Genomic DNA, 576,716 nt, shown 5'->3' with positions numbered 1-576,716 from the left:
CTGCTGATAAGTCGACAAACACCACGCCAGTTTTTTCTCCCTTCTCAAAACCGTCCTCTATGTATTGTGTTAGGCAGAGGACCTGGCCAGTGCAAGATTTACCTGGTCTGAATCCTGCTTGTTGTGGAATAATTTGCCTTTCTAGTTGTGGTGCTATTTTATTGAAGATAAGACGTTCATATAGCTTGAAAGGACAGCACAGCAGCGATATTGGACGATAGTTCTTAGCATCATCTCTTGGTTTACCTGGCTTTGGGATAGCTATTATCTTGGCCTTCAACCATAGCTTAGGTATCGTCTTGTTTGACCAGCAGAGATTATAGAGTTCTAAAAGCCGTTACTTAGCTATGGGCCATAGGTTCTGTATAAATTCATTAATGACGTCATCGGGACCCGCGACCTTCCTGGGTTTCAAGGAACTGATAGCAGCTTCCAGTTCTGTTGAAGTGAAGTATGGCTGAGCTGGTATTTCAGTCACTGGTGGCCTCTTATATGAGGTGGCAGTCTTGCTGTTCCTGGTTTGTTTACCATTCAAAAGAAGCTGATGTGCGATTTGATTAGCTGTATCGGAAACCTGATCCTTGGGGGCTGCCGGGTCGCTGGACAATCGCTTTATGAGGTTCCAACCTCTTCTGCTACTGTGCTTCATGTCAAGACTCTCCAACGTATGTTTCCAGGACTCTTGTCTGTTTTGCTTATAGTTTCAAGTAGCTGATCCCCAAGTTTTATGGTTTCTTCACTGAAAGGGTCCATGCTGTACTGCTCCAGGTATTCGTTATATATTTGTTTCATGTCGTTGGAAACTCCAGGAATGTAGAGTGTTCTGCAGCCTCTAGGTATGCTGACTCTTGCTGATCTTTTAACAGCTTGAACGAACTTTCCGTAGTTTTCAGTGTTTGATGGTAAATTTACGATTTCCATGTCTAAGGTGTCCGCAAATTTTTTCCAGTTGGCCCTTTTGAAGTTAAAAAGCCTTTTAAAGGGTACTTTTTGTGGCAGTATTACTGGTCTAAACTTTAGCGTGATTGGTCTGTGTTGGGTCTTTGGGATAGGGTTGAGAACGAATTTGTTGCATGACCCGGACAAGATTTTGGAAACAAATATGAGGTCTGGGTTATACCCCCTATTCTATCTTGCACTGTTGAATGACGCAGGCTGTTTCTGATCATGGATGAGATTCAGCTCGTGTTCTTCTGCCCAGCTTTCCAGTAGCTCTCCATCCTCATTTGTGTCTTGATAGCCCCACACTCTATTGTGGCAGTTAAAGTCTCCCATTATTAACTGTGGGTGACAGACATGTTGGCTGTAAGCAAACTTTTCCCCTGGTGGTTTATATATTGATGACACCGTAATGCTTCCGATAGTAACAGAAATGATTTCCGTGTTGTTAACGGTGTAAACTTGAATGTTGGATACTTTGATTCCAGGCCGAATAAACAGAGCACTTCCATATTGGTCGTGAGGGCACTCCTTCACCAAGGTCATCCCAGGAATATTTGGACGGCGTTGTGATGGCCCTCTATGTGTCTCCTGGAGGCACGGGACGTCGCAGGAATGAAGTTTACATGTGTTGGATATCAGTTCTTCTTTTTCAGATGATATGCCATCGATGTTGTGAGATATGACAGTGAAACATGGCTCTGAAAAGGGCCTTTTCTTCGTTTTAGATTCTGAATACGTGTCGTTTTAGACGTAGCTCAGTGTGTGGAAGGATCTGCCGGTATTTACCGTTGCCCAGGGGACGCCCGTCTGTACATGTACAATCTTCTGGGAGGCTCCTTCCTTGTCCCCCAAGTAAAGCTTTGAGTTTTGCCGATGACACTGTAATTCTGTCAGAGACAGCAAAAGACTTGGAAAAGTATTTGAACGAAATGAACAGTGTACTGAGATGAGGATATATGACGACCATCAACAAAGCCAAAACAAGTATAATGGAGAGTAGACAAATTAAATCAGACGATGCTCAGGGAATGAGATTATGAGACGAGACGCTTAAAGTAATAGATGAGTTTACTATTCGTGCAAGAACGTAACTAACAATGTCCGAAGTAGAGAGGATACAAAAGATAGACTGGTAATAGCAAGAAGAGCGTTTCTGAAGTAGAGACATTTGTTAACACTAAATATAGATTTAAGTGTGACTCGAACTTTTTCTGAAGGCCTTTGTCTTGAGTTTAGCCATGCATGGAAGTGAAACATGGACGGTTAACAGTTTAGACAAGAAGGGGATAGAAACTTTTCACTTGTGGTACTACAGAAGAATGCTGAAGATTAGATGGTAGATCACATTGTAAGGGGTTCATTATGTAAGAGGTTTACTGTTCACTACGCTATTGGAGCAAATGTAATTCTGAAGTATTGCTAACGCGTTGGCTGCGATATAAAACATCTCTGCTGCAATAGAATCACAGGTCAGAGCAGTGTCGGCAACAGTAATAATCGCTCGCTCCTACAGAGCAGTCCCTGTAGTTCGTTGTTGTGGAGCAGTCGTAATAGCTCGCTGTTACGGAGAAGTCGTAGTAGCTCACCGCTGCAGTACAGTTGCTAGCCGTGTGAGAACAATAGCGGTCGCCGCTGGTGCAGCTCAGTTCATTGCCATGTAGTGTAAGGTAAACTATATTGTTCCTCATCGCCATGCGAGTACTTAAATTTGTTGTCTCCGATGTTAATATGAATTTGTTACAATCTTTTTGTGATTTGTGAGCACTAATTAAGTCAGACTTGTAATGTTCAATTTTTTATGTAATGGTTTGCAGAAATGTTTTCAATAATAAGGTTTTTCGGAACATAATTTACTTGAATTTAAATACTTTACAAATTTTACCAGATAATAGTCATGTGTTCTTTAATAATCAGAGGACCAGCTATGCAGCTGTGTCAACAAGCAAAGTCAGTTTTTTTGCTAATAATTCAAATCTCAGACAAATGCTGTTGAGTAATAGTAGATAGGACAGCACTGCACTAAGCTGCGCCATTTAGGAGCAGATATGTAGACAGTGTTATCCGGCGACACCATTATGAGGTAAGAATTTTTCAGTTTATTCAGGATGATTTCACAGGGCCATGACGTAAGCGCAGCTTACGTCCAAAATTTGTCAGTTTCGATTCTCAGTCAATTTTGTACCAAAAATTTTTAAATGTGGGCAGGTTACAACGTAACTAAAGAGGAGGTACTGATTAGACCTGAGGAGAAAAGAACTTAGTGGCACAATCTACCTGACACATTATGAGAGATCAAGGGATCGCCAACTTAGTGAGTTTTGGCAAAAGTAACAGGACACCTCCAAAAACATATGTTTTCATATCAGGTGCATTGTGCTGCCACCTACTGCCATGTTCTCCTTATCAGCAACCTCAGTAATCATTAGACAACGTGAGAGAGCAGAATGGGGAGCCCTGCGGAATTCACGGATGTCGAACGTGGTCAGGTGACTGGGTGTCACTTGCGTCATACGTCTGTACGTGAGATTTCCACACTCCTAAACATCCCTAGGTCCACTGTTTGTGCTGTGATAGTGAAGTGGAAACGAGAAGGGACACGCACAGCACAAAAGAATACAGGTCTACCTCGTCTGTTGACTGAAAGAGACCGCCGGGTGCTGAAGAGGGTCATAACGAGTAATAGGCAGACATCTATCCAGAATCCACTGCGAATACTATGACAGTTATGCAGGGGGTGAGAACACTTGGATTTCATGGTCGAGCGGCTGTTCATAAACTACACATCACATCAGTAAATGCCTCACTTGGTACAGGAAACGTAAACATTGGACGATTGAACAGTGGAAAAATTTTGTGTGGAGGGACGAATCACAGTACAGAGTGTGGCGATCCGATGGCAGGGTGTGGTTATGGAAATTTCCCTGTGAACGTCACCTTCCAGCGTGTGTAGTGCCAACAACAAAATTCGGAGGTGGTGGTGTTATGGTGTGGTCGTGTTTCTCTTGGAAGGGGCTTGTACCCTTGTTGTTTTGCATGGCACCATCACAGCATAGGCCTACATTGATGTCTTAAGCAAATCCTTACTTCCCACTGTTGAAGAGCAATTTGGGGATGGCGAATGCATCTTTCAACAGGATCGAGCACCTGCTCAGAATGCACGACCGTTGGCGGAGTGGTTGCTCGACAATGACATCCTTGTAATGGACTGGCCTCCACAGAGTCCTGACCTGAATCCTATAAAACAGGCTTGGAATGTTTTGTAACGCCGACTTCGTGCCAGGCCTCACTGACCGACGTCGATACCTCTCATCACCGCAGCACTCCGTTAAGAATGGTCTGCCGTTCCCCACGAAACCGTCCAGTACCTGACTTAACATATGCCTGCGAGAGTGGAGCTGTCTTCAAGGAAAACTGTGGGCCAATACCTTACTGAAGTCCAGCATTACCGATGTAGGGCGCCACGAACTTGTAAGTCATTTTCATCCAAGTGTCCGGATACTTTTCATCAAACAGTGTTGGTTGTAGTAGTTATTTTGAGATGAAGGCAGAGTAGGTTGGAGAGCTGCTACAAAAACATTCATAAAGCCATTTTTGTAAACCGTCTTCTCTTGAAAGAATTAGTGTAAGATAGGCAGCACATAGGAGCGGTTTTAGCTTTACCAGATTGTTTAGTTATATCCTAGTGAGTACCCTTAAATTCCAACTGAGAGCTGATTCGCCAGCGTAAATATCATACAGCGTAGGAGACGCACTACAGCGTTGTCTCAACCCTTGCCATTAAAAGTGCTACACCAAGAAGAAATGCTGATGATAAACGGGTATTCATTCGATAAATATATCATACCAGAACTAACATGTGATTACATTTTCACGCAATTTGGGTGCTTAGATCCTGATATATCAGTAGCCAGAACAACCACCTCTGGCCGTAATAACGGCCTTGATACTCCTGGGCATTGAGTCAAACAGAGCTCGGATGGCGTCTACAGGTACAGCTGCCCATGCAGCTTCAACACGATACCACAGTTTATCAGGAGTAGTGACTGGCGTATTGTGACGAGCCAGTTGCTCAGGCACCATTGACCAGACGTTTTCAATTGGTGAGAGATCTGGAGAATGTGCTGGCCAGGACAGCAGTCGAACATTTTCTGTATCCAGAATGGCTCGTGCAGGACCTTCAACATGCAGTCGTGCATTATCCTGCTGAAATGTAGGGTTTCGCAGGGATCGAATGAAGGGTAGAGGCACGGGTCGTAACACATCTTAAATGTAACGTCCACTGTTCAAAGTACCGTCAGTGTGAACAAGAGGTGACCGAGACGTGTAACCAGTGGCACCCCATACCATTAAGCCTGGTGATACTCCAATATGACGATGACGAATACACGCTTCCAATGTACGTTCACCGCGATGTCGCCAAACACAGATGCGACCATCGTAATGCTGTAAACAGAACCTGGATTCATCCGAAAAAATGACGTTTTGCCATTCGTGCACCCAGGTTTGTCGTTGAGTACACCATCTCAGGCGCTCTTGTCTGTGATACAGCGTCAAGGGTAACCACAGCCATGGTCTCCGTGCTAATACTCCGTGCTGCTGCAAACGTCGTCGAACTGTTCGTGCAGATGGTTGTTGTATTGCAAACGTCCCCACCTGTTGACTCAGGGATCGAGACGTGACTGCACGATCCGTTACAGCCGTGCGGATAAGATGGCTGTCATCTCGACTGCTAGTAATACGAGGCCGTTGGGATCCAGCACGGCGTTCCGTATTACCCTCCTGATCCCACCGATTCCATATTCTGCTAACAGTCATTTGATCTCGAACAACGCGAGCAGCAATGTCGCAATGCGATAAACCACAATCGCTATAGACTACAGTCCGACCTTTATCAAAGTCGGAAACGTGATGGTACGCATTTCTCCTCCTTAACGAGGCATTGCAACATCGTTTCACCACGCAACGCCGGTCAGCTGCTGTTTGTGTATGAGAAATCGGTTGGAAACATTCCTGATGTCGTCAGCACGTTGTAGGTGTCGCCACTGGCGCCAACCTTTAGTGAATGCTCTTTAAAGTTAATCATTTGCATATCACAGCAGCTTCCTGTCGGTTAAATTTCGCGTCTGTAGCACGTCACCTTCGTGGTGTAGCAATTATATATATTGTAAGGTGGCTATAATTTCGCACGTTAGATGCACTCATCCACATACTTTGCTGTGATCTGCAAACACAATTAGGTATCATGGTTGTACATCATATATATGAATATATAAAGGAGACTGACATTGTCACGTACGTCTTGTAAATAATTGTTAACGGTTATTGCATGAAAGGTGACAGATTGTCTTTATTATAAAAATGGCGTAATGAATAATTGCTTATACTAGTAGAGTTTGGAACACCAGTGGAAATGAAACGGCTGGCGGAACGGAAGCCTTGAGTGGAAGGCCGATACAGGTGTGTTGGTCCTGCTTAAACACAGCAAATAGTCAGACAGACGTCGTAGTACCTAAGCGCTGGAGCACAAGAGAGTCGTGGCCCTCTTGTGTGGTAGCCGAACCAGAAGGATTATACTTCGGAAATGCTCAAAATCTTGGATGCAGGTGAGAAGAACGAAGAAGCAGCTCCTCGGAAACTACGCAGTCTGGGTTACTTCCAAGGATTTTTACTCAGAAGCGTACCATTGTACGAGTATAGGTTTTTCCTCGCAAACTTTAAGCGCTGGACGACAAAAGACTAAAATATGGCTGGTCGGCGTTTGGAAGAATCTGTAGAGAGGGAGAATCTTCCGTAGTTTCGGGAATACGATTCGTTTTTAGAATTACAAGGGTGGAGAGCCGAGCCTTTCTGGGAAGGCAGTGCTGGAGGGACGTGGTCCTCCATTGTGAGCGCCCGTGTGTGACGGTCGCCCAATATCAGCTTTATTGGTGCAAACGGACGTGTTGTCTTTGCTCTCAGTATAGTTTATAGTTAGAACAGTTAGGAACTGTACTGTTGCAAACCTATACGATTCTGGAATTCACCTCCGGGATGGAAGTGGTCGTTGAGTACGCAGCGTTCAGTAATTGAGAGCACTTCCTCTGCCGATACTTACGTTGAGATGTTATCTGAACTGCGTCCTTGTGGTTGGGAGTTCGCGTTTCTCGTCTGTAGAACACAGAGAGGAGAAAACAGTATTAGAGTATATTAGTCACAGGACCGCCTTCTGCCATCCTAATGTTGAAAGCGTTTATTTGTAGCTGGAGTTCTTCCATCGTCGCAGACGAGTGCGAGAACCATCATTTCGACGCACCGGACATACTACATAAGGTGATATTGGAAATTGCTTCGGCAATTAGAGCTATAAAAGTTAAACCGCTGTGATCACGTTAGTTTATTTCCACTGAGGTTCCACACCACTGTACATCATCTTTGAAAGTAGTGTCTTCTTGTGTTTGGTACGTAGAAGATGTCAGTCATTTTGTGTTATTGATATTAGACTAAGCAATCACAATGAGGGAAAGAGTTGGGCAACTGATTGATATTTTTACCTAAGAAATGTAAACTCTGTAATATAAAGGTTTCTATCTACAATAAAAATATAAGTAGGAGCAACGTTTGTCATTTAATAGGGTTAGTTGGCTTCATCATTCATTTATGTTTAGATTGTAATTTATAGAAGTAAGAGACCCGAAGATCTGCTTCAGGCGTTAGTCAGACAGGGCCAAATCTTCATTTTAGCGTTTATTATTTTCCGGTGCGCACCTTCATTTTACGCCCCCCAGGAGTAGCATCTTGGAATATATATATATATAAGGTTAGTGATGGAGTTTTGATAGCTGATGTAAGTTGTGAAGGTTAACCTCTGTGCTCCGTTATTCTCCATAATGTTCCTCTAACCACGTTATCAAAAACTTTCTCAAAATCTATAAGCACAATATATCTTTTTGCTAATGTCTTTGTGGTTTTCAACAAGTTGTCGTAAAATAAGAACTACATCATATTGTATGTCTTTAAAAAATAATGTGTAGCTAATATATTTTACAGGAAACACTCTCCTAGTAAATTTGCTAGTCCTTTGACTTATCGTGATATGTTACTGGTTTTTAGTGAAGTTAGTTTTCACGTTTAGCTTTCAAAAAAATACAAAAGAGATATAATAAGCAAAATAATGAATTTCGTGGGTTGCCAGTTACGTATTATACCGGGTATTATCGAGCGCCTTCAGTCCGGAACTGCGAGACTGCTACGGTCGCAGGTTCGAATCCTGCCTCGGGCATGGATGTGTGTGTTGTCCTTAGGCTAGTAAGGTTTAAGTAGTTCTAAGTTATTGTGGCGGAGGTGGTGTAGTTCTTAGCCCCACAGCTAGTTGCGCCACTCACACAACTCTTTAACGAATGCCTCAGGCAGGCAAATTTCCAAAAGTATGGAAAACCGCAAACGTGGTAATCATTAAGAAAGGCCCTGAGAAGGACCCTGCCGAGGCCAAATCCTACAGGACCATCTGCCTACTGGATGGCTTTGGCAAACTTCTCGAAAAGTTACTAGCTGACAGACTGACTGCTGAGAGGGTGAGCGACAGGCAATTCGGTTCAGGCCGGGGCGATCGGCATCTGATGCAATCGCGCTGGCGGCAGAGGTCTGCGGCTCATCCCCGTGTAAGTATGTTGTTGGCACCATGGTTGATATCAGTGGCGCCTTTGACAACCTGTGGTGGCCTTCGCTCTTCTCCTGCCTTCGGGAGAAGAAATGCCCAAGGCTACTATATGGCGGTTTGAGGAACAATTGTGAAGATCAGGAGGTATGGCTATCATCACCTAGCGAGAAAGTCCGGAAAACTATCACCAAGGGATGCCCCCAGGGCTCCGTGTTGGGTCCCCTTTTCTGGGACATCCTCATGGAGCCTCTTCTGGACAGCCTGCAACAGAGCGAAGAGGTGCTAGAGGTGATAGCCTACGCTGATGACCTCCTCCTGCTGGTCGGTGGCCGAAGTCGCGAGGTCATAGAACCGGAAATAGAGAGAGCTATTGACAAACTACAACTATGGTGCCGCAACACGAAGATGACTATCTGACCAACCAAGTGGACTTACCTACTACTCAAAGGACAGTTAATGAGGAACCCGAGCGTGAGAATTGACGGTACGCCGGTTCTTCGGAGACGAGAAACGCGCTACTTCGGAATCATCATCGATGAAAGGTGGAACTTTGCAAGGCACATTGAAACCGTAACCCAGAAAGCACTACAACTACGAAATAACCTGATTTCCACCGGACACAAGAGATTCCACCTTCCGCCTCATCTGATTAAGCTCTATCGTAATAGTATACTGACATCAATAGTGGGTTACGGTTCGGGAGTCAGGGCTCACAGGCTCACGAGGGTGGTGCATGCCGTGACGATGTGAAGAGTACAAAGGAACATGATACTAAGGTCCGTGGGAGCATACAGAACATCTCCGAGATGTGCCCTGTTAATTATAATGGGGCTCTGTCCCCTGGATATAAAGATAAGGGAACAGGCTGTATGGTACTGGGCCAAAAAAGATAACAACACCGAAGTAGAGGAAATTATGGGGGCACCAGTCAGGGAGAAAGGGGAGACACGGGGAAGGGGTGAAGATCTATGGCAGGAGATATGGGAGTCAGATTAAACTGGTAGAGGAACCTTTCAGCTCCTACCAGATGTTAAGGAAAGATTGAAAATGGAATACTTCGACCCAGCTCGGGGATTGTTCCACTGTCTCACAGGTCACGGCCCCTATCCGACTTATCTATGTCGGTTTGGGAAAAGGGCAACGCCTGCGTGCGACTGTGGCGCACCGGAGGGTACTCCTGACCATGTGGTTTACGAGAACCCCCTTTTCGATGATGTAGCCGAAACATTGAGACGACAATTAGCAAGTACAAATACCTATGACCTTCTAAGACAAGAGGAGACCTTTCAGAGACTGAAAACGCTAGCCAACGAGGTATCTCAAAAAGTATTAAAAACCTTTTCGAGAGACCTTCATGACTAGATAAATAAAAATCACCGATTGCGACCACTGCCCCAATCCCGTACCGCCTGTTCGTGGACAGGTCGACTACACAGTTGGAATCCGCCACGTGCAGCACCAGGGGGACAGGGGTGACCCTCATCACGATCTGAGACAACGCGCCGGTTATGACGTAGAATGGGAAGTGGAGTTTAGTCAATTAGAACAGGATAGTAAGTTAGGAACCTGCAGCGATAAAAAACTTTTCGCCTGCCCTGTGCCAGGAGCATGCTCATAGGGATTAGCTCTATGAGCGAGGCGCCCAAGTAGGTTCATATTATTAACACTGGCACTACAGTAACGCTGCAGGCAGTTAATACTAACCTTTCGTAGAAGCTGGAAATAATGCTAACACTAGTAAAATTAGAAGTAGTCTGCCTAGTAATAAATGTAGCACTGTCTGTAGTCAAGTAGAATGTAGAAGCTGCAAATATAAAACTAGAAACATAGGGCCCACTAATCATTAAGGTGGTGGGTCATTTTGTATAATTATTATGTTATGAAAAAAAAGTTCTAGGGGACTGATGACCTCTGATGTTAAGTCCCATAGTGCTCAGAGCCATTTGAACCATTTATCGAGCGCCAGGCTCCCTACAAATTACTGTAAATGCAATAGCGTAGTATTACTCAGCTCCAGTTCACTGATCTGAAATGATTTGTATCAGAGAAAGTAGACAAGTTTTAATAAAATTATTTCACTGGATTCCTTCAATTAATCTCACTGAATTTTTTACATAATTTTTCCGCTCCGGCTATCAGACATTGTGCTGTGAAAAAATATTTTTAAATGTACCGCGTAATGGCGGCTAATTGTTAACAGTCAGAGATCACTGTTACTCGCTCCGCAGCAGCTGGAAACATGCTAAATAGTTTTCATTAAATATTCTTTTCATAAGATAAAAGTGCCATAGGTTCTTGAAATAACACACGGATATCACCTTATACTAATATATTCTTAGTAGGACACAGTTTACACCATCAAATATTTGCAATTACGTTACGACAGAAACAAATACTAGCGCAGCACAAAAGCTTGGGTACCTTAATCCAGCTAACACCAGAACGAACAGAAAAAAACAGACTAGACAGTAGAATGAGCATTGCATTTTGTTTTATACTCATACAAATATAGCAATACTTCTTTTAATTACTTACACATTATAATCTCATACAATAAAAATAATGTCTTTTCTGCATCTATCGATCTATATTGTATATTTTTACAGTTAGTGTTGTTACCTTTCGCAGATAAATCGATGTTTGCAGTTCATTTTGAGTCATATACAGTCGTTTTTATTTATGTTTCACCTCGATAATGGTGAATATTGCAAAAGGGACAGTAGAAACAGTCGTTGATCGACGATTAACGGTCAGCGACACCCATATTGACGCCTATTAATAGGTGTCGGATGCCCTTGATCGGACAGTGCGCTCGGTGTACCAGAGGTCGCCAGTGGTGGACGCTTCTCTCGCAGAGCGACGGCAGCCGTGGTCGCCCTCCAGCTCGGCAGACAGACACTGCCCCCTGGGCGGCCGCTACCGGCCGCGACTGTGCACGTCACAAAAGCTGACGACGCCCCCAGGCAGCAGGCAGGGGCTGGCAGTTATCCGGGCCCTCGCGGCCCATCCGCCTCCCAACTGCAGGGCAGACTGCTTCCGCTTGCTGCCGGCGCTGGTCTTCCAGCGAACGAGCACATTCGTGAGGAAGCTGCGACTGCCGTCAGCAGTTCTTTCTGCTCGACGTCTTCTCCCCAGGATTACTTGGAATCGTAAGATTAGTACCTTCTTCTTGACATGTAAGCATGCCCCTAATGAAGCCAACACCTTCGTGGATACAGGGTGTCTCATACCTTTCGGGACAAACTGGAAGTGATCATAATGGGCCTACAACCGCTTACAATGAGATGTTGTTGTTGTTGTGGTCTTCAGTCCTGAGACTGATTTGATGCAGCTCTCCATGATACTCTATCCTGTGCAAGCGTCTTCATCTTCCAGTACCAACTGCAGCCTACATCCTTCTGAATCTGCATAGTGTACTCATCTCTTGGTCTCCCTCTACGATTTTTACCCTCCAGTACCAAATTGGTGATCCCCTGACACCTCAGAACGTATCCTACGAACCGGTCCCTTCTTCTCGTCAAGTTGTGCCACAAACTTCTCTTTTCCCCAGTTCTATTCAATACCTCCTCATTAGTTATGTCATCTACCCATCTAATCTTCAGCATTCTTCTGTAGCACCACATTTCTAAAGCTTCTATTCTCTTCTTGTCCAAACTATTTATCATCCATGTTTCACTTCCATACATGGTTACACTCCATACAAATACTTTCAGAAACGACTTCCTGACACTTAACTCAATACTCGATGTTAACAAATTTCTCTTCTTCAGAAACGCTTTCCTTGCCGTTGCCAGTCTACATTTTATATCCTCTCTACTTTGACCACCATAAGTTATTTTGCTCCCAAAATAGCAAAGCTCCTTTACTGCTTCATATGTCTCATTTCCTAATCTAATTCTCTCAGCATCACCCGACTTAATTCGACTACATTCCATTACCCATGTTTTGCTTTTGTTCATGTTCATCTCATATCCCCCTTTCAAGACACTGACCGTTCCGTTCAACTGCTCTTCCAAGTCCCTTGCTGTTTCTGACAGAATTACAATGTCATCGGCGAACCTCAAAGTTTTTATTTCTTCTCCATGAATTTTAATACCTACTCCGAACATTACTTTTGTTTCCTTTACTGCTTGCTCAATATACAGATTCAATAGCATCGGGGAGAGGCTGCAACCCTGTCTCACTCCCTTCCTAATCACTGCTCCCCTTTCATGTCCCTCGACTCTTATTACTGCCATCTGGTTTCTGTAAAAATTGCAAATAGCCTTTCGCTTCCTGTATTTTACCCCTGCCACCTTCGGAATTTGAAAGAGAGTATTCCAGTCAACATTGCCAAAAGCTTTCTCTAAGTCTATGAATGCTAGAAACGTGGGTTTGCCTTTCCTTAATCTTTCTTCTAAGGTAAGTCGTAGGGTCAGTATTGCCTCACATTCCCCAACATTTCCACAGAATCCAAAATAATCATCCCCGAGGTCGGCTTCTACCAGTTTTTACATTCGTCTGTAAAGAATTCGCGTTAGTATTTTGCAGCCGTGACTTATTAAACTGATAGTTCAGTAATTTTCACATCTGTCAACACCTGCTTTCTTTCTGATTGCAATTATTATATTCTTCTTGAAGTCTTAGGGTATGTCGCCTGTCTCATACATCTTGCTCACCAGATGGTAGCGTTTTGTCAGGACTGGCTCTCCCAAGGTTGTCAGTAGTTCTAATGGAATGTTGTCTACTTCCGGGGCCTTGTTTCGACTTAGGTCTTTCAGTGCTCTGTCAAACTCTTCACGCAGTATCTTATCTCCCATTTCATCTTCAACTACATCCTCTTGCATTTCCATGATATTGTCCTCAAGAACATCGCCTTTTATAGACCCTCTGTATACTCCTTCCACCTTTCTGCTTTCCCTTCTTTGCTTAGAACTGGGTTTCTATCTGAGCTCTTGATATTCTTATATTGAGGTATGGAAACAATACTCGGAAATGCATGATTATTGTGTTGCAGACATACACAGCATACACTGCAAAACGACAACGTAGCTCGTAGTAACTGTTTAAAGCGACGGCCACCGGTCTCAAGGCATGTACTACAACAGTGCATGCAGTTCTGCCACCTCTTGAAAGGACTCCACGTGTCTGTTGTACACTATAAGAGGCAGCAGTTTACAAACAGCGTACACCCCTGACCACCAGACAGACATACTGTACACAACTTACCTCACAGCACAATCGCACACATCGCACCGCCACGTTAACCTGTGCTACACACACACACACACACACACACACACACACACACACACATATACACACACACCGCTACCCCTGGCGCCAGTGGTCCACTGCATCGGACAGCTGGTGATTAGTCCATGTCGAGGTGTGTTAATCTGTACAGTCCGGAGCTCGTCGTCGTGCAGTAGCGTTCTCGCTTCCCACGCCCGGGTTCCCGGGTTCGATTCCCGGCGGGGTCAGGGATTTTCTCTGCCTCGTGATGACTGGGTGTTGTGTGATGTCCTTAGGTTAATTAGGTTTAAGTAGTTCTAAGTTCTAGGGGACTGATGACCTCAGTCCCATAGTGCTCAGAGCCATCTGATTAAGCCAACTAGCCTGTAGCATGCACGCATGTTGAGACTACTTTGTGGAACAGCTGTTAAACCAGTATCTTCAATAACGTGTGCAAGTGCTGCGATCGATGCATTATAAGCCTCACACTCTCTTCTGTCTACGGATTACCCACGATAGTGCTATAGTGCCGACTTTGTACAATTTGAATCATTTACGAATGAGGCCTCATTCACCAGTGATGGTGTTTTCAATAGCTGCAACAGTCATGTCTGGAGTGAGGAAAATCCTTTCGTCACCCACACTGATGGTCATCAGTAAAGATCCTCTGTCAACGTATGGGCGGGCATTATCCAAGGTCACCTAATAGTCTATTTGTAGAGACCGGATTATATGCATTTGCATGTTGCATACTCATTTCCGTATTTGGCTCCTTTTCACCGGTTATTGCATATTTTAACTAAAAACTAGTGACAATGCATATTTTCGCTCTATGTTTATAACATTTTACAAAGTTAGATGGGCTGACTCTACGTCGATCTTGTTTTGAAGTCTCACAGATTGAGAGCGGCTTAAAACTGCGTGCAATCGGTATACGAGAGGGCGCTGCCCAGTGAAATCATTACAGAGGAGGAACAGGAAACGGCAGAGAGAATCAATGTTCCTGCGCCCTCGCCACTGGAGAATCCCCGCAGTCATACCGTACGCGTCGGCAACAATTAAACTATGAAAACTTTTAGAGACGCGTCCATTGTTTCAGTTTAGCTGTCTATTTACTTGTACACAGTTGAAAGTATGAACGACGAGTAGTGTGTAACGTGTTGTGCGCCATGCCGCCCTAAAAAATGAACGTCGTTTCGTGGATAGCTGATCAGCCTGGCACATTTGCATATGACGGGATTGTTTTATATCGTCAAGATTGCGAGAAAATCGTTTCGTTCAAAAAGAAAGTTTCAAATATACCAATACGTCAAGAAAAGCCTTCAAATCGCAGGAGTACAGAAGAAAGGACCCCGACAACAACTTCTGACAACAGCAAGTTGCAGTAGCAGGAATTTGTCCCAAGGTAACCAAAAAAGTCGGTTTAACGCGGATCTATATGAAGCATTCACTGCAAGCAATATTCATCTTCACAAACTTACAAACCTTATAATCAATGGCTTTCTGCGCAATTATTGCTTAACTCAAAATTATCAAAGAAATCAACATTGCGTAAAAATTACATACTGACAATTAACGTAAATATTCTGGAAGAAATATGCAATGAACTCAAGGATATCATTGTCTGGTTTTCAGCTGACGAAACTACAGACATTTGTGGTCGTTACATTACAAATTTAATTGCTGGTTCTTTAAAAGAAGAGCCTTCTTCTTCCTATTCAGTGGCCTGTAAGGAACTTGAAAAGGTAAATCATTTTTCGATAGCCAGACTTGTGAATGAGGGTATTAGAAAAATATTTCCAGAATCTTTTGCAGATAACAGGGTGTTTGTGTTTATTTCAGATGCTGCTCCCTGTATGATCAAAGCAGGAAAAGCCCTCTGAATATTTTATCCCAGTTTGATTCATGTGATGTGCTTTCCTCGTGGAGTACATTGCCTTGCTGAAGAAGGATGTTCCACATTCGTGAATGTGAATAAACTGATTTCATCCACAACGAAAGTGTTTCTAAAGGCTCCTGCCCTCATCAAGACCTACAAAGAAAAACTACCAAATATACCTTTACCTCCCGAATCAGTGGTAACTCGTTGGGATATGTGGGACGAAGCAGTGTTGTTTTACAATGAACATTTAGAGACCATTAGAGGGGCACAAAACGACTCGATGCTGCAGAGGCTTTGCCCGTATGCCAGTGCAAGGAAGCTTTTAATAATCCTGGTATTAAAAAAGACACTACTGTGAGTAGCACTAATTTTTCCCACATACATGCAAGTCTTAAGAAAGCTTGAAACTCAAGGTTTGGCGTTGCATGAATCTATTCAGTTAATGAATAAAATTATTCTAATTATCGTCTCATTGCCGGAGATATTCCCAAGAAAACTTAAAGAAAAGTTTGAAAATATTTTAAACAGTAACCCAGGCTTTGAACATTTGTGGCAAATTGTGGCGACAGGTGAACTTTTACCAGGAACAATAGGCACCAAGACAGCAAACAAATTCAAATACTGCCCAGTTCCCTCAGTTAATCTAGAACGATCCTTTTCTGCTTATAAAAATGGTTTGAGTAATCGGAGACACAATCGTACGACCGAACATTTGGAACAGTACTTGTTCGTTTATGTCTACAATAGTAGAAAATGTAAAATAAATTGTAAATGATGCTTTGCTCCAATAGTATTAATTCATGGTTGTATGTTGTTTTTCAAATAAAATATTACGGACTTTTTCAGCGTACTTTTCAGCGTGCGATATATTTCGAAGTTGGACTTCTTCTTCTTCTCCTTCTTCTTCTTGCGTTGCGACCTCTGTAGGACCACGGGTATCCCCTTCGTGGACTGCATTTTCCTCTTCTTCTCCCAGAACCTCTTCATTCTTTCTCTTCGTCTCTCCCGCTCTTCTTCCGAAATCTTTACTTTCCGTTTCTCCTGTCGGCTCCACTGCTGACACTCTAATCATTTCCTGTATTCTTCTCTGTCACTGATCTCCGGCATATTGGTCGGTGTATATTTGTTCCTCCAATTTTTCTATCCTTCGACCTTGATCCCCAATTCCAACCAGTCCTTCCGAAGTTCAACCACCCAATTGGTTCCTGTCTTTCCCCTTGTCCTCCCTGTTGTTTCCCACACTCTCTTCGTCATTCTGTCCATACTCATCCTAACTACATGTCCCGTAAAACCTTGCCCTTTTGAGTCTGTTTTCCCCGGATATTGTTCTCATGTTCTGGTACAATTCTTCCCCAGGTTTTCACATCCACCTCTCTCCACCTCTTGTTGGTCCTGTACATATCGATTGTTTCGCTGTGACTCATTCGCATCGCATCCTCTTATTACCGACAACAATAGCAAAGAAGGAACAATTCTTAAAACACGTTATGCGTCCCCATTTTGTAAATTTTTAAAAAAGAATCCCAGAAAGGCCCACTTCATAACCTCTACCAGAAAGTATTCAGAAAATGATATCAGCGTTCTAAATGTGCCGATTTTTTGCGTTGCCGGCGCTTTTCCTTGTAACCGATACGCACAGGTTCGACTGTGAGATGTAATGCATGCAATAACTACCATGCTTTTTAATTATTTGATCTTGCATATTTCGAAACTTTTTATGAGTTTTTAAGCATTTTTCATCCAAATTTGCATGTATATTTTAAGGTTTTTTATGATGCATATAATCGGGTCTCTCGTTATTAGGTTAATTGTTGGTTCCCTGTTTGACTGGTCCACGTCACGTGGTGTTCATGCGAGATATGTTGCCACAGTAGCTGCAAACCGAATCCCTTGTTGTCCATGAATGGTGTTAATGTCTGGGAGCATCTGAAAAACACCTATCATCATTGTTGGATTTGAAGGTGAGGTCCTGTCCCATGGCTAAAACAATCTCCAGATCTCACACTACTGGAGATTCTCCTCTAGCACTACATCAAGACATTGGTGTGTGGAACCCTCGTACAAACGGATGAAGACCTGCTTGCTAGGGTCGAAGCTGTCTGTCTCATCGTAAAACAGACACGAGGGAGTTTTGGGAGATCGTGGCAGAATTTCATGCACCATTGCAGTGCATGCATTGAGAGTGGTGTTCAACACTCTGAACAGTCACTACGAGCTACATTGCTTTTAAGCAGTGTATTGCTGACCATTGGTTTCTTATCTCCATATAATCGGTTGGTGGCTCACTATCAGTATTTCAGTTTGGTGCAAAAGGTTTTGAAACACCCTGGATATGCTCACTGTACAAAATGTTAGTGGAAACCTTATTGGCATTCGTTTAGAATGACCAGAGAGGTATGAAAATGTCGAGATTTACTTTTGTATCAGGTTCATAATTTTAGAATCATCTGGTATGCTACCGCTGCTTCTCGGTGATAACGTGCGTCGAGATTTATAGTTTAGTATAAGCCCAATTGAGCCAGCATATAGCAGTTAGCGAGAGATTGTCATGGCACTCAATCTGAGGAGTGGATTTTCATTCTAATCCCTTATTAGTATGATTCATTTGTAACTAAATAGTGACCATGATCCATGGACAGTGCAATCCTTGCTTAGTTACCGATTTCACCACGCGTGTGTGGGTAGGCAGACGATGTTGGTTCATCTTCGTCCCTGGCGTCATGAATGCTTATGGCACTCGACGTTTTAAAGTCTTTTTAACTTTCTTTTGATATAATGATTTCTGAGCTCTGTGCTCGATACATTGTAATCATGACCACAAAGACGTGCATTTGAGACCATCGGTGGTATCCTTGACAAGAATACGCGTTCACGTAGTGCAGCTAACTGTTCGGTGTACGCCATGTGATCTCACCACCGCCGCGCGGAGTGGCCGCGCGGTTTGAGGCGTCATGTCACGGATCGCGCTGCTCCTCCCGCCGGAGGTTCGAGTCCTCCCTCGGGCATGGGTGTGTGTGTGTTGTTCTTAGCATTAATTAGTTTAAGTAGGGTGTAAGTCTAGGGCTCGATGATCTCAGCAGTTTGGTCCCTTAGGAATTCAGACACATTTAAACACAAATCTTTTTAACAACATACCACCCCTACAAACAGCAAAAAAATTGTCTTTATACAATAAAACCTCGACTTCATCGTAAAATAAATTTAATTTCAGGTACAGAGAACAGCGGATTTACTATTGCGCGAAAGTTTCAAAATGATATAAATGGCTCTGAGCACTATAGGACTTAACATCTGAAGTCATCAGTCCCCTAGAACTTAGAACTACTTAAACCCAACTAACTAACCTAACGACATCACACACATCCATGCCCGAGGCAGGATTCGAAACTGCGACAGTAGCGGTCGCGCGGTTCCAGACTGAAGCGCCTAGAACCGCTGGGTCACACCGGCAGGCTGCGCGTAAGTTTCCTTTACGTATTGCAAGGCTATGAAAATTCTATTCAGGCGCACATAAACACCATCTGATCAAAGGTGTTTGTTGTTAAGGGACTGTTTTTCCCAAACCGTCCCATAACTGATGCATAACCCGAAATAAAAAGACAAATGAAATTGTTGTAAGGTAATTCCCACTGGAACATTACATATGACTCAGTATCGGTGATCGCCGGTACTTAACTATGTAGATTAAAATTGCGTATACGGAATTGCAAGCACACGTAAATAAGAAGCCTGTATGAAAGAGTCTTGCACTTGACTGTAGGCAAGGGAAGGCGCCATTAGTCATAAATTGGGATGGGAACGATCCCTGGCAGAACTGACAGAAGGCCCACAATGCATCAGGGGTCCCGTGCGGGTGGTAATCAGACTGGACCGTTTGGTACCGGACTCAATAAAAGTTACAATGCAGATTGTATCTCTAAACTGTATGGGGACAGCGGAGACTTTTTAGCGAGTTGCATGTTTTGGGGAGAAGGGCTGATTTGAGACAGTCTCAGAAGACGGGCTGTTGTGGACACCGAGCTGTTCTAGGCGCTTCAGTCCGGAACCGCGCGACCGCTACGGTCGCAGGTTCGAATCCTGCCTCGGGCGAAATACAGGAAAAGTCAAATCGTCTTCTACGGTGTTCAGTAATTTCAATATCCACTCTGAATACTTGCTGGCTGTTAGAGATTCAACATGCCTTAGACTCTGGTAGTAGATACAAATGCATACTCTTCTTTATACACTAACCTTCGGCAAGAACAGCGCGACTTACGCGAATACAATTGTTTCATTCGCGTTCCACATCCCTTGTACTGGTTAACTTTCAGTGGTTGTCAACGGTAGTTAAACGATTTCTTTTGCATTTTCGTGTAATAAATTGAGTTAATATGATGATCCTCGTCTAATTTCCTACATAACGAATACCACAAAAAATAACGAAATTTTTAACAGTGCAAGATCACAGATTAATATAAGTCCGAGATAAACCATAGCAATTGAGAATTGGTGGTAGGTTAATAACTTGTGTAACCGCCAGGATGTTGAATACAAACACGCAATCGTACATGCATTGCTCTACACAGGTGCCGGATGTCAGTGTGTGAGATGGAGTTCGATGCCTGTTGCACCTGGGCGGCCAACACTGGGTCGGTTAATGCTGGCTGTGGATCACGCTGGAACTATCGTTGGGCCGTTGTGTTGCGCCCGGACGTTAGGCCTGGGACTGCGGCAACGTGCGCCAAACCGCTGCTTCTTCTCGGTGTTGCTGAGAGTGAACGGTAGGCAGTTGAAGATGGGACGAGGTGCAGTCTGGACGCGTTGGAGGCGCTATTGCCGTACCACGAGGCGATGACGGCGTGACGCAACGCAGCCGCTTGCTGGCGTCCTGTTAGTTCGGTCCTGACGACAACTTGTTAGTAGACACAACTATGTGTATCAGACTCGTAACGCCGGAAATGCATATCCTCCTATTTACATCTATTGCACCATAATTTTTTTCCCTTATTTTGTTATCTGAAGATATGACATTTCTGTGTCTTCATATATTGTAATTGTTTTACTATTTGTATATATATATATATGCATTTATATCGATGCATAATTGGTTTGTTTTGTGAGCCGGCCGCGGTGGTCTCGCTGTTCTAGGCATGCAGTCCGAAACCACGCGACTGCTAAGGTCGCAGGTTCGAATCCTGCCTCGAGCACGGATGTGTGTGATCTCCTTAGGTTAGTTAGGTTTAAGTAGTTCTGAGTTCTAGGGGACTGATGACCATAGATATTAAGTCCCATAGTGCTCAGAGCCATTTGAACCATTTTTTTTTTGTTTTGTGAATATTATTTGTATTTATACGCTGGGTCTGGCCTATGGAAAACTGTCCTATCGAACGAATACATCGATAGATCGTGTGGAGAACCACAGTGTTTAGGATCTTTGGTAGTGTTAACTCTGTCACGCGGAGCGCGGGCAGAGAGAGAGTCTGGCTGGAGTAGGGCGGTGGAGCAGGTGTGTTGTGTGACGCTCCCGCGAGTTGCCCCGCTTTCGGGGTTTGGCAGCATGTAATTACGCTCCACTTGCTATGTTAGTTTCTGACATGGTGCCGCGGACGGGAAGCGTTGGCTGGCGCACATCAAGAGCCCGTTTCGCCTGGTGACCGTGTCGAGAAGAAGGCACGCCAACATCCAGCTTCTGCAACAGCGACGGGCGACAATAAGTGATTGTTGCCACCTCCTCGATCGACGACTTCAAACCTTCAATCAACCAACCGGGAATACTAATAGCACGTATAGTTTTAGAGCTGTATGGCAGACCTCAGCTTTTCAAACTGATACATCACAAAAATACAGCAACTTAGCATGAACCTTTGTTGCTAATTGTCCCAATTGCATTACCAAGCAGGGTCCCTTCCTTTTCTGGAATGAACTCGAGTGTCGTTGAAATTCATACGCCAGCATTAAAGTAACATCATTCCATTTCACTACTTTAATTTCAAAGGTATGAATATAGCTGGCTACAATATTTAGATTACACAAGCACAAATTAAGAATGCGAGTTTTGTAACTACATTTTAGCTTACCTGTGACTGCAGCTCAGCTTGGTACGTACTAAATTTTACTATTGTTAATTGTCCAGAAGCATTTAATTCAAGTTCAAAGTTAAATCTCTTATTTCTAAATAGCGTAGATTCAAGTAGCTTTTGAAATGATTGTTGAGGTAGCTTAAGATTAACCTTATTTTACCGAATTTCGTAGTGCTTCAGAAACAAATCTCACTATTAAATTCAGTCACTAAATTAACTTTCAATTTTCCGGTTTTATTAATTCTTTTGCCAAATTAAGTCAGAGTGTAGCGAAATTTATTACTTCTGACAAACTTTCAGTTTTCATATAACACGTACCAACCTTCATTTGCCACGCTTTTAGTGCTAATTATATGTGCAGTAACCTTTCTTTTTCAGTTATTATAGTAGATGTCCATAGGACTGGCGTCCGTAATTCTCCCCAAGTCTCAAATATCTAATTAACGGCAGTTAATTGTTAACGTGACGACCGTACATTTACTTTCTTTATTAACTTTACCGTTTTCTCAAAATTAATTTCCACGAATTTCATTTGCATTTTTCCTTTCATTTAGATATAATCCTTTCATCCCTCTTTACCGACAGATTAACTTCGGTGACGATGCTTTTCCCAAATTTCCATTAGGTACACGCGGTTTAATTTTTCACTGTCATTAAGGTCGATAAGTGAGGAGGAGGTTACAGACTCTTCCCGAATTACTTAAATCTTTTTCGAGTGTGTCGTAAGACAAATACCTTACACTGGCCTGTATTAGGCTGAACAGCGTGTTCGTTCTCTTGCTTCAGTAACTGTAACTACACTCCTGGAAATGGAAAAAAGAACACATTGACACCGGTGTGTCAGACCCACCATACTTGCTCCGGAGACTGCGAGAGGGCTGTAGAAGCAATGATCACACGCACGGCACAGCGGACACACCAAGAACCGCGGTGTTGGCCGTCGAATGGCGCTAGCTGCGCAGCATTTGTGCACCGCCGCCGTCAGTGTCAGCCAGTTTGCCGTGGCATACGGAGCTCCATCGCAGTCTTTAACACTGGTAGCATGCCGCGACAGCGTGGACGTGAACCGTATGTGCAGTTGACGGACTTTGAGCGAGGGCGTATAGTGGGCATGCCGGAGGCCGGGTGGACGTACCGCCGAATTGCTCAACACGTGGGGCGTGAGGTCTCCACAGTACATTGATGTTGTCGCCAGTGGTCGGCGGAAGGTGCACGGGCCCGTCGACCTGGGACCGGACCGCAGCGACGCACGGATGCACGCCAAGACCGTAGGATCCTACGCAATGCCGTAGGGGACCGCACCGCCACTTCCCAGCAAATTAGGGACACTGTTTCTCCTGGGGTATCGGCGAGGACCATTCGCAACCGTCTCCATGAAGCTGGGCTACGGTCCCGCACACCGTTAGGCCGTCTTCCGCTCACGCCGCAACATCGTGCAGCCCGCCTCCAGTGGTGTTGCGACAGGCGTGAATGGAGGAACGAATGGAGACGTGTCGTCTTCAGCGATGAGAGTCGCTTCTGCCTTGGTGCCAATGATGGTCGTATGCGTGTTTGGCGCCGTGCAGGTGAGCGCCACAATCAGGACTGCATACGACCGAGGCACACAGGGCCAACACCCGGCATCATGGTGTGGGGAGCGATCTCCTACACTGGCCGTACACCTCTGGTGATCGTCGAGGGGACACTGAATAGTGTACGGTACATCCAAACCGTCATCGAAACCATCGTTCTACCATTCCTAGACCGGCAAGGGAACTTGCTGTTCCAACAGGACAATGCACGTCCGCATGTATCCCGTGCCACCCAACGTGCTCTAGAAGGTGTAAGTCAACTACCCTGGCCAGCAAGATCTCCGGATCTGTCCCCCATTGAGCATGTTTGGGACTGGATGAAGCGTCGTCTCACGCGGTCTGCACGTCCAGCACGAACGCTGGTCCAACTGAGGCGCCAGGTGGAAATGGCATGGCAAGCCGTTCCACAGGACTACATCCAGCATCTCTACGATCGTCTCCATGGGATAATAGCAGCCTGCATTGCTGCGAAAGGTGGATATACAGTGTACTAGTGCCGACATTGTGCATGCTCTGTTGCCTGTGTCTATGTGCCTGTGGTTCTGTCAGTGTGATCATGTGATGTATCTGACCCCAGGTATGTGTCAATAAAGTTTCCCCTTCCTGGGACAATGAGTTCACGGTGTTCTTATTTCAATTTCCAGGAGTGTAACATCAATTTCTCTCTCTATTTCTGCTCTTGTCCCGTGCAAATCGGTTAACGAAAATGAAATTTTATCAGTACGAAAATCTCTTTGAATGATTATTGCAACTTTCTCTCTTGTTCTTTTCCCTCAGCAATGTCTATCTCTGTTGAAGCCTGTTAGATTACACACAAGCTTATTAAATATTTTCCCTTGTTCCCACAGAGGTACACCCCGTGCTCGTCACCTTCTCTGCTAACTTTTTGCTAAGTCTGCATTTCCTAATGAAGAGTAGGATTTAAGAACATTGTTTTATATAAGTTTAAATTTCCTTTACGTAAAAATTACTATTGATGAGTCACATATTTCCAATCAGTCTTTTGCTTCATGCGCCATAGGTCATTTTCAGATGTATCTAACAATAGCATAAGAAATATATGAGGCATGACTAAACATTGTGTTTGTCTCCGTAAGGTCATACTCTGCTCCTTGTGTTCGCTGCGTTAGGTTAAAGATATTGTTTTATTTGTTTTCAGGGCAGAAATGCGTCCTATTTTAGTTAACCACATTGGGGCCGTTTCGCTTACGGTGTACGACACCATCATCAGTGCATGTGTGCAAAGGACTGTAGGAATTAACGATTAAATGTATAGCTGTTATATTTTTGCCCGTTTTCAACCAAAAATACAGATTAAAATCGCTAGTTTACTGTAAGATTACTCCATACTATCAAACAATAAATCATAGCCCGCACCTAATACATTGAATACTTTTTTTTAAATCGTATGTTGAAGACCATCCTGTCTCATCAATGCAGGTCTCGCCACAATGACGATAGGATATTTTATAAAACCCGGGGTTTTGCATATTGTTCTTCCTTTCGTGGTAGATTTTTGTGTACAGCGTCTAACACTTTGCCAGTGAATTTTTTCAAAGTTTTGGAGGTAAGAGATTTTTTTTTCAAGCAAGCCATGACGTCACCATACTCTTCATACTTTTTTACTATTTCTCCGCCGTTTCATTATGTAGGTTGTTTCTCTTCCGTTTACCTTCCGCTCCTAGCTGTGCCCTCGTTAACGCACACGGCGAGTTCTCTGCAGCTGTCTTTGTACGGTTGATGATGTCTACCATTTGGAATTCCTTTTCCCGAGCAAATAATAAATTCGGTCGTTACAGCCTTCTACAGCACTGGTGGTAGGATTGCGCCGTATCTAGCAGCTCCAAGGACTGGCCAGCACTTCATCATTTTCCAGCCATTTATCTACAAAAAAATCGAAAAACTGAGAAATCCTGGCGATATATAGTGCTTCTGAATGTATCTTGACACGCCATCGCAGAAATCTTTAGGTCGAATGAACGGCAGAGTAGAACTCATGCGAATTTGCAGTATTACATCTTAATTATCTTTGCATTCCCAAGTAAATCCAAAAAAATTTCACGTTTCCTCAGAAAGATTACTTCATGTGCAAATAGCAGCCACGCACGTCAGCCGATTGGAGCACAACTCTTAGCGCAAAAATTGCAACTGTTCCGATATCAACGTTGACATTTTTAATATTACATCCTCGTACATCATCTATAACATTGCCAAAAGACGAATATATGCCTCTTTTCTTTTGTTTGCTAAGAATGCAAAGACCACCGGATAGATGTTTGTTTCATACTTTGAAACTACAAAGTCAATATGAATATTTTATAAGTGAGAAAATTGTTTGTTTGCTGCATTTGAAGGTTCCATCGACATAAAATTCTTGTGTACACAGTTAGTCTTCCTGCTTTTCCACTAAAAACTATGATTCTATGTCCAAAGTCGTCGTCACGTAACAGAAAAGAAAAACCGTTATTCATAGTTAGTACTCCTGCTTCAAGGTCAACTTATTTTAGTGCTTCTGGTTCTTTCTGATTTAAGCGTGCTTTGGTGTAGTGATTTATAACATCCTTTTCCTTGCTTTCTGTTCTGGCATTTCAATAACGAAGTCACATCCTCACGTGTGCAGGTCCCCTAACTGTCCGGTATATGTTTTAGAAATCAGTGTCCCGTCTTCCACTGATTTGTTCTTCGCCTGAATCACAGTCTATTGTGTTTATAAGCGAGCGTTATCCGGTGCTCCATATTGATTCTCATATGAACTAAGCACCTTATATTCTTTGGTTTTCAGAATTTCTCAGCAGTATGTGGGTCTGTGTTTTGAACAGCACCAAATCACAGAGGCGTCTGCTTTGATTCTCTTCATGATATGTGAGTAACGTCCATCGTGGCCAAGTGACTTACTGCAGATAGTCGTTGACACTTCCATGTGGAAACTACAAGCACACAAACACACAGGACGCCCGAATTGAACACTACGAGAGTTAGAGGCGTACTGACAATAATTGTCGAGGCTGTCATCCACTGCAGTGCATCAGGACCTGCGGAGTGCAGGTAAATTTGGCTCACAGAGTCTTCCAGTGAAAAAATACTCGGGGTGTACGTGGACCATGCGTTTGAACAGGTACTTCCAGGAACAGCAAGTGCGACTTACACACATTTCTGTTTGTGCATAAATTTCACTGTGTGCAGCTTTCATATACCTCTTAAACACAACAAGTGTTTTGTGTACCGATTTCATTAATAATTTGAATATATTTATCATTCTGGGGATATAAACAGGGAAATTAGGTACGAAAAATGTTACTGATATAACACAGTGACTGGCAGTATGGTGCCTGTGTAACTTGCATGTCTCTCGTCGTTATCTGAGTGATGGTTTTGAATACATTATGAAAGCATGGGGTGTGTGCGAATGTGCAGAGAACTGGAGTCGAGACAAAGCATACATACATACATGAATACTTGTTCCATAGATCATGAATACAACATTTCGTAATGATGTGGAACGTCTCAACAGGGAATACCTCTCTGTAGCGTTCCTCTGGATCGCAGGACATGTTGGCATCTGTGGAAATGAGGAGGCCGATGTAGCGGCCAAGGCTGCAGTCTCTCTTTTTCGGACCGCTATTCACATGGTTCCCTTCGCCGATCTACGGAATGTTTTATGTCGTCGTGTTGCTTTTTTGTGGCACGCACATTGGCCGACACTTCCCAATAAGAAATTGCGGGACGTGAAAGCTCTTCCCTGCTCTTGGACTTATTCCTCCCGAACTCGTCGTCAGGAGGAGGTAATTTTAACTAGACTCCGGATAGGGAACTGTCTTTTTAGCCATCGACATCTATTAAGCGGCGATCCTCCCACACTCTGCCCCACTGCTCTCAGCTGTGGACGGCGAGACACTTTTTACTCGAGTGCCCCTATTTTACTCCGTTACGCGCCCGTCTACAGCTGTCGCCTCATATCTCTTCCATTTTAGCAGATGACAGGCGCTCAGCCGATCGCGTTCTCGAGTTCATTAGTGCCAGTGAGATGACGTCAGTCATTTGAAGCTCTTTTTGGGGACAAACAATCTCCATTTCCTTCAGATTTTGGTTTTCCCACATTTTGAGTTTTGCTCCCTTTGCTGCTGGTTTCCAGTTTCGTTTTTTGTGGCTTTTCGTAAGTGACAGACTGGGTGCTAATGACCGTAGCAGTTTTGCGCCCAAAGAACCATAACAAAAAAAAGAGAAAAGGGAATACCTCAGCGAGCAGGTCGGTGACAGGTGGATGAGACTGCAACCTGCTGACGTGAGATTCCAGGAAGTGATGCCGGGTCAAAATCCCCATGAGGCGCCAAGCATTGTTGTCACGATGTCGGCTAAGGTCCAGCCATGGGTGGTACTGTGTCACGTGCAGGAGTTAGGAGAGCTTTCGCGTGTTTTCTGACTTCTTCGAGGATTAGCACATGTCGCCTGTAGAAAGCCAAGGCCACCAGAAACAAACGCTAGCCTGTTAGCGGTCCTCTCTGAATTCCTCGAATCCTGTTGCGAGGCTATGGACATTGACGGGACAACATGAGGTTCGCGTAAAGAAGTGTGACGTCAGATCGCAGCACTGAAATAAATACTTTTTGGTGGTAGGGGAGAGTTCTCATGTTGTCTTCGGAGACTGAAAAGGACACACTATTTCTGCCGAGACTCTCTTCTGGAGAGACCGCAGTGGTTCGTAATTTTGCGGTTGGCGACTGGCACCACTTTGGTGGCAGGGAACACACAGGGCGTATCTGGGCGCCGCGTGAGGAGGAATGGCCGGCAGGAGGCGACAGTGCAAGCATCGCAGAAGCTCTCGCCAGCAGGACGCGGGAGTGTTCGGATCGATTTGGCGTAGCAGTGCAGTAGAGGGTGCCGCATCTTGGAGTGCTGTTGAGGTGCTGGCGATGCCGGCTTCTGCGCATCTGCACTGCGCAGCTCGCCACAACACAGTTTTACTTACAGTGAGAGTAACTGGCAGCACCGGCGCACTAGTTAAATTGATTTAACAGTTCTGTAATCCAGGACGATCGCCCGTCTCATCTCTTGGTAATGAATGGGTGGTCATCGTCATTCGAGTCTCCTACCTCTAGCCACTTTTCGGATCAAGGAAAGAGGTAATAACTGACAGGGGAGCGACACTAATTTCTATTTAGTCTATATATAAATCTGAATAGAGCTAATTATCACAGGTGATGATAGTTCATTAATACGTTGGCATACTAGAAGTGCTTATGAATAACTGTGAATGTCGAGTTTCATAATTGAAATTTCATCATTGAAGTTTCATCATTGAAGTTTCATCATTGATTCTGTTTAGCCATTTCACTTACATGAAGTTGTAGGATTCTAATCCGTATTCTGCAAGACATTAGCAGTCAGCTTAAAATCGTCACCAACCTATTAGTCCAGTCAACAGCGGTCGTCAGAATGAGATATTAGTTTTGTAAATTCCCCACTTTAAGAGCTAATCCTAGGGCCGTGATTCCGTCCACAAGTACTAAGAGGTTAGTTGTTAAAGGCGTGGCCCGTCCACAATTTTGGAGGGTGAAGTGAAATTTATCACCGCTGGGTTTTGTAATCTTTTGAGCATGTAGTCTAGAAGTAATAGTGAGAGGCACCCACATGCCTTGCTCACACTGTGGCAGCAAGCAGCCAGGCCTGCAAGATGAGTGGTCTGCCAAGCGAGTGGACTCATTCTTATTTATCGAGTAACATCAATGACTGATTATGAGCTCTAGTACTCACAATTAAGCTACAAATTATTCTCCTGTTTGAATATTACGCAACGGAAACGGATAACGCACATCTGACTATTAGTAATTTACACAACTCTGATTGTTCACTACTCACTGGCAATAGCACATTTTCTTTCTTATCCAACGGCTTTGATCAACACGTGGCCTTCGCACTGAATATGACTGGTGCACACATTATAAATCCTGGATATCATGACTACACTCTATTCGAATAACAAGGCCACCAATCTTTTTCTTTTCACTATCTTTTTTATTCCGATAAATTCTATTATGATTCAACGATAAACTAAACACACCATTACATTTCATGCAACAATTACACATGAGAAACTCCGCCCAGTGGGCATGGCTTTACATTGGTGATTCTCTATCTTATGGTCTCGTAATTATCTAACGCTACAGTGCACTTTCTGGATAGGATGGTGGATCTTTTGTTATATCTCACACTTCGACTCTCACACCCATCACCACGAAATTTTCCTCCAGACCGAGCGGTACAAAAAGGAACATGCATATCCCACTGCCCCTGAACCTATCTTGCTACTCCCCCATGAAAACCACACATACTTAAATTACATGAAATACATCACACTGGCAATATACATCACAAAGAATAGTCACAATGTTAGAATCACTTCACTTTCAGCTTTCCCGCTTCAATTAGTATTCATCCCAGTTTCACACGACACTATCCCACTTCGTAACTTTTCTTTCCTACTACGAACTGTGGAGGATATATGCACGTCTTCCTGTGCAAATGAAGCCACGTGGCGTTGTTGGGTAGACGGCTGGCTCACCTTCCTTCTCTCTCAGAGTATTAGAGTTTGAATCCAGCGTCACACGGAAACATAACACGCAATGTAATATTAAAAACGCATTCGTCACACACGCGAGCCTGAAACTGATGCCATGGACGAGTACTTCTCTTTATCCTTTGTCTCATACACAGATTGAAACTCACACAGAACTCACCACGTGGAAGTACTCGTCTCTAATTTCAAGTCCTGCACACGCCATTTATTAAATATTTCCAACTTATAGTACACATGCCAGTAATTCAGCTTGACTTTAGCACTCGGAAGTATTTAAACTGCTACACGTGGTTTGATTGTGACCGTTGGTCACTTCCATAGATTACTACGATCCCCTTAATATTACCTGCCTGTCATTTAATTCTCCCCACAAAAGTTCCTGAAATAGAGAAATAATTATTCCAAACTACTCTTAAGTATTTCACGTGCATACCATCTCTCCACTCTTTTGTCTTTACGGAGCACACATAAGACAGGTCTTACCAACACAAGAGCCTACGCCAGAGTGCTGAAACATGGCCGTTCTTCAGGTCATCTCGCACCTCCGACAAGGTGGGGGAGCACCATGCTACCGTATTGGTCAGCCACATTCCAGGCGCTCAAAGCTCAGGTAAATTTCATCTCTTTGGTTCCACCAAAGGTGACCAAAGGACCGTCTCAAAGATGATCATATATTGCACATTCACTATCTGCGGTTAGCAGACGACCATACATTCATTCGTTTCACAGATCTCAGCAAACGGAATGTAGGGATATATTTTGTGGGAGTGCACATGCGATCAATAAAATAAATAAATTGTTCTTCTTTCCTACAATGGTATCCGGCTTCTGTGTATTAAGTGAAATGGAGTTATTATTACAAAAATATGTTGTTCTGACAAGTACAACGAAGAATGTTGTACCTATTTTCATTGTCGGGCGGTACTGTACCCTTTCTATAGAAGTGGAAGCATCAGCCGTAACCTCACACATATTAAATGTTGCATTCATTATAGTTTCACAACTACTTTCGGAATCATAGTTTCTTACTTAAGAGATTTTCGAACGTTAGCCCTTTCGCTGCTGTGGAGAAGTACGACGTGTACACACACGTGCGCCTCTTCCGTTTTCCCACAGTGCTGTGGATATCTGAATGTGTCCTGAGCCGCCGACATCTCACTGCTGCAGACGAGTTACTTTCACACATCGACGAATAAAAAAGTTTCTTTTATTTATCCTAGAACTTATGTGCCTCGTTGCGTGCTGTTATTTGCAGGAAATCTCCTTTTGTTGACTTGAATCTTCCATGAGATATGACGATTGTTATGACCACATGGTTCTCGATGTGCAAGTACGTCGCTCACGACAGCCCTTCGAATGGAAAACTCGATAACTCGAGAACGGAATAGCTTACTGCTTTCAGTTTTAATTAAAATTGCGATATGTCATCTACATTTCGTTTCCTGAAACGTATGAGCCTAGGTCAACTGTATACAAAATTTACTCAATGAATTTTTACCTCTGCAAATTCTTTAGAATTTCTCGCACTGTTTCACTTAATTCGATGCAGCACAGTAACTATGGCGTATAAGGGAAAGAAATTCAGTCATTTATCAAGTGAAGATGACAGACTGTAAGATGCACAAATATAATTTTTTTCACGTAATAGTTTCCTTAAAAACGGATGATAAGAAGTTCCACATGGACGCAACTGAGCGCTTCGCGCCCTACCGTTCGTCATATATAAAACCCAGTAATAACTTGTCATCGGTTCCACTGTATTAGGGAAAGATGGGGGTACGAAGTTGGCTGTACCCTTTCGAAGGAACCATCCTGCGGGCATTTCAATTAATAACAAATGAAATGATATGGTGTGATGAATGAAATGAGGTGGCTCTTAATTACGTACCCTTAATTTCAGAGTTGAAATATTAAAAGTTTTGCGGCATTACAAGCCAAATAATGCTGATTCTACATTATAAAATATGAACAGACACATGAATCGAATGGCCGAACGTTCCTATCACTCGGCAATTGCGAACGTAACGTAGAAATTTATAAATGAATAATTGCAATTAAATAAAATCTGCAGGTACTACCTTAACGATTTTAAATGATGAGTACGATAGTAGAAGTACTTTTAAGAATGCGGTATATTTCTGCAAAACACTTGCTTTTGTCGATGGTCCAACAATTAAATAAAATAGAAGTTGAATAACAGGGAAACTATAGATTCCTACTGCACGTAATTAGTTATGAACGACAACATAGCTCGCGAGATAATCACTTCAAAACGCACATTACGTCTTCACTGTAGAAGCCACGGAAATCTCACCAGTTTACAAGTCGGCACTCCGAAGTACTGTATTTCTGTCTCTCGCGACCACGCGCAGACCGCTACACACTCTCCAAGTCTCTCTCGCGACCGTGCGACCGTGGCGCTGTCACGTCCAGCACTTTCAGTGTCCTGTCCCATACTGTCCAGGACTCCCTCGTGTCCTCTCCGGGAACGATGCTCCTCCCCAACCACCATACGTCTCTCTTATTAACGAGCGCTGTGTTTGGCTAGAGCGCTCCCACCATGTCTCCAAGCCAACGTGCGCTCACAAACATATTGAAACACATACGAAATACTGGATTTACATTTAAATAACGGCTGGACCATTAACACGCTATAACACACATTATTAAATACACAAACAAATTAAATAAACATATATCGAAGGAATAGCAACGAAAGGTAGGCCAGTAGCCTAATGTCTCTGTGCTTTCTACAACACAATAAATATTTCACCAATTTCTTCATGAATATTATACATCGGATATAAACAAAGACATAGATGAACAAATATATTTATAAGCATGCTGCTACCGTTTCTTCGTGTAACTGTGGAGTACTTACGGCTGGACGCGATCGATAGCAATTGGCCACTTTGACCTCCAATAAGTCATGTACTATTTAAATTACATGTCTGTAATCAATTTAGGTTTGCACTGATAGATTTCTAATGACACGTAGATCGACGAAATATGATGAGCCGTTTAGATTTTGGAAATTCGTTGCTGGATGTTACTTGTATAATTTATCATCAGATACTGAACTTTGAAGTAGTAAATATATTGAAAATCTGATTACACCATCAGAACCGCCGTGCAAATAACGGTAATGTAAGTTTTCATCTGGCTACTATTAATTTCAATACGAAGTGTGAAATGTCTGCCGTTAAGGTTTCACAAAGTCCGCCATCTTTGGCACTTCCAGCGTGTCTCCCTCATCGGCACAGCGCCCCCATGGAATTCCCGGCCACGCAGCTGGACCATGTGCTGGAGCTACGCCTCTCACCCCGCTAACGTTCGGCTCCGCCTGTTTGCTGCCTGGTCCTGACTGGCCTAGCGGCCTGTGAGGCCATGCCAACTCCAAACTTAGAACATTTCCAGGGCGCCACAACTCGCCCGTTACCTCACAATCCCGGCGTTTTGTCGGAAGCGATTTAGGCAAGTCACGGAAAACGTGCAATCCGAAATCGGCATTGAGGGACGCAGGTTTGAACTGTCGTCCTCCCGAATGCGAGTCCAGTGTGCTAACCACTCTGCCACCTCCCACGCTAAAACCCAGCAACTCGAGAACGAAATGACATATCCTTCTGTTCTAAATTTAAAATAAAATTTCCATGTCTTATCTTACAATTTATTTACTGCAATGATGAGCTAAAATCAACCACAAGCGAAGTTTATACAGTGGGTTTTATGTCGACGAAGTCTTTAAAATTTGGTGCAGTGTCTTAAGTAATTTGGTGCAGCGCAGCAAGTATTATCATAACGAAAAGAAATTCAGTACTCTTTCGAGTGAAGATATAAGACTGTAACATGTACAGAAAGCAAGTTTTCGAAAAATCGAGTGGCAAGTATTTCACATCGCTCGGAACGCTGTCTCTCTGCACAGGCACTGGGATTCAGCGAGCGGTACAGCCATAACAAAAGTCTCTCAGCACTCAATTCAAAGAGCACATCTGTAACAGCGGAAGAGCAACTGTTGAAGATCAATCGAGGATCATCCACTGATTAGCCAGAACATTATGAACGCCCACCTAATAGCCGGTAAGTTCACCTCTGACACGGATAACAGCGGCGACGCGTCTTGGTAAGGAAACAAAAAATGGTTCAAATGGCTCTGAGCACTATGGGACTTAACTGCTGAGGTCATTATGTAACCTCTCCCTCACTTATCGACCTTAATGACAGTGAAAAATTAAACCGCGTGCACCAAATGGAAATTTGGGGAAAGCAATCGTCACCAAAGTTAATTTGTCGGTAAAGAGGAAGGAAAGGGTTACATCTAAATGAAAGGAAAAATGCAAATGAAATGGGTGAAAATTAATTTTGAGAAAAGGGTAAAATTAATAAAGAAAGTAAATGTGCGGTCGTTACGTTAACAATTAATTGGTGTTAATTAGATATTGGAGATTTGTGGAAAATTACGGTCGCCATTCCTATGGACAACTACTATAATAACTGAAAATGAAAGGTTATTACACATGTAATTAGCACTAGAAGCGTGGCAACTGAACGCTGACATGTGCTGTGTGAAAACTGAAAGTTTGTCAGAAGTAATAAGTTTCGCTACACTCTGACTTAATTTAGCAAAAGAATTAATAAAACCGGAAAATTGAAAGTTGATTTAGTGACTGAATTTAATAGTGAGATTTGTTTCTAAGGTTAATCTTGGGCTACCTCAACAATCATTTCAAAAGCTACTTGAATCTACGCTATTTAGAAATAAGAGATTTAACTTTGAACTTGAATTAAATGATTCTGAACAATTAACAATAGTAAAATTTAGTACGTACCAAGCTGAGCTGCAGTCACAGGTAAGCTGAACTATGCTAACAAAACTCGCACTCTTAATTTGTGCCTGTGTAATCTAAATACTGTAGCCAGCTATATTCATAGCTTTGAAATTAAAGCAGTGAAGTGGAATGATGTTACTTTAATGCTGGCGTATGAATTTCAACGACACTCGAGTTCATTCCAGAAAAGGAAGCGACCCTGCTTGGTAATGCAGTTGGGACAATGAGCAACAAAGGTTCATGCTAAGTTGTTGTATTTTTGTGATGTATCAGTTTGAAAAGCTGAGGTCTGCCATACAGTTCTAAAACTAAACGTGCTATTAGTATTCCTGGTTGGTTGATTGAAGGTTTGAAGTCGTCGATCCAGGAGGTGGCGACAATCATTTATTGTCGCCCGTCGCTGTGGCAGAAGCTGGATGTTGGCGTGCCTTCTTCTCGACACGGTCACCAGGCGAAACGGGCGCTTAATGTGCGCCAGCTAACGCTTCCCGTCCGCGGCACCATGTCAGAAACTAACATAGCAAGTCGAGCTAATTACATGCTGCCAAACCCTGAAAGCGCGGCAACTCGGGGGAACGACACTCAACACACCTGCTCCACCGCCCTACTCCAGCCAGACCCCCTGTGGCCGCGCTCCACGCGGCAGAGTTAACACTACCAAAGATCCTAAACACTTCGGTTCTCCACACAGCCTATCGATTCGATGTAATCGTTCGATAGGATAGTTTTCCCTAGGCCAGTCTCAGCGTAAAAATACAAATAATAGTTACAAAACAAACCAATTATACATCGACGTAAGTGTATATATATATATATATATATATATATATATATATATATATATATATATATATATATATATATGTAAAACAATATATAAAGACACAGAAATGTCATATCTTCAGATAACAAAATAAGGAAAAAGTTTATAGTACAATAGATGGAAATAGGAGGATATGCATTTCCAGCGTTACAATCAGTCCCCTAAAACTTAGAACTACTTAAACCTAACTAACCTACGGACATCAGACACATCCCAAGGCAGGATTCGAACCTACGACCGCACCGGTCGCGCGGTTCCAGAGTGTAGCGCCTAGAACCGCTCGGCCACTCCGGCTTGCCAATGAGTCCATTGTAGATTGCTGTTGGGAGTTGGTACTACATCTGCACATAAGTCACCTAACTATCGTTAATTTCGGGACGGGGGACCATGACTTCCGATGTCACATTCAATCACATCCCAGATGTGTTCAATCAGGTTCAGATCTGGAGAGTTGGAAGCCAGCACATCAACTCGAACTCTCTACTGTGTTCTTGGAATTACTGCATTACACTGCTGGTCTTGTGACATAGAGCGTTTATCTTGCTGAAAAGTGCCACTGCCTCCAGGAAACATGATCGTCATGATTGGGTGTACGTGGCCTGTAACCAGCGTCCGAAACTCATGGCGCATTGCACGAGCTCAACTGGGCAACCAGCTTGTCTCCGTCCCGCAGTATAGGTGTCGATGAGATATTCCCCCAGAAGTCGACGGATACGCGCCCTGCCATCGGCATGATGAAGACACTGCGCCAACATCGAATGCCGATGGTCACGTGCCTCTTCTGGTCGTAAATTCGGTGTCGGTATCAAACATTGGCGCATGCGTGAGCTGCTGGCTGCGGAGGCACATCGTTAGGAGTGTTCGACGCACAGTGTGTTGGGGCACACTTGTGCTCTGGCCAGCAGCAGAGGCCGACGTCGGTCCCGCCGCCTGTCCTGTTCTACCGGTCTGCCCAGCCTGCAACGTACGACATCTGGAACGAGGGATGGCCACCCAACCCTACGACGTGTCGTCGTGTTTCACCTGGACAATTAATAAAATCTTCCGCGCTATTATGCCGCGGTCGAATGGATTTCATCTTAAATTAAACAACAATTTTTCTGTTACGAGTCACCGTTTTATTTATTTCCACGACGCGTTTCGAAGGTTTAAACCTCCATAATCGGGAGGATTTACATTAGTTAGTAATGCATTTGTGTGTATGTTGTGTGACGATTTTTGGAGGAACTTGTGGCACTGCCTAGTGGAGAAACAAGACACTATTTCAGAATATGGTTTAGGATTACTTTTGACAAAAAATTAAACTGATATCTAATGTGGCAGTATACATGTGTTGTATTACGATAGCAAAAGGAACCTGTGACCACTGGAGGTACTCTAGTTTACTTATTTAATGTTTACCATTAGATATCAGTTTAATTTTTTGTCAAAAGTAATCGTAAACCATATTCTAAAATAGTGTCTTGTTTCTCCACTAGGCAGTGCCACAAGTTCCTCCAAAAATCGTAACACAACACACACACAAATGCAATACTAACTAATATAAATCCACCCGATGATGGAGGTTTAAACCTTCGAAACGCGTCGTGGAAATAAATTAAACGGTGACTGATAACAGAAAACTTGTTGTTTCATTTAATGTCAGTAACAGTCACGGTAAAGCCTTAACCTAAAAATGTTCGCATTTAAAGGATTTCACCTTGATATCCGACGTTTGTTCCCACCTGCGAAGGACATTTTCATGGGGGATTGTAGCTTCGTTGAATGTCCGAATAAACATACCCTGGCTCTCTGCTGAGCAGAACGCAATTCCCCTTTCGCGAGCATCCGCGTAGTGGTATGACGTCACATGTTTTGAATACGCCACCTCAATTGGTCGTTGTCGACTGCCGTCGTCTGCTGTTGCTGTCATCCCATGCTTTCACCACGTGTTGAGTACACTCACCACAACACTCCTCGAACACTTGACGTCTCGTGCAGTTTCCGAAATGCTTATGCCGAGAACCTGGGCCTTAACAGTGTGCTCTTGGTCAAAGTCAGACAGATAGCGCGTCTTTCACAGTGCGCCTTTCCCATTCAACACACGGCAGCACGCTCACTAGTGCTACACTAAAGAGTCAGAGACACTGCGGTACACCTACCTAGTGTCGTGTAGGGCCCCCGCGAGCACGCAGAAGGGCTGCAACGTGGCGTGGCATGGACTCGACTAATGTCTGAAGTAGTGCCGGAGGGAATTAACACCACGAATACTGCAGGGCTAGTACTAGGGGGTGGAGATCTCTTCTGAATAACATGTTTCAAGACATCCCAGATATGCTCAATAATGTTCATGTCTGGAGAGTTTGGTTGGCCAGCAGAAGTGTTGAAGCTCAGAAGAGTGTTCCTGGAACCGCTCTGTAGCAATTGTGGACTTGTGGGGTGTCGCATTGTTCTGCTAGAATTGCCCAAGTCCGTCGGAATGCACAATGGACATGAACTGATGCAATTGATGAAACAAGATGCTTACGTGCATGTCACCTGTCAGAGTCATATCTAGAGGTATCAGAGTCCCCATATCTTTCCATCTGCTCATACCCCACACCATTACAGAGCCTCCACCGTCTTGAGCAGTCTCCTGATGACATGCAGTGTCCATGAATTCATGAGATTGTCTCCATACTCGTACACGTAGAACTGCTCGGTACAATTTGAATCGAGACTCGTCCGAACAGGCAACATGTTTCCTGTCATCAAAAGTCTAATGTTTATGTTTAATGGCCCCGGCGAGACGTAAAGGTTTATGTCGTGCAGTCATCAATTGTACACGAGTGGACCTTCGGCTCTGAAAGCCCCTATCGCTGATGTTTCGTTGAGCGGTTCGCACACTGACACTTGGTGGCGGCATAGCACTGAAATCTGCAACATCTGACATTTTCCCGGCGTATTTCTTCCGGTTACGCAGCCGGAACCCGTCGACATTCTGCCACGATGTTTCGGCCGAGAGACGTCCGGCCATCGTCGGGTCATCAGCGTCGTCAGAGAGTTGCTTCTTGTTATGACAGTTGTGCATGGCCTTCCTTATTTGGCGTGAAGTGTAGAGATTCTCTTTCAAAACCTTCTCCAAGTGTTCTAATTCTGCGTGTAGGTTTTCATCATCCGATATTACATGCGCTCGATGTATTAAGGTACTGAGAACACCGGCTGTTTGTGCTGGGTGGTGGCAGCTTGACGCCTGGAGATACAGATCTGTGTGAGTCCGTTTCTTGTGCACAGAATGTCCTAATCACCCGGCATTTTTACGGCGTACTAGCACGTCTAGGAATGGTAAAGTGCCATCTTTTTCAGTCTCCACCCAGCACAAACAGCCGTTGTTCTCAGTACCTTAATACATCGAGCGCATGTAATATCGGATGATGAAAACTTACACGCAGAATTAGAACACTTGGAGAAGGTTTTTAAAGAGAATGGCTACAATTCACGCCAAATAAGGAAGGCCATTCGCAACTGTAATAACAAGAAGCAACGCACTGAGGACGCTGATGACGACTTTAAATCAACTGCACCCCTTCCATATACCGGGATTGTGTCGTCGAAAATAGGCAGATTACTGAAGAAAAATAAAATCAAGGTTACCTTCTGTCCACCAGGACAGAACCGGGCCCTGGTTGGCTCCGTTAAAGACGATTTACAACTGAAGAAAGCAGGCGTCTACATAATTCCCTGTGAATGTGGCTCTGCATATATTGGCCAGACGACAGTAACTGTCCATGAACGATGTACAGAACATGAAAGACACACCCGTCTGCGGCAACCGTCAAAATCAGCAGTAGTAAAGTACTTTATTTCTTTGGGACATTCAATGGAATACAATGGAACAAAAATTGTAGCTCCGGTTTCCGGATTTTGGGATTCTGTAATCATAGAATCAGTGAAAATACGTCTTCCCGATAATCTTAAAAATCGTGACAATGGCTTTCAGGTGGATAAAAATTGGAATCCCCTGTTATTAAAATTATACAATCACAGCGGAATGGACGGTGTCAGTCGATACTCAGTCACAAGATGATCTTTTACTTTCACCACCGAGGGCAGCACGTACAACTCGGCTATACCGCGCATGTCAACACCTGACGCATGCGCTGTAGGATGCCAGTACATTTCGCATGCGCGAGATTCGGCATAAATAGCGAAACTGCAACTGGGTTCTTCAGTAGTTGTGTACTCACCCGATGATGGCCGGCCGTCTTTGGGCCGAAATATCGTCGCAGAATGTCGACGGGATCCGTCTGCATGCCCGAAAATTATTAGAATAGATCTTCAGCGACTTGCGGAAGGCTGCACTTCCGTCACGCTGAAGATTCCTTTCAGTCGTCGTCGGTCCCGTTCTCGTTGGGTCTTCGGCGATGTCGGAGATTTGCTGTTTTATCGGATTCCAGATATTCACGGTACAATCGTTTATTGTTTGTTCGGAAAAATCCCCGCTTCATCGCTACCTCGGAGATGCTGTGTTCCATAACTCGTGCGCCCACTATAACATCAGGTTCAAAGTCATTTAAATCTTGATAACCTTCTATTGTAGCAGTAGTAACAGATCTGACAACTGCGCCAGACACTTGTCTTATACAAGGTGTTACAAAAATGTACATCTAAACTTACAGGAAACATTCCTCACACACAAAGAAAGAAAAGATGTTATGTGGACATGTGTCCGGAAACGCTTACTTTCCATGTTAGAGCTTATTTTATTACTTCTCTTGAAATCACATTAATCATGGAATGGAAACACACAGCAACAGGACGTACCAGCGTAACTTCAAACACTTTGTTACAGGAAATGTTCAAAATGTCCTCCGTTAGCGAGGATACATGCATCCACCCTCCGTCGCATGGAATCCCTGATGTGCTGATGCAGCCCTGGAGAATTGCGTATTGTATCACTGCCGTCCACAATACGAGCACGAAGAGTCTCTACATTTGCTACCGGGGTTGCGTAGACAAGAGCTTTCAAATGCCCCCATAAATGAAAATCAAGAGGGTTGAGGTCAGGAGAGCGTGGAGGCCATGGAATTGGTCCGCCTCTACCAATCCATCGGTCACCGAATCTGTTGTTGAGAAGCGTACGAACACTTCGACTGAAATGTGCAGGAGCTCCATCGTGCATGAACCACATGTTGTGTCGTACTTGTAAAGGCACAGGTTCTAGCAGCACAGGTAGAGTATCCCGTATGAAATCATGATAACATGCTCCATTGAGCGTAGGTGGAAGAACATGGGCCCCAATCAAGACATCACCAACAATGCCTGCCGAAACGTTCACAGAAAATCTGTGTTGATGACGTGATTGCACAATTGCGTGGCGATTCTCGTCAGGCCACACATGCTGATTGCGAAAATTTGCAATTTGATCACGTTGGAATGAAGTCTCATCCGTAAAGAGAATATTTTCACTGAAATGTGGAGTGACACATTGTTGGATGAACCATTCGCAGAAGTGTACCCGTGGAGGCCAATCAGCTGGTTATAGTGTCCGCACACGCTGTACATGGTACGGAGACAACTGGTTCTCCCGTAGCACTCTCCATACAGTGACATGGTGAACGTTACCTTGTACAGCAGCAACTTCTCTGACGCTGACATTAGGGTTATCGTCAACTGCACGAAGAAGTGCCTCGTCCATTGCAGGTGTCCTCGTCGTTCTAGGTCTTCCCCAGTCATAGGCTGGAATGTTCCGTGCTCTCTAGGACGCCGATCAATTGCTTCCTGTCGGGACACCTTCGTTCTGGAAATCTGTCTCGATACAAACGTACCGCGCCACAGCTATTGCCCCGTGCTAATCCATACGTCAAATGTTCATCTGCCAACTCCGCATTTGTAAACATTGCCACTGATTGCAAAATCGCGTTTGTGATGAACACTAAACTGTTGATGCTACCTTCTGATGTGCTTGATGCTAGTACTGTAGAGCAATGAGTCGTATGTCAACACAAGCACCGAAGTCAACATTACCTTCCTTCAATTGGGCCAACTGGCGGTGAGTCGAGGAAGTACAGTACATACTTACGAAACTAAAATGAGCTCTAACATGGAAATTAAGCGTTTCCGGACACATGTCCACATAATATCTTTTTTTTTTTAAATTTGTGTGTGAGGAATGTTTCCTGAAAGTTTGGTCGTACCTTTTTGTAACACCCTGTACAGGTGTTGCCGACCGCAGCGGCGTATTGCCCCTGTTTACATATGTCTGTAGTTGAATACGCATGCCTATACCAGTTTCTTTGGCGCTCGGGTACCTATGCACGGTGCATATGTCTGACTAGCAGTCATTCCTCGCCAGGCGGCGCCGCTGTCACCTGGACGGCTTTATATCGGTAGTAGGTTGGTAGTCACAATGTTCTGGCTGCGCTACGGTCGCAGGTTCGAATCCTGCCTCTGGCACGGATGTGTGTGATGTCCTTAGGTTAGTTATGTTTGAGTAGTTCTAAGTTCTAGGGGACTGATGACCTCAGAAGTTAAGTCCCATAGTGCTTAGAGCCATTTGAACCATTTGAACATAATTTCCCACAAGATAGGTCTAAGTGCGTTTTTCGTCAGACCAGGCATAAGGCGTGTAGCGTTTGTTGATACTACCGTAATTTCTGGAGCCGCCACCAAAACGTAACCTCTCATCTCTCAGTACGCTATTGTGTTCGTTCCAACGGCAAAATGACAGTTTTTATCACTCCTACAGTTGAATGGTTTCCAATAACCTAGACAAACAACGTAGTAACTACGGTTTCAAAAAAATGGCTCTGGGCACTATGGGACTCAACTGCTGTGGTCATCAGTCCCCTACACTTCGAACTACTTAAACCCAACTAACCTAAGGACATGACACATATCCATGCCTGAGGCAGGATTCGAACCTGCGACAGTAGCAGTCCCGCGGTTCCGGACTGATGCGCCTAGAACCGCTCGGTCACCGCGGCCGGCAATTGTGCTTTAATTGGCATTTGGTACTAGTAATAATTATTATTATAATTTTATGTCATTAAAATAACAATGTTAACGAAATTTCGAAGACGTTTCCCTGCTTCGCTCTTCCTGGGTATATTACACATAAGAATGACAACATATTAATTTCAGTTCATAACAGACGATAAATAACTTGAGTTGAAACCCGTGTACAGTGTTTGTTTCAATAACGACTTCATGAGAATACGCAAGGGTAATTGTAACAAAAACAACGTGAAACATGGCCAACCTCCGTCTGAAGCAGTCCTCGCTCTTTTCTCCTGTTACCAATACACTTGCAAGACAACATTTTCTAACTCTTGTGACTCCAGATGGCTGACGTTCTCGCATATTCGTAGAATAGTTGATGCAGAGCTTAGAGCAGTGGAGGGCTGATATTAGGCACCTACAACAGTAGCCACGGCACTCAGGTCATAATAACATTGGGTGCTGCCGGTTGAAGCATCTTGGTCTGAAGAAAGCTACCCTTGGACCTCGTCCAACCCCACTCCTCTGGATTTTTGTTTTTGCCCAGCCACTGTTGTGCCTGAAGGTACAGTCGGAGAACACGCTGGCCAGCAGCGTCCTCAGTTACTGCGTCTGAACCAGTCTCGTCGTGGCTGGTCAGTGTACACGCGTCACGGACCTCCGCGAGGCGCGCACAGCCTCGTCGCCGCCAGCCGCTCGGTGCCTCGCCAGGCCGGCGACCGCCGCGTCGCCGCCACTACTACCAGCAGGTCCTGCGACGCGCCGCGCTGGCCACCTCGCCTCGGCTGGCCACGGCTACTCGGCCTGATTGGGCGTCCCCCGGCCGTGGCCGGCTATTAAAGTTGCACGCGCCGCCGGCTGTAAAGTCGGCCCTTGCAGGCCTCATTACCCGACACGGGGGCAGCGCGCCTCAGAAATTCCATTAGGCGGCGGCGGCGGCAGCGGCGGCGGTGACCCTGCGACGTGCGCAGCAGAGGTGGCCAGGTGCGCTGGACCGCGACCCCCACGTCAGATTGCACAAGTCTCGAGCTCGCAATCTGAAGCCGAGTCGCTGGTCGACACTTCAACGGAAACAATCCGCACTGTGTCTCGGTAGCCCCGTGTCTCTTGGAAAACGATTCTTCGGGTGCGCAAGCATTCTGTTGTCATGTAATTGTAGAGGACACACACCGAGGTGGCAAAAGTCACTGCGTAACTGTAACACGCCCGGGAGTACGAATGGGTGAGTGGGGGGGGGGGGGGGGGTACCTTTACTGACTGTCTCCTCGTTTCGTGACCGTTGCTTTTCTTGACCGTGCGCCCTGTCCACACCACGTACCTGGTAATGCCTCGGCGGTCGCACTGTTCTGCTCCACGCTACTGCTGGCTTGCCTGAAATTATTTATCGAAATATGCAAGCGGGTTTAGGGGAGCCACTCAACGTTAAAACACAACACTGTCCTATGTCTGGTATGAACAACTATATGCTGAGACGATTAAAGGAAAATCGCAGGTTGTACTGTTGACATTCTAATTCAGAAGTGTTATCCCAATTAATGGATATTATTTACACGAGCGTACGCGTAACCGACACGACGCGAGTGATTGTTGATGACGCGGAAGGTGAATGATCGCCCGAAAGTTCTTCCGCTCGCCACACACACAGATATCTGGTAGTAGTCCTCCTTGTCTCTAGTAATGACATAACACTGTTCGAAAAGTTAATTTTTCAGTTCTCAGTTCTCAGTTGTACGAGCGTGCGCGTAACCGTCGCGGAGTGGCTGATTGTTGATAATGCGGAAACGCGATGATCGAAAGCACGTCCTCACGCTCGCTACAAGACACTGGCACTTAGCTGCACTCTTTTGTGGTAACTAATTTCTACTGATTCACATCAGATCATTCTTGGAGACCGAACACGGCGTGGATGACAGATGCTATGCGACACGCAACGAGAGGATACATAAATACGTTATTAACGCCGCTGCTCACTTTCAATTACTTCTTGACGCACTTCCCTCTGAACCATTTCCATATGTCATCACTTTACTGTAGTAGCACTTGTAGCAACACTTCAACCTGAATGCCAAACAATCCTCTCACATGCAGAGCTACACACTACACAACATAACAGTACCGTGTCCCGCACTCGACGCTCTGACGCGGCTGCCAGCAAAGATACTCCACAACTAAGCCAGCGATATGACAATACGCTTACATAGCGATACGCACATATGCAGTAGTAGTCCGTACACATGTCATAAAAGGCCAGAACACTGGTGGAGCTGTTATTTGTACTCAGGTGATCAATGTGAAAATGTTTCCGAACAGGTTATGCACGGACGACGGGAATGGGAACGCGGAATGGCAGTTCGAGGTAAGAAGCGTATGACATTCCATTTTGGAAATCGTTAGGGAATTCAGTATTCCTAGACCCAGAGTATCAAAAGCGTGCCGAGAATATCACATTTCAGTCATTACCATTCACCAAGGACAATGCAATGGCCGACAGCCTTCATTTAACGACCGAGTGCTCAAATCAAATGGTTCAAATGGCTCTAAGCACTATGGGACTGCCGGCCGATGTGGCCGAGAGGTTGTAGGCGCTTCAGTCTGGAACCGCGTGACCGCTAAGGTCGCAGGTTCGAATCCTGCCTCGGGTATGGATGTGTGTAATGTCCTTAGGTTAGTTAGGTTTAACTAGTTATAAGTTCTACGCGAGTGATGACCTGAGATGTTAAGTCCCATACTACTCAGAGTCATTTGAACCATTTTTTTTTAACTTTGGGACATAACTTCTGAGGTCATCAGTCCCCTAGAACTTAGAACTTCTTAAACCTAACTAACCTAAGGACATCACACACATCCATGGCCGAGGCAGGATTCGAACTTGCGACCGTACCAGCAGCGCCTAGAACAGGTCGGCCACAGCAGCATGCTAACGACCGAGAGCAATGCCGTTTCCGTAAAGCTATCAGCGATGACGGACAAGCATCACTGTTTGAAATAACCCCAGAAATCAATGTGTGACCTACAAAGAACTTACCCGCTCGGAGAGTGTGCCGAAATTTGGCCTTAATGGGCTATTACAGCAGACAACCGACTCGAGTAACTTTGCTCACAGCACTGCATCGTCAGCAGCGCACCTCCTGGGCTCATTACGATATCGGTTGGTCTCCAGACAGTTGGAAAATAGTAGTTTGGTCAGAAGAATCCCGGTTTCATTTGGTAACAGCTGATGGTGAGGTTCGAGTCTGGTGCAGACCCCACGAAGCCATTGACCCAAGTTGTGAACAAGGCACTGTGGAAGCTGATGGCTCCATAATGGTGTGGACTGTGTTTATATAGAATGGATTGGGTCCTCTGGTACAGCTGAACCGATCATTGACTGAAAATGGTTATCTTTGGCTACCTCTGCAGCCATTCGTCGACTTCATGTTCCCACACAGCTATGGAATTTTTATGGAACACAATGAGCCATGTCACCGGAATCGAACTGTTCACTATTGGTCTGAAGAACATTCTGGACATTTTTAACTGGATGGTTTGGCCACCCGGATAGCCCACTTGCAACCCGTCGAACATTTATGGAACATAATCGAGTGCTGAGTTGGTGCACAAAATTCTGCATCGGCAATACTTCCGCAATTATGGACGACTATAGAGGCACCGTGGCTCAGTATTTCCTGCACGGGACTTTCAAAGACTTGTTGGGTCCATGCTACGTAGAGTTGTTCCAGTATGCCGGGCAACAGGAGGTCAAACATGATATTAGGAGATAGGCCTATCCCATGACTTGTGCCACCTTAGTGTAAGTGACGGAAAGTCAAAACGTTCCTGACATCATGTGCTTAAAAAATGCACTGTTGTAAATTAAAAAAGCGACAACAAGAAGACACAACGAAACAAACGTCAAATTGGCAGGAAATGCACTACTTCCTTCGATATGGAAATTATTATGAGTTTCAGACAAACCGTACCAGGCCCCACCTAAACTGGTGTGCAAAAGTGAAGGACGAAAGTAATTTTTCCATGATATGTCGCTGCCAAGTAACATAGCTCGATGAAAGTTGTACCATACACAGAAAGAGGCATTACAGTATAGTACAGATGGCACCTGAAGGAAATAGGCAATGAGACGAACAGATGCTGATGATGAGTGACTGTTTTAAGGAGACCAGACATCGAAGAACATCAATGTCCTATTCACCCCCAATCGCCCCCCCCCCCCCCTCCCTAACTGTTTGCGTATCGTGTACTACAGGCATAACATGGGAATCAGCCCAGTATAGAGCTAGAGGAGCCTAGAAACCACATCCACTATGTCTGGTACATCGACTCCTCGTCGTGTTAATCCGCCGGAATGATTCGATCCAGAGCCGGTATGGCTCCACGTCCCGCATGCGGCCGCGTTAACACGTGGTCAGGATGGCAGCCAGTCAAGGAATATTTTAGAGAATTGGTTTAAGGAATTTATTCCAAAGGCCCAGTGGAATCTTTACAAATTTTCTCCCAATGTAATTCACGCCGTGTCTACGTTACAAAAGTCACTTGTCTTTCAAAACCGAGTCAGTTCTGTCCAGTTAAAGCTGCTGACAGGAGACGCCCAGAGACCTCTGCTGAAACTGCTGGTGAATTCACGCCATTGATTTTAGCCAATAGCGTGCACGGGATACCAATAACGTGTGTGGTCGCTGGAGTCTTCTGCGGTGCCGAACACGGGCGCTGCGCTCTGTTGTAGTCCACACCTCGAGCAGAACGGACGTCTGCTTGGAAGGCACAGCCTCTGGCTGTGCTTTTCACCACCGGCCACCAACGTAAGTTAACACGAACCGCTACCGCTTGCGTTGTCCATTTTAATTACACTGCTGGCCATTAAAACTGCTACACCAAGAAGAGATGCACATGATAAACGAGTATTCATTTGACAAATATATTATACTACAACTGACAAGCGATTACATCTTCACACAAGTTCAGTGCATAGATCCTGAGAAATCAGAACCCAGAACAACCACCTGTGGCCGTAATAACGGCCTTGATACGCCTGGGCATTGAGCCAAACAGAGCTTGGATGGCGTGTACAGGTACAGCTGACAACTGCTCATGCAGCTTCAACACGATACCACAGTTCATCAAGAGTAGTGACTGGCGTATTGTGACGAGCCAGTTGCTCGGCCACCATTGACCAGACGTCTTCAATTGGTGAGAAATCTTGAGAATGTGCTGGCCAGAGCAGTAGTCGAACATTTTCTGTATGCGGAAAGGCCTGTACAGGACCTGCAGCATGCAGTCATGCATTATCCTGCTGAAATGTAGGGTTTCGCAGGGATCGAATGAAGGGTAGAGCCACGGGTCTTAACACGTCTGAAATGTTCAAAGTGCCGTCAATGCGAACAACAGGTGACCGAGTCGTGTAACCAATGGCACCCCATACCATCACGCCGGGTGATACGCCAGTGTGCGTTCACCGCGATGTCGCCAAACAAGGATGCGACCATCACGATGCTGTAAACAGAACCTAGATTCATTCGAAAAAATGACGTTTTGCCATTCGTGCACCCAGGATCCTCGTTAAGTACACCGTCGCTAGCGCGCCCGTCTGTAATGCAGCGTCAAGGGTAACCACAGCCACGGTCTCCGAGCTGATAGTCCATGCTGCTGCAAACGTCGTCGAACTGTTCGTGCAGATGGTTGTTGTCTTGCAATCGTCCCCATCTGTTGACTCAGGGGTCCAGACGTGGCTGCACGATCCGTTACAGCCATACGGATAAGATGCCTGTCATCTCAACTGCTAGTGATACGAGGCCGTTGGGATCCAGAAAAGCGTTCCGCATTACCCTCCTGTACACACTGATTCCATTTTCCGCTAACTCATTCCATCTCGACCAACGGGAGCAGCAATCTCTTGATACGATAAACAGCAATCGCGATAGGCTACAATCCGACCATTATCAAAGTCGGAAACGTGATGGTACGCATTTATCCTCCTTACACGAGGCATCACAACAACGTTTCACCAGGCAACGCTGGTCAACTGCTGTTTGTGTATTATAAATCGGTTGGAAACATGGCACTAAGTTGTAGGTGTCGCCACCGGCGCCAGACTTGTGTGAATGCTCTGAAAAGCTAATCATTTGCATAACACAGCATCTTCTTGCTGTCGATTAAATGTCGTGTCTGTAGGACGTCATCTTCGTGGTGTAGCAATTTTAATGGCCAGTAGTGTAATGGTTCGACCTCTTAGACTGGCCTAAACCTGCGACCTTCCGACCCTCGGCGCGCCCTTTGTACTCCGCATATTGAAGTACATCCTCTTTGCTGTACTTAATTCCCTGTTCCGTCATTCAACGACCGCCCTGGATGCCCGCTACCAAGTCCTGACCGCTCCACCTCCTGCACACTGCCGCCACGGGGCACATGTAACAGCCGTCTTCCCCCTCCGCTGCCAAGCTGTACATTAACATTGGCGTCACAAGTTCCTCTCCCCATCCGCAAACCACGTACTCTTTTACAGTTGGTGTCAGATGTGGGATGTGCTCTTTCACACACGCGCCCCTATCCGGGCGTGTCACACGATCGGAAATTACCCTGTTATTCAAAGACAACAATTACACAAAAGCCACCGCGTTTCCTGATGCTAGCCTGGACATTACAAAAAGTGGGACATGGTTCTTACTGCACGTACTCCCATGCCTCCCATGCTGGCCACAACATTAATACGCATCTCATGTGACAGGACGTTACATTCCTCCACCGGAGCGGTTGACAAATTTTGAAATGTCGTTGGTATACGTGGTCGCACCGCAATACGGATTCCCAACGCATTTCACACTTACGTCGTTTTTGACCCATAAGCAGTTATCACAATTTGATATCACTGTCATCTGTTTCCAGACACTAACAGTTTCTGTGAGTGTTACGATATAATTCACAGATGTTGGAGTACATTACGACAGTTTAGAACACAAATAACCTGAAATGCGAAGGATTCAGAGGTCGCACGATGCTTTATATCAACGAGGCTTTCTGTTTCCTACGGACTGGAGACATCCAGGACGGTGAAGTGACACAGGTAAGCCCGTCCTAGACCACTGAATCGGACTCTGCTGACGTTCACCTTAGAAGGCAGCAGGCGTCAGGCGAGTCGCCCTTACGAAGGTTTCCTGTCTCTATATCTTTGTCTGTGGTCAAGCCAAGTTGGCTGAGGCAGTCCAAATAGCAGCAGTAAGGCTTAGGTGCGGGGGTGGGCGCTTCTCCTATGAATACGTTATTCTATGACTTCGCCACGTCACTTCCTGGAGAGAAAGCGGATAGTTCCGATGGCACTGCGTGGATTCAGACTGAGCCATACAACACAGCGTGTAGGCACGGCGTCCGGAATGTGTTACGCGAGACACCTGTGCCGGTGGGATATGCGAAACTACAAAAGGGAGACAAAACATCAGGCCTATGTTTCAAGTGCAACAAGTGTGTGCAAAAACTGCCAACCCGAAAGTATTGTCATATGTCTGAACTGTGAGTCCATCCCACCTTGGACAGTTCTGTCATCTCCTTTGTTCTTAAATACTTCCAAACATTTATAATGCTAGAGTGAAATTGTTTCTTCTAATATTTCTATTCCTTCATTGCAATAAGCATGAAAACCCGTAGATTATTTTAGTGTCATTTTGCATTTTAAAATCTTTTAGAAATACTCAGTACTTACATTATCTGTCCGTAAAAGTACAAATACTTTGGTACTCATAATAACTGTAGGTTTAGTCTATGTTATATCATTTTACAAAGAAAAACCGTATAACATTGTTTTACGTACTTGTTTTAATGATATTGGATGAAAGACGGAGGAATTACCTCTGTAAAATTTAAAAGAAAGAAATGTTTATGTCTGAAATTTTATTTTTGATTGTGTACTACTCATTTTAGAGACTAATTGTCCTTTGGTTACAGTTCAGAGTCTTCCTGAAGGTGTTGTTAACATGGTCACAGCCATAACGCCACCCAAATACCAATTTTTCGGCTGAGGCTCAGAAATGACGAACCCGGTACTTCCAGGGGTACGGTGAAGTCTGCTGTTGCTGGTGAGAAGTTGGACGAACGCTCAGGAGAGTTCGTTCGCCGGATATCCTCGGCCTGCGATCTTCCATGCGGTCGCGTGTTGTCATTCATAGAAATGAAGGCAGGGCCGATGCATCCTTGAAAAACCGCACTTGGGGAAGGCGTACAGTGTCACGACGACGTTGATCACTAAGGGTACTATGATCAAAGATTTGGAGGTCGGATCGTCCATCATATCTCCGCACGCTCCAGCACCAGTATCACCAAAACCGTCATGTTGGACAATATTCCTATGCGCATTACTTACATATGCTGTGAGCAATGACAAACTCCTGCGTTACACTCGTCACCCTTCGTCCTTCTTCCAGTTCCCAAACCATTCTTCCACATGTGCGGTCATCCAAATGTTGCTTCCGGAACACATTGTAGTGAAGAACACACCAATTGCTCGCTGACTGATATACCACATCTTTTCTCATTCCTTCAGTTGTCTCGTGTTGTTGCTATTCGTCGCTATAATCCCTCTGACCTCATTCCATGAGACGCCCAATTTTCTGTGCATGACTGGTGCACCTCTGGCATTATGATCCAGCACTTTTATTCATTTCCACAGAGTAGTTAATGTTACTTCATCCAGCTCCTCCTTAACTTGGCCAAATAACGTATATTCTGTATAAAAGGAAATACTGCGCGTTGAGTTTCTCATTCATAATTCATATTTCAATGTGGTTTTCTTGTGAGACAGTTGTTTTACGAGTCGTCAAAACAGCGGAAAAGCGTACCTACACTTTCTGGATTCCGACAGCGGCAGGCACGTAAGTTATCGAGAGAGCAGTTTACCGTTTCGCAGTGTTGCTGCTGGTGCACATCGGAATCGGACGAATGTGGAATCAGTTGCTTCTGTCTGGCCACACTCAGCGGCATGTGGAATTCTAACGTGATTAGCGCCCGAGAGGACACACTTCGAAACGGCCAGTCAGCTTGGTGCTTGGGGAGTGGTAGCGCAAGACCGTCTACTAAACATCACTCGCACGATAACAGTTTTATTAAAATAAATCAGTACTGTAATCATTAAGTAATAAAATAATAAGTCCGAGCAGGAATTAAACCCGGCGCCAGTTTACAGTACTGGACGCGCGGTTCTACATGACGCTCGCTGAATAGCGTAGTTCCACAGCGTTACAGACTGCATTAGAAATAACCTTTCACAAAACTAATAAAAGGTTTTAACCTCCACAAATAAGAATATCTTAAAACAATATTGCTTGCATCTAACTCCGGTAGCTATTAACTTCTGAATAATAAACCAACAAGTCCTGGGAAACCTGACGTGAGCGTAATATATGAACTTGGAAATAAAAAAGAATGTAAACAGTGCTGACGGCAGTAGCCTAATCGAACAGAATCAAGGAAAAGGTACAGCATCGAATACCAGAATGGCGTACACGAAAGAACTGTTTGGATCCCTCAGCCACCATGAATCAAGACATTAGCTGCCAGTAAACAATGATTGAATCAGCGCGCAAGTTGAAAATTTGTGCCGTATCGACATTCGAACCCAGCTCTTCCGCTCGACAGGCAGGTGCGCTGTCCACAGTGCCGAGCGGACACAGTGCACGGGCCACCCGAGTACACCTCTCACCAGGCCCCATTCTCAGCTCACCCGCAAACTACCTATATATCGCCCCTTGCCCATTATCCTCATCACTCACGACATTTCGCCAGCACCCTGGGGAGTTCGAGCGTGACCAGCACTGTAATCATCATTGGACATCCTCGCCTCAATTATACGTATTGAAACGTCCCCTTAGAAAAATTGTACAGGACTGTGCTTAAACTGACACACAATATTTTTAGCGCAAAGCAATCTGACTTTCAAAAATCCCTACAAAGGAATGGCCCTGACTAACATTAACCTATACCTTTCACAATTCACTTAACTCACAAAAATCTTCGTTACTCGAACTACTGCAATACAGCGAGCGCCACTACTGCCAGCTAAATAAAAGATTCAAACTACGGAAGTCACTAACTACTGATAGGCATAGTTAGCAAATGAAAGATTTTGATAGAGAACAAACAACTTATTTACCTTAATAGTGTTCAAAAGTCATAATATATATAGCAGTTCATGACATCCAGTCTTACAAATTTCAAAACTCCGCCATTTCTCTCCCCACACACACCACTGCTGGCGGCTCACCTCCAACTGCGCAACGCTACGCGCTGTTTACAGCCAACTGCCCAACGCTACAATGGCGAATATTGCAACAATGCCGACCAGCCTCAGACTACACACAGCACACCTAGTGATTTTCATACAGAGCGCTACCTGGTGGCGGCGTTACCAATATAAGAACCTAAACATCTTACTTACATAGCCTCCATGCTCCCCAAATGCTCCTATTTTACAAATACTTTTGGGCAGTGGCCAATGCAGATTTGAAGAAAAATTTTCATAATTATAATTACAATAACAAAGAAAGCAAATGCACACACTTATTGATACAATGTTGGTCAAAAGCTACAATTTTCTCACAGCCCATAAAGAGAGTCCTGATCGTTCATTACAGTAAAATAGCAGTGTTTTGCTCAAAGTCTGAGCAGTAAAAGAAAATGCAAACAGAAGTAATAGATTTCCATGCAGTCTTGAAGACGTAGTGTTGTCCTTCCAACAGAAAGACAGTGCTGACTCTTGGCATGCAGACAGGTAACGGGCCACCACAGAGCAAACCCACAGCAGAGTCAGTCGATGTTTTGAAGAATATTGGTAGGTAGGTCATCACAGAACAGACCACTGTAGTCTTGGTAGAGATTACGGTATTGGTGGGCCACCAGAGATGCAGATCCACCGCAGTCCTTGTAGAAATAATGGTGTTGGTGAGTCATCAAAGGTGTAGACCCACTGTAGTCCTTGTAGAGATGGCTAGCAGCCATCCATTGTGACTGTGCAGGTGCACAATCACCATCGAAGAGTCTTTCTTGTACTATATAGCAAGTCCATAAACCACCACTTGTGCACTCACAAAACTTTTTTTTGAAATGTCCTTAGAACCAGCGGTGCTGTTATCCAGTCCCTTGTTGAATTGTCAACACACGTGCAAGCACTAACAGTCCCAACTTCTCACATACTGTGCATATATTATGACCAACAGAAACGTGTGCAGTGAAGTGATACTTAATTTGAAGAACTGGTGTCTATACAATTATAAATTTACAGTATAAGAATACAATTACAAAGGTACAAATTACATCATTAAAGAACATAACAGTACAGATAACATTTGTAGTAACACAGGCTTTACAAAAGAATAGAAATAAACATATACATCAGTGTTGCAAGAATTATGACATAAGTACATACATAAAGATCAAAATAACTTTTGAAACATCAACTTAACACGTGAGCATTAAAACAAAACAGAACAAATAATGTCTAAACTTCTTTACAAAGTAAATAATATAGTATTAGAAAAATTCTACAACATAACTTGTATCGGCTAAACACATAAAGACAGGAAAAATACAAATACACAAGGGTACACAAACACAAAGAGGGATTACACAAAAGGAAAGGACAGGGTTAGTTTTACTGCAGTATTTTGCATAGAGATCTCCCTTCGTTCATCATTATTGCCAAAAAGTCCTATCTAAGCCTGCTTTCTGTATTCTGTTCACATCCTCTTTCAAAAATAGTTTTTCTCCACTGTATACTACTTTTTTGGCCAAACCATTTTCTTATAGCTTCTCAATGCATTTCTTCTAATTCATCACAACTCGTTCTCTTATATAGCCTACCCCATCTTAAGCTAACTTAAATCAACTGAGATCAGATGCTAAACTAAGGGACAAGGTAGTGCAGCAGTACAAAACAATTAACACAAACAGCAATGATGAAAAATGCAAATTGGCAAAGCAAGCAGCATAAATTAGCAAAGCAAATGCTATATTACAACTAATATAAGGCAATGCACAGCAAACAAGAAAAATAATTCTTTTAATTTAAAATGAATGATAGGAAACAACAGAGCACGATGTGAGATAGTAGATGGTTTCGCCTTTTGACAAAGTTTACAAATAGACAAGACTCTTCGAATTCTCTTTTCCATATTGTTAAAATAACAAGTAGTCCGAAGAATAATTAACATTTTCGTGGGCCAAAATGTGCATAGCTGAAATGAATGTACCAAATGAGCTTATTAACAAAATCGTCCGGATTGCAAAGTACCCATAGCTTGTCATCAACAGTGCAGCGTTTGAACAGTATGTTGTTTCTAACCAGATAACAATGCCGAATCTGTGTGTGTGTCTGTGTCTTTTCATGCAATTTGCTTTTGATGTCTTTCCAAATCGGATCTTTATCTTGTTCATAAGCAATGTCCTTTTAAAGATGTGGAGATGAAGTTTTCAAAGGCGACTTTCTGAATGTAAAGAATACTGAAATTTTTCTCGAGGTTGCCTTCTGTGTTACTTTTCTCAAGCCCAGCCGGTGTGCGTGACAGTGTGTCCGCAACAATGTTCTCCTTGCCGGGAATGTAGGCTGTTGTGAAGTGGAATTCTTGCAGAAACAATGCCCAACGTTTTAACCTGTCATGATTTAATTTTGAAGACACAAGAAATTGTAATGCACGATGATCACTGTATACTTTTGCGTGCTTACCAGAAAGAAAGAAACGGCATTTGTGAAATGCCCGAACGATAGCTAAAGCTTCTAATTCAGTAACGGAATAATTTTTTTCAGATTTTGTTAGCACTCGGCTAGCAAAAGCAATGGTTTTCTGATCAGTAGTGTCATTTTCTGTGGCTTCTTGAAATAAATGGGCACCAAGACCGACTTTAGAAGCGAACTGCAGGTTCAATAATGCCCTCGACAAGCATAGATTGTTTTTGTGTTCTAACACGTTCCCTATAATGCGCCGGAATTACGTATGGTCTAATACAAAATTTAGGACGCTCACGAACACGAAATTGGTTTTGAAATCCCTTGATTGTTCCTGTTTTGTGAGTAAAAACTGTGGAACTTGCTTGTAAAATCTCAAAAAGATCTTGCCTATCAGTGCCATTACAATTGTCACTTGTTTAAATTTTATTCTGAATTATGTCATTAGTATCAAAAGCGCCGTCGATATCATCCCTGTCAGTACTTGCAGAGTGATCGTTAGTGTCAAGTTCCGTCGAAAATTCCGAACTGTTGTTTAACAGGAGGTAAAGCCGATAAATTTATTTGTCATGGTTTGAGAGCCAATCTTCAAATTTCAAAGCTATTGACTTACCTTCCTTCTCTAAACTTATTTCAGCATCATGAAAGTTTAAGATTGCTTTGTATTCATTAAAAAATTCTACTCCCAATATAATTTCCGTCGACAGTAATGGAACAATAAGAATGTTCATGGAGAAGCTGTGGCTTTCACAAAAGAATTCTAAGTTGGTTTGTTGGCGTACATCTACACTTTTCCCAACGATTGCACCTTGTAATTTAATCTTACGTAACGGAAGTGTGGGGCAATCGTTCGATTTGTTGCATTTGCTAAAAGCTGTTTCACTAATTACTGAAATGGGACTGCCAGAGTCAAGTACTGCAGTAAATTTTACGTCACTTACTGTAATGTGAATCACAGGATATGCAATGTTGTTATTTTTTACGTCGTGTTCCTGGAGTAAGATGTCCCTAATGACTTCCATTTTTACGTAATTACTAGCTACGGCAGCTGCGTCGTCAGTTTCATACGTACGCTTTGTGGCTGCCAGCGGTATGAGTCCTTGCCTATTGTCTCTTTGTTGGCGCTCGTCGTTATTTGGAATTGGAGACGTAACTTCTACAAATTCACCTTAACGAGAGCGCCCTGCCCTGTTTGAATCCCGCCAGTTCTGCGCAATTCAGGTCTGTCGTTACGATCATATAGTCTGACGTCATTTCGGTAGATTCCATACTTTCTTTCTTGTCGGTCGCGTGGTGGAGCATTTCTCCCTGAATCGTAACTGCGCTCTGGACTGTTGCGTCTAAAGTTATTCTGTCTCCCTTGATAATAATTATTTTGGTTCCCATATTGTCTGTTTCTCTGATTGTCTCTGTGATAGTCACTACCGCGGAGAGGTGACCTTTCCCTGTAATTATTACTACTCTGCCATCGGTTGCCATACGGGTGGTGTCTGTTTTGGTCACGATTTGTGTTGTAAGAATAGCCTTGTCGTGTCCAGTTATTATTTCTTTCATCGCGGAATTGTGACGAATGTCACCTGTAATTGTTGTGTTCCTCTTTCCGCGTTCCACGATTGTCAGTGTCAATTTCCAATTCTTGTAACAGTCTCTCAAAAGCTTCAATGTCATCTTTGCAACGTCCTGCCAAAATAAAATGTCGTAAATGTTCAGGTAGGTTGATTAAGCAAATGCGGATGAGTTCTGAGGGGCTGTATGGGTTTGACAGGTACTGATTCTTGTGCAACATGTCATCAAAATATTTCACAAGACTGTAAAATTCAGATTGTTCGAAATGTTTCATCATTATGATGGTATTTTTTAATCGGTCTTGTGTAGCTTGAGACCAATATGCTGAGAGGAAGGAATGATAAAATTCTCCTACACTGTGACAATCGTGAATGATCGATCGCATTCTTACAGCTGGTTCATTCTCTAAGTAGCCACACATAAATTCTAATCTGTGCTCCAATGACCAGTTGGGAGGAAAACAATGAGAGAATTGATGAAGCCACGCTTGTGGATGAATGTCGTTGCCGGAATTCTTAAATGCTTTGAATTTACGTGTAGTAATGAACAGCTTATAGTTAAAGTCATCGTGTCGGCGAGTCGCATATCGGTCATTGTACGTCATGTCGGCGGTTCCATCTCAAAATTCGGTGCACCTTGCCAATTTCTTTCGTAATTTCCGAAATGCCCTGTGTTATTATTTTGTGGCTTTTCCGTATTTCTATGTCCCTCTTCCTGTGTTGGTGTGCGAGTGTCCTCTGAAATATGTAATTCTTGTGTTACTTGTGACAACTGATCTTGTACTTCTCGGATTTCTCTTTCGTGTTGCGTATTAATTTGATTCTGATTTTGTTTGAATTTCCTAATTTGTTCGTATTCTTCCATATCATTAAAGACTACCAGTCTTGTGTCATTCAGATTATCATCTACCTTCGTAGACAAATTATTTACCTGATCCGAAAGCTCGACTACTTTCTCTGATAACGAACTAATTTCCTCCATGTGTCTTTCTGAACTAATTTTCAGAGTATCTACTGTGTCCTTTAAGTTTTCCTGAGTTTTTGAAGTTGCTAAACCGAATCGGTAGCTGCATCTTAGTCAATTTTAGCCCGTAAGGTCTGGTGATTATTATGAACAGTAGTTTTCAGTTCTTTTATGGCTGCTTCGTGATTCTGCAATGCATTTTCATGACGCGAAAAAAGGGTTGAAAATGCTCACAAATTTGTATTTTTACGTCATTACAGACTTTTTGACATTTCTATTCAATGTTATGTGACGCAGTAGTTAAATTTTCACGTGTTTGTTCAAGCGTGGTGTCTATTGTCTGAAGATTTTGTTCCATTGTGTCTAACTTTTGAAGCTTTTGCTGTGTTTGTCACTGATTTTGTTCCACTGTGTCTAACGTTTGAAGATTTTGTTCCACTGTGTCAAACTTTTCAAGCTTTCAGTGCTTTTCGGCAGTGAATTTGCACCGGCAACATTCACATTTTGTCAAGCAGAAAATGTATCTTCACTTATTTGAGGAAACGGCGAGGACGCAAAACCTGAATCTACAGTATTTGCAAGATTGCTCCCTGTCATCTCGGATTCCTGAGGCGAGCTGTTGCCAACCGATCGATCGATAATGCTTCCCTGTTCACTATTTATTTCATTCTCTACGCCATTATCTGCTGCCCTCTCCATTTCCCTATGCACAATTACCAAATTACCACTTTGAATGTCTGTTAATTCATTACAAAGTGATGCTGATAAGCTACGCTCGTCGTCAATATTATTTCTCAGTTTACTTTGGAGCTTGGTGTTACGTTTTTCACACGCCATAATTATCACGTATTTCACACAATAACATAGAAAAACGCAATTTGAAGATCAAAATAAGAAAACACATTAACATAACACTGAAAATAATATCTAGTTAATTGCAAGTGCAGCTGCGAAATACTTGGTGCAAATCTACATGCATGCCACAACTGTTTTACTGTACAACAGTGAAAGACTGCAACTACAAAGTAGATTCTCTCTACAATTATGAGCTAGCAGTAAACAAAAGCTACACTAATTACACAAACTACAAGGAAAAAAATCAGTAGATTCCAGTGAGGTATCCTGGCACAGTCGCCATATGAAACGTCCCCTTAGAAAAATTGTACATAACTGTGCTTAAACTCACACACAATATTTTTAGCGCAACGCAATCTGACTTTCAACAATCCCTACAAAAGAATGTCCCTGACTAACATTAACCTATACCTTTCACAGATCAGTTACCTCACCAAAAATCTTCGTTACTCGAACTACTGCAATACAGCGAGCGCCACTACTGCCAGCTAAATGAAAGATTTAAACTATGGAAGGCACTAACTACTGATAGGCATAGTTAGCGAATGAAAGATTTTAATAGAAAACAAATAATGTTTTTACCTTATTAGTCATAATATATATAGCAGTTCATGACATCCAGTCTTACAAATTTCAAAACTTCGCCATTTCTCTCCTCACATCCACCACTGCTGGCGGCTCACCTCCAACTGTGCAACGCTACGCGCTGTTAAAAGCTAACTGCCCAACGCTACAATGGCGAATATTGCAACAATGCCGACCAGCCTCAGACTGCACACAGCACAGCCAGTGATTTTCATACAGATATAAGAACCTAAACAGTAAGTCGGCTCCTACCTTCCAAACCTCACAGGCGTTCTCCTGTGAACCTTGCTAGAGTAGCACTCCCAGAAGAAAGTCGTGCTTGGGTAGCTCAGTTGCTAGAGCACTTGCGTGCAGAAGGCAACTGTCCCGAGTTCGAGTCTCGGTCAGGCACACAGTTGTAAACTTTGTAATCTGCCACTTAGTTTCACACATATCCAGTGTCTGTTCTTTCGGACTTCAGTGCGCATGCTTCGTAATCGGCGAAATGCCTAGCGTAATGAGGATAATAGGCAAGGGGCACTATAGTGTGTGGATAAGTAGGGAATTCTGATGTGATGGGAAGTGTGCTCGGGTAGTCCGTGCAGTTGAGACGACCACTGTGTCAAGGGGTAGTGGTCGGCGCTTCTGCCTATTGTGTAGGAGAGCCGGGTTCGAAACCCGATCCGGCACAAATTCTGAACTTTCCTGTTGATTTAATCAGTGCCCGTGGCAGCTAATGTAATTAAATCCTTTGAGTCTTGAAAACTTTAAAAATGGACGCACTCACTAAGCACGCACAGACCAGCTGTACCACTCAAATCTACTCAAATCTATTCTCCCCGTGCAACTCGGTAATCAAGCGAATTATGGCCAGTTTAGGCCTAAGGCAAATAACATTTAATTGCGCCACGTTGTAACAGGAACAAATTAACGGGCGGAATCAACAGAATACAGTAAATAAAAAAAACTCTTTTTAAGTCTGTCGGTACTAAAAACGAATACCAAGAGAGAACAGACAATTTTAAAACTGGCGAAACGAGAGTTGAAATAGTCATCTTGATTAACTGACAGTAAACAGTTTTTTAAATGCAGGTTTTAGGACTATTAAATATAAAACTGAATGAAAAGACGAGTAATCCGTTGCAAATGTATTTATTCGAGTCGGTTACATACCCACACAAACGGTTTCGCAACTTCCAAGTTTCATTTCCTGGTGTATATAAACGCTGTGTTATATGGTGTGGGCAGCAGTTACAGGAGGCCGCACCGAAAACGTCAGTATGGCTAGGTGAAGTTCTCAGCTCTTCTCAATTGACGAAAACCATCATCAGTTGATAAAAAAAACCGTCAAAGATGGGTGTCAAGTCTGTGTTAAAATCGCTGTCTTCACTTTACCAATTAAAATATGTTATTGTCGGCCTATGTAAAGCAACCGACAATGGACCTCGTATATGTTATCCAGGGAAGTACTGGGCCCTAAAGCCAACACGCTCATGTGTGTTTGTCACCAGCACAGCAGCTAACTACGTAAGCTACGAGCGACCAGTGTGTTGTCGAACCGTGTGCTGTGACGGAAACTGAACTAAGCTGTCTCTTTCGTGTATTTCATTCAGCATCGTTCGGTTTGTTGATTTGAGGGATGGGGCCAAACAGCGAGGTCACCGGACCAATCGGATTAGGGAGGGATGGGAGGAAGTCGGTCGTTCCCTTACGAACAAACCATCCCGCCATTTGGCTGAAGCGATTTAGGGAAATCGCTGGAAACCTAAATCAGGATGGCCGGAAGCGGGTTCGAACCGTCGTCCTACCGAATGCGAGTCCAATGTGTTAGCCACTGAGCATCTCTCTCGATTTCAGTGCAGACAGAATTTGACAGGTGCACATGTAGTGTCGTGAAATTGTCAGTTTTGAATCTGACGCTGGAAATAAAATCAGTCAGAAGTAGGATCCCTCCAAGGAGTATGTTCACTCGCACACTACTCGGCGACCTACAACTATATCGCGACGTTAATAACATATCTGCCTGGGGCACTCAAAAACGCTGTCAAAGGCCTTATACTAATCGTTTGTCTTTGGATAATTTAGAGGAACGCCTACCTCTTAACGGTGAGCAAACTTAATGGCCATGAGCGAGAAACGGGATGAAGTTGTTGTGATTGTGGGGTGGGGGCGGTAAGGTGTCAGTCCGCAGTGTGTGCAGACTGTGCTCTGGCTGGACTATGGCAGCCCCCTCTCCTGGCGGCAGAGCCTCGCATCCGCCCACCGTCAGAGCCACAGAGCCGCCCTGCCTTCCCTCTGACCCTGCCGCGGACACGCCGAGCACGTGGCTGTGGCCGGGTTCTCTCCACCTGCGCTGCCAACAGCACCAACCCGTTCACCTCTGACCGCAGCTGCCGCCACGCAAAGTTCCTGCACTGCGGAAAACTTGTTTCCACCGTCACAATTCATTCTTTTGCTGATTTTCGCTTGTGTCGCTACCGTTTATCTAAAATCCAATACTTTCTGGCTTTTATTCACGATATGCACACACACAAAAAGTTTTCCGTCACCTCAGTTCCGAGAGTTCTGGAACCTGTACAGAAAATTGGAATAGAGATCAACATAAACATCATTTCCGCCCTTTTCATTGCTCATGAAAGCCACACATTGCATGTTGTGCCATCATACAGCGAGACCCTCAGAGGTGGTGGTCCAGACTGCTGTACACACCGGTACCTCTGATATATAGTAGCACGTCCTCTGGCATTGATGCATGCCTGTAATCGTCGTGGCAAACTATCCACAAGTTCATCAAGACACTGTCCCACTCGTCAACGGTGATTCGGCGAAGGTGCCACAGAGTGGTTGGTGAGTCACGTCGTCAATAAACAGCCCTTTTCAATCTATCCCAGGCATGTTCGATAGGGTTCATGTCTGGAGAACGTGCTGGCTACTCTAGTCGAGTGATGTTGATGTCATGAAGGAAGTCATTCACAAGAAGTGCACGGTGGGGGCAGGAATTGTCGTCCATGAAGACGAGTGCCTCGCCACTTTGCTGCCCATATGGTTGAACTATCGGTCGGAGGATGGCATTCACGTATCGTACAGCCGTTACGGCACCACCAGCGGCGTACGTCGTCTCCACATAATGCCACCCCAGAACAGCAGGGAACCTCCACCTTGCTGCACTAGCTGGACAGTGCGTCTAAGGCGTTCAGCCTGACCGGGTTGCCTCCAAACACGTCTCCGTTTCTTTTCACATTCATAAGCAATCATCACCGTCACTTCACAGCTCAATAAAATTGATCTAAGGCACCACTCTGACCAAAGAAACATGTTGTAGTCATCGAACAAATATGGATGCAGCTGTAAGTCGATTTCTTGCTTTTGAAGCAAACTTATACACGGTTCTATACGTACCTGCTAGTAGCTGCTCTCAGACATAAATAGTTCTAACACCTCATTAGCTTCATTTCGAAGTATTTTCAGATACACGTTTACTTTACCTTACTTAATAGCAAAATAGCAAATCCGGAGCGACCTTATGTGGAATGACCAATAGCAGGCACCGCAGATGTCAGGCTGAGAGTCATGGGACGATTGTTGAGGAAATGGAGCTCATCCACGAACAAAGTGGCTCACACAACACTTTTTCTGCCAATTTTTGAATATTGATCGTCACGCTGGGAACCTTACGAGGTAGGACTAATGGAAGAGATGTAGAAGATCCAACCAAGAATGGCGCGCTTGATGAAGGGATCGTTAAGACAGCGCGAGAGCGTTAGACAGATGCTGAAGAAACTCCAGTGGCAGACGTTAGAGGAGAACTGTGCATCGGGTAGAGGTTTACCACTGACATTCCGGGGGAGGACTTTCCGAGAAAATGGAATATTACATTTCATTACGGAAATAGCTTTGTCAGATACTGTGCTGTTTGTAGGAACCAAACGAGTCCTGACGTCAGATAAGTAGTTAGATGAGACTCGAACGTAAATACTACTCTTTCTCGTCGTTCTAATTACTGTAGAAAGTTCAGCTACGCTACGACAACGTCAACGCTGGACAGGTTAGCGAAACAACACGCAAATACACGCAACGACGTTCAACGGACTCGAGAGCACGCAACAAGAAACTTCTTTACCAACAGATTACCACACGACAAAACACACACAAGGCGAGTTTAGTTTCAATGGACATTTCAATACACCATTTGAAAACAAAGAATAGACGATAATCTTGTCTATAAAACCACAAAACACTACAATAGTAACAATGTAAAGAGTTGGATAACGCACTCACTTCCTCCCATACGCGTCTCATGAAAAGCCCACAACTGGAAAATTCGAGGAATTAGTGATAACAGAGGGTTACCGTCAATCATTCTGCCCACACGCCTTTCGCGAATGGAACAGGGGCAGGGAAATCAAAAAATGGTTCAAATGGCTCTGAGCACTATGAGACTCAACTGTTGTGGTCATCAGTCCCCTAGAACTTAGAACTACTTAAACCTAACTAACCTAAGGACATCACACACATCCATGGCCGAGGCAGGATTCGAATCTGCGACCGTAGCGGTCGCGCGGTTCCAGACTGAAGCCCCTAGAACGGCTCGGCCACCCCAGCCGGCCGGGGAAATCAGTTAGTGGTACAAGACATGCCCTCCGCCACACAACATCAGGTGCCTTGCGGAGTATTGATATAGATGTAGGACACAAACACAACGTGTTAAAATAGTAAATACTTACGCTACAGAATAAGTGCAAACCCAGTATGTGTGGTAGAATGGGGCATGCTGGGTGAGATTTTCGAGGGGGAGGGGTTAGGCAACTCACGTTATTTTTGCTGTGAATGCTGAAATAAGCATAGTGCGTTCACGGTATGTACCACTAGTCCATACGTATGTCGTGCCCTGCTTTAATTCAGATAGAATTTTTCCGTCTGTCTGAATGGTAAGAGAGAATTTTGTTTGTGGAGATAATTTCTTTATAGGGAGGCAAAACGCTCCCCCCCCCCAACCCCGCCCCCTCCCCGCCCCCTATCTTCATGTCGAAGGGTACGCCAATGTCACGGATCCAAAGAAAGGAATCTGAATACAGATTTCTGCAGATAGCGTGTCACATATTGACATGTTCTTTACGACTGAAATTACAAGAGAATATTTTGCAATGCTTTAACACGAGATAAGTGAGTTCCGTTGTCTGCTCATACGAGAGAACTGGACAGGTAATGAGGAGGTGTATAGCCCATCTGTAAAGTGAAAAGCGAGCAGCGCTGATGGGGGAAGTTGACCATCCCGGGGAGGCGCTAAAACTACCCCATACGTCGGCTGAGAATCAGTTTCCCCTCTAGCAGTACTGAACGGTGTGCAGAGAGTTACGTAGAATCACTCCATATCAGTGTCTTCGGCTAGTATCTTTAGTAACTCATACGTGTACTCCATGTAGCGTTAAACCACTTTATAGAAAACAACTCAACTTCTCCCTCCCTGGGCGTGCCTGGACACACTCCGTCGCTATTGATCCATAAGGAGAGGTGCGGAAAAGTCGGTGTAATTTCCTGAAATGTAATGTAGATATCTCTCGTGAGATAGTAGGGTGGACAAAAAGTGAGGAACGGCGCGCTGGCTCATCACTTTGCAGACATTCTAAGGAGGGCAGTAGTTGAGCACAGGCCGGTGGCCTGCCCTGTGTTCCCTCACTCGTGTACCACCCATTCGCCGTCCTCTGCTTGGCCCTCTTACAGGCACAGAAGACAACTGAGCCACTAACACCTTTGTGCTGTATCTATTTGTTGTTGTTGTTGTGGTCTTCAGTCCTGAGACTGGTTTGATGCAGCTCTCTATGCTACTCTATCCTGTGCAAGCTTCTTCATCTCCCAGTACCTACTGCAACCTACATCCTTCTGAATCTGCTTCGTGTATTCATCTCTTGGTCTCCCTCTACGATTTTTACCCTCCACGCTGCCGTCCAGTATTAAATTGGTGATCCCTTGATGCCTCAGAACATGTCCTACCAACTGATCCCTTCTTCTGGTCAAGTTGTGCCACAAACTTCTCTTCTCCCCAATCCTATTCAATACTTCCTCATTAGTTATGTGATCTACCCATCTAACCTTCAGCATTCTTCTGTAGCACCACATTTCGAAAGCTTCTATTCTCTTCTTGTCCAAACTATTTATCGTCCATGTTTCACTTCCATACATGGCTACACTCCATTCAAATACTTTCAGAAAAGACTTCCTGACACTTAAATCTATACTCGATGTTAACAAATTTCTCTTCTTCAGAAACGCTTTCCTTGACGTTGCCAGTCTACATTTTTTACTCTCTCTACTTCGACCATCATCAGTTATTTTGCTCCCCAAATAGCAAAACTCGTTTACTACTTTAAGTGTCTCATTTCCTAATCTAATTCCCTCAGCATCACCCGACTTAATTCTACTACATTCCATTACCCTCGTTTTGCTTTTGTTGATGTTCATCTTATATACTCCTCTCAAGACACTGTCCTTTCCATTCAACTGCTCTTCCAAGTCCTTTGCTGTCTCTGACAGAATTACAATGTCATCGGCGAACCTAAAAGTTTTTATTTCTTCTCCACGGATTTTAATACCTACTCCGAATTTTTCTTTTGATTTCTTTACTGCTTGCTCAATATACAGATTGAATAACATCGGGGAGAGGCTACAACCATGTCTGACTCCCTTCCCAACCACTGCTTCCCTTTCATGTCCCTCGACTCTTATAACTGCCATCTGGTTTCTGTACAAATTGTAAATAGCCTTTCGCTCCCTGTATTTTACCCCTGCCACCTTTAGAATTTGAAAGAGAGTATTCGAGTCAACATTGTGAAAAGCTTTCTCTACGTCTACAAATGCTAGAAACGTAGGTTTGCGTTTCCTTAATCTTTCTTCTAAGAGAAGTCATAAGGTCAGTATTGCCTCACGTGTTCCAGTATTTCTACGGAATCGAAACTGATCTTCCCCGAGTTCGGCTTCTACTAGTTTTTCCATTCGTCTGTAAAGAATATCTATTTAATATTTCTAATTAATCCACTTCACTTAACAATAAACATTAATCTTACGCCACAAAACACTATTTTTTAGTAGTCAACTTTCTTCCTTCCTCTGGAAGGCTAAGGAGACAAATGAATACCACCATTCTGGTAAGAAACTTAATGTAGCTTAACTGTGTACTGGGAGGCATTTTTGCTCGAGTCGCGGTTTCCTAGTTATTTAAGAAAAACAAGACTTTTTTTTCAACCCCCCCCCCCCCCTCCAGCACAAGTCTCAGAACCTTGTAATCTACTCAACATGTACAACGTAACGTGATATAACTCGGTAGTAACACGGAAAATAATGTCGGCGCACAGCCAGTAAACCCTCATGATAATGGGAACAAAGAAACTATTGTAATTAATAGAAGGCTAAGAATACGCACAACAGGGTACGACGAAAAATATGTCTCGACGATTTTGTAAGGCGACTCTAATAAATTGCTCACCAACTGGGATCACTGGAAATTATCCTTTTCGGTAAAATGTAGCTAGTACGATTAAACGTGTAAATAATAGCAAGAGACGTTAGTGTGGGTGTGATATGACCGAGAGAAGATGTTGGCTTGTTACTTACGGTTCCGTAGAGCGTCCCAACAAACGCTGGCTTTGTAAGTTCTTATATCTGAAGACGATTCTCGACAAATAGTTCACATATTTAATTGACAATTTTCGCTCGACTAGAAGTAGAACTATAGCGTAAATAATAGCTCAGAGAAAACCATGTATGCACAGACAATATGCTTACGTAACATGATTCGCAATCGCAATGTTGCTACGCAACAGCCCGCATCATATCGTGCGGTACTTCATTGTAGACAGATTGGCCTGGGACCGAAGCTAAAAAGCGACGGACGCCTCTAACTGTACCACAATGCCTTACCATCTATACGTAACAAGTTACTGGTCTGTTACGATACTAACTGTCCAGAATAACTGTATACAAACGTACAAATGCCATTAAGAAAGGAATTTGTATTTACAACAATGAACACGCTAGCATCGAATTTAAAAGTTCACCCTCAGATTTATTATTTTCCTATCAAGTATCGTAAAGGAACTAACTCTTTTTGAAAAGTCTCAAAGCAGGTGCAAGAAATGAACCGATTTCAAATATCAGCATCCTCTGAAGTTGGGACAGCACTGAACTTTTAGTTGGACGAAATACGTTTGCATCATACATTTACCACGAAAATTTTGAGATTTGTAGGCCTAGGCATTAACTGGATCAGTAATTCGCGCTGATGTTTCTATCAGATCATGAAAAATTTAGGATAGAGTGCGAGTTATTCGAACGTCAGTAGAAACTAAAACAGAGATGCGATGGTCTGACGGAACCACTATAGTTCCCAATGACGACACTTGCAATACGATGGCCATTTAACTGTGAAGTTACTAATGCAGGAGGTGGAGTTCCGGTTCAAAACAGGTTCAAAATTCGTATGTTGTAGCAATTACTAGGTCCCCCTAGCGAATTAACCACCCTAGTAAAGAACGTGTGCACACATGTTTGAACGCTTAGAACGCGAAACATGTGGTGATGTCAGACGTGAGACTTTACGCACGCTACCTGTTTCAGTGCTGTCTGTGAAATTTGCAGAGAACAGGATATGAATGAGATAATTTCACAAATGATGAGGGTACGGAAACATATGTTTGGCGAAAGTTAGTGGAAAATTACACTAGCTCTCGGTTACTACATGTATACCAAAAAGTGGGAGATAGTGAAGGCTCCCTCTCCCCACAGATTATTCTGTTCCAGTTGTAAAGTCTATGCCAAATATCGGTTCAGAGGGACAATTGGTGACACTGACTATATCCGTTAAAAAGTGATGTGCTTTTTATCTCACCCATTTCACTGCAAGAAATATTTAAGCGTGGTCCACCCTTAACACGTGAAAAATGTAGAAGTCTATGTTTTCCTTAATAATGAAAAAAAGTCTATAACAGAAAAACGTGTCTATATACAAATTCTAGTGATACAAAACGTAGTGTGAGCGAACACAAATAGAACGGTTTTTTCAAGGGCAGCTTGTTTTGTATTACCGCGATATAGGGGAAAGAGGGGTGCGCATATGATATGCGACGTACGGTGGCAGTTATCAGAACAAAGGTGTTCTTCGTTGCCGTGAAATCTCCTCATGAAATTTCAAATCACTGACTATCTCCTCCCAATGCGGCAATAGGAAGAAATCATCATCTTAAAAATTAAGAAAAAACATAACTCGCACAGAAAGATGTAACTATTCCTTTTATCAATATGCTGTTTTAGAGTGGAGTGATAGAAAAATAGCTTGAGGATGGTTCGATGAATACTTTGCCACGCACGTAACAGTGAGTTGCAGAGTAATCACGAAGATGAAGATGTAGTAGCAACTGCGTGTTTTTTTCCCTTCTCCAGCAACGAACTGTGAAACAAATTGTTCTGCAGTTTCATATTTTGGGAGAACATTCTTGGAATCGTGGATGAGTTTGTGATCTCTTTATGCACCTAACTGTTTCCTTATTTTTTCCAATTCCACTTTTGTAACCAGGAAAACCTTAGGGCAAACAGGGCGAATAGGGCCGGACAAATAAAGGTCCATGCTAATTAAATTAATGAATATTGATAATAATATCCACTCTTAGTGTCAACAAGTCATTTCAATGCCATTACTAAAACGATTATCTGAAAAATGATTTTGGGGAACGCTTGCAGTTGTTTGATAGAGCTAAGATTTGCACTGATAGTTCTTTGTTTCTTATTGAATCAAAATAAAGGGGATAGGAAATGGACTATTGGACAGTTAAAAAGTAAGGGCCACCACAACTATTCCTCCCAGATGCGGTATCAATTTTTCAGGGACGTGGCGAGCTGTCTACGAGGTAGCTCAAGAGCACTGCTCGCAGTAGATGGCATTCTGCGTTCTGGTCTACAGCTACATCGTCGCCTTGTAAGTCAGGTTTCAGTTGTGTGGTGCAGAGAGTCTACGGTTTGCCAAAATTTCTATTCCTGGCAAAGAGTTGGCTGGAAGTTCGAAAAAGTAGATGGTGGAAGCCTGCTTCATAAAAGGTGGACCATTATAATCCATAGTGGCGAATAATTCGGGACATAAATGTAATTCAGAAAAATATTTCAGTTACGTGCCAAAGAGGGCAATTCATTACTACTAAAGGCAGTAACCTTGAACGTGATTTTCAAGCTGATTTGAAAATTACAGCTATTTTTTAATATGCGAGCCCTAATATTTGGTTTATGATCTGAAAAGAGTGACCAAAATGTTACGTATAAAATGATACATTACTTAAGGTCATGGCAAGGTTCAATGAAGGTCGAGTAAGCATATATGTTTTTCATTCTAGTTGGAATTAACTCGGAACTGTGGAGGTAAACAGCAAAATGCAATGTTAGATACAAATTGGAAGGTGCATAAAGGGTCATTTCCGGATACCAAAATCCATGATCTTAAAAGGTAATTATCGAAGTTGATTCGAAGGTTGAGCTTTATTTGATGGAAACCCTATTTGTGACGTCGGATTTGGAAAGGGCGAAGAGAAATTTGAAATTTAGTTATAATTAGCATGTTTACTGGCAAAAGTAAATACATCAAAAAGTATTAACTTTATTTTGACAGTTGAAAGAAACAACGAACATAAATGAAACGTAGAGCATTGATGTGAAGTCGATGAGTGAGTCCCCTCGCTTCATATTCCTCAATATGACCCTTCCAGATTGTATATAACATTGGATTTTGCTGTATGCTTCCCATGTTCTGAATTTTTCCATAACACAACTAAAAACATTTTTATTTATTTGACCTTCACTAAACATTGCCATAACCTTAAATAATGTATAATTCTATAGGTAAAATTTTTTCAGCTCTTTTCGAATCTTAAATCAATTGTAGCGTTCCAATTTAAAAAATTACTTTAATCTCCAAATTTCCTTAAAAATTACGTTCAAGGTCATGGCTGTCAGTAGCAATGCATGTTGCTCTTTGCCGCCTACAACTGTTATCTAAGACTTTTTCTGTATCTCATCTCTATCCCGATTTATTCCCCAGTATGAATGAAAATTGTGCACCTTGTGTAAAAATTAGTCACTCTCTCCAGATACCACGTAAACTTGTGAACCTCGCCCCAGGCATGATAGTCGTCGAAATTCGGCGAGAAGCAGTCAGTAAAATTCAGGAGGTACGACGCTTAACCATCTGGCGCCACTCACTGACTACAAGTTCCCATAAAGTTACTAAATTTGCGGAATCGTTGGAACATTGTCTCTTACATTACATTCACTATTCCAAATAGTGCCAGGCACTACATGTGTTTAATATCGAATGATTTAGCAGGCTCGTCAGGCTACGATACGGTGCCCGAGTGTTCGCCAAACAAGACAGGTGTGTATGCAGTCCTCTGAACACGGCTGTTGCGATCTCGAAAGATACCAGTCTCCACAGCACACTCATCACGAATATGTGAAAAAATGCGCAACACGTGGTCACCGAGAAAGTTTAAATGAACATGTTGCTTCAGGTTCACGGAAACCGGACCTGGCGGGCACACGTTGTGCTGCGAATAACACGCCCAAAACATTACAGAGTCACCTGCAACCTGAACCACAGCCTTGACAAGTTAAACGCACCATTAAGCCGTCGGTGTACTTCACGCATTGCGTCATTTGAAAAGATACGAAACCGCGTCTCGTCTGAACAGACCTTCCCTGCAGTTCCTGTTGTAAGATGGCTGTTTAGGTTCTTATGTTGGTAACGCCAGGTAGCGCCCTGTGTGAAAATCACTGACTGACTGTGCTGTGTGCAGTCTGTAGCTGGTTGGCATTGTTGTAATATTCGCTATTGTAGTGTTGCGCAGTTGTATGTGAACAGAACGTAGCGTTGCGCAGTTGGAGGTGAGCCGTCAGCAGTGGTGGATGTGGGGAGTGAGATGGCGGAGTTTTGAGAGCGGATGATCTGGACATGTGTCCATCAGAGACAGTAAATTTGTAAGACTGGATGTCATGAACTGATATATATATTATGACTTTTGAACATTATAAAGGTAAATACATTGTTTGTTTTCTATCAAAATCTTTCATTTGCTAACTATGCCTATCAGTAGGTAGTACATTCAGTAGTTAGAATCTTTTATTTAGTTGGCGGTATTGGCGCTCGCTGTATCGCAGTTGTTCGAGTAACGAAGATTTTTGTGAGGTAAGTGATTCATGAAAGGTATAGGTTATCGTTAGTCAGGGTCATTCTTTTGTGGAGATTATTGAAAATCAGATTGTGTTGCCCTAAAAATATTGTGTGTCAGTTTAGTGTTGATCAGAATAAGTAAAGTGAGTAATGTCTGAGTACGTTCAGTTTTGCTCAGCTGCTTGAAAATCAAATAAAGTAAGGGGTTTACCAGCACAGTAATTAATTAATTTTTCTGAGGGGACGTTTCATATGTCGACCTTAGCCGAGGATACCGCACTGGAATCTCCTTATTTTTTCTTGCAGTTTGTGTAATTAGTGTAGCTATTGTTTCTTGCTAGCGCGTAATTGTAGAGAGAATCTTCTTTGTAGCTGTAGTTTTTCATTGTTGTACAGTAAAACATACGTGTCACGCACGTAGATTTGCACCAAGTATTTCGCTGTGCTTGCAATTAATTATATATTACTTTCAATGCTATGTTAATGTTTTTTCTTATTTTGCTCTTCAAATTGTGCTTTTCTGTGTTATCGTGTGAAATATTGTGACAATAATGGAGTGTGAAAAAAGTAATGCTAGGTTCCAAAGTAAATTGAGAAAGGACAGTGAAGACGAAAGCAGTGTGTTGGCGCCACCGTGTAATGAATTAACTAATGTTCAACATAGTAATATGGTAATTGTGCATAGGGGAATGGATCAGGCAATAAATAATGCTGTAGACAGTGAAACAGCTCGTGAAGAGGGTAGTATTTTCGATCGGTCGGTCGGAAAAAGCTCGCCACAGGGATCCGAAACGACAGGACACAGTTGTGCAAATACTTTAGATTCAGGTTTTGCGTCATTACCCGTTTCTCAATCAAGTCAAGATACATTTTCTGCTTTTCCAAATGTGAATATTGGCTTTTCAAATGCTCTGCGGAATAGCACTGAGAAACTTGTTTCAGACACCAGTGCATTGTTATTACAATTAATGCAACAAATAGGACAAAAGCTAAAACGTTAGACACAAAGGAACAAAACTTTCAAACGTTAGACACAACAATGGATAAACACAGCAACAACTTCAGAAATTAGACTCAATGGAACAAACGCTTGAACAAACACGTGAAGGTTAAACTGCTGAGTTACTTAAAATCGATTCGAAATATTAAAAGTCTGTAATGACGTAAAAACACAAATTTGTGAGCATTTTCCACCTTTTTTTCGCGTCATGAAAATGCATTGCAGAATCACGAAGCAGCCATAAAAGAACTGCAAACTACTGTTCATAATAATCACCAGACCTTACGGGCTAAAATTGACTAAGTTGCAGCTACCGATTCGGTTAAGCAACTTCAAAAACTCAGGAAAACTTAAAGGACGCAGTAGATACTCTGAAAATTAGTTCAGAAAGACACATGGAGGAAATTAGTTCGTTATCAGAGAAAGTAGTCGAGCTTTCGGATCAGGTAAATAATTTGTCTACGAAGGTAGATGATAATCTGAATGACACAAGACTGGTAGTCTTTAATGACATGGAAGAATACGAACAGATTATGATCTTCAAACAAAATCAGAATCAAATTAATACGCAACACGAAAGAGAAATCCGAGAAGTACAAGATCAGTCGGCACAAGTAATACAAGAATTACATATTTCAGAGGACACTCGCGCTCCAATACAGGAAGAGGGACATATAAATACGGAAAAGCCACAAAATAATAACACAGGGCATTTCGGAAATTACGAAAGAAATTGGCAAGGTGCACCGAATTTTGAGATGGAACCACCGAAACGACGTAACAATGACTGATATGCGACTCGCTGACCCGATGACTTTAACTATAAGCTGTTCATTACTACACGTAAATTCAAAGTATTGAAGATTCCGGCAACGACATTCATCTACAAGCGTGGCTTCATCAATTCTCTCATTGTTTTCCTCCCAACTGGTCATTGGAGTACAGATTAGAATTTATGTGTGGCTACTTAGAGAATGAACCAGCTGTAAGAATGCGATCGATCATTCACGATTGTCACAGTGTAGGAGAATTTTATCATTCCTTCCTCTCAGCATATTGGTCTCAAGCTACACAAGACCGATTAAAAAATACCATCATAATGATGAAACATTTCGAACAATCTGAATTTTACAGTCTTGTGAAATATTTTGATGACATGTTGCACAAGAATCGGTACCTGTCAAACCCATACAGCCCCTCAGAACTCATCCGCATTTGCTTAATCAAACTACCTGAACATTTACGACATTTTATTTTGACAGGACGTTGCAAAGATGACATTGAAGCTTTTGAGAGACTGTTACAAGAATTGGAAATTGACACTGACAATCGTGGAACGCGGAAAGAGGAGCACAACAATTACAGGTCACATCCGTCACAATTCCGCGATGAAAGAAATAATAAGTGGACACGACAAGGCTATTCTTACAACATAAATCGTGACCAAAACAGACACCACCCGTATGGCAACCGTTGGCAGAGTAGTAATAATTACAGGGAAAGGTCACCTCTCTGCGGTAGTGACTATCACAGAGACAATCAGAGAAACAGACAATATGGCAACCAGAACTATTATTATCACGGCAGACAGAATAACTTCAGACGCAACGGTCCACCGTGCAGTTACGACTCATGGAGAAATTCTCCACCACATGACCGACAAGAAAACAATTACAGCAATTACCGACATGACGACAGACGATATAACCGTAACATTACAACAGAATTCAATCAGAACTGGCGGGATTCAAACAGAGCAGGGCACTCTCAGCAAGGTGACTTTGTAGAAGTTAGGTCTCCTAATCCCAATAACGACGCTCCACAACAAAGAGACAGACCATGACTCACACCGCAGGCAGCCACGTGTGCCGGCTGGCTCACAGAAAAAAATAGCGTAGAAGTTAACCTTGAGAAAAAATTTAGCATTCCTTATCGACGTATACCACATAATATTTACGTTGAAGTTGAAACTCTGCGTACCAGGAAGAGTAAAGGTTTACACCACATTTCACATGTAAAACCGTTTATTGAAATATAATCTGCTTTTTAACTTTGTCTTTGCTATAAAATTTTTCACTTCACGTTACTAGTACTCTTTGTCACACTTAGTAACTGTTAACATGCAACTATGTTTTAAAGTTAACTATCCAGTCAAGCAACTAGGCAAGTTATTTAGACAGTAAGTACAAATGCATTGTTATAGTGAACAGAGGACACAGTGTTATTGTGTGTGTACATTCGTGCATGTGAGTTGCACAATTATGTAACGACTATAAGCCTTACATACTTAGAACATAAATCGGTACTGCTAATGAGATTTTAAAGCAACATTTTGGTTTACTTGAGAATACATTCTGGATTTAAAGTACTTTGTGAGAGATACCAGATGACATAGTGGTAAGTTTATTTGACAGCTACACGATTATTTCACGACGCTACGAATGAGTGACACAATTTACATTGTTGATTTTGCGGTGCATCTTTTTTATATCTGCATATTATTTATGAATTATTCTGAAAAGTTAAACACGTTTCAGTAGTAACTTTTCTTGTATACCTACAAAGGGACAGCATTTTTTGTAGCACAATACGTTACAGTATAGTACTTTCTTCATCATGGTAATATACACTCCTGGAAACTGAAATAAGAACACCGTGAATTCATTGTCCCAGGAAGGGGAAACTTTATTGACATATTCCTGGGGTCAGATACATCACATGATCACACTGACAGAACCACAGGCACATAGACACAAGCAACAGAGCATGCACAATGTCGGCACTAGTACAGTGTATATCCACCTTTCGCAGCAATGCAGGCTGCTATTCTCCCATGGAGACGATCGTAGAGATGCTGGATGTAGTCCTGTGGAACGGCTTGCCATGCCATTTCCACCTGGCGCCTCAGTTGGACCAGCGTTCGTGCTGGACGTGCAGACTGCTTGAGACGACGCTTCATCCAGTCCCAAACATGTTCAATGGGGGACAGATCCGGAGATCTTTCTGGCCAGGGTAGTTGACTTACACCTTCTAGAGCACGTTGGGTGGCACGGGATACATGCGGACGTGCATTGTCCTGTAGGAACAGCGAGTTCCCTTGCCGGTCTAGGAATGGTAGAACGATGGGTTCGATGACGGTTTGGATGTACCGTGTACTATTCAGTGTCCTCTCGACGATCACCAGAGGTGTACGGCCAGTGTAGGAGATCGCTCCCCACACCATGATGCCGGGTGTTGGCCCTGTGTGCCTCGGTCGTATGCAGTCCTGATTGTGGCGCTCACCTGCACGGCGCCAAACACGCATACGACCATCATTGGAACCAAGGCAGAAGCGACTCTCATCGCTGAAGACGACACATCTCCATTCGTCCCTCCATTCACGCCTGTCGCGACACCACTGGAGGCGGGCTGCACGATGTTGGAGCGTGAGCGGAAGACGGCCTAACGGTGTGCGGGACCGTAGCCCAGCTTCATGGAGACGGTTGCGAATGGTCCTTGCCGATACCCCAGGAGCAACAGTGTCCCTAATTTGCTGGGAAGTGGCGGTGCGGTCCCCTACGGCACTGCGTAGGATCCTACGGTCTTGGCGTGCATCCGTGCGTCGCTGGGGTCCGGTCCCAGGTCGACGGTCACGTGCACCTTCCGCCGACCACTGGCGACAACATCGATGTACTGTGGAGACCTCACGCCCCACGTGTTGAGCAGTTCGGCGGTACGTCCACCTGGCCTCCCGCATGCCCACTATACGCCCTCGCTCAAAGTCCGTCAACTGCACATACGGTTCACGTCCACGCTGTCGCGGCATGCTAGCAGTGTTAAAGACTGCGATGGAGCTCCGTATGCCACGGCAAACTGGCTGACACTGACGGCGGCGGTGCACAAATGCTGCGCAGCTAGCGCCATTCGACGGCCAACACCGCGGTTCCTGGTGTGTCCGCTGTGCCGTGCGTGTGATCATTGCTTGTACAGCCCTCTCGCAGTGTCCGGAGCAAGTATGGTGGGTCTGACTCACCGGTGTCAATGTGTTCTTTGTTCCATTTCCAGGAGTGTATGTAATAACTACGATATCTATACGCATAGCATTTCTCTTTGTTTGTTACAAGGTAAGTACATTGACTTCTACAGATGTTTGCTTACGGACGACGACAATTACGACACTTAGCACATTTTTTTACCCTTAAGTAATGACAGAGATTATCTTACAACAAGACGAACATTTTAGCTCTACAGTACACGTATTTGAGTGATTAATTTTGTACTTAAAACATTTATTTTTAAAGATTTTTGAAATACAAAGATACAAAGGTTTTCCGTGATACATTTCATTCCACTTCTGTAATCGGTAACACCTGAGGGTATAATTACATTAATCCTCAGCGGGGTACACGCGTACTTTGTGTACCATGTGATTAGTAAGCACAAGGAGCCCTAGGTAATATGGTATTTGCTTATACAACTTTACACTCTACAACTTTACACATCAGTACCATATTTCTCTAACGCAGAATTACTCAGCTATCTGATTATTTAACAGAGAAACAAACATTTTTTCACTATGTCAGTGACACATGTTTACGCAATTACACAGTAGGATAACTTCACACGTATAAAATTGTATTTTGTCTGTACTTTGTGAACTGTTCATATTTTTTCAAAACCATTGTGACACTATGAGAGATTTGAATGATGTATTTAGTATGGGATCATGATTGTTAATGAACGTTTGAGGTAGATGACACTATTGAAATGAGCAGAGAATTGTTTTTAGGTTTTGAAATTATTGCAGAAAGCTACGTTTTTTAGATTTGACTGAGGTGTTATCATGTTATTATTATGACAACGATGTGTATAATGCTGTTGAGGTATGTTTATGATCAAGAAGGGGATGCTATATAAGGAATTTGATTATGCTACATATTTATTATGATGAAATATTGAAGAAGTGTCGACGAATATGTATATGTGTAATAATGTAAGGAATAATGAGTAGTGGTTAGGGACTCTGATTTGTGAAAAAGTATGTTCGAAACCAAGAATCGTACTTTAAGAGTTATGAAATGTGTATAAATGCGTGAATGTATCACAATGCCGCCGATAATTTTTGGGACACTGTTATATTTATAGGAATTTGTTCCTACACATTTGTAAGGCAAATTCTTGACCTGTGAAATTTTTTATATGAGACTGTCACTGTTGTCGTAATTATTTCGCTAAGAAAGGTAAGTGACCTTGACGTAATGCGCCGTGGGCTTCCAGCTGGGCGACAGGCACCTGGAAAAATAAAATCCATTAGTGTGTACCTTTCAGAGTGACAGCTGGAGAAAAACTAGGCCATTAACCTCGATATTGACTTTCCTTTGTAGAAAACATCACAAATACGATATGCTCATATTTGAAAACATATGACTGCAGTTTGGAGCTTGTACTTTCTGATATTTACTGAAATGACTAACGAAATGATGAGACACATTTTACGACTAGTGTCTTTCTAGTTGAAAGATACTTTACCACATTATGAAACGCCATATGGCTAGTGATTGACGTTTCACACCTTCTTTTATGTATATATTTGCCTATTTTGTTTAATATTTAGTTTCTAGTAGCACTGTAGCATTGGTTAAAATAATATTTAATAGATGTACTAATGTAAATATATTTTGTCTACAGATCCATTAAACAATAATTTTATGATCTACTTTCTTTTTTTTAAAAAAAAAAAAAAAGGGAACACGAACAGATACTTCCCTCAACAGAAACTGCATAAATAATTTTTAACGATCTGGTAACTTGTCTGCTAGTGATGCATTACTCTAGTGTTAAGATGTGATGTAGGTGTTAGACATGGTCATCTTTACTGTAATATTTTTTCTGCTTGAGCTTTGTCATGTTTTGATATAAGTTATAGCATTTGCTGCTGCTGTTTGCCAGGCATAGTGCTACTGAATTTCACTTTGTATTACTCTGTTAAGCCAGTTTTACTACTGATTTGTATTTCTTGTTGCTCCACATTGGCTCATATTAGTTGTAATGTAGCATTTGCTTTGCTAATTTATGTTTATTACTGCTAGCCTTGCCAATTTGCATTTTTGTCATTGCTGTTTGTGTTACTTGTTTTGTGCTGTTGCATTGCCTCGTCCCTTAGTTTATGCATCTGAGCTCAGTAGATTTATGTTAGCTTAAGAGGGGGTAGGCTCTATAAGAGAATGAGTTGTGATGAATTGGAAGAAATCCAATGAGAAGTAACGTGAAAATTTTTTGGGTCAAAATGAGTAGTGTACAATGAAGAATAAATATTTTGAAAGAGAAACAATAGGGTTTAGGGACATCAGGTATAGATAGGACTTTTTGAGAATAATGAATGAAAAGAAAGTTTTGTTTGCAAAATACTGCAGTAAAACAAACCTTGTCCTTTCCTTTTGTGTTAGTCCGCTATGTGTTTGTGTACCCTTGTGTGTTCTTCCTGTCTTTATGTGTTTATCTGATAAGAGTTATGTTGTAGAATTTTTCTAATACTATGTTATTTACATTGTAAAGATGTTTAGACATTATTAATTCTGTTCTGTTTCAATGCTCATGTGTGAAATTAAAGTTTCGAAACTATTCTCATTATTTTATTTATTTACTTATGTGACAATTCCTGCAACAGTGATGTACATATTTATTTCAATTCTTTTGTAAAGCCTGTATTAGTACAAATGTTATCTGTATTATTATGTTTTTAATGATGGTTTGTGTACCATTGTGATTCTATTCTCATGTTGTAAAATTGTAATTGACAACGGTTCATCAAATTAAATAACTTGTAAGCACTCATTTCACTGTACACATTTATGTTGGTCATACTATATGGACAATATGTGAGAAGTTGGGAGTACTATTCTTTGCACGTGTGTTAATAATTCAGCAAGGGACTGGAAACAGCATTGCTGGTTCTAAGGACAATTCCAAAAACTTTGTCAGTGCACAAGTAGTGGTTATGGACTTGCTATATTGTCCGCAAGACTCTTCGATGGTGATTGTGCACCTCCACCGTCGCAACAGATGGCTGCTGGCCGTCTCTGCAAGGACTGCAGTGGGTCTGCTCTGTGATGACCTACCTACCAATATTCTTCAATTTCGACTGACTCTCAAGTGGGTTTGCTCTGTTGTGGCCCATTACTTGTCTGCATGTCAGGAGTTAGCACTGTCTTTCTGTTTGAAGGACTACACTACTTCTTCAAGACTGCATGGAAATCTACTATTTCCATGTGCATTTTCTTCTACTGCTCAGACTTTGAGAACAACACTGCATTTCTACTGTGATAAAGGACCATGACTGTCTTTATGGACTGTGGGAAAATCTTTGCTTTTGCCCAACAGTATATCAATAATTGTGTGCATTTGATTTCTTTGTCTCAGTACAACACATCTAGCTGTACGGTAATGAATCACTAAGAATTCTCTCTTACAGTTCATTTTCCAATTATTTACATTCTTATTTAAGCATAATGCAGACTTTTCCTATATCCACGAATTGTTAAATCTGAATATGGAGAGTGGACAAAAATATGGAAAACCGAGATACACATTACTATTCCTAATGTTTGTTGTTGTTGTTGTTGTCTTCAGTCCTGAGACTGGTCTGATGCGGCTCTCCATGCTACTCTATCTTGTGCAAGATGCTTCATCTCCCAGTATCTACCGCAACCTACATTCTTCTGTATCTGCTTAGTGTATTCATCTCTTAGTCTCCCTCTACGATTTCTTCCCTCCATGCTGCTCTCCAATGCTAAATTCGTGATCCCTTGATGCCTCAGAACATGTCCTACCAACCGATCCCTTCTTCTAGTCAAGTTGTGCCACAAACTTTTCTGCTCCCAATCCTGTTCAATACCTCCTCATTAGTTATACGATATACCCATCTAATCTTCAGCATTCTTGTATAGCACCACATTACGAAAGCTTCTATTCTCTTCCTGTCCAAACTAGTTATCGTCTATGTTTCACTTCCATACATGGCTACACTCCATACAAATACTTTCAGAAACGACTTCCTGACACTTAAATCTATACTCGATGTTAACAAATTTCTCTTCTTCAGAAACGCTTTCCTTGACATTGCCAGTATACATTTTATATCCTCTCTACTTCGACCATCACAGTTATTTTGCTCCCCAAATAGCAAAACTCCTTTACTACTTTAAGCATTTCATTTCTTAATCTAATTCCCTCAGCATCACCCGACTTAACTTGACTACAGTCCATTATCCTCGTTTTGCTTTTGTTGATGTTCATCTTATATCCCTCTTTTAAGACACTATCCATTGCGTTCAACTGGTCTTCTAAATCCTTTGCTGTCTCTGAGAGAATTACAATGTTATCGGCGAACCTTAAAGTTTTTATTTCTTTTCCATGGATTTTAATACCTACTCCAGATTTTTCTCTTGTTTCCTTTACTGCTTGCTCAATATACAGATTGAACAACATCGGGGAGAGGCTACAACCCTGTCTCACTCCTTTCCCAACCACTGCTTCCCTTTCATGTCCCTCGACTCTTATAACTGCCATCTGGTTTCTGTACAAATTGTAAATAGCCTTTTGCTCCCTGTATTTAACCCTCTCACCTTCAGAATTTGAAAGATAGTGTTCCAGTCAACATTGTGAATAGCTTTCTCTACGTCTACAAATGCTAGAAACGTAGGTTTGCCTTTTCTTAATCTTTCTTCTGAGATAAGTCGTAAGGTTAGTAATGCCTCACGTATTCCGATATTTCTACGGAATCCAAACTGATCGTCCCCGAGTTCGGCTTCTACTAGTTTTTCCATCCGCCTGTAAAGAATTCGCGATAGTATCTCTCAGCCGTGACTTATTAAACTGATAGTTCGGTAATTTTCACATCTGTCAACACCAGCTATCTTTGAGATTGGAATTATTATATTCTTCTTGAAATGTGAGGGTATTTCGCCTGTCTCATACATCTTGCTCACCATATGGTAGAGTTTTGTCAGGACTGGCGCTCCCAAGGCTGTCAGTAATTCTAAAGGGATGTTGTCTACTCCTGGGGCCTTGTTTCGACTTAGGTCTTTCATTCCTCTGTCAAACTATACACGCAGTATCGTGCCTCCCATTTCATCTGCATTTACATCCTGTTGCATTTCTATAATATTGTCCTCAAATACATCGCTCTTGTATAGACCCTCTATATACTCCTTCCACCTTTCTTCTTTCCCTTTTTTGCTTAGAACTGGGTTCCCATCTGTGCTCTTGATATTCATACAAGTTGTTCTCTCTTCTCCAAAGGTCTCTTTAATTTTCCTGCAGGCAGTATCTATGTTACCCCTAGTGAGATAAGCGTCTACATCCTTACATTTGTCCTCTAGCCATCACTGCTTTGCCATTTTGCACTTCCTGTCGATCTCATTTTTGAGACGTTTGTATTCCATTTTTGCCTGCTTCATTTACTGCATTTTTGTATTTTCTCCTTTCATCAATTAAATTCAATATTTCTTCTGTTACCCAAGGATATCTACTGGCCCTCGTCTTTTTATCTACTCGATCCTCTGCTGCCTTCACCACTTGATCCCTCAAAGCTACCCATTCTTATTCTACTGTTTTTCTTTTTCCCATTTTTGTCAACTGATCCCTTATACTCTTCCTGAAACTCTGTACAACCTCTGGTTTAGTCAGTTTATCCAAGTCCCATCTCCTTAAATTACCACCTTTTTGCAGTTTCTTCAGTTTTACTCTACAGTTCATAACCAATAGATTGTGGTCAGAGTCCACATCTGCCCCTGGAAATGTCTTACAATTTAAAAACTGGTTCCTAAATCTCTGTCTTACGATTATATAATCTATCTGAAACCTGTCAGTATCTCCAGGCTTCTTCCTTGTATACAACCTTCTTTTATGATTCCTGTACCAAGTGTTAGTTATGATTAAGTTGTGCTCTGTGCAACATTCAACCAGACAGCTTCTTCTTTCACTTCTTACCCCCAATCCATATTCACCTACTACGTTTCCTTCTCTCCCTTTTCCTACTGACGAACTCCAAACACTCATGACTATTAAATTTTCGTCTACCTCCACTATCTGAATAATTTCTTTTATTTCATCATACATCTCTTCAATCGCTTCGTCGTCTGCAGAGCTAATTGGCATATAAGCTTGTACTACTGTAGTAGGTGTGGGCTTCGTATCTATCTTGGCCACAATAATGCGTTCACTATCTTGTTTGTAGTAGCTTACCAGCATTCCTATTTTCCTGTTCATTACTAAACCTACTCCTGCATTACCCCTATTTGATTTTCTGTTTATAGCCCTTTAGTCACCTGACGAGAAGTCTTGTTCCTCGTGCCACCGAACTTCACTAATTCCCACTATATCTAACTTTAGCCTATCCATTTCCCTTTTTAAATTTTCTAACCTACCTGCCCGATTAAGGGATCTGACATTCCACACACCGATCCGTAGAACGCCAGTTTTCTTTCTCCTGATAACGACATCCTCTTGAGTAGTCCCCACCCAGAGATCCGAATGGGGGACTATTTTACCTCCGCAATAATTTACCCAAGCGGACGCCATCATCATTTAACCAAACAGTAAAGTGGCATGCCCTCGGGAAAAATTCCTAATATGGTGCAGGAAAGCCACTGGCTTTTCAACCAACTTCTAGTCATCTTGGAATGATTCATTGCGAGTACTGTAAGTTTTCAATGGAATCTTGCAGTCCTCTTGCTGCAGAATTGCGGTAAGATCCGGTAAGGTCGATGGAAGTGAACAGCGGTCACACTCTCTTCAAAAAATGGTTCTTGTGTGTCTGAGCACTGTGGGACTTAACTTCCGAAGTCATCAGTCCCCTAGAACTTAGACCTACTTAAACTTAACTAACCTAAGAACATCACACACATCCATGCCCGAGGCAGGATTCGGACCTGCGGTCGCGCGGCTTGTAACGTGCGCGTGGGGCACACAATACTCGTTAGAGCTTGTACTATGAGACGTGAGCGGGGTTCACCTTACGAGACAGGATTTTCGTATAGATATGGACCGCGTGTGCCTGAATGGTGGCAAATCAGACTTACGCCCACTATGTAATAACAAAGAACCGTCAAGTGAGTTCGAAATGCAATTACACGTCAGTATGGACCAAAAGCAACACTGGAGATGCTACCAATTTAATAATAATAATACGGACGCCAGCCTAGTTAGGCATTAACTGAGTTTCTTCCCTGTACAAGTTGGTGTATATTCATGCAAAACAACCTGTAGTAACACGGCATAATACAGTAAAATTTTAGAGCCAGAAAATTTAGTGAACTGATAGTTTCACGTTCTGTGCTGATATGAAAAACCATGAATACATAACACCACACTATAATGTATACTACAAAACTTTATACTGTCTATTAATCTGATTAAAATCGGGCATAGGTTACCCTAGAAACAGCACTTTCGAGCCACACACAAAATGTCAATTTTCATAAAGTTTAAACACTGATAAATTTTGGCTTTTATATTGACTTTTGCTGGTCAAACCAATTTAGAACACTTCAGAACTCAAATGAATAAAAGGGGGGGGGGGACCCGAAACTGTTATGATCACTATATTAAAAAATTGATTACTGAAATTATCTGATTGTTGCCAGCAGGTAGACAGAGAAAGTTATGTTGAAGAAAGAAACAAAGCCAAACAGATAATTGCAGCATCCAAGAAGAAATCTTGGGAAGACTTTGGAAACAGGTTAGAGACTATGGGTCAAGCTGCTGGAAAACTATTCTGGAGTGTAATTAGCAGTCTTCGAAAGGGAGGTAAGAAGGAAATGACAAGTATTTTGGACAGGTCAGAAAACTGCTGGTGAATCCTGTGGATGCCTTGGGCAGATGGAGGGAATATTTTGAAGAGTTGCTCAATGTAGGTGAAAATACAATCAGTAATGTTTCAGATTTCGAGGTAAAATGGGATAGGAATGTTGATGGAAATAGGATCACATTTGAGGAAGTGGAGAAAATGGTCAGTAGATTGCAGTGCAATAAAGCAGCTGGGGTGGATGAAATTAAGTCGGAACTCATCAAATACAGTGGAATGTCGGGTCTTAAATGGCTACACTGGATAACTGAAATGGCCTGGGAGTCGGGACAGGTTCCATCAGACTGGACAAAAGCAGTAATCACACCAATCTTTAAACATGGAAAAAGAAAAGATTGTAACAACTACAGAGGTATCTCTTTAATCAGCGTTGTGGGTAAAATCTTCTCAGGTATTGTTGAAAGGAAAGTGCGAGTATTAGTTGAGGACCAATTGGATGAAAATCAGTGTGGGTTTAGGCCTCTTAAAGGTTGTCAGGACCAGATCTTTAGCTTACGGCAAATAATGGAGAAGTGTTATGAGTGGAACAGGAAATTGTACCTATGCTTTGTAGATGTAGAAAAGGCATATGACCGGGTTCCTAGGAGGAAGTTATTGTCTGTTATACGAGATTATGGAATAGGAGGCAAACTTTTGCAAGCAATTAAAGGGCTTTACATGGATAATCAGGCATCAGTTAGAGTTGACGGTAAATTGAGTTCATGGTTCAGAGTAGTTTAAGGGATAAGACAAGGCTGCAACCTGTCGCCACTGTTGTTCATATTATTTATGGATCATATGTTGAAAACAATAGACTGGCTGGGTGAGATTAAAATATGTGACTCAAAATAAGCAGCCTTGCATATGCGGATGACTTAGCTGTGATGGCAGATTCGATTGAAAGTTTGCAAAGTAATATTTCAGAGCTAGATCAGAAATGTAAGGACTATGGTATGAAGATTAGTATCTCCAAAACGGAAGTAATGTCAGTGGGAAAGAAATATAAACGGATTGAGTGCCAAATAGGAGGAACAAAGTTAAAACAGGTGGACGATTTCAAGTACTTAGGATGTATGTTCTCACAGGATGGCAACATAGTGAAAGAACTGGAAGCGAGGTGTAGAAAAGCTAATGCAGTGAGCGCTCAGCTACGATCTACTCTCTTCTGCAAGAAGGAAGTCAGTACCAAGACTAAACTATCTGTGCACCGTTCAATCTTTCGGCCAACTTTGTTATGTGGGAGCGAAAGCTGGGTGGATTCAGGTTACCTTGTCAACAAGGTTGAGGTTACGGATATGAAAGTAGCTAGGATGATTGCAGGTACTAGTAGATGGGAACAATGGCAGGAGGGTGTCCACAATGGGGAAATAAAAAAAAAAACTGGGAATGAACTCTATAGATGTAGCAGTCAGGGCGAACAGGCTTAGATGGTGGGGTCATGTTACACGCATGGGAGAAGCAAGGTTACCCAAGAGACTCATGGGTTCAGCAGTAGAGGGCAGGAGGAGTCGGGGCAGACCAAGGGGAAGATACCTGGATTCGGTTAAGAATGATTTTGAAGTAATAGGTTTAACACCAGAAGAGGCACCAATGTTAGCACCGAATAGGGGATCGTGGAGGAATTTTATAAGAGGGCTATTCTCCAGACTGAACGCTGAAAGGCATAATCAGTCTTAAATGATGATGATGATGGTGACTGAAATTATCATGCGTTCAAGATTTCCAGTATATGTGTTACTACTCTTTTTATCTTATTTACTTCTCATTTAAATACATTGATACCTGTCTCGGAATAATTAAACTTCATTACTATATCAATATTAAAGTTATCTTTCAACTTCGTTAGATTTCGTTATTCATTTACTGGTTCATTAACAAAACAGTTCTTTAAACACCATTCTAACATAACTAGGTCTGCAAGTAATTATTATTAACACAGAATTTAGTTTTTCATTTCGGGACACTCGGATTGCACAACATTTGGAAAGGACCCTGTCTAGGTTACTTCTGAGGATAATTAAATGAGGGGAAAGTTCTGGTAAAATTTAGATTATTATTGAACAGTTCACTCTCTGGTCCATACGAATACAGTACTAAAAGTCTCAACCTACTAATATCGATGCGGCGGTTGGCGGGCGGTGAGATGGCGAGGCACAGAGCACACATACAACCACAGCTATGGCTCTTGACGTATCGGCACTTTAACTCTTCTTAGTGTCGCAATACTTTTCCATTTAGTACCTATGGAATTTTGCCATGCTGTGTGGGTGTTGGAACAGCATACCCGAGGCTCAGTGATGCTGCGTCTTCCAGGAGAGCGTCCTCGCTCCAGAAGGTGTTGCTCAGACCAGTGCCAGACTCCAACTACTGCTCCTGCTGAGCCCGTTGTGCCGTGCAGCGCCCGCGTGCGTTTTCCCGCGCTCGCCTGCCATCCACCTTTTACCGCTCCCTGACAGACAGGGTATTCGCCCGAGGTATTGCATTCTACATGTCCTAACACATTACCTACGTATGGACCAGACGCACAGTTACAATTTTTAAACATCTTACAACAGTTCCAACATTTGTTACATTTCACTTCTATCACAATATTACTTGACATTTTACATAAACATTAATATGCACATTGAAACTTGTTTACAGTTTTCTTAACACAATGGCGTGAAAAAAAAAGAAATGAAATCAGAATATCAATTACACTAGTTTATCTAAAAATCAGATGGAAAACAAATTTACTTATATGTACAATAGTACAGCGTTGTTGTTGTTACAGGTTCCAGACTGTAGCTCCTAGAACCGCTCGGCCACCCCGGCCGGCTCACGCTCTCTTCTCTCCAACGTAGACAACAAGGGCCAAATAACATCTACATCTACATCATACTCCGCAAATGACCTAATGGTGTGTGGTTCAGGGTACTTTGGCACCACTATCTGATCTCTCCAACCCTGTTCCACCAGCGAACGTTGCGTGGGATGAAAGATAGTAAGCAAGCATCTGTATTGGGTCTAATTTCTCGGATATCCTCCACGTGGTCAATATGCGAGATGTATGTGGGGGGGGGGGGGGGGAGGGGGGGGGAAGTAATATGTTTTCCGACTCCTCCTGAAAACTGCTGTCCCAGAACTTCAATAGTAAATCTCTCCGTGAAGCACAACGCCTCTCTTGTAAGGTTTGTCAGTGGAGTTTCTTTAGCATCTCCGTAACGCTCTCTCGCCAGCTAAACGATCCTGTGACGAAACGCGCCGCTCTTCGTTGGATTTTCTTTATCTCCTCTAGCACTCCTACCTGATAGGGATCCCTGCTGGATGAACGGTACTCAAGAATCGGGCGAACAAGTGCCTTATAAGCCCATTCCTTCGTAGATGAGTTACATTTCCTAAATATTCTTCCAATAAATCTGAGTCGTGTGTCTGCTTTTCCCACTATCTGCTTTATGTGGCCGTTCCAGTTCAGGTTGCTCTGCATAGTTACTCCTATATACTTTACGACAGTCGCTGTCTCCAGCTGTTTGTCATCAGTAGTGTAGCTGCACAGTAGTGGATTTATTTTCCTATGTATGCGCAATATGTTACATTTATTTACGTTCAGGGTCAACTGCCAGAGTCTGCACCATTCATCAATTCTCTGCATGTCGTTTGCAAATTCTTACTATCTTCTGGCGTTGCTGCTTTGGTATGGACAACTGCATCATCTGCGCATAGCCTTAAACAGCACCCGACACTTTCTACTGGATCGTGTATATACATATTGTAAACAGCAACGGTCCTATCACACTTCACTGTGGTACTCTGAATATTGCCTTTACATCTATCAATTTAGTTCCGTTAAGAGCAGCGTGTTGAGATCTATCTGCAAGAAATCTTGAATCCAATACCAACTCTGCTCCAATTCTCCGTAAGCTCGTATTTGTTTGATTAAACGGCAATGCCAGATGGTGTCAAATGTCTTACTGAAATCAAGGACCACGGCATCAACCTGAGCGCTTTTATCCACTGCGCTGTGCATCTCATGGAGGAACTGAGCTTCGCAGGATCTCTGTTTGCGGAATCCATCTTGATTTTTATAGAAGTGATGTTCATTTTTCAAAAACGTCATAAGTCTTGGGCATAAAACATGTTCCATATTTGTACAACAGACTGACGTCAACGATATACGTCTATTATTGTGTGGATCTGTCTTATTGCCTTTCTTAAAAACGGGAATAAACTGCACTTTTTTCCAGTCGTTAGGTACCTTTCGTTGCTTTAAGAGATCTACGATAGATTACTGCTAGCGAGGGAGCAAGCTCTTTCGCATAGTTTTTATAGAACCTTATAGGTCTCTCATTTGGTGCTATTTTGTCCAAAACTGACATGGTGAGACCGTGGCTGTGTACAATTAATATAGGTTGATTCTTACAAAGAAGAAGACAGCAACCAGCCACTGTTAATATTGCTATTTATTTAAGTAAATAGCGCTGTAACCGCTTTCGAACTGACAAGTTCGTCATCAGACGGCTGATGATAAACTTGTCAGTTCGAAACCAGTTACGGCACTATTTACTTAAATAAATAGCAGTATTAATAGTGGATGGTTGCTGTCTTCTTCTCTGTAAGAATCGACCTACATCTATGCCATCTGGTGTTGAAGCCTTTACACTACTAAGCTATTATAGCTGTTTTTCAGTTCAGCGATCTGTTATCTCAATATCTGCCATTTCGACGTTCGTGCAGCGATTGGGAGGGACAGTGTTACGATCTTCCACGGTGAAAGAACTTCGGAAAACCGAATTCAGTATTTCGGCCTCCTCTATGTTATCTTTCGTTTCTGTGCCTGTGTGGCCGCTGAGTGAATGAATAAATGATTTTTACATACGACCAAAATCTCTTAGGGTTTTTACTCAGGTCGACGGCCAACGCCTTACTTTCAAAATCATTGAACGCTTCTGTCATTGCTCTCCTTACGCACATTTTCATTTTGTTCAGCTTTTGTTTGTTAGCTAGGCTCTTACTTCTCTTGACTCTGAGAGGTAGTGCTCTTTGTTTACCTAGCGCTTTTCTCACACGACTATTAACCCATGGTGGATCTTTCCCATCGCTTAAAACCGAACTCGAAACGTACCTGTCTAGGGCATGTTGAACGACGGAAAAATAATTAGTCGGTCTAGTGACTGTGCTGGGCAAGGGAGGTTGTAACATGTCTGAGTGTGGTTCTGATCGCTCTTCCTACCACATTTGCCTTAGGACGCACTGTGAGTGTTTTAGGAATTTGGTGTTAAACCCACGACCTGCAAGGTAGCACGGTACCATCTCACGTATGCAGAGTTCAGAAGAGTGCAACACTATGGATAGTGATGTAATCAGATAATGATCTCAACGTCAATTCCTCTACACTCCCTGCGAAGGAATCATTATTGCTAAGCGACATTAGTGTTCGGGATCAGGTATGTTATATGTTAGCAAAAATTGAAAATCTTAGATTTTCGTTATTAAGATTTATTTTTTCTTTAAGTGTGACTTCATAACATAGCTATGTTAGCAAAATTACGTACAGGATGGTAAAGTGTTGATATTTGGTGTTCACAATTGAGAAACGAAGTTCCTAACTATTACACGGTTCTTTAATGGTAAGATGGTTGATGACCACGTCTGGCACTCGATAAAAACACAAACAAATTGCCGGCTGGAGTGGCCGAGCGGTTCTAGGCGCTACAGTCTGGAACCGCGAGACCGCTACGGTCGCAGGTTCCAATCTTGCCTCAGGCGTGGATGTGTGTGATGTCCTTAGGTTAGTTAGGTTTAAATAGTTCTAAGTTCTAGGGGACTGATGACCTCAGATAGTAAGTCCCATAATGCTCAGAGCCATTGGAACCATTTTTCAAGGAGTATGGTGGTGTATGCAGAGAATCTCAGAACCACGTCAGATGCAAAAGCCACATCAAATCAGCAATCAGAACAACAGCCAACATTGTTTCTCTACTAGTCATTGAAGATGCTGCTTGCCAGCATATTCTCCGATTGTACCTTCAGGCACAACAGCGGTTGGGCAAAAACAAAAATCCAGAGGAGTGCGGTTGGACGAGGTCCAAGGGTAGCTTTGTTCCGACCAAGATGCTTCAACCGGCAGCATCCAATGTTATTATGACCTTAGTGCCGTGGCTACTGTCGCAGCTGCCGAATGTCAGACCTCCACTGCTCTAAACTCCACATCAATTGCTATACGATTAGCGAGAACTTCAGCCATTATCACGGTACTTTACGGGCAGGCGTGTCAGTTAGCATCATATTAATTAAAATCGGGGATAAATAGACTTTATTTTGGAAGAATAAAAAAGGAGAAAGTAATACGAAACTTTAATAACTGCACAATATTACTAAGAAGCAATATAATGAAAAGTAAAAAAAAAGCAAAGTAGTAAAGATCAGGCGGGACAGAAAGATATACGGACACGTTTGTTTTTTAACACATATAAGAGAACATGTAACACATCATTGAGCTCTCTAAGTTCAGTTATCGCGTTCGGTCTAGTCGATGAAAAAGTGGTATGCGGCTACGAAATTCGTTAAGGAGATTATTTACAGACTCTTCAAGCACGTTTACAATACGTTACGTGTGATGAAGTGATCAGAGACGTTTATTGTCGGGTGAAGTGAAAATGATTCCGTCAACATAATTCGAACTTTGTGTTAGCTGGGAAAAATCCTCTTGGAAAACTATTATGATTGTGGAACCCACGAAAGTTTTTCGCAACGGAAAGCTATAGTTTACGTAATTCTGCATTTTATGAAATTGTGAAACGCTTGTGCTTGGAACATTAAGAGAATCTTATCCTCGGACGGTTGCGGGGGTAACTGATACAAACAAAACGCCAGCTTAAAAATAGTTCGCTTATTAACCACCAGATATTAATTAACGGGGACCTAACATACTAAAAACAGTGCATACACCGTTAACTTGAACCCTGTGTGTTAAAGACAATCACATCGAACATTTCTAGAGCAAAGAATAGACATTTAAGTGCCGAATTGATAGCCTGGGTCATGTCGATATTTGGACATTATATGACACGCGTTATTCAGAACACGATATCGACCATTTTAATACTGAAAAGAAAAATAGTATCATCACACCCAATCCTAATTCATATTTCATATTTAGTTAGTGAAAAGAAATGTGTTAATAAACAAGCTACATTTCAATTTTATCCATGATTTTGGCTTCATTACGTAGTCTTGACTACTTGATAAACAATATCTGTGGAAGTTGTATGCAACGTATCGTCATAATATTTCGCCAACCAATTTTGTGTGACACCAAAAATGTAAATGCATGAAGTTGTTCTTACAGCGGATGTATAATGTGAGAGTGCGAGGAACTATATTGAGAAACTGAACATCCATTACGTACTGGCATGTTTATCTGCGAAAATGGTCCTTGTCGGTACATCAGCGTAGAGTTCGAATAGAATCGCTGGAAGATTGATAACCATTCAGATTAATCGAACATCTAAATACGCATAATGCTGGTATCACCAGGATGTGTTCTTTCTCCTCACCCCTCCCCCCCCCCCCCCCCCCCCCCCCCCCCGAGGCGAGGCGAGTGACACCACGAGTGCTAACGTCGTCGATCGAAGCGTGTCGTCGTGATCGTACTGAATGGCATTGAGCGTTCACACCTTCTAGAGTCATAAGACTTAGAAAATGTTGTCTTAGAAGTGTATGTGGAACAGGAGACTAGAGCGAGGACTGCTTCAGACGGAGGTTGGCCATGTTACACGTTGTTTTTGTTACAATTAGCCTCGCGTATTCTCATGAAGTCGTTATTGTAACGACCACCGTACACTGGTTTCAACTCCAGTTATTTATCATCTGTTATGAACTGAAATTAACCTATTGTCATTCTTAAGTGTAACATACCCATATACATTTTCATTTTTCAGACGAATCCAATAAAGACGATGGCTGTTGTGCAGGAAGAGAGAAGCGGGCAAACTTCTTCCAAATTTCGTTAACATTGTTATGTTAATAACATAAAATTATAATAATTATTATTACTAGTACCAAGTGTCAATTAAAGCACAATTATTACATTGTTTGCTTAGGTTATTCGAAACCTTTCAACTGTAGGAGTGATAAAAACTTTCATTTTGCCGTTGGAACGAACATAATAGCGTACTGAGAGATGAGAGGTTAGGTTTTGGTGATGGCGCCAGAAATTACGGTAGTATCAATAAACGCTACACGCCTTACGGGTGCTCTGACGAAAAAACGCACTTACACCTATCTTGTGGGAAATTATGTCCTCTTTATTATCATAAGTAGTCATATTTGCCGAAAATTGCGTCGCCTGCGACTTATAACCAAAAAACCCAAAGAACACCCAATTTTCGTAGTTCTTCCAATTTTTAGTCATTTCTAGGCCGCCATTTAGTGGGACTTGGAAAATTACGATTTACCAGCGTCGAAAATGTATAGAAAGCTTATTGAAAACTTATGCAAAACTTTCCACTGAAAATGACTATTTGACTGGACAACTAGGGCGTTGTTGATACAGACAAGAAAACCGCTTGTGGCAAACGGGCTACAGGGTTGCACGAGTGACATTAAGTCTTATCACCTCGAAAAAAAGTAAGGATTCATTACCAGTTTTTCTTTGTGTCTGCTCGTTTATGGCTAGAATCACTCTACGCATTGAAATTCCCACCCAGTAGCAACGTAGCACACCGCAATGAGGAGATAAAACAAAATGGCCGCTTCCATTGATGATGTGGGGCACCTAGCGGCAATGCGTTTTCTGCATCTAATATGAAAGAATGATGCGACATCCTTGCAAAGTTGGTGTAAGCGTTCACCAATAGTCTACTGTCATATGAGGCGCAGATCTTTCCAACGTGTTCAAATGAGGTTGAATGACGAAAAATGAAATGGTACACAACCTCTCTGTGACGTAGAAGAATCGGAAGAGAGAAGGAAAATCAGATGGTCGAAGACCGACATGTAACAATCGAGGTGATTGCAGATAAGGTGAAAACCAGTCAATGATTGGTTTTCAGGGTTTTGTAAGATACAGAAGGTAGAATTAGCGCAGACTTTATTTCCAAACCTGGCCGAAAAGCCAAAAACATTTTGGTCGTATGTTGCGTATACTAGCGGCAGGATAGAATAAATGCATCCCCTGTGGGACAGCAATGGAAATACCATCGATGACAGGGCTGCTAAAGCATTGTTACTAAACACAGCTTTCTGAAATTCTTTCACCAACGAAGGCAATGTAAATACTCCGGTATTCGAATCGAGAACAGCTTCAAACATGAATAACTTAGAAGTAGATATACACGGAGTACTGAAGCAACTCAAATCACTTAATGAAAGCAACTCTTCCTGTCTAGATTGTAACGAATGAGGTTCCGCTCGCTAGACAAAAGATCCTTACTCAAAGACTGGAAAACTGCACAGGTCAAACCAACATTCACGAAAGTCAGTAGGAGTAATCCATAAAATTAAAGGCCCCTATCATTAACGCAGATATGAAGCAGGATTTTGGAATAGACACTGTGTTCGAAAATTATGGATTAACTCGAAGAGAACGCTCAATTGACACATAGTCAACATGGATCTAGAAAAAATCGTTATTGTGAAATACAAATAGCTCTTTACTGACACGAAGTGACGTGTTCTATCGACTAAGGATTTCAAGCTGATTTTGGATTTCTATATTTTCAGAAGGCTTTTGACATAAAATCTCACAAGCGGCTTGTAAGCAAATTAATCGCATCCTTATGGACTACCGTCTCAGTTATGCGGCTGGACCGGTGATTTCCTGTCAGAGCGGTGACAGTTCTCGGTGACTGATGGAAAGTCATCGAGTAAAATAGAAGTGATTTCCAGCTGTCTGGAAGGTGGTGTTGTAAGCGATCTGTTGGTCCTCATCTATTGTTGTTGTTTTTGTTGTTGTTGTTGTGGTCTTCAGTCTGAAGACCTGTTTGATGCAACTCTCCATTCTTCTGTATCCTGTACGAGCCTCTTTATCTCCGAATAACTGTTGCAACCTACATCTTTCTGAATCTGCTTATTGTATTCACCTCTTGGTCTCCCTCTACGATTTTTACCCACCACACTTTCTCCGATACTAAACTGATGATACCTTCATCTTTCAGATTGCCTCCTGTCAACCGATCCCTTCTTTTGATGAAGCTGTGCCACAAATTTCTTGTTTCCCAATTTCTGTTCAGTACCTCCTCATTAATTACATGACGTACGCATCTAATCTTCAGCATTCTTCTGTAGCGCCACATTTCGCTTCCATACATGCCTATACTCCAGACAAAAACTTTCAGAAGACTTCCTAACATTTACATCTATATTCTCTGTTAAAACATCATTTTTTCTCATTGCCGGTTTACATTTTATATCCTCTCTACTTCGGCCATCATCAGACATTTTGCTGCCCAAACAGCAAAACTCACCTACTACTTTCAGTTCCACGTTTTCTAATCTAATTCCCTCAACATCACCAGATGTATTCCGACTACATTCCATTATCATTGTTTTGCTTTTGTTGGTGTTCATTTGTATCCTCCTTTCAAGATACTGACCAATCTCTTCAGCCACTTTTACAAGTCCTTTTCTATCTCTAACAGGATTACAATGTCTTCGGACAACATCAAGGTTTTTATTTCTTGTCCCCGAACTCTAATTCCTACTGCAAATTTTTCTTTAGTTTCCTTGTTAAATATGCAGATTGAATAACATCAGGAATAGGCTGCAACCCTTTCTCACTCCCTGCTCAACCCCTGCTTCCCTTTCATGCCCCTCGACTCTTATTACTGCTGTCTGGTTTCTGTACAAGTTGTAAATAGATTTTCACTTCCTGTATTTTGCCCCTACTACCTTTGAAATTAGTACTTCAAGCAACATTGTCAAAATATTTCTCAAAAATGCTATAAACATAGCTTCGTCTTTCTTTAACCTAATTTCTCAGACCAGTCGGAGGGATAGTATTGTCTTGCATGTTCCTACATTTCCCGGAATCCAAACTGATCTTCCCTAAAGTCAGCTTCTACCAGTTTTTCCATTCTTCTGTAAGTAATTCGTGTTAGTATTTTGGAACCATGACTTATTAAATTGATAGTTCGGTAATTTTCTGACCTGTTGGGAACCACTTTCTTTGGAAATGCATTATTGCATGCTTTTTTAAATCTGAGGGCACTTGGCCAGTTGCATGCATTTTGCATACCAGATGATAGAGTTTTTTCATGGCTGGCTAACCCAAGGCTATCTGTAATTCTGACAGAATATCGTGTGCTCCTAGGCCCTTGTTTCGACTAAGGTCTTTCAAAGGTCTGTCAAATTCTTCTGTAGTAACATATCTCTCATCACATCTTCATAAACGTCCCCTTCCCTGCCTTCAAGTTCATCTCCCTTGCATAACACTCTATACACTCCTTCATCCTTTCAGCTTTTCCTTCCTTTCCTAGGACTGATTTCCGATCTCTTGATATTCATTGAGCTGCTCGTCTTTTTTTCCAAAGGCTTCTTCAACTTTCCTGTAGGCGGTATCTACCTTCCCCCTAATGAAAAATGTCTTAAATCCTTACATTTGTCATCTAGCCATTTCTGCTTAGCAATTTTTCACTTCGTGTCAATCTGAGATTTTAAACGTTTACATTCTCTTTCTCCTGCTTCATTTGTTGCACTCTTATATTTTCTCCTTCCATCACTGAAATTCAATATCTCTTGTGTTATGGAAGGATTCCTATTACGCCATGTCTTTTGACCTATTTGATCTTCTGCTTGTCTTCACTATTTCATCTCTTAAAGCTACCCGTTTGTTTTCTGCTTTAATCCTTTCCCCTGTTCTAGTCAACCGCTGCCCAATGCTCCATCTGAAACTCTCAGCAACCTCTGGTTATTCAACTTATTTTGTTATCACCTCCTTGATTTCCTATCTTTTCCAGTTTCTTCACTTTTAATCTACAGTTCATGAGCAAGAAATTGTGGTCAGAAGCCACTCCTGGCCCTGGAAAAGCTTTACAATTTAAAACTTAGTTTCTAAATTTCTGTGTTTCCATTCTATAACCAATAGAAAACTTTCCGAAGTGTCCAGGTCTTTTCCACGTATATAGCCTTCTACATCTACATCTACATCCATACTCCGCAACCCACCTGACAGTGTGTGGCGGAGCGTACCCTGAGTACCTCTATCGGTTCTCCCTTCTATTCCAGTCTCGTATTGTACGTGGAAAAAAGGATTGTCGGTATGCTTCTGTGTGGGCTCTAATCTCTCTGATTTTATCCTCATGGTCTCTTCGCGAGATATACGTAGGAGGGAGCAATATACTGCTTGATTCTTCGGTGAAGGTATGTTCTCGAAACTTTAACAAAAGCCCGTACCGAGCTACTGAGCGTCTCTCCTGCAGAGTCTTCCACTGGAGTTTATCTATCATCTCCGTAACGCTTTCGCGATTACTAAATGACCCTGTAACGAAGCGCGCTGCTCTCCGTTGGATCTTCTCTATCTCTTCTATCAACCCTATCTGGTGCGGATCCCACACTGCTGAGCAGTATTCAAGCAGTGGGCGCACAAGCGTAGTGTAACCTACTTCCTTTGTTGTCGGATTGCATTTCCTTAGGATTCTTCCAATGAATCTCAGTCTGGCATCTGCTTTACCGACGATCAACTTTATATGTTCATTCTATTTTAAATCACTCCTAATGCGTACTCCCAGATAATTTATGGAATTAACTGCTTCCAGTTGCTTACCTGCTATTTTGTAGCTAAATGATAAGGGACCTATCTTTCTATGTATTCGCATCACATTACACTTGTCTACATTGGGATTCAATTGCCATTCCGTGCACCATGCGTCAATTCGCTGCAGATCCACCTGTATATCAGTACAATTTTCCATTGTTGCAACCTCTCGATACACCACAGCATCATCTACAAAAAGCCTCAGTGAACTTCCGATGTCATCCACCAGGTCATTTATGTATATTGTGAATAGCAACAGTCCTATGACACTCCCCTGCGGCACACCTGAGATCACTCTTACTTCGGAAGACTTCTCTCCATTGAGAATGACATGCTGCGTTCTGTTATCTAGGAACTCTTCAATCCAATCACACAATTGATCTGATAGTCCGTATGCTCTTACTTTGTTCATTAAACGACTGTGGGGAACTGTGTCAAACGCCTTGCGGAAGTCAAGAAACACGGCATCTACCTGTGAACCCGTGTCTAAGGCCCTCTGAGTCTCGTGGACGAACAGCGCGAGCTGGGTTTCACACGACCGTCTTTTTCGAAACCCATGCTGATTCCTACAGAGTAGATTTCTAGTCTCCAGAAAAGACATTATACTCGAACATAATACGTGTTCCAAAATTCTACAACTGATCGATCTTAGAGATATAGGTCTATAGTTCTGCACATCTGTTCGACGTCCCTTCTTGAAAACGGGGATGACCTGTGCCCTTTTCCAATCCTTTGGAACGCTACGCTCTTCTAGAGACCTACGGTACACCGCTGCAAGAAAGGGGGCAAGTTCCTTCGCGTACTCTGTGTAAAATCGAACTGGTATCCCATCAGGACCAGCGGCCTTTCCTCTTTTGAGCGATTTTAATTGTTTCTCTATCCCTCTGTCGTCTATTTCGATATCTACCATTTTGTCAACTGTGCGACAATCTAGAGAAGGAAGCACACTGCAGTCTTCCTCTGTGAAACAGCTTTGGAAGAAGACATTTAGTATTTCGGCCTTTAGTCTCTCATCCTCTGTTTCAGTACCATTATGGTCACAGAGTGTCTGGACATTTTCTTTTGATCCACCTACCGCTTTGAGATAGGACCAAAATCTCTTAGGATCTTCTGCCAAGTCAGTACATAGAACTTTACTTTCGAATTCATTGAAAGCCTCTCGCATAGCCCTCCGCACACTACATTTCGCTTCGCGTATTTTTTGTTTGTCTGCAAGGCTTTGGCTATGTTTATGTTTGCTGTGAAGTTCCCTTTGCTTCCGCAGCAGTTTTCTAACTCGGTTGTTGTACCACGGTGGCTCTTTCCCATCTCTTACGATCTTGCTTGGCACACACTCATCTAACGCATATTGTACGATGGGTTTGAACTTTGTCCACTGATCCTCAACACTATCTGTGCTTGAGACAAAACTTTTGTGTTGAGTCGTCAGGTACTCTGTAATCTGCTTTTCGTCACTTTTGCTAAACAGAAAAATCTTACTACTTTCTTAATATTTCTATTTACGTCTGAAATCATCGATGCAGTAACCGCTTTATGATCGCTGATTCCCTGTTCTGCATTAACTGATTCAAATAGTTCGGGTCTGTTTGTCACCAGAAGGTCTAATATGTTATCGCCACGAGTCGGTTCTCTGTTTAACTGCTCAAGGAATTTTCAGATAAAGCACTTAAAAATATTTCACTGGATTCTTTGTCCCTGCCACCCGTTATGAACGTTTGAGTCTCCCAGTCTATATCCGGCAAATTAAAATCTCCACCCAGAACTATAACATGGTGGGGAAATCTACTCGAAATATTTTCCAAATTATTCTTCAGGTGCTGAGCCACAACAGCTGCTGAGCCCGGGGGCCTATAGATACATCCAATTACCATGTCTGAGCCTGCTTTAACCGTGACCTTCACCCAAATCATTTCACAATTCGAATCTCCGTCAATTTCCTTCGATACTATTGCACTTCTTATCGCTATAAACACGCCTCCCCCTTCACTGTCCAGCCTGTCTCTGCGGTATACATTCCAATCTGAGTTTAGGATTTCATTGCTGTTTACATTTGGTTTCAGCCAACTTTCTGTCCCTAGTACTATATGGGCGTTGTGACCGTTTATTAATGAGAGCAGTTCTGGGACCTTTCTATAGACGCTCCTGCAGTTTACTATTAGCACATTAATATTGTTATTCCCTGTTGCATTTTGCCTGTTCCTGCCTTGCTGCGTCTCAGGAGGCGTCTTGTCGGGCCTAGGGAGGGAAATCTCTAAATAAAAAACCCCATGTGCACTCCACACGTACTCCGCTACCCTCGTAGCCGCTTCCGGCGTGTACTGCACGCCTGACCTATTCAGGGGGACCCTACATTTCTCCACCCGATAGCGGAGGTCGAGAAATTTGCACCCCAGCTCTCCGCAGAATCGTCTGAGCCTCTGGTTTAAGCCTTCCACTCGGCTCCAAACCAGAGGACCGCGATCGGTTCTGGGAACGATACTACAAATAGTTAGCTCTGATTCCACCCCGCGAGCGAGGCTTTCCGCCTTCACCAACTCTGCCAACCGCCTGTACGATCTGAGGATGACCTCTGAACCCAGACGGCAGGAGTCATTGGTGCCGACATGAGCAACAATTTGCTTCTTGTATGTTTTTTAAACCGTGTGTTAGCGATGATCAAATTATGCTCTGTGCAGAAGTCTATCAGGCGGTTTACTCTTTCGTTTGTTTCTCCAGGTCCATATTCACCAGCTGTTTTTTATTTTCATCCTTTTCCTACTAACAAATTATAATACCACGTCACTGTTAAATTTTCGTCTCCCTTAACTATCTGAACTATTTCTTTTATCTCGTCATACATTTTTCCAATTTCTTTGTCATCCGCTGAGATAGTTGGCATATAAACTTGTACTACTGTGGTGGGTTTCGGTTTCGTGTCTATCTTGGTTACAATAGTGCGTTCACTATGCTGTTCATTGTAACTTACTCGCATTTCTATTTTCTTATTCGTTATTAAACCTGCTCCTGCATTATCCCTATTGGATTTTATATTTATAACCCTGTATCCACCTGACCATATGCCCTGTACCTCCTGTCACCGAACTAAACTAACGCCCACTATATCTAACTTCAACCTGTGCATTTCCCTTTGTAAACTTTCTAACCTACCCGCCACAGTAAGAGACCTAACATTACACGCTCCGATCCATAGAATGGCAGTTTCATTTCTCCTGATGACGACATAATCCTGAGCAGTCCCCACCGTGAGATACGAAAGGGAGCTATTTCACCCCCAGAGTATTTTACTTAAGGCTATACACAGTAGAGCTCCATTCCCCAAGGAAAAATTACGACTGCACTTTCCCCTTGCTTTTAGCCGTTCGCAGTACCAGCACAGCAAGGTCGTTTTCGTGATGTTACAAGGCCACATCTGTCAATCATCCAGAACTCATCGGGAGCCATACGTTTGTCTGGCCTCTCAACAGGTGCCTCACCATCATGGCTGCGCCTGTACCAGGTTTGTGAAACAATCTGAGCTGCCGTCTTAGTTCGTCTGCAGGTGATGCGTCTCGTTCATCGTCCAGTAGAGTTACCAGAAGATCGAAAGAAATTGCAAAACGATTTAGAAAAGATATCTGTATGGAGACAAAATTGGCAGTTGACTCTAAATAATGGAAAGTGTGAATTCATCCTCACGAGTGCTAAAGAGAACCCGTTAAACTTCGGCTATCTAAAGGCCGTAAATTCAGCTTAATACCTAGGAATTACAATTACGAACAACTTAATTTGCAAAGAGCACAAAGGAAACGCTGTGGGGATGGCTAACCAAAAACTGCGTTTTATTGGCAGAATACTAAGAAGATGCAGCAGATCAACTAAAGAGACTGTCTAAACTTCGCTTGTTAGTCATCTTTTGGAGTACTGCTGCGCAGTGTGGGATCCTTATCAGATAGGATTAACGGAGTACATCGAGAAAGTTCAAAGAAGGGCTGTATGTTTTGTACCATCCAGAAATAGAGGCGAGTATGTCACGGACATGATACAAGATTTGGTGTAGACTCCATTAAAACAAATGCATTCCTCGCTGTGTCGGGATCTTTTCAAGAAATTTCAATGCGCACATATTTTGTTACCGCTGACCTACATAGGGAGAAACGATCACCAAAATAAAATAATGGAAATCAGAGCTTGCACGGAAAGATATAGGCTTTTGTTTTTTCCTGCTCATTGTTCAAGAGTGGAATGACAGAATTATTGTGAAGGTGGTTCGATGAACTCTCTGCGAGGCATTTGAATGTGATTTGCAAAGTAGCCGAGTATATCTAGAAGCAGATGTGGATGTAGACGTTCTGAACATGACCCAGGTCGATGATCACAGAAGTTGGGCGATTGCTCACACCTGTTCTGAAAGCCCACAAACCGAGGGAGCAGTGGAACAGTTGAGCATGTCAGGCGAACCCTGAACAGTCCACTGGTTGGTGGCGATTTCTGGGTGTAGCGGTGTACCTCGAGAGAAACGAGCAAAGCAGGGAGCAGAAACATGTCTATCTACTAAGGCCCGAAAAGGCAATGACCCAAAAATCATTCAGCAAGTTGGTGACGAGGTCTTTTAGGGACTACAATGGCACGACGTTAACCTGATTGCAACCATAAGAGTCTGCTGACCAGATTTCAGGAAGCTGTCAAGACGAAGAGTAGCTGTGAGGTACCAAGCGGGGCCCCACGACAATGCTCCATTTCATTCTCCACAGGGCACTGTCATACACTATGGTATTCTGGGCTATCAAATTTAGTTCCCCCCCCCCCCATATTTTCTTGACATGGCAGGTGAATTAACGACTGCATGAGAGGTATGTCTAGAATAACGACAAGATGGAAAAACGAAAACGACCAAGATATTAGCAATGCGTAGCATTACTAATGCTGTAGCAGTGGAGGGTGAGTATGTAGTGAAGGAAGTATGTCATCCCATCTTCATCTACAACAGTGCTCTGCAAATCACTGTCAAGTGGATGGCAGAGGGTATTTTCAACTTTAGGCATAAGAATTATAATGCCTTCATGCTTTTATATTCACGTATTGGAGTGCTGGAAAAATAACTGTTCAGCTGCCTCTTTGCACGACGTAATTGCCCATTTAGAATCAGACAGACGTAACTACATTTTTGCCACTTTTGAGTTGTTAGTACCGTAAAGTACACGAAACCAAGACCTACGTTACAATCAAACAAACGTAACTCTATCTTATGTGTTTCCGTTTTAGTTGTCAACATATCTACATTTTACGAAAAACAGTAAGAATCAGAGAGACGGAAGGGATAGTCCGTTATTAGACCACTGGACGCAGTGTTACTTTGTGAAACGGAACAGCTCCTGCGTTTCTCTGATCCTCACAGAACTGTTAGAAGTTGCTTTTCCAGCTGCTTCTCTTTAGAAGCATTGTCGACGTCGCTCTGTGACCACAATGAAATGCTACTTCCTAGCAAGGAAGATAATTTTTATTTGAGTTGTGAATGGATTTACAACCAAGTAGGAGCGCTATGGAGTCCTGACGAAGAAGGATAGTTTAAATGTGTCTGGAGAAGGAACAGAATTTAATGGAATCTTGTAAGTATTAGAACCAGTTTCAGAGTGTATATATTTCGGTAGTAATTACTATAATAATAATTATTATTATTGTTATTATTGTATTACGGCTGTTGTCATTATTATTATTATTATTATTATTGTTGTTTATATTCATAGCTCAGGAAGAGCGTCATGGTCAGGACATTCATTGGTTCAGATACAGATGACGATCCTTCCTATGAACCCGACAACACTACAGATTTTGGTGAGTAGCTAAACAATTAATAGACACAATAGCAGTTACAGATAATTTTCTTTTCCCTTCCTCTTAGTACCTGTCCTGTTTCTGTTAGAGACAGCAGTACTGAACATGGAACGTTCCTTGTAAAGAATGTCACAAAAACTGCTGAGGATGCAACTGGTGTACAAGGAAATCCTCACCATCAGGAAGGGGAAATTGCAGATGACAATGCTGGTACTAAGAATAGTAACAAAACAAGAAAATGGGTAGCGGTTAAAGAGGAATGGAAAGGAAATCAAACAAAAATCAATCGACAGCATGGTAGGGCATATATTTCTACGAAGAATTGCGAAGTTCCTGCAAGAAATTCGAAGCCAAAAGATTGCTCTAAACGTCCATGACAGTGCACCAGTAAGTTTACTGAGAAAGACATACAAAATACCCATGGAGCCTACAGGGATCTTGGGTCAGTTGAGCTACAAAGGCAGTACCTAAATAAGTTAGTAGAAGAAGAAGAGAAACGAAGTGTGCGGACAAAATCGGATAACTCACGAAGGAAGAGGCCCAAGAAATTCTACCTAATAAAGGTATCTGATAAGATTCAAGTGTGTATGCAGTTTTTTCTCAAGGCATTTGACATTTCTGAAACCTTTGTAACAAATACTATTAAAAAAGGGATGAACACCATGTAATTGAGAAAGAGTGAAGAGGATGTCATGAGCCAGGCATAAAGAGACCCAAAAAAGTAAAGAGGCTATAAGGAAACAGATTAAGAGTTTTCCCACTCTTCCTTCTCATTGCAAAAATGGTTCAAATGGCTCTGAGCAGTATGGGACTTAACATCTGAGGTCATCGGTTGGCTGGCTCTGAGCACTATGGGACTTAACATCTGTGGTCATCAGTCCCCTAGGACTTAGAACTACTTGAACCTAACTAACCTAAGGACATCACACACATCCATGCCCGAAGAAGGATTCGAACCTGCAACCGTAGCGGTCGCGTGGTTCCAGACTGAAGCGCCTTCTCATTACAAGAGGAAAGAGTGTACAGGAGATTATTTCCCTACTGATATTAGTATTAAGGTAACGTATAAGTTATATCGGCAACAACACTATGGGGAAGGAAAGATAGTCGAGAAGTTATGACTGTATAGGGAGACATCCACAAGGGAATTTAATCCGAAATTCCATAGGCCACGAAAAGATATGTGTGATAAATGTTTAAAGTTTTGACACCTTTCGACTGAGGGAAAGGAAGACAAACATTTTAAAAGGGAACAGGAAGAGTATCTGAAAGGGAAAGAAAAGGCAAGGGAATTTAACAACATTAAGAGAGAAAGTGCAAGAAAAGGCGAATCTTTGCTAGTTGAATTTGACTTACAAGCTGTGCTTTACTGCCCTAAAGTAAATGCGAAGGCAGTATTCCATAAACGAAGGCTCTCCGTTAAATTTAATTTTAATAAATCATGATTCAGAATATTGTTGCAGCTGCATCTGCAGAGCACGCTACTGTGGTGACAGTGTGTAAACTCCTCTGAATTTTGGCAAAAGAAGCACATATTAAAATGGCAAGAAGTGAAATGTAGGTTTTACTCAAAGTTCGCCGCGCTTCTCTGAAAGCTATGACTCGTTAAAAAGCCAGGAGAAAATCGCTGTTCTAGGTGCATTATCAGCGGAATTTGTTCTAGGTACTAACCAAAGCAGAGACGACAGTAGATCTTTTTGAATTGTCACCAGGGAAGTGTAGGTGTGGAGGGCCTTCAGCTAAGACTTACAAAAATGTAAGAGTGGTCTTCAGTTCAGGACGGAACTTCCCCAGCAGTGCCAGGCATTTCGCCTGCCTGCAACCCCCACCACTACCACCCACCCCATGCGTGCCATGTCGACTGCACAGCTAGCAGGCACGTTACTTCGCGCACATTCTGCAGCGTTTGTTGCACAATGGTGGCGCTGCGTTCCAAGAGCACAGGGCCCCAGTTCACTGTCTTCCTTTGGAGAGAACTTCATCGCCGTATCCTGGACTTCTCACTATTCTGCATGAAAAATGGCATAAAATTCCCTTGAAAACGAGACTTGACTTATATTTACCCATTCCGAGACTGTTGGACACTGTTTTGACTGTCATCTGTATTCCTACACCCTGTTAGAGATGTGTATAATGTTTTTGTGGAGTTCCTGTGCTCTCGTAAGCACAAGAGGCAGCACCACAGGCTTCGATGGGTCGAGAACCCACTACAGAGATGGCGTATAGCTCAGCGATTGGAACACCAAGATGTGGCGCCCCCAGAGAAGTGACATGAGCCTGGGCCACACCTAAGCGGGCAGTTGCAAGTCACTTCGACTACCTAGAACATGGCCTTCTACTTGTTTACTTCGCGCCACATCGTCTGCTTCTAGCAAGTCCACACCAACCCGTCTTCAGTGAACATTCTAGTGAGACAAGAACTGTTTACTATGCAGCCTTACCTTCTGGAATAGTAGTTGGATTTCAGGATGTGCTGCCTGAACCTGTTTGTACAAAGTTGAGTATTCGTGAATAAATGTGTTCTTGCCACTAATCACTATCAGTGTTTCAGAGCTCCCCTCGTTCTTCTTGAATGTTGGAAGTTAGGATTTCTTTGGAAACTGGCTCACTGATTCTGCTGTAGTGTGCATACACAAACTCTGAGCCTGAGACATTATTACCGCTAGTGGTAGCGAGCGAACGGTTGTGGAGGGGAGTCGAAAGTGGTCGGGCGCAGCCTGTGGTGGAGAGAAGACGCGCGACGTGAGAGGTCCCATCCTGCCGTGAGAGTGCTGGTAGCGCCGGAAGAGGCTCTGGTGTCAGTTGAGAACTTTTGGTAATTTGTTTTTTTGCTGAACGTATCTGTCGGTTGTTTGCGCTCTGGAGGGATTTTCTCAGATATGTGTATGCATGTATCGAGAGGGATATTCGTATCTTTATTGTGACCAGATACGAGTACGTGATTGTTTTTTACAGACATTTTGAAGTAATTAAAGTTGTTGCTAATCATACAGTTGAACGAAAGGAAAGGTTAGTCAGTGTTTATATCATTAGTTTTCTGACTATAGTAAATGAAAAGTTTTTAGTTGCTTCTATCATTTTTTTTTACATCGCTTAAGGCTTTTTGATCGAACTTCTCCGGGTCATTCAGTTTCTGTATTAAAAATGGCAGTAGTTGTTTCAGTAGTTGTGACCATGTATTGCACTCTCTACGGGTCGCAGTATTTCTTTTGAACTATTTTAGAATATTATTGGTCGTGCAGTGACAGCGGCAAGACAAGGTAAGTTGTCCGTTGCGTACCAGGGTCATTGCAGTATAGTGTTAAGAGACGTTAGAGAATATTTTAAAACTGGCAGTCAGATACATGAAACTGATTTTTTCACGAATTATAGGAAGAGTAATTAATTTCTGTGGAACTTCACACATTTCCGTACGTCTTTCAGCAGAACAACTAATAATTAAAAATATATTGAAATTTAGTTAAAATATACAAGTTCCATCCTCTTACAGTGTTTTCCTCAGCGCACTATAAATAACTGAGGGAGGCAATGAGTAAAATCTCCTTCTGTGGCTGAACGTTTATAGATCCCAGTACGTTGTCCTCGATGGTGAGTGTTCATCGGAGGTGAGGGTATCATATGGAGTGCCCCAGGGAAGTGTGGTAGGTCCGCTGTAGTTTACTATCTACATCAATGATCTTTTGGATAGGGTGGATAGCAATGTGCGGCTGTTTGCTGATGATGCTGTGGTGTACGTGAAGGTAGTCGTTGAGTGACTGTAGGAGGATACAAGATAACTTGGACAGGATTTGTGATTGGTGTAAAGAATGGCAACTAACTCTTAATATAGATAAATGTAAATTAATTCAAGTGAATAGGAAAAAGAATCCTGTAATGTTTGAATTCTCCATTAGCAGTGTAGCGCTTGACACAGACACGTCGATTAAATATTTGTGCGTAACATTGCAGAGCGATATGAAGTGGGACAAGCATGTAATGGCAGTTGTGGGGAAGGCGGATAGTCGTCTTCGGGTCATTGGTAGAATTTTGGGAAGATGTGGTTCATCTGTAAAGGAGACCGCTTATAAAACACTAATACGACCTATTCTTGAGTGCTGGTCGAACGTTTGGGACCCCTATCAGGTCGGATTGGGGGAGGACATAGAAGCAATTCAGAGGCGGGGTGCTAGATTTGTTGCTGGTAGGTTAGATCATTACGCGAGTGTTATAGAAATGCTTCAGGGACTCGGGTGGGAGTCTCTAGAGGAAAGGGGGCGTTCTTTCCGTGAATCGCTACTGAGGAAATTTAGAGAACCAGCATTTGAGGCTGACTGCAGTACAATTCTACTGTCGCCAACTTACATTTCCCGGAAAGACCACGAAGATAAGATAAGAGAGATTAGGGCTCGTACAGAGGCACATAGGCAGTCATTTTTGCCTCGTTCTGTTTGGGAGTGGAAAAGAGGGAGAAGATGCTAGTTGTGGTACAAGGTATCCTCCGCCACGCACCGTATGGTGGATTGCGGAGTATGTATGTAGATGCAGTAGATGTAGATGTAGTAGATGTAGATGTAGATGTATGAAACGTACAGTACAACAGTTTCCATATTTTTGTCCATCCCTGAGTATTACTCATCTCAGCACAAAGTCTCATAGTCGCAGCTGGATGGTTCTGAGGTGGTAATTAAAACTTTGTGACTTTCCCCGCGTTTCGCTTTCCTCGTTTTACCTGGCGGGTCGCTGTGTTTACACACAACAACAAACACCTGTCAGCGTTCGGCGCGCGGGCTGCAGCCGCGACCGGGCCTCATTAAGGCGTGCGGCGTTCCGCGAGTATCGGGTTCGGCGGCTGCGCAGTAACCGGCGCACTTCTTCGTTGCCGCTGCCGCTGCCGTCGCCTGCTGTTGCCGTTGCCTGCCGCTGCCGCTGGCTCGCGCACCTTGTTGCTCGGCCACTTTGATACGGCGCGCGGGCGCGAGCGGAGCGCGGCCGGCATAGCTGGCATATTTCACATCCGCGGCGGGACGCTGCCAGCCAGGAATCCGCGGAATGTAATTAATTTAATCTTCCAGCTCTCGTTGCAGCTGTTCGCCTGCCGCCTTGCCTCGCGCCGCGCCGCCAGGTGGGCCCGTATGCCGCCCGCGCGGAACGCTTTGCCGCTCCCGCCTTAAACAGCCGGCGGGCCGCGTCCTCTCTGCCACCAGCATTCTCACAACTCGTTCGCACGGTCCCATCCTGGATGAAGAATTTCCCTGTCGACAAGTAATCTGGTGGCACCTCATGGCGTTACGTTCGTGTCTATTAATAAGTCGGTATGTGATCAAAGGTATCCGGCCACCCCCAAAAGAACATGTCATCCCATAGCAGGATGCTTGAGGCAAACCCCAGTAAACAAGATGTACTTAATCATGGGGATCGCACCGCCCAACACACGACGTGACATCGCTGCCGAAGCCGAAAAAACCAAGCAAGAAAAGGACATGCGTCAGCCGTTATATGGACACCAGCCTGCTGACCGACGGCTTTGTTCGAGGAAGAGTTTCCTGCCACGTAGCCGAGCCCTGGAAGGGTCGGCTGCAGAGAATCGTTTGAAGAGGTGGGAAATCGACCCGAGAAACCCCCACAAAGATGTAAAAGAAGAGCTGGCTCCTGGTGGAGACCTACGGTACACAGTCTGGAGAACGCTAAACCGTATGAGGGTAGAAGTGCTAAAGTGCAAGACAAACCTGCAGGTATGGGATCTCCTGAAAGAGAATGAGAACACTCTCTGTCTGTTTCGCTCTGTTCAGGATCCTCAACACCTGCTTTTCTGTCGATATTTAGACCAGCCCTGCACAATGAATTACTTATGGGAGGCAAATGACAAGGCCCTATTGGCTGCTGATTTTTGGAAGTCTGAAGTCTAGTCCCGGACATGGAAAGTAAGTACCCCCCCCCCCCCCCCCAAAGCATAAGTTTTTCATATTACGTCCATTGTGCTGCCACCTACTGCCAGGTACTCCATATCAGCGTCCTCATTGGTCGGTCTCCTCATCGCTGAGTGTCATGACCTCATCTGTTCTTTGGTTTCCTAAGTAACTAAAGTTTCGACTAGACATCTACATCTACATACATACTCCGCAATCCACCATATGGTGCGTGGCAATGGGTACCTCCTACCACAACTAGCATCTTCTCTCCCTGTTCCACTCGCGAACAGAACGAAGGAAAAATGACTGCCTATATGCCTCTGTACGAGCCCTAATCTCTATTACCTTACCTTTGTGGTCTTTCAGCGAAATGTAAGTTGTACTGCAGTCAGCCTCAAATGCTGGTTCTCTAAATTTCCTCAGTAGCGATTCATGAAAAGAACGCCCCCTTTCCTCTAGAGACTCCCACCCGAGTCCCTGAAGCATTTCCGTAACACTCGCGTAATGATCTAACCTACCAGTAACAAATCTAGCACCCCGCCTCTGAATTGCTTCTATGTCCTCCCCCAAATCCGACCTGATAGGGGTCCCAAACGTTCGACCAGCACTCAAGAATAGGTCGTATTAGTGTTTTATAGGCGTTCTCCTTTACAGATGAACCACATCTTCCCAAAATTCTACCAATGACCCGAAGACGACTATCCGCCTTCCCCACAACTGCCATTACATGCTTGTTCCACTTCATATTGCTCTGCAATGTTACGCAAAAATATTTAATCGACGTGACTGTGTCAAGCGCTACACTGCTAATGGAGTATTGAAACATTACAGGAGTCTTTTTCCTATTCATCTTCATTAATTTACGTTTATCTACATTTAGAGTTAGTTGCCATTCTTTGCACCAATCACAAATCCTGTCCAATTCATCTTGTATCCTCTTACAGTTACTCAACGACCACACCTTCTCGTACACCACAGAATCATCAGCAGACAGCCGCACAATGCTATCCACCCTATCCAAAAGATCATTGATGTAGATAGAAAACAACAGCGGACTTACCACACTTTCCTGGAGCATTTCAGATGATATCCTCACCTCCGATGAACACACACCATCGAAGACAACGTAGTGGGTTCTATCACTTAAGAAGTCTTCGAGCCACTCACATACTTGTGAACCAATCCCACATGCTCGTACCTTAGTTAGGAGTCTGCAGTGGGGCACCGAATCAAGCGCTTTCCGGAAGTCAAGAAATATGGCACCCGTCTGGTACCCTTCATCCATGGTTCGCAAGATATCATGTGAAAAACGGGCGAGTTGCGTTTCGCAGGAGCGATGCTTTCTAAAGCCGTGTTGATGCATGAACAGCAACTTCTCTGTCTCAAGGAAATTCATTATATTCATCATATTCGAACGTCTCCAACCACTGTGATCCTCAGCTCTTCCCAATGTAACGTGAAGACAACGACCGGCAATACTGTGTACTTGATCCAACCACATGCCTGCTGCTCTTCCTTGTGCTGCCTGCGATTTTGGTTTTCAGCTCGGATGTTTTCCAAATTTCTCCATTTCTTCTCAAAATGAACTGTAACTGACTGACACAGTAAGATAGCTTCTTTCCAGCTTAATTTCTTCTGTAGGGTGTCCCAGGAAGAATGATCAATATTCATGAATATGACGGGAAGGCTCCCTTAAAGTAACAAACTTGGTATAGACATGTACTGAGATAACAAGAGTCATGGAATGCCTGCTAATATTGTGGTGGACCTCACTTTACCAGGGGTAGTGCTAGTCGACGTGGCGTGAACTCGCTGGAAGTCCCTGCAGAAATATTTAGCCGTGCTGCCGTAACTGCGAAAGTGCTGGCGGTGCACGATTTTCTGAACGAACTGTCCTCTTAATTATGTTCCACGAATTAGCCTGGGATTCATGATCAAAATTCCATCGTCGTTTGAAAATATGGAGCCACGAATGGCCGAAAATGGTGATCGGTTTAGTGAGGCCAGAGGACACAGTCCATTCCATATAAAGACGCCATACAGCCTTAAAGAGCCGCCAGCTTCGTGGGGTCTCCGCCACACTCGAAACCTACAGTCAGATCTTACCAACTGAAATGTCCGCCCCCGGTAGGTAAGTGGTCAGCGAGACAGACTGTCAATCCTAAGGGCTTTAACAAATAAAAATAAAATAGTAATATATAATTATAATAATTTGTAATAATAATAATGAATTGTAATAATTATTATTGTTTGTTTGTGTGGATACGTAATTGAGGGATTAAAATTTACGCCGTGAATTTATCGAGCTTCGCACGTCCGAAGATGTACGGAACATAGAACATAGGCGGGGTTCATTACATATTTCTTGTAGACAAAGTCTGATATCTGACCACCGCTTCAATCATGAAAATGGAGTGACTAAAATCAGAGAAAAGCATACGATTAAATAAAACATATATTCATTTCGACATATACATTACTATATGAATGACACTTACCTAAAATTCGATGTAAATAATGGCAGGTAATTCACAAATGAGAGCGACTTATTAATTCTGCGCCTCTTTTCTGCAAATAAGTATCAATATGGCTAACTGTGGAGCCACTTAAAATATTACGTCCTTCTAGGACGACGAATGACATAAGAGTGTAGATGCCTACTAGCTGCGACAGGAGAGCGGTGTTCTGCTTTCTCTTGTCTTAAAAAATCGATAGATATAATCTAAGTTCAATAAATTAAATATCGTCTGTGCTCTAGTGCATACGGTTCCTTAAAGGGCCCAGGTTCGATTCCCAGCTGGGTCGGAGATTTTCTCCGCTCAGGGACTGGGTGTTGTGTTGTCCTAATCATCATCTTTTCATCCCCATCGACGAGCAAGTCGCCGAAGTGGCGTCAAAACGAAACACTTGCACGCGGCGAACGGTCTACCCCACGGGAGGCCGTCGTCGCACGACACTTACCTACGAACTGAAATCTGGAATCACCTGGCCAGGCCACGGTCGTCGTCTTCTAGGGTCCAACAGATGCGGTCGCGGGCCGGGCCCAGGTGGGCCACCGCGGGCTACGTCGCGCTGTTAGGAAATGCCCCCCCCCCCCCCCCCTCGTCTGCTGCCTTAGCCCAGTAACGCGCAGTTTTGAGGCACTGTCCTAACGGGTACGTTCGTCGTACGTCCCACATTGGTTTCTGCTGATATTTCACCCAGCGACAAATCTACGCAAACGCTGCTGCACTTGGTACTTAAGTAAAGGCCGTAGACCACTGTGACGTCAGTGGTGAGAGGTAATGCCTGAAATTTAGTATTATGGACACACTTTGGACACTGTGCGTTACGGAATATCGAATGCCATATATTTTTTCCGAAATGGAATGTCCCATGCATCTAATTGCCATTCCGCGATCAATGTTAATCCCAGTTGTACGGCCATAATCACGTCGTATACATTTTTACGTGAATCAACTGAGTACAAATGACAGACAGCTGCGCCAATCCACTGCTCTTTTACACCTTACCCAACTGTATACGTGCATATCGCTACCGCATGACTTTTGTCACCTCAGTATACGCCCTATTTGGAATCGTTTCCGAGATAGAACACGTTTATTTTTAGGCTACAGGGTTCAGGACTAACACATGAAGAGGTTACACATAGCAAGAATCAATACTACAGTTCTATACTTAATTGCGTTGTGAAAGAACCAGAGCTCTAAGCACTAATAGAAAGCTCCGAAGCTGAAATCGTTATAGGCACCGAAAGTTGGGTAAAACTGGACCTAAGTACAACCGCTTAGAAATACAGGGTGCGTCAAAAAAATGTATACACACTCTGGAGCGTCATAGAAAATTTGTTTCCCGTTCTACAATGTTAAATTTCTGGAAATGGAAACCTTAAAGTCCAATTGGAAAAATAAATGTACTTTGCAAATGTGATTAATGTTCAAACTGGTGGCCTTCAGCACTGATTCCGTACATCGTACCAAAGTGTCCAATGAGATTTCTGCGCACACCGCCTGAATCTCATTCCAAAGTGTGTCCAGGTTACGTGGTTCACGTTTGTACACCTCATCTTTTACTGTGCCCCATAAGAAGAAATCCAGCGGCTTGAGGTCTGGAGAGCGTGCAGGAAACTCGATTGGTCTCCTGCGTCCTATCCACGGGCCTGGCTCATTGTGATCCAGGTGTGCTCGTACGTCCCTATGATAGTGCGCCGGGGCGTCATCTTGTTGGAAATAAAACTCATCATTACCCTATAATGCACGAATGGCGGTGAATATAAAGTGAGCAAGCATTGTTAGGTACGTTTCTCCAGTAACAGTACCTTCAAAGCGGAAAGGCCCAGTGAGTCCCCTTGCAGACAAACCACACCACACATTTAGACCAGGCAAATTCACAGTCTTTTCAACTGTAATGTGAGGATTATTTTCAGCCCAGTACACACAATTGTGCCTATTGACAGTTCCATTGAGTTTCAATTGGGCTTCATCTCGGTAGCTGAAGTACCTTCACACACATTTAGACCAGGCAAATTCACAGCCTTTTGAACTGTAATGTGAGGATTATTTTCAGCCCAGTACACACAATTGTACCTATTGACAGTTCCATTGATTATGAATTGGGCTTCATCCGATCAAATTATGCTACCCATAAATCCCGGTTCACGTCTCACCATCTCCTGAACCCGTTCACAAAATTCTAACCTTCGATCTGGATCGTCGTCACTTAGCTGTTGCACCAGCCTTGGAATGTACACACGAGACTTGCCTTTCTTCAGAATGCGTAGCACACTACTAGCACTTACATTACTCTCACGTGCCGCTTGCCTCGAAGAGTTTTGAGGCGAACGCTGAAACAGTTCCAAGACCGCAGTTGTGGAATCATCACTTGTAGCTGTACGAGGCCGCCCTGATCGACCTTTATGCACATCACACACTGTTCAGTGTGAATTCCGAATTTGTCTCTTAGACGTGTAATTGTTAACCTTGAAGGTGGTTCTGTACCACACTCACTTCTCCACTGTCTTCGAACCGCAGCTACATTCTCAACCTTCCAGTGCCACATAATTATCTGCTTCCGCGCTTCAATGCTCAAACGCACGTCCGCCACGTTGACGTACTTCCTTCCCACTGCTGCCACCTGTTGAAGAATTATAACATTACTTTCTCACAGATACTTAACCTTGTAGAACGGGAAATAAATTGTCTATGGCAGTTCAAAGTGTGTATACATTTTTTTGACGCACCCTGTAGTTCAGCTTGTAGCGAATTTGAAGTAGATAGCTCCGTTGAGTTAGTACGGGTGGAGATCATACACCTAATGACAAATCTAAGATAGAGATATGCAGACATACAGATGGCGGCAGTCTCACGTACGCAAGGTAGGAATGGGCAGCGCACAGGGGCAGCTGCGATTTCACTCATGTGATTCACGAGAAAAGGTTTCAGAGTGATTATGGCCGCACGAATGGAATTAACAGAATTTGAAAGCGAAATGGTAGTTTCAGCTAGATACATGGGACATTCCAGTTTGCAAATCGTTAAGGAATTCAATATTCCGCGGTCCACAGCATTAAGAGTGTGCCGAAAATACAAAGTTTGAGGCATTACCTTTCATCACGGTCAACGGCCTTCACTTAATGACCGAGAGCAGCGGTGTTTGCGTTGAAGTGTCAGCGCTAACTAAAAAGCGACACTGCGTGAAATAACCGTAGAAATCAGTGTGGGAAGTACGACGGCCCAATCCGTTAGGACAGTGCGTCGAGATTTGGCGATACCGGCTGACGCGGCTGCCCCGGCTAACATCACGACGTCACCGGCAGCGCCTCTCCTGCTCTCCTGAACGTATTGGTTGGATCCTAGATGATTGGAAAACAGTGGCCTAGTCAGATGCGTCCCGATTTCAGTTGGTAAGAGCTCATGGTTGGGTTCCAGTGTGGCGCAGACGGCATGCTGTCAACAAACACAGTCCGAAAGTGTGGTAGCTACATAATGGCGTGGGCTGTGTTTACGTGGAATGGAGTGGGTTCTCTGGTAGGAATGGTTATGTTTGGATACTTGGAGACAGTTTGCAGCTATTCATGACTTCTTGTTCCCAAAGAACGATGGAATTTTTGTGGATGACAGTGCGCTGTGACAGTGGGACACAGTTGTTTGCCATTGGTTGGGAGAACATTCTGGACAATTCTGGACAATTCGAACGAATGATCTGGCCACCCAGATCGCCTGACATGAATCGCATCTAACATTTATGGGACATAATAGAGAGGTCATCGTGCACAAAATCCTAGACCTGCAACACTTTCGCAATTATGGAAGGCTGTTGTGGCAGCATTGCTCCGTATTTCTCTGCAGAACTTCCAAACACCAAATCTACCAATAGTACATACAATAGGAACATTCGGTGAAATAACTTTAAACGAAAATGCAAAGACATTCAGAGATTTTCCTATGTTTAATAAGAAAAAAATTACAAATACCTTCTTCAGCAAGAGAAACATAAATAAATACACCTGGAACACAAAAAGTTCACGCTCAATAAATGACTGTGTAATCGCTAATAAAAAATAAGCTTTCAGATTCGAGATACTCATGTCTTTAGAGGTACTGACACAGGCACCAGATCACTTCCTGGTTATTTCGAAAACTGAAATATGAGCAAATGTAAAAAAAAGCCAAAGCTCTACAGGAAGAAAGCATAAGGAACCTATGTCAACAAAGACTGTCACAAAAATTTACAATGGTTGAAACTAAATACAAAATGGAACAATAGTGTGGAAGATTAAAAACTGCAATGCTCAAAATAGCAAATGAGCTACATGGAAAGAATAACATAATAATCTAGATAAGGGATCTGAACATACGGAATACAGGCGTAGCTAACAATATGAAAGAAATACAAAATGTTACAACGCTTAGTTACAAGCACAAACAAATGAAGTCTGAGAAATGTACAAAAAAATTTTTAAAATAATTTACTAGGAAGATACCGTATGAATCCCAGTAAAGCCTCATTGATAAGATCCACAGAATACAGAATATAACGTTTATATCTATGAATCACATGAATAAAACGGAGAAATATGCTGCAAACATTATTATAATAACAGAAAATCAATGGCTACACCATCGTAGATATTTCTGGTATGAATGCAGTGAAGAAAGTTATTCTATAAAAATTGATAGTAACTCTATGGATCAAATATAGACAAAAGATTCAAAAGCAGCCTTAAATGTAACAAAAATCAGGAAAGCTACTATCCTAGATGGCATTAAACTTGAATTAATCAAATATGGAGCAACACATTAGAATCTTGCTTGCTCCATTATTTAAATATGTGTTGTAAGAACCGTTCTTTTCCTGAATAATGGAACACAGCTAAAATAATTTCTATATTTAAAAAAGGCAACAGGAAAGACTTAGGAAACTATACATGAATAAGCTTACGAAATGCAGGATATAAAACTTATTGGGAAAATTCTTAATCAAAGGCTACAAACTCTCACCAAGACAATAATCTTAGAAGGAGAATCAGGCTTCAGAAAGGGACGTTTGCATAATGATAATGTATTTACAATAATACAAATTATTGAAAATGTCAGGAATTTGGCTTTGAAACATATTTAGTATTCATTGATTTCGATAAAGCCTTTGATAAGGTAAAAATTCCACTTTTGAGGAAAATATTGGAAACAAAATGTTTTCCTAAAACAACTTTTTAACACAATAAAGAATCTATATGTATACAAAAATAGTTATAACTTCAGGTTCATAAATGTTATATGAAGTTTTAATAGAGGTGTTCGATAAGGGTGCGATCTATCAACCAGTTTACTTAATTCCTATACAATAAACCACCTGGTTATGACGTGTAAAGATGAAATACGCTTAGGAGTTAATATAGAAACTAGCGTAACATTAAATATACTTCAAAAGCTGATGATCAGATAATGATATAGGAAACATAAGATAATTTACAAAGAGCGATGTACAGATAGAGCCTAACGCAATGTATTACAACTGAACTCTATCTGCAAATAAGATAAAGATAATGACTTTCAAAAGAAAACCAGTCAGATCGAAAATAACAATAAATGAGAAAATTTTAGAGCAAGTATCCTACTTCAGTTGCCTAGGATGTGGTATTAGTTATAACTATGACGAAGACAATGAGAAGAAGAGAAGACAATGAGAACTTGGCGAAGAAAAACAAGAAAAGAGAAACAAATGAAATTCTATAAAGTTATGGCTTTACCTACTCTTGTATATAGCTCTGAATCATGGACAGTAAAAAAATAAAAGATATGTCACTAATACAAGCAGCAGAGATAAAGTTCGTACGATATGTAAAAGGCTGTAATAAAATGGATAAAATAAGGAATGATATAAAAAAGTCTCGCTTTTGCGAGAAAAATGTATAATGCATACTTTGATGTTGAAATTGATGTTGAGGTCAAGCCCTTTGCAACACATAATGCTGCAAAACAATTGGTAAAAACCGGAGGTATTGCTGCAAAAAGCAGCAGAAATGTCTCGGTTCTATTGTATCTTCGATTTTTAGGGAAGGAAGAAATCATGTTACCGACTATTACATCTGAACACGAATTGACAGAGTAAGTGAATGAATTTTACTTCCATGAACTTAATGTCTCATTGTTAGTGCCTTTTACATTAATCAGAACAAGTGTCTTCTATGAATTAATTTAATGAATACATAGCCTGTACATTTAGGTATAAATCAGAAACCAAAGGGAGCGTAAACTATTCAGATACGTTCTCTGCCATAAGACCAGTACCTCATGGTCTAGGGCATACGATTCCAACACCACAACAACGAGAGTGACTTTTGTGGCCCAGATAGTGGTAGGTGTGATGAGGATTTTGGAGCACTGGTGACACATATCAGACCCCCCGGTTCCACGCCAACCAAAACCTTAAACGCAAGGTGAACTGGATAGTTTGACACGAGATTTGTACAGATCCAAAGAATCTGTCCTGTTACTAGAATCAAGCCCTTGTGAAAAAAGATTGTTAGCTCCTGGAACTAATTTCTATTGGTAACTCAGTCATGATGAAGAATTTAGATAGTGTTTTAGAAAGGATGAAAATTTTCTCTGGTGTACTGTTGTAACATTGGTGGTCTCACCGAAGATTTGAATATGACATATATCTCTACTAAATGGCGGTTTGTAATAGATTCATCAAGTACAAATATAAAAGTTGTACTACTGGACATTCGTAACGTGACTGTCTCTGTTCCAGTGGGTTATTCAGTACGAATGAGTGAAACCTGTAGTAATATGGAATGTTTGTTAACTGGTCTACAATACGAACATCATAGCTAGAAGGTATGTGGAGATTTAAAGGAATATTTTTGAGCTTAATGCACTGTACGCTTAATATTCTAATTTTATAAGTATGTCGTACTATACATAGATACACATAAACACTATTTGTTCCAGGTATTGGCCACACAGTTGGGTCTACTAGGGGGATACCTGAAATATTCATTCTTCCTATGCCTACTGAACAGTCGGACAGATAAGAAGCACTACGAAGAAAGCATCTTGGGAAGCAAGACTTATCCTCACTCATGGAACACACAATGTTTAGTTACAAGCTCTCAAGGATCCTTATAAAATTCTACTTCCACCTTTGCACATTGCACTATGTTTAATGAGATCCTGACGGCCTCGGTGGTCTCATGGTTAAGGCGCTCAGTCCGGAGCCGCGTGACTGGTACGGTCGCAGTTTCGAATCCTGCCTTGGGCATGGATGTGTGTGATGTCCTTAGGTCAGTTAGGTTAAAGTAGTTCTAAGTTCTAGGGGACTGATGGCCACAGATGTTCAGTCCCATAGTGCTCTGAGCCATTTTAATGAGATCCTATATAAATCAAGTAAATAAATAAAGTATTGCTTTTACTTTCTTAAAACACAGATTTCCAGATGTGAGTGAGGCTAAACTTACTACAAATATTTTTGATGTACTTGGATCAGGGAGCCCATGAAAGATTTACATTTCAGAGACTATAGAGGATACAGAGAATACAGCCTAGCTATCATTGTAATCATTAATAAAAAAAACTTTCTTGGTAACTACATGACCTGCAGGCATGAATTTGATTTCGAGGAACTCCTGAAAAACTTCAAGGTTGCTTGCTCTCATGTGTCAATACAAATGTACTTTACATTTAGATTACATCCCTGACAAGTATGGTGGTTATAGCTAGGCGCAAGGTGAGCATTTTCATACATATATTAGAGTGATAGAGAAGATATTCCAGGGTTGCTGGGATGTGAACATGCTTGCAAACTACTGTTGGTGCCTCAAAAGAAACGTTCTATATGTCAAACTCATACGAAAGTCGTCGAAAGGATCTTTTCTTTACTAAAATGATATTAAAGTATGATATCGTGTAAATAATTTAGACTTCATCCAAATGCAAGACTGTTTTCAAACATTAATAAGCGTATATACCGTATTTTAAAAAATTTCTTATATGCCATATTTAAAAAAAAGTTAAATACCTATAAATTCTCATATGACTCAACAAAATAAGTGGCACTTGCACTTCAAAAATGATGCAGACCAGTGTAATGGAAGATTTGGTTCTTGCTTCTGTCCCTGGTATGAATAACATCTTCCGCTGACACCATATTTCGGAGGAATCAGTTTGTGTCACAGTTGTATAATGACACAGGAAACACCAATTATCACTGAACAAAAATTTCAAGTGAAAGTGTGTAAATTGCATGATTTTTAGTTAATTATGTTTATTTCATTATAAAATAATACAAAATCATCATCTTCATAAATATTTAGCTCCAGTTTTTTTAAAGTCATTATGTTTTGCTTAAATAACTCATTTGCTTAGTTTGCTTTCATGTTCCAAGATTCATCATAACAAATTTTAAGTGAATAATTACTTGAATTATGTCATGTGTTATGCACTGATAAATATCAGTGCCATTCTGGAAATACAAAAGTAAAGTATTAGGAAAAAATGAAGATAACATTACATGAATGAAAATACTTTGTAAGTCTACTTTGAACCAGAATTATGTAAAGCTTTAAAGAGATAAATTCAAAACACAGCTGTTTTCGCTTGGCTTGACATTTATACACGTACTCTGCCAAAATAGTAGGGCTCCTATTTCCGGCATATATCTTTTCAAATGTGGCAATATCTCCAAAATCTTTCGGGAAGAAGTCAAGATGGCTATGTAAGAAATGCATTTTAATGTTGTGTTGCAGTCAAGTTTTTCATAACGTAACTATATATTATCTACAATCTCCTTGTAATCCTTAGCTTGTTTGTTCCCTAAGAACTGTAAACAGAGTGTCTTAAAACATTCCCATACATGCTTCTCATCACCTTGTATGATTCCATCAAACGTATGGTCTCTAAAAAGCTCTCAAATATGTGGGCCTACAAAGATGCTCTCCTTTACTTTGGCTTCACTTAAGTAAGGGAATTCTTGCCTTAAGCACTTAAATATGTCACCATCTTTGTTCATTCCATTAACAAAGTTTTTTATGAGACCCAACTTGATGTGAAATGGTGGTAGCAGAATCTTTTTAGGGACTACTAGAGATTCACTCTTAATGTTCTTTATACCTGGTTGAAGAGATTTTCTGATGGGCCCTTCATGTTAACTGTAATGAGATGTATGAGCTCGCCCATCCTATTCACAGAGAAAGCAGCAATATTTAGTATATCCTAAATGTATACCTAATACCAGTGCAACCACTTTCAAGTCACCACAAATCTGCCATTGAGAGTCATTGTACTTGGTGGCTTCTAGTAAAATTTTCAAATTTTGGTATGACTCTTTCATATGCCCAACTGGAATAGAGGGAAGATCATTATCAATATGTAAAAACACTGCTTTTAAGCTCATCTTAATAAAGAGGCTCCACTCATCAGGCTTGTAATTAATTCTGAGAGCCTTCATTAGACCATTCACGTCTACACATGGAGCAATACTATCTTGCTTGTTAGAAAGTGCAGCGAATTGTTGCTCTATTCTTCAGTAGTATGAAACATTTACATTGCTTTCCTGAAATTGCGCTGCTGCAACCTTGATGCTAAAATCTCAGATTTAGCTGTAGAGAGCTGCAATTCTCTAATGAAATCACTTAACTCATTCTGAGACAATTTTTGTGGATCATCAGTTGATGATATATTTGGAAGAAACTCTAGATCTTGTGATGTACATGGTTCAGGACATTCATAATCCCCATGTGAAGTAATCTCGTACTCTGTCAGTGGTTCAGGTATTTTCAATCCTTCCCTATGTAGAACTGGATGTACCGCAGATGGACTGTTAGGATAGATCTCTGTCTGCTTCTTCTTCTTAGAGATTCCCTTCTTAAAAGGAAGAACCATACAAAATTAGCAGTCACTGACATGGTTAGTAGGCTCAAGCCAGATCATGGGCATTGCAAAGGCTATTGAACGTCCTTTCTCCTGCTTCAAACTCCTGAGGTTGCTGACTCAAGTGTTGCAGATCACATGTGGAACCCAGTGTTAATCCTGATCACCTATTTTGTATTTTGCACCGAAAGTAGCAACTGTAAGCTTTTTTAGTCAATGGAGTTATTTGCTGTTTTTGTGAAGCAAATGTCACTTCTCCACACACATAACAAAATGTGTCAGCACCGTTCACACAAACTCATGGCATTTTCACTTCAATAGCAGTCAACTTGAACGACTGGTAGTTAATCTGGAAACAAATGTGCAAACATTATTACATGTGTTAATAAAGTAAATGAAGTTCAAGAGGAGGGAGACAAAAAGATTCATAAAATTGGTATCAAAATGTTCATGTCCAAAATGTTGCACACAAGTAAGACAGGGACAATAATATAATCCATTGTTACTGGTTATTATGACTTTGACAAACCATTATAATATTTTATTTTAAAGTTAACATAAAAATCCATATATAATTATCTACCATAATAAAACAGTGTAAAAAGAAACTAGAGCTAATTTTGAATTGCCTTTGTGATATTCACTATCAGCACACTAGAACTGATAGTAATTGTTAATTTTCATTCTATTTACGTTTTCATTGTTGCACTGTGTTATCCCTCCAAGTGCATCTTCGTTATTTTCGCTATAGCACGGTTCTGCCATATCTTGATAAGTTTATTAATAGAAGCTCGCCCAATGATGCTTCGTCGATTTACGTCTTTACCACACTTTTGCGTGCCATTGTCCAGAGACCATAGACATGCACAACCATTCACGCCGACATCCTTTAAACGAACTGTGTTTATCGAAACCTTGTCCTTTAATAAAAATTAGCTTGTTTTTCATGTTTATGTCTAGATATAAATTTAAACTAATGGCTTGTTCCTCCTACATTAGTACACAATAAATTCAACTTGTGAATTTTAACAACGAAATATGGGGAGTTTGCTGCCAGCAATTGATTCCAGGTCTCTGCTCCAAAAGGTCACTTGTACTTCCAGTTTTTATAGTTTTGTAGATAGTCAGTATCAATAATTGACACATGTCTTCATAGTTCAGAATCGATTTTATAAACAGCTATACGAAGTCACATATGAGTGTTATCTGACACGTTTATACACTGTTGCAAAATTAAATTTGGTTGGATTTCACAACAATAAAAGCAGCGTAGGTGTATGTGACCAAGACCAACAATGACTTACACTGGGCTTCTTCACAACATGTATTGAAAGAAATCTTTCTTCCACCAGTTTAAGAGACGTTATGGCAGCAAACTAATGTGCTAATAACATTATGCTGACTGAAAATAGCTCATTTTAGTTTTATATTAGAAGAACTTTTCTGTTGAAAGTGAAATCTGTTTGAATAAATATCAATGTAGTGGCAATCATACGTTGGTTCACTATTATATCCTCAAACATGTTTATCATCTTAGCAAAGTAAAACAGCAAAACTTTCGCGAAACTGGAAGGAACTGAGAATATATGTATAAAGTGTCTCATCGTAAGGGAATTTTGGTGTTGATTCCAAAACAGAAACTGGGGACGTGAACTATGGCGGCGTTATCACAAAATGCGTCCAAGTAGGACCAACTCTGTTGTTCTTTTCTTGGCCGCCAGAGGACAAACACCGGTAGATGTTCATCGGAGAACGAGGAATGTGTACGGTGCAGCATGTCTGTGGAATGCCAGCGTTGTGGAATGTTGTGCCAAGTTCCATGTGACAACTCACATCCTTACACCACATATATATAATTCTAGTGGGAGACTCTCGAGCACCAATCCTATAGACCTTATTCTTCCCAAGCGGTTATCACCCGTTCTGTCCACAGAAAAGGCAAAAAAAGAGTCGATGATTCCTGCCCGACGAGGGTGTGCAACAGGCAGTTACGGACTTGTCCACGCAACAGGACGCGGAGTTCTACTAAACGATTGTCTTCAGCCTCATGCGTCCGTGGGACGATTGCCTCAACACTTAAAGCGATGTGCCTGATTGGCATACCGATTCTGGTCTGTACGACCTTCGTAAGGAAATTTGTTCACCACCGTTTATACGTCCTTTACAGGGTGCGGATAATAAAATGAGTATTTTATGATAACGGTGAAGTTAACAGTTCATGTGATCTGGAGTCACTAGAAGCGTGACTGTCGTCTACAGAGGGTTGATAGAAATATGTAAACACCAAAAAGAAAATCCATTATCACGCTTAATACAGTGTAGTAAATCCGTTGGCACTCAAACAGCTTCCAGGCATCTCGGAACGTATGAATACAGACTCTGTACGATTTTAGAGGGAATGTTGTACCATTCTTCCTGCAAAATAATGAAGGGTTCATCTAAAGATGATAGGGGTGGATAACCATCACGGACACTTCTCTTTAAAATAGACCGCAAAGGCTAAATAACACTGAAATCTGGTGAATTTGATGGGCGGGGAAGGTGCGGCAATTCGTCTTCGCCCTTACAAAACCAGTTATGAACGATGCGAGCTGTCAGAAGAGTGGCCCAATCGTCTTGAATCATAGCATCACCATTATGAAACAAACATTTCACTATTGGAAGCGAAACTAGACCAGAAGTTGGACATAACGTGAAACTAGACACATCCGATCAAATGACTTTCTTCTATTGCTCCAAAGTCCAAGTTTCTTGGCCTCGGCACTACGTTTTCCTGTGACATGCAATGTCATCATTGATGAGTGGTTTTGGAATCCGTGTTCGCTCTGCAAATCCCTGCGTTTGGAGTTCCCTTTGTGTTGTTTTGGTACTGAAACAGTTTGCGAGTGCGACATTCAGTTCTACAATGAGTTTTGCGGATGTCATTCTCTTGAATGACCGTCCATCAGGATCACCCTAGACACACCTCCGTCCACCTTGTGACTTAGTGAGTTGTCTTTTCATGCTTTCAGTGCACGAGTTACAAATATTCGATTCGGAGCCCCCTTGAAACACCAGACACTCCGGTTATCTTGGTTAAGCATGCACCCGCCATATGACCACAAACAATTTGCCCACGTTCAGATACACTTATATCCGTCAAAATGCACTCACAGCCTAACTGAACACTGTCCTGAATGCGATTGACACTTGTAACGCATTGAGGAAATCGCACGCTGCCGTTCGGCGTCACTTATGACAGTGCAACCAGCTGACCTGGCCAGCACTTGCACTTACGTTTAAGCATCCATTTATTACTATGTTTCCGTATTTATGTCCAACCTATGGATGTCTTCTGTATAAAAATATGGAATTTACATGACGTCATTTCTTTCGAAAATCGAGTATGAAATTATACTGAAACTTCTACATGGTTTTGCAAACATTCACGGCCAGAATTTGCAAACTATGGATGTTAAACTAGTTTTTTGGAGGTAATATAAAGTAAATATGTCATGCGTTACTGAGTCTCGAAGGAGCAACGTTACTGGCTTTTATTTATAATACTTTAGACTTCATATCCCCCTCTTAAATAAGTCTTATTTTCGCTGTTCAGTCTGTCATGGTTTTGCCTGTTAGTGTCCGACAAATTTTTTGTAGTTATAGAGTAGGAATATCTGTGGGATGAGCATCTCGAACAGCGCATGTCGTCAACGTCAAACGTTAAATGTCTAATGACTTTTGATAACGCTCTTTGTATATGTTTTGGACTAAGATCAAAAATTTAATATCACAAGTATTTAAACAGGTTTCGAGCGTCAGTTTATTATTAAGACTAATGGAGCATAATTGTGTCTGCTTCGGATGGAAACTGAAATACTTGAAAAGAGGAAGAGATGTACTTCAATGGTATGTGGCCCTACAACAAATGTAATTGATTTTTGGTGTCAATGTGTATTAACGGCTATACGTCCTCAGTGAGTGAGCTCATTAATTTCGCAGCCGGTGTAATATTAAGGTAGCTCAGGAAGAAGTAGATAGAGAAAATAGACTGGTTTTATTCGCTTATATGAACACAATGAGTTTGGGTGACTGTGTGGCTGATTCTTTGTATTTGGAACGCTAAATGGGTGTCACTGTAATGCGGGGACGTGATGGAATAAACCAGGCGATATTTGAATTCTGCTTATGTAGTTCATGTTTCATTTCTATCGTCAGTTTTAGTCTCGTTGAGTCATTGCAGTTGCAGCTGAGTCTGATTAACTTGGGACAAAAGAAATTGACATCGTTCCATCGATACTCTTAAAAAAAGAGTACGATAAAGAAGGGAAGATGTTATAAGCTTCAGAAAACTTCCTGCTTCACCATTGTTGGAAATGCTGCCTTAAAAAGTCTCAATACAAAATTAAATTTCAGTCTAATTTCACAAAATGTTGCCAATTGTTGCTCTTGTCAGTGGTATGATCCGTTTGAAGACACATCTGACGATGTCAGATTCTTTGTGATGTGTGTTTCGGGACTAGCCATACTCCGCAAGGACAATATTAGCAGATCGGAATGAAGAGGACTCACACCTTTGAGGAACGATGACCATTTAATTGTGCTGACGGTCAGTAGTGGAAATGTGATAAATGTTCTTAATTTTACAGGCTCAAGGCCTGTTTAAAGCTCAAGGAACCCAACGGGCTGATTGTGGCTCCAAGATAAGGGAAGTGCGAGAGACAACTGCACTCGTATTCAGAGGCAGTATACAATCTTAATCAGTAGCGAAAACTGACACAGGTGAAAATATGCGATAATAGGAGAAAAAGGTTGCTCTGAACATGGGTACAAAAACGAAATGTTTGTGAGATAATTGCGAATTTGTGGTTAGGTGCCTCCGCTGATTTCAGTACCCAATATTGTCCTAGTATAAGTGTATCACAAATGTGAACTTTTCGATTAACCCCTCATCGAAGTGGGTACAAATTTTACTCGGTGCTTACCTCAATAACAAATACAAAACTACTTCACCACGTCATATGTTACGGTCTACTGTACAATTATACCTGTTAATTAACATACAGTCCTCAGCTCGTGGTCTTGCGGTAGCGTTCTCGCTCCCACGCCCGGGTTCCCGGATTCGATTCCCGGCGGGGTCAGGGATTTTCTCTGCCACGTGATGACTGGGTGTGGTGTGCTGTCCTTAGGTTAGTTAGGTTTAAGTAGTTCTAAGTTTTAGGGGACTGATGACCATAGATATTAAGTCCCATAGCGCTCAGAGCCAATTAACGTACACAATGTGATCAAAGGTATGCTGACACCCCTAAAAACAAACGTTTTTCGTATTAGGTGCATTGTGCTGCCACCTACTGCCAGGTACTCCGTATCAGAGAGTAGTCGTTAGACACCGTGAGAGAGCAGAACGGGGCACTTCGCGGAAGTCGCGGACGTCGAACGTGGTCAGGTGATTTAGTGCCACTTGTGTCATACGTCCGTACGCGAGATTTCCACACTGCAAAACATACTCACGTCCACTGTTTCCGATGTGATAGTGAAGGGGCCACAGCTGGACGCTGGAGGTCACCTGCAGGCTGTCACCCTCGCTGACGGCTGCTGAGCTCTGAAGCCAAGCAGCGAGTGACCACTCAGCACTGGTTCGTGGACATCGTGCCTGGCAGCGAAGCAGATCAACGAAGCGTAGCTGTGCAGCGCCAACACTAGGATTTTCCCCCTAATATTCTGTTCTGTACACCGTATATTTCGCTGGATATGACGACCTTTAGATAAGACGAGGTGCAATTTTCGTCAAAGATACACAGTTTTATCGTATGCCCGTCCTATAAGACCATCCCTAAAGTATCAGCGGCTCCTAAATGTAGTTTGGAGAGGTTATTATCTGGATGACAATACGTGGACTGATCCGGGTAATGACCTTGAGTAATTATAAAAGCGTGGTACTGACTATTCAGTTTTGCGAACATACCCGCTCCGTACTCCTAAGCAATTGGTATGGTTGCACAACTCACAAAGCATAAGCCTACTTCAACATTGTTGCTGTTTTGCCTGTAGAGGCACGTGCCGAATAACGAACTCATATGCAGAGCTAACAAGTGTTGTTGTAGGTTGTGTTGTGTGTTCAAACACATTGTACTGTAAGTGTAAACGGCGTAAAATTTGTAAAGTGTGCGCCAAATGATGGAAACAACAACAAAAAAGGAAATAGAAGCAATATTCAAGTTAAAGGTAATAAAATAGGCTAAAGAATCTAACAAATGGTTCAAATGGCGCTGAGCACTATGGTACTTAACTTCTGAGGTCATCAGTCCCCTCGAACATAGAGCTACCTAAACCTAACTAACCTCAGGACATCACACACATCCATGCCCGAGGCAGGATTCGAACCTGCGACAGTAGCGGTCACGCGGTTCCAGACTGAAGCGCCTAGAACCGCTCAGCCACACTGGCCGGCAATAATGCAACAATTGCTCTGCAGCAAGAGCTTAGATATAACAGAGAAGATGATATGAGAGTGACGGCAGAAGCTGGCCGCGGTGCTCTCGCGGTTCTAGGCGCGCAGTCCGGAACTGTGCGACTGCTACGGTCGCAGGTTCGAATCCTGCCTCGGGCATGGATGTGTGTGATGTCCTTAGGTTAGTTAGGTTTAAGTAGTTCTAAGTTCTAGGGGACTAATGACCACAGTAGTTGAGACCCATAGTGCTCAGAGCCATTTGAACATTTTTTTTTTTGACGGCAGAATAAAGATGCTGTTTAAATAAAAATGCCAATGAAAAACTGTCCTATGAGGAGAAGAATAGCTTGGTGGCCACATTTAGAAAATAGCGTTGCAGAATAGGTAGAAAAACAGAAGGAGAATTATTATGTCGTTACACGAAATATGATTAGGATCTATGCACTGAAGTGGACACGAGCACATCCGGAGCTCGGCAAAGAATTAAAGCAGATACAAACTGGTGCAGTCGTCCACGAACACAAAAAATATGGTATAAGGGAGAAATCAAAAAGTGAGCAGAAATTACAGAAAGAGCTTGACGCCAAGAGTTGCGGGTTTTCTTAAGTTTTTTATTGTTACGAGGCTAAAATACAACTTGTCACTATCTCATATTGAAAATGTGCATGAAACACCGACTAACGTCGATATGATAAACAATAGAACTGTGGAAATAAAAGGCCTAAACGCTAAACAGGCTATGAAAATACCATCATTAGAGTAGTAGTGACGTCATTTTCAAGCCGAAAACCATTCCTAAAATAAAACTTACAGAACTCTTTTTTACAAAAATGGGTGTATGGACGAGAATGGTGTGAAATTGTGGATGTAAAATGCGCCGCAGATGCAATCAAGTGTTCTACATAATCAACTATGTTTGTTGAAATCGGTTATGTTTCGTAGTCACATAGCACGGAACAGTAAAAAGGCAGCTGTTATACCGGGTAATTTCACTTCGAAACCTTTAAAAGTGTCTCTGAATAAACCATTCAGAGGTGATTTGAGTGAACAATGGGTCACTTGGATGATGAGTGGCGAAAAGTCGTATACGAAGGGGCTCCATCATTTGTTTTGTGTGATTCCGTGATCACACTACGGATCAGATACTTCAAGGAGTGTGCGTTTCCAAAGCTATGGGTGACACTGAGGACGATTTGTTATGGAATGCAGATGACGAAGCGGAAATCGATTCGCAAGGTGAATGACGGGCTCCTCAACAACGGAAGTGAGGATGTACTTGAGGAGCTGCTTTCTTGATGACTGTGAGAATTTTGCACCGTTTTAAACTCATTGGTCAGCATTTTATTTTATTTTATAATAATTGTAATTTGTATACATTTCAGTCTGTGTTTTATATATGCCTTATAAGACGACCTCGATTTTGGGTGCCTTTTTCATGCCTCAACTATCGTCTTATCTGTCGAAATAGACGGTAGCTTATTCAAATATGTGAGTAGTCGGGCTGGGTGCTTTGTCTGACGAATGGAATTATTCGACAGCAATGTTCGTAGCTGTTCTCTAATGACCTATTTTCCTACAATAAAATCATCTCTGTATTGAGCACACTGGCAAATATCTTTTTCTCTTTGTCCGTTATACGCCATTTACACATACTAACACACTAAGTGCGTCTCCATTTCGTTTGGTCACATAGCAGCTCTAGGACGATGATTTCTCCCCTTGTGGCCCGCAGACGTTTCTCTGGCATGTCTGCCCGTATCAGGTTTATTATAAAATTGAATTTAGGAGGCAGGATACATGATTATTTCTATTACTATCGATCACCATTAAAGTTATTCATTCTCGGTATCAAGTACACTGCATGACATGCCCTGCTGAACCATTAGTGCTCGATAAAGTTCAGAGTAAATAACCATGTTGATGAGAAGTTGCGAATGAAAGGGACAGGAGCTATCAAAAAGTTCTATTGAAGTATTACCTCCATAGATAACACAAATACGCGATTCTGAAAAGTAGAAAAAATGGTTGAAATGGCTCTGAGCACTATGGAACTTAACATCTGAGATGATCAGTCCCATAGAACATAGAAATAGTGAAACCTAACTAACCTAAGGACATCACACACATCCATGCGCGAGGCAGGATTCGGACCTGCGACCGTAGCCGTCGCGCTGTTCGAGACTGTAACGCCTAGAACCGCTCGGCCACTCCGGCACGCTGAAAAGTAGAAGTAGAAGCATTGATGCATGAGGAGAGGGGGGCAACATACTAGACCCTACACTATCCTGGCATCATACGAATGTGCCTTAATTGACACGGGAGTGAAAAATTTTTGACACCTACTGTACAGTTTTCCGCAACTGCCCGACACATTTTATTCTCGTATATCGTCTACTGCTGTTGGTGCCACATGCCATCTGGTTACTGAACGGCGACATCGAACACAGGCGGCAGTCACGTTAAAGTGACTGGACCGTGCATCTGCGTCGCTGTATCAGGCCAACTCCATGCCCTTGATAGGCATGTAGCTCTTCGAGTCAGACAACAGCACCTGGATGTTATCTTGGAAGGACGTATCCGGTCTTATGTGCAGGCTGCAGATGCTAGAGGGTTCCTCGGTTAAGATATAATACCGTCTTATTGTCAAGTCGATAATTATTCATGTCGTGCCACCCTACAGATTTTTTTCCTACTTTTATGCTCTCATAGCACACTCCAGGTCTATTAACATAGTGGATGGGTAACTGAGATATTCTCATCATAATTCGTATTACTACTTGCAAAGTAAATGTGTAATTCCTCATACTTCCTGCAGTCGAGCTCGCCTCTGTTAGGGAGAAGCTATATTTCTACGTTTATTTGGCGCATCGGCCTAGCAGAGCGGTCGCGGAGAGGAGCAAACCACCGAACTTCAGCACGGCCATAAATGCGTACCTGAACTTGGGCTTCAGGGTCGAAACTGCCTGCTCCCCTGCGCTGTTTCCCCTGACTCATGGCTGGCCGTGTTAGCTCTACTGGAGGTAAGGCGTCAGGAGGCAATCAAGCGCTCACGCAAAGACACGATGGGTACGTGACCGAACAGCTCCTTCACTTTAAAAACGCAGTGCTTGGAGTCTTTCGCGGGAACTGAAAGACACAGCTACTCAACGGCCGCCTTGAAACTTGTCTAGAAAGACGGTTAGCTTGTGTCTTCTTGTCATTTAATAAACTAAAACAAAAGGTTAAGAAAGCGATGGTTGAAATGTTCCGTGGGAACTGAAAGACACAACGTCTCAACGGCTGCTTTGGAACGTGGCTAGAAGGACGCTTACCTTCTGTCCTTGCCCCATCTGAAAAAGTTAAAATAAAATAAAAAGTCTCTCCCTTGTAGATGCTCTGTCGAAATCTTGAAATTTCATTGGGGCTGTGGACACAATCCCGACAAAACTTGGCTAAAGATTGGAAGGTGCTCGGAATCGTTACAAAAAATGGTGGATGTCTTGGGGCTTTCCCAAAAATAGAGAGGCTATACTTTTAGTTACAAGACTCTGTCTTCTCCTCGAAACGACGGCAGTGTTGCTGCATCCTATTGGATCTCACATGAATGTGGATCCCGAACGCTGTCAACTACCATACCTTGGGGGCGGGGGGCGGGGGGGGGGGGGGGGGGGCATGCAGCCACGAGTACTGGAAGCTAACTGGTGAGATTCGGACAGCAACGTTTGTCCGTGGTATAATTCAGGAGGTCTGGTCTTTGTTATCTTTACGGAGTTAATCGTTTAGGGAACTGATAACCGCAGTACATTGTTTGAATTCCACGATGCACTGTGCATCTCTGAACGATGTTTGCTCTTCCGGCTTTAGTTTTCGTTACCATTTTCTGATGTGCTTTTGCTTTAACCACTGGCAATGTTCATTGTGCGTTCCGAAAATTGCTACCAAGATTGGGATTAGACATGACTGCACGTTTAACTTCGCAGTCATTGTTACTTTGTTGAAGGTTTTCCCACTCGAATACACATTAAGGGATATAAATACGATGTTTTATAAGCGCGCATCTTCATTCAATGTTTAGATTTCTCCCTTAACTCGTATGTCCTCTTCGTGTGATGGACGATCTCTGTACTTCATGCATGGCTATTAATTTTAAATGTGGGCCGACCCCTGTTAACTCTCGAGCGCGCGTGCCTATGTATAAAGGGCGCCAACTACAAATAACATTGTCTTGTAGCGTTTTATTGTTCTACAATTGCGATCCTGTACTTGTTCCTTCATTATTGCTGGAGATAACACTGTGATAAGCTGTGTTGTCGTAAGTGAGCAATAGTAGTATAAAATAAATAGAGAGCTAAAAGAGAAAAAAAATACGGTCCGTGCCAGATAACGACCCAGATTCCGAACTAGCAGTGGAATCCCACAATGAGGTAGTTGTCTACTAGATAATTAGTAACGGAAAAGGCGACTGGCAGGGAGATGATGCAGATGTGCTGATCAATGTTTCGAGCGGGTCATTACTGTGTTGTAACACTTGTAGGCAGCAACAGAGTGATATAATTAATCCCTTACTCAATACTGTTTAACGAAGTAGTCCGTAAATTTAGACAACAGTGTCTATGGAGCGCAGCGATCTGGTGCTAACTCTGGCTAGGACAACAGTCGAGATCGCAGTGACATTTGTTTATTATTACCAGTTTCGCTTCATGCTAAAGCCATCCTCAGACTTTTTATGCCCGCCATGGCTGGTGCCGACGGCATAGCACGCTTGTACAAGTGCACGATCGCGGTGTCATGTGAAACACCGAGGTGAAACCGGTAATAATAAACAAATGTTATTGCGATTTCGGATGTTGTTTTAATCATTAATGAAACATTGATTTTGCACGTATAATGTAAGTTTATTTTATCGTTGTTTAATTAAACTAAGATTATACTGTGATTTCGCTCACACATTTTCACCTTGGTAACAAAAAGCAGCTATTCTTTATGTGTGTAGACAGAACTCCAAGCGGCCACTCGTGGCACAGTAAACGGCGCACCCACTGGTCTACGCCTACGTCCACGCGATTACTGTGCTATTAACAATAAAGTGCATGGCCGAGGGTTCAACGAACCACCTTCAACCTGTCTCTCTACAGTTCCACTCTCGAACGGCGCGCGGGAAAAACGAGCACTTAAAGTTTTTCTAGGAGATCCCCGATTTCTATTATTTTATCGTGATGATCATTTCTCCCCATCAAGGTGGGTGCGAACAGAATGTTCTCGCAATCGGAGGAGAAAACTAGTGACTGAAATTTCATGAGAAGATCCCGTCGTAACGATAAACGCCTATGTTTTAATGATTGCCACTGCAATTCACGTACCATGTCTGTAGTGCTATGTCCCCTATTTCGCCGTAATACAAAAGGAACTGCCCTTTGAACTTTTTCCACATCATCCGTCAGTCCAACTCGATGCGGATCCCACACCGCACAGCAGTGCTCCAGAACAGGGCGGACAAGCGTGGTGTAAGCGGTCTCTCTGGTAGACCTGTTGCACCTTCTAAGTGTTTTGCCAATGAATCGCAGTCTTTGGTTTGCTCTACCCACAACATGTTCTGTGTGATCGTTCCAATTTTCGCTTCCCGCGCCCGAGTTCCCGGGTTCGATTCCCGGCGGGGTCTGGGATTTTCTCTGCCTCGTGATGTCTGGGTGTTGTGTGATGTCCTTAGGTTAGTTAGGTTTAACTAGTTCTGAGTTCTAGGGGACTGGTGACCATAGATGTTAAGTGCCATAGCGCTCAGAGCCATTTGAACCCTTTCGTTCCAATTTAGGTTATTTGTAATTTTAAACCCTAAGTATTTAGTTGAATTTAAAGCCTCAAGATTTGTGTGATTTATGGCATAGTCGAAATTTATCTGATTTCTTTTAGCGCTCGTGTGAATAACTTCACACTGTTCTTTATCCGAGGTCACTTGCCACTTATCTCACCATACATATATCTTATATAAATCATTTTACAATTCATTTTGGTCATCTGACGACTTTTCAAGGCGGTAACTGACAGCAACATTTGCATACAATATAAGACGGCTACTCAGATGGTCTCCTATGTCTTTAATATAGATCAGGAACAATAGAGCTCCTTCAACACTTCATTGGAGAACGCTGGATATTACTTCTGTTTTACTCGTTGACTTTCCGTCTATTACTAAGAACTGTGGCATTCCTGTCAGGAAATCACTAATCCAGTCGCACAACTGAGACAATATTCCATACGCAGACAGTTTGGTTAGAAGACGCTTGTGAGGAACGGTGTCCAAAGCCTTCTGAAAATCTAATAATGTGGAATTAATTTGACATCCCCTGTCGACAGCACTCATTACCTCATAGCACTTAACTCGATGGTTAAATTCGAATTTGTCTGTCGTTCTGTTTCACTGCGATGCGGTGCAGGAATTCTTCGTTCGTTCTGCCGCCAGTTATATTAGTTCATTTAGCGTCACCCAGGGTGCACTTGGCTTGGTGCATCCAGTGGCAGAATACTGTGCCCCAGTGTGGCTCAACATCAAACACACACACACGGTAGACAGCCAACTTAATGCGACAATGCGTATTGTACCAGGCACAGTCAGGCCAACTCCTACAGGGTGACTGACCGTTCTCAGTAACGTAGCCCCTCCTAACCTGCGCCGAGGACACGCCCTGCTCTGGTTAAAGAATTTCAAAAAATCGTGACCAACCCTTAATTACAAATCCATGAAGGTACTCACGACATCCGAGGAAACCGACTCCGGTCCAGGCATCCTCCACTAAAGACCGCACTGGCGCTGCACCAAACCAACTTTAAAATAAATGACCGATGGAGAGAGGAAAGGGAGAGCAGAACAGCAGTAAACTGCCACAGTATGCCGTGCATCTTTAGTAAACGAAAAGGATTTGATTTCCCTCGCAAAGTTTGGTCAACTCTTAACCGCATCAGAAGCAACTGTGGGAGATGCGCCGACTCCTTACCCAGATGGGGTAAACTTCTTTCGGCCGCTTGCGACTGTGGCGCCGAGTGACAGGCGGTCAAACACTTCGTACAGGAGTGCCCACTAAGGGCATACGAGGGTGACCCACAGCATTTCCTAATGGTGACGCAAGAGGCAATCGACTATACAGGGTGAGTCACCCAACATTACCACTGGATATATTTCGTAAACCACATCAAATACTGACGAATCGATTCCACAGACCGAACGTGAGGAGAGGGGCTAGTGTAGTTGGTTAATACAAGCCATAAAAAAATGCACGGTAGTATGTTTTTTAACACAAACCTAGGTTTTTTTAAAAATAGAACCCCGTTAGTTTTGTTAGCACATGTGAACATATAAACAAATGCGTAATCAGTGCCATCTGTTGCACTGTAAAATGTTAATTACATCCGGAGATATTGTAACCTAAAGTTGACGCTTGAGTATCACTCCTCCGCTGTTCGATCGTGTGTATCGGAGAGCACCGAATTTAATAGGGACCAAAGGGAACGGTGATGGACCTTAGGCACAGAAGGGACTGAACACCACATTACGTCCACATGCTAACACCCTTTTATTGGTCTTTTTCACTGACGCACATCTACATTACCATGAGGGGTAAGGTACAAGTACACACGTCGTTTCCGTTTTCAATTACGGAGTGGAATATTGTGTGTTCCGATATGTCAGGCCAATAGATGTTCAATGTGGTGGCCAGGCCATCATTTACTGCACACAACTGCAATCTCTGGCGTAATGAATGTCGTACACGCCGCAGTACATCTGGTGTAAAGTCGCCGCAGGCTGCCACAATACGTTGTTTCATATCCTCTGGGGTTGTAGGCACATCACGGTACACATTCTCCTTTAACGTACCCCACAGAAAGAAGTCCAGAGGTGTAATATCAGGAGAACGGGCTGGTCAATTGATGCGTCCTCCACGTCCTATGAAACGCCCGTCGAACATCCTGTCAAGGGTCAGCCTAGTGTTAATTGCGGAATGTGCAGGTGCATCATCATGCTGATACCACATACGTCGACACGTTTCCAGTGGGACATTTTCGAGCAACGTTGGCAGACCATTCTGTAGAAACGCGATGTATGTTGCAGCTGTTTGGGCCTCTGCAATGAAGTGAGGACCAATGAGGTGGTCGCCAATGATTCCGCACCATACATTTACAGTCCACGGCCGCTGTCGCTCTACCTGTCTCAGCCAGCGAGGATTGTCCACGGACCAGTAATGCATGTTCCGTACATTCACTGCCCCGTGGTTTGTGAAAACCGCTTCATCGGTAAACAGCTAGAACTGCAACGCATTCTCTGTTAATGCCCATTGACAGAATTGCACTCGATGATTTAAGTCATCACCATGTAATTGATGATGTAGCGACACATGAAACGGGTGAAAGCGGTGACGATGCAGTATGCGCATGACACTACTTTGACGCAATCCACCGGCTCTCGCAATGTCCCGTGTACTCATGTGTGGGTTCATGGCAACAGCTGCTAACACACCAACTGCACCCGATTCTCCTGTGACGGGCCTGTTACGGACCCGTTTGCGTGCTACGACCATACCTGCTTCATACAGTTGGCGGTAGATGTTTTGCAATGTGCGGCACGTTGGATGCTCTCTGTCCGGGTACCGTTCTGCATACACCCTGCAGGCTTCAGCTGCATTTCGTCGACACTCGCCATAGATGAGTATCATCTCCGCCTTTTCAGAGTTCGAATACACCATGGTCACAGTTCCTACAACACTACACTGTTACAGACGTCTGGTAACACAGTGTACTACAGTTGGTCTGCGTGCGGAGACGAATGCAGAATAACAATAGCAGGAAGCTCTACATGCGGAAACTGCGACAGCTAGAACAAACCACAACAGTGCACTACAGCCACACTCGTAAACACGGTCGTCATCGTAAACATGTCCCTGCAGATGCTGCTTGCCGACCGTGGCCCGTGTTTGTTACAACACGCAACTGAACGTCAGAGGTTTCAAGCGTCAACTTTAGGTTACAATATCTCCGGATGTAATTAACATTTTACAATGCAACAAACGGCACTGATTACGTATTTCTTTATATGTTCAGATGTGCTAACAAAACTAACGTGGTTCCATTTACAGAAATCGTAGGTTTGTGTTAAAAAACATACTTCCGTGCATTTTTGTATGGTTTGGTTCAAATGGCTCCGAGCACTATGGGACTTAACATCTTAGGTCATCAGTCCCCTAGAACTAAGGACTACTTAAACCTAACTAACCTAAGGACATCACACACATCCATGCCCGAGGCAGGATTCGAACCTGCGACCGTAGCAGTCCCACGGTTCCGGACTGTAGCGCCTAGAACCGCACGGCCACCGCGGCCGACTTTGTATGGTTTGTATTAAACAATTACACTAGCCCCTCTCCTCACATTCGGTCTGTGGAATCGGTTTGTCAGTATTTGATGTGGTACACGAAATATATCCAGCGGTAACGTGAGGTGACTCACCCTGTATATTATCTAAACTGGACATTTGCTTGTGATTGCTCTTCTGTGAGTGTCAATTGACAGGTGGTGGTGTCCTTATACAGGGTGTTACAAAAAGGTACGGCCAAACGTTCAGGAAACATTCCTCATACACAAAGAAAGAAAATATGTTTTGTGGACATGTTTCCGGAAACGCTTACTTTCCATGTTAGAGCTCATTTTATTACGTCTGTTCAAGTCACATTAATCATGGAATGGAAACGCTCAGCAACAGAACGTACCAGCGTGACTTCAAACACTTTGTTGCAGGAAATGTTCAAAATGTCCTAAGTTAGCGAGGATACATGCATCCACCGTCCGTCGCATGGAATTCCTGATGCGCTGATGCAGCCCTGGAGAATTGCATATTGTATCACAGCCGTCCACAATACGAGCATGAAGAGTCTCTACATTTGGTACCGTGGTTGCATAGACAAGACCTTTCAAATGCCCCCATAAATGAAAGTGAAGAGGGTTGAGGTCAGGAGAGCGTGGAGGCCATGGAATTGGTCCGCCTCTACCAATCCATTGGTCACCGAATCTGTTGTTAAGCGTACGAACACTTCGACTGAAATGTGCAGGAGCTCCATCGTGCATGAACCACATGTTGTGTCGTACTTGTAAAGGCATATTGTCTCGCAGCACAGGTAGAGAATCCTGTGTGAAATCTTGATAACGTGCTCCATTGAGCGTAGGTGGAAGAACATGGGGCCCAATCAAGACGTCACCAAACGTTCACAGAAAATCTTTGTGGAATACGTGATTGCGTAATTGCGCGCGGATTCTCGTCAGCCCACACATGTTGATTGTGAAAATTTACGATTTCATCACGTTGGATTGAAGCCTCATCCGTAAAGAGAACATTTGGACTGAAATGAGGAATGATTAACCATTCGCAGAAGTGTACCCGTGGAGGCCAATTAGCTGCTGATTAGTGCCTGCACACGCTGTACATGGTACAGAAACAACTGGTTCTCTCGTAACACTCTCCAAACAGTGACGTGGTCAACGTTACCTTCTACAGCCGCAAATTCTCTGACGCTGACATTACGATTATCGTTAACTGCACGAAGAATTGCCTCGTCCATTGCAGTTGTCCTCGTCGTTTTAGGTCTTCCCCAGTCGCGAGTCATAGGCTGGAATGTTCCGTGCTCCCTAAGACGCCGATCAATTGCTGTTTCTGTCGGGACACCTTCGTTCTGGAAATCTGTCTCGATACAAAAGTACCGCGCCACGGCTATTGCCCCGTGATAATCCATACATCAAATGGGCATCTGCCAACTCCGCATTTGTAAACATTGCATTGACTGCCAAACCACGTTCGTGATGAACACCAACCTGTTGATGCTACGTACTGATGTAGTACTGTAGAGCAATGAGTCGCATGTCAACAGACGCACCGAAGTCAACATTACCTTCCTTCAACTGGGCCAACTGGTAGTGAATCGAAGAAGTACAGTACATACTGACGACACTAAAATGAGCTCTAACACGGAAATTAAGCGTTTTCGGACACATGTCCACATAACACCTTTTCTTTATTTGTGTGTGAGGAATGTTTCCTGAAAGTTTGGCCGTACCTTTTTGAAACACTCTGTATGCAAAATGTTATTTCAAAAATAGTTCAAATGCCTCTGAGCACTATGGGACTTAACATATATGGTCATCTGTCGCCTAGAAATTGGAATTGCTTAAACCTAACTAACCTAAGGACATCACACAACAGCCAGCCATCACGAAGCAGAGAAAATCCCTGACCCATCCGGGAATCGAACCCGGGAACCCGGGCGTGGGAAGCGAGAACGCTACCGGACGACCACGAGATGTGGGCAACTGTTATTTGTTGTTCTCTTTATACACATTTGATTTTTTTAATCGTGTTGTTTCTGTAATTTTTACTGTGATGTTATGAGCCATACGCTGAATAAATAAATAAATAATTCGGATTGAATTAGACGTTATCCACTGCACGTCTGGTTTCATTACGTTTTAAAAGGAACACCGTCTTCCGATCACGAGGACAAATTGTTTGCATCTCAGGGGTATCCACTAATACGACTACAAACCCCCCCCCCCCCCCCACCTGTGCTCCTTGTACAGTAGTAACTGCATAACACTGGACTGCACTTAAAGCGCAAGCATCGTGCTGCTTGCAGCTTGTGTCTGACGATTCGGCTGCCTTTAACCACGAGAAGCAGCAGCCGATGTTTTGAAGGCGGCGCGTGGCATGCAGCCGTGTCTGAGCTGCGGCCCCGCAAGTCGGCCGCTCGCGGAGAAGCCATCGGAGGCAGCCGGCGAGCGCACCCGCCCCCCGCCAGCCAGCCGGCTAATATCAGCCGGCGAAATTAGGGCGGGGTGGCGGAGCCGCGCCGGGCCGCGCGGCGACCCCGGCGCTAATTGCATATCGATCAGGCCCGGCCGCCGGCTTTGCCGTGTTGCAAGAAACGGCGGCGGCGGCCTCAGAGATCGAGGCACTCGTCAGCTGGCGCCGCGCGTTTCCGAGTCGGCCGCGGCAAAGTTTCGCCGGCTGCGAGATTAGGCGCTTTGATCTCTGCGCCGGCTCCGAGGTAAGAAGCCGATTACGGGCTTCTTAATTAGAAAGCCGCTCCGGCGTGGCCGCAGCGTCGGGCCCCGGCGCTCCGTCTCCTCCGTTCCGCCGAGTCCTGTGCGCAGTCCGACCGCCGCGCCCGCGTAATTACCGCTCGGCGTCGGAGGTCTGCGTCGCGGCGGCCGCAATCACACAGGTACAGGGGTTGTACACTGTCGCGATAAAAGGCACGAGGTGTACAGATGGCAGCAGAATCGCGCACACAGAGTATAAGTCGACAGTACATCGAGTTGTTGTTGTGGTTTTCAGTCCTGAGACTGGTTTCATCCAGCTCTCCCTCCATGCTACTCTATTCTGTGCAAGCTTATTCATCTCCCAGTACTTACTGCAACCTGCATCTTTCTGAATCTGCTTACTTTATTCATCTCTTGCTCTCCCTCTACGATTTTTACCCTCCACGCTGCCCTCCAATACCGAATAGTGATCCCTTGATGCCACAGAACATGTCCTGCCAACCGGTCCCTTCTTCTAGTCAAGTTTTGCCACAAACTCCTCTTCTTCCCAGTTCTATTCAATACCTCCTCATTAGTTATGTGATCTACCCATCTAATCTTCAGCATTCTTCTGTAGCACCACATTTCGAAAGCTTCTATTCGCCTCTTGTCTAAGCTATTTATCGTCCATGTTTCACTTCCATACATGGCTACACTCCATACAAATACTTTCAGAAACGACTTTCTGACACTTAAATCTATACTCTATGTTGACAAATTTCTCTTCTTTGCCATTGCCAGTCTACATTTTATATCCTTTCTATTTCGACCATCATCAGTTATTTTGCTCCCCAAATAGCAAAACTCCTTTACTACTTTAAGTGTCTCATTTCCTAATTTCATTCCCTCAGCATCACCCAACTTAATTCGACTACATTCCATTACCCTCTTTTTGCTTTTGTTGATGTTCATCTTATACCATCCTTTCGAGACACTGTCCATTCCGTTCAACTGCTCCTCCAAGTCCTTTGCTGTCTCTGACAGAATTACAATGTCATCGGCGAACTTCAAAGTTTTTATTTCTTCTCCATGGATTTTAATACCTACTCTGAATTTTTCTTATGTTTCCTTTACTGCTTGCTCAATATACTGATTAAATAACATCGATGAGAGGCTACAATCCTGTCTCACTCCCTTCCCAACCACTGCTTCCCTTTCATGTCCCTCGACTCTTATAACTGCCATCTGGTTTCTGTATAAATTGTAAATATCCCTTCGCTCCCTGTATTTTACTCGTGCCACCTTTAGGTTTTGAAAGAGAGTATTCGAGTCAACATTGTCAAAAGCTTTCTCTAAGTCTACAAATGCTAGAAACGTAGGTTTGTTTTTCCTTAATGTTTCTTCTAAGATAAGTCGTAAGGTCAGTATTGCCTCACGTGTACCAACATTTCTACGGAATCCAAACTGATCTTCTCCAGTTGTTCCATTCGTCTGTAAAGAATTCGCGTTAGTATTTTGCAGCTGTGACTTATTAAACTGGTATTTCGGTAATTTTCACATCTGTCAACGCCTGCTTTCTTTGGGATTGTAATTATTACATTCTCCTTGAAATCTGAGGGTATTTCCCATGTCTCATACGTCCTGCTCACCAGATGGTAGTGTTTTATCATGAGTCGCTCTCCCAAGGCCGTCAGTAGTTCTAATGGAACTGTACTCGAGTGATTGATGCGAAAGGGTGTCCCACATGACCACGGTCGCAAGACGGGGGTTAACAGAATTCGAACGCCGAATGGTTGTAGGAGCTAGACGCGTGGGACAATCCAGTTCGGGAATCGTTAGAGATATCGACAGTCCGACATCCACATTGCCAAGAGTGCGCCGAGGGCACAAAATTTCAGCCGCTGCCTCTCGGCAGGGCAACGCTGTGGCCGACGCCCTTCACTTTAACGACCGAGAGCACCGGCTTTTGCTAGGAGTCGTCAGTGCTGACAAACAAGCGACACTGCGAGAAATAAACCGCAGAAAGAGACGAGACACGTACGACGAATGCATCCGTTAGGGTAATGTGGAAAAATCTGGCGTTAATAGGCTATGGGAGCAGACGACCGGAGCGAGTACCTCTGCAAACAGCACGACAGTCCTTGGCCCGCTACCGTACCGGTTGGATCCTAGACGGTTGGAAAACCGTGTCCTGGCCAGGTGAGACCCGATTTCACCTGGGAAGAGTGGACCGTAGGTTTAGAGTATGGCGCAGACCCCACAAAGTCGTGGACGTAAGTTGTCGACAAGGCACTGTGCAAGCTGGTGGTGCCTCCATAATGCTGTGGGCTGTGTTTACATGCAATTCTTCATTCAAATCCGTTTAATGTGGACATGTTTTTTGTATAACGTGAAACGGATTTCTGGCGCAAATTATTTACTTTCTTGTGTGGCTCTTTTAAGTGTGTATCTGGTTCGACAATCAGGCATACTGTGTCATCGGACATAGGGGTGCTCATACATCTACATCTACATGCGTACTCCGCAAGCCACATGACGGTGTGTGGCGTAGGGTACCTTGAGTACCTCTATCGGTTCTCTCATCTATTCCAATCTCTTATTGTTCATGGAAAGAATCATTGTCGGTATGCCTCTGTGTGGGCACTAATCTCTCTGATTTTATCCTCAAGGTCTCTTCGCGAGATATACGTAGGAGGGAGCAATATACTGCTTGACTCTTCGGTGAAGATTTGTTCTCGAAACTTCAACAAAAGCCCATAACGAGCTACTGAGCGTCTCTCCTGTAAAGTCTTCCACTGGACTTTATCTATCATCCCCCTTGGATCTTCTCTATCTCTTCTATCAACCCTATCTGGTACGGATCCCACAGTGCTGAGCAGTATTCAAGCAGTGGGCGAAAAAGCGTACTGTAACCTACTTCCTTTGTTTTCGGATTGCATTTCCTTAGGTTTCTTCCAATGAATCTCAGTGTGGCATCTGCTTTACCGACGATCAATTTTATATGATCATTCCATTTTAAATCACACTTAATGCCTACTCCCAGATAATTTATGGAATTAACTGCATCCAGTTGGTGACCTGCTCCATTGTAGCTAAATGATAAGGGATCTTTCTTTCTATGTATTCGCAGCACATTACACTTGTCTACATTGAGATTCAGTTGGCATTCCCTGCACCATGCGTTATTTCGTTGCAGATCCTGCTGCATTTCAGTACAATTTTCCAGTGTTACAACCTCTCGATATACCACAGCATCATCTGCAAAAAGCCTCAGTGAACTTCCAATGTCATCCACAAGCTCATTTATGTATATTGTGAATAGCAACGGTCCTACGACACTCCCCTGCGGCACACCTAAATCACTCTTACTTCGGAAGACTTCTCTCCATTGAGAATGAAATGCTGCGTTCTGTTATCTAGGAACTCTTCAGGCCAATAACACAATTGGTCTGATAGTCCATATGCTCTTACTTTGTTCATTAAACGACGGTGGGGTACTGTATCGAACGGTTTGCGGAAGTCAAAAAACACGGCATGTACCTGCGAACCCATGTCTATGGCCTTCTGAGTCTCGTGGACGAACAGCGCGAGCTGGGTTTCACACTCTAAACCCATGCTGATTCCTACAGAGTAGATTTCTAGTCTCCAGAAAAGACATTATACTCGAACATAATACGTGTTCCAAAATTCTACAACTGATCGACCTTAGAGATATAGGTCTATAGTTCTGCACATCTGTTCGACGTCCCTTCTTGAAAACGGGGATGACCTGTGCCCTTTTCCAATCCTTTGGAACGCTACGCTCTTCTAGAGACCTACGGTACACCGCTGCAAGAAGGGGGGCAAGTTCCTTCGCGTACTCTGTGTAAAATCGAACTGGTATCCCATCAGATCCAGCGGCCTTTCCTTTTTGAGCTATTTTAGTTGTTTCTCTATCCCTCTATCGTCTATTTCGATATCTACCATTTTGTCATCTGTGCGACAATCTAGAGAAAGAACTACAGTGCAGTCTTCCTCTGTGAAACGGCTTTGGAAAAAGAAAATTAGTATTTCGGCCTTTAGTCTGTCATCCTCTGTTTCAGTACCATTTTGGTCACAGAGTGTCTGTACATTTTACATAATAACAGATAGAGGAAAGCCACACATAGAGAGAGAAGTGAAAGAATAACATGAGCACAAAGCAAAAACCTCAACAAACAGCATAAGTATATATCCACTACAGTCAGTCATCATAATCAGACATGTAATTTCCATGACAGAGTCCTCATCCTTATTTACATAAATTACACCAAAGAGAAAAGTGCCCAAAGAGCTATAGGAATTAATAGACAGAATCAGAATTACTGATATCCTACTTATAACGAATAATTATATTCACATTATGAAACGTCCCATTGGAAAAATTATACACTACTGTGCTTAAACTGACACACAATATTTTTACCGCAACGCAACCTGACTTTCAATAATCCCTACAAAAGAATGGCCCTGACTAAATTAACCTATACGTTTCACAAATCACTTATCTCACAAAAATCTTCGTTACTCGAACTACTGCAATACAGCGAGCGCCACTACTCCTAGCTAAATAAAAGAATCAAACTGCGGAAGGCACTAACTACTCATAGGCACAGTTAGCAAATGAAAGATTTTAATAGAGAACAAACAATGTACTTACCTTAATAGTCATAATATATATATATATCAGTTCATGACATCAATTCTTACAAATTTCAAAACTCCGCCATCTCTCTCCCCACGTTCACCACTGCTAGCGGCTCACCTCCAACTGCGCAACGCTACGCGCTGTTAACATCCAGTTGCCCAACGCTACAATGGCGAGTATTACAACAATGCCAACCAGCCACTGACTGCGCACAGCACAGCCAGTGATTTTTCATACAGAGCGCTATGTGGCGGCGGCGTTACCAATAAAACAAACTAAAAAGCCTACTTACATAGCTTCCATGCTCCCCACAAAAAAATTTACAAATTGTTTTGGGCACTGGCCAATACAGATTTGAATTTTTTTTTTATAATTTCAATAACAAAGAAATGAAATGCACACACTTATCGATACAATGTTGGTCAAAAGATAAAATTTTCTCACAGTCCATAAAGACAGTCCTGATCATTCATCAAAGTAAAATTGCAGTGTCTTTCTCAAAGTCTGAGCAATAAAAGAAATTACACTAGGAAGTAGTGGATTTCTAAGCAGTCTTGAAGAAGTAGTGTTGTCCTTCCAACGGAAAGACAGTGCTTACTCTTGACATGCAGACAGGTAATGGGCCACAGCAGAGTCAGTCGACGTTGAAGACTATCGGTAGGTAGGTCATCACAGAGCAGACCCACTGTAGTCCTGGTAGAGATTACTATTGGTGGGCCACCAGAGTTGCAGACCCACTGCAGTACTTGTAGAAATAATGGTGTTGGTGGGTCATCAAAGGTGCTGACCCACTGCAGTCCTTGTAGAAATAATGGTATTGGTGGTTCATCAAAGGTGCAGACCCACTGTAGTCCTTGTAGAGACGGCCAGCAGCCATCTGTTGCAACTGTGCAGGTGCACAATCACCATTGAAGAGTCTTGCAGAGAGTACAGCAAGTCAATGAACCACCACTTGTCCACTCACAAAGAATTTTTTTGAAATGTCCTTAGAGCCAGCAATGCTGTTATCCAGTCCCTTGCTGAATTATTAAGACACGTGCAAACACTATCAGTCCCTGCTTCTCACATATTGTCCATATACTATGGCCAACAGAAACGTGTGCAGTGAAATGTAACATACAAGTTACTTAATTTGATGAACTGCTGTCAATTACAATTTTATAACACAAGAATACAATAACAAAGGTACAAAATACATCATTAAAAACATAATAATACAGATAACATTTGTAGTAAGACAGGCTTTACAAAAGAATAGAAATAAACATGCACATCAGTGTTACAAAAATTATGACATAAGTACATACATGAAGATCAGAATAACTTTTGAAACATCAACTTCACATATGAGCAACAAAACAGAACAGATAAATAATGTCTAAACATGTTTATAAAGTAAATAACATATTATCAGAAAAATTCTACAACGTAACTCGTATTAGCTAAACACACAAAGACAGGAAAAAAACAAATTCACATAGCGTAATAACACAAAATACGGGACAGGGTTTGTTTTCAGTGTGACATTTGGTACTGCAGTCCAACCCAAAACTTCATTCTGTTGAACTTTCGTCGTATCTCAACATTTGTTTCCACCAAAAATATCCTATCCAAGCATGATTTCTGTATTTTGTTCATATCCTCTTTCAAAAATAGTTTTTCTCCACTGTACACTACTTTTTTGGCCAAATCAGTTCTGGGACCTGGGGTGATGCAGAACTTTTCTCGAAGTGTATATTACTGCAAATGGTGCAAGTAATGGATAATTTCTCGTCCCAGACAGGAGAAGTGTAATGTTTCAGCTCCGAGTAACATCGTGAGCAAAACCGAGGACTGAAGCCGATGACTGCTAGGATGCGGAGAGAAACGGCGTTTTAAATTCTGACAACAGCAGACGCGGCAGCTGGGCCTAATGGCCCATTCAAAAAGGCTGCTCCCTCTCGGGCGGGCAGCTGCGTGGGACCGAGCAGCCGGTGGCGGCGCCGGTGGGGACCCCAGAGTGAGCCGACGGCTGGCTGCGAGGGCGGCCGCTGCGCGACGCCGGCGGGGCGACTCCCAGGCCCGCCGACATTCCGGGCCGCGGCGGCAGGCGGATAATTGCGGGCTGCGCAGGCCGGGCGTTCTCTGCTCGCTAACTCTGAGCGATGTTTATTGAGTTAACGTGACGCTAATGGCTGCCGGCACATAGTTGCCCGCCGCGTCCATTTGCGGCACAAAACGCGGCGGCGGCGGCGGCGGCGGCGCGCGGCGTGCGTCTGCAACCGACAGCGATCCACTCAATCTCGCCCGCCGCCGCCGCCGCCGCCGCCGCTGCCTACCTGCAGCGCCGCGCACCGCACCACAGCACTGATTGCGTCGTTTACGAGATTAACTCTGCCAGCGCAGTTCCCATGGCGCGGTCGGCGCAACAATAAATCGAAGCGACAGCCGAGCCGGCTCCACTTTTCTCCGAAATTAATGCCGCTGTCATCAGCTGTAACTCTCTCTCGCTTTGCTGGACCGGTGACACCACATGACACTGGGTGTGCGCGCAAAGCTACACGGCCTCACAGTTCTTCCTGTCGGCGGTTCCTCTACGTTTTTCGATTTCCATCCCAAATCCCATAGCACTGACAGCTGTAGGTAGTGAAACAATTCGGACAATTTTTCAATATTTGACAATTTCAAAGTAACGATTTAAGTCAAGTAGCCATCTCTTCTTCGTTCTTCTCCTTTATCTTGTGCCTCTGTCCCGCATCTGCGCAGGGTCAGAATGGTTATGTTGTGAACGTTGTTCCGCGTAGTCAGGGCGTACACAACTTTCCCACTAGAGCGCGCCCCGCTAAGCACAACAGAGCAGGCGCAGCGCTCGTCCGTCTCCGCACTACGAGATGGACCAAATTCTGCTTCCGCCGATCCGCGTATTAACGCGTAACGAAGCCAATGAGATTGCTGCCTACGTAGAACCTTTTCTCCTCGCGGATCACATTCGTGCAGTGATACATGAACGCGCGAGTTATTATAACGAGTGTACAGACCTCCAATTAGTCAGTCTGCATTAGCCTGCGTCAGTAGGTACCCGTCTGCATTAGTCTGTACCAGTCTGTTCGAGTTCTACATTTGTCTCTACCAGTCTATAGTCAAGTTTCAGTCTGTGCCTAATACGATTACCATATTTCTGTACATAGCCATGAAGATAAATGTGTAGACACTTCTCTCATGTATCAGAGATATCTGTGAGAATAAGATTAACGTACCAATACCAATGAAACTTAAGATTGTTAATTGTAAATAGCATCCAGAGCCAAGTTAACTAATTTTTATGCTTGTTCTTATTTTAATAAATGTGTGTGAAAATTAATCAACTTCTGTTTAAAGTTCGTCACCGTAAATCTGCTACTCTAAGCGTGCAAGTAGCATTTCTATCGTCTGATCCAACGGCAGAAGATAAACACGCCATTATAAGACCACGAGACATAGTTTTATTCGGGATTCCAATACACCATACTACTTCCCACTCGTTTGGATACAAAACCCTATTTCCTAACATAGTCTCCACTCAAAGCGGCGATCTTACGCCACCTTACTGGATGGACCTGTGTTCCCGTATGGTACCACTCCACTGCTGGACGTCGAAGCCGGCCTCTTGAGACGTCAGTAGCCTCCCCATCATCCACGTAATGCTTCCCGCAGAGTCCATCCTTCATTGAGCCAAATAGATGCATGTGGAAGATGTCAGACACTGGATGTACGGTGGTTTTGGGAGCTCATCTCGGATGTGCAGACTCGTGTGACGCCTTGCGTTTCCATGCAGAAAGAGAATTTCGTTTGCATTTTTGGGGTGACGGACACTGTTCAAGCGTTTCTTCAATTTCGTAATGGCAGCGGAATACTCCAGATTTGTGCGTTACACCATAAGGAAGGACATCAAACAGAATAACCTCTTCAGAACCGAAGACGACTGTCACCCGACTTTACCAGCTTAGGGTGTGGCTTTGAAATTTTTCTTTGAAAGGGAGATGGATTGATGCCACTCCATGGGTTGCCGTTTTGTTTCTGGTTTGAAGCAACGAAACCATGTTTCATCACCTGTGATCATGTTCGACAAAAAAATTGTCTGCACAACCCTAGTAGTCGCTCTTTATGGTCTTCTTTTACGCCACGAGGAACACGGGGGACACAAGCCTTTGAGTACCCCAAGTGGTGAATGAGTGTGTCAGCATTACCAACCGAGACGTTCTAACAACCCTACCACAACAAAGGTCAAAATTTAATGATTGTGGTGTTGCTCACGCCGCTAAATACTGCATTTTCGGGCAGCAACAAAGTTATTATGTGTCAGGTGTCGTTAGAGCACAGTTAATAAAGTCATTTCATGTAATAATGAAAAAACTAGACACTCATCTTTTTGTGTTTCCAACGCTGGTCTCATTCTAACATCATGGCTCAATCATCGAAAATCTAGGTGGTTATGATTCCAAGCTCGGATGCAAAGAGGCCTAGGTTTTATTGTGCTATATTCAAAAGTTTTGTAGATGCGCTTCACAAACCATTCTTCAAGATTACATTGCTATTGAAAACATCTTCCTCACAGTCACTGTTAAAGTTCGCATTTTATAAGCTGACTACGTTATGCCTCTTTCTAACAATACGTCCAAGACTTGACTCTCTAAAGGTCCGACTCTCTAACTACACTCCTGGAAATTGAAATAAGAACACCGTCAATTCATTGTCCCAGGAAGGGGAAACTTTATTGACACATTCCTGGGGTCAGATACATCACATGATCACACTGACAGAACCACTGGCACATAGACACAGGCTACAGAGCATGCACAATGTCAGCACTAGTACAGCGTATATCCACCTTTCGCAGAAATGCAGGCTGCTATTCTCCCATGGAGACGATCGTAGAGATGCTGGATGTAGTCCTGTGGAACGGCTTGCCATGCCATTTCCACCTGGCGCCTCAGTTGGACCAGCGTTCGTGCTGGACGTGCAGACCGCGTGAGACGACGCTTCATCCAGTCCCAAACATGCTCAATGGGGGACAGATCCGGAGATCTTGCTGGCCAGGCTAGTTGACTTACACCTTCTAGAGCACGTTGGGTGGCACGGGATACATGCGGACTTGCATTGTCCTGTTGGAGCAGCAAGTTCCCTTGCCGGTCTAGGAATGGTAGAACGATGGGTTCGATGACGGTTTGGATGTACCGTGTACTATTCAGTGTCCCCTCGGCGGACACCAGAGGTGTACGGCCAGTGTAGGAGATCGCTCCCCACACCATGATGCCGGATGCTGGCCCTGTGTGCCTCGGTCGTATGCAGTCCTGATTGTGGCGCTCGCCTGCACGGCGCCAAACACGCATACGACCATCATTGGCACCAAGGCAGAAGTGACTCTCATCGCTGAGGACGACACGTCTCCATTCGTCCCTCCATTCACGCCTGTCGTGACACCACTGGAGGCGGGCTGCACGATGTTGGGGCGTGAGCGGAAGACGGCCTAACGGTGTGCGGGACTGTAGCCCAGCTTCATGGAGACGGTTGCGAATGGTCCTCGCCGATACCCCAGGAGCAACAGTGTCCCTAATTTGCTGGGAAGTGGCGGTGCGGTCCCCTACGGCACTGCGTAGGATCCTACGGTCTTGGCGTGCATCCGTGCGTCGCTGGGGTCCGGTCCCAGGTCGACGGGCGCGTGCACCTTCCGCCGACCACTGGCGACAACATCGATGTACTGTGGAGACCTCACGCCCCACGTGTTGAGCAGTTCGACGGTACGTCCACCCGGCCTCCCGCATGGCCACTATACGCCCTCGCTCAAAGTCCGTCAACTGCACATACGGTTCACGTCCACGCTGTCGCGGCATGCTACCGGTGTTAAAGACTGCGATGGAGCTCCGTATGCCACGGAAAACTAGCTGACACTGACGGCGGCGGTGCACAAATGCCGCGCAGCTAGCGCCATTCGACGGCCAACACCGCGGTTCCTGGTGTGTCCACTGTGCCGTGCGTGTAATCATTGCTTGTACAGCCCTCTCGCAGTGTCCGGAGCAAGTATGGTGGGTCTGACACACCGGTGTCAATGTGTTCTTTTTTCCATTTCCAGGAGTGTAGTTAACAACTAACTAATAATCGCTTACGCACCCAAAAATCAGAGTTACAAGTACGTCAAAGACCATAGTGACAAAAGAAAGAATAATATCATCGCAATATAAACATATCGATGAATCACAAATGAAATCAAATCTGAATGTTGTCTGAGAAATATGTTAAGTAGTTAACAGAAACACAGTAGAATATTACTGGTATCGATAAGTGCCGTAATGGTTGTGTAATTCAAGTACCATTACAACGTCCAGTTCTACAGTAAGGTGTTCGATTGTGATTCGTCGATCACCTAGAATGAGAGTGTCCACACGTTCTAACATTGCAAGAATCACAGCTGTGTGCCGTCATCCAGAGTTCGGGAGATCAGACACGTTTGCACGACCTTCTGGTGATAATAGACGCTTCGCCCATCGACTCACCCTGCTTTTGTTTACTGTCCAGTCTCAGTAGAAATGCTGCAGGCGCCTATGACTATCTGCGATGCTCTGGTCTGCCGCCAAAAGCTCTCTGCTTCGAACGCACCTCCATTACAGACGCCAGTTTAAAAGCTACGTACAGCGCCGCCACCTAGCGGAGTTTCGTGAAACAATAGGGAATATTCCACGATGTCTCACAACAACTCCGCATCTCTTCAACCGAAATTTGTTGCATCATTTACTGAACGTCACCCGTACTAAGGCTGGCCTACGCCCTTCCTGTCGCCAACTCGAAGACCCTCTCCACAGAATATGTGAATCCGTAACATGGGTAGACCAGTATTCATCTATCGGAATGTAGGAAACTGTCTAAGAACCACACTCAGGCTAGCCTGCAAGCCGGCCCTCGTCGCCAATCCGCCAGGCGGTTTCGGTCAGTGACCGTGGTAGCTTCCTGTCCCGGAAACGCCGCCTTAACGCGGTCTGCTATAAGGGCGGGTTAAGTAAAGTAGCCCAATTGCAGAGTACGCCTAGTGCCTGGCGACTCGGCACACCCGCCACACAGCATTGATCTACAGGTTGCCGTCCAGCCAGACTACTGCAGCTCATGCTGCTCGGCTTCAGAACAGGCATATTCCCACCCGTGAAGCCACGTGACACCGGCCACTTCTTTGTATCCATATGCCGGGTAGCATCTATAGAAACGTCGCCTGCAGCTCTCCAGCAGTCTAACGCTGAGTTTGATTTCGATTAAACGACGAGTCTGCTATCCAACGCTACGAGCCCAGCGCCAGTGTGTCACCGATTGCGATCGCGAATGATTCCCACCTTGCAGAGTAACGTATGGTGACCGACAATGTCTGCTTTCTCTCGCACCATCGTAGAATAGTGTTTATAAGTGACAGTTATTCTTATTAGATCAGGACGATCTCTTATACTCTTTCAAAGAGAATCAGTATTTTATGGTTCAAGCTTTCTGGTGTTTTCTTGTAGAAATAAATTTTTATTGTTCAGTGCTACCTTGGAACCTACTTCTTTTCTGTATGCGCAATCTCGTGGCGGGACACTTTACAGATATAAACTAAAAACTTTCTCCTTGCTATAATGGATGCAAGCCGTACAGCACATTTACAGTCTTGAATTTGGATTTCTTAATACTTCTAGGATCATATTCGCGAGAACTCGCCATGATATGGAGCACGTCAGTAGGTTTAAAAATAAAACGGATTTTACCAGTGGAAACGTGGCTGCGTAATTCATTTTAATATTAAGCAAGAACAACATCTGATAAATCTAATGAAAAAATATGCAGATATCTAATCAATTCGTATCGAGTTGTCGAAAAGTAATAAATTCAATTTGTTTTTAAAAGTTACATTATCTGCCCTTATTTCACAAGGGAGATTGTATAATACTTTTATGGTTGTATAATTTGCTCCTTTCTGTCCTAGAATAAAGTGAAGTTCACGATAATGGAGGCTATTTTTGTTGATAGTGTTATATTTATTCTAGTTTGATGCTGTGTTTTTAACTTCCACGAACATATCAAAATCTTTCAGTCTCTACGTAACAGCTTCACCATGATCCATGATAAGCTCTTTTCCATAGACTTGATTTGGTCCTTCCCTGCAATTATTCGCCTGTGTTATTCGTTCCCGCATTATGTTCATAGAACAAGTTAGCATATGTCGCACTAATGTGTCTTCTGTTCTAGTGAGAGCCTCTCATACACTTGATATGTTTATTCTTCCTAACACCTCTCCCATTCATATTTCAACTGTCATCTTTCACCCTCAAGAGTGCCACAGTGCAAACGATTCGACTTATTTATCCGGTACGTTTCCTAAGGTCCACATTTCATGAAATTACTCGTACCTTACTCTGTCGAGCCATATACCTTAGAAGCTTCTTCCTGAATTCCCAGTCCATGTTAGTGCTCAAGCCAAAACCAATGTTTATTACCAACAGAGTTCATTCCTCAAAGTCAATCCCCTTCTAACAACTTTCGTACTTTACTGTAACGTTATATACCTTCTAATAATATTATGTTCACGATATCAAATGTATTTATTCTGTAATTTAAGTACACTGGTGTATAAAATTAAAGCAAAAAACGGAAATTTTCCAAGGCTGCTTTTATTTTGTCTCAAAACGGTATAAAAAGGTTATAGTAAAGTAGAAAGAACGTAAAAAATACAGAATGTAAACAACTGCAACATGCATACAAGTAGACGACACGTTATACGTTTTTTACAACTTAAATGATTTGGAGAGACATTCTGAAAACTGGTTAATTTGCTCACTACGGGATCTGACCACCTCTGGCAGTAATACAGGCCTGACAACGACGGAGCATGCTGTGGGTAACGTCGTCATCAGTGTCATGTTGAGGCAACAAGGACGTTCTTCCTGCGGAGCTGCTCGCAAGTCTTGGAGCTCTCCAAGACTTGGATGCATGCTGACGTGATGCAACCCATCTGCGTAGTGTATCGCAGACATGCTCTTTGGAATCCATGTCGGGTGAGCGAGCAGGCCACGCCATCACCCAGTATCATCCGTTTTCAAGAAAACATCAAACACTCGTGTTCCGTGAGTTCGAGCACTGTGGTCCATCAACGCCAAGTTTGGGCGCACATCACGTGCAACAGCCGTGCATGAGGTCACAAGAGCTCGTCACGTTACCTGACACCAGTTAAGCCTTTCTGATTCACTCGTACAATTTCATGAAGAGGTGTTAGAGTGGTCAACATAAACCCCATCCACGCCATTAGCGTTCCCCCTCGACTTCGGCCTCTTTCCACAGTGTTCGGGTCTCCAAATCGTATTCCACATTCCCTTCGAGAATCATTCTGGACACCACTCAGGACTGCTCTGTGAAAAGAACATTGGCCCAGGTGACATGTTGACGCTTCCACTCCAGGTGTTCCCTCTGAGAAGACGCGTCAGACGCACACACACACACACACACACACACACACACAGCAATAAAGGCCACTCTGTCGAAGCCTTCTCTAAACCGTTTTCCTCGATACAACACTTTGACAAGCGTTGCAAAAGTATTGGCATAACAGTAACGGAGTAGGTATAGTTTATGTCATTTATTTGTTTGCCTGTTACAAGCCTTACTAGGTGACACCACTTGCCCTTCCAGTGGGACAAGTGGGATACCAGCAACAAGGTGAGAGCCTTGTAGCACAGTAACTGACTCGTTACGTACCGTACAAGCTTCTTCACTAACTGGAAACTGTGATATACATGACGACTTAACCAGGATACAGACGAGGGCGCTGGGATCTGAATGAACTCAAGGTACTTTTCTAGCAATCAACAAGTCTCACAATGTTTGATTTCTCAAAGCGATTATCTGTTAAACTGTGGTAATTTGTTATGAAAAGCGAGCCAACGTTCTTGAAATATGTATATTCGAATGTTTAAAAAAAATGTTTCATATTAAAATTCAGCACAATTATTAGTTTCGTAGAGATTGCAAGCGGACGGAGGCTAGGGATTCGCCATCCTTTCACTCTAAACTTTTTACTTGCTTACAGCTAATTGGGGAAGTGTGTGTTACGGTTCACCCCATTTACTAGATGACTGGTAAATGTTAGTTAAATATGTGACTAGTGCTTAGTGAACACCTTCATCTAACACCATGGCCGTTCGTAGATTCTTGAATATCCACTCTGCATACAGTATCTGCGATTTTAAAAAAAATCTGTAAGAAGCAACTATTTTACGTATGATAAAAAGAATACAGTTCTTAAAGTAAAATGAGTGTTAGGTTCTCATACAAAATCTTGTTTTTTCTTTAAGCAGGTTTTTGCAAGTGGGTGGCGATGTTCACAATCAGTGACTAAGCTCGCAACTGATTTCCCATGGGAGTACTAATTCTTCACAATGTTCACTAAGCACCGTAAAACTGGTGATACGATCCGCTCAGTAACAGTTGACTAACTTGTAATATTAATAATACAGTGACACGGGTTCCCAAAGGGCTCTGTACTTGTACCAATTCTTTTCACCTTATATTCTGAAGGTATTGCTCATACTGACGGCAGCACTTCCTCTAATGCAGATGACCAAGGCACTGGAATCCATAGAAACTCCAGACAGGAAACTGAAAGGATAGTGACAGGCGATCATTGCGTCGTGTGGGATGCAGTGCTACTAGATTTCTCACTCCGATTCTGGCGATGTATCTAGCTTTGCGTTGTGATTGAATGTTATCCTGTTTTCTACTCGGTTTCCGGATTTGGTGTCTGATTCCTGTATTCGCCGTTTCCTGACATCCGCAGTTTCCATTCCGTTCCAAGCGTTTTTATTTTTGACCTTACGTTATGGCCCATCCTCATTTCACTGTGCATCTGCTACCTGAACTCAGTCTGCAAATTCAACTTTCTCACAACCTCTGCAGACTAACTGCTGCAGACAGAAGACGCCGGGTAAGCATCGGTAAATATCAAATGGCTGCTGTGACTAGAACAACAGAGCAGCCCTGACTACCGTAGCTGGAGGTTTAGCTGCACAATACTAAGCAGGGAGCAATGGACAAGTTCAGTTAACCTGCTCTGAGCGTCCCTTGTAAAGGCACTGTTAAAAAAGAGCTGCAGGGCTCATGGCCGCTAGCTCTTAATGAAGACACATGCGACTGCCGCCTTCTATCTGAGGGATAATTACAGCGCACCGACAATGCGCTAACTGCCTACGTCCCCAAACACTACCGCTTTTATCATGTCTTTAGGCAAAAGGATTAATCCCCCCTGCTTGATAAATTATGGAGTCGTGTTTATGCACGGTTAGATCGACTCATATGTTATAAGCAAGAAAACAAAAGTAATTATCGTTGATCGACACCGCTGTTCTCATTCAACTTAATACACCATCATTTACGCTGCAAGTTGTGGCGGACTACATCGGAATCAACGGTAGCAAAGTCCTGCTTCCCTGCATGAGGGCTGGTGTACAGCACAGCGTTATACTGATCTCAGGTGAGGGCGACAAGCAGCCTCACCGCTCACCTTCACACCAGACGCAGTGTAACAGCTCCCAGTATTAGAGGATGTCGAACACTACCTGAGCTCTAAGCCATATCTCTCCAACTAAACTCAGGCGGCATTAAGCTTTCTTACTAAAGTATAAAACGGAACTGAACAGCACAAAGTTGCAAGTATTTTATCTGACGGGCTAAAATACTGAAACCAACTACACTACTGGCTATTAAAATTCCTACACCATGAAGATGACACGCTACAGACGCGAAATTTAACTGACAGGAAGAAGATGCTGTGATCTACAAATGATTAGCTTTTCAGAGCATTCACACAAGGTTGGCGCTGGTGGCGACACCTACAACGTGCTGACATGAGGAAAGTTTCCAACCGATTTCTCATACACAAACAGCAGTTGACCGGCGTTGCCTGGTGAAGCGTTTTCTAATGCCTCGTGTAAGGAGGAGAAATGCGTACCATCACGTTTCCGACTTTGATAAGCGTCGGATTGTAGCCTATTGCGATTGCGGTTCATCGTATCGCGACATTGCTACTCGCGTTGCTCGAGATCCAATGAGTGTTAGCAGAATATGAAATCGGTGGGTTCTGGAGGGTAATACGGAACGCCGTGCTGGATCCCAACAGCCTCGTATCACTAGCAGTCGAGATGACAGGCATCTTATCCGCATGGCTGTAATGGGTCGCGCAGCCACGTCTCGATCCCTGAGTCAACAGATGGGGACGTTTGCAATACAACAACCATGTTCACGAACAGTTCGACGACGTTTGCAGCAGCATGGACCATAAACTCGGAGACCATGGCTGCGGTTACCCTTGATGCTGCATCACAGACAGGAGCGCCTGCGATGGTGTACTCAACGACGAACCTGGGTGCACGAATGACAAAACGTCATTTTTTCGGATGAATCTAGGTTCTGTTTACAGCATCATGATGGTCGCATCCGTGTTTGGCAACATCGCAGTGAACGCACATTGGAAGCGTCTATTCGTCATTGCCATACTGGCGTATCACCCGGCGTGATGGTATGGGGTGCCATTGGTTACACGTCTCGGTCACCTCTTGTTCGTATTGACGGCACTTTGAACAGTGGACGTTACATTTCAGATGTGTTACGACCCGTGGCTCTACCCTTCATTCGATCCCTGCGAAACCCTACATTTCAGCAGGATAATGCACGACCGCGTGTTGCAGGTCCTGTACGGGCCTTTCTGCATACAGAAAATGTTCGACTGCTGCCCTGGTCAGCACATTCTCCAGATCTTTCACCAATTGAAAACGTCTGGTCAATGGTGACCGAGCAACTGGCTCGTCGCAATACATCAGTCAGTACTCTTGATGAACTGTGGTATCATGTTGAAGCTGCATGGGCAGCTGTACCTGTACACGTCATCCAAGCTGTGTTTGACTCAATGCCCAGGGGTATCAAGGCCGTTATTACGGCCAGAGGTGGTTGTTATTGGTACTGATTTCTCAGGATCTATGCACCCAAATTGCGTAAAAATGTAATCACATGTTAGTTGTAGTATAATATAATTGTCCAATGAATACCCGTTTATCGTCTGCATTTCTTCTTGTTGTAGCAATTTTAATAGCCAGTAGTGTATAAAAACTACTGTAAAATATCTAGATGAAGCTGTGCAAAAACAGACATAATGTCTTATGGGATATCAGCAATCAGTGATTTTATAATGTTACTTAAAAACCGTCTTGATTGCAATTTATTTTCTTCATATGAGCAGTTTCGGTTCATCAGAACCATCTTCAGATCTGTAAAAATAATGGTACTAATTTACTATTTCACGTAAGCAAATCTTTTTCATCCTATCTAATCAACATCAAATGTACCAGAGCGTACCTGATATTTCAGTTCCAGGAGTAACCCGTCCAAATCCAGCAATTTTCACATGCTATGTCACATAAAATTGGTTGGCAGAGTGCACGTCATTTATATTAATTATAACACTATTACCGACAGGTGGCCTCTGGTACATTTGTTACATTCCATTTGCACATACTATATTCAGTAGATCTTTTTTATTAATTAAAAATACTTAATTAAATATGTAGATGTCAAGGTTAAAATCTGTACTTGTCAGCATTAATAAAAAAACAGTAAAATTATCATTTTTATACGATCTAAGAAACATAGGGCGATTTATATATCTATGGTGATGGTGTGAACTTGTTTTCCTCTACGGTCTGCTTCCGTATTTCCCGCCATTTCGGTGTTGTGCCGCGGTCCGCTCAGTCGTCTGATGTCCATCGCCGCGATGTTGATTAGATAGGATGAAAAAGATTTGCTTCCGTGAAATAGTAAATTAGTATCATTATTCTTACAGATCTGAAGATGGTTCTGAATGAACCGAAACCGGTCATATGAACAAAAAGTTTGCAATCAAGACGGTTTTTAAGTAACATTATCTAGATGAAGCATTTGAAATAAATCGTAAACGGTAGTAAATACAGAACCTCCATGCACCACCATGAGTAGAAACTGACCTAAACCATCGCCCTAAAGCAACGGCTCCTGATTTTCCTCATCATAGGAGCAAGACAGCGAATAGAATCCATGCGAACCATGAAGTATGGAAAAACTTTGTTTTCAAATGGATCGTGCAGTTGTGGTGAAACACCCTAAAGTATTCAGCACATCGTGCAGGAGCTCCTACAACATAATATCCAGGCAGTACAGGGGACATAATCACACTGACCACAGATTGTTTTGACCGGATACAGAAGTTAAAGTACATATTAATTAACACTTTACCACATATGATATTTATACTCTTTTATCTATTTTTCAACAGTTCAATCGTTTGTATGTGTGAAGTAATGGATGATGATGCCATGTTTTCTGCTATTGATATATTCCGTATACTGATGTTAAAAGCAATCTACAGCGCAAGCAAATTACATGTTTTTTACTACCAGAGCCGGAAGCTTTAAGTTGTAAGAAGTATTTTACTTAACACAAACCGAATGGTTAGAGTGAACTGCGCTAGCACTTGGCTAAAGTACCATTACTACTGTGAAATAAACTGTGGTTTTTCTGATAAAATTTATGTGATGTGCATCATTTGAAACATGCCAATAACACTTAATACATATCGTATATCTTTTTACAGCTCTTCGCATTTTTGCTATTATTTTTAAAGAATTACATACGTGTATAAAGGAAACACTGTTTACCTAAAAAATTCGTAGTAATCATTTTTGTGCAATTTAAAACTACCAGTGAAGACCATATTCCTTTTCACTTCACTCAGTGTGAGCTGTTACGCAGTAACCAATAATCATATATATTTGAGTCATGAGCATATTTTCCAGGAGCACGAGTAATCTAATGTGTAGTGTTTAACAGAAATATATGACCCTTTTTTTCAAATGGACTAGGCTATCAATACGAAATCAAAGAGGATAACGGAGGAGTAGGTCTAAAATGAACAAATAAATAGGATCGGGAAAGCTGATAGGAAGTGCACAGTGAACAGATCATAGCCACACTAAGACACGACCTACTACAGTAGTTTACATACTACTAACTTCGTATATAGTGAAGAGCTTGACAGAAGCTATGTTCCAATAAAACTATTATTCAGTACATCAGGTAAACCAAGAATATCAATGCGATCGTGAGAGAAACACTGAAATGAGATAGTGAAAATGAAAGCTGATTGGTAAAATTTCTCCCAGAATACGATTTTAACCATTCCTAACGGTTTCATAATGGTGAAATAAAATTGTGTACATGAAAAAGACAAGGAGATATTGGCTTTAGAGAAGTAGGTTTTGAATAGATTATATAATGGTAAGATATAAATTTAGAAATCACATTTCAGACTGCAGAACGATTGCAGGATCAAATGAGGATGCTGCGAAAAACTCATTAGTTAATTAATGCAGATTGAAGTTGAAGAACAGTGGAAATGGGGAAAAACGGTTTACGGAACCTCGATAAGTTAAAAGAACTAGAGGTAATGGACTGTACAGGCTAAACTAGCATGCAGAACTACATCAAAACAGGCTTAGAACTGAAGACCACAATAACAAAAAAATTTGGTATCAGTTTCATTGGGTGGTAGTCATACTTCAATGGAAATATGTCCCGAGGATAGCATGTTCCGTTTGAACTGTGCTTCAGAGAAATATACATTCACTTCTTCGAGCGATGATAGAATTTTTACTTTAATTTCTTTAGCAGCTGATCATATTTGTTATGTAAAGAATACTGTACTATCATTATTCCATTATCTGACATCATTCAAGCTTCTTTATCAATCATCTTGAAATATATGTCACATAAAGTAATTTCATACGTTTCATTGGGAAAAAATGGAGTTATGGAATACTCTCTTTTCTCTGGTCCTCACAAATCCGGATTTCAGTTTTATTCGAATTGAAATTTTTGTTTCCTCCTCCTTTTTTTGAAAGCGATATTGTAGGGTATACAGTTATATACGTACAGCTGTAAAGTTGGTACTGCAGGTGGCGTAGAGATTACCTGTCGCCCGCATCTCGTGGTCGTGCGGTAGCGTTCACGCCCGGGTTCCCGCGTTCGATTCCCGGCGGGGTCAGGGATTTTCTCTGCCTCGTGATGGCTGGGTATTGTGTGATGTCGTTAGGTTAGTTAGGTTTAAGCAGTTCTAAGTTCTAGGGGACTGATGACCATAGATGTTAAGTCCCACAGTGCTCAGAGCCATTTTTTTATTACCTGTCCCCTACTCCCACGCTAGACAATGTGATGCTAATAAAGCGTGATGACCAATGAAGAAATGTGTCGCTGCCTTTTGTACTAAAGAGGACTGACAGTGGTGGTGAAGTGGGCAATGAACGTAGCGTTTTAGAGAAATAATGCGTAAAGCGGGGGCAATGGCACATCTGGAAAAACTAGTGGTTTACCTTGAACGTCAGCCAGAAACAACTGCAGCCACGCAGATTTTAGTGAAACGTCTATGCGACCATGCTGCACTCGCATGCCACACTAGTTTGAAACGAAAGAAACTGGCATACAATTTCAGTCAATAAATGTAACTGCGATAAATACAGACGTCAGATATGAGGGTTGGGTTGGGTTGGGTTGTTTGGTGGAGGAGACCAGACAGCGAGGTCATCGGTCTCATTGGATTAGGGAAGGATGGGGAAGGAAGTCGGCCGTGCCCTTTCAAAGGATCCATCCCGGCATTTGCCTGAAGAAATTAGGGAAATCACGGAAAACCTAAATCAGGATCGCTGGACAGGGGATTGAACCGTCGTCCTCCCGTCAGGAGTGAAAAATGTGTTTCTTGTTAGTGCCAAAATTAAAAATCTGTACTTTGTAGTATATTTCTTCATTTAGTACTACGTTTCCAGACTGTCTGAATTTTCTACAATCCTTGGTACATCCAGTCCCACATAATGAAATTTTCAATGTGCAGCAGAGTGTGCGCTGGTATGAAACTTCCTGGCAGATTAAAACTGTGTGCCAGACTGAGAATCAAACTCGGGCCTTTGCCTTTCAGGGACGAATACTCTACCATCAGTTAGTTGTGAAATGATGTCTCTTACACCCATACTGGACGCAACTGTGGAGTCGCTTGGATTTGAGAACGCAGACAAGGTCACAGTTCACTGTTGTCTCTAAGTTCTTAGCTATGTAACAAATGAGGGCAGTACCGTCACGGCTGTCCATCCAAGTGCAGCTCCTTCCAGGTTTGCGGAGCTTGATTAGGATGGCATATCTGTACTAGTATGGGAATAGTTGTGTCTCCCCTGACGAGGAGGATTTATTTCATTACCTTGGGAAGGTGGCGCTCCACAAGCAGCATGTGAGCCTAGTCCAGCACATACATGGAGAAGGAGCTGTAGTAAGTAGTGTCATCGTTGGTAATAAAGTCCCAGCCGCTCCTTTCAGCGATGCTTCTGCGCTGCTAGAAAACAGGGTGGTAGCCACTTTGGAGAAGTATTCCCCCGCTTTCTGCATAAGATCCCTTCGGTTCGTCTAAAAACTGAAGTTTCGCGTTACACAGTTATCTGTGTAGCTCCTGTAGTACCAAGTTCTCAACAGCTAGCTGAAGTCTGAACTTGTACAGAACAATGCACCTGCCTACGACTGCAAAGCGACACTGCTCAAACACTTAGGAAAAGATGTAACAGCGGTTTGGTGGTTTATTAATAAGATCCAACCGTTTCTGGAAGCATTTTATATAACAGAGACATCATACCTTGTACTGGCTGTTGGTTTCACGGTCAAGGCGATATCACTTCAACTGATCGTAGCTAGATTTTACGTGTCATTGTTTGAAGGGTGACATATGAGTACCTCAATTTGAGGAAAACCACTTCGACCAGAGACAACTGCTGCGAGCAACAAAGTGTCCAAGTCAGGCTTTCACATCGACCAGTGCTGATTTGAACAGAGGATGGGTATGTCACAGTACTTGAAATCGCTCTCCAATTTAATGTTGTATAACACTGACTGGTGAACAACCATTACTACCCAAAATCTTGCTGTTTGGTAGAGAAGTCATCTCTTGTTCAGTCCACATTACTGACCACATGTCACTGTTCACAGAGGCAGAGGGACTCCACCACTGAACACTCGGAGGATGTAAAAATGTCGCCTGGACTGATACTTCATGGTACAGGTAGGTAAATGGAACAAGTACGGTAAAAACTTCATGAAATGGCGATTCCTTTTGTTAACAGAGTGCGGTTCAGGCATGTGTAATCATATGGAGGGTAAGAGTCTCGCGCATTTAATTGGTATATTGGTACGTTTTTATTATATTTTGTCATGTTGTTATACCTGTGCACGGCGCATTACGAAATCAGAATTGCGTGGTACATTTGCATATTCAGTAATGTCCAGCCAGAGAACAACACAGTTTCCATCGGACACTCGCCTTTAGACGGTATTTAAGACCACGAACACCCACTTTCATGGGGCAGCAGGCCGTACCTGAAGGTGATAACAACATAGGTAGCAGGGCGAGTTATGAATAAAGTAGCACAGACTTGAAAATACATTCTTGTATATTCTGCAAATATTTCAAAAAAAATTACCAATTGCACTTTACATTTGATAACTGTTAATCGTATTTTTCTAGTCAGAGCTAATTATTGATTGTTCATTATTGTTGAAGTAACTTCAGAATATGTTTGCGACGTATAGGTATCGACGTCGCACTGTCCATAAACCCGTTTATAGACAAAGAGCATAGTTCATTTCACTAAACTTACTAAGCTTTCTCAGTGACAGCGGCACAAATGTGTTGGCAATTACCTATGTTTGCCTGTACATAAACACTATGGATATTATCATTTTCCATTTGTCGTAAAATACAATACACTAATATCGCCAAAATCTTCGCAATATAAAAACTGTGCTGCAGTTAAGTATTAGCGGAAACATTACCACTTTCAGCAAAACGCGATTTACTTTACGATACAGCAGTTTACTTGCTCATGTAGTTTCCAAAACATGCTGACTGCCTCTTATTCGTCCTGGCGACAATGACCAACTCAAACCACAATTTCTCAAATGAAACTACGTGGGCCTTAGCGCTAATTAAATCACGTTCATCCATTTGTATGTCCACAGAAAGTGGTATGAGACCATCTGGAACAAAGTGAACTATCCACTCGCTTCCAAAGTGGGGCAGAATCGCTTGGGGAAGTCTCCAAGGCCACTAGAGTTCTCCTGTGATCCGCCCAGGTTACTTGGGCGAAATTCCATTGAGCACATGCATGATCTTTCATCGAACTTGGTGTTAGCATATGGGACGGAACTCCAAGACGTCTGTACTGGCGAATGCTGTCCGCTCTGCGAAGACACTGCGAGAAGATCGATCGTAGACGCCGGTGCACGCGAGCCTATCAGCAGAGAGCCCAAAGAGAGACTCGCAGGAAACGCGACGCCAACGCCCTCTTGGCCGGCAGTATTTAGCTCACCGCCGCAGACCGGAGTTAGGCAGTCAGTCATCCAGTAACAGTCCAGTCGAAGACAATTGCAGACAGCACATAACGACCAGAGTTGTGTACATGTTTTCCTAATTTTTAATGTTTTAGCAACGAGCCATGTTCCTTGCAATTCTCCTGTTTAGGTCCACTCGTGGTAAGAAATTCACCTGCTGCTGCTGCTGCATATTGCGCAGGCTGTCTGTTACAGCTCCCCATAGTCGTTGCGTCTCTACACAGTCCTACGTGGTAGATCAGCACAGTTTCTTTGTGAGTTCTGCTGAAATTCTCTCAACAGTAGCTAAACGCAGGAGATATCCATTGTCAAATACACTACAACTCTCTGATCGCTACCTGTACGCTACAATACCGTAGTACAGTACTATCACCAGTGGAAACGTATCACGTTTGAGAATTTTAGTTTCACTTTGGTCTCTGCTGGAATATGGATTTATGCATGTCCTTCCAGCTGTGAAACAAGATGAAAGTTTTGTAAAAACGAAGGGGGCCAGCTTGGTGCACAAGGTTTCAAGCTTTATATCACGACTTTTACGCTACTACATCAGGAAAACAGCTGAAAAAATATAACTATGGGAAGTAAAGAGATGCAACAAAATGAGCAGAAACATAGAGAACATTGAAATGGATTACTTAACCGAAATGACTACAAAAGACCAAGATAGAAAGATACTTAGATAATAAAAGACGTTGGAGGCAGTGGGTTCGAATACCCAGACCGCGGAAAAGTTCCGCCTGCCTTCAGCTCTTTTCGATGTGAGGAGTTGTCAGGAATCACTTGTGATTCAGATTCCACGTTAAACTGTGGGTCAGCTTTCGCCAGTTGCATGTCGAATAAGGATACGAAACTAGCCTGAAGTGTCCTGCAATGAAAATACTTGTATCCGACCACTGGAGCACAATAAATAAATTAAAAGAGTGGAGAGAAGTATACGTCATGTGCATGCTAGTCCACAAATAGAAAGAAAAGAAGTTTTGAACAAAGACAAAAGTTTTAATAGAATATTTAGTCGAAGCGATACGGGAACTCAGTCTGCCGATAATCTACGAATAATACTGGAAGCAATATGACACGCAATGAATAGCCTACAAATAAGAAAGTCCCTGCTCCAGATGTTTTTTCCTTTTTTTTTTCATTTGTCGTATCTCCCTATGGGACCAAGCTTTGGCCATCGGTTCCTAGGCTTACACACAACTTAATCTAACGACACTCTCTCTCTCTCTCTCTCTCTCTCTCTCACACACACACACACACACACACACACACACACACACACACACACACACACGCACACAAACACATGCCCGAGGAAGCACTCAAACCTCCGACGGGGGGAGCCGCGTGAATCGCGGCAAGACGCCCTTGACCGCGTGGGTACACAGATGTGATTAAAGCGCAGCTCAAAGTAATGTGTTCTAAACTAAAAATTTCGAAAAAAGGCGTGAGGACTAAGACACTATTTTCTCTTACATGATTCGTCTGTACAATGAATGGATATAAATATTAGCACTCAATCAGTCTGTTCTGAAAAATGTTTACATTATTAGGAGCCACTGCGATTTAGAATTGTCTAAATGGGAACACATCTACCATTTGACTGTGACAGGTCTCCAAATCAGCCGTCTTATAATGTTTTCATCAAGTTAACTTTATTTTCCAAATACTTAGCACCTCACACTTTCGGTGCGTTTAGTAAACCATGTTGGAATAAAGAGCGAGCGGCTGAGTGTGCCTTTGTCAGCCACAGTTTCACACATTTCTGCAACTACGTCTGGTTTGCAGCTGGTTTACACCTTAAGTATATGTGATTCCTCCTCCTTCCACGCGCTTCTTTATGATATTTTAAAAAATGATGTACCCCTACGTTACTTTCGAATTCCTCCTTTCTTTGAGTGACAGAGTGAGCGAATGCGTCCGTGTATTGCGTTTTAAAGGTGTCTCGCTGGGGGCGTAGTTTGCGCCTGCTGTTGTAGCAGTTTAGCTAACTCTTGTGTAGGCTTGGTCAAAGCGCTATTGTGTTCAAATTGGATGGTACAGAAGGATTTTCTATGTCCACTTCTCCTACTTGTGTAGAAATCAGTTTCGTTAGCAAGCTAGGCACTCGTCCATGCGGTCTTGTTAAGCTAGATTGGTCGTGAGAACTTGCCTATAGTACCTTTAGTTTGGTGATTAGGATAATGCAAGTTTCAGTCGAGCTATAGTATTAATCCATTTCTTTTACAGCCTTAGATCTTGGTAATCATATGGAAAAGTTTAAGCTATTACTCGATTTTTGTAAGTAGTTGCTTTGTTCAGCCAACTTAGGAAGCTGAATGTGTGATGGACGAACTGTATTTGCGTTTGTGGCTTTACAATTCTTCCTTTTTCATTAGTTTCACTTCATTTCGTTATTTCTGTCTATTTTGTATATGTGCTTTCGTCTGTCACATTCCATGTGTACGTGTAAGGTGTAGAGAGTCCTCATTTCTCTGACTCTGTTTTCTATTGTTGTTACATTCTTGTAATTTTGTTATGTGGATCCTTTTCCTCGCCTGTGAGCTTCGTGTGATTGTATCACTACATGTGGCTAGTCCATGCTTAAGGACATGATTATCTTAGTATTACAGTAGTTTTTTTTTACGTTTGCAGATTCTTGCGTTACTTTTATTACTTCAAAAATTATGGGATTTTTCACGGTTTATTCTGTATGTTAACCTGTTCCACTACACGTACAATTTATTTTCTAGACATCTAGATAAAACCGACCTTGTGTTCATTACTGCTGCATTAGGCCAGTGGGTGCATACCGTTTTGTGAGCTATTTGTGATTATGATTTATGTTTTTATTATTGAGTTTTATTTTATTTTCTCTGCGTGATTCTAGTCAAAAAATGAAAGTGTGTGTGTGATACCTGTCAACGAAAGTATTCCTTTTTTACAAATTATAAAATGTTCAGCAGCTTCTGAGAGAAAGTATTTTGTTAATTACTGTACTCACCTGCTCAGTAAATCGGGCGCCAAAAGCCCATTATTCTCTGATGAAGCTGTTCCGTACTTTGTCTCTAAAATTTTCGAGTTAGGAAATATTCAACCCAATTTTAACTGAGTTTCTGGTTTACTCCTCGTAAATCATACGACACATTCCAATCTGTGTTTCCTAGAGTTCATCCAACGCCGTTTTCCTTGGCATGAATGAGTATACGACCATTCATTTCTTGTGTTAAGTAGAAGACTGTTTCTCTTGCCGATCATAGAGGCAGATTGTTTATCTGATTAGTAATACCATTAAGATGTTAGTCACCTAGTTTGAGCCTTCCATAGGTCCAAAAGAAACAAAGAAACAGTTCTTTTACGTTTGCACTGTCCCTTGCTGAAGGCGTACTACTGGCTCAGTACTGTGATACCTCTTCCGGGAGCCTCCCACAGCGCCAGCGGGCGAGGACGAGTGCGAACGTGCCGGGGGTAGGCTGGTGGATGCCCTCGCCGCACTTAAGAATGGACACCTTGCGAAGAACCTGGAGGACATTGAGAGGCTGTGGAGGTGACTGGGAACTCCTGCCGGGACTGTGAAAATGCATTGACACCAAAGTGTCAATAACGCTCACGTCGAGGCGTGTGAATCTTGTAGCTTGCAGCAGCCTTTATCACCTGCTTGAAACAAGCGGGAACGTGTCAAGAATTCAAGCACCCCGCAGGCACTGGCATGGAGCGTAGAAACAAACTTCCGAGAATTCGCACAGCAGGGTGTGCGAAACTAAGATCGGTGGAAGGAGTCAGCCTGCTTAAAGGTATGTTTCTGGAGAAAAAGGAGGTTGCTCATGAATCACGAACGCCAGCAGATTCTGAGACGAAGCACAAACATGAACCTGTCCAGGTCTCACGCATATATAACCGTTACAAAGAAGGATTGTGTAGCTGCTTTCACGGCCACTAAGGAATGCAGAAAAACATCGGAACAATTTGCGGCCAAAGCTGGGAACAGCCTTCATCTTGTAAACGTTAGAAAGACCCAAATTCCAGAATCACACACCAGCCCACATAAGATAACTATATAAACTAAGTGCATTAAGATCCAGTTCGTACCTTGTGTGTCGTAACCTTTCTCTGACGATCGCACGGCTCCTCTTCTGTAACATATTCTTCATTCCAAGCGACTTGATATGGTGTCTAACCACAGCAAACTTAGGCACAATCTCCTTATCGCGACAGCGTTGCTGGAATGCCAAATTACTCCACAATTGTGCACATTTCACGCGCAGGTTCGCCAGTTGACAAAACTGGCGTGCTATGTCCTCCCCGTAAAGTAATATGGGAACGAAGTTTTTCGCGACGGCACTTATATGTAAAGACAAGCTGGGCGATCGTCAGCGAAAGGTTACGACACAAAAGGTACGAACTGGATCTTAATGCACGGAGTTTATATAGTTGCCATCTTTTATTTACAGTTCTCTCGCCGTTTGACTGAGAGTGAGTCGATATGACAACACCTGCTCATCAAAGAGTTCATCACAGCAATACATCGGCTAGACAAGTAAAGAAATTTTAGCGTCTTGTAGCTGTGCAAAGATCGGAGTCATCGTACGAAACAGCACGCATTGTCGTGAGTCGATATGACAACACCTGCTCATCAAAGAGTTCATCACAGCAATACATCGGCTAGACAAGTAAAGAAATTTTAGCGTCTTGCAGCTGTGCAAAGATCGGAGTCATCGTACGAAACAGCACGCATTGTCGTCAACCTGTCGGGCAAGAGCTTGGACAAAGGAGCCACCTCGGCCCTTAATAAATGTTTGAATTTTGCTCCTACACCACGTACTATACCCAACGTGGATCTCATCAGTGGGGTAGAACAGGCGGTAAGGCATCTTGCACAGGACGACGCCGACGAAGTGACACTTGTTACCAGTCGCTTTTTGGCCTCAGATAAGCCTTCCAGTGCAACAACAAATCAGGGGTATCTGTTGAGAGACCAGACAAAGTGTGGTTCCTGAGGAGGGGCAGCAGCCTTTTCAGTAGTTGCAGGGGCAACAGACTGGATGATTGACTGATCTCGTCTTGTAACACTAACCAAAACGGCCTTCCTGTGCTGGTACTGCGAACGGCTGAAAGCAAGGGGAAACTACAGCCATAATTTTTCCCGAGGGCATGCAGCTTTACTGCATGATTAAATGATGATGGCGTCCTCTTGGATAAAATATTCCGGAGGTAAAATAGTTTCCCATTCGGATCTCCGGGCGGGGACTACTCAAGAGGATGTCGTTATCAGGAGATAGAAAACTGGCATTCTACGGATCGGAGCGTGGAATGTCAGATCCCTTAATCGGGCAGGTAGGTTAGAAAATTTAAAAAGGGAAATGGATAGTTTAAAGTTAGATATAGTGGGAATTAGAGAAGTTCGGTGTCAGGAAGAACAAGACTTCTGGTCAGGTGACTACAGGGTTATAAGCACAAAATCAAATAGGGCTAATGCAGCAGTAGGTTTAATAATGAATAGGAAAATAGGAATGTGGGTAAGCTACTACAAACAGCATAGTGAACGCATTATTGTGGAAAAGATAGATACGAAGCCCACTCCTACTACAGTAGTCCAAATTTATATGCCAACTAGCTCTGCAGATGACGAAGAAATTGAAGAAATGTATGATGAAATAAAAGAAATTATTCAGATAGTGAAGGGAGACGAAAATTTAATAGTCATGGGTGACTGGAATTAGGTAGTAGGAAAAGGGAGAGAAGGAAACGTAGTAGGTGAATATGGATTGGGGCTATGAAATGAAAGAGGAAGCTGCATGGTAGAATTTTGCACAGATCATAACTTAATCATAGCTAACACTTGGCTCAAGAATCATGAAAGAAGGTTGTATACATGGAAGAGCCCTGGAGATACTAAAAGGTATCAGATAGATTATATAATTGTAAGACAGAGATTTAGGAACCAGTTTTTAAATTGTAAGACATTTCCAAGGGCAGATGTGGACTCTGACCACAATCTATTGGTTATGAACTGTAGATTAAAACTGAAGAAACTGGAGAAAGGTGGGAATTAAAGGAGGTGGGACCTGGATAAACTGACTAAACCAGAGGTTGTCAAGAGTTTCAAGGAGAGTATAAAGGAGCAATTGACAGGAATGGGGGAAAGAAATACAGCAGAAGAAGAATGGGTAGCTCTGAGGGATGAAGTAGTGAAGGCAGCAGAGCGTCAAGTAGGTAAAAAGACGAGGGCTACTAGAAATCCTAGGGTAACAGAAGATATATTGAATTTAATTGACGAAAGGAGAAAATATAAAAATGCAGTGAATGAAGCATGCAAAAAGGAATACAAACGTCTCAAAAATGAGATCGACAGGAAGTACAAAATGGCTAAGCAGGGATGGAAAGAGGACAAATGTAAGGATGTAGAGGCTTATCTCACTAGGGTAAGATAGATACTGCCTACAGGAAAATTAAAGAGACCTTTGGAGAAAAGAGAACCACTTGCATGAATATCAAGAGCTCATATGGAAACCCAGTTCTAAGCCAAGAAGGGAAAGCAGAAAGATGGAAGGAGTATATAGAGGGTCTAGACAAGGGCGATGTACTTGAGGACAATATTATGGAAATGGAAGAGGATGTAGATGAAGCTGAAATGGGAGATACGATACTGCGTGAAGAGTTTGACAGAGCACTGAAAGACTTTTGTCGAAACAAGGCCCCCGGAGTAGACAACATTCCATTGGAACTACTAACAGTCTTGGGAGAGCCAGTCCTGACAAAACTCTACCATCTGGTGAGCAAGATGTATGAAAGAGGCGAAATACCCTCAGACTTCTGGAAGAATATATTAATTCCAACCCAAAGAAAGCAGATGTTGACAGATGTGAAAATTACCGAACTATCAGTTTAATAAGTCATAGCTGCAAAATACTAACGCGAATTCCTTACAGAAGAATGGAAAAACTGGTAGAAGCCGACCTCGGGGAAGATCAGTTTGGATTCCGTAGAGACGTTGGAACACGTGAGGCAATACTGAGCCTACGACTTATCTTAGAAGCTAGATTAAGGAAGGGCAAACCTACGTTTCTAGCATTTGTAGACTTAGAGAAAGCTTTTGACAATGTTGACTGGAATACTCTCTTTCAAATTCTGAAGATGGCAGGGGTAAAATACAGGGAGCGAAAGCATATTTCCAATTTGTACAGAAACCAGATGGCTGTTATAAGAGTAGAGGGACATGAAAGGGAAGCAGTGGTTGGGAAGGGAGTGCGACAGGGTTGTAGTCTGGAGCCGATGTTATTCAATCTGTATATTGAACAAGCAATGAAGGAAACAAAAGAAAAATTTGGGGTAGGTATTAAAAGTCAGAGAGAAGAAATAAAAACTTTGAGGTTAGCCGATGACATTGTAATTCTGTCAGAGACAGCAAAGGACTTGGAAGAGCAGTTGAACGGAATGGACAGTGTCTTGAAAGGAGGATATAAGATGAACATCAACAAAAGCAAAACGAGGATAATGGAATGTAGTCGAATTAAGTCGGGTGATGCTGATGGAATTAGATTAGGAAATGAGACACTTAAAGTAGTAAAGGAGTTCTGCTATTTGGGAACAAAATAAGTGATGATGGTCGAAGTAGAGAGGATATGAATTGTAGACTGGAAAAGGCAAGGATAGCGTTTCTGAGGAAGGGAAATTTGTTGACATGGAGTGTAGATTTAAGTGTCAGGAAGTCATTTCTGAAAATATTTGTATGGAGTGTAGCCATGTATGGAAGTGAAACATGGGTGTTAAATAGTTTAGACGATAAGAGAATAGGAGCTTTGGAAATGTGGTGCTACAGAAGAATGCTGAAGATTAGATGGGTATATCACATAACTAATGAGGAAGTATTGAATAGGATTGGGGAGAGGAGGAGCTCCCAGATGTTCATTGAGAAAATCAAACAAATTAGACTTGGTCCAAATGACATTTTAGTCAGTCTGGATGTGGTATTGCTGTTCACAAAAGTTCCTGTGGAGGACACTTTCAAAATGCTGGCGGATCTTTATTCTCCTGAAACTATGAAGTTGTTCCGGCACGTGATGAGGACCACCTACTTCTTATATGGTAACAAATTTTAATGAAATGACAGACGGTATGGCGGTGGGCTCTCCGTTGTCTCCATCACTGGCTAACTTTTTTATGGAGAATTTTGTAGAACGTGCATTAAAGTTGGCTCCCCTCCGTCCATGCTTATTTTATCGTTACGTTGACGATACATTTATGATCTGGCAACAGGGCGCAGAAGCTCTCGAACAATTCATGGAACACGTGAACAGCACACATTCGAACATCCAGTTCACTGTCTAGATGGAAGAGAGACTGCCTTTCTCAGACGTTTTAGTACAACGACAGGCGGGCGGGCGTCTTGCCCGCTCTGTGCACCGTAAGCCGACGCACACGGGTTTATACCTGAATGCACAGAGTTTCCATCATCCTGCTCAGAAGGGAGCCGGTTTGAACACGTTGGTATATAGAGCAAAAACTTTTTCTGGCGAGGACCACTTAAGATCCGAGATTAACCATCTGAAGAACGTGTTCCGAAAGAATGGCTATGGTGCACGCGATATAAAGGCAGCGTTCTCCAAAAGAACGAAACGTGAAAATGCTGCACAATCACAGGATGAAACACAGATTGCCGTTCTTCCTTTTTGTGGCGCAATTTTCAGCAAAACAGGAATAGTCCTGCGTAGACGAGGTTTAGAACCGATTTTTCGTCCTCCTAAGAAAATTAAGGAGATGATGCGCCCTGTTAAAAGGACAATCTCGGTCTCAGGATCCCTGGAGTTTATAATATACCCTGTGAGTTTGGAAGTAATTATATAGGTCAGACGATTCGTACCGTTTCCGACCGCTGTGCAGAACACCAAAGCCATATTAAAAATAGAGAACTGGAGAAATCAGCAATTGCGGAGCACAGCCTCACGAACAAGCATAAAATATTGTTCGATGAAACTAAAATTCTGTCCCATGCCCCCACGTACTGGGATTCTGTTATTAAGAAGGCTGTTGAAATAAGAATGAGCCAAAAGAACTTTAACCGCGATAGTGGATACCATCTGCGCTGTGCGTGGAAACGAGCGCTTGATGCAGAGAAGCAACAGAGACGTTCCTTCCACGATTTAGGTTCCAGCGGAAGCGGTGGAGCCCCCGGCGCACACAGTGACACCGTCTGCGACAGGAGCACGTAATCGCCGACCAATCGTAAGCCGACCAATCAGAAGCAGTCCACGGGCTATAAAAAGGCTACCACAGCAGCAGTGAAGTCAGTCAGTTGCTCCTGACGATGAGATGGAGGTAATCGTCGAAAGCTCGAGATTTTATCCAGAACTGACGCGGCAAGAATACCGAGAATGTTTTATAAATATACGCTAATATTTCATATTTCAATCATCTAAGGAATCTGTTCCACTCTCTTAATCCCATAACCGTTTTCGGTTTAATTTAACTTTATTATTGATGTCACTTAATCATTACCGCCCAAAGTTGGGGCAATATAATTAGTAATCTATGGGCCATTTTATGCCAGATAACAAAGAATCTTCAATTCTCTACATATTGGCGCCTAAGATGGGGCTTCACTTTGATTTATCACGTTTTCGCTAATGGGACACTTCTAAATTTTAAGAGACAACTCAGGAAGAATAAGCTTCCCATTTCTTTATTAGAATATGTTAACTTCTCTGTGTGTGACGTAAGACGCACGGACAGTGTGTTTGTGTGCGTTGAATGCGGTGCAGATACAGTATGAAGCAACAAGCGATAGCGTGTGTATTTTGTTTCGGTTTCCACAGCCTTCCCCGTATTTTGTGAAGTAGTTTTGGAACGTGTAGTTCGTTTTTGTGAATATTCTGTTCCACGTTTTCAATGATGTGCGTTGTCATCAGCGACGTATTGTCTGTGTCAGTTCGTTCTGTGGAGTGCCTTAGGTGTGTGGTCACTTTCTTCTACACAACTGAGGTGTGGGAGCTGATAAATACACGAAGAGGCAAGTCAGTGAAGGAGAGTTCGGTGGCGAGTGACGGAATACAAGGCATGTCTGTGCGGATTTCGCAAAATCAGAGTACCCAGGAAACTGTCAGGCCAATTGAGGAAATTTGTGGGAGAAAGCGGAAACCCCAGGCATGTTTGTGGGGGGTGTTCGATTTCAGACGACACCGCAAACCGACAGGCCAAGTGAGGAAAGTTTGAAAGGATGAGCGAGGAAACACAAGGCTCGTCTGACGCGGATACGCAAGGTCAATTTCCACTGGAGGGAATTCTCACGAGATTAGAGAACCACGCATTCCAGTTAACCACCACAATTTGAAAGATCGGAAACCGATCCAAAATTTTGTAATCAGAAGACTGATGAGCAAATCGCTCAGCTTAGGCGTGAATTAGGAAAGGAAACCAAAAATATAAAAACGGAGATCACCAATAGCCCTGGAGAAGTGAGAAATGCGAGTGAAGTGAAGATTTAGTACCTAGAAATGCGGGTTACCACGAAGATGACTGACATTTCCGTTCGAATCCTGCCTCGGGCATGGATGTTGGTGATGTCCCTAGTTTAGTTAGGTTTAAGTAGTTCTAAGTTCTAGGGGACTGATGACTTCAGATGTTAAGTCCTATAGTGCTCAGAGCCATTTGAACCATTTCTTGACATCTTCGTACGCTTAGATGAGGAAAGCAAATAGTCTACGGAAACGCAAAGTAGAGTGTCAGTCGTCAACCAAGACGTGTCTGCAGTACTACGAGATATGTTCTCGCAACGGAGGTCACGCCAACAAATTTACAGACCGCCATTACGATACACGGGGTGGACATGCCACTGTGTAAGTCCAGTGGAATGCGCAGCACCCACCAGAAGTCATACCTAAAGAATTTAGACCCGGATCTGCAGGCGAAAAGAGTGGCGGAGTGTAATGCTTTACTTGTTGCCGGCAAACGCTCGACCAGGACGACGCTGCCTGGTTTGACGTAACAATCGGGGATAACAGTGTCGCCACGTATGGGAGCCTGGCCACTGAGGTGCATATGCAAAGTGCAAGTGCAGAAGATGAGCACATATCGGGGACAGTATGTCCCACAGTGACGGCAGTCCATGGCAACCTAGGCTGGGAACCAGAATGAGATTTCCACTCTGCAGCGGAGTGTGCGCTGATATGAAACTTCCTGGCAGATTAAAACTGTGTGCCGGGCCGAGGCTCGAACTCGGGACCTTTGCCTTTCGCGGGCAAGTGCTCTACCAACTTTTTTTTTTTAAACTTGCGCCTAGAAACGCACGGCCACTCTTTTTTCTTTTTTTTTCCTAAAAACCATCAACAGACTGGCCTGCTCACCGGACCTCGACACAAATCCGCCGGGCGGATTCGTGCCGGGGACCAGGCGCTCCTTCCCGGCCGGAAAGCCGTGCGTTTTTTTTTTTTTTTTTTTTTTTTTTTGAAATTAAACAATTAAACTTTTCACTTTAGGGAAGACTTGAACCAAGGACCTCTCATTCTTTTTTTATTTTTTTACCCTATTTTTTTTATAAATAAAGAAAGAAAATTACCTCTTCCACTTCAGGCGTTGGCCCCTATCACCCATACTACCCCCAGAAACCTATCTAGCCTCAAAACAAAAACAAAGCTAGTGCCACCGCCACTTTCATCCTAAAGCTAACTAGGACGGCCGTTCGCCACCACTTCAGGTTTCGCCAACGCAACAAAAATTAAATACGCCTCTGAACTTTTTATAAAAAAATAGTAATAAAAGGAGAAAGGAAAACGGTATAATACTTTATTATATTTTATTTGTTGTCCATTTTGTTCTTAGTTTGTTCTCGTGTATTTATTTGGATTGGAAACGCAGGTCTCCAGCCCACTTTTTTTTTAAATCTTTTTTTTATTTATATAGGTATCAATGTGCGAACAGTCATAATTAATCAAGCCTGGAAAACCTAAACCAGAATGAAGACACCATCGAAGATATTAAACGTAAATAACATGAAAAGAAAGCTACCACGTCGTAGTTAGGCTTCCCAGCGACTGCGCCCACTGATAAAGATTGTTCAATATATGCTCGTTTGCAGGTCGTTCTGACCTCATCGGCCGCTGCCTGGAACATTCCAGCTGCGCGGTGGGCTGTGAAAGGCACTCCATAGGTAGTTTGCAAAGCATTGTCGATATCTGGTATGCCCGGAAATAGCATGATGTCTTTCTTGCAAATAGAGCCAGAAGTCAAGGAAATTCTAGTGTCCGTCACGACAGAGGTAATGGACAGCATGTCCACGTATCCAGGTGACGGAGTTGCTTCGAGTCTTGGGGTAAAATGTCTCATCCGGAAATAATAACGTGCGTGCAGATATATGCTCCGGCCTAACTAGCAAGAGATAAGCCAGCATCTGCCGCACTAGGTGCCAAACCGGTTCCGCCTCTCCACAGCTGAGGCGGTGCTCGTCAGAATCTACTGTGTTACAACCCACACAATTGGGAGATTCTGCCATGTGGATATTGTAGAGACGTTCTTGAGTCACCAGCTTCCCATTAACTACTACGTACCATTGGGAAACAACGTCGGAATCAAGCATGGCATCGTGTACAGTCTTCCACACCACGCGCCACCGTACGTCAGGATATTTTAGTTCGACCACATTTAGGGGGCGGCGTTGCAGCATGTCGTGATATAGGCGTCGAGTCGTGGCCATTTGTGGTGTCGTGAGCGCTACACTGCAATAACTTTGTTCTAAATAGAAACGTCCTATATAAAAGAGGGGTGCTGGGATGTCCTGTAGTGGCACGGGCGCTCTTAGTGAAGCAGGTCGTAGCGCCGTCAGAAGCAGACTCGTTAGGCTCGTAGGAAAACGGCGCAGCAGACATAAATGTGAACTAACATAGAGTGCAATGGCCCTATCATGGACGTTGACTAGGCCGAGACCACCTTTTCCCTTGGGGAGGGTAAGAGATACGTATCTGATCTTCAGTAACATACCAGCGGTGACGAAGTATCCCAGCGCCGCCATAATGCTACGACCCAAGGGTTTCGGAATGGGTAGCGTTTGGGCGCCATGCGGTATGCGGGATGTAAGGTATAAATTGGCATAATACGCCCGCTGAACAATGTTCAGGGATCGCAGGCGCTGATTTGCAATTCCGGCCCTAATTTGGTGAAGAAGGCGTCGATAATTGAGGGTCGTCGCGCGTCGCATGTCGTTCATGAACTCTAAGCCCAAGAAGCGGACAGTATCACTGAAGCGTAAGGGAGCAATGTGTTCCTGCGGTAGCCCAATCCCGATGCACAAGGCGACAGACTTGTCAACGTTGATTTGGCTACCAGAAGCTGTACCGTAGGTTGCAATCCAGGCCAACGCCGCGGCCATATCGTCAGCTCCTCGTATGACGATGATCAAATCATCCGCATATACGGTGCATCGATAGATGGAGCCGCCGAACTGTATCCCAGTGAGCCTGTCTCGGAGACCACACAACAAAGGTTCTAAGGTCAACCCAAATAACAACGTTGATAATAGACATCCCTGTCGTACTGATCGTCGGATCGGCATGGGTGCCGTCAGTCTTCCATTAACAAGAACTCGGGAAGTAGCCCCATGCAGAAGGCGTGTCAACACTGTGATAAAGGGGTCGGGATATTCCATGCGCCGTAGAACGGCCGTGAGGAAAGTGTGGCCCACACGGTCAAAAGCCTGGCTAAAGTCGATAGACGCCAGGGTTGCCGGCTAACGTCTAACCCGTGCAAGGGAGATGAGATCTCTGTAACGACATAACGCAGTTCTGATGTTGTTGGGTCCTCCTAAGGACATATGATCGCTGGACAGGACGTGAAATAGTGTGCCCCGAAGACGTCCTGATAGCAGCCTCGAAAAGATCTTGAAGTCGCTGTTCAATAACGTTAAGGGGCGATAATCGCGGACATGATTCCGTCCCTTCGGCTTATGGATGGGAACAATCAGTCCTTCCAAGAACGATGCAGGCAACGGTATACCCGGGGACATCAATTCCTGACAAATTGCAACCCCAGCACGGTACCAACAGTTGTTTAAATACTCGATAGAACTCTAATGGTAATCCATCGATTCCTGGTGATTTATGGGGAGTACGTTTACCAATGGCGTCGAGCACTTCCTCTTCTGTCACTTCTCCCAGTAAAGTCGGTACCATGTCTGGTCGAACTGTACCGTGGACATGTGCTGTAACGGTGTCTACCGTCGCCATATCAGAGAGCACTGCTGAATAAATTTGAGCGTAATGCCCATAGAAGGGTTCTGCTATATCTGCTTGTTCTGCCACGTGTCGTCCGTCGTCCGTTATCATGTCGATTACCAGTGCCCTACGGCGCCTCCTGCGTTCTAGGAGCACGTGGTGCATAGATGGCCTTTCTGATTGTATCGTGTCTGGCTCATTTTCAGCAAAACAGGAATAGTCCTGCGTAGACGAGGTTTAGAACCGATTTTTCGTCCTCCTAAGAAAATTAAGGAGATGATGCGCCCTGTTAAAAGGACAATCTCGGTCTCAGGATCCCTGGAGTTTATAATATACCCTGTGAGTTTGGAAGTAATTATATAGGTCAGACGATTCGTACCGTTTCCGACCGCTGTGCAGAACAACAAAGCCATATTAAAAATAGAGAACTGGAGAAATCAGCAATTGCGGAGCACAGCCTCACGAACAAGCATAAAATATTGTTCGATGAAACTAAAATTCTGTCCCATGCCTCCACGTACTGGGATTCTGTTATTAAGAAGGCTGTTGAAATAAGAATGAGCCTCCGATCACCATATCGTCTAGGCGGCCCATAAATAGACGCGTAATATCTTCCGAAAAAAAGCGGGCCCGATCTCTCCTTCTCCCTGATCCTGACGGGGCATATACATTAATGAGTCGTACACCGTTGACAGTTACCGCCATGGCTCTTGCACTCGGTAAGTACAGTACGTCCGTAGCCGTCAGACCGTCTCGTAGCAGAACAGCCACACCACAATCGGTAGAAGAGGCGTGGGAGATGTGGGCGGTATATCCGTAGAAGTCAGGGAAACTAGCGACACATACTTCCTGTAAGAGGGCCACGTCGACGTCCGCCGCATCAAGCATGCGTTGTAGCATTGTCAGTTTGTGTGGTGCCCTTATCGCGTTGATATTGATTGTGGCAAGGCGAAAGGTGTGCTGCCTAGCCTCTTCACCTAGGGTAGACGCCATAGCAATCAAAGCTAACCGCGAGAGATGCCGGCCCCGCCAAACCAGTTACAAATTAAGAGTCTTTCATGCTAGGAGTGGCATCCCCAATGCCACCCCCTCCCCTGTCACCCGTGCCCTCTTCAGGAAGTTCTTCAACATCGTCTCGACCACAGTGGCTGCAACACCATGCTGTGTAGCTGATCGGCACCTAAATCTCCCTCACGTACGTCGTCTTTGGTAGAGGTAGACGCAGCGCCATCCATCGACGCGACCTGCTGCATCTGTGGTGCAAGAAGTAACTTGGCACTCGTGGTATGGGAAAGTGCCGTCTGATGAGATGTCACCTTCTTGACCGGCCGTGTGTAGGAGGCAATCGTCAGAAGGGGTCCGTCGACGTCGCTTCCGTCGTCGAGGTGAACGTTGCTTTCGAACGTGGACATCCGTATCCGAATGTGGGAGGCAATCCAGAGTCGTATCACCTTCCGCTAGGAAAGCCGCGGTTGGGACAATGTTCGAGTCCACGTCCATCGCGTTCTGAATGTTACGTTGCGTCTTGAGTCCGTGGGACTGTTGCTGCTGTTGTTGCTGTGGAGGGGTCGACATATGGGTTGGAATCGGGGGTCCTTCCTCTTCCTCCCTTGGTACTTCTGGCGTCGATGGGTGTGGCTGATCGCCCGTTTCGTCCTCAACTATGGTGCGCATCGTCGTCTGAGCGTACGTGAGGGGCAGGATTGTCGTCCCTGTCGGGGAAACGGAGGCTCCCACTGGTATCTGCGCAATTCGACGTTGTAAGCAGCTCGATCGAACATGGCCTTCCTGCCCACATCCGGAGCAGGTACGCGGCTGACCGTCGTACATGATGATTGCACGACAGCCACCGATGTTCAAATAGGACGGCACATGTTTCTTGAGCTCAAGTTTAATTTGGTGCACACCATTGTAGACCTTATACGTTTTGCCACTTTTCTGCAACGTGGTTGATAACATTGCCGTATGGTCGGAAGGCGTCCTTGACAACTTCCTCTGGAACCTCGAAGGGCAGCTCAAAAACCCTCACAGTCCTTAGGCCCATGCCTGCATGATCCACCGTCACTGCACCGATATGCCCGTCAGAATGTTTGAATCTGAGAGAGTTCGAGTATTTAGACACCACTGTCGCGCAGACCTCTGCACTGGTCATTTTAACGTAAACCACGCTCGCCGTTATAGAAAAATGTATTCCGACGACAGTCGCCGGATCTAAACGTAGATCGTCGCGTATGAACTGATCTATTTCATAGGCTCGAGGACGCGCGTGATCTGGTTGGAAAGTAATTCTGATCGTATCGTGGCGCCATGTGTGTGCCATAGTCGCACTGAACTTGGAACTAATACAACTCGCGCTCACGGTCGCGCACGGCGGGACGCAGCGGACGTCCTCGCCCCACCGCAGCCGAAAGCAGACTAACTGAGCTACCCAAGCACGATTCACGCCCCGTCCTCAGAGCTTTACTTCTGCCAGTATCTCGTCTCCAACCTTCCAAACTTTACGGAAGCTCTCCTGCGAACCTTGCAGAACTAGCACTCCTAAAAGAAAGGATATTGCGGAGACATGGCGTAGCCAAAGTCATGGGGATGTTTCCAGAAATGAGATTTCCACTCTGCAGCTTCACTGCTGCGAACGATAGAAGTCATCAGAATAAACCAACCCAATAACCTCTTGACATGGAAGTCAGGAGATGCTGGATGATCATGAAACTATAGCAAGTTAGTAGAATTTAGAATCCATTAATTCTCTATTAAAACAAAGCATTGGTTTGCTACTCTAGAATGCTCAAAACAAACTACACTTCCTACAGATACGAAGACAATTATCAGATGGTCAGTATCTCTGCGACATACCACCTACATCGCAACAGAAATCTGTAAGCGTACTGTCATATCGCTGGCTTGGTTGTGGAGTATCTTTGCGGGCAGCCGCGTCTGTTGAGGGTCGAGCGCGGGACACGGAACTGTTATGTTGTGTTGAGGGTAGCCCTGCATGCGAGAGGCATTGTTAGTATGAAATTTGAAGTGTTGCTTCAGGTGTTATTACAGTAAAGTGCTAAAATTTGCAAATGATTCAGAGGAAAGTGCGTTAAAAAGTAATTTAAAAATGAGCAGTGCCGCTGATAACGTATTTGTGTTTCCTCTCGTTGCGTGTCGTACCGTACTGTATCAGTCATCAGCGCCGTGTTAGTCTCCCAGAATGAACTGATGTGAATCAGTACAAATTAGTTACCACAAAAGTGTGCAAGCAAGTGCCAGTGTCTTGTAGCGAGCGTGAGGACGTACGTTCGGTCATCGTGTTTCCGCATCATCAACAATCAGTAACACCGCGACGGTTACGCGCACGCTCGTTCAGTTGAGTGTAAATTAAACTTTGTGAACGGTGTTAAAATTTGTTACGAATGTCAAGGAGGACTGGTACCAAAAGAAATCTGTGTATGCGTGGCGAGCCTAAGAACTTTCGTTCGATTATTCGGCTTTCGCATCACCAACAATGATCCGCGCCGTGTTCGGTTATGCGTACGCTCATCCAAGTGATATGGTGGACAGACAATCACCTGAGATTTCTTATCGTCTCAGAATATAGATAGATGTTCATACCAGATGTAGGACGTTTAACGTTGAGTGGCTCCCCTAAGCCCCCTTGCATATTTCGATAGATAATTTCAGGCAAGCCAGCAACAGTGTGGAGCAGAACAATACGACCGCCGCGGAATTATCAGGTATGTGGTATGGATAGGGCGTGTAATATTAGTAATTTTCGCCTCACAAACATTAATATACGCTCAATAGTAAATGCCTGATGGCCTACAGTTATCGAACAATTTTAAAGTAAAAGAAATGAACCATCGCATAGCAGCGACAGAGTCTATTATTCTTTATCTTTGCCGTTCTTGTGTTGTGCCTGTAAATCTCTATGTACATGTATAGATTAATGGTAAAAAAAAGAATTCTGTTGTTTCAAGACAAATGAGGCTTTCGACGCCTCACCTTATACTGTTTGTATTCTATGAAAGGCGGACGTGGACTTGCTTCGTTCCGCAACTGTATTTTATATTTTATGTGAAAATTTTAAGTGAATATGCTAATTGTTATTTTTGACAATCAGAAAACATGTAGTTTCTAGTAACTGATTACAAAAAGACAGCATCAAGAGGACATTTTGACAGTTATGTATAAAGTATTTAACCACAATGGTCATCTATTGTAATTTAATTTGAAAACGTACGCAGCATTTAAAAAACGCGTGTTAAAGATACGTGTGCTTATTTTAGTAAATTAGCCTTGATGATTTCCTTCTCCTCATTTACCTGAAGGATAATTATTTTGTGTTACTTCATCACCAAAAATTACGATCACGCTGATGGGCCGAACGCAGCATGAGGCAGAAGGAACATTATCGTTTTCCTATTATTTCTGAACCAACTTTTTTGTGTAGTGTTGCATTTCTTTTAAAGCCTATAAATCTTCTGGTGCCTTAGTGTTGATCCGGGTATGACTACATCGCGACTATAAAATGCACAGAAATGATAATATTTCTTCCAAACGATCTCAAATATATATATCAATATGCTGCTCTTATTCAGGTATTTAATGCTCAACGCATGTTATTATAGTAGTGTAATCAATCCCTGATTCTGTTGCCAAATGGCCCACCAAAATATTCACTTTTTCGACATTAAAAAAACTAACAATTCATTTTATTTTCGTCCCCCAACAGCAACGCTACACTTGGCGCCCGAACAGGGACTTGATCAAAAATCATTTGATGTATGTGTTTAAAAATGTTTCAGTGCTTGTTCTAGTAATTGTTTCATTTTCTCCTGTGGATGCAATTCAACCGAGAAAGAGAAGTGGGAAAACCTTTTTTATTAATTTAGAAGAACGATTGCTGAAATTACCAAAAAACGCGAGTATCCAGGCGTATGACCATCAAGACAGCCATAGTAAGTGAAATTTTTATACGCAGTAGCCAAGCTTTCATAGTGACGTTGCATCTTTGGAGTTGATCAGAACGAAAATCTGTCTTTCCTTGCCTTGAAACAGCTTTATTTCAATTTGTCCATAGTCCATTCTTGTGTAGTTAAATTCAGTGAAAGTGTACCATTGTTGTCAGTGCATAAAAAAATTACGATATGGCGGATAATTACGCTCAAGACTGGTAAAACGTGTGATATTTCATTTGTTTGTAATTAGTAGGAACCATCTTTCTTCTTGGCGTACATGAACGTCAGTTGTTACCCTGAGTTAAAATTTCATCTTGGGTCCCAGTAAGCCATAGCACTACGTCACAGACAAATGACTGACGGCAATGACAAACAATATCTCTAGCATTTTGACGTTTGACAAATAATTCATGAACATGGCTGACGGTAAACAGCGGACACAAACAAAAGCAGACGACAGCGGTGATGCGAATGGACCTCACTATCCATTACGATCACGCGCGATAGGTACACGAGCGGAGGCAGAAGCAGCCTCGACCGACGTTTTAGAAGCTGGTCCTAGTGTGCAAACTGTTGCGGTTGGCAGGAGAGCCAACCGTATTGCTAAAGGAGGCTGAAATGCACGCGTCTCAGCTCACGCAGGCTGGCGTGAGGCCTGGAACATGACAAGGGAATTAGAATTGAGAAAAACGGACGTAGCTGGTGGAATACTTAACTTTAATCCATTAATGGAGAACGTCGCTCTTGACATTACATGATTCTCTGTACCAATAGCAACAGATAATGGCGCCTTGCTAGGTCGTAGCATATAACGTAGCTGAAGGCTATGCTAAGTATCGTCTCGGCAAATGAGAACGTAGAAGTCAGTGAACCATCGCTAGCAAAGTCGGCTGTACAACGGGGGCGAGTGCTAGGAAGTCTCTCTAGACCTGCCGTGTGGCGACGCTCGGTCTGCAATCATTGATAGTGGCGACACGCGGGTCCGACGTATAATACCGGACCGCGGACGATTTAAAGGCTACCACCTAGCAAGTGTGGTGTCTGGCGGTGACACCACACAAACTATTGAAAAAAATGACTTGGCCGCAATGATCGAAGCAATAATGGAACGCAAGTTCGAAAGTCAAAGACAGAGAGAAGCGCAAAGACAGGAACGTGAAAAGCAGGAAAAATTAGATGAAAAGGCCCGTGAAGAAAAAGAGAAGGCCGAAAGACGGCATAATAAAAATCAGGTCATTACAAATCTGTGCAACTCAGTAAAAGCAGACATAAATTCAGTAAAAACAGAAATAAATTCAGTAAAAACAGACATAAATTCAGTAAAAACAGATCTGCAAACGGAGATAAATGACCTAAATACACGGTTAAATTCGGTAAAGGACGAACTAAAGGCAGACATAACAGCTGATTTAAATACCCTGTTGGGAAATGTCCAAAGCCAAATCAGTAGTCAGATCACGACCATGAGGCTAGAAATTAACACACAAGTAGAGTCAAAAAAATAGAGGATATTTCAAAACGGTTAGGTGAAAAAATCGAAGCAGCCAAGTAAGAGATAAATTCAAAAGTGATGGAATATTAAAAACAAGCTGCGACCTTAAAAGAAGACTATACTGCAATCTCTGATAAGGTCAAAGGAGTTAAAACCGCATTAGACACGATCGAGAATGTTGTTGATGATCTTTCCAAACAGATTGAGACTCTTAATGTAGAGGATCAAATAAAGAATACTGTTAAGGCACATGCTGAAGCATTGTCTGACCACTACCAAGAGTGGATTAAAAACAAAGACGGATTCATAGAAAACAAGGTGAAGAACGAACTCAGGTTAACTATCAAAAACGTGACCTTTGAAATATTGGCAGCCCCTGGTAAAACAGGAGACACGGTGATGTCAGAATTAGGCCAGATAAGACGAACGTGAACTCAAGATTTACCTGAACGGCGTCAACAGATAGTTGATGAAGTTAGTACACTAAAATGTCAAGTTGAAATTCCCCACCTCCCGTGTCAGGAGAGCGGAATAATTCACCACGATGTAATGAACAAGAGCTGGTACATTACCGTTCACCATTTGATAACGCTCAAACTCATAGTTCTATAGAAGCACAATTTAACCAGAGTACCAGTCCACCCACTTTTGTCAGTTTGATGCAAGAGGTAAGCGTGATCAAACATCGTGTTTTTCCGACTTTTCACCCATAGAAAAGAGAAATTCATCCTATAGTGTGCCTCCGAAATTTTTCAGGAATATTCCCGAATAGCTGGAGTGACCGCCAGCGAATTCATTTCGTTACTGGATTTATCGTAGGCGATGCTGCCTTATGGGCAACCGAAATGGTCCGCTCTTGTAAAAGTTACAAAGAGTTTGAACACATGTTTTTAGCTAAATTCTGGAGTTCTGGTGTGCAGCAGAGCCTGAGAAAAGAGGTTTACGACGCCGAAGTGTTTAACAGTAAGCGCGGTAGTTTGAGAAGATATTTTGAAAAGTATTTAGCGAAAATCAAGTTCTGGGATTCGCCGATCACCACCAAAGACGTTATTATGATTCTAAAAACTAAGTTACTATTGCGATCAGAGAAAAGTTAGTAAACGTGTCTGAGGACGATACGGACACCTTCCTACCTGTGTTAGACTCCTTAGATCTGATTTACGAGGACGCTAGAGTTGATGTTGGCAACGCCCACTTCAGTGCAAGCGGCCAGCACAATACAGAATACGCAGGCAACAATGGTGGCAGAGCGAATGCGCGTCACAGCGAAGGCCAGTACCAACCCCACATCGGATTCAAAAATAAACACACTACGTACTCTAACAGTAAATACAAAAATAAGTACAATAACATCCAGAGATACAATCCAATATATAATTCGTCACCACCTCAGTACGGAAATGCACTTTATGACACACAGCCTCAGCAACCGATCAACGGTAATTATCAAAACGATCAGTGTTACGATTCAAATCGTCAGTGAAAAGGAAATAAGTGGCATAATCAAGGTGGAGACCAACGTACACCTTTCAGCAACGGTTACAATCAACACAAGCCAGAGCAAAGTACCTTTCAGCCACAGAATATACACTTCACGCAACAAGCGAACGGACCTTCGGGAAGTCTGAAGCCTAAACGCCCGCATAATACGCAAATTTATTATGCGCAAGCGAATACGCCAGGACAACAAGATCCATTTCCAACCGAATTCGTACCACAAAACCAACTCCAGTTCCCGACGGAAGAAACTTTAAGTAATATAAATCAGCAGGAAACTAAGCGTCGAGCGGAAAATTAAAAGCAGCACCTTTGAGCCTCCTAGAGGATGCTGAGGTTCATGGGGGCACCCTATCCCGTAGCCCACACGAAATTAAAGCAATTAGGTATCACAAAGAGACAAACTTACGGAATGATCTAGGAGCAGACACTGAGACGAAAGACAATGATGACGTATGAAACGAACAAGTTCAAGCTTCCATAAGAGTATCAATTGCCAACATACCAGTAACAGCCATTGTAGATACAGGAGCTAATATAAATGTCTTATCTTTATGTTTATTTAAGCAAATATCCTCTGTATGCAAAGTTTTATCACTTCCAATTCAAGGTTGCACCGTTTCGAGAGCAATTAGTCCACTAACACGTGTAAATCTTCAGATTCAGCTTCAAATCCAAATAGAGCCTATTTCAGTAACGTGCATTTTTTTCTTTTTGTTAAAAACCTATCAGTGCCATGTATCCTGAGTATGGAATTCTTGGGGCAGACGAAAGCTAAAATTGACATCGAGTGTTGAATCTGTACTCTAGTGGCGAGCCAGCAACAAGTAACTGTAAATTTGTTATGAAGTAAGGTGAAGACAAACTTTGGGGTGCTTCAATTAGCAGTACGGTCATGGACTAAAAGACAACAGTACAGTCAGACAGAAGACATGGCAGATCTTGAAAGTGTTAATGACGATGAGTATAAAGACCTAATTCCCGGTCAGATGAATTATACGGTAGAACTAGTGAGTCCACTGAATTATCCAAACAGTAGAAGAATGAGCTTTAAAATTTGTTAACAGATTACGTTCAAGTATATTCTAAGAAACCTGGACTATTAAAAGGCTTTGAATATGAACTGGATGTCCTGCCCCATTCAACCTACTGTAGAACAAGCTATTCCATTCTATATGCGGGACGCGAAGCTGTCAAGTGCGAGATCAGGAAAATGTTACGCTGGAATGTGATAGAAGTATCTCATTCACCTTATTCGAGTCCTTTATTGTCTGTACTAAAATCAGATGGTAGCGTAAGGCTAGTCCTAGATGCAAGATTAATCAATAAAATTATAGTACCCATAAGAACGAGACCAGAAGCTCTTGAAGAGCATCTTCAGAAGTTTCATGGAGTTAAGTATTTGAGCACCCTGGATTTGAAAAGCAGTTACTGGCAAGTAAAACTTGCGCAGGAGTCTGGGAAGTACACTGCGTTTATATTTGCAGGTAGATCTTACCATTTCAAAGTTGTATCGTTTGGACTGAATGTGAGTTCCGGAATTTTTATTTCTGCCCTTGACTATGTACTAGGTCCTGAACTTTCAGATGAGGTAACGGTCTATGTGGATGACGTTCTTGCAGCATTGAAAAATTGGGAAGATCATGTGGCCCTTCTGTAAAAGGTGTTTCAACGATTCAGAGAGTATGGTGTTACAGCAAATCTTATGAAATCCAAGTTTGGAAAAAGTGAAATTAAATTTTTAGGACACATCATCTACCCTGAAGGAATTAAACCTGACCCGGAAAAATTGTCTGCTATAAAAAACTTTCCAACCCCTGTTACAAAAAGGCAACTGAAAGGATTTATCGGTCTTACGTCATTTTTCAGACGTTTTGTTCCCAATCAGGTATTGAACAATCCCGCTCTTCACAGCCTTTTAAAAAAGAATTCACATTGGAATTGGACGCCGGAATGCCAAGACGGATTTCAGAAAATTAAAGACAGTCTGGTTAATAGTAACATTCTCTATCATCCTCAGATGGATAAGGAATTTTGTATACGCCGGAATGCCAAGACGGATTTCAGAAAATTAAAGACAGTCTGGTTAACAGTAACATTCTCCGTCATCCTCAGATGGATAAGGAATTTTGTATTGCTGCAGACGCTTCCTTTGTGGGTATCGGCGCTTGTCTTTTCCAGATTCAATTAATAAATGGAGGCGAGCAAATCCAAGTGATCAGCTTTGCGAGTCGAGTGTTATCTGAGTGTGAAAAGTCTTATTCGATTACGGAGTTTAAGGCACTCGCCGTTGTATGGGCTTTTAGGCGATTTCACTATTATATCTATGGAAGAAAAATTAAAGTCTATTTAAACCATCAAGCCTTATCATTCCTCCTTTCATGCAAGTTGCAACATCCCCGTCTTACTCGATGGTGCTTATTCCTGCAGGAATATGACTTTGACATTATATATATATATATATAAAAGGTAAAGATAATGTTATACCAGACGCACTTTCTCGCTCACCTGAGGACTTACCAGAAACCAGCGAACTGGTGGAACAAATGTCTGATTATAAAGTTTCGTTAATGAAAGATCCAATTCACAGAAAATATTTTCTTCAGTTTCTTCAAAATACAGATCCAAAATGGAAAAAGGTTAGACAAATTCTTCACGAAAATCCAGTCCACAAGTTGTCTAAGTTTTATAAAGTTCATAACCAAGTGCTATTTCATAAGACGTCTGAGTCATCTGAGAGGTGGTGTGTTTGCATCCCTCGAAATTTCATTGAACATCTTCTGTGGTACATTCACATTTCATGGGGTCACTGCGGACCAGAAAAATGTAAAAGGAAAATCTCGACTTACTGTTATGTTCCGAATCTGCATCAGAGAATCCATAAATTATTGAGAAACTGTCATCTGTCAAAAGGAAAAATCCTTAAACATTTCCACTTCAATCCCACTAAATCCAATAATTGCTGAAAGGCAATACCAGCTTCTTAGTATTGATTTGGCAGATCCACTACACACCGGTAGGGGAGACGCTAAATACTTACTAGCAATTCTGGACAATTTTCCTAAGCAAATAAGACTGTACGCAGTGAAATCTTCTTGTGAAAATCCGATAATTCGTCGCTATGAAAATGATTATTTCCCACGATTCGGGGTTCCGGAGTCAATCTTGTCCGATAATGCTTCAAATTTCACATCACGCCCATGGCGTGCATTTCTTGCTCGCCATGGAATCAACAAAATTTTGATATCCCTGTTTCGACCGCAATCGAATCCGACAGAAAGAATCTTCAAAGAATTTAACAGATTTATAAGAACATACATTCCGAATAAGCAATCTAAGTGGGTAGACTTCGTAACAGATTGTAAACCACCTTCCTAATCTGTCGACCGGATTCACGCCACATGAGTTAATGTCAATATCAAAAGAAAGGAATGAATGGATAGGCCCCCTTCCAAAATTACAAGACAACGAATTGGACCTAGACGCCAATTCAGCAAGCTCTCATATCATTGACAACGTATGCTAACCTCCGAAAAATGGCATTTGATAAGAAGGTAAACAGAGTTATAGATTTCAAAGAAGGAGAAAAGGTATTAGTCAGGACTCACTTTAAACCATCCCTGTTCTTAAAGAAGAATCGTAAGGGGCAACACATTTATGAAGGTCCCTTTGTGATATTGAGGAAACCACACATTGGTAGCTATTTGTTATCTGACCCTGCCGCGAATAAAATCAAAGGATTGTTCCACCATCATGATTTAAGAAAATTTTATAACGCCAGAAATTAAGTTAATTTAAGCTGTAAGAAAATTCTAAGGTATTGGAGATCAGGATTAACCAATGAGTGACAAGAACTGAACTCAACTGACTACGGACGTGACTGGTGCTAAAAGGAAACCTCATGTATTAAAACAACGCGTCTGGAAAATATACAGAATAATTTGTAGACAAGTATTTATATGAATAATCTTTATGTAAACAGGAGGACATGTCCTAGAGGCGATTTTCAATTTTAGTTATAAGTTAGTATGTAAGAAAAATGATGTACTCCAGAGGTATTAATTAGCCCCGAGGTACTAAAATGAGAAAAGAGGAAGGAGCGAATAATGCACTTCTCTCGGTATTTAGTAATATGAAAATGATGATTACATGTGCGTAGTATTAGAAAGTGAGATTTAATCGATGACAAATTAATGACTTGTTTTGAAAGAAAATACTTAACGTCCTGACAAAAGAGGAAAGTAGTGTGAAAAGGTTCGATTCCATGAGGTTATTCCCTATTTTCAAATGTGACGTAAATAAGACGCCACCTGTTAGCGCAAAACAGTCAGTAGATTTAACTTGTAAGTTCCAGCACAGTGCCGTGCCAGAGATAAAATAACATATCTTTGAAGTAAACAGATACCTAGGATTAAGCATGAACAGACTGATAACGCAGTGCAACTGTTCTAAAAAGGCCTGACGTTAACCTTAAGTAAAAGCGTGATGGAATAAAAAGGAAGTAAGATGAGTCCAGACTATAAACAAGCTGAGTAAAAGAACATATGAGTAACATGGTTTATTATGGCAACTTCACGGTACTATCGAGTGGTTTAATATGGCAACTTCACGGTACTATCGAGTGGTTTAATATGGCAACTTCACGGTACTATTGAGTATTAGCGATACTGCAAATTCACAGGCTAGCAGCAAATAGAATAAGAATCTTGCCCAAGCCTCACATGTAGCGACAGCAGCAAACAACAACACTCTAGTGAGAGGCTTATATATACAAATGGTAATTAATACCCAAATGCGTAATGCATAATCTTGACTTAGTCTAAGAAATGAGCAAAGAGTAGTAAGCAAGCTGCAGCAAGATACATATTAGATATACATGCTTGAAGTGATAGATTTTATTTTAAGTGCGTGCAGCAATATTTATTGTTTTCTCTGTGATTATGTGATTATTGAACCCCTTTCCTAAATGCAAATCCTTTAAGATCCTTGATCCTATCCACTCCCCAGGATCAACTTGTAAAGATGCACATGTGCTTGGGAAGTGAGGCACTACGTATAAAAATGAGTAGGTTCGCAACGAGGGAATTGCTTTTGTAATGTGTTGAGGAGTAATTTAAATTCTGTCGACGATCCGCGAGTAGGCCCGCTTTGCCCACTTTCCTTTTTCGACTGTTTGTATTTCTACACGAAATCCAGAGGCGGAATTGCTATTTTCAAATCTGCCCTCGAACCTTCTTTAAAGACAAGCACATACGAGCGAAACTTTGACATAAATGAAGCTTCCCTCACAAGTCACTAAATAAGATGAGCATTAAAGAAAATGTATTGAGCCTACAAAATGAATAAGCAAGCGTGATAAAGATTACTATGAATGAAATTAATTAGTAAAGGAGATTGGAATGAATTTGGTCAAAGAAAAATGACTTATAATATCTTACCTGTGACCGTAGGAATAAATAGTAAAAAGAACAACCAATTAAGAAACAATTGTTCTGATTCAAAGTTGTCAATTAGATTATTTCTCGATTTAAATGAACTCTTGTAAATATTAGTATGTAAATCAATTTGTAAACACCGTGTGATGTTATGAAGCGAGAATTTCTTTTAATGCACCGTTCACGCAGACGCTCACCACAGTTCAAGTGAAGTTTTAAAGTTCGACGATTTTCAATGGCAGTATTCTACTGCACCATATGTGTAAAAAAATTCATTGATGTGTGCAGTGTGTAATAATCAGTGTCATTCCACACATGCAGTTGGAGCGGTAGCTATCACTTACCTGTGAAGCCGCAATTGAATAGTGGACAGGAAGTGATCTGAGGCAGTTTCGGTGGCAGAAGCTCCCTCCAGCAATCTAAAAAGCACAAAGCCACGATCCGCCGAACAAAAGCGACGCACGGCTCCTCAAACGCGAAATCAACGCTCTGCAAGAAAGCTCCGGTCACGTGCGCGCGCACAGACTGAATTTCAAGATTGCTCGCAACAGTGGAGGCGGACAGCCACCATGTGACGAAATAATGTAAACATTCAACCGCCAACAGCAGTTGCTGTGCGCTACATTCTGTAGCAAAAACATTCACACCCAGTACTGAAAACATTTTTGTACGTATCATAAACCTTCTGAGAGACTCTAAGATAGAGAAGTTAGAGTAAGTTGTATAATGACTGATTTTACACAGAGATAAGTACCAAGGTCACCTCTGAACATTGTTGAAATGTAAACTTTAACGAGAGGTCACGATACGAATGAAAATAAGCACACTAAAATAGTCAAAGGATCCGTTCCTTCCTATATCCCATCCCACATTTATATAAAATTAGTTTTGTAAGCTATTCAAATATAAGATATTTTATCTGTTTCATATGTGAAATAAATCGGAGAGCCACATTGGAGTCCTGAAAGTGAAAGATATGGACTTTCTTGTCGAAGCCATCACCAGTGGCTGCTCTACAATCCAAGTGTATTCCTTCCCACCTCATGGTAGGCAGTGTAATATTAATAATTTTCGCCTCACAAACATTAATATACGCTCAATAGTAAATGCCTGATAGCCTTAAGTTATCGAACAATTGTAAAGTAAAAGAAATGAACCAACGCATAGCAGCAACAGAGTCTATTATTCTATATCTTTGCCATTCTTGCGCGGTGCCTGTAAATCTCTATGTACATGTAGCGATTAATGGTATAAAACAGAATTCTGTTGTTTCAAGACAAATGAGGCTTTCGACGCCTCACCTTTTAGTGTTTGTATTCTATGAAAGCGGACGTCGACTTGCTTCGTTCCGCAACTGTATTTTATATTTTATGTGAAAATATTAAGTGAATATGCTAACTGTTATTTTTCCAATCAGAAAACATGTAGTTTCTTGTAAGTGATTACAAAAAGACAGCATCAAGAGGACATTTTGACAGTTATGTATAAAGTATTTACCACAATTGTCATCTATTGTAATTTAATTTGAAAACGTACGCAGCATTTAAAAAACGCTTGTTAAAGATAAGGGTGCTTATTTTAGTAAATTTACCTTGATGATTTCCATCTCCTTATTCACCTGAAGGATAATGTTTTTGTGTTACTTCATCACCAGAAATAACGATCACGCTGATGGGCCGAACGCAGCATGAGGCAGAAGGAACATTATCGTTTTCCTATTATTTCTGAACCAACTTTTTTGTGTAGTGTTGCGTTTCTATTAAAGTCTATAATTCTTCTGGTCCCTTAGTTTTGATCCGGGTATGACTACATCGCGACTATAGAAATGCACAGAAATGATAATGTTTCTTCCGAACGATCTCAAATGTATATATCAATATGCTGCTCTCATTCAGGTATTTAATGCTCAACGTATGTTATTATAGTAGTGTAATCAATCCCTGATTCTGTTACCAAGTGGCCCACCAAAATATTCACTTTTTGACATTAAAAAAAAGTAACAATTCTTTTTATTTTCGTCCTCCAAGATCAAAGAGCAACGCTACAGGCGCACGGTCCGAAGTGAGAAAAACACCCCCCCCCCCCCCCCCGCTATTTATTCCCCGATAAAAGAATCTGGTAACCTCACTTAAAGCAAGAGGATCCAAACGCCCATCAACATCTACTGGTAACAATCGTAAGGCACATAAAGTCTCAAACGAGCTTGAAAAGAGATAGGAGCCTCAAACTACTGACTCCAATGATGCAGACATAATAGAGTTGCAAGACTCCACTGATGAGTAGGTGATCAGAACGCATCCTTAACTGTCATACCATAACTCCCACCTTTCCTCTAAGTTCTAGTATGGCTGTTTATTAACGCCGAAATGCAAGCTCTGATCTACGCAGACTCTTGATGCTATTTGCTCATATTGTTTTGTTTACTAAGAAATATCCATGGATATGCAGTCAGGGCACATTTTCCAGACTTATTATGGTACCTTTCACCAGTTTTCACTTCAAAGTATCTGGAGAAGGATGTATAAAGTCATTAATTAACATTACTCATATCTTTTTCCAAATAAATATTTGGTTCCGTCAACTTCTTGGACAATGATTTTGTTTTGAAGCTTGCGTTTCTTTGTAACATCTTTGAAAAACTCAACTTACAGAATGTATCCCTTCAAAGTAATAGGGTCAATGATTTTCAGTTGAATGCAGGATTTAAATCTATTTCTGGATCATATAAATGAACTCTGAAACACTTTCCAGAATAAGTTCATCAACACCCCTGGGTCAAAGCTCTTCTAACATTCGGTGTGGTGTCTGTTTGTTCTATATCGAGTCTCCGTACCACTTTCGCGCAACGACGCTACGAGCGTATTTTTTAGGGAATTCCTGATCTGTTATTATATAGTCTATGTCAGATCTGGTTCCCCCTGCCTTCCCAAGTATACTGGTGAATGTTATTATGTTTAAAAAAGGTGTTTTTGATTACTAAGCCCATACTGGCACAGAAATCCAAGAGTTGTTCCCCGTTCCTGTTGGCCTCCAAATCCTCTCCAAATTTACCCATAACTTTATCATACCCATCTGTTCGATTTCCAATCCTGGCGTTAAAATCACCCATGAGCAGAACACTGTCCTGGTCTTTTACTCTGACAACTACATCACTGAGTGCCTCATAAAAATTATCCATCTTATCTTGATCTATCCCTTCACAATGCGAATATACTGACACAATCCTAATTTTCTTGGTAGGCACTGTCAAATCGATCCACATCAGTCGTTCGTTTACATACCTTATTGCAACTACGCTGGGTTCCATTTCGTTCCTGATGTAAAGCCCTACACCCAATTGTGCTATTCCTGATTTGACTCCTGACAGGTAGACCTTACCCGAATGTCACTAACAGATAAAACGTCCAGCCCCATCTTACTTGCAGCCTCTGCCAGCTCTACCTTCTTCCCAGAGTAGCCCCCATTGACATTAATAGCTCCCCATCTCATTACCATTTGTTTGCCAAGTCGTATCTTAGGAGTCCCTGGTATGTCAGTTAGAGGTGGGACTCCGTCACCTCCAAAGGTCCGAAGCATTTTGCTCTGATTGTTGCCAGCATCATATTTAAAGTACCAGGGAAGCAGGTTGCTAGCCTTACTTGGCCCGAGTCCCATTGGGTTTTACCCCTAACGGTTGAGGGACTAACCGGTGGATTTGGTAGTCTTTGCCGTATGAGCACAAAGGTGACCATGACTCAGAATATGTCCGAGATGCCCAGCCTTATTCCAAAGTAACTGGTATCCCGACTGTCGGGACCACTTACTTGGCCACTCATACGGTGCCCATGGTTCATGAACTAGGACATGACTACAGCAACCCACACCATGAACCACTCAAAAACTATATAACTCAATAACGATATAACAGAAAAATCATCGCGTTTTAGATTTTATCTTCAAGTGGCAAATGTGAACACCTTGAGCTTTAATTGACGATCGACACTAGTATTACGCAAAAAGGGGGTGCAACAGATGAGATTTCTACAGTTCTCAGTGAAGCTTTATGTTCTGTTATGCGGCATCGCGGGCGTTCATTACCTAGTCGGTGTTCGTCAGGGGGTGGCAGGCAGCACAGCTCTGCTCACCTCGCCATCTCCGAAGCAATTACCTCCTAACTTCTCCTTACTACACTGTACCGACGTTGGTTTAAAAAATAACTATCTGGCTGTGTTTTCATCTGACCAATCAGGGTCACAATGTTAACCTTAAGCTCTGCCTACAAAAATTCTGTCTATCCAATGAGAAACGTTATACTTTTCGTGGTGGGGCAATGTTTTTAAAGTTTGCAGAGACGCGAAAAAGACTCACGCCAAAACTTGCAGCTGGTGTGGTCCTTTTAGCGTTATCGTAAGATCTATACTGTTCTTCTGGAGGGCTCTATCTTTTAACATGGACTGGGGGTGGTCCTAACATAACAGAGTCGCGAAATGTCTCACGCTAAAACTTGTGGATGGTGTGGCCTTTTTTGTGTTATCGTAAGATCTATACTGTTTTTCTGGAGGGCTCTAGCTTTTAACATGGGCTGGGGGGTGGTCTGGACGTAACAGAGACGCGAAAAATTCTCATGCCTAAACTTCCAGCTGGGGTGGTCCTAGAGGTTATCTGGAGACGTGGGTGTCCAGGCCGTCCCTTATCGTAGGGCCTTCTAGCTTAACACGATTCTGCTCTCGGCTTTTGTTCTCGTTTCTCCCCTCGGAACTGCGTCTGTCTCACGGTGGAAAGGTATGACATGCATTTAGGCATTCTTGTGTTAGTCTGTGGTATTCCATTTGCTCACTCTTTACTCACATTACTTTGGTTAATTTAATGTCACGATTTATACAAAGCTATGTGACAAACTACTGGATTTGCTTATCATGTCAGGGTTTTCATGGAGGGTGTTGGATTTGCCTGACACGTTACATATCACCACTCTTCGAACTTAATTTTTGCATTAAAGTTAGGCAATGTTTGAATCGTTGTCTAAGTCAGTCAAAAATTATTCCGGTGTCTAAATTTTGTTGCCTACGGTTCAGCCACATTATTCTGTTCTATGCTAGTTTGTATTACTGATTTCTGTTTTTATATTCTTCCACATTGTAGTTAAAATGACAAGAGAAGAATATTTTTATGCTATTACTAATTTTTAATTATTTTCTTTCTTTATTTAAGTGTGAAGTTTGTTTTTTAAGAAGTTTGTTATCGAAAGTGAGTAGTCTTTCACATAGATATTCTTAGAAATATTGTATTTATAAATGTAGTAATTAAGTAAAATCTATTTCTAAAACATTTTCTAAATGTCATGTACATGTAAATTGTTTTTGGTTCTAGACACTCATTTCAACATTGTTAGAGTAACAAATAATAATTATTTCCAAGAATAGCTTTGACAAAGAAATATATATACACAAGTATTGAGATATTATCCTAATAAATGGTAAAAATGTTAAAAAAAGGGAAAACATCCAACAAGATAATTTTTTTATTCTTTTTTTTTATAAGGAGAAAATAAGTATAATATAGTTCTTCTTTTATTTTTATGAGGATAAAATAAGTGATATATAGTTTTAGTGTTTATTATGCCTTACTTTTGTTATTTATATACTGTCCATTTCAGAACTAATGACTTATTTTTATCGATAGTCTATTTTTTACTTAAGTCCATAGTCAATGACTGTTATTTTTTAGTTTATTAGCTGTCTGGTGTGCTTAACTTATTTAGTTTTTCACACGTTTATTTTGTACAATTCCTACATCACATAATTTGATTTCACACATTCACACAATCCTATGAATGTTTAAGCATGAGGCTGACAAATGTTTTTGCACGAAGGTGATGGACTTGAGCGAGATGGATGTGGGCAAGTATTTGATGTACACCTTCGTTCGTCATTCCTTGTTGGCTATGGAAGTGTGTGTTGGTGTTGTGGAGGTGCCGTAAGGGAATAGAGCTGTGAGTGCAGAATCTCGTGGTTTACTGGCTGTCGTTTTTCGTTGTAATACTTTGCAGACGACTAGTTTACAATAGGATAGGGATTTAGGAAGGTATGTCGTCTATTCTTCACCCATCTTCTTCCTTGGTCTCAATCTTGCGAATATTCAACTTCTATTCTTCCTGCTTTTTCTCTGCTTCTTACTTGTTTCTTGGTTCTTCACTGGGCACAATATGGAAATATTTATTGATAACTAGTCGCTTTGAAGTTCTCCTCCTAGTAACAGTTTGATAAATTGTTTGGGCATGTCATTTTTACTTTGTGGAAGCTTTCTTCAGTTTCGTGCATCAGCATGCTGTTTAATAACAGTAGTGTGACTTTTACACATATTTTTTGCCAGTGGTGGCTTGCCCAAGCGGTCTTCTCATTGGGCCGTTTTTTGCTCGCTCCGTTTATTCAGGGCACTCGGAGACCCTTTCGGCGTTCTGCATCCTGTCGCGTCTCTGTAGGGCTGCGGCACTCACTGGTTCCGCTTGGCAGATATACAGCCCACTTCAGCTACAAGAAGGGCCCTCTGTTGGTCTCCCTGTTCTTTCCCTTCTCTTGACGCTTCTGCCTTGTAGGAATCATGTCTTGCTAATTACGTCCTTATCATTCTTGATACCTCTCGCGTTGCAACTTGTGGGTCGTTGCATCTGATCTTTGTTGGAGTTTTTACAATGGTTCTTACAAAAAGTTTTACTTATAATCATCTAACATATGTCTAGTATCTACATTGTTTTACGACTTTTTAAAACCTGTACAAATTTCGGCGCCCTTTCCATGCTACAATTGTAAGATATTTTGAGTCTTAATGTCTACTCAAGAATCCTAAAATTCGGTTTTTATTTTTGTGTAGTGTCGTGGTGTATAGCATTTTAATATTTCATGCTGTTAGACTATCTACGCTTTATCCCTTCACCTTAATCTCTGGTACTTTTGGTGTTATTATTGAAACTACTTTCTTTTTCCCACCTTCCTCTCTCTTCATTCTTCTTTCTCCTGACAACCTTATGTGCAACATTATCTTGCAATATTTTGCTGATTATTTACCAGTAAAAAAATTAATCTTCAAACTTGTACTGAAAGTGTTTAATACTGCCAGTCTTAGGTAAAAATACCTCTGCTTTATCTCGTAAAGTACCCTCTAATTCTCTTTTACTGTGTTCCGAAATACCTTGAACTTCTTGCAATTTTTCGTCGATTTCTTTATGGACTTCTAACATGAGTTGAGGCGATTCCCCCTTTTATGCATACCATTCTAACTCTTCATCCTCTTTATCTCGCGTCATTCTTCACTGTTTGCTTATAACTGGTATTTCTTCTAATTTTAGCTTTTGCTCAAAGAGAAGTGTGACATTCCCGAAGGTTCACTACCTTTCCAGATATCTATTATCGCAAGTCTCTCATTTTAAGAAATCTGCACCTATAATCAAATCTACAGTTAGCTTAGGTATAATCACGAAGTTGGCTTCGATCTTTCGATCTTGGCACGAAAGAGTTAACCTTGTTTGTCTCGTAACTTCCGCAGCATTGTTTATAATATGACCTCTTACTTTAATCTTACGTGTTTTCAGAACTGGCATGCCTCATTGGCATTACACTGCATGAATAAATTTTCTGAGATCGCAGTCAGTTCACTTCCGCTATCAGTTACAATATTGACTGGGATATGCATTACCGTGGCCTTCACAATTGGTTGAATTGGAAAGAGTTGGTTCTGTTCTTCTTCTTCTTGCATCAACAAATACTCCATTGAATCTTAAATGAGTCTTTTTAGGAATTTCCCTTGTGAATTCGAACTGTGTGTAGGATAATCTTCGACTGCTACTTCTCTCTATTTTATTTCCTCTTCTCTATTTCTTCCTTCATTTATGCTTTCTTCAACATCCTCTACTTTTTCCTCATCCTCGTCTATCTTCTCCTTCTTCGTCGCTACTTCCACATAATCGCATCTAAATGCGCTAATTATCGTTCATAACTTCCTTCATTATATACGTTGGGTTGCGTGCCCACTCGTAACTTATTTTCAACTTCTGTCAACTGCGCATTATCCTCACTGAATTCGCTTTCCCTGGTTTCCATCTCAAATAGCTCTGCAATACTCATTACTTCCTCCTTTCCTCCTACATTCGTTGTGCATGCCTCTGGTAATTCATCTTCCTCGTCAGTATTCTCTAAATTAATTTCATCCCAACACGACATTGTTATTTTCTAGTCTCCGTTTTCATCTAGTCCATGCGGTTTTGTTTTTTCCTTGTTCTCTTCTCGTGATAAGATTTTTACTTCTCTGTTGAAGGTGCTGCAATTGTCCTGGGTCGGTGCGTCATTCTCTTTGGCATGTGCACTTAGCTGTCAATTCGCACGTTTATCGATGTTTGGTGATCTTACCTCCAACTCTTCTATCTGTATTCACTTTTCTTGTTCAGCTTGTTGATAGTGGTTCAAAAAAATGGCTCTGAGCACCATGGGACTTAATCTTAGGTCATCAGTCCCCTAGAACTTAGAACTACTTAAACATAACTAACCTAAGGACATCACACACATCCATGCCCGAGGCAAGATTCGAACCTGCGACCCTAGCAGTCCCGCAGTTCCGGACTGAAGCGCCTAGAACCGCATGGCCACCGCGGCAGGCTGTTGATAGTGGTTTCTTTGTTGATAATTTGTCGGTCTATTGGTTCTCCAGTACCCGTTCCAGTTGTCGTTATTTCCTCTGTAATAGATGTTGCCGTTCCTGGGTAAATTATAGTTATTGTCATATTCTCTTCTAAATCCATAAGCGGTTCTTTGTTGAAATCTATTGCCGTTTCTTGGTGCGAAGTTATCACGCGGTTCGTAATTATTGTTTCCTCGTACTGTGTCTTCTGGATTCCACTGCTTTTTGTTTTCGTTTTCACTTGCGCTTTGTCTTTTTCTTGCGTCATCTTCCGAAAATATGAACTCTAGTTCCGTTAGAATACCTTTAAATGCTTCGACGTCATTGCCTCCGCGACCTACTAACGATTGCTGGTATTTCAATGGTAGCTTCATCGCGCATAATTTAATCAACTCTCCGTCACTGTATGGTACATCTAAGCATTGATTTTTGTTTGCCATTACTTCGAAAAGTTTCACGGGACTCTTCTCTCCTGAATTTTCAAAATATGGGTTCTGTAATAATTCGTACTTCACTCTGTCCTGTGCTTCGCTGCACCAATATCGTGAGAGAAACTTCTCTCTGAAATCTTCGTACGATCGGCATGTCGCTGCAACATTCTGCATGGTTTCTGCGACTGTTCCTGACATGTGTGCACATATAAAGTCTAATTTGTGTGCTAGCGTCCAGTGTTCTTGTAATCCTACTCGGAATTGATCAATAAAAGCTCGTGGATGTAATGAGTTTCCTTCTCGAAAGTGTTGAAATTTTCTGACTGTGAGGAAATAATCGTTGTCGTAATTCGTCATGGTTCCATATGAAATTCACGATTCTTCGCCACTTTTGTTTCTGATCATTTCTCCCGTCGTTCTTTCTGGTTGTGGTAGATCCATTGGATATTGTCCACTGTAAATGTCGTCTACCCTTGCGTAGTATCGTTGGAGTGGTACGCAATAATTTTCATCCATCGGTTGTGAACGTGTAGCTGAATGCATTGCACTGTACTCTTCGCAACCTGGCTTTCCATTGTCACGTATTGGTTGGGTATCTTGTGTGGCTAACCTTGCCACTTCATTGCACGATCCAAACTGTCTTGAAACATACATGTGTGGATCCGCATGTGTTTGTGATGACGTTTGTTCATTCAGAATTTCGAAACGTGTTTGTTGCTGTGCACGCTGTCTGATTTCACGTATGTGACTTTCCGCCTGTGATTGGAATCGCAAATGCGTAATATCTTCGTTAACTGCTTGTTTATCCGGTGCTGTTACAGATACGGATGTGGTTGCAGACTCTGTGCTTGTTCGATCTTGTTCATTACGCTCTTCAGTTGTTTGCAACAACTCTGTTCGCAATTTCTGAAATTGTCGCTTCGCTTGCGCTCTATTTTGACTATGCGGTTATCATATCTTTTCAGCGCTGATTTTGTGATACGTTTGTGTAACACACTGTTTTCAACAATTTCACGCGTTGTACCTGCTGCTTGTCTAGTAATTTCATTTATCTGTTTCTCTAGTTTCTTGTCTTCTTCCTGGGTGTTATTACGTAATGTTTTGATCTCGTCCTGAGTGTCATTACGCAATGTTTGTACGTCCACTTGTACCTTGTCAGTGTCTGCTCTCAATTGATTGTAACCATTTATTAAGTTTCCTATCACTTCTCGAGATTCTTTTGCCTCGGCTTCAGTATGACTTAGGTGTAACTGAATTTTTTTTGTTTTATTCTTAAATCGCACGCATTTGTCTCGTGGTTTCTGCACTTTGTTTCGTCATTTCTGCATCCCGAATTTTAATTTGGTTCGCAATTTCTTTATTTTGTCTTGTAATGGTTTCCGTCATTAATTGTAACAATTCTGCCAGATTGGTGGGTCTTAGTGCGTTTTCTTCCGACGTCCTACACTCTGTGTTTTCGCCCAAGTGTTGGTTCGCAACCGATTGCATTGAACTGTGCTGTGACAACGTTTCTGCTCGCATTCCTTGTACTCTGTGGTGAGGCAGCACAGATTACTTGTACTACGTATTCAAGACGCAAGTTAGAATCCTCATCGACTGTCTCACTACTTTCCTGCTCCTCTGTCGTATGCTGACCTAGGTTTTCTGTGCCTTGACGTACATTATCCTCGTTATGTCCTACACTATTGTAAATGGAAAAAAGAACACATTGACACCGGTGTGTCAGACCCACCATACTTGCTCCGGACACTGCGAGAGGGCTGTACAAGCAATGATCACACGCACGGCACAGCGGACACACCAGGAACCGCGGTGTTGGCCGCCGAATGGCGCTAGCTGCGCAGCATTTGTGCACCGCCGTCGTCAGTGTCAGCCAGTTTGCCGTGGCATACGGAGCTCCATCGCAGTCTTTAACACTGGTAGCATGCCGCGACAGCGTGAACGTGAACCGTATGTGCAGTTGACAGACTTTGAGCGAGGGCGTATAGTGGGCATGCGGGAGGCCGGGTGGACGTACCGCCGAATTGCTCAACACGTGGGGCGTGAGGTCTGCACAGTACATCGATGTTGTCGCCAGTGGTCGGCGGAAGGTGGACGTGCCCGTCGACCTGGGACCGGACCGCAGTGACGCACGGATGCACGCCAAGACCGTAGGATCATACGCAGTGCCGTAGGGGACCGCACCGCCACTTCCCAGCAAATTAGGGACACTTGCTCCTGGGGTATCGGCGAGGACCATTCGCAACCGTCTCCATGAAGCTGGGCTACGGTCCCGCACACCGTTAGGCCGTCTTCCGCTCACGCCTCAACATCGTGCAGCCCGCCTCCAGTGGTGTCGGGACAGGCGTGAATGGAAGGACGAATGGAGACGTGTCGTCTTCAGCGATGAGAGTCGCTTCTGCCTTGGTGCCACTGATGGTCGTATGCGTGTGTGGTGCCGTGCACGTGAGCGCCACAATCAGGACTGCATACGACCGAGTCACACAGAGCCAACACCAGACATCATGGTCTGGGGAGCGATCTCCTACACTGGCCGTACACCTCTGGTGATCGTCGAGGGGACACTGAATAGTGTACGGTACATCCAAACCGTCATCGAACCCATCGTTCTACCATTCCTAGACCGGCAAGGGAATTTGCTGTTCCAACAGGACAATGCACGTCCGCATGTATCCCGTGCCACCCAACGTGCTCTAGAAGGTGTAAGTCATCTACCCTGGCCAGCAAGATCTCCGGATCTGTCCACCATTGAGCATGTTTGGGACTGGATGAAGCGTCGTCTCACGCGGTCTGCACGTCCAGCACGAACGCTGGTCCAACTGAGGCGCCAGGTGTAAATGGCATGGCAAGCCGTTCCACAGGACTACATCCAGCATCTCTACGATCGTCTCCATGGGAGAATAGCAGCACGCATTGCTGCGAAAGGTGGATATACGCTGTACTGGTGCCTACATTGTGCATGCTCTGTTGCCTGTGTCTATGTGCCTGTGGTTCTGTCAGTGTGATCATGTGATGTATCTGACCCCAGGAATGTGTCAATAAAGTTTCCCCTTCCTGGGACAATGAATTCACGGCGTTCTTATTTCAATTTCCAGGAGTGTATTTCTCGCGATACAACATCGTCTGTTGTACTTCCTCTATTCTCTGTCCATTTTCATGATGGGTCTCTACCTAAATTCGGTCAAGTTCTCGATCTGCCATTGCTAAACTTTCCGAATGCCTTATTTTCTGTTTTAAAAGCAATTCACGCGCCCTACTTCGAGTCAACATGCGCTCATACGATCTCACTCGTTTTATAAACTTTTTGTTCACATGACTCGACAAACCATTCACTTACTTGTTGGGTCAGAACCAACTTGTCAACGATGTATCCGCCACCTGTGCGCTTCCATTGGAGAGAAAACTTAGTTCTAACAATATTAAAATTCACAACTTAATTATGCTATTGTTTCTGCTAGACTCACTTTCTATTGAATACTTTTGCTATCTATTCCTGCAGCTACTGTTTTCGACTGTTTATCACTTTATGAAAAAAATTTTCCTAAGATACTTTTTTAACAGGATATTTTTCTGACCTAGTTAGACATGTGGTCGACCTTCAATCATGGTATTTTACCATCCTGGCAGGGTCGCCATTTTCTAACATTCTGTGTGGTGTCTGTTTGTTCTATATCGTGTCTCCCTACCACTTTTGCGCAACGACGCTCTGAGCATATTTTTTAGGGAATTAACTAGTCTGAACTTGGGACCTGTTGCTGGTAAGGAGACGCCAGACCACACATGACATGTAGAATCCAGAAGGGTTCAGTGAGACTAGCGACGATATAACCAAATACTAAATAATTTCAGCATCAGCTCCACTGCACTCCTTGTAAAAGAATGTTAATACCAACTAAGTATAGTGAAAGGGGTTCAAGGCTTTCCTATTTTTAGTTAGCTCGTAAAATAACGTCGAAAAAGCAGTTATGTTTACCACTAGAAATTTTATTCTACTCACAAAACATCGTTTATAAATTCCACTATTGATAAAAGGAAATGTTTTAACACAGAATGGTAAAAACCAACTGCGTTCAACAAAAATGTGAACGAATATTCCCTGAATGGGTTTCCAAGTTCTACAATGGATCGAAGGATGACCTATGCCATATCACATCTATAATCTAGGTTTAAATTAAGTTTCACAAGAGAAAACTATCAAAATGGTCTACAATGACCCTCAATTATCTTTAATTACTTATCTAACTTGTCGTAAATGACAGTGGCTGATTTGGCTTCTCAATAGCTATATAACAGAAAAATCATCATGTTTCAGATTTTTACTTCAAGTGGTAAATGTGAACACCATGAGCTTTAATTGACTATCGACACCAATATTACGCAAAAAGGGGTGTAACAGATGAGGCTTCTGCAGTTCTGAGTGAATATTTATGCACTGTTATGCGGCATCGCGTGCATTCATTACCTTGTCGGTGTTCGTCAGGGGGCGACAGGCAGCACAGCTCTGCTCACCTCGTCATCTCCGAAGCAACTACCTCATAACTTCTCCTTACTACAATTTACCGAAGTTGGTTTAAAAAAAAATAACTATCTGGCTGTGTTTTCATCTGACCAGTCAGGGTCTCAATGTTAGCCTTAAGCTCCACCTACAAAAATTCCGTCTATCCAATGAGAAACGTTATACTTTTCGTGGTGGGGCAATGTTTTCAAAGTTTGCAACGTAAGAGAGACGAGAAAAAGTCTCACGCTACAACTTGGAGCTAGTGTGGTCCTTTTAGCGTTATCGTAAGATCTATACTGTTCTTCTGGAGGGCTCTATCTTTTAACATGGGCTTGGGGGTGGTCCTAACGTAACAGAGACGCGAAAAAGTCTCACGGTGAAACTTGCTACTGGGGTTGTTCTAGTGGTTATCTGGCGACGTGGGTGTCCAGTCCGTCCCTTATCGTGGGGCCTTCTAGCTTAACACGGTTCTGTTCTCGGCTTCTGTTCTCGTTTCTCCCCTCGGAACTGCATCTGTCTCATGGTGGGGAGGTATGACATGCATTTAGGCATTCTTGTGTTAGTCTGTGGTATTCCATTTGCTCACTCGTTACTCGTATTACTTTGGTTAATTTAATGTCACGATTTTTCGGAGCTATGTGACATACTACTGTATTTGCTTATCATGTTAGGGTTTTCATGGAAGGTGTTGGATTTGCCTGACACCTTACAACCTCTTCAGTACATAATTGCCATCAACACTTACCACGAAAGAAGAGCAATTTACTAATATTTCTTCAGATTTCACACTGATATGGAAGTTCATTTCCTCATCACTGCTTGAGATTTGGTTCTTCATGAAACAGGAGTACACACAAGTTTACTAAAAAAAAATCTACAAGTTTTGGTATGTTTTGCAACATTCTACTTATGTGAGATGGTAATTTTAGCAATGGCAGCTGTGAATACGTAATACAGTTTGCGGATGAAATGTGGAGGAAGAAAAGCGAATCTCAATTTTCCAGCCTTGTGCCGAGATTTGAAGAACTGATGACGGAGAAACAGCTAATCCTTCCCACTGACTTTGTTGCAAGAACAAGATGTCATCAAATTGAAACTAGATTACAATGTGTTACAGTTAATAAACAAATATCTACTGTTATGAATTTTTTCGAAACTTATGTTTTGTACCCCACACTTCGAGTCAGATGACGTGTGCAAAAGAAGCCGTCGACGTTTATATTTAGGTCAGGGAAGCCGTGGAGCCAAAAAATTTGAAATTCATCACCTTAACGAATTCATTGCTTTCACATTTTATTCATTAATTTCCAAATACATGTTATCAATATCATTGCAAGTCTGATTCGTACAATAGTACTCCTTATAGCATGGAAATACGATTCATTTCTCTCACGTCGATGTAGGTACGACGTTGGTTCAATAAGTAACCCAGCACATTGATTTCTCCATCAATTTCGACTGGAAAAAAATGCAGTATTCCATGTTCAGCCCCTACAGTTTCGTGAAGTTCCGATATGTGAGGAAGCTATATGTACCCTTCAAAATGGCTTCTGCAGCAGAGGTGCGTTCCAAGTGGACAGCTGTCATCGAGTTTCTTTAGGCGGTAAACCTGAGAACCACATATATTCACAGGTGCTTGCAGAATGTCTACGGAAACCAGGCAGTGAGTAGAAGCACCGTACAGTCGATGGGCGAGGCGTCTCTCTTCATTCCAACAACTGGACGTGTCTGTTGGCAGTGCTGGCACGCACGTCCACAGTTGGTTTGCCCGCTGGGTTGCTCGCTGTCCAGACATGTGAAGAGCAGCGAAGGATGCAGGGCGGGGGTGATGGGGAGGTTAGTGGTGCAGCAAGAAGCTGCCATGCAGGTGTGCAGGCCTTCCCAGCACGATGGCGTAAAGTCGACGCATCGAACGGAGATAATATTGAAGAACGAGGTTCTGTAACCAAAAGAGTGGAGTATAACATGGTGTACTGGAATCCTGGACAAAACTAACCCTAACCGGCTGTCACGCTAAAATGTCTTTCAACGCTTATTGAATTTCTCTCGTAGATTAAGCATGATCCCTGGAGTGACAGTTTTCATTCCGTTTTCACTTATTCCTTGCTGCCCTACTTAAGTAAAATACGAATTACATAATTCACTGTTTTTGTGTGTGTAGAGGTGGTTGTTAGAACTAGTGGGAAAAATCATGTTTTAGGACAGCAGGGCACCCCCAAACTGCTGAAAGCCAGTAGAAACTCGACCTTATGTTATGTCGCATGAAGAAGGTACTAAGAGGACAAGAAGAAATAAAATACGGGCAACATGAGGTCAGACTCACAAAACGAATAACAGGAAGAAGTAGCAAAAAGAGGAGAGGAGATGAGAAAAGGACAAGGGGAGATAAGTGGAAGATAATGGAAGGTATCCACGGAATTCCGAATTAGAGACGAAATTTTGTGCTCTTACAGCAATAAACCCCCCCCCCCATGAACCATGGACCTTGCCGTTGGAGGGGAGGCTTGCGTGCCTCACCGATACAGATGGCCGTACCGTAGATGCAACCACAATGGAGGGGTATCTGTTGATAGGCCAGACAAACGTGTGGTTCCTGAAGAGGGGCAGCAGCCTTTTCAATAGTTGCAGGGGCAGCAGTCTGGATGATTGACTGATCTGGCCTTGCAACATTAACCAAAACGGCCTTGCTGTGCTGGTACTGCGAACGGCTGAAAGCAAGGGGAAACTACTGCCGTAATTTTTCCCGAGGACATGCAGCTTCACTGTATGATTAAATGATGATGGCATCCTCTTGGGTAAAATATTCCAGAGGTAAAATAGTCCCCCATTCGGATCTCCGGGCGGGGACTACTCAGGAGGATGTCGTTATCAGGAGGAAGAAACTGGCGTTCTACGGATCGGAGCGTGGAATGTCAGATCCCTTAATCGGGCAGGTAGGTTAGAAAATTTAAAAAGGGAAATGGATAGGTTAAAGTTAGATATAGTGGTGATTAGTGAAGTTCGGTGGCAGGAGGAACAAGACTTCTGGTCAGGTGACTACAGGGTTATAAACACAAAATCAAATAGGGGTAATGCAGGAGTAGGTTTAATAATGAATAGGAAAATAGGAGTGCGGGTAAGCTACTACCAACAGCATAGTGAACGCATTATTGTGGCCAAGATAGATACTATGCCCACACCTACTACAGTAGTACAAGTTTATATGCCAACTAGCTCTGCAGATGTTGAAGAAATTGAAGAAATGTACGATGAAATAAAAGAAATTATTCAGATAGTGAAGGGAGACGAAAATTTAATAGTAATGGGTGACTGGAATTCGAGTATAGGAAAAGGGAGAGAAGGAAACATAGTAGATGAATATGGATTGGGGCTAAGAAATGAAAGAGGAAGCCGCCTAGTAGAATTTTGCACAGAGCACAACTTAATCATAGCTAACACTTGGTTTAAGAATCATGAAAGAAGGTTGTATACGTGGAAGAACCCTGGAGATACTAAAAGGTATCAAATAGATTATATAATGGTAAGACAGAGATTTAGTAACCAGTTGTAAGACATTTCCAGGGGCAGATGTGGACTCGGACCACAATCTTATTGGTTATGACCTGTAGATTAAAACTGAAGAAACTGCAAAAGGTGGGAAATTAAGGAGATGGGACCTGGATAACCTGAAAGAACCAGAGGTTGTTCAGAGTTTCAGGGAGAGCATAAGGGAACAATTGACAGGAATAGGGGAAAGAAATACAGTAGAAGAAGAATGGGTAGCTCTGAGGGATGAAGTAGTGAAGGCAACAGAGGATAAAGTAGGTAAAAAGATGAGGGCTGCTAGAAATCCTTGGGTAACAGAAGAAATATTGAATTTAATTGATGAAAGGAGAAAATATAAAAATGCAGTAAATGAAGCAGGCAAAAAGGAATACAAACGTCTCAAAAATGAGTTCAACAGCAAGTGCAAAATGGCTAAACAGGGATGGCTAGAGGACAAATGTAAGGATGTAGAAGCTTATCTCACTAGAGGTAAGATAGATACTGTCTACAGGAAAATTAAAGAGACCTTTGGAGGGAAGAGAACCACGTGTATGAATATCAAGAGCTCAGATGGCAACCCAGTTCTAAGCAAAGAAGGGAAGGCAGAAAGGTGGAAGGAGTATATAGAAGGTTTATACAAGGGTGATGTACTTGAGGACAATATTATGGAAATGGAAGAGGATGTAGATGAAGACGAAATGGGAGATACGATACTGCGTGAAGAGTTTGACAGAGCACTGAAAGACCTGAGTCGAAACAAGGCCCCCGGATTAGACAACATTCCATTAGAACTACTGACGGGCTTGGGAGAGCCAGTCATGACAAAACTCTACCAGCTGGTGAGCAAGATGTATGAGACAGGCGAAATACCCTCAGACTTCAAGAAGAATATAATAATTCCAATCCCAAAGAAGGCATGTGTTGACAGATGTGAAAATTACCGAACTATCAGTTTAATAAGTCACAGCTGCAAAATACTAACGCAAATTCTTTACAGACGAATGGAAAAACTGGTAGATGCGGACCTCGGGGAGGATCAGTTTGGATTCCGTCGAAATGTTGGAACACGTGAGGCAATACTGGCCTTACGACTTATCTTAGAAGAAAGATTAAGAAAAGACAAACCTACGTTTCTAGCATTTGTAGACTTAGAGAAAGCTTTTGACAATGTTGACTGGAATACTCTCTTTCAAATTCTAAAGGTGGCAGGGGTAAAATACAGGGAGCGAAAGGCTATTTACAATTTGTACAGAAACCGATGTTATTCAATCTGTATATTGAGCAAGCAGTAAAGGAAACAAAAGAAAAATTTGGAGTACGTATTAAAATTCATGGAGACGAAGTAAAAACTTTGAGGTTCGCCGATGACATTGTAATTCTGTCAGAGACGGCAAAGGACTTGGAAGAGCAGTTGAACGGAATCGACAGTGTCTTGAAAGGAGGATATAAGATGAACATCAACAAAAGCAAAACGAGGATAATGGAATGTAGTCAAATTAAATCGGGTGATGCTGAGGGAATTAGATTAGGAAATGAGACACTTCAAGTAGTAAAGGAGTTTTGCTATTTAGGAAGTAAAATAACTGATGATGGTCGAAGTAGAGAGGATATAAAATGCAGACTGGCAATGGGAAGGAAAGCGTTTCTGAAGAAGAGAAATTTGTTAGCATCGAGTATAGATTTATGTATCAGGAAGTCATTTCTGAAAGTATTTGTTTGGAGTGTAGCCATGTATGGAAGTGAAACATGGACTATAACCAGTTTGGACAAGAAGAGAATAGAAGCTTTCGAAATGTACTGAAGATAAGGTGGATAGATCACGTAACTAATGAGGAGGTATTGAATAGGATTGGGAGAAGAGAAGTTTGTGGCACAACTTGACTACGAGAAGGGATCGGTTGGTAGGACATGTTTTGAGGCTTCAAGGGATCACAAATTTAGCGTTGGAGGGCAGCGTGGAGGGTAAAAATCGTAGAGGGAGACCGAGAGATGAGTACACTAAGCAGATTCAGAAGGATGTAGGTTGCAGTAGGTACTGGGAGATGAAGCAGCTTGCACAGGATAGAGTAGCATGGAGAGCTGCATCAAACCAGTCTCAGGACTGAAGACAACAACAACAACAGCAATAAAGGACAAGGAGGCAAAACAGAACATGTGCAAAGGGATAAAATTATGGGAATCGAGATGTGCTTAGGAAAGCTAGAGAAGAAATAAAATCTAGTGAACAGATTTAAAAGGAATGTAAACGTTGTCAAGCTGGGTGTCGCTGAACAGTAGGGAGAGGTAAACAGGGTGGAAATGAACTAAGCTGAGATTGACCAGAAGTCTGCAAAACTGCTCAACAAGTGGAGAGTAAGTTCACGGAAGCAATGGACAAATTAAGAGTTAGTACCTGCAAAATTGTTGGGAAAAATGGCAGGTTGAGGAAAGTCATTGCTTCTACATGACCAGTTTCGGTTGCTGAAATTGTGGAAGTGAAATCTCTCTAGCGTTCAGAGAGAACCAGGGAGAAATTAATGAATGGCACCAGGGAAACATTAATGTGATGGCGAGTGACCATGGGGACCTTGAGAGTAAAGCAATGCGAGTACTAGGCTGGAGGAATATGAAAGGAATTATTCTTTTGGTAAGTACTCATTTGGTAGTGCGGCTTGGGAACAACAAGGAAGCACAGCCTGTGATCGTGGCTTAAGTCCCTCCTCGCAAGATCATGATGAGTGTCGTCATGCTCCCATTAATAATACATCAGCACCTCTTAAAACTAAATTGTTCTTAGGAAACGTTCTGTCAGTATATGGTTTGAGTTTTCTGGGATATTGGGAATGCAGTCTATCCTCGAGCCTAAACTAAACAATTTGGATACTCACTACCTACCACATAGCCATCAAACCATCAATTACAATTTGTGTAGATATTTGGAGGGCAAACCAGTGAATGAAACTTCCTGGCAGATTAAAACTGTGTGCCCGACCGAGACTCGAACTCGGGACCTTTGCCTTTCGCGGGCAAGTGCTCTACCAACTGAGCTACCGAAGCACGACTCACGCCCGGTACTCACAGCTTTACTTCTGCCAGTATCCGTCTCCTACCTTCCAAACTTTACAGAAGCTCTTCTGCGAACCTTGCAGAACTAGCACTCCTGAAAGAAAGGATACTGCGGAGACATGGCTTAGCCACAGCCTGGGGGATGTTTCCAGAATGAGATTTTCACTCTGCAGCGGAGTGTGCGCTGATATGAAACTTCCTGGCAGATTAAAACTGTGTGCCCGACCGAGACTCGAACTCGGGACCTTTGCCTTTCGCGGGCAAGTGCTCTACCAACTGAGCTACCGAAGCACGACTCACGCCCGGTACTCACAGCTTTACTTCTGCCAGTATCCGTCTCCTACCTTCCAAACTTTACAGAAGCTCTTCTGCGAACCTTGCAGAACTAGCACTCCTGAGAGAAAGGATACTGCGGAGACATGGCTTAGCCACAGCCTGGGGGATGTTTCCAGAATGAGATTTTCACTCTGCAGCGGAGTGTGCGCTGATATGAAACTTCCTGGCAGATTAAAACTGTGTGCCCGACCGAGACTCGAACTCGGGACCTTTGCCTTTCGCGGGCAAGTGCTCTACCAACTGAGCTACCGAAGCACGACTCACGCCCGGTACTCACAGCTTTACTTCTGCCAGTATCCGTCTCCTACCTTCCAAACTTTACAGAAGCTCTTCTGCGAACCTTGCAGAACTAGCACTCCTGAAAGAAAGGATACTGCGGAGACATGGCTTAGCCACAGCCTGGGGGATGTTTCCAGAATGAGATTTTCACTCTGCAGCGGAGTGTGCGCTGATATGAAACTTCCTGGCAGATTAAAACTGTGTGCCCGACCGAGACTCGAACTCGGGACCTTTGCCTTTCGCGGGCAAGTGCTCTACCAACTGAGCTACCGAAGCACGACTCACGCCCGGTACTCACAGCTTTACTGGCAGAAGTAAAGCTGTGAGTACCGGGCGTGAGTCGTGCTTCGGTAGCTCAGTTGGTAGAGCACTTGCCCGCGAAAGCAAAGGTCCCGAGTTCGAGTCTCGGTCGGGCACACAGTTTTAATCTGCCAGGAAGTTTCATATCAGCGCACACTCCGCTGCAGAGTGAAAATCTCATTCTGGAAACCGGTGAATGCTAATCATACCATAAGTTTGAGGTGGCCTTGTTAGCAAATTATTGGTTCAGTACCCAACAGACGCAATTTTATGGTGACATGAAATGTCAAAGGATCCAGCTTTCAGAGCCCTGTAAAGTACTTCCAAACTGTCCTCTGGAAGAACCAGTTTCTGGATATACCATTTAGCCCTGCAGAGGTCATACGGTTATGCTATATGAAGTTACCAAAAAGCTGTAAGCAAGTGCTCGTGGGGTGTTATAAGGAAGAAAATGATGTGTCCAATGGTCTTCTACAAGAACTTGAATTTTACTGAGAAGACGAAGGTATGAGGAATAGACAACTGGAAACGAGAGAGGAAGTCTTAGGCCGCAAGTGTATGGTAACAGTCACTGGGACAGCTGATTACGTCCCAGGATAGAGGGGATCTTCAGGCATACAATAGAAATTACAATAAATGGCACAATTTCTAAAGAAATAACGATTACAAATTTAACCACGGACAGACGCAGCCAGCAACTTGAGCTCATTGACGTACGGTCGCCTGATCCCTGCAGTATACCAATAACGTCTGACCGTCGCCTCAATGACCAGAGTAAAACACTGGTATGGAAATTTGGTTTACGTTGTGTAGTGGTGTTAGTTTCTTCTCTCTGTGGCATCCTTCACTTCATTTGTAATACACAGTCGAGGTGGAGACTATTAGATCTGGTAAAGCATGCAAAGTCAAACCGTCCATTATATGGTATCTGATGTGGTTAACTGAGTCAGATACCACTAACTGATATGGTAATTTGTATTAGTTTGTCGCCGAGAGTTAAAAGTTTCTGATGTACTTATCAATTACACTCGTCGTCATACGTTTTGGTTGTTAATTGTAGTTAGCTGTGTGTTCCTTTTTTTAAGTTATTTACATTAAATGATTGTAATGTTCTCATCGCGTAACTGTTCCTTTGCTATTGCAGTTAATTATTGTAGTTAACGACCACAGTAATTTCCGTGGTGGAAAATCTTGATTGCGCCTGGTTGGTGTTTAGAAAGACGAATTACTGTGCATTTATGTAGAGCATGTAATAGTTTTACATGTGAATGGCAAACCAGGCAATAAATGGTGAACAAAATATTGTGATTATAGCTTGGTAACGAGAGGCTGGGGATAGAAAGGGCTTGTTAATGGATTTCACGAAATATGTGTTTGTCTTGAATACTGAGGTTACTGAATTAGTGATTGGGAATGTAGGCTCATATACATTAATTATTATAAAAAGTTTCTTTTTTTTGTAACAGCCACCCAGATCATTTAGTTTTAAAGCAGTGAAGAGGGAAGAGAAATGTGTTTCGTGTGGTATTGTAAGAGGACAGGTCCAGCTGTAACCACCCCCTTTACTAATCGGCCTATCCTGCTTGCGATATGAAATATGACCGTGGATCGCATGTATGCCTAATGGATTTTTACTAATTGGATAAGGCTGTCTTTCCCGTATGAGTGATACCGATAAATAGGAGGATAGTGTACAACCGACCCTTCTGATGGCAAAGTCCTCTAAAATTAAAAGTAACCGAACAGGGCTATAATTTGGAAAATGAAAGTTATTTTGTGCGTTCACTCACGAACAACACTGGACAGAAAAGGGGTACCACTGATCATGAATCCAAAAGTTACACTAATGAACGAACAGGAAATAATTAACGGTCGCCAGCCCACTTGGGCAATTTACATCCAAAATCTTGTACAAGATGATGGGAAAAAATATGTATTACTAAACACTGACGTTGCAACTGAAGGTTGTCACGGTGTTTGACACTAATTTTAAGTGAGTATGTAATGATAAAGAAAAAATAGAAGTCACTCTTACGTTATCTTTGGCATTAAATTTTGAAAAAGGCAATCAAGTAATGATTGGAAAATATGTAAGTAAACTGGAAGTTAGTACTGAACTTCGTCACATGGACAATGACTTTCAGTGAACTCAACATAATGTCAACAAAGAAATTTAGAAAAACAGCATGCACTATTTACCTGGCCGTTACCTATTTGCAAACTGGATTTCATTTTATTGTCTGAACAACTGAGCCTCTTTTACTGACTTGAACAGAATTAAACATTAGAATACGTACCAAACCAGACAACCATGTGTTCCAAGCTATATGCAAAGTAAATAAAACTTCTGCACTCTTAATTTGTGCATTTCTCTAGATTTGGATTTTTTCCAGTAACTGATTCTCAAACTTGAAAAATGAAATTGCTTTACTTTAGTTATATACTGAAACCTCTGTTGTACAACAATTAATTCAAAGTAGACTGAGGCTAAACTTTTTAAAAGTGACATTATTCATTAATAAACTGGCTGTAACTATTCAATATGTTCCTTATGAGACCCAGTTAGCATATTAGGAAAAAAAGGAACAAGGATCCTACTTGGTAACAATGTCTGGGGGCAATGAGGACACAGTCGCCTTTAGTTTAACTCATTATTAATGAAATAAATTTTATCAATCACGTCATCTGGCCGGCGCGCGTACATGATGCGGCCGTGAATGGTACTCTCTACTGCGAGTTTTTTGATTATCAATCATTACGTCTAATGAGTATTAAAATAGGGGAGATGAAAATATCGAAAGCATGAAGGAGGGATACCTCAAACATGTCAACTACGTAAAGATGTGATGAAACATATGCGGTATCTAACAAAAGGGCATGACCAGGGAAGGAAAATTCCCAGGGTAATTGCCTGCCGCGATCACTTATTTTGCGTCGCACTATCGGATGACTACGATTACGACTTACAGAATCTCATATTGACTAAATGAAGCTCGAGACAAAGAATACATTCAAGATGTGATGCCAGAACAGGCGCCGGCCGCTGTATAGGCGCTTTAGTCCGGAACCGCGCAGGTGCTACGGTCGCAGGTTCGAATCCTGCCTTAGGCATGGATGTGTGTGACGTCCCTACCTTAGTTAGGTTTAAGTATTTCTAAGTCTAAGGGACTGATGACCTCAGATATTAAGTCCCATAGTGCTTAGAGCCATTTGCGCCAGAACAGGCAGTGGCAAAACACTAATATGTATTATTTATCTCGTGAATTTCTTCTGTCGATTCTCGTAGCCCTTTGTAGCAAGACGAGAATATGTAGTGGGATCTTTCAACTAGAAGTCAGAGAGTGTTTTTGTAGATATGTGGTATTTTCTGTATATTTTTGTAGGCCATGCTGCCTGAATAAATGAGAGGCTACAAAAGTAGAAGTAACTGAACAAGAAGGAGTGAGCGGTTTACAGTTAGGGTACTTGCAGCTGCAGAAGAGAGTATAGTTGTGCGAGATGTAGAGAGAGTGTTATACTTGTCCGACAACTATTACCCTTTCAACCAACAAGTGCTGTACCTTTTCCTTTTGTCCGCTCTGATCCTCGAGGAGTGGAAAAATTACCATTATCTTGTTTCACGAGAGACATTGTTTTTGCTGTGGACTTTTCCATACGCAGATATATTTGTGCAACAACTCAGTAATAAAGATTTGCGAAAGTTTGAATTTAGTGAAGCGGCCATTTACTTTTTTCATTAATGGAATAATTTTAAGCCCCAGGTAAATTGTTTATATGCCGTTTGAAATGCAAAAATTTAGAGTCAGTTTTTGCTACGTGTACACTTATATTTCTAAAATATTTCATTGTGTTAGGTACTAGCACCGTATGTGTAACCATTACTTGCAAATGCCAGAGCATTATGGGCAGTACATCCAAGTGAAGAGGCATGGACTCTCAACAACAGCAAGAGGACATCAGGCAAGATTAATGACTGGAATCTGCCTTTCCACATAGGCAACCGCCTGCACATGCTACGTCCCCAGAGCAAACAAGGCAAGTTCTGACGAAACCTGATCTAAAAGGAACCCTGCCGCCTATGGGAAGAAACTAGACACTGATCCCAACAATGAGAGCCTTATTGGGAAACTACAGTCACCAGCGCCTCGCCCTCCCACTGGTACGTGGGTGTTTCACATTCAATTGACCTGATTCTCACTCAGGAGGGGCTGACCACCACTATTTGCGACACACCTGTTCGTTGCCTGCCCTTGGCGAGCGCCTGCTTCTTCGCCTATCTGGGAGAGCAGGTGCATCGGGGACGCTCCCTTCAACCCAAAATAGTGTCCACATGTACGTGAGCTGACAGAATTGGATTATAGTCACAATTGGGACGCAAAGGATTGTCCTTCCGTTTCGCTCTAGAATCCATGCCGACCGAGTAGCGTTAATAGTCAACAAACTCATCCTGCTCAACGCAAATGCCTGCAGGCAAGGTCTGAGGTCTGCGCCATGAACATTATACTCACTGGATCATCAAGACCAATTTTCTTAACATATATGATTCCCCTTTTCACTAGGAAGAAACACCGAAGTATGATACGTCTCTCTGAACTGCTGCTCATTCTAGAAAATTAATCCCTTGTTGCTGCTGCTACACCAACAAAGCAAACAGTTACTTTTGGTTCTCAATCCCAAAGCTCGCCCTCAACAGGTGACTGCGTCCATGTTATGTACTTCCATCTGTGTGTGTTTTTATGGGACGGGACGTTATGAGAACAATTTCTCTTATGGACAAACTATTAAGATGTGTTGTGAAGAAACAGGAAGAGACTTGAAAAATGGACTTCCGTATACGTCGTCTGTAAATTTCTTTGTTCTGAAATTGTGTTACAACCTAACAACTTTCAGGTTTGTATTGTTGTCAATATTTTTCTTTTGTGTCTTCTTATTACATAGTATTAATATTGTTTACTTAAATGAACGACGAATAGCCAGAATGTAACATATGTTTAAACCTGTCGCGGTAGTCCGTTGGGCTACAGCTGCCATCTCGGTGCTATAACGTTCCTACGCTCAGTACACACCCAAAGGTGGTAGCGCGTTGCGTGCTCACTACATCGCTTTCTGTGATGCGTTAAAATGTGCGTTGTAATAGAAAAATCCTGTCGCTTGTGAGATGCCTTCTGTGATCAGGTTTTTATTGGCGAAAAACTGCAAACCGTCTGAAAGGTCTTGTGATTGAGGAGCTGGTGATGAAAATCAGTGCCAACATACGTGTAAATCGTCGTTTGACGATTGCGACACTTTCGCAGCATTTTCTACCAATTTCTCGCAGTCTGATGCATGAAACAGTGGCGCAGAAGTTCGGTTACCACAAATATTGAGTTAGGTGTGTTTCCAAAATCCTAACTGAAGACCACAAGAAACAGACTGCCAGCAGCTTTGACCTACCTCGAAGATTATGTGAAAAATGGTAACAAAGTCATCGATCGTATCGTAACTGCAGGCGATACTTCGGTGATTCATTTCAGTTAGACGGCCGGTGTGGCAGAGCGGTTCTAGGCGCTTAAGTCTGGAACTGCGCGACCTCTACGGTCGCAGGCTTGAATCCTGCCTTGGGTATGGATGTGTGTGATGTCCTAAGGTTAGTTAGGTTTAAGCAGTTCTGATGACCTCAGATGTTAAGTCCCAGAGCCATTTGAACCATTTTGATCTAAGGGAGTGGTCCTCGTTGAGTTACTTGAACATGGCACAGGTAACTCAGAGAGGTAATGTCAAACACTGATAAAGTTAATGCGGATGATAGAAATTAAGGATCGGTGAAAACTTATCGCAAAAGTCTTGTTTTTGTCAATAATGAACGTCCACACAGCGACAATCGTACCCAGAAGTCCTACGTAGTTTTGGATGAGAAGTGTTCGATCATTCACTATACGGCCGGGATTTGGCTCTGAGCGACAACCACCTCTTCCCAGCAATGAAAACGTGGCTCGCTACACAACTCTTTGATACTGACGCCGAACTGCTTGCGGTATAAACGCAGTAGTTGCAATCACTAGGGCAAACTTCTGCAGATGGTACTGTAAAACTTGGGCGACGGTATAATAATTGCCTCAGTCTGACTGGCAGTTATGTAGAAAAATGGCTTGAGAGTCTAATTTAATTTTTTTTTTCAATATTGCTAATTTGTTATTTCGAAACGTCTGCTACTGCTGGACTGCCCTCCTAGAATACACACTTCTTTTGACAAAATATTTTCCTTTTCTATACATTTTTATCACTTTGACTTTAATTACACCTTAGTGAATAATTTGCATACAACTAACCTCGCTTCCATTGAATAAAAGTTTCCTCACTATAACTGAAAGTCATATTTGAGTCACAATAGGCTGTGACTACAAAAAAAATGGCTCAAAGGGCCCTGAGCACCATGGTACTTAACTTCTGAGGTTATCAGTCCCCTAGAACTTAGAACTACTTAAACCTAACTAACCTAGGGACTCCACACACATCCATGCCCGTGGCAGGATTCGAACCTGTGACCGTTGCGGTCGCGGGGTTCCAGACTGTAGCGCCTAGAACCACATGGCCACTTGGGCCGGCTTAAGTGACTACACTCATATCATGCACCTTCATCCAAATCTATAGCATGCCTGAATATTTATATTGGCCAAGTATTTTTTTTGTATTATATTTTATGTACAATCAGTATACGAATAGTTCTTTGTTATGAAATGTATTGAAATGTATTCACCAACTACATTTCTTAAAGAAGCATATCTTTTTTACATTTTGAAGTTTTTTGTAGTGTGTTATTTTTGGTACTATTTATTCCACTTGGACTGTGCTTTTAAACATGTTGCTATAGTGAGTAACTCTTACATACGAAATCCATCCATCAGCTACAGTTCTGTAAAGAAGCGTTTCCTTCGTATATTTCGACTGTTCACGCTATGCTATTTTTTGTAACAAATCTATTCTTTTTATGTCAGTGTTACTTAATTGTATTGGTAAGATGGCTTGTGCTCGCAATAATTTCTGCAGAGAGGTTGTTCTTGTTATACTTGTTGCATGTAATTACTCTATGACGAGAATTTGCACTGTTACTTGAGCCAGGAATGAATGGATGAATGGCTTAACGTTACGGTGTGATCGAACCCGCCGATTTCACGTGTAACCGATTCGTAGTATTAAGTAATTCTCGTACGAAATCGCGCGGAATCATATTGTCTTTACGAAACGTAATTCAGAAACACACTGTCAGCTACGTACGTCTTTTTCCTTGCGTCTTTCTTCCTACTAATTTTGTTTGGATAAATAAATGTTCAGTGCACATAATAGCGTTAGTTGTTCACTGCTGAGTGACAGCTCCGCGCCAGCCGTCCGGACGAAAGCTCCGCGGCATTTGGAAGCGGGTAGCGGCCACCGCTCCTCTGTCGCCTAGCGGACACTGGCACGAAAAGTGTTAACGGTGTCTCCGCGGCCGCGTGCCGCAAGCCACAAAACAGCCGTTCACTCACCCCCGCTAACGTAAATTTTACACTCTAAAATGTTACTGTAAATACTGTTAATAAACTTTCTATGTTCAACAAAACCTATGACCGGTGTAACCTCATGTACTTGAAACTGCAAGGCGATCATTTAACATGGGCTTCTACTCAAAGCCAAATGTGGATGAAGGGGCTAGATACGGAAAATCGGTGGGTCACACAGAATTGTATAATGTCTGACCTACCTGCTACCAGATCCGTCCACGTCGCAGTAGCACACCACAGCAGACTCGAAACCTTACCTTAGTTAGGCCCACTGTAAGAAAAACTATTCCAATTTTTTTTAATTTTCGGCCGCGAGCTCTGAAGGAGCAACTTTGAAATCTTTAAATGTTTTTCTTTTAATTGCTTTTAGTGGCGACAGTGCCTTTCAATGGCTGTAATTTATATAAATACTATATATGTTTTCTTACGTGAATTTACTTCGAAACAGCATGGAACCAAACCGGGACTGGCCAAGTGGCAGTCGTCTTTACTTTTGAAAAACTTGTTAGGTACGTGAATTATGAATTAGCAAGCAAAGCAAATTTAATTTGTAGCAACATTCATGTTATTCGATGGACTGTAGTTTATTTCTTTGAACAAAGCGACCGTATTTACAGATTATGTTATAAACCAAAGCAATTTCTTAGATTGAATATCTCCCTCTCTCTACTATGAAGCAGTTCGTAATAATAAAGAATTTACTTATCGTACCTTTTACTCAATTATTAAACACACAAGCCATTTAACTTTCAAACTGTCATTTCACAACAAACATGACCAGAAAACGGGACTGGTGATGGCTAGGGACAAATTTTCGGAGAATAAGTTTGCACATCTTCCATTTTTTCGTCTCAAAATAAATTGACTGTAACCCTTTACTAGTTATGAGATAAAACAAACTAGTGCTTGCCTTGAGTTGCATGCAGCAGGGCTCGTAGTACTGTTAGTACAAAAATTGCGGCCGGCTCTTCACGTCCCCAGTGATGGACTTCCTTACCTTCCTTCCGAAGTAGCAGCCATCTTTACTCGACAGAGCGTCGGCCGGATTCCATCATAATATTATACGGATAATCTTACTTTCCGAAATGATACATACTGGAGACAACTTTGGGGCTTCAAAGCTGCTGCCATCCGAATATTCGGTTGCACTTTCTTCACAACTTTAGCACCATACAAGCCTCACTTCAGCGGACCTATCACAGCCCGATGCACACACCTGCGAAGGCTGCCACGCAACTGCCTTTCTCTCCACCGTCTTTTCCCTTGACGCTCCTCTCGCCAAGGTCACCTCCACATCTGGTCACGTAAAACCCTTTGTCCTTCCCTCATCATATTCTGCACATTTGTTTAACATATTAACCATGAAAATTTGGCCTGAGGTGGTTACAGTCACTACAATTTTTTCATTCAATGGCAATAACATTTTCCTTATCGTGAATTAACAATTGGGTATGAAGTAATTCTTTTATGTCAAAGAGCTTGGCATAAACATGTAACACTTTTACACATTCATTTGCTAATGTCGATCTTTCAACATACCAATACCCTAACGCAAAGTTAAAAATTATTAAAAAAATTTATTTAATTTTTAACTGTGGCATCACAACAGTACTGTGAAGTCAAGCACTAAACTAGTTTAACTTTCTGGAATGGTTCTGCAATTTGGCATCAATTTCCTGCATCACCAGAATTGATAATGTGTGGTTCAGTGTATGCATGAAACAGGAGTATCTACCTGTGAGAACGTGTTCCTGTGTCAGCGATGGGAATGATACTGTAAATTTAAAATCAAGGAATGACTGTCACATTCCGATGAACTTCTTTTATGTTTCTTATTTAATTTCATGCATCATAAATTTAGATGAACGACTGAATAAATGAAACAACGATGAGATGTTGAGAATTAATCAATATAGAATGATGCAGGCTTGTACTCCCTTTATCACAAACCAGCCGATACTGCAATTGAGTCCGACAACAGCTAATAAAAAATTAGTGAAAGAAATATACAAAAGCCTGTATATGCCTCACCATCGCTCCCTATAGTGAGGCATAATTTTTATCCAATTCTTGCTGTGATGAAACATTTCTGCGAATTTTATAGCTGTCATAAAGATCAATTTCTGCCATTTAAAGTAATTCTGCCAACTGATTCAATATAAGAACAAAAATATTCAGCTACTGCAGCAGTAACTGTTATCTAAGACGTAGGTATCACACCCTTTCTGTATAGTCTACTGCACCTTTTAATTTGGCAATGTAGGAGCAATTCCGGCTCTCGCTAAAGGTCCGCTACACACCACACAACTCAAGGGATGAGACCCGAACCCCCACATCATGTTTTCTGACGTCGCAGAGCATTAACCTGGCCCATGCTCAAAAGGGGTTCCATTTTGTTAGTTTCGGAAAATGCAGCTATTTAGTTCTGTTCTCGAATTCTGCAGGGTGAGGAGCTTCAGATGACAGTCCCTTCCAGCATCGTGGGTGGCAACATTCTAAGGCGTGTTTCCTTGTATATATATATATATGGTGTCTTTTCAGATTGTGTGAATAAGTAGAGAAGTTGGGTCCGACGGGAGGCGTGCCATGGTAGCCCGTGCAGCTGCAATGACCAATGTGTCCAGGTAGCTCAATGGTCAGAGCATCTGCTTAGTAAACAGGAGACATGGGTCCGGGTCCCGCTCCGGCACAAATTTTCAGCTTCCCCCATTGATTTCAGTCAATGGCAGCACGCAGCCAGTGTCTGTCGTTCATTTGTGTATTTCCTTGTGTTTGCGTGGGTGAGTTCTCAGATGGAGAGAGACGTAGTGATCTGAGGCGTCTCGCCAGTCCATTACTTCAAATTCTCTTGAAGGGAAGGGAACTACGGCAGTGGTCTGCTCTCAAATCTATTAGTTTACTACAGACAGCGACGTTTTGATTCGCCAATACTAGTTTGATTGAAGTTTTTCATTGAAACACCAGGAGACGGAACCAAAATTTTTGGTCACTCCTTCCCTAAACGAGGCACTGTGCGGTTGAGTAAGTGCTGCTCTCTCCAGTGTTAGACCTTATCTGAAAGTGGAGAGGGTGCAGTCAATTGTAATTGTTTGATTCTAGGACCATCAGGGTAACGCTTGATTTTGCTTAGTACTGTCTTCACCTTTTTCTTATTGATGTATTCAATTGCTTTTCGCGATTCACATGTGGATTTTTATCTATCGTGAGTTTTGTGCTTCCACGTTTTGCTCATTACAGGCTCAAGTGCTTGTTATCAGTTCCTTTGCATGTCAGATTAGAACCATTCCTGTAGCATGACCAACAAGATTATTTCTGTTATGCTGGTGTAGGTAGATTTTCGTTACACCATGGATAGCACGATGACTAGGCATATCGGTGTATATAGATCCATGTGTGATTCATGAAGGTAACATTTTTACCATTCCATTTTTCCTTTTCCCTTGCATCCCCACTATTAGGTATATAAAGCATGAATTACATGTAGTTTAATCCTTTCATGGCTTTTAGAATGTAAGTTTTCTCTATGTGCAGTCTTCCCTATCTATGTATAAATTATAGTAAAACAGAGTTGTGACTGGACTACCTGTGTTATTGTTTCTGTAGCTAGTTAAATTCTGCCACTCTTGATTAGTGGTTTTCCTAGGGCCTTCAGCCATTATTCATTTGGGAATCATTTTTCTTTAATTCTATGGCACAAATTTTAATTCATTTATAACTAGTGGAGAGTGTTCTCACAGCCAGAAACAGCCAGGATAAGACACTGCACTCCCAGTCACGTTGCGGCTCACGCCAGGCACATTACACAAAGAGTCAAAACTTCTACCCAAAGCGAAACGGAAAGATGTAGATAATGAGAGTTTCAATCGGTTTGCCACAAGGGTGAGCATCACCTCACAGGTATATACCCGTGAAGGGAGATTTTGTTAAGTAATATCTAGATGACAATGTTTTGAATCGCGCCGGCGTTGGTGGCCGAGCGGTTCTAGGCGCTTCAGTCCGCAACTGCGCGACTGCTACGGTCGCAGGTTCGAATCCTGCCTCGGGCGTGGATGTGTGTAATGTCCTTAGGTTAGTTAGGTTTAAGTAGTTCTAAGTTCTAGGGGACTGATGACCTCAGATGTTCAGTCCCATAGTGTTCAGAGCCATTTGGTTTGAATCGCATTCATAGTAGAAATATTTCTTTAATCAGATGGTCCATTTAACAAGTATGAGCCTATGCGTGTGGAAGGTAATGTCTCTACACAGTCCGTCAGCTGCAGACGTAAACATAATTGAAGTGTGTACCCTCAAGTACCTGGATCTATATGATTCAGTCTCTCGATTTGATGAAGAAACGATGCCTGCTGATGAAGTCTTCCGAGATTGTCCTAAATGCTTTCTCCGAAAATTATTTCGAGCAGTTAGTCCACGAACCCACGCGAATTGTAAATGGTTGCGAAAACACACTTGACCTCTTAGCCACAAACAATCCAGAGCTGATAGAGAGCATCATGACTGATACAGGGATTAGTGATCACAAGGTCATTGTAGCTAGGCTCAATACCATTTCTTCCAAATCCATCAGAAACAAACGCAAAATAATTTTATTTAAAAAAGCGGATAAAGTGTCACTAGAATCCTTCCTAAAAGACAATTTCCATTCCTTCCGAACTGACTATGCGAATGTAGACGAGATGTGGCTCAAATTCAAAGATATAGTAGCAACAGCAATTGAGATATTCATACCTCATAAATTGGTAAGAGATGGAACGGATCCCCCGTGGTACACAAAAAAGGTCCGAACGCTGTTGCAGAGACAACGGAAAAAGCATGCAAAGTTCAGAAGAACGCGAAATCCCGAAGATGGGCTAAAATTTACAGACGCGCGAAATTTGGCACGTACTTCGATGCGAGATGCCTTTAATAGGTTCCACAACGAAACATTGTCTCGAAATTTGGTAGAAAATCCGAAGAAATTCTGGTCGTATGTAAAGTACACAAGCGGCAAGACGCAGTCAATACCTTCGCTGCGCAGTGCCGATGGTACTGTTATCGACGACTGTGCCGCTAAAGCGGAGTTATTGAACGCAGTTTTCCGAAATTCCTTCACCAGGGAAGACGAATTGAATATTCCAGATTTTGAAACACGAACATCTGCTAGCATGAGTTTCTTAGAAGTAGATACCTTAGGGGTTGCGAAGCAACTCAAATCGCTTAATACGGGCAAGTCTTCAGGTCCAGATTGTATACCGATTAGGTTCCTTTCAGATTGGGCTGATACTATAGCTCCCTACTTAGCACTCATATACAACCGCTCGCTCACCGATAGATCTGTACCTACAGATTGGAAAATTGCGCAGGTCGCACCAGTGTTCAAGAAGGGTAGTAGGAGTAATCCATTTAACTACAGACCTATATCATTGACGTCGATTTGCAGTAGGGTTTTGGAGCCTATACTGTATTCAAACATTATGAATCACCTCGAAGGGAACGATCTATTGACACGTAATCAGCATGGCTTCAGAAAACATCGCTCTTGTGCAACGCAGCTAGCTCTTTATTCGCACGAAGTAATGGCCGCTATCGACAGGGGATCTCACGTTGATTCCGTATTTCTAGATTTCCGGAAAGCTTTTGACACCGTTCCTCACAAGCGACTTCTAATCAAACTGCGGAGCTATGGGGTATCGTCACAGTTGTGCGACTGGATTCGTGATTTCCTGTCAGGAATGTCGCAGTTCGTAGTAATAGACGGCAAATCATCGAGTAAAACTGAAGTGATATCAGGTATTCCCCAGGGAAGCGTCCTGGGACCTCTGCTGTTCCTGATCTACATAAATGACCTGGGTGACAATCTGAGCAGTTCTCTTAGATTGTTCGCAGATGATGCTGTAATTTACCGTCTAGTAAGGTCATCCGAAGACCAGTATCAGTTGCAAAGCGATTTAGAAAAGATTGCTGTATGGTGTGTCAGGTGGCAGTTGACGCTAAATAACGAAAAGTGTGAGATGATCCACATGAGTTCCAAAAGAAATCCGTTGGAATTCGATTACTCGATAACTAGTACAATTCTCAAGGTTGTCAATTCAACTAAGTACCTGGGTGTTAAAATTACGAACAACTTCAGTTGGAAGGACCACATAGATAATATTGTCGGGAAGGCGAGCCAAAGGTTGCGTTTCATTGGCAGGACACTTAGAAGATGCAACAAGTCCACTAAAGAGACAGCTTACACTACACTCGTTCGTCCTCTGTTAGAATATTGCTGCGCGGTGTGGGATCCTTACCAGGTGGGATTGACGGAGGACATCGAAAGGGTGCAAAAAAGGGCAGCTCGTTTTGTATTATCACGTTATAGGGGAGAGAGTGTGGCAGATATGATACAGGAGTTGGGATGGAAGTCATTAGCATATAAAATTACATATAAATAAACATAACTGAAGGAAAAGCTATTATATTCGTCAGTGAATCCATTTCGACATCTCAGGTGCATTTCTCTGTAGCCGAACGAACAACCCCAACAGCAGCAGATTCCAGTTGTTCAACCGTGCTCACCCACAGCCTTCAACTGCGCAGGAGGTCTACACAACGCGTGCCAAGATTTGACACAGGAATTGCATTGGGGCTCCGTTTGGAGGAATTTATAGACTGATGCAGATTGTCCCGGTGTGCCGCACTTTTAAATATCAAAATTAAAAAAAAAAACAGAGAACATGTATCACAACACCAAATATTTAAGAAGCCAACGAATGATAACACGAAGAGAAAAATGGCAGCACGCTTAGTTTGGACATCAGATGCTAAAATTTAGACCAAAGACTATAAGGAGAAGTCTCTAATGAATAATGTAGTGTCATTCGCACAAAGAAGAAAATTCTGAATGCACAGAGAATAATTTTTCTAAAAAAAACTGTAGGAGCTACAACCAGGGATAATACATTAAATAACGTCAAAACAACTTAAACGAGTCTTTTTGTTTACTGTTTGATTGCAGCTAATACAAACAAAGTAATAGTAATTAAATGATCTAAGGTATATATTAAATTTTGTTTTAAATAATCTCTTTTCTGTCACTTTGAAAGCAACATGTAAAAGTTTTTATAAGATTTCTGGTTGCTTAAGTAGTAGTTTTAACGCAAATGTAATACTTCTACTACTTGCAGTAGGTATAAGGCAATAGTTATTGATCTATAGAACACCACAGAGCAACTCGCTAGTTTATGGTGCGGATGTACATACTGAAAACATCGATCAGAACAGTCAGTGCATTTCATCCGTTTCTCCATTTGCTCCAATTTGAGGAAAGCTCCACACAGTTAACAAGCCGCATCCTCGTAGAACACTCATCATCGGCGTCCGTGTAAGGGACATATTCTTCTAGTATACACGACGTTTGTTAAGTTGCGGTTCTTTTTCTTCGAGTGCTTCCTTGGTTATGTTATTTAGTCTTTCGAGCTATGCCAGTTCTACGTGTCTAACGATTCCTTCGTTTGTTTTCTGTCTTCAAAGTCTTATCCTTGTCTGAGGAGTCATTACTGTTTCGTTAGTAGTGGCTGTTCTTCCTGCCATATGTTAAGGACTATCCTTAATTTCATTTACGGGATGCCATTAAGCCCACACCGGTAGGGAAACTACATAAAACAAGACATTCAAGTATTACTGCACTTGCGGTAAAACTGATAAAATGATGTTGGCTAATCATAAGACAGAGAGATCGTAAGTTATATTCAGGTGAATCTAAACGCGAGAATCATGGAAAGGTTATTTTCTGCATCACTTAAAGAGAATTTCAGTTAATGCACTGTGCGCGAGACAACCATATAAGCGCTTTCTCAAAGGAATCACAGATCTGACGTGCCACCATTGACAGCTCCCTGAAGGCATCCATACGAACATGTCTACTAATGCAGTAGGCTGCACACGTAACTCACGAGAAGAACTGGGGTTTGAAATACGGCTGGAAGAAGAAATGCACGTACCTTATATTGTCATTAACTTTTAGACTTCTCTTGGACTTATTAGTCTTGAGTCTGAAACCAGTCAGGTGCTCGAAAGACAGTGTAAAAATTAAAAAAAAAGCTTGTTTTTGTTACCAAACAAAAGGTGACAGATGCTAGGCAAAAAATATGCGCCAGCTTCTATGTGATTAATGACGTTTACTTTTAATTCCATTTTATCATTTGAAGGTACAACTGTGATTTTAACCATCTTTTTTTAAAGTCATTCCTCTGTATGGTTGCTGATGATGAGCAAGTCCCATACAACCGTGAAATAACAAATAATCTGTACTCAGTTCAAACGCAGTTGAAAAAAATGATGTAGTCATAAAGTTTTAATTATTACGTCGAAAATATAAAGTTAATTAAACAACTTTTTGCGTGCCCGCTGAAACATATCTACAGTCCTGGTGCATGTAGAAATCCCCACGCCACAACACCGTTTATCCCGATAAGGAGCCAAAATGAAATGGCACAGCCCATTGATGAAGTACAATATCGTGAAGAAATTCGTTTTCAGCAGCAGAGGAAACGTTGCAGGTGCTTCAGGCTAATCAAGGCTACTTCTTCAGACTTTTGGTTTGGCCTGATTCTTTATTTAGTGGGCTGCGTTTTGTTTTGGTTCTTCTATCGATGTGCAACAGTGAGGAGATATCCCTGGGTATCAGGGATACAGACGTGTACCCGCAGTAACTTTATATTTTCGATCTGTCAGTTAATACTTCATAACTACGTCTTGCATGTAGCAACTGCGTGGCGCCGAAAGCCGAAAATGTTTACTGGAACCAATACTGCCACATCCAGAGAAAACACAGACACACAAAGATTTATTTCACATTAAGTTTAGCAAATACAAAACCGCAAATCTCGGTCAGTACTGACTCGCGAGATGTGCGACAGGGCCGACAGCTGTGAGCAGCAGTAGCCCTTGCGAGACCATATGCGATTCAGTCCCGCCTCGAGCTGCACGGTGTCTGTAGGTCCGTTTCGTTGTATAAGCTCTTCCCGCAATAGGCTTCGCACTTCCCGGTTCAGTGACATCTTCGGATTCCTCGGTGACCCTTCCGTCTGCCAGAGTCACAATTTTCATTTTCCCGCCAGTCTTGGCCTTTAAAAATGTCATGTACTCCGGCAGTAAATCGAAGACGTTGTAGTGAATGCGCCCTTCACCACAATAGTTGCCTGGCCTCTGCAGGGAAAAAAATCGTGTTAGCTGTACATTAAACAAAAAGCGTCAACAGCATATTGGCGAGGTCTCGCCAAACCATACATGAAAATATAATGACGGATAAAAAAAATCGCAACACCAAGAAGGAGTAACGCGACATAAATGAAAGTTGGTAGACGTGTTTCTACTTCTGAAAGATGATGTCAGTTCAAGACAGTAGCATAACAGTGGGGCCTTTAAGGCGTCAAAGATAACATTTTCAGCACATCACAGAGTTCGAAGTCGTGTAATAGGGCTACAAGGAACTGGATGTTCCTTCTGCGACATTGCAGAAAGTCGTAGCAGGAATGTAGCCACAGCAGATGACTGCTGACAGCAGTGGTCAAGAGAATGTGTGGTCGCAAGAAGACCGGGCTCCGGATGTCCACGTGGCACTACCGAGACGGAAGACCATCGTCTTTGCCGTATGGCTATAGAGCATCGCACAGCGTCTGCATCAGCAGTTTGTGCAACAGTTGGCATCACAGTGACGCAACAACCTGACAGATCGGTTACTTTAAGGACAGCTGTGAGCCAAATATGGTCTGGAGCGCGATTTCGTATGACAGTAGGAACACTGTCGTGGTTATCCCACGTACTCTGACTGCAGTTTTGTACGTAATCTGGTGATTCAGTGTGTTGTGCAGCCATTCATGAACAGCGTTCCAGCTGGTGTTTTCTGGCAGCATAACGCTCTCCCATGTACCGTTGTCGCAGCTGTATGCTCTACCGAGCGTCGACGTCTTTCCTCGCCTGCTCGATCACTAGTTGTGCTCCCAGTCGAGCACATATGGGACGCAGTCGGTCGACAGTTCCAGCGTCATCCACGACCAGCATTAAGCGCCCCATTATTGACTAAGTAACTGCAACAAGCATGCAACTCCATCCCAAAAACCGACATCCGGGCCCGATCAACACAATGCACGCACGTTTACACGACTGCATTTAACATTCCGGTGGTCACACCGGTTATTGACTTATCAGCATTTCACAGTTGCAGTGGCTTATCTCACGCTTACATTAACCTGACATCTTGATATGTTAATCACTTAAATATGTTAGCTAGATAAATGTATTCCCGGAACTTCTTTACTCGACATTAATTATTTTAATGGTGTTGCGATATTTTCCCGTCATTGTATACAATACCGGCCAAAATATGAGAAGCATGCATTACATGAAGCGGAAAGAGATGAAACTTCCGTCGTTGAAAGGAAAGTGATGTTACTGCAACGATTACAGAATCGAGTCAATTTACAAGAACTTGGCAGCATTAGCCCATTTATCATTGCACCCTCTCTGGCTTGCTTGCATGCACTGAGTCGGTAGGGAATGACGTCACAAGGAAATTGAATCCTCACCCTGGACGGAGTTGACGTACGCACAAGGCCCACATTGTTCCGTTGGGAATAGAACTGGGGATCTTCCTGGCTGTGGGAATACGTCAACATAATAGAGGCAGCTCATAGATACACGTACCACAAGTGACGGGGGTTTTCCTACTGTAACACGTGAGGGCACAGAATGTGAGTTCCCTCAGTCACTGCCAGTCGCGACTTGAACTCACACGTGACGACTCACCACACCAAGACGCCAGCAGTAACACCGGTGTGCTTCTCCAGAATACTGGAGGAACGGAACCTCTACCCAGGCCGCGAACATACTCAGAGACAATAGTCGTTCAGGCAGCGCAAAATCTACACTACTTTTATCAACAGTCCACGCTTCTTGGTCTCGTCATCATCTTAAAAGCAGCTTGCCGTGTTGTGATGTCTACAGCAGCCTACACACGGGACGGCAGTTCTCCAGTCTGATTGTTGCTGATCTTCGACTAACAGTGCTAGATGACACAGAAACTTACAGGGACTGCATTACTTTTTTCTCGAAAGCAGGAGATATATGTGAAGGGCTTACGACGTGCTTAGTGCAGAATATGGCGGTGGTCTCTTATGATGGTCAGTCGCGGTCTACCGGAAACTTGACGACGAGTTTATATTCCCATGCAGCTGCTGATAATGTTGTCTGAGACGAGTATACGGCAACTTCATGTACAGTGATCAGTCACTTCTGACGCTCTTCGAGCCTCTTATATAACGTACTTGACCTCGTAACAACACCAAATACCAACAACACTAATGCACTCTGGTGGTCTTTCTGGCTCTCGCAGAGAACTGGAACTCATCCCCCGATAGTGTGTACGTGAACGAAGTTACATTGGCATCCAACTATATTTTCTTGACGCTTAACAGTCTCTGTCAAGCTGTGTATTACTAAACAGCTATTTCTGGGTTACACCTTTGCGCAACAGAATACACGTAATTTGCAATTTACCAAGCTATGTACAGCTGGACGGTATGTTGACATTAAATTCTCATTTTGACCTATCAAAAATACAAAGAAGAAAAATATGAAATTTCGAGATTGGATTTAAGTTTATGTGCTATATACTAAGTTTCAACAGTAGCTGCAGTAGTAGTAGTAGTCTCGTGTATCGCTAAGCATGCGACAGCATGATTACAAGTATGTTCCTAAATGTCGCGCATAAAAAATGGATTTTCCGGTGCTCGTACCTCAGGTTCTACCGATGACAAAAAGATAGGGTCAAGTGTTTTGGATAACCCTTGGCTAGGGCCCTTTTGCATGCCCAACAGAAGGATCGTCTTAATGTCAGTATCCGACCATACATGGTCAAAGCATGAATATGGCACACTTCCTCCTCCTTAACCAAATGAAGCCATTAGGTGTGGTCTACGGAGGACTTGATGGGACGTATAGAGGCGGTTCCTCGGAAAACCCCACGTAAAGGTTTATTTACTATTTTAGCCGTCACCCCCGGACCAAAACCCAGGCGAGGATTCCAAGATGGCTATTCACAGAATATGGCTGCAGTCCTGACGTTATATTTCTAAGATCCTTATCTCGAACAACCTTGAAAATTTTCTTGGCATATTTATCGCTTTCTAAGTTACAGATGTTCAAATCTACGCTACTCCTACAAGTAAAATACGTATATAAAAATTAAATAGACTGAATGATGACGTATATACTCGTGATAAGCCCGTGATTTAATTAAACGGGCGGGTATACCCGTCAATGAATAAACGAATGAATTATGCATATGGGTGAATTCATGAGCGGTTCCTGAGAAAAACCCAAAAATATTTTTCAGAATATTTTCGCCGTTAGCAGCAGACCAACCACAGATGCGAATTCCAAGACGGCAAATGGATGAACATTTTTGCGATATGTACCTAAGTCCCGGTCTTCAACAGCCTTGAAAATTTTCGAGATATCTTTAACTGTTTCCGAGATAGAGGTTCAAATTTACCCTACTTGTGCACGTAAAATGCGGTGTGCGGTGAAAACATAGTTACAAAATGACGTAGCTACTGGAAGTATGACGTAAAAGTGTCTCCGTTATCATCATAAGGGTTCTGGAAACGCCACGCTGTAGTAGTCAAACACATGCAAACCTTTTTTGCATATAGAATCCTGTCTGAGGTGAAAAATTAGGTTTGCTTTATTTCAATTTCACGTATTTAAAGTATCAAACTTTTATCGATCCATCAGGTTCTTATCATATGAGTGAGATACCATACTGTGGCGAAGAGGAGGAGGAAACCAGTGGAAAAAAATGCTCGTATCAAAGCACAAAAAAGGCAAATATGCTCCTCTTTATTGAAAGACGGGCTGAAAAGGAGGGTGCCAGCTGCCTCATTCAACTTCCCTCAGCGTTTTCCGAAAATTTTCGTGAAAATATTGGCATGCGAACATATTCCGGCTTTTTTATGTTGAGAGAGAGGGAGATAGTGGCAGTAGGAAATAGAAGGAGAAGCAATAAATACTGGAAGACAGTAGACTGTGGTAGTAGTATAGAAAGAGCGAAGGAGACAATGACAGTGTGAGAGAAAAAAGGGACACAATGGTAGTGGAATATAGTAGACAGAAGACAACAGTGTTAGGTAAAGAGTGAAGGACACAGGGCCGGTAGGAGCGGGACAAAGAGAGGGAGAAAGCGGAAGTGGGTGGGAGCCAGAGATAAAGAGAGACAGAGTCTATGACGGTGACAACGAGAAAGAGATATATTGTGGCAGTGAGAAGACACGGCAACAGTGCGAAGGAGTGATTGAGACAGAGCGAAGGAGTGAATGAGATTGTAGCAGTAAGAGAGAACCAGGGGAGGCAGGGATAGTGAGAAGAGGCTGTTGTATCTCGGCTGGTCACAACAGTAATTCGTAGACTACGAAGCAGGAAACAGACCACGTACGGAATAACAATGGCAGTACTGTAACTGAATAATCGACCACATTTACTTATGTTTTGAGAAGGAGCCATAACATGCATTCACAGTCTCTGAATAAAGTCTCTTGTCAACAGCAAACTACATTTGTAGTTACGCTGGTCCTCGCACACCTGACTAATCACGACGTCGGCAGCCGCAGTCCGGTGGAGCTGAGCTGTCGAACTGAGGAGACGCGCTGCTCTGACAAGCTGGTGGCCGAGCACTTGTCGTCGCCGGAGAGGGCGCCTGTGCCGTGTAGTCCTGCCGCAGGAAGGGGGGGGGGGGGGGGAGGGGCGTGCGGCGGGCGCCACCTCTCGCAGTCCGCAGATACTGACGTTCGCGCTGGCGGGCTTTTGGCAGCCAGCGCACGATGACAGTACAGGAACAGTAGTAGTAGGACAGAACGAATGGGCTGTGGCAGTGGGACAGGTGAAGTAACGGTTGAAAAGGCTCAGAGAGAAAATGACAATGAGTTGGTCAGAATGAGTGAGTGAGAATGGGCAGTTTTGGGCATGAGAGACTTAGACCGATTTACTAGTGGGTGTCAGAGAGTGTTAGGGCAGCTTGTGATATGTGAGTTGCATGTTAAAACGAGAGCGAATGCACCGATAAGACAAAACATTATGACCACTGTCCACCGCGACGTTCGATGCCGCCTCGTAGCATTGTGTGTGTGTGTGTGTGTGTGTGTGGTTTGAGGTTTTCGGGAGCTAAACAGCATGGTCATCAGCGCCCAAACGCATAGAAAAAGGAACACTTGCGATGAAGGGACGAAGACGGACAGCGAACAAGGAGAATGGCTAAAAGACACAGACCTAACGCAGTTCCAAATCCCCACATACAGAGGCAAAACAAGAGGAGAAGAAATGCACTAAAAAAGGAAAGGAAACACAAGGAAAAGAGATCAGAAATCGAAGTGAAACAAGTAGGTAATCGTGACTGGGGGAACTCTTACCTAAATCCTGGGTGAACCAGTCACCCAGCAGCACATTAAAATCCTCTCCCTAAAATCCGAGCCAACAAATAGGACAGGACACAAAACCGTAAGACCTTAACCACAGTCGTTGCGTCGTCTTGCAAAATAGAGGGCAAATCCGGTGGCAAGGAAACCACCGCCCTCTGGTCACAGAATAAAGGACAGTCAAGTAAAATGTGGCGGACAGTAATCTGGACGCCACAAGCACTGCAGATTGGGGGGTCTTCCCGCCGGAGTAAAAAACCATGCGTTAAGGGACTGTGCCCGATACGGAGGCGAGTGAGGAGAACCTGCATGACTGGTAGGACGTACGCCATGGCCGCGTGGTGGCCTTGACCAGACGCATCTTATTTTCAACGACTGCCAGTCACTCCTCTTCCCACTGACGCATAACACGAAAACGAAAAAGGGAGGTAACAGCATGGAGGGAGACGGCACATTCAACAACGTGAGGTAAGGGACATGGTTCATGCTGTGGGTTCCTGTAGTCATGTCCTAGTTCATGAACCACGGGCAACGTATGAGTGGCCAAGTAAGTGTTCCTGACAGTCGGGATACCAGTTACTTTGGAAGAAGGCTGGGAATCTCGGACATATTCTGAGTCGTGGTCACCTTTGTGCTCATACGGCAAAGACTACCAAATCCATCGGTTAGTCCCTCAGCCGTTAGGGGTAAAACCCAATGGGACTCGGGGCAAGTAAGGCTAGCAACCTGCTTCCCTGGTACTTTAAATATGATGCTGGCAACAATCAGAGCAAAATGCCTCGGACCTTTGGAGGTGACGGAGTCCCACCTCTAACTGACAAACCAGAGACACCTAAGATACGACTTGGCAAACAAATGGTAATGAGATGGGGAGCTATTAATATCAATGGGGGCTACTCAGGGAAGAAGGTAGAGCTGTCAGAGGCTGCAAGTAAGATGGGGCTGGACGTTTTAGCTGTTAGTGACATTCGGGTAAGGGGTGAGAAAGAAGAGGAAGTGGGAGAATACAAGGTCTACCTGTCAGGAGTCAAAGCAGGAATAGCACAATGGGGTGTAGGGCTTTACATCAGGAAAGAAATGGAACCCAGCGTAGTTGCAATAAGGTATGTAAACGAGCGACTGATGTGGATAGATTTCACAGAGTCTAGCAAGAAAATTAGGATCGTGTCAGTATATTCGCATTGTGAAGGGACAGATCAAGATAAGATGGATAGCTTTTATGAGGCACTCAGTGATGTAGTTTTTAAAGTAAAGGACAAGGACAGTGTTCTGCTCATGGGGGATTTTAATGCCAGGATTGGAAATCGAACAGAAGGCTATGAAAAAGTTATAGGTAAATTTGGAGAGGATATGGAGGCCAACAGGAACGGGAAACAACTCTTGGACTTCTGTGCCAGTATGGGCTTAGGAATCACAAACTCCTTTTTTAAACATAAGAACATTCATCGGTAAACTTGGGAAGGCAGGGAAACCATATCTGTCATTAACTATATAATAACAGTTCAGGAATTCATGAAGGCCATGAGGGACACACGTGTATTCAGGGGATTCTTTGATGACACTGATCATTATTTAATCTGCAGTGAAATTGGGATTGTCAGACCGAAAGTGCAGGAGGTCAGGTCCATATGTAGGAGGATAAGAGTGGAGAAACTTCAGGATAAGGAAATCAGGCACAAGTACATGACAGCGATCTCAGAAAGGTACCAGTTAGTTGAATGTAGACAATTACAGTCATTGGAAAAGGAATGGACAAGGTACAGGGACACAGCACTAGAAGTGGCTAAAGAATGTCTTCGAAAAGTAGCCTGTAAAAGGAAAAAGAAGGCGTATCAAAAATGGCTACATACTAGAACTCGTGTAGACAGAGAAAGTTTTGTTGAAGAAAGAAACAAAGCCAAACAGATAATTACAGCATCCAAGAAGAAATCCTGGGACGACTTTGGAAACAGATTGGAGACTATGGGTCAAGCTGCTGGAAAGCTATTCTGGAGTGTAATTAGCAGTCTTCGAAAGGGAGGTACGAAAGAAATGACAAGTTTTTTGGACAGGTCAGGAAAACTGCTGGCGAATCCTGTGGATGCCGTGGGCAGATGGAGGGAATATTTTGAAGAGTTCCTCAATATAGGTGAAAATACAATCAGTAATGTTTCAGATTTCGAGGTAGAATGGGATAGGAATGATGATGGAAATACGATCACATTTGAGGAAGTGGAGAAAATGGTCAATAGATTGCAGTGCAATAAAGCAGCTGGGGTGCATGAAATTAAGTCAGAACTCATCAAATACAGTGGATGGCAGGTCTTAAATGGCTACACAGGATAATTGAAATGGCCTGGGAGACGGCACAGGTTCCATCAGACTGGACAAAAGCAGTAATCACACCAATCTTTAAACATGGAAACAGAAAAGATTGTAACAACTACAGAGGTATCTCTTTAATCAGCGTTGTGGGTAAAATCTTCTCAGGTATTGTTGAAAGGAAAGTTAGTTGAGGACCAATTGGATAAAAATCAGAGTGGGTTTAGGCCTCTTAGAGGTTGTCAGGACCAGATCTTTAGCTTACGGCAAATAATGGAGAAGTGTTATGAGTGGAACAGGGAATTGTATCTATGCTTTATAGATCTAGAAAAGGCATATCACCAGGTTCCTAGGAGGAAGTTATTGTCTGTTCTACGAGGTTATGGAATAGGAGGCAAACTTTTGCAAGCAATTAAAGGTCTTTACATGGATAGTCAGGCAGCAGTTAGAGTTGACGGTAATTGAGTTCATGGTTCAGAGTAGTTTCAGGGGTAAGACAAGGCTGCAACCTGTCTCCACTATTGTTCATATTATTTATGGATCATATGTTGAAAACAATAGACTGGCTGGGTGAGATTAAGATATGTGAACACAAAATAAGCAGTCTTGCATATGCGGATGACTTAGTTGTGATGGCAGATTCAATTGAAAGTTTGCAAAGTAATATTTCAGAGCTAAATCAGAAATGTAAGGACTATGGTATGAAGATAAGCATCTCCAAAACGAAAGTAATGTCAGTGGGAAAGAAATATAAACGGATTGAGTGCCAAATAGGAGGAACAAAGTTAGAACAGGTGGACCGTTTCAATTACTTAGGATGCACATTCTCACAGGATGGCAACATAGTGAAAGAACCGGAAGCAATGTGTAGCGAAGCCAATGCAGTGAGCGCTCAGCTACGATCTACTCTCTTCCGCAAGAAGGAAGTCAGTACCAAGACTAAGTTATCTGTGCACCGTTCAATCTTTCGACCAACTTTGTTGTATGGGAGCGAAAGCTGGGTGGATTCAGGTTACCTTATCAACAAGGTTGAGGTTACGGATATGAAAGTAGCTAGGATGATTGCAGGTACTAGTAGATGGGAACAATGGCAGGAGGGTGTCCACAATGAGGAAATCAAAGAAAAACTGGGAATGAACTCTATAGATGTAGCAGGCAGGGGGAACAGGCTTAGATGGTGGGATCATATTACACGCATGGGAGAAGCAAGGTTACCCAAGAGACTCATGGGTTCAGCAGTAGCGGGTAGGAGGAGTCGGGGCAGACCACGGAGAAGGTACCTGGATTCGGATAAGAATGATATTGAAGTAACAGGTTTAACATCAGAAGAGGCACCAATGTTAGCACTGAATAGGGGAACATGGAGGAATTTTATAAGGGGGCTATGGTCCAGACTGAACGCTGAAAGGCATAATCAGTCTTAAATGATGATGATGATGATGATGATGAGGGAGGGAACATACATCTTTCGCAGCCACATCTGCCAGTGCGTTTCCCCTAATACACACGTGCCCCGGCACCCAGCAGAAAGATCCCCCGTTCCCTTGCCGTTGCAGGTAGAGTAGGGCATCATGGATAATCTGGACGACCGTATCCGCTGGGTACAAGTGTTGCATGGTCTGAAGGGCACTGAGGGAGTCAGAACAGATGAGAAACTTAAGACTGGGAACACATCTCATCTGCTCAAATGCCCGCAAGATCGCAAACAATTCGGCATCAAAGATGGTAAACGCCGCAGGAAGCCATAACTTGACGACTCGATCAGAGAAAAGAACAGCACAACAAATAGCGTCCCCCTGTTTAGAGCCATCCGTAAATATTGGTACATGGTCGGGATGCTGGTTTAAAATATGGTAAAATAAGGAGGCAAAAACAAACGCGGGAGTTTAGCTCCTCCGGTACTCTGACAAGTCTAAAAGGACGCTGGGCCTCTGCAGCAACCAGGGAGGCAGGCAGGTGATATCCTGGAGTTGGAATGCCACACGCTCCACACCAAGGGACTCAAGCAAATGCTTGGCACGAATCCCAAATGGTCTCGTTGCCCTGGGACGACTGGAAAAGAGACGTTCCATAGGCGGTCGGGCAACGGTAGGGTACGCAGGGGAGGTAGGACAGGCAAGGAAGTGACACACCCGTCGGACCGTGAGGAGTTTCCGCCGGATGGCGAGCGGCGGTTCCCCTGCCTCAGCACACAGGCTGGGGATGGGACTGGTACGGAAGGCACCAGTGGCCAGCCTGATACCTTCATGGTATACTGCGTCAAGAACCTTCAGATACGAAGGCCTCGCTGACCAATACACGATGCATACATAGTGAAGATGCGACCGGACGAAAGCCCTACAAAACTGCAGCAGACGCACCCGATCTGCTCTCCAGGACCGATGGCTCAGACACTTCAAAATATTCAGTGCCTTCAGGGTCGGCACCTTGAGGTCTTTAAGGTGCGACAACCACGACAACTTGGAATCAAAATTGAGGCCCAGGAACCTCACAGTATCGTTAAAAGGAAGAATGGTGTCCCTCAGTCGCAATTTAGGGGAGGTAAAAACACGTCGAGAACGATTAAAATGAACACACACAGATTTGTCTGCAGAAAAGGTAAAACCCGTCTTCACTGTCCATGCCTCTCATCGCTTTATCGTAAGCTACAACTGGCGACTAGCAGTGACAAGACTGGAGGAAGAACAGGAAACAGCAAAATCGTCCACAAACAAGGAGCATAGGGCAGGACTCCGGATAGTGGACGTGATACTGTTACTAGCGACGGCAAAGAGGGTGACACTTAAAACGCTTCTCTGAGGAACACCATTCTCTTGCAAGTAGTGTCATACGCCTTATTAATGTCAAAGAATACACCTAGACAATGCTGGTTACGTAGGTAGGCCTGCTGGATGGCCGCCTCAAGCAGGGTCAAGTTGTCTATAGTTGAACGACATCTCCGAAATCCACACTGAGAGGGGCTAAGGAGCTGCCTGGTCTTGAGCAGCCAAACCAGGCGACGGTTGACCATGCGTTCCAATGTCTTCCCGACACAGCTCGTCAAAGCAGTACTCCGATAACTACTGGGTTGCTTTCGGTCCTTCCCCAATTTGAGGAGGGGAATCAAAATCGCCTCCCTCCATGAGTCAGAGAACGTGCCGGATAACGATATCATATTAAAACAATTCAGGAGAACTTCCTTGTATGGCAGCAACAAGTGCTACAGCATGCTGTACCGGATTTGATCATGACCGGGTGCAGTATCATGAGCCACAGACAGCGCCGAATCCAGTTCCCACATTGTGAAGGGGCAGTTGTAGAGTTCAGAATTTGGAGACCGGAAGTCCAAGTGACCCCTCTCGATGGCAGTGCGGTAGTGGCAGAAATCTGGATTACAGTTAATAGTGGCAGTAGATTCCGCAAAATGCATGGCCAGTGTCTGGGCAATGTCCCTCGGCGCCGTGAGGAGACATCCCTGATGCAGCAATGCTGTGACAGGTAGTTGGCTGCGTTTCCCGGAAATCCTCCTGATGGTTTCCCATACTTCCGTAGACCTAGTGGAGCGGGAGATGGAGTTCAAGAACGATTGCCATGGCCGTCGTTTGCTCTCTTTAATCATTCGCTGTGCCTTGGCCCTTGCTACCCGAAAGGCCGCAAGATTGTCAGCTGAGGGACGGCATTTGAAGCGGCGGCGCAGAGCTGCACGGCGGGCTCGGATGGCTGAGCGGCACTCAGTGGTCCACCCCTCTTGGGATGACCTGAGGACCGTGGGATCGACAATTCAGCAGCATGGAAGATCATGGCTGTAACATGGTCGACCCATTCGTGGACGCTGACACAGTGTTCCAAAACAGCCAGATGGCTGAAACGTGCCCAGTCAGCTCTGCAGAGGTGCCACCTGGGCGGCAGTGGTAATGCCACAGCCTCATCCAGGACGCGAATCCTAAGGGGGAAATGGTCACTAGAATGGAGGTCAGCAGCAACCTCCCACAGAGCAGAATCCGCGAGGGCTGGAGAGCAAAAGGAAAGGTCAATAGCTGACGACGACTCAGAAGCAGTACATAAATGAGTGGGAGCACCAGATTTGAGGATGCACAGTTCTTCGGACATCATGAGGCTTTCCAGAACGCGACCCCTGGGGCAAGTAGTCGTAGAGCCCCATAAGACATTATGAGCATTCAAGTGCCCCAGAACGAGAAAAGGGTGGGGGAGTAGGCTAATAAGGTCTGTGAGAGCCTCAGAGTCTATTTCATCCTGAGGCAGTAAGTAAACGGAACAGATTGTGAGGCTCCTCCCGACAAGAAGGTCAACTGCAACTGCTTGCAAGTCCGTAACGAGAGGGAGCTCAGATGAGTGGTGCATGTCACGGACAAAAACCGCAACACCACCCTTTGCCCATTCCCCCATCAGATCATCTTTTCGATACACTGTATAGCCCCATAAAGAAGGAGCATCTGTGGCCCGAAAATGTGTCTCTTGGAGACATAAGCACAAGGGGCGCTCTAGTACAAGGAGTTGTAATTCAGCCACATGCGTCCTGAACCCATTCAGGTTCCACTGTAATATGGGAGCCAGTGATCAGGGTGGCTGAACTTTCACCCTGCCTCTGTGCTTTGGAGGAGAGCCCGTACTGGCCGGAGATTTATTCTTGAGGCGAGAAGATCGCTCCCGGTCGACATCAATGCTCATCAGCTCCGATGGCGACCCAAGGGAGATGTCAGACAGTACGATGGCCTCGTCATCGGACTGAGCCTGACTAGTCTCCTCAGGTGGCAAAACCTTCACCTCGGCGTCTTTGTCTTGGGGGCTTAGAATGCAGAACCTTGTCAACAGATGGAGCTTTACTCGCCTGGGCAAAAGGCGCCATATGGGGAGGGGCAGGAAGTATCCCAATGTCAGCAACCACGGCGTTGTGGGGAGAGCTGCAGGTTGCAAAACAACCGCAGCAGCACAAGTGCACTGCAAACGCAAGTATTATTTCTGACACTAACAACCACCGTTTGTGTAGCAACAGTGGCCAACTGCATCGGTTTCTGCAGAGCGCAAGCAAAAGATGTTGTAAACACAGGAGACTGCATGGCCTTAAAGAGCTTCTTGGCCTCACCATAGGGGATGCGCTTAGATGTTTTCATCTCCTGTATCTTCCATTCCTCGAGATAGATGGGGCAGACCCAGCTCCAGACAGGGTGACTCCCAGATCAATTCACGCACTTCACAGGCGATGAGCAATCGGCTTCTTCATGGGCAGGCTGTCCACATTTACCACAAGTGGCTATCCCATTGCACCCCAACGTAGTATGCCCAAAGTGCTGACATTTAACACAGCGCATTGGTTTGGGGAATCATGGCCATACTGGCAAACGTAAGAAACCCACTTTAACATGCTCTGGGAGTCTCAGGCAACTGAACGTGTGAATAAACGAGTTGGATTTGACTAGGCCCCCATCGATTCGTTTCATAATATGCCGCACTTCAACAATATCTTCGTCAGCCCACTCAAATTTCAACTCGTCTTTGGGGATATCCACCAAGTCCCTACATGTCACAACACCCTTACTATAGTTCGAATTGGAGTGGAGCTCGGTCTCGATAGCGTACTCGCCGAGACAGGTTGCTTTCCGAAGAGAAGTGACTTGACGGGAACTAGAAGTCTCAACGAACAGAGTCCCATTGCACAATCGCTTCACAGATTCAGCGTTCCGGCAATTCCCTCAAGACCCTTGTGGATGTAAAAGGGAGAAACCCTCTCAAAGCTACCCTCCTTCCGTTTGACAATCAAAAACACATTCTGGTTATCAGCGTGTGCTCTGTTACAACAGTCTGATAAATCTCTAGTAACACCAGGCGCTGGAGGACTCGCAGCACGAAGTCGCTTTTCCGATGGGGTGTGTTTTCGTACCAGTGGCCCACCCAATCCACTGGTAGGGGAAAAGTAGAGGCCGAAGGGTCCATTGCGGTCCCACGAGCTGCTAGGGAACTAAAGGTCCGCTCAGACAGAGCTCCGAGTGCCTGAGTAAGCCTTATACGACTGGGGTGCGGCAGGTGCCCCAGAGGTTGCCCGCTTCCGACTGTTCCACCCCAACAGCCATGGATCTTTTGGCGCGCAGCACACCGTAAGATTGAGGGTTTTTTATAGAGGTTGACCTTCCTCGCAATCCAGGCGGTCAAGCCAAGTTAACCATTTCCCACAGCACACGACATTCCACCGCCGCGCCATACGGTGGTCGCTGAAGCGTGTCCGGGGGTTGTGCTGACAGGAGACTGGCGGCACTTACCAGTCCCCAGCTCAGGACCCCGGGGTCGCCAACCCCGTACTCAGCAAATGAATGCTGAGCCTCTGGGGGCTCGTAGCATTGTGGGCAGGTGTCGTGGTAACAAAAGTATGTAAGCGGAGCAGACACGGACGGGGTATCAACCTACCGCTGATATGAGCAGCAAATGGGGAAATCCATTGAGATAGGCGACTTTGACGAAGGGCGGACTACTATTACACATTGACTTTGAACGAATATCTCGAAAACGGTGAAGCTGGTGAATGTTCATTTCCTATTGTTGTGAGCATCTACGAAAAGAGGTAGAAGACCAGTGAAATTACCACTAGACGCTAAATGAATGGACGTCCACGACTCTTCACAGAACGTGCGGTGCAGAGTCTTGCCTGCTCCGTATGCACGCACAAGTGTTTTGGAGAACATCGTACGTAGTTGAACATGGAGATACACAGTAGACTACGCCTCCTTGGTCACATGTTGACCCAACGGCATCGTCAATTATGGCAGCAGTGGGCACGGGACCATCAGAATTCGGCCTTTGATCAATGGAAACGTGTCGGCTCTTGGATGAATCACGTTTTTGCTACGTTAGATCGATGGGCGTCTCCACAAACATCATCGTCAAGGTGAACAGCGGCTCGGAACGTGTAGCGCGCCACGGACGAAAGCTGGTGGGAGCAGTATTATGCTATGGGGACATTCTCCTGCACTTTCATGGGATCTGGGACACGTGGAAAGCTTCGAACCACCAGCATTCCTTCATGCTTGATGCCTTCCCCGACGGCGATATCATTTTTCAGCAGTAAAACTGTCCGTGTCTCGGAGCCAGAACCATGCTACAGTGGTTTGAGGATCGTGATAGTGAACTGACGTTGATGTCTCGGACGCCAAATTCGCCTGATGTAAATCCTATGGAACGCATCTGGGTCACTATCAGGCGTCATCATGGTGTACGCAAATCAGTGGCCCGTATTTTACGCAAATTACAGGGCCCGTGCGTAGACATCTAATGCCACATACCTCCACAAACATATCAACAAACTGTCGGATCTATGATAAGCAGAATCACTGACATATTTCGCTCCATAGTTGGACAAACGAGTTATTAAGCAGGTGGTATAAAGTTTTTTTCTGATCAGTGTATGTTCGCATGCCAATATTTTTGCAAAATTTTTTAAAGATGCTATGGAAGGTTGAATGAGGCAGCTAGTACCCCCACTTTTCAGTCAGAGTCTTGTAGCAAAGAGGAGCATATCCGCCTTTTTTGTGCTCCGATTGGAGCATTTTTCTCCTATTTTTATTGTTACTGAATAACACGACGGTACTACCGGTAATTCATAATCATCTGGGCAAACAGTGTTGTGTTTGTTGTATTAACTGTCTGTCACCCATCATATCTGTCCTCCGCTGATCACTTCGCTTTTTTGCCGATACATTCTTCTAACCTAATTCCCCCCCCCCCCCCCCCCCCCCCGAAAACTTCACCAGAACAGCTAACAACATACCAGCTGCGAATGCACTCCTCTGATTGTCTCTCCACCGGCAGCTTCATTCTACTGACATCATTCATCGCCAACTACCTTTCAGGATTAGACGTATTGTTTGCTTGTGGTGCACAGTCGCACAGTTCCCTCACATACCAAGAGTTAGGAAATTACATCAATTAAGCGAGATAGATATCCATACAGGCAGTGCCTCTGACATCATCCACATGGGAATTCCGTCCATTAACGATTCATTCCAAAGCAACAGCCCAGTGACATCTGTTTCTGCGAAGCTCCTTCTAAAAGTTTCCTCTAAGAACCGATAATTTCATCCTACAAAAACTTTCTCTCTAAGAACTTCTCACCTGACAATACACTCATTACAAACTATTTGCGTCAGTGTGCTAAAATCAGTCACACAACAAATTCCGTCATCTGATTACTTCCCTCAACCTATAAATCTTGTAAAATTCCTCTGCTAATAACTAATTTATTGAAAATTTATATTAGACAATTTACCAATAAATCGCCCTCACACAAATGTGCTGATTCCGTTGATAATGGAGACTGAAGTTTATTGTCATTCCGTGATGTTAATGCTCGTGGACGTGATGCCACGATTCTCACGGGAATAATGGTGCTACGATGCAGAGGGCCATGCTCTGCGCCATACAAGGTCTCAATGGCCCCACGCGACTAGCGCCTGAGTGTACAGACGTGGGGTTTACTTTGCACTGCAGGATCATACAGCCTCGTCACATAACAAGAGTCAGGAAATGAGTCTGTTTGCAGCAAGACAAGAATTGCAATTTTAAAGGCTACTGCTGAGTCTTAAACCCCAAACTTCTGATAACTTCACCAGATCGACCATTTCTGACCACCAACGACTTTCTACCTGAAACTTCACCCTGCGAGAAACCATATACTTTCACCCATATCTTTGTCTGTGCCTGACAGCTTCACGCCACTCCATAATTTACTTCATAATGTAACATCCTCTCAACTAGCAACTTCCCCATCCATCAACTTATTATCCGTCCGCCTCTTACCAGTTATCTTCTCCCCATTAATCTCTCTCTAACATCAGCTTACCCTATACTGCTTCACACATCAAAGTAACAACTCCATTTCTCCAACAACTTCACCCAATTCATCACTCCATACTCTTACTATTTCCCCAACTAATAATACCGCATTGCAAATTTACCTATTCCTGAAACCACTGAATACTTTACCTTTGTCTACCGCACTTCTGACACACACATCACTGAAAATTACCTTCATTAACAGACTCCCTGCCTCCTCCATCCTTTCTTAAGAACCCTCCATGCGAAATTTTCTTGATCCAAAAAAAGGTGTTCAGAAAATCAAACCACAACGTCATCTCCTGGAAATCCTTAGACCTCTTCCCAACAATTACACTATCTAAAAACTTTAACGTCAGCCAGTGTATCTCTCGAGTAAACATTACAGATCCTTCATCCCCTGCCTTCTAACTCTTCCCCTCTCCACCAAATATCTAATTCCATTATGAGAAAGTATGCCAACTAGGGAACTCCCCTTTTGACAAGTACCCAAACTAATAATTACTGAAAACCTTTCTCCCGTTACTTTATGCCTAAACAATGTCACCCCAATAAAGCTTCTTCTAAGTCATTTACCCTTCAGACAAAAAGGTTCCTAATGATGGAATCTCCATTTAGCATCCCACAGACATTTCCTCTCGTCACACTAACTACTCGTATGCAAATTTTCTCGAATAGACTTTTCGCAAATTGACACCTCTGTAAGCGTATTCTCATGTCGCTGGTATGTTGTGGAGTATCTTTGCGGGCAGCCGCGTCAGAGCGTCGAGTGCGGGACACGGTACTGTTATGTTGTGTAGTGTGTAGCTCTGCATGTGAGAGGATTGTTTGGCATTCAGGTTGAAGTGTTGCTACAAGTGTTGTTACAGTAAAGGGATGAAATATGGAAGTGATTCGGAGGAAAGTGCGTCGAGAAGTAATGAAAAAATGAGCAGTGCTGTCGATAAAGTACTTATGTTTCCTCTCGTTGCGTGTCGCATAGCATCAGTCATCCACGCCGTGTTCGGTCTCCAAGAATGAAGAAATGTGAATCAGTAGAAATTAGTTACCACAAAAGAGTGCAGCCAAGTGCCAGTGTCTTGTAGCGAGCGTGAGAACGTGCGTTCGATCATCGCGTTTCCGCATCATCAACAATCAGCCGCTCCGCGACCATTACGCGCACGCTCGTACAAGTGAAAACTGAGAACTGAAAAATTAACTTTGCGAACACTGTTGTATCATTACTAGAGACAAGGAGGGCTACTACCAGGTATCTGTATGTGGGACGAGCGTGAGAACTTTCGTTCGATCATTCGGCTTCCGCATCATCAACAATCACTCGCGTCGTGTCGGTTACGCGTACGCTCGTGTAAATGATATTGTGTGGACTGTTAATCATCCATTAATTGGGATAACACTTCCGAATAAGAATGTAAAGAGTGCAACCGGCGATTTTCCTTTAATCGTCACAGAATATAGTTGTTCATACCAGAAGTCGAACAGTGTTGTGTTTTAACGTTGAGTGGCTCCCCTTATTCGCTTGCATATTTCGATAGATAATATCAGGCAAGCGAGCAGTAGCGTGGAGCAGAACAGTACGACGGCCGCGGGATTACCATGTACGTTGTGTGGACAGGGCACTCGGTCAAGAAAAGAAAAATTGGGAACACCGACCCCCATCAAATTCTGACTTGGTTACCTGAGGACCCACCATTTTCATCTGACCTGACTTTTATCGTGGCAAATTTTTTCTCGAGAGTGTCCACGATCAAGTCCGTCATTACGGCAAGACGCAGTCAATACCTTCGCTGCGCAGTGCCGATGGTACTGTTATCGACGACTGTGCCGCTAAAGCGAAGTTATTGAACGCAGTTTTCCGAAATTCCTTCACCAGGGAAGACGAATGGAATATTCCAGAATCTGAAACACGAACATCTGCTAGCATGAGTTTCTTAGAAGTAGATACCTTAGGGGTTGCGAAGCAACTCAGATCGCTTGACACGGGCAAGTCTTCAGGTCCAGATTGTATACCGATTAGGTTCCTTTCAGATTACGCTGATACTATAGCTCCCTACTTAGCACTCATATACAACCGCTCGCTCACCGATAGATCTGTACCTACAGATCGGAAAATTGCGCAGGTCGCACCAGTGTTCAAGAAGGGTAGTAGGAGTAATCCATTTAACTACAGACCTATATCATTGACGTCGATTTGCAGTAGGGTTTTGGAGCCTATACTGTATTCAAACATTATGAATCACCTCGAAGGGAACGATCTATTGACACGTAATCAGCATGGCTTCAGAAAACATCGCTCTTGTGCAACGCAGCTAGCTCTTTATTCGCACGAAGTAATGGCCGCTATCGACAGGGGATCTCAAGTTGATTCCGTATTTCTAGATTTCCGGAAAGCTTTTGACACAGTTCCTCACAAGCGACTTCTAATCAAGCTGCGGAGCTATGGGGTATCGTCTCAGTTGTGCGACTGGATTCGTGATTTCCTGTCAGGAAGGTCGCAGTTCGTAGTAATAGACGGCAAATCATCGAGTAAAACTGAAGTGATATCAGGTATTCCCCAGGGAAGCGTCCTGGGACCTCTGCTGTTCCTGATCTACATAAATGACCTGGGTGACAATCTGAGCAGTTCTCTTAGACTGTTCGCAGATGATGCTGTAATTTACCGTCTAGTAAGGTCATCCGAAGACCAGTATCAGTTGCAAAGCGATTTAGAAAAGGTTGCTGTATGGTGTGTCAGGTGGCAGTTGACGCTAAATAACGAAAAGTGTGAGATGATCCACATGAGTTCCAAAAGAAATCCGTTGGAATTCGATTACTCGATAAATAGTACAATTCTCAAGGCTGTCAATTCAACTAAGTACCTGGGTATAAAAAATTACGAACAACTTCAGTTGGAAGGATCACATAGATAATATTGTCGGGAAGGCGAGCCAAAGGTTGCGTTTCATTGGCAGGACACTTAGAAGATGCAACAAGTCCACTAAAGAGACAGCTTACACTACACTCGTTCGTCCTCTGTTAGAATATTGCTGCGCGGTGTGGGATCCTTACCAGGTGGGATTGACGGAGGACATCAAAAGGGTGCAAAAAAGGGCAGCTCGTTTTGTATTATCACGTTATAGGGGAGAGAGTGTGGCAGATATGATACACGAGTTTCGATGGAAGTCATTACAGCATAGACGTTTTTCGTCGCGGCGCGACCTTTTTACGAAATTTCAGTCACCAACTTTCTCTTCCGAGTGCGAAAATATTTTGTTGGGTCCAACCTACATAGGTAGGAATGATCATCAAAATAAAATACGAGAAATCAGAGCTCGAACAGAAAGGTTTAGGTGTTCCTTTTTCCCGCTCGCTGTTCGGGAGTGGAATAGTAGAGAGATAGTATGATTGTGGTTCGATGAACCCTCTGCCAAGCACTTAAATGTGAATTGCAGAGTAGTCATGTAGATGTAGATTACAAAAACTCTCGCCCTCCATAACTTCCTTCTAGCCAGGAACTTCCTCCTGCCTGACGTTACCAACCCAAACGAATATTAGCATTTCAAGCAACCGCATGAAGTAGATAGGAGTAATGTGCATGTAGCTGGTGTCTCATTCAGAAATTGCACTTGAATGTTGTTCGTTTGTTATAATGTTGTGTTATGTCTCTTGTAAGAAGGAGAAATGTATGCCAGTATTGTTAGGATTCGGCAGCAGAAGGTTCGTGGGCTGTTTAGACTACTGTATATCATTGTTACTTCTTCCGTCAGGATCCCGCGGCTGTTGAGCAGATATGGAACTGGTGGGATAAAAAGGACCGTACTCAGCATTTAAACGGCCTCACGCAGCAAGCGCCCGTGAGGAGAGACACCTTGTTCTTCCGGCCTTTCCTTGAGCCAGGGAATGAACTTGTATGCAACAAGACAAGTATTCACAGGCAAAGTGCGACGACGCCTGTAGGATCATGGACTACAGGTACGGAGATCATGGTTGCAACTCCCTTGAGGTGGCAGCAGGATCAAGAAGCATGTAATGTCGTGCACGTATTATTCACCAAGGCTTAGATCAACTTGATGGCCAACCAGGCTAGAGACATTGTCTCTGTTAGAAGCGGCCGCTCAGTGTTCTGTATTTCGGACCCCTTACAGCCTTAGATCACCTATAAATTTAACCATTTCGTCTCCCTAGAACAGCAGTTTTAGTGGCCAGCAGTGCACTCGGCGACATGGACCTGTGCCGGCAGTGATCAGAAGAGAGTGTGGGTCATACGGCACACGTGCTGTAATAACAATGGCCAGTTTGTAGCATTGTATGAAGTCCTTAAAATGAGTCATCTGCTTTCTACGGTTACCACACTTCCGTGTTCGTTGTTAGCTACCCTGTCTCAAAATGACTGTTAATGATGGACTTTAAATCTGGTTCTGAATGGTTCGCAAGCTGTCTCAGGTTTCGTCTTGCTCTCTAATTCCACACACGCAAAAAATGAATTGCCATACTAGCAGAAGCGAATTCTCTTTCTCACATCTAGGCGAATGTAGCCCTTTGCTGCGAAGGGTAGCCGCCTTGGTCTACTGACGCCTACTGAGCTGTGTACATCATCCGTTAACAGTGGCCTCTCAGTTGTTGCACCGGTTTCCTTTTCCGGTTGACTGGGAGGAAAGGGATCTTGTTCGGTACTCCTGCCACTCACTACTGACTGGTCGTATAACTGCTCGTACTAGAATAACCCGTTAATATGATCTTTTTTAGCCTCGCTACGTGTAGCTTATAAGTTGTGCTAGTGAGTATGCTTCCGTTGTTCAACCGTGTAAGGTAGCTATAATTTCGTACATTGCAAGGATCCATCTACATACTTAACTGTGCTTTACAGTTGGAATTGGGTATCATTTGATAGGATTACATTGTATATACGAATATTTGAAGAATACTGACATTGTCACGTACACGTTGTAAATAGTTGTTAACGCGTATTGCATGAAAGGTGATGAACTGTCTTTATTATCAAAACGGCGTAATGGATAATTGCTTACATTAGAAGAGGTCGGGACGCCGGTGGAAACAAATCGTCAGGCATATGTCAGGCCCTGGGTGGAAAAGCCGACACAGGTGTGTTGGTCCTGCTTAACACAGGAAATAGTCCAAGACTGATGGTCGGGGCACCTGAGTGCAGAAGCACAATAGAACGGTGGCAGCCGGTGTTGTAGCGAGGCCGGAAGGGTAACCGGATAATACACTCCTGGAAATTGAAATAAGAACACCGTGAATTCATTGTCCCAGGAAGGGGAAACTTTATTGACACATTCCTGGGGTCAGATACATCACATGATCACACTGACAGAACCACAGGAACATCGACACAGACAACAGAGCATGCACAATGTCGGCACTAGTACAGTGTATATCAACCTTTCGCACCAATGCAGGCTGCTATTCTCCCATTGAGACGATCGTAGAGATGCTGGATGTAGTCCTGTGGAACGGCTTGCCATGCCATTTCCACCTGGCGCCTCAGTTGGACCAGCGTTCGTGCTGGACGTGCAGACCGCGTGAGATGACGCTTCATCCAGTCCCAAACATGCTCAATGGGGGCAGATCCGGAGATCTTGCTGGCCAGGGTAGATGACTTACACCTTCTAGAACACGTTGGGTGGCACGGGATACATGCGGACGTGCATTGTCCTGTTGGAACAGCAAGTTCCCTTGCCGGTCTAGGAATGGTAGAACGATGGGTTCGATGACGGTTTGGATGTACCGTGTACTATTCAGTGTCCCCTCGACGATCACCAGAGGTGTACGGCCAGTCTAGGAGATCGCTCCCACACCATGATGCCGGGTGTTAGCCCTGTTTACCTCGGTCGTAAGCAGTCCTGATTGTGGCGCTCACCTGCACGGCGCCAAACAAGCATACGACCATCATTGGCACCAAGGCAGAAGCGACTCTCATCGCTGAAGACGACACGTCTCCATTCGTCCCTCCATTCACGCCTGTCGCGACACCACTGGAGGCGGGCTGCACGATGTTGGGGCGTGAGCGGAAGACGGCCTAACGGTGTGCGGGACCGTAGCCCAGCTTCATGGAGACGGTTGCGAATGGTCCTCGCCGATACCCCAGGAGCAACAGTGTCCCTAATTTGCTGGGAAGTGGCGGTGCGGTCCCCTACGGCACTGCGTAGGATCCTACGGTCTTGGCGTGCATCCGTGCGTCGCTGCGGTCCGGTCCCAGGTCGACGGGCACGTGCACCTTCCGCCGACCACTGGCGACAATATCGATGTACTGTGCAGACCTCACGCCCCACGTGTTGAGCAATTCGGCGGTACGTCCACCCGGCCTCCCGCATGCCCACTATACGCCCTCGCTCAAAGTCCGTCAACTGCACATACGGTTCACGTCCACGCTGTCGTGGCATGCTACCAGTGTTAAAGACTGCGATGGAGCTCCGTATGCCACGGCAAACTGGCTGACACTGACGGCGGCGGTGCACAAATGCTGCGCAGCTAGCGCCATTCGACGGCCAACACCGCGGTTCCTGGTGTGTCCGCTGTGCCTTGCTGTGATCATTGCTTGTACAGCCCTCTCGCAGTGTCCAGAGCAAGTATGGTGGGTCTGACACACCGGTGTCAATGTGTTCTTTTTTCCATTTCCAGGAGTGTACTTCGGAAACCGTGAAATCTTGGACACGACAGAGAGGACCGTGGAAGCGTCACCTCGGAAATCACGCAGGCTGGGTTATTTCCAATGATTTTCACTCTTGAGAAGCGTAACACTGTATGAATTCCTAATTAACGGGAATAAATGTTACTTGGTCAACTTTCTGTGCTGGACGACAAAAGACTAAACTATGGTTGGTCGGCGTTCACAAGAGAGGGAGAATATTCCGTGGTTTCGAGAATATGATTCGCCTTCTGCGATTACAAGGGAGGGGAGCCGAGCTTTACTCGAAAGCCAGTGGTGGAGAGAATGGTGTCTTCCGTTTTGGGCACCCCTGCTTCACGGTCGCTCAGTATCAGCTTTTGTGGGTACAGATGGACTTGTTGTCTTTGCTCTCGGGAGATTTTATAGTTAGTGATCGGCTAGGCACTGTAATATTTCTAACTTATACGATTCTTGACTTCAACTCTGAGTAGGGAGTCGTCGTTAAGTACGCAGCGTTCAGTGACTGAGAGCATTTCTTCTGTCTATACTGATGTTGAGACGTTATCGGAACTTCGTCATTGTGGCTGGGAGTTCACGTTTCACGTCTGTACAACACGGAGAGGAGAAAACGGCATTGGATTGTACTAGTCAGAGGACCACCTTCTGCCGCCCTAGTATTTGAAGGAGTTTTTATTTTGTGGCTGGAGTTATTCCATCGTCGCAGACGTGTACAAGAATCATCACTGCGACGCACCAGACGCAGTAAATTCGGGGATGTTGCTAATCGCTTCGGCTTATTAGGGCTGTAAAGCTAAATAGTTGTCATCACGTGACTTTATTTCGACTGAGGTTGCACGCCACTTTAGATCGTCTTTGGGCCGCGCGCGGTATTAGCCGAGCGGTCTCAGGCGCTGCAATCATGGACTGTGTGGCTGGTCCCGGCGGAGGTTCCAGTCCTCCCTCGGACACGGGTGTGTGTGTGTGTGTGTGTGTGTGTGTGTGTTTGTCCTTAGGATAATTTAGGTTAAGTATTGTGTAAGCTTAGGGACTGGTGACCTTAGTAGTTAAGTCCCACAAGATTTTACACACATTTGAACATTTTTTTTCATCATTGACAGTAGCGCCTTCTAGTATTTGGTACCTATATGATATCAGCCATCTCGCGTTATTTGTATTAGATCGCGTAGGCATAAAAAGGACATATTTGGGTAACTGATCAGTAATATTAGTTATGAAATTCATTTGTATCTCTTTATGTCCACTGGACATTGATATATAAACGTTTGTGATATGTAAAGGGGTTTTAATCTGCAATATATGTATAAGCAGAAACAACATTTATCATTTTTTAGTTACTAGCTCCCTTAATCGTTCAGTTACGTTGTAGTAATGTATATGTTAAAGAGCAAGAACGAGGAAATAATAAGAGCATTAAGAGATGCCGAGATCTGCTTCAGGGAGTAGTCACACAGTGCCAAGTCTTCATTTTCGCGTTCAGTATTTTCCGTTGCGTGCATTCATCTCTACACCCGCCTGGAGTAACATCTTGGAACTGCACCTCCCCTTCCGTGCAGTGTCCCTCACAGCGCAACCCCCACCACTACCGTTGTTTCTTCCCCTACCATTCTGTATGTAAAGGTATGGGGCAGGTTATTTTGGGCACACTCTACCTACACTCAGCGATCTGGTGATTAGAATATAAACCCAAATAGTGTGATTAGTGAATGTGACTCAGCAATGTATTTCTGTCCACAAACATGGCACTACATGTACATTACTTAACACATATCTTTTTTACAGATTTACCATCTACAACAGGATGAGCGGAATACAGCAACTACCGAAAGAGCTGCAAACCCGTGCTAAAGCAGATAGTGACGAGCTACATCAGAGGCACGAAGAGAGGTTGCAGATTCAGTTGTGTCAAAAACAGATACTATCATCATCTTGGCGTTTTTTAGTCGTTCTATCAATTACATAAATGTGCACAGAAATAGGTCGCTCATTTTTTACCTACTTTATCTATGCAAATCCGGTGGCATTGTAATCAATGCGTAATTTATAGATCATACGCAGGAGTCAGTCATAATAATATGACCCAGCAGTGTATGTACATAATCATTCAATAAAAAATTAGTCATCAGTCAAACGGAAATTAGTCATCACTTGAGAGCGCAGCTACGGCACCGCAGTGAAGCAGATGAGAACCACTTTGATTAGCAGTACGACGCAGTAGACAGAAACAACAGATGAGTAAAAGAGAGGGACAACAGTGCTTTTTTCTCTTCAAAGTACACTCAATAGCAGCAAAGAAACAATGCACCACGAAATAGTTATGCAAAATTGCTAATTAAGTGACATTAATACAAATACCGACGGAAAATGGAAACTAAACTTAGGCGGCCGATGGATGAATGTGTGGCGCTGCAGCGCAATTTCACAAAGCAACTGGGAAGGATAGTAAAAAGCGGACATGTCGATACCAGGCCATAAAGTCTTTGCGAATTTGATTCCGTGTACTTAGCTGGACAGTACCTACACCTCGCAGACAAGCGCGTGGAGAATATACGCAGATGTCGACATCTGAGAGAGGACTTGTCGTTGGGCTCAAAGAAGCCGGTTGGAATACTCTGAGAATCGCTTGACATTTGAATAGGAGCGATGCTACAGTTTGACAGGAATGCGTGAGCCACGGCCGAACACATCGTCAAGAAAGAAGCAGTTGACCTACAGAGACGACAAAACGTGAGGACCGAGCAGTCGTCGGAGGAGCGCTCAGAGCCCCGGATTCATCATTATTATCGATCTGACTTGCAACCGGTGCTTCAGGGACCGCAGCGCGGCTCATAGACAGGTAGCTGAGCTCACGGAGGCACTTGCGCCGACTAATAACATTCACTCAAAACACCAACAAGCCCTTCTGCAATGGTGTCATGAATATTTTGCCTGGAACCTCTTTGACTGTAGTAGACTTATCTTCAGTGATGAGTCCCGCTTTAAACTGAGTCGTGATGACCGCCCAAGATATGTCTAGAGATGCCTCGGGTACTGGTGGGATACCAACCAGACTGTCGCCCGCCGTACGGCGCGACAGCCGAGGGTGTTCGTCTGGGATGCACTTCTCTTCATAGCAGGACCTCTTTGGATGTCATATGCGGCACCGTTACAGCACAGCCGTACGTCGACTGTATACTACTCCCCATTCGGTTGCCCTTCGTGGCGAGGCATCCTGGGCTTCAGTTTCAGCAGACAATACTCGCCCGCGCACGGAGAGAGTTTCTACTGCTCGTCTTCATATGCTTGCCAAACCCTTCCTAGGCCAGCTTCTGAATCTCTCTCTCTTGGACAAATCGTCTGATTTTCCTGAAATTGTAATAATTTGTTTCTTAGTACATGTACATTACATCTACTAATTTCTGTCCCATTCGGATAATGCCTTCGTGGGGCGTCATCTTCTTTGTCTTAGAGTGTATGTTCTCTTATAATAATATACACATTATGTTGATTTACAGTATTTAGTAGTGGTAATCTAGAACTAATTTCTATAATTAGCGAAGTGAGTAGACTAGCGTTAGTTGTAACTAACTTAAAGTGCGCTTTCAGATTACTGAAGCGGGTGTTGTTATTATATCAGGTGTTAGTTATAAGACATCCTGAAACATAACAATCATGGTATTTTGGCAGATGTTTCACAAAATGTGTGTTCGTTAATGTCCTTGTTGTTGTCAACAAATGACAATTTTCAAGTAGTAAAAAGCATGAACATAATATCGGGACCGAAAATTATCTCACCAAACGTTTCAAGGCTTCAGCAGTATCACAGGAGAAACTCAGGTACATGTGTACCCACGTATTTAACAACCTGCTCTAGCATATTAAATGTCTTGTGCGTAACACAGTGATATAAAAAATTCAAGTATGTTTTATAGGATAGCATTTAACTGAAATGAGCGTCGATAATATCTACTCATATCCTAGAACGGGAATTTGCATGTGTGAGTTGTCTCAATTCCCTGGAACTGTCCTTTGTGATGGGAGTAAGAGAACAGGATATATGAAAGAATGATAGATATAGACCAGCCTTCATAGTGTTCACAGACATGCTACTGCCCGTTTGCCGTATCGTTCGTTAGCATTGTGTAAGATAGGACATGGATGTGATTTAGTGTCAGAAAGGGCGACCAAATTCTGAAACACCATATGTCATGGATATTGTTAATTTACGGATATTATAAATGTATCACCGTGTACTGTTAGATTTACCGGAAGGGGCACATAGCCTGGTCGACAAGAAATTTAAGTCAGTGGAAAATCCAGCATGGCTGACTGTAAGCGTATGTCCAGCAAGATGTTGCAATCTTTAAAGTCTAGAGAGAAAGACGGTATGGGCTCTAAGCTGGGTTCCTTGAGATAAGGAACCAACGACCTAAAATTAACATTTCAGTTGGTATCAGGTATTGAAAAATTTCTGTGTGTGAGATATGTGTATGTAAATTGATGAGTTTCATTAGAAACAACTGTCCGACGCGTCAGCGTTTGGGGGCAACTCCGGAAAATAATTAACAACGTCTGTCCAAAAAGTTCAGAGAGTCTTTACTCCTGGCGCTCAAGCGACGCCAGCTCAGTGACTGAGGCAGCTTGAAGTAACGTAAAGAACAGAGGTGAATTCGAGCTGTCATTTGTGAGCAAGCGGTAGTGGGCAAGCGACCAGAGTATGTTACTGTCTGCCACTATTCACAGTGGAGCAACATCTCTAAATCAAGTCTTCCAGACATTCTCCACATTGTTTTGAAGAAGAAAAAAGTCTGTGCAACGTTCGTCTGGCAAACCTTGACTCCCAAGCAAAAACAACGGTGTGTGGATGCCTGCCGCGACGTGATTGAAATTCAAAAGTTGGACAATTCGTTTCTGTCACAAACCATCACAGTCGTCAATACTTGGTGTAATCAATACGAGCCAACCACGAAACGACAAAGTACAAAAATTTGCGTGAGGAGATAACACTTTGACGACATAACTGACATTCAAGCCATTGTAACCGGCCAGTTGAACAACATTCCAAAGGATTTTGCTGACAATTTCACATTGTTGTTTGAATGTTCTGTGCTTTGTCCTATTGTAGGGTGAGACAGAGACCTGAATCATTGAGACCACCATCTTACTTTTCTCTATTTTTTCATTGATCCAGTCTCAAAACATTTCGGATTGACTCTGTACAATCATCTGTTATTTGTCCACGGTGGACATCAAGCTGTTTCTGCCTCCTGATTGGTTATCAGAGATAGTCAATTACACATTTCAGAATACTGAAGACATGTATTTAATATACTGAGCAGCTACATGTAGTGCGGGGAAGCCGAACACATTAAGAGAGAAAAGTTTCACAACAGGCATCACTCCAGCTGCAAGAAAATTTTTCTTCGCGAATAGAAACTAAGGAACAAGTGGATCTTTTAAGATACCCGGCCAAGGAGCTCCATGCACAGTTACTCACTAAGCATAATTTGAGGAAACGGTATTGGATGAGGTGGGATAATATTAATCTATATGTACCCAGTAACACACTCATGTAACATGCTCTATGAGGAATACAGAGTCAAGATAGCAAGCAATGAGGCCACATAAATTTGAACTGGGCATTGAATTTTGTCAACAGATTACATTACAGTGCATACGCCGATAATGGCGATAATCAATGTCAACAAGTGCTATGAGCTTAAGTTGTGATAAGGTCTAAATTGTTTATGTCACGAACTCTCAAGTCATTCATTCGCGAGCATTAGCAAATTTTCTCAATGTAGATTGAACGACCGTGGAGAAATGCGAGCGATATATACAGATTGACAAATCATTTAATATGAGTACGTTCATCGTTGAGGTCAATATGCGCGGCGAAAGTGGAAAATACGTGGTTGAACAAGATATTGCTTGAAGCGTACTCGAGCGTAACTGACTGCGAGGAAGCAACTTCATTGCTGACGCTCTCTGTATTCCTTCAACTAAGAGAGCTTCGGTTCCATGTTAAGTATTCAGAACAAATATATTCTATCTTCTGATCTTAATGAGTGTGGAAGAATGTATTACAGCTTAGGAGACAGCCATCTTGAATTGAAAGGCATTTTCTGCGAGAATAACAAGCCAATAAACGACTTTCACGGCAGCATAAACAAGGTGTGTTGCGTAAATTATTGTCAGTGTTATGGTTTCACATTTTCAAATATTTGTGCACCTCTACGAGACATTGCTTTGGATTGTGGAAGCTCGAACCTGCAAACTCTATATGGTCATTAATTTAAAGACGTTTAAACAAATCCACTTCGATGGACAGGTTTCCATAGAAAGGAGAATTGGGCAGTAGTTAACGTAGGCTAAGATTCCCACAGATTCAGCAAGCAGTTCAACGACCGGGAGAGACATCGAGTGCAGCTTACAGCCAGCATGCACCAGCAGGTCTCTGGTTTGCCATGCGCAATCCCCTGAACATAAACTTCGTATAGTGAGATATGTTTGGTTATTTATTCATTTCAAAGACCTAAACTCTTTTCTTAGAAAAACTGAATACTGAAGAAATAATTCCTTGAATCACTAATAATAATAACTAAATCAAAGCATTAATCAAATGAATAATAATAATAATCCCTGAGGAGGCCCGGGAAAAGAATAGGCCTCTGGTATGTTCTTCCAGTCGTAAAACGCGACGAAAAGAACAGACCACTAATAGGGCTAACCCTCCCCCCCTTTTAGAGTGATTATTTGGTTCAGAACAGAACTGACGAAGCCTCGGACAAGCGCTGTCATGGTCGGGGACGATGCTTGAACCCTATGCCCATCCACAATGGTAACGACACTGCTAGCCACACGGAAAATGATTTAAATTCAAATAGAGGTGTTTTGCAGGATATGCTTCCTGCAACCACCCTAGAAGGAAACAAAGACAGAAGATGAGATGGTCAGAAAAAGTTAACCGACACCTCATGTTCTGTTATTACCAAGCAACAAACTTAGGAACCAACACAACTGGATACAGATCACAAGTATACACAACATTTATTACCAGATATCCAGAATTAAAATTTTTAACAGAACAACGACTAGCTCATCAGATTCGCGTAATAATCGAAAATAACTGGATGCCCCAGTCAGAATTATAAAACATCAAACAACAAGTATAACTCTGGAACAAAATAATGTGCAATCAGAAGAAGAAGAAAATACAGTGATGGACTCAAACATCCCAGAGCAAACAAACAAAGAACAACACGCATCCATTAAACAATCAGAGGAAAACAACATCTTAAGACAGCCACTAGAACAAGCACAAATAGAACACGAATATTAAGAAAAATTTCAAGTGAAACAAATACAGACATTATACCATTCTTGCATAGACCACCAAATAACCTGCAAGTCGAAACAACAATAACAACCATCAACACAATCATACACAACAAAATAAATGAAAACACAACTATGTAAGAGTTACAGCTACTGGTTTATATAGGAGCACTCACTACACTAAATATACACACTAGTCAGACATCAGAACCAACCAACACACAGAAGAAACCCACAAAACCAGCAAACACAGATCACAGATCAGAATAGAAAAACTGAGAAAAGACATCAGACAGTTAACACAATTTATAAGAAATGAAATATCAGACAAAAAACGAAAAAGGTTAGGTAAAATCTCACAAGAAGAAGCGATATAGCAATTAGATGAAAAGAAGCAGAAATTACAAGCATTGGCCAAACGACTTAGAAGATACAAAACAAGTGAAAATAGAAGGAAACAAAACCAAACATTCAACACAAACTAAAAGAGATTTTACCAGACAATAGATAACACACACATTAAAATAGACAACCCACCAAACATAACAGACATGGAACATTTCTGGAGCAACATGTGGTCAAACCCGGTACAACATAACAGGCATGCACAGTGGATACAAGCAGAAACAGACACATACAAGATGATACCACAAATGCCTGAAGTGATAATTTTGCAACATGAAGTCACCCGAGCAATTTATTCTTCACACAATTGGAAAGCCCCTGGAAAAGATAAAACAGCAAATTTCTGGCTAAAAAAGTTCACCTCGAGACATTCACATCCAACTAAATTATTTATCAGTTACATTGCAGACCCATACACAGTATCTGATACACTTACACAAGGAATAACTTATCTGAAACCTAAAGATGATGCAGACACAGCAAACCCAGCAAAATATCGCCCCATAACATGCTTACCAACAATATACAAAATATTATCTTCAGTCATTACACAGAAATTAATGACACATACAACACATAACTAAATTATAAATGAAGAACAAAAAGTCTGCTGCAAAGGAGCATGAGGATGTAAAGAGCAACTGATAATAGATGCAGAGGTGACATATCAAGCTAAAACTAAACAAAGGTCACTACACTACGCATACTTTGATTACCAAAAAGCTTTTGATAGTGTACCCTACTCAGGGTTACTACAAATATTGGAAATATACAAAGTAGATCCTAAATTGATACACAGTTCCTAAACATAGTAACCAAAAATTGGAAAACCACACTTAATATCCAAACAAATTCAAATAATATCACATCACAGCCAATACAGATTAAGTGTGGAATATACCAAGGAGATTCATTAAGTCTTTTCTGGTTCTGCCTTGCTCTGAACCCACTATCCAACATGCTAAACAATACAAATTATGGATACAATATTACTGGAACATACCAACACAAAATCACACATTTGCTGTACATGGATGATCTAAAACTACTGGCAGCAACAAATCAACAACTCAACAAATTACTGAAGATAACAGAAATATTCAGCAATGATATAAATATGGCTTTTGGAACAGACAAATGTAAGAAAAACAGCATAGTCAAGGGAAAACACACTAAACAAGAAGATTACATATTGGATAACCACAGCGACTGCATAGAAATAATGGGAAAAACAGATGCCTATAAATATCTAGGATACAGACAAAAATAGGAATAGATAATACAAATATTAAAGAAGAACTAAAAGAAAAATATAGACAAAGACCAATAAAAATACTGAAAACAGAATTGACTGCAAGAAACAAGACAAAAGCTATAAATACTTATGCTGTACCAATACTGACCTACTCATTTGGAGTAGTTAAATGGAGTAACACAGACCTAGAAGCACTCAATACACTTACACGATCACAGTGCCACAAATATAGAATACATCACATACATTCAGCAACAGAAAGATTCACATTAAGCAGAAAGGAAGGAGGAAGGGGAAATATCGACATTAAAAACCTACATTATGGACAGGTAGACAATTTAAGAAAATTCTTTATAAAACGGGTAGAAACTAGCAAAATACACAAAGCAATCACTCATATAAATACATCGGCTACACCATTGCAATTTCATAACCACTTCTACAACCCTTTAGATCACATAACATCAACAGATACAAAGAAAGTAAATTGGAAAAAGTAAACACTACATGGCAAGTACCTGTATCATCTAACACAGCCACACATCGATCAAGACGCATCCAACACATGGCTAAGAAAAGGCAATATATACAGTGAGATGGAAGGATTCATGATTTCAATACATGATCAGACAATAAACACCATATATTACAGTAAGCATATTATTAAATATCTCAATACCACAACAGATAAATGCAGACTTTTCAAACAACAAATAGAAACAGTAGACCACATCACAAGCGGATGTACAATAATACTAGCAAATTCAGAATACCCCAGAAGACATGACAATGTAGCAAAAACAATACATCAACAGCTTGCCTTGCAACATAAACTTATAAAACAACACGTTCCCACATACAAGTATGCACCACAAAATGTACTGGAGAGTTATGAATACAAATTATACTGGAGCAGAACCATTATAATAGATAAAACAACACCACATTACAAACCTGACATCATACTCACCAATAAAAAGAAGAAATTAACACAACTGATCGAAACATCCATACCCAATACAACAAATATACAGAAGAAAACAGGAGAGAAAATTGAAAAATACATCCAACTGGCTCAGGAAGTCAAGGACATGTGGCATCAGGATAAAGTTGACATTATACCAATTATACTATCAACTACAGGATTCATACCACACAATATCTGTCAGTACATCAACGCAATACAGCTAGATCCAAACGTATGTATACAGCTACAGAAGTCTGTAATTATTGATACATGTTCAATTACCCAAAAGCTCCTAAATGCAATTTAACATATACCCTACAGTTAAAAGGAAGTCGCGCTTGATCAAGGTCCGCGTCTCTTTCCATTTTTAACCAGACATAACGTCTGAGAAAGGTTTTCTCATAATAACAATAAAAGCAGACGACGGAGGTTACTTTTTGTCTCTGAAAGGAAATTTTCAACACAGATCTTCATACAATAACTGGTTTCAGGGTGAAATAACGACTCCTCTCCTGAATCATTGCATCTCATTAAAATTATAACAGTTTACCTCTCACTTAAGCGGAGTTACAGCCAAGATATCAAACAACCAGCGGGAGAGGTTGTTTACTTGGCCATGGATATTATCCGCCTAGTTACACGGGAAGGGCCGTTTCATTAAGGTTATGTCTGCCTTAAATCAAATAGCCGTACTAAACTAATGAACAATTACCTTTTGAGGTTTGATCGTCATCGTAACGGAGGATACTACATTATTATAGCTGGACTCCGAGCTGACAAATTTCCTGCAGACCACGTCAAATTTCTAGCCGAATATGATGGAGTACGTTCCGGAGCAAACCCTCATATTATTGCGTGACAAAATTTCCTAGTTTTCAAATGTCTTGCATTGCAAGCTACAATTTACCAAATCCAGAGACAATGACTTTCGCCGGTTTTTGTGTCAGACATGTGAAAGTACTGCGGTTTTCCAGATGCAGAATCTTGGTGCCCTCCATTACACATCTTTTACCAAAGAAGCAAAGTAGGTGGCTTGATATACGATTAGGAGTGTCTGGTTTCATTGTAAATGATTTCGCGATCCGGTATCAAGTTAGGTATCTGCAGTCGCAGGAAAGGAAAACGTATTATCTTAAAAGCAGCACACAAATAATATTTTTGGCCGTATCTCACCTGCATGTCGTCGACGATACCAACAACGAAGCCGAGAAACTGTCTCCTGAAGAGAACGGGTGCGCCTCTGTCTATTTTACAAACGGTTCGCACTGGACTGACGTCCCATGTACAAAAGGCTGATTCAGTTAAATCCCACTGTGTACGACCATATTTTCTGCATTCCCTCTGCAACAACAGAAGCAACCTTTTCTTAGAATACTGACTCTAACGATAGTAAACTATAAATCGTAGTTACCGTTAAACATAGCTACACCCAGTATTTACATGTGTTTTTTACAGTATAGTAACTTGCAAATAATTGGTGCACTATTAAAAAGGCATGTCCAGCAACCTCTTGCAGTAATTTAACTTCAAATTACGGCAACCATTGAAAATTTTGTATAAAGTAGAGTCATCCAAATTGTTTATCGATACACAGGGAAATAAATTGAAAGGGCGGAGAAAAACAAAGGCATAGCACATCCAACATGGCGATGCCTAGTAAAGCAAAGCGGGTCACGGGACTGCGGCTATCTCGGGGAAATTCACTGGTGAGATCTTCTTGGGTCACCAGCTGAGTCGTATCATCGTGTTGTCGCAACATTTCGACGGGTTTCCCACTTGTCGTCTTCAAAAGAAATGTCGTGTTCATCTGCCATTAACTTATTCATGCCCGCGATGACTGCAGACTCCTGTGGCAAAGGACCACTCGGTGGTCCAAAAGCGCGCCTCTGAAAGAGATATAGCGGCCGTTAGTGACGAAGGCCCCGGGTGGATGGTGCATCCATGCATCGAGCACTGGGGTAGCCTGCGTATTTCGCCCCGTGCCTCCGCCACTAACATATCAGAATAATTCCACATACCATGCGGAGCTCAGTTGGTAGCAGCTATCCTGGTTAACCAGGTCCTCACGTACTCACGTCCACTACCTCTCTCACGGGGCAATCTCAAATGCTTTGGCACGGCACAGTGCCTTAGTACGTTCAAAAGAAACCGGTGCCCTTCGTTGATGGTGTACTCTGCCTCTGCAGACTTGTCCCTTTGACCGAGGCGAATGCTCCACACACATCCTGAGCAGCATTACGAGGTGTATCGTTGCGTCTGGCCGATATACTGCCTCCCACTCTATGAACTGACGCCATGGATACCAGAAGTTTCTAGCCCTAGTTACTCTACGGCTGACCCAAGTATTTCCTTGATTCTAACTGCTGGGCGGAAAATGGTTTTAATAGTGTGCTTCTTCTTAATCGCCGGCAGTCTTGACTGTGGGAGGCCCTGTGTACGGAAGGAGTGCAGGACTCTTGTATTGTTCTTCTGAGTTGTATGTTCCTCTTTTTTACCGGCTTCAGACAACATCTTACTTGTGTCTCCAAGCAGCTGTTCTTACCGAAGGTTTGGCGCATATGCTGTATTTCGGAAGACAGAGTTTCATTGTCCCTTACGGCTCGCGATCTGTGTACCGGCTTGGAGAATACGGATTTGCATTGTGCTGGATAGCGGCAGCTATTGGCTACCGGTCTGTATAGGACTTTTTCGTGTGGATGGAATGTTGCAGAGTGACATCAGATTTTTTCATTATCGTAATATCTAGGATCGTCAGGCATCCGTTTTCTTCCACCTCCATGATGAATGCGATGTTGTCGTGTATGCTGTTATGGTTGCACAGAAATTCTGTATGTTTTCTACACCATGCTACCAAACAACGAACGTGCCATCGACCAATATGTAGAGGGCCTTGGTCTGAGGCAGGCTGTTTCGGGACCTGTTTCCTCTTAGTGTCTATATGTTGGTTAATGATGCCTGGTGACAGAGGTGCTCTCATGGCGACTCCGTCTATCTGTTCATAGAGCTTCCCATCACACTGAAATTTGGTGGTGACTCTGTGTCAAAACAGTTTCCCTATCTCGCTGTCAAAGTTACTCCCAGTTAATGACATGTAATCTCCTAACGGTATCCAGGTGAAGAGATACATGACGCTGAAGCCGACTACGAACTCACTCTTTTCAAGGCGTATCTCTTGAAGCACTTTCATACATTGTCCCAAGCTCTTGGAGTGGTGTGGAGAGCAATCCAAGAGAGGTTCGAATAGATGTGTCACATGTTTGGCTATGCCATACGTTTGCGAATATAAGTGATCACTATCGGAAATAATGAAACTACCTCTTTCTGTATGTTCGGGAGGCCACAAAGCCGTGGCGGTATCTGTACTCTGGGGTACAACATTCCGAGCTAATGTTTCTTGTATTAACTGGTGTAGCATCTTTCTCCACTAGCATGCATGCCGGATCCTGTAGCAGCATCTCAGTCTTGTGCCTGTAGCAGCGTAGCACTGTCTATGTCAGCCACCATGATGACTGTGTCAGTGCCCTCACAGAGGGCATGTATAGTCCACCGTTCACCCGCTGAGACGTTACTCTTTACTATTTTGGCTTTGTTAAGGACCCTCCAGGTATCGCCTCTCACCTCTTTAGCTGGGTCCAAGAGGGCCCCACGGATAGCTTGCTCGGCACTGCTGATGATCTCACATTTAGTTTATGTTGTTGGAACTGGAAAAAAAATTGCGACCTTTCGACAGCAGGGATATTGTTGTTTCGCTCAGTTCCTTCCCAGCTAAATTGATGTTTTGCAAAAATGGTTCAAATGGCTCTGAACAGTATGGGACTTAACGTCTGAGGTCATCAGTCCCCTAGAACTAGGAACTACTTAAACCTGACTAACCTAAGGACATCACACACATCCATGCCCAAGGCAGGATTCAAACCTGAAATCGTAGCGTTCGCTCGGTTCCAGACTGTAGCGCCTAGAACCGATCGGTCACCTCGGCCGGCGATGTTTTGCAGGTGAGCCTCCGGAATTGGAGGGTGCTTGTTTCACTATTTTGCAGTAGCTCTCCTCTTGCAGAGTTCACTTATAGTGAAGGTGTTTCCGCCCATCCACACCTACGTCCAGAGCAAGAGACTGGATGTAAAAGACTGGATACAAGTTGCAGTTGGCAAGTGAGCAGAGTTCGCACAGTTTTTCCACTTCTAGCCTTGTGACTCTGCTGTGTCCCAGCACAAGTGTCCAAACTAGCACGCTGCAGAAAGTGTTTTGTTCTTGTTATGTTAATGGGATGATGCAAGTAAGTGAACAGGGGCACCACCCCATCATCCCAACACCGCTGTAAGAAACCAGCCTCCTGGACGTTAGCCTGAAGCTGCCGCATAGGAAACTCGTCGACTGAGCCGTCTTACCTTCTTAATTCGTAGCTCTTGCGGAACGGCTGAATCAGCATTGGATCTCCTCCCCGTAGAGGTGTAGTTCCTCGACTGTAGACTTTTCGCACGTACTTCAGTGATTAAATCATCCCGGGTTATCAGCCGAGTTGTCGCGTCATTATTCTGCAAGGTTCCTACCCGTCATTTTCAGATTAATGTCCAGTAGACTTGTTTGTTACAGTATAGATGTGAAAAGATGGTGATACCCAGTTCATCAATTGATGACATTCTATCAACATAACGAGGACGAATAGCAATTTACTGCTAACTAGTTTGGTCCTAATGCCGGAATACATCTGCACCAATAGGCTAGAACTAGCTACAGTTGAACGAACTATGCTCTCACTTGCCACCTGGACCTTGCATCCAGTCTCCCGTCTCGCACCGTGAAAAGTGTAGACAAAAACACCTTCGCAGCCAGTGAACTCTGCAAGTGGATAAGTATCATGAATCTCTGCAACAATTTGCATAGACTTCAGGAGGCTGCCTGCAGAACGTCTACACTAGTGATTCTAGAACTACCTTCAGCTTTATAGGTAAGGAACGGGACGAGGCGCTGTCAAAAGGTCTGAGTTTTTCTCCAGTTCCTTGGATACAAGCTAAGTGCGAAATCATCAGCAGCGCCAACCAAGGCATCTGTGGGCTGCCCTTTGAGATGAGAAGGGAGACGTGCAGTGTCCTTAGCGAACCTCAAATGCCGAAGCATAATGTCTCAGTAGCAGAATGGAAGTCTATAATGCTATGACGCAGTCGTTCCAGCAGATGACACTGGCAATGCAATGGGACTATTATGAGCAGAAGATTGAGATGGTACTATGGGATCTGGCCTATAAGCAAGTGAAAAAGGATCCTTCACAAACCCTGCAAGGAACATTATCTTATTACTCAGCAACTCAGAAGCGGACGGGGGTAGTCTCAGAAAGATGTACCAATGAGCACTGCTACCACCAAGGCTTTATGGCCTGCTGACGTTCACAACGTGGGAGAACCACTTCGTCCGATAGTGAACGCTATAAATTCGACAATGTATGTCGTAGCCAGACACCTGGAACACTGTTCAGACCTTCTATGGGTAAATTTCGATACCATGCCAGGAGCTCGACAGATTATTTGAAAGTGCCTGCAGAGATACGATTACGAGTGGACGAAGGTTAGCTCCTATTCAGAATGACGATACGACTCTCTTGACATTGGAACTGCTTGAGAATTCTACGTTTTTACTTGAATGTCACTTGAACAGCAACATCGCGAAACGCTTTCGACAAGTACTCACCACCATTACCTATTTTCAATTTGGAGGTAAATTCTATAAACCGATAGACAAAGTCAGTCATGGGATCCTCTCTAGTTCCGGGCATCGGTAACCTATACGCATCAAAAAAGTTTTGCATCACCTCGGTTCCGAGAGTTTCGGAACCTGTACAGAAACCGTTTTTATTGCTCATTAAACCCACACACTGCATGTTGTACCACCATCCGGGAAGACCTTCAGAGTTGGTGGTCCAAATTGCTGTACACACCAATACCTCTGATACCCAGTAGCACGTCCTCTTGCACTGATGCCTGCCTGTATTCGTCGTGACATACTATCCACAAGTTCATCAACGCACTGTTAGTCCAGATTGTCCGACTCCTCAATGGCGATTCGGTGTAGACCGCTCACAGTGATTGGTGGTTCACGCCGCGTTTCAATCTATCCCAAGCATGTTCGATAGGGTTCATGACTGGAGAACATTCTGGCCACTCTAGTCGAACGATGTCGTTACACAGCAGGAAGTCATTTACAAGATGTGCACGATGGGGGCGCGAACTGTCGTCCATGAAGACGAGAGCCTCACCAATTTGCTGCCGATATGGTTGCACTGTCGGTCGGATAATGGCATTCACGTATTTTACAGCCGTTACGGCGCCTTCCATGACCACTAGCGGCGTACGTCGGCCCCACATAATGCCACCCGAAAACAATAAGGAACCTCCACCTTGCTGCAGTCGGTGGACTGTTTGTCCTACCGGGAGAGGACGGCCCTCATCGGTGAAGAGAACGTGATGCCAATCCTGAGCTGTCCATTGGGCATGTTGTTGGGGCCATCTTTACCGTGCTGCATGGTGTCGTGGTTGCAAAGATGGACCTCGCCATGGACGTCGTGCGTGAAGTTGCGTATCATGCAGCCTATTGCGCATAGTTTGAGTCGTAACACGACGTCCTGTGGCTGCACAAAAAGCATTATTCAGCATGGCGACGTTGCTGTCAGGGTTCCTCCGAGCCATAATCAGTAGGTAACGGTCGGCCACTGCAGTAGTAGCCCTTAGGCAACCTGAGCGAGGTGTGTCATCGACATTTCCTGTCTCTCTGTATCTCCTCCATGTCCGAAATCATCGCGTTGGTTCACTCCGAGACGCCTGGACACCTCCCTTGTTGACAGCCCTTCCTGGCACGAAGTAACCGTCTAGGCATGGTTGAACTACAGACAACACGAGCCGTGTACCTCCTTCCTTCTGGAATGACTGGAACTGATCGGTTATCAAACTCACTCCCTGTAATAGGCGCAAAGTAAACGTCTATTTTGAGGAGTTCTGGGAACCGGGGTGATGCAAAACTTTTTTTGATGTGTGTATATATGGACACTTTGAGGAAACTGTGCGCCTCAAAACAAATGCTTTCGACGGATTTGTAGATAACACATTCGTGATTTGGCTGCATGGTGAAGAAAATCTACAATAATTGCGAAGAAACCGTAACATCATACGAAATAACGTCACGTTCATGACGGAGGTAGATGAAAATGTACGCTTAGAGTTTCTGGACATTCTGACAAATAAGAGTCCTGATGTCATGCTGGGACATTCAGTCTACAAAAATAAAACACACACGGACCTGTACTTCAACGCCAATAACTGCCACTATCCAGAACAGTGCAAATATGTTCCCACCACGCTGGTACACAGATTGTGAGTCATATGCACAACATGCATTTCGCAGCACTGTTCAGAAGAAGTGCGGAGCACTTGTCTCGGCGAAGCGAACAACTATGCAGCGGTGGAGTACAACATCAGCGAAGGACACAAGTTTGAATGCATTGTGCCATGCTTACGGTTTCTGAGATTCAGGTGTCTAAGAGACAGTGGCAAACAGAGTATATGACGACCTGATCAACTGGGACAGCTGATTTCAACTGAGATCGACATGGGATGTAATATGCCACGAAGATCCTGATGTCCTAGTGATGGAGACAAAGGGCGAAATACGCAGACTGCACAGGGACACGTCGCACGGACAGCCCTCCACCAAGTCACATTATACCACTGGCCGCAATATCTCTTCTTGAGGCACGCTATTGGCCCACCCAGTGTTCCCTTGGCAGAGGAGTCTGTGGTCCAGATGGTTTAACTGTACTTGAAACTGACACTTCGCGTTAAAACGACGAGTATGAAAGTAATCGAAACGGCGCAACAGTATGACGCCACGAATTGAGTGAGAAACCGTGAAGATTTTATCAAATCAGTGTTTTCCTTAAATCGCTCTTCGTAATGACTAATTTTTTATGAGTTAGTAAATCAGACAGTAGCCCGTGTGCTACATATGTAAAAAAAAAGCAACTTTTCAATGAAACTGATTTAAAACTTCTTCTCAAATTTAAACTGTGTTCTGGATTAGGACTCGAGCCTGAGGCCTTTGACTTGGATCCTCTTAACTACTGAGCTATCCAAGAATTACTAGGGACCCGCTTTCACAGTTCTACTTTCACCAGTACCTCATCCCCTTCCCTCCAGTCTTCGCAAAAGTCCTCAGATCTACTTCGCCGGACTAGCATTCCTGGAAGAAAGGATATTACAGATAAAGAGCTTAGCCACAACCGAAGGGAGTCTTCCCAGAATTAGTATTTGCCTACGAATGGGAAAATGTCCCAGGTTCGAGTCCCAGTCTGACACACAGTTATGAAGTTTTAAAGCAGCGCACCATCCGCTGCAGAGGGAAAGAACATTCTGGAAGCTGTTTTGATCGCTTGCGTAAATTCTCTGAAAGATTTCACGTGTATTAACTGTTTAAAGTAAACTGTTTGTACGACTTGTTATTTAGGTCTGATTCACAGTACATACTATTCTTTGCAACTGATAACTTCATTCACAGCATAGTCGACTAGCTGCATAATAAAAGACATTACTTTTATCAGAAGTTTTTTTATCGTTTATTCCGTATCTTTATGCGGCGCTACACCTTTATCTCCAACTTTGCGCTTCAAAAAGGAAACATTACATGCTTTTTACTTAACAATAAACTGGATTTTATATCCAACCAAGTGCTCCAGCTTGAGAATAGAAACGAAGTTCGTGTACATTAGCAAGTGACACGTATTTGTTCACTGTGCAACAAGAATTCCCGCGTAAATAACTGTCACTGATTCCTTATGAAGCTACTGTTAACAGAATTTCTCAGTGTTGCATGAAGCTGCTGGTAACACGTAGTGTGTGATTCGTGGTAGTTATTGATTAATATTGCTTTAAGTAATGGATGGCACTCCAAGTAAAGCCTGTGACAATTTTCAAAAGAAAAGGAGGAATTGATGTCAGTCGTTCTATGATACAAACAACACCAAAGTGAGCCAGGGGGCGATCTAACGGTCACAAGACACAAACAGCCACATGGGGCGCCAAGCAGAGAGGGGTGTCCAAGTGCCAAATATCTACAAAGTGTGTATCATAACACAGTCTACCAAAAAATAAGATCTTTTTTAAATCCATTAACTTATTTTACTAGTTGAAGACGTATTGTGAACATAACACAATCTCATTTTCATATATCACATCAGAATTCTTAAAAATTATATTTAATACAAAAATTTACAACATCCTTTAAAGCATCAATTCTACACTTCGTAAGAGCTTGAAGACAATACAATATACTAAACATAAGTGAAGTAGCTACATGTTCTATTGCATTATTTTCACAAAAGAGACAGCATTTTGTTTAGTGCACAAATATAATGCACCCACTAACTTAAAACTTATCGCAACACATAAAATTCCAAAAACATCCAAATTCCATCCTTTTATTCACTTACATGAACAAGTTAATTGAATGAAAACCTTCTGTGCCACGTGTCCTTTGTGTTGCGTAGGACTATCACATTGCAGCAATCAAGAGTATAGCCCACCATGGATGTATTCCGTTGGCTCTGATTAACTTCTTTAATATATTGGAGAAATCTCTCAGCCTGTCCATCAGTAAATGTCTGACGTTTTCTAGAAACTCATCCATATGTGAGTGAAGGAAGTATACCCATTCAGACTCTTGTTCCATTCTAAGGCATTATATTTTTCCAGGATGCTTTTCAGGTCTTCCACATAGTTTGAATCCTCCTTATTTCCCAGGAATTCCTCAACCACCTCTCTGAGACCTATCGAATCTTCCATTTCTTGGAGAGCTATACATTATTTTATCTTCACTTGCTTCTCTCGTCAATGGCCTTACAAACAACCACTTTGAGTTTTGTTCAGAGAGTGCATGAAACTAAGCAATTGCCATTTGTATTTTATAAACTGCTACATTAGTCCCAGTTTAATATGCAATTGTGGTAGCAGAATTTTATGAGGATGTACTAAGCTTTTCCTGATTCTGTTCTTGAATCCTAGAATTAATGTAGCTCTTCATTTCCATTCTCGTGTTGTCCAATGGTTCTCTCTATCTCGGCAGTCTCAGTAACAAATGGATACTTAGTTATTCTGGAATTCAGTATGAAACGAAAATGGAATGTACAACATAAAAAATGGAATTGCTGATTGCATGAACAGAAATATTACCACCAAGCTCACTGCATGCTCTTGAACTATAAACTCGTAAAATTTTGTAGCCAGAACGTTACAGTCATCTACTTGATCAACAGAAACTGTTAAGTCCACTAAAAAGAGTGATAGTTCGATTTGTGCTGTGATGTGGCGAAACGCCAACGCTGCAGAAACGAAAGATGTTTGGTAGCAAGGTATATTTACAGCTTCCTTGAGCACGAGTGCAGGAAAATTTGACGGCAGAAGAAATAAAGTTTTTGATGGATGCATAATGTGTGCATGTATGCTGGCCCTGGTGACCACAAAAGAGAAACATTGTTCTTGAACGAAATGCCAAGTTTCATCATGGTCGTTTGTAAGAATATGGACTGGTTCGTGGGCAAGGACGGTAGAAATGATGAGATTTCACTCTTGGTGGAAAAGTCAATGACTTTGTTGTTGTTGTTGTCTTCAGTCCAAAGTCTGGTTTGATCCAGCTCTCCATGTTACTCTATCCTGCGCAAGCCTTTTCATCTATGAGTAACTACTGCAACCTACATCCTACTGAATATGCTTAGCGTATTCATCTCTTGGTCTTCCTCTATGATTTTTACCCTCCACAATTGCCTCCAGTACTAAACTGGCTATCCCTTGATCTCTCAGAACGTGTCCTACCAACCGGTTCCTTCTTCTAGTCAAGTTGTGCCACAATTCCTCTTCTCCCCTTTTCTATTCGGTACCTGCTCATTAGTTACATGATCTACCCATCTAATCTTCAGAATTCTTCTGTAGCACCACTTTTCAAAAGCTTCAATTCTCTTCTTGTCTAAAATCTTTATCGTCCATGTTTCACTTCCGTACATAGGCACCCTCCATACAAACACATTCATATAAGACTTCCTTACTCTTAAATCTTTACATGTTGATAACAAATTTGTCCTCTTCAGAAACGTTTGCCTTACCATCGCCAGTCTACATTTTATATTCGATGTTAACAAATCCTTTTTTCGCCATTGCCAGTCTACATTTTACATCCTCTCTACTTTGACCATCATCAGTTATCTTGCTGCCCAAATAGCAAAACTCCTTTACTACCTCAAGCGTGTCATTTCCTAATGTAATTTCCGCAGCATCACACGATTTGATTCGACTTCATTCCATTATCCTCGTTATGCTTTTGCTGATGTTCATCTTACGTCCTCCTTTCAAGACACTGTCCATTCCGTTCACTTGCTCTTCCAGGTCCTTTGCTGTCTCTGACAGACTTACAATGTCATCAGCAAACCTCAAGGTTTTTCTTTTTTCTTCCGGATTTTAAATCATACACCAAATTTTTCTTTTATTTCCTTTACTGTTTGTTCAATATACAGATTGAATAACATCGGGGATAGGCCACAACCCTGTCTCATTCCCTTCTCAACCATTGTTTCCCTTTCGTGCCCCTCTATTCTTATAACTGCCATTTGGTTTCTGTACAAACTGTAAATAGCCTTTCGCTCCCTGTATTTTACCCCAGCCGCCTTCAGAATTTGAAAGACAGTGTTCCAGTCAACATTGTCAAAAGCTTTCTCTAAGTGCCACGCGGCACAGCCACAGGGTCGTGCGGACCTTGTCACGGTCCGCGTGGCTCTCCCTGGCGGAGGTTCGAGTCCTCCTTCAGGCATGTATGTGTGTGTTGTCCATAGCTAAGGTTAGTTTAAGTAAGTGGTATGTAAGCTTAGGGACCGATGGCCTAAGTAGTTTGGTCCCATAAGATCTTACCACAAATTTACAAATTTACTTTTCTCTAAGTGTACAAGTGATAGGTCTGCCATTCCATAACCTATCTTCTAAATCGTAGAGTCAGTATTGCCTTTCGTATTTCTACGTGTCAGTAGAAAGTTGTGTCACTTCTATCGCAAAGGCCCCTACTGAACGTTGGTAATCTCATAACGAGAAAGTTGTCTTTTTGTGTGATGAGTGAACATCAAGTTTCATGTCGTCTCAGAAAAATTTGCAAAAAGTGAGCATAATCTAAACATCATTTGCTAAATGTGAATATTGATCTCTCATAAAATTGTACACAAGAAGTGAAACAAAACATTTGAGAAATAATTATTAACCATATAAAAATGACACCTTTTATCCAGTAAATTTTGGTAACTGTATTCAACGAAGTTTAAAATTCCCCATCCTATCTTCCTATATTGTTATCCAACTTTGCACTTGTATTTTCTTACAAGGCGCTGACACGCGTTTCGTGAATAGACTCAGTGTGTAATAGTTGTGATCTGCGCCGGCCGGATTCGAACATCACTCGTTGTCCGTCGTCCAGGCGATCTCGCCATTTTGTGGGCTCCCGCTGGGTATTAGTTTGGTCGTCGATCTAGCATGCCAACTCCATAGGGAACGATCTCACGAACTTCGTTGGTATGATCTTGTATTTTCAGATAGAAGAAATGTCTCTAACGTTCACAGGTTAATACATAAGTCGGAAAATGTTAACAAAAACTACGTCACATGATTCAAATTCTGACATTAGTCGCAATCGGGCATCGAAATAAATTCGATGACGACAATGAAAACTTGTGGGAATTCCAACCTGGATTTCCAACTCTACGCGATCGCCCACCTTAACTGCGTCGGCTATCCGAGCACACTTCACGTCCAACCGAAACTTCCAACTTGTCGCACACTGCATACGTCACCACCCTCACGCTCGCAGCCTCACGATGTTTTGTGCAAGAAGCCGGCCGAAGGGTGCACTGAATGACCACCAAGTACCGCCAAGGCGCATATATTTCTATGTATGGTGTCTCTTCTTTCAGAAATGTCCTGATAGTCTATCGGAAACGTGGGTTAAGGAAACTGACATTTCTAAAATAACTACGAAGGCGTGCTGAAAAGTAATTACTACGAATTCATGTTAACATTCTATACCTTTATCCTTTCTGTCTGTATATTTATTCCTCTACATATTCATTCAGGCGACGAACACATTTCTCCCGACGGGGGATCAATCTGCTGATACCGTCAATGCAGAATGTTTGACTTTGTTGATGGAGCCACAACCTCACCTCTGCTTGCACTACTTCCTCACTATGAAAGTGAAGACCTCGAAGATGATCTTTAAGTTTTGGAAACGGAAGAAGATCGGATGGGGCCTAGTCGGGATTGTACGGAGGATGATCGATTTGAGTGAGTCCAAGGTATCGGTTTTTTGCAGATGTCTCAGCGCTTGAGTATGGTCTGGTATTGACGAGATAAAAGTAACGCGTTCCATGTTCGTTTCTCACGCACGTGCATACTTACGTTACACACCATCATGTTACAAGCTGCAGTGCGGAGCCTTCTAGCGGAAGCCTTCTACAAATATGTAGACGTGAAGAGTAATGATTTAGAATGTACTCGTAAATAACAGTTGCTTTATCTAAAAGGCTTTAATGGTTTTAACATAATAATTTTAAAGGCATTTTTCGCCACTCCCTGGTAGTTTAGATCAGAATGTGTTGTTTACGCCACAAAGCAATCATCCTATTAGTTCTCTGCAGTGCGCTTTGTCATTCGATGTCTCATAATCCACGAATTCTTTAGAATTATTTTCGGTGGGCGAGTTAACTGGCTTGGTTCCAGTGATGTTAACAGTTTTTAATAAATTTAGCTAGATTCTCTGGCTCAAAATTATTGCATTCTCTTTTTATCTATTTTAAATCTGTTAATGAATGATTATTTCAAATCTTCAACTTTAATTTTGTGATTTACGAAAATGATGTGTCGCCTACAAGCAGCAAAATATAAACCATCTTGTAAGTATACGCGTACCAATCATAACAAACTTGTCAAATATTACATTCTAAAGTTACCTATAAACCATAATTTTTATGCTCAGCTTATCTACATTACCTGATTTTCCATTAATTCCTACAGTTACTTTAATATAAAATTATTCGTCCTATTTTCCCTGAATGAAAGCACCTTTTACTTATAACTTAGTTACAGTGAATCTTTCATAACTTACATTCTCATATAGTCATCAACCACGCCACAGTAGCACAGTGTCTCATAAGTGTCAGATCCCTTCTTCTGAATAAACACAACTTGTCTAGCTTCATAACAACAAATATTACTAGAATCATTACTCTTCAACATAAAAGCGCATTTAATATCAATAATGTTCTCACTCTCTGGTATTTCGTTCCAGGTATTGTTTTCATTTGTGACAGGGACCACTTCTTATATTGAGTGTAATACGTTTCATGCATTAGAAAAATTACTGAATCTCCCAGGAACATCCTCGGCACTCATTTTTGGATGCTGTGCTACTAATCCGTATACTTCCGTCCATAGCGGACGTCCTCATTCTCACACACGTCTGGGGACTTCAGGAAATTTGACACTTTCAGTTTCATTGCCATTTAACATAAATCCATCCATTCACATAACATAAATTCATCTCTTCAATATGGCAAGTAAGATGTATGAGACAGGCGAAATACCCTCAGATTTCAAGAAGAACATAATAGTTCCAATTCCAAGGAAATCAGGTGCTCACAGGTCTGGAAATTACCGAACTATCAGTTTAATAAGTGGCGGTTGCAAACCACTAAAACAAATTCTTTAAAGGTGAATGGAAAAACTGGTAGAGGCCGACCTCGGGGAAGATCAGTTTGGATTGAGACACACCCCACACCACACATTCCGGGACATGAAAGCTATCGCACTTTAGAACAGTTTTCAGTGTTGTTTTACAAGGGTAGAGGGGACACTTGATCAGATCAAGGGGTGAAGTGGATAGTTGGATATCTCTAGGGGTTTGGGAGGCGCTAATGTGAAATGACTATAAACGGTTTGCTAAGGGAAAGCATTTTTGCTGGAAAAGCGTTTTAGCATTTGCGTGTACCATCCTGCCGACTGTAGTATGGGAAAGTTCGCATTGAAGTGGAAGGATATTTGTGGCAAAGGATGAGGAGATGGACGAAGTGAGAAACGGACAGAACACAAGAGATCTATTCTTAAATATCGATATGGAGTTCACCCAGTTAAAGAGTTCATCCGACAATGAAGTCCGCATATGGCAGCCGAACCATGAAAATTATGCGTGGCAAAAAAGAACATTTGTCAGTGATGGTGAGCAACGATACCATTGACTGGAGAAGAACATGAGGCACCCAAGCGAGTGTCTGACCATGCCCAGTGGCACAGCTCCGGTGGCCGCAAAGCAGCCGCTTTGGGGGATACTTGGAGTCACGGGAAAGAAGAGGTTTACTACGAAAACCGCACTGCCCGGCGCATACGCGCCATCCAAGACGTGGCAGCACACCTCTCCGCTGCTTTCGCCTCTGCCCCTTAACCGTACGCTCTAGTACCACCCTCTCTGATGTTTTTCCTTCGACACACAACGCAGCTTAAAATATCCTTTAATTAATTTTGAAGTTTATAATTTACTTTCGTTATAGCTTTGACTTTTTTGTACTACTGACCATAATTTTCTGTTGTATTTTCATATTTCAGATTTCTTTCTTTTCGTCGGTATGGCTCACCAGGAAAACAGTTCATCAACGGTCCTCCTTGATGGTGTTGAAACAAAGATAACGGTGAAATAGACTGTTTTTTGTTGCAACGTAAATTAAGCTGTCTTCGCACACAACAGTCTACTATGTGCCAAGATTACTGAACGAACATTGAAACTGATATTTTATATGCATATCTTACATTATACCCGCTTCGTTAGGTTTTACACACTTCCGTCTCTAACATAAGTCATAAAAAACTGGTAACTAACACTATACACGATAACTACTGTATACATAACAAGCCCAAGCGATAAGAACGGCTGAAAACCACAACCTTCGTCCCCGAACTGCTAAAGCTGCTCACAGCATAAATGTTAGAACTGTCTTTTAGGTCGATACCGATGACACGCGAAAGAACTAGTTAATCAAATTATCGAGAGTCAATATACATAATCACGTACCATGTGAGTATAGTCTCCTCACAGTGGTATGCCTAAAGAGACTTCCCGTTTTATTTGCTTCAAGCATTTATTGGTATCAATTTACATAGTACATTCTCATATCTACTAGGAGAGATAAGCGAGAAGGTTTCTCTAACTCTGCATATTGTTTCACGGTTCTATTAACATTTGCTTGAAACTATCGACTGCTCTTTGATGCAGCCTCGTTCCAATTTATTTTTCTGTCCTCTTGTAACCTCCCCCTCACTTATCGACCTTAATGACAGTGAAAAAATAAACCGCGTGTACCTAATGGAAATTTGGGAAAAGCAATCGTCATCGAAGTTAATCTGTCGGTAAAGAGGGAGGAAAGGGTAACATCTAAATGAAAGGAAAAATGCAAATGAAACTGGTAGAAATTAATTTTGAGAAAAGGGTAAAATTAATAAAGAAAGAAAATGTGCTGTCGCTACGTTAAAAATTAATTGGTGTTAATTAGATATTTGAGATTTGGGGAAAATTACGGTCGCCATTCCTATGGACAACTACTGTAATAACTGAAAATGAAAGGTTGTTACACATATAATTAGCACTAAAAGCGTGGCAACTGAAGGTTGACACGTGTTGTGTGAAAACTGAATGTTTGTCAGAAGTAATAAATTTCGCTACACTCTGACTTAATATAGCAAAAGAATTAATGAAACCGGAAAACTGAAAGTTAATTTAGTGACTGAAATTAATAGCGAGCTTTGTTTCTGAAGCACATCGAAATTCAATAAAATAAGGTTAGTGTTGGGCCACCTCAACAATCATTTCCAAAGCTACTTGAATCTACGCAATTTAGAAATAAGAGATTTAACTTTGAACTTCAATTAAATGATTCTGAACAATTGACAGTACTAAATTTAGTACGTACCAAGCTGAGCTGCAGTCACAGGTAAGCTACATTGCGGTAACAAAACTCGCACTCTTAAATAGTGCCTGTGTAATCTAAATATTGTAGCCAGCTATGAATACCTTAACTAAACTTTCAAATTAAAGCAGTGAAATCGAATGATATTACTTTAATGCTGGCGTTCGAATTTCAACGACACTCGGGTTCATTCCAGAAAAGGAAGGAACCCTGCTTGGTAATGCAATTGGGACAATGAGAAACAAAGGTTCATGCTTCGTTGCTGTAATTTAGTGATGCAACAATTTTAAAAGCTCAAGTCTGACATACAGTTCTATAACTTTACGTGCTTCCAGTCTTCCTTGTTGTTTAATTGAAGGTTTGAAGCCGTCGATAGAGGACGTGGCGACAGTCACTCATTATCGGCCGTCGCTGTTGCAGAAGCTGGATGTTGGCGCGCCTTCTTCTCGACACGGTCACCAGGCGAAACGGGCTCTTGATGTGCGCCATCTAATGCTTCCCGTCCGCGAGACCGTGTCAGAAACTATCATAGCAAGTCGAGCGCAATTACATGCTGCCAAACCCCGAAAGCGCGGCAACTCGCGGGAGCGTCATACAATACTCCTACTCCACTGCACTACTCCCGCCAGACTCCCCTCTGCCTGCACTCCACGCGACAGAGTTAACACTACCAAAGATCCTAAACACTTCGGTTCTCCACACGACCTATCGATGTACTCCTTCGATAGCACAGTTTACCCTAGGCCAGACCTAGCGTATAAATACAAATAATATTCACAAAACAAACCAACATAAATGCATATATATACAAACAGTAAAACAATTACAATATATAAAGACACAGAAATGTCATATCTTCAGGTAACAAAATAAGGAAAAAACTTTACAGTGCAGCAGATGGAAATAGGAGGATATGCATTTCCGGCGTTACACTCTCTTGTAACCTGAAACATCGTTTGAGTTATCAATTTTGTTTAATAAATCTTCTTTTCAGCTGTTGTTGCTTTTGTTTTAGTCATAAGTCTAATTACTCAGCTGGTACAGATCCCCACCTGAGACTATTCTGAGTAAGTCGTTTCATTCCTGTATAACTAGCACACCATACATCCATTTTAATATGTTTACTGGAGCCCGGCCTTGATATCCTTTATAAATTTTTACGTCCCTCCTCACACTTCCCTACATTACCTTGATATTTCCGGATGAGTCTTATAAAACTGTCATTCGAGTTTGCTAAAATGTACCATACAACTGTTTGATCTATAATTCGTTTAAGTAACTATTTATTACTAATTTGATCTAGTCAGCTAAACATGATTCATCCATAAGATCAAATCTGAAAAGCATCTGCTATCTTCTTGTCTGTTTCGTTCATCATCCATGTTGCACCTCCAAACCTAAGTGCTCTCGTAATAATACTTTCATACATGACTTCGCAACACTTAAATATGTATTACATGCTAACGGTTTTGTTTTTCCAGGAAACGTTTTCCTGCTATTGCCATATGACAACGTGTATCCTCTTTAATTCTCCCATGTTCTGTGACCCTGTTACCCAAAGAGAATAATTTGTCCCATTTTTCTCAATGTATCATTCACTAATCAAATTCTCTCATCGTAATCTGATTTAATTTAGTTACGCTCCATCAGTCTCTCTTTATGTTCATATTAGCTGTTACACAACGATGTACTCGTATGTAAGTAGTTTTATATGATGAGTGACGGTGAGCAAACAAGCCAGTAATTTATATGTACTTGGGTACATGGTGGTCTACATACGCTGATCAGCCGAAACATTATAAACACTATGTAAAAGCCGGTATGTCTACTTTTGGCACGGATAACAGCGGCAACGAGACGAGGCATGGAACAAATGGGGTCTTAGTAAGTCGCTGTAGGGAGCTGACTCCATATCTGTTCACACAAGTCACCTAATCCCCCTAAAAGCCAGGGAGGAGGGATGAGTTTTGATGCTGTGTTCGGTGATGCCACCGATGTGTTGGATTGGATTCAGATCTTATGAGTGGGGCAAGCACATCAACTGGAACTAACCACTGCGTTCCTCGAATCACTCGATCACATGCCTCGCCCCGTTACATGGCGCGTTATCCTGATGAAAAATGCCACTGCCATCGGGAAACATGATCGTCATGAAGGGGTGTATGTCATCTGCAACCAGTGCACGATACACCTTGTCCGTCATGGTGCCTTGCACGAGCTCAACTGGACCCAGGGATGCTCATGTGTATGTTCCCCAGAGCATAATGGAGCAGCTGCCAGCTTTGTCTCTCTTCTGCAGTACAGGTGTGAAGCAGCTGTTCTTTGGAAGATGACCGATTGGTGTCCTCCCATCGGCATAATGAAGAGGGTATCGGGATTTATCAGACCATGCAACGCTCTGCTGATGTGCAAACATCCAGAGCTGACGGGCATGTTCCCATTTAATTCATAGTTGCCGATGTCATGATGTTACCATTTCTACATGCTCACGACGACTGTTGAGGAGGCTCATTGTTAGGAGTGTTTTGGGCATTGTGTGTTCAGGCACACCCAGAATGAAAGTGTGATGTTAGGTCTACCACAGTTAGCCACCTAATCTGTTTTACCACTCAGCCCAGTCTACGACGTCCAACATCTGTAACGAGGAGTGTATGCACAACCTTACGACGTCTGGACGTACTTTCGGTTTCGCCACCCGTTGAAGACGCTATCCACAGCACTCCTCAAACACCCAACATATCGTGCAGTTTCCGAAATGCTCGTGTCGAGCCCCCGGGCCAACACAATCTGCACTCGGACAAACTCAGGTAGGTCATGCGACTTCCCCATTCTACTCATAGACACCATGCTCACCGATAACAAATTCGGTGTGCGTGTGTCTGACTAGCAGTCATTCCTTGCCAGGAGAAACTGCTGTCGCCTGGACGGGTTAATATCGACAGCGGGTCGGTTGTCATAATGTTCTGAGTGATCAATAAATGTGTGTGTGTCTGTATACATGTATGTAACGCCAGTGTATAGGTACATGATGAATATGTTTCTACTATTTTTACTCCTTGAATTTAGATACTTTTAGAATTTTACATTGTCAATTTCCTTCATCTACCTCAGTGTTATTCAACTATTTTGAATACGCGACCTCTTTCCAAGTAAAATTATACTGACGACTACCAGAACCATAATACAAGTATGTCAGCGATTTCAAAGACAACGTATTTAACTTTTTCTCGCAGGTAGTTTAATATGTTTTTTTTTATTTTCTTATAAACAGCTACGCTGAGACACTAGCCACCTAATTATTAACATTTTTTTATAAATGGATGAAAGCTAATACACCCTCAAAAATAAAAATTTTCAATGTAAATTCTGTGCTGTGAATCATATGTCAACTTCTTTTTACCATGAATAGCTACATATATAAGTGTATCTTTCATAATTTTTCATTAAAATTTGCATTCAATTTAATTGCTGTTTTCTGAGTACCTAACACATTCATTCTTCTAGACATATTTATTACACAGATAGGACAATTTTGAATAAAATTGAACGGACTCACATTAACATCACCATTCGATTGTGTAGCTCTCTTACAAATCTAGGAAAGGATTATGTTGTTGTTGTTGTTGTGGTCTTCAGTCCTGAGACCGGTTTGATGTAGCTTTCCATGCTACTCTATCCTGTGCAAGCTTCTTCATCTCCCAGTACCTACTGCAACCTGCATCCTTTTGAATCTGCTTAGTGTATTCATCTCTTGGTCTACCTCACCAATTTTTACCCTTCACACTGCCCTCTAATACTAAATTGGTGATCCCTTGATGCCTCAGCACGTCCTACCAAACGATCCCTCCTACTAGTCAAGTTGTGCCACAAACTACTCTTCTCCCCAATCCTATTCAGTACCTTCCTCATTAGTTATGTGATCTACCCATATAATCTTCTGCATTCTTCTGAAGCACCACATTTCAAAAGCTTCTATTCTCTTCTTGTCCAAAACTAGTTATCGTCCATGTTTCACTTCCATACATGGCTACACTCCATACAAATACTTTCAGAAACGACTTCCTGACACTTAAATCTATACTCGATGTTAAAAAATTTCTCTTCTTCAGAAACGCTTTCCTTGCCATCGCCAGTCTACATTTTATATCGTCTTTACTTCGACCATCATCAGTTATTTTGCTCCCCAAATAGCAAAACTACTTTACTACTTTAAGTGTCTCATTTCCTAATCTAATTCCCTCAGCATCACCCAACTTAATTCGACTACATTCCATTATCCTCATTTTGCTTTTGTTGATGTTCAACTTATACCCTCCTTTCAACACACTATCCATTCCATTCAACTGCTCTTCCAAGTTCTTTGCTGTCTCTGACAGAATTACAACGTCGTCGTCGAACCTCGAAGTTTTTATTTCTTCTCCATGGATTTTAATACCTACTCCGAATTTTTCCTTTGTTTCCTTTACTGCTTGCTCAATATACAGATTGAATAACATCGGTGAGAAGCTACAACCCTGTCTTACTCCCTTCCCAACCACTGCTTCCCTTTCATGTCCCTCGACTCTTGTAACTGCCATGTGGTTTCTGTACAAATTGTAAATAGCCTTTCGCTCCCTGTATTTTACCCCTGCCACCTTTAGAATTTGAAAGAGAGTATTCCAGTCAACACAGTCTAAAGCTTTCTCTAAATCTACGAATGCTAGAAACGTAGGTTTGCCTTTTCTTAATCTTTCTTCTAAGATACGTTGTAGGGCCTGTATTGCCTCACGTGTTCCAGTATTTCCAAACTGATCTTCCCCGAGGTGGGCTTCTACTAGTTTTTACATTCGTCTGTAAAGAATTCGTGTTAGTATTTTCAGCTGTGGCTTGTTAAACTGATAGTTCGGTAATTTTTACATCTGTCAACACCTGCTTTCTTTGGGATTGGAATTATTATATTCTTCTTGAAGTGTGAGGGTATTTCGCCTGTTTCATACATCTTGCTCACCAGATGGTAGAGTTTTGTCATGACTGGCTCTCCCAAGGCCGTCAGTAGTTCCAATGGAATGTTGTCTACTCCGGGGGCCTTGTTTCGACTCAGGTCTTTCAGTGCTCTGTCAAACTCTTCACACAGTATCATATCTCCCATTTCATCTTCATCTACATCCTCTTCCATTTCCATAATATTGTCTTCAAGTACATCACCCTTGTATAGACCCTCTATATACTCCTTCCACCTTTCAGCTTTCCCTTCTTTGCTTAGAACTGGGTTTCCATCTGAGCTCTTGATATTCATACAAGTGGTCCTCTTATCTCCAAAGGTCTCTTTAATTTTCCTGTAGGCAGTATCTATCTTACCACTAGTGAGATAAGCCTCTACATCCTTACATTTGTCCTCTAGCCAACCCTGCTTAGCCATTTTGCATTTCCTGTCAGTCTCATTTTTAAGACGTTTGTATTCCTTTTTGCCTGCTTCATTTACTGCATTTTTATATTTTCTCCTTTCATCAATTAAATTCAATATTTCTTCTGTTACCCAACGATTTCTACTAGGCCTCGCCTTTTTACCTACTTGATCCTCTGCTGCCTTCACTACTTCATCCCTCAAACCTAACCATTCTTCTTCTACTGTATTTCTTTCCCCCCATTCCTCTCAATTGTTCCCTTATGCTCTCCCTGAAACTCTGTACAACTTCTGGTTCTTTTAGTTTATCTAGGTCCCATCTCCTTAAATTCCCACCTTTTTGCAGTTTCTTCAGTTTTAATATACAGATCATAACCAATAGATTGTGGTCAGAGTCCACATCTGCCCCTGGAAATATGTTACAATTTAAAACCTGGTTCCTAAATCTCTGTCTTACCATTATATAATCTATCTGATACCTTTTAGTATCTCCAGGGCTCATCCATGTATACAACCTTCTTTCATGGATCTTGAACCAAGTGTTAGCTATGATTAAGTTATGCTCTGTGCAAAATTCTACCATGCCGCTTCATCTTTCACTTCTTAGCCCCAATGCATATCCACCTACTACGTTTCCTTCTCTCCCTTTTCCTACTACCGAATTCCAGTAACCTATGACTATTAAATTTTAATCTCCCTTTACTATCTAAATAATTTCTTTTATTTGATCATACATTTCTTCAATTTCTTCGTCACCTGCAGAGCTAGTTGGCATATAAAGTTGTACTACTGTAGTTGGTGTGGGCTTCATATCTATCTTGGCCACAATAATATGTTCACTATGCTGTTTGTAGTAGCTTACCTGCATTCCGATTTTCCTATTCATTATTAAACCTACTCCTGCATTACCACTATTTGATTTTGGTTTTTAACCGTATAATCACCTGACAAAAAGTCTTGTTCCTCCTGCCACTGAACTTCTCTAATTCCCACTATATCTAACTTTAACCTATCCATTTCCCTTTTTAAATTTTCTAACCTACCTGCCCGATTAAGGGATCTGACATTCCACGCTCCGATCCATAGAACACCAGTTTTCTTTCTCCTGATAACAACATCCTCTTGAGTAGGCCCCACCTGGAGATCCGAATGGGGGACTATTTTACCTCCGGAAGATTTTACCCAAGAGGATGCCATCATCATTTAATCATACAGTAAAGCTGCATGCCCTGGGGAAAAATTACGGCCATAGTTTCATCTTGCTTTCAGCCATTCGCAGTACCAGCACAGTAAGGCCGCTATGGTTATTGTTACAAGACCAGATCAGTCAGTCATCCAGACTGTTGCCCTTGCAACTAAGGAAAAGGATGCTGCCTCTCTTCAGGAACCACACGTTTTTCTGGCCTCTTAACAGATACCCCTTCATTGTGGTTGTACCTACAGTACGGCTATCTGTATCGCTGAGGCACACGAGCCTCCCCACCAACAGCAAGGTCCATGGTTCATGGATAAATATTTGTCGGATCTAGATTCCACATTTCTTGAGGAAAAATTTCATTTCTCCTATTTTCTGAATATATATTCTATAGTTTCATTTTATCGAATAAGGAAGAGTGAACTAACTGATTATTTTTCCTTTTTGTCTGGAAAACAATGAAGATGAAATAAGGCACATCAAATTCTGCATAGTTATAGAAATTTGCAATACCCAACTCAAAATTTCTTTTTTCATCCAATCCAGCAATCTCTACAGTTTGTGATTCTAAGAAAGATGGAATTTTTGGATTTTTATATCTGTATTGTTCTAATTCAAGCGAATACTCTGGTTCAAATTTAAGAACAGGAAGACAAATTTCCATTGATTCTAGAAGAATTTTACCTTCTTTTGGAAGTTTAGTCACATCTTCAATCCAGCTTGACCACCGAAAAATAGAATCTCCAACACTAGATGACCATGTAAAAATAACTGTTAAATGTCCTTCATATATTGTTCCTTTATAATCTTTAAAAAATCCACAAAATAATTCTAATGGATAGACTACTTCATTTTTCTTTCTTTTTATCTTTCTATAATTAAGAATGTGGCCTTCTATAGTTACCTCACTGGCTGTAGTCGAAGTCAATCGAATAAGAGCCAATGAAGAAATAAATGGAAATTCCATTTTAGACCAAATATTGTTACCTTTCTTTAAGTTGATAACATCGAATAGTTATGCTAGATAATTATCAATTAATTATTTATGGATTTTCCATCATAATTGGGAAAATCGGTAATTTCAGTTTCAATAATAGTGAAATTCATGTACAATGTACAATGCACGATTTGGATGAACCCAACCATCTCCAATATTTATATTAATCTCCATGTTCCTAATGGCCAAATTCAAATTATTTTTAGTTTTCTCATTCACATAACTATCGCCTATGTTCATGATTTATTTAAGAATAAAAATATTAAGAAATTTCTAAAATAATACAGTAGGACCATTAAAATCAATCAAATTATCATTTTTCTCAGTTATAGAAAGTTCTAAGCCCTGAATTGGATCAAAAATTGGAATATTTACAGCGTAATTTGGTTCATGAATTATTGGTGTGCCAAATTCTGCATTAGGCATGAAAGAGGCAATAATATTAGTTTCTCTGTGAAAATGATCAGTATGCTTTACAAACATTGCATCAGCAAGATTAAAATTTATATTGATTAATTCAAACAAAATAATTTTAGCAACAGCTTTAGCTACAGCTCTTTCTTTAGCTTCAACAATTTGGTTACTAAATCCAACCACACTTCCAATGCTGTCTTTTATGTCCATTCTGACAATAATCCGAATAAAATAAGGTCATGCAAAGGTAATAAATATAAATATCTGATAAAACCAACTGTTAATGACTATTTTCCAAACTTAAGAAGAAAAAATATAGATTCTAGTTCACCTGAGCGCAGGTCTAAGACTGCTTCAGCTGTCACTGACAAAAAAGGCGTAGGCTAAGTTAACAAATATACAGCAAAACGAATTGAATATGTTTGGATGAATGATATTTGGCAATTAATTGATAGATTAGCAGAAATTCATGGTGAAGAACTAGCTGGAAATAAAAATTATCATATTGAAAAAGTGGTAATAATTCAAATGTTGACAAATAAAGTTAGTGATTTCGTAACCAACAATCCAAAAGGCATTCCATATTTAATTAGAATTTTGAATAATCTTCCTCATACATTTTGGAACAGTGAAAAATAATGTAAAGGGTTAGTCAATTGTGTTTCAAATAATGTACCAATGCCATAAATACAACTACCAGGATTTAATTTCTGTGGGCCATTTTCTAAGCTTGAAGAAAGACTAGCACTTTGTGATCCAGGAATAAATCCATTAGATGAAGCTTGTAAACAGCATGATATTGCTTATCATGATCATAAAGGCTTAGAAAAAAGACATTGAGCAGATAAACAATTTCAATTAGCTGCAAAAGAGAGAATGCATGCAAGTGATGCTTCGTTAGGAGAAAAAGTTGCAGCAACAGCAGTTAGAGGAATAATGTATAGAAAACGAAAATTAGGAATGGGATGCAGTCTGGAGACTGCTTCAGCTGACACTGGTTTAGGAGTGGATGACAATGGATGGGGAGTATAAAAATTTAATCTTCATTACATTTTTAATCTAAATAAAGGAATAAATTTACTATTGATTATACTTTGCTACCTAGTGGCAAGACTAAACCAAAATCAATTAAATTAAAGCTGAATAATGAACAATTTAATGCAATTGAACCATTTTTAACAGATGTTCAAAACAGACAAAAAGAAAAGAAAACTGGTAGAAATTTACCTGTTGCATTAGCTAGTACTATTGTGAAAAATTTTCTTGAATATCTAACAAAACAGAAGGAAGGTAAGGGACTAACAAAACATGTAGGAGTAGTTCTTCCATTACTATTAGCTGCATTAAAATATTTTGCAACAACTGGTTCACTTGCTGGAGGATCTGCAGCAATTGCAAATGCAGTCATAAACAAGAAAAAAGCTGACAAAGTATTATAAGAACAGAAAAGACATAAGCAACGCAGAAAAAAAACAGTCACTGCATTGAAGAAAGTAAAAAAAAGTAAGTCATAAATATCCTAATGGATTAAGTATGTTTGATATAGAAAAAGTTGCTAAACAATTGAAAATTAGACACTTTCATAGTGTATATATGATTGATGAATTAGCAAATCATCATAAAGAATGTTGTTGTGGTTGTCTTCAGTCCTGAGACTGGTTTGATGCAGCTCTCCATGCTACTCTATCCTGTGCAAGCTGCTTCATCTCCCAGTACCTACTGCAACCTACATCCTTCTGAATCTGCTTAGTGTACTCATCTCTCGGTCTCCCTCTACGATTTTTACCCTCCACACTGCCCTCCAATGCTAAATTTGTGATCCCTTGATGCATCAAAACATGTCCTACCAACAGAACCCTTCTACTAGTCAAGTTGTGCCACAAACGTCTCTTCTCCCCAATCCTATTCAATACCTCCTCATTAGTTACGTGATCTATCAACCTTATCTTCAGTATTCTTCTGTAGCACCACATTTCGAAAGCTTCTATTCTCTTCTTGTCCAAACTAGTTATCGTCCATGTTTCACTTCCATACATGGGTACACTACAAACAAATACTTTCAGAAACGACTTCCTGATACATAAATCTATATTCGATGTTAACAAAATTCTCTTCTTCAGAAACGCTTACCTTGCCATTGCCATTCTAAATTTTATATCCTCTCTACTTCGACCATCATCAGTTATTTTACTTCCTAAATAGCAAAACTCCTTTACTACTTTAAATGTGTCTCATTTTCTAATTTAATTCCCTCAGCATCACCCGATTTAATTTGACTACATTCCATTATCCTCGTTTTGCTTTTGTTGATGTTCATCTTATATCCTCCTTTCAAGACACTGTCCATTCCGTTCAACTGCTCTTCCACGTCCTTTGCCGTCTCTGACAGAATTACAATGTCATCGGCGAACCTCAAAGTTTTTACTTCTTCTCCATGAATTTTAATACCTACTCCGAATTTTTCTTTTGTTTCCTTTACTGCTTGCTCACTATACAGATTGAATAACATCGTTGAGAGGCTACAACCCTGACTCACTCCTTTCCCAACCACTGCTTCCCTTTCATGCCCCTCGACTCTTATGACTGCCATCTGGTTTCTATACAGATTGTAAATAGCCTTTCGCTCCCTGTATTTTACCCCTGCCACCTTTAGAATTTGATAAAGAATATTCCAGTCAACATAGTCAAAAGCTTTCTCTAAGTCTACAAATGCTAGAAACGTAGGTTTGCCTTTTCTTAATCTTTCTTCTAAGATAAGTCGTAAGGTTAGTATTGCCTCACGTGTTCCAACATTTCTACGGAATCCAAAGTGATCCTCCCCGAGGTCCGCCTCTACCAGTTTTTCCATTCGTCTGTAAAGAATTCGCGTTAGTATTTTGCAGCTGTGACTTATTAAACTGATAGTTCGGTTATTTTCACATCTGTCAGCACCTACTTTCTTTGGGATTGGAATTATTATATTCTTCTTGAAGTGTGAGGGTATTTCGCCTGTCTCATACATCTTGCTCACCAGCTGGTAGAGTTTTGTCATGACTGGCTCTCCCAAGGCCGTCAGTAGTTCTAATGGAATGTTGTCTACTCTGGGGGCCTTGTTTCGACTCAGGTCTTTCAGTGCTATGTCAAACTCTTCACGCAGTATCGTATCTTCCATTTCGTCTTCATCTACATCCTCTTCCATTTCCATAATATTGTCCTCAAGTACATCGCCCTTGTAAAAACCCTCTATATACTCCTTCCACCTTTCCGCTTTCCCTTCTTTGCTTAGAACTGGGTTTCCATCTGAGCTCTTGATATTCATACACGTGGTTCTTTTTTCTCCAAAGGTCTCTTTAATTTTGCTGTAGGCAGTGTCTATCTTACCCCTAGTGTGATAAGCTTCTACGTCCTTACATTTGTACTCTAGCCATCCCTGTTTAGCCATTTTGCACTTCCTGTCGATCTCATTTTTGAGACGTTTGTATTCCTTTTTGCCTGCTTCATTTACTGCATTTTTATCTTTTCTCCTTTCATCAATTAAATTCAATATTTCTTCTGTTACCCAAGGATTTCTAGCAGCCCTCGTCTTTTTACCTACTTTATCCTCTGCTGCCTTCACTACTTCATCCCTCAGAGCTACCCATTCTTCTTCTACTGTATTTCTTTCCCCTATTCCTATTCCTGTCAGTTGTTCCCTTATGCTCTCCCTGAAACTCTGTACAACCTCTGGTTCTTTCAGTTTATCCAGGTCCCATCTCCTTAATTTCCCACATTTTTGCAGTTTCTTCAGTTTTAATCTACAGGTCATATCAATAAATTGTGGTCAGAGTCGACATCTGCCCCTGGAAATGTCTTACAACTTAAAACCTGGTTCCTATATCTCTGTCTTACCGTTATATAGTCTATCTGATACCTTTTAGTATCTCCAGGGTTCTTCCATGTATACAACCTTCTTTCATGATTCTTAAACCAAGTGTTAGCTATGATTAAGTTGTGCTCGGTGCAAAATTTTACTAGGCGGCTTCCTCTTTCATTTCTTAGCCCCAATCCATATTCACCTACTATGTTTCCTTCTCTCCCTTTTCCTACACTCGAGTTCCAGTCACCCATCACTATTAAATTTTCGTCTCCCTTCACTATATGAATAATTTCTTTTATTTCATCATACATTTCTTCAATTTCTTCGTCATCTGCAGAGCTAGTTGGCATAAATTTGGACTACTGTAGTAGGCGTGGGCTTCGTATCTATCTTTGCCACAATAATGCGTTCACTATGCTGTTTGTAGTAGCTTACCCGCATTCCTATTTTCCTATTCATTATTAAACCTACTCCTGCATTACCCCTATTTTATTTTGTGTTTATAACCCTGTAGTCACCTGACCAGAATTCTTGTTCCTACTGCCACCGAACTTCTCTAATTCCCACTATATCTAATTTTAACCTATCCATTTCCCTTTTTAAATTTTCTAACCTACCTGCCCGATTAAGGGATCTGACATTCCACGCTCCGATCCGTAGAACGATAGTTTTCTTTCTCCTGATAACGACATCCTTTTGAGTAGTCCCCGCCCGGAGATCCAAATGGGGGACCATTTTACCTCTGGAATATTTTACACAAGAGGACGCAATCATCATTTAATCATACAGTACAGCTGCATGTCCTCGGGAAAAATTACGGCTGTAGTTTCATCTTGCTTTCAGCCGTTCGCAGTACCAGCACAGCAAGGCCGTTTTGGTTAATGTTGCAAGGCCAAATCAGTCAATGATCCGGACTGTTGCCCCTGCAACTACTGAAAAGGCTGCTGCCCCTCTTCAGGAACCACACGTTTGTCTGGCCTCTCAACAGATACCGCTCCAATGTGGTTGCACCTACAGTATGGCCATCTGTATCGCTGAGGCACGCGAGCCTCCCCACCAATGGCAAGGTCCATGGTTCATGGGGGGTCATAAAGAATATGAATGTGGAATACTTAATTTAGATACATCTGATCATATTGGTATTCATTGGATCTGTTATTATAAAGCTAAAAATTTAAATTTTTTTTGATTCAATTGTTGGTAATACACCAAAACAGCTTGTTAACTATTTAGGAAGTACTGAACTATACTGCAATACAGAAAGAATACAAAATTTTGATGAAGTAATATGTGGCCATTTTGTTTAACATTTTGTGAGTGAATTATAAGTTTAATGAAATTTTGGATTTAATAAAAGGACATTTTTTGAATTAAAACACATCAAACTGAAGGGCTTAGCGCACATGCATTCGATGTAGAAAAAATTGAAAATATGGTTTAAGCAATTTCGATCATTAATAGACCCAAAGATAGCCAATGTTATGAAACAATTTCAGACAGAATTTAATGCTATTTTTAAAGTAACTAGAGGTTATATTGGCTTGCAAATGTAAATGATCCAACTGATGCAAAGGTTGCAGTGGACAAACATTATTTCGATAATGAGTTATCTGACTTTAGTCAACGTCAATCAAATGTTGTTACAAAACGTTAATATGCAAGCATTCTAACACAGTTCAATAATTATTTTACCAAAAGAGTAGTAGAAAAAGGTTTTCTGAATATTTCTCAAAAACTGATTTAACTCCATACTCAGAAGAGTTAAGTAATCTTAAAGATGACGTGATGAATGCTGCTGTCTCCATCCTCCCTAATGAAGGGCCAGTCAGTTGAAAGAGTGGTATCTCATTCGGTTTATCCCCAATATACAATACCGTTTTACAAAGAGGTTACTTAATACATAAAATGCCAGTGCTTCATTGTTAATTTATTTGCCACTCTAGGTCACTAGGTACGTTTCACACATTATAGACACATTGTTTCATAAGCCACACGGATTTCATAGCCATAGTAGCGTTGTCGGTATTTCATTTTATGTAGAGAAATTTCCCATTTACTATCCTGAAAAACTGAGGAAGCATCCCACTATAAAGAGTGACATGTTCAGCTAAGAAAGAAGATAAAACGTTAGTGTTACGAGTTTGATAGCTTTGGGAGTATGTTTCCCAGAAAAGAAAAAAAGAAAGAAGAAAGAACATGCTGTGAAAGAGTCATGTGAACTGATATCTGTTTTATTACCCTTATTATTATTTCTATATATTACATTTTATTACTAAAGCACTACCTTGTTTTATCTAAGTGTTCGATCAATGTACAGCCTGTCTTGCTTACCAGGTGCCTTTTAACTGTCTTTAAAAATAAGTTTGTTTTAGTAAATTCTTTAATTTCCTTTGGTAATTTATTGCATAGTATTATTTGTTGGCAGAAAATACAGCTTCCACTTGCATGTTTTAATTTCTTTGGTAAATGTAAGCTCAGTCTTTTGCATGTTCCATGGTCTTTGTACAGTAATTATCAATGGTATTTCTTATGTGTACAACAGACTAGTAAATGTACTAAAAACAGCGTCGTTAAATTCTCCTTTGTCTTGAACAGATCTTTACAATGAGCTAGGTAATTATTTTGGATAGTACTTTTATGGCCCTATTTTGAGAACAGTATTCATATTTTATGTATTAACTCCCCATGAAGAATGCCGTAGCTAAGAACTGAGTGTAGAGATGAACAGTATGTAATTAAAATACACTGGCTGTTACAGATTGATGGCAGAACTTGAAGGTTGCAAGGATCTTTGTGTTTTCACACCACTTCAACTGAAAATAAATGATTTTGACATTCTGTTTGCAAGGATCTCTATGTGTTCACATCACTTAAACTGAAAATCAATGTCCGTTCCTAGAAATTTTGTCTTTCTTATGCAGTCTATAGATCTAATTTCACAATGTCATTCATTTTCTTCAGACTCAAATGAATTTGTTTTCTTTACATCCAGTATCACTTGGTTGTATATTGACCACTGTAAATACTCTTGAAGGTTTCATTTACATTCCCTTCAAGGTGTTCTCTTGACTTCTCATTAACTGTTATGATGTTATTGGCAAAGAGAATTTCGTTCCCAAGACTAAAATTATTTTGAAAATCATTTATATATATCAGGAACAGTACTGATCTTGATACGCTACCCTGAGGAAGTACTATATTAGTGAAGTTTTGTTTTCATAAATGTTTCACTAAACGTTTAGAATTATTCAAGGTATGTGTTATCTCCACTCTTCATATTGTATCTTCTAGATATGAATGGAACCTCTTATTTCTAAGGCTTCTAGTTTATTTAGTGAAAACTTATAGTTAAAAGTACAAAACCCTTAGAAGGATCTAAACATGTGCCTGAGACAAGCACATGTTTGTCAAGAGCATCTAGTAGCAATTTCGTGAATTCAGCTAAGACTGATTCTGCACTTCTACTATTCCTGAAAAGAAACTGTGACTTACTTGAAGCTTTTATTTATTCAAGTAATTCATTATGCTGTCTCTCATAATTGATTCTATTATTTTTGAGTATCGTGATAACATGGAAATGAGCCATTGGTTTTCTTCTGTCGTCTGCATTACCTTCCTTTAGCACATGTACACGTCTTGCCTGTTTTAAACACTCTTGAAGCTTTCCTGATGTGATGTTTGTATTTATTGTATATTCTATATGCACTTTCAGCACACACACTGGTACTCCATCCAAGCCTACTAGATTTTCATTTTCAGCAATTGTACAGTTTTACTGACTCCATAACTTGTGCTTTGTAATAACATCATTGTACTCAGCACATAATTATTTACAAGTCATATTTTGGTTTTTGGATATATTTGGTGTAATTTCTCTGAAATACTCACAAAATGTTCATTCACGTAGATATGTATCCGTCTTTCTTATCAGTGTGTTATTATGCCTTTGAGCTCCTCCTTTGTTTCCCTTTTAATGACTTCCCACTGTGATTTGCTTTTACTCACTTCATTGTGTATTATTTTGTCGTTGAATGAGCATTATCGAGTTAAAAAGTTCAAGTATGGTGCACTTTATTTAAGGGAACTTCTCAAAAAATAACGCAAATCTATAAATAGGAAACTTGTACTCCATCATCTCTCTTGGCTCATTACTACACACTTTCTGTAAACGATTTGTACATTTCCATATTTCACGACAGCAGAGGACTTTGTCAGGACTGAGTGTCGCTTCTTCACCATCATCTGTCATGTTTGTGATTAAGAAATGACCATCATAACTTATCAAGTTGTGAAATATGATCGTGTACCAAAGCGTCATACATAGCTCAAGTTGTAGCTGCCACTGCAATACCATGCTATGCACGAATAAAATGACTGTGATCTCTATTTTAGCATATTGTTGCTTTAAACTGTTCTCGGCACATATGACAGATATCTGCTGAGTGAAATGCTAAACGTTCGTTAGGGCTTATGTTTATCTTTTTATTTTGGAATAAAACTCCATTTAGAGTCTCTGCTTTTCAGTAAATCATTTCATGAAACTGCAACTTCTGTACGATTTAAACTTTGGATAATTGATGTTTGGAGAGGCAGTTTATGTAATAGGCTAAACTGCATGGTGCGCATAATTGTACTTAATAGGAATACGAACCACATTTACAACTATAACTGCAAGTAGCAAGCGGTTATAGCACGGATCCCACATCAGCCTAAATTATAAAGCTCAGCTGTAACTTGTCATAAAACTTGGTGCATTTTATGTATTCATTCCTGCCAAGAGGCACGATATTATCTTAAACTGCTATCAGTCAGCCAATTGTGAATCCATCTTTTCTTTGATATGAAAATAACAAATAGAATGCTCACATACAACAATTGACTTATGACAAACACTAATACTATCACATGTTAACCTTGACAAATCTTTTAAGTAATAGAAATGGTATGTATCTGTATTAGCAACCTGTAACAATAATAGATTTACACGTTTCTCCTGATGATAGTTTGTTACATATGGCAGAACAACTAGAAAATCTTCTTCTTCCCTTTCTACCTACCATTCTTATCCTCATCTACTATGCCTACCCATTCATAATCAGAATACTGGATACCATACATGTTAGCAGAGATACTTTCGTTCTGCTTTTTGAATGTGTGCACATGCTTCAGCTTGGTAGGAAGCAGTATGTTAAAAAAGTTTAAATGGTTTGCACAGCCAGGCGGTGTGGCCGATCAGTTCTAGGCGCTTCAATCTGGAGCCAAGCGACCGCTATGGTCGCCGGTTAGAATCCTGCCTCAGGCATGGATGTGTGTGATGTCCTTAGGTTAGTTAGGTTTAAGTAGTTCTATGTTGTAGGGGACTGATGACCTCAGATATTAAGTCCCATAGTACTCAGAGGCATTTGAACCATCTGGTTTGCCTATAGTAAATATTTATAGACTTTTGATCAGTAGGTGCAAGACTGTTAGTAGTAGTGGTGAGTAACATATATCATATTTACATTTTGGAGAGTTGTGTATGTGTATGCCTTGTCCAATAAGAGTGGTGAAGGATGATTGTGCAATATGGATCCATATTTACAAGATAAAAACCAGCTAGAGCTGAGCATTATACATCTGAGTGGTTGTTTATTATAATTTTTGACAGTTTACATTTCTGACAGTCCTACATATGTATAAAACTTTATTTCCTTTAACATTAAGTTTAATTATTTCATTTAACCCCCAAATGGAATATCTTTCATGAAAAGTATCCAGTTTCCTTAACACTCTGTCACTAAAATTAACTGAACACTACTTGTCACTAATTTCAGAAGGAAAGAAACTTATTTTAATCAATTTATGCACATACATGACTAAGGGAGGAGCGAAGCTGGAGAGTAGTAGAAACCGGTTTTAAGAGTTTGGTTAGTTTTACGCACTACATTCTCAAAGATGTAAAAACAGACTTTCGAGAATTATCTAGGACCCTTAAACTCAACCCAGTTGGCTGTCATGGTTGTTCATGTTTGATTTATAAGTATACAGAAACCAATTCCGTATCTGTATCTGTATCTCTAGTACTCGTCCTTAATTAGCTGCTTAATTTGTACATTTATTTCAGATAATGCACCCACCAATGCCAGACTCTTTCAATGCGAATAGAGATGGGTCTGGGAGCATAGATTAACTGACACTTTAGAAATGGTAATGCTATCCATTTACCTATAATATACTAACATCTACATAATACCGCTGGAATGAAACTTCAGTTAGTATTTACGAAGATGTCACAAAGTCCTTGCTGTTAACGTTACTATGTCATATGATGAGGACTTTTATAGAGACAAGAAACACAGATTTATCTTCGATGGGTTCAAAACACCATGCTGGGAAGTACATTTTGCAGTCCTTCAGACAAACGAGGACTGCTGGAACGAATTTCTTCGTTCTGCATCTCGGAGACTCAATTGGGTATCTGTCGTTCTCTCTTAGGGATGACAGCCACAGAGTTTTTGTCTCGCTCTCTTTCTGAGCTCATTTAGAGTGTGAAACAGTGAATAAGAAGCATCCACTTAAAACGAGTAATGAGCAGGTGAAATATATAAGATGTTAATAGGGATGGTAAGTAATATATGTTGGACTTACAGTTTGGAGAGTTGTGTATGTGCACGCCATGTCCGATGAAAGCAATGAAGGATGACATTTTATCATTCTGCTCCTAATGATTGCACTGCTTTCATTACATATTTGGATACTTAGTCAACAAGTGGACACTTGTTGCAACAAGCAAAGTGATTACTCAGCAAATCGAAGTATGCCTTCTCACTAAGTTGAGCTTTGTCGATGTCAGCACATGGAGATTCAAGTAATCGCTGTTTTTCGGTGAGACAAGAGAGATCCAAGGGTGGAAACTGTTTTCTGAGAAGGAAAAACGGTTAGTCAACAAATCGAACATGCCTTCTCGGCAAGTGGAGACTAATTTTATCAGTGGACTTGCACATTCACTGAATCGCTATCATTTTTATATTTCACCTAGACTCCTCAAAGGCAGTGGCGAGAAGTATTTAACTAGATACGTAAACTGAAAACCGTAACAAAACTGACTAACAAACACGTTGTAACACAACCCTGACTCTTGTGATATTTTTCAGTACTTTTCAAAATGGTTTATAGTGATAATAAGAAGCTTTATAGAACAGGTTTTTTTGAGAATGTAGGTTATTTTGTTCCACACTTCAAGCATCAGTCGTTCGGCCACATAACGTTGACCTACATCCATAACGAAGGAGGTATGATCTTTCACAGCTAGTTATTAAAATAAATAACTTCGCTGCCTTGACATTATTAAAACATCCACCTTTGCAAAGAACTACGATTGTAACTGTCCAAGACATTACTTTTTTTTACTTCCGATAAATGTGATGTAACTGCAAAAAATTCGAAGTGAAAGTTAATAAACATAGTTCACACAAACAAAATTTAAAAAACTTGTGATCAGAAACCTGAGTAAGGCTGATACGTAAAACGTTTACTGTTGACAATGAATAACTTCGAATAAAACAATACATGGTTAAACCCTCATTCCAAATTAGGTGTTTGTAGCTTTAGTCGCATATTGGATCACTATTTTAATTAAACACTGATAAAATTATAATAACTTCTAAACTGTATCTCACAAGAGCGTAGATCTCCTCTAACGTGATATTTAAACAGTCGAAACGCAAATCCGTATTAAAAACGAAAGTTTATCATAGATGCAGTTTCCGTCTTCAAAATACAGAGGGTTTCAGTTACTGCTTGCTGCCTTATCTAAGGACGGCGTATAATCAGCAGTCTCCTGCGTGTCTTACCTTGCCCAGCACATTACGTGAACTGTGTCTACTCATTCCTCTGACAGTCAATTTGAAGCAGTTGGTTACAACTGACCTGTCTCTGGGCGCGTGTGTTGTACAGTGTTTCAAACATGATACGAGTACCTTTTCTGTAACATGGAACTATTAAGTGCGCAGTTTAAATTACATTACTCAAAGTAACCACAGCTACTTTCATACGACAAAGAGGAATTGAAATTTACTAACAAGGCAGAATTTTAAGGACAATATGTGAGACACCTTTGTCATGTATAAAACAATCACTTATGAATTTTGTGTGTTTGTGTGAGTGTGTGTGTGTGTGTGTGTGTGTGTGTGTGTGTGTGTGTGTGTGTGTGCGATATTTAACTCACCTGCTTGCATAAAAACTGCTGGTGAAATTTCAATGACAAAAAAATAATTTGGGAAGTTGCTGTTATAGCTTGGGAAGTTGCTGTTATTGCTTAAGTTTAAAAACAAGTTTACATGCCACAATACATTTTTGTGCTCCATATATTTGTACACTACGTCTTTCTCATTCCGTTAAACCACTTTCTGTCATGCTGTGTGCATATACGCCCAAATACCTGAGTGTGTATGTGTGTGTGTGTGTGTGTGTGTGTGTGTGTGTGTGTGTGTGTGTGTATGTGTGTGTGTGTGTGTGTGTGTGTGTGTTTTAGTATGTTGCTGACAAAGCTCTCGTTTTTTTGGTAAATAATATAGACGTCTTCAACGTGGAAATACTCTCAATTCCACATAAAGTAAATGTCTTTATGTAGCATTGATAGAAAACTTAGGTTGCTCAAATACATTCGAATGTGACGCATATTTATACAGTTCAGGTCCTGTACAATACTTTTAAACATGTCACAAATTTATGAACTTCAGGTCGTTCGGATACTTTTAAACATGGAGCCAAGTTACACAACTGATGTCATTCGGATACTTTTAAATATGACGCCAATTTACGCAATTCAGTTCGTTCGGCTGCTTCCAAAAGTTATCAAGCTGGCCACTTCGGAGCTACATACTGACTAGCTGTTTTGTTTTAATGGCCAGAATTAAACTGGGCTATGATTAAGTGGTATAAGTGCTTGAGTTGACTTAGAAATCCTCTGAGCACTAATGGGCAAGGCAGGCCGCTGTGGCCGAGCGGTTTGCTGTTCTAGGCACTACAGTTTGGAAGCGCACGACCACTTCTGTAGAAAGGTTCGAATCCTGCCTCGGGCATGGATGTGTGTGATGACCTTAGGTTAGTTACGTTTAGGTAGTTCTAAGCTCTAGGGGACTGATGACCTCAGATGTTAAGTCCCATAGTGCTCAGAGCCATTTGAAACATTTTTGAATGGCTGGTGAAATACTGGGTTGAGGTTGTAGGAGTAGCCAGGGGAAGAGGAGAAGCCTCGTACATTCAAGGTCGAAAGTAACTGACATAACCCTGCATATAGGGAATTCTGAGTTTGTAATATCATTGGTACAGAACGTAGAGGGGGATGTCGAAAGTGGCTGGAGTCGGCACAGCATAATAGCGATGTATTACTTCAGTAATTTATCTTTTGGTTCCTTCACATGAGGTTTCTATTAACAAGTAATAAATAACATCATTAAGTCGAATATAATTTTTGTCCTTAACATGGTATTACTCGAATACAAAACCAAAAATTTAATCATTCTACAGAATAGCGAGGGATATGATTATACTAAATATAAATGCCCTTCGTAACTTACGTTGAAACGATAAAAGTGAGCGTCGTATGCAGCCTGATGGTACACAGGCAAGTTGACTGAATGCTCGTAACCGATGACTTCGCCACTAATAAACTCCAGTTGCTCGTCTTGAAATCTGAAATCAAAGGATCTTGTTTCTTCGAGAAGCAGTTTTGTACAATAAGATAATTAAAATGTTATCAACGTATTCAAGGACGAAGTAGACTAGTTTCTAGTAAGAGAGTCGGCAAGGTTCATTTATGCCCTGACCATTAAACTTTTCAGTTACCTTTTCGAAGCTTTTCCATTTGTTTCCATACATCAATGGAGAATTGCAAATAGAAAAATAGCAAAACCGTTATGTATTTAATACGATAAAACTTGCAATAAGTGTAGAACATAGGAAGCAGCATGAATAAAAATGAAATTCTTGACGAACAAATTATACACGATCCGGGAACCATACCTTAAAGTATGCTACGAGGCGTGTTTTTTAAGTAAGGTCCGTTCTGTTGTAGACGTTAGTAGTTCGCACGCACACCACACCGAGCGCATGCGTCGTGTACCAGCATGACTCGGGAAAAGCTGTGATCAGCTTCAGCTCTGTAGCTAACCTGCATGGTTCTGTTCTGTACTTTCAAAATGTTTAAGACCATCAGCTCACTCGCCGCGTGTGAGGTTCGCTCAGTGACACGGTTTTTGTCAGAAAGGAACCTGTCCACTGCAGAAATTCATCGACAGATTTGCGACGTGTATGGTGGTACTGTTATAAGTGAAAGCAAAGTGCGTAAGTTGGTACGACAATTCAGAGATGGCCGTGACAACGTCCACGATGAGGACCGCTCCGGTCGCCCTTCTTTGGTTACAGACGATTTGGTAGCTTTAGTTGATGCGAGGATTCGTGAGATCAGGCACTTCACAATAACAGGTCTCTAAAACGAATATCCTTACGTGTCGAGATCAGTTCTTTACAACAGTTTTTCTGAACACCTAAAGTATAGGAAACTGTTTGGTCCCAAAACTCCTAACAGAGGACCACAAAAACCAAAGATTTGAGTGTGCGGTGAAGTTCTCGGCTCGTTATCACGAAGAAGGTGACGGCTTATTGAGTCAGATCGTAATTGGGGACGAAACATGGGTTTCGCATATCACGCCCGAATCGAAGTAACAGAGCATGGAACGGAGACACACACTCGCCTGTAAAGGTGAAGGCCAAACAGATTCTGTCCCAGCGCAAAATCACGGTGTAGGTGTTTTTGGATAGGCATTGTGTTTTGTTGGTCGACTTCATGCAACAAGGAACCACTATCAATGCAGAAGCATACTGCCAAACCCTGAAAAGTTACGCAGAGTGATTCAAAACAAAAGATGCAACATTCTGACAAAGGGATTTGTCCTTCTCCATAACAATGCAAGACGTCACACTACAGATCAGACCCTCGATTTAGTGGGCAGTTTTGGTTGGGAAGTTTTAGACCACCCACCCTACAGTCCTGATCTTGCAGGAGCGATTACCATCTGTTTCTCCACCTCAATCAACACCTCAGTGGCAACCATTTCAATGACGACGACGAAGAGAAACGGCAGTGAACTCTTGGTTATAGGAGCAGGCAGCAAGTTTTTATGAACAGGGTATTTTAAAACTGGTTCAGAGAAATGAAACGTGTTTCAACAAACTTGGCAACTATGTCGAAAAATAGAGTGAAATATGTACTTTTTGAAAATAAATTTACTTTTTTGAAATAACGATTCGTTGTGTATTCATGTTCAAACGGACCTTCCTTAAAAAACACGCCCTATACAATTTGCGACCTATACATATAGCATTCCCGCATATATATATATATATATATATATATATATATATATATATATATATATATATATATATATATATATATGTGTGTGTGTGTGTGTGTGTGTATTGGGTGTTCATGGCAGCTCTACTGCCCAAGTACTTCACAGTGTGGATGCATCATCTGTTACCTAGTGTCACTGAAGCATTTCGAGAGTAGCCGGACGCAGTGGGAATGGCTGACAATAATGCTGTTTATGTCGACGTTAGTCTCGTTGTGATGTCTGCATTGACGGAAGTGAGGGCTAAGGATGCCCTAGAATAGATGGTGTACAGACAGTATACTACAAATAGTGGAGCTTAGGATTCTTCTGTGAATGAATATGTCTTTCGACAGAAACCATTACGCTAACATTTTATACATACATCTACATCTACGGACTACAAACCATGTGAAGTGCATGACATAGAGTACTTACAATCGAACCAATTATTATTAGTAGTATTATATTATTATTACTAGTGTAATTATTTTTCTTTGAACTGGGATTATTAAACTCTTATTGACATCTGAGGATATTTCACATGTGTCATATGTCTTGCACACTGGGTAGAATAGTTTTGTCACGTCCAGTTCTCCAAAGGATCTCAATATGTCTAACGGAGCGTTGTTCCAACATACCTGTAAGTCTTTCAGTGCTCTGTCGAGTCCTTCTCGCAAATTAATGTGGTCCATGTCAAATTGATGTAAATAGAAAGAATACAGACAAAATCTAGGATGAAAGAGACAAAAGAAACGCGAGCAGCGATTGCCTGTGGGAAATCAAAGACCGATGAAAGTAAGTTGTTCAGAACAGCCACAAGTCACTCACTGTGTTTCATTGATCGCTTTCACTCTTTGCTTTAACAAGAAGATTGTCAGAAACTCTGGAAGTGACTATGTGGAATTTACAAAGTGTTACAGTATGACTACTTACATTGATATTAAAGAACATATTCCAATTACACTACTGCAGCTTATGTTTCCAGTACATTAGTCGGCTGATTGTATTGCCGATGTCAAAGATTAAGTTGGCAGTATATACACTCCTGGAAATGGAAAAAAGAACACATTGACACCGGTGTGTCAGACCCACCATACTTGCTCCAGACACTGCAAGAGGGCTGTACAAGCAATGATCACACGCACGGCACAGCGGACACACCAGGAACCGCGGTGTTGGCCGTCGAATGGCGCTAGCTGAGCAGCATTTGTGCACCGCCGCCGTCAGTGTCAGCCAGTTTGCCGTGGCATACGGAGCTCCATCGCGACAGCGTGGACGTGAACCGTATGTGCAGGTGATGGACTTTGAGCGAGGGCGTATAGTGGGCATGCGGGAGGCCGGGTGGACGTACCGCCGAATTGCTCAACACGTGGGGCGTGAGGTCTCCACAGTACATCGATGTTGTCGCCAGTGGTCGGCGGAAGGTGCACGTGCAATCGACCTGGGACCGGACCGCAGCGACGCACGGATGCACGCCAAGACCGTAGGATCCTACGCAGTGCCGTAGGGGACCGCACCGCCACTTCCCAGCAAATTAGGGACACTGTTGCTCCTGGGGTATCGGCGAGGACCATTCGCAACCGTCTCCATGAAGCTGGGCTACGGTCCCGCACACCGTTAGGCCGTCTTCCGCTCACGCCCCAACATCGTGCAACCCGCCTCCAGTGGTGTAGATTAGATTAGATTAGATCAATACTTGTTCCATAGATCATGAATACGACACTTCGTAATGATGTGGAACGTGTCAGGTTAATAAAAGATGTCAGTACAAGAAATTACATTACACAAAATATTGCATGACACTAATGATTAAGTTTTTTTTTACTTAGTTTATATCTAAAAATTCAGCCAATGAGTAGAAGGAGTTGTCATCTAGAAATTCTTTTAATTTATTTTTAAATGTTAGTTGGCTACCTGTCAGGCTTTTGATGCTGTTTGGTAGGTGCCCAAAGATTTTTGTGGCAGCATAATTTACTCCTTTCTGTGCCAAAGTCAGATTTAACCCTGCATAGTGAAGATCATCCTTTCTCCTGGTGTTATAGGTATGCACACTGCTATTACTTTTGAATTGGGTTGGATTATTATCAACAAATTTCATAAGGGAATATATATACTGTGAGGTTACTGTGAGGATCCCTAGATCCTTAAATAGATGTCTGCAGGATGACCGTGGGTGGGCTCCAGCAATTATTCTGATTACACGTTTTTGTGCAATGAATACTTTTCTACTCAACGATGAATTACCCCAGAATATGATGCCATACGAAAGCAGTGAATGAAAGTAGGCATAGTAAGCTAATTTACTGAGATTCTTATCACCAAAATTTGCAATTACCCTAATAGCATACGTAGCTGAACTCAGACGTTTCAGCAGACCATCAATGTGTTGCTTCCAGTTTAACCTCTCATCAATGGACACACCTAAAAATTTTGAAAATTCTACCTTAGCTACAGACTTCTGTTCAAATTCTATATTTATTACTGGAGTTGTGCCATTTACTGTACGGAACTGTATATACTGTGTTTTATCAAAATTTAAAGAGAGTCCGTTTGCTGAGAACCACTTAATAATTTTGTGAAAAACATCATTTACAATTACATCACTTAGTTCTTGGTTTTTGGATGTTATTACTATACTTGTATCATCAGCAAAAAGAACTAACTTTGCATCTTCATCAATGTGGAATGGTAAGTCATTAATGTATATCAAGAACAGTAAAGGACCTAAGACCGAACCCTGTGGGACCCCGTGCTTGATAGCACCCCAGTTTGAGGAATCAGCTGTTGTTTTAACATTACACGAACCACTTATTTCAACTTTCTGCATTCTTCCAGTTAAGTATGAATTAAACCATTTGTGCACTGCCCCACTCAAACCATAATGATTTAGCTTATCTAAAAGAATTCCATGATTTACACAATCAAAGGCCTTTGAGAGATCACAAAAAATACCAATGGGTGATGTTCGGTTATTCAGAGCATTTAATATTTGATCAGTGAAAGCATATATAGCATTTTCTGTTGAAAAGCCTTTCTGAAAACCAAACTGACATTTTGTTAGTACTTTATTTTTACAAATGTGGGAGGCTACTCTTGAATACATTACATTCTCAAAAATTTTTGATAGAGCTGTCAGAAGAGAGATTGGGCGGTAGTTGTTGACATCCGACGTATCCCCCTTTTTATGCAATGGTTTTACAATGGCATATTTCAGTCTATCAGGGAAAACACCCTGCTCCAAAGAGTTATTACATACGTGGCTGAGAATCCTACTTATCTGTGGGGAACAAGCTTTAAGTACTTTGCTGGAAATGCCATCAATTCCGTAAGAGCTTTTACTTTTCAGTGAGTTTATTATTTTACTGATTTCAGAGGGAGAGGTTGGTGGAATTACAGTTGTTTCAAACTGCGCAGGTATGGCCTCTTCTATTAATAGCCTTGCCTCTTCTAATGAAGATCTAGATCCTATTTTCTCCACAACATTTAAAAAATGATTATTCAAAATATTTTCAATTTCTGATTGTTTGTAAGTGCACTTGTCATTAAGTTTTATTGCACTAAAGTCTTCTCTCTTGGTTGCCCAGTTTCCCTTTCAATAATATTCCAAATTACTTTAATTTTATTATCAGAGTTACTGATCTCAGACATGATACACATGCTTCTGGACTTTTTAATAACTTTTCTTATTACCGCACAATAGTTTTTATAATATTGAACAATTTCGGGGTCAGTACTCCCTCTTGCTGTTAGATACAGTTCTCTTTTACGGTTGCAAGATATTCTTATTCCTTTAGTTAGCCAAGGTTTTTTATATGTTTTCTTGGAATTATGTTTAACTATTTTTTTGGGAAAACAATTTTCAAATACCCTTAAAAATGTATTGTGAAATAAGTTATATTTCAAGTTTGCATCGGGTTCCTTATACACTTCATCCCAGTCTAGCTGCTGTAGGCTTTCCCTAAAGTTTGCAATATTTATATTGTTAATTGAACGCACTGCTTTGAAAGTCTGATTTATTATACTGCATGGAGCTGTGTCATGTACTGTAACAAGCTGTGCACTATGATCTGAAAGACCATTCTCAACAAGATAAGCATTTATGTCCTTAAACGTATCTTGGTCTATAAAAAAGTTATCTATCAATGTACTGCTGTTCTTTGTGATCCGAGTAGGAAAATCAATGACGGAGCTCAAATTGAAAGAACTGAGTAATACTAAAAGGTCATTCTTCCTATTACACTCTTTCAGGGAATCAACATTGAAATCCCCACAAATGATAATTTGCGACAGGAGTGAATGGAGGGACGAACGGAGAGACGTGTCGTCTTGAGCGATGAGAGTCGCTTCTGCTTTGGTGCCAATGATGGTCGTATGCGTGTTTGGCGCCGTGCAGGTGATCGCCACAATCAGGACTGCATACGACCAAGGCACACAGGGCCAACACGCGGCATCATGGTGTAGGGAGCGACCTCCTACACTGGCCGTACACCTCTGGTGATCGTCGAGGGGACACTGAATAGTGCACGATACATCCAAACCGTCATCGAACCCATCGTTCTACCATTCCTAGACCGGCAAGGGAACTTGCTGTTCCAACAGGACAATGCACGTCCGCATGTATCCCGTGCCACCCAACGTGCTCTAGAAGGTGTAAGTCAACTACCCTGGCCAGCAAGATCTCCGGATCTGTCCCCCATTGAGCATGTTTGGGACTGGATGAAGCGTCGTCTCACGCGGTCTGCACGTCCAGCACGAACGCTGGTCCAACTGAGGCGCCAGGTGGAAATGGCATGGCAAGCCGTTCCACAGGACTACATCCAGCATCTCTACGATCGTCTCCATGGGATAATAGCAGCCTACATTGCTGCGAAAGGTGGATATACACTGTACTAGTGCCGACGTTGTGCATGCTCTGTTGCCTGTGTCTATATGGCTGTGGTTCTGTCAGTGTGATCATGTGATGTATCTGACCCCCGGAATGTGTCAATAAAGTTTCCCCCTCCTGGGACAATGAATTCATGGTGTTCTTATTTCAATTTCCAGAAGTGTATTTTCCAAATTAGATTGCCATCGATAAGATGGGGTCCAATTACCCTTCCTCCCATAATGCCGCACCATACATTAACAAGCCAAGGTCGCTGATTTGTCGCAGCCATAGTGGATTTTCCGTTGCCCAATAGTGCATTTTATGCCGGTTTATGTTGCCGCTGTTGGTGAATGACGCTTCGTCGCTAAATAGAACGCCTGCAAAAAATCTGTCATCGTCCCGTAATTTCTTTTGTGCCCAGTGGCAGAACTGTACACGACGTTCAAAGCCGTCGCCATGCATTTCCTGGTGCACAGAAATATGGTATGGGTGCAATCGTTGTTGATGTAGCATTCTCAACAGCGACGTTTTTGAGATTCCCGATTCTCGCGCAATTTGTGTGCTACTGATGTGCAGATTAGCCGCGACAGCAGCTAAAACACCTACTTGGGCATCATCATTTGTTGCAGGTCGTGGTTGACTTTACACATGTGGCTGAACACTCGCTTTTTCCTTAAATAACGTAACTATCCGGCGAACGGTCCGGACACTTGGATACTGTCGTCCAGGATACCGAGCAGCATACGTAGCACACGGCCGTTGGGCATTTTGATCACAGTAGCCATACATCAACACGATATCGACCTTTTCAGTAATTGGTAAACGGTCCATTTTAGCACGGGAAATGTATCACGAACCAAATACCGTCCGCAGTGGCGGAATGTTACGTGATACCACGTACTTATACGTTTGTGACTATTACAGCACCATCTATCACAAAGCGAAAAAAGTGGTCCAACTAAAACATTAATATTTATTTACGTACTACACGAATATGTAATAAAAATGGGAGTCCCTACTTTTTTAAAAACACAGTTTATATCCGTTTGACCTATGGCAGCGCCATCTAGCGGGCCAACCATAGCGCATTCTGTTTTCCCCATTCAAGATAGACGAGTTTCGTTCTTTGTAATTTTTTCGTTTGATACATATTTCGTGAGATATTTGGCCCGGTCACTATCAATACACCACCCTGTGTAGTATTACTAATGTTACATACCTGTAATTTTAATCTTCGTATGAGCCTTACGAAGAAATAAAAATAATATTACAGGATATCTTAAAAAATAGACCTTTAAAAATATATCGTTAAAAATGCAATTTAAAGATAAAGTTTCGAAAAATATTTCTGATATGATAATATGGGAGGTAGTTGAGATTTTGTCTTGACTGCCTTTCTACAGCACTTTGTCGAATACCTGAAACCATCGACACAAATCCGGTTTCTTCAGTCAATAATAAAACATGCTGAGTTCTTCTTGTGGTTGCCCTTAAGACTGTTGAAACTAAAAGGGCTTTTGATAAAAACTAAAAGACCAATGAAAGTTAATGAAAGACTATGGGCAAAAAGGAAATGATTATATGGCTTTGAAATTTGGAGCATATTAAAGATCAGATGGTCTGAAAGAAAAAGGAATCGAGACAGGCTGCAAGAAATTAACGACAAATACGTCAAATAAACAATACACTGAGATAAAGAGATAGTTTGCAGTTTGTAGCTTCCAATTATTTTTGGATTTATAGTGTGATAACACAAGGTTTGGAATTTTAATAGTGCAACTATTTATTGACAACAGGTACACAACAGAGACATGTTTCCAAGTTTTACTGTCCTCCAAGGTAGACACCAGGATTGTGTTTAATATCTGTAACAGTTTGAAGCGGATGTCATACAGTGCTTCCTTCATTTTAAGAAGCAGAGTGAAGTCACAGGGATTAAGAGCGTGGTGAGTTGTACATACCTTCTCAGCCTCCGCAATCGACCTTCTCAGCCTCAGCAATCGAACAAATCGGACGTAACTTGCGCCATATACAGCCTAGCATTGTCTTGCAAAACGGTGGGTGGGTCATGCGAAAAGTGTCGCCATTTCCTTCTCTACGTTGTTCATTACTGGGACAGAGCCTGCAGCAAGCTTGTGCTTGAGTTTTGTTTCACGTTTTGTGTCCTGTTTGCATTTGTTGTAGTAGGGGAACGTCGAAGTGTATGAGTGTGGATCTGTAATACTGCATTGTTATGTGCGCAGCGTATCAACAAAGGAATGTGTACAACATTACCCTCCTCCTGCAGTCAGTCAGCACAGCTAGGAATTCCCTTTTATGATTTAAAAACCTTTCCCCCTGTCGTTTCGCCACATACGCGTTTTACACATATATTGAAAGCACTTCCTCCTCCCCCTCTCTACGTCCACCTTTTTCCCCTTCCTCCCTTTATCTGTCCATGTCATCCTCCAACCTCTATCTCCTCCTCTCCTCTACCTGTCTCTTTGTCCTTTTCTCCTCTCTCTGACCGTCCCCTCCTCTATCTATCTCATCCTGTCCCCAGCCATGCTCATAGGCACTTGTAGGTCCTGCAATAAAGTTCAGAAAAGCAAGCCAGTACTACTCTCACAACACACCTGTTATACAGAGAAGGTTACACATCAGAAGCTTGAAAATCATTTATTTTCCCATGGATTACAGACCAACATGTGAAGTACGTTGATAAATCAGGCAGACTGTACTCCAACACAACACGCCTATAATGCATGACATTCTACATATCAGTGCATTGAAAACTCTTCTTACTACTGCAAAGGCGGTTGGTTTGGCACACAAATTCTGTTCCCTCACAGCTGTCATACAGAGCAGCCTATATGCCAGGGACTGGGAAAGAATATGTTTCTCTCCCTATGTGTCCACCCCTTTTGAGCTAGGTTGTAATACCCGATAGTACCGATACTTGCGACACTACCTTTCTGTGCCAGATTTAGTTGAAGTCGACCAAGTGGTTTGGAGGGAGATCCTAGACGTACAGACAAACACACACTCTGCTTTATGTGTGTAACAGATAAGCAAAGATATTAAATGAAATAAGCTTGGTGTTATTCAGTTTATAATGTGAATATTTTCTGTAGCATCTTTAGCTGTTGTGAGGCGGCGGGTGAAATAATTGTGAAATGTTCCTATTATTTATTTAATGGTGTTGTTTGCCATTCTCAACACTGGCTCTCTAATTGCAATATTGGCAACCACAAAGTGATTAAAAAACGTGAAGCCTGTAATTAGAATTCCTAGTGCCCACTTGATCTGAGAACTACATTTATAGCTACAGCTTATAGCTATGAGGAATTAGGAGATTGTCTGGGATTCATAATCAAAAACGATTCTCTCTAAAATATTCACTATATTTTGAAAGTCACAGACCAAAAAGGATCCACACAATCAAACTACCACAGCAGTTCAGAGTCTAATGTGCTAATGCAGCTGTAACTGTTCCAATTAAATATTTAAGTGAATGCTCGCCATAATTTGATGATAATGTTCGTCAAACGCCACGCTAATAATGGTAGAATGTGTGTCCTGCGGCGGCACGTGAAAATACGACGTACGCAAACTAAAGACAGATCATTAACGTCATCCCAAAATTAACACTTCACTCGAAAATGATTTCATAGTTACACGTATCCCGAGGAACTTATTACTGCATCCGAGGCTGTTTATATCAATGATACCGACGCGACGCGACTCCCGGCACAGGTGGTGCGCTAATCAGCGTCTGGAGAGAACTGTGGTCTTATTTTTTTCTAGTGCAGCGTTCTTACATATAAAGCCGCGGTGCGGACGGCTAAGGGAACGCCTGATCAAATCTACTGTCCCGACTAGCCGCTGGGCTAGTAATGCACCACTTTAAGTTATCGAATAAATCATTGCTTCCTATGCTGATGGCCGATGAAGCTCTCAATTTCAAATGTGCAATCAGCACACAGGTAAGTAATCATAATAAAAGTCTGACGTGGCTAAGTCAAATATTTTGGGTGAGATAATTAATTTAATTACACTATACGCAGTAGCCGAGCTCTGAACTTGCTCTTTGGAGATACGCTATAGCTATAGTTTTATAGTTGTTCTGTTGAAAATTCTCACATCTTTATAACTATAGCGTATCTCCCTTCTACTGAAATCTAAACCTCCTAGCCTTATTTATTCGCCTACTTAATCCATCTTGCTTCCCTAATTTCTAAGACAAAAACCAGAAACTCATGAATTTCAACTAAAATTTTAATTTGTAAGATCCAGAATACTGTTTCTACTAAATTATTATGAAAAAGGAATCTAAATATAAATTTTTAAGTTTCTGCCTCTTTTCTGTTGCGCCAATGATTTTTACAGAAAAATGTCCAAATTTCGAAAATGGTTAAAGTTGTTGAACTGACATTCAACACATATTGATTTAGTATTACTCCTGACATGCTAGAAACGTTTCAGGTTATTTACTTGATTTTTAAAGTATTGTACAACATTTATGACGTCAGAGCTAGTTACAGCGGACTAGGCTGGCACACGATGGAAAGGCTGATGTGAATTTTAGAAGGCGTGAGTATGCTGCTTCCCTATACTGTGGAAGTAATGACATCAAATTCACAGCATATAAGCTGAAGGTACATTTTCCATGATCAGAATTCTGCTTCCTATTAAGAAACCACTGTATAATTTGTAGTCTGCTGAAACCGTGCTACCAACAAGTGCAGAGTGAATCCACAATATCTGCATGCTGGAGGAGTGAAGTTATGTTTGTTGTCCAGCCCTTGTGTTTCAGTTTTAGGTATCTCCATTATACCATTATAAAATAATACTGATATGGTTTCCTAAACGAAGCCACTGCTAACTATTACATTACCATTGTTCAACAGAGCCTTCACTGGGCTCTAACAGCCTTGAAGTAATAGAGAAGTTACGCCTTGACCATCTTCTGTTTCACCATCCACCATAACTCTGATCTACATGTTATTGCACTGAGCAACTAAAATGACTGAAATTGCATTAGCCTCATACGATCTGCTCCTACAGTTGGTTATAGTGCACCATGGAATCCCCATCCGCCACTGAGTTTCCCCAGGTGTGGTGATTTGTGTGGCTCAACGCTACATGTAGCTGCGCCACAGCTGCAGTCACGACAGAGGAGCAGACTGTGGAGATGTCAGGCTAACATTTGCATTCTAAAGAGGGGCAGCAGATTTTCAGTAGTTTCAAGGGCAACAGTCTGATTGAGTGACTGATCTGACCTTGTAACATTAGCCAATAATGGTTTGCTATGCTGTTGCTGTGTACAGCTGAACGATGGGAAGGGAGGGAGGAGACTACAGCCATTATTGCCTGAGGTACAGATCTGTAATGTACCTATTAATGATGACGATAGCATCCTCTTGGGTAAGATGGTTTGCTTTCGGATCTCTAGCTGAGGCCACTCTAGAGGAAGATCTCATAAGGATAAACAAAACTGGTGTTCTACAGCTCAGACTGTGGATTCTGAGAGCCCTTAATCCGGTATGTATAAGAATTTGCAGCCATTGATAACTGTGGAAGATATAGACACCTAGGGAATATAAATAGGAAATATGGAAAATCAAAAGATGACTTGGGAAACAGATTTAGCTCAGAGAGGAGAGCAATAGCAAATGAAAACTTCGTTTTATGGTCTAAAAATCATACTAAAAACAAAAAATAATGTATAAAAATCCATTATTGGACCAATTGCCCTTTATGGTTCTGTTTGCTGAAAGATTATGGAGAAAAGCGCAACAATACTGAAGTTGTAGAAATAGTCTTTCTAAGGAAAGCATCGAGGATCTCATGTTTGGAAGGGAGGATATAAAGGAAATAACACCCAAGAAAAATACTATAATGGGTGAATAGAACACAGACAACTTTTTCGCTTTGGACTCTTAATTGGAATGGGACAAGAAAGAATACCCAAAAAATGGTGGGGTGTAGATCGGCAAACAGGAGAGGCCATATATATGAGAATTTAAAGATGTAAATGAAACGGCTGAGGTTTAAAATGAGTGGAAATCAGTGATGTGCACTTGCAGTTGTGCACATGGTTGTAAATACAAAACCAGATAGGTTTAATGCAGTTGTACGCCTAGTAATGAATAACAAAACAAAAGAAATGAAAAGGTTGAAAGGAATTTACTCAAGCCTTGACGAATTCATTATAGTGGGGACTCTATAGACGAAGTGCTCACAAACACTAAAGTGTGTGTTTAGTGTCTAGCAACTACAGCACTATGACAGCAGCTGCATAGTGGTTGAGTTCTACCAAGATACCTCGTCTTGACTATGTTTACTTATTTAGAGCTATAACAAAGTGTGACAATATTTTTGCTCGAAGGTATTGTATAGTAACGTCACTACTTTAATTTACTTTTCTTAACACTTTAATCGCAGCTGGGTCACTCGTGGCCCACTTCTTAATACTTTTACCTGTAGTACTGAATTTTTGTGACTTTTTATGAAATTAGGTAATTAGAGATTATACATAATTTTGGATTACATTGGGAAAATTAAAAAAAAAAGAAATATGGAGATTCACCTAGTAGTGCAGACTGGTCAGTTCTGACCCCTGTGCTCCGGCCGCTATAACAATCGCATTTCTCGTATAGCTTCATGCTTATTGTTAGATAGTGTTTGCTCAACAATCGCAAAACTCTCCTTTATCTCATTGCCTGACAATGTAGTTTTCCAGCAGCGGAAGACAGGGAGAGAAGGTTGAAGCACGTCCGACCGTGTATGCAAGTACTGCGTAGCCCGTGCTTTGTTTCATGAAATACAGTTTTAGTAATCCAATCTGTGTAAAAAAAATGATTTCAACATACAAATTTATTACGGACAAATGTCTACGAACAGAAGACGATATTTTAAATGCGCTAAACGAGATTATGGATCATGAATCGGAGTGTGAGACGCTGGAGTTTTCATCTGAGGAAGAATTTCCGCTACGTGTAGTTCCAGATTTTTCATCGAAAGGTGGTATTACTCCTCAGTATGTTCTACTGAATATTTATGGGGAAGGTATGCATATTTATTTGTTAGTTCCTATAATAATTGTTGTTTATGTATGTGCTGCACAGGCACATATTTCAATTGCAACAGTTATGTTTATACGTTGCTGCTTTCTGGAGATTTTACAAGTCTTACATTACTTTTGTGAAGGTCTATTTTTTCTTCTAATGTTCCACAATATACTGAATACCAATACGTGTTGTTGTACTAATTGTTACTATTACAGGAACAACTACCGAAAAGACTAGGTCAACTTGTGGCCATGGGCATCGTGGACAGTGAAATGACCAAGGTTATGGACTACTTCTGTTCCCTTCAGATAGAGATACTGTAACACCAGATGGAACGACCTGCAAAGATGGGAGTTCTACCTGAGTGTTCAGCTGGCAGATATGGACCACAAAATGTTTTCAAAGACTATGGAGGACTATCTCCACATACAAATCGAAACGTAAATGAGACCTGCTACGGTACTTGGCTTCTTAAGATTGTTGTTGTTGTTGTTGTTGTTGTTGTTGTTGTTGCTCTGGTCTTCAGTCCAGAGATTGGTTTGATGCAGCTCTCCATGCTGCTCTATCCTATGCAAACTTCTTCATCTCCAAGTAACTACTGCACCTTGCATCCTGTATGATCCACACATCTAATCTTCAGCATTCTTCAAGCACCTCATTTCGAAAGCTCCAATTCTCTTATCGTCTAAAATATTTAACATCCATGTTTCACTTCCATACATGGCTACACTCCATACAAATACTTTCAGAAATGACTTCCTGACACTTAAATCTACACTCGATGTTAACAAATTTCTCTTCCTCAGAAACGCTTTCCTTGCCATTGCCAGTCTACAATTTATATCCTCTCTGCTTCGACCATCATCAGTTATTTTGCTCCCCAAATAGCTAAACTCGTTTACCACTTTAAGCGTCTCATTTCGTAATCTAATTCCCGCAGCATCACCCGATTTAATTCAACTACATTCGATTATCCTCATTTTGCTTTTGTTGATGTTCAACTTATACCCTCCTTTCAACACACTATCCATTCCATTCAACTGCTCTTCCAAGTCCTTTGCTGTCTCTGACAGAATTACAACGTCGTCGTCGAACCTCAAAGTTTTTATTTCTTCTCCATGGATTTTAATACCTACTCCGAATTTTTCTTTTGTTTCCTTTACTGCTTGCTCAATATACAAATTGAATAACATCGGGGATAGGCTACAACTCTGTCTCACTCCCTTCCCAACCACTGCTTCCCTTTCATGCACCTCGACTCCTAACTGTCATCTGCTTTCTGCACAAATTGTAAATAGCCTATCGCTCCCTCTATTTTACCCCTGCCATCTTCAGAATGTGAAAGAGAGTATTACAGTCAGCATTGTCAAAATCTTTCTCTAAGTCAACAAATGCTAGAAACGTAGGTATGTCTTTTCTTAATCTCTTTTCAAACATAAGTCGTAGGGTCAGTATGGCCTCTGTATTACCATTATATAATCTATCTGAAACCTTCCAGTGTTTCCAGGCCTGTTTCACGTATGCAACCTTCTTCAATGATTCTTGGACCACTTGTTATTTCTGGTTAAGTTATACTCTGTGCGTAATTATACCAGGCGTCTTCCTCTTTCATTCCTTACCCTCATTCCATATCCCCCTAATACTTTTCCTTCTCTTCCGTTTCCTACTATCGAATTCCAATCCCCCATGACCATTAAACTTTCGTCTCCCTTCACTATCTGAATAATTTGTTTTATTTCATCATACATTTCTTCAATCTCTTCGTCATCTGCGGAGCTAGTTGGCAAGTAAACTTGTACTACTGCCGTAGGCGTGAGCATCGTATCGATCTTCGTTACAATAATGCGTTCACTTTGCCATTTGTAGTAGCTTACCCGTGCTCATGTTTTTATTCATTATTGATTATACTCCAGCATTACATCAATTTGATTTTGTATTTATAATCCTGTATTCACCTGACCAAACGTGTTGTTTCTCCTGCCACCAAATTTCACTAATCCCCACTATGTCTAACTTTGGCCTATCCATTTCCCTTCTTAAATTTTCTAACGTACCTGGTTCGATTAAGGGATCTGATATTTCACGCTCCGATCCGTAGAATGCCAGTTTTGTTTCTGCTGATAACGACGTCTTCCTGAGTAGTCTCCGCCCAGAGGTCCGAGTGGTGCACTATTTTAGCTCCTGAATATTTTATCCAAGAGGACGATGATGAGATGATTATGATGTTTGGTTTGTGGGGCGCTCAACTGCGCCGTCATCAGCACCCAATTTTTCTCACAATCCAATATTCTTTACACAGTTCAATCTAGCCACTGCAACAAATGATGATGATGATGAAATGGTAAGGAACACAAACACCTAGTCCCCAGGCAGAGAAAATCCCTAACCCGGCCGGGAAAAAATTACGGTTGTAGTTTCCCCTTGCTTTTAGCCGTTGGCAGTATCAGCACAGCAAGGCCGTTTTGGTTAGTTTTACAAGGCCAGATCACTCAATCATCCAGACGGTTGCCCCTGCAACTGCTGAAAAGGCTGCTGCCCATCTTCAGGAACCACACGTTTGTCTGGCCTCTCAACAGATACCCCTCCGTTGTGATTGCACCTACGGTACGGCTATCTGTATCACTGAGGCACGCAAGCCTCCCCACCAACGGCAAGGTCCATGATTCATGGGGGGGGGGGGGGGATCTATAATAATGGGCAAAATTTTGAAACACACTGTGAAATGCATTGAGACTGGAGCACGTCGAGTATCGGGGTTACATGAGTGAAACGTGAACTTTGAAGAACTGGAAGCCTTTATACCTACACTGCACGTCCTTGGTGCTTAGGAGCGAAAAGCTAAGAACTAAACAGATTGTGGTCAATGATGTGGGGGAAATAATTTTCTGCAGTCAACAAAGTCTCGTGACAGATTCAGAAACATAATGCGTCATCTCAGATTTGATATTAAAGCTACGGAACGACTGAAAGAAGACGAATTTCCTTTGACATCAGAAAAATAGTATGAATTCACTGCAAACGAATAATGTAGCTACGTACCAGGTCCATATATAACAATGGATGAACAACTTTTTCCTTGAAATGTGCCATTGCAGATTCACACAGTTCGTGGACTCAAAACCGGACAGATAGGGGGAAAGGTATTGGATATCAGTAGACAAATACTCCAAATATATTGTGAATGCTTGCCCTTGCCTGGGAAAGGATGACACTAGACCGGATGATGAGCGTCTTGGCGATTTTGTCGTGCAAAAGTTGATGGAGCCTTATCTCAATACAGGAAGAAATGTCACATATGACAATTTATTCACCTCCTTGGCTCTCTCTGAAAACTTGAAAGCAAATGCTACAAGTTTAGGGGACATCGTAAATTGACCTCGTACGGAAATTCCACTGTGTATCAGCAAGGCAAAAGGTGGGTTAGACAGCACAGTATTGTTGAAGAAGAATGATTCCACACTGACTGTTTACCAGGACAATTTGCCATGGAAAGAGCAACAAAAATGTCCTGATTCTCAGCGCTATGCATCCATATGTTAAATTTGCAGGTGGTTTGGAAAAGAAGCCAGATTCAGTTACATTTCATAACGGCTCTAAATATGGAATGGACGTGGTCTACCAATTGGCTCACAAATACTCTGTCAACGCACCATTGAGACGTTGGCCTGTTCACACATTTTACCACTTGCTGCATGTGGCAGGTATAGATACCTGGGTATTGTACAATGTTCTAAACGAAAATAAGTTGAACCACAGAGGTTTCATATTTCAACCAGGGGAGGAATTTGTTGATAAGTACGCAGGCACCAGGAAGACTAGTACCTCCGTCACACCCAAAGGCATTCCTGAGGGGCGAGAAGAGCGAACACGTTGCCTCGTAAAGTCTAACTGTGAAGCAAACAAATCATTTGTGAAGTGACATATGTGGACGGAAACTGTCGGCAACAAATGTACATCAGAAGACTATTATTTGTGCTTATTATTTGATGGTAGCCGGTAAACGCACCCAGTAAATGTGTGTAGGCTTTTTACAATAATAAATGATAAGTTGTGGAAAGCTACTTCATTTTTATTTACTTCATAATAAAATTTTCAGCGCCCCAAAGAAACGATTCAGCAATAGTAACAAGTACCCACTGACACAGGATAACAAAAGGGAAATATACACAGGTTATTAGTGATGCAGTGCGGTTCTAGGTATGTCCACGTATCAGCGATTCTAGTGTTAAGCAATCCTCAGATAACGTTCAAGATACTGAATATGATCGATGGAAGCAGAAAATAAGAAAATGCAGTAAATGAAGCAGCCAAACACATTTAAAAAATGCAAATAGATTGGTTGGTGTTATGGTGAAAAGTAGTGATGTAAGGTGGTAGAAGAAACAGATGAGCACAGGGCGTCGAGAAAGTGAGACTGACAGAGTGTATACAATGGCTAAGCATAAATGCCCAGAAAGACATGCAATCCTGCAGAAGCATGTTTGACTAGACAGAAGGTACGTGTTGCTTATACGAAAATTAAAGAGACACCAGAGTGAGGAGAAGCTGCTGTTGCAGTATCAGGATCGCAGATAGCAAGACAGTACTAAGTACAGAAGCGAAGGCTAGAAGGAATATATGCACGTTTTATGAAGGGGAAACGCACTCAAGGGCAATATTACAAAAATCTGTTAGAGATGTGATAGAAGCAACGCATATGAAGTAGACAAAATTCCCATACAGTTACTCAGATCCTTGGAAGAAAATAAGTAGAAGGAGTATAGCGTCTTTAGACCAAAATTGGCCTCGATCTGCATCCTTCCATTCCCCCTCCTTCCTGCACCTGTCCCACACTTCCACATCCCGCCCAATCCCTCACCACTCCCACCGCCCACATGCCCATTCCTAATCACCTACCTTTACCTAATAAATTTCTTGAAAATAGGCCAATTAGAGAGCTCGTAAGCCAGCTGCGTTACAGTAAACACATATTCATCCACCCAAAAAACAACTCTTCATGGCATAGTTGTCTGGCATTCTATTCTATTTTCATTAGATTCGATTTTATGGCTAATATGTTTAGATCCTGATGCTTTTTCAAAAGTTTTTCACTAAAGGTTCCCTTCACCAACCACCATTTTGAGGTGGAGGTTTGTAGTGCACGAGTTACAGAAAAACTCGTTTGCCTTCCACTTGGTTTCAATTTTGGAGCTTAAGAAGGTAAAACATTGTACAACAAGGAATCCGTAGAAAGTACTACTGCCTTATTCTACTAGGTTTTCTGTTTATGATATAGTTATTATGAGCAGTATGTGCCTCAACATACTTCTTTTCTTTGAGGGCACCGCAAACAGATATTAACAAGATGTGTAGAAGCTACACTCATTTCCAGAGCTAAAGGAACAACCTATGTTCATTCCTATTAACAGTGTGGTCATATTTGAACTTCAGTCATTCGTAACAGTGAAAATATAAAACAACTGGTTTATTTGCCCATGTCTTGCATGATTCAGTCACTGCATTCCAAGTATAAAGCTCTGAATCTTAATGACTGTGTTGTTTACGACATACGGCTGTACCTGTTAATGCAAATAATATCCAAGGAAGAATGGGTAATATAAGTTTCATAAAATGAAGTTTAATTTAACATGTTTGTTGTACGCAAATAACAAACATGATCCATGTTTTTTTTTCTTGATGAACTAAGTTACGTCGATTGGAAATTACGGCTGGTAGACGGAAGAAATGGTCTTAACACCCTTAGGAAATCTACTACGACAGGTAACATCATTCACGCTTCTTCCTCTTGAAACAGGTTAAGGCACAAAATCTCAATTTTTCATAGTATGATTAACCACATATTTGACGTTCCTCTTAGTCTCCCTGTTATTGCCGCCTAGTTTATCAACGTTAAGTGCACTGCCGTCAACTAAGTGTATCCGGCTAGTCCTATGCAAAAACTGCATAAAACTGAAACTAGTAAGCAAAGCAATGCTTCTTTACATAATAAAGAAAAAATATTTTACAGTTTTATGTCCTAGGGGACCTGTCGTATCGCATTGCCAAGTCGCTAAGGAAATATGACCTCATTGTGGCGTTTTCCACTAATGATGTTACTGTTTATGCATGACGAGGGTTTACAACCGACAAATATCTCAAATTTGGGATACATAAAATTCAATGCAATTTGTGACGGAGTTTTTATTTACGACGATCAGGGACTGCTTTTAAAAGCTGTTTTCGCGAGCACTTACTCAAAAAAGTTAGTGAGAATTCTTGCAAGTCAACTTTCACAGAACATCTTAAAGCTGAAAAATACACTTTTGCATGTAATCGACAAAGTTTGGAAACTTAATCTTTTCGAAAAAGATGAAATTTATAAACTTTCCCGCCTTAACTCTAAGGATTTTCTGAATGATGGACTCACACCGACAAACAGATTATTTTTTGATTGTATAGCTTCTCTGTTAAATGATTTACATGACCTACTTCATCCCCAACTCTTGTATCTGATTACACAGTCGAAGCTTCCTTCGTCACAGATTTTAAAGTAATTTTATTATATCCTTTCTATTCAATATGTACAAATGGCGTTTTTGTAACATAGATTTTTCACGTTCTGACAATGTTTTCTCGGTAAATCCACGAACTGCTAGTTATTTGTTATACGTAACTGTCACTTGTTAACTTTAAAACGCCTACCAAGGTTTATCACTTCTTACACACCAAGCTTTACTTAGCATCTGGATACGCTACAGGCACGTTTCCACGTAGCAAGACAACTTGTAAATACGCGCTGGTGTCCCTCGCACGTCTTCGACTGCGCGACGACCTCTTCCTGCTACAGAAGCCGGACTTCTCCACTGACCGATGGCGCCACAAAAAAAAAAAAAAAAAAAAAAAAAAAAAAAAAAAAAAAAAAAAAAAAAAATCTGAACAGTTTACCTTCCTTCGTTTATCCCTTTACATAGTAATGACGTTAGTTTTATACGCTTATTATGAGGTCCACTGTTTATCGTCATTTGTTAATCATTTTATATGGTTTTCTAAGGTTTAACGCACACGTGTGCTTCATCTGTCGCAGAGTTTGTTACAATTTGTATATACACTAGCGCTCCCACTTTGTACACTGGCGTGTTCAGTATCCTGTATGTCGTCAGTTTGGTGGCTGACTTTTCTCGCACATACTATGTACGACACTTAATTTTTGCCTCTCATTGCCCATATCATATACTCTACGTGAACAAAAGTATCCGGACACCCCAAAAACAAACATTTTTCATATTAGATGCATTGTGCTGCCACCTACTGCCAGCTACTCCAAATCAGCGACCTCAGTACTCATTAGACATTGTGAGAGAGCAGAATGGGGCGCTCCGCGGAACTCACGAACTTCGAACTCGGTCAGGTGACTCGGTGTCACTTGTATCATATGTCTGTATGCGAGATTTCCACACTCCTAAACATCCCTAGGTCCACTGTTTCCGATGTGATACTGAAGTAGAAACGTGAAGAGAAACGTACAGCACCAAAGCGTACAGGCTGACCTCGTCTTGTTGATAGACAGAGACCGCCGACAGTTGAAAAGGGTCATAAACTGTAATAGGCAGACACCTATCCAGACCATCACATAGGAATTCCAAACTTCATCAGGGTCCACTGCATGTACTATGAAACTTAGGCGGTGGTGTGAAAACTTGGATATCATGGTCGAGCGGCTGCTCATAAGCCACTAATCACATCGGTAAATGCCAAACGACGCCTCGCTTCGTGTAAGGAGCGTAAATATTCGATGATTGAACAGTGGAAAAACGTTGTGTGGAGTAACGAATCACGGTACACAATTTGGTCATCAGATGGCGGGGTGTGGGTATGGCGTATCCCATGTCAACGTCATCTGTCAGCGTGTGTAGCGCCAACAGTACAATTCAGAGGCGGTGGTGTTATGGTGTGGTCGTGTTTTCCATGGAGGGGGCTTGCACCCCTTGTTGTTCTGCGCGACACTATAACAACACAGGCCTACATTGATGTTTTAAGCACCTTCTTGCTTCCCACTGTTGAAGAGCAATCCGGGGATAGAGCACCTGTTCATAAAGGACGAACTGTGGCGGAGTGGTTACACGACAATAACATCCCTGTAATGCACTGGCCTGCACAGAATCCTGACCTGAATCCTACAGGAGGTCTTCGGGATGTTTCGGAACGCCGACTTCGTGCCAAGCCTCACCGACCGGCATCGATACCCCTCCTCAGTGCAGCATTCCGTGGCGAATGGGCTGCCATTCACCAAGAAAGCTTCCGGCACCTGATGGAACGTATGCCTGCGAGAGTGGAAGCTGTCATCAAGGCTAAGGGTTGGCCAGAGCCATATTGAATTCCAGCATTACCGATGGAGGGCGCCACGAACTTGTAGGGATATTACTCTGTTTTATCGAGTATGTAGCAAAGGTACGTTGTGGCTCTTAAGCTTAACTATTTGAGGTCTGTTTTAACAAACCTGTTTTACTTGTGCTGTTCAAACTTTCTACGTTCGTTTTAACATAGTTGTTTTACATACTTTTTTTTGCAGATTGTTTAACACGATACTATCGTCCGATGCTTATTTTCATGTTGGCTTACCAACGATTTGAGCCTATTTCGCTTCTGAAGATGACAGTTTAAACTGTCGAAACCGGTAAATTAAACCAAGTAAAGATTTTGTTATGCAGCTCAAGACTGACATTTTATCTTTGTTGAAATATTCTGCAGCTGCTGAACTACAGCTTTGAAGAAAATCTTTTAAGTCAGTTGTGGTGTGAGTATGCATTTTTTGTATTCGTTGTTTATAATGTAAGCGACTGTCGTACTTAGAATAGAAGTATCATTGGTTGGGAGACGGGGCAGGTTATCATTTAATCTGAATACTGTCTAAGCCTCGAAGTGTTATGGGTTTTGTGAATAACAGGATCAGTTAGTCATTACACAAAATATTTTGGTCATTCATCACTTTCTTGTTTATTTCAGAGACTCTCTGGGCGTTAAACTTTTATTTTACTATTAGGAATTTTTTATTGCCATTTTTCATTCAAATAATTTTCCTTTCCTGTTCCACGTTAGATGGTTCCCGCTAATATGTTCTTCGTATCTAGTTTCTGACATCCTCCTTGTCGTCAGCAGATACACAGATTCATTATCTTTTTTTATATATATTGGCTTCTTGGCGTTTAGTTTTTCTGTTCATGTGTGTAGATATGAATGGTGTTTTTTCTCTATGCTATGTGTTATCCTTATTTCTTCAGTAAATTTGCTGTTGTGTATGCTGATTTGTGCCTCTGTACGTCAATGGTTATTATTTATTTGGGTTTGTCACGAAATAATTGTTTCTATTCCATATGTATGTGTGCAGTTTTGCTCGTGGGGTTTGTGGTACCTGTTTCCAGTTTTCCTTAGCTGTACTTTCATTTTGTAACTGAGTTTTATGTTACAAGGATGTCATAGCCACTGGTTAGTTGTAAGCTGTATCGTTTCTTATTCATTTTCACAGTTTTCTCTGCTGTGCAGAATTTTATTCATTCCACTGGAAGTCTTCCCCCACCACCCCGCCCTATTCCCACAACTCACTCTGCTCTTCGCTGCATATAGCGTTTGGTTTCGCGGTTTAGCGCAAAGATAAGGTAAGTATTTTTAATCAGCAAGGCAACAGACCAATCGTGGCCTGTTAATGTGTTTAAATTTCAGTCTGTCTTCTTTCTCATGTTATACAGATCTGAGCTGCACATATATACTAACAGGAGTCGTTGGGCGACATATCGCATGTATGCTGCATAACCCCAAGCAGATCGTATTTCGCCATGTCTACTTCAATGCACATATAGAAAACGTTTGCTGCGGAAACGGAGTGTGAAGAAAATTATATTTCTTTACTTCCCACATGACATAACCTTGAAACAAAAACGGCTCTGAGCACTATGGGACCTAACCTGTGAGATCACCAGTCCCCTACAACTTAACTGCTGCTTAAACCTAACTGACCTAAGGACATCACACACATCCATGCCCGAGTCAGGATTCGAACCTGCGATCGTAGCGGTCTCGCGGTTCCACACTGAAGCGCCTAGAACCGCTCGACCAGTGCTTCGTCATAACGTTGAAGATGTGCAAAATCGGAAACAATGAAAGTCACGTAGAAACCTAGCCTTATTAGGACACGAAACTATTTAAAATCACGGTAGATGGAGAACACTATTCCTGATGACCTTCATTGAAATAGGGGTCGGATGATGGAAGTTCGACTTATATGCTCTTCACCACTTGAACAACATTTGCAATATAAGTTGGTGCTCACATCAAAGTCAACACTATGAAACGAACTTACAATCGAAGTAAAATACTTACAGATCCCTAAAACAGCATCCCCACTTCTTTCTGTATAGGCTACAGGTAAAACTCAATACCAGCTGTTTACAGTGAAGAGAACCTATTTGCATACAACAAATTACCCACAAATAAAAATGGAGAAATAGCCGAAACCATTAGAGTAATGACATCACAAAATTACGTCCAGACTGAAAGAGAATATTAATTACTACTCCTATCTCCAGTATTGAGAACCGTGGCAAACATATTAATCAACTATATACGAAATGCAATCTTTTATGCAATATTACAAAGTTGGGTGTCCAATTATTTACTAGTATAGATATGTGGATGATTTAATATGTATGACAGAAGAATAAACACAAGAAATAAAATAAAGAAAAACCTTCACACAGGCATAAACAGCATACATAAAAGTCTTCAACTGACTACGGAAAACCAGAAAGAAACACAAAAAGTAACACACTTCCTGGACGTGAGGTAAATTCAGAGTTAGATATTTTAGACAACCAACAGCAACATATACAATTATGCCTGCCACAGCACTCACGAACAACTTTAGTTGGAAGGAACACATAGAAAATGTTGTGGGGAAAACTAACCAAACACTGCGCTTTATTGGCAGGGCGCTTAGAAAATGCAACAGACCTACTAAGGAGACTGCCTACACTACGCTTGTCCGTCCTCTTTTAGAATACTACTGCGCGGTGTGGGACGGAGTACACTGATAAAGTGCAAAGAAAGGCAGCACGTTTTGTATTATCGCGAAATATGGGAGAGAGTGTCACAGCAATGAGACAGGATTTGGGCTGGTAATCATTAAAAGATAGACGTTTTTCGTTGCGACGGAATCTTCTCACGAAATTTCCATCACCAACTTTCTCCTCAATATGCGAAAATACACTCCTGGAAACGGAAAAAAGAACACATTGACACCGGTGTGTCAGACCCACCATACTTGCTCCGGACACTGCGAGAGGGCTGTACAAGCAATGACCACACGCACAGCACAGCGGACACCCCAGGAACCGCGGTGTTGGCCGTCGAATGGCGCTAGCTGCGCAGCATTTGTGCACCGCCGCCGTCAGTGTCAGCCAGTTTGCCGTGGCATACGGAGCTCCATCGCAGTCTTTAACACTGGTAGCATGCCGCGACAGCGTGGACGTGAACCGTATGTGCAGTTGACGGACTTTGAGCGAGGGCGTATAGTGGACATGCGGGAGGCCGGGTGGACGTACCGCCGAATTACTCAACATGTGGGGCGTGAGGTCTCCACAGTACATCGATGTTGTCGCCAGTGGTCGGCGGAAGGTGGACGTGCCCGTCGACCTGGGACCGGACCGCAGCGACGCACGGATGCACGCCAAGACCGTAGGATCCTACGCAGTGCCGTAGGGGACCGCACCGCCACTTCCCAGCAAATTAGGGACACTGTTGCTCCTGGGGTGTCGGCGAGGACCATTCGCAACCGTCTCCATGAAGCTGGGCTACGGTCCCGCACACCGTTAGGCCGTCTTCCGCTCACGAACCAACATCGTGCAGCCCGCCTCCAGTGGTGTCGCGACAGGCGTGAATGGAGGGACGAATGGAGACGTGTCGTCTTCAGCGATGAGAGTCGCTTCTGCCTTGGTGCCAATGATGGTCGTATGCGTGTTTGGCGCCGTGCAGGTGAGCGCCACAATCAGGACTGCATACGACCGAGGCACACAGGTCCAACACCCGGCATCGTGGTGTGGGGAGCGATCTCCTACACTGGCCGTACACCTCTGGTGATCGTCGAGGGGACACTGAATAGTGCACGGTACATCCAAACCGTCATCGAACCCATCGTTCTACTATTCCTAGACCGGCAAGGGAACTTGCTGTTCCAACAGGACAATGCACGTTCGCATGTATCCCGTGCCACCCAACGTGCTCTAGAAGGTGTAAGTCAACTACCCTGGCCAGCAAGATCTCCGGATCTGTCCCCCATTGAGCATGTTTGGGACTGGATGAAGCGTCGTCTCACGCGGTCTGCACGTCCAGCACGAACGCTGGTCCAACCGAGGCGCCAGGTGGAAATGGCATGGCAAGCCGTTCCACAGGACTACATCCAGCATCTCTACGATCGTCTCCATGGGAGAATAGCAGCCTGCATTCCTGCGAAAGGTGGATATACACTGTACTATTGCCGACATTGTGCATGCTCTGTTGCCTGTGTCAATGTGCCTGTGGTTCTGTCAGTGTGATCATGTGATGTATCTGACGCCAGGAATGTGTCAATAAAGTTTCCCCTTCCTGGGACAATGAATTCACAGTGTTCTTATTTCAACTTCCAGGAGTGTATTTTGTTGGCACCGACCTACATAGGGTGAAAGGATCACCACGATAAAATGAGGGAAATCAGAGCTCGTACGGAAAGATATAGATGTTCATTCTTTCTGCGAGCTTTACGAGATTGGAATAATAGAGAATTGTGAAGGTGGTTCGATGAAACCTCAGCCAGGCTCTTCAATGTGATTTTCAGAGTATCCATGTGGAAGTAGATGTAGATGTACCACAAGATTTCACTGCCCCAGCACATGCTGCAGGGATTTAATAAAATCCCATTGCGATTGTGAGGTTCCCAGGTTTGGGATAAACTTTTTTAAGTCTTTGACGTACATTGGGGTCCCCGGTATCACACCCAGCAGCCATTCATCCTGGTGTGCCGTAGGTTGTGAAAAATCGACAAAAAATTCCTAATGCTGTATGAGTTTCTTGGAGCCTTGCCATTAGCTCACACGGCGCAGTGGTTAGCGTAGGCGCTTGATGAGTAGAGGTTTGCGTGTCGGAATCTCGTCCGGTATTACACAAATTTATATTTTTAATCTTCGTTCAAATGACTCCTGTCATATTTTTATTCAATTCATCAGTTCAAATATTATTTTTTTAAATATCTGACCATTTGTCATGTAGTTTTAATCATCATATTGACAATACATTTGTTTCTCCTTTTTTTACTATCACTCTTTATTCCTTTGGAAGATTTGTGCCTGTGATTTATTATTTTTCTTTGTGTATCATAATTTTTGCTTAAAGTAGTAAAGTAGTTTTGCTATTTGGGGAGCAAAATAACTGATGATGGTCGAAGTAAAGAGGATATAAAATGTAGACTGGCAGTGGCAAGGAAAGCGTTTCTGAAGAAGAGAAATTTGTTAACATCGAGTATAGATTTAAGTGTTAGGAAGTCGTTTCTGAAAGTATTTGTACGGAGTGTAGCCATGTATGGAAGTGAAACATGGGCGATAAATAGTTGAACAAGAAGAGAATAGAAGCTTTTGAAATGTGGTGCTACAGAAGAATGCTGAAGATTAGATGGGCAGACCACGTAACTAATGAGGAGGTATTGAATATAATTCGGGAAAAGAGGATTTTGTGGCACAACTTGACTAGAAGAAGGGATCGGTTGGTAGGACATATTCTGAGGCATCAAGGGATCACAAAGTTAGCATTGGAGGGCAGCGTGGTGGGTAAAAATCGTAGAGGGAAACCAAGAGATGAATACACTAAGCAGATTCAAAATGATGTGGGTTGCAGTAAGTACTGGGAGATGAAGAAGCTTGCACGGGATAGAGTAGCATGGAGAGCTGCATCAAACCAGTCTCAGGACTGAAGACAACAACAACAACAGCATCATAATTTTTAATCGCTTAAAATGGCCATCGAAACAAAAGAAAAACCAATCTATTTACATTTTCTGTGCAATGGTGTCAAAATGTGATTTTTGACATATACGAGATGCAAATTGTTTTGTTGGTAATTGTCACACAAACATTTAAAACACAAATTCTTGTAGGACAATGGACAAAATAACGCAAAAGAGGACTTAAATGAAGGAAGGGATTATAAAGGAAATTGCATTGAAGCAAAATGAGGGACCTAAATAATGTACGATGAAAATATAAGACGATCAAAGGAAGAAATTAGAACAATAGTTAATAGATGTAAATAATTCAAATAACTTGGGCAAAGATTTAAAATGGCAGAAAAATGCGGATATGAAAATCTAAAAGTTAATGAGTAAGTTAATATGATGATTAAAACGATGTGACAAGGCGACATAAACTTTAAAAAATCTCATTTAAACCAATTAATTGAATGTAAGTAATTAATTGATGAAAGGAGAAAATGCAATAATGCAGTAAATGAAACAGGCAAAAAGGAATACAAACGTCTCAAAAATGAGATCGACATGAAGTGCAAAATGGCTAAGCAGGGATGACTAGAGGACAAATGTAAGGATGTAGAAGCTTATCTCACTACGGGTAAGATAGATACTGCATACAGGAAAATTAAAGAGACCTTTGGAGAAAAGAGAACCACGTGTATGAATATCAAGAGCTCAGATGACAACCCAGTTTTAAGCAAAGAAGGGAAGGCAGAAAGGTGGAAGGAGTATATAGAAGGTTTATACAAGGGCGATGTACTTGAGGACAATATTATGGAAATGGAAGAGGATGTAGATGAAGACGAAATGGGAGATACGATACTGCGTGAAGACTTTGACAGAACACTGAAAGACCTGAGTCGAAACAAGGCCCCCGGAGTAGACAACATTCCATTAGAACTACTGACGGCCTCGTGAGAGCCAGTCATGACAAAACTCTACCAGCTGGTGAGCAAGATGTATGAGACAGGCGAAATACCCTCACACTTCAAGAAGAATATAATAATTCTAATCCCAAAGAAAGCAGGTGCTGACAGATGTGAAAATTACCGAACTATCAGTTTAATAAGTCACAGTTGCAAAATACTAACGCGAATTCTTTACAGACGAATGGAAAAACTGGTAGACGCGGACCTCGGGGAGGATCAGTTTGGTTTCCGTAGAAATGTTGGAATACGTGAGGCAATACTGACCTTACGACTTATCTTAGAAGAAAGATTAAGAAAAGGCAAAATTACGTTTCTGGCATTTGTAGACTTAGAGAAAGCTTTTGACAATGTTGATTTGAATACTCTCTCTCAAATTCTGACGGTGGCAGGGGTAAAATACAGGGAACAAAAGGCTATTTACAATTTGTACAGAAACCAGATGGCAGTCATAAGAGTCGAGGGGCATGAAAGGGAAACAGTGGTTGGGAAAGGAGTGAGACAGGGTTGTAGCCTCTCTCCGATGTTATTCAATCTGTATATTGAGTAAGCAGTAAAGGAAACAAAAGAAAAATTTGGAGTAGGTATTAAAATTCATGGATAAGAAGTAAAAACTTTGAGGTTCGCCGATGACATTGTAATTCTGTCAGAGACGGCAAAGGACTTGGAAGAGCAGTTGAACGGAATGGACAGTGTCTTGAAAGGAGGATATAAGATGAACATCAACAAAAGCAAAACAAGGATAATGGAATGTAGTCGAATAAGTCGGGTGATGCTGAGGGAATTAGATAAGGAAATGAGATACATTTAAAGTAGTAAAGGAGTTTTGCTATTTAGGAAGTAAAATAACTGATGATGGTCGAAGTAGAGAGGATATAAAATGTAGAATGGCAATGGCAAGGTAAGCGTTTCTGCAGAAGAGAAATTTGTTAACATCGAATATAGATTTCTGTATCTGGAACTCGTTTCTGAAAGTATTTGTTTGGAGTGTAGCCATGTATGGAAGTGAAACATGGACGATAACTAGTTTTGGACAAGAAGAGAATAGAAGCTTTTGAAATGTGGTGCTACAGAAGATTGCTGAAGATTATATGGATAGATCACATAACTAATGAGGTGGTATTGAATAGGATTTGGGAGAAGAGAAGTTTGTCGCACAACTTGACTAGTAGAAGGGATCGTTTGGTAGGACGTGCTGAGACCTCAAGGGATCACCAATTTAGTACTGGAGGGCAGTGTGAAGGGTAAAAATGGTGAGGTAGACCAAGAGATGAATACACTAAGCAGATTCAAAAGTATGTAGGTTGCAGTAGATACTGGGAGATGAAGAAGCTTGCACAGGATAGAGTAGCATGGAGAGCTGCATCAAATCAGTCTCAGGACTGAAGAAAACAACAACAACAAGTAACGATCAAAGTCATTTTGATAAAGATTTATAAACAAAAAATTGTGCAGCAGATGCTCATAAGCTAACCACTACGCCACAAGGCGAATACATATGTTTATATTGATTTGAAGGCTATAAAATCTGGAGTCCAGATAATCACGAGAGATTAGACAGTTTTTTCGTCGATAGTCTCAAATGAGGACCCACCTGGATGAATGGTTGCAGGGTGAAATACGTAGTATCCTAGTCCACATCATCAAATGACAATTTCAAAAACGTCCCTTAGAATATCTACTCCTCAGGAGAGACAACTATGAAAAGGAATTAGAAACCATGTAGATCACAGCTAAACAATGGATGTGACAAAAATGGTTCAAATTGCTCTGAGCACTATGGGACTTAACATCTGAGGTCATCAGTCCCCTTGACTTAGAACTACGTAAACCTGACTAACCTAAGGACTTCACACACATCCATGCCCGAAGCAGGATTCGAAACTGCGACCGTAGCAGCAGCACAGTTCCGGACTGTAGTGGCTAGATCCGCTCGGTCACAGCGGCCGGGTGGATATGACATCCTTATGATACAGAGACTCAGTCAAAGAATCAAAATACAGCTAAAGAAAACGAAAAACGATCTAAGAACACATGCACCTCATATCTCCACAACCAAAACAGATAGTCGTATGCAGAACAGTGACATGTACTGGTTCAGTATCAAAATAAATAGTCAACATTAACATACACAAGCACGAGTCACTTATCGGCATACCAAATGTATTGAAGAAACAAGGAATACGCACCGAATACAGGAAAAGAAGCACACTCCAGTCAGATCTCCACATTCCAACAGAAAAACCTCAGATACGAAGGAGCTGATATACACCAGTTGGACTGTTAAGATCGCAAATCAGTATACCACTTTATGAGGGGCAGAAATTTCAAAACAAGATACAAAAACGAACGCGACAGAACTATATAACAGGGAACTGGAACGGAAAATTATTTGAATGAACAATTGAAAATAAAACTACTAACGTTACAAAGAAATTTCTCACACAAAGGGCGCTTGCAGTGAACAAGAAAGAAAATAATGACCAAGTGAATGTAAGTAGAAACTCGCTGATCTTGTTTCCCAGAAAATCAACTACAAACTGAGATGTAGAACCTAACCAGTTTAAGGAATAACCCACACAGTTTCCCCACCCCTGGCAGTTTCGTTAAAAATAATATATGCCCCTAGGCTGCAAACAAACGAATATTAGAATGCATACGGACTAGAGATCGGCAGACTCGTTCATCGTTGGGAACTAGTTCTCTGGAGATCTTTTTTCTTCCCTTTCTTTTTTTGAACTGTTCTGGTTTACTCGTCCATTACTCCTTTTTTATATAACTGTATGCTATATGGGTTCCAGATAAATGTCCTGAAAAAATATAGGGTACGCACAGGTATTATTTCTACATGATTCATTCGTTGATTAGCGAATGTAGACAGATTGTTTACTTCGGAATACTTAGCTGAATATGTTCTCAGAACGAGTCACATTAGTTGGGTGGTGTGACTGGTCAGTGACCGCAAGCCAGGGAGAGACAGTCCAGGATAAGACGCATGAAAGTACGATTTACGCAATCTGTTTACGACTCAGTGCGGACAACCCCAATCTACATGCAGCATGTATGGTGTCTTGATTTTAAGTTCGTTTAAAGAGAAGTATATATATTTATGTGGGCATTACTAACACTTGACCAATAAAGCAAACGCGAGGCTCAAACAACTCTACCCTATGCTTAACAGGCATAGCACACTGAATAGGAGGGTGTCCAGGTCCATGTACACCACACTTATCAGACCTCTGATGACGTATACTGCTCCCGTTTGGGGATAGGCTGCGCCCACACGTGTGCGCCGTCTGCAGCTCATACAGAACAAAGTACTCAGAATCATAAGCAACGCTCCACGCTCCACGCGCACCGCGGACCTTCACCGGGAATATCGGCTAGATACCATCTTGCAGGTATTCCAAAAACTCTCCACACGACTATACAGAAACACGAGACACTCGCGTAACCCGTTTATCCTTTCTCTGGGTAACTACGACCACAACCATAGATGGAAACATAATAGACCAAAAACACTATTAGCACGAAACTGAACATCTATGGTCCATAGCACGCTAACATGACAGTACTGGCGAGCCCCTGCAACTCAGCTACTACTGGCAACCCCAGATGCTTAACCCGCCGAAAAACCGGCAATCGCAGGGAAACCGTACTGTACACAGCACGCAAACCAGCCACACACACACCCCACACTGTGAGCTGATCTATGACCGATCGCCCACTAATATATGACGACAATGAAATGTTTCAGGGACGCAGCAGCAGCAGATCCTGGAACGAGCGCCAGCAACGACAACGGTAACGATGCACGATACCTCGCACTAACATAACCACACCTTGAATGCGCTGTCGCAGCTAGCAATCCGCTACTGCCCTTACTACCCGTCCTACTGTCGCAGAGGTTTTTTTCCCTTGGCGCTTGCCTTGGCACTTTTCTCCCTCTGCCCTTACAACCGCTACCTTTCGATCGTTTTCGACCACTTCTATCTCCTGATGGACCATGTAAATGAGTAATCTTACCCAGACGCATGGATAACATCACAGCCTGCATCCTGTGACTCCTGATTCTAAAACTAACGTGTTATACGGAGGTGACAGCAGAACTTTTGGTTTGGTCACCACGTTGGTGCGGGCGTGGAGGGGCCCCATCCTTGTGTACAAAAAAAAAAAAAAAAAAAAAAAAAAAAAAATACTAACATGAAGTAATTGGACTAAATGATTCGCTGTCAAACGCACATGAATAGTTTTTTTTTTTTTTAAATCTGCAGGTGTGTAAATTAGCTACGCATCAACGCGTATACTGTGTGGAAAGTGAACATTCATTTGCGAAATTAGCGACTTTCGACATAGGAGCTGAGAAACTACATACTAAAATCAGAGGGTTTGTTCCAGTGAGGGGAGAAACTACATGAACACGCTGGGATAACGTTGAAACTTAACTGGAAAGAAACAAGTTTTATTTTTTTCAAAACACTGACAAATTAGCACATGTCACTGCTTCGAGACCTTTCCAAGCAAAAAAGATAAGCTGTTTTCATCGGTCATCAGTTGAAAAGTACCCTAAGATACATGCATGGAATCCATCATCATTTATTTGAGGAGGTGCACTTTTGAGGCAGCATAGGCTGCCTTTAACAACTGAGAGCAAAACAAAAGTGAAAATTACAAATCAATAAATTATGTATCAATGTTCTTAAATGATAAATTTTACACACAAATATGTTTGAAAATAAAATAAAGGAAAAATCCACTACTAGTTCAGTGGTGCCACTTTTGATCACAGTTGGGCAGATTAATGTACCACGGAAAACGACGGGGAAGAGTGGCCCACGAATCTCACAATGAATGGCTTTTCTGATAAATCATTAGTCTCTGTCACAACGACATAATATGTATGATACTATTACACTGATAGTTTTTGAATTGATTGCGAATTCTCTTCTCGAAGAAACATTTTGTCCGTCTCGGTAGTTGCGGGGTCAGTGCGGTAGATTACTAACAGAAGGTGTCTGGGTTCGATATCCGGTTGGGTCGTGAATTTTCTCCGCTCAGGGACTGGGCGCTATGTTTCTGTTATCTTCGTACTGTCAAGGCCACATGAAAATCGCATGAATGGCGTTGCACAACAAGTCCAAGTCAATTTAACTTCATACCAGGGTGTGGCTTGACCATAAGAGATATTCCAAATTGTCGAAACATACTGCCATACCATCTCTCCAATGCTGGGATAGCTGTGTGGGCACGTTCCAAAAGACAATTTTCGTTATAAAACCAGCTAATGAACTTCCCTTCTGTGATGCAAACAGATCAGTCACACAAGTAAAAGGGCGGAAACTATCTACATGCTGAAATCTTGAAAAGTTCTTGACCAGTATGCTTCAAATTTTTACACAATATTCTATTGAGACAGACAGTGGTTACATTTTTTTCCAAATATTTACGATATGTGAATATGTAAACAAAATCTATACTAGTGTATAAAGATAAGTTGTTGTAAAATGTCGCTGTGAAGTATCTCCAATACTTGACAGATTATTTCAAATTTTCACTTGTACTCTAATAGGCATTCGGATAGATGTAGGTTACATTTTAATATGTATGGTATATAAAAATAAATAGTGGATGGTAATAATGAAAGGGGCAGCTACTCATGGAAGTCCAGTGTGGGTCGTATCGTATGGCAGCGAGACTAGGTTGACATCCTAATGCCTTAACGGGAAACCGATTTACATTGGAAAAAAAGTTCCAACTGTAGCTACCAGGTGAAAATGTGGCGCTGTACAGTATCTGTATGACAGTAACGTTTGACAATCACGCTGTCATTTGACAAGCCATAATGTGAGCCAACAGTATGGCTATCAAGAAGGGAGACAGTGCATTGTTAGTGAAATGTTTTATGTGAAACAGCAGCAATTACAGTGCTGCACTGAGAGACTATCGTTTACTGAAAGATCACAGGAGAGGAAGAACGTTATTTAATGGTTTAAAGAAGATGACAAATTCGAAAACACGGGTAAACTTCGTGTGGCGCCTGGAAGACTAAGGTATCGTATACCGGTGGAAGTTATTGGCGATGTTGCTGTTGCTGTAACTGACCATGCAGCCCGTTGTAGTGCTCGTGCAATGTCACGAGAATTGTCCAGCCCATAGTCAACAGTACGGGAAGCTTTGCTGTCTATTTCACGCTGGTACCCGTACAAGATCCAGACGGTGGTGCAACTGACACCTCATGATTCGCAGATGTTTTGGAATTTGGTCACCGGTTTCTGGCATGAATCGAAATTGATGACATGTCGTCGGGAAATATTCTACGGAGTGATGAGGAGCATTTTACAGTACAGGGTGCTGCGACTACGCACAACTGAAGACTTTGTGGGCACAGAGCTATTGCACCTGTAGTACGTGACTGGTGTGGACATACAAACACCTTTTGTTCTCTGCCTGTTCGTCTTTGAAGCGAATACACCTAGATGGCCTGTCAGGTGTACCGTGACGACTGCACGTGGCGAAACAAGCGCTGCATCATTTGAAAAATACAGGGACGAGCGGGTGTGCCAGGAAATTCCCCAATTCACTGCTACTAGCGCTACGTCACCATAACGCGCCTGAGCACTATACCATAATCTGAGGATGAAACTAAAATTTAAAAGTTGCTTTTCCAAACTTCGTCAACATATGGTTCAGTATATTAATGTTTAAACTGTTAAATCTCAGAGTGACTATATGAATATCTTTACTTAAATATATTGTTCTAAGAAAAAATAAGTGGCGCTAAATAATATAGCTATAAAACCAAAAATTGTTCTGAATATGCAAGTGCATGTCAAACTCAACTGCTACAAGTCTCAACTTGATCAAAATAGTATTTTGGCTAAAATCGGATTTTTTACAAAAATTTAAAGGCGCGAAATATTAGACTCAGAAATATGAAAATTCGAATGAAGCTTCAATTGGATATAAAAACACTAACTATGGAACCTCATTAAGCCACCTCTAATTGTTGTCGAGTAATTTCTGAGCACTCAATTTGGAACAAAAACGTCCTTGTTTATAGTAGATTAAGTATCAGTTATATTAATGATAGACAGTTCTGACCACAGCACTTGATTACATCTATTACACAATGAAGATATACCAAGTTTGAAGACTCTGATGTAAATAACAATCAATTCAATGTCTCTTAAAGATGCAGTAAAGAGGTCATGTTCTGCCGACGGTTCAGTTTTAAAAATTCTAGCATACAAAATAAGGCGAGCTGAAACTTTTTCTATGATTAAAGCCAACTTAACTCCATTCATACAAAAATTGCGAAGGCTCTAAATTAATTCATGACGGTGTTATAAAACAATATGTGTCCGAGAAAGTAGGCATTTAGAAGCAGATGGCGACAGGTGTTCCCTTAGGACGTCATCTGCGGCCATATATAAATACGGCCTGAGAGGCAGTGACACACTTCCTTCGCATCCAACCATCAATCAGCCCCCGTCAGTCAAACGCCGGCTTACGTGATGCCTGCGGTGACGTCACAGCCAGGTCGCAACTAAGTGCGTGTTCGGTAAAAGTGGAAAGCGAACTCGCGAGGAGTGTACACCGCCCTGGAGCGTTTAGATTTCTGAAACGACTTGACTTCACTTCGCAACCAGTTACCATACTGTAACACGTCTGAATGCTGCACTTTTGTCACTTTGGGGCGAGCCCCCGGAGAGAGAGCGCTGCCGTCATTCTGTGAGGGCACAGCGGGAATCCGGGGCGGACGCCCACACCTCGCTCGAGAAGGGACACGACGCGAACGGCCTGTCTCACAACGAGAAGCGTGCCGTGCCCTCAACCGCTGGACTTGTTCAGCCATTGGGACGGAATGCCAAGAATGTACGCGCGAAAGCATCTGATTTCTTCTGGCCTGGCATTAGTCACTTTATCTGCCTCGGAAAACAGGGATGTGCCGACAATTCCAGCACCCCACGGGCACAGGAAGAAGCGTACAAAAGGAACGGGGAATTGGTGCAGGGAGGAGTGTGAAAGAAGCCAGCATCCTTAAGAAGATGCTTTTCTCGCAGTGGGGACATTTCTTGTAAATGACGGACGCCAGCAGATTTTGGGATGGAGCCAAAACATGAGTTGCTCTAGGGCTCACGCAGAGAAACCTGTTATAAAGAACTGTTGTGTAGCGGCTCTCCCAACAGCCTCGGAATGCAGGAAAACATCTCAAAAATGTGAAATCGTGAGAAAGATACCGATTCACGAGCCACACGCCAGTCCACGCCAGGTAGGAAATTTCCACCCTGCACAGAGAGGCGTGGCGGTGAAACAGTGATCTGTCACTCGGCTACAATGAAAATTTTGACAACGCCGAAAGGAAGGATTTTCCGAAGAGGAGTTGAGCTGAGATGTGGCGAAAAAGCGAGAGAAGAGCCGTGGGGACACACGGGCGCTCTTCCACCCATCGCCAAAGTCCGCCTTCCGACACCGTGGCAGCACAGCTTCGGCCACGCAACCGACGACGCGCAGACAATGCGGAGACCGTACCTGGGCCTCTCCGCACCGGCGCACACCTGCCGCCGACACCAGTATACAGCGAACGATCATAACTGAGTCGTGTCCACGCCCAGTCAAATCGGCCCTGAGATTTATAATTTTACTTTGTTTTGTCTAAACAGCACGAAAATAAATACATTTCTCTCATGTTTTGACGATATAAGCAATCTTTTACATTCATGGATTAACTTCTTCATTGTGTACCCTTTGTGCTTGATTTCTTTTAGTTTCTCGAGTTCACTACATTTTTGGCGCCCATCGTGGGGCAACCTCATGAGTGATGTTCATTATATCTTGCGTCACAAAATAACTTCTCGAGTTCACTACATTTATGGCTCCCAACGTGGGGCCACTTGGATTGTAACTTGCATGTCACAAAATAATTTATCGAGTTCACTACAATATGGTCCGTGCCCCGGGTGACGTCACAGCCAGGCTACAACTAAATGCATGTTTTCGGTACAAATAGGCAGTGAACTCGCGAGGACTATACACCGTCCTGGATCGCTTAGATTTCCGACGTAACTGTTTGTGTGTCGACTGTAATGTTAACAAAAACGCCTGGCAAGTAGTAATGTTATTTTCCACTTTTGTGGCGAACAATTATCTTTGTATATTGAGAGTTAGGGCGAGAGACCATTTATTGGGAAGTTACCGTAGGTGTCGTCTTGGAACTGCTCATATTGCTTATGATAGAGACATTATCATTATTATTATCAGGAATATTACTATGCTATGTGTGTGAAAGTTTATAAAATATATCGATGAGTTAGAACTCAAAACTTTCTTTTGTAATCGTAGTTCCTGGTTCTGTTGAGTGAATAGAGAATACAAACATTTCTTTCATTGAACGAAAGTACAGTATGGGATTGCACACTGGAAACCATGGTCGGTATGTTCTCCGTCGCTTTCCGGCCAACTACAAAAACAGTTTTCAGGCTTTCGTACAAGATGGCGCTGCCGCCCACATGCACTTTATCCTTACCCCTCCTTGTACAGCATGTGATTCCTGTTATGGAAGACTGCAACTGCATGAAATACATCCAGAGGGCCTGTCACGTGTACCGTCACGCCTGCACTTTTTCCTGCACAGCATGTGCTTCCTCTGCTTTGGAAGTGCGCAACTGTGTGGAAACCACTGCTTTGATGCAAGATGGGACAACGCTCATATGGACGTCCAGTGAAAGATGTGCTTAATACAACATTTTACGAAAATGTTATCTCCAGAGGTCTGCCAGATGCATAGTCTGCAATATGACCTCATTTGAATTCATGTGTCCCTTGGCTCCAGGAGCACTGTCGATCTCTACTCGATATGAAGGCTAGTATACAGCGACACGTTGCTCAAATTCCAACGGGACTGCTGCTAGCAGCTGTTGATCACCTCGTTTTACAGATGCAGCATCTCGTCGACGTTCTTTGTGCTCATGTTGAACAAACTGTGTAAGCTGCAATCGATAACAAATTCAACATTGTGCAACTTCTGTTGTACTGTCGGCCTCAGTTGCGTGTGGTATTACGGTCTGTTGAAAATTTTTCCTTTTGAACTGTCTAACTACAACTGCATGAAACACAATTTTCGTACCATACGCGTTTCGCCTCTGTTCTTTGTAAGGAATCTTCAGTGTCAGGTTCTTTGGGTGTAGTTCTACACGTATCTTCGTTCCATTTTTGGTACTGTTCTTCTACTTAAAATTTCGATTTGAATTTTTGTGTTCCAGAGATCACAGCACCAGGAACTGAACACTTGTTGATCGAGAAAAGCCTTGTTGCATACCTACTTGGCAAACATTTTTCCAAACGGCTGCTGCACGGAAACGGTACGTTTGGGGGCATGGGCTCCAGTTCAGAATATTGTCTACCCAGTCTCGCCGTAAAGTTCTAGAAGTTTCTAAGGAGTATTTTAGGGGATACTGTGTAAATATGTGCGAATATTCACTGAGCTGACAAAAGTCGTTGGATACGTCCATGAATGGTTGCAAACTGTCTCCAAGTAGCCTAACATAACTATTTCCAATATATGATCGGTTCAGTTGGAATCGTGTAAACACAGCCCAGAAATCGGGACTCATCAGACCAGTCCACGTTTTTCCAGTCGTCTGGGGCCTACCTGATATGGTCATGAGCCCAGGAGAGGAGCTGCAGGCGATTCTAAGCTGTTATAAAAGGCAATCGCGTCGGTAGTCTGCTGCCAATCGTATATATATATATATATATATATATATATATATATATATATATATATATATATATATATATATATACGGAATAGTGAAAAGCTGATACAAAATTTTTGAAACGTTCGTTTCTGGCTTACTTCCAAAATTATACAAATTACTCTAACAACATTCATTTATCGCTTACAACTACGTGAAATACTGTTATTGAGCCTATTTCCCACACTTATCATGCAGCAGGAAAGGTCCCTCGCCGCCCACATATCAATCATCAAAACTGACTATTCCACTCATTTCAAGCGACTTCAGTTCCCAGTCAAGGTTTTATTGGCAGTGACAATGAATCAGGTTCAAGGTCAGAGAGACGGTGGAGGGAAGGAAACTGACATAGAGAGGGAGAAGAGACAGATGAACATAGGGTGGAGGAAGTAGAAGGAAGTAGGGGGAGGAGGAGATGAACAGATATGCGAGACGTGATGGACACAGAGAGGGGAAGAGATGTACAAAGTGAGGGGGTAAGGGGAGGTCGAAATAGAGGAGGAGGAGAAGACGATTAGGGTGTACATCCAACTCCGATATATATTTAGCAACTGTGAAACGTTGTCGAGTTCACTAATAGAATATAAGAAACAGGTATCTGTCCTACATATCTACTTAAGACCATAATGGCTGCCCTACCAAAGAAATGCAGTCCCACTAAATGTAAAGATTATGGGACAATATGCCTTGTTACCAAGGCTGTGACCAGAATAGTCCTGAGATGAATAGAAAGGAAAACAGAGAAGAATTCAAGAGAACAGTTCCGATTTAGAAAAGGAAGAGAGACAAAGGGATCAGAGATGCAACAAGGTGTGTGAGGGTGATGGCAGAATGAGTTTAGGAAATGAATAGAGAAATGTGTGTTTGTTTTGTCGACTGGGATAAAAGAATTTGCCCGAATTCATTGGTGCATGCTGTTGAAGATTCTGAAGGTTACTGGTATATATTGGAAGAATGTAAGTGTGACAAAGCAACTATATATGGGGCAGAAAGTAGATATTTGCGTAGAAGAAGAGGAAGCTGTAGACGTAGGCACAGGAAGCATGAGACGGGGTTGCTGTCAGTTCTCAATATATATATGCTGAAAAGCTAATCAATAAGGCTTTGGAAAAATTAAAGTGCTTGTAGTAGGAGGAGAAACAGTAATAACCATCAAGTACCGTTACGCTGATGATATGACTGTGCTAGCAGGAAAGAGTTTTGAACGAAACTGAACATCCTCAAGACCACAGTGATGAGAATAAAACATAAGAGGATTCTATTTCTGTAGCAGTAGATGGAATGTCATTAGAACAGATTCACTTCCAGTATTTGGGAAGCTTGATAATTTACAGCGGAAACTGTGCAGAGGAAATGAGCAAAAGAATCTCCTTGCGAAAGACAGATTTTTGGAGAGCGACAAGTTTGCTGACAGCCAGAAGCATCCCCATTACATTCCGGTTTAGGAAGAGGTTACTTAAATATTTTGAGTGTGGTGTCCTTTGGTTTCTGAAACGTGGACAGTCAAACAGACACAACAAAAGTATTTGTAAGGTTCTGAAACGTGGTTAAGGAGCAGTACGGGAGAAAGTGACATGGATCAACAGAATGAGAAATGTAGAGGTGCTGAGAAGGGTACGAGAGGACTTTCTTGAGGATGACACAGAAGTGGAAAACATCTAGAGTGGGACACATACTACGTTGGAATCGTCTACTGCAGAGAATTATGGGGGTGGGGGAATAAAAGGAAAAAGGAGAGAGAAAACAGAAGGTTTCGAATGCTAGCAGACATGAAGAGAGGAAGAAGTTACAGTCAAATGAAGGAGGGTGCTCAGGATAAGCAGAAGTGAAGGACGTCAGGTCAATACATGTCTGAAAACAGATTCACTGAAAAAAGAATACTTTACATAACATTCGTACTGCTGCCTCCAGGTGAATAAACACGTACTTACTTTAGATACAATGCCACAGAGCTAATTTTGTGAAACAACAGAGAGAGGAATATATGGAAATAGCGAACACTCTTGTCTTTTGATAAACCCAATGCGAGATGTTTGTTGCAGCGTAATACATTAAACTGAGCTTTCTGATTAGTTTATCTGTGTGTTCGTTACATTTTAACTTTTCGTTTGGAAAAACGGGGTTTTCTTCCGGTAATTCGCGTTTTGGATGATCCTTTGTTAACTCGCCCAACGGAAAGGAAAAGCTTACTGATTTGCTTTAACACTGGAGCTCTGGCCACCCTAACATAAAATTCACAAAGGAAATGGAGAAGAATGGAAACTATCTAATTGGTCAAATGGCTCTGAGCACTATGCGACTTAACTTCTGAGGACATCATTCGCCTAGAACTTAGAACTAATTAAACCTAACTAACCTAAGGACATCACACACATCCATGCCCGAGGCAGGATTCGAGCCTGCGACCGTAGCGGTCGCTCGGGTGCAGACTGTAGCTCCTAGAACCGCACGGCCACTCCGGCCAACAACACTGTAATTCCTAGATTCTCTTGCACAGAGGAAGGCAGATGGCACTTTGCTCATCGCATTTTCCGAGAACCGACTCACCGCTTTCTATACCTGCAAGCCAGTAGCTGCCACCATTCAGCGCAGAAGAACAGTGTACTCATAACTCTGACGCACCGGGCACAAACTCTTGCAGACACAGACTACTTGACGACGGGAACAGAACACCTGCAGTCTGTGTTCTAATGAAACTGATATTCTTTCAAGGTTATTCACCAGGCACTGTGCCCTGCTTCTCCGCCAGATGAGTCAATAGAAGTACAAGAAGAAGCTAAGAAGATTGCTTTTTTGCCATATGCCGGACAAATATCTGCCAAAATAGTAGAATTCTTCTAAAATATAACGTCAAGAGCGTCTTCTGCCCACATCAGATGCAAGGAGCACCAAGGTCACACCAGGTTCAAAATGGTTTCCATGTCAACTACAGTGTAACGTTGTTTGGAACTGAATCATTCGATGAATTACGATAACGTCAAGATTCTGACAAAGTTACCCAGATACTAGGATACCATAATTACAAAATCCATCGAAATAAACGGCACTCAGGATCTTATCAACTGTGACACGGAATATGAGAGTAGTTCCGCCTGGAATTCGGTTCGATCTCCTCAAAGTGCAACGGAGGCAACAGTCAAGCTTCAGAGGAAATGACTTTGGAAATGGTGACAGAGCAAATAACCCAGCACAACCAACACAAGGCGGACGAGTGGTGTTACTTCAAACAGAGGACGGTCATTTAGATTTGAACACGAAGAGCCAGAAAATAACCTGAGAGCCGCCCTTAGCTTACGGAGAGACGGAGCACCTGACGCTGTCGGCTACGGTAGCAGAAAGAGCATAGCCCACGGCCGTCAGAAAACTGGAAGCATAGTACAACTTGAAGGTGGAACAGAACGTCAGACAAAATGGCAGCTGCCGCAGACCGGCGTGTACTTCCGACGGAGAGCCTGGCACGGCGCGAACGGATGGCAGAGCACCTAGCCCCACACAGGCACAAACACTGGACCCGTTCCACGCTGGATTAGGCCTCAGCGAGCACCTGATGAAGACTGCGACCTACGCGATAGAAATATCATGCAAGTACGACGCACATTACCACAGAAAACCCGATTTTCCAAGGTGACAACTCCTCGTTGTTAAAATTTGAAGATCTTCATATTTTAACTTGCTATCTATCTGGAGCCAAAGAGAATTTTTGCAGTATGTGAGACTATTGGTGTCTACCTTGGCGACTAATAGATCCTTACTGTTTTGTTTGAAACCATATTGTATGAATCTCGTGAGACTATGGCGGAAACCGTTAGCTGTGAACCACTTGTGTCCATAAAGGAAGAATTTCGGCCCTTAATTGGTATACATCGACAAACATTACAGCTTTCGTAGCGCCTTGGAATATATATTTCTATGTTAGAAACAAGCGTGGGTCTAGTACAGATCCTTGCGGCACTCTACACGTTAAGTCCATCATTATGACTTAAGTTTCACGGCCGTGACACAGACTATCAATAAGACCCTCTGATTTCTATTATGAGGTTAAACTGAAGTCCTGTACGAGAGCAGCTATTAACCCTGGCAATTAAAATAGGGTGGGCAGGGGTAGTTTTTATCCACCTTTTGAAAATATTGCAGTCGTGTCACTTATTTTATATTTTAGATATTGAAAACAATATTTCTGTTTTCAGTTAATTCTCCTACTAGACCCTATAAGAGTTTTAAATTTTTCATTCAAACTTAATCCAAAAATTCAACTCTTAAGGGTAGATATCACTTTCCACAACGGACGCCATATTCATTATTTTCAGTTTCAAGAACTTACTTACACAAGTATACGTATCTTTTAATTTTCTATGGTGGTCATGAAGTATCCCCAGCTTGGTTGTACACATTATGTAAATCACGCTGATATGGTTAAGAGTGTGATAAAAGATATTTTCTGGTGCTGGACCCTACTTACACGTCACTTCGTCTTTAAAACGTATGTTGTCAACATAACTCAACAATGATTAACTAATTTCGTTCTTTCTTAACATCCCCCCCCCCCCCTTGGTAATGCGCGTTATGGAAAATGCGTTAATATTACTAGGATTACTATCATAACATTTCCGGCAATAAAGTCTTTGGGAAGGTCACAGAATATACCAACAGTGTACTTCTTCTTGTTTAGCTCTACTAGCGCTTCAATTATGAAGTCCTGCTTTGCTTTCTTTTTGCAGACCCTTTTAAAATTCAAACAGTTAACAAGTTCTGCTTAGCGAATTGAGTTGAGTTTACTAATAAATGTGACTTCCTAAAACACTTTTGAAAACATTGCAAGGAGTGATTTTTTTGCAGTCATCAGACTTCTGACTGGTTTGATACGACCCTTCAAGAATTCCTCAACCTTACAATCTAAGACTAGCACTTGCAACCTATGTCCTCTGTTATTATCTGGATGTATTGCAATCTCTGTCTTCCTCTACAGTCTTTACCCTCTGCAGCTCCCTCTAGTACCATGGAAGTTATTCCCTGGTATTTTAAGAGATATCCTATTATCCCGTCAATTCTTCTTGATATAGGTGTGTATTTAGAGGGGTTTCGCTTCCTGGTTTATAGATCGTATTAATAGCGCAAATTTAAAATTTGTTGGGAAAAATTCCCCGGATCACTGATTCATTATAAATATAACTGAAGGGCGACACTATGAAGTCACCGTAAGATATTAATGTTCAACTAAGAACATCGTCATAGCTATCAGAATTATCACATATAGTTACCTACGAATTTCGTTATCTCTGTATTTTTGAAATCAAGGTCTGTTTGTTGTGCAACTAACGTCTGCACAAATAAATGTAATGCATCTTCATTAGGTTCTTTATTATTTGGTGCAGTGTTCACTGTCAAGGAGACGAGGTAATCTTTGAATTGGGTACCCAATAATTTTAAATTATCACCATTTCTGCTAGAGTTTCTGGGGTTACATTTGATTTGAATCGTTGTTTTTCTTAGTTTCTTGTTTAATAATGTTGCAAACAGCTTTGACATTTTTCTTAGACTGATTTATTGTTTGACCACAGCATGAGATTTTCGATGCTTGAGTGACAGAAGAGAAGGGATTTTACAGTAGTGATGGTAACGGAGTGTCGTATTTTAACTACACCGTCTCCTCTTCCCAGCACACACAAGATACATAAATCTCCGTAGTGTTCCACCTCTTATCCTTGATTCTGTTCAATTTTGCCGTTAATTTGCTTTACGGGGAAGATTGTCAACAACTTGTACAGAAAACAGACGGCAGTTATACGGGGCATTTAAATGAAAACGAGACAGATGTAAAAAAAAAAGGAAGTACACTCTTTATTATTTCAAAAATAATCGTCATAGGTGTTAATACATTGATACCACTGCGAGGTTAGACAGTCAATGCCTTCTTTGGGAAAATGTTTGCAGTTGCCTACAGACCCATGATGGTACCCAGACGTGCACCTCTTCGTCCGAAGCAAATCGGCGGCCACGAACATCTTCCTTGGGGGTGGCAAAATTATTTATATAACACGGAGAGAGTTCGCGATTGTTTTGAAACTGGAAATGTGTAACGAGTTCCCAGCGAAATTTGTCCAGTGCAGTGGAAAAGATATTGCAACATGTGGCGCCCGCCTAGGTACCATCACGGTTCCGAAGGCAACTGCAAACATTTCCACAATGAAGGCATTGACTGTCTAACCTCGTAGTGGGATCAGTGTATTAACGGTTATGGCAATTACTTTTCAAATGATTAGCCGTTTACGTACTTTTTTTCTATGCGTCTGATTTTCATTTGACTGCCCGATATATAAGAGATATGAAAGGCTGAATATGAATGGCAAAAAACAAGTTAAAACGGAGATAAATAGGGTTTATCTTACCCACAGTCTGTACTTTGAAAAAGTCGTGATGAAAACCAAGGTCATCTTTGGAAAGTGAATTAAAGGTCAGAGAGAAGAAGTTAAAACTTCGACATTTAGGAGTGGCATTGTAATTCTGTCAGGAATGGCAAAAGAGGTTGAAAGGTAAATATCATCAATGTAGCACAAGGGCAATGGAACGTCCTCGAATTAAATCACGCGCTGTTGAGAGTATCAGATTAGGAAACGACACACCAAAAGCAATAGATGAGTTTTGTTGTGTCATTAGAACAACTAACGATAGTCGGCGTAGACAGGACACAAAATGTGGACTGGCAATAAAGAGAAAAACTTTTCTGAAGAAGAGAAACCGGTAAACGTCGAATATATATTTAAATGTTACGAAGTCTTTTCTCGAGATATTTGGTTGGAATGTAGTCTTGTATTTAAGCCAAACGTGGACAAAAAAGCAGTTCCTAGAGGAAGAGACTAGGAGCTTTGCAAACGTGTTGCTACAGAAAAATTCTAGTCATATGAGTAGATCGGAAGACTAATAAAGAGATGGTAAGTCGAGCTGGTCGTAAACGAAATTTATGGAGCAACTGGACTAAAAGAAGCCCCTGTCTATGTGACACATCCTCAGACAACAAGGAAGCGTTAATTTGTCCTGGTGACAGCCGTGGTGGTTGAAGTGCAGAGAGAAAACTAAGCTTAACTATAAGAAGCAGGTTCAAATAGATTTAGGTTACAGTATTTACGCAGACATGAAGATGGTTCAAATGGCTTTGAGCACTATGGGACTCAATTGCTGTGGTCATCAGTCCCCTATAACTTAGAACTACTTAAACCTAACTAACCTAAGGACATCACACACATCCATGCACGAGGCAGGATTCGAACCTGCGACCGTAGCAGTCGCACGGTTCCGGACTGCGCGCCTAGAACCGCGAGACCACCGCGGCCGGCGAAGACATGAAGAGACTTCGACGGCATAGACCAATATGTAGAGTTCCACAAAACCAATCTTCCGACTGAAGACCACAACAATCGTGAATTAATATAAACACCTCCTTTACAAAGTATTACATAAAGTTATTGAAATACTTTTGTATACTGTATACGACATATAGGTCGTATTTCAGAGGTAATGGTCAATATATATGACCGGCCATCGTGTCACCCTCAGGCCTTGGCGTCATTGATGTGGTTGTCAGTTTTCGCGACTCGTGACGCTAATTCTCAGTCAAGTAGCTCCGAGCTTAGTGAACCCGCTTGCCAACAGCAGTCGGCTGATATATATATATATATATATATATATATATATATATATATATTCAATCCAGAGACCGGTTTGATGCAGCTCTCCGTGCTACTCTATCCTGTGCAAGCTTCTTCATCTCCCAGTACCTACTGCAACCTACATCCTTCTGAATCTGCTTAGTGTATTCATCTCTTGGTCTCCCTTTACGGTTTTTACCCTCCACGCTGCCCTCCAATACTAAATTGGTGATTCCTTGATGCCTCAGAACATGTCCTACCAACCGATCTCTTCTTCTGGTCAAGTTGTGGCACAAACGTCTCTTCTCCCCAATCCTATTCAATACCTCCTCATTAGTTACGTGATCTATCCACCTTATCTTCAGTATTCTTCTGTACCACCACATTTCGAAAGCTTCTATTCTCTTCTTGTCCAAACTAGTTATCGTCCATGTTTCACTTCCATACATGGCTATACTCCAAACAAGTACTGCCAGGAACGATTTCCTGACACTTAATTCTACACTCGATGTTAGCAAATTTCTCTTCTTCAGAAACTCTTTCCTTGCCATTGCCAGTCTACATTTTATATCCTCTCTACTTCGACCATCATCAGTTATTTTACTTCCCAAATAGCAAAACTCCTTTACTACCTTAAGTGTCTGATGTCCTTATCTAATTCCATCAGCATCACTCTACTTAATTCGACTACATTCCATCATCCTCGTTTTGATTTTGTTGATGTTCATCTTATATCCTCCTTTCAAGACACTGTCCATTCCGTTCAACTGCTCTTCCAGGTCCTTTGCTGTCTCTGACAGAATTACAATGTCATCGGCGAACCTCAAAGTTTTTACTTCTTCTCCATGGATTTTAATACCTACTCCGAGTTTTTGTTTTGTGTCCTTTACTGCTTGCTAAATATACAGATTGAATAACATCGGAGAGAGGCTACAACCCTGGAATAACATCTGCAAACCCTGTCTCACTCCCTTCCCAACCACTGCTTCCCTTTCATGTCCCTCGACTCTTACAACTGCCATCTGGTTTCTGTACAAATTGTAAATAGCCTTTCGCTCCCTGTGTTTTACCCCTGCCGCCTTCAGAATTTTAAAGAGAGTATTCAAATCAACATTGTCAAAAGCTTTATCTAAGTCTACAAATGCTACAAATGTAAGTTTGATTTTCTTAATCTAGCTTCTAAAATAAGTCGTAGGGTCGGTATTCCCTGACGTGTTCCAACATTTCTACGGAATCCAAACTGGTCGTCCTAGAGGTCGGCTTCTACTAGTTTTTCCATTCGTCTGTAAAGAATTCGTGTTAGTATTTTGCAGCCGTGGCTTATTACACTGATAGTTCGGTAATTTTCACATCTGTCAACACGTGCTTTCTTTGGGATTGGTATTATTATATTCTTCCTGAAGTCTGAGGGTATTTCGACTGTCTCATACATCTTACTCATCAGATGGTAGAGTTTTGTCAAGACTGGCTCTCCCAAGGCTGTCAGTAGTTCTAATGGTATGTTGTCTACTCCCGGGGCCATGTTTCGACTCAGGTCTTTCAGTGCTCTGTCAAACTGTTCACGCAGTACCGTATCTCCCATTTCATCTTCATCTATATCCTCTTCCAGTTCCATAATATTGTCCTCGAGAACATCGCCCTTGTATAGACCTTATATGTACTCCTTCCCCCATGAACCATGGACCTTGCCGTTGGTGGGGAGGCTTGCGTGCCTCAGCGATACAGATGGCCGTACCGTAGGTGCAACCACAACGGAGGGGTATCTGTTGAGAGGCCAGACAAACGTGTGGTTCCTGAAGAGGGGCAGCAGCCTTTTCAGTAGTTGCAGGGGCAACAGTCTGGATGATTGAATGATCTGGCCTTGCAACATTAACCAAAATGGCGTTGCTGTGCTGGTACTGCGAACGGCTGAAAGCAAGGGGAAACTACAGCCGTAATTTTTCCCGAGGACATGCAGCTTTACTGTATGATTAAATGATGATGGCATCCTCTTGGGTAAAATATTCCGGAGGTAAAATAGTCCCCCATTCGGATCTCCGGGCGGGGACTACTCAGGAGGATGTCGTTATCAGGAGAAAGAAAACTGGCGTTCTACGGATCGGAGCGTGGAATGTCAGATCCCTAAATCGGGCAGGTAGGTTAGAAAATTTAAAAAGGGAAATGGATAGGTTAAAGTTAGATATAGTGGGAATTAGTGAAGTTCGGTGGCAGGAGGAACAAGACTTCTGGTCAGGTGATTACAGGGTTATAAACACAAAATCAAATAGGGGTAATGCAGGAGTAGGTTTAATAATGAATAGGAAAATAGGAATGCGGGTAAGCTACTACAAACAGCATAGTGAAGCATTATTGTGGCCAAGATAGATACTAAGCCCACACCTACTAGAGTAGTACAAGTTTATATGCCAACTAGCTCTGCAGATGACGAAGAAATTGAAGAAATGTACGATGAAATAAAAGAAATTATTCAGATAGTGAAGGGAGACGAAAATTTAATAGTAATGGGTGACTGGAATTCGAGTGTAGGAAAAGGGAGAGAAGGAAACATAGTAGGTGAATATGGATTGGGGCTAAGAAATGAAAGAGGAAGCCGCCTAGTAGAATTTTGTACAGAGCACAACTTAGTCATAGGTAACACTTGGTTTAAGAATCATGAAAGAAGGTTGTATACGTGGAAGAACCCTGGAGATACTAAAAGGTATCAGATAGATTATATAATTGTAAGACAGAGATTTAGGAACCAGGTTTTAAGTTGTAAGACATTTCCAGGGGCAGATGTGGACTCTGACCACAATCTATTGGTTATGACCTGTAGATTAAAACTGAAGAAACTGCAAAAATGTGGGAAATTAATGATATGGGACCTGGATAAACTGAAAGAACCAGAGGTTGTACAGAGTTTCAGGGAGAGCATAAGGGAACAATTGACAGGAATAGGGGAAAGAAATACAGTAGAAGAAGAATGGGTAGCTCTGAGGGATGTAGTAGTGAAGGCAGCAGAGGATAAAGTAGGTACAAAGACGAGGGCTGCTAGAAATCCTTGGGTAACAGAAGAAATATTGAATTTAATTGATGAAAGGAGAAAATATAAAAATGCAGTAAATGAATCAGGCAAAAAGGAATACAAACGTCTCAAAAATGAGATCGACAGGAAGTGCAAAATGGCTAAACAGGGATGGCTAGAGGATAAATGTAAGGATGTAGAGGCTTATCTCACTAGGGGTAAGATAGATACTGCCTACAGGAAAATTAAAGAGACCTTTGGAGAGAAGAGAACCACGTGTATGAATATCAAGAGCTCAGATGGCAACCCAGTTCTAAGCAAAGAAGGGAAGGCAGAAAGGTGGAAGGAGTATATAGAAGGTTTATACAAGGGTGATGTACTTGAGGACAATATTATGGAAATGGAAGAGGATGTAGATGAAGACGAAATGGGTGATACGATATTGCGTGAAGAGTTTGACAGAGCACTGAAAGACCTGAGTCTGAACAAGGCCCCCGGAGTAGACAACATTCCATTAGAACTACTGACGGCCTTGGGAGAGCCAGTCATGACACAACTCTACCAGCTGGTGAGCAATATCTATGAGACAGGCCAAATACCCTCAGACTTCAAGAAGAATATAATAATTCCAATCCCAAAGAAAGCAGGTGCTGACAGATGTGAAAATTACCGAACTATCAGTTTAATAAGTCACAGCTGCAAAATACTAACGCGAATTCTTTACAGACGAATGGAAAAACTGGTAGATGCGGACCTCGGGGAGGATCAGTTTGGATTCCGTCGAAATGTTGGAACACGTGAGGCAATACTGACCTTACGACTTATCTTAGAAGAAAGATTAAGAAAAGGCAAACCTGCGTTTCTAGCATTTGTAGACTTAGAGAAAGCTTTTGACAATGTTGACTGGAATACTCTTTTTCAAATTCTAAAGGTGGGAGGGGTAAAATACAGGGAGCGAAAGGCTATTTACAATTTGTACAGAAACCAGATGGCAGTCATAAGAGTCGAGGGGCATGAAAGGGAAGCAGTGGTTGGGAAAGGAGTGAGACAGGGTTGTAGCCCTCCCCGATGTTATTCAATCTGTATATTGAGCAAGCAGTAAAGGAAACAAAAGAAAAATTTGGAGTAGGTATTAAAATTCATGGAGACGAAGTAAAAACTTTGAGGTTCGCCGATGACATTGTAATTCTGTCAGAGACGGCAAAGGACTTGGAAGAGCAGTTGAACGGAATGGACAGTGTCTTGAAAAGAGGATATAAGATGAACATCAACAAAAGCAAAACGAGGATAATGGAATGTAGTCAAATTAAATCGGGTGATGCTGAGGGAATTAGATTAGGAAATGAGACACTTAAAGTAGTAAAGGAGTTTTGCTATTTAGGAAGTAAAATAACTGATGATGGTCGAAGTAGAGAGGATATAAAATGTAGACTGGCAATGGCAAGGAAAGCGTTTCTGAAGAAGAGAAATTTGTTAACATCGAATATAGATTTAAGTGTCAGGAAGTCATTTCTGAAAATATTTGTTTGGAGTCTAGCCATGTATGGAAGTGAAACATGGACGATAACTAGTTTGGACAAGAAGAGAATAGAAGCTTTCGAAATGTGGTGCTACAGAAGAATACTGAAGATAAGGTGGATAGATCACGTAACTAATGAGGAGGTATTGAATAGGATTGCGGAGAAGAGAAGTTTGTGGCACAACTTGACTAGAAGAAGGGATCGGTTGGTAGGACATGTTTTGAGGCATCAAGGGATCACAAATTTAGCATTGGAGGGCAGTGTGGAGGGTAAAAATCGTAGAGGGAGACCGAGAGATGAGTACACTAAGCAGATTCAGAAGGATGTAGGTTGTAGTAGGTACTGGGAGATGAAGAAGCTTGCACAGGATAGAGTAGCATGGAGAGCTGCATCAAACCAGTCTCAGGACTGAAGACCACAACAACAACAACAACACCACCTGTTTGCTTTCCCTTTTTTGCTTACTACTGGGTTCCGGTCTGATCTCTTGATATTCATACAAATGGATCTCTGTTCTCCAAAGGTCTCTTTAATTTTCCTGTAGGTAATATATCGATCTTACCCCTAGTGATATACGCCTTCACATCCTTACATTTGTCCTCAAGCCATCCCTGCTCAGCCATTTCTCACTTCCTGTCGATCACATTTTTGAGACGTTTGTATTCGTTTTTGCCTGTTTCATTTACTGCATTATTGCATTTTCTCCTTTCATCAATTAAATTCAATATATCTGTTGTTACGCAAGGATTTCTCCTAGTCCTCGTCTTTTTACCTATCTGATCCTCTGCTGCCTTTAATATTTCATCTCTCAAAGCTACTCATTCTTCTTCTATTGTATTTCTTTGCCCTATTCTTGTCAGAGGTTCCCTAATGCTCTCCCTGAAACTCTCTAAAACCTCTGGTTCTGTCAGTTTATCCAGGCCCCATCTTCTTAAATTCCCACCTTTTGGCAATTTCTTCAGTTTTTTTCTACAGTTCATAACCAATAGATTGTGGTCAGAGTCCACATCTGCTCCTGGAAATGTCTTACAATTTAAAACCTGGTTCCTAAATATCTGTCTAACCATTATATAATCTATCTGAGACCTTCCAGTATCTCCAGGCTTCTTCCATGTATACAACCTTCTTTCACGATTGTTGAACCAAGTGTTAGCTATAATTAAGTTATGCTCTGTGTAAAATTCTACCAGGCGGCTTCCTCTTTCATTCCTTACCCCCATTCCATATTCACCTACTACGTTTCCTTCTCTCCCTTTTCCTACACTCGAATTCCAGTCACCCATGACTATCAAGTTTTCGTCTGCCTTCACTATCTGAAAATTTTTTTATATCATCATACAATTCATCAATATCTTAGTCATCTATGTAGCTAGTTGACATATATACTTGTAATACTGTGGTAGGCGTGCACTTCGTATCTATTTTGGCCACAATAATTCGTTCACTCTGCTCTTTGTAGAAGCTTACCCGCATTCCTATCTTTTGATTCATTATTAAATCTACTCCTGCATTACCCCTATTTGATTTTGTGTTTATAACCCTATAGTCACCTGACCAGAAGTCTTGTTCTTCCTGCCACCGCACTTCACTAATTCCCACTATATCTAACTTTTAACTATCCAGTTCCCTTTTTAAATTTTCTAACCTACCTGCCCGATTAAGGAACCTGAAATTCCACGCTCCGACCCGGAGAACGCCAGTTTTCTTTCTCCTGATAACAACGTCCTCCTGAGGAGTCCCCACCCGGAGATCCGAATGGGGGACTGTTTTACTTCCGAAATATTTTACCCAAGAGGACGCCATCATCATTTAACCATACAGTAAAGTTTCATGTCCTCTGGAAATATTAGGCTGTTGTTTCCCCCTCTTGCTTTCAGCCGTTCGCAGTGCCAGCACAGCAAGGCAGTTTTGGTTAGTGTTACAAGGCCAGATCAGTCAATCATCCAGACTGTTGCCCCTGCGACTACTGAAAAGGCTGCTGCCCCTCTTCAGGAACCACACGTTTGTCTGGTCTCTCAACAGATACCCTTCCGTTTTGGTTGCAGCCACGGTACGGCTGTCTGTATCGAATTAGATTTTTTCCGCGGGCTCCTACTGCGGTGCGGCACAAATTTCGAATTTTCCCCATTGATTGCAGTAAACACTCGCTGGCAGCCAATGTCCGTACATTCTTTGTGTCTTAATTCAGGGGTGTGACACGAATGAACATTTGAAGCAAAATACTTTATATGGACGTAAGCCCCATTGCGAATGGTTTCCAATCACATATACTGTACATTCACACTACTTACTAATGCAGCTAAGTTAACATGGAATGGAATCAAAACACACGTAATAATTATCGATGGTCGCAGGAAAATCCACTCGCTACAGTGGAAGCCAATTTGAAAGTTGGTTTCTCGATCAGTGTTTGATGTGGCATTTGGAAATTTGTAAGAAGTTCCTATGGGACCAAACTGAAGAGGTCACCGGTCCGTAGGCTTACACATTACATAAATCAACTTAGCCGGCCGGTGTGGCCGAGCGGTTCTAGGCGCTTCAGTCTGGATCCACGCGACTGCTAGGGTCGCAGGTCCGCATATAGCCTCGGGCATGGATGTGTGTGATGTCCTTAGGTTAGTTAGGTTTCAGTAATTCTGCGTTCTAGGGGACTAATGGCCTCAGATATTAAGTCCCATAGTGCTCGAGCCGTTTGAACCATTTTTTTTAATCAACTTAAACTAACTTACTCTAAGGACAACACACACACTTCTTATTCTAATATTTCGGCTGAATACTGTCCAGCCAAATAGCTGCATGCCCGAAATATTACGTAACAGTTATTACACCTTTCAGTTCATTTCCTATATCGACCTGACAGAGAGAAGTGTACAGGATTTACTTGACTCTTAGACTGCAGCACTGTAACCAGTGATCTTGGGACTACGACTGCTTTATTTTAGAAATGACAGAACATTTCTCTTCCTACAGTCATAACCAGTTCAGACTCAACCACGAAACACTTACTGATTGCATTTAATCTTAATAGTTCTTATATGCACAGACTTGGTAACATATTTTGTACTGAAGAAATTCCTAGGATCTCCTGCCATACATCCACCTGACCGTAGGTATAGCCATCCTCCATATCATTTTCATTATAACCACAGTTAAATTAATTGAAGTTATGCTTAAACACCGCCTTGTCACAGAAAACGACTTTATTTAAATGTGTCTATGATTTCTAAAGGTTATGTTTTGACTGTAGGCAGTACATCTGCAGTTATTTGTCTGAATTATTACGGTGACAGTTATTTAAATCTTAGTGGGTAAGACCAAATAATTCAGTTCTTCACTCCCGTATCTTGCTCACATATCAGCTTGTTCTTCCCACACACCCATCTCTCAATCTCTCTCTCTCTCCTCTCTCTCTCTCTCTCTCTCTCTCTCTCTCTCTCTCTCTCTCTCTCTCCCCCTTCATGCATCTCCAGCTCTTTCTAATTAGAAGTATGCTTCTCTTCATTGCTTACTAAGGAACCACTGCCTTGTAAATAGTTTCCACATCGAAAGTCTTTGCCACACTGAAATAAGCCAAAAGTAAAAACTTTTCTGAAGAAGAGAAATCAGTAAACGTCGAATATATATTTAAATGTTACGAAGTCTTTTCTCGAGATATTTGGTTGGAATGTAGTCTTGTATTTAAGCCAAACGTGGGCAAAAAAGCAGTTCCTAGAGGAAGAGACTAGGAGCTTTGCAAACGTGTTGCTACAGAAAAATTCTAGTCATATGAGTAGATCGGAAGACTAATAAAGAGATGGTAAGTCGAGCTGGTCGTAAACGAAATTTATGGAGCAACTGGACTAAAAGAAGCCCCTGTCTATGTGACACATCCTCAGACAACAAGGAAGCGTTAATTTGTCCTGGTGACAGCCGTGGTGGTTGAAGTGCAGAGAGAAAACTAAGCTTAACTATAAGAAGCAGGTTCAAATAGATTTAGGTTACAGTATTTACGCAGACATGAAGATGGTTCAAATGGCTTTGAGCACTATGGGACTCAACTGCTGTGGTCATCAGTCCCCTATAACTTAGAACTACTTAAACCTAACTAACCTAAGGACATCACACACATCCATGCACGAGGCAGGATTCGAACCTGCGACCGTAGCAGTCGCACGGTTCCGGACTGCGCGCCTAGAACCGCGAGACCACCGCGGCCGGCGAAGACATGAAGAGACTTCGACGGCATAGACCAATATGTAGAGTTCCACAAAACCAATCTTCCGACTGAAGACCACAACAATCGTGAATTAATATAAACACCTCCTTTACAAAGTATTACATAAAGTTATTGACATACTTTTGTATACTGTATACGACATATAGGTCGTATTTCAGAGGTAATGGTCAATATATATGACCGGCCATCGTGTCACCCTCAGGCCTTGGCGTCATTGATGTGGTTGTCAGTTTTCGCGACTCGTGACGCTAATTCTCAGTCAAGTAGCTCCGAGCTTAGTGAACCCGCTTGCCAACAGCAGTCGGCTGATATATGTATATATATATTCAATCCAGAGACCGGTTTGATGCAGCTCTCCGTGCTACTCTATCCTGTGCAAGCTTCTTCATCTCCCAGTACCTACTGCAACCTACATCCTTCTGAATCTGCTTAGTGTATTCATCTCTTGGTCTCCCTTTACGGTTTTTACCCTCCACGCTGCCCTCCAATACTAAATTGGTGATTCCTTGATGCCTCAGAACATGTCCTACCAACCGATCTCTTCTTCTGGTCAAGTTGTGGCACAAACGTCTCTTCTCCCCAATCCTATTCAATACCTCCTCATTAGTTACGTGATCTATCCACCTTATCTTCAGTATTCTTCTGTACCACCACATTTCGAAAGCTTCTATTCTCTTCTTGTCCAAACTAGTTATCGTCCATGTTTCACTTCCATACATGGCTATACTCCAAACAAGTACTGCCAGGAACGATTTCCTGACACTTAATTCTACACTCGATGTTAGCAAATTTCTCTTCTTCAGAAACTCTTTCCTTGCCATTGCCAGTCTACATTTTATATCCTCTCTACTTCGACCATCATCAGTTATTTTACTTCCTAAATAGCAAAACTCCTTTACTACCTTAAGTGTCTGATGTCCTTATCTAATTCCATCAGCATCACTCTACTTAATTCGACTACATTCCATCATCCTCGTTTTGATTTTGTTGATGTTCATCTTATATCCTCCTTTCAAGACACTGTCCATTCCGTTCAACTGCTCTTCCAGGTCCTTTGCTGTCTCTGACAGAATTACAATGTCATCGGCGAACCTCAAAGTTTTTACTTCTTCTCCATGGATTTTAATACCTACTCCGAGTTTTTGTTTTGTGTCCTTTACTGCTTGCTAAATATACAGATTGAATAACATCGGAGAGAGGCTACAACCCTGGAATAACATCTGCAAACCCAGTCTCACTCCCTTCCCAACCACTGCTTCCCTTTCATGTCCCTCGACTCTTACAACTGCCATCTGGTTTCTGTACAAATTGTAAATAGCCTTTCGCTCCCTGTGTTTTACCCCTGCCGCCTTCAGAATTTTAAAGAGAGTATTCAAATCAACATTGTCAAAAGCTTTATCTAAGTCTACAAATGCTACAAATGTAAGTTTGATTTTCTTAATCTAGCTTCTAAAATAAGTCGTAGGGTCGGTATTCCCTGACGTGTTCCAACATTTCTACGGAATCCAAACTGGTCGTCCTAGAGGTCGGCTTCTACTAGTTTTTCCATTCGTCTGTAAAGAATTCGTGTTAGTATTTTGCAGCCGTGGCTTATTACACTGATAGTTCGGTAATTTTCACATCTGTCAACACGTGCTTTCTTTGGGATTGGTATTATTATATTCTTCCTGAAGTCTGAGGGTATTTCGACTGTCTCATACATCTTACTCATCAGATGGTAGAGTTTTGTCAAGACTGGCTCTCCCAAGGCTGTCAGTAGTTCTAATGGAATGTTGTCTACTCCCGGGGCCTTGTTTCGACTCGGGTCTTTCAGTGCTCTGTCAAACTGTTCACGCAGTACCGTATCTCCCATTTCATCTTCATCTATATCCTCTTCCAGTTCCATAATATTGTCCTCGAGAACATCGCCCTTGTATAGACCTTATATGTACTCCTACCACCTGTTTGCTTTCCCTTTTTTGCTTACTACTGGGTTCCGGTCTGATCTCTTGATATTCATACAAATGGATCTCTGTTCTCCAAAGGTCTCTTTAATTTTCCTGTAGGTAATATATCGATCTTACCCCTAGTGATATACGCCTTCACATCCTTACATTTGTCCTCAAGCCATCCCTGCTCAGCCATTTCTCACTTCCTGTCGATCACATTTTTGAGACGTTTGTATTCGTTTTTGCCTGTTTCATTTACTGCATTATTGCATTTTCTCCTTTCATCAATTAAATTCAATATATCTGTTGTTACGCAAGGATTTCTCCTAGTCCTCGTCTTTTTACCTATCTGATCCTCTGCTGCCTTTAATATTTCATCTCTCAAAGCTACTCATTCTTCTTCTATTGTATTTCTTTGCCCTATTCTTGTCAGAGGTTCCCTAATGCTCTCCCTGAAACTCTCTAAAACCTCTGGTTCTGTCAGTTTATCCAGGCCCCATCTTCTTAAATTCCCACCTTTTGGCAATTTCTTCAGTTTTTTTCTACAGTTCATAACCAATAGATTGTGGTCAGAGTCCACATCTGCTCCTGGAAATGTCTTACAATTTAAAACCTGGTTCCTAAATATCTGTCTAACCATTATATAATCTATCTGATACCTTCCAGTATCTCCAGGCTTCTTCCATGTATACAACCTTCTTTCACGATTGTTGAACCAAGTGTTAGCTATAATTAAGTTATGCTCTGTGTAAAATTCTACCAGGCGGCTTCCTCTTTCATTCCTTACCCCCATTCCATATTCACCTACTACGTTTCCTTCTCTCCCTTTTCCTACACTCGAATTCCAGTCACCCATGACTATCAAGTTTTCGTCTGCCTTCACTATCTGAAAATTTTTTTATATCATCATACAATTCATCAATATCTTAGTCATCTATGTAGCTAGTTGACATATATACTTGTAATACTGTGGTAGGCGTGCACTTCGTATCTATTTTGGCCACAATAATTCGTTCACTCTGCTCTTTGTAGAAGCTTACCCGCATTCCTATCTTTTGATTCATTATTAAATCTACTCCTGCATTACCCCTATTTGATTTTGTGTTTATAACCCTATAGTCACCTGACCAGAAGTCTTGTTCTTCCTGCCACCGCACTTCACTAATTCCCACTATATCTAACTTTTAACTATCCAGTTCCCTTTTTAAATTTTCTAACCTACCTGCCCGATTAAGGAACCTGAAATTCCACGCTCCGACCCGGAGAACGCCAGTTTTCTTTCTCCTGATAACAACGTCCTCCTGAGGAGTCCCCACCCGGAGATCCGAATGGGGGACTGTTTTACTTCCGAAATATTTTACCCAAGAGGACGCCATCATCATTTAACCATACAGTAAAGTTTCATGTCCTCTGGAAATATTAGGCTGTTGTTTCCCCCTCTTGCTTTCAGCCGTTCGCAGTGCCAGCACAGCAAGGCCGTTTTGGTTAGTGTTACAAGGCCAGATCAGTCAATCATCCAGACTGTTGCCCCTGCGACTACTGAAAAGGCTGCTGCCCCTCTTCAGGAACCACACGTTTGTCTGGTCTCTCAACAGATACCCTTCCGTTTTGGTTGCAGCCACGGTACGGCTGTCTGTATCGAATTAGATTTTTTCCGCGGGCTCCTACTGCGGTGCGGCACAAATTTCGAATTTTCCCCATTGATTGCAGTAAACACTCGCTGGCAGCCAATGTCCGTACATTCTTTGTGTCTTAATTCAGGGGTGTGACACGAATGAACATTTGAAGCAAAATACTTTATATGGACGTAAGCCCCATTGCGAATGGTTTCCAATCACATATACTGTACATTCACACTACTTACTAATGCAGCTAAGTTAACATGGAATGGAATCAAAACACACGTAATAATTATCGATGGTCGCAGGAAAATCCACTCGCTACAGTGGAAGCCAATTTGAAAGTTGGTTTCTCGATCAGTGTTTGATGTGGCATTTGGAAATTTGTAAGAAGTTCCTATGGGACCAAACTGAAGAGGTCACCGGTCCGTAGGCTTACACATTACATAAATCAACTTAGCCGGCCGGTGTGGCCGAGCGGTTCTAGGCGCTTCAGTCTGGATCCACGCGACTGCTAGGGTCGCAGGTCCGCATATAGCCTCGGGCATGGATGTGTGTGATGTCCTTAGGTTAGTTAGGTTTCAGTAATTCTGCGTTCTAGGGGACTAATGGCCTCAGATATTAAGTCCCATAGTGCTCGAGCCGTTTGAACCATTTTTTTTAATCAACTTAAACTAACTTACTCTAAGGACAACACACACACTTCTTATTCTAATATTTCGGCTGAATACTGTCCAGCCAAATAGCTGCATGCCCGAAATATTACGTAACAGTTATTACACCTTTCAGTTCATTTCCTATATCGACCTGACAGAGAGAAGTGTACAGGATTTACTTGACTCTTAGACTGCAGCACTGTAACCAGTGATCTTGGGACTACGACTGCTTTATTTTAGAAATGACAGAACATTTCTCCTCCTACAGTCATAACCAGTTCAGACTCAACCACGAAACACTTACTGATTGCATTTAATCTTAATAGTTCTTATATGCACAGACTTGGTAACATATTTTGTACTGAAGAAATTCCTAGGATCTCCTGCCATACATCCACCTGACCGTAGGTATAGCCATCCTCCATATCATTTTCATTATAACCACAGTTAAATTAATTGAAGTTATGCTTAAACACCGCCTTGTCACAGAAAACGACTTTATTTAAATGTGTCTATGATTTCTAAAGGTTATGTTTTGACTGTAGGCAGTACATCTGCAGTTATTTGTCTGAATTATTACGGTGACAGTTATTTAAATCTTAGTGGGTAAGACCAAATAATTCAGTTCTTCACTCCCGTATCTTGCTCACATATCAGCTTGTTCTTCCCACACACCCATCTCTCAATCTCTCTCTCTCTCTCTCCTCTCTCTCTCTCTCTCTCTCTCTCTCTCTCTCTCTCTCTCTCTCCCCCTTCATGCATCTCCAGCTCTTTCTAATTAGAAGTATGCTTCTCTTCATTGCTTACTAAGGAACCACTGCCTTGTAAATAGTTTCCACATCGAAAGTCTTTGCCGCACTGAAGTAAGCCAAAAGTAAAGCCTGCGTCACCTATGACCGCGCTTCCGCGCGTAAGAGGCGGAGCGGAAAGGAACCGTGGGGAGGATGAGAGCTGCGCATGCGCGGCAGCAGGGAGAGGGCAAAACAAGTCCACACACACACACACACACACACACACACATTTTACATATTTTTAAAAATTCCATGGAGCAGAAGCAGTTGTCAACCAAATATAATGGTTTCGGTTTGTGCTTGAATTTAATTTTGTTGTGTATTAAATTTGTACTTATAATGCAAATCAAATCGCAATAAAAGGTGATTATTGCAAGTAGTTTCAATGTCGTTTTGAGAAAAATTGTACTTCACGACTTCACAAACTTGTGCCAACTGTTCTCGCCTCCCTGCGTCACGCAGAGTAAATCTGTGGAGCAGTGGACTTGAATTAATGATACGAATTAATAATTCTCTCATGACGATTGATCGAAATTGGTTTTAATATGTATTATTCCCCTCATAGATTGGAAAGTATAATAGAATGTACCATAGGCAAACGAGCAGGACTTACCAGCAGCAATGCAGTTCGTTCAGGGAGTTGCTGCTTCGTTTTGGCTCAGCCATTCCTTTCTTTTCCTTATATCAGCATAAAGACATTATTTCTCGTCACTAGTAACGATACAGTATAGGAATGATCGGTGTTGTTTATGAGTCAGTTTATGTCGACCAAGCAGAGATGCACATATGGCCACCCGCCGATTTTTATGATTTTGGTTTACAGCATGTGGTACCGATACATCTGATTTCCTAACCTTCGCCATTCCATGCTAATGTGGCACGATGCTGGAATCAGCACAGTTCTTCACATTTGCTAATACTCGAGTACGCTGACATGGGTCATTGTAGATTAATGCGTTTAAACACTTGCCGTGCTCTGTCCAGTGGCACTACCCGCACACGAGGCGCCGGTGTTTTTGCCTCCGGAGCTGCCACCGCCCTATGGAACTCAAACAGAAGAACGCATCGGAAACTTTCCGATTTCTCCACTTGTCACTCCATTTTATAGCGTCCACAAATCCACTCGCTGTCTCCAAATGACAATCTGTAAACTCAAATAGCGATAGTCGACTAGAAATAAAAAAAAAAATGGCCCATTATAAATCAACCCATAGCAACCGGAATACAAACATGCAAAACTGAAACGCTACGACCTAATGCACCATCCTAATCTATAACTTTACCCTTAATAAAATTGATTATAATCGATTTTCAGTCTCACTTTCCAATTTTTTGCCTTAAGTTCACGTATTTGGTTTTGATTATGTATACTAGGTGCTAGCGCTTCAGTGTCATCAGCAAAACAAATTAGATTCAGATCTATTCTGTAAACACTTAGTCCTTTTTTACATTCCGCTTTACGGATCAAATGAGTCGTGCTGAAGAGCAATGGCTCCGAATATTTTACGTATAACCTCTTAAAGATTTTTAAATAAAACCAAAGTAATTAACATTTCACACTTTTATTCATCACGTCTACATGTTTATTTCTCTACACTGTCACCCTGACACAGAACAAGTTTCTCCAACGGGAGACCATTTGTTGACACGGTCACTGTAGAATGGCTGACTTTGTTGACTGAGTCACAAACTCACCTCTGCTTGCGCCGCTTCGTCACTAGCAAAGTGAGGTTCTCGAAAGCTCGGACGGAACCAACTCGGGACAGTGTGGGGGACGGCAGGTGTCGCAGCGCTCGTGTGAGGTTCGGCATTGTCATGCTGAAGGAGGGGTGCTCCATGTGTGGACCAACTCTTGCAATTCGATACTCCATTACAGTACTCTAACTCTAACGGACAGACATACATAGCTGTGCTACACGATGGTATGTGCTACAATTCGGAGCTCTCTTGCGGAAAGGGGATGCAAATATGTAGATCTTAAGAATAAGTATGTAGATTGTTAATAACTTTTGTTTTATTTAAAAAAGGTTCGAGAGTTTTCAATTAAAAGATACTGAATCATTATTTCTTACAACAGCCTCTTAAGACTTCTTTTGGAGATGCTGAGAATAATTTTTGTGAAGTGAAATTATCTTGTCTGGCTCCTCTCTCAATAATAAAGTTTCTTCTGTTCAGATGAAGACTTAGGCTAGTACAGAATTGATATATATATAACTTCTAGTGAACACCTTCCTCGAGAGTTATTAGCGCAGATTTTGTTGAAACTGAGATAAAAGTTTTCTCAAAATCTATTAGTTCCGCGGAAAATGTTAATTTATACGCATTGCTCTGTTGTTTTAATTACCTCAAAGATTCCTCATAGTGTAAATTTCACATTTAAAGTAAGCATGTACCAGTACTTGATTAAATCCAATGTTCTTTCCTGGAACTTTCTGACAGACGAAAAGTGTGTGTCGGACTAGGACAAGAATCCTGGGCGTTTGCCATTCTCGGCCATGTATTCTGCGGAGTGAGCTCTCTACGCACGAAGCATGATCCTCCCTCAAACGTCATTTTCTCCTCTACTTGTGTGGCAATTACCAGACTTTTGGAAGCTTTCCTGCTTACGGGGCGACACTAGCACTCCAAGAATAAAGGATGTAGTGGAGAAATGTCTTATCTACAGATGTGGGGATTGTTATCAGAATGAGTTTTCCGTCTGTAGCACAATGGGAGCTGATTTAAAACTTTCTCACAGATTAAAATTTTGTCCAGGGACGGGATTTGACTGCAACTTTTGCACTTCAGTGGCTAGTGCCCTACCGACTGATCATACTTCTTGCTATTTGTAGCAATTTTAGATATTATCCTGCATATACAGTAGAATAAGCACGCTACTAGTTCCGTTGTATCATATTTCTTGTGAAGAGATGTTGTTGTAGCTTCAAGGAGCTACCTTCCTCTGTATACATTCTGAACAACTTCGCACTTACCTATTCGTTGTAATCATCTCCAGGAGTACTCTTGGTAAACTACAAAAAGTAGCCAAACAAATATTACGATACAGTTGGCCAAACAAATATTTCGATATACCTGCATTGGAAAGTTTTCAACAATTTTATACTATCATTATTTGTTTATAGGAAAGAGATATACGTTCTTAACGAAAAACGCATTCGAAAACTTAAGCTTAAGCTTTCTCTGTATCATCTAAGAGACGCATTTGGAGAACTGATGTCAGAGACTAGTAAAAAGAATAGACAGGTGAGTAATACTTTGGACTGAATGATGTAATCCTGGCCAAAATGAAAATTATATGAAGGTGGGTGGAATATGTAGGGGATTGTAAATAGACCGAGAAAGATTTTTGCTGGATCCCGAGAGTGAGCGAGCGAGAGAGAGAGAGAGAGAGAGAACTGGCACGATGATCTAAAGGATAGTTGACAGATGGTGTTTCAAACACTGACGTGTATCGCTGAAAACCACAATTCATGAAAGTGAGTAGAGAGGGTGTTTATCCATCAGTGGGTATCACTGGGTTGATGATGATGATGATTTCGATTTTCGGTACTCCAACGATTTTTTCTCATACATTTGTATTTCTTTCTCGCGAAGAAGAGTAAGAGAATCTTCAGAGCGGCTGACCAGCTACCATCACTGCCAAATACACCATTCACTTCTCCAAAATAAACCTACGTTGTTATGCCTGGAAAACTCTGCAGATAATAAATATGTTAAGTTAAACAAGCAAATGGAGGTCTATACTCACGGTGAGGAACGGAAAACTCCCGGTAGCGAATGATGAGACACCCCACGGAATCCCCTCTGCGTCTCAATGACCATTAAAGGGGTCCTGCGGATTTCTGCTTCAGATTTTCCGACGTGCCAGTACCGTTTGACAAGTTCACGTCTGTAGAAGTGCTCTGAAACTTCGCCCTGGATCAAGCCAATTCGTATCTCGCTGCCGTCTTCCTCTATGTCATTTGAAAAGTCTACATTCCCTGGAAATGAAACGAAAAACGAACTGTTTTGACACCATTCACAACGAGTATTTATACACCATGCCTCAATACAGTATATCCACAGTTCTATGATCTTACTGCAAAAACGTGTGCCACAAAACTTGCCTAGTTGGAACCTGGGCTTCGCTCCAAAATAATTCACTATAAAGAACGTCCGAAGAGGAATAGTCAGTATTCAGGAAGATGGCAGGAACGACTATTCACATCAAAAACTCTAGTAAACTTGGGTTCTAAAATGAACACTTTAAGAGCCATGAACATTCGATCTTCGATACTGTGAGCAAATCTCTTCTCCTACAGGCTCTTTTTGTTTCGTTATTTTTGAGGTTGTAGTAGGGATCAAAACAATAAAAATGTTATGTGAACATGGGCTCTAACGTGCATACATTAAGAGCCGTAAGCACTTCCTCATCTTCGCTAAAGTGAAACATTTTTTCTTCAATAAGGATAAAGCTGAAGCAATAAATTAATGTTTTGTGACATAGCCAGACCTAGAACACAGGTGTCCTGGTTGTTAGGCAAATAAGCTAACCAATATACCATTCTGACTGCCAGAGCTCCACGGAGTAACCCTATCCCAAGGCATCTCTCGTTCCAACAACGCTGTAGAGGTGTGTTGGTTAACACATCTACCTAGTAAGAGGAGGCCTGGGTTCAAGTCCTGTATGTGGCACAACTTTTAATTCATTGCTTCAGATTCTGTCCTCATCGAAGATGAGGTTGAGACTCATATGTCTACAGGAAACTGTAATTCCATCGGATCAATGAAACAAACTCGTTCTACTACCATAGCTCATATAGCTTCTAAGATACCTATTTTAGACCCCATGTTTACCAGACTTTATGATCGTTCCTCCCTGAATACTGACCATTTCTCCTGATAGATTCATTGCTCCTTTCTTATCTCTCAAGTGGGTTATTCGAAAGTGAGGACTAAAGCGCACCCACAAATTGGAAATTCCTTTAGTATTTCATTCTGTTGCCAGATACGATTCTTCCCACTTGAAACGTCAGGCGCTCTACGGCATTGACGCTACAGCTGGTTATGTAGAGCCTTTTAGAATAGCAGATGGGGCATCAGCCCGTTATGTATCTAGGTAAGTGTGAAAACCACTTAAAGGCCGCAGTGACACCAGCTAAAGGACTATTATGAAATTCATTTAACAAGGAAAGTGGGACTATTTGGCGTCTGGCTCACAGCCTTGTCACGCAAGACAGCTCACTGTAGCTTGAGCCGTGATTGTTGCAAGTACCATTTTTCTTTTTTTTTTTTACAATCGTATTGACCAACTAGGATCACGTTAACAACTTCCGTTCCTCTCCTTCCTTTGTTGTTGATCCCTATTTTTCCAGTATTCCCTCATTTTCTCCCCATGAAGTCTCTTCCTTTCTTCTGTCCACGTTGTTCCCGATTTTTCATTTCTTCTGCTTTGAAAGCCTTCCAAATTTAGTATTTTGTTTTTAAAATGGTTTCTTTCTGCTATATATGATTGTTTGATGTTGTTTCTTTCAAGATCTTTTCTTACTTGTGTAATCCACGCTATTGTCGATTTCTTCTTCCAGAGATATAGGAGTATTTGATTAGTTAGTCTATTTCCATCCGTTCGGTAGAGATGTCCAAAAAAGGTTAATCTTCGTTTGGTCATTACTTCAGAAATTTTCACTATATTTTTGTAGATCTCATTACTTCTTATTTTCCAACCATCTGCAGTTTTCATTGCACCCATTATTTTTCTAATAATCCTTCTTTCCGGTACCTCTAGTTTGTCCATCTTATAGTTCATCATTAGGCTTTCAGATCCATATAAACATTCTGGTTCTACCACTGTGGTGTAGTGTTTTAGTTTTGTTTTTCTAGATATATATTTCTTGTTGTACATATTTTTGGTTAAACCATATGCTCTTTCCATTTTGTTAACTCTTACATCTATTGCAGATTTTTCTAGTCCATTCTGTTGAATAGTTTCTCCAAGATATTTAGATGTATTTACTCTATCCACTTTACCTATTTGTGTTTCTATGTATTTTGGTGTATTTTTTATATTTTTCATGAATTTTGTTTCTTCAGCTGAAATTTTGACAGCAGTTCTGTTTCCTAATTTTTCCAGAATGTTTACTTGAGTAACTGCTTCTGTCAGGTTTTCTGAAAGTATTGCAAAATCATCTGCAAAAACCAAGCAGTTTACCTTAATTCCATTTGTTTTCCTTCCCAGACTTATTGGTTCAATTTTGTGATTTTTTAGCTCCGAATTTCAGATCCTTTTCTAGAACACAGTTAAACAGTAAAGGTGATAAACCATCACCTTCTCTAACACTAGTTTTTATTTAAAAAGGCTGAGGTGGTTCTCACATAAATTTGACTTTAGATACTGTACCTGTTAGTGTTTTACGAACTATGTTTGCTGGTTTTGATTTAACACCAAATTCTCTAAGCACCTTATCTGTCGTTTCTCTGTGTATACAATCAAATGTTTTCTTGAAATCTATAAATGGCACTAGTATTGGTCTGTACAGGATCTTCCCTTTCAAAAACTATCTTGATATTCTCCTAGTTGTTTGTCTAAAGTAACTACCACTCTGTTGAGGAGAAGTTTTGATAATACTTTGTATGCCACTGAAAGAAGTGACACTCCTCTGTCATTTCTGACATTTTGTTTGCCTCCGTTTTTATGTAGAAGGTGGATTAATGGTGTTTCCCATTCAACTGGAATCTTTTCAGTTTTCCAAATGTTCTCAAAAAGCAGCTGTAGATCCTTTATGATCTTTGGTTCTGACCACTTCAATAATTGTGCTGTAATGGAGTCTTCACCACTTGCTTTATTGTTTGAGTGTTATGATGGCTTCATGAATCTGTAGTTCTGTTGGCAGGAAATCTTCCACTAGATTTTGACGTGTCACTGGAAATTCTAATTTATCTGTAGGAACTGGACAGTTTAACAACTTTTCAAAAAAATTTGATATAATTTCAGTGTTCTTTTTTATTTAATCCTATTTTGCCATTTTCATCTTTGAAACAAGTACTTGATGCCTGATATCCTTCAAGTATTTTTTTAATGGTTTGGTAAAAACTTCTGGGATTATGTTTGGCGAAATTTTCTTCAATTCAATAAACCGACAATTTTCAATGTTCCTTTTGATTTTCCGGATTATTTTTGATGTTTCTTTTCTTTGTTGTCTGAATTGTTCAAGATCTTCCTCTTTTTTCGAACATCTCCATTTTCTCCATTTTTGAGCCCTTTGTATTAGTGCTTCTTCACACTCCTCATTTCACCATGTCTTCTTTTTATTCTTGGCTGATCCTAAAGTTTTCTTTGATGCTTGAGTTACACTCCTGGAAATTGAAATAAGAACACCGTGAATTCATTTTCCCAGGAAGGGGAAACTTTATTGACACATTCCTGGGGTCAGATACATCACATGATCACACTGACAGAACCAAAGGCACATAGACACAGGCAACAGAGCATGCACAATGCCGGCACTAGTACAGTGTATATCCACCTTTCGCAGCAATGCAGGTTGCTATTCTCCCATGGAGACGATCGTAGAGATGCTGGATGTAGTCCTGTGGAACGGCTTGCCATGCCATTCCCACCGGGCGCCTCAGTTGGACCAGCGTTCGTGCTGGACGTGCAGACCGCGTGAGACGACGCTTCATCCAGTCCCAAACATGCTCAATGGGGGACAGATCCGGAGATCTTGCTGGCCAGGGTAGTTGACTTACACCTTCTAGAGCACGTTGGGTGGCACGGGATACATGCGGACGTGCATTGTCTTGTTGGAACAGCAAGTTCCCTTGCCGGTCTAGGAATGGTAGAACGATGGGTTCGATGACGGTTTGGACGTACCGTGCACTATTCAGTGTCCCCTCGACGATCACCAGAGGTGTACGGCCAGCGTAGGAGATCGCTCCCCACACCATGATGCCGGGTGTTGGCCCTATGTGCCTCGGTCGTATGCAGTACAGATTGTGGCGCTCACCTGCACGGCGCCAAACACGCATACGACCATCATTGGCACCAAGGCAGAAGCGACTCTCATCGCTGAAGACGACACGTCTCCATTCGTCCCTACATTCACGCCTGTCGCGACCGCACTGGAGGCGGGCTGCACGATGTTGGGGCGTGAGCGGAAGACGGCCTAACGGTGTGCGGGACCGTAGCCCAGCTTCATGGAGACGACTGCGAATGGTCCTCGCCGATACCCCAGGAGCAACAGTGTCCCTAATTTGCTGGGAAGTGGCGGTGCGGTCCCCTACGGCACTGCGTAGGATCCTACGGTCTTGGCGTGCATCCGTGCGTCGCTGCGGTCCGGTCTCAGGTCGACGGGCACGTGCACCTTCCGCCGACCACTGGCGACAACATCGATGTACTGTGGAGACCTCACGCCCCAGGTGTTAAGCAATTCGGCGGTACGTCCACCCGGCCTCCCGCATGCCCACTATACGCCCTCGCTCAAAGTCCGTCAACTGCACATACGGTTCACGTCCACGCTGTCGCGGCATGCTACCAGTGTTAAAGACTGCGATGGAGCTCCGTATGCCACGGCAAACTGGCTGACACTGACGGCGGCGGTGCACAAATGCTGCGCAGCTAGCGCCATTCGACGGCCAACACCGCGGTTCCTGGTATGTCCGCTGTGCCGTGCGTGTGATCATTGCTTGTACAGCCCTCTCGCAGTGTCCGGAGCAAGTATGGTGGGTCTGACACACCGGTGTCAATGTGTTCTTTTTTCCATTTCCAGGAATATATTTCCATCTGGTGTTCACGCCAATCACCTTCTAAACTTGACTTAATTTCTTCTCTAAATATTTCTACATTTTCTTTTGTATATTAGCCGTAGTGGTCTTGTATCCGATTACTTTCTTGGTCGCCTTTTTTGGTTTGGATGGGAGATATTTTATTTTAATCTTAGAGAGATAATGATCTGAATCGAATTCCCCATTTCTGACTATTTTAACTTTCATAATTTCCGCGATGTACCTTTTAGATATGGCTACGTGATCCAGTTGAAATTCGCCTAGGTTTGGATTTGAATGTCTCCGGGTTTTGGCTTTTTTTCGCAGTTTGCGGAAATGTGTGGTCATGAGTTTTAACTGGAACATTTCTACACATGTTGTGCTGGACATTTACCTACAACAGTTCTAAATTTCTTTTCCCTCCTAATTTGCGCATTGAAATCACCAGGAAATATTTTAACGTTCTTTTTAGGTATGATAGAAATTTCAGATTCTAAAAGCTCTTAGAATTTATTTACTTTCTCCAGATTTCTTCTGTTGTGAGCATTTATAGGTGTATGACAGTTTATGAGGATGTAACTTTTATTCTTGCACTTCATTGTTAACATGGATATCCTTTCCGAATTCGATCTAAATTCTGTTACACTATCTATGAATTTTTTGTTTACATAATATGCTGTTCCAAACAACGGCATGTTTTTTTTTTTTTTTTATTCTCACTGCTGGTTTCCCTTTATGAATTGTATAATGTTGTGTACCAACTACATCCTCATCTCAGAATCGTGTTTCCTGAACTGCTATAATCTGTATATCGTGGTTCTGCAGAAATAATTCTAATTTCTTCTGTTTCCCAGTATTCAGAGGAGAATTTTCACTTAAGGCACCAAAGTAGTACTTCTTTTTGAACTGAAACTTGGAAGGCTTTTCTATATATTTCATCTTTTCTTTACCGCAAAAGTTGGGAAACCCCAGTATCCTAGGTCCCATTGCATTACATGATGTAATGGTGGATTCATCATCCGAGTTACCACCTGGGGTAGAGCTCCCATTGTGCGAACTTTCCATATTGCGACTTGAAGCTGTAAATTGTAAAGAGTAGGGAATCCAAGGTCATCCCTGAATTCCCAAAGTAAGACCAGGTTGTTAGCCTGGAATATTATTTATACAGCTGCCACTAACATGTGGAACAGATGTTCTCGGGGTGCCGCAACTAACATGTGGAACTGTCTTGCCCTCTGTCCATTTTGGCCTTGGACAAGAGGCTGCCTCTTCCGCCAGCTTCGCCGTACCGAAGTCCATCTTCTCGGCCTTCGCTGCTGTTGAGGTCTTATTTAAGTGTCTTATAAGTACAGTAGAAATACTAGATAACTATTAGCAACAAATACGTACAGTTGTCCTCAAAAGTATCCGAACAACCTGAATTGCATTTCGCCTTATTCATATGCAACCCAGATAACGCAGCTGTCTAGCAGGTCCTCTAATCGCTCCTCGGTACAGTCCTTTGACTATTGAAAATGGCTCCAACAAGTTACCACTGGAAAACACTGCTCTGTATCACAATAATTCAAGATTGAAAGTAATACCACGATAATACAAATGTCAGGGAACACCTTATCACAGATAAGACTGTTCTTAAGGCTTGTAAGCTCACATTTATTACAATAAATGACATACCTGAAATGTTACCACTCTCATTATTACATCAGATAGGTAATGCACGTAGTAAGTTCGTCGTAGTCATTATTTCCTCTTCGAAGTAACATACCGTACTTCCTATTTAACACAAAATGACGTTAAAACTTAAGTAATTCACGGGCAGCTAGTTGAGAATATGTATGAACTTCAAATGACACGACGAATGGTATCGTTCTGCATATGAATTCAAACCCAGGTCATGCAGACTAAGAAAAGATTTCGTGACTGACGGAAAATAACAGTCATTCCTGACTAGGAACACAGAGAGTGAAATACCTCGATTTTAGACAGTATCAGTTGGCAAATATCAACTTTAAATTACATACCACAAACATTTTTACTGGATGAGAATTCCAACACAACATCTATTGTCCCTGTTAACTAACTTCGAGAGATGTTAAATATTGCTTCTTCACAAGTAACTTACTTGAAATGCTGTAAGGCAAAGGTTTGTGTGGGACAGGGATTCGAACCCAGAACCTAACCGGATTGTTATCGAGGCGCAATCAAGTGTGACGTATCGGAATTTCTTGGCCGTAGCTAGATGTTTTAACTGAAATGACAAGACGAAACATTAATTTTTTCCTTCCCAGAACTCCAACCCAGGACCTATCACTGTTATATTTGAGAGAAAACGAACGTTAAATATGGAGTTGTTACACCAACAGAGACAACTCAGCATGTTTGAACTAGAAATGTGATGAAGAGTTTCGTGCTGACTGGTAATCGAACCCCACACATATCGTTGTTGCCTACACACAAAGAGACGCCAGCTATTCAATTTTTCTCAGCCAGCAGCTCAGAATAACATCTTTGAACTTACAGTGATTTCGCGAATGGTTCTGTGTCTCACTGGGAGCTAAAAATGTCAGATATCGTTAGTGTTGACAATAACTGAAAATACATTAAAACTCAAAACTATTATCCACCAACAGATAGGTGTTCTCATGCCAGAGCTTGATAATGCATAATGAAAACATAAGTGCCAGGTCAGGATTCGAACCCATTCACGTGAAATATGTGGAGATGTTGAGGAATCTGCAGTTCGGAACAAACAACAAATGGTAGTCGAGCTGTACTGTCAGGAAGGGATCAAATTCCGCATTAAGAGTGTTCTGAGTTGCATTCCCAGTTCAGAACCAATTTTATCGACATACAGAAGCAAACATAAAAGATAGAATAAGTGTCCTGTGAGCCTACATAGAATTTGTTTCGTAACTAGAAGTAAATAACTAGTATAAGAAAGTTTCTGCATGTCACCACACCTGACTTTATTGTGGTTCAACTGAACATCTACTTGGTAGAGAAGGAATACCATGTTTAAAGTGAATTTCAGACCACAATGCCATTATACCTTCTTCAATTGGCGTACACGGTAGAGAATATAATCACTATCAAAAATAATCAGCAGAAGTTGGACTCAAACAAAGACCACGTGTATATGAATCTATCAGCAATCCAACAGACCACCAAATCCTCTTCTTTCTGGCACACTTTTCTATTGTAACGCCATTGTGCCACACTGGATAAGAATTCTGACAAACAGGCTCCCTGTAGTGGTTTGCAGCGTGTTCAGTACATTCATTTACTTGGTTGACTGAATCACCATGAACTAGCTGCCTGGGCTACCCAGTGCATACTGTAATCATTGATATAAAATCACGTAACTGCCACCTAGACAGAAGTGCCAACAGTGTAGGATGCAGGAATTTAAATACGTAGTGTTCCTTTCCACTTGAGCTACTCTATTGCGGCTATCTGTTTGTTGGAAATGTCGTGCAGTGCAAAAGAAAAGCTGTAACTGTCGGTCCCTTAGAAGTCTAGATCCAGCCGTATGCATTATCTCACAGCACTGTGAAATGTGGAAGTTCTGGAGGGATTGTGTTCGACTTCTGGAGCTGCGGTTATCAATGTAATGGAACTTTGAACATAATTCCCTTCATTTGTCAACCCAAAATAGACGCATGTGGAGAAAGGGCTAACTTCTGCGACATTTTGTTCTTTTCAGGTTTAATAAACTGTCAGGCAGCAGATGCATCTCGAACCTTTTTTATTATGTATGGGGAGAGCGCATCGTGCCAAAATACGCTAGGAAAGTATTTTCTAAATAAGCTGTCGTGTGGTAGTGACATTTTATTCTTCTTCAAACCTTGTTTGACAGCTTTAACCCAGAACACGTTTTCTACAACCATTTAATCAATAAACTGCATGTGCATTGTCAGAGTGTTATAGGTAATATCAGAGAGTTCGCTTACATCGTTGATGATTAATTTCTCTCACATGTTTGCTATAGTTTTCAACAACACTAAAACAAACCTTTCGAAAATTGTGCACTGTATTATAAGAAATGAAATAAAACTACCCATTATAAACTTATGACGAAAGTCTGTTTTAATAAAACTGAGTATCTGTAAACAAGGTTGCCACTATCGCCACGAATTAGTATAATACTACTCACTTCAATTTCGATTGGGTCTGTATTTGATGGGTATGCTGTGTCACACTCAAGAGGTATGCAAATGTGGCATTTCATAAACAAAGTTATGTATTCCTAGAAAGCCAAAATTGCTTGTCAGCAGCGGAAAGAGGAGTTACCTGTTCTGCAGCATTGCAAGTTTTCAACATTGCACTATGAGTCGTAAGTTTTTTTTCTTGCAAATTCATTATCGATGTTTTGATCTGACTGCTTGTAATTCTTTCACAGAATGGATAAAATCGCTATAGTCAGCGAGACTGGAATCGCAAACCCTAACAGACTCTTTTTCACAGGTCAGCACGTTACCACAGAGCAAGCCGAGAAGTTGTAAGCGTATTGTCATATCACTGGCTTAGTTGTGCAGTATCTTTGCGGGTAGCAGCTTCTAGAGAGTCGAGCACGGGACACGAAACTGTTGTGTTGTGTAGTGTGTAGGTTGAAGTGTTGCTACAAGTGCTGTTACAGTGAAGTGATTACACATGGAAGTAATTCGGAGGAAAGTGCGTCAAAATGTAATTAAAAATGAGCAGTGCGGCCGTTAACGTATTTGTGTATCCTCTCGTTGCGTGTCACACAGAATCAATCATCCGCGCCGTGTCCGGTCTCCCAGAATGAACTGATGTGAATCAGTTGAAATTCGTTACCATAAAAGAGTGCAGTCAAGTGCCAGTGTCTTGTAGCGAGCGTGAGGACGTGCGTTCGATTATCGCGTTATCGTATTATCAACAATCAGCCGCGCCGCGACGGTTACCCGCACGCTGGTACAAGTGAGAACTGAGAACTGAAAATTTGACTTTACGAACTGTGTTATACCATTACTAGAGACAAGGAGGACTACTACCACGTATCTGTATGTGTGACGAGCGTAAGAACTTTCGTTCGATCATTCGGATTCCGCATCATCAACAATCACCCGCGTCTTGTCGGTTACGCGTACACTCGTCTGAATTATATCATCAAGTTTGTTAATTGGGATAAACATTTACGATTTAGAGTGTAAACAGTGCAACCTGTGGTTTCACATCGTCTCAAAATTTAGATGTTCATACCAGACATCGGAGAGTATTGTCTTTTAACATTGAGTGGCTCCCCTAAACCCACTTGCATATTATCGATAGATAATTTCTAGCAAGACAACAGCATTGTGGAGCACAACAGTACGACAGCCGCGGGATTATCAGGTACGTGGTGTGGACAGGGCTCACGGTCACGAAACGAGAAGTCAGTTTAAAGTACCCCACCCATTCGTACTCCCGGGCGTGTTACAAGGTATGTAGCTTGGCTTCTTATTACCAGGGGAATAGTGTCTAGAACTCGTAAACCTCTATTTAGAAGAAGAGATTAGTTGCGATTTCCACATGCGATTACTTTCCTGGGCTGAAAACCGTAAATTTACAATCTTTTGTAACACCCCAAGCGATAATAACTAAGATTATTCAATGGAAATGACAGTAAAAAGCAAGTGAACTTTTAGGCGTAATACCGTTCACACCAGGTAGTATCTCGTCGATCACGGAGTTGCCAAACATACATTGCCTTTTTGCCAAATCTCAGTTATAGTACCAGCAGGAAGAAGACGAATCGATGTGTTGCTATAATGGGCTGGGAAGTGACCATAGCTGGCTTCTCAAAGACGTGGCTGCCACGGCCAGGAATACGTAATGCGTCTGATTAGCATTTCTGTAGCTAGGTTTAGGGACTGGAGCGTACTTCCTAATAATACTCAGAACTGACCGCAAACTGAGCATAATACACTCCTGGAAATTGAAATAAGAACACCGGGAATTCATTGTCCCAGGAAGGGGAAACTTTATTGACACATTCCTGGGGTCAGATACATCACATGATCACACTGACAGAACCACAGGCACATAGACACAGGCAACAGAGCATGCACAATGTCGGCACTAGTACAGTGTATATCCACCTTTCGCAGCAATGCAGGCTGCTATTCTCCCATGGAGACGATCGTAGAGATGCTGGATGTAGTCCTGTGGAACGGCTTGCCATGCCATTTCCACCTGGCGCCTCAGATGGACCAGCGTTCGTGCTGGACGTGCAGAACGCGAGAGACGACGCTTCATCCAGTCCCAAACATGCTCAATGGGGGACAGATCCGGAGATCTTGCTGGCCAGGGTAGGTGACTTACACCTTCTAGAGCACGTTGGGTGGCACGGGATACATGCGGACGTGCATTGTCCTGTTGGAGCAGCAAGTTCCCTTGCCGGTCTAGGAATGGTAGAACGATGGGTTCGATGACGGTTTGGATGTACCGTGCACTATTCAGTGTCCCCTCGACGATCACCAGAGGTGTACGGCCAGTGTAGGAGATCGCTCCCCACACCATGATGCCGGGTGTTGGCCCTGTGGGCCTCGGTCGTATGCAGTCCTGATTGTGGCGATCACCTGCACGGCGCCAAACACGCATACGACCATCATTGGCACCAAGGCAGAAGCGACTCTCATCGCTGAAGACGACATGTCTCCATTCGTCCCTCCATTCACGCCTGTCGCGACACCACTGGAGGCGAGCTGCACGATGTTGGGGCGTGAGCGGAAGACGGCCTAACGGTGTGGGGGAATGTAGCCCAGCTTCATGGAGACGGTAGCGAATGGTCCTCGCCGACACCCCAGCAGCAACAGTGGCCCTAATTTGCTGGGAAGTGGCGGTGCGGTCCGCTACGGTACTGCGTAGGATCCTACGGTCTTGGCGTGCATCCGTGCGTCGCTGCGGTCCGGTCCCAGGTCGACGGGCACGTGCACCTTCCGCCGACCACTGGCGACAACATCAATGTACTGTGGAGACCTCACGCCCTACGTGTTGAGCAATTCGGCGGTACGTCCACCCGGCCTCCCGCATGCCCACTATACGCCCTCGCTCAAAGTCCGTCAACTGCACATACGGTTCACGTCCACGCTGTCGCGGCATGCAGCCAGTATTAAAGACTGCGATGGAGCTCCGTATGCCAAAGCAAACTGGCTGACACTGACGGCAGCGGTGCACAAATGCTGCGCAGCTAGCGGCATTCGACGGCCAACACCGTGATTCCTGGTGTGTCCGCTGTGCCGTGCGTGTGATCATTGCTTGTACAGCCCTCTCTCAGTGTCTGTAGCAAGTGTGGTGGGTCTGACACACCGGTGTCAATGTGTTCTTTTTTCCATTTCCAGGAGTGTAGATCAGTAACTCTCATAGTTGCTATTATATTTCTTTCGTAAATGTACTCAAAACTAAGAAACTTATTCACGGACATTTTCGTGCCTTGCCGATAGCCAAGCACAACAACCAAATAAAAATAAAAATAGAATGTGTGCGTGTGTATGTGTGTGTGTGTGTGTGAGAGAGAGAGAGAAAGAGAGAGAGAGAGATCTAAAAAAATCATGAGAGAAGTAGAGTAAAAAAATTGTTGTAAAGAATTTAGATCATGGTATGTAAAGAAATCTTTCATTGAAATAACACGTTCCACATCATTCCGAAATGTAGTATTCATTATCTATGGAACAAGTATTAATCTAAACAAATCAAATGTAATCTAATCTAATCATATTGCTGACTAGCCATGAAGAGTCGTCAATTATCGAACTTTTCGCCAATATCAGTTATCAAATCTAACTTGAAAATGATGGGCGATAGTTTTTGTAATAAACTTTAACTCCTATCAAGACCCTTTCATCCCTGTTAAGTAACCACGAAAGATGTCTCATATACCTCCATTCAGAAGTAACAAAGCGTACATGCATTTAAAGGTGAATCGCATGATGTGAACTTATGTGACGGAGATACGACTATTAACTAAGTAAAATCGAATGTTAGGTATCGGTTTTTCTTACCAGCTGCTCGATGTTTGAATCTAAAATAAGGATTCAAATTTTTGTGCCCGAGCAGCAATCGAACCACAAACCTACCGTCCTTCTGTATCATTCATGAATATAGGTTAAGCATCAATTACTCATGCACCAAGATGTATGCGAGTTTGACCAGAAATAGCGACACCTATTGCGATTGTTCCCCCCCCCCCCCTTTTGAACCATGGACCTTGCCGTTGGTGGGGAGGCTTGCGTTCCTCAGCGAAACAGATGGCCGTACCGTAGGTGCAACCACAATGGAGGGGTATCTGTTGAGAGGCCAGACAAACGTGTGGTTCCTGAAGAGGGGCAGCAGCCTTTTCAGTAGTTGCACGGGCAACAGTCTGGATGATTGACTGATCTGGCCTTGCAACATTAACCAAAACGGCCTTGCTGTGCTAGTACTGCGAACGGCTGAAAGCAAGGGGAAATTACAGCCGTAATTTTTCCCGAGGACATGCACCTTTACTGTATGATTAAATGATGATCACGTCCTCTTGGGTAAAATATTCCGGAGGTAAAATAGTCCCCCATTCGGATCTCCGGGCGGGGACTACTCAGGAGGACGTCGTTATCGGGTGAAAGAAAACTGGCGTTCTACGGATCGGAGCGTGGAATGTCAGATCCCTTAATCAGGCAGGTAGGTTAGAAAATTTAAAAAGGGAAATGGATAGGTTAAAGTTAGATATAGTGGGAATTAGTGAAGTTCGGTGGCAGGAGGAACAAGACTTTCGGTCAGGTGAATACAGGGTTATAAATACAAAATCAAATAGGGGTAATGCAGGAGTAGGTTTAATAATGAATTAAAAAAATAGGAGTGCGGGTAAGCTATTACAAACAGCATAATGAACACATTATTGTGGCCTAGATAGACACAATGCCCATACCTACTACAGTAGTACAACTTTATATGCCAACTAGCTCTGCAGATGATGAAGAAATTGATGAAATGTATGATGAGATAAAAGAAATATTCAGGTAGTGAAGGAAGACGAAAATTTAATAGTCATCGGTGACTGGAATTCATCAGTAGGAAAAGGGAGAGAAGGAAACATAGCAGGTGATTATGGATTGGGGCTAAGAAATGAAAGAGGAAACCGTCTGGTAGAATTTTGCACAGAGCACAACTTAATCATAGCTAACACTTGGTTCAAGAATCATAAAAGAAGGTTGTATACATGGAAGAATACTGGAGATACTAAAAGGTATCAGATAGGTTATATAATGGTAAGACAGAGAATTAGGAATCAGGTTTTAAATTGTAGGACATTTCCAAGGGCAGATGTGGACTCTGACCACAATCTATTGGTTATGACCTGTAGGTTAAAACTGAAGAAACTGCAAAAAGGTGGGAATACAAGGACATGGGACCTGGATAAGCTGAAAGAACCAGAGGTTGTACAGAGTTTTAAGGAGAGCATAAGGGAACAATTGACAGCAATGGGGAAAAGAAACACAGTAGTAGAAGAATGGGTACCTCTGAGGGATGAAGTAGTGAAGGCAGCAGAGGATAAAGTAGTAAAAAGACGAGGGCTGCTAGAAATCCTTGGCTAACAGAAGAAATAGAGAATTTAATTGATGAAAGGAGAAAATATAAAAATGCAGTAAATGAAGCAGGCAAAAAGGAATACAAACGTCTCAAAAATGAGATCGACAGGAAGTGCAAAATGGCTAAGCAGGGATGGCTAGAGGACAAATGTAAGGATGTAGAAGCTTATCTCACTAGGGGTAAGATAGATACTGCCTACAGGAAAGTTAAAGAGACCTTTGGAGAGAAGAGAACCACGTGTATGAATATCAAGAGCTCAGATGGCAACCCAGTTCTAAGCAAAGAGGGGAAGGCAGAAAGGTGGAAGGAGTATATAGAAGGTTTATACATGGGCGATGTACTTGAGGGAAATATTATGGAGATGGAAGAGGATGTAGATGAAGACGAAATGGGAGGTAAGATACTGCGTGAAGAGTTTGACATAGCACTGAAAGACCTGAGTCGAAACAAGGCCCCCGGAGTAGACAACATTCCATTAGAGCTACTAACGGCCTTGGGAGAGCCAGTCATGACAAAACTCTACCAGCTGGTGACCAAGATATATGAGACAGGTGAAACACCCTCAGACTTCAAGAAGAATATAATAATTCCAATCCCAAAGAAAGCAGGTGCTGACAGATGTGAAAATTACCGAATTATCAGTTTAATAAGTCACAGCTGCAAAATACTAACGCGAATTCTTTACAGACGAATGGAAAAACTGGTAGATGCGGACCTCGGGGAGGATCAGTTTGAATTCCGTAGAAATGTTGGAACACGTGAGGCAATACTGACCTTACGAGTTATCTTAGAAGAAAGATTAAGAAAAGACAAAACTACGTTTCTAGCATTTGTAGACTTAGAGAAAGGTTTTGACAATGTTGACTATAATACGCTCTTTGCAATTCTGAAGGTAGCAGGGGTAAAATACAGGGAGCGAAAGGCTATTTACAATTTGTACAGAAACCAGATGGCAGTTATTATTGTCGAGGGGCATGAAAGGGAAGAAGTGGTTGGGAAAGGAGTGAGACAGGGTTGTAGCCTCTCTCCGATGTTATTCAATCTGTATATTGAGCAAGCAGTAAAGGAAACAAAAGAAAAATTTGGAGTAGGTATTAAAATTCATGGACAAGAAGTAAAAACTTTGAGGTTCGCCGATGACATTGTAATTCTATTAGAGACGGCAAAGGACTTGGAATAGCAGTTGAACGGAATGGTCAGTGTCTTGAAAAGAGGATATAAGACGAACATCAACAAGAGCAAAACGAGGATAATGGAATGTAGTCAAATTAAATCGGGTGATGATGAGGGAATTTGATTAGGAAATGAGAAACTTAAAGTAGTAAAGGAGTTTTGCTTCTTAAGAAGTAAAATAACTGATGATGGTCGAAGTAGAGGGATATAAAATGTAGACTTGCAATGGCAAGGAAAGCGTTTCTGAAGAAGAGAAATTTGTTAACATCGAATATAGATTTATGTATCAGGAAGTCGTTTCTGAAAGTATTTGTTTGGAGTGTAGCCATGTATGGAAGTGAAACATGGACGGTAACTAGTTTGGACAAGAACTGAATAGAAGCTTTCGAAATGTGCTGCTACAGAAGAATGCTGAAGATTAGATGGGTAGATCACGTAACTAATGAGGAGGTATTGAATAGCATTGGGGAGAAGAGAAGTTTGTGGCACAACTTGACTAGAAGAAGGGATCGGTTGGTAGGACATGTTTTGAGGCATCAAGGGATCACAAATTTAGCATTGGAGGGCAGCGTGGAGGGTAAAAATCGTAGAGGGAGACCAAGATAGGAATACACTAAGCAGATTCAGAAGAATGTAGGTTGCAGTAGGTACTGGGAGATGAAGCAGCTTGCACAGGATAGAGTAGCATGGAGAGCTGCATCAAACCAGTCTCAGGACTGAAGACAACTACAACAACAACATTGCGATTGTTGGCAACACATTAACACACATGACCGTTAATTTTTCCTAGCAGGTCGGTGTGCACGTGATAGGGCTTGAAATGAAATTATGAATATTTAGTACTGGATCAGGATATGGACCTGGAGGAGACCTAGAAAAGATTGCAGTCTTGGGAAAGGAACGAAATGATTGAACTACAGTGTTCGGAGAGATTCCGATCCTCGAAAGAGGAGATACGAATTCGATTCTCAGTCCAGCACCAAAGTTTTAAACGTCTCTAATTCTATCAAGTACAAATAAAATAAGAGCCCTGTTCCTTTAAATGGCATTCGGTTCATCAAATAAAATAATGTTTTCTAATGTAAGAAAGTTGACTGACGACAATATTTTGGTTTACCATGACTTCCGCCTATGTTATTTCCCAACGTCAACCGGCTCTGCCCAGTTGGTAACGAAGGAACGAGATGTTTAAAGTAGATTCTGGATTATAACGTCTTTCTCTTGAGGTTACTAGTGGTAAAATAATTCTGTTTGTGCCTCTTAAAAGCAAATGCCAGATTCCACGCATTGCACCTGAGATAATTCGTTCCACCAGACCATTGTGGCCACATTTCCCAGCCCCAGGAGTATGCTGTAACGGATAATGTGAATAGCTTACTAAATTAATCACGGTGGAAAAAAAAGTGAGTCTATTAAGTGGTAAAGCAGAAGCAAGCTTCCGACGCGGAGATTATGCTATTCTCATGTCTGCAGGATGTAAACACTCTTCTAGGCATCATAGCGTCGATGTGAAGCCTTTCTGAAATTTTCACTAATTCAGCAAATTTCTTAGTTCGAGAAAGTCCACTGTGAAGTGTGATGTTACCGGATAATTCGATTATTACCGTCAGTATTGCTTTCATTTTCATCATACCGTTGCTGGAACACATGTGCTTGAAGATCAGTTAATGCCTTTTGGTCATTATAGAAGTAGTTGCCTAAGAACAGGTTCTTTCCCAGTCTACGGAATCTTTTTCATGTTAATATCAAACATCAGCTATTACTCTCGATTACATTAAAACTAAAGTAATTGATGAAGACGTTACTTGATAAGAAAAACGCGCTGCCTTCCTTCATTTACCTGCAGATACAAATGGCTGTCGAATACTGCCAAACTAACAGCCAAAGAATCTTACTGCCTACCGATACACGTCACTGCCAGTTCTTCCATATGATCTGGTGACGTGACCAGTTTCAAGTTGTGTATGACAGAGAATTTTTTAGAAAATCTGTTGTTTTCCTTTGCAATAAAGAGAATGATTTTGATTCTAGGCTATCCAAGTTCGCAATATTAGTTCAAATTTAATATTTGCTTTTATAATGTAGGGAAGTATTTCACAGTTGCGAAAAAAAAAATAGTTCACATGGCTCTGCGCACAATGGGACTTATCATCTGAGGTCCTCAGTACCGTAGAACTCAGAACTACTTAAACCTAACTAACCTAAGGACATCACACACATCCATGCCCGAGGCTCGATTCGAACCTGCGACCGTAGCGGTCACGCGGGTCCAGACTGAAGCGCCTAGAACGGCTTGGCCACACCGGCCGGCTCACAGTTTAAAACCCGCATCCGACTCATTGCCTTACACTTAGACGCTGACCATAAATTCTAGCTTAGAGTGACAGCAGTTTAAGTAACTTAACGTAGCGAAGACTGTTTGATAGAGCTTTTTCTCGCCGTAAAATACTCCATTCACTCATTGGGCTCCATAAGTACACTGTAACAGTACTTTCTGTGTGTATGCAATGCATACGGATTGTATAATTTAGTGGTGCTCTCTCTTCCACTTTAGTATGCAATATACATGACCCAAACGGGCCCTTTATCATTACAGGACCTGGGCAGTACAACAGCATACCGACAGCAGTACTGTGCCTATACTGACAAACTCACTGTTCGTTCTACCTGATTTTGTAATCATTTAAATAAAACAACATGGCCTTCCAGTGGGAGACATTTCGTTCCCCATTTTCTTCTGTAAAAAATTGTCAGTAGGCTGTTTGCCTTCGAATCAGCGAAATGCAGCGGAGTACGGCCGGTATACGATTCACAAACCACGATTTAGTGCCGTTAAGGCGATTTCCTTATACATTGTTGTAGCAACGTTCACAGATATCTCGAATAGGAAAAGCTCTTTATACAGTTGCGAAGGTTGTAAAACAAACTTCCCACAGTTTGTGTCAGGTTGTTCTTTTCGTCTGATAGCACTACGTAAGTATTTTGTCTAAGGGGTATCTCAAGTAGTTTCCCCTAGCTGTGGGAATCATTGGTTGAAATGAGTTTAACACCAATGGGTACAATACTGCTAAATATTCCAAATGATAATCAAACTAAGTCTGGGTTCATCCATAAACTGAGGAATATTTATAATACTGAAGCTAGACTGTGTATGCTTGTCTTCTTAAGTGGGAGAGGTGCACTAAGGTCCGAAAGCCACGTTAAACTGTAGGTGGCCATATTAACTGGCTGGGTAACTTAAGTCAGAGGTCACAGGAAAGCAACGGCATACCACCTTCATCAGGACCGTGCCTACTAAAGCACTGTGGTGTTCAAACCAATCTTCAGACTGATCACTGCTTTACTCTACTATGGGCTCCAAAGTTAGTGATCTTCGTGTAAATTAACGTTTATTTGTTTTCGTGCTGTAGCTTTGATACCAGTAAACGTAACAGGCCGAGCCCTGTCACTGTTCGAGTTGTCAAGGTGCTAGCCGACGATGCTGTCTATCCCAGTTACAATCTTGGTCATGGCTATGTTTCAGTCGAATACCTCTATGTGCCTTTCTGTGTATTTCAAGACATACTTTTACACACTTAGTATGCATTAAGGTTGATATCTGATAGAGCTGTATTTAGCAACATGAATCAGACATCCTTTCCGAGCAACATCTGTGACAACACGTCAGTGGAGTGAGATTTCGTTTCAATGTTGCGCATAGTGCTAGAAATATTTGTGTTTTGCATGCTTCTGTGATTGGTTTCATTCCACTGAATGCGAGCAAGCTCACGAATAGACTGTCAATGATTGGAATTACTCAATAATACACTTAAAAGGTGTATTTTGGCATTATGTATCCCGATGAAAATAGATTATATGGCTACTTGCTTATTATTCGCGCTTCTCGATGCTTTCCTTAACAAAAAACGAAAAGGGGGTGAGACAGAGAGAGAAAACAGAAATGTATTTCAAATATCAGCTCGGTATCGCCATGTTCGTCTCGTGATGTAAAGAAAGGATAATTCATAGGTAATATCTTGTTGTACTAACGATATGTATGGCTACAAGGTTCGTTCTTTTCTCTCTGCAAACAACCAGAACATAATTCAGTAACAAAGCGGTAAGAACACGTATGCAGTGCACCAATTAAGCACTCAGCCTTTCTAGGTTATTTTGTTAATCTTTACCAATTGTTTGTAACGCAGGAAACATCCTTGATTACTGATATCTTATTACTACCATTGTTATTGTTATTCGTCACCTCACAACAGCTTTCCTATCACTCAGAGCTGCCGATGCACGTACCGAATGGATTAGGATGAATGGAATGCGGGATGTTTCGTCACGGAGAATATACACATTTATCTCGGCGTCTTGTGTTCAGGGTAATCTGAAAATCTCAGTACGAGAAGACGACAACGAGATGCTGGTGATGCAGGCAATAATACCCGACTATTTCTGTCGATTAACACCATGACAACAGACAAATTGGCGCCTGAGTGTATTTTGATTATACTTCGTTAGCCTTCTTGCGACCTCGTTCTAATGGCTAGTGGGAGCAGGCATAATATTTTGCGTTTTGAACATCGGGCAATAACACACAAAGATAGTAGATGGAATGATACAAAGATACAATCAGATTCATGGGTGTTGATCCAGTTCATCATTAGAAGACTAAACAAGAGGGAAACATTTCGAAAGCAATGAATATGCTGGTTAGTATACATTATTTGTATAGATCTGAAGTGAAAAAGCGCAGATCTGCACAGTGCCGGCATCTGCACTTTGGTTTTTGTCTTAATAGGCTAAATGTTTAGTTCCTTCTCTTCTGAAAATTCTAATGAATTGATTATTACGTTGCACAGAATATTTAGTTAACTGTGATTCTTATAGCTTCCATTCGCACCAACATTTTTCTACATTCTCGTGCATTTCATGAAATTCTACTTGTATGATAACAAGACTGCACACAGATGCAATCGATTTCGAGTTGCAAAGTGTTTGTTATCTTACTTTTCGTGACATGTGGGCAAAGTCGATTTCCAAAGACTCTTTATTGTACTGAAATAACCTTTTGTCACAAAGTAATAACGTAAATGTTTTAGTCATATATATATTTTGTGGTAAACTGTAATCGTGATGTAAGATTATACACCTGAATGTTTGATACAACTGGTAGGAGAAAACGCTGCATCTTAACCTAACCCCGCACCTCCTCTCTATATCCTCCTATGGCACGAGCATGGGATTCTCCTCGCATACCGCTACAGAGCTGTTCCTAGCACAGCTGAGAACTGGCAACATCGTCACAAACCTTTGGCAACACTGTGACAGTGCAACAACTTCTGCGTATAGTACTGAATTGACTCGCTAAATTCACTAGATATTTCCTTTCCAAATGAATGACTCTTGCTACAAAATCCTCATGTAAACTAAGACACTGAGACTGAAAATTCAATTTTTTTGTGTAAAGAAATGCTATTGTTCACATAAGTGACAACTTTTATTATTGTTCACGATGCGTTATGAAGCCGAGCGACCAATACCATGATGAGAGTGGCGTGCTGGCAGCAGTGCGTGCGTAGCCCTCTGGTACCGCACCTGTCTCGTCAATGAGTGGTCAGTTCTAACCGTGGTAGCGGCCAGAGTGTGCGAGCTTTTTTTCTGGTTTATTTTATGGAGCTGCGAATTTCCAGAAAAATTATGTAACGAAATCGGAAGAAAAGCTTTATACATCAAATTCTCGTGGAACCTCGACTCAGTAAGTTGTTAATAGTCATCGATCTCGGCTTTCTGACTGCCAAGCTGCTTCGCGATACAAGCGTCTCTGAAGAAATTCGAATGGACCATCAATGGTACGAAGTTCAATATTGTTCTTCACTTAAGACTCACATGCCAGGGCAGTAAGTATGAAGGAAATTAACCTCTTGATTACTATACGGCCTCTATGCTTAATTGCCACTGTAGCAATAAGGAACTCTCTGCAGACATTTGCTAACAGTGGCTGTCGCAACTTACTTTTTCTCTGGGTAGCTTCAAATATGGGCAATTTTGCCACCTTGAATAGAACTGAATATTTTAAATATCACTTTTGAACAGCATTCACTTCTCCATTAATTAATGTATGGACCTCAAAACAAGCAGTTTGCCTGAGTAGCTATAGAGAAGGTTCTGATAGGTATTGGCACAATGTTTCGCATCCATTTTCCATAGGGAATCAAAGAAAGAAACCAAACACATTACATTGCATTTACCCTCTGTGCCTTGACTAACACATATGAATCCATGACAAATAAAATTATTTGAAAAATCCCCGGTGAAAGGAAAAAGAACAGGATGTTATGCTTTAATTATAGTCCACCGGTTCAGAAACAATGAAATTAATTCTGTGCCACATTGATGTATTGCATACTAGTGTAATAAAATACTCATCAAATAAAAACGGTTTTGTTCCTCTGTTGCTATCGAGTGTGAAACACAAATTGTAGACAGATATTACGGGTCACCACTCAACAACATAAAGCATTTTACACCGTCGAGAGTGAGGAGAGGAGCAGTCGTTTTCAGCGGAAGGCGAGGCAGCACAGTACCTCCTTCCCCGCCGGTATGCAGTAAAAGGGTCCCTAAGAACTCAGATGCATGCGTTGTTCAGAGGCAGATGGTCGGCCAAGAAATCTCTCACTAAAATATTGCTGAACCAAACTGTTATTACCAATGTGACAGAAAGCGAAATATATTGTAGAATCGCTTGAATTACACTCATAGCTTCAGAACAGAGAGGAAAGGGATGATAAAAGTTTTTTCAACGTCTGCCTTCGGTTGGCAGTTGTATTAGCTTGTCCCGCGTTTTACCTCAAAACTACGGCCACAGACAAGAGTGATGCACTGAGACTGCAGTCAAGACTTCTGCCTGGAAGTGCCGCAGTCTACAATGTTGCCAGATTCAGCATATTGCCGGACATAGAATTCTGAGGGGAGCACGACTGTATAGGCTGCCTTACGTGAACGACTCAGCGGTCAATTGCTTTGTGTAAGACTGTATTTACAACACATAGTGCACGCTGAAGACCAAGAAGAATTAGAAAAACAAAATTACTTTATGAGAGCAACGTTAACTATAGCGTTCGAAGTGTTCATAGTATTGTATATGTGTGTGTAACCGCCTTCCGGTGCCCACTCAAGGAAGACAAGGATACACAGTCTAGCTTCAATATTATAAATACGCCTCAGTTTGTGGATGAACACAGACTTAGAATGATAATCATTTTGAAAATTTAGCAGTATTGTACCCATTAGCATTAACGTCGTTTTCAACAGCTAAGGGAACACTACTTGTGATATCTCTTAAACAAAATACTTACGTAATGCTATCAGACGAGAACATCAACCTGACACAAACTGTGGGAAGTTTGTTTTACAACCTTCGTACCTGGATAAAGAGCTTTTCCTATTCGAGATATCTGTCAACGTTGCTGCATAACACGAATTAAGAAGAAACTAAATTCCTTCAGCTACGACACTATTTAAAGAACTCGTATTAACGGCACTAAATCGTGGTGTGTGAATCGTTTAGCGGACGTACTCTGCCGCATTTCGCTGATTCGAAGGAAAACGATTACTGACAAATTTCACAGAACGAAACGGGGGACCAAATGTCCCCACTGGAAGGCCATGCTATTTTATTTAAATGATTACAGAAACAGGTAAAACGAACAATGAGGTTCTCACTATGAGCACATTACTGTTGTCAGTATGATGTTGTACTGCCCAGGGCCTGTAATGACAAAGGGCCCATTTAGGTCAGGTATGTTGTATGCAGAAGTGGAAGAGAGAGCACCATTAAATTCTACAATCCGTATGCATTCCATACACAGTGAAAGTACTGTTACAGAGTACTTACGGAGCCCAATAAGTGAACTTCGTATTTTCCGGTGAGAAAGACCACTGGCAGTCTTCCCTACATAAGGTTACATAAACTGGAGTCACTCTGAGCTAGAATTTATGGTTAGTGAGTAAGTGTAAGGTCAATGAGTCGTATGCAGGTTTTGCAACTGTGAAATACTTTCCTACATTATAGAAGCAAACATTAAATTTGAACTAATATTGCGAAAGTTTTGAATTTGGATAGCTTAGAATCAAAATCTTACTGTTTATTGCAAAGGAAAACAATTGATTTTCTAAAACATTCTCTGTCTTACACAACTTGAAACAGGTCACGTCGACCAAATGATATGGAAAAACTGATAGTGACATATATCGGAAGGCAGTAAGATCCCTTGGCTTTTGGTTTGGCAGTATTCGACAGCCATTTCTAGGCGCAAGTAAATGAAGAAAGGCAGTTTTTCTTATCAAGTAACACCATCAGAATTTACTTTAGATTCAATGTAATCTACGTGTAATTGCTGATGTTTGATATTAACACGAAAAGGATTCCGTAGACTGGGAAAGAATCTGTTCTTGGGCAACTACTTCTATAATAACCAAAAGGCATTAAATGATCTTCAAGCAGATGTGTTCCAGCAGCGGTATGAAGAAAATGATAGTTATAATGATGGTAATAATCGAATTATCCGGTAACATCACACTTCACAGTGGACTTTCTCGAACTAAGAAATTTGCTGAATTACTGAAAATTTCAAAATGGCTTCACATCGACGCTATGATGCCTAGAAGAGTCTTTACATCCTGATAACCTGAGAGTAGCATAATCTACGCATTAGAAGCTTGCTTCTACTTAACCAGTTAATAGACTCACATCTTTTCTACCATGTCTAATTTTGTAAGCTAAGCACATCATCGATTACAGCACACTCCTGGGGCTGGGAAATGTGGCCACAATGGTCTGGTGAAACGAATTATCTCTGGTGCAATGCGTGGGTTCTGGCATTTGCTTTTAAGAGGCACCAACAGGTTTATTTTACCTCTAGTAACCACAAGAGAAAGACGTTGTAATCCAGAATCCAATTTATACATCAAGTTCCTTCGTTACCAACTGGGCAGAGCCGGTTGACGTTGGGAAGTGACATAGGCAGAAGTCATGGTAAACAGAAATTCTGTCGCCAGCAAACTTACTTAAATCAGAAAATCTTGTTTTATCTTATGAATCGATAGCCATTTAAAGGAACAGGGGTCTTATTTTACTTCTACTTGATTGAACTACGGATGCTGAAAACTTTGGTGCTGGACTGAGATTCGAATTCGGATCTCCACTTTCGAGGATCTGAATCTCTTTGAACATTATAGTTTAATCATTTCGTTCCTTTTCCAAAGACTGCAATCTTTTCTAGGTCTCCTCCAAAGGTACGTATGTGGGTCCAAATCCTGATCCAGTACAAAATATTCATAATTTCATTTCAAGCCCTATCACGTGCACACCGACCTGCTAGGGAAAATTAACGCTCATGTATGTTAATGTGTTGCCAACAATCGCAATAGGTGTCGTTACTTCTGGTCAAACACGCACACATCTTGGTGCGTGAGCAATTGATACTTAAACTATATTCACGGATGATACAGAAGGACGGTAGGTGTGTGGTTCGATTGTCGCTCAGGCACAAAAATTTGTATCCTTAATTTAGATTCGAACACCCAGCAGCTGGTAACAAAAACCGATACTTAACACTTGATTTTACTTAGTTAACAATCTGATTACGTGCTGGGTTCGTATCTCTGTCACAGACCTCCACACCATGCGCTTCATCTTTAAAAGCAAGCACACTTTGTTACTTCTGAATGGAGGTATATCAGACATCTTTCGTGGTTACTTAACAGGGACGAAAGGGTCTTGATAGGAGTCCCAGTTTATAACACAAAATGTTGTCTTTTATTTTCAAGTTTAGATTTGGTAACGGATATTGGTGAAAATTTCCGTAATTCATGACTCTTTATGGCTAGTTTGAAATACACTACTGGCCATTAAAAGTGCTACACCAAGAAGAAATGCAGATGATAAACGGGTATTCATTGGACAAATATATTATACTAAACCTGACATGTGATCAAATTTTCGCTCAGATTGGGTGCGTAGATCATGAGAAATCAGTACCCAGAATAACCACATCTGGCCGTAATAATGGCCTTGATACGCCTGGGCATTGAGTCGAACAGAGTTTGGATGGCGTGTACATGTATAACTAACTGCCCATGCAGCTTGAACACGGCACCACAGAGTGGTGACTGTCGTATTTTGACGAGCCAGTTGCTAAGCCACCGTTGACCAGACATTTTCAATTGGTGAGAGATCTGGAGAATGTGCTGGCCAGGGCAGCAGTCGAACATTACCTGTATCCAGAAAGGCCCGTACAGGACCTGCAACATGTCGTCGTCCATTATTCTGCTGAAATGTAGGGTTTTTCTGGCTATCGAATGAACACATCTGAAATGTAACAGCCACTGTTCGAAGTGCCGTCAATCCGAACAAGAGGTGACCGAGACGTGTAACCAGTGGCACCCCATACCATCACGCCGGGTGATACGCCAGTATGGCGGTGACGAATACGCGCTTCCAATGTGCGTTCACCGCGATGTCGCCAAACGCGGATGCAACCATGATGATGCTGTAAACAGAACCTGGATTCGTCCGAAAAAATGACGGTTTTCCATTAGTGCACCCAGGTTCATCGTCAGGTGCACCATCGCAGGCGCTCCTGTCTGTGATGCAGCGTCGAGGGCAACCGCAGCCATGGTCTCCGAGCTGATAGTGCATGCTGCTGCAACCGTCGTCGAACTGTTCGTGCAGATGGCTGTTGTCTTGTAAACGTCCCCATCTGTTGACTCAGGGATCGATACGTGGCTGCACGATCCGTTACAGCCATGCGGATAAGATGCCTGTTATCTCGACTGCTAGTGATACGAGGCTGTTGGGATCCAGCACGGCGTTCCGTATTACCCTCCTGAACCCACCGATTCCATATTCTGCTAACTGTCATTGGATCTCGACCAACGCGATCAGCAATGTCGCGATACGATAAACCGCAATCGTGTTAGGCTACAATCCGACCTTTATCAAAGTCGGAAACGTGATGGTACGCATTTCTCCTCCTTACACGAGGCATCAAAACCACGTTTCTCCAGGCAACGTCGGTCAACTGCTGTTTGTGTATGAGAAATCGGTTGGAAACTTTCCTCATGTCAGCACGTTCCAGGTGTCGCCACCTGCGCCAACTTGGAGTGAATGCTCTGAAAAGCTCATCATTTGTATATCACAGCATCTTCTTCCTGTATGTCAAATTTCACGTTTGCAGCACGTGATCTTCGTGGTGTAGCAATTTTAATGACCAGTAGTGTATGATTAGCTTAGATTAGATTAATACTTGTTCCATAGATCATGAATATAACATTTTGTAGTGATGTGGAACGTGTCATTTTAATGAAAGGTTTCTTTACATACCATGATTCAGTTACTTCACAACAATTTTTTACTCTCTCTCTAATTGTTTATTTACTTTTAACTCTCTCTCTCTCACTCACTCACTCACTCACTCACTCACACACACACACACACACACACACACACACACACACACACACACACACACACACACACACATTCCTTTTTGTATTTTAATTTGGTTGTTGTGCTCGACTATCAGCAAGGGGCGAAAACGTCCGTGAATGAGTTTCTTAGCTTTGAGTACAGTTACGAAAGAAATATAAAAACAATTATGACAGTTACTGATTTATGATGCTTAGTCTACAGTCAGTTCTGAGTATTATTAGTAACTACAATCCAGTCCCTGAACCTAGTTACAGAAATGCGAATCAGATGCATTATGTTTTCGAGGCCGTGGCAGCCACGTCTTTGAGAAGCCAGCTATGGTCACTTCCCAGCCGATTATAGCAACACATCGGTTCGTCTTCTTCCTGCTGGTACTATAACTGAGATTTGGCAAAAAGGCAAGATATGTTTGGCAACTCTGTGATCGACGAGTTACTTTCTGGTTCGCACGGAATTAAGCCTCAAATACCTTGATATTACCTGTCATTTCCATTGATTAATCTGAGATATTATCGCTTGAGGTGTAACAAAGGATTGTAAATTTACGGTTTTCAGCCCAGGATAGTCGTTGCACGTGGAAATCGCAACTAATCTCGTCCTTTAAATAGCAGTTTACGAACTCTAGGCACTATTGCCCTCGTAAGAGAAAGGCAAGGCACGTACCTCTTGGCTAACTCTGCGGTAACGTGCTGACCTGTCAAAAAGCGTCTGTTATGGTTTGCGGTTCCAGTCTCGCTGACTGTAACGATTTTATCCCTACTGTCAAAGAGCTACAAGTAGTCAGATCAAACATCGTTAAGGAATTTACAAGAAAAAAACTTACGACTCATAGTGCAATGATGAAAAATTTACGATGTTGCACAACAGGTAACTCCTCTTTCCGCTACTGACAAGCAGATTTTGGGTTTCTAGGAATACATAATTTTGTTTATGAAATGCCACATTTGCATAGCTCTTGAGTATGACACAGTATACCAATGAAATACAGAACCAATCGAAATCGACGTGAGTAGTATTTTACTAATTCGTGGCGATAGTGGCACCCTTGTTTACAGATACTCAGACTTTGGTCATAAGGTTATAATGGGTAGTTTTATTTCATTTCTTATAATACAGTGCACAATTTTCATAAGGTTTCTTTTAGTGTTGTTAAAACAATAGTAAACATGAGAGAGAAATTAATCATCAACGGTATATGCGCATTGTCTGATGTTATCTATAACAGTCTGACAATGCACATGCAGTTTACTGATTACATGGTGGTAGAAAACTTGTTCTGGGTTAAATCTGTCAAACAAGGTTTGAAGAAGAATGCAATGCCACTATCACAATACAGCTACTGTAGAAAATACTTTTCTGACGTATTTTGACACGATGCGCTCTCCCCATACATAATACACTCCTGCAAATGGAAAAAAGAAGACATTAACACCGGTGTGTCAGACCCACCATACTTGCTCCGGACACTGCGAGAGGGCTGTACAAGCAATGATCACACGCACGGCACAGCGGACACACCAGGAACCGCGGTGTTGGCCGTCGAATGGCGCTAGCTGCGCAGCATTTGTGCACCGCCGCCGTCAGTGTCAGCCAGTTTGCCGTGGCATACGGAGCTCCATCGCAGTCTTTAACACTGGTAGCATGCCGCGACAGCGTGGACGTGAACCGTATGTGCAGTTGACGGACTTAGAGCGAGGGCGTATAGTGGGCATGCGGGAGGCCGGGTGGACGTACCGCCGAATTGCTCAACACGTGGGGCGTGAGGTCTCCACAGTACATCGATGTTGTCGCCAGTGATCGGCGGAAGGTGCACGTGCCCGTCGACCTGGGACCGGACCGCAGCGACGCACGGATGCACGCCAAGACCGTAGGATCCTACGCAGTGCCGTAGGGGACCGCACCGCCACTTCCCAGCAAATTAGGGACACTGTTGCTAATGGGGTATCGGCGAGGACCATTCGCAACCGTCTCCATGAAGCTGGGCTACGGTCCCACACACCGTTAGGCCGTCTTCCGCTCACGCCCCAACATCTTGCAGCCCGCCTCCAGTGGTGTCGCGACAGGCGTGAATGGAGGGACGAATGGAGACGTGTCGTCTTCAGCGATGAGAGTCGCTTCTGCCTTGGTGCCAATGATGGTCTCATGCGTGTTTGGCGCCGTGCAGGTGAGCGCCACAATCAGGACTGCATACGACCGAGGCATACATGGCCAACACCCGGCATCATGGTGTGGGGAGCGATCTCCTACACTGGCCGTACACCTCTGGTGATCGTCGAGGGGACACTGAATAGTGCACGGTACATCCAAACCGTCATCGAACCCATCGTTCTACCATTCCTAGACCGGCAAGGGAACTTGCTGTTCCAACAGGACAATGCACGTCCGCATGTATCCCGTGCCACCCAACGTGCTCTAGAAGGTGTAAGTCAACTACCCTGGCCAGCAACATCTCCGGATCTGTCCCCCATTGAGCATGTTTCGGACTGGATGAAGCGTCGTCTCACGCGGTCTGCACGTCCAGCACGAACGCTGGTCCAACTGAGGCGCCAGGTGGAAATGGCATGGCAAGCCGTTCCACAGGACTACATCCAGCATCTCTACGATCGTCTCCATGGGAGAATAGCAGCCTGCATTGCTGCGAAAGGTGGATATACACTGTACTAGTGCCGACATTGTGCATGCTCTGTTGCCTGTGTCTATGTGCCTGTGGTTCTGGCAGTGTGATCATGTGATGTATCTGACCCCAGGAATGTGTCAATAAAGTTTCCCCTTCCTGGGACAATGAATTCACGGTGTTCTTATTTCAATTTCCAGGAGTGTACAAAAGTTTCAGGATGCATCTGCTGCCTGGCCATATATTAAACATGAAAAGAACAAAATGTCGCAGAAGTTAGCCCTTTCTGCACATGCGTCTGTTCTGGGTTGAGAAGTGAAGGGAATTATGTTCAAAGTTCCATTACATTGACAGAAGAATTGCGTTTTAAGAAATGTAGCAGTGAATGAACACGAACTGGCGACGTCTTATCCACAGCACGCTACGCTTACCGTTATGCTACTTTTTTTTCTTTTTTCTTTTTTTCTTGTGGTCGCCTTATTCAGCGTCGGCGTCATCGACGTTTTGTTTGAACAAAAACAGTTTCCAAAGTATAGTTACAAAACTTAAATGTGTTTCTTCCATTAGCAATGGTAAAAGAATAAGTGGTGAAACAAATCGTAGGCATCCGCAGGTTTGCAGTTCTTCTGCTGCCGTGTGAAGATCATTCTTGTGAAAAGTAATGGGTGTCCTTCCATCTAGTTACAAAAACTAAACGATAATGACCATCTAAATAAACGAAAGATGAAGTAAACATTAATGAATAGTAAAGGAACACTCCATCCGCCAGACTTATTCATATTAGGGTAGTGCCTTCTGCGAAGTTCTTCTGCTCAATACCTATTGCTCTGTGTGTCCGTTGCTGATCATAAAATTACGTGTGCGTCGTTTGCCAAAAGTCGTCCTCTTGTTACATTTGTCTCATAACTTCGAAGACTCCACCTGCCGTAATGTCCTCATGTTAGTAGTGTGCGCGGGACTTTTTCTTTTGTTTTTTTATTTGCTTCCTTAGTTTTAATTACATGTTGGTTAGTTCGAGCGCCATGGGATAGTTGGCAAAAAGTATTTTATATCTTGGGTTGCTGATGAGTTGTGTCGCTTTACTTACACTGTAGATTCTGAAATCATCATACGTAACGTCTTTCCTTTTATTCATAATGTAATATATAGTATGGCCTACCAACCAAGTCCACATATTCCGTTTGGACGGCGAGGGAAAATTCGTTGTCAGGTTGCCGTATCATCTCGTGTGTTAGTGCTGTGACCGTATTTCTCCCGACCAGTGCTGGTGGCCTCCGACACCATCCCCATATTTTTTTATTTTCCCCACAGATACATCTGTACTGCAGTGTCTATGAGGACGCAGTCGCTGCACCTTTCGGTGGCTGCCAACTTGACTCTGTGGAGCATTTCCTTCGCAGAAATAGTTTCGTTCGCTACTTTGTACCACGTGGATCTGATTCGCGTATGCAAGACCTTATTATGTATGTTCTTCCAGACCTTGGGCCACAGTATATCTGGGTGCTTCATTTGTATTCCATTCTTTCTGCCATTGTCGTTCAGATACTCATATAGCTCTGCTGTTGTTTTGTTGCATAAGACATTGGTCTGCCGCCGAAGGTAACTCATGTTAAGGAAAACCTCCTAATGTGATTGAATGTAGGCGGTATGGTGTCCAAACGGACAAGGGCCTCTAAACTAACGGGCCCGTGTGCCTCGATGACAGTTTTTGTTAGTGCACTGTGTGGATATTCGTGAGAAATTTTGAGTGTCCTTCGTATAAGGAGTGCTCGACATTTAGTGCCTACATCAACCACACCAATGCCCCGTGACTGGGTGGGAGTGTCGTCACATTGATCCCTACTTTGAAGATATCACCTCGCCAGAGGTACCAACCGACAGCTGCCATCACCCTACTGGCTATTTTGTCAATTATAGGTAGTATTTGGCCCAAATACCAAATTTTCGGTAAGATTTCCGTGTTTACCAAATGTACTCCTTCTAGTAAATTTTGTACTCTACAATTATTGTGTTGCAGGCACGCTCTCGTTATTGTAAGAATGTTCTTCCAAGACGCCGGTGTCGTTTTCAGAGGGCAACTGGACATTTTGAGGCCAAGAAGTTTCAGATTGTCGGTTCGATCATATTCGCCATTCCCGTGGAAAGGGAACCCATTCCCTAAAGGCAGTAATTTTGTTTTACGTCTGTTGAGTCTTGAACCTGACACTTGTTCAAACTCCTGCACGATAGATTGCACGTCACGGAGGACCTGCGCAGAAGTAAACAATACTCCCACATCATCTGCATATGCAAGCAATGGTGCTGCCATATATATTTATTCCTAGGAGTTATTGATTAATCCTCCTAATGAGTGGTTGCTCTATTGCAATTACAAAAAGCTTCATTGACAACGGACAGCCTTGGTCGATGGACTTTTCTACAGGAATTGGTTTAGTAAGATGCCCATTAATGTTGATCTTTGATACCAGTTCGATTTTACACAGAGTACGCGAAGGAACTTGCCCCTCTTCTTGCAGCGGTGTACCGTAGGTCTCTAGAAGAGCGAAGCGTTCCAAAGGATTGGAAAAGGGCACAGGTCATCCCCGTTCTCAAGAAGGGACGTCGAACAGATGTGCAGAACTATAGACCTATATCTCTAACGTCGATCAGTTGTAGAATTTTGGAACACGTATTATGTTCGAGTATAATGTCTTTTCTGGAGACTAGAAATCTACTCTGTAGGAATCAGCATGGGTTTCGAAAAAGACGATCGTGTGAAACCCAGCTCGCGCTATTCGTCCACGAGACTCAGAGGGACTTAGACACGGGTTCACAGGTAGATGCCGTGTTTCTTGACTTCCGCAAGGCGTTTGACACAGTTCCCCATAGTCGTTTAATGAACAAAGTAAGAGCATACGGACTATCAGATCAATTGTGTGATTGGATTGAGGAGTTCCTAGATAACAGAACGCAGCACGTCATTCTCAATGGAGAGAAGTCTTCCGAAGTAAGAGTGATTTCAGGTGTGCCGCAGGGGAGTGTCATAGGACCGTTGCTATTCACAATATACATAAATGACCTGGTGGATGACATCGGAAGTTCACTGAGGCTTTTTGCAGATGATGCTGTGGTGTATCGAGAGGTTGCAACAATGGAAAATTGTACTGAAATGCAGGAGGATCTGCAGCGAATTGACGCATGGTGCACGGAATGGCAATTGAATCTCAATGTAGCGAAGTGTAATGTGATGCGAATACATAGAAAGATAGGTCCCTTATCATTTAGCTACAAAATAGCAGGTCAGCAACTGGAAGCAGTTAATTCCATAAATTATCTGGGAGTACTCATTAGGAGTGATTTAAAATGGAATGATCATATAAAGTTGATCGTCGGTAAAGCAGATGCCAGACTGAGATTCATTGGAAGAATCCTAAGGAAATGCAATCCGACAACAAAGGAAGTAGGTTACAGTACGCTTGTTCGCCCAATGCTTGAATACTGCTCAGCAGTGTGGGATCCGCACCAGGTAGGGTTGATAGAAGAGATAGAGAAGATCCAACGGAGAGCAGCGCGCTTCGTTACAGGATCATTTAGTAATTGCGAAAGCGTTACGGAGATGATAGATAAACTCCAGTGGAAGACTCTGCAGGAGAGACGCTCAGTAGCTCGGTACGGGCTTTTGTTGAAGTTTCGAGAACATACCTTCACCGAAGAGTCAAGCAGTATATTGCTCCCTCCTACGTATATCTCGCGAAGAGACCATGAGGATAAAATCAGAGAGATTAGAGCCCACACAGAAGCATACCGACAGTCCTTCTTTCCACGTACAATACGAGACTGGAATAGAAGGGAGAACCGATAGAGGTACTCAGGGTACCCTCCGCCACACACCGTCAGGTGGCTTGCGGAGTACGGATGTAGATGTAGATGTAGATGTAGACGTGGCCCGATTCAAGTCATTTGGACGAATTGTTCTCCAAATCCGAGATGGGTCATCAACGTAAAAAGATAATGGTGTCGGATCCTGTCAAAGGTTTTATTAAGATCGTGTGCTACAACTGCCGCATCCTTTTGGAGCGCTGGTTTGAGTTCTTGTGGGGTTACGTCCGCCAGCAACAGGTCTACATCTCGTGTGTCCAGCATTTCAGATAGGCTAATTTGCACACGTATCACAGACTCCTCGTCCGCGGGTTCCAGGGTATAAAGCTTAGTGTAGTATTTTGCTACACATGTCTTTTTTTCACCTGATTACCGTCCTCTGTCCGGAGAGTATAGATCATTTTACGCTGTGCGCGACGCTTCTCTGCCCCAAGATGATATACCGAGGACATTTCCCCCGCCGTGCTATGATGGTGTCTGGAGCGGATCACAGTACCTTCCACCCGTTTCCTCTTCAATGCCGTTAATTTCGCCTCGACTATTTTAATTCGTACAAAGGTGTCTGCTTTTGGACAATTGCTTTCATGTAATTCCCGAAGGCATCGGAAGTAAAATTCGAACATACACTGTTTGTCGCTGTTTCGTTCATAACAGTACGTTTTTAAACAACTGATTAGTTTAGGTTTCGCACATTTGTACTATCAGCATATGGTATTGGGGAAGTTCCGTCGTCGTCTGCTGCAGGCGTCCCACACGTCTTCCATTCGTGTTCGCAGACAATATTCTTGAAGAATAGCGATGTTGAGTTTCCACATGTTTCTGCCACGAAAGATGTTCTGTCGAGGCATTTTCAGGAGACAGTGATAGGCGAGATGGTCAGAAAAGTACACTGGCCATATTTCAGGTCCACTGACATTTGCACGTAAACACTGTGTGACATATATGCTATCAAGTCTACTGGACGATGTAGAAGTGTGGAACGTGAAGCAGGGGCGGTCTCCATTAATGAGTTCCCATGTGTCAGTCAATCGCAACTCTCGTACTAGGCGTCCCAACTCGGCACTTTTATAAAAATTCGGATGCTGATCTTTCGGCTTAAGCACGCAATTGAAGTCACCGGCTAAACCCATTCCCTCTCTAGCTCCTCTGATCAAATACAATAAGTCTTCGGCGTAAAAACGAGACCGTTCCTCTCGATTTTGGTGTCCGGAGGGGGCATAGATATTTACAAATCGAATCCCATTTATATAACAAGAGATTCCTCGGCCGTTTTCCAGCCGTTCAACGTCAGATGCTACTACTCCATCCTTTAATAAGTTGCTGTGCCAGATGCGCCACGTAACGTTGTGTTTAAGAATACTTCATAACCTGCAATATTGATCCGGAACCCACTGTCAACCTCTTGTAACATAGCAATATCAACGGCAGCACTATATAGGTGATCCCTGAGACTATCAACCTTCCGTATCGACGCGATTTTATTTATGTTCAATGTGGCTACCTTATAAGTTTGCAGATGTGATACTTAAGGGAAGACAACCCTTTTGGTGTGTTTGTTTCTTTGTGTTTAATAGGTTTATTGATTGACGTATTTATCCTGTCCTTTTGTTAACGCTTACTGCAAATCGTATCATTATCAAGCAGCACCAGTTGGCCAGCATGTTGGTGGACCACCACTCCCTGAGTTCCGGAAGTTCTCATGTTGGGGTGTCTGAATCCAGTATGTTGCATGTCCATACGTTATCTGCAGTGCACGATTTCGTAAAATTCCGAGTCGTCATCATCCATTTCCCGCGTGAAGCGATCGCCTCGGCTTACCTCGCCGTCGGATCTTCCCTCTATCGTAGTAGCTGTGGGTGCATGTCCTCGGTCCTCAACATCGTCTTCCATCTCCTGGGCCCAGTCCAGCAAGGAATCGTCTGAGCATGTGCATTTCTTCTTCTCGACCATTTGCACTGATTGTTTATCCTTCATCTTTGGAGGGCTTGTTCCCGAACCTATACAGCCAGATGCTTCCGGAGTGTCCCGTGCACGGTCAGGCACGTCTTCCTTCCGTGATTTCTTCAGCGTCTTCTGGCTCTGCTGGCGGCTTTCCGATGACGTTTCGTGCATTTTATGACGAACCGGCGTCGCCTTTTCTCTCAACAGTGGTGCATATGTTTCCGCCCTGCATGAGCAGTTCTGCGCTTCTTGGTATCCTGGGACAGTATTTCTGGGGCGTTCCCATTTGTCTCCATCATTTCAGTACCCGGGAAGTCGGCCTTCTCGTCGTGTATTTCGTTGTAAGTCACCGTTCACCTCTGACACCTCGGTGCTTCCGCCGTCCGGCACTGCTGGATGGGGGGTATCCACCAGTATTCGTGCTGTAGTAGAGCTGCAGCGGCAGTACTGTCGGCCTCTTTGGTGCTTGTGGTGGTCGGCGGTTTACGGAGTGCCGCTGCATACCTCACCGGCAGTTCCGACATTTTAGTTCGCACTTCCGTCTCACCTACTGGTGTTTGCGTCACTCGTCGTTGGGGACAGCCAGTGCAGACATGTCCGGGAGAACCACATGCTGCGCACGTCCTAGGTTTCCGGTCATACATAACATAACTATTGCTCTGTACCCGCAGTCATTGATATACGATGGTATATGCTTTTGTAAATCAATTTTGACTTGGCGAATACCATTCATCACTGGAAATTTGTGCATAGTAGACCATTTCTGCACGACATTACTGATAACTGTACCGTAAAGTTTTAGCACAGAGTTAATTTGCTCAGCTGTAATTTCGAAGGGCAGTTCGAAAGTTTGAACGGCCCTCAGACCTAAACCAGCTTGAGTAACTTCTACCTCTCTGATAGTAACATCCGAAAGTTTAAATTTCAGGGTCCCTGCACATGATTCAACAATTTTATCACATTTGACAGCATTTTGCAGCTTAAGATAAACTGTACCACAACAGATCGACAAGTGAATTCCAATAACATCGTCCATATGCAGTTCCAAAGATTCCTCTACAAAGTTCAAATGATGTTGGTCGTACTAAGGACTGGTCAAACATCCACTTCAATGTGCCTCTTGGTGGTGGTTGTGCCCTTACAAATTTCTAACCATGAATCAAGTACCCTCAGTGGCACAGCACTCACCACAACAGAACCGGCCAGCAGCGGCAAGGACGTAAACACAGCGCGGCCGCACAGTTCGCCCGCTGAATGCAGGCTATCTACTACTTGACACATAGCTACCGCAGCTCCAGAAGTCATAAAAAATTCCTCCAGAACTTCCACATTCAACAGAGATAGACAGGTACTGCTTTTCTTATGCACTGCACGACGTTTTCAACAAACACGTAGAGCAATACAGTAGCTCAAGTGGAAAGGAACACGTCTTATTTAAATTTCTGCATCCTACACTTTTGCAGTTCTGTGTAGGTGGCAGTTACGTGATTTTATCTCGGTGATTACAAAGTAGAGTCGAATGTATGCACTGGGTAACCGCGGCAGCTAGTTCGTGGTGATTCGGTCAACCAAGTAAATGAATGTACTGAACCTGATGCAGATCATGAACATGATGTACTGAACATGATGTATGGTCTTGGTTCGAGTCCAACTTCTGCTGATAATTTTTAATAGTGAGAGACAGATTCTGTTCTCTTCCTTCGACACCAATTGAAGAAGGTATAAGGTCAGAGGTGGCGACATGTAGGAACTCTATCACCAGTAACCTTTCTTATACTAGTTATTTACTTCTAGTGACGAAACAAACGCTATGAAGGCTCACAGGACACTTATTCCATCTTTTATGTTTTAATGTATTTTCATTCATTGTCAACACTAATGATATCTGACGTTTTTAACTCAGAGTGAGACACAGAACTATTTGCGAGATCAATGTAAGTTCAAGTATGTTATTCTGAGCTGCTGGTGGAGAAAAATTCGGTAGCTGACGTCTCTTTGTGTGTAGTCAACAACGATATATGTGGGGCTCAAAAAATGGTTCAAATGGCTCTGAGCGCTATGGGACTTAACTTCTGAGGTCATTAGTCCCTTAGGGCTTAGAACTACTTAAACCTAACTAATCTAGGGACATCACACATATCCATACCCGAGGCAGGTTTCGAACCTGCGACCGCAGTGGTCGCACGGTGCCCCCTGCGGGTTCAGGGGTAAGAATAGGACGCGGTATTCCTGCCTGTCGTAAGAGGGAACTAAAAGGAGTCTCAAATGTTTCGGCTTTATGTGATGGTCCTCTCTCGGGTTTCACCTCGATATCACAAAATTTTTCTGACGAGCGAGCCGATTGGGGAAGGACGCCTTACTTGGTGCACTGTGTCCATCTTGCGTTGAGAACTTTCGCCAGCTTATTCGTCGTTGCATTGCAGTCCTGCCTGCTCTCCATCTCTTGGGCATGGATGCGTTCCTGCGTGCACTTTCCGCCATGCAATGTGCAGTGCCACTTTCTGCATTGACGGCGACCATGGACTTCATGTCACCTGAAATCCAGCATGGTAGCCAGTCCGTTGTGGTGGGGCCACCATGTACCCTGTTGGTTGTAGCCCCCTGATAACACAGGGATCGCTCTACTGATGCCTGCGCCGTTTACTCCCCATGTATGCCAAGGAGTAGATGCCCATCTCCCCGGGGCATCAGGACTCCCAGCAATGGCCATCCTGCCAGGTGGCCCTTGCTGACGCTATGTGGCGCCAGTGGGGAGGGCCCTTGATCGGAGTAGGTGGCATCAGGGTGGATGACACACAATGAAGCGTGGCACATCATCTCTTGCTGGTGGCCAGCCACCAATAGTCTCTAAGTATTCAAAAGCTCATTTAAGGCTAATGTGTATGACCCTAAATCGTTCCCCTCCCTGGTCACATCTTGGGAGGAACGAAAGGCTAAGAATGACAGCGAAAGTTATTCGCCCCGGTATCTCGTCTGTACCAGGGCTGATGGGGAATCTTTTTTGTCTGTGAAGCTGCAGTTCTTTGTAGAACATTTGGAGGACAAGTTTGGGGAGGTGGAGGGCTTGTCCAAACTGCGGTCAGTGTCAGTCTTCATCAAAACAGCATCCTCTGCCCAGTCACGAGCCTTGCTCGCTTATACGAAGCTGGAGGATGTTTCTGTTGTTATCACCCCACATAAAAGCTTAAATATGGTCCAGGGCATTATTTTCCAGAGAGATCTTCTTTTACAGTCCGATGACGAGCTGTGCGCCAACATAGAGCGCCGAGGTGTCCATTTCGTCTGGCGCGTCCACCGGGGTCCGAGGGATCATCAAGTTGCCACCGGTGCCTTCATCTTGGCCTTCGAGGGTGACACATTAACTGAGAAGGTCAAGGTGATGGTCTACCGTTGTGATGTCAAACCCTATATCCCTCCCCTGATGTGGTGCTTCAAGTGTTGGAAGTTCAGCCATATGTCTTCTCGCTGTGCTTCCACCCTCATCTGTCGCGATTGCGGTCGACCATCCCATCCTGATACTCTATGTGCCCCGCCTCCCATCTGTCTCAACTGCGGGGAGAACCATCACCCTAGCTCGCCAGACTGTAAGATTCTACAGAAGGAACGGAAAATAATGGAATACAAGACCCTGGATAGACTGACCTCCACTGAGGCTAAGCGTAAGTTTGAATGACTACATCCAGTACTCATGACGTCCTCTTATGCCGCTACTGTCACTCCTGCTACAGTTCCCATAGCTGCACCACACACCATCGGCTCTCAGAGCCAGAGGGCCATACCTGTCCCCTTGATGGTGGAGTGGGGGGGGCACTTCACTCCCTGTTGCTCCTGCTCCATCTACTTCAGGAGCAACACCCCCCCAACCATCTGAGACATCAGTTTCCCTTCCCAGGCGGAGAAGCGTAAGACTTCTTTGGCTACTCTCGCAAGGAAGGGGTCCCTTGGGGACCTCCCTTCGCAAGTTCTGACCAGTTTAAAAGCGGACACCCGGAAGTGGCTCGAACAACCACCGGTCACTGGTTGTAGGGCCTCACAGTCGTCGTCCATCCCTGACACTGACCCAGTGAAGCCCTCCTAGCCTGAACCACCGAAGGCACAGCAAGAGAAGCTGAAAACGAAAAAGGTCCCCAAGAATCTCGACATTGTGGTGGCATCCGTCCCACCACTTCCTACAATCTCAGATCTCGCCCGTCCCTCAGCTGCAATGGATGTCACTCGCATGGTTACTGAATTGGTGGCAGCGAGTGAACAAGTGACGTGAACTGCCTTCCCAGTCCCTTCACGCCTTTCTGAGCCATGGACAATATCATCCTCCAGTGGAACTGCAGAGATTTCTTCCATCATCTAGCTGAGCTCTGACAACTTACCAACCTTCATCCTTTCTTCTGCATTGCTCTTCAGGAAACGTGGTTTCCAGCCATGCGAACCTCCGACCTCTGTGGCTATCGGGGTTATTATAAGAGCTGGGCAGCTTATGATAGGGTGTCTGGTGGCATCTGCATCTATGTCCTTCACTCTCTTCACAGCGAGTCTGTCCCTTTATAAACACCTTTAGAGGCTGTCGCTGTTCGGGTGTGGACGCCACAGGCTGTTACTGTTAGCAGTCTGTATCTTCCACCGAATGGTGATGTCCCACAGCATGTCCTGGCTGCTCTGATCGCACAACTGCCGTCACCTTTCTTGTTACTGGGGGACTTCAACGCCCATAACCCTCTGTGGGGTGGGTCAGTGGCAACAGGTCGAGGTGCCATCGTTGAGAATATATTGGCACAGTTGGACCTCTCCCTTTTAAACGATGGTGCCTTCACACATTTCATTGTGGTGCATGGCACGTACTCTGGCATTGACCTTTCGATCTGCAGCCCTAGTCTCTTACCGTCTGTCCAATGGAGTGTGTATGACGACCTGTGTGGAAGTGACCATTTTCCGATCCTTCTGTCACTGCCACAACGTCACTCTTCTGGGCGCCCTTGCAGATGGGGTATGAATAAGGCTGACTGGGATTTGTTCTCCTCCATTGCCGCTATTGAGCCTCTTTCCAATGACGCCATTGATGCGGTGGTTCACTCGGTCACCACCGGCATCGTTACTGCCGCAAAATATTCCATTCCCCGCTCTTCTGGGTCCCCTCGGCGGCGGACTGTGCCTTGGTGGTCGCCTGTGATTGCTGAGGCGATTAAAGATCGCCGGCGGGCGCTCCAGCGCCCCAAGCGGCATCCATCTTTAGAAAAGCTCGTCGCCTTTTAACGGCACCGTGCGTGGGTCCGCCGCATCATTCGCCAACACAAGCAGGAGTGCTGGGAGCGGTATGAGTCCACTGTTGGCCTCCATGTCTCTCCATCGCAGGTCTGGGCCAATATTTGACGCTTCTATGGCTATCGGACCCCTGTCAGCGTCCCTGCGCTCTCACTGAATAGAGCAGTTTCTACTGACTCCGATATAGTTGCCAACCGCTTGGAAGAGCATTTTGCTCTGAGTTCCGCTTCTGGGAATTACCCACTGGCCTTCCGCTCCACTAACGAGCGGATGGAATGTCGAAGCCTTTTATTTCGCACAATGTTTCCTACAATGTTCCATTCAGCGAGTGGGAATTTCACAGTGCCCTAGCTGCTTGCCCTGATACCACTCCTGGGCCAGATCGTATCCGCTGTCAGATACTGAAACACCTTTCAGTGGACTCCCAGCGACGCCTCCTCGACCTTTACAACCGTCTCTGGGTCGAGGGTGAGTTTCCGTCGCAATGGCGAGAAAGCATTGTCATCCCCGTTTTGAAACCTGGCAAGAACCCCTTGGAGGTGAATAGCTACCGCCCCATTAGCCTCACCAACATTCTTTGCAATGCTCGAACGGATGGTGAGCCAGCGATTGAGTTGGGTACTCGAGTCTCGGGGCCTCCTGGCTCTGTCTCAGGGTGGGTTCGCTCTGCCGCCGACAATCTGGTGAGCCTGGAGTCAGCCACCCGTACGGCCTTTGCTCGCCGTCAGCACCTCGTTGCTGCCTTTTCGACATGCGGAAGGCGTAAGATACGACATGGCTCCATCATATCCTCCCTACGCTTCATGATTGGGGTCTTCGGGGTCTGCTGCCGATACGCAATTTCTGTCGCATCGTGCCTTCCGCGTGCAAGTCGCGGCCTCCCATAGTTCCTCTCGAGTTCAGGAGAACGGGGTACCACAGGGGGCTGTTTTAAGTGTCTGCCTGTTTTAATTGCAATGAACGGGCTCGCTGCGGTGGTGGGAACGTCTGTCTCAGTCCCGTCTGGATTATGGATGCCTGGCTTATGGTTCAGCATCCCCATCTGCATTGCGTGTGCTGGACCCAATTCTTCACAGTGGGATCCGACTTGCCACTGGTGCTTTCTGGACCAGCCCTGTGGACAGCATACTTGTGGAGGCAGGTGTCCCTCCACTGCGGTTGCGACGCCAACATTTAATGGCCGCTTATGCTGCGCATGTTTGTAGCTTGCCCGGGCATTCTAATTATCGTCTCCTGTTCCCACAGTCAGTCGTCCATCCCCCAGAACATCGGCCTCGGTCAGGTTGTACGATCGCCGTCCGCGTCAGAGAGCTTCTCTCCGGGCTTAGTGTTTACCCTCTTCCACCTCCTTTTCGGGCCCCCCAGCGTACACCCCCGTGGTGTGTGCACCGCCCTTGCCTTCAGCTCGACTTGGCACAGGGCCCTAAGGACTCAGTCCCTCTGGAGGACTTCGGCCGCCGCTTTTCTTCCATCCTAGCCATGTATCAGGGCTCTGGCGTCGTTTATACTGACGGTTAGATGGTTGCTGGTCGTGTCGTTTATGCTCTAACTTTAGGGGACCATTACGAACAACGATCCTTGCTGAGCTGGTCGCCATCTTTCGTGACCTAGAGTATATCCGCTCCTGGTCAGGTGAGTCCTTCGTTATCTGTAGCGACTCCCTGAGCAGTTTACGAGCTCTCAGCCAGTGCTTCCCACGCTCTCGTCTCGTGATGGCTGTCCAGTAGTCCCGCCCTTTGCGGAAGCTCTGTAGTATTTGTGTGGACCCCAAGCAATGTTGGGATATCCGGCAATGAACATGTAGACCGCCTGGCGAAAGGGGCCACCAGTAAGCCATCTCCGGACTTGACCTCGCGGATATTGATTTCAGGAGTCTTACGCTGCGCAGTTCTCACGCTTTGGGACGCTGAATGGCGTGATCTAACCACACTTAATAAACTCCAAGCTGTCACGGAGACAACAGCTGTGTGGCGATCATCCACGCGAGCCATTCGCAGGGACTCAGTCGTCCTTTGTCGGCTCCGCATCGGACACACACGGCTGACGCATGGATATTTACTGAGCCGTGGGGACCCGCCTCCTGTCGCTGCGGGGCGGTTTTGACGGTGGTGTACATTTTATTGTCCTGTCCGCTTTTAGCTGTGCTGAGGCAGACATTTGCGCTGCCTGATACGCTCCCTGCCCTTTTAACTGATGACCCTGCTGTGGTAGGTTTAGTTTTGCGTTTTACTCGGGCAGGGGGGTTTTATCAACTAATTTAAGTGCTTGTCTTTCTATGTTGATTCTGGCCTATGGCCTCCGATTTTAGTCTGATTTTTAGTGTGTTCCTCGGTGGTTGGCTTTTCCTTTTTTGTCTCTATGGCCGGCTAACCACTGTCACACTCTGTGTGATTTTGACTCGTTTTGTCTGATCTCTGTCTGAGTATTTCTTGTCCTGTGTCATCTGCCATCTTTTCTGTTGTTCGTTTTTTATTCTCTGTGAGTGCTTTTAGTTTTTGGAAAAAGGGACTGATGACCGTAGCCGTCTGGTCCCTTTAATTCCCCAAACCAACCAACCAAGATCGCTCGGTTCCAGACTGTAGCGCCTACAACCGCTCGGCCACTCCGGCCGGCTATGTGGGGTTCGGTTACCAGTCAGCACTGAACCCTTCGTCGTATTATTTCTAGTTCAAACATGCACACTTGTCGCTGCTGGTGTAACAAAGCGATTTTTACGTTCGTTTTCTCTAGAATATCAGTGATAGGTGGCAGGTTGGAGTTCTGGGAAGGAAAAAATTAATGTTTCGTCTCGTCATTTCAGTGAAAACGTCTAGCTACTGCCGAGAAAATCCGATATGTCACAGTTGATTGTGCTTCGATTACAATCCGATTAGGTTCTGCGTTCGAATCCCTGTCCATTACAAAGCTTTACCTCACAAGTCACTTGTGAAGAAGCAGTATTTAATATCTCTCGCAGTTGGTCAACAGGGACAATAGATGTTGTGTTGGAATTCTCACCCATTAAAAATGTTTACGTTATGTATTTTAAAGTTGATATTTGCCAACTGATACCGTCTAAAATCTAGGTATATCACTCTATGTGCGCCTAGTTAGGAATGACTCTTAGTTTCCGTCAGTCACGAAATCTTTGCTTAGTCTGCATGACCTGGGTTTGAATTCATATGCAGAACGATACGGTTCGTCGTGTCATTTGAAGTTCATACATATTATCAACTAGCTGCTCGTGAATTACTTAAGTTTTAATCTCATTTTGTGTTAAATATGAAGTACGGTATGTTACTTCGAAGAGGAAATAATGACTACAACGAACTTACTACGCGCATTACCTATTTGACGTAATAATGAGAGTGGTAACATTTCAGGTATGAGCTTACCAGCCTTAAGAACAGTCTTATCTGTGATAACGTGTTCACTGGTATTTGTATTATCGCAGTATCACTTTACATCTGGAAATATTGCAATACAGAGTAGTGTTCCAAAAGTTATGTGATGTGTTATTTGCTGTTCTTCGCCGAAGTCCTAGTCAAGGGAGGACTTCCATCCCAATAGGTACCACAATACTCAACGTCTGCTCCAGTCACTTCTGATCCGATTCTGTATGCACGAGTGTCGTCAGGGTAGATGGGAGATGTGATTAACTGGTGATGCTTCATCAAAGACTCCTGCCACTGATTTTCCAGGTTTCTTGTAGGATGAAGCTACTGTACTGTAGGCTGGCTGCTCTGAACCGTGATGGTTTTCTAGAATTCAGTCGCTTCGGTTCTGGTAATAAATTTTCTAAACGAATTCGTAATTCTGCAGTTTTTATCTTGTGATTCTTCAGTTCCTCTCGGTGCACTGGTCGATTGTACAGTACTGGGAGCGCTCGGCCGACCAACACCCCTCGCTGCCACGAGCCGTTCTCTAAGCAGTCCGCGCCCCGGACCACGCCTCAGCAGCTGCTGAGGCACTTGCGCTGGCGAGTTTCTTATTCTTGTCCATACACGCAGCTATAACTGTCATCTGCTTGTGGACGGTAGAGAAATATTAATAAGGACGGGATACCAGTGCGAATGTATTGAACGAATACACCGAATGATGAGACATATTGCTTGAATGAGTTGTTATCTTAGTATAAGCAGTCTTTAGCCATGTGTAACACCAGTATTCAGCGACTGTGAATGAGAGGGAGCTGATGGTCTGAGGACTGTTGCAGTGGCACCCCAGGCGGTTCCTGTAAACGTACGGAGTATATTATTCCGAATTTCGATTTTAGTTGCCACATTCCAGAGATGAATTCTGTATGTCGATGACCTGTCTAGGGTCTGAGCTAGGTCTTTTGAAGTGTTGCAACATTGGACAGTCTCACTTCTATATGTGATGTTTGATTTGTAGGTTGCTAGTTTATTCCATTCTCGTATTTTGACAAGAAAAAACCCAATTCGGCAATCTGTTACCCAAATACCGACATGGAAAAATAATAACTCGCACAGCAAACGAAATCACTCTTTTTTAGTGAATGTACCTTATTTTCCAGCCACTGCATATCTTCAAAACACTACTAAAGCATTTTTATTAATCCACTTAGCTTTTCATTTCACTTGAAAACATTTACATCTACAACAAGTCAACACCAAGCAAGCCACCCTGTGATAGTTGGTGGAAAGAGCATCCAGACCATTATTCTGCGAAATATAAATTCAGCGCACAAAATTTTAACTAAAGGAACACATTGGTAGCTTTTTTTGTTTCTAATATTCTTCTCTCTTGATCCGTGAAATGGTAGGTTAAATTCTTCGATCTTACATTCAAACAGACTAAATAACTCTTCGTTTCGTAACAAAGTACAGAGTGAAGTAAAAAATTTTGAAACAAAGTTTTGTATTTCGGACCCTTTGTAAGATTACTGAGCTCTTCCATTATATACCGTATATAATCATCTATACTCGCAAGTTCAGTCGTAGCCTCAAAATATGCAAACAGGCCGATTATCTAAGCTTAGCTATTGTTCTTTGTTTCAGGAAAGAAATGCTAGTCTGGCTGAAGTACTGTTATAAGTGTTAAAGAAGTTTTAGTAGTCCTAGTAAACCTTGCCAACTATTTTCTAGTACAGTTCCATATATGGAACTGGTCTCACCAGAGTAGGGTGTGTGCCAAGTTGTCTACACTATGGTAATGATCGTAGTACGGACTCTGCTTCAACTAAATCTTGTTCAGTACCGTTGGGCCTTCATGGTCTGTTCGGGAAGAGTTTAGTTTTTTGTTTTTAATCTGTGGGGACCTTCACTTTTACGGTGTCATAGCATGTGGAGGATCGAATAGTTAATATGTTTCTAGGCGTTTTTCCAATTGACTGCTGGATACTTCTCTTCCACAGGGTTTGGCTTATGGTGCCTCTTGAGGCGGTAATAGGTCCCCCTGGTGTTAAGCCACTGTGGACTATCTTGAATATAGCCCATTTCTTGATAGTAAGTCCGTACGTAGTCGATCTGAGCGTTGATGCGACCAACATCGACTGGGGCCTTTTTGTTCGTTTCGGCTAACCTGCTTTGTAATTGTCGAAGGGGGTGTCTGCAGTATTCTGAGGATATGGGTCATGTATGCTGCAGTGCGTTGTTTCTGGATGTCCAAAGCACCAGTACTGTGACATTAAAGATATTTCCGCTTCTGATGAACCAATACGCTGCAGCTAGAGTGTTATGCGCTGTATCGTTAGGTACTGGTAGGATGCTGCAATGTGATATATTTTGCTTAGGGCATAGCTGTTAATCAGTATAGATCACTGTATCCGGTTTAACCCTCTAGTTTTATGTTCATGGAGAATAACCCTGAATACGCTAAGTTAATGGTCCCAGCTGGCAACTGTCATCTGTCTTGAATTGGACATTTAAAGCATACCTAAGTGGTTCGTCTTCACTGTCCCTTGTAGCCATGTTACTTGAACGTACTCAGTACGGGCTCCGTAAGCTAAAATCTTCGATTTGTGTTCATTGAGCTTGGTTCCAGAAGTAGTGGCGTAAGCACAGATTGTTTGTTGAACGATTTCAATTTCTGATTTTGTAATAACTATTACACTGAAATCATCAGCATAAGCGTGGCACGGTTTTTGTACCCAACATCTGTAAACCTTGTAACCTGGGATGCAGGATTAACGGTAATGGCCCTATGACGATTTTGTTTAGTTTCGTAATGTTCTCCCTGTAACAGCTCCACACGTAAACAGTTGGAAAAAATTGTCATCATTGAGGTTTGAACGGGATATCTTTGGTGCAACGACCTTACGCTCTACCGACTCACCCACGCGAGATCTTCAAAACAATAAGTCACGGATAGGCTCTTCCTGTGTTCCGTACTTCTGCCGTTACTTTTAATTACAGTTGATGCATGTTCTACTGGACGAAGCAGACAGTGGGAAATAAATGGGTGTTTTGGTTGATCTTCTATCGACCTACAACGTTTCGTACTGATCTGAGTGGTAGTGGGATAATGGTGGAATGGATGCAATTCTGAGATTAATTGATATGCAAATTTATTAAATCGATTAATTAACGACACCCCCTTCCATCACCACCACCCCCACCTGATGTCATGTATTTCATCCAGCTGCATGTGGATCCCCACCCCTCTTCATCCCAATTCCTCCCCCTCTCCCCACCCCCAGCTACCCTATTGGTGGGAATTTCCAATTTCGGCGGCAAATTCAAAAGCTGGTGAGGATTTCAAAAATAGCGGAAATTTCTCTGTCGCAAGGCTGTGCTTCAGTCCCACCCCACCCCTCACACCGGAACTGGCAGGAATTTAAGAATGACAGATGCCCTTTCCAGGACTCAAGCCCCAGTCCTCCTGGAAAGAAAGCCTAAGTCCACACCACAACACATGGGAACTCTCCAGATGCAGGAGAGGAAGGTTAGGTTAACGTTCTTTATTTTGGTTGGGAAACTGAAGTAAAGATTGACCCAATTACGTGATTAATCACAATGATCGGTCCTAATTACACAACTATATGCACAACACCATACAAGAAGCGCCTAAAATCGCAACACAGCTCAAAAATTGATGATGCCATACAACTGGTGTCATCCTGCTTGCAAAAAATTTCACTGCACCACTGGAAACTACTGGCAGGAGTAGTCAGAATCTACCCTTCACCTACAACCTGGCAGGATAAAGGCTGAAGTCGAAGATACTATCTTCATTTTTGATGGAAAATATGTTCAACAGACGAGATGTTGGTGGTGCATTGTCAACAATCACCCTGCAACCCAGAAAATCGAAATCCAGGAAAGCCAATGCACACTACCACCCCAGGTGGAAAATGCTTCAGTGTTCTAATCAAACATTGAAACTGCCATGAAATGTACCGGCACTCATAATGAACGGGTCATAATGAAACACATGTACTGGGTACTGGTGAAAATCTTCGTCCCAAAAGATTGCACCAGGAGAGAGGAAAGCAACTGCACTTGCGTTCTCATCGATGTGCGATCATGACCTAATGAACTTAGGGCAACTCTTAGTTTCTGTCATCCCTCCATCTCCCTCCAGATTCCCCATAGGTTGGGATACAGGGCCGTTTCATCTTATCGCCAATGGTCGACAACAACATCAGTCTGGTGACAGTTACCGTAATATACTTTCTCTGGTCTGTGGAATTCAGTCTATGAAACGTATTTCTTCGAAAGACTGGAACAACACCCAAATTCCAGAGAACTCTAGAGATCACTTTTTCAGATGAACAGCTGCTACCGAATTTGCTTGCCACCTATGCTGACCACAGCCCCCTCCGTCTCTGGCACCAGAGTCGTCAGTGCAGGTGGAGCACGCGGCTGGACCGTCAAGGCAGTCAGTCTGCACTAATGGTGCTGGCATACACAAGTGGCCACAATGTTGGCGGCCTGCCGAACAAAGCGAGGTAAATGACGGGTACCCGAGCCTGACTTGCTTGTCTAAAATGCAGCACCGACACCCCCCCCCCCCCCCTCGCCTACAGTAGCTCCACCTGCAAAGGCATGCCATTTTGAGATGATGGAGGAGCATGGCGTTTTCTTTTAATTTTATGAGCAAAATTAGCGTAGTTTTTACGATTGACGACAGGATACAATTCGAATCTCTCCCTCCCGTGTAACTCGTGTTATTTAGCGACATCCAGGGCACTGCACTGCCGCCGATTACAGATGACCTAACAGCAGTGGTCGGCGCTATACATCTGACAGATCCTATAACTTATCTCACATCTCCTGCACATACCTTCCCTACATAAAATCGAAAACAGCTTCAAGAGTAAGAAAAATGCGAGAATTTATACTTAAAAAAGAAAAAAAATCTGTTGACAAAATTACATGGCTTGACACCGCACCTCGTATTCAAATCACTGTCTATAAATACACTGTCATGCACATGTGTATTACAAACATTTCAGAGTTGTGAAATAACATTACAGAATACAACCTTTCACGAAGTCGGACCCTCCCACCGGAGGTTCGAGTCCTCCCTCAGCATGGGTGTGTGTGTTGCTCTTAGCATAGGTTACTTTAAGTTAGCTTAATTAGTGCGTAAGTCTAGGGACCGATGGCCTCTGCAGTTTGGGCCGTTATGTAGTCACACAAACACGAAGTCGGAAAAAAAATTCATTTTAAGTTCGACCAGAACAATCTGTAATTGTAGAGGACGAGCATGTTTTGTACACTAAGACTGGTCCTGTTTCACCAGTGTGATCCTATAATACACTGACGTTTAGGAAACGTAAGAAGCAAATCGTGAGAGCATGTGTTGTAATAGAACCTCCTAATGTCATCAAGTACAGAACCTTACAAGATTCCTCCAATACATCAAAAACGAATACCATCTGTGTGCTGACATCTGACATTTATGTTTCATTTCACCAACCTGCGTGTAAAGTTTCTGCCACCCATACTTGAACCAGTAGCCCAAACCCAGCAGACTATCATTCCACATAGCATCAGGTTCTTGCTTTCTAGATTTGTAACCAATTTGATCGTCACAGAAAGGCCTGTTTCAGGCAATCTAATTACTTGTTGTGAACAACACTATAATTTCTATGCTCCATAAAGAGCTATAATTTAAGTGCTGTGTACTTTGTAATTAGAAATTATGAAGTGTGAAATAAAACAACGCTTCTGGTACCACATATTTTTAAACGCACGAGCGGTGTGATAATAATAGAAACAATCAAGATTCCACAACAATAGCTACAGTCGATTTCTATTACTTTTATGAGCAAAATCAGTGTAATTTGAGAGCATTCGGACATATACCAGCAACCCACACACCTGTTCCTGCAGCTAGACAGGTAATTCTAGAGCAGCTCGTTCAGTATGGATGTATTTGATCTAGCCTGCCCCTCTCCCCCTCCCACACCCAGCTATCCAAGGCACTGTCTCTCTTCTACAGCCACCACAGTTTGTCATTGATCTGTAGTATCGTTGAGCTTATCATGTGTGTGAAGATTTGCCTGAAGTATCTCTTTCTACTTAATTATTATCAGTTCTATGTGTTTATTTTCCCACAAACACAAGTAGTTCTAAAGACTGTGATTGTGAATCTTTCATCTTGTTCCAGCCCAATTCAAAGAAGAGGTGAGGCCCATCAACACTTTTATGAGCATGGGTGTAACCGAGGAGGAGGGATACAATCTTCACAGCAGACACTGTAGAGTTCAACGGAGGTAAGTAACTTAGTTGCAGCATCTTCAGTCAGCTGGTACATAATTACAAATAAATAACTTTCAGTGGTATAATTTTTTTCGTTGCTATCCGCAGGGGAGTCCCTACATCGAGCAGGGCAGGAAAATGAGGAAATTGATGGAGACATGCTTGATGGTGAGCACAATACAATGTTTAATACCTAAGAATTTGGTCTCGCATGCTTCCCATCTAGTTGAAAATACTTCTAGGCATTTCGAACCATGCGAGTGTATCAACAAATGCCAATATATACACATTGTTTTCGTTGTTATCCATATAAGAGTACCTCTGAGCCGATGTTGACAGCATTATCGATTAACTGGAGATAGCGTTGGCCGAGGAGATGGAGTTGGAATCGTCCGATGGTTAAGTGCATTATAGTGTTTATAAGCGGATGGGCTTGAGATGCAGATGCAACTTCAATGAATAATCACATTGATACATTAAATGTGTCTGATTGGTCCAGTCGAAGTTAGTAAGTAATCATCGCTTTAGCACTTCTCAGTGCCTTTTAGATCCCTACCAACACACACACTCACACTCACACTCACACACACACACACACACACACACACACACACACACACACACAAACATCAGTACTGAAATTCATGACAAACTTTGTGTGTATTAGCAAACCCCACCACAGATACCACCTGCTCATAACGAGTCAGACAATATCACTTTTGTAATAAATCTCGCATATAGTGATGGGTACTCATAACTACAGAGAGCACTAACTATTATTGCATGTAAGTGATATAAAACAAGGGATATGCAGAATCAGGAGGCATGGCTTGAGTGAAACTCGGCATGGATGTAAAGATGCAGAGAGAGATTTATACATATCTGAAAGGCATTAAGCATGGTAGTAAGCCAGGAACTTGATGCAGGAAATCGAATGTTCAACCTAAATAAAAGTAATTAGGATATGTCAGTAGTAAGCATAAAACTTCAGGTAAGGTTATCAATAACCATAAAAGATTTATAAAATAGATCCAACAGCGATGTAATTTTTTTCCTCATTGACGGTGTTGTTCTCAACTATACAGTATTGCCTCCAGTCGTAAGTGAACTAGTGTAAGCGTTAGAGTCCTTTATGAATCAAGAACGGTCGACAAAAGGGAAACGACGATCATGTATAACTTGATTTAAATTTGCTACCAGTAAGCTGTGCAGCGAAACGATACAGCTCCATTTTTATTTATAGAAAAGAATGGCCATATCCATTTAACTATCCAAGCACGTTTAACAGATGGAATCAAGGCTTCATAAGCCATTAGGTGGCTATCATAATATTAATACATGAACCCTAAAACTGAAGTAAAGATTTTTAATATTAATTATATAAAGAGGCCACTAAACTCAAAGAATTTGAAACATACTTTGCCATACATGAGCAAAAAGAAAAAAATTATTTGTGTGTATCTGTTAAAAAATTATGTATGTAGCTGTTACGGGTTGTAAAAAAAGTATGACGTTCTTCTTTGATCAACATGGCCCCCTTCTGATTCACTTCCTGCAGCATGGAACAACAGTGAACGACCTGATTTGTTCGCAAACCTTGCCCAACCTTCGCCAAGCGATCAAATCGAAACGACCAGGCAACCTCACCTGTGGGATCATTCTGCTCCACAACAGTTCAAAGCCTCATACGGCCAACCCAGTCGCGGCACTCCTGCAGAAATTCAAATGGAAGGTTCTCGACCGCCCTCCATACAGTGCAGACCTCTCTCTCTCAGTGGCTACGCCATTTTTGGTCCCCTTAACAAGGTTCTGAGGGACAAAATATTCATCTCGGACGACGATGTCCAGCTGTACATGCGGAACTGGTTAACATCGCAGCCCCAGAAATTTTATGGGATATCCATTCACCGCCTTGTGTCACACTGGGGCAAGTGTCTCAACAACCAGGGTCAATACTTCTACTAACATACAGGTACTTGTTTCTGTAATTATCCCTCCGGCTCGTTTCCTTTTGACAGCCCCTTACAGATGCAGTCATATTCATAACTCTAATAATATCTTCTGTCTGATGAATTAAAATCCTAAATGAGTGAAAATAGGAAACTCTTCTGTCTCTCACTTTGCTAATATTGGTACCAACACCGATCAGGTGCTATGGTATAAATGACAAACATGAAACTAAACAAAATTTCATGAAATCGATAGCTATGAACGTTCACGTTTACTTGTTTCAAGTGCGGTGACACATGCATACTGGACACCTACAGTGCAACATCTGATAGGTCGACGAAGTTTCAGCATTCGAAACCAAAATATCATAGTAACGGAAGCGTCCTGGGCAACAAACTTACTGTTTATTAGCGTCATGTTTCACTTACTTTCATCTAAGAGTAAACGGAAATACCTTTGTGTCCGTTTTCCGCACTCACCACAAAATTTGAAGGAAGTTCCCAGTTTGTAATTCCTTTACTCTGAATAGCCACGACTCCCCTTGTTATACGAAACTATGTTTGTTTTACTTTGTGCCTTGAAGAAGAACACTAATGGATTGGCCTGAAAGACGAAGACCTAAAGATGCACAAGTTTTGTGTAGCCAACGTAATAGGAATAATGTGGTGGATGATGAGAATCACAATTGTGTTGTTGTAATGAAAGATAAATTTAAATGATCACCTCACATTATTCAAAATAATTTTAGGTTTATTACTGTGGTTTGATGAATTTAAAATGCAGATTTTGCAATGCATATAATTTCGCATCTGAGGTTACTCAGGTCCATTGAATCGTTTGATCGAATTTCGACCACAGGCGATATTTGTCCCTATTAACATGTGAAGCTCGGTGTTTCACCCTCAAAATTTTTTTCGACCTGTCGTCACAGTCTGATATAAATCTACTCAAACAGAAAAGTGATAGCAGCTGGGAAACATCTTGTGGTGTGTGTGCTGATAATGTCATTGGACAGAGAAGGGTAAGAAAATGGTTTTCAACATTACTGGTTCATCTGGTTTTTATGATCGTTGAATGCGTTAGACCACATTCATCTGCTTCACGGTATTCGAGTACTAGTGCATATAATGAACTGTGGTCATTCTACTGTCATAGAACATTGCCTAAGAAGCTTGCGTATTGGTCAAGAGCATAGGGACTCACTCCACAGAGAGAGCGCAGTGCTGATGGCGATTGTTGGAAGTATGTAGTGCATCATCAGCTGGCAATCGCATTGGTGGAGGAAAGGGAAGATTTCACACATGGATTTCATATTAACACTATGGGCAGTCAGTTACATGGACGATGAGCAATGTGTCTGGGTGTGTATTGATAGGAATCTAAAATGCACTCAGATGTGCTAAAGCGCTGTTTATGAATTTAGACTGGAACGATCACACACATTTACTGTACCAATGTTCATTCAAGTTGGGTCTGCGACTAAAGCCCCTCCGCTTACAAACACTTTAATGCACTTACCACCTCCATCTGTTCGGCCGACTCCATCTCAAGCTCATCAATAATGCTCTCATCCTCGACCAAGTGCTCCTCATCTGGGCATAACAAAGAAAACGTTGCACATATAGTTAAATTTATTGAAACACTTGCATGATTCGAAATGCCTAGAGGTATTTCCAGTTACATGAAAAGTTTGTGAGATCAAATTCTTTGGTATTAAACACTATATTGAAGATGCCACAAATAGGTTACTTGCCTCCATTTACTTCTACAGTGTCTGCTGTAGAGACTGTGGCTTCACTCACCCACATAAAACTGGATGGTTATCACTTCTTCTTAGAATTGGCGCTTCCATAACCAATTAATTCGCTCGATCTGAATGCCTGTAATTTACAGAAGCAGTGACAATAGTGTTGTTCACAGTGTAAATTGCATAATTCACCAGCGATGTAGTCTACTTACTTACGTAGTTCTACATATAGGAGACTTAATGCAGTGTTTCTGTGATGAAATTCTTTAGTGTTGAAAATATGCATGTAAGCGGATGGGTTTGAGTCGCTTACAAAAATATGTAATTAAGTGGGGGTTCTGATTCACTTAGGGAGACTGCAGATGCATCTTGGGTGTGGGGTGGAGGGGATGGCTGCAGTCCATCCTTAAGATTGTACCCACACAGACACACCGCGCTTCTACATGCAGTGCTGCCAAATAAGAGACAAAGACATCAAAGCTGCGCTAGTTCACCGACAATGAGTCCAATACCTTGCACGAGGAAAACATTATAACTACAGTCCATACTTAAGGGCACACACACACACACACACACACACACATGCAGGGTTCCGCCAACTGCAGACTGTTGGAGAAGTGTCACTTCTACATGTGGTCCTGCCAAATAAGAACCAAAGAGCTCACTGTTGCACTGGTCCACCAACAATGAGTTCAATGCCTTGCTCAAAGAAAACATCGTTTGTCTGGTGTCAGGTCATGGTAGCGAGACCACCCACAATTCTCCACAGCTGACCAGAACAAATAGTGGTCATTTCGCAATTTGCTTACACAACGATGAGGAGGATGTGAAGCGGACACCCATGGCGGTCGTTAACAAAGATAGGGAAATGCGTTCACTACTCACTGCATCTACTGCTCGCCGGTCATGACAACAGAAATATCTCCTTCACTGAAATAGTCTGGATTTGGGCTGTAATACAGTTTTTTACTCTTACAGCAAGTTCACTTCACCAACTGATCTACATGGCCATCAGAGATAGAATTCAACGACATATTTACCGTTCAAAATAGCTCTGAGCACTATGGGACTCAACTGCTGTGTGTCATCAGCCCCCTAGAACTTAGAACTACTTAAACCTAACTAACCTAAGGACATCACACACAGCCATGCCCGAGGCAGGATTCGAACCTGCGACATTAGCAGTCGCGCGGTTCCGGACTGCGGACCTAGAACCGCTAGACCACCGCGGCTGGCATATTTACCGTCTCAAAAGTATGTGAAAGTATAGCAACCATCAGATCCAGTTAAGAAAGACATCCATCATTCAGTCTCAAGGCACTGGGTGTCTCTCCTGTCAGTCCTTAGTCTACATAAGTTCGCTTGCCCTATTTCACTAGGAGTGCAGTGACATGTTGCTGTAATAAATAAAGTCATACTGGTATATTAAACTCACGTCCCTGTTCCACTCAAAGTTAGTAAACAATGCTTCACCACTTTTCAATGTATTTTAGATATTGATCAACCCACACAAACAAACTGATCATTAACCATGCAACTGATGGTCATTTGATGATAGCAAGCGAATTCTGCTGGATACGCAATTTACTGAGGTTATGCTGCTCTGGTTGGGAGATAAATTCTGTGGAAAGGCAGTTACAACACTTGAATCCAAACACAGTGCACGTTTCATTTGGTGTGCATATCACATAGCGCAAGGCACTTGTGTTGTACAACACTAGTTTGAGAGTGACTTGGGGGGGGGAACATTCGATATCCACTACCCCATCGCTATGGAAGATGAGGTTAAATGTAAAGGTCATCACCTGCAGACAGCTGTTTGGAAATAGTCCACAATGCTGCAAACTATTCCAGTTTCTGTCCCGTGCGATGTCTTCCACATTTTTGGCTATAAGAAACTTCACCTCTGTGTTATATTTCTGCCACCATATATGTTGTGGGAGCAGCATAGTTTACTCTGTGTGATGTCCAGTTTCCAGTGATAGCCAATGGATCGAATGTGTTAATGTCCGTTTTAGCACCTGTCAAAGACCTCGAAGTCATGGTAAAGAAACGAAACGTATAGCGGTGTACAAAGCTGTAGCTGTACACTGCTTGGATGTGCTACAGCTGAAAAACAATGTATTAAACTGCTTATAAAGGGCTACCACAAGAGCTCTCTCTTGTGATTGATAATCATCCTCCAGTACAAGCGAAAAACTCTACAGAGGTTTATGCAAGAGACTTCTATCACTGCCCACTTGCTCCAATGGTGCAATACATATGCGTGTAATGTACACGATGTCAACACGCATATGGTATTTGTTTCTCGATATATCTGAAGAGAGAGATTTAGTTAAGTCTTATAGGCAGTTCTGTTATAAGGAATCATGTAACTGGTAGAAGTTTGGAAGCATATAGTTTGTAATTTTTTTACCTACTCTGGATGTTACAAAAACGGTGAGGAGCGCTCCCAAATGCACTAAATAACTCTCCCAAATGTACTAAATAACTGAACAAATGCTGATGTGTATCGGTATTTCATACATGTAAAATGACTGTAATGCCATCATGCATGACAATTTGTAATTTGAATACACAGAATGCTCTCAAAGTAATTCGATTTTGCTCATAACACTAACAAAAATAAACTGTGTCTGTTGACATGGAATCAAGACTGTTTTTATTATTACTGTCGCGATTGTATGTTTAAAAATGTGTGTTACCACCAGTCATGTGTTATTTCATTCTTCATAGTCTGTAATCATAAAGTAGACCGCACTTGAATTAAAGATCATTGTGGAAGCTGAAAATGATAGTGTTGTTCCCAACATTTGAGCAGGTCAAATTGGTTAAGAAATTAGAATGCAAGGATCTGTTGCTACTATGAATGATAGTCGGTTGGATTTCGATTACTTCTTGAAGTACGGATGGTAGAAACTGTACAAACTTGACACGGAGGTTGGCAGAGGAGACTTATGGACTAAAAATGTCAAATGTCAGCATGCACATGGTATTTGTTTCCGATGTACCGGGGGAATCTTATAGGGTTCTCTATTAGATGTTGTTAGGAGTTTCTATTACAAGATATGCTCTAATGATTAGTTTTTTACATTTCGTAAACGCCAATGAGCTACTCTGCTCACAGTTTCGAAACAATGTGGAAATTCTGCAATGAGCAGTAGTTTACACAGCAAAAATAGTGGAAGATATTTTTCCGATTTTATGCTGGGTGGCTGTGTATAGCAGATGTGACATAAGTTAATAATCTGTCACATGTATAGCGTTAACCTCTGCAGTTTGTTCATTTGTAATCTGAGGCAGTTCTAGTTCCTATTTTTCACTTCGTTGTCAAAAAACAACAGGAGGCAGTGAGGAGAGAGGGATACAAACAGTAGCCTGCAGTCGAACGTAAAAAGTATACCGATTTTGCTCATAAAACTAAGAGAAAACGGATTGTGACTGTTTTAATTAATCCTAGATTATAGGAGGTGCATTGACGTTAACTGCAGGTGTTCTCCGACGCAGAACCGCACGCGGTTGCAGGTGCGGTTGCTGGAAGGGTGGAGGCGGTGTGGCGAGTAGTGCGCCATGGATGCATTTCAGACAGACACGTCGCACTCAGGGTAGCCATAATTTACTTTGCTTTATTCTGCAGGCGGCCAGCGTTGCAGGCTGTTGTGTATGGTGGCACCGTTAGTGCTGACCAACCACGTGGGCCGTCCAGACATATGCACCACCTGGGATGCATTGTACTGACGAGTCTGCTCCCAGATAGGAGGGGAGCAGCAGTCACCATAGGTGGCGTGCAAATTCGGTAGCGGCCGTCCATCTGAAAAATCCAACGCAAGATTACCTCCAGAATTTCGTTACTGTTCCAGTGTATCCGAGAAATACATTAACAGACTGCAAGAAGCATCCATCTGAACTGAGTTACACAGACCGGAGAAAGTAAATCACTGTCACCAGACTGATCTCTCTGGTGACGATCGGTGATCAGAGAGAACAGGCCTGTATCCCTAATTATGGTGCAGAGAGAAAGGGGGAGAGAGGGATGAGGAAAAGTAAGAGTGGCTCTAAGTCAGTTAGTTCGTAGCAGCACATCAATGAGAACACGTGTGCAATTGCCACCCCTCTCGTCTGGCGCTACGTTTTGGGACGATGATTTTCCCCAATCGAAGTACATGTGTTGTATTGTGATCTGGTAAGTGTGAATGCTGGTTTTTTCACAGCAATTTCCATTAGAACAGTGAAGTATTTTCCATCAGTTATGGTAGTGTGTATTGGCTTCGTTATCTATCTATTTCGATTATCTGGGCTCTGGGGTGATTGTCAAGCAATGCAGCAAGGCTTCTGAAGTGAACTCTGATGTCAAACAGTGACAGACACAGTCCTCAGCTGCGTACTTACAGAAAGCACACTCATTAAACTGTTCTCTGTCCAACAGCAGCATCTCGCGAATTAAACATATTTCTTCCCAAAAATATAGTATCTCCACTCCAGACATTTTCCAGCCAGCTTTTAGATGAAGGAGGTTTGCCACTATTTTCGAGTGATATTGTGAGATTTTTCCTCAGCAGGATAACACCAGTGGTATTGCTTCAACAATTTTTGAGCTGTATTGCGATTTTACGCGCCCCTTGGGTAGTGCTGTGCTTATAGTTGTGTAATTAGTACCGATTGTTATGATCAATTACATAATTAGGACCAATCTTTACTTGAGTTTTCAAACCAAAAGAAATAAAGTCCACTAATCTAACCTTTCTCTCGTGCATCTGAAGAGTTTCCATGTGCTTCGGGGTACTTGGGCATTCCATCCAGAAGGACAAGGGTTCATGTCCTGGGAAGGGCATCCACTATTTTTTATTTCCTACCAGCTCTCATGTGGAAATTGGGTTGGGAGGTCACCACAGCCTTAGGACAAAAAAAAAAATCGCGCATTTTTTTTAAATTAACACCTGTTTTTAAATTTCCTACCAAAATTCGAAATACCCACCAATAGGAAAGGTGCACGATGGGGAGAAGTGGTCGGGGGGAGGGAGTGGGAACCCATATGCCAGATGGGGAAAACACATCATCCAAGGTGGGTGGTTGGTGTGGGGGCATTAATTGATTGATCAATTATTTAATTTGGATATCAATTTCATATAAAAATTGCATCCATGTCGTCCTTGTCCCACTACTCTGAGCGTCTGATATTGGAGGTTTGGCTGTAAGCTTGAGCGACTTGGATATGTGACAAAATGGTTCAAAGCCAGACATGAAGGCATGTAGTCAAACTGTATATCAGTACAGACTGTCCAACATGTCTACAATGAATGGTCTGCCACTTGCAGCCATGAAACACAACATAAGAACAGTAGTCGTAAGGAAACCCTTACCAACTGGTACTAGGGACAAGAGGCATGCTTTTATCAGTGAGAATCGGCTTTAAACCTGACACAAACTGCAGTTGTCAGTAACCTGATATCTTAATGAAAATAGGATTTGTGTAACTTACAAAATATTACTATTCACTGTGGCACATACAGCTCCATGTCTTCAATGAGCCAAACAACAAAGAAAGTGAACAACAGTTGACCAGAATTGCGGAGTGTGGGCTGCCAAGCCTTGATTTTGCCGATCTTCAAATGATGGAAGGCATCCAGTGTACCGACGACTCACAGACGTTAGTGCATTCAAGCCACAGGTTGTTTCGTGAGTTTGTTGAGGTGTTTCTCGTACCATGGCTTGGGAATATTCCGTGAGGCTACCGTCAATATTAAATAGAACTTTTATTTTAACAGTTTCGTTTACAACATGTTGCTTATCCATCTACATCTCCAAGATAAGTATGCTGTGGACATTACCTCCTTTTAGAAAACAACAGTCGTGATCACAGGGCAGTATACATATCTACTTGTTTCGACGAAAACTTAAGCACTGTGTCACACATCGAATGCACAGTAAAGGTCCAGGAATGATCGTATCAGTGGGAGAAAAGTAGCAAACAAAATCTCTCAGCTTGAGAGCTCTAAGGAATCCAACGATCAATGAGTGATTTGAGAGAGGTATAGCGCACGTAAACAGACTTCTGGACTCTCATCCTTCCGAAATAAGGGAATTATCCAGTGTTATACGGTATTAGCGTAATTTCTCGTGTGGGTGAGTAATTTTCTTTCCTGTGAGCTGACGAATGTGATAATACGTCGTTTTAAACTTCTCTGATAGTGGGGAATAGGAATTTTAACAATAAATTTCTTCATGGTTCACAATGCTCTAGCGACGTCACAGACCTGGGAAAAGCCGTGCTTTTCACAGATCGAATCAGAACCATTCACTCACTGTACTGAGCAACAACTTTTTAATAAATCGCCTCACGTCATTCCTTCATATAATAAATGAAAGCAAGATGATACGTCCTTTAAATTCCGATTAATGTATCTGTATTTTTACCTGCTGTGACAATGTTTTAAAAGAATACACAAATACAATTAATAATTTCTATTACAAATTCGAAATTCGCGTAAAATGCTGCATTTCATCTTAAGTAAGAAAGGATATAACAACAAAATTCCGAATATTTTCTTATCAAGCTGGCAAAATCTTAAGAATAAAACTTTTGCCTATAAATTACATAATTTTATTGAAACAAAACACAATATAAAAACTGAACATAATTGAAATTAGTTTTAAATAATGCCACCTGGAGTCTACATACAGGGTGTTTCAAAAATTACCGGTATATTTGAAACGGCAATAAAAACTAAACGAGCAGCGATAGAAATACACCGTTTGTTGCAATATGCTTGGGACAAAAGTACATTTTCAGGCGGAAAAACTTTCGAAATTACAGTAGTTACAATTTTAAACAACAGATGGCGCTGCAAGTGATGTGAAAGATATAGAAGACAACGCAGTCTGTGGGTGCGCCATTCTGTAAGTCGTCTTTCTGCTGTACGCGTGTGCTGTTCACAACGTGCAAGTGTGCTTTGGACAACATGGTTTATTCCTTAGAACAGAGGATTTTTCTGGTGTTGGAATTCCACCGCCTAGAACACAGTGTTGTTGCAACAAGACGAAGTTTTCAACGGAGGTTTAATGTAACCAAAGGACCGAAAAGCGATACAATAAAGGATCTGTTTGAAAAATTTCAACGGACTGGGAACGTGACGGATGAACGTGCTGGAAAGGTAGGGTGACCGCGTATGGCAACCACAGAGGGCAACGCACAGCTAGTGCAGCAGGTGATCCAACAGCGGCCTTGGGTTTCCGTTCGCCGTGTTGCAGCTGCGGTCCAAATGACGCCAACGTCCACGTATCGTCTCATGCGCCAGAGTTTACACCTCTATCCATACAAAATTCAAACGCGGCAACCCCTCAGCGCCGCTACCATTGCTCCACGAGAGACATTCGCTGACGATATAGCGCACAGGATTGATGACGGCGATATGCATGTGGGCAGCATTTGGTTTACTGACGAAGCTTATTTTTACCTGGACGGCTTCATCAATAAACAGAACTGGTGCATATGGGGAACCGAAAAGCCCCATGTTGCAGTCCCATCGTCCCTGCATCCTCAAAAAGTACTGGTCTGGGCCGCCATTTCTTCCAAAGGAATCATTGGCACATTTTTCAGATCCGAAACGATTACTGCATCACGCTATCTGGACATTCTTCGTGAATTTGTGGCGGTACAAACTGCCTTAGACGACACTGCGAACACCTCGTGGTTTATGCAAGATGGTGCCCGGCCATGTCGCACTGCCGACGTCTTTAATTTCCTGAATGAATATTTCGATGATCGTGTGATTGCTTTGGGCTATCCGAAACATACAGGAGGCGGCGTGGATTGGCCTCCCTATTCGCCAGACATGAACCCCTGTGACTTCTTTCTGTGGGGACACTTGAAAGACCAGGTGTACCGCCAGAATCCAGAAACAATTGAACAGCTGAAGCAGTACATCTCATCTGGATGTGAAGCCATTCCGCCAGACACGTTGTCAAAGGTTTCGGGTAATTTCATTCAGAGACTACGCCATATTATTGCTACGCATGGTGGATATGTGGAAAATATCGTACTATAGAGTTTCCGAGACCGCAGCGCCATCTGTTGTTGACAATTGTAACTACTGTAATTTCGAAAGTTTGTCTGCCTGAAAATGTACTGTTGTCCCAAGCATATTGCAACAAACGGTGTATTTCTATCGCTGCTCGTTTAGTTTGTATTGCCGTTTCAAATATACCGGTCATTTGTGAAACACTCTGTGTATATCTTGCAGACGACTGTAATGACTTCAGGTGGCACTATTTAAAACTAATATATATAAGGTTCAAACAAGGCACCTGGAGGCGTTTACTTTTTACCTTGGCTGGTATTTGTCTTAGTATTGAAAATAGGAACTAATATTGCACTAACATAGCTGGGGATACATACTTTGCATAGTTTGCTTAATACAAATGAGGTTCAAAGAATGTGCAAAGCAGAAGGTTCAAGGGCATAGCAGCTGATTTCGTGATTGAAGCAGTCTCCATTAGCATGACAGTGATTTTAAAATAGTTATATCTGGTAGTAATAGCCTTCACAAAATTTAAAATATTTTCTATGGTGTCCGTATTCCTGTCAACAAAATGTTTTGTGAATACTCAGAAATTAATTTTATTTTTGTATGTCCCTAAGTCAGAGGTAAGGCAAAATCCCTTCACAGATCTCAAACCATTTTTAATCCAAGAAATAACTATTGACACAAAGTAGCAATTAAGAGGATTTGATAACTTTTCTTTCATTATAATTCAGGGTAGGAACGATTATGATTTTTTTTTAATATTTGGGGTCTTACACTACACAAAAAGGATGGTATTTCTTGTAGTTCGCTTTTAAGTATAATGACACAAATACTTTTATTAAATGTGATCGCTTTAACAAATCTGCTTATGGGCTCCTAAGAATTCCAAACCCTTTGAGTAAGAGCGTGACACAGCGAAAGGCTGGCTGGTGAGGTGAGAGGAGATGGTAAGTACTGAGTGGCACAGCAGAGCAACCAGCAGACTGGCCGAGGCAGCAAAGCTGTGCCTGAGTTGGGCGTAAGGTAGTACGGGAAAGACTGGCTGATGCAGCGCCTGGATATGCCACAGTGGCTGTGCGGGAAAATCTCTGGCAGTGGGAGAGGGGCTGCTCAGCCGCCGAAAGGAGTAGATAATGGCGATTGCAGGTGGTCGAAAAGAGGGAGTGAATTGTTACGGCACACTGCAGGAAAGGAAAAGTGTGCACTAGAGAGAGGTAGCGACATAGCTACGCAGCAAAAAGGAGCAATCAAAGCTGCAAGTCTGCCGTGGACATGAGCAAGCATTTCCAGCATTAGCACCAGTGGCCAGGCACAAGCTACAGATTCAGCAGAATGTTCCCTGAGAGAGAGAGGGACCGAGATATATTACTTAGCTCTTGTTATACGGAGCAACAGGGTATACTTTGGATGCAATAGTAAGTATCAGACTTCACAGTGCGGTTACTAGCCTGTAGGGAATTATTAAGCAAGCACAATGGAACGAGGACTGCTGACCACTAGTCGTAAAGAACAGATCCTCACGCCATTGCCTCCCACTCGTCTTCCTAAATACTGCATTTCTCCATTTCTGTAGTGAGCTGGTCATTAGGATTGATGGCGATTGTTTCGAAGCATTATATTCAATAATTATTATGGCGTAGCGAGATCCACGTATTAGATGTTCCAGCACTTCTCGTGAACAGCCTGCTTGCCGTACACAAAACGACAACATCTTAGTGTAGTGTCGCAGAATAATAAACAGTTGGAAACGTGGAATATTGACGAAGTTTCATTGCCTATGCCGAGAGCCAGAGGCAGTAAGTTAGCCAAGAAGTAAGAGAATTGCACAGGTATCGGAATGTGTCGTCACGCAGGGGCAATGCCCTGGTTACATACAACAGGCGAGAAGAATTGCTTAGCACGCTGGTTTGTGTTAGACGGAGACTTTCGTAGAGTGCAAGACAGAAGTATAGCGTCAGCTGTACTGCATTTCGCAACTTCGCGTAAGTCTGCCGCAACAACACGTAACTCTGTCGCAAGTACACCTAAGGGGCGAGTACGACAGATGGATCAGCAGTATAAGTGGAACGAATGCGGTCATTACAAACGAGCACGACGTCAGGACGTCGCTCGTGCTTCCTTTAAATACGCCAGCTTTGATAGGAACAAGGCAATCGCACTCGCAGTTAGACTTGCAGTCAGATGTGTACTGGGTTGCTGCGTGGCGCACAGCTCGGTGATCGACTTGTTAATCTTTATTAAAGATATGTTGCAGTAAGGAATTCCCATCCAGCAGCAGACGTGAGGGGACAGTACCGGCACTGGTCCTCTCTGCTGCCGCTGCCAATCATCAACTCAGGATTAGCAGACATCGCGGCAGCCTCGCTCGCCGCCAATGCTGACCACATCAGTGGGCCGACGTCGAGATCGTGCGGGGCCTAGGCCCTGTGCATCCGCCGTCACAACCGGGTGAGCCGACGACGCTAGGGGACTGCAGGCCGTTCCCCCCGTCCACCGCGGAGGAGCCAACAGGAGGAGCAGGGAAGAAGACGGGGTGGATAGAGTACACTCCGCACTACGAGAACGCTTCTCGTGCCGACAGCGCCGGGACTCCAACCCGGAGCCATCCACGCGCAGCGGCTTGCTGTCCGCTGCCGAGCCGCTGTTCGCCAGCCGGGCGCCGCCAGCCACGGGATGCCGAAGTACGAAGTAAGGGCATTCCTCCGCTACGTCACAGCACGCTAGCAAGACTGCGCGGCCCGGATCTGGTGTCATCGCTACGAGTCAGCGAGGACTCGGGGGAAGTAGTTGATATCACCATGCCACATTGTACTCGGCAGGAATAAAGTTGTTACGAATGAATAATGTTTCTTTGGCGTTTCTGACGCTTCTACAGCCATTTCCTAGCATCCTGACAACTGGAGAGGTCACCGCTCGGCCATCCAGTGCACCGTAGGAACTTTGCGCTGGCTGCCTACCACCTCACTCAGAGGGAGACTGAGAGTCTTCCATCACCAGTACATCTCGTGGCGATTGTCACACTAACACCATCGTCAGTGCCGGGTGAGAGGGCCATCTGGTGCCTATTCTTCACTGCTTCAGGCAGCACAGTACATAGCGAATGGTCATCGCAGGTCACCGTCATCTTCTGTAGCGGAATCAAGGACGCTTTAAGCAGTGTGGCGTCTTAATCTCACGCTACATCTTTGCCCACCACACGACAGCCCGTAAGACTTTGGCTGAACTACTGTTGTAGTGGCCTTGGTATCAGCACAGCTGAACCAACAACAGGAGTCAGCGGCAATCCTCTCTGTCCCTGGCATGAGGTGCCACCCAAGGCTTACGAGAAGATATAGAACTGTGTAATCTAAATGAATAAATATTCACTCGCTAATAACGATTTATTAGCGCCGAAATACGCTCTATAGGTTCCGCAACACCATCTGACAATTTAGAGGTGTCTCCACTTGGCACCCCTACAATTTGGCGACAGAAGTATATCTTCAATGACATGAATACGACATTGATGTCTTGGAGTGATTGATGAATCACGACATGACGTCACAGAGCCAGCAACAGCAACGTCTCGAATGCAGTGATCCCAGAGGATATTTTCTACTGGACTTTTTATTTCTTTCTTTTGTTATTGCCAGGAGTGGATGCAGGGATTATAATACAACGTGGAAAGAGACTTTTGTCAAACGTAAGAAAGTGTAAATATGTCACAGTTTAATGCGAATCGGATGGAAACTTATTTGGCACCCGTGAGGTAAGTGAAATGCAATTCACCTAGATATAGCAAGCCATACAGTAGAATGGCAGCAGCAACTTGCACCCCTTTCAGGTGTCATGGTCACACACAGCACACGATTATACTGAGTCTCGTTGAGTAATGATCAGGCTTAAAGATTCGTTAAAATTATTTGTGCAAGTTTTGAGTCTGATTATGCCTGTTGAGTTTGGCTGTTGCTTTTGAAAGAACAAGTATTTCCTTCGTATTAGTCTTCGAAGTGTAAGAATAGTAATAAATTGCACAACGACCCCGGGTACGTCACCGGGTAATGCAGACGATGCTGCAGCCGCTCTGATGGAGCAGATATTGAAACTGTCAGAGAGTGATACCCATCAGAAATTGTATAATAACGAGTAAAGTTAGCAAATATACGCTTTCCAAGCTGGACAACAGTCACAGTGGTGTTCAAATGAAGTTAAAGCAGCAGCTAGTGTAAACTCCTCCCGTGTAGATTCTTTAAAATCTAATCTAATAACACCCTTTCTAGTAAAGCAACAGAATATGTGCGAGTATTCATAAATGAAGTTTCAACTACAACTCCATCTAGTGGGTGAGGCTAAAATGCATGTGATGTAGTAAGGGACGCTTAGCAACGCTCGCACATTCCAGCAATTAGCAGAGATACCATAAGAAGACCAGTCTTATATATCTTAAAGAGAAGATGAGTGGCTCAGTGCACAAAGCCAATGAAGCTGCGGAAGCCCCTTTCCGACAGAATTCGAAAAGTGAATGCTTAGACAAGTGAATTGACATAAAATAAAGAACTGGATCGATTCATGCTCAGAGCGGTAGAAAATATGTTTCTAGACGTCTTTACATGCGAAATTTCCCGTAGAAGACATACGGAAAATCCGGATGATTTAGCTGCAGAGCTTTGCATTGTCATGCACTTGCAGGAAATCGAGGTTGATACGAAAGTACACAGTGGTCGACGAATCTTTGCTTGTGGAAAAGAAAGTTATCAGAGAGGAAAGAAATAACATTTCTAGGCGCAATGTCACCAGTCAGTGTTATACACTCCTGGAAATGGAAAAAAGAACACATTAACACCGGTGTGTGAGACCCACCATACTTGCTCCGGACACTGCGAGAGGGCTGTACAAGCAATGATCACACGCACGGCACAGCGGACACACCAGGAACCGCGGTGTTGGCCGTCGAATGGCGCTAGCTGCGCAGCATTTGTGCACCGCCGCCGTCAGTGTCAGCCAGTTTGCCGTGGCATACGGAGCTCTATCGCAGTCTTTAACACTGGTAGCATGCCGCGACAGCGTGGACGTGAACCGTATGTGCAGTTGACGGACTTTGAGCGACGGCGTATAGTGGGCATACGGGAGGCCGGGTGGACGTACCGCCGAATTGCGCAACACGTGGGGCGTGAGGTCTCCACAGTACATCGATGTTGTCGCCAGTGGTCGGCGGAAGGTGCACGTGCCCGTCGACCTGGGACCGGACCGCAGCGACGCACGGATGCACACCAAGACCGTAGGATCCTACACAGTGCCGTAGGGGACCGCACCGCCACTTCCCAGCAAATTAGGGACACTGTTGCTCCTGGGGTATCGGCGAGGACCATTCGCAACCGTCTCCATGAAGCTGGGCTACGGTCCCGCACACCGTTAGGCCGTCTTCCGCTCACGCCCCAACATCGTGCAGGCCGCCTCCAGTGGTGTCGGGACAGGCGTGAATGGAGGGACGAATGGAGACGTGTCGTCTTCAGCGATGAGAGTCGCTTCTGCCTTGGTTCCCATGATGGTCGTATGCGTGTTTGGCGCCGTGCAGGTGAGCGCCACAATCAGGACTGCATACGACCAAGGCACACAGGGCCAACACTCGGCATCGTGGTGTGGGGAGCGATCTCCTACACTGGCCGTACACCTCTGGTGATCGTCGAGGGGACACTGAATAGTGCACGGTACATCCAAACCGTCATCGAACCCATCGTTCTACCATTCCTAGACCGGCAAGGGAACTTGCTGTTCCAACAGGACAATGCACGTCCGCATGTATCCCGTGCCACCCAACGTGCTCTAGAAGGTGTAAGTCAACTACCCTGGCCAGCAATATCTCCGGATCTGTCCCCCATTGAGCATGTTTGGGACTGGATGAAGCGTCGTCTCACGCGGTCTGCACGTCCAGCACGAACGCTGGTCCAACTGAGGCGCCAGGTGGAAATGGCATGGCAAGCCGTTCCACAGGACTACATCCAGCATCTCTACGATCGTCTCCATGGGAGAATAGCAGCCTGCATTGCTGCGAAAGGTGGATATACACTGTACTAGTGCCGACATTGTGCATGCTCTGTTGCCTGTGTCTATGTGCCTGTGGTTCTGTCAGTGTGATCTTGTGATGTATCTGACCCCAGGAATATGTCAATAAAGTTTCCCCTTCCTGGGACAATGAATTCACGGTGTTCTTATTTCAATTTCCAGGAGTGTAGTTGTGAACATTTTGGCCAAGAGGCAAACAAATGTATGAACAAGAGGCAGGTTAAATGAAACAAACAGAAGCAGGTGTTAAATGTAAACGAGAATTTTTTCCGTCGGGAAACACTCTCAGTAAACCAAAATTGTGCAGAGCTGGGTTTCTGCTCAATGGATTTAATGCAGGAGAGAGAATATATATTTCTGTTAGACACTGGTGTACATGTGTGTGTCATTAGTCTGGGCCTTGTGGGTAGGATGAGACTAAACACTCCAAGTTACAGACAACAGGGAAAGCCGATGTGGAGTCACTGGGAACAACACGGTTCAGCTTTAAGATAGTAACTGCTGGATTCTGTGAACTTATGGATGTGTTGCTAACTGTGGGACAGGGATATTCTGTGATTCTCATACTTGAGTTCCTTGATGGGGACCACGAAAAAACTGATCTTTGGCAGCGTACACTTGAACTTAACGTTAATTATCTTCAACTGGGTGCAACAGCTTCAAAAATTCAATCATGCGGTACAGCGATTGTTAAGGAACCATGAACTGAACTATGAAAACGTGCCTTACAGAGAGTTTGGTATGACAACGTACTAACAGGTTCAGGGAAGTTGATTTGGGTAATGGTGGATATCGTTTTACCACAGAGTATTATGCGTGTTTAAACCACTGCAGAACAATGGGGCAATACGTAAAGGCACTATTTAATTCACAGAAGTGTAGCGTGTCTATGCAATGCAGGTGACTAATTTATGGTTCTCGTAAGCCGGGATAACTTGTATAGGATGACGTGAGCGTCCAAAAGGAAGTAATAGTAACAAACGTAAGAGATACTCGATGAGGATCATATCAATATATCAACAGACGATCACAGTCTGAAGCAGACCATCAGTGCATCTCTGCTACACGCCATGGCTTGCCACCTGAAAGACAGTGAATGGGAAGCCATGAAATCATTGCTGTTGGAATACTCAGACCTGTTGCATAGAGAAGTGTCATCTTGCTCAAACAATAGGTAATTATCTCATACATATTATCAGTCAAGAGGCAATAAGGATGCATTTCACAGCAGCCATGCATGATTCTGCAACACCGCAAACAACAAAACAGATGGAATCATTTATTGGCTATCGTAGCTATTATCACAAATTTGTAAACAGAATTGCTAACATTGCTCAATCATTAACACAGTTACTTCAGAAGGGAGTTACGTGGATGTCAGACATTGAAGGAATAATTGATACCAGATCCTGTGTTAGCATTCACTGATTTCGAGAAGGAATTATTATTTTTCTGGGGTGCTAGTAACAGTGCATTATGCTGTATTCTTACAATTATATTGGAAAGGAACACCATGCAGCAGATGCAACTTGAGAGTTGAACAAGCTGAACGAAACTACCGAACAACTGAAAATGATATGTTGGTAGTAATAAATTATTTTGTTTTGTTTTGTTGTTATTTGTGTGTCTGGAAATTTAAAGTGATGTCAGATTATGCAACTGTAAAGTGGTTGCTAAGTCTAAAAGACCCTTCAACTTGGCTAGCAAGATGGTTACTGAAACTGAGTAGTCCGCAGCTCGTGGTCGTGCGGTAGCGTTCTCGCTTCCCGCGCCCGGGTTCCCGGGTTTGATTCCCAGCGGGGTCAGGGATTTTCTCTGCCTCGTGATGACTGGGTGTTGTGTGATGCTCTTAGGTTAGTTAGGTTTAAGTAGTTCTAAGTTCTAGGGGACTGATGACCGTAGATGTTAAGTCCCATAGTGCGCAGAGCCATTTCAACCGTTTTTTTTTTTTTTTTTTTTTTTTTTTTTCAAACTGAGTAAGTTTGATTATGAAGTGGTTCACAGAAGTACAGCATACAAACGCAAATACCGTAAATAGAAAAGTAATGGTATTACAGGCATTAGGTAAGACCCCAGCAGAGTGGAAAACGCACAGGCAGCTGACAGTGAATGTCAATTTTTTAAACTGCAACCTGAGTTTGTAATGCAGAAGCGTTTGCTGTGCAGGTCTACAAAGTACATTCCACACATCGTGGTACTTGCAATCGTCAGAAATGGAGTATTACAACAGGCACACAATCATGTATTATCAGACCAAGGGAGTCACAGGGAAAGTAATACATGAGTTGAAGCAAGATTTTTGTGGAAAACATGGTATAGTGATGTAGAGTAGTATGTCAGACACCGCATCCTGTGTACGCGAGAGCAGATTTAGGTCATCAGAAGATACAGAACATAGGTTACCTGAAGCTGAGAAACCGTTTCAAATGGAAGTATGAGATGTCTTCGGACCAGTCGACAGAACAGCATCTGGTAGCAAATACATACTCCTGATGATGGCTACAGTAACACACAAATTAAGAAGGCAATGTGTAAAAGATCACAAGGATCCTGAAGAAAAATATTGTTTAAGCAATATTTACGCCACCACAGAAGATTAAAGTTCTACTGAGGTCAGTCAAAAATCTAGTGAGACGGAGCACTTCTGGAGTCTACAACGTTCGATCTGAACACGGACTGCTTTACATCAGGCAGACATACACTGCGCTCTGCATTCCCAAAACAAAGAAAATCAAGACACTACTTCGATCCTTCGCTTCAAGATGATGGGAGTCTGACACATCAAGCATGTTGGACAGTTTCCACGAACACATTTATGCATGAGGAATGTTTTTCACACAAGACATTTGTTCCATAAATCAGTAAAAATTATGAAATCCTGATACGGAATCAAGATTATAAACGACGACATGGGACGGCTATCTTTATATTGAGAATCAGTTTTATTAAAACTGTTGGGATCCTGCTAGTTGCTTCCGGACCTGTGATCAATGCTTTAGTGTTTCTGTTTCAATAAATACGAAGTGAAATGATATCAAAAATGTTCAAATGTGTGTGAAATCTTATGGGACTTAGCTGCTAAGGCCATCAGTTCATACGTTTACACACTACATAACCCAAATCATCCTACGGACAAACACACACACCCATGCCCGAGAGAGGACTCGAACCTCCGCGGGGACCAGCCGCTGAAATGATCTTACGGCATTACTAGCTGGAGACCCCATCTCAGCCACCTAGTGTCAGATTTTCTATTTGATGTCAGTTTTGCGATTTGCGTTGTCGATTATGACAATGAGATGAAATGATGAGGACAACAAAAACACCGCCCCTATGCGAAGAACATCTCTGATCCAGCTGAGATCTGGAGAAAGCGACGCTAATGGCTAGAGAACGAACTGTCGACATGGGTATCAACGGAATAGTGTTGAAACTAGCGCGTAAGGTAGGGATCGACTCAACAATAAAAAGGAAATGTCTCTTATTCGCGTTGTGATAAAATGAGACAACATGAGTTATAGCACAGAAAAAGAAGACTTAATAGAGTATAGAGTATAAAAGTTTCAGCGTATGTTTTCCATGTAGCGGGATAATTTCAAGATAGAGAAACAAATTATCACGGTTGCTAAGCAGTAGCTGACTGTTACAAGGTTCTCAAATATGAATGGATGCATATGGATGAAAAAAGCCAGCGTGTTTGCAGCCTACCGTTCAAATGGTTCAAGTGGCTCTGAGCTCTATGGGACTTAACATCTGACGTCATAAGTCCCCTAGAACTTAAAACTACTTAAACCTAACCAACCTGAGGACATCACACACATCCATGCCAGAGACAGGATTCGAGCCTGCGGCCGTAGCAGTCGCACGGTTCCGGACTGAAGCGCCTAGAACCACTCGGCCACCACGGCCGGCCAGCCTGCCGTGACCCCTTACAGTTAACTTATTAACGGGTAGGAATGAAACACATCTTTGTTTCTCTCACGATCGGCCTCTATAGAACTTCGACCTCTTTGGCACACGAGTTGAGACACGTTCCGCGATTCGCTTTGTGACGCCAGCTACTGTTGTCGGAAACGCAGGAAAGCGCTTTTGTGAGAACAGGTGGTCTATCCGTCGCCACCGTGGAGCGAGGGGCTGTCCAGCTCGTTACGTGGGCCGTGCTGTGTTGGCTGCATTGGAGTAGATAAAGAAGACGTTCATTGTCACTACGTGTACAGGAAAAGGCCGAAGGCCAAACTCTCGTTTAGGAGAAAAGAGCAAATGTTAGATTTTGTTGCAATAGAAATTTAGAGCCACAAAAGATTTATTTAGGCCACTTCCTAGAAAGCACGTGGGCTGTGTTGTGAAGCTAGTTCATGTTCGTGGACCCAGTTATTGGTCGAATTATGGGTGTGGGTTTGTAATTGATTAGCAATTGTAGGTCTTGGACGTAACCGTTTTCTTGTCTTCTCTTTTTAGCTTGTATAATTTTTCTGTCTCATCACTTTCTAGGTGCTTTTGGTGCTTCCAACTGATGTATAGCTTAACGTAAATTGTAACTAAGTAACATGTGGTCATGCACTTTTGAGCTTGCAGTTATTGGCTACATATGAGAACATTAACATCTGTAATTGAAACTCCATTATGTTTTCTATTTTTCACTTAATAATGTATATGCAATCAAAGTTGTTAGGACTGTTTTTCACACCCTGAGCATAAGTTTTATCTGCCTCCGTAGCTGCAAGGTCAGCGCGGCTGTCTGCCATGCGGCGACCCCGCTTCGATTCCCAGTAGTGCCAGGAATCTTTCCCTGGTGGGAGGACCAGAACGGGGTGCATTCAGATCGTGATGCCAACTGACCGAGTACCAGCGGCTCCACCACGCCAAAAATAACAAGTGGCCGGGAGACTGATGCGCTGAGCCCACGCTCCTCTATACTGCATCCAATGGGCCCCTTGGCAGAGAATGACATGGCGGCCAGCCATGGCCTATGGACGGAGTTCTTATGTTTACAAGCACAGTTTTCCACACTTCCTTCTATCTCGTTGAAAGGTCACAATACGGTTATTTTGTGTATACTGCACACAGACCCCGTACAGAAAAGTATCTTCTTTTTAGAGAAGCGCACATTTCTGTCAATATTAGACCTCAGTTGCCCTAGTAATGTGGTTTCTGCAGTGGTGGGAATGAGCCGTGGGCTGTATGTTATGATTCCTCCCACAGTCAAACGGGAGGCAGACTAAGTTTTTAAGAGCATTTTGAACTACAGCGATTGCTCGGAACAGCTCAGTGAAGCTCATGTACCGTAGACAACTACATATCCCCTCCGTCTACTCAAGCCACATCCTCATAAGTCGTCATTTATTCAGAATGATGTATCAGGTCCAAGGCGCAGCATTGCTGACGTCCAAAATTTACCAGGTTAAATTGACAGTCAATTATTGAAAGGTTATAGGTTTGTCACATTATATTATATTTTCACTGTTGGTAGTTACGCTTAATGAGAGTATTATTTTATTTTGTGGGGAGCTTACAAAATTGTTCTCTTAAACTGCAATACAACGTCAAAAAATGTTTTTGATGATTTATCTGCGACGGAAGTTATATAAAGCAAATCCGATTTTATAGAGGAGTCTGCTCCTTCATCTTCAAAAGTTGAGAAATGTGCGATCGAACTGGAAAGAGAAAGTAGGTGTCGTAAAGGTGGCCCGTATGCTGGGTGTCCCTAAAATTCAGCCACAGCTGAAAACATCGAGAAAGTGCGGAAGTGGGCAAAGTCGCATTTAAATGCCTGCGGTTGGTGTTGTATGGAACAGCTGACACGACAGATATAGCAGAAGAGAGATGGACGCAACGTTTTTAGAGCGCTTGTCAAAAGTGAAGGCGACAGGGAATTTCTCGTAAATGTTTTGACCGTTTTAAAAATAATCCAACTGGATTTCTACGCCCATTTGTGACTGCGAATTAAACATGGGCCTATCATATCATACCAAAAACGGAAGGGCGATAAAGTCATTGGGCGGAAGCCGGTGGATCTACAATTAACAAGGTGAGTACGATCTCATGCGCGGGAAAGCTTATATCATGCAAAAGAAATTCTTGTTACTGATTAGGCTTCCAAGAGTAAGGTCATATGTGGCGAATATTAGATGTGGCACAATATCACAACAACACGAGACATTTGTGGCGGGAAGACGTTTACAGTCCAATAAAGAGCTCATGAAAGCTGCAGATGGACACTGTGGAGACATTCCAAAATCGTGCTTCAGTTGGAAGTACTTGAAAAATAACATGCTTGTGTAAACTAGGGTAACCTCGGAAAGAAAATTCCTCTTTTTAACTGAAATGCATAATATTTCTCCGCCAAGCTGAGTAATTTTATCCTTGTATCTTACATCTTACCAATTTTCAATAGACTGCTGGCGAACTAAAAGTGATAAGGAAATCTTAAATGACAGACGTACCTTTCCACAATCTGCACAAACTGCTGCTTATCACAATCTTGGAATTGAGCAGGAAGCATGTACATGTATCTCCAGGCATCACCAGCAAGCCCGTAAAGTTATACCTTCTTGGTGGGAATTCAGGCCATTCGCCTGGTCCCAAGTGCGTTAGGTTCCTGTAACAAACGCGATGCCCATTTGTCACTGGTAGTAGACAGAAATTTACAGCGATTCAGACTTTTCAATATATTTATGCCTGTAAGATGAAGCATACAATATTATTTAGATGCGTGTGGTTAATGGAATATTATTATTATTATTTTTTACATGAGTTCGAATACCTGTAAGTTAAGACAGTATCACACGACTAACTAATCAACTACCAAGCTAAGCATATGATATGCCTGCCGTTATGCTCAAGCCACAACTGTTGCACACGCATGTAGACCCAAGAACACAATCTTCTGATACTTCCTTATGAGAATCTGACTTTTTAATAACACACACGTCTAAAAACGTTGCTGACAGTGAGCGTCATTTTTGCGACCGTATATTCCCGCGACCACGGGTGCCAGTGGTCGTGTGCAGCAGCTACATTCCTGACAAGAATCTCTACAATACGACAGAGGGAACATCCAGCTGCTCGTAGCCCTATTAGGCGACCTCGTCCAAACTCAATCGCAGGAGAGCTTCTGTGAAGTTTGGAAGGTAGGAGACGAGGTACTGGCAGAAGTAAAGCTCTGAGGACGGGGCGTGAGTCGTGCTTGGGTAGCTCAGATGGTAGAGCACGTGCCCGCGAAAGGCAAAGGTCCTAAGTTCTAGTCTCGGTCAGGCACACATTTTTAATCTTCCAGGAAGTTTCAATGAGGCGTGGATAATGGCGTTTTTGTCGCCTTGAAGGCATTCTTGACTAACATCTACACACCACGTCCAATCTCAAAGACAACCAACGTTCATGATCGTTACTCCGTGTATTTAAAGCAAACGTGACTTGCATGCTCGTAGCGGCACTGCCAGCGTCACCTTTATGCGACTGGCACGAAACTGGAATAGACACCATTCTTAAGATGTAGAAACACGCCTGCCTAGTTCTGCTTACGCCGAACCACTGCTTCTTCGTGTTCCGATTGTTTTCGTCATGATATTTATCTAAAGTGTGGCCTTGTACGGTAGTGCAATGTGAACGATAAGCCGTTCAGACACAAAGGGGGCAGGAGTTATTGAAATGTCGTGCTGCAGGAATGGTGCGGATTAGACAGGTAGATGAACTAAGTACTGAGTCGAATTGTGGAAAAAATAAATTTATGCCACCAAAGAAAGGCTTAGTCTACAGCAGAAATGATGAGGTATGAAGGGGCCGTCAGTTTGCTAATGAAAAAATGATTGGGCAGAGAAAATTTTAGAAAGAGACAAAGGCGCTACTACAAACAGCAGATTGAAATGTCTGTAGATTGTGGTAACTATTCAGAGATGAAAATGCTTGTACAGGATAGACTAACGTGGAGAGCTGCATCAAACCATCTTTCTTTCTTTCTGAAACACTGTGTTAATAGTTAGCTGATTACAATTCTTCCGACAAAGACGAAGCGGAAGCTGATTTTAGTTCCTTAAAATTGAGTTTTCTTGGATTTATCGTTTGTTGGGTCTCTGCGACTACATTTATACACCCACGAGCTCGAACCGTTCGCTTACATTTTACACCCTCGATTCGTAATTCATACAATATTTTGTTGATCTTAGGATGTGCACGTCTGCTTTCACAACTTTCGCAGCTAGGCGTACGGTGTGTTTGAATCTAGGATACACTTCTCGGGTTCTCCACTGCTGAGGCACACGATGAGTATAACAATGGTGCACCTGAAAAGGAAGTCATAGAAACTAATAATCTACATCTACATCTACATTCATACTCTGCAAGCCACCCAACGGTGTGTGGCGGAGGGCACTTTACGTGCCAGTGTCATTACCTCCCTTTTCTGTTCCAATCGCGTATGATTCGTGGGAAGAACGACTGTCTGAAAGCCTCCGTGCGCGCTCGAATCTCTCTAATTTTACATTCGTGATCTCCACGGGAGGTATAAGTAGGGGGAAGCAATATATTCGATACCTCATCCAGAAACGCACCCTCTCTAAACCTGGCGAGCAAGCTACACCGCGAAGCAGAGCGCCTCTCTTGCAGAGTCTGCCACTTGAGTTTGTTAAACATCTCCGTAACGCTATCACGGTTTCCAAATAACGCTCTTCTTTGTATCTTCTCTATCTCCTCCGTCAACCCGATCTGGTACGGATCCCACACTGATGAGCAATACTCAAGTATAGGTCGAACGAGTGTTTTGTAAGCCACCTCCTTTGTTGATGGACTACATTTTCTCAGGACTCTCCCAATGAATCTCAACCTGGTACCCGCCTTACCAACAAGTAATCTTATATGATCATTCCACTTCAAATCGTTCCGCTCGCATACTCCCAGATATTTTACAGAAGTAACTGCTACCAGTGTTTGTTCCGGTATCATATAATCATACAACAAAGGCTCCTTCTTTCTATGTATTCGCAATACATTACATTTGTCTATGTTAAGGGTCAGTTGCCACTCCCTGCACCAAGTGCCTATCCGCTGCAGATCTTCCTGCATTTTGCTACAATTTTCTAATGCTGCAACTTCTCTGTATATTACAGCATCATCCGCGAAAAGCCGCATGGAACTTCCGACACTATCTACTAGGTCGTTTATATATATTGTGAAAAGCAATGGTCCCATAACACTCCCCTGTGGCACGGAAGAAGTTACTTTAACGTCTGTAGACGTCTCTCCATTGATAACAACATGCTGTGTTCTGTTTGCTAAAAACTCTTAAATCCAGCCACACAGATGGTCTAATATCCGGTAGGCTCTTACTTTATTTATCAGGCGACAGCGCGGAACTGTATCGAACGCCTTCCGGAAGTCTAGGAAAATAGCATCTACCTGGGAGCCTGTATCTAATAATTTCAGGGTCTCATGAACAAATAAAGCGAGTTGGGTCTCACACGATCGCTGTTTCCTGAATCCATGTTGATTCCTACAGAGTAGATTCTCGGTTTCCAAAAACGACATGATACTCGAGCAAAAAACATGTTCTAAAATTCTACAACAGATCGACGTCAGAGATATAGGTCTATAGTTTTGCGCATCTGCTCGACGACCATTTTTGAAGACTGGGTCTACCTGTGCTCTTTTCCAATCATTAGGAACCTTCCGTTCCTCTAGAGACTTGCGGTACACGGCTGTTAGAAGGGGGGCAAGGTCTATCGCGAACTCTGTGTAGAATCGAATTGCTATTCCGTCAGGTGATATTTCTGCAAACTGAATAGTACCGCAAATTTTATTCATAGTAACACTGAAAGAGGAAACGCCACAATAGAAGGGTCTGAGGATGAGGAAAATCGAGAAGAGAACAAAGTCAAGATAAAATAAATTTAACCACTATCGCAACGGGCGGAAACATAAAAACGTGTTTGGCAAATATTAAAAATGGCTGCCAAAGTAAGAGTTGGTCTCCATGCAAAGGGCTGGATTATTCAAGCCTGGTAAGTAACTTATTTTGACAAACGATATTCTTTTACCCGTTTAAGTAAGGATGTATTTCAAGGAATTTTATACTTTCTATGCCATTACTACTTTGCAACTTTGTTTGTTCACGTAATTTTTTGGGTGTTTGTTAAATTTATATCTCATTAAGTAACATGAATGAGAAAACGTTTAACACTTTTGTGCACTATACAGCTTCAGAAAAACCTGTATTATTTTAGTGACGTTTATTTTTACCTATATATTATTTGTCTGTAATTAACATATCTGCCACTTACGATACATGAAATACAACACTGTGTAACCGTAAGTGATTTAAACAAACTCGCTGAAGATAGTTAGTTCACGTTCCAATTTACAAGTTTATCTTCAGGTCTCTAGCCGATACGGTGTTCCCACAGGTATGATGGTTTCAGCCCCTCACAAATAATCAGATGAATGGGGATTCCATGCACGTGGCAACACTACGTTTCCTTTCTAAACAATATTTTATGTCATATTATTTTTTATTTCATTCTTGAAATTTTTCCGGCTACACGAAGTTCCGGCATTGCAGCCGGGTGACGTCAACTTCTTGCCACGATATTTCGGATGACAACCGTCCAGTCATCTTCACGTGGATGATTATCATTGGTGACTCCTAGATTAGATTGCTAACTTCATACGGAAACTGGCTCGGAGACGCATGCGCAAAGGTAGCCGCAACATGGCGACCGTCATTGTGTTTCGCGCCCTCTTCAATGTTTCTCTATCTATGGTACACAGGCACATGTGCAATAGTGATACTACTTCTGTCGGAAAGCGTGTCGCGGAGCTAAAACACAAATGTTAAATTAATTAAAAATTACGTCATGGCTCCCGGTGACGTGTTTAAAATCTTTCGAAAAAAACATTTTACGACTAATCACAGGTCTAACGACAAATGATTTTGTTAACATAACATCCGGAATTTAGCTCCGTGAGCCCGCATTCCGATACAGAGTGGGGGCATGTAGTATCACCATTACGTTTGCGCCTGCGTACCACAGATGCAGTAATATTTGAACAGGGGGCGAAACTCGGCAAAGATCGCTCATATAGCAGCTGCCTCTGCGCATGCCCCTCCGCGCCAATTTTTGGTATAAAATTAGCGATGCGATCTAGCAATCTCCAGTGCTAATCACTCACCTGAAGAGAAGTGACCGGTTGTCAGCCGAAACGTAGTGGTGAGGAGCCGACACTCCGGAAGCCGCGGCAGGAGGGCAGCCCCCACCACTACCAGTCCCTCCCTCCCTCTCCTGTTCCACTCGCAGAGACGGCCTGCCTGCATGCCCCCGTATGAGCCCTAATGTCTCGTAACTTACCTTCTCCGTCCTTCCGTGCAATGCATGTTGGTGGCAGTAGAAACGTCTGGTAGGCACCTACAGATGGGGGTTCTCTAAATTTTCTCAATAGTGTCTCTCGCAAAAAAACTCAGCCTTCCATCCAGGGATTCCCATTTGAGGTGCTGTAGCATCTCCGTAACATTTACGGGTTGTTCGAACTTACCGGTAACATATCTAGCAGCCCGCCTCTGAACTGCTGCGAAGTTTTCCTTCAATCCGACCTAGTACGTATCCCAAACACTCAAACAGTACTTAAGAACAGGTCGCACCAGCGTCCTGCATGCGGTCTCCTTTACAGCTTAACCACTCTTTCCAAAAATTCTCCCAGTAAACCCAAGTCGACCATTCGCCTTTCCTACCACAGTTCTCACATGCTCGTTCCACCTCATATCGCTCTGGAACGTTACGGCCAGACATTTCAAGGACTTGACTGTGACAAGCATTACACTATTAATACTGTGGCCGAACATTACAGGTTTAATCTTCCTACTGGTCCGCATTAACTCACATGTTTCCACATTTAGGGCTAGCTACCATTTGTCATACCAACTGGATATTTTGTCTAAGTCATCTTGTATCTTCCTAAGTCACTCAACTTCAACACCTTACCGTACACCACAGCATAATTAGCTAACGACAGCAGATTGCTGCCCATCCTGTCCACCAAATTACTTACGTATACGGAGAACAACAGCGCTCCTACCACACTTTCCTGTGGCAATCCTTACGATACCCTTGTCTCTGATGAACACTCGTTGTCATATAGTATTATTTAAGAAGTCACCCGGCTGCAATCCCGACTCGTCGTGGAATACATTATATCTTCTTATCTATTTAACATACGGTATAATCTGTCTGGTGTTGGTCAATGCGTAGGTTCCGTTGTTCCATACCTGCACTCGGTGAAGGTTCTGTAGCCGCCCAGGAGCGGCGTCACCACCGGAAGTGCAGCGAGTAACGCCACCACCGTGGCCGCCGCGCGCAGCATGTCGGAAGTGCACCACCTGGCGGCAAACGTGACGTGCCAGTTCACAGAACGAGCATGCGGCTCAAACAGAACCTTAAACCTAACTACAAATACATATTTATAATCTCTCAATGAAGGTGTCGTCTGGCGTGAATGTTACCGAACTATCAGCTCAATAACTCGTGGTAGCAAAATACTAACACGATTCTTTGCACAAGAATAGAGAAACTGATAGAAGCCGACCTCGGAGAACATTAGTTTTGATTCCGGAGGAGTGTAGAAGCACACGAGACAATACTGAAACTACGACTTCACTTGTTGTTGTTGTTGTGGTCTTCAGTTCTGAGACTGGTTTGATGCAGCTCTCCATGCTACTCTATCCTGTGCAAGCTTCTTCATCTCCCACAACCCACTGCAACCCACACCCTTCTGATTCTGCTTAGTGTAGTCATCTCTTGGTCTCCCTCTACGATTCTTACCCTCTACGCTGCCCTCCAATACTAAATTGGTGATCCCTTGATGCCTCAGAACGTGTACTACCAACCGATCCCTTCTTCTGGTCAAGTTGTGCCACAAACTCCTCTTCGCCCCAATCCTATTCAATACTTCCTCATTAGTTATCTGATCTACCCATCTAATCCTCAGCATTCTTCTGTAGCACCTCATTTCGAAAGCTTCTATTCTCTTCTTGTCCAAACTATTTATCGTCCATGTTTCACTTCCATACATGGCTACACTCCATACAAATACTTTCAGAAAAGACTTCCTGACTCTTAAATCTATACTCGATCTTAACAAATTTCTCTTCTTCAGAAACGCTTTCCTTGCCATTGCCAGTCTGCATTTTATATCCTCTGTACTTCGACCATCATCAGTTACTTTGTTCCCAAGTAGCAGAACTCCTTTACTACTTTAAGTGTCTCATTTCCTAATCAAATTCCCTCAGCATCACCCGATTTAATTGGACTACATTCCATTATCCTCGTTTTGCTTTTGTTGATGTTCATCTTATATCCTCCTTTCAAGACACTGTCAATTCCGTTCAACTGCTCTTCCAAGTCCTTTGCCGTCTCTGACAGAATTACGATGTCATCGGCGAACCTCAAAGTTTTTTCTTCGTCTCCATGAATTTTAATGCCTACTCCAAATTTTTCTTTTGTTTCATTTACTGCTTGCTCAGTATACAGATTCAATAACATCGGGGAGAGACTACAACCCTGTCTCACTCCCTTTCCAACCATTGTTTCCCTTTCAAGTCCCTCGACTCTTATAATTGCCATCTGGTTTCTGTACAAACTGTAAATAGCCTTTCGCTCCCTATATTTTACCCCTGCCACCTTCAGAATTTGAAAGAGAGTATTCCAGTCAACATTGTCAAAATCTTTCTCTAAGTCTACAAACGCTAGAAACGTAGGTTTGCCCTTCCTTAAGCTAGCTTCTAAGATAAGTCATACGGTTAGTATTGCCTCACGGGTTCCAACATTTCTACGGAATCCAAACTGATCTTCCCCGAGGTCGGCTTCTACTAGTTTTTCCATTCGTATGTAAAGAATTCGCGTTAGTATTTTGCAGCTGTGACTTATTAAACTGATAGTTGGGTAATTTTCACATCTGTCAACACCTGCTTCCTTTGGGATTGGAATTATTATATTCTTCTTGAAGTCTGATGGTATTTCGCCTGTCTCATACATCTTGCTCACCAGATGGTAGAGTTTTGTCATCACTGGCTCTCCCAAGGCCGTCAGTAGTTCCAATGGAATGTTGTCTACTCAGGGGGCCTCGTTTCTACTCAGCTCTTTTAGTGCTCTGTCAAACTCTACACGCAGTATCGTATCTCCCATTTCGTCTTCATCTACATCCTCTTCCATTTCCATAATATTGTCCTGAAGTATATCGCCCTTGTATATACCCTCTGTATACTCCTTCCACCTTTGTGCTTTCCCTTCTTTGCTTAGAACTGGGTTTAAATCTGAGCTCTTGATGTTCATACAAGTTGTTTTCTTATCTCCAAAAGTCTCTCCAATTTTTCTGTACGCAGTATCTATCTTACCCCTAGTGAGATAAGCCTCTACATCCTTACATTTGTCCTCTAGCCATCCGTGCTTAGCCATTTTGCACTTCCTGTCTATCTCATTTTTGAGACGTCTGTATTCCTTTTTGCCTGCTTCATTTACTGCATTTTTATATTTTCTCCTTTCATCAATTAAATTCAATATTTCTTCTGTTACCCAAGGATTTCTACTAGCCCCCGTCGTTTTACCTACTTGATCCTCTGCTGCCTTCACTACTTCATCCCTCAAAGCTACCCATACTTCTTCTACTGTATTTTTTTCCCCCATTCCTGTCAATTGTTCCCTTATGCTCTCCTTGAAACTCCGTACAACCTCTGGTTCTTTCACTTCATCCAGGTCCCATCTCCTTAAATTCCCACCTTTTTGCAGTTTCTTCAGTTTTAATCTACAGTTCATAACCAATAGATTGTGGTCAGAGTCCACATTTGCCCCTGGAAATGTCTTACAATTTAAAACCTGGTTCCTAAATCTCTGTCTTACCATTATATAATCTATCTGATACCTTTTAGTATCTCCAGTCTTCTTCCATGTATACAGCCTTGTTTTACGATTCTTGAACCAAGTGTTACCTATGATTAAGTTGTGCTCTGTGCAAAATTCTACCAGGCGGCTTCCTCTTTCATTTCTTTACCCCAGTCCATATTCACCTACTACGTTTCCATCTCTCCCTTTTCCTACTACCGAATTGCAGTCACCCATGACTATTAAGTTCTCGTCTCCCTTCCCTATCTGAATATTTTCTTCACTTAGAAAATAGGTTAAGAAAAGGCCAATCCACATTTATAACATTTGTACACTTAGTTAAAGCTTTCGACAACGTTCACTGGAATAAACTCTTCAAAATTCTGAAGGCCTTAAGAGTAAAATACAATTTGTACACAATCCAGACAGCAGTTCCAGGATGGGAAGGGTATGAAAGGGAAGCAGTGTTAGAGAAAGAAATAGGACATGGGTGTAGCCTATCCCTGATGTTATTCGATCTGTACATTGAGCAAGCAGTAAAGGAAACAAAAGAAAAATTGGGAGCAGGGATTAAAGCCCATTATAATTCCGTCAGAGAGAACAAAGGACTCGGTGGTGCAGCCTTGAGGTCGGACAGTATCTTGAAATGAGGCTGTAAGATGAACTTTAACGCAAGCAAAACAAGGGTAATTGAATGAAGTCGAATTAAATCAGCCGATTCTGAGGGAATCATATTAGGAAATGAGACAGTACAAGTGGTACATGAGTTTTGTTGTTTGGATATCAAAATAACTGATGAAAGCGGAAGTAGAGGGATTTAAAATGTACACTGGCGCTGGTAAGAAAAATGTTCCTGAAGAAAACAAGTCTGATAACATCGAATATAGATATAAGTGTTAGCAAATCTTTCATGAAGGTATGTGTATGGAGTATAGTCTTGTATGGAAGTTAAACGTAGACGATAAACACTGTAGACAAAAAGATTATAGAAGCTCTTGAAATGTGGTGCTACAGAAGAATGCTGCAGGTAAAGTGGGCAGATTATTTAACAAATGAGGAAGTACTGAAAATAATTAGGGAGGAAAGACTAACTTGACTAAAAGAAGGAATCGGTTGATAGGACACGTTCTGAGACATCAGCGGATCACCAGCTTAGAATTGGAGGGAAGTGTGGAGGGTGAATATTGTAGAGGGAAACCGACAGATAAATTTTTGTTAATCATTTTGAAAAGCATGTAGACTGTAGTAGTTGAGGCTTGCACAGGAGGGGGCAGCACGGAGAGCTGCATGAAACCAATCTTCGGACTGAAGACCACAACAACGACAATCTCTCAACAGTATTCAAAAGCGACATCGTTTCAAATGGTTCAAATGGCTCTGAGCACTATGGGACTCAACTGCTGTGGTCATCAGTCCCCTAGAACTTAGAACTACTTAAACCTAACCAACCTAAGGACATCACACACATCCATGCCCGAGGCAGGATTCGAACCTGCGACCGTAGCAGTCGCACGGTTCCGGACTGCGCGCCTAGAACCGCGAGACCACCGCGGCCGGCTGACACCGTTTACTGTTATTTACTCCTACATGTCACTGCTGCTCTACCCTCAGTTACCCCTCCTCCTCCGCGCGCCATTGAAGATCATGAATGGGCATCCGAGTATAAGAAGCCTCATCTATGTTTGCAGTAGCTAGCCGTGACAACAAGATAAAGTTTCCTTGCTCACTGGGGATTCGTTATCCCCCCGTAATCGTCTGAATTCTCCACCGGATCACATATGAAAATCTTCATCGCTATCAAGATGACTGACTCTGCCTCGGCTACTTTTTATCTCGTCAACTGACAATGCTCGAACCGTCCTCCTTGTCATCGACATCATCTGAGTCGTCGTCCCAGTCTCCTGTACCTTCCTGTATGTCTTTCCTTATATTTCTGCTGCCATCTTCTCTCCAACGATCGGCTGTTGACCTTCTCTCACCACTAAAACATCGATTCACCTCCACTATAACATCACATGCTAGGCCTTATACCCGACCCTTAATTTCAACTTGCTCATGCCTCCAAGCATTCGGTTGAGATCCACAATTTCTGCTCCGCACTACATACATCATCCACCTACTGACAGCTACTCACAGTCTTTCTCTGTCGCAGCTACAATTACAGAGTGTGTTATTGTCTACCTATTACGACAACGCTGCTTCAACAGTAATATCAAGCAACAGCAGCCAACTGTAGCATTAGTGACACCACGAACTACAACATTCAACTGCAGCATCAGTCGCAGCAGCACAAGTTTTAATATTACTATCATTATTCCAGCCACGTCTGCAGCTGTCACATTCACAACATGCTATTTTGTCAAAAATTGATATATTGAGCCCGTGGCTGAGAACAAAATATACGATGACTCTTACACAGAAGATTACAGCAACCAGCCACTTATTATAATGCTATTTATTTCCTTAAATAGCACCGTTACCGGTTTCGAATAGATAGGTTCATCTTCAGACAGCTAGTTCAATTTTTACGTTACATTTTGAGTTTTATTTCCCCATCTGACGAAACTTCCTTGGGGTGGTGATGCCCTACAACTAAAATAAGATGTGAGACAGAGTCTTTTTAATCGTAATTGTGCCTCACGACGATTTTAAGTGATGTAAACAAATTATTAATATTAAATGGAAGATGTTTTGGTTAGTTACAATGAAGAATCCCGCCATTACCATCCAGTGCAGGGTTTATAAAAAAAAAAAAAAATAAAAAATAAAAGAAAAACAGCATAACAGGAGATTGTCTGCAGCGGCAGGAAGGAATAGATAGTAGGCTATAGCAAGTTAATGCATCAAAGTAGCAAATGAAACTTCCCTAAATTACGGGGTACGTCCCGTGAAAGCCAAATGTTTGCAATTGAGATTCAGTCAAATAGACAGCAGTAAATATCGCAGAACGAGATTTTCACTCTGCACCGGAGTTTGCGCTGATATGAAACTTACTGGCAGATTAAATATCGCAAAACACCGCTTAAACTTCCCACATGATAACCAAATGAAACTATAACATCACAGAGAGCTTTCGAAGTCTCAAAGCTCTATGATGTACTGGTATATATGTAGAATGATGCGACGAGTGAACACTGATACCAACGCCGGTATTTGAACCTGACTATCCTGCTCGCTAGGCAGATGAGCTAGCCACTACGCCAGAATGGGACAGTGACCATGTGCATCTGCACGCACTACACAATCAGGCTTCCCTCCTCAATCCAAGTGGCCGCAGGTGTGAATGAAAATTTGAATTGAGGGCGGAGATGTATAAATTGCACCATGCAACAGAATACACTACGAAAAAAGCTAAGAAAAGGGGGAATACACTGAAAATCCAATCAGAGAAAAATTCTCATTGACAAAATTGTTTTATTTATTTATTTATTTATTTATTTAACCTGATCAGATTAGGGCCATCAAGCCCTCTCTTACATCGGACCAGTGTTCCACACATGCAGCATTTCACACATCAGAGTTACATCATGACCATAGTTTAAATGAGAATATTAGCGCACTCTAGTGACAATATGAATAAAGAGTAGTGACTAAGACCTAATAAAGTAAATGCGGCAGCATTTTTACAACAGGTGCTATACATACAGATTATAATAAAAGCAATAATAATAACAGTAAAAAAAATGTAATGATAAACATGACAAAGACCCAATAAATTAAATGATGGCAGTATTTTTACAGCAGGTGCTATACATACAGATTACGATAAAAGCAATAATAAGCAACAATAATAACAGTAAAAAAATCAAATAATAATGACAAACATGAGAAGGATTGGCAATAGTAATGAAGGTTTGTGCAGATGTACATAATATCTTGGTGTGTAAAGTAGATGTTTACTAGTTTAGCGTGTTTTGGGGAATGGAGATTTAAGGAGGGGGAAAGAGGGAAGTAATGAGGTGAAGTGCATTCATGTACAGAGGAAGGCATTACTGTTGCTTAAGTAGATACGTCATTAACTGTTTTTTGAAGCTGGACATGTTTTTAAGTTCTCTAACATAACGAGGGAGGTTATTCCAGAGTTGGGTTCCCGCTACTGTAAAGGACTTGGAGAAGGTGACTGAGCGATGCAGTGGAACGGAGAGGATTTTATTATAATGGGAAACGTGTGTTTCTGTCATGTTGTTCCGACATGAGCGTTAGGGACGAGGAGAGATATGAGGGACAGTTTACATTTATAAGGCAGTAGATGAGACAGAGTGTATGGAAATCTCTGCTTTTGTCTGCACGCAGCCAAGACAATTTTGCATATGCTGGTGAAATGTGATCAAAAAGTCCAACGTTACAGATATATCGGAAGCAGGCATTCATGACCAGTTCTAGACGTCGGGAATTTTCCTGAGAGAGGCCTTGTAGGATAATATCGCTGTAGTCAATGATTGGGAGTATAAGCGTTTGTACTAACTTCTTTTTCAGATCGAGAGGGAAGAGTTTTTTATATTTTTGTAGGACATGAAGGGATGCTGATGCTTTTTTGCACACAGCAGTTACGTGCTCTGTCCAAGTTAGATTTTCATCTATTATTACTCCCAAATTCTTTGCTGAGGGAGAGAAGTTAATATTTGTTCCATTTAGGATAAGAGGTGGTACGGATTCCCGATGTTTTGGGCAAATGAGCTTAGAGTGACCAACAACCGCTTGGGTTCTAGATGGGTTTAGTTTTAGACCTATGTCCTGTGCCAATTTTGACAGTGCATCGAATCAGTATTGAAATTTTCAATAGCTTTCTGGAGACTGCTTGGTTTCGCACTTAGATACAACTGAATGTCATCAGCATACATATGGTATTTGCAGTAGGTCAGAACCGATGACACATCGTTGACATACAGAGAGAAGAGTATAGGACCTAATACTGAGCCTTGGGGAACGCCTGACACTACCTGCCGCCATTGTGATTTTATATTCCTAGGTAGGACGCGTTGATGACGAGACGTCATGTATGAGCGAAACCATTGCACTGCACTTGGTGAGAAATTTAGACCGCTAAGTTTGGCCAGTAAGATGTCGAAGTCGACAGTATCAAATGCTTTGCTGAAATCTAAGAAGCAAATGATAGTCGCTTCTTGTCTGTCCATGGCAAGTTTCAGGTCATCTGTCACCTTTATCAGAGCAGATGTTGTGCTTCGATGTTTACGGAAACCTGACTGGTATTCGTCTAGTAGGTTGTTAGTAGAGAGGTAGATGGTGAGCTGGTCATGAACTATATATTCTAAGGCCTTTGATAGTGCAGGAAGAAGGCAGATGGGGTGATAGTCAGAGGGTGCTGTGGCTATGTCCTCTTTAGGCAGTGGCTTAATTTGTCACAGTTTCCAGGCCTCAGGGAAAACACTTGTGATTAATGAATCGTTGAAAATGTCTGTTATAGAGGGCAGTAGTTGATCAATAATAAGTTTTACCATCTGGATAGTGATGCCATCATGTCCAGTAGATGCTGATCTAATCCGCATTATGGCTTTCTTGACAGTATTGCAAGTGACGTGCTGTAGATAGAATTTTTCTTTGCTACAGTCGTTCAGTCCCATGAAGTAATCAGTGATTCTCTTTTTTTTTTGCGGTACAATTTTGGTTGCAGGTAACGTGAAGAAACGGTTTAGTTCTTCAGGCTGGGACCATGTGATTTTCTGCAACTTTTATTTTGCCTAAACCGAGACTACGAAGATTTTTCCACAGGATAGCTGGTCTACATCTACTGTCAGCTAATGTACTGGCATGTCTGAGCTTAGCGTTTCTCACCGCTTGACTGACTTTGTTTCGTTTCTGCTTGTATACAGCATGATTTTCAGGTGTAGGGCGTATCTTGTATGCTCAATGTGCAGCATCTCTGAGATTCATGAGCTGTTTTAGTTCATCAGTCAGCCAGGATGCAGGTTGCCTTTTTACTTTTCTGGTCTTTATTGGAGCATATTTGTCATAGAGTCGAGTAATTTTGTTAGTGAAATCCTGGAGTTTGTCGTGTATGTCCATGAGGGGAGTAGAGGTCATCCCCCAAACTATTTCTTGTGCCTCAGTTTCGAGTTCAGGCAAATTTATGCGTTTGAGGTCTCGGTATGTAGACAGTTTTAGTTTCTTTCTAGGACATTCTAGTGAATACGTCATGGAAATGATGTCATGGGCAGACATGCCAGACGCAGATATTTGAGAGGTGGTGATTATTCTGTTCGGAGATTTCGTTGCGAATATATCAATGAAAGTGTGCCTGGTAGTCGTGTGATGAGTAGGTGCCAGCTGAAGTAGCGTCATATTTGAGGAAGAAAGCATCCTCTTAAATTTCCCAGTGGAAGGACTATTGCACAGAAAATTAATGTTAGTGTCACCTGCTATAATTACATGTTCATATGACGATTCGAGACTAGAGAGGGCAGTTTCGAAGCACGCGAACCCACCTACTTTAGGAGGTTTGTAATGGACACATATTAAGCACTTTCTGTTAAGTGATTTGATCTCTATGAACATATATTCCACTTGTTTATCTACATTGTTGTCGGATGTGTGTAGTACTGTAGGTGACAAATCAGAGCGTATGTAAGCCCCTACTCCGCCCCCTCGTCTGTTGCATGTGTCGTGCCTGAGAAAGATATAGCCATCTAGGTTTACGGAAGTTGTAGGAATATTTGGTTTGAGCTAAGTCTCTGACAAAAGTATTACGTGTATATCAGCAGTTTGAAATATATATTTGAACTCGTCGAAGTGAGCTGGCAGAGACTGGACATTTGCATGTGCAATATGCAACTTGGTGCGTTCGGGTGTTGATTGCCCGAGGAGGCTGCCGACCGATGTTTGCGGGTCGTGGTTGGTGGTGACTAGAGGGTCTGGCATGAGGAATGCGGAAGGCGTGTGAAGGAGGGGGGTGAGGGAGTGTCCTCCCAGTTCTGTGCAGTGAAAGCGGTCGGGTAGGGGAGGGGGTAGGTCCCTGGGGAGGCAATGGGATCTGCGGCCAAGGTCAGCAAGGTCTGCAACGGTTCTGGAAACAGCCGTGGGCTGGCAGGGGAAGGAATTTCGCTAAACACAACGGGAGTAATCTGCACGGTACGACAGAGTGTGATATTAATTTCACTTATGAGGATTACAACTAAAGTATAATGGTGGGTTGCTAATTAAGCATGGAAGTGAGACTACCTTATGTAATAATTAACAAAATTACATGAGAAAAGCAATTAAAGATTAAAATATCTATGTGGAGAAACGAAAAGTTGGTAATACAAATAATAACAAAAATTACACGTGAAAAAATAATTAGAGATAAAAAAATAGTTATGTAGAGAAACGAATAATTTGATAATACATTAGTTAAGATATAGTTGACAGTGTAAACAGTATAAACATACATGTTAGTGGCAGCAAGATTAGACATGATTTAGCTTCTAATGCACAGGCTTTCGAGTTCATTAACACTGCAAATTGTTTTCTTTCCGTTTTCGGTCTTAACCATTATCCTTCCGTCATTTGTCCATACATTCTGTAGCCCAAATTTCGAAATCGCGCTCTTCAAAATTTTTAGTCTTTCAGAGGTCAGATCCTCGCGTACTGTCAGACCCGACTTCGCGAGATTCTTCTTTGCTCTGAAGATTTCAGATCTTTTCCTATACGACATAAACTTCACTGTTAAAGGTCTTGGTTTTGTAGATCCTGGCGACTTACGACCCACTCTATGACTTGTGTCAATGTCACTCAGAGTCACCGGCACGCCTAGCTTTTCTTGGACGAGGTTTATCACAAGTTCATCTGTGCTCTCTCTGCTGCTCTCTGGAATGCCGAACAGTCTGAGATTATTGCGTCTCTGATATTGTTCTAGCTCGTCTGTCTTCTCAATCAACTTCTGCTCGAGCAGTCGTGCTTTTTCCTCACTTGCTTTTAACGATGTGTCCAGTGCACGGATCTCGCGCGCATTCGCCTCCAGAGTTTTCTGTGCCTCAGCCTTCACGAGTGCGTCGATGTCAGCGGTGCCGGGCGAAGCGGCCGCAACTCCCGGTGTAGACTCCACGGCTGCGCAGTGTGCGGCCTGGCCGTTGGCTGCACTGCGCGTTGTTCGGCGATTTTCCATTTTAAGTGTGATTCCGTGTAATTGGTGCTCAGTATGTGATGTGAAATACGACACTCGGCAGTAGATATACGGATTTAGTATATGTAGACTAGCCTAACTGCTTAAAACACCTCCAGATTTCACGTAAACTTGCGACCCAAGCTAACGCACGTCACTCACTCGCTGCCGCCATCTTATTTCATATTAGGGGTGTCACGTGACACATTATAAATCACAAGATCGATACCTCAAATGTAGTACATTCAGTAGCTACGAATAATGGACCATAAAGTACGCTCTATGCAATCGAAAGAGATACAGGCGGCTAACGACACATTGAGAAATATTCACTGCTTGTCAGCGAAAAGAGTGATGCAGCGCTGAATAAATCTAGCATATCCAAAACAGCTTGGTAATACCAACCAATATGTCAATGACGATAGGGACACTCCTGGGAAACGTGGCAGGACCGATAAAGAGCCAGAACAGACCTAAAAGTCAAAGCCTTGATCGTGGAAATGATAAAGAGATGCACTACAGGGGCGAGTAATGTATGTTCAGAATGTAGGAGGTGATACAGTATACTGGAAAAATGTAAGAACAAGTGATTGTCATTTGTACAGAGGGCTTCCAGGCGTGATTTCGCTTGACAGAAAGTAGTCATCCCCCAGAGAAGAGCACACAGTTCGCTTTGGAACGTTGTAAATGGTGTATACCTGCCTAGCAGTCACATGAACCACCATTGCTATTCCTGAATTGATGTGGGTATGCACCGATGGTTTCTTTGTTATCAGCGTAGTAAGAAAGACATAAAAGAGGTTGGCACGTCGTGTTTGGACGCGCACACTACTGCATACTGAACGTTTCTCGATTTGTTGTTGTATCAACACTGATCATCTTGAATATTGGTGTGACCTTCGCAACTTTCCAGTCTTTGGGGACGGATCTTCGTCGAGAGAGCGGTGGTGCGATTGTATGTGACTATTAAGTATGGAGCTATTGCATTAGCTCACTCTGAAAGGAACCTAATTGGTGTACAGTCTGAACCGGAAGACTTGCTTTATTAACTGACTTAAGTTGCTTGACTACTCCGAGGATTTCTACTTCTAAGTTACTCATATTGGCAGTTGTTCTCGATTCGAATTCTGCAATATTTACTTTGCCTTCTTTGGTGAAGGAATTTCTGTCTGCAAGAAAGTCTTGAATCCAGTTGCAAATGTAGTCCGATAGTCGGTAAGCTCGTATTTTTTGCACTCAAGGACAATGCAAGGCGGTGTGACATTCATTCCTGAAATCAAGGAACGTGGCACGAATGTCATCATCGTTATCCAGAGCGTTATAGGGCTTCCCATGTTGACTTTTCTACAAGCTATTTTCATTCTCCAAAAGTGTCATAATTCTTGAACATAAAAATTTTAAAAGCCGGCTATATGTGATGAATGTAGGAAAATAACACAACCACCTGCATATCGCTCCTACAGGGATTTTGAGGACAAGGTTAGATTAATTACAGCGCCATTTAAACAATCATTCTCCATATGTGAATTGAACGGGAGTAAGTCCTAATAACTGGAAGAGGGGGACGTAGCCTCTGTTGTGCACTTCACATTAGTTCGCAACGATGCTGGTAGAGGTGCACATACAAAAACTGAACTGTAGCCCACTGGAGGCATGCAGCATGCTCCGCCACACACCGTTGGGTGGCTTGCGGAGTATGAATGTAGATGTAGATGTAGACGAGTCGCGAGTTTGGCTCTTGTCAACTGACGCAAGGCGTCGATTGCACCGACAGATCGGCCCCACAAGAAGTGTAACCCGCCGTTTGTAGAGGGTGCAGTTAATGTCGGAGGCAACCGTGTGCTGCTTTATGAGTGTTTTTCGTACCATAGCCTGGGCCCAGTCAGTCAGACTACCGTGAAGAAGAAGCAGGATGTTTATTACGATATTCTCTGTGGCCAACTGTTTTCCTTCGTTCCATGTCTTCATGATGAGTATGCTGCAGACACTCTTGTGTTCCGAGACCCTGATTTTGACCTGCTCACAGGGCAGCTCGCATTGATTCCTGTATTGACGATTACCAGCGCGTCGTACAGCATCTCGACTTGTCTGCTAAATCACTCGATTTTAAGCCTCTAGAAAATACCTGGGTCTATTTGGAATAGCGGCTGAAGGAAAGCGTTCAGTACCCAGGAAATCTGATAGCTCTACAGGATCTAAATGCCAGGAAAGCGTTCAGTACCCAGGAAATCTGATAGCTCTACAGGATCTAAATGCCAGTGAGGAGCGTCGGATGGATATGGCATACCTAATTAAACTTGTGGAGTCTCTCCCTAACAGAAACGAGGCTTGTGGCAATTCTAGAGAGAGTCAAACAGGATACTTGTGTAACATCTCTTGTGGTTGTAATTCCAGTTTTTCACTCTTCTCCCATATTTTCGTCGCCTTCTAACGTTACCACCCCCCAAGGCAGACAGCTTCTGCTAATAGTCGGTACGTGCGTACGTCCTGTTCAGGAGGCGTGGCATCTGAATAGCAGGAGGCGCGCCCCATGGGAATGCGACGCATAACATATTAGCAGCCAGATGCGGATTCCGCGCGGAGCATCCGACCAGCGGCCCGTGCCTAACAGGCCGGGAGCTGGGGACAGCCCCCCCCCCCCCCCCCCCCCCCCGTGCGCGCTGTGGCCACGGCCGGAGTGACAAGGAGACTCCGCGCTCCTCGCAGGACGCACGTTCCTTACTGGCAGGCGTTTGTCTGACAAGGTTGTTGATGACCGTCCGTTGCATTATACCCCTAGCCGTTACGCTGTCACACGATTACTTCAATTAATAAAATAAAATCGACTCTGTTGACACAGAAACCATATAAGTAACAACACCACAAGTAGAAACTTAATAAAAATTAGTCCAATGGCGGGACATTGATTTTTGCGAATAAAGGCTTGCTGTAGAAGGGCTGTTGTAATAATAAATCAAGCCGTTAGAATGGGCCAAAATATTCAGATATCACTCCTATTCAATGATTACCAACAGTGATAAGGAAAAGAACAGGTACATCATGACAAGACGAGTTACTATTACGTAGTAAAAATGTTGTACACTACTATGGGTGTATCTATGCTGTGCTTTCACCTTTATTCAAAATGGTTCAAATGGCTCTGAGCGCTATTGGACTTAACATCTGAGGTCATCAGTCCCCTCGACTCAGAACTACTTAAACCTAACTAACCTGAGGACATCACACACATCCATGCCCGAGGCAGGATTCGACCGTAGCAGCAGTGCGGTTCCGGCCTGAAACACCTAGAACAGCCCGTCCACAGTGTCCGGCTGTTATTCGGATGACTGAAATATGAAGACTATTTTACTGGCCTCGTATTATTTATTCATTTATGGACTATGAAAAGGCTCTTTATGGAGTTAAAACATAGTTTCGTGTAAATTTTAGCAGTGCAATGAAGTTTTAGTATGGATGGAATTATTTTGAACAACAATAAATAAAACTAATAAACATACTACCAAACTGTATCAGAGCGACAGGCAAGGGGACCATCCTTGGAACAAAACTGTATCTAATCTAACCTGAAAACCGGCATTATTTAATATACGTATAGACGAAACCACTGGAGGGTGGTAAACAGAATGAAAGAAACCTGTTACAATGCGTGATAATAACCTTACAACAGTAATATTTGCCGCAGTTCGAAAGATGATATGTAGGAGGCATTGTATAAATTAAACCATTGTGTGACGAGATATACGAGGGCGTGATAACAAGTAACGCTTCCGAATTTTTTATTCTGTTCTCACTATTATTAAACGTCATGCATATTACTCGGCCAGCTCTTCCGCTTTGCTAATGCAACTATACATCAATGTATACTAGACTCAGTCTTCATCCGGACAGAAGAAATTTCAGTGCTGAGAGAGGAGTCAGACAAGGCGATTACATTTCACAACAATTATTCTCACCATCCCCAAAAGGAAGCTAAGAGGATGTGCTGAAAAGTAATGCCTCCAAATATTTAGTGTGAATACTCTTTAAGTTTTGAACTAAAACAAACGTTATTAACATTATATATGTTTATTCTTCATGTATACATATTTGCAGCCCTCTGCTGATAGAGGTCTCCGAATTTTAGGCTGTAACCTGGCGGAGTGCAACGTAACTATGTTGGTGCTTGAGAATTAGCGTGCTGTGATCGCGTTTAGAGATCTTCCGCGCAGGGAACAGCCTCTCCTTCAGTATCACAACGTCAAACCACACACAAGCGCTGCGACACCTGCAACAACCCGACGCCTTAGGTTCACTGTCATCGATCGTCCTCCATGTAGCCACGACTTGGTCCCACCCGAGTTTCATCCGTTTCCAAAACTAAAAGAACCTTCGAGGACTTCACTTTCTTAGTGATGAAGCGGTGCCAGCAGAGGTGGTGATGAAGCTCCGTCAACAAAGTCAAACCGTCAAACATTCTACAGAGACGTTCTATAAACTAGTCCCTTGGGATCAAATGTGTTCGTTCCTAGGGTCACTGTGTTGAGAATTAAATATAGGGATATCTACAAACAAAACCGATGCACCGACCTTCCGTAGTGAAAAACCCAACAGTAGTAAAAAATTTTGGCTGGTAACAAAATCATTGTACAAGTGTCGGAGTGTACACATTTCAGCTCTCATATAAAATTCATAAACCAATGGGCCCCTAAGTTTTCCTGAAACAGTACAATGAACGATGTGCCACGAATAAAAGAAATAAACTTTACTTAAGTTACATAACACAATTGCACTATCATTATAGCTAAATGAGAGTGAGAAATAGACTCCGAACATGTACCCAAGCGAAGAAACAGGCCGACTGATATAAAGTTCATGCGGTAAAACTTGACAACAAAAGGAGTGAAGGCATACGAGAATAGCTGCGTGTTCAGAACATCACTGATATAATACACAAATAATGAAATACACCTATTTACAAGATGTATAGGTCGCGAACAATGAATCTTTGACAACACCTCGGGGACACACGTTGTCTGCATGATACGGCGTAAAGCTCACTTCCGTGAATTGGTCTTAAATCGCGTCACCACTTCAGCCACTCTGTTCTAGCCGCGCTATCTAAAAAGGCAAATTCCCGGTATGGCGATATCAGATTTTCAGATGTCTGCCATAGTCTCCCAGGCGAAAGAAATTCTGAACGCAAGATCCCTTGTGCAATCTAAGCGTTGGGGAATCCCTAGGTAAGGACTTATTGCAATGTAGTCTTCACCTAGGCGGAGCACTACACGTCCAATGTGTTGGAGGGCTTTATTTATATTGGTATGCTCTTATAACAGAAAAAGAAGTCTATTTAACCAATGTCAGGTACAACTTAAGAAACAGTTATATAAATAATAGCTCCGACAAGCCCAGTTTGCTATGGATCTCGGTTCGTATCTGCAGCCCTTAGAGTAATGTGTAAATTAACTGGCATAAGACGCTTAAACGTTAACTGGGCATTATTATTACTATATGTAAATTTTAGTTAGTAGATTACTGAATATTAATAATTAATGTGACCTCCTTTGGCTTTAATGAGATTCTGAGGATGTTGTAGCATAGATTCGCCCAGGTTAGAACAAATGTTTCGTAGTTCGTATTCATGAAACAACGCTTCTACCACATTTAATAACGTGCATTCTTTTAGCGAAGAGTCCATTTTACTACGACGCCTTTTCGCAATACTCCACAAATTCTCGATGGCATTTAATTACCAGAACACTAATGTTGTTTCCTCCCGTAAATGTCTTGACTGCTTTAGAAATGTGACAGGGGTCCAGATAATGTTGAAATGTCCCTCCATCATCAGCAAAGGTCTGTAGAAATGGCAAAATAGTGCGCCTAAGGACTTCCATGTAGGTGATTGAATTCATCATGCCATCAACTGCAACTAGTGCCCGAGAGCCACTTACACTGGAGAAACATGAAAATATTTTTTCGGAGGGTATTTTACAGTCTGTTCAGGTTAAATGCTACAGATTTTAAGGAGATATTTGTCAGTTCTAGGGTTGGTCTTTCGTTTTCGTCTATTTATGTCTTTCACTTTGGAGGCAGTATCACTACACCTCCTAACAAGTCTTGAAGCACTATATTTTCCTCGCACCAAGGAGAGGCAATGTCTCTTATAGTCATAAATATGTGTTCATGAAGAGAAACCAAATTCTCCCGCTTCTTAGTTGAAATGTCCATTTTAATTATGTTAAGATAGATGTTCCATCTAAGTAGCGGGCAAAAATACTTCTTCATAGGTGACATAATTCTTCTTAGGTAAAATGTCCATTTTAACAGAAACACGAAGTTTTTCTATAGAGAACACAGAAATAGCATTCGCTCTTCCTCTTCACTGGAACTGGAGGGCACCTACAGTTGTTTACAATCAAGGCAACAATGATCCACAAAAGAGTCGAACAATTTGGCGTATAAAATTGATCACAGCTAAGCAACTACAGTTGTTTGTAAAATATGAGCTTTCCAAATTAATTTTTTCAGTGTTAAGAAAAGTACATCTAGTACAGGAAAGATGGAGTGAAGTCACTGAGTGATAATACATTCCTAATTCATCTACCTAAGATGTGGTTGAAGCATATGAGCTCCCATTGTATACTGACTGATCTCCAATTTGAACTCCTCTTACAGCTCTACCGTGAGTCATTGCTGTGTAGCACACCATATTTTTCATGAACAATTTTATATTCAGTGTACCCATAACCATCCTGTATTACACTGGGCGCAGAGTACCGTGGCCTGTGGATGCACAGATGACAGGACACACGTGGGGAGAGCAGCAGTGGTGGGGGCTGCAGGCAGGCGCTACAGGGGAAATGCTGCGCACTGCAGGGGAAATGCCATTCTAAACTGAAGCCTACACTCACATTTTTTGTAAATATTAAATGGGCCCCCTTTACTACCACACCTGCGTGGTGACCATTCAGAAACATGTGTCCCCTCTTCTTTGGTTAGTATCTAAAAAGCATTCCGAGAAAAACGCAGCAATTTATTTTCGCTTGGTTTGTTAACCATGTTTAACTTTCAGAGAGTGGGGAATTTTGAGTAAAATCTATACATTTCTCTTGATGCCATGATGAAATTTGCTTCTCTTGCCTAAACTCAGCGGAATTTACTAAGTCTCACCTCACTAACATGTTTTGCAGATGCAATTGCGAGAGAATTCTGAAACAGTGGTACATGAAGTTTATTAAGCGAGGAACTGAGGATAAGTGAGGGCCACATCTTTCAGAGAAGCATATCCTCGATTCAAAATAAAGTGTAATGACTTCACTTACGTTGTTCCAAATCCCATAGCATTTCTCGGTTCACCAGTGATCGACAGCCCTTAAATATTAAATTCTTTCATCGGAAATGTCCGTAGTTAGTGGAATAACACAGTAGATAGTTAAATTTTGCATAATAACCATATGGCAAAATTCTCTCCTCTTTGTGTGCCACCATTTGCCAAAATTTCATTTCAGTATCTCAAACCATTTATGAGATACGAGGAATGTTTCCAGAATGAGATTTTCACTCTGCAGCGGTGTGTGCACTGATATGAAACTTCCTGGCAAATTAAAACTGTGTGCCAGACCGAGACTGGAACTCGGGACCTTTGCCTTTCGCTGACAAGTGCTCTACCGACTTCGAGGAGTGCTAGTTCTGCAAGCTTCGCAGAAGAGCTTGTGCGAAGTTTGGAAGCTAGGAGACGAGATACTGGCAGGATTGAAGGTGTGGGGCCGGGTAGTGAGTCGTGCTTGGGCAGCTCAGGCGATAAAGCACTTGCCCGCAAAAGGCAAACGTCCCAAGTTCGAGTATCGGTCCGGCACACAGTTTTAATTTGCCAGGAAGTTTCACAAGGAATGCTGTTGATACTTCACTTTGGGTTTATCCCTGGCACACTGCGATCGCAAATGAATGCGCTACATTAGATAAATTTTCTCAAGATTGCTGACAGACAGAAATCTTCACCCAGGTCTAAAGAAAAATTCAGTGTGTTAGCAAAATTTCGTATGCAGCAACATATTATATAGTGAAAAGGAAAGTTGCCACGCACCATATAGCAGAGATGCTGAGTCGCAGATAGGCACTACAAAAAGCTTTCGAACAGTAAGGCCATTGTCAAAAATAGACGACACACACACACACACACACATACACACAAAAGCAACTCACACACATATGACTGCAGTTTCAGGCAACTGAAGCTACACTGCGAGCAGCAGTACCAGTGCTTGATGGGATTGGCGACTGGATGTGTGGTGGTGGTTAGTGTTTAACGTCCCGTCGACAATGGGTCATTAGAGACGGAGCGCAAGTTCGGGTTAGGGAAGGATTGGGAAGAAAATCGGCCGTGCCCTTTCAAAGGAACCATCCCGGCATTTGCCTGAAACGATTTAGGGAAATCGCGGAAAACCTAAATCAGGTTGGCCAGAGACGGGATTGAACCATCGTCCTCCCGAATGCGAGTCCAGTGACTGGTGACTGGATGGGGCTAAGGAGGTCGCTGGGGCAGGGAGGGGGAAGGATAGTAGGGCTGGTTTAGCAGAAAGTGAAGTGCTGCTGGGGAGTGTGATAGAAAGAGGGTAGGCCAGTTACATGCAGTTGGGAGGTAGACAGAAGTGGGACAAAGTTCATGTGGCCCTACATTCCATTGTTGCAAAATTTATTCAAGATTGTGGCGATGACATCATCCAAGGTGGCGGCATGTAGACTTAGCAACAGCGCATGACGTCATCTGAGATGGCGGATTTTGGCGGTAAGTTTGAATTTTGGCGGGACGATAGGTCAGTTTGGCTACCTCCACTAACCTAACAGTCGACAAAAAAACAGGCGGGAAATTCAAATTCCAGTAGGATAATGCGTCACACCACGAAAATGGCGGGAAAATAGACCAATTTCCCTACATCCACTAACCTAACCCCTACCCCCACTGGTGGGAAATTCAAATTCCAGCAGGATAATGCATCACTCCACGAAAATGGCGGGAAAATAGAGCAACTGGGCTATGTCCACTAACCTTACCCCACACCCCGTAGTAAATGGCGGAAAGTTCTAATTCCAACAGGATAATGCACCACCCCTCTCTTATCTCTACTAAGCAAAGAAACTCTGAGGAAAATAGCTCACTTGGCCTACCTCCACTAACCTAAGTCACCCGACCGCCAATTCTTCCTACGAACAGGCGCCAACTTTAAATTTTTGCCATAAACAAAATTCAATTCCCATATGTCTCCTAAGCTAACAAAATGGTGCAAAAGAAAAGTCACTTTACTAATCACAGTCGCCAGACTGCCACCACCTCCTAAGGATTCGTGGGAAAAGGACTTAGACATAAGACTTTATTTATTCAATTCCATGCAGGTGTGTTCACCACAAGGTCAGGACTCACCACAAGGTCAGGACTCCAATTGACTTATTTTACTACACATCGCCACAACCAGAGGGCGCTCTCATCTGTGACGTAATCCAAGGTGGTGACACCCAGTGTATTCACCCCGAGGTCTGGACTCTAACTGACTTAGTACATATCTTCGCCACCAGAGAGCGCCACTGTGACGTTATCCAAGATGGCAACTGTGACGTCAATCAAGATGACTGCACCCAGTGTATCCACCACGTGGTGTAACATTGTACACTTGGCCTACCTCCACTAACCTAACCCCTCCCCAAGAAAAATCGCGGGAGGTTCAAATTCCAGCACGATAATGACGGGAAAAACGGACTTGTCTTTGTTATTATTATTTAAACAATATCATGCAGGTGTGTTCGCCATGAGTTCCGAAGTTCAACTGCCTTAGTACATACAGCCACCAGCAGAGGACATCATTCAAGATTTCGGGTTTTGGCGCGAAGTTTGAATTTTGGCGTGAAGATAGGCCAATTGGGCTACGTCCACTAACCTAACCCTCCATAAAAAATTGGTCACAAGTTCGCATTCCAACACGATAATCAGTGACACCTACAAAAAAATGGTCTGAAATAGGTCAATTGGGTCACATCCACTAACCTAAGTCCACTTCATTCTACGAATTCTCGCCAAGTTTGAATTTTGGCGGTCAGTTATGTTTTTGCTGCTAAGCTATGAAAATCTCATCAAATAAAGTCCACTTGTACTAACCTCAGTCACCTCCTGTCGATTGGCGGGAAAAGGACTGAAGTCTTTATTTCAAGCAGTATGGTCATCACTTATACTACTACAGACTTAGTTCACGTCTTCGAGATGGCGACACCCAGTCTGCTCGATGCTAGGTCCAGACCCCAACTGACTTAGTTCAAATCGTCGCCAGCAGAGGAGGCTACTTCTGGCGCCACCAGTCAGAGGTAGCCCGCGTGCACGACATTGTTCCAGTGGCTGCCAACATCACAGCCCTCGGTAGGACGGCGCCAAAGTTGTTTTCTAGAGAATGGCCCCTGCCCTGACATCACACAACCGCCGGTCCACCACGTGGCTTGCTCAACAAAGAACGCTCTCGCTAAGTTAACCGACTGAAGATCGTCTGCTCTCTCTCTCTCTCTCTCTCTCGCACGTGCACGCTATAACCGGCATGAGCCGTTCTGCCGCCCTGTGGGCATCCTCAGTCGCCACCTACATACACGCACCGGACATAGTCTTTTGTAGATTTGCCAACACCCACATCGTGCATCAAAGGTACCAATTACCTAAGTACTTAATTGCATTTCAATTTTAATCATCTTAAATAATTCAATTTATAATTTCATATAAGTATGAAAAGGCGTTCAACTATCTAATTTCAACTACTTTTCAAGGTCCAGGTCGTCACCTCTTCCTAGGAACCAGCGCCGAGTTTGAATTCTGGCTGTAAAGAAAGGTCACTTGCGCTTTCCCTACCAACCTAGGAAAATTGCCCTTAAAGAAAGGACACTTGTACTAACCTCAGCCAACAAACTGCCAATTCCTAGGGCTTTCTCGTAAAAGGATTCAGCCAGCACTAGGCCCATGGATGGAGGAACGAATGTACTATATTTAGGGATGGAGTATATGGACCACAAGACACACACACTGACATGTCCCACACCATACAGACCTGCAAATAACTATACATAAGTCATTTATAATGCTCTACACACACGCTTGCTAATTGTAAAACGTCATAAATAAACAGCCTACAGACATGCAAATCGCACGTAAATAATGCAAAACATTTGTGTCCAAATAGCCACACAACTCCTAACTTTCCGAAATAATTTCAGTACAGACCTGCAAACTTCTCCTAAAAATACAGCAGTGATGTGTAGACACGTTAAGTACTCGTAAACTGTCCAAATAGCATACATCAAGGCCTAGACACCCACTCCCAAAATATGGCAATCAACACGCACAAGCACCCTCCACCACACCCTGTCCACAGGAGGTAGCGACAAGTGACGCATCCATCAGATGTCAAACTGTGCACAGCCCCTGCTCGGTTTCCACAAGCATGAGATGGCGGCATCCCCATTCATACATAACACCTGACAAAATTCCTACCCAAGTACGTGTTCACCTACACACACGTGCTGACGTGCCGGCCAGTGTGGCCGAGCAGTTCTAGGCGCTACAGTCTGGAACGAATCCAACCTCAGGCATGGATGTGTGTGCTGTCCTTAGGGCAGTTAGGTTTAAGTAGTTCTAAGTTCTAGGGGACAGATGACCTCAGAAGTTAAGTCCCATAGTGCTCAAAGCCATTTTGTGATGACGTGATCTGGCAGGAGCGCAACCGCGACATGCAGCCGAACACAAGCCAAAGTCGTATGTAGGCGCCGTTAATGACCGGGCATTTAAGTACACAGCGCGCACTCCAAGCTGAGCCGCGCGCGTAAATGGTGTTCCTCGCTACCCTCTCTCTAACTGCGGTCTCGTGAAGACGCTTCTGAAGTCCATTCGACAACAGCAGAACCTGCATTCCCCCCTTTGCGATTCTAACGGACCATACGTGACGACTGACTGACGCTTCACCGCGCGCGGCACAACCCTGTCGCACCCACCAGCCGCCGCTGCCTAACGCTGGTGAAAGTTGCATTCCAAGCAGCGCTCACACCGGTCTCATATTCGAAGCATTTGCAGGTACCGCTTGTCTCTATCATTGAAGGCAGTGCGTGTCGACACACACACACGTGTTTAACCATACTTAACTACCCAGCATGGCTCTCGCCTCGCCGGAAAACGTCTGCGTGACGAATCGTCATCTAAAACGTTCTCAACATTATTCTTACCTCACATCGTTCGTTACAAAAATAACACACAGGTCAACCTGGCGGAAACTGTATCGTGTCCCAGAAATAGTTACCGCTTGCTTTCTAGATGTCTCCGGTTGTGTGCACGGAAATTCTTCCCATAACATAACCTGTTTCCGATAATAACATCTGTTATGGTACGGGTGCAATCGATGTTTATGTAGCATTCTCAACACCGACATTTTTTAGATTCTCGATTCTCGCACAATTTGCCTGCTACTGATGTGCGGATTAGCCGCGACAGCAGCTAAAACACCTACTTGGCCATCATCATTTGTTGCAGGTCGTGGTTGACGTTTCACATATGGCTGAACACTTCCTGTTTCCTTAAATGACGTAACGATCCGGTGAACGGTCCGGACACTTGGATGATGTCGTCCAGGGTACCAAGCCGCATACATAGCACACGCCCGTTGGGCATTTTGATCACAGTAGCCACACATCAACACGATATCGACCTTTTCCGAAATTGATAAATGGTCCATTTCAACGCGGGTTATGTATCACGAAGCAAATACCGTCCGCAATGACGGAATGTTAAGCGATACCACGTACTTATACGTTTGTGACTATTACAGCGATTATCTATCACAAAGCGAAAAAAGTGGTCCAACTAAAACATTCATATTTCTTTACGTACTACACGAATATGTAATAAAAATAGGTGTTCCTATTTAAAAGAAACGTAGTTGATATCCGCTTGACCTATGGCAGCGCCATCTAGCGGGCCAACCATAGCGCCATCTGGTTTCCCCCTTCAAGCTAGACAAGTTTCGTTCTTTGTAGTTTTTTCGTTTCACGCTTATTTCGTGAGATATATGGCCCGGTCACGATCAATGGACCATACTGTATAGATCTAACCTCAAATGGATAGAATTGCGCAAAGTGACCAGGGAATAGGTATATATCGACAGAATATAGAGCCTCATGCGGCGAACTTGAAGAAGTACTTTGCTATCTTCAGGTTCGCACCAAACAAATGGTATATCGGACTAAGTATGCTGCAACAGGAGGAATCCCGGGAAACGTGGACTTCGAAACGAAGGGAATAAAGGAGGCAGTCAATAAGACGGTGAGAATGCTCTGCTACTCCCATACGCTCAGAGATAGATCGTACATTAAACACTATGTTCGAAGTGTTAAAAATATGTAGAGCGTTGTCGGATGTAGTTTGATCATATATGTGTTCGAGATTAACAATGCATGTACATACTGCACAGTAAGCTATCCACATTCGCAATAATACTCGGAAAGTGATTTCAAAGGGGCGGTATAGCTGTGATACTGAAATTGGGGGCCATGCTGTCACATCAATGACCGCTGCTGAACTTAGTGTAAAATTCATCGCACTATCAAGTCTGTTGCTTAATATTACAATACATCGAAGGTGTCTTTTCCATCATATCCGCGCGCATCGGTTACCACATAATGATTGAGTGACATAGCTTGTTTGAGTTGGGGGAGTTGTGGGTGGGAGACAACTTCTGGGGGTTGTTAGCAGCTAACAGCGATCGCGTACATGAGTGCAAAATTACGAATAACTCGAGATGGAACGCCGAGCCATCATATGTTCAGTCACGGCGACATATGAACTTCAATGGAGAGGTCATGAAAGACTTTCACACGGTAGATTGGAAACTCTCCACAACGCTGCCAAACTTTTCTACTTTCCTTATGTTGTGTGTTTTATTTAAAAAATAATTCAGTGATATGCTATCTACGGTGAGAATATGATTTACATAGTGAGATGTCTAGTTTTCTGTGAGAGGTCGTGGATCAAAGCGTCTTCATGCCAGTTTAGAATCTGACATAGAGGTCGAAGTCGTGGCAGAAAAAAGAAATGTTTGGCAATATACAAAGCGAGTTAGAAAACAGTGTTTCAAACAACTAAACGGGGCGACAGTGGGCGTTTCTTGAGATTTACAGTATACTACGTAGGATGCGATCATTCTCCTAGAGTGGAGGTGACGAAACTTTTAAACTATCGTCTGTAGATTATCAATAAGTGCGTGTTTAATATGTTTGTTGGACACAGCAGCAGTTTGAGGGGTAAATTCAGTGAGGGGCGAAATATGCGTGGAGGGCTGAACGCTGTGATATTCTGGGAAGCACTGCGAATTTTCTCTCTCTATCTCCCTCTTTCTCCCCCCCCCCCTCTTTCTCTCTCTCTCTCTCTCTCTCTCTCTCTCTCTCTCTCTCTCTCTCCGCACTGGACCCCCAATGCAGCTTTGCGTCATCGCACGAGTAATGGCGTCTATGTGAGTTCAATATCGGATGAAGTTATTTGAGCTTCTACAGTTGTTAATTTTTGTCTATTGGAGGGGGGGGGTAGAAAATAACGATAATAGAATGTTGGGCTTATAGATGTGAATGGGTGTGCATCTGTAGTACTTGTATGTAGTTTGGGAATGCACCACAATGCGCGCATTTTCGCCGTATGGTCAAAACACGGTCCTGTCGCAGTAACTCAGTTCGCTCTGTTTCTAGGCGGGCTGCAGAAGGTGGTGGATATGGCTTTGTCCGACTTCTGCTCAGTTCCGACTTAAAATGGCATGATCACATGCGCAAAGCTGTATAAATGGGAGCAGTTGCAAGATGTTTAGGGACTGACTAAGAACATGTTGGACTTTTACTGTAGGTTCGAGAAAGGTGACTCGTTTTGAGATATGATTCACTTGTGGCTGTGATCTTTCTCAATGAGTCATCGCCTTTAACTCAGTGGATATATAACGCAACATCTGACACGGCATCGAGACAGAATACGTTACACATACTGGATAAATATCTAGTGGCGTGAGGGAGTTGCAAATACCGGTCACATACTGCGTTCCTTAGCCGAATGACTTTCAAAATTCATTGGGTGGTCGTGTGATATGTCCGCATTTGAGGATCAGGTTTATAAGGTTTATCTGTCTGTGTAAACTAAATGTCTATGTGCTGTTGTAGGGAGGGTGTGGATTTGACTAGGGGTACTGTGATAGTGAAGGGAAGAGTATGTCTAGTGCTAAAGAAGGTACCGACATTTCCAGGGCCACAGCGTTCAACAGAGTGTATTTCCTATTTCATTGTCGACTGCCATTCAGTTGAGACCTAGATGGTAAAATTTAATTGTAAGTGAAATGTTAGAAGAAATATGTGAGGCGTTTTCTAGAATGTGTTCTTTTAAGGTGGTTTATGGTGGTATTGATTCACGTTCCCGCGTTAATGGTAGTGGTCTTCCTAAAGCAGAGGCCTGTTGGAGTGTAGAAATGTATGATAGTTAACTTTACCATGTTCTAGACGAACGAATAGTATGTGCTGGGCTGCTTTCATGATCAAGTGTAACTTTGAAGATGGTGTGTTTGCGGTGGAGCGTTGTTCCTTTCCATGTAAACTGTTCGGTTTACTGCTTCTGCACATTTGATGCCTATATTTAGTTGAGGGAATATGGATTGTGATATGTTGGACACACGTTTGCCTGTTCTCTAGAAATGGGAAGGACCGTCGGTGGTTTTTAAACAATATTGATCATGTGGGGTGCAGTAGTTGGTTTGTAAATAATATTGATCATGTGGGATCTGTCAGATCATCGACTTCGGTATTCGAGAGTGCGCATATCAGTTTACTCTACTTGTTTGTAGTTAGTCAATGGTTTACTGCACGCTGCGCCTCGCTAAAGTTTGGTGTTTGTGAAGAAATTTACAGTCTATACCTTGCGCATTATGTTGCGTTAGCGATTGGGTGGCTGGTGCTATGTGCTTGATATCGAAAAGTACGGCGAAATTTGTATAATATTATGGCGAAAATACGGGTTTTCTTGTAATCGACTAGTGTGGAGATGACAGTAGAAATGCGAGCAAGAAAGCAGAATGAGTAGAGCGTTTATGCAAAGGGGAAAGGAGCATGTCTTTGAACGTCAGTTCTGAAAGTGACTTCGGTTCGCTGATGTAAAGGGGGTGATTTGGTACGGTTGGGGATATGAATTGCATGTTTACTAGATCGAGACGGTACTCGGTAATATATTCCCTGGTTGGAGATCGGTTTGACGCTCCAATATTCTTGCTAGTATAGTATGTATTTGATGACTTGTAGACAGATTTCCGATGTTTAGTTGTCGGTGCAAAATGGTGATCAGCGTAAAATAGTTTATCACCACTGAGTGTAGCGTCTGTAGGAAAAATGAACAGGTTGGGGGTGTATAGATTGAGCAATCATTGCAAAATAACCGCTGGAAGTCCGAGAAAGAAAAGGTGGATGGTGCTTCGTTACCTGTGTCATAAGTAATTCGACTGGTAAATTCGATAAGAGCAAATGAGAATGCTCGATTTATTGTGGTGGGATATAGGAGCGGTAAGAACATTTGCGTATGTAGGGAGCAGGAAGGCTATCACGTTATGTCCGGGAGGAAGACTGGATTAGGCCATATTTTGGTGAAGGTGAACAGGTTCTGTGTGTCAACATGCTCTGTGCTGTTCTGCATTCAGTGGTGAAGACAAGTAGCGCCTGGAGATGCCTCGAATATGAGACTGGCGTGAGCGCGCTTTGGTGTGCTATGACAGTACAACGGTGACTGTACAGAGGGATGCAGCTTCCACCGGTGTTCGGTGGCGGCGGCTGCCGGGTGAGGCGAAGCTCTCGTCCCTGGCCGGTCGCGCCAGGAGCTGTGTCCAGGTGAACACGTTACCTGGATGGGGATTCCACGGGCGTGGAGTATGATCGCGGCTGTCGCCACCTCATGTTTGCGGAAGCCGAGCAGGGACCCGAGCGCGGTTTGAGGGCTGTCAGGCGTGTGACTTCGCGGAGGAGAGGTTGTGGCGGTGGGTGCTTGTGCAGTTACATTTTCATTCAATTTAATTTTCCAACTATGGTATAAAAATGTTCTAAGACTGCCATTGATGATATATTTATAGACAATTCTAGGCAACTAAGCCACATTACAAAACCAGTAGTAAATGGGCTATCTGACGATAACATGGAACACTTAACATTAAATTTTGAAAATTGTCAGGGTAAAACATCTGTCAGTACTGAGAAATTTAGGTGACTGCTCAAAGAAATTAATTGGATGGATGTTTACAGCATCCAAGACACAAATGGAAAATACAAAACATTCATTAATAAAGTTAGCACCTTATTTGAAAATTGTTTTCCCCTGAAGGTAACTCAAATTAAGCGGAAGTCTAATAAGAAACCATGGATCACACAAGGGATAAAGATATCATGTGAGACAATGATACGTAGGGATACCTTTGATACTAGCAGCATAGCTCATTACATAAGTTACTGCAAAGTATTGAAAAAGGTTATCCAGAAATCTAAAAACCTGCATTATGGGAAGAAGATAAACACATCCAGCAATAAAATAAAAACGATATGGGATATAGTGAAGTCAGAGACAGGTAAGACCATAAATGAGGAGGAACAAATAGCTCTAAAAATAAATGAAACCCCGGTAACAAACACATGTTGTGTTGCAAACCATTTAAACAAGTATTTTGTCTCTGTTACTGACAGCATGAGGTTGTCAGGTTCAGAAAACAATGCAAAGGAATATCTGAGACCAGTGCACACAAGCAATCTCAGTAAAATGGAATTGACACTTACTTCACCCAAAGAAATAGAATCCATCATAAAGTCCTTGAAATCAAAGTATTCTAGTGGTTATGATAATATATCAACAAAGTTCATAAAAGAGTGTTCATGTGAGCCTAGTCATATCCTAACTGATTTGTGTAATCAATCACCTGTCACAGGAACATTCCCGGACTGGCTTAAATATGCTGAAGTTATACCTCTCCACAAGAAAGGGGATAAAGAAATGCCGTCAAATTACTGATCGATCTCACTTTTGCCAGCTTTTTCCAAAATCTTTGAAAAGGATGTGCTCAAGCGTCTTATTTACAATTACAGCGAAAATGTCCTTAACTTATTGGACAACAAATTAGAGGCAACTGGCATATTCTGTGACCTGTCAAAGGCGTTTGACTGTGTGAATCACAGCATTCTTATAAGTAAATTAAAATATTATGACGTCACTAGTAGCGGTGCAAAGTGTTTTCAGTCACATCGTACTAATATAAAACAAAGGGTGTCACTATGTAACACTTCAGCAGTAAGCAATCAGAGATCATCTGACTGGGAAGAAATTACATGTGGAGTTCCCAAGGTTCCATACTAGGTCCACTACTGTTTCTTGTGTATATTGATGATCTGTCATCTGATACATTACCAGATGCCAAGTTTGTCTTATTTGCAGATGATACAAACATTGCAATAAATAGTAAATCAAATATAAATTTAGAAAGGGCAGCTAATCGAATTTTTACTGACATTAATAAGTGGTTCATAGCCAATTCACTGACATTAAACCTTGAAAAGACCCACTATATGAAGTTTAGAACTTCCAAGAGATTTCCTTCTGGTGTGTGTATAAAATATGATGACATGGAAACAGGAGAAGTTGAGAGTGGAAAATTCTTGGTAGAGTAGTAGTAGTAGAGGAGTTTTGGACGCACGACAGCAAGGTCTTCAGCGCCCGTTCAGTAACATAGTGAGACGGATGTCAAGAAAAATCCCAGAACAGGAATATAAAAAGAAACAGAAAACATGGGTAACAATCGTTGAAAAACATGTGGTTACCCACACCAAAGCGTGGGATGAAGCAGAGCGTCAGCCGTAAAACATGGACAACACAGGAAGAAAATGATAGAGGGAGCTAAAACAATGTAGCAGATGGAAGTGGCTGGCTGACCGCAAGGAAAAAAGGGGAGGAGTCAGCTACTCTGCAATACACTAAAACCTCCAGCCTAAAAGTTTAGGCCAGAGTCCAGACACGTCACAAAACTTAAAAACCCTAGACACACACGTCTCATCATTAGCTAAAACAGAAGGCAGATCCCCATCAACTTGTGCTTCTGCCCGTGCATCACGGTATAAAATGCAGTCTGTTAAAATGTGCCGGACAGAGATGTGCACACCACAAGCATCACAAAACGGAGGATACTCCCGCCGTAATAAAAAGTTATGTGTGAGAGGACAGTGCCCGATCCGAAGACGTGTGAGGGCCACCTCCTTCTGCCTGAGCAACCGGCAGGAGGAACGCCACGGCCGAGTGGTTGACTTTATCAACCGCAGTTTACTGGCCGTCACCGCCAGTCATTCCTCCTCTCACAACTCCATGCACTTCCTGTGGAGTGCAGCGATGACTGACTGCAAGGGAATAGGACAGTGGACCACATCCTGCTCTCTGCAGACCTCCTTGGCAGCCTGATCGGCCTGTTCATTGCCCCATATGCCGACATGACCAGGCACCCAGCAGAAGGATACTTCTGTACCCCGCCGTTGGAGCAAGTACAGTTGGTCATGTATCAGCTGGACCATCTCCTCAGTTGGGTACAGATTCTGCAATGATTGTAAGGCACTAAGAGAATCGGAGTAGAGAAGAAATCGATCGCCCCGAACACGATTCATCTGCTCCAGTGCCTTCAGGATCGCGTGGAGCTCCGCTGCGAAAACGGTATATTCAGCAGGGAGGCGAATCCGGGTAACTTGATCAGAGAACACTACAGAACAGCCATGGAAATTCTCCTGTTTGGAGCCATCAGTGTAAACGACAATGAAACCGTGATGCACATCTAAAATGTTAAAAAAACAGAGTTGGGAATGTAAAATCTGGTGTGCGATCTTTCTTAAAATTAGTCAAATCTAAAATAAGTTTGGGTCTCCGGAGGAAGCAAGGTGGAGATCTGCTCCAACCGCGACGCAAAACAAGAAGACCAGACATAGGCATCGCAGCGAGGCAATCCTGTGCGCGAATCCCATAGGGCTGCGTCGCATGTTGCCGGTTATGAAATAACTGTGCCAGAGGAGGCTGAGCAACGGTATGGTATGCAGGGGTGTATGGTGTAGACAAATTTTTATACGCCTGGCGCACTGTAAGTAGCCGTCGCCACATATGAATTGGCGGTTCACCAGCCTCAGCACAGAGGCTCGGTTTGGGGCTAGTTCGAAATGCCCCAGTGGCCAACCGAAGCCCTTCATGGTGCTCAACGTCCAGCATCTTTAAGTAAGAAGGCCTCGCAGACCCATACACCGTGCACCCATAATCGAGCCGAGATCGCACAAACGCCCTGTAAAACTGGAGCAGACAAGTCCTGTCAGCTCCCGATGTACTGTGGCTAAGACATTTTAAAATACTTAAAGCCTTAAGTGACCGCCGTTTCATGTCTTTCAGATGAGGTAACCAAGTGAGCTTCGAGTCAAAAATGAGCCCCAGAAACCTCACCATGTCTTTAAAAATAAGAACAGTGTCCCTCATCCGCAACTCAAGAAAGGTTAAAATCGAACGAGAACGGTTAAAAAGAACACATACAGACTTCTCGGTGGAAAACTTAAAACCACCCTTCTGCGCTCAGTCATCCAAACGCCGAATCGTAAGTTGCAACTGACGAGTTGTCGTTGCAAGGCCTGAAGAAGAGCAAAACAAAGAGAAATCATCCACAAACAAAGAACACTGGACAGGACTTTTCACTATGTACGTAATGCTATTAATAGCGATGGCAAAGAGAGTCACACTTGAAACGCTACCCTGAGGGACACCGTTCTCCTGCTCAAAGCGATCAGACAGGACGTCACCAATTCGGTATCGAAAATATCGTGGCGAGAGGAAAGACTGAATAAAAAGAGGAAGACCACCACGAAAACCCCATTCGTGGAGCTGCTCCAGGATGAGACGCCTCCAAGTATTATCGTAGGCCTTCTTGAAGTCGAAAAATACACCTAGAAGGTGATGACGGCGTAGGAAAGCTTCTTGTATAGCCGCCTCCAGGAGGGCAAAGTTATCGAAGGTGGAACGAAAGCTCCTGAACCCATACTGAAAGCGACTAAGGAGTTGCCGGGATTCTAACATCCAGACAAGGCGGCGGTTGACCATCCGCTCCAAGGTCTTCCCTATGCAACTAATGAGGGCAACACTACGGTAGCTACTTGGGCTCGTGTGGTCTTTCCCAGGTTTTAAAAATGGGATTAAAACTGCCTCACGCCACGCGTCAGGAAAGTGACCCGACGCCCAAATGGCATTAAAAAGTGCGAGGAGGATTTCTTTGTTGCGCATTGTGAGGTGCCATAGCATACTGTAATGTATCCTGTCGTGACCAGGGGATGTGTCACGAGCTACAGACAATACAGAATCCAGCTCCCACATAGAAAATGGGCAGTTGTAACCTTCATGACAGGTGGACTGGAAGTCCAGACTACATCTCTCAGCAACGGCTCTATGGCGCTGGAAACCTGGATTCTGACGGGTTGTTGCAGTAACTGTGGCCAAATACGCTGCCATAGTCTGGGAAATGTCTCGCGGATCTGTGTGGAGAGTGCCGTTATTCATTACAGAAGCTATGGGGCACCTCCCTCCTCTGACAGAAAGTCTCCTGATGGTCTTCCACACGATGGAACTTTTGGTGGAACGGTTAATGGTGTTCAGGAACTTTTGCCACGACCCCTTCTTGCTCTCACGAATAATGCGGCGACATCTTGCCCTCGCCACCCGAAAGACTGCAAGGTTCTCAGGAGTCGGCCGACACGTGAACCGATGCAGAGCCGCACGCCTGGTCCTGATTGGAGAGCGGCATTCGGCGCTCCACCAAGGCACAGGTGGCCTCTTCCGGTGGCCTGTGGACTGTGGAATGGATGCTGCAGCGGCGTGGTGGACCGTTTCGGTAATATGATCCAACCACACCTCAACATTCGCACAGTGTTCGAATTGGGCCAACTGGCTATAAAGTGTCCAGTCAGCTCCACTGAGCACGCATCGTGGTGGTCTCCTTTCGGGGGCCACGCCATCTGGCAGGTGAATCCAGATTGGGAAATGATCACTGCCGTGCGAAATCAGCGACCACTTCCCAGTGAGCACTGGCGGCAAGAGCAGGAGAGAAAAGTGAGGGATCAATGGCAGAGAACGACCCAGTCGCGGTGCAGAAATGAGTACTCTGTCCTCCATTGAGCAAGTAGGCACAGGATGGCAGGAGAAGCCTGTCAATTACTCTACCCCTGGGGCAGGTAATTGCAGAGCCCCAAAGCACATTGTGGACATTAAAATCACCACAAATAATGAATGGCTGGGGGAGCTGTGTCAGAAGGTCGGTGAGGGCCGCTTCATCAAGTGCATTATGTGGGGGCAAATAAAGTGAACATACTGTCAATGGATGACGCACGTGCACGGACACAGCGACGGCCTGTAAAGTGGTCGTAAGTGAGAGAGGCGAGGAGTGGTAGGCCGTCCTGACGAAAATACCTACACCTCCTCTAGCTCTCTCTCCACGCAGGTCGTCCTTTTTGTGGAGTGTACAGCCTCGCAGCTCAGGGGAGTATGAGGGATGGAAATACGTCTCCTGGAGACAGAGACCAGTGATCTACCCTGAGAGAGTAGACGAAGTTCCTCCACATGCGTCCTGAACCCTTGCAAGTTCCACTGAAGTATGGGAGCAATCTATGTTGGGGGTAGCACCTTCATCCTGTCTCTCCGACGGGGCGGGGAGACCGCAGCAGGTGGAGGGCAGGCGTGGGGCGAGATGATTGCCCCACACATACGTCGTATTCCATCAACTCTGGGGAAGAGTCAGATGAAGACTCACGTAAAACAACAGCCGCATGGTCAGATGGTTTACCACGGGTTTTAACCCGCTGTTGCTGCTGTACAGGAGCTTTCTGTGGTTTGGTGGGCTTTGGGGGAGCTGATGTGGGAGTTGTAATTGGCGCACTGGGCTTGGGAACAGCCTCAGCTGTTGGAGGCGCCAGGGACTGGCCCAAGTTCGCCACTGTTCCTTTGTCTGCCGTTCGAGTAGGGGCTACTGGCTCTGAAACACTGGCTGCGTTGCAACTGCACTGGCAGTTAGTGCCAACACTCAGCACCTCGGTCTGCGTTGAGGCATAGACTTTTGGAATAGGCTTCTGAACCAGGGATGCAAAAGATGTAGCAAATGTGGGAGGTTGCATCGACTTATAGATCTTCTTGGCCTCACCATAGGGGATTCGCTTGGTTGTTTTTATTTCCTGGACTTTGCGTTCCTCTAAAAATATTCGGCAGTCCCTACTCCAAACAGGGTGGTTCCCAGAGCAATTAATACATTTAGCCTGAGCAACCAACTCCTTCAATAGCAGCCTTACCACAGTTGCCACAAGTCGCTTCGCCTTTACATCCTAAGGTGGTATGACCAAAACGCTGGCATTTAAAACAGCGCATTGGGGTCGGGCAATAAGGCCTCACACTAAGGCGAAGGAAGCCAGCTTCAACATGTTCAGGAAGTTTTGTGCTACTGAAGGTCAGAATAAAGGAGTCGGATTTCACAAGATTGCCAACTTGATAATAAATTCAGTTGGGAGCAACATACTAATGAACTGCTAAAGCGCCTAAACAAGTCTGTGTTTGCAATGCGAATGATGTCAGACATAGGAGATATAAATATTTAAAAAACTGGCATGTTTTGCTTATTTTCACTCCATTATGTCATATGGTATCATATTTTGGGGTAACTCCACGAACAGAGAAAAAGTTTTAGGGTACAGAGGCATATAATAAGAGTAATGAGTAGTGTAAATCCCAGATCATCATGTTGAAACCTATTCTAAGAACTGGGCATATTAACCACAGCTTCTCGGTATATTTCTTCCTTAATGAAGTTTGTTATAAATAATACATTTATTTTTTTCAACTAACTGCTTAGTACACATTATCAATACTAGGAATAAAAACGATATACATAAAGATTTAAAATCACTTACTCTTGCCAGAAAGGAGTCCAGTATTCAGCAACGAATATATTCGATAAGTTACCAGCAACCATTAAGAGTTTAGTTTCAGACAAGGCACAATTTAAACATATACATTAAAAGAATTTTTGGTGGTCAACTCCTTCTATTCCATCCATGAGTTTCTCAACAAGTGCAGTAGACCATTTTAATGAAAATTTATTATACTTCAAATTTGGACAATACTTGGTTCTAACAGCCAAGTAACTACCTGCTGTATGAATGATGGATGTATGGAAAGCAGATGTATGTCTTAAGTCTGTAAACAGTGGTAGTTAAATTTTAAATCTTGTACATAATCTTACTATTCTTAACTGAGGATCACTGAAATCAATAATTCACTTTAATTTTTGACAATACTTGGTTGTAATAGTCAAGAATCTAGCAAATGACTGAATTATGGATTTAATTAAAGCAGATTTAAGTATTAAACCTATAAATATTAGAAGTTTAAATTTAATTCATGTACATAATTTTATTGTTTATTGACAGAGGATCATTAAAATTAATGAAACTCAAGTTTTTCTAATTACATTTTTGTAATGTGTTAATTTGAGATGTTCCACAACTAGGAGGATTCCCTCTTTTATGGGTCTATGGAATGAATAATTAATCTAATCTAATATAATCATCTAATCCGTGTGTGTCGGTTGCGTTATTTTGCAAGCGGCCCTGTAAGCTGTGCCATGCGTTATTTGGATAGTATATGAGTACAGAGCGTGTTTGCACATATGTGTACTGCATTCTGTAGGAACATTTTGCTATTGAGTACTGAAATTAGGAGTTGTTCGCATGTCTGCAGACTGTGTATTGTGACGCCAAACACATTAGGGTAGATGTTTTGTATCAGTGTGTCGGATATATTCGATCGCTAAAGAAAATAGTTGAAACTGAATAGAGTGAACTTCGTTACTCCCCCCAGCAGCCCTGAGCAGGCTGAGTCGTTTTCCCTAACGATCTTGATTTACGTCACGAAATGGATAACAGCATTGTAGACCTAGTGGAGACCACACTGTTTACTACCATCATGGATAACTGTACTTCTGTCATCAGTTGGTGTCACAGTGGCATCCTCTGGTGGTGAGGAAGTGTACTAGGACAGTGGGGGTATGGAACTCGTGGTGAACACACTAGGTGGCGCTATCTTAGATTACGGTACTTGCGTCACTACAGTGTCATCTAGTGGCATCGATATGAACAACGTCAATTGGGCTATGGACTCAGTGGTAAATACACTTGTTGGTGGTGTTGCCTGTAGTTGTTTAAATAAAGGCTAGTGAATGATTTCGACAGTTGACGATTAGCAAGCTAACTCTTTTACATTTATTATTATTATGACAATTTAGGAGTTGTATGGCTATATATATCGGAGCGTGGAATGTCAGATCACTTAATCGAGCAGGTAGGTTAGAAAATTTAGAAAGGGAAATGGATAAGTTAAAGTTACATATAGTGGGAATTAGTGAAGTTCGGTGGCAGGAGGAACAAGACTTCTGGTCAGGTGACTACAGGGTTATAAACACAAAATCAAATAGGGGTAATGCAGGAGTAGGTTTAATAATGAATAGGAAAATAGGAATGCAGGTAAGCTACTACCAACAGCATAGTCAACGCATTATTGTGGCCAAGATAGATACGAAGCCCATACCTACTACAGTAGTACAAGTTTATATGCCAACTAGCTGTGCAGATGACGAAGAAATTGAAGAAATGTGTGATGAAATAAAAGGAATTATTCACATAGTGAAGGGTGACGAAAATTTAATAGTCATGGGTGACTGGAATTCGATAGTAGGAAAAGGGAGAGAAGGAAACGTAGTAGGTGAATATGGACAGGGGCAAAGAAATGAAAGAGGAAGCCACGTGGTAGAATTTTGCACAGAGCACAACTTAATCATAGCTAACACTTGGTATAAGAATCATGAAAGAATGTTGTATACATGGAAGAACCCTGGAGATACTAAAGGGTATCAAATAGATTATACGAGGGTCGGTCAAAAAGTAATGCCTCCCATTTTTTTTCTACTTAAAAAAATTAAGTTAAGTGAAAAATTTGAATTTGGCGCCATTCCTCAAACCTTCTTCTGCAATCCACTGCAGTAGTAACTTTCTGTGTCAACAGGTGGCAGCACAGCAGAAGTTTGTAAGATGGCCGACATCGATGTTCGTTTGAGAGAGCGTTGTGTGATTGAATTCTTGAATGCAGAAGGTGAAACGCCCATACGCATTCATGAAAGACTGAAGAAGGTGTATGGTGTTGTGACAGTGGATGTCAGCACTGTTAGACGATGGGTTCGTCGTTGTAAGGAAGCTGAAGGGCAAACACCGTTGACTGACGAAAAGCGGAGCGGCAGGCCGGTGAGTGCAGTGACTCCACACAACATTCAGCAAGTTGATGACATTCGTGGTGACCGTCGGGTGACTGCAGATGAAGTGTGTCGCACTATTTCTCTTAGTAAAGGCAGTGTGATCACGATTATTAAACAATTGAGTACTCAAAAGTTTGTGCACGGTGGGTTCCAAGAATGTTAACCGATCAGAATAAAGAGGCAAGGAAAACAATAGCCTCCCAACACTTGCAGCGCTTCCGTTTGGAGGGAGAGGAGTTTCTGAAAAAAATTGTGACCGGGGACGAAACATGGGTGCATTTTTTTGAACCCGAATCAAAGAGGCAGTCAATGGAGTGGCGTCACACAAGCTCGCCGAGGAAGAAAAAATTCAAAACTGTGCGATCGGCAGGGAAAGTTATGGCAACAGTTTTCTGGGATACAGAGGGTGTGATTCTGGTTGATTTTTTGGAGCAGGGATGCACAATAAATTCTGTTCAATACGTCACAACCCTCAAAAAACTTAAAGCACGTCTTCAGCGAGTTCGCCCAACAAAATCAATGGCAGATGTTCTTCTTTTGCATGACAATGCAAGACCACACACCAGTCGTCACACCTCTGACGAGATTGTCAAAATTGGATGGGAAGTTTTGCCTCATCCCCCATACAGCCCTGACCTGGCACCATCAGACTTCCATCTGTTCGGGCCACTAAAAGAAGCTCATCGTGGGATTCATTTTGAAGATGAGGAGGCCGTCAAAACATCCGTGCGTCAATGGCTTAGGAAGCAGAGCTGTGATTTTTACCGTGCTGGGATACATGCCCTTGTTCAAAGATGGACCAAAACTGTAGAGATGGGCGGAGATTACATTGAAAAATGACAAAATGATCCTCAATGTTGTGGTTTTCAACCTATGTAATTGCATTTAAATTTCGTGACAATTAAACGTAGAAAAAAAATAGGAGGCATTACTTTTTGACTGACCCTCGTATAATCGTAAGACAAAGATTTAGGAACCAGGTGTTAAATTGTAAGACATTTCCAGGGGCAGATGTGGACTCCGACCACAATCTATTGGTTATGAACTGTAGATTAAAACGGAGGAAACTGCAAAAAGTTGGAAACTGAAGGAGATGGGACCTGGATAAACTGAAAGAACCAGAGGTTGTACCGAGTTTCAGGGAAAGTGTAAGGAAACAAATGGCAGGAATGGGGGAAAGAAACACAGTAGAAGAAGAATGGGTAGCTTTGAGGGATGAAGTAGTGAAGGCAGCAGAGGATCAAGTTGGTAAAAAAAGACGAGGGCTAGTAAAAAACCTTGGGTAACAGAAGAAATATTGAATTTAATTGATGTAAGGAGGAAATATAAAAATGCAATAAATGAAGCAGGCAAAAAGCAATACAAACGTCTCAAAAATGAGATCGACAGGAAGTGCAAAATGGCTAAGCAAGGATGGCTACAGGATAAATGTAAGGATGTAGAGGCTTATCTCACTAGAGGTAAGATAGGTACTGCCTACAGGAAAATTAGAGGGACCTTTGGAGATAAAAGAACCACTTGTATGAATGTCAAGAGCTCAGATGGAAACCCAGTTCTAAGCAAAGTAGGGAAAGCAGAAAGCTGAAAGGAGTATATAGATGGTCTATACAAGGGTGATGTACTTAAGGACAATATTATGGAAATGGAAGAGGATGTAGATGAAGACGAAATGGGAGATACGATACTGCGTGAAGAGTTTGATGTAGCACTGAAAGACCTGAGTCGAAACAAGCCCCCCTGAGTAGATAACATTCCATTGGAACTACTGACGGCCTTGGAAGAGCCAGTCCTGACAAAACTCTACCATCTGGTGAGCAAGATGTATGAAACAAGCGAAATACCCTCAGACTTCAAGAAGAATATAATAATTCGAATCCCAAAGAAAGCGGCTGGTGACAGATGTGAAAATTACCGAACAATCAGTTTAATAAGCCACAGCTGCAAAATACTAACACGAATTCTTTACAGACGAATGGAAAAACTGGTAGAAGCTGACCTCAGGGAAGATCAGTTTGGATTCCGTAGAAACACTGGAACACGTGAGGCAATACTGACCGTGCGACTTATCTTAGAAGAAAGACTAAGGAAAGGGAAATCTACGTTTCTAGGATTTGTAGACTTAGAGAAAGCTTTTGACAATGTTGACTGGAATACTGTCTTTCAAATTCTAAAGGTGGCAGGGGTAAAATACAGGGAGCGAAAGGCTATGGCAGTTAGAAGAGTCGAGGGACGTGAAAGAGAAGCAGTTGTTGGTAAGGAAGTAAGACAAGGTTATAGTCTCTCCCCGATGTTATTCAATCTGTATAGTGAGCAAGCAGTAAAGGAAACAAAAGAAAAATTCGGAGTAGGTATTAAAATCCATGGAGAAGAAATAAAAACTTTGAGGTTCGCCGATGACATTGTAATTCTCTCAGAGACAGCGAAGGACTTGGAAGAGGAGTTGAATGGAATGGATAGCGTCTTGAAAGGAGGATATAAGGTGAACATCAACAAAAGCAAAACGAGGATAATGGAATGTAGTCGAATTAAGTCGAGTGATGCTGAGGGAATTAGATTAGGAAGTGAGACACTTGTAGTAGTAATGGAATTTTGCTATTTGGGAAGCAAAATAGCTGACGATGGTCGAAGTAGAGAGGCTATAAAATGTAGACTGGCAATGGCAAGGAAAGCGTTTCTGAAGAAGAGAAATCTGTTAACATCGAGTATAGGATTCGTTTCTGAAAGTATTTGTATGGAGTGTAGCCATGTATGGAAGTGAAACATGGACGATAAATAGTTTAGACGATAAGAGAATAGAAACTTTCGAAATGTAGTGCTACCGAAGAATGCTGAATATTATATGGGTAGATCACATAACTAATGAGGAAGTATTGAATAGGATTGGGGAGAAGAGACGTTTGTGGCACAACTTGACCAGAAGTAGGGATCGGTTGGTAGGACATGTTTTGAGGCATCAAGGGATCACCAAATTAGTATTGGAGAGCAGCGTGGAGGGAAAAAATCGTAGAGGGAGACCAAGAGATGAATACACCAAGCAGATTCGGAAGGGTGTAGGTTGCAGTAGGCACTGGGAGATGTAGAAGCTTGCACAGGATAGAGTAGCATGGAGAGCTGCATCAAACCAGTCTCAGGACTGAAGACCACAACAATGGCTATATGGACGTAAATGCTGTGCATTGTTTATGAGTGGTTCGCATATCTGTAGGCTGTGCATTGTGTTATTTTTGACGGTTTGCAATTAGGAAGTGTGTGTTTGTAGAGCTTCATACATGAGTTATGTAGGAGTGGTTTGCAGGTCTGTATGCTGTGCGGCATGTCAGGGCGTGTGTTCTGTGATACATATACTCCATCCCTAAATAAATTGCTCGCAAATAAAGAAAGTACACTCCTTCCTCCCTCCATCAGCCTAGTGTGGGCTGAGTCCTTTTACCACCTGCCCCTAGGAAGAGGTGGCCGTTGTAACACCTTGGTTCAGTTTACAGTGATAAAAGCTATAGAAAGAGTAATTTAAAATTAAGAACAGCATTTTTGGAGGGTAAAATAGTGTAGAATCAGGATTCGGTAAATGCAGATCAAAATAATAGTATATCAGCAAGTAGTTTAACGTCTTAGTACAGCAAATCCACGGAAGCTCCGTCATGGAGAAGGCAGTGACGTTAAACTCTTGTGATGAAAAACCTTTAAAAAGTTTGTAACGAAGGTCGAGTGGACAACCTACCTGGAGCGTGAACACGAGTGCAGGAACAAGGTACTGTAATCGCTATCCAACGACTTGGCTAATTATTTGAGGTAATTGCGTAGTGTCGTTGACCAGCAGTACAACTCATTCCTATACTTGTCGTAGATTAAACATTGTGAATGTACTAGTATGAGGTATTGATTTAATTTCCCAACTACCGTGCCTGTTGTATTGTTAAATGTATGCTTTGGAAGTGTGATTAATTTTTTTAATCAGTGTGTGCCGTTATATTATAAAGGGTTTATATAAGGAGAACGGGAGCGATAGGAATGTGGATCGGAATGCGCGAGGTGGTGATTCTATGAGTTTTGAATCAGTAGAACGTGTGAATGATAATGCAAGGCAGGTAGAATCTGTAGATCGCTTTACTGCAATGGAAAAGAATGTGGATTCAAGCCGGGGGGCGACCGATGGAACTAGTTCTTGCCCAACCATAGCGGATAATCTCAATACCCGAGACGAAACTCATAGTGGATGGATATCGAAAGGTAGTACTAGCACTGAGAGTAATAGTCTGGAGGACATGATACGTTACTTTGTGCTTCAACAGAGCGTTAGAGATAAAGAAAGGGAAGCACGAGAAGCGGAGAAGGAAAAAGAAAGGAAAGCTAAAGAACGAGAGAAAGAAAAAGAAAGGGAAGATCGTGATAAGAGTAGAGACGACCTGTTAGCAAAATTTTTAGAACAGCAGCAGGAAAGGGACGGATCATTTAAAAAGGGACTAAATGATATCATTCAAGCGCACGAGCGGCGCTATAATTAGTTTAAGGAGCTTGTAGAGGAAAGAGTTACCGGAGTGGAAGACCGGGTAATAAAAGTTTCTGAAATGCAAGCTAAAATCAACGAGACTGTAGAGAAAATTAACGAAGAGCTAGTAAATGTAAAATTAGGTCAAAACCAAACGAGGGAAAGTGTATCAGTTTTAACTCAGAAGTTTTAAAAATTAAATACTTCGACAAAAGAAGAAGTCAAGGATTTTCTAACTGAACAGTCAGATAAATTTAAAACGGAAATGGCTCAGTGGCTAGAAACGAAAAACGCTGAAGTTGAAAAGGTAGTAATACAGACTTTAACGGAAGGAAAATTATCTATATCAGATAAGGTAAATACCGATAGCGAACCTGATTTTGTGGAAAGATATACAGATGAATTTAACACGACTAAAAACGTGGCAGAGTTTACGACTGCGCGCATTCAAACAGAAAATGCACGATCGGTTCCAACGAACATCACAGAATGTTTTTGAATTTCCGAATCAGAATAATAATAAACGATTGAACAATGACCGACTGCGATAGAATGTTAGTGAAGATAGGAGAGTACAATTTAATGTTCATCCTGCTACTAAAAATCGTGGTTTGAGTCAAGATCCTGATAGGTATCACGAGTCTTGTTATTCGTTGTGTGATAGGATGAAGGTAGAGAATAACATCTTTAAGACCAGGCAATTTCACATCTTTGATGACGAGAAGGGATCCACACACCCAGTGGTATGCATTAGGTCGTTTAGGAATATATTCCCAAGAGGTTGGACGGAGAGGGACAAATTACACTTTATTGTGTCCAAAAAGGCAGGAAAAGTAGCATTTTGTGCGGCCGAAGTGGTTGAGAACTGTAATACGTGCGAGGAATTTGAAAAGTTATTAGTAGCTAAATACAGTTAAAGAGTAGACAGAGCCCCTTACACAATGAAATTTATAATCCGAATATGATAACCCAAAAAAGGTAAGTTTGAGAAAATACTTTGAAAAATATCTCAACAAAATCCATTACTGGGATGAAGCAATGTCACATAGGTACTGCGTATCCTAATTGGAAAATTACCGATTAGTATTAGAGAAAAGTTAATTAACGTGGCAGATGAAGATTTAGAAAATTTCTTATCCGTAGTTGAGACGAAGACGTAATGTACGAAGACATAAAGCATTTAGGGCAGTATAATTGCGGTAGCTGTGGATTTAATGTTCATTCTGTAGGTAATTTTGCCAATAGTCATTATTGCAAGGGCTTTTGCAAGGGTAATACACTCCTGGAAATGGGAAAAAGAACACATTGACACCGGTGTGTCAGACCCACCATACTTCCTCCGGACACTGCGAGAGGGCTGTACAAGCAATGATCACACGCACGGTACAGCGGACACACCAGGAACCGCGGTGTTGGCCGTCGAATGGCGCTAGCTGCGCAGCATTTGTGCACCGCCGCCGTCAGTGTCAGCCAGTTTGCCGTGGCATACGGAGCTCCATCGCAGTCTTTAACACTGGTAGCATGCTGCGACAGCGTGGACGTGAACCGTATGTGCAGTTGACGGACTTTGAGCGAGGGCGTATAGTGGGCATGCGGGAGGCCGGGTGGACGTACCGCCGAATTGCTCAACACGTGGGGCGTGAGGTCTCCACAGTACATCGATGTTGTCGCCAGAGGTCGGCGGAAGGTGCACGTGCCTGTCGACCTGGGACCAGACCGCAGCGACGCACGGATGCATGCCAAGACCGTAGGATCCTACACAGTGCCGTAGGGGACCGCACCGCCACTTCCCAGCAAATTAGGGACTCAGTTGCTCCTGGGGTATCGGCGAGGACCATTCGCAACCGTCTCCATGAAGCTGGGCTACAGTCCCGCACACCGTTAGGCCGTCTTCCGCTCACGCCCCAACATCGTGCAGCCCGCCTCCAGTGGTGTCGCGACAGGCGTGAATGGAGGGACGAATGGAGACGTGTCGTCTTCAGCGATGAGAGTCGCTTCTGCCTTGGTGCCAATGATGGTCGTATGCGTGTTTAGCGCCGTGCAGGTGAGCGCCACAGTCAGGACTGCATAGACCGAGGCACACAGGGCCAACACCCGGCATCATGGTGTGGGGAGCGATCTCCTACACTGGCCGTACACCTCTGGTGATCGTCAAGGGGACACTGAATAGTGCACGGTACATCCAAACCGTCATCGAACCCATCGTTCTACCATTGCTAGACCGGCAAGGGAACTTGCTGTTCCAACAGGACAATGCACGTCCGCATGTATCCCGTGCCACCCAATGTGCTCTAGAAGGTGTAAGTCAACTACCCTGGCCAGCAAGATCTCCGGGTCTGTCCCCCATTGAGCATGTTTGGGACTGGATGAAGCGTCGTCTCACGCGGTCTGCACGTCCAGCACGAACGCTGGTCCAACTGAGGCGCCAGGTGGAAATGGCATGGCAAGCCGTTCCACAGGACTACATCCAGCATCTCTACGATCGTCTCCATGGGAGAATAGCAGCCTGCATTGCTGCGAAAGGTGGATATACACTGTACTAGTGCCGACATTGTGCATGCTCTGTTGCCTGTGTCTATGTGCCTGTGGTTCTGTCAGTGTGATCATGTGATGTACCTGACCCCAGGAATGTGTCAATAAAGTTTGCCCTTCCTGGAACAATGAATTCACGGTGTTCTTATTCCAATTTCCAGGAGTTTAGATCTGATAATGGTCGTAATAGCAATGGAAACGGAAAGGGGAATTTTAATAGGAGAAGCAAGCAACCTAATAATTTCAACGGATATGGCTCGAATAATCAATGTAATGGGAATAATAATAGTTGGAATTGCTAATACCGGCAATCGGAAATGGAAGTTTAAAGGGAATTCAGTGGATAATGATGAACAGAGAGCGTTAAGGTGGAATAATTCAGCGCCGACTCCTTGGAAACAACTGTTACGAAATATACCAAGTGTAATACCTGAAACAGTATGGTACCTGAGCAAAGAGCACCAGAGATTAGGCCATATGTCAATAGTAGTGAATGGGGTAATCAAAATGATGATGTACGTGTCGTAGTGGTCGAGGAGCAACCAGGTACATCACGTCAATCACCAACAAACTTAGCCCAGTTCATGTAAGCCTTCCGACACTGACTGGTGATGGGCAGGGCGGCAAAATGAATTCAACCATTCCAGAATTGAGGTTTCGTCGACATTAGAAAGGAACTATTAGCTATACCAACAAAGAAAGCTCCATAAACGCATGAGGTTATATAGGCCACCATAAAGGGGAACATTTGCGGAAGATATATTGATATTCTAATAGATACCGGAGCTACCACGTGTGTTATGAGCCGCAATTTGTTCGATCAACTTAGGAAAATGGAAGCTTTACCTATGTTACCAGTATCAAATTGCGTGGTGTCAGGTGCTGTAGGAGCCCGCTTAGCCCTCCAGACCATAGTACAGATAGATCTAAAGGGACATAAGTTGAACGTAAATTATTTAATCGCCACAAGACTATCCTACGATTGCATTTGGGGTTGGGATTTATTAAGGGATCACAAGGCAATACTGAACCTTAATCAAGGAACGTGTTCTCTAGTAATTGACGACCAAAGAGTAGGAATTAAATTTATAAAGAGCCTCGAGCTTACCAGAAAGTATTCCCGTAGTTTTCAGGTAATCATTGAGACATCTGACACGACCGAAAATTGTAATAGATTAAACCAACTATGCTATTTGGGTGCTCAAAAAACCGTGGATATAAAGCAAGCCATTAACGACTAGGTTAATGAATCCGAGTATTTGTCTAAAAATCAAAGAGTAGAACTCAGCGAGGTTTTAATACATAATATAGAAGTGTTTGCTACTAAAACAGGCATAATTAAAGATTTTATATACAAGTTTGAACTGTATCCCCACCAAACGAACTGTCGAGTGTCGTATTCTGTACCATCATCAAAAAAGGTGTTGGTAGCTAGAGAGATAAAGAAAATGTTAGAGTGGAAGATTATTGAACCTTCGAATTCACCATAAAGTTGTCCGATAGTTCCAGTTATTAAAGCTGACGGGAGTGTTAGACTAGTTTTAGTTGCCCGCGACATTAATAAAATAGTAAAACCCGTAATGACAAGATCTGAGAATTTAGATGATTTCAGAAGATTCTCGGAAGTATACGGCATATATTTTCGCCGGACGCAGTTATCAGTTTAGGGTCTTGCCGTTCGAAGTCAACATCAGCGGAGGAGTTTTTATCACGGCTGCCCTGGATACGGTCCTAGGTCCCGAATTATTACAATCTGTGACCACTTACGTGGACGATTTGTTGATAGCAACCCAAACTTGGGAGGACCACCTTGAATTGTTAAAGAAAGCATTTGAAAAATTCAAAGAATTTGGTCTAACGGTTAACTTGAACAAGTCTAAGTTTGGAAAAAATAAAATAAAATTTTTAGGTGACATGATAACTCCGCAAGGAATAATGCCAAATCCTAAGAAACTTGACGTAATTAGAAAATTGCCATATCCTAAGGACAAGAGACAACTTAAAGCGTATTTAGGTATGGCGTGGTTCTTTCGTCCATTTTTACCTAATAAGATATTAAACGATGATAGTTTGTTGAGGTTATTGCGAAAGAAAGTACCATGGATGTGGACTGACGAATGTACAGCCAGTTTTGAAAGGATACGTAGCGCTTTGTTGAATGCTAAAATGCTTGCACACCCTGACTTGAATAAAACATTCAGTATAATGTCCGATGCGTCTGCTACGGGCATCGGCTCTATGCTTTTCTGAAATGATGAGGGCAACGATTTAGATAATATTTCCATTATAGGATTTGTAAGTCGGATTCGAAGTAGTTGTGAGAGAGCATACACAGTAACCGAGTTAGAAATTTTGGCTATTGTCTGGTCGCTACACAAATTCTGTTATTCCGTCTACGGACGTAGGATAAACATCTATACTGATCATAAAGCGCTGTCCTTTACGATGAATTGCAAATTATTGCATAGTAGACTACTTCGGTGGTATCTATTGCTACGAGAGTACGATATTGATATCAAATATATCAGTGGCATCAAATATATCAGTGACAAATCTAACGTCGTAGCAGATGCTTTACCCAGATTGCCACCTGGTTTGAGTGAACGTACTGAAATATCTAATGCCACTAATAATTTTAATGTAATGCAGATGGACGTAGTCCGTCTTAAGAAAAGTTTTCGAATAATGTGTACGGATGTATGTAAGATCTAACGCCTAGATCCAGTTTGGGGTAAAGTTATTACCTTACTGAATAATGAAAATCAACATGTAGTTAAGAATAATTATAAGTTAGTTGATGATGTTCTGTACCATAGGATTACAGGTAGTGAATATAAATGGAGAGTATGTATACCTAAGGTACATATTAGCGATCTATGTTGGTGTGTTCATCATTCATGGGGACGTTGTGGACCTGAGGGGTGAGTGGCGGAGATCAGTGAACATTGTTACTTCAAAAATCTGTAAAGGGAAGTTCCGTAAGGTAAATTACATCCTATAGTGCCTAAGCAATTGTTAAATTTAGTATCGTTCGATGTCATTGGACCCTTGACCAAGTCGAGAGGGAGCCTTAGACACGCAGCTGCATTTTATGAATTATTTTCCAAACATGTGAAGTCATAGCAGCTTCGAAGTACCAACACCAGGCAGTTATGAAATATATTTAGTAATAAGTATGTGCCAGTGGTTGGGAAACCAAAGGCGGTACTGACAGACAATGCATCTCATTTTGTCAGTAACATATGGAAGGATGGTTTGTCTAAATTGAATGTCAAATGTATTTTTGTTAGTCGCTTTCACCCATAATCCTCGCCAGTCGAGAAGTTATTTAGATATTTCAATAAGTTTGTACGAGTGCACGCGAGGAGGAAACATACTAAATTGATCGATTTATTGCCAATGTTCGAAAAATGAATAACCAACTACATCAAACCAGTACCGGGTTTCACCATGTCATGTAATAGGAATAAGCGAAGCAGATGATTCATCGTTTAAGTCACTGCCTAGCTGCACTTCTAGCCAACTGAATCGAGAGAAAATGTTACGTACTGTCAAACATAGATTAACCTTGAAAGCCAACAAACGCAAAGCTAGATACGACCGGACACTGAACAGAATTGTTAGCTACAACGTTGGAGATTTGGTACTCTTAAAGACTCACTTGAAATCGTCAAAAATTTACCGTAGGCATAAGAAATGGCTTATGTTATACGAAGGACCATTCAAAATCTTAGGAACTCCTCACGGAGGAAGCTGCTTATTAGGCAAATCACAAGATCAGTTGAAAATAAAAGGGTTGTACCCTCATACAGATTAAAAATATTCTACATGTGAACTGAATTTTTTTATAAAATAATACTTGGTTCTAGATGTAAGATGTTTCGATGATTTGTGGTCATCGAACACGAATGGTATTGAAATGTGAAGTAATTGTATTATGGTAATTGGTAAGTTACTTGTAGAAATGAGTTGTGTTGTTGATTAATTTCATTTTAATGAGTTAACTTTGATACTTCATTAATATATTCTTAGTGTTGGATAACGATTATGATGAAAGGTATTGAAAATAGACAGAAGCCTACGTATCATAAACTCTGATATTATTAAGTATTTCACTTTCACAAACAGTGTTATTGGGTGATGGATAGACATCAAAGTTATAATGAATAGTACTGCAAGACAGTAGTCTTTGAAGTGTTGCCGTAAATTTACGTAATAATTAAAGTAGTCAGAGCATTAGGTACTGTGAATAGACGGAAGCCGTCAATAGTCAAACGAGAGATGTCTAATCAAGAATACTAACGGTTCGACAGCATGGACGGATAGCCAAATCAAGAGACGGCCAGCTGTCGAATACATAAAAAGTAACACAAGAATCTGTCTGCCATTTGAAACTAGTGATGTAACTGCATTGTTATGTAGGCTCATAAGAAGAAAAAAGTCCTCACTGCATTCCGCAGTACAGCTGCAGCCCAACCGGGTGATGTGATGTGGACCTTCATAACGCTGCTTGCTGCTGGGCCCCTATCAAGTCTCAAGACACATGAAATATGTACATGAAATTTATAAGTGGTGGCTACCCACCCAACATGTAACAAATTAATGTACATTTAGTTTGAAATATCTGCGGCATGTACATGCGTCGTGGTCAAAGATCGATGTATTCATTCGCATATCATCACAATGAAAGAAAAACCAAGATCCATAACAAAACAAGCTAAAGCACCCAAAAGCACATTTACTGAAATACATTACCCTCCCATGGCCCCTGACATAAGAAAAAGAAAAAGAAACAAGTCGCAAAGGATAGCCAAAATGCAAAATAAAGAAAAAGTTAGCATAGGTAGTAACCCTTATGGTATTAGAAGAATGCTAACCGTGCAACAAGTAAACGGCTACCATTCTGGGGGGGGGGGGGGGGGCAATGTAACACCTCGGTTCTGTTTACAGTGATAAAACTAGAAAAGGAATAGTTTAAAATTAAGAATAGAGTTTTTAGAGGGGAAGATAGTGTAGAATCAGAGTTCGGTAATTGCAGATCAAAATTGCAGTATATCAGCAAGTAGTTTAACGTCTAAGTACAGCCAAGCCACGGAAGCTCCGTCATGGAAAAGGCAGTGACGTTAAACTCGTGATGAAAAACCTGTAAAAAGGCCTGATCGTCATTATTGCCACCTTTTTTCCTTTATTGTTTCGTGTCAGTCAGCGATATAATAAATAGATTCGACTTATCGTGTTAAGATTCACGATAAACTGTTAGAATATTACGGAGATTAAAAGTGATGCAGCGTACGATCTCTGACTGTTGGTAGCAACGGAGTATTAAGAGGATTTCAGTACTTTAGCGCTAGATTGGAACATTACAGACGTATAGCCGACATAAACTCAAATTATCTGCTGATAGAGGGAATTCAGAGGTACCGGTATTCAGATATTAATGTGTGAACTTTTGAAAGTGTCGTGTGCCGTTAATTGCGAATCTGGACGTAGGGCGCGGGCTTATCGGTATTTGCGGTGCTATTTAGATTTCTCCAGGCTAGGAACCTTTGAAATAGACCATCATCCATCACCAACTTAATCCTTGAACATAGACTGAAAGTGAAGTACAAGAGTGTTGTACTTATTTCATTTACCTAGTACTAATTAGTAAAGATTCTACGGAACCAAAGCTATTCAGCAGTAAGTCAGCACCCTCTGGCGGAAAGCGTAGGCATTAACTAACACGCTAACTGAACGTTTACGTGTTTTACAGACTGCTTAATATGAACTTTTGTGACTCTTTGACGTCCCCACTCCCTCCGTTAGGTGGCGCAGGCTGTCGTAATCATAAAAGGGAAGAGTTTTAGCCGAGAAAATTACTAAATAAAAGCGATATTTACGAGACTCGCAGCAATAGCAAAACACAAGGCCCGCACCTCATCGGACCGTCGTCGCTGTCAAGTCAGGAAGTAAAGCCTGAAAAACCTACCGACGATACGTACCTATGAGCAGACGTCGACGTGGAGTACGTAAACAGGAACCACAAGAGAGACTTCACGGTCTGGTGACTTTGGTTAGTGGTGGTGGTGGTGGTGGTGAGCTTCGTTTGCAGCAATTTTCTTATGTTGTTAGCGAAAACGAAAGTGAGCTTTGTTTACTGGCGGATTTCACACTTGGCGCCTGATCCTAGAAGGAAGTGGCGGTCGGGTGGCTGAGGTTAGTACAAGTGTCCTTTCTTTACGCGCAGTTTTCTTAGGTTGGTAGCGAAGATGCAAGTGACCTTCTTTACTGCCAGAATTCAAACTCGGTGAGGATTCCTAGGAAGAGGTGGCGGTCTGATCCTTGAAAAGTAGTTGAAAGTTGGTTGTTGAACACATTTTCATGCCTATGTGAAACTGTAAATTAAATTATTTAATATTATTAAAATTGAAATCTAATTAAGTGCCAAGGCAATTGATAGGTTAGATGTGCAATGTGGGGTTTAGCATATTTACAGAAGACTATGTCCGACGCACGTATGGAGGTGGCAACCGAGGGTGTATGACGTAAGCGTTCGTACGTCCACGGGGTGGCGGTGTCTGTCTGGTTATAATGCGCGGGAACGATAGAGATCAGACGATCTTGTGTCAGTTAACTTAGCGAGAGCGTTCTTTGTCGAGCAAGACACGTGGTGGACCAGTGGTTGTGTGACGTTGGGGAAGATTCCACTCTCAGGCGAACAATTTTGGCGTGAAACGTGTGGGAAGGACGAATACATGTGGTGAACGGACAACCTACCGTTGTGACTTCGCAGTCGGCACGTTCGAACGAGCAAAACATGTTTAAGTCACTGGACCCACGCGGTCCGACTGGCCACTGGAGTGCGCAGACTGCTGCTGACGGCTGTGAGGTGGGGTGAGAGACAGTGGACGTCACGGTGGCGTCCTGTGGTGCAGGCGATATGAGGGAGACTCTGGACCTCGTGGTGGTGGGCGCTGCGGGTGCAGTCATCTTGAATAACGATACAGGCATCATGTTCTGACGTAAGGTGGGCACCATCTGCTGACGAGAATCTGAACTAAGGCAGTTAGGAGTCCAGACCTCGTGGCGAACATACCAGAATGATATTATTTAAATAATAATAAAGACAAATCCGGTTTTCCCGCCATTATCATTCTGGAATTTGAACCTCCCGCCATTTCTTGGGGATGGGAGGTTAGGTTGGTGCAGGTAGGCCAAGTGTACAATCTTACACCATGTGGTGGATACACTGGGTGCAGCCATCTTGATTGACGTCACGGTCGCCATCTTGGATGACGTCACAGTGGGTCTCTCTGGTGACGACGATATGTATTAAGCCAGTTGGAGTCCGGACCTCGTGGTCAATACACTGGGTGTCGCCATCTTTGATTACGTCACAGATGAGAGCGCTCTCTGGTGGTTGCGATTTGTAATAAGAAACTTGGAGTCCTGACCTTGTGGTGAACACACCTGCATGGAATTGTTTAAATAAAGTGTTATGTCTAAGTCCTTTCCCCACGAATCATTAGGCGGTGGTGGCAGTGTGGTGACTGAGATTAGTACAAGTGTCTTTTCTTTCGCGCCATTTTGTCAGCGAAGTTGGTTGGTTTGTGGGATTAAAGGGACCAGAGTGATATGGTCATCAGTCCTGGAATATGGGAATTGAATTTTGTTTACAGCAAAAATCAAAAGTTGGTGCCAGTTCGTAGGAAGAGTTGGAGGTCGGGTGACTTAGGTTAGTGGAGGTAGGCCAAGAGAGCTATTTTCCTCCGATTTTCTTTGCTTAGTAGAGATAAGAGCGGTGTGGTGTTCGAATTAGAACTTGCCGCCATTTTGTAGGGGGTGGGGGGTTAGGTTAGCGGATGTAGCCCAGTTGGTCTATTTGCTCACCATTTTCGACGTATGATGCATTATCTTGCTGGCATTTTAATGTCCCACCAACTTTTTTCTAGCGGGTTAGGTTAGTGGAGGTAGCCCAATTGACCTATCTTCCCACCAAAATTTGAACTTGCCGCCAAAATCCGCCATATTGGATGATGTAATGTGCTGTTGCCAAGTCTACATGCCGCCATCTTGTATGACATCACCACCCCCATCTTGAATAAATTTGGCCACTATGGAACGTGGGGCCATACGAACTTTGTCCCACTATTGACAGAAAGTGGGGGTGAGATGGGGAGGGGGTAGGTTCGGTGGATGGCGGAATACTACTGTGGGAGGTGTGATAAGGTATAGTGGGTATGGCATTTCACTTTTCAGGGCACGGTCGGAGTTGGAACGAGAGGTATTCGAAACCCTGGCAGAGAATGTAATTCGGCAGGTGAATTACATTCTCTGTCAGTGTTGTGACTACCTCTTGTCATGCACTGAAATGAGAAATTTCATGCCCACTATCCTTCCCACTCCTTCCGCAGTGGTATTCCACCATCCACTGACCGAACACAATACACTCGTCCATCTCTAAACCACCCTTCCCTCATGGCTCATACCCATGTAACTGACCTAGATGCAAGACCTGCCCCATACATCCTCCCACCATCACGTACTCCAGTACAGTCACAAACATCACATATCCTATCAAAGGCAGGGCTACACATGAAAATAGGCATGTGATCTACAAGCTAGGCTGCAACCATTGTGCTGCATTCTATGTGGGCATGACAACCAACAAGATGTCTGTTGACATGAATTGCCCCAACAAACTGTGGCCAAGAAACAAAGGGACACCTTCTTGCTGAGCCCTCATTCCACCAGTGCACTCAGTCTTTTTAATTCTCGTTTTTTCCAATTACCCTCCCCCCTCCCACCCTACCTCTCCCCTGCCCTCTGTCTAACCTCCCGACTGCACACAGCTGCCCGACCCTCTCTCCACATCGCCCCTGCACGCTCCCCAGCAGCACTATCCTACTATCCCTTCACCTCCTCACCTCAGCCTCCTCTTTACCCAAACCCAGACGCCATTCCCATCATGCACTGGTGCTGCTGCACGCGGTGTAGCTTCAGTTGCCTGAGACTGAAGTCGTGTGTGTGAGAGTTGCGTTTGCATGTGTATGTGTGTGTCGTCTATTTTCGACGAAGGCCTCACACATCGAAAGCTTTATTTATAAAACTCTTTTTGTTGTGCCTGTCTGAGACTCAGCATCTGTACTATAAGGTGAGTGGCAATATTGTTACTTTCCATCCGTTTGAACATATTATATAACATGTACCAAACGCAAAATCATAGTGACCCCTATTTTTCATTGCAAACTGTATCGAATTTCGCTCGGTGTCTTACTTCCACGTAAATTTCACGATAACCACGAGCATTAACGATCTGATGGCCACATCAAAATAAACCCGACATATGAAGCTAAAAAGAAGGAAAAAATGAATCTTTTTTACGAATAGTTTCTGTAAGATCGTTTGAGAAAGACTCCAGGACGTGCGCGTCGATTCTGTCATCGCTGACCAGTCAGAAGGTGGCAAACGCTTCTCGGCCTCCTCTTCTGAACAAATGAATCAACTCGACCAGCTCTTTGGACGAAAAGTGGTCTCTGCGCATCAACCACTGCATTCTGCGTGGCCTGTATCTTCCAGATTTTCTGTCTTTCGTTGTGTCGGCTGTAGGCGCAGATGCAGCAAATAGGCAATGCTTCGTGGTAGAACGAATGGCGATATGTAGGGCGCGTAATTCATTTTTTTCATCATGAAATACCTCGGGCTGGACAATACTACGCTATCGAACCATAGTTTCTTATGTCGCCTTCAAATATAGTCGCGCTGACGTCACTATCAGACGCCTATAATAAATGTGCTGATATTCGTTCTTACACACCGGTGTATGATATCCGTATTAATTTCGTTTGTTTCTACGCACTTTTAAGAGACAATTTAGCAGTCAGTAAATTGTCAGAATGCTCAGTGCGCATGTATATGTGGACAGCGAATGGAAACGAGAAGAGAATAGACTCGTATCACAATCGCCAGAAATCTGAGTGTCTCTATATCAGCGAAAGTCAGTGAAAGATACCTTAAATCAGGACCGTGAAAATTAAAATTTTGTGCCACCGAGAAGAATTCTGGAAGAACATATATTCTTCTGACCGGAGACTAACGATTTCTGTTTGTAACACCAACGACAAGAGAAGAGGGGGGGGGGGGGGGTAATAACTCCGTTGAAAACTGAAGTGGAAGACTTGCGTGAAACAACAATTTGGAATGTAAGTGACAAACTAAGCCTCAATTCAAAGAAAGCCTGTGTAACACTGGGAAATAATATACTTGCGTAATGCGGTATCTAGGAATTTATTACACTAAAGAAACCTGATATGGCGTAAATTATCGTAGAATGGTTATTGGGCGAAAATCGATGTATTAAGAAAAAACATGTCGCTTTATTTTTATGGTTCTTGAGTATTCTGGAAAACACAGGCAATACAGGGTCTAAAAAAGTGTTCTGTTTTTTTAAAGATGGTAGTATGAACCAAAAGAAGAAAAAATTGTGCAGCTAACGTGCGTTCTAAAATGCATATCTTATTAGCTGATCACTAGTTCATCTTCGCTACTGTGAAACACATTTTTCTACTACAAGGTCTTTGTTATTATGAACGAGCTAAGAACACAGTAAACAAATGAGTTGATAAATTAGAACACAGTACTATGTCATAAGGAAACAGCAGAGCTACTAATGTAATTTTCTTGCTATTACATACGAACTACAATTGTGAGGCATCGCTAAAGCAGCTCAGCATATGTCCATTCATAATAAGGCACGCTTCTGTCCGATGTCTGAGGGAATCAAGCAGTGAGTACGAGCAAGAGAATGAGCTGACCAATGCACTGGACCACCCCGATCAGTTCTCTGCCATTAAATATCTGTGTGAGGTATTCTCTAACATATCGGAGAAAATGGCCTGATGCTCCATTATACATAAACCACGTCTCCAGCCATTGTTGGAATTGTACCTTCTCTAGCTGGGCAGGCCAGTCATTTGATAGACAGCTTGCGCGGCCAAGCTGTTTGGTAGTCTCTATGGTTATATTAGTAAATCGCTAGTAATGCTTACCCATACAGTAATTGAGAATGAGGGTTGATGCCATGCTTCTACAGCTGTGTGTGGATTTGCATCAGCCCAATCATGTTGTTTAAGAATATTGTCAGTACTGTCTCCCGTGGAAACATTGGCGTCTGTTAACAGTACCTTTGTTGTGTAAAATGGATCTTCCCCACAGCTTTGTGACAGCCACTGGCAGAACTGCATTTTGGCAGGTTGACCTTGTGGCCAAAGGACTTGGACATGCTGTACATGATATGGCTACAGCAAATGTTCATGCACGATCAGCCAGCTAAGAGGAAGACTAATTCCAAAAGATCCTGAAATCCTACATACAATAGTTCCAGGGTCTTCAGCTCGTTTCAATACCCACTCCTCCAGTTTATACTGCAAACATCTGTTAATGTTTTTACTGTAAACCGTATTTGCAGCTCTGGGTAAGTGCACTGCATACGTTAATTCTAATGGGACTCAGTTCGTTGGAGTAGATAGCACACTGGACTCGCATTCTGGAGGACGACGGTTCAAACCTGCGTTTCCCGTGATTTCTTTGGTTCCTTTGAAAGGGCAGGGCCGATTTCCTTCCTCGTCCTTGGCGCAGTCCGAGCTTGTTCTCCGACTCTTAATGACCTCGATGACGACGGGATGTTAAGCTCAGTTTTCCTTCATTCCTTCCTTTATACTACGAACTGTATTTATGGATAATAACACAGCAACGTGTCCTCACTCGTTTACTGCATTCTTTACGTCGTTTGTAATGGCAAAGAGCTTGTATTAGAAGAGATGTGTTTCACAGTAGTGAAGATGAACAAGGGATCATAGCTCTGCAGCTATACATTTTAAAATCAATGTTTATTAGAACTTTTTTCACTTATTTTGGCCCTGTATTACGCATTGATAAGTCCACTATCATAAAATCTGTCTGCGAAGTGGAAGAACGACTCTGTTAGTGAATGATTACTTAACTCTAATGTAGTACTTCCATCCAATACCACGTCTTGATAATGGAACTACGAAAGTAGGTTCACATGACCTTGACCCAATGAAGGCACATGACTGCCTTTGGGAATTCTCTGTAGCGGCCTGTGACGCACCACGAATTCAACGTTATTGAATCTCTCTGAGCGGAGGATAGTAGAATATTTGAAACACCTAACACACTATTATGGCAACTTGCTGTTCTCCACTACCTGTTACTGGATATCTATGATAGAGCGCAATAGAGGCATTTGAAGAAGCCTGAAAATGTATTCGAAAAAAAGAGTTCATTCCATTGTCTTAACATCACAATACGTTCAAGCAAGTAGGGAATTTAGGCTTGTCGTCTACATCCGAGGAAGATAGCGCTATGGTTAAGGCGTTGGACACGCGTCTCTATGGGACTGTTAGTAAACAAAATTATTTTCAGACGGAAATGTCACATCACGAGTAGATGACGTCCCACCATTGTACACTCGGGTAGGAAAACTGCTACTGATTCAACTGACATAACGGACCGTAATCGGTCAGTGCATACAAAATAGGTCGCGTTTGAGTCCTGAGCTTCGAACTGAGAACCGAACGCCGAACACAGTTGTGCCACTCCAACTTCTCTGTCACGGTTCTTCTTCTTCTTCTTCTTCTTCTTCTTCTTCCTTGGCCTTTGTTCTGCAATATACGGGCACCGTTCTTTTGTCTCTCGGTCTCCACACTACTCGATGTCGTACTTGGTCAGAGTGAAAACCTGCTATTTTGAGGGCTATATAGAGGATTCCTATCCAGCGTTGTCCCGATCCCCCAATAGGTTGTTTACAGTCAAGGAAAACCCGTGTTTTGGTGTCGTTTCTTGGTCTGCTCAAAGTACGTGTCCATACCACCGTAGACGACTTACCCTCATCTTCTCATCGATAGGTGCCAACCCGAACCGGTTGCGTGTTTCGTCACTGATCGAATAGTGCCAGGCTAGATGTTTACGCAAGTATTTTCGTTTCCATTACGGGAAGTCATTGTTCGGATTCTTTTGTTGCGAGCCAACATTCTCCATAGTACAATGCAAATGAGCGGATTGCAGAGCGTCACATTTTCGATAAGAGTCGTCCGTGATCTTCTTATCACACAGCTCGACCAATTCTTGTACGCCATTCAAACCACGCGGAGCTAATGAACTGTATTAATTTAAAAAAGAGTGAACCGCTGGCAACGGTTTGTCTTTCTATTTGTCTTGCTTTGTGATTTTTCCCCCTAAAGGAATGAAAATTGAAGCTTCAACGGTCCTCGTAGGCAGATAAGGGAGAATGAGATGCAACACAAGGAGAGAGAGAGACTAAGATGTTACGAAGATTCTGAAAATGGAGATAAAAAATGGTTCAAATGGCTCTGAGCACTATGGGACTAAACTGCTGTGGTCATCACTCCCCTAGAACTTAGAACTACTTAAACCTAACTAACCTAAGGACATCACACACATCCATGCCCGAGGCAGGATTCGAACCTGCGACCGTAGTAGTCGCACGGTTCCGGACTGCGCGCCTAGAACCGCAAAATGGAGATAGATAAAACTCGATTTAAGAGGACAAATACCGTAGTTCCTATGTTAATAGCAAATCTGCAATATCGTAGGCTTAGCTTCGGTTGTGATCCAACATAGGTAAAAAATTAAGATGGTTGCCACTGTTGGCTATGGGTTTAGATTGTTCGGAAAGGTTGAGATGACGCAATCGAGTGACGAATGCCGATTTGTTAGTTTCGAATAGCTCTACATTCAACAACATGAAAAGTGACACACTCTATGAAATACTGCAAAAACCTATTACATTTAATTCAGAACTTCAGTGCTTAGAGTGGTCATAATACTATTAGTATAGTGCAGAAACTCTTCTGCGTTATAGTCAAAATGATGTGACGAAAATTTCTTCAGCAGCATCCTAACTGCACTCACGTTCAGAAAAAAAAGTGGAACTAACGTTCATATTACCGTACATGTACATTAGTATGTTCTGCAGAAATAATTAGTATTTCAGTAAACTCGGTTCAGCATGTGTCCTGTTACCTAATATGCACAGAGGCCGCCACACGCCAGATAACTTGTTCCACGCGTGATGGGATCAACGCGTGTAAGCGATCCATCCTGCAATAACATTGTTCTTCATCTATGGTTGTTGGCACTGGGTCACAACGCTGCACCCATCATTGCACAACATACCATACACTTTCGATTGGCGACAAGTGATCTAGCGGGCCAGGACAAAACACAGACATCCTGTGACACCAAGAAGACACGTGTTCGTGCAGCAACAAGTGGTCGTGCATTGTCTTGCTGAAAAATGCCTTATGGGGTGTTGTGCAGAAAGGGTATGGATACGTGTCGCAGGAAGCCATTCACATAGGTGACAATGGTCATAGTGCCCTACACACGCACCAACTGGGATTTATGGTTGTACCCAATAGCATCCCACACCATAAGGCCTTAAGCTGGAGCGGTATGTCAAGTGCGAATGCAGTCACTGTGTTGGCGCTCCTCATATCTGTGGCGAACCAAAATGCGGCCATCATTTTCAAACGAAAAGAAGCTGGATTCGTCCGAAAACACTGTCTTATGCCATTCCTGTCCCCAGCGACATCATTCCAGACACCATCGCCGTCTAGAACGTTTCATCACATTCTTCAATGGTAGGCGGAAAGCGGACGACGCTCACGTAACTCATGCCGTAACAAAGGGCGATGAACTCTCATCCCTTACAGTTGGACCAGAGCCGAGGAGGGTGCAGGTACGTACTGCAAGGCCATTCGGATGAGGTGTTGATCCTCTCGGTGGTCTGGGTAGTGCGACCTGACCCATCTCGTAGTTTTCTATGGCCTTCCTTGAAGCACTCGGCACACATCCGTTGCACTGCCGAAACATTTCGTCCCACACGAACGGCAATTTCGCGGTCGGATGCATCATAATCTCTCATGCCAATAATATGCACTCTTTCAAACTCACTGATTTGACGGTACGGTTCGCGCATGCATCTGCGAGGCATCCTGCACGTCTGCTCAAGTCACACTGACCCAGTACCTTCTATTTATAGCGACAACGACAGCAGCAGGTGTATTTTACAGGTAGGCGCTGTTGCGCCGCGATGTCGATGTTGACACTTCAACCGCGCGCCGACGTGGTTCAAATGCTGATCATTTCTGCAGAAATACTATTACATATGCTGTGAATATGGACGTCCTATCTCTAGTCGCTCAGGGTGTTCTGTTTTTTTCTGAATATGAATGTAGTTACGAGTGGCATAGTGCCATCGCAGTGGCTTTAGTGACTTATGGCAGGAAGTCTGTTTCGCTGCAAACGATAATTCATAAGCAGATATCCAGGGATCAAAACGTAGCACAATACAAGCGGGTTATTAGTTGCCACCGACGAGTAATTTGTTAGAACTTACCGAGAGCGGCATGCTAACTCGTTATCTGAACGAAAAGAACGGTCGAAAGGTCTGTTTTGTCGTTCATTATGAAGAATCTTTCTAAGTGCTTGTAGCAAGAGTCATAAAACAACGAAAAAGTCTATATCATGGGCCAGATCATAAACTTTTCTAGTGAAATAGAAACAGAATCGATAAGCAAAGTTCCGAAGATCAATGCGGAGCCCTCAGAGCTTCCAGACAATCAAAGAAGCGTTGCTACGGAAATGGAGAAGAACGATCACAGTACAATACACGTAAAGGTGTAAGTAACACCACAAAATATTTCGTGAAATGTTCCAAATACTGAAATAACCTCAACAAATGGTGCGTACATTGTTAGAATTGACTGTTTTGTGTAACGAGGAGCGGAGAGATGGAAGACTTGATAATGCTTGCACTCGCCTTCACAATGACATCTGAGTTATGTGAAAAATGAAAGGTCAAGATTTCAGATATAGCGTAGGTACAGGTCTGTTACGCGATGTTTTTGTGGCAATGGAGATGAAATATGAGCTGTGCCAACAATCGTAACATTCTCTTCTTACTCAGGTCCTTGCGCTGTGCCAACAAGCGTAACATTCTCTTCTTACTCAGGTCCTTATCTATTTTGCGAAATTCGTACCATAATCATTTATTTACAAGTGTTATGTTATTGTACTCGTCATTTTAAGCGATTTCGAAAGACTTAAAAACAGTGTTACCGAAAAAAAGCATAGAGCAATTCTTGTAGTACATGCAAAAGTATTAGCAACACAAAAAATTACTAGCTTGTTATCAAACACCTAGTTTCGAATTTGAAACTATTTATTAAACATTGTGGTTAATTGGCACACACCGTATTTCAAAAATATATCGACTTAGTCATTGAGAGATAGGAAATACGACTAAATTTGTAGTGAACAGTCCAATAACCGTACATATATTGAACCGGTATTGACAGAAAGTCACTCAGACGTCAACAATATGGTAGCAGGACAGATATCGGAAGTTTAACTCTAAGGAGAAGCTGCGAACGAGAAATTCAGATGAGTCGACTGGAATAAATTTCCTCGTGGCTTCGACTGTTACTACTCTTCTAAGTTTCATCAAAATTCTCCCTTCGTGGTAAGCAGCAAATGGGCTGACCATGAGACGTGGTCGTAGAGTTAAATATGCAGAGCACTCCTCCCGACGTTCTGTTTTGGTTCAGCACGCTGTTCTGAATTATAGTTCAATTGTTTTATCTTGGCGGCTCGCGCATGCCGACCCACACGCGGGAGATTGCTGCGTTGCCAGTTGCAAACGACGCACGCGCCAAGAGAAGCAGCGCCATAGTATACTATAGTATAGTTCGCAAATTTACGTTTAGGGGGGAGCGCGCAGTTTATGAAGTAATGCCACCATGCGCGCATTAACCCTTTCGCTGCTACAGAGACGTGCTCCCCGCATTCCGCGCTGTTCTCGAGATTTTTCCATCACTGCACTGCACGCCTGTGCTGACACACGGTGTTCCGACAGCTTTGCAACACTTATCATTCGATTTCACAAAAACTATTTGCCCCAAAAATTTGATTTTTACACATCTTCTTGACTGATACCTTCACCCCCATCAATGACTTAATTTTGTTTCGATGTTCAACGCAGTTATTGTGCAGCATTAAATGTAGTAAACTTTTGCACGAAATTTTGGAGAGTTTGCAGAGGTAAGAGTCCATAGCGTATTCTTTCCGTATGGTAGATTTTAGTTATCACAATGTTGAGAATGAAATGTGGACAAGATACCTAAAGTTCATATAAAATTTACTATCTAACAATATCTCATTTACTTTAAGTACCAGATAGGTGTCGTATGTAATATTGAGAAATATTCCGTCTCCCGCGACTTTAAGAAAAGTTTTACTTATACCAGAGTCATTTCGCTTTTTTCTAAAAAGTTTTGATTGAAACAAAGTTAGCGAAGTACACAAAACTGAATTGTGGATGTAATAACACATGGAAACTAAAATACATTGTCAGTGAGGCGCAGTGCGCAAACGATTTGTGTTTGTCGCAATGGACAGCAAATACTTGCCAAAACGTAGATCAGTCGACGAAAACATTGAATATGATGATGTTGCCAAAGCAGCGAAGCAAAGAATAGCGTCAGACAATCAAGTAGCACGTCAACGTACGTGCCGAAATTCTGCTCTAAATAATACTTTTAATACTGTCCCAAAAGAATATATCTCAATATGAATAGTAAAACAGCGACTGCGGAAGAGAAGACATATAAACACAGCAGGCAACACAAATATTGTATGTGTGTCTTTCCACTGTTTTAATTGCTGTGAAAAGAAATATTGGAGGACAAAATTAGAAAAACCGAAAACTTATTATGATTATAAAGAAGATACAAAGCAATAGATATTTCAAAAAATTACATTCAAAGAAATAAAATTCATGAAGTAAGACACTTCGATATTGTTTTTCTTTAATAAAGAAAATATTAGACACCGAACAAGGTTTAAACTCAGAACCTTTCGCTCGGCAGCCAAACACCTTAACCATTACGCTGGCGCAGCTCGTAATGTAACAGAATTCCTGGAGGAATGTAAAACATCACGCGAAAATACCGACAAACACTATTGGTATGACTAGGAATTACTCACGTTTCATCGAAGTACAATAGGAAATAAACAATTACCGCTGTTCTTTATTGCGAAAAAGCGGTTCGTGAGAATGATACAAACACGTTTCCTTGCTATTGCCTGAATTAGGAGGCTTATTGCTTGTTTTGTTCAATTAATTAATAGAATATGAAGCAATTGACATAAAGAATGTTTTTTCCAAATTTTCTTTAAGAGGAAGTCTGCTATCAAGATATTGCTTTTGTTCAATTACTTTAATTATGACTGAACGATTCTAAAACTGAAAACACTGGTCGGTGCTCTGCACTGCAGTCGAGCTCAGGCAACGTCGTTCTCTGTTCATTGGCTGACTGTGTTTTGTGACGTCAGATGCGCAGAACGAACCTAAACTCGGCCTTCGTCGTAAATGACGCCCACTATAACACAAAAAGCATGTGTTCTTCAACTGCGATGCGAGCCACTGTTCGCTCCCAGCTGAACTCACATTATAGCAACCATCTCGTTTGTGGCAGTGATTGTGATTTATCACATATTACAGACAATAGGTAGCGTGTGATCAGAAAAAGAGCATTGTTTTTAGAAGAGAAGAAAAAACAAACAGGTCTGTTCTTCAACACCAAAAATTGGGAACGTGTACGTCGGTTGGAAACGTGGCAGAAAACGAAATTGAACGGAATGCATCGTAGATTAATGCACAAATTATATTAATTAAACAATTTTGGCCTTCGGAAAGAAACTTGAACATTAGCAAAAAGTCAACAAGTACCTCAAATACGATGTAAAGTGAAAGAAGTGCTTTTCTTAATGAATATACACAACAGAAGTATAAAAGAGGTCAGAATAGTGGTTGAGCTTGCAGGTAAAGTCTTACCTGATATTCGACATCACTGTCTCGTTTCATGTTCAGCAATTATAGTTTCAGCTCCACGAATGCCGATTCCTAGACGGGAAAAAAAGTTCTTATCCCGGCCACTGATTCAAACTCCATTGCTTTGAGATGACCATTCCATGCTCATTACCAGGCAATTATCACCACTTCACCATGATGGAAAAACACTCATCCAAAAGGTGGTGCAGTTTGAAGGTAAACCGATGTTGCTGGAAAACTTTGAAAGTTTTATCAGTCGTATATTCGACTTCCTGTAGTCTGTGCGCATTCTAAATATATTCGTGGCTTCTCTCTTACCACATTAGCCTATTCTTAGAAATAATGACTTGATAGTTTATTCCACTATGTCTTTCATTCTGAAAGTATTTACTACGAATAGTTACGCAAATAAATCCGTACTTCCTTGACAGAGAGACGGGTAATTATGTTCCAGGCCGGTAACAGTACTGTTTAATCTAGAGTTACGAAAACAAATGAGCCAAGAAACAAGACTGACTTATGGAAGTACAAGGGACAAGTGTTATTTGAGGTGGTTGTGCGATATGTTCCCTTACTGTATCGTTTACAAGTAGCATTTCTTTGCACGGCACAATTTCAGTTATTTTCGAACATGCCTAACTATGTAATGGCAAAGTAATTGCAAGTGTTAATCATTTACTACTCTGCAGACAGTGGACGTTAATTTACTATTCATTTGGACTATAACTATCTCAAAAGACAGTGCACCCAAGCTATTGTTTTGCAACATGCCATTCACCGATTATGACCAGTTGGTTCATCTACGCATGCAGTGTTTGCAAAATAGTACAAGAATATCTCGTAAGTTAAAAGAGTTTAAAATGGGGCCACAGAAAGTGAATCATCACTTCTATGACATTTTCAGGTCGTAGCAGAAAGTCAATGAGAAAGAAACATTGGCACAACAAAATTGTACATCTGAGGCAGATCTGAAGAGCGTATAAAGAACAAGGCGCACTTCTATAACAAATTCGCATATATGATAAAGCCATAGAGCACACAAATCACTATTGTTTACAAATGAAAACTAGATTTCTGTGTACTATATTTGAAACGATGCAGTTTGCAGTTGAAGTAAACCTATGTCAAAATTTTACAGACGATTTTACAGTGTTGCTCGAAATTTACTTATTTCGGCATTGTTGACAGGCAATACCAGGAATGGACACGTCAAAACGACCAAACTCTTCAACTGACATCGACCTAACCGCAAAGAAATGACAACTGGCATTCAATAAAATAACAGGAATGGCTCGACCGATGAGACTTAAGATGACAGCTATATTGACGTAATTCGAACATGAAGTAATATTTTCGACAAAATAGCAAACATTAGTCTTAAAACGTTTTCACATTAACGTCACAGTGCTACACTCTGAAATACACAATAGGCACACTTATCGCTAAAATGTACGTTAATGTGTAAAATTTAAATTACTTAGCGTTATTTCTTACGTTAAATCTTGGAATGGACGCAATCTCGCTATGAAGAAGAATATAAAATAAAAACGTCCTCGGCCGAAAAAAAGATTGCCGTAGATATTCGATAAACAATGTAACCAAGGAGTTGTTATATCTTGTGCAAAGCCATTAACTAAGATACTACTCACGCTACATACAGATCCCTCTACCAGCTAAAATAATGTTTCGCTCTAACTACATATTTTATGAGCTGCCTAGATGCCACTGAACGTATTACTTTCCCTTTACTGAGAAGCAACGAAATTTTTTTTAGACCACGTCTGCTTAGTTTTCGTAATATAGAGTTCTTAATCGATGTTGCAGTAACGTCTTTGCATTCCAGAGATAAGAAAAGATGTGAGATACAATTCGTTTGGATTGGTACCAGTTAAGGAATAGAAACAATTGCATTTCTGTGTATATGTAGCTTCAATGTAACTAATATTTTGGTAGGAAACCCAGATCACAGAATTAACGCGAAGGGTTTAAAACAATAGATATCTTTGACTACAAGGAAAAATTGAAACCCATGCTTAAGTACGATGCTCTTCCTACGATCAAGGGGAGGATATTTACTTCAAAGCATGTAAAGTTTTCGTTCAAAATTTCCGCGGTTTCTGTCCATACGATTCTGAAACCGCTCTGACATATTTACGAACGGTAAAATCTTAATATGTTTGTTTGTGTGGCCATCTTCCGTAGCAGCTGTAAACATATGTCATTACAGGTCTTGAGCTGACTGTAATGTGATTAAAAATAATTACACCAGACGTGTTTGGCTTTCACTTCTAAAGCGTCTTCTGTGGCATTGGTGTTTCTTTACATAGTCTGCAACTTCCCCTCTTGCTAGCAGTGGCTGATGTCGACAGGCTTCATATCACATCTGCTGTTTCTGGCATTTTGCGTTATTTCCTGCGCTGCACTATTTATAATTAGCTTACTTGACTGTTTTTCATTCATCACTGCTGCGGTGTTTATGCCTAGGCAGCGATGGAAATAACGCAAGATGCCAAAAACTGCACATATGAAATGAAATGAAACCTGTCGACATCAGCCACTGCTAGCAAGAGGGGAAAGTGCAGACTATGCAAAGAAACACCAATGTCACACGCGTCTGGTGTAATTCTTTCTAATTACATTGCAGTCAGCTCAAGACAGATGACCTATGATAACAGAAATAAAATTTTAGTTTATGCGTAAAGTTCACAGGTCAACTCAGCTTTCGATAGGCTTTGTGCGGTGACGTGGTAGGTGACATCCTTCGCCAACGGGATGTATCGAGTGATGGCTGAGTGGGTCTCGTGCTTCCTCTTCTCGTAAAGCATGTGGTAAACGGGGAAGTCAATGTAACCTGTGAGGTTCTTCAAATTTATCACACAGTAATTATTGAAAAACGAATAACGAGATTCCTCAATATGATGATAGCGATCGAAATAGTAGTGACTGCATACTGTTTTCTCTGTATCTACGTCAGTATATTAAATGAGTTTAATTAATTGTACTTTCGATTATAAACGATTTTTCTCTTTACATGGCATGTATTCGTTACAGTACGCAACTTCCAGTCCTTAATATGGCGGGTTTAATGCAGCGCTAGAAAAGGAAATCAGTAACCAACTCGCCACAATGAAAGCAAATAGTTTTCTCGCACATCATAGTTGTTCTGCTTTATTTTTATTTCTGCTGCGAAACAATAAACGTAAGCTTGTTACTTCTATTTTTATATTTGGCAAGTTGTGTTCCGTCTGTGCTTTCACACAGCTTAAGCCGGCCGCTGTGACCGAGCGGTTCAAGGCGCTTAAATCCGGAACCGCGCTGCTGCTACGGTCGCAGGTTCGAATCCTACCTCGGGCATGGATGTCTGTGATGTCCTTAGGTTAGTTAGGTTTAAGTAGTTCTAATGGGAAGCCTAGGGGAGTAACGATGACCTCAGATGTTAAGTCCCATAGTGCTTAGAGCCATTTGAACCATTTTTGAACTTTCATACAGTTTATAATTGGCAATAATGGAACCTCTGCATAAAAGTGGGGAGAAAACATATGCACAACCGAAGTATGTTAACATTTCACTACAGGGTCATGTAAGCAACCGTTGTTTCTGCACTCCTTTTTTGAATCAACTGAGAAGTACTCTTAATGTTTGTACAATATGAAGTAACTTCAACGATAACCATCACAGACTTGCGAAAAATTTATTTACATGTAGAGTGATAAATTCACCTTCTACGACGACAGTCATAGTGGACTTTACATTTCATCAAAACGGCTCACAGCCCGCCATCATAGATTCACTTTGGCCTCTACCTTTCTCCTTGAATGAATTTTCGTATTGCGTGCTTGGTTAGCAGCTGTCGCAAGCGCGCTTGACTGTGAAAGGCGTAGGTCTTAGGTTCGAGTCCAAATCCGGCACACAGTTTTTAACTGCTAGAAAGTTTCATGAGAGAGAACACTCTGCTGAAGTGTGAAAATTCAGTCTGGAAGCAATCCCCCTGGATGCTGCTACGCCATGTCTCGACAGTACCCTCTCTTTCAGGAGAGCTAGTGCTGCATGGTGTACAGGAGAGCTTAAGTGAAGTATAGAAGGGTGGAATTGAGGAAGTGGCTAAAGTAAAGCTGTGAGGCGGGTAATGAGTCGTGCCTGGACAGCTCATTGGTTAAGAACATTTCCTAGTTCAAGCCTCGGTCTGGCACACAGTTTTAGTCTTCCAGGATGTGTCATTACATATAGGGGTTAAGTATTTTATCCATCCTCAGCAACTGTAGTCGTAAATAATAAAATAATAAGCAACGAGTTGCATAAAAGGAATTTAATTTCTTTAACGGTTTCGGGCACTTGGTGCCCATTTCAGAAGATTACACCTATCGCATTATTCTCGAGCTTAACAATAAGGTACATACAGAAAAATGCTATGGTCCTCTACTTATATACCTATCGCATTATTTCTGATTGTCAACAGTAAGGTAAATACAGTAAATTGCCACGGCCCTCTTATATTAGTGGATTCAGTATTGTATTACTTATTGCTCTTGTATATTTTTTAAGACCATAGAATTTTGCTGTATGCTCCCTAATGTTGACACCCACAGATAATGCAGTAGCTATAACCATCTGAAGAAGGGTACTAAGTACCCGAAACCAGTGAAGAAATTAACTTTCTTTTATGTGACTGGTTATTTCGTCATATATGAGTTACTGTATAGAGTTGGGGTGAGGCACCCCTAGCACTTTTAGGGCGCTGTGGGATTGTAAAAGGGATGTAACGTAAAAACAATCGGAGGCGAACTGTAGTAGCGTCGAAATCACTGTTTTCGAGGATACTGGGCTAGTTGGTGACAGTCCCGTTATGAGGCATAGCTCTACGTCTACGTCTACGTGATTACTTGCCTGGCAGAGGGTTCAATGAACCACCTCCAACCTGTCTTCTACTGTTCCACTCTCGTACGGCGCGCGGGAATAACGAGCAATAAAACTTTTCTGTGCGAGCCCCGATTTCTCTTACTTTATCGTGATTATCATTTCTCTCTATGTAGGTGGGTGTCAAGAGAATGTTTTCGCAATCGGAGGAGAAAAATGAAATTTCATGAGAAAAACCCGTCGCAATGAAAAACGCCTCTGTTTTAATGATTGTTACTCCAATTCACGTATCATATCTTTGACACTATCTGCCCTAATTCGCGATCATACAAAACGAGCCGCCCTTCATTGAACTTTTTCGATGTCATCCGTCAGTGTCATCTGATGCGGATCCCACACCGCACAGCAATATTCCAGAATAGGGCAGACAAGTTTAGTGTAAGCAGTCTCTGTAGTAGATCTGTTGCACCTTCAAAGTGTTCTGCCTATGAATCGCAGTCTGTGGTTGCTCTACTAACTAAATTATCTATGTGAGCGTACCAATTTAGGTTATTTTTAATTGTATTTTTAATTGTATTTAGTTGAATTTACAGCCTTCAGATTTGTGGGACTTATCGCGTAATCGAAATTTATCGGATTTCATTTAGTACTCTTGTCAATAACTTCACACTTTTCTTTATTCAGCTCAATAGCCACTTTTCGCACCATACAGAGATCTTACCTCAATTATTTTTCAACTCGTTTTGTCTTCTAATGACTTTACAAGACGGTAAATGACAGCGTCTTCCGCAGATAATCTAAGAGGGCCTCTCAGATTGTCTCTTATGCCGTAAATGTAGATAAGAAACAATAGAGGGCCTATAACACTTCCTTGGGGAACGCCGGATATTACTTCTGTTTTACTCGATTAATTTCCGCCTATTACTACGAACATTCTGACAGGAAATCACGAATCCTGTCACACAACTGAGGTGATATTCCATAGGCACACAGTTTGGTTAGAAGCCACTTGTGAGGAACGGTGTCGAAAGCCTTCTGGAAATCTAAAAATTTGGAATCAATTTGACATCCCCTGTAGATAGCACTCATTACTTCCTGAATTAAAGAGCTAGTTGTGTTTCGCGAGAACGATATTTTGTGAATCAGAGCTGACTATGTGTCAACAGATCATTTTCTTCGAGGTACTTCATAATGTTAGAATACAGTATGCGTTCCAAAACCCTATTGCAAATCGACGTTAGTGACTTCAGCAATTTTCCACTCTTTAGGTACGGATTTTTTGTGAGCGAACGGTTGCGTATAATTGCTAAATATGGACTTATTGAATCAGTTTACTCTGAGAGAAACCTCACTGGTATACAATCTGGACCGAAGACCTTGCCTTTATTAAGTGATTTAAGCTGCTTTGTACAACGAGGATATTGTCGCAGAAAAAGATAAACAGCACAGTTACCGTGGTGTAGTGGTTCTAAAACTAGACTGTTGCATGGCAGATCGTGAGTTCAAAACTCACCTCAACTGTAACATTTCTATTTTCGATTCGACTACATTTTAGAAGTATCCACAACTGTCAAACATCATTATACTGGAATGTTCTGTAACTGTCTATGCCGTATGTGTTCTGGCCGGAGGTAGTTGAAAGGTGGCTACACTGAGTCACAGCGCCAGAGATTGCGGCAAAGAGTATTATTCAGCCGCCTCCACTGGCAGTTGCAGCTGAGAAGTTACTGTGAGCAGTGGTAGTTCTGAGGTAGGCGTGATCTATGCATGTTGAGACGTCGATAGAGTATTAGTTGTTCTGTTGGGCAAGACACGATATGTTATTCGATTTGGGATGTTGTAATGATCAAAGTTTGTTTTTCGTCAATATATATGAAGGTAAAGAATTTTTTTTAGTTTAGACGTCCTAAATAACAATGCCTCTTGGTCACAGGTTCAGTCAACAAAGCATCTGGCTCGTGTTCTTGTATTTGACTGTAATTCTGGTTTCTATGTGCAATCATAGTATTTCTGGTTTTTTTAATTACTTCATTGTAAATGGGGTTTAAAGCATCTTGTCGTATTGAGGAAGAACCGTGCCAGATGTATACGTTGAATCACACTTACACACACAGAATGGTTACACTTATGCTTTCTTGTTTCGTAGCTTTTATAGTAGCTGGGGACTTAATTAATTGTGTTAACGGAAATTTCCTTTCCTTCCTTGTTGTTATTCTATGCAGTCAGATTGCGGAGCAATACTACACTCCTGGAAATGGAAAAAAGAACACATTGACACCGGTGTGTCAGACCCACCATACTTGCTCCGGACACTGCGAGAGGGCTGTACAAGCAATGATCACACGCACGGCACAGCGGACACACCAGGAACCGCGGTGTTGGCCGTCGAATGGCGCTAGCTGCGCAGCATTTGTGCACCGCCGCCGTCAGTGTCAGCCAGTTTGCCGTGGCATACGGAGCTCCATCGCAGTCTTTAACACTGGTAGCATGCCGCGACAGCGTGGACGTGAACCGTATGTGCAGTTGACGGACTTTGAGCGAGGGCGTATAGTGGGCATGCGGGAGGCCGGGTGGACGTACCGTCGAATTCCTCAACACGTGGGGCGTGAGGTCTCCACAGTACATCGATGTTGTCGCCAGTGGTCGGCGGAAGGAGCACGTGCCCGTCGACCTGGGACCGGACCGCAGCGACGCACGGATGCACGCCAAGACCGTAGGATCCTACGCAGTGCCGTAGGGGACCACACCGCCACTTCCCAGCAAATTAGGGACACTGTTGCTCCTGGGGTGTCGGCGAGGACCATTCGCAACCGTCTCCATGAAGCTGGGCTACAGTCCCGCACACCGTTAGGCCGTCTTCCGCTCACGCCCCAACATCGTGCAGCCCGCCTCCAGTGGTGTCGCGACAGGCGTGAATGGAGGGACGAATGGAGACGTGTCGTCTTCAGCGATGAGAGTCGCTTCTGCCTTGGTGCCACTGATGGTCGTATGCGTGTGTGGCGCCGTGCAGGTGAGCGCCACAATCAGGACTGCATACGACCGAGGCACACAGGGCCAACACCCGGCATCATGGTGTGGGGAGCGATCTCCTACACTGGCCGTACACCTCTGGTGATCGTCGAGGGGACACTGAATAGTGCACGGTACATCCAAACCGTCATCGAACCCATCGTTCTACCATTCCTAGACCGGCAAGGGAACTTGCTGTTCCAACAGGACGCACGTCCGCATGTATCCCGTGCCACCCAACGTGCTCTAGAAGGTATAAGTCAACTACCCTGGCCAGCAAGATCTCCGGATCTGTCCCCCATTGAGCATGTTTGGGACTGGATGAAGCGTCGTCTCACGCGGTCTGCACGTCCAGCACGAACGCTGGTCCAAATGAGGCGCCAGGTGTAAATGGCATGGCAAGCCGTTCCACTGCACTACATCCAGCATCTCTACGATCGTCTCCATGGGAATATAGCAGCCTGCATTGCTGCGAAAGGTGGATATCACTGTACTAGTGCCGACATTGTGCATGCTCTGTTGCCTGTGTCTATGTGTCTGTGGTTCTGTCAGTGTGATCATGTGATGTATCTGACCCCAGGAAGGTGTCAATAAAGTTTCCCCTTCCTGGGACAATGAATTCACGGTGTTCTTATTTCAATTTCCAGGAGTGTAATATTATTCAGGGCCAACCGGTTACGAGACTGCGCAACCGGACAAACAGCTACTAAAAATTAAAATTATTTGCATTGTATATTATTAAGCCCCCATGCACGTGGCGACCGCTGCTTCGGATCGTCTCTTGGAATTCTTTTGATAGCAAAAATAGCAGACAGTAGGATTGTTGTAGTAATTTTTAGTATAGTAATTGTAGTCTATATTGCATGTGTAGATTTGGTAATTGAACAATTGTAGTTGTCTTGTCATTCTTCTAATGGTATTTTGGCAGAATTTAATTTTTGATGTCTTGTATATGGGTTTATAATTTTGTGCAACTATGAAGATTTTAATTGTTCGTTAGGCGTGTTTGTCGGGAAACATTTCGTGTAAATGGTATTGTTGGTGATAAAGTGTTATATTCTGTGTAATTTTCGTATTGTGACGAGTTTTGTATGTTTTGTAAATGAATACGCGATCGATGAAAAAGGCAAAAATGATGGATAGTGAGAATGACGAAATTGTTAACATGGCGAACTCATCAACACATGAGAAGAGTATGATGAATAATGAAGTAGAAAACAATTTAATAAGTCGGGGAAATAGTCCGGAACCAGTTCAAAATTTTTCACAATAAAATTTTTTTCAGAATTCGATATTAACGACAGAAGATTCTGAAATAGTATCGAACACAGATAGCCTTACGGCTATGCCGAAGGAAGTCAGTTATACCGGAAATTTTAGAGGCGAAAAGAATTTCGAACCAGTCAACATGGAGCAATTGATGAGTGCAATATTTAATTAAGGATCTAAATTAAAAACAGTGGGATCACACTTACGATCTGAATTTAAAACAGAGATGGGAACTTTGGCAACACGGTTAGACTCACAAATAGGAACAATTAAAACTGATATGGGAACAATGGAAAGATGGTCAGACTCACGAATAGGAACATGTTTTAAAAACATGAAAGATGAATTAAAGAAAGAAATTAGAGAAGAAGTACAACCGATTTTGAATGCTCACAATAATAGATTAATTTCAATAGAAATCAGACAAAAGGAACAGTATGGAAAACAGGAAGAAAGAGATCGTGTGATAGTACAAAAATTTTCAGAGTTAGATTTACAACACGCACACAAAAAGGAAGAAATATTTGAAGGATCGAGGAATCTGTACAAAATTACAGAATACATAACCTAACACAACAGTATGAACAGTTAACTACTAAAAGTTGTAAGATGTTAGGCAAATCCAACACCTTCCATGGAAACCCTGACATGATAAGCAAATCCAGTAGTATGTCACATAGCTCCGAATAAATCGTGACATTAAGTTAACCAAAGTAATACGAGTAACGAGTGAGCAAATGGAGTACCACAGACTAACACAAGAATGCCTAAATGCATGTCGTACCTTCCCACCGTGAGACCGACGCAGTTCTGAGGGGAGAAACGAGAACAGAAGCCTAGAGCAGAACCGTGTTAAGCTAGAAGGCCCTACGATAAGGGACGGACTGGACACCCACGCCGCCAGCCTACCTGAACGACTACCACCCGCACGTTTTAGTGTGAGACTTTTTCGCGTCTCTGTTACGTAAAGGACCACCCCGCAGCCCATGTTAAAAGCTAGAGCCCTCCATAAAAACAGTATAGATCTTACGATAACACAAAAAGGGCCACACACCCGCACGTTTTTGCGTGAGACTTTCTCACGTCTCTGTTACGTCAAGGACCACCCCCCAGCACATGTTAAAAGAGCCCTCCAGAAGAACAGTATAGATCTTACAATAACGCTAAAAGGACCACACCAGCTGCAGGTTTTAGCATGAGACTTTTTCGCATCTCTGTTGCATTGCAAACTTTAAAAACATTGCCCCACCACGAAAAGTATAACGTTTCTCATTTGATAGACAGAATTTTTCTAGGCGGAGCTTATGTTTAACATTGAGACCCTGATTGATCAGATGAAAACACAGCCAGATAGTTTTTTTAAACCAACTTCGGTAAATTGTAGTAAGGAGAAGTTAGGAGAGAGTTGCTTCCGAGATGGCGGGGTGAGCGGAGCTGTGCTGCCCGCCGCTGCCCTGACGCTGCCTAAACACCGACAAGGTAATGAACGCACGCAATGCCGCATTTTTGAGCGCATAAAGCTTCACTCAGAACTGCAGAAGTCTCATCTGTTACACCTCCTTTTTGCGTAATACTAGTGTCGATCGTCAATTAAAGCTCATGGTGTTCACATTTGCCACTTGAAATACAAATCTGAAACGCGATGATTTTTCTGTTATATAGTTATTGAGAGGCCACATCGGCCACTGTAATTTACAAGTTAGATAAATTATTAAAGGTAACTGAGGGTCACTGTAGACCATTTTGATAGTTTTCTCTTTTGTGAAACTTAATTTAAACCTAGATTATAGATGTGATATGGCATAGGTCATCCTTCAATCCATTGTACAACTTGGAAACCCATTAAGGGAATATTCGTTAAAATTTTTGTTGAACGCAGTTGGTTTTTACCATCCTGTATTAAAACATTTCCTTTTATCAATAGTGCAATTTATAAACGATGTTTTGTGAGTAGAATAAAATTTCCAATGGTAAACTTAACTGCTTTTTCGATGTTATTTTACCAGCTAACTAAAAATAGAAAAGCCTTGAACCCCTTCCACTAAATTTAGTTATTATTAAGATTATTTTACAGGGAGTGCAGTGGAGCTGACTCTGAGATCATTTAGTATTTGGTTATATCATCGCTAGTCTCACTTAACTCTTCTGAATTCTACATGTCATTTGTTGTCTGGCGTCTCCTTACCAGCAACAGGTCCCAGGTTCAAACTACTCAATTCCCTAAAAAACACGCTCAGAGCGTCGTTGCGCGAAAGTGGTAGGGAGATATGATATAGAACAATCAGACACCACCGTGAATGTTTATAAAATGGCGACCCTCCCAGGATGGTAAAATACCATGACTGAAGGTCGACCACATGCCTAAATAGGTCAGAAAAAGACCTGCTGAAAAATTTCCGTAGTAATTTTTTTTCTAAAGTTATACATAGTCGAAAACAGTGGCTGCAGCGATAGATAGTAAGAAAGTATTCAATAAATAGTGAGAGATTGTAGCGGAGGCAATAGCATAACGAAGGTATGAATTTTAATATTGTTAGAATTAAGTTTTCTCTCCAATGCAAGCGCGCAATTGGCGGATACATCTTTGACAAGTTGGTTCTGACCCTACAAGTAAGTGAATGGATTGTCAGTCTTGGTAGTGTCAAGTCGTGTGAACAAAAAGTTTATGAAACGTGTGAGATCGTATGAGCGCATGTTGACGCGACGTAGGTCGCGTAAATTGCTTTTAAGACAGAAAATAAGGGATTCGGAAAGATTAGCAATGGCAGATCGAGACCTTCACCGAATTGAGGTAGAGACCCCTCATGAAAATGGACAGAGAATAGAGGACAGTACAACAAACGTTGCAGTATCACGAGAAATAGGACAGATAACGCACCATAACGAGGATAATGTACGCCAAGGCACAGAAAACGTAGGTCAGCATACGACAGAGGAGCAGGAAAGTAGTGAGACAGTCTATGAGGATTCTAATTTGCGTCTTGAATACGTAGAAGCCAAAGTACAAGTAATCAGAGCTCCCTCACCACAGAGTACAAAGAATGCGAGCAGAAACGTGCCACAGCACAGTTCAATGTAATCGGTTGCGAACCAACACTTGGGCGAAAACACAGGGCGTAGGACGTAGGAAGAAAACGCAATAGGACCCACCAATCTGTCAGAATTATTACAAAAAATTACCGAAACCATGACAATGCAAAATAAAGACATAGCGAACCAAATTCAAATTCAGAATGCAGAAACCACGAGATAAATGCGTGAGATGAAAAAACAAAACAAAAAATTCAGTTACACCTAAGTCATATTGAAGAAGAGGCAAAAGAATCTCGAGAAGTGAAAGGAAACTTAATAACAGGTTACAATCAATTGAGAACAGACATTGACAAGGTACAAGCGGACGTAGAAACATTGCGTAATGTCACTCAGGGCGAGATCATAACATTATGTAACAACACCCACGGAGAAGTCAATAAATTAGAGAAACAGATAAACGAAATTACTAGACAAGCAGCAGGTACAGCGCGTGAAATTGTTGAAGACAGTGTGTTACACAAACGTATCACAAAAGCAGCGCTGAAAAAATATGATAACCGCATAGTCAAAATATAAGCGCAAACGAAGCGACAATTTCAGAAATTGCGAACAGAGGTGTTGCAAACCTTTGGAGAGCGTAATGAACAGGATCGTACAAGCACAGAGTCTGCAACCACATCCGTATCTGTAACAGCACCGGAAAAACAAACAATTAACGAAGATATTACGCATTTGCGATTCCAATCACAGGCGGAAAGTAACATACGTGAAATCAGACAGCCTGCACAGAAACAAACACGTTTCGAAATTCTTGATGAACAAACGTCATCACAAACACATGCGGAACCACAAATGTATGTTTCAAGACAGTTTGGATCGTGCAATGAAGCAGCAAGGTTAGCCATACAAGATACCCAACCAGTACGTGACAATGGAAAGCCAGATCGCGAAGACTACAGTGCTATGCATTCAGCTACAAGTTCATAACCGATGGAAGAAAATTATTGCGTACCACTCCAACGATACTACGCAGGGGTAGGCAAAAGCTACAGTGGACAATATCCAATGGATCTACCACAACCGGAAAGAACGACGGGAGAAATGATCAAAAACAAAAGCGGCGAAGAATCGCGAATTTCATATGAAACTCTGACGAAGTACGACAACGATCATTTCCTCACAGTCAGAAAATTTCAACACTTTCGAGAAGGAAACTCATTACATCCACGAACTTTTATTGATCAATTCCGAGTAGTATTACCAGAACACTGGACGCTAGCACACAAATTAGACTTTATATGTTCACACATGTCAGGAACAGTCGCAGAAACCATGCAGAATGTTGCAGCGACATGCCGATCGTACGAAGATTTCAGAGAGAAGTTTCTCTCACGATATTGGTCCAGCGAAGCACAGAACAGAGTGAGTTATGAATTATTGCAGAGCCCATACTTAGAAAATTCAGGAGAGAAGAGTCCCGTGAAATTTTTCGAATTAATGGCAAAGAAAAATCAATGCTTAGATATACCATACAGTGACAGAGAGTTGATTAAATTATGCGCGATGAAGCTACCATTGAAATACCAGCAATCATTAGTAGGTCGCGGAGGCAATGACGTCGAAGCATTTAAATGTATTCTAAGGGAACTAGAGTTCATATTTACGGAAGATGACGCAAGAAAAAGACGAAGCGCACTTGAAAACGAAAGCAAAAAGCAGTGGAATCCACAAGACACAGTACGAAGAAACAATAATTACGAACCACGTGATAACTTCGCACCAAGAAACGACAATAGATTTCAACAAAGAACCGGTTATGGATTTATAAGAGAATATGGCAATAACTATAATTCACCCAGGAATGGCAACAACTATTAGAGAGGGAATAAAGACAACTGGAACGGGTACTGGAGAACCAATAGACAGACAAATTATCAACAAAGAAACCACTATCATCAAGCTGAACAAGAAAAGCGAATACAGATAGAAGACGTGGAGGTAAGACCACCAAACACCAATAACCATTCGAGCTGACAGCTAAGCGCCCATGCCAAAGAGAACGACGCACCGACCTAGGACAATTGGAACACCTTGAACAGAGAAGTAAAAATCTTATCACGAGAAGAGAAGAACAAAGAAGCAAATCCGCAGGGCCCAGATGAAAACGAAGACAAGAAAATAACAATATCGTGTTGGGACGAAATTAATTGGGAGAATACTGACGAGGAAGATGAATTACTAGAGGCATGCACAACGAATGTAGGAGGAAAGGACGAAGTAATGAGTATTGCAGAGCTATTTGAGATGGAAACCAGGGAAAGCGAATTCAATGAGGATAATGCGCAGTCGACAGAAGTTGAAAATAAGTTACGAGTGGGCACACAACCCAACATATATAATCAAGGAAATTATGAAGCGATAATTAGAGCATTTAGATGCGATTATGTGGAAGTAGCGACGAAGAAGGAGAAGATAGACGAGGATATGGAAAAAGTAGAGGATGTAGAAGAAAGCGTAAATGAAGGAAGAAATAGAGGAGAGGAAATGAAAGTGAGAGAAGTAGCAGTCGAAGCTTATCCTACAGAAAGTTCGAATTCTCAAGGGAAATTGCTAAAAAGACTCATGTATGATTTAGTGGAGGATTCGTTGATGCAAGAAGAAGAAGAACAGAACCAACTCTTTCAAATTCAACCAATTGTGAAGGCCATGGTAAAGCATATCCCAGTCAATATTGTAATTGATAGCGGAAGTGAACTGACTGCGATCTCAGAAAATTTATTCATGCAGTGTAATGCCAATGAGGAATTGCCAGTTCTGAAAACACGTAAGATTAATGTAAGAGGTCCTATTAGAAACAATGCTGCGGAAGTTACGAGACAAACAAGGTTAACTCTTTCGTGCCAAGATCGAAAGATCGAAGCCAACTTCATGATTATACCTAAACTAACTGTAGATTTAATTATAGGTGCAGATTTTTTTATATGAGAGACGAGCGATAATAGATATGGGGAAAGGTAGCGTAACATTCGGGAATGTCACACTTCTCTTTGAGCAAAAGCTAAAATTAGAAGAGATACCAGTTATAAACAAACAATTAACAATGATGCGAGATAAAGAGGATGAAGAATTAGAATGGTATGCACAAAAGAAGGAATCGCCTCAACTCATGTAAGAAGTCCATAAAGAAATCGACAAAAAACTGCAAGAAGTTCAAGGTATTTCGGAACACAGTAAAAAAGAATTAGAGGGTATTTTACGAGATAAATCAGAGGTATTTTTAGCTAAATCTGGCAGTATTAAACAATTTCAGTACAAGTTTGAAGTAAAACAGCACAAACCATTTAGAGTGCCACCCTATACAATCCCATTAAGCTACAGGAATAAAGTATTCCAGGAGATATCTAAAATGTTAGATGACGATATTATTGAAACAGCTACCTCCACATATAACAGCCCGCTCCATATTGTACAAAAACGAGATGGGAAAATCAGGTTAGTGCTTGATTCCAGACAGATCAACACAATCATAATCACTGAGACAGATCGCCCAGAAAAATTTGAGGAACTGATACAAAACTTCCGTGGTGCTACAATATTTTCATCAATTGATTTACGGAGTAGTTTCTGGCAGATAGAATTGGCCCCAGAATGTAGAAAATTTACAGCATTTATCGTATTCGGTAGATGTTACCAGTTTAAACGATTGCCATTTGCTTTAAACATATCATCAGCAGCGTTTATTAGGGGATTTAATACTATACTCAGTCCTGAAATTTTACAAAAATTACTTGTTATGTTGATGATGTGATTATAGCAGTACCCTCTTGGGAACATCACAAAGACACATTAAATCAGTTTTTACAGATCATGAAAGAGCATGGGGTCACAGTAAATATAACAAAATCCAAATTTGGAAGGCGAGAGGTCAAATTTCTAGTACACATAATTTCTGAGAAAGGGGTACTGCCCGACCCAGAAAAACTAACGGCAGTCAAAGAATTCTGTACTCCATATGATAAGAAAACTCTCAGAGGATTTCAAGGTCTCACCCGATTCTATAAAAAATTTATTTGGTTCGACTCTCTCGCAACACCACGCCTATGTGCACTGACTGGAAGAAACACGCCATTGGTATGGGATCAACAAGCCAATGAAGAATTTTTAAAAGTGAAAAACGCAGTAAGAACAGCATCGATTTTAGCACATCCTGATCTAACACAAAATTTTTGTATGGCCACTGATAGCGCGAAAACAGGTTTAGGAGTTGTGTTATTCCAAGAATACGAACAGGCAGGGCTAAGATCATATAGAACAATTGCCTTTGCCAGTTGGGTACTTACAAAAAGCGAGAAAAACTATTCAGTCACGGAGCTGGAAGCATTGCTCATTGCATGGGGCTTCCAACGTTTTCGATACTTCCTATTCGGAAGAAAAACAAAAGTATATACAGACCACAAAGCACTAGAATTTCTGTTATCCACCAAACTAACTCATGGGAGGTTAGCCAGATGGATGTTAGTACTACAAGAATTTGACTTCCCTATTACACACATACCAGGACCACAGAATGTATTAGCAGATACTTTATCACGATGTCCACAGGGTGTATCCAATAACATAGGTTTGGAAGCAGCAGAAGACCAGTTTACAATGTACTATATGAAACAAGTACCTTTCGAAAACTACATTACGACAGCATTGAAAAACATAGGCATAGAACAGGACAAGGATCCCGAAATACTAGGAATCAAACACCAGTGGAGAAGTAAGGATTTTTCAGACATTCAACACAACTATCTCGTAAAAAACAATGTTTTCTTTTTTAGACGAAATGTTGCAACGAATAAATGGTTAATTTATATCCCAGATGAACTAATTAATAAGTACATATGGTATACACATTTAAGTAATGGCCACTTTGGACCAAAGAAATGCTTTTTAAAAATAAAACAAACAAGCCATTTTCCTAATATGGAAAGACGAATTAGAACAGTATTAGTCAAATGCAAAATATGTATGAGGGCTAAACACGTCACTTTCCAAACCAAACCACCTATGTTTCCAATAATCCCTAAAGGATTAAAACAAATAGCTGCAACAGTTTTGATGGGGGCCCCTCCCACACACAAAAAATGTATATATTTTCATATTTGTCGTTTTGGAACTTACTTCTAAATATGTTACCTTGACACCATTAAAATGGGCAACAGGTCTTGCAATAAGTAAAGGCTTTAGACAAGATTTTCTCAGAAAAGTAGGTCAAGTGGAACGAATAATCTCTGATAATGGTCCACAATACAAATCAGTGCAATGGCAGAACACGTTAAAATAACACAAAATAAAACCCGTCTACATATCTAACTACAAACCTAGCCTAAATCCAGCAGAACGATCTATGAAGGACATAGGCACTTTATACCGATTATATGCAGGCAAAAGACACAACAGTTGGGATATATACCTTAAAGATTTTCAAGATGTAATAAATGAAATGCCACATAGCACTACACTACTGCCTCCAGTTACTGTACTTAAAAATATTGAACCCCCAAACATAACCAGATAAAATGTTAGATTTTCTATTGTACCACGTGGACAGCACAAACAAATCATAGCAACAGCACTCTCCAACAGCAGAAAGGCAGCCATTAAAAGAGAAGAAAGGGGAGATAGAACAGCAATTAAAGGAACATTCTCAGTAGGCCAGAAAGTATTTGTAAAAACACACCATCTCTCCAGCAAACAGAAACTCAAAATACATAAGTTTTATGCTGCATACAAAGGACCTGTCATAATTAGCCGAATTGCTCATGATAATGCTGTGGAGCTAATGAAACCAAAAACAGGCAAAACATTAGGACTTCACCATGTGAGCCATATCAAAAACTTTGAAGATTAATTTTATTACTGGTGAATAATCAGCGCAATATTGCAAGATTATGTTGCAGATAAGATCGTCAGGAGAAAGAAGAAATAAAAGAGAGGAAGGTGGGAAAAAGAAAGTAGTTTCAATAATAACACCAATAGTACCATAGATTAAGGTGAAGGGATAAAGCGTAGATAGTCTAACAGCATGAAATACTAACATGGTATACACCACGACATTACACAAAAATAAAAAACGAATTTGAGGATTCTTGAGTAGACGTTAAGACTCCAAATATCTTAGAATTGTAACATGGAAAGGGCGCCGAAATTTGTAAAACTTTTTAAGAAGGTATAAAACAAGTAGATACTAGATATATGTTAGATGATTGTAAGTAAAACTTTTTGTAAGAACCATTGTAAAAACTCAAGCAAGGAAGAGATGCAACGACCCACAAGTTGCAACACGAGAAGTATCAAGAAAGAAAAGGATGTAATTAGGAATACACGAGGACAGCGAGACTAACAGAAGGCCCTTGTAGCGAAAGAGGGCAATAAATTTGCCCGCTAGGTGGACCCCTGCTGGGATGGACAGTGACAGAGCCCTCCAGAGATGCGACGGGATGCCGAATGTCAGAAGGGGCTGGTTGCACGGACAGACAAGCAGACACCGGATTTTCACTGCTCGTAAACCCCCGAGCGCCCGGACTCTGCGGAGCGAGCACATAAACGGCCCGACGAGAAGACCGATTGGGCAAGCCACCACTGGCAAAAAATATGCGTAAAAGTCACACTACTGCTATTAAACAGCACGCTGATACACGAAACTGAAGAACTTCCACAAATTAAAAAGACACGCCCAAACAATTTATCAAACTGTTACTAGGAGGAGATCTTCAAAGCGACTAGTTATCAATAAATATTTCCATATCCTGCCCAGAGAAGAACCAAGAAGCAAGTAAGAAGCAGAGAAAAATCAGGAAGAACAGAAGTTGAAGATTCGCAAGATTGAGACAAAGAAAGAAGTTGGGTGAAGAATAGACGACATACCTTCCCAAATCCCTATCCTATTGTAAACTAGTCGTCTGCGAAGTATCACAACGAAAAACGACCGAATTCAGCGACACATAACGATGGCTTTCACGCATACAAAGCTAGTAAACCACGAGATTCTGCACTCACAGCTGCATTCCATTATGGGACCTCCACAACAGCAACACACACTTGCAAAGCAGACAAATAACGACGAAAGAAGCTGTACATTAAATACTTGCCCACATCAATCTTGCCCAAGCCCATCATGTTCATGCAAAAACATTCGCCAACCTCATGCTTAAACATTCATAGGATTATGTGAACATGTGAAATCAAATTATGTGATGTAGGAATTGTGCAAAAGAAACGTGTGAAAAACTAAATAAGTTAAGCACACCAGACAGCTAATAAACTACAAAATAACAGCCATTGACAATGGACTTAAGTAAAAAGTAGACTATCGATAAAAATAAGTCATTAGTTCTGAAATGGACTGTATATAAAGAAACAATAATCCACTTATTTTCTTCTCATAAAATTAAAGAATAACTATATTTTACTTATTTTCACCTTATAAAAACAAAGAATAAGAAATTATCTTGTTGGATGTTTTCCCTTTCTTTTTAACATTTATACCATTTATTAGGATATCTCAATACTTGTGTATGTATATTTCTTTGTCAAAGCAATTCTTGGAAATAATTCTTATTTGTTAGTGTAACAATGTTGAAATGAGTGTCTAGAAACAAAAACATTTTACATGTACATATTTATAAAATGTGTTAGGAATAGATTTTACTTAATCACTATATTTATAAAAACAATATTTGTAAGGAAATCGATGTCAAAGACTCCTCACTTTCGATAACAAACTTGTTAACAAACAAACTTCACACTTAAAGAAAGAAAGAAAATAATTAAAAATTAATAACAGCACAAAAATATTCTTGTCTAGCCATTTTTAATTATAATGTGGAAGAATAAAAAATATCAATTAGTAATACAACCTAGCATAGAACAGAATAACGTGGCTGAACAGTACACAACAAAATTTAGATAAATAAGAAAATTTTTGACTGACTTAGACAACGATTCAATCATTGCGTAAATTCAGTGCGAAAATTAAGTTCGAAAGGTGGTGATATTTAAGGTGTCAGACAAATCCAACACCTTCCATGGAAACCCTGACATGATAAGCAAATCCAGTAGTATGTCACATAGCTCCGAATAAATCGTGACATTAAGTTAACCAAAGTAATACGAGTAACGAGTGAGCAAATGGAATACCACAGACTAACACAAGATTGCCAAAATGCATGTCGTACCTTCCCACCATGAGACCGACACAGTTCCGAGGGGAGAAACGAGAACAGAAGCCGAGAGCAGAACCGTGTTAAGCTAGAAGGCCCTACGATAAGGGACGGACTGGACACCCACGCCGCCAGCCTACCTGAACGACTACCTCCCGCACGTTTTAGCGTGAGACTTTTTCGCGTCTCTGTTACGTAAAGGACCACCCCGCTGCCCATGTTAAAAGCTAGAGCCCTCCATAAAAACAGTATAGATCTTATGATAACACAAAAAGGGCCACACACCCGCACGTTTTAGCGTGAGACTTTCTCACGTCTCTGTTACGTCAAGGACCACCCCCCAGCACATGTTAAAAGAGCCCTCCAGAAGAACAGTATAGATCTTACAATAACGCTAAAAGGACCACACCAGCTGCAGGTTTTAGCATGAGACTTTTTCGCATCTCTGTTGCGTTGCAAACTTTAAAAACATTGCCCCACCACGAAAAGTATAATGTTTCTCATTCGATAGACAGAATTTTTCTAGGCGGAGCTTATGTTTAACATTGAGACCCTGATTGGTCAGATGAAAACACAGCCAGATAGTTTTTTTAAACCAACTTCGGTAAATTGTAGTAAGGAGAAGTTAGGAGAGAGTTGCTTCCGAGATGGCGGGGTGAGCGGAGCTGTGCTGCCTGCCGCTGCCCTGACGCTGTCTAAACACCGACAAGGTAATGAACGCACGCAATGCCGCATTTTTGAGCGCATAAAGCTTCACTCAGAACTGCAGAAGTCTCACCTGTTACACCTCCTTTTTGCGTAATACTAGTGTCGATCGTCAATTAAAGCTCATGGTGTTCACATTTGCCACTTGAAATACAAATCTGAAACGCGATGATGTTTCTGTTATATAGTTATTGAGAGGCCACATCGGCCACTGTAATTTACAAGTTAGATAAATTATTAAAGGTAACTGAGGGTCACTGTAGACCATTTTGATAGTTTTCTCTTTTGTGAAACTTAATTTAAACCTAGATTATAGATGTGATATGGCATAGGTCATCCTTCAATCCATTGTAGAACTTGGAAACCCATTCAGGGAATATTCGTTCAAATTTTTGTTGAACGCAGTTGGTTTTTACCAACCTGTATTAAAACATTTCCTTTTATCAATAGTGCAATTTATAAACGATGTTTTTGAGTAGAATAAAATTTCCAATGGTAAACTTAACTGCTTTTTCGACGTCATTTTACCAGCTAACTAAAAATAGAAAAGCCTTGAACCCCTTCCACTAAATTTAGTTATTATTAAGATTATTTTACAGGGAGTGCAGTGGAGCTGACGCTGAGATCATTTAGTATTTGGTTATATCATCGCTAGTCTCACTGAACTCTTCTGAGTTCTACATGTCATGTGTGGTCTGCGCCTCCTTACCAGCAACAGGTCCCAGGTTCAAACTAGTCAAATCCTTAAAAAACACGCTCAGAGTGTCGTTGCGCGAAAGTGGTAGGGAGACATGATATAGAACAATCAGACACCACCATGAATGTTTAGAAGGTGTCAATACTGAAACCCGAGTGGCGACACGGAAGACGTAAATAAACAGAAAGAAAAAATAGGTGACTTATCGGAAAGAGTTGAGGAGATTTCAGATAAACTGATGAGTCTTAGTTTGAGTTGGGACCGAGATTCAGACAATACAGCTCCACTGCCATTTGCAGAAACCGAAGAGTACCAGAACATAAATAAATATGTTGAAAATCAGGGAAAATTTAATGAACGCGTTAAAAGGGAATTTGAGGCATTACGAAAGCAAGTCAAACACTTGAAGGCGAAATCGTAGGAAAAGACAGCATAAGAAATGTAGAATCATAGATAGCAGAGGGGTTTGAAGAAAATAATTTATTTCATTTACGAGAAGCAATAAGAGAGCTCCAGGCGCGTGAACTTGACAATAATCGACATTGGGACTGGGACAGGCGCGGTAGGTCTTTGTCGCCACAAGGCGAAAACTTTGACTATAAACACTTCTTAACTGTTCGGAAATTTAAGATCTTTCGCAATTTTAAGAATGACATATATGCATGTTCATGGTTAGATCAATTTATCTACGCACTTCCACCAAATTGGCCACGAAGTCACAAACTGCAATTTATGTGCGGCTATTTAAGTCCTCAGGGGATTCGCTACACTAACTGAATATGTGCTGTAGTGTGCACAGGGCCCCGAGCTGTAGTGGTGCTATTTCTCTTTTAGTTTCCTGCACCGCTGCCTTCTCTTTTACTATTCTTTGTATCTATCAAAACAACTCTTCAAGTATCAATCTACATAGAGAGTCAGTAAAGAATAACCGGATATGACTAGTTTACCCATAAGTGATTTCGGAAATTACCGTTTGGACTTACTATATCTTCAGCAGCATTCATTCGTAGTTTAAACGAAATTTTACCTGTATCTTCGTGACAATATTACTTCATATGTTGACGATATTCTTATTGCTAAACGTTCTTGGAGTGAGCACAACAAAATTTTGGATTCATTATAACAAATTTTTGCAAGAGTTGGCATTACAGTGAAATTGGAAAAATCTGAATTTGGTCGTTCTCAGGTGAAATTTCTTTGTCATATTATTTCTATAGAAGGTATTCTTCCTGATCCAGAGAAACTAGACCCTATTCGTAATTATGCTGTTCCTACTACAAAACGTGATGTTCGTAGTTGCCTTGGTGTCTGTAATTTTCTTAGACGCTTTGTTAGATTGGACGATTTGGCCACACTGTGGGGCGGCGAAGAAGTTGTCGAATGAGTTGTTTGAATGTTCATTTCACGTAACAGACTATTGCCGATGCAACATATGTGGGACGGCGAAGAAGTCGTTGTTTAATGTTGAATGAAAGTTGAACATTGCCACCTTAAATCACGCGAGCCTGGCAACTAATTTGGTGGCCAGTCAGAAAGCGAAGGGAAACTTACTGACCTTAGTTCCCAGTCTGCACGGCCACATTCCTGTACAGCCCAGCTAAACGAAAAATATCCATAGTTCTTCACGGGATTAGGGCTGCTTCAATAAAATTTAAAGTTCCAAACAAGATTTTATTATCTTAAAGGCTCACACAAATTACTCGAAACTTCTGAAAATGCTAAAGACATTAAATATTGTTAATTCAGCCAATCGTTTAATAGTTCAGAGGCGACTTCTACAGCAAGTTCCTCCCGAATAGTTCATTACTCTAACTAACGGTGCTCTATTAATAGTTCGCAATAATGTTAAAAAAAAAATTAATGCTCGCCTTAAAAGTGGAGTTAGTCACCACTTGCCACGCGGAATTATACTTCACACGGACGGCACAATAACAGTTTGTTACCGAAGTCTAAACGATCCAGGACGGTGTACAGTCCTCGCGATTTTCAATGTCCGTTTACATTGCTAAGTACGCGCATGTCACAGCCCGCTATGACGTCACCCGAGGCGAGGCGCGATCGGACGTTAAGCTCGCGTGGACTAGGCGTTGGTCTAATGCGGAGTGAGCTTCCTACTGCCTCTGCCGCTCTTTTTATATAGCTTCGGCGCGTACCGCCAAGAGAGCATCTGTTCTTTCCGTTCCTATGCAGATGCCTGCAGCCTCCAAATGATCGCTATCTCAGGCACATAATCTTAAATATCACATTTAATAATAGCTTTACAAACTTCTCAATTTTTGTATACATACATCTGAGTAGTACAGAAGCACGTAGAAAATCTCAGCCCGCTAAAATTAAAACTTTACTCTCTAGAATTTTTACAATGGAACTAACGGTAGATTGTTACCTCTGAACCATAGCTTTATCAAGACTTGTATCAGCTGTTAATTATGCTACAAGACTAAAACTTGGTGTAGCTTTGTTAATTGTCCTATCTGATCATTGGTCTTAAAGAATTTGTTTTATCATTAAAATTTAAAGTACTTAATCTATAATGCTTATGTACATTTTACTCACAAAAGTAGTTTTTACTAAATTACTAAAAAACTAGAAGAGGTAACTGATTGAGGTATTTCCATTATTATTATTAGGGTGAACTGAAGCATCCTACCAATTTTCAATATTGTAGCTCTATTATTTCGCGCCTCTGATTTTTCCGAAAAACGCGGATTCTGGAGTCAATTTTAGTTTTATGGTTTTGGAAACCAGCACCACTCATTAATGACTTCTTACTGCACCTTCTCACCAAATTTTGGCTTCCTAGCGTCATTATTTAGCGCCTCCTATTTTTCTTTCAAAACGTGAATTTTACGTAAACTACTAATTTTATAACATTAAGATTTGTTACCTGAAACATTATTACATAGAACTATACTTTAACAAAGTTTTACACACAAATCTTAATTTTTGCTTTTATGTTAAATGTGGTGCAATACTATATGCAGGCGCGTTACGATGACGTGACGCTACTAGCAGTGAACTAGGGTAAGTCCCGTGCACTCGCTCGCCTCTGATTTCTTATACATGATACAGCGCTTGCTTTGCTTCAACACCTCGTTTATGTGAACTATCTGGAAAGAATTCCTAATAGGAGTTGGGATGAGGAAGCTGTCAGAATTTCAACAACTTCGTGATGCTTTGGTTGCTGCTCCACTTCTTTCACATCCGGAATTATCTAAAGATTTTTGTTTGGCGACGGACTCATCATACAAAGGCCTAGGTGCACACTTATTTCAAGAGACAGAAGAAAACGGCGTTGTAGTACAGAAAACTATTGCATTTGGAAGTCGTGTTCTCTGTAAATCAGAAAAGAATTATTCGATTACGGAACTTGAAGCCTTGGCTGTTGTTTGTGCTTTCACAAAATTTCGCATATTTTTGTATGGCAGACATACTAAGGTTTACACCGATCATCGAGCTCTGGAATTTCTTATGTCAGCAAAATTAACACATGGAAGATTGTCACGATGGACGCTGTATCTACAGGAATTTGATTTTAGTATTGTTTACATACAGGGTTCTTCAAATATTATTGCTGATGCTTTATCACGTGCACCTAAGGGTTTGAAACAAAGTGCTGAGAAGGACTGCAAAGAAAACAATTATTGTTTGATGTATATTCAAGGTGTTGCGTTTGAAAATTTTATTTCGTGTTCGCTCCAGGACATCGCTAAGGAGCAAAACAAGGATCCACTCTGGAAGGACATTAAGGAGAAGTGGAGGAGTAAGGAAAGTGTAGCGATTAGACAGTATTATTTAGTTCGCAACGATATTCTTTTTAAACGAAAATCGGTCGACAACTCTGTTTGGTTAGTTTGCATTCCTAATGAGTGGGTTAATAAATTGATTTGGTATACACATTTCAGTTATGCACACTTTGGTCCCAGAAAATGCTTTCATAAATTACGAGAAAATTGCAACTTCAGTAATATGGAAAAACGTATTCGATCTGTTCTTGCCAAATGAAAATTATGTCAAAAGGCTAGGCCGCCAACTATTTCTCACAGAGCACCGTTGTTTCCTATTATTCCAGCGAAATTAAAGGACATCGCTGCAGTCGATTTGTTCTGTCCAGTGATTCGTTCTACTAATGGTTTTGTGTACATTTTGGTAGCAGTGGAATTGACATCAAAATATGTGTGTTTTACACCTTTACGCAAAGCAACAGTTCGTTCAGTATCTAATGCTTTCATCAAACATTTTCTTAAAGAAGTGGGTCATGTTGATAAGGTTATATCAGATAATGGATCACAGTTTCGCTCTAGAATTTGGCTTCGTACTCTACGGCGTCGTAAGATTAAACCAATTTTCATTTCACTTTTTCACCCTCAGTCTAACGCTTCAGAGAGATGGATGAAGGAAATCAATAAATTGTGTCGACTTTATTGTCATCGGAATCACAGAACGTGGGATCAGTATAGAAACTGAGAATGTAATAGATGTACTATGCCTGTCTGAGCATCACATTGTCACTGATATGCAAAAGGTTAGCATCAATGGGTACAAATTAGCTGCACATGTAAGCAGAGATAATATGATGAGAGGAGGAGTTGCCATATATGTCAAAAGCTTCCACAGTGCAAAAAATTTAGAAACTAAAAAATTTTGTGTAGAGCAACATATGGAAGCATGTGCCACTGAACTTAAACTAAAGGATGGCACTTTCATAATTGTAACAGTGTATAGGTCCCCCTCAGGGAATTTCCAGCTATTTCTGGAAAACTTGGATGCTTTGTTGTGCTATCTGTCAGACAGGGGGAAGCAAATTATCATTTGTGGGGATTTCAATGTTGATTCCCTGAAAGAGTGTAATAGGAAGAATGACCTTTTAGTATTACTCAGTTCTTTCAATTTGAGCTCCGTCATTGATTTTCCTACTCGGATAACAAAGAACAGCAGTACATTGATAGATAACTTTTTTATAGACCAAGATAAGTTTAAGGACATAAATGCTTATCCTGTTGAGAATGGTCTTTCAGATCATAGTGCACAGCTTGTTACAGTACATGACATAGCTCCATGCAGTATAATAAATCAGACTTTCAAAGCAGTGCGTTCAATTAACAATATAAATATTGCAAACTTTAGGGAAAGCCTACAGCAGCTAGACTGGGATGAAGTGTATAAGGAACCCGATGCAAACTTGAAATATAACTTATTTCACAATACATTTTTAAGGGTATTTGAAAATTGTTTTCCCAAGAAAATAGTTAAACATAATTCCAAGAAAACATATAAAAAACCTTGGCTAACTAAAGGAATAAGAATATCTTGCAACCGCAAAAGAGAACTGTATCTAACAGCAAGATGGAGTACTGACCCCGAAATTGTTCAATATTATAAAAACTATTGTGCGGTAATAAGAAAAGTTATTAAAAAGTCCAGAAGCATGTGTATCATGTCTGAGATCAGTAACTCTGATAATAAAATTAAAGCAATTTGGAATATTATTGAAAGGGAAACAGGGCAACCAAGAGCACAGGAAGACTTTAGTGCAATAAAATTGAATGACAAGTGCACTAACAAACAATCAGAAATTGAAAATATTTTGAATAATCATTTTTTAAATGTTGTGGAGAAAATAGGATCTAGATCTTCACTAGAAGAGGCAAGGCTATTAATAGAAGAGGCCATACCTGCACAGTTTGAAACAGCTGTAATTCCACCAACCTCTCCCTCTGAAATCAGTAAAATAATAAACTCACTGAAAAGTAAAAGCTCTTACGGAATTTATGGCATTTCCAGCAAAGTACTTAAAGCTTGTTCCCCACAGATAAGTAGAATTCTCAGCCACGTATGTAATAGCTCTTTGGAGCAGGGTGTTTTCCCTGATAGACTGAAATATGCCATTGTAAAACCATTGCATAAAAAGGGGGATATGTCGGATGTCAACAACTACCGCCCAATCTCTCTTCTGACAGCTCTATCAAAAATTTTTGAGAAAGTAATGTATTCAAGAGTAGCCTCCCATATTTGTAAAAATAAAGTACTAACAAAATGTCAGTTTGGTTTTCAGAAAGGCTTTTCAACAGAAAATGCTATATATGCTTTCACTGATCAAATATTAAATGCTCTGAATAACCGGACATCACCCATTGGTATTTTTTGTGATCTCTCAAAGGCCTTTGATTGTGTAAATCATGGAATTCTTTTAGATAAGCTAAATCATTATGGTTTGAGTGGGGCAGTGCACAAATGGTTTAATTCATACTTAACTGGAAGAATGCAGAAAGTTGAAATAAGTGGTTCGTGTAATGTTAAAACAGCTGATTCCTCAAACTGGGGTGCTATCAAGCACGGGGTCCCACAGGGTTCGGTCTTAGGTCCTTTACTGTTCTTGATATACATTAATGACTTACCATTCCACATTGATGAAGATGCAAAGTTAGTTCTTTTTGCTGATGATACAAGTATAGTAATAACATCCAAAAACCAAGAACTAAGTGATGTAATTGTAAATGATGTTTTTCACAAAATTATTAAGTGGTTCTCAGCAAACGGACTCTCTTTAAATTTTGATAAAACACAGTATATACAGTTCCGTACAGTAAATGGCAAAACTCCAGTAATAAATATAGAATTTGAACAGAAGTCTGTAGCTAAGGTAGAATTTTCAAAATTTTTAGGTGTGTCCATTGATGAGAGGTTAAACTGGAAGCAACACATTGATGGTCTGCTGAAACGTCTGAGTTCAGCTACGTATGCTATTAGGGTTATTGCAAATTTTGGTGATAAGAATCTCAGTAAATTAGCTTACTATGCCTACTTTCATTCACTGCTTTCGTATGGCATCATATTCTGGGGTAATTCATCGTTGAGTAGAAAAGTATTCATTGCACAAAAACGTGTAATCAGAATAATTGCTGGAGCCCACCCACGGTCATCCTGCAGACATCTATTTAAGGATCTAGGGATCCTCACAGTAACCTCACAGTATATATATTCCCTTATGAAATTTGTTGATAATAATCCAACCCAATTCAAAAGTAATAGCAGTGTGCTTACCTATAACACCAGGAGAAAGGATGATCTTCACTATGCAGGGTTAAATCTGACTTTGGCACAGAAAGGGGTAAATTATGCTGCCACAAAAGTCTTTGGGCACCTACCAAACAGCATCAAAAGCCTGACAGATAGCCAACTAACATTTAAAAATAAATTAAAAGAATTTCTAGATGACAACTCCTTCTACTCATTGGCTGAATTTTTAGATATAAAGTAAGTAAAAAAAAAAAAAAAAAAAAAACAACTCAACTTAATCATTAGTGTCATGCAATATTTTGGGTAATGTAATTTCTTGTACAGACATCTTTTATTAACCTGACACGTTCCACATCATTACGAAGTGTCGTATTCATGATCTATGGAACAAGTATTAATCTAATCTAATCTAATCTAATCATATTTTTCAAAACATTCTGAATGAACTTCCAAATGATTCAACGTCTTTACCGCCTATATTGATATTAAAAAATAAAGCACCGACAAATCGCATTTCTGAAATCGTTCCTTTTCCGCCTTCACGGAAAGTGCGGCATTCTGATGTTGTCAACCGGGCTCTACAAAGTATTGCATCTGCGGCTGCTAGAAGAGAGAAATCAGCTAAACGTCCTGGTCATTTAAGAACGTTGTCAGTTGGTCTAAAGGTGTTAATTAAGTCTCATCGTTTGTCTCACAAAGGAAAAGGCTTGTGTTGCAAATTTTTTCTGCTTTACCCCATATAGGGTTCGCAAAATTGTTCATGATAACACTGTCGAAATAGAAACTCTTAAATCTCGGCGCTCTAAGGGAATACATCATATATCGAACGTTAAAATTTTTGTGGACTGACATACTTTTGAGAAACTAACAGTTATACGTAAACACACGGAGAATACAAGGATATGGCGCCGTGTTCCGGCGGCGGCACATACTCAAAGCAACAGTCAAGTCTGCGCGCCGCAAAAGGCAGCCGTTGACCGCAAACAATTACTTCATACGTCACGCGTACCTACAGCTGATCGAGCGCTCAGTGCGAATGCACTGACAGCCGTAAACAAATACAGTCTAATTTCTCCGAATAAATTCAGTATAAAGCTATAGTGACTTGATGAATTACGTTATTAACGATCAGTATTTTTCAGGATACAGTTGTATAAAATATTTAAGAACTGAAGGTAAATTTTGTGTGTGTCCGATGTTAAGAGGACTTGCGATCGACAAAATTTCAGGAAGAATGTCATTTCGAAGAAGAAAGTAATAAACTAAAAAGGTAACTATTAATTGAGTTTATTTTTCAGGTAACATATTTCCACTTAGGTACGTACTTTAGACGTAATTTGCTGCTCGCGATTACGTGATTTATACTTTGTGTTAACTGATTATGACAATGATTGATTACTGAACAGGGTTGTTAATTATGCATATCATGCATCGCTTGGCTGCAATGATTTTTCACTGATGTCACATTTTTTTTATTATGTGCCTGCTGTGCTTATTTATTTAAATTATAATTGTCAGCTGATTAATTGTGCTGATTGTGGTTATGTATGTAAGTTATACTTTGTGATTTATCTGCTTGAGCCTTCATGTTTACTTATTAAGATTACATATGAACATTTATATGTATTGACGTATTGAAGAGATATTATTGAGGTATCAAGATTGTGTAATGTTGATATATCTTGGAGTTTTGGTGGACAAGAGGTAAGGTAAATGATATTGATTATGAAGTTTCTATGTATCGACATAAGAGGTATTATTGAAGTATTAAGAATATGTGATGCTGATGATTATTTTAGTTTTGGTGGATAAGAGGTAAAGTAAGTAAGGAGCATATTTTTTTGTTCGTTTATATGGAACAAGGAGGATGAAGATGGCAGACTAGAACACTAGAAGGTTGTCTATACACACACACACATTGTTAAATAATTAAGCAGTATATACTTTTTTTGGAGAAAGGAAGTATTTGCATGTCATGGCACACTGACAGTTGTTCAGAAAAAGTTGGCTTGGCAAACATTGGTCTTGACATGATGACTATGACGTTGACTAACTGTTATTGACTGTTATACTCTGTACCACAACTACTTGATACACATACTGAGCATCAAATTTTGACAGAATTGCATTTACACAGTTAACACTTTTGAATTACACAGTAGTACTTAAATGTGGATGAAAGATGAGTGAGTGTGTTTTGTGTGTTTTCCTTTTCTAATCCCAAATAATTGGTACTGACCTACCTCCTAAATATTATTTTACTTGTTTGTTGTGGCTTGCACTGACACCCATAAGTATTATAGGTTAACTGATACTTGTGTACTTGTAATAGTTAATGTTACAATTATCTGATATCATTTGTGTGTTTATTATAATTTCTATGTTTAGTGTAAGAGCATTGAGAATGAATTTGTAAAAGCAATTGTGTGTGCATTCAAACTGTTGTTCGTTCTTACACGTATTAACATTGGTGGGTGCCACTTGGAAATGTTTAATTTCTGCTGATAAACTCTGCTAAACTGTCTGATTAGTGATACTGAATATTATGGACTGTTACCTGCACATGTTCAACATGATGAGTACCACTTGGAAATGTTTAATTACTGGTCATGAACTTTGATGAACTGTTTAAGTAGTGATAGTGAATACTATGGACTGTTACCTGCACTTGTTCACCATTGATGGGTGCCACTTGGAAATGTTTAATTTCTGCTGATGAACTCTGATTAACTGTCTAATTGGTGATAGTGAATATTATGGGCTGTTACGTGCACTTATTCAACATTGATGGGTGCCACTTGGTAATGTTTAATTTCTGCTAATGAACTCTAATGAACTGTTTAATTAGTGATAGTGAATGTTATGGACTGTTAGCTGCACTTGTTCATCATTGATGGGTGCCACTTGGAAATGTTTAATTACTGCTGATGAACTCTGATGAACTGTTAAATTAGTGATAGTGAATATTATGGACTGTTACCTTCACCTGCTCAACATTGCTGGGTGCCACTGATGGACTGCTTCTACTGAAATGATGTCACTTGTAGGTGTCTGCACCTGTTCAATATTACTGGGTGCTACTGATGGAACTGCTTCTATTGAAATGATGTCACTTAGTGCTGTCTACATCTCTTCAACATTGCTGGGTGCCACTGATGGAACTGCTTCTAATGAGATAACGTAACTTGTTGCTTCTGCACCTGTTCAACATTACTGGGTGCCACTGATGGAACTGCTTCTACTGAGATCATGCCACTTGTTGCTGCCTGCACCTGTTCAACATTGCTGGGTGCCATTGATGGAACTGCTTCTAATGAGATCATGTCACTTGTTGCTGTTTGCACCTGCTCAACATTGCTGGGTGCCACTGATGGAACTGCTCTACTGCAATGATGTCACTTGTTGGTGTCTGCACTTGCTCAACATTGCTGGGTGCCACTGATGGACTGCTTCTACTCAAATGATGTCACTTGTTGGTGTCTGCACCTGCTCAACACTACTGGGTGCCACTGATGGAACTGCTTCTACTAAAATGTTGTCACTTGTTGCTGTCTGCACCTGTTCAGCATTACTGGGTGCCACTGATGGAACTGCTTCTACTGAGATCATGTCACTTGTTGCTGTCTGCACCTGTTCAACATTGCTGGGTGCCACTGATGGAACTGCTTCTAATGAGATAACGTAACTTGTTTATGTCTGCATCTGCTCAACATTGCTGGGTGCCACTGATGGAACTGCTTCTGATGAGATAACATAACTTGTTGCTGTTTGCACCTGCTCAACATTGCTGGGTGCCACTGATGGAACTGCTCTACTGCAATGATGTCACTTGTTGGTGTCTGCACCTGCTCAACATTGCTCGGTGCCATTGATGGACTGCTTCTACTGAAATGATGTCACTTGTTGGTGTCTGCACCTGCTCAACACTACTGGGTGCCACTGATGGAACTGCTTCTACTAAAATGTTGTCACTTGTTGCTGTCTGCACCTGTTCAGCATTACTGGGTGCCACTGATGGAACTGCTTCTACTGAGATCATGTCACTTGTTGCTGTCTGCACCTGTTCAACATTGCTGGGTACCACTGATGGAACTGCTTCTAATGAGATAACGTAACTTGTTGCTGTCTGCACCTGCTCAACATTGCTGGGTGCCACTGATGGAACTGCTTCTAATGAGATAACGTAACTTGTTGCTGTCTGCACCTGCTCAACATTGCTGGGTGCCACTGATGGAACTGCTTCTAATGAGATAACGTAACTTGTTGCTGTTTGCACCTGCTCAACACTGATGAGTGCCACTGATGGACTGCTTCTACTGGAATAAGGTCACTTGTTGGTGTCTGCACCTACTCAACATTGCTGGGTGCCACCGATAGAGCTGTTTAAATACTGTTGATGAAATATTATGAGACTGCTATTTGCACCTGTTGACCATTGCTGGGTGATACTGTTGGAACTGTCAACTACTCTGAGGAGTGCTACTAGTTTATTGAACTATTGAAAGAATTTTATGTGAATATTTGTATAAACTGATTTTTAGTGTGTTTACTGTTTCTGAAATGTTATGAGACTCTTACCTGAACCATTTTGTCATTCCTGACGCTATTGATTGAATTCTTGAACCACATGATACTTGTGTCAACTATTATGTAAAATCGTATTTATGCAAGTATTTGTATTCCTTACTCTATTTTATATATTAGGCTATTGAAGGGTCAGTGAAAAGCCAAAATTTATTTAGTTATGTGGTATTTACTTAATTAATATTATCTTTTATTTTTGTCTGTATTTTTTGGACGAATTTGGTGATATTTTCACTACCAATGCTGGCAAAACTACCATCAAATTCTAGCCCGTGGAGGAGGGGCATATGAAAGGTGGCTACACTGAGTCACAGCGCCAGAGATTCCGGCAAAGAGTATTATTCAGCCGCCTCCACTGGCAGTGCTTGTTGAGAAATTACTGTGGGCAGTGGTAGTTCTGAGGTAGGCGTGATCTGTGCTTGTTGAGACGTCGATAGAGTACTAGTTGTTCTGTTGGGCAAGACACCATATGTTATTCGATTGGGGATGTTGTAATGATCGAAGTGTATTTTTCGTCAATATATATGAAGGTAAAGAAATTTTTGTTTTGTTTTAGACGTCCTAAATAACAATGCCTCTTGGTCACAGGCCGAGTCAACAAAGCATCTGGTTCGTGTTTTTGTATTTGACTGTAATTCTGATTTCTATGTGCAATCATAGCATTTCTGCTTTTTTAATTACTTCATTGTAAATGGCGTTTAAGGCATCATGTCGTATTGAGGAAGAACCGTGCCAGATATGTACATTGAATCACACTTCCACACACAGAACAGTTACACTTATGCTTTCTTGTTTCGTAGCTTTTATAGTTGCTGGGGACTTAATTAATTAATTGTGTTAACGGAAATTTCCTTTCATTCTTTGTTGTTATTCTATGCAGTCAGATTGCGGAGCAATACTAATATTATTCAGGACCAACCGATTACGAGACTGCGTAACCGGACAAACAGCTACTAAAAATTAAAGTTATTTGCATGGTATATAATTAAGCCCCCATGCACAGTGCGCTGCGCGCTCTTATATGTGCAAGCGCTGCATAAATCTTCGTTAAGTGAGGTTAGTGTTCGTCATTCATCTAATTACACCTTGTTCTACGTGACATTATTCTGGGCGAGGCGCCGGGTATCGGAACTTGTGATAGCGCGTATTATCGACGACACAGTGGCTCCCATTAGTCCACAACAGAGCCGCCGTTTACGTGTCGAGAAACTCGAGTTCGGCCCATATTCAACAGATCGCAATCTATCGGAGACAGAAGAAGATGAGGACGTTACGATGACAGCAACTGTGTCCCACCACATGAGAAATCCTTCTGGGTTCTCTGGTGACGATGGTCAAGATCCAAACAAGTGCCTCAAGGTATATGAGTGGATAGCCAAATTTAACAAATGGGATGACACCATGTGTTTGGCCTACGCATTTTTCTACATGGATCGCACTGACAAGCAATGGTATGAGAACAACGACAAGTTCGGAAGCTGGGAAGTATTCCAGGCGGAACTGCGCAAGTATTTCGGAGACACACAACGACAAAAGTGCAAGACTGAAGATAAATTAAAGTGCAGGGCACAGCGTCCAGGAGCAACTACAGCATCCTACAATCAATACGTCTTAGAGCTGTGTAAAATAGTGGATCCTAGAATGAAGGAGGAAGATAAGGTTGCACATCTCATGAAGTTTGTTGCTGAGGACATGTATCAATCCCCTACTCCTGAATGAGGTTTTCACAGCAGACGACTTCATAAAATAGTGCCATTATATCGAGACAATGCATCAAAAAAGAATTACGCGCAAGAAGTTTGAACGGCTTCCAAACGTATCGATGTTTGTGATGGAGGAAGGAACTGATTTCACAAGTGTTCTTCGTCAGATTTTGAGAGAGGAAGTTCAGAAGGCACTTGGATTGCTCGACGACCAAAAAACCGAGACGCTTCAAGAGGTCATAAGGGAGGAAGTGGAACAGACATTGAACCCAATCGCACGAACTTCATTTCTCTTTAAAACGGTGAAAAAGTCGAGACCCAGGCGAAGAGACGTTCCTACAATGCCGCATGAGGAACCTGTTTGGGCACCAACGAAGACTGACGTCTGGAGGTCCCAGGATAACCAACCGGTACGTTTCCACTGCGGACGACCGGGACGTGTGGTGCGCTGGTGTCGAGAAATATTGGATGACGCCCGCGCCAGAAGACAGCAGACCCATCTTAGGCGATGCCAACTCCAGGACGACGAAGATCAACAAGAACATGAGGCGCAGGACGACGTAGGTCATCATCGCTGCAAGCTGGCCGCTGGAGAGAACGCTCCTCGACACGCCGATCAAGGTATCCATCGCCGTTTAGAATCTCTAGCTGATCACCTAGCCACCGCACCCTGGAAAACTAAAGGGTGCGACCTTCCTGGGAGGTGAGGCCGCCGAAGAGAAAAACCTCCGCCGTCGATCACTACAAAAATGTCAGGAAACTACGTCGATACCCTCATGGATGGCCGACCAGCCCAAGCTCTCGTGGACTCTGGGGCATCGTATTCAGTCATTTCGGAGAAGTACCATCGCCAGTTGCAGAAAACCGTATTCGTCGGCAGCAAAACATCCTTGCTGAAGGTGGCCAACAGGAAATATGTAAAACCTACACGGAGATGTACTACTCGTGTGGGTACAAGTGGCCATACACAACCCTTAGAATTCATCGTCTTACAAGACAGTAGTCATGAGGTCATTCTCGGGTGGGACTTTTTGAAAGCTTCTCAGGCAATTATAGATTGTGGTCGCTCGAAGATTATGCTAGACGAGATGAGATACTGTGGACAGGAAGATGCGCATCCGAGCGTGTGGAGACTATTTGTGCCCAATGAAGTGATCATTCCTGCAGTCAGCGCTAGAAGGGTAACTGTCACGTGTCATGCCATGCACCAACCCAGGGATCTTGTAGTGGAATGTAAGAGAAACATACCACTGAAGAATACCTTGGTCATCCCAGCCTCTGTAGTCTCGTTACAAACGGATTCGATGAACTGTGGATTGTTAACTGTCGTCAAGAACCGCAGATCCTTCCAAGACGCATGTGCGTAGCAAACGCTGAGCCGTTAATTGCCGAACAGCTGATCGTCATAGCAACCTCCCAAGCCGAGTTTGTGGACGAAGTTGGCGCTACCACTACGAGACAAGATCTTCTTGCTCGACTATCACCAGATCTCACTAAGAACAATAAAAAAATGTGTGAAATATTATGGGACTTAACTGCTAAGGTCATCAGTCATTACTTAACCTAAATTATCCTAAGGACAAACACACACACCCATGCCGGAGGGACGACTCGAACCTCCGCAGGGACCAGCCGCACAGTCCATGACTACAATGCACCGGACCGCTCGGCTAATCCCGCGCGGCAAGGAACAACAGAAGAAGCTACTTGCCATTCGTTAATGGCTCTCTGAATGCTTCAATTCACAGCTGAAGAGCAAATTAGACAAATCGACGGTGAAGCACCGGATTTGCACTGGAGACCATCAACCAACAAGCCAGAGAGCATACCGTGTGTCAGCAACGTAAAGTCGAATAATTCGCGACGAGGTAGAGAAAATTATGAAGTATGACATAATTCAGACTTCGCAGAGCCCATGGTCGTCACCAGTGGTTCTCGGCAGGAAGAAGGATGGCAGTTGGCGCTTTTGTGTTGGTTACAGGAAGCTTAAATACTCTGGTGTATTGTTTGGTGGTGTTGCAGGCAAACATCACGAAAGGTAGTACGTATCGTGTGTCTCAATAAATCCTAAATGTGCGGCCTCAGGCGTTTCATTGAATTTCTGTTGAACGTCTAAGCGCATGTGTTTAGGAATCACTGGTAGCCACCTCTTTCCAAGCGGATCAAAGTAATCTATGAACTACCTTAAATTGTCCTTTCACATCCTCTGACCGATTTAAGGCAAGCATAATTTGAGATATCTTGGCGTCCTTCTTCTGCTCAGCAGAGACATCCTGGCGTGCAGCGAGACATTCACTACCTTCATCAAAGTCTTGATGGTCTTGCACATGGTTTCTCGAAAGACAGTCGGCATCTTGGTGTTTTCTTCCACTTTTGTACACTGTGGTAATGCCATACTCTTGAAGACGTAGTGCCCACCTGGCGAGTCGTCCTGTTGGATCCTTAAGACCTGTCAACCAACCAAGTTAATATGGTCTGTAACAACTGTGAATGGCCTTCAGTAGAGATACTGCAGAAATTTACACGTGGCACAGATCGCAGCAAGACATCCTCTTTCTGTAGTCGAGTAGTTTCTCTCGGCTTTTGTAAGTGTTCTAGGAGCATAGGCTATAACCTTCTCTTTCCATCCGAAATTTGCACCAGAACAGCACCGATCCCATACCCACTGGCGTCTGTGTGCAGTTCTGTAGGTGCTCTCTCGTCATACAGACCAAGTACAGGGTCAGTCGTCAGAGCTTTCCGCAGCACATCGAAAGAATCTTGTTGAGCACCACCCTAGATACATTTTTTAACGCTTTTAACAACCGTTGGAGTTGCCTGGCTTTGATACAAAAGTCTATGATAAAACGACGGTAATAACAATATAATCCAAGGAAGCTTCTCATGTCTCTAATACTTTTAGGAATAGAAAATTCCGTTATAGATCTCACCTTCCCTGGGTCTGGCGGCACACCTTCGTTTGACACAAGGTGCCCAAGTATTTTGATTTCTTTTGCTTCAAAGAGACACTTTCTTGGATTAAGTTTCAGTCCGCCTTGTTGGAGACACTTAAGAACGGTCCTCAGTCTTTTTATGTGTTCATCAAATGCCTCTCAGAACACTATAATGTCATCTAAATAACAAAGACACGTCGTCCACTTCAGGTGACTTAGAAGATTACCCATCATCCGTTCAAAAGTTAATGGTGCATTACACAAAGCAAACGGCATTACCTTAAACTCATACACGCCCTCAGGGGTGATGAAAGCAGTTTTCTCACCATCAGCCTCATCTACTTCGATTTGCCAGTATCCCGAGTACATTTCCATGGTTGAGAAAAACTTAGCACCCTTCCGACAATCTAGTGTACCGTCAATTCGTGAAAGGGGGTAAACGTCCTTTTTAGTTATCTTATTAAGCTTCCTGTAATCCACACAAAAGCCATCCTTCTTTTTGATGAGAACCACTGGTGACGACCATGGGCTCTGCAAAGTCTGAATGATGTAATTCTTCATCACTTTTTCTACCTCGTCGCGAATTATTCAACGTTCCGTTGCTGACACACGGTATGCTCTCTGGCGTATGGGCATGAGGCGACTACGACGATGGACACTGTGTTTCCGTTACACCCTGATGACGTGGACGTCGACTACGTCGGCCAGGTGTTAACCAGAGCTGAGGAAGCTCGGCAGTTAGCTCGACTCCGCCCGCCCTATAAGGGTCCTGCAACCCAGGGTAAACTCGAAGCTCCAGCGGCAGGCAACAAGCGGAGCGGTGACGAAGAGCGTAGTGGCAAAGGAAGTTCGAAGAAGATCACCGCCAGGGCGAACATCAGTCATCGGGAGTCAGAGTATGCAGGACCGATGACTCGTTCCCGGACCAGGAGGACGCAACACCGAGACGCTGTTCCCTTAAGGAGGGAGCAGTGTCGCAGAAGAAGCTCAGTAGCACAGCCACCGTGCTGTAGTGGTTTTGATATTTGACTGTTGCACGGAGGGTCGTGAGTTCAAAGTTCACCTGAACTGTAGCATTTTAAATTCTATATTCGGTTCGAGTAGATTCTAGAAGTATCCACAAATGCCAAGAATCATTGAACCGGAATGTTCTGTATAGACCGTATGTGTTCTGGCCGGAGGCAGTGCGCTCCGCGCTCTTGTATGTGCAAGTGCTGAATAAACCATCGTTAAGTGAAGTTAGTGTTCGTCATTCATCTAATTACACATTATTCTACGTGACAATATCTACTTCTATGTTTCTCATCTTGGCAGGTGTTCTTGATTGGAATTCAGGAATATTTACTTCGTTCTCTCTGGTGAAGGAGTTACAGAAAAGGGTGTTTAATAACTCTGCTTTAGTGTCACTGTCATCAGTGCCTCCACCGTTGTTATCGGGCAATGAAAGTATTGATTATGTCTTGCCACTGGTGTGCTTTATGTATGACCAGAATCTCTTTGGGTTTTCTACCAGATTGCGAGAGAGAGTTTCATTGTGGAAATTAATAAAAGCATTTCGCATTAAAGCACTTGCTATGTTTCGAACATCTGCAAAACTTTGCCAATCTTGGGGAATACGCGTTCTTTTAAATTTGGAATGCTTTTTTCGTTGCTTCTGCAACAGCGATTTGACCCGTTTTGTGCACCATGGGGGATCAGTACCATCACTTATTATTTAATGTGGTATATATCTCTCAATTGCCGTCGATACTATCTCTCTGAAATGTCACCACATCTTTTTTACGCTCTCGTGATCAGATCGGAAGGGGTGGAGACTGTCTCTTAAAAAGGAGTTAAGAGTATTTTTCAATATATGTACTTTGCGTTTCTTTTTTAATGGTTCTGGGTGTTACGGTATTCAGCCTAGTAGCAACTGCCTTGTGGTCACTAATCCCTGTATTCGTCACAACACTCACTATTTGTCCAGGATTATTTGTCGCTAAGAGGTCAAGTATGCTTTCGCAACCATTTACCCTTAAAATGGGCTCATGAACTAATTGTTCAAAATTATTTTCTGAGGAAGCAATCAGTACAATTTCGGATGACGTTTGATGCCTGCCGCCGGCTTTAAACGTATTATTTTTCCAGCATATCAGGGGCAGATTGAAGTCGCCACCGACTATAATTGTATGAGTGGGGTACATATTTGAAATCAGACTAAAGTTTTCTTTGAACTCTTCAGCAATTATATCTTCTGAGTCGGGGGTCGGTAAAACGATCCAATTAACTGTTTAGTCCGATTTTCACGTATAACCTCTACCCATACTATTTCGCAGAAACTATTTAATTCAGTTTCACTACAAGGTAAACTACTTCTGACAGCAATAAATACTCCACCACCAACTGTATTTAATCTGTCCTTTCTGAACACTGTTAGGTCGTTTGAAAAAATTTCGGCTGAACTTGTTACCGGCTTTAACCAGCTTTCCGTACCTATAACTATTTGAGCTTCAGTGCTTTCTGTTAGTGCTTGGAGCTCTGTTTCTTTCCCAACACAGCTACGACAATTTACAATTACATTACTTTAACCTAAAAAAGTCTATAATGCATGGAAAAATTTCATTCAAACTTGGTGAAAATTCAACTTACGATCTGAAAAAAAAAAGTTTTATTTTCTGGGACTTACAGAGATGGGACTGGCAATAGGTGCGGATGGGGCTAACATGTAAAATGAACTCTGGAACACATGGTGAAACTTCGCCAAACACAGTACATACTTGCATTAACTGAGATAAAGTCTGTGTGTGGAACTGGTGAAATGTATGGATAGCTCTGGAAAGCCCGCTGCATTTCCAATCTAATTTGCTACGTTTACCATTTTGACGAAAGTACTGTTGAAGTGAGATACCGGTATGAAGGAAATGTCTTGCAAAGATTTTCTGAAACGAATGACACTTGTGTGGAATACGTAGTGTTCGGTGGCCCCTTTAACAGACGAGAACCCACTTCACATCTTAACTCTTGGGTCTATGGCGGTGATGGATCAGGTCTCTTTTGAACGATGACTCTAGAAAGCTTCGGCCACTTGGCTGCCTGTTAAGTAAAAGTACAACTGAGGTGAGTAACTAATCATACCGTGCCGGGTAAACAGCTTGTATTTAATAAAAATAAACTGCTACTACTGCTCTTCTGCTCTCTGCATCCAGCTGCGACCGCATATAATACTCCCGAAAACATATCTTCCCACATTTTCGTATCAGTTTTCTTCTACGAGTTCGAGCCAAAACATTAATCACCCGTGAACACCTCTCGCAGTTTTCTTTTTTGTAGAATAACGTCACAATTCGTGCTGTATTCTCAATACAGCACGTAACTCCATATCGTTAGTGACAGTGACCGCGATTTTGACAGATTTAAGAAGAAATATGACCTCCCCTCTAACACTCATCAGTCAACGATCGAGAGTCGACAATTTGTCCACTGTTTGCGCCAGAGCATATCAATGTGTAGAGAATGTAATTGCCCCTGAGCACCGAATGAGGTGCAAATGTATAGCTAGCCGCCACTCGCACCAATTCAACAGTAACAGTCGACCAGTGTCAACAATGACGAGCAATAGGGATCTCGAATAACGAAAGCATACCAAGAGAGGAGATCGGAGTCTACCGTATGACGCGATATTCATTGCAGTCTGGACGAAAATTTAAGTGATGAATTTCTTTGATAAGTGCCACTAGGTCATTAATAACAAAATTGGTCGCACTTTCGTCTAATATAAAGCCTGTACTACTCGTGGGTTACATTATTGAGTACATGAAAAAGAAAAAAAATCGAAGAAGTAAGCATAAAACACATATTGCCTTAAAAGAGTTGCTAAGACAGCTTTATGTAATGTAATGTAATGTATTGCGAATACATAGAATGAAGGATCCTTTATTGTATGATTATATGATACCGGAACAAACACTGGTAGCAGTTACTTCTGTAAAATATCTGGAAGTATGCGTACGGAACGATTTGAAGTGGAATGATCATATGAAATTGGTTGTTGGTAAGGCGGGTACCAGGTTGAGATTCATTGGGAGAGTCCTTAGAAAATGTAGTCCATCAACAAAGGAGGTGGCTTACAAAACACTCGTTCGGCCTATACTTGAGTATTGCTCATCAGTGTGGGATCCGTACCAGATCGGGCTGACGAAGGAGATAGAGAAGATCCAAAGACGAGCGGCGCGTTTCGTCACAGGGTTATTTGGTAACCGTGATAGCGGTACGGAGATGTTTAGCAAACTCAAGTGGCAGACTCTGCAATAGAGGCGCACTGCATCGCGGTGTAGCTTGCTCGAGAGCGTGCGTTTCTGGATGAGGTATCGAATATATTGCTTCCCCCTACTTATACGTCCCGAGGAGATCACGAATGTAAAATTAGAAAGAGTAGAGCGCGCGCCGAGGCTTTCCGACACTCGTTCTTATGTAGATGCAGACGTACTTCAAAACATGGGCTTAACACTTGAAAACCACGATACGCATCTGTCTGAAGCGTCGGTTACCTAGTCGTCGGTTGGTAGCTCGGAATATTTCGGAAAAGGTCATTAGAGACTGAGGGGAGCAAGTGTGGGAAAGGAAAGTATGATTGTGGTTTTCAGGGGAAACACCTCTCAAATATCTTAATCTACATAGAGAAACACTCGCAAAACTTAAATGTGTACTGATGGACAGGGTTTTCAAGCTTGCCCCGCTCAAACGCATCAGAAGTACAGGAACACATGCGCCATATAGTTCGGTAGTAGTTTACTCTTGTCTCTGTCAACTTTTCGAACATACGCTACCAAATGAAGGCATTAGCCATCTCGTCGCACAGTGGGATAAATGTATTAACAGTTATGGCGACAGCTTTTAAAATAATAAACACTTACCTATTTTTTCCCATCTGTCTCGTCTGCATTTGTCTGTCGCTTATGTAAGCAACATCAGATTTCCCCCCATAAATCAGTAAAATATTATATATTGACTTCCAGCCTACAATATGTACCTGTAAAATTAAATGTAATTCAATTTTATCCATAGTTGGCCGCTCCAAACATGACTCTACTCAGTACACAAAGAATGTTTGCTGGTGCTAACACGTTAAAAATGCTTTTCTTGCATTATGTGGTAAGTTTACGCTGTTCATGTTTTCCACTATTTTGCAAATATTTTCAAAATGGTTTAAATGGCTCTGAGTACTAGTGGGACTTAACATCTGAGGTCATCAGTCCCCTAGAACTTAGAACTACACTCCTGGAAATGGAAAAAAGAACACATTGACACCGGTGTGTCAGACCCACCATACTTGCTCCGGACACTGCGAGAGGGCTGTACAAGCAATGATCACACGCACGGCACAGCGGACACACCAGGAACCGCGGTGTTGGCCGTCGAATGGCGCTAGCTGCGCAGCATTTGTGCACCGCCGCCGTCAGTGTCAGCCTGTTTGCCGTGGCATACGGAGCTCCATCGCAGTCTTCAACACTGGTAGCATGCCGCGACAGCGTGGACGTGAACCGTATGTGCAGTTGACGGACTTTGAGCGAGGGCGTATAGTGGGCATGCGGGAGGCCGGGTGGACGTACCGCCGAATTGCTCAACACGTGGGGCGTGAGGTCTCCACAGTACATCGATGTTGTCGCCAGTGGTCGGCGGAAGGTGCATGTGCCCGTCGACCTGGGACCGGACCGCAGCGACGCACGGATGCACGCCAAGACCGTAGGATCCTACGCAGTGCCGTAGGGGACCGCACCGCCACTTCCCAGCAAATTAGGGACACTGTTGCTCCTGGGGTATCGGCGAGGACCATTCGCAACCGTCTCCATGAAGCTGGGCTACGGTCCCGCACACAGTTAGGCCGTCTTCCGCTCACGCCCCAACATCGTGCAGCCCGCCTCCAGTGGTGTCGCGACAGGCGTGAATGGAGGGACGAATGGAGACGTGTCGTCTTCAGCGATGAGAGTCGCTTCTGCGTTGGTGCCAATGATGGTCGTATGCGTGTTTGGCGCCGTGCAGGTGAGCGCCACAATCAGGACTGCATACGACCGAGGCACACAGGGCCAACACCCGGCATCATGGTGAGGGGAGCGATCTCCTACACTGGCCGTACACCTCTGGTGATCGTCGAGGGGACACTGAATAGTGCACGGTACATCCAAACCGTCATCGAACCAATCGTTCTACCATTCCTAGACCGGCAAGGGAACTTGCTGTTCCAACAGGACAATGCACGTCCGCATGTATCCCGTGCCACCCAACGTGCTCTAGAAGGTGTAAGTCAACCAACCTGGCCAGCAAGATCTCCGGATCTGTCCCCCATTGAGCATGTTTGGGACTGGATGAAGCGTCGTCTCACGCGGTCTGCACGTCCAGCACGAACCCTGGTCCAACTGAGGCGCCAGGTGGAAATGGCATGGCAAGCCGTTCCACAGGACTACATCCAGTATCTCTAAGATCGTCTCCATGGGAGAATAGCAGCCTGCATTGCTGCGAAAGGTGGATATACACTGTACTAGTGCCGACATTGTGCATGCTCTGTTGCCTGTGTCTATGTGCCTGTGGTTCTGTCAGTGTGATCATGTGATGTATCTGACCCCAGGAATGTGTCAATAAAGTTTCCCCTTCCTGGGACAATGAATTCACGGTGTTCTTATTTCAATTTCCAGGAGTGTACTTAAACCTAACTAACCTAAGCGTATCACACACATTCATGCCCGAGGCAGGATTCGAACCTGCGACCGTATCGGTCACGCGATTCCAGACTGTAGCGCCTAGAACCGCACGGCCACAACGGCCAGCAATTGTATTAAGACAAATTACACCTGATGATGGACACACAGAATCCGAAATGCATCGTGTACTTAATAAAACCCGAAAAGTTGTGACTGAAGAAGTTTTTTAATTCATACCTCCAGTGTATTGAATACAGTCGCGTTTGTACGTGCAAAACATGGATAAAATTAAAATTAAAATATATTTGCGGGATCGGGTCTCGAACCCGAATCGCCCGCTTATCGCGAGCGGTGTTTGTAGTAATTTTTTTCTTTTCGTACAGGCCGTTGAAATATAGCAACGGCGGCAGATGAAAATTTGTGCCCGACCAGGGTTCAAACTTGGAACACCTGGTTACTAGGCACACATGCTGACCATTGCACTATTTTTTTAATTACAAGAATGACTTGATACAATCATGAAATGTCAGGAGAACATAGTCAGATCATAATGTAATATACGCTGCAAATGGGAGAAGAAATTAATTATCATAACGGAACAATAAATAAGAGTGGAAAAGAAAAAAAAACCCACGAACGTAGGCGACAAACCACCAACAAGCTCACATGATATGTATCAACAATTATTTTTATATGGTTTTTAGTAATTTTTTAATTTTTTTATTTTGTACTTTTTATACATATTTTTTAGTTTGTAGTAGAATCGAAAAGTAGGAGGGAAACGAAATCAGATTACATTCGAAGTAGCAAACTAAGAAAAATCTCAGTTTGATTGCTAGGATGGTATACGCTCATGCGTATCTATACTTCATCTATACACATTCTAAAATAGAACTGGAGCGATTTTGAGTCAAAAAGCAAAACAAAACGAAAAGGAAAACCAGGAGAGGACAAGCCGAAGCAAAACAGGCGGGAACATACATAATAAGGAAAAAAACTTACCATCAGAAAAATTAAATTTACCAACACGCTGCCGACAGAAAACAAGATTCAACATGCTGGCGAAGGGGTCTCGATATCGAGGCATTCACGGCCAGGGATTGGTTCCCCTTATCGGTGCGCGACGCACGGACCAACCCAAACTTCCACACGTCGTCAACCGTGTGTCTACGACCTGTACACGCCCGCCCATTATCTACATTCTTGTGCAGGTCAGACGTTGTACTTCCAAGTCGCCTGCTCGGTATCGGCAGATAAATATGACATTGCAGTACCTGCGTTATTCTGATTATGCATTCATGTCCAAAGGAACTTTCCTCGCAATCAGAATAACACAGGCACAGAAATATCGTATTTATCTGCCGATACTGGGCAAGCGACTTTCAAGTACAACGTCTCACCTGTACTGGAATATACATAATGGATGTACGAGTACAGGTCGTAGATGCATGTTTGATGACGTACGAAAGTTTAAGCTGCTCGCGAGTCGTGCAGGAAAAGTAACATGATAAGGCGACCGCTCGTGACAGGTGGGTAACCCGGGTTGGTATCCCACTCCGGCACAAATTTTCATTGTTGCCATTCCATTCTACAGCTGATGGTACCCTTTTTTCGCATTTGCGAATTCATTTGATGTGTTTCGTAATGCGATCTGTCTCATATCTCTGTCGATATCCATACGTTTGGCAGGACAGTGCCTATCAACAATATGCACAGAGAAGCAATTCTGAAATTAACTTGCGGAGAGTCGCCCATTCTGCAGTCATGGACTGTGCGGCTGGTCCCGGCGTAGGTTCGAGTCCGCCCTCGGCCATTGGTGTGTGTGTTTCTCCTTAGGATAATTTACGTTAAGCAGTGTGTAAGCTTAAGGGGCTGATGGCCATAGCAGTTAAGTCCCATAATATTTCAGACAAAATTGAACATTTTTTTTAACTAGCCCATTTACAGAAAACATTCAGGTGTTCTCAACTTGAGTTGTGTATACGGTGCGTTAGCGATCGCGGCTGATTGCTTGATTCGCTGGCAGCTGTATATCAGAGCCATAGTCTACGACTTCGTAAGCTATCTGCGTGAGCATAGAGTACAGTTCCGGTTCGAGGGCCGAGCGGGAAGGTTCTGGTTTATTTCACCTGCCGAAGCGTCGCTTGTGTGAAGTTTTCCTCGTTAGTGTTGTTCTGTCTGCCGAGTGAGCCGCGGCTCCGCTCCGCTTTTACTCTCTGTTGGTGTTCGTGTACTCGCAGGGGCGTCGGCCAATTGTATTCCATGAAAAGGTACTGTGAGCTTTACTTTCGATAAAACAACGCCGTGACACGTGCAGCCCGGATCTCTAGAATTCCAAGATTGGCTTGTCGATACAAGCCGTATGAACTATGATCAGGTTCACACCGCATATTTTGATGCAGACGAATACGTGTTTTACTTTAAATTTATGGATCACTTTCACGTTGAAAGATTACTGTCCCGTTGAAGCATCGCTATAATTCCGTTAGTATGGTGTCATTGGCAGGTGCTGAAATCGAATATAACCTTGTTCGAGTTCATTTGCTGCTGGGAATACAACTCACATGGATGAAATCATATCAGTCATTTCCGAGCTTCGGGGAATATGCATTGCTGAATAGTGATCTCGGATATGTTTGTTCGAGAACTCATCAAAGCCTGCCTCGGCGAATTCCGCCTCAGTTACACTATGTCGGCGATTGCTGCTCAAACACAGTCTCCACGTACGCGTACACCATAATTACTCTACCACGCAAACCTTTGGGGTTATACTCGTCTAGTCTGAGACGTCCCCGGAAGGGGGGAGGGGGGGCGGGGTGAGGGGATGCGGGATCCACTGGGGGCCGAACCGCACAGTAACCCTGGGTTCGATGTGGGGCGGCGGTGGGGTGAGTGGACTGCTGTAGCCTGTTGTGGGGTTGTGAACCACTGAGGGCTACGGCAGGGACGAAGCTCTGTTGGTTCTAGGTCCCTGGTTCCATACACACACACACATACACTCGTCATACCCGCAAGCAAAACATTTCAGCGTATATGTGCTATAATACGTAGTGTGGGTTATTTATGGCATGCACATCTAGTAGATAAGAGGCAATATTTACAGGCGAAAAAAGTTTCAAGTCATAGATCCGTACTCCAAAGTCGCCTGGGCCCTACCTTTAAAAGCAAAGATTGGGAAGGAAGTTGCACAGGTGTTTGGAAAGACGTAGATGACTACAAGCCGCGTAAACTAAACCATGAAAGCGAATTATATACTAAGTATTTCAAAACGATAATGGAGCGGTACTTAATACACCAAACTCGACATTTTACCACATGAAAGTGAGTATTGCGAAACGTTATAACAGAATGATAAAATATCCTATGCGAATGACTTTTAATCTTCGAGTATCACACATAAGGCTAGACACTTTACCACAAATTATTAGACAGTATGACTCACAGTGGAATGGACAGTGTCTTGAAAGGAGGGTATAAGATGAACATCAACAAAAGCAAAACGAGGATAATGGAATGCAGTCAAATTAAGTCGGGTGATGCTGAGGGAATTTGATTAGGAAATGAGACACTTAAAGTAGTAAAGGAGTTTTGCTATTTGGGGAGCAAAATAACTGATGATGGTCGAAGTATAGAGGATATAAAATGTAGACTGGGAATGGCAACGAAAGCGTTTCTGAAGAAGAGAAATTTGTTAACATCGAGTATAGATTTAAGTGTCAGGAAGTCGTTTCTGAAAGTATTTGTATGGAGTGTAGCCATGCATGGAAGTAAAACATGGACGGTAACTAGTTTGGACAAGAACTGAATAGAAGCTTTCGAAATGTGGTGCTACAGAAGAATGCTGAAGATTAGATGAGTAGATCACATAACTAACGAGGAGGTATTGAATAGGATTGGGGAGAAGAGAAGTTTGTGGCAAAACTTGAAGAGAAGAAGGGATCGGTTGGTAGGACATGTTCTGAGGCATCAAGGGATCACCAATTTAGTATTGGAGGGCAGCTTGGAGGGTAAAAATCGTAGAGGGAGACCAAGAGATGAATACACTAAGCAGATTCAGAAGGATGTAGGTTGCAGTAGGTACTGGGAGATGAAGAGGCTTACACAGGATAGAGTAGCATGGAGAGCTGCATCAAACCAGTCTCAGGACTGAAGACCACAACAAAAACAACACAACATTTCGAGAGAAAAAAATCTATAACGTGATATTAGTACAGGTCACACATTTCATACATCTTGGCCAGGCATTTTCTCTAAATTGTGTGGCACTATGTATAGACGTTCGGAAGTCACTTCAGATGAGAAATACAAATAAAATTCTATAAAACGCGGCTGCTCCAGTTCTGTAGCAAGTGAGCGAGAGACAGATGCTGAAACGCAAAGATGACTCCCAGATAGAAGCAGTAGCAATGATTGCCTAAGTGAAGTTAATGGTTGCTACAAAGGAAACCAAATAATAAATTAAAATATCGAAACAGAACTAGACATTTAATCTACTAGCGCCAACGTTAATAAACACTGAAATAAATGGTCAGATATGCGATCAGAATGCATGAAAATAGCGTGGCAAATTAGCTCCGTACCAGCATCTCAGGAAGGCCGTGGGAGGGGCGTTCCTGAAAGAGGTGAGTGTTGCACCGAAAAGGGCCGCATGGCCTAACCTTTGAAGATGGTGGCACCAGCAGTGCTGCCTTTCTTTACATTCCGTCCTCTGTGATAGTGCGGTCTTTCTTGCAGCTAGTACTGACCACGAGCCCCAGTGACCTATTGAACTACTGTTTACCGTAGGTAGATTCCTACAATGTAGAGTCTCATATAAGTCTTGGTTGTCTAGAAGGAGCTTGTACATCCGTCGCAACAGGAACCTACCTTGGTGAGCTACTGTGTCTTGATGTTCCCTTGAAAAACAGATCATACGTAGGTGATTCAAATGAAAACCTTAAAAGTGCTACAATATTTTAATTGTAACAACGAACGAAAAACTTACATGTCATTTTCCGACGTCGCCTCCCTGAAGTTGAATGCACACACTCCACTGATTCAGATACCACGATGGGAGAATGCTTTTGGTCGTGTGCATATCCAGTCTCGCACGGCGGCTTCTACCTCTTCGTCACTTCTGATGTGCCTGCCTCCGGTTGCTTCTTTGGGTGCATCGAACAGATGAAAGTTACTAGGAGCGTGGTCTGTTGAATAAGGAGGATTTGCCAAACATACAAGCTTCATTTCGTGAATGGTCTTAACTGTCTCGCGACTTGTTATGTCGTCTGGCTTTGTCATCCTGCAGCAACACTCCTGAAGCCAAAAGTCCTCGTCGTTTACTTCTGACTGAAGGATGATGTTGATTTTTCAGCGTGCCTGAATAAGAAGTGTTGGTTACCGTCACTCTCCTATCCATGCAATGCTCCAAAATTACTCCATTTGCAACCCAGAAGAGAATGAGCACGCCTTTTCTAGCAGACAGCTGATTGAGGAATTTTGTCGGTTTCGGCGACGAGCTGTGTGCGCCATTCTTTACTTGCCCTTTTCGTTTATGGCTGATGATGGTGGACCCAAGTCTCATCGCCTGTAACAATTTTTCCCGGAAGTGCATCATGTCCAATGTGGAAACGATGCAAAAGTTCTTCACAGGCATCGACGCTACAGTCTTTTAACTCAGCAGCCAACTGACGTGGCACCCATCTTGCAGACACCTTATTGAAGTTCAGTACATTGTGAACGATATTCTGCACTGAATCAATACTTTTCTTCGTGCTTGCGGCTATTTCATTCAGAGTTACGCGTCTGTTCTTTACAAGTTCCTCCACTAAGGCAACAGGAATCATTATACTGTGGTGTCATTCTCCAATGAATTTCTTTTCGTTTAACATCTTCACTAGACAAAAAATGCATCACAGATAGCTGCTAAATCGCGGTGCATGTTGGCAGTGAGGCGGCCATTTTGTTATGGTCGCTGCTGGTTTCTACTGTGCTGTATCATCGCTCTGTCAGTTGTCGGTAACTTTCTGAACTTCAACGAATACCACTGTCACCTACCAACTCTATCCTACACCTTTTCGAAATTTTACGGAGCTTTTAAGGTTTTCATCTGAAACACGCTTGTACACTATGTTATCAAAAGTATCCGGACACCCCCAAAAATACATTTTTCATATGTGGTGAATTGTGTTGCCACCTACTGCCGGTTACTCTCTATCAGCGACCTCAGTAGGCTTTAGATATCTTGAGAGAGCAGAATGGGGCGCTCCGCGGAACTCACGGACTTCGAACGTGGTCAGGTGACGGGGTGTCACTTGCGTCATACGTCTGTACGCGAGATTTTCACACTCCTAAACATCCCTAGGTCCAGTATTTCCGATGTGATACTGAAGTGGAAACGTGAAGCGACACGTACAGCACAAAAGCGTACAGGCTGACCTTGTCTGTTGACTGACAGAGACCGCCGAGAGTTGAAGAGGGTCGTAATGTGTGATAGACATCCCTCCAGACCATCACGCAGGAATTCCAAACTCAGAATCCACTGCAAGAACTATGAAAGTTAGGTGGGAGGTGAGAAAACTTGGATTTAATGGTCGAGCGGCTGCTCATAAGCCACTTATCACGACGGTAAATGCCAAACGACGCCTCGCTTGGTGTAAGGAGCGTAAACATTGGACGATTCAACAGTGGAAAAAACGTTATGTGGAGTGACGATATCACAGTACACAATAAGGCAATCCGATAGCAGAGTGTGGATATGGCGAATTCCCGGTGAACGTCATCTGCCGGCGTGTGTAGTGCCAACTGTAAAATTCGAAGGCAGTAGTGTTATCGTGTTGTCGTGGTTTTCATGGAGGGGGCTTGCTCCCTTGTCGTTTTGCGTGGCGCTATCACACACAGCACAGGCCTACAGTGATGTCATAAGTACGTCTTGCTTCCCACTGTCGAAAAGCAATTCGGGGATGGCGACTGCATCTTTCAACACGATCGGACACCTGTTCATAATGCACGGTCTATGGCGGAGTGATTATATGATAACAACATCTCTGTAATGGACTGGCCTCCACAGATTCCTGACCGGAATCCTATAGAACACTTTTGAAATGTTTTGAAACGCTGACTTCGTGCCAGGCCTCACCGACCGACGTCGAAGTCTCTCCTCAGTGGAGCACTCCGTGAAGAATGGGCTGCCATTCCCCAAGAAACCTTCCAGCACCTGATTGAACGTATGCCTGTGAGAGTGGAAGCTGTTACCAAGGCTAAGGGTAGACTAAAACCATACTAAATTCCTGCATTACCGATGGAGGGCACCACGAACGTGTAACTCATTTTCAGCCAGATGTAAGGATAGTTTTAATCATATACTGTATATGAGGACGTTGATTTCAGGAGACCACCAACACTTTTGTTTGTAATTATGTATTGAAGTTGAAAATTGCTTGCTAAATTTCACTTACATTTTGCCCACAATTTTTACTTTCTAAAATCTCGAATGTATCTTCGCAATATTCCGAAAAGGCATCCTATGATCGACTTCGATTAATCGAGCCAGACGCTTTGAGTTATTTTTTTGTGACGCCACTTGAGCATGTTTATATCTTCGGCAAGCTTTCGTTCGCGTTAGGCAATGAGGGGTGCGCGCAAATACAGCATGCCATGCGGCTATAGTGTCGAGTCAGTATTGCATTGCTTTCTGCTTTGTGGTTTGGAATTGCTGTGAGATGGTTCGGAGACCGTCTGTGCTGGAGACTTTGGGTTAAATCCTACCACTTACTTCACCATGGTATTTAATAGATGACTAGTAGATTATTTCAGTTGTGTGTTCTAAACACCCGTGAAGTTATGCTGTAACAATTCTGCGTACAGAATTCGCAGTGAATTGTAACATGGAGTAGTATCCATGTGCACAGCGGCACCATGACTCAAGGGTCGCACGTCTTTCGTAAACTGAACGCTGAGTTGTCAGTTCAAGTAATATGTGTTTGACCGCTGCACCGTATATTCAGTTTTATCTGCCTCTCCTGCATGACGTATGTTTTATTGTCTTCCTGGAAAATGTATCTGCGGAACATATAATTTCATGGATATTACTAGAACTTCAATACATGTCAGTTGTACTGGGAATCCACATGGTTTTCGTGATGTGTCTGCACAGTTTTGAGGCAATATATCAATTATGTTTGTTATTCCTGTTAATTATTTTTCTCAATACGAGTCCTTGATTTATTATGTAACACAAAATAGCTACACGCTGGAATACCGCCATCTTGAAGACTATTGTTGCTACAATGTTTGTTTCATCATTAATAAGTCAGTGTACGAACGGTCAAATAATTCAGTCGCTCCCTGATATTCCAGACCATTAATGGTAAACATGCCAATATGCGCGTTAGTGATTTACAAATGCAGTAAGGTGGGTCACTGGACCACGTGTGGATGAGGGCGACCGTGGAGCAACTCAGCTGGCGAGCGACCATCTCGGGGCCGAGAGTGATACGAGGACAAAAAGAACAATAACGCGTCCTCCCGAGAATGCGACTCTTTCAACTTCAACATCTGTGACTTGAAAGTCCTGACCAATCGTTCAGCGGCACCGTTTGACTGTGGCGAAAACGGCGCGGACGTCAGATGTTGAATACCATTGGCCTTGCAGAATGACTGAAATTCTGCGGACATGAACTGTGGGCCATGGTCGCAAACAATAGTCTGTGGAAGACCTTCAGTGAAAAAGATAGCGGATAACGCTTGGATGGTGGCAGATGACGTCGTGGAAGACATCCGGACAACAAAAGGAAAATTACTGAATGAATCTACCACAAGCAACCATCGAGCATTCCAGAATGGACCAGCAAAATCGATGTGTAAGCATTGCCAAGGGGAAGTGGCTTTTGGCCATGCAAAGAATTTCCGCTGTGGTGCTGATTGTTGTTCGGCACACACCATGCAAGAAGAGCACATATTCGTAATCGCGGCATCAATTCCGAACCAAGTACAGTGCTGACGAGCAAGTTGTTTCGTTCTGACTGTACCCCAATGTCCTTGGTGGAGAAGCTGTAAGACAGAGGACTGTAACGAACGTGGTACCACGACACTGGACTGATCATTATCAGAACGCAACAGCAAAACACCATGTCGTACAAAAAGTCTCTCCTTGTGAGCAAAAAATCGGCGAACCAACTGGTCCCCGATCCGTGACTTTGACAAAGGCCATTGCGTAGTAACAAAACGCAGAACGGGAGCAAGGACAGGGTCGGCAGCTGTGGCTGTAGCTACACGACGAAAATCAATCGGAAACGATTCGACCACGTCATCGGTTTCCGCATCAGTGAACATGCAAGCAAGTTCGGAGGAATCGAATGCCCTATCCTCAGCAACAGGCAAGCGGGACAACGCATCGGCGTTTCCGTGCTTAGCAGTGGACCGATACAAGATACCGTAGCGGTACTGCGAGAGGAAAATAGACCAGCGAATGAATTTCTGCGCTGTACGTGGAGGTACAGGCTTGGGCGGATGAAAAAGCGATGTCAAAGGTTTGTGGTCTATGATTGTGGTAAAGTGACGATCATACAAGAAATCATGAGACTTTGTAACACCAAATACGAGAGCCAATGCTTCTTTCTCGATCTGTGAATAATTTGTTTGCGCAGACGAGAGCAATTTGGACGCAAAGGCAATAGGGCGATCGTGCGATCCATCTTTGTGCGGAAGCACAGCACTGATCCCGAAATCCGATGCTCCACCATCAACAAGAGGGGCTTCTGGGGATCGAATGGCGTAAGGCAAGTATCGGAAAGCAACGCAGATTTCAACTGGCGAAAGGCGCGTTCGCATTCCGTCGTCCAGACGAACGGAACACCTTTACGGCGTAAGCGATGAAGCGGAGCTGAAATGGAAGAGGCATGCGGAACATATTTGTTATAGTAATTTATTTTTCCCAGCACACTCTGTAGCTGCTTCAAATTCTGCGGCGAAGGCAAGTCTGGTATGGCACGAAGGTGCGTGGGACTGGGATGTATGCCTTGGGCACTGAGTACATGTCCCATGCATGGCAAGTCCCGAGCAAAAAACACACATCTGTCCTTTCGCAAGCGAAGACCATTTTGTCGCAAGACCTAAAATAACATTCTGAGATTGGACTAATGTTCTTATTCCGTCTTTCCGGAGATCACAGTATCGTCCAGATAATTAGCTGCAGTAGGGACCGACGCACAAACAGTTTGTAGATATTGCTGAAACAATGCAGGGGCGGATGCACACCCGAATGTCAGTCGTTTGAATCGATACAACCCAAGATGCGTGTTAACCACCAAAACGAACTGGGATTCTTTGTCCACCGGTATTTGCAAGTACGCATCTATTAGGTCCAACTTCGAAAAATATTTACCCGGGCACAGTTTGTCAAAAAGATCTTCCGGGCGGCATAAAGGAAAAGTTGCAAACACTAGCTATGGATTCACTGTTCCCTTGAAGTCCACACTAAGTCTCAACGTTCCGGAAGGTTTTGGCCAAATTACTAAGGGTGATGCCCAGAGAGAAGCCTGCACAAGTGCAGTCACACCTTGTGACTCCAAATGGTGTAATGTTTTTGCGGACTCATCACGCAATGCGTGGGGAACATTGCGCACTCTGAAAAATTTCGGTTGCACGTTTGCTTTCAGTTCCAAATGTGCTTTATAGTTCTTAGCGTAACCGAGGCCCGGTGCAAAAATGTGTGCAAATTCTTCACATAGACGAGAAACACTGTCTGAAGGCACAGTCTGGTTCACTCATAAGACCTGATTTACTATAGACAAGTTAAACAACTGAAATAAATCGAAACCAAACAAGTTCACTGCAGAAGAAGAACGAAGGAAAGAAGAACGAAGGACGTAAAATGACACAAGTTTTGTTTGTCCTTTGTATGTTGCAAGAAGGCTGCACTTTTCTAACACAGGGATCTTTTGTCCTGAATAACTACTTAATTTAACATTTGCGGCACGCAACGGAGGTGTGCCCAGCAGTTTGTAAGTGTCTCGATTGATCAGTGAAACTGCAGCTCCGGTATCTAGCTGGAATGGTATCACTTTGCCGTTAATGTCCAAGTCTACAAAAAGTTTATTGTCCTGCTGACGACAAGAGCGACTGTCTCGTACAACGTGAACTGACACTGGTACATAATCACTTGCGACCTGACGGCAGTTCCGGCGATGTCGACGCACACTATTTCTGGGACTAACACAGTCTCTGTTAGAGACAGTGGCACTGTGCGCAGTAGAATGAACTTCATGAATTTCCTTAGGCGAAGTTTCGCGAGCCTGAGTATCCTTGGTTCGATTCCGATTCCGGCGCGAAGCAAAGGGCCTGGATCGGTTTTGAGCTTCCGATCTGAGCTTTTTCTGGCAACCACTCTGAACGTGTCCTTTTTTATTACAATAAAAGCAAATAGCTTGGCGTGACGGGCAATTCTCATGCGAATGTTTAGTAGCACACCGCGGGCATGATTTGAACACTGCATTAGCTTCCCTGCGCGGCACACGTAGCTGAGAGCCTGGCGACAGCGGCGCGGCCGGGCGCGAGGGCTGTTTACTGCTCCGTGCAGCTCGCCCGGCGGGCCGGGTGACCTGACACACTGCTGGCGAAGTTTCAAATGATTTCTGAGCAAAGTGAAGCGTGTCCTGCCGATCCAATATGTCCATCACTTGTTGAAGGGAGGGATTTACAAGTTTCAAAATCTGTTCCCTTATACGAACATCAGAAAGGTTCTGTGCAATTGCATCACGTACCATAGTATCTGAATAAGGGAGTCCACATTGACACTCAAAAGCACAATCCCTAGTAAGGCCTTGCAAGGTTGCAACCCACTCCCGATTAGTCTGACCTGCCGTACGTTTTGTACGAAAGAAACTACATTGACTGATTCTTTGAAATATGCATCTAATGCAGACAAAATTTCTTCGTAGGACAGAGCTGTTACGTTGCGTCGGGGAAATAATTTGACTGTCACACGGTACGTGGTCACCCCGACGGAGGAAAGGAGAAAAGGCTGCCGCTCGTTACCTTGAATTCTGTAGGCGGCGAGATGGAATCCAAATTGGCGCGACCACTCCGTCCATCTTTCCAGTGCAGCATCAAAAGGTCGAAAAGTGGGTGCAACAGCGTGTTGTGGCTGCGTTAGAGGTGACGCGGCTGCTGCCGCATCGTTTTGCGTCGCACGTTGACCCTGGACGAGCTGTCCAAGAGCATCCAGTACGGCCTGCGGCTGCTGATTCAGTAAGCGATAAAATTCGGACAGTACATCTGAAGATTGTGGCGAAGCCATTACACAAGTAGATCAGGGCAATATCGATAGGAACACTTATACTCTCGTCGCCAATGTTGTGGTTGGCAGGAGAGCCAACCGTATTGCTAAAGGAGGCCGATTTGCACGCGTTTTAGCTCACGCAGGCTGGCGTGAGATCTGCAACATGACAAGGGAATTAGAATTGAGAAAAACGGCCGTAGCTGGTGGAATACTTAACTTTAATCCATTAATGGAGAACGTCGCTCTTTATGGTACATGATTCACAGTATCAATAGTACGGATACTGGCGCCTTGCTAGGTCGTAGCAAATAACGTAGCTGAAGGCTATGCTAACTATCGTCTCGGCAAATGAGAGCGTAGAAGTCAGTGAGCCATTGCTAGCAAAGTCGGCTGTACAACTGGGGCGAGTGCTAGGAAGTCTGTCTAGACCTGCCGTGTGGTGGCGCTCGGTCTGCAATCACCGACGTATACTACCGGACCGCGGCCGATTTAAAGGCTACCACCTGGCATATTTGGTGTCTGGCGGTTGACACCACAATTTGATGCACTAGTACATAGATAGATAGACATTCAGCGATCACAGGCTCTGCAGACCACTCGCTGCTTCCAAAAACTGCCTCCATTCTTTCCTGTTTTGTGCCCAGTGCTGCTCAGGTCCTTCGTCAGGTCGTCATCCAGCACTGCCTTGGTCGTCCAATGGGGCGTTTGGTGTCTTGTGTCCCCGCTAGTGCCATCTTCGTCCATCTTGCATCTGGCATACGGGCTACATGTCCCACCCATTGTATTCGTTTGCTCATTACTAAATGGAAACCTAGTCCCAACAGGGAATCATACAGCGCTCTTAGAAAACAGTGTTCCGAGACTGTTACCTGAAATGCTCCTCCATGATACTGACAAGAGGGAGATTGAGTTAATAATTAAATCACTAAAGACCAAGAACTCTCATGGATATGACGGGGTATCTTGCAGAATACTAAAGTATTATTCTATGTATGTTAGCCCAGTACTTAGCCATATCTGTAACTTTTCTTTTAGGAGTGGTCGGTTTCCTGACCAATTAAAGTACTCGGTAGTGAAGACACTTTATAAAAAGGGAGACAGGGATAATATTGACATTTATAGACCTATTTCTATGCCATCGGTGTTTGCTAAAGTTATCGAGAAGGTTGTATATACAAGCTTACTGGAGCACTTAAATTCACATAATTTGCTGTCAAATGTTCAGTTTGGTTTTAGAAATGGTTTAACAACTGAAAATGCTATATTCTATTTTCTGTGTGAGGTTTTGGACGGATTAAATAAAAGGTTGCGAACGCTATGTGTTTTCCTTGATTTAACAAAGGCTTTTGACTGTGTTGACCACAAAATATTACTGCAGAAGTTGGACCATTATGGAGTAATAAGAACAAAAAGCAGAAGGTAATTCTCCGCAATATTCAGAGTGGTAGTGATGTTCAGTCCCAATGGGGCACTGTCATGTGGGGCGTTCCCCAAGGGTCGGTGCTGGGGCCACTGCAGTTTCTTATTTATATAAATGATATGCCTTCTAGTATTACAGGTGATTCAAAAATATTTCTGTTTGCTGATGACACCAGTTTGGTAGTGAAGGATCTTGTGTGTAATATTGAAACAGTATCAAATAATGTAGTTCATGAAATAAGTTCGAGGGTTTCGGAAAATAATTTGATGCTAAATCACAGTAAGACTCAATTTTTACAGTTTCTAACTGACAATTCAACGAGAACCGATATTTTGATCGAACAGAATGGGCATATTATAAGCGAGACGGAACAGTTCAAGTCCCTTGGCGTTTGGATAGATAGTAAGCTGTTGTGGAAAGCCCATGTCCAGGATCTTGTTCAGAAACTAAATGCTGCTTCATTTTTCCCATTAGAACAGTATCTGAAATAAGTGACACTTCAACACGAAAAGTAGTCTACTTCGCATATTTTCATACGCTTATGTCGTATGGTATAATTTTTTTGGGGTAATTCTTCTGATTCAAAAAGGGTGTTTTTAGCTCAAAAACGGGCTTTTCGAGCTATATGTGGTGTAAGTTCGAGAACCTCTTGTCGACCCCTATTCAATAGTCTGGGAATTGTGACATTGCCCTCACAGTATATATTTTCTTTAATGTCGTTTGTTGTTAGCAATATTAGCCTATTCCCAAGAGTTAGCATCTTTCACTCAGTTAATACTAGGCAGAAATCCAATCTGCATGTGGAGTGCAGTATTCTGGTGCATCCATTTTCAATAAGCTACCACAAGAACTAAAAAATCTTAGCAGTAGCCCAAACTCTTTTAAGTCCAAACTGAAGAGTTTCCTCATGGCTCTCTCCTTCTATTCTGTCGAGGAGCTCCTGGAAGAGCTAAAAAATTAAGCAAATTCCAGTGTTACAATGTTAATTTTCTTTATTTTAAAGTTACGACTTGTCACCTGTATATGTTTTTTTATGTTTCATTTTATCTGTTTCTAATATCGTGTTATAATTTCATGTATTGACTCGTTCCATGACCATGGAGACTTCTCCTTAATTTGGTCCCACGGAACAATAAATAAATAAATAAATTATCCTCCGTAGGATAGTTGGTTGACGCATCAGAAGGTGGATTTTCTCGTTTTTCCTCCTCCTCCACTCTCCGTTATCTAAAGCTGGTCCCCATATCTTCCTCATTACTATTCTTTCAAATATTAGTAGCTTTTCGCTTTCTCGCTTAGACATGCTCCATGTTTCTGAACCATACATTACAACTGCCCATATCGCTGTGTTGTAGATTTTCATCTTAGTGTTCACTGAGATCGATTTAGAGCCGAACGTCTTTCTCAGGGAATGCATGCATTTCATCCCTAAGGCTATTCTTTCCTTGATGTCCATTTTTATGTTGTTGTCCGTGGTAAACCAAGATCCCAAGTATTTGAAGTGGTGTACTCTTCTGAACCTCTTGCCATCTATCTCAAGAAATTCTTCCTGCTCTTGTCTTCTTCCTAATTGGAGTAACTCTGTTTTGTCTCGATTCACTTTGAGCCCTACCTTCGTAATTGTCCATTTTCTGGTACACCAGTACATACTTACGTGAATTCATTTACTGAAGTGAATATTTTACTCATTTTGTGTGCATGTGTTCTGTGGCAATGTCGTTAAATATCTGTGATCAAATCGCGTTTACTGTTTCGTTATTGTCTCGTAAATATTCGTATAACACGGAATAGATACGTAGATCAGAGCCTTACGTAACAAGTGATGATAATTGCGTATCTCCTAACATAGAGCACACAGCTTTCAAAGACTAAACTTGCATTTATTCTTATGCCAGATAAATCCTATTTGTGTCAGCACTGCAGGTCACTTGTTACTTTTACATTTTTTTTAATTGAGCGTCTGGCTACGCCTCAACATTACAAATATTTCAAGCTACATACTGATACCCACGCTACAAGTCTCGTGCACTGATCCCTCCGTCATCACCAGGAACTCTTGTTGGATCGCCAGGGAAAGCTCTCAGAGAGCATTCTCGAATTAAATGGTGAAGAGTCCGCTTCTCAGCGTCACAGTCACAATTTTGTGAAGTTCTGTTCTTCTACTTAATAACCACAAACAGGTGATACACCTTCCAGAGTTCGTTCCTATCCGGCTAACGACTGACCAGGTGTTGTGCGGCACTTGAAACGCGCGCCATCTGCGGCTGTTCCATCGTGGCATTGATGTGCCGTGTGTGTCGCCAACAGTCAGCAGTATTACAACCGTTGACGGCTAACATTCGTACGGTTTTCAGGGCTGGGTGACGACAGCAAAGCCTGCCTTTCGTGGTCCTGTCGACAGGGGATCTCCAGAAGGCTTCTGACGTCGTTGCTCCTAAAGACCTCAAATCAAATCGCATGCCTATGGGGTATCGCTTCAGTTGTATTACTGTATTCGTGGTTTCCTGTCAGTAAGGTCGCAGTACGTAACAATCGACAGAAAATCATCGAGCAAAACAAAAATGGTAACCGGTGTTCTTCACGAAAGTATTATAGGCTCTCTGCTGTCCCTAATCTACAAAACGATTTAGGAGATAATATGAGCAGTCCTCTTAGATTGTTTGCAGTTGATACTATTAGAATCATGAGAAGCTCAAAACGAGTTGCAAACTGATTTAGACACGATATGTGTATCGTACCAAAAGTGGCAATTATCTCTCAATAATGGAAAGTGTGGGGTCATCCACATAAGTACAAAAAGAAATCGGTTAAATGTTGGTTAGATAAAAAATCATACAAATTTAAAGAGTGTAACTTCGACTAAATACCTAAATCACAGTCACGAACAACTTAAACAATGACGTAGATAATGTTGTGGGAATAGCAAACCAACGATTACGCTGCAGTGGCAGAACGCTTACTGGATCCAACAGGTTTTCTAAAGAGACTACCTCCACTACACTTGTCCCTCTTCTGTTAGAGTACTGCTGTCCCGTATGAGATGCTTCCAAGACAGAACAGACGTAAGACATCGAAAGGGCAGTTCTTTTCGTATTATCATGAGACACAGCAGAAAGTGGCCGGATATGATAAGCGAGTTGAAATGGCAATCATTAAAACAAGGCGTTTTCCGTTGCGGCGAAGCGTTTTCACGAATCTCCAATCACCAGCTTTCTCCTCTGAATGCGAAAACGGTTTATTGGAGCCCACCTACATATCGAGAAATGGTGACCACAATTAAATTTGAGAGGTAAGAGCTCGTATAGGAAGATTCAAGTGTTCATTTTTTCCACACGTTGTTAGAGAGTGGAAAGAGTGGAACGGTAGATAAATTGTCTGAAAGTGGTTCGAAGAGCCGTCAACCAGATACTTAAGTGTGAACTGCAACGTATCAGTGCAACTGTAGATGTGCTTGCGTGGAATGTCTGCCTGAACATGGAGCTTAAGGATTAAGATTTGTCTGCAGTTTTTTTTTTTTTTTTCGCTGTGTGTCATGGAGTGTTGTGTGAGCACTATTCACCCAAGCTGGGGAGCAATTTCCCACAAGAGGGTGAACGAATCCCAGGGCTTAAGCAAGTGTGTATATGCAGTTGATCCGCATGATGTTCTACAGGTAAACCTCATAGAGGAGGCTACGCGGATTAGTAACTGCCATTCCCGATTCACAGTTTCATGAAAAGTTCACAAGTTCTATTGGCTACAAAGCACACGCTTGAACTCGCAGATTTTTTACCTCCCACTTGAGTCATAATTAAACTGTAGTGATCATTAAGAGGGCTGGGAGTTTTTACCGGGATTGTATCATTTGAATATAAGTATGTCCTAACTTTGAAATCTCTTTGTGTCTTGTCGGCGGAGGTGCAATGTAACAGCCGGGAAGAAAGGAGAGAAATCCTTAGCAGACGTTACGCGGTCAGGCTCTATTGTTAGTCGGACTTGGCTTCTGCGAGCAACACGCAATCCCCGGAGATTCTACTACGATTCGGCCGCCGGCGGCGGCTCCAGCTTCCAGGGTGAGTACCACAGAGGCGGGCGAAGGTTTCCCCTAGGGGGCGACGCGAACGGCAGCACTCGAAGGCTACCCAGGAGCAACATGTTGGTCGTGGCGTCCGCAACTCTCTCTGCTCCATTTAATGAGTTTCATCTCTTAAACAAAGTTTCCGGCCCCTTCAGCTTAAGTTGACAGAGTTATCTGTTGTAATTTTGTAGTTCCCATAAAGTAATTTTAAAATTTAATTATAAGTTTAAGGAGAACGAAAATTAAAGTCATGTAGTCAAACTTATTTTACGTCGTTATCAGCTGGCAGCCTCTTGGCTGCCCCTCCCCCTGCCTCAAACAGCTCCCCCCTCCTCCTTCTCCTCGCCACCCCACCTTCCGTTCGTCTTATAAGCGCAGCCTCTTGAAGAGTGAAATGACGAGGCAATACCCAATTTTACGGCTAATCTGGGGGCGTCGGCTTGCCATACTGCTACATACACTAATTTTAGCAGAGGACCGAGAAACGGATGACGGCATACACGGTGATTCAAAAAGGAAGAACAGGTTTCAGTTTTTTTTTTAATTACATAGAGACTGTGAAGGACAGAAAGACATTGCCCGCGCCACTAGGTAAGAGGGAGTTTCAAAGTTCTATATTCGTACAGACACTGTACCATACGCTCAACGTGAGCAGCATTTGTTGGTCGAGAAACATCGAAACGATAGGTCATTTTATTCCACACTGAATCGACGGTTCCCTGTCTTCTGAGCCGACAGCTTCAACAATTCGATTTGTCGCTCTTGAATAGTAGCTGCCATAGGCGGGGCGAAGACTGTCTTTTACGTACCACCACAGAAACAAATCGCAAGGTATCCGGTTCGGTGAACTGGAGGGCCAAAAGCAGTAAACATCTTGTTGTCCACCTCTCCCAGCGTCGTAGGATGTTGTTAAGACAACGCCGCTACCTGTCGGTGAACGTAAGACGGAGCGCCGTCGTGCATAAAAACGAAATCACTGGAATCTTCATCAAGTTGAGAACACAACCAGTTTTGCAGCACGTCCATGTATGACATTCCTGTCTCAAATTTCCTCCGCAAAAAAAACTCGATATAGTTTGTGAACAGAAACGTCACAAAACTCATTATCGATAAATCTCTTTTATGACTGACGAAGACACCAGGGTTTTGTGATCCGCAAATTATTACATTACAGCGGTTTACTACACTCCATAGGTGAAACGTCGGATTGTCCAAACAGATGAGTCGTTCGAAAACAAGTGTCCTCAACCACAACCTGGACATCTGAAATGAAAAGTTCGTACTTTCCGTTATGATCGCTGGGACGCAATTGCTGCAGTAATTGTAACTCGTAAAGCTTCATATGTTGGCGTCGTTTCAGAACACACCACACCACTGTTTGCTGAAGCTGACGTTCCAGGTTTGCGCGTCTTGTGGAATTGCTAGTGCACAGTGTGATCGCATCTCGGATACGCTCAACATTCTCATCAGATATCCCCGGTCGCCCAGTATTCTTCCCTTTGCATAGGCAACCAACTCCCAAGAATGACGTGTGCCAGTCATAAACCTGCTTCTGCAGAGGCGGCTTCTTCCTGAACTCATGCCTGCATGCACGTTGCACTCGAACAATGGACTGACATCGCAATAATTCCAACACGGTTTCTGTTGTGGTGTAGTTGCCATGTTACTACAAACAAGCAATAGCGCATCTGTGTCAAAACTAAGAATAATTTTCTATCCAGCGACATGTGCAATGTGTTTCTATCTTTTATAGTTTGTTTGTAATAAACAATGGAGATCTGCGTTGTTGAACAGTATTGAAGCAGAGTCGTTTTTTAACTGATACGTTAGTTCGTTTTACTATGAACCGCTTTCCTAGAATTCGTCCATTTCATTATGTTCAGTCACCGAGTGCAATTACATTAATATTCAATAATGAAATTTCAGCTCATTTCACGGATTATAGCGCCATCTAGCAGGGCAATGAAAACATGTTTCGGACCAAAGTTCATTAGTTTATGCCAAGCAGTCATAATATACAATTAAAGTGGTACTTCGTGTTTAACAATGACTGCAGCGCCTCTAGTATGAAACTAACAGTACTACAAAGCGGCTGTTGTGACATCATTTAGGCACGGCTGGAGACACTGCTGCAGGGAAGCAGGCCCACTTCTGCAAAAGTGGAAATGTGCTTCGACAGTAGAGCCGAACAGGGGCGAGTTTCAAAGTAAAAAACTTTATTTGATGAGAACTTCTTTGAGTAATTCAATCATTTGTGATTGGTAAGTTAATCACGAACTGCTAGATTCAGGACACATCGTTCTTATGAAACACGATATTCTGCCGCCAGGGAGCCTCACACTGATCATCTTAAGGTTTCCAGAAGTTTTTTGACAGGGTTCCTTGTGCCTATGAGTGTCGTCGCAGTTGTGGTGCTGGATTCTAGGTTTTCTGTCAGAAAGGACACAGTACACAGTAACTGACGGAAAGCCATCGAGTAAAACAGAACTGATATCTAGCGTTCCTCATGTTAATAATCTGTTGAAACGATTTATGGGAGCATCTGGGCAGCCCTCTTAGGATTTCTGCAGATTGGGGTATCGTGTACAATCTAGTTAACTCATAAGGAAATCAAAACCAACTGCATACTGATTTAAACAAGATGTCTGAATGGTGCGAAGAGTTGCAGTTGACTCTAACCGTGTGGTCTATGTGTTAAACTACGGTTACACGATAGATCACACAAATTTAAAGGTTCTCAGTTCAACATAGTGGTTATAATTGTGAACAACTTAAAACGGAAATATTACAGAGAAAATTTTGTGGGAAAGGCGGACCAAAGACAGCGATTTATTGGCAAAACACTTAAAAGATGCAACAAAAATACTAAAGAAACTGTCTGCGTTACGACGGTCCATAAGCTTCTCGAGTACTGCTGACTGATATGGAATCCTTGTTAGATACCACTGACTGAGGGCATCGAAAAAGTTCAAAGAAGGGCAACTCGTACGTAGTATCGCGAAATAATGGAGAGAGAGAGTCACGAGTATGGTACATTAATCACGATGGCAACATTAAAATACATCTTTTCACGAAATTTCAATCAGTAACTTTGTTCTGCGATTGCGAAATTACTCTGGTAACATATGTAGGAAAAAAATGATAATCGTAATAAAATAATAGATATCAGACCTAGCACGGAAGATAACGATGATCGAACGGTAGAGAGATAGCGTTAAAGAGCCTCGTGTTCTACCAGGCACGTACGTGTGCGCTTCAGAGTAGTCATAAGTATATGTAGGTGAGAAACAACTCTCGAAACGTGTAGACACAGATGTGTCTCAACGTTGATTTACTGTTTGTTGTATGCAAAATTAAAATAACAACTAATTTTACATCCTGAATTCGTTATCAAGAAATTTTATCTGTAACACATTTCTCGTACGATTCATTGTTCTAGAGATATTATTCTGCAAAGATCGAAGACAGACACCCTGTGAACGTTACATGGCCGGATGTAACTGCCGCGTAGAAACAATACTACGTAGTTACTGTTAACTCCTCAAGGTGATTGTTCAGCGCTCTGAATGCATAGTTAGTTGTAATTAAAAGCACGGTTTACGACTGAATTCCCCGCGAGGCTGCCGTCGATGTGTATGTCAGTGTGCTGTTCCCTAGTCATTCTGACTTTTCTACTCTGCTGTTGTAAACTTTGTTTTTCGCTTGTTTACTTCCTGTACGCCACGCTAAAAGTACATTGTTAACAACTTATGTTGGAGAGTACGATAATATGTCAGTGATGGAAGGGTCAGAGCAAGTGATTTCCGCTGTAACATCCCATAAAAATCACAAACGCTCAAATAACTGTCCGTCACTTGAGTAAAGACCCACACAACATTGACTGGGGTGAAGAGAATCCTCTCTCGGTAAAGTAAATTCACACATCACAAAACGTTTTTCATCACTTCGGTTCCCTGAACTCCTGAAAATAGACGTTGTCTGTGGATACTGCATCACAGACACAGTGTCTTCGACTGTTCACAGATGCCGCTGAACTCGCCCAAAGATGTAAACAACTATGCATGAGCAGCGCCTATTAGACGGAGGGTGTCGTTCCGACAGCCTATCAGTTCCAGTCATTCCACCAGGAAGGAGGTACACGACTCGTGTTGTTCGTAGTTCAGCCATGCCTAGACGGTCAATACTGCGGTTCGGTCGCGTCCGCATTGTACTTTGTGCCAGGAAGGGCTCTCAACAAGGGAAGTGTCCAGGCGTGTCGGAGTGATCCAAAGCGATGTTATTCGGAAATGGAGGAGATACAGAGAGACAAGAACTGTCGACGGCACACCTCGCTCAGGCCGCCCAAGGGCTGCTACTGCAGCGCATGTCACTACCTACGGATTGTAGCTCGGAGGGACCCTGACAGCAACGCCACCAGGTTGAACAATGCTTTTCGTGCAGCCACAGGACGTCGTGTTACGACTCAAACTGTGCGCAATAGGCTGCCCCCGACGTCCATGACGAGGTTTATCTTTTTGCAACCACGACACCATGCAGCGCGTTACAGACGGGCCCAACAACATGCGTAATGTACCGCTCAGGATTGTCATCACGTTCTCTTCCCCGATGAGTGTCGCATACGCCTTCAACCAGACAATCGTCGGAACCGTGTTTGGAGGCAACCGGGCCAGCCTGAACGCCTTAGACATACTGTGCAGCGAATGCAGCAAATGGAGGTTACCTGATGTTTTGGGGTGGCAATATGTGGGGATTATGTACGCCGCTGGTGGTCATGCAAGACGCCGTAAGTCATTGTAGGCGCCGTAACGGCTCTACGATACGTGAATGCGATCCTCCGACTGATAGTGCAGCACATTGGCGAGGCATTCGTCTGCACGGACGAGAATTCGCACCCCCGTCGTGCACACCTTGTGAATGACTTCGACATCGCTCGGCTAGAGGGGCCAGCATGTTCTCCAGCTGTGAACCATACCAAACTTGCCTGGGATGGATTGAAAAGGGCAGTTTAAGGACGACGTGACCCACCAACCACTCTGAGGGATGTACGCCGATCGCCGTTGAGGATTGCGACACTCTGGACCAATAGTGCCTTGATGAACTTGTGGATAGTATGCCATGACGAATACATGCATGCGTCAATGCAAGAGGACGTGCTACTAGGTATTAGAGGTACCGGTGTGTAGAGCAATCTGGACCACCAACTCTGAAGGTATCGCTGTATGGTAGTACAACATACAATGTGTTGTTTTCATGAGCAATAAAAAGGGCAGAAATGGTGTTTATGTTGATGTCTGTTCCAATTTTCCGTACACGTTCCGGAACCGAGGTGATGAAAAACTTTTTTCGGTGTGTGTACTTTCATCATATTGCGTTGTCAGTGGGAAGCGAGAGGAGCACTTCCCCAAGAACTTGTCGAAAACTACAACTGCTGTAGCAGCTAAGTCAGCAAGAGAGCGACCTCTGCTCCGAAACAAAATGTAAAATTCTGCAGAACAGGAATACATCATTGTCCAGCGCATCTGCGTAACGCACAGCTTGACAATCGAAGCAGACAAGGCGGCCACCCGCCCCCTCCCCTTCAATTACGTACGCATATTTGAATTATTCACGTGGACGGGGTCGAGCACAGTATTTTGCCAAAGCGATCAAGCAGACGACAAAACCCAGAAGAACGAAGACTGTCCATGGACAATTCAGTAATACTGTTAACATTTATTAACACCTACGTATTTCCGGAATTTTGGTAATTATTATACTATTTTAACACCCGTATGCAAATGAGGATCTTAAACAGTTATAACTTTTGTTGTACGTATTTGTAATAAATTTCGTAGCTATGTGTACTCAGTTTTTGTATTTTCAGTGTCTTGCTCTATCATGAGCTAAATTATTCCAAACTCGGCGAGCCACATCCGTGTTGATGTAGCATCCGCTTTTATTACAACACGACACGA

General features: G+C 42.5%; 2 protein-coding genes across 2 annotated transcripts; one reads left to right on the top strand and one right to left on the bottom strand.

Annotated features, from left to right (window-relative positions):
• The first annotated feature begins 139,104 nt into the window (after positions 1 to 139,104).
• LOC126278943 (homeobox protein unc-4 homolog) lies at positions 139,105 to 146,498 on the top strand. The gene is made up of 2 exons (XM_049979220.1): positions 139,105 to 139,379; positions 146,273 to 146,498. The coding sequence occupies exons 1-2, from the start codon at positions 139,105 to 139,107 to the stop codon at positions 146,496 to 146,498; spliced, it is 501 nt and encodes a 166-aa protein (XP_049835177.1).
• Positions 146,499 to 228,450: 81,952 nt separating this feature from the next.
• LOC126278580 (uncharacterized) lies at positions 228,451 to 509,966 on the bottom strand. Its single transcript, XM_049978789.1, has 7 exons — positions 509,833 to 509,966; positions 445,303 to 445,413; positions 439,496 to 439,650; positions 364,767 to 364,998; positions 300,199 to 300,313; positions 262,968 to 263,135; positions 228,451 to 228,840 (listed from the first exon to the last, which is right to left on the bottom strand). Exons 2-7 carry the CDS (start codon positions 445,395 to 445,397, stop codon positions 228,523 to 228,525), a joined length of 1,083 nt encoding a protein of 360 aa, XP_049834746.1. The 5' UTR covers positions 445,398 to 445,413; positions 509,833 to 509,966; the 3' UTR covers positions 228,451 to 228,522.
• Between the last annotated feature and the right edge of the window lie 66,750 nt (positions 509,967 to 576,716).

The sequence above is a fragment of the Schistocerca gregaria genome, chromosome 6 (assembly GCF_023897955.1).
Source record: "Schistocerca gregaria isolate iqSchGreg1 chromosome 6, iqSchGreg1.2, whole genome shotgun sequence".
Lineage (NCBI taxonomy): Eukaryota > Metazoa > Arthropoda > Insecta > Orthoptera > Acrididae > Schistocerca > Schistocerca gregaria.
The sequence above is the reverse complement of the archived record's forward strand: the minus strand, read 5'-3'. Positions and strand labels throughout refer to the sequence as shown.

Bases quoted from the DNA above. Each gene is read 5' to 3' on its own strand.
- LOC126278943 (XM_049979220.1), top strand. From the start codon at position 139,105: ATGCAGCCGTGTCTGAGCTGCGGCCCCGCAAGTCGGCCGCTCGCGGAG. The intron at 139,380-146,272 runs GTCGGCCGCGGC...GCCGGCACATAG, and splicing joins CTGGCGCCGCGCGTTTCCGA to TTGCCCGCCGCGTCCATTTG.
- LOC126278580 (XM_049978789.1), bottom strand. From the start codon at position 445,397: ATGCTGCGCGCGGCGGCCACGGTGGTGGCGTTACTCGCTGCACTTCCG. The intron at 439,651-445,302 runs GTATGGAACAAC...CGTTTGTTACAG, and splicing joins AGAACCTTCACCGAGTGCAG to GAACCTAACGCACTTGGGAC. The intron at 364,999-439,495 runs GTACGTCTGTCA...TTTCATTTCCAG, and splicing joins TTTGTGCAGATTGTGGAAAG to GGAATGTAGACTTTTCAAAT.